The 421,024-nt window shown below is 41.9% G+C and overlaps 5 protein-coding genes across 18 annotated transcripts; 1 reads left to right on the forward strand and 4 right to left on the reverse strand.

Moving 5' to 3' along the window:
• Positions 1–3,704: 3,704 nt before the first annotated feature.
• Positions 3,705–145,544, reverse strand: swap70b (switching B cell complex subunit SWAP70b). The gene is made up of 12 exons (XM_078220708.1): positions 145,374–145,544; positions 126,360–126,500; positions 113,853–114,029; positions 106,189–106,416; positions 76,273–76,419; positions 69,794–69,902; positions 44,660–44,841; positions 26,685–26,792; positions 20,320–20,486; positions 16,288–16,486; positions 10,603–10,699; positions 3,705–5,315 (listed from the first exon to the last, which is right to left on the reverse strand). The coding sequence occupies exons 1-12, from the start codon at positions 145,467–145,469 to the stop codon at positions 5,203–5,205; spliced, it is 1,764 nt and encodes a 587-aa protein (XP_078076834.1). The 5' UTR covers positions 145,470–145,544; the 3' UTR covers positions 3,705–5,202.
• Positions 145,545–179,284: 33,740 nt separating this feature from the next.
• Positions 179,285–202,337, reverse strand: wee1 (WEE1 G2 checkpoint kinase). Of its 2 annotated transcripts, none has more exons than XM_078220704.1 (11): positions 201,493–202,337; positions 198,661–198,884; positions 195,865–195,922; positions 188,218–188,390; positions 187,665–187,786; positions 187,362–187,508; positions 184,102–184,200; positions 183,709–183,794; positions 181,544–181,714; positions 181,253–181,398; positions 179,285–180,212 (listed from the first exon to the last, which is right to left on the reverse strand). In XM_078220704.1, the coding sequence occupies exons 1-11, from the start codon at positions 201,946–201,948 to the stop codon at positions 180,059–180,061; spliced, it is 1,836 nt and encodes a 611-aa protein (XP_078076830.1). In that variant the 5' UTR covers positions 201,949–202,337; the 3' UTR covers positions 179,285–180,058. The 2 variants fall into 2 exon arrangements, with proteins under 2 accessions (XP_078076830.1, XP_078076829.1); XM_078220703.1 differs by having other exon boundaries at positions 195,865–195,934; positions 201,493–202,325.
• Positions 202,338–206,165: 3,828 nt separating this feature from the next.
• On the reverse strand, positions 206,166–300,827 carry znf143b (zinc finger protein 143b). Of its 8 annotated transcripts, none has more exons than XM_078220702.1 (17): positions 300,735–300,827; positions 296,663–296,704; positions 261,542–261,652; positions 259,312–259,404; positions 258,551–258,634; positions 255,497–255,577; positions 255,219–255,415; positions 253,743–253,817; positions 243,800–243,922; positions 241,090–241,165; positions 234,056–234,181; positions 222,419–222,598; positions 220,917–221,141; positions 218,624–218,778; positions 210,991–211,152; positions 209,264–209,446; positions 206,166–207,601 (listed from the first exon to the last, which is right to left on the reverse strand). In XM_078220702.1, exons 3-17 carry the CDS (start codon positions 261,648–261,650, stop codon positions 207,512–207,514), a joined length of 1,959 nt encoding a protein of 652 aa, XP_078076828.1. In that variant the 5' UTR covers positions 261,651–261,652; positions 296,663–296,704; positions 300,735–300,827; the 3' UTR covers positions 206,166–207,511. The 8 variants fall into 8 exon arrangements, with proteins under 8 accessions (XP_078076828.1, XP_078076825.1, XP_078076826.1 ...); XM_078220699.1 differs by having other exon boundaries at positions 259,297–259,404; XM_078220700.1 differs by lacking the exons at positions 296,663–296,704; positions 300,735–300,827 and adding exons at positions 274,353–274,503; positions 284,898–284,962.
• A 3,279-nt stretch (positions 300,828–304,106) lies between these two features.
• Positions 304,107–365,771, reverse strand: ipo7 (importin 7). Of its 3 annotated transcripts, XM_078220706.1 has the most exons (26): positions 365,443–365,771; positions 360,428–360,509; positions 344,089–344,242; positions 341,026–341,184; positions 340,338–340,494; positions 338,282–338,371; positions 336,861–336,955; positions 336,399–336,483; positions 335,771–335,905; positions 333,355–333,454; positions 330,269–330,345; positions 328,965–329,081; positions 328,420–328,509; positions 326,932–327,097; positions 325,244–325,404; positions 324,847–324,975; positions 324,605–324,671; positions 324,396–324,521; positions 321,599–321,696; positions 315,420–315,515; positions 314,284–314,504; positions 311,562–311,767; positions 308,689–308,892; positions 306,487–306,603; positions 306,101–306,147; positions 304,107–304,538 (listed from the first exon to the last, which is right to left on the reverse strand). In XM_078220706.1, the coding sequence occupies exons 1-26, from the start codon at positions 365,524–365,526 to the stop codon at positions 304,536–304,538; spliced, it is 3,066 nt and encodes a 1,021-aa protein (XP_078076832.1). In that variant the 5' UTR covers positions 365,527–365,771; the 3' UTR covers positions 304,107–304,535. The 3 variants fall into 3 exon arrangements, with proteins under 3 accessions (XP_078076832.1, XP_078076833.1, XP_078076831.1); XM_078220707.1 differs by lacking the exon at positions 306,101–306,147; XM_078220705.1 differs by lacking the exon at positions 304,107–304,538 and having other exon boundaries at positions 304,982–306,147.
• An 8,142-nt stretch (positions 365,772–373,913) lies between these two features.
• On the forward strand, positions 373,914–420,463 carry tmem41b (transmembrane protein 41B). 4 transcript variants are annotated; one of them, XR_013498770.1, is made up of 9 exons: positions 373,914–374,116; positions 382,684–382,801; positions 390,230–390,358; positions 395,769–395,862; positions 400,257–400,361; positions 402,365–402,503; positions 412,577–412,601; positions 416,900–418,238; positions 420,202–420,463. XR_013498770.1 is itself a non-coding variant. In XM_078220710.1 (8 exons), the coding sequence occupies exons 1-8, from the start codon at positions 374,002–374,004 to the stop codon at positions 416,928–416,930; spliced, it is 756 nt and encodes a 251-aa protein (XP_078076836.1). In that variant the 5' UTR covers positions 373,914–374,001; the 3' UTR covers positions 416,931–420,462. The 4 variants fall into 4 exon arrangements, 2 of the variants coding, with proteins under 2 accessions (XP_078076836.1, XP_078076835.1); XR_013498769.1 differs by lacking the exon at positions 412,577–412,601; XM_078220710.1 differs by having other exon boundaries at positions 416,900–420,462.
• Positions 420,464–421,024: the final 561 nt, after the last annotated feature.

Below are 421,024 nucleotides of genomic sequence, written 5' to 3' on the forward strand. Positions count from 1 at the left end.
AGAAAGCAATTCTTTCTCTTATCTTGGCACTTTAGATAAATGATTACACGCGAATCACCAGCTATTGCGAAGTTTAATGATCTCAGCTATTTTCATAATGATATGATGAACAATTGATTCCAGTTTGAACTAATGAGGACCCAATTTCAGCTGAGGCACAATGGAACAAAACTCAGAACTGTACCAGGAACTTCCACAATAACATAGACAAACTTAAAAGACACATCTAAAGTGAACAATTTACCTTCTTAACATGACAGTTCTATTTACGAAAGTCTAAAAATCTGATTAAAATTTATTTTCAAATATCAATCATTTCTAGCTAAAATAAAGTTCTTGGTAAGATATTGGTTTGAGAAGTTATAAACTCTCTCTACATTTATTCAAATAAAAGTCCAAACACATGTCGGTTAGATGGATTGGCCATGCCAAATTGTGCCTTAGCCATGATAAAAGTGTGGGGTTACAGGGATAGGGGCAGGAAAGAGGGCCTGGGTAAGGTACCCTGTCAGAGAGTCGATGCAGACTCGATGGGCCGAATGGCCTCTTCTGCACTGTAGGGATTCTATGAAATCATAGCTGTAATAAATTTCCTTAGCAAGCTCAACACATTTCTCAATTTAATCTTGCACAGACATTATTTCAAGTTATTTTTGTTAATTATTCAAATCATTTACTTTTTGTATAATCAGAGTCCCAAAAGCTTTACCATTTTGCAAGTATCCTCAGCAATCTACAGAGCCTGTACAAACAATTCTTAATGTATTCTTTGAAGATTCTGTATCAAACTTGACTTCTTTTATTTAAAAAATTGTAAATCTTTCTCTTTTGAGTGCAGTATCATGGGTAACTGTGCCCTGGTACCTTGTCTATTTGGTCACTAACGTGATAAGTGGATGGAAAGATATGCAGGTTAAGTGGATTGGCCATGCTAAATTGCCCTTTAGTGTCCAAAGATGTGCAGGTTAGGGGGATTAGCAGGATAAATATGTGGGGTTGAGGGGATAAGGCGGGGATGGGGGTGGGGATAAGGCGGGGATGGGGGTGGGGGTAAGGCGGGGATGGGGGTGGGGGTAAGGCGGGGATGGGGGTGGGGGTAAGGCGGGGATGGGGGTGGGGGTAAGGCGGGGATGGGGGTGGGGGTAAGGCGGGGATGGGGGTGGGGGTAAGGCGGGGATGGGGGTGGGGGTAAGGCGGGGGTGGGGGTAAGGCGGGGATGGGGGTGGGGGTAAGGCGGGGGTGGGGGTAAGGCGGGGGTGGGGGTAAGGCGGGGGTGGGGGTAAGGCGGGGGTGGGGGTAAGGCGGGGGTGGGGGTAAGGCGGGGGTGGGGGTAAGGCGGGGGTGGGGGTAAGGCGGGGGTGGGGGTAAGGCGGGGGTGGGGGTAAGGCGGGGGTGGGGGTAAGGCGGGGGTGGGGGTAAGGCGGGGGTGGGGGTAAGGCGGGGGTGGGGGTAAGGCGGGGGTGGGGGTAAGGCGGGGGTGGGGGTAAGGCGGGGGTGGGGGTAAGGCGGGGGTGGGGGTAAGGCGGGGGTGGGGGTAAGGCGGGGGTGGGGGTAAGGCGGGGGTGGGGGTAAGGCGGGGGTGGGGGTAAGGCGGGGGTGGGGGTAAGGCGGGGGTGGGGGTAAGGCGGGGGTGGGGGTAAGGCGGGGGTGGGGGTAAGGCGGGGGTGGGGGTAAGGCGGGGGTGGGGGTAAGGCGGGGGTGGGGGTAAGGCGGGGGTGGGGGTAAGGCGGGGGTGGGGGTAAGGCGGGGGTGGGGGTAAGGCGGGGGTGGGGGTAAGGCGGGGGTGGGGGTAAGGCGGGGGTGGGGGTAAGGCGGGGGTGGGGGTAAGGCGGGGGTGGGGGTAAGGCGGGGGTGGGGGTAAGGCGGGGGTGGGGGTAAGGCGGGGGTGGGGGTAAGGCGGGGGTGGGGGTAAGGCGGGGGTGGGGGTAAGGCGGGGGTGGGGGTAAGGCGGGGATGGGGGTGGGGGTAAGGCGGGGATGGGGGTGGGGGTAAGGCGGGGATGGGGGTGGGGGTAAGGCGGGGATGGGGGTGGGGGTAAGGCGGGGATGGGGGTGGGGGTAAGGCGGGGATGGGGGTGGGGGTAAGGCGGGGATGGGGGTGGGGGTAAGGCGGGGATGGGGGTGGGGGTAAGGCGGGGATGGGGGTGGGGGTAAGGCGGGGATGGGGGTGGGGGTAAGGCGGGGATGGGGGTGGGGGTAAGGCGGGGATGGGGGTGGGGGTAAGGCGGGGATGGGGGTGGGGGTAAGGCGGGGATGGGGGTGGGGGTAAGGCGGGGATGGGGGTGGGGGTAAGGCGGGGATGGGGGTGGGGGTAAGGCGGGGATGGGGGTGGGGGTAAGGCGGGGATGGGGGTGGGGGTAAGGCGGGGATGGGGGTGGGGGTAAGGCGGGGATGGGGGTGGGGGTAAGGCGGGGATGGGGGTGGGGGTAAGGCGGGGATGGGGGTGGGGGTAAGGCGGGGGTGGGGGTAAGGCGGGGATGGGGGTGGGGGTAAGGCGGGGATGGGGGTGGGGGTAAGGCGGGGATGGGGGTAAGGCGGGGATGGGGGTGGGGGTAAGGCGGGGATGGGGGTAAGGCGGGGGTGGGGGTAAGGCGGGGATGGGGGTGTGGGTAAGGCGGGGATGGGGGTGGGGGTAAGGCGGGGATGGGGGTGGGGGTGGGTCAGAGAGTCGGTGCAGTCGATGGGTCAAAACAAAACTACATTTCTTGTCTGCTAACACTAGGGTATAGCTTCAATCGTGCCCTATTTTTGGTATCAGTGAATTTCTCCCAAACATTTGCTGCTTTCACTTAATCAATCAGCATTTTCTCCTAAAATGGTCATCTCCAATAACAGGCAATTTTGATGCATTTTCATTGGATGCAATTCCTCATTTTATTTGATTTATTATTGTCACATGTATTAACATAGTGAAAAGTATTGTTTCTTGTGCTCTATACAGAGAAAACATACCGTTCATAGAGAAAGAAAGGAGAGAGTGCAGAATGTAGTGTTACAGTCATAGCTAGGGTGTAGAGAAAGATCAACTTAATGCAAGGTAAGTCCATTCAAAAGTCCGACAGCAGCAGAGAAGAAGCTGTTCTTGAGTCAGTTGGTACGCGACCTCAGACTTTTGTATCTTTTTCCCGAAGGAAGAAAATGGGAGAGAGAATGTCGGGGTGCATGGGGTCCTTAATTTTGCTGGATGCTTTGCCGAGGCAGCAGAAAGTGTAGATAGAGTCATTGGATGGGAAGCTGGTTTGCGTGATGGATTGGGCTTATTTGGGTGCAGGTTAAGGGGATTAGCAGGGTAAATATGTGGGGTTGAAAGGGGATTAGCAGGGTAAATATGTGGGGTTGAGGGGATAAGGCGGGGGTGGGCCTGGCTTTGGGCATTGTACTTGTTTCATGCAAACAAAGCAAACTTATTTCTGCAAACAATGTTGCATTGATGAAAAGGCCAATGGCACTCACAAGTGGGAGAACCTTTATGTATTCAATACAATTATGTGTACACTGCAAAGCTGATCAGGGACTGCATATAAAGGTAATGGTTAGAAAAGTTAAATTGCAAGGAAATAAATGCTGCAGCCCCTCAGAACTTCTTCTTGGACATCAATAAAACACATCTGTTTCACTTTCAGCTAAACAGAACACTGGATTTTGAGTATCTCAAACCTTTGAAAGGTGTATAGTGTAAAATGCACAAGTAATCAAGCACACTGGTTAGAATTGTCTTGCTTTTATTCCCGATCTTTGTTTCGACACACGCAAAGACACACAAAAGACACGACACTTGCCCTACCTTAAGAGTCAACTCAAATTTTATACATTTATTAGCTTGGTGCAAACAATTATGCAGAATAACCTGAAAGGCTCTTTAAATACCATCTCTATGAATCGAGTAAATTAAAATATTTATGAATTAGATCAGGAGATAAAAATACTTAAGCTATAGTCTAAACTTGCATAGAATTCAGCATTTTCACTGAAGACAATATTTTCCGAATCATTAATGCTTGCTATCTAAAGTAAAATTTCTGGCAAGACAGTAATTCCACATCATGTTGGAGCAGTCTCTCTAATCATCAAAAGGTCGAATTGGTCAACGTATATTTTATTCATATCTATTATTATTGACACTTCTATTTAAAACATATGGATGCTCAACCCTAATCCAAACAGTCTAATCATTTTAGGATTTGGAAAACATCATACTTGTAAGATTACACGTAAGGAATGAGTGTACCAAAATCTGGAATCAATCGTCTTAACATTTTAGTAAATACCTTTTGAGATCTTACTATCACAAATAATATGAATACTTAAACAGAACATCAAATAGACTAAACATTGCCAGACCAAGATCCATGGGCTAGCAATATCAGTTATGGCATTGTGATTGTGGAAGGGAAGTTATTAAAAAAAGGTGTAGGATTTCCCTTTTTCCTCCCGCAAATGAACAGCAGTTAATTGGAGTGACTTGGGAAAATTTGCACTACACGTTTACCATTACATTTTGTGAACAGTCCTAGTTGGCTGTTTTATTACATGATGCAGAGATGCTGGCATTGGACTGGGGTGGGCAGAGTAAGAAGTCTCACAACACCAGGTTAAAGCCCAACAGGTTTATTTGGAATCACAAGCTTTCGAAGCACTGCTCTTTCATCAGGTGACTCGCCTTTAACCTGGACTTTAACCTGGTGTTGAGAGACTTCTTACTGTTTTATTACAGTTCAGGTGGAGAGTAAAGATTATAAATTTCAGAGATTAGTGCAGTGAACGCAATAACATAAATCCCTAGTTTATCCTATGACACTGCAAAATTACATATTTAAACCAAATCAGTCGCACATCTGGCTCAGTGTAAAGTTAACTACACACAACAGCACAGAAGAGAGGCCAGGAAAAAAAACAGACTTTTTAAGCCTGGTATAAAAATTTCAGTAAGCAGGCTTTAAAAGTAGTTGAAATTAATAGGATATTATTTCTTGAAAAGTCTAACAGAACTTTATGTCAACTATAAATGAACTGTTCTTTACTTTGTGCCAACATAATTTTGGTCCCAGACTGTTAAGATTTTTAACATAAGATACTTCTTTGCAGTTTTAACCCAGTTCTGCCTCCACAATGAACATGTCCATTGCATTTTCTTCCAGTGTGTAGCCACGATTTCATCTACCAAAATACAGTCCAAAACCTTCATCCGTTACGAAATGGCAGATCACTGCATTGCAGTATTTTTCTGTTTTTGCCAGTTCTTTTCCCGTAGGCTCAACTCACCCTCTGTGAAGGAAGCTGGTCCCCAATTAGTGATTAGCTGAGGACCCTTTGAACCTACAAGAATTAACAAACAATCAAAGTAAGCAATTCAATAGGCACAGGATGAGGGTGACTAATCGAATTAAATAACGTAGTAGTAACTACATCGTATTTCTTTGAGATATAGAATGATAGAATAGGTAACAGCTGAACATTTTTAATCATTTTATCAAGAATATTGCCTTAATTTTTTCCCTCAGATGCTGTCCCTTCTGACATCTGCTTTACATCTCCATTCTAACTTCCTCCTCATACAGTCTACTTTTCTTAGCTACTCGGAATTAAAATAGTTCAGGTTGTTTATGAAGGATAATATCTATATAGTAATTTTTTGTATCATATGTAAATGAAAAATTAGTTTATTTTTATTTATTCATGAGATGTGAGCATAGCTGGGAAGAGCAGCATTTATTGCCCATCCCCGATTGCCCAAGAGGTGGTAGTGAACATCCTTTTGAACTGCTGCAGTCTATGTGGTGAAGATGCACTACAGTGTTGTTACCTCGAGTGTTCCAGGATTCTGTGGGAATGGGGATGTATTTCCAAGACAGGATGATGTGTAACTTGGAGGAGGAACTTGCAGGTGGTGCAGACATGATGGGCTGAGGGTCTCCTTCTGTGCTGTAACATTTTTGAGATTCTTTCTGACTCTCAATTCTGATCCTGTGCCCTTATGCTTCTAACTGGTAGTATTCATGAATGTGGAAAGTGCTGTTGAAGAAGCCTTGGAAAATTACTGCAGTGCACCTTGTAGATGGTACACACTGTTGCCAGTGTGCATCTGTGGTGAAGGGAGATAAGTCAGTGAATAGGGTGTCAATCAAGTGGGCTGCTATGTCATGGATGATCTTGAGTTTGAGTATTATTAGAGCTGCACTTATCCAGGAAAGTGGGGACTATTTCATCACATTCCTGACTGATACCTTGTAAATGATAGTTAGGTTTTGTGAAATTAGGAGATGAGGTATTCATCTCAAAATTCCCAGCCTCTTGATCTGTAGTTGTAGTCACAGTACTGTATTTACATGGCTGGTTTAGTTAAGTTCCTGGTCGATAATAACCCGATGATGTTGATGGTGAGGGCTCAATGATGGTAATGTCAAGAAGTGGTGTTTAAATTCTCTTTTGTAAAGGATGGTCATTGCCTGGCATTGGTGTGCTACTTATCAGCCCAAGCCTGAATGTTGTCTAGGTTTGTGGTGCAGGCATACACCACTTCACTACCTGAGGAGTTGTGAATGGAACTGAACATTGTGCAATTGTCATCAAACATCCGCATTTCTGACCTTAGAATGGAAAGAAACCCAATGAAGCAGCTGAAGATGGCTGGGCTGAGGAGAAATTCCTGCTCTGAGGATCTGAGCAGCCATGTCTTGGGTGATTGACCTCCAAAACCACAACTTTGAGTTAGGCGCGACTCCTACCAGTGACGACTTTTCACCCTGATTTACATCAGCTTCCATTTTGCCAAGGCTCCATGATGCCAAAACTTGGTCAAAAGCTGCCTCGACATCAAGGATAGTCGCACTCACCTCCATCTCAGGAATTCAGCTCTTTAGTCCACACTTGGACCAAGGCTGCGATGAGTTCAGGAACTGAGTGGTCCTGGTGGAATGCAAAATGTGCATCTGAGAGCTGGTTATTAGTAGCAATTGCTGCTTGACAGCACTGTTTATGACACCTTTCATCACTTAGCACATGAGCAAGAGTGTTCATGAATGATGGGTGAGAATTGGCTGACTTGAGCTTATTCTGCTTTTTGTGGACAGAAAATTTCTTGGAAGTTTTCCACTTTGTTGGGTAATTGTACTGGTACAGCTTGACTAGAGTGACGGCTAGTTCTGGAGCACAGGTTTTCACTACTACAATTGAGATGTTGTCAGGACCCAAAGCCTTTACTGTAAGGCTAGTTTACAAGTACAGCAAGTAATTAGGAAATGTAATAGAATGTTATCATTTATTGTGAGGGGAACTGATTAAAAGTAGGGATGTTATGCTTCAGTTGTACAGGACATTGGTGAGACCATTTCTGTAGTACTGTATACGGAATTGGTCTCCTTATTTGAGGAAAGATATAAATGCGTCAGAACCTTTATTAGGAAAGGTTGGAGAGGTTGGGTTTGTATCCACTAGAGTTTAGAAGAGTAAGAGGCAACTTGATCGAAACCGTTAAGATTCTGAGGGGTGTTGACAGGGTGGATGTGAAGAGGATTTTTTCTCTTGTCAGAGAATCGAGAACTAGGGGCCACTTTAAAAACAGATCACTCATTTAATACAGAGATGAGGAGAATTTTTTTCTCTGAGTCATGAGTATTTGGAACACTCTTCCTCAAAAGACAGTGGAAGCAGAGTATTTGAATATTTTTAAGGATGTGCAATATAGATTTTAGATTAACAAAAGGGTGAAAGATTATCGGGGATAGGCAGGAATGTGGGTTTAAAATTACAATCGGATCAGCCATGAATGGCAGAAAAGGCTTGAGGGGGTGAGGGGCCTATTCCTGCTCCTAATTCCTGTTCATATGTACCCAGTGCCTTTAGCTATTTCTTGATATGAATCAAATTAGTTGAAAACTGATATCAGTAACGATGGGGATTTTAGGAGCCTGCCCTGATGGATTGTCCACTTGGAACTTAAAACTGAAGATGTTGGGAAATACTGCAGTTTTGTTTTTTGCACAAATGCACTGGGTTTCCCCCCCATCATTGAACATGAGGATCTTTGTAGAGCCTCCTCCACCATTGTTTATTCATACTGGATTTGACAAAACTGCAGAGCTTTGACATGATTCACTGGATACGGGATTGCTTAGCTTTTTCTACAGCCTGCTGTTTTTGCTGTTCAGCATGCACACAGTCCAGAGTCATTGTTTCACTGGGTTACGTCTTTTTTTTGGTAAATTTGGTGCTGTTCCTGGCATGCACTTCTAAAATAGTCTTTCAACTACTGTTGATCCGTTTTGGTGGTAATGGTACAAGCGAGGGATGTATCAGGCCATGACGTTATAGATATATATAGATAGATTATACACTTCTGTTGCTGCTGATGGCCCACAGCACTTCATAGATATCCAATGTTGAAATGCTAGATTTGCTCTCAATCCCATTGAGCACAGTGATAGTGCCACACGATGGACCGTATCCCTTGCGTGAAGACAGGACTTTATCTTCACATGTTGCGTGAGATGCTGACTCCTACTGTCACTGTCATGGACAGATGCAGCAGTGACAAGTAGATTGGTGAGGTTATATAGGTGTTTCAAAGAACAAGAACAAAGAACAGTACAGCACAGGAAACAGGCCCTTCGGCCCGCCAAGCCTGTGCCGCTCCTTGGTCCAACTAGACCAATCGTTTGTATCCCTCCATTCCCAGGCTGCTCATGTGACTATCCAGGTAAGTCTTAAACGATGTCAGCGTGCCTGCCTCCACCACCCTACTTGGCAGCGCATTCCAGGCCTCCACCACCCTCTGTGTAAAAAACGTCCCTCTGATGTCTGAGTTATACTTCGCCCCTCTCAGCTTGAGCCCGTGACCCCTCGTGATCGTCACCTCCGACCTGGGAAAAAGCTTTCCCTGGCTGGTTCTCTCACCACCTGTCACAGGCAAGTCTGGCAGATATGTCCTTCAGGACTCGGCTAGCTCAGTCAGTTGTGGTGCTATCAAACCACTTTTGGTGATGGACATTGAAGTCCCCCACCCAAAGTATATTCTGTGCCCTGGCTGCCTTCAGAGATTCTTCCAAGTGGCGTTCAGCATGGAACATTACTGATTCATGAGCTGAATTCCTTGCCCCTGATTGACCTATTGCCAGTAGACTTCATGGGGTCTGGACTCAATGTTGAGGACTCCCAGGACCACGTCTGCCTGACTGTAAACCACAGTACCGTCACAATTGTCCTACCTGTGGGACAGCACATACACAAGATAGTGGAGTCTGGGACATGAGCCGAGATGAGATTTCTGACAGTATTAGTGTCATGCTGTTGCTTGATTAGTCCATACAACAGCTCTTCCAATTTGGCACAAGTTTCCAGATGTTAGTGAGGAAGGCTTTACAGGATTGACTGGGCCAGGTAAGCCTTTGAAGTATCTGAATTCAATGCCTAGGTCATTGCCATGTGGTCCACCCTCTTTTATTCTTCTTCGACTTTTCTGTAGCTGTTTGATAGGACTGAGTAGCTTGCTAGGCCATTTCAGAAGGCAGATAAGAACTTAAACTCAAGAGATAACACTGAATCAACAACAAAGCCATTCTTATAAAAAAATTAATTTCTATAAAATGCCAGTAAAAGTAGTTCAGCCAAAGTATGGGAGGATGGTGATGCAGAGGTAATTTCACTGTACTAGTAATCCAGAGACCCAGAGCTCTGGGGAGGTGGGTTCAAATCTCAACACAGAAGCTGGTGGAATTTAAGTTCAATTAATAAATCTGGAATTAAAAGTTAGTCTCAGCAATGGTGGCCATGACAGCTATCATCGATTGTCAAAAAAACCCATCTGGTTCACGAATGTCCTTATGTGGAAGGAAATATGCCATCATTACCTAGTCTGGCCTACATGTGAAATCAAGACCCACAAACAATGCAGTTGACTCTAAAATGTCCTCTGAAAGAATGTGACAAGCCACTTGGTTCAAGGTCAATGAGGGATGGGCAACAAATGCTGGCCTTACCAGTGATGCCCACATCCCATGAAAGAATAAGAAAAAATCAAGTCAATGACTATTCTGGCCATTCATTCCATAAATCTAAACTTTTGCATGCTGGAGTCCTACAAACGTTTTCAATTCTTGTTATGATTGGATCCTTGAACATGCACTTTGAGGAGAGAAAAGAACACAAAGGAGACAGCACACTGGACATTTCATACTGGATAAATCTTCAATAAAAACTTTCTCCAACATAATTTGTCACCCTAATCAATGAGCAATGAGTAAAAGATTTAAAAGAAAAATATTTCTGTGCCTTGTCTATTTCAAATATTAAAAAAACTATTGTTGAAGTTTATGAATAATGTTTTAAAGGGAGGAATAAGACTACAGCATTTCTTCAATGTTTTCTCACTCTGAAACAACACAGTGCAAAGGACCTACACAGTGACTTCAGATTTCATTTCAATTAATCAATTAACGGCAACTTAATTTTTAAACCAGGTTTGTTATTTGCTTTCAGATATAGTCATAAAAGAATATTAACTTTTTCACCACCACTTCCAACTTGGTAGCTCCATACTTGATTATGTTTGTGAAAGACATTATTGCTACAAGCTGGTATTGTATGATAGTTGTTTCATTTTTCCTACCTGGCTCTATAAGCCGCAGCAATCCTTCGTGCTGAGCCACCTTGGCCTTCCAGTTCTTTGTCTTGTTAGCTGCCATCTCTAATTTTCTTGTCACTTCCTGATTCAAATGATATAGAATTGAAACAGTTGGTTGCACCATTGTATCCATATAGCTTAAATTACTACTTTTTTCTCCCAGATTTTTTCCCATCTCTTCCTCTCCTGAAAATGTCACTTCTTGTTGGCTGAGGGTTGCACGGGCATTCAGCAACTCTTATAATACCCACCTCATGTGATTACAAATATATGAAAGTCTTGACAGTCAATGGTGATGGACCTTTTTTTAAAATTTAACAATTCCCATGTTCAGGGAGAGATTTAGTACGGCTCTTGGAAGCTACATCATATTCCAGGATGGTAGAAAGGGGAGGTTGCAGATGGGACGATTGTTTGCGAGAGAGACAGGGCTAAATAGTGAGTTGAAAAACAGGAGTTTATTTAGCATTCTATGCCTAAGATAGAGCAATCCAAAACTAATCCCATTAAGATGCTCTCTCCCCATTGACTTTATATCATCATCTGCTTCAAATATTCATCCAATTTTCCTTTAAACTGAACAAGGGTCTGTAATTCACTACCCGCAAGCTCCTCTCCAAGCCACAAACCATCCTGACTTGGAACTATGTAATTGTTCCTTCATTATCACTGGGAATTCTCTTGCTAACATCACTGTAGATGTACCTACACTAGATGAACTGCAGTTTAAAGTGGCAGCTTACCACAACCAACCCAAGGGGAATTAGGGCTGGCCAATGGGGAGTTGGGAAGATGTGTAATTTGAAGAAGTATTGTTTACCATGCGTCCTCTTCAATGTCTACGCAGAAGCAATGATTAAAGAAGTGTTTAAAGATACAGAATCTGGTGTTAAGATTGTGGGGGGGGGGGGGGGGGGGGGGGAGGGAATAAACGATATCAGTTGGATTTGCAGATGACAAAGCAATTGCAGCAAGCGTAGAAAAAGATTACAAGAACTAGAAGGTAGGCTCGCAACAGCAGGTATGCACTTTGGAATGAAAGTGAACAACGCCATAACGAAAGTGATACATATTTCAAAATCACCAAGAAATAGTCATATATTCAAGGAAACATATATTGCAAGAATTCAAGTATTTAGGAAGCATAGGATCTACAGATAGATGCAACAAAGAAATAAGAACAAGGATAGTAATGGGAAAGGCAGCATTTCATCAGAAGAGACAGAAACAGAATAAACAACTCAACAGTCACTTGTAAAGAGCTTGAGCGAAATTCTCTGGCCTCCCTCAGGGCTTCTCTCGGCAGCGGGTGATGGCACACCATTTGTTGGTAGTGGGATCTTCTAGTCTCTGCTGTCAATGGGAATTCCCACTGAAGCCACCCCATGCTGCCAGGAAACCTGCGACATGAGGTGCACCGCCGGCAGGACCAGAGTATCCGGCCGGCATGAACGGCTGGAGAATTCCAGCCTTTGATTTGGAGTGTTGTTTTGTATGGTTGTGCAACTTGGACTTAATGCAAAGGGAAAACCAACTTGCTAAATAGCTTTGGTTGTGAATATCTCGTTCATAATTCATATGTTTTAGAATATGACTTTTGGTTTTAGGAATATACAACTGTTAGGTTAGAGGTTAAAGTATATATTTAAGATTAACGGAGAAGGCTGGTTAAGCAAATAATAAACAGCACTTATATAAAGGCAAATCAAACAAGCCTAGGTTAAGTTAACTTGTGTTTATCTTACAAGGTCAGTCTGATAGTGAAAAGCAACAGCTGAGCCATTTCTGGACTTATTGGTAGAGCCAAGGTGTCTATGGTCATCTCCACAAAGTTAGAAGCAAGCAATTCTAGGGAAAAAGGTTGTAAAACACCTTTAGAGGTAGACATTACTCATAATAGTTGCAGAATCAAAGAGTTGTGTAGAAGGTAAAACTAATTAGTTTGCATTTCAGTTTGAATATCCCAAAGCATGTCATGGTGTCATGGAGATGAACTTTGGAGGTTGGAAGACTCTTGTTTAATTACCTAGATTTTGCTCACATAACGGCAGAAAGACAAATTTAATTTGCTCTTTACTTAAATGGCATATAGTATTCGGCACAAAATAAATGATTTAACAGCACAAATTGAGGTTAATGGGTATGATTTTATTGCCACTACAGACACATGATTACAAGGAGATCAACGTTGGGAACTAAATATTGAGGGATATATGGCTTTTCCCAAGGACAGACCGGAAGGAAAGGGTGGTGGGGTAGCTTTGTTAATATGAGATGGAATAAGTATGAAAGCAAGGAATGATCATGCATCAGAAGGTGTAGAATCCATATGGGTGGAGGTAAGACATAATAGGGGAAGACGACACTGGTGAGAGTAGTCTACAAGCCCCCTAACAGTAGCTATACTGTAGGACAGAGAATAAATCAGGAGGTCATAGGGGGATGTAAAAAAGGCAGTACATTAATCTTCTTTAATCTTCACTTGGATTGCGAAAATTAGAGATAGCTGTGAGGAAGAATTCATAGAATGTATTCAGGATAGTTTTCTAGAACAATATGTTGTGGATCCTGTCAGGGATAAGGCTATTCTGGATTTGGTAATGTGTAATGAGGAGGATTTAATAAATAATCTCAAAATAAAAGATCCTCTAGGAATCAGTGACCATAACATGGTAGAAGTCAGCATTCAGTTTGAGAGTGAGAAACTTGGCTCAGAAACAACTGTGCTAAATTTTAATTAGGGTAATTATAAAGGAACAAGATCAGAGTTGGCTGGAGTGGACTAGGAAAGGTGTTTAGCAGAAAAGATGGTTGATCAGCAATGGCAGGCATTTATGAAAATAGCTCATGACTCACAACAAAAAATCCCAATGAGGAAGGAGGATTCTAAGAAGGGGATACATTAATCATGGTTAACCAAAGAAAAAACATATGATGTGGCAAAGATTAGAGATAAACTAGAGGATTGGGGAAGTTTGATAAAGCCAACAAAAGACAACCAGAGAAAATAAACTATGAGGGTAAACAAGCAAGTAACATAAAATCAACAATAAGAGCTTCTTTAAATATATAAAAATGAAGAGTGAGGCCAAAGTGAGCATAGACCCCTTAGAGAACATGACTGGACAATAAATAATGGGGAACCAGGAAATGGCAGAGGAATTAAATAAATACTTCTGTGTCAATCTTCATTTTAGAAGACACTATTGATAGTATTGCAAAAATATTAAATAATCAAAGGACAAAGAGGGAGGGAGAAAATAAATACAAGAACAATCACGAGAGAAAAAGTACCAAGGAAACTAATGTGGCTAAAGGTCAATAAATCTCCTGGACATAATGGGTTGCATCCCAAGATATTAAAGGAAGTAGCTATAGAGATAGTGGGTGCACTGGGAGTAATCTTCCAAGAATTGTTAAATTCTGGAAAAGTCCCACTGGATTGGAAACTGCCAATGTAACACCCTTATTCAAAAAGGGAGGAAGAAAAAAAAGTGGCGATAGGCCGGTTAATTTAACACCCGTCATTGGGAAAATTTTTAGAGTCCATTTTGAAGGATGTAATAACAGAACATTTAGAAATACATAATATAATTAAATAGAATCAACATGGTTTCATGAAGGGGAAAACATGTGGAACAAATTTATTAGAATACTTTGAGGTGGTAAACTCCATCTTCCAAATTTTGGCCTATTCTCCTAGCCTATCTACATCCATCTATAAAATCTTTATATCCTCTTCACTGCCTGCTTTCCCACCTATTTTTGTATCATCTGCAAATTTTGCCATGTTACACTTGTCCCTGTTTGCAGATCATCGATATAGATTGTAAACAATTGAGGTCCGAGGACTAACCCCTGTGGCACCTCGCTAGTTACACTTTGCCAGCCAGAGAAGGACCTATTGCTTTCCGTCAGTCAGCAAATCCTCAACCCAATCTGGTAATCTACCCCCAATCCCCTGTAATCTTACCTTCTGAATCAGTCTTTTATGCAACACCTTATCAAACACCATCTGGAAGTCTAGATATACCATATCCACAGGTTCCCCATTATCCATTTTGCTGGTTACATCCTCAAAGCACTCAAGCAAGTTTGTCAGGCATGACTTATCCTTCATTAAACTATGCTGACAATGGTGGATTGAGTTTCGTCTTTTCAAATGCTCAGGCATCTCCTCCTCAATGACTGATTCCAGCAACTTCCCCACCACAGAGGTCAAGCTAACTGGCCTATAGTTTCCTACTTTTTGCCTCTCTCCCTTTTTGAATTGGAGCACCACATTAGCGTGTTTCCAATCCACTGGGATCTTCTCAGAATTCAAGGAATTTTGAAATATCACAACCAATGCATGCACAATCTCTGCTGCCACCTCCTTTAATACCCTAGGGTGCAGGTCATCACATTCATGAGACTTATCTGCCTTTAATCCCATTCGTTTATTCAATGCCTTTTCCCTGATGATGCACCAAGTTCCTCTGCATTAACTACAGTTTTCGGAAAATTTTTATTATTCTTTACCGTGAAGACAGAAGCAAACTATTGGTTTAGTGCCTCCACGATCTCTCTGTTCCCCATTATTACCTCACCAGTATTGTCCTCTAAAGGGCCAACATTTACTTTAGCTATTCTCTTCCTCTTTATATACTTATAGAAGCTTTTGGTATCAGTGTTTGTTTTTTGCTAGTTTCCTAACAAAAAGGAGGATAGCAAAAAACTGACAGAAGGATCCTCATAAATCTCGTGCCTTGGAAAACACTGAAATACTGGGGAGAATTGAAATAAATACTGGAAGGGATGTGGCATATCTTTGAGTTGGTCCCTAAAGAATTAAATGCACCTTCAAAATCCTTGTCATGTAGAAGGGAACTCTACATGAACTGGGGAGAAGTAAAAGCTGGAACTGAGTTTATAGCAACAGTCTTTGTAAACTATAGTGTTAAGTTAGTATTGCTCGTTTTTTTTATTCCATTACGTTTGTTTTACAAAGCATGAAACCTTGTGGTGTTGTTCTGTCAGTTAATCACTGGGTGTTCAGATTTCTCTTTAAAAGTCAACAGTCTCCAACTGGATCATTGCACTGAAGTGTGGGCTTGGAGGGCATTGGCCAGGATCAGCTGGACAGAAGAAGTGACAAATGGTGAAATGCTGAAGAGAATGACCGAACAAAGAAATTTACTGAATGTAATTTGAAAAAGATGGAGGCTGAAACGGCAAAACTTGAGACATTATGGAGGGAGGTTTTCAAAGAAAAAAGGGGAAGGAAAAAAGAGAATATTAATGTTGGATAGCTTGAAAATGGAAAGAAGTGACTGGAAAATGAAAATACTGGCACCGGAAAGAGAGACGTGGAAAAGTTTTATTGCCTGCTTGGTGCTAGGGTTCAGGACATCTGCTCAGGGAGAGGAACTTGCTTTATTCTAAACTGTCTGTTGCAATGGTCCTTCAACAATTCTTATTGCGTTTACAAACCAAATGCTACAAAACTCAACAATGGTGACTATGTGCACAGTCATTTTCAGATGTTATCAATCTCAAAAACTAGACCGCACTAATTCAGTACTTAGACAGAAAGCTTGAATCAGTAATCAAGAACAAGGAACAACGTTTGACCTTTGAGGCTATTATACAATTTACCACAAAGAGTATGACTCTTAACTTGTGTATTACCCCGTATTGATCAAGTGCTTCTTTCCTCTCCCGCTCAAGTTCATCCAGTTGCTTCATTGCTACCTCCAGTGCACGATCCTTTATTGCTCTCTGGTTTTCCAGTTCTTGCTTTTCTGCTTCTGTCATTTGAATGGTTTGTTTTTGCTTTAAGTGCAATCTCTCCAAATCTACTCGTTTACTGCATTCCTCTTCCAGCAACCTGCAGTCAGGAAGTAAGATACTGACATGGTTAACAGTATTCTTGTCTAAATTGCTTTCTCTAGATGCAGAAATCAGTGAACATTCTCCACCCCCTTCTTCCCCGATCATCATTTTAGATCCCCAAGAGAACTATAAAGGCATACTTATGCGCGTCAGGAAAAAGAGAGAAATACTTTGGCCGGAATTATCTGGCTGTTCACATCCCTACCGACGGTGCACCCCTGGGTTTCCTGGTGGTGTGGGGTACAGTCAATGGGAGATCCCATTGGCAGTGGCGGGACCAGAAGATCCTGATGCTGTCAAATGGCACACCGCTTCCCACTGTGAGAAACATATCGTGGGGATGCCAGAAAATCCCTCCCATTGTGTCTAAACACATGTAAAAAAAATTTCCTTTTTTTCCAATGATCTGGCCTGTGATGAAAGTTGATTCTTTTGCTGAACTACAGGCCCATGAACAGTCACTTTCTGATACTTTTCCCCCCCAAGTGATTTTTGTTCATCATGAGTTTTAATAGCATCCACATACTTTCCAGTTAGGCCTGCTGAGGGCAGGAGTGATCTCGGGTGGATGGCGGGGGGCGGCAACCGCTGCTACAGGCCCCCCCGCTGATGTCTCCCGGCCCACTGTGCTACTCGAGCAGCGCAGCAGACTGGGAGAATCATCCACAGAATGTTTACAAAGCATTTGTCTTTAGATGGAATTGAATGAATTATTAAAACGATAATTTTTAAGACAGAGTTCAACGATAGGTACCAGTCTGTGAAGTTTAGGAAAGCTTGGCAAACACAAATCACAGAGGTAGCCAATGCTAAAGGATATTTTCCTTCCACTAACATAGATAGTCAACTCAGTGCTCCTGAAAAATTCAGTATTATTCAGCAGATCCAGATTATTTAGGGGCATAATTATTTCATATTGCATGATGTTAGGGAATTTCGCATGACATCTGAAAGCACCAAAGACCATTTGTTGCATAAGTACACATTCCCCTTTCCACTCTGCTATTCCTTCACCTCAACATTCTCCTATATTTTAAACTAACCTAAACAATACACAATTTCAAGATACATACTTAAGAATGGAGATGGACATGATTGCAAACTAAGCCTTACATGCACCACTGCAAATGATTGTCTAATAAAATAATTAAAATAGAGAACTAAATAGAAGTAAATATGCACAATCTTCAATAACCAATTAAGCCCTTCATATCTGTTCCACCAGTTATTTAGCTTTACTCCATTCAATTGCCTTGACTTCACATCCTTCTTAGCAAAAATTTACCAATCTAGTTTTTAAATCAAGCAATTAAACTGAGCTAACATCTCTTGTTTTTTTTTTGAAACTCCACACCTATATCACTCATCGTGTGAAGAAGTGTTTCTGAAATGGTTTTAATTTTAAGGTTATCCCCCATGATCTCAACTCTCACTTCCTTTCACAATGAACAGCCACTTCAAAGAACATTTCAGGGAATACAAGCCTAGCTTAGGACCTTACCACATTACCTAATCCTTGTAACACTGATAACATTATAATGAATCTGTGCTGAATTCCTTTCAAGGTTAAGGTGTGGTGCTCGAAACAGGGCTTTGTATAGTTGTAGCAAAACAACACTCCTGTTATAGTCTAGCCCTCTAGTTTTAAAGGATAACATTCCATTACCCTTTTTGACCTTTTAGTGCACCTGACCACATTTTACTGATCCGATTGCTGTTTATTATCTTGGCTGCTTAGAAGACTTCATAGAATAGAATCATAGAATCCCTCCAGTGCAGAAAGAGGCCCTTTGTCCCATCAAGCCAGCACTGACAATAATTCCATCCAGGTCCTATCCCCATAACCCCACATATTTACCCTGCTAATTTCCCTGACTCTAAGGGGTAATTTAGCATGGCCAATTAACCTAACTGCGCATCTTTGGACTGTGGGGAGGAAACCAGAGCACCCGGAGGAAACCCACGCAGTCACGGGGCGAATGTGCAAATTCCACAGTTACCCAAAGCTGGAACTGAACCCGGGTCCCTGGAGCTGTGAGGCAGCAGTACTAACCATCGTGCTGCTGGTTTGATGATTTTCTGATGGATCTCTGACTCTAAGCAGCTTCTTGATGAATTTTTGAAGTGGGCCACACAATAACTTCCTCACCATGTGACAAGTTCAAAGTTCTTCTTCCATAAAATGGTAGTGTGTATTGATTGCACCTCCTGTGTCGCCATTTGATACTTTGAATTTCATCCAATCTTGGTTTGGATGAGAAATCCTCATAATATAATGGAAGGTCATGGGAATTTACTGGGGCTCTTGTGGGGCAGTAGGTAGTTTTCCTGCCTCTGAACCAGAAACTCCAAGTTCGATTCCCTTCCAGGACCTCTCTGTCCTTGGCCTGCCTTACTTGTCCAATGAAGCTCAAAGTAAAATTGAGGAGCAGCACTTCATCTTTCTATCAGGCACATTAAAATCTTCCAGACTCAACACTGAGTTCAACAATTTCAGACCATGAACTCTGGCCCCGTTCTTTTTCTTTGTAGATTTTGGTTTCTCTCCTACTTTCACTTTAAGACAGTAGAACACTTCTTCTAACCATAAGTATCTTTTGCTGTTTCTTTTCTTGCCCTATCACCATTCCCTTTGCCCCTGGAAGATTCTTCTGTTATTCAATATTTCCCGTCTTTCACCTTATTAGAGACCGTCTTTGCTCAAAACCAATTACATTGCTAACTTTTTCTAGTTCAGATAAAAGGTCATAAACCTGAATGTTAACTCAGCATCTGTGGAGACAGAAACAATCTGCCCTGCTGACCTGAATCAGCAAGTAATTAGAAAGGCAAATGGGATGCTGCTGGTTATTGCAAGGGGAATGGAATGTAAAAGTAGGGGTTTTGCTACAGTTGTGCAGGGACTTGGTGAGACCACATCTAGAATACTGTGTATAGTGTTGGTCTCCTTATTCAAGAAAGGACATAAATGCTTTAGATGCAGTTCGGAGAAGGTTCGCTGTACTGATTTTTGGGATAAAGGTCCGTCTCCTCATGAGGAAAGGTTGGACAGGCTGGGCCTGTATCCACTGTAGTTGATAAGTTTGAGAGGTCATTTTATTGAAACATTCAAGATCCTGAGGGGACTTTACAAGGTGAATGCTGAAAAGACATATCTCTCCATATGGGAAAGATAGAAATGGGGACCACAGATTTAAAGTAAGGGATCTCCCAATGAAGAATGAAGCCATGATGCAGAGATGCCAGCGTTGGACTGGGGTGGGCAAAGTAAGAAATCTCACAACACCATGTTAAAGTCAGGTTGACTCACCTGATGAAGGAGCAGCACTCTGAAAGCTTGTGACACGAAATAAACCTGTTGGACTTTAACCTGGTGTTGTGAGACTTCTACAATGAAGATGGAGATGAGGAGATTTTTTTCTCTCTCGGAGGGCCATTAGCCTGGGGAATTCTCTTCCCCAAGAAGCAGTGGAGGCAGAATCACTGAATATTTTTAAGGCTAAATAAGGCAACTTCTTGAATAGCAGTAGAGTCAAAACATATAGGCATAGACAAGAAAGTAGAGGTCACAACCAGATCAGATATATTCTTGTCAAATTAGCAGGGAAGGCTTGAGGGGCGAATGGCCTAGTCTTGCACCTTGCTTGTATTTCCAGCAGTTTACATGCTTCAGTACACTCGAACGTGGCTGCAGAGGGTTATCAACCCCCCAAAATATTGAATTCCCTATAATCACTACAGTAATATTCTGCTATATCCTCCTTTCATTAACTTTTTTGAATAAGACATGGTTTTCTGTAAAGGAAATTGTTTTAAATATTTTATTACCGTGCCTGAAGTTTTCGGACAGATTCCTCCTCTTGTCGAGCCTGCCGTTCATCCTCAAGGGCTTCCTCAAGCTTTTTGTACATATCTTCCAGTTCCTGCACACGTTGCAGGTATTGTTGCAGTTCAGAAGACTTCTGAGCTACTTTCTCCTCCATCTGCTCTCTGATCTGAAAACATCAGGGCACATATAAGAATCTTTACCTTCCTGAATGAACAAGAACCCCACATGGTTATCAGAGCTGCTCACACCTGGAGTGAACACTGTTGTGGGAAAATCACCACTCGGAGTCAGACTTAAAGATTCAACATGCAGTTTTATCGGACAAAGCTTTGGGAGAAGCGCTGGGCTCTCCGCAGTGCGCGCAGTCACCTTCTCAACTTTACAATGGCAGTTGAGCATCTTTTATACATTTTTAGATAATGGACAGTATGGACATTAGCCGTTAGCACATCGTTACATGTTGAGTCGACAAGTACGGACATCGACAGTTAGCACATCGTTATACATAGACAAGGACGTACATTGGCAGTTATTACATTGTTATACATAGAGTAGATACATTTATGCATTTATGTCCCCCATCAATGACTGATCTCGTTATCAAAACTCATTGTTTTGGTTCTGCTTTTATCTCAAGCTAAGGTACCTCAAGGTCTGATCTGTTTCCTGCAGTAATTTAAACATTAACAGGTTTTAACTTGCTGTGCAATGTCTGTGCCCAAGTCAGCACATCTTAATGTCTTTTCCCAGAGTCCATTTTGTGCCAGGTAACCATTTTGTATCCTTTAATTTTGATTTTACTCCAACAACACTAATGGGTCTTCACAGGAATCAAATATAATGAGGCTCCACCATACTGCATTACAGAAAGATAGGATGCAGGAACACAAATGAAACTCCACAAGTCACTTAGCTCAGCTGTTGAGAAGTCAGCAAAAGTCCAGTATTGATACATAGGGAAAGAAAGTTTAGCCTCAAGGGGAAATACAAAGCTGCATCTTGGATGGACACAAAAAACAACTAGCACTTGTATTTATTCAGGAAGAGGCAAACATGGATTCTGAACTAAAGATTGGACCTTGCTTGCTTTGGCCAAGACTGTTAACTTATTAGCAGTTTTACAAATAAATGATCTCAGTATTCCTGTGCGACAAATAGAAAAATAAAAAAAATCAGCCTGACTTCTCACCCTTGATTCTTACTGATCACCAAAAAGTGTGCACATAGATCAGAGGTAACTTCAGCTAAGCTGCACCTCATTTTTAGTGGACAGATTCATTCTAATTTGCTTAAGTACATCATAGAACATAGAACATAGAAAGCCACAGCACAAACAGGCCCTTCGGCCCACAAGTTGCGCCGATCATATCCCTACCTCTAGGCCTATCTATAGCCCTCAATCCCATTAAATCCCATGTACTCATCCAGAAGTCTCTTAAAAGACCCCAACGAGTTTGCCTCCATCACCACCGACGTCAGCCGATTCCACTCACCCACCACCCTCTGAGTGAAAAACTTACCCCTGACATCTCCTCTGTACCTACCCCCCAGCACCTTAAACCTGTGTCCTCTCGTAGCAACCATTTCAGCCCTTGGAAATAGCCTCTGAGAGTCTACCCTATCCAGACCTCTCAACATCTTGTAAACCTCTATCAGGTCACCTCTCATCCTTCGTCTCTCCAGGGAGAAGAGACCAAGCTCCCTCAACCTATCCTCATAAGGCATGCCCCCCAATCCAGGCAACATCCTTGTAAATCTCCTCTGCACCCTTTCAATGGCTTCAACATCTTTCCTGTAATGAGGTGACCAGAACTGCGCGCAGTACTCCAAGTGGGGTCTAACCAGGGTCCTATAAAGCTGCAGCATTATCTCCCGACTCCTAAACTCAATCCCTCGATTAATGAAGGCTAGTACACCGTACGCCTTCTTGACCGCATCCTCCACCTGCGAGGCCGATTTAAGAGTCCTATGGACCCGGACCCCAAGGTCCTTCTGATCCTCTACACTGCTAAGAATGGTACCCTTCATATTATACTGCTGCTTCATCCCATTGGATCTGCCAAAATGGATCACTACACACTTATCCGGGTTGAAGTCCATCTGCCACTTCTCCGCCCAGTCTTGCATTCTATCTATGTCTCGCTGCAACTTCTGACATCCCTCCAAACTATCCACAACACCACCTACCTTGGTGTCGTCAGCAAACTTACCAACCCATCCCTCCACTTCCTCATCCAGGTCATTTATGAAAATGACAAACAGCAAGGGTCCCAGAACAGATCCCTGGGGCACTCCACTGGTCACTGACCTCCATGCAGAGAAAGACCCCTCCACAGCCACTCTCTGCCTTCTGCAGGCAAGCCAGTTCTGGATCCACAAGGCAGCAGCCCCTTGGATCCCATGCCCTCTCACTTTCTCAAGAAGTCTTGCATGGGGGACCTTATCGAACGCCTTGCTGAAGTCCATATAGACCACATCCACCGCTCTTCCTTCGTCAATGTGTTTGGTCACATTTTCAAAGAACTCAACCAGGCTCGTAAGGCACGACCTGCCCTTGACAAAGCCGTGCTGACTACTTTTGATCATACTAAACTTCTCTAGATGATCATAAATCCTGTCTCTCAGGATCCTCTCCATCAACTTACCAACCACTGAGGTTAGACTCACCGGTCGGTAATTTCCCGGGCTGTCCCTGTTCCCTTTCTTGAATATAGGGACCACATCTGCAATCCTCCAATCCTCCGGAACCTCTCCCGTCTCCATCGACGATGCAAAGATCATCGCCAAAGGCTCCGCAATCTCCTCCCTCGCCTCCCACAGTAACCTGGGGTACATCCCATCCGGTCCCGGCGACTTACCAACCTTGATGCCATTCAATAGTTCCAACACATCCTCTTTCTTTATGTCCACATGCTCGATCCTTTCTGTCCACCGCAAACCAGCAGTACAACCACCCAGATCCCTTTCCACCGTGAATACCGAGGTAAAGTATTCATTAAGCACCTCCGCCATTTCTAACGGTTCCGCACAAACTTTTCCCCCTTCACCTTTTAAGGGTCCTATGCCTTCACATCTCATCCTTTTACTCTTGACATATTTGTAGAAAGCCTTGGGATTCTCCTTAATCTTACCCGCCAAGGTCTTCTCATGACCCCTTCTCGCTCTCCTAATTTCCTTCTTAAGCTCCTTCCTACATCCCGTATACTCCTCTAAATCCTTAACACCTCCTAGCTCTCTGAACCTTCTGTACGCCTCTCTTTTCTTATTCACCAGGTTCATCACAACCTTCGTGCACCACGGTTCCCGTACCCTACCAACACCCCCCTGTCTCATCGGAACGTTGTCATGCAGAGCTCCAGACAAACATTCCTTGAAAATCCTCCACTTTCCTTCGGTACTTTTCCCCAAGAATGCCTCCTTCCAATTTACCCGTCTAATTTCCTCCCTGATGACACTGTATTTCCCTTTACTCCAGAGAAACACTTTCCTAGCCTGCCTGATCCTATCTCTTTCCAATGCTATCGTGAAGGAGATAGAATTATGATCGCTATCCCCAAGATGCTCACCCACCGAGAGATCCTCCACCTGTCCAGGTTCATTAGCCAGCACCAGATCAAGTACAGCCTCTCCTCTAGTAGGCTTATCCACATACTGTGTCAGGAAACTCTCCTGGACACACCTAACAAACTCCTCTCCATCCAAACCCCTAGCCCTAGGGATATTCCAATCTATGTTTGGGAAATTAAAATCTCCCATCACGACAACTCTGTTATTCCTACATCTCTCCAGGATCTGTTTCCCCATCTGCTCCTCAACATCTCTGTTACTATTGGGTTTCACTAAAAATAGTAATTTATGCAATAATCCCTGTTCTATTATGTTTCTAATTTAGAAATTACATATGGAAGCCATGTGCTTTGAGTGAAATGTTTTCAAATATCAATATCTGATTAAAGTTCAGTTTTCCCTTTCAGATCTCCATCATTAAGAGATAGTATTACTTGTTTTGTAAATAGCTGGACAATGATTAGCAAAGTGGGCTATAATGCTAATCTTTTACTTAGAGACAGATACATGGAAAATTTATGGTACAGGGGGCGACCAGTCAGCCTATTTTATTATATTCATGGTGCCTGAGCTTGACTAGACTTATATGGATGAGCCTCCATGTAGATCAGTAACAAGAGAGTTAAGCAAAATGAGTCTGCAAAGGTTCCCAGTGAGCCAAGAGACCCAAATGCTGAATCGTGCAGCAGATTCCTTCCCCACATCTACTCATATGAATTAGGTTCAGGTCATTCAGCCGCTTGAACCATTTGGCTGATGTGATTGAGTCTCTGCTTTCCTTTCTACTCCCTATATCCTTTGACTCTCTTGTCAATCAAGAATCTACTTAACAAACCCTTTAAAATTTAAATAGCCCTAACTACACTGCTCTCTGGGGAAGAGAATTCCATAGACTATCGACTCCCAGGGAAAAGATTTCTTCTCATTGCCCCTTCAATGGGAGATCCCTTATTTTAACATCGTGCCCCCTAGTTTTCTCTCTCCCACAGGGAAAACATTCTTACAGCTTCCAGCCTGTCAAGTCCCTTCATGATCTAATATGTTTCAACAAGAGCACCTCTTATTCTCCTAAACCTCAGTGGATACAGGTCCAACCTTTCCACATAAGGTAACCACACCCGCCCCTGCTCCACCACTCCCCCCTCTCCCACTCTGTCTTATACTCAATTCTCATCAGCTCTTATACTCTATGTTATCAGCAAATTTAGCAACCATACATTAAGTTCCTTCATTCAAATTATTTATACAGTTTATAAATAATTAAGACCCCAGCACTGATCACTGTAGCACTCCACTGTTTATATCTTGCCAACATGGAAATTACCCATTTATTCCGACTCTCTGCTTTCTGTTATGTTACTCCCCAAACTATATGCTCTTATTTTGGGATACCAAATCCATGAATCTGAATTTGTGGACCCATAATGCTTTGACTTCTACAACCCACAGAAGGAGAGCTATAAGCCGGTGACTGGCTGGACCTGCAGTGTATTTTTTTTAACTAATTCACCACAGAGTTAGTACAACAGCTGAGAGACTTCTTGCACAAAGATGCTCCAATGTGTGAATTATTAGCTTCTGTTCAAAACAGAAAATAATACAAAACAGATTTGTCTCAGTCAAACATGAACAAAAAGGTGATCATTTTAAAAAGCATTGTTTGTGAGTATTGTTGTAAGGGCTTGTTCAGTATGCTTAGTAGGTCATAAGAGGTTCAAAGGTTTGGAAGGTTCAACTGTTTATTGTGTGATGATACTGTGCCTTTAAGGAATATATTTATATCATGCTTCTTGCAAGGGGTATGTTTAAAATTCTGCTGTTTGGCAGGGGAATGGTTTGTCTAGAGAAACCTTTAAATAAGTAGTTGAGAGAGCAAGATAAGTACTCATTTTAGACATAGGAGTAGTTGTTTAAGCAGAGCTAATAATGCATGTGTGTTTACTTAGGTTCCCACTGTGGTTTTAGAGTAGAATTTTGATCAGGTTGATTGACAGGGACAGAGTCATGTACTGAATGGATGGAGCTAAGCTTGCAGGTATAGACCAATTTCTTTTTCATTTTAAAATACAAGTAGTTGCTGCCTGGGTTGCCAGAAGAAAGCAACATCTCTCTCTCTCTCTCTCTCTGTCTCTCCAAAGGCTTTCTGAAAACTCCAAAGTCTGGTAACCTAAGTCAAAGCAAGTATGCCTGTGTTTTGCCAACTAATTACAAAGAGAAGTTTAAGTCTATAAGAGAAATATTGCTTGACTGGAACTAATGATAGGTTAGCAGCTAAGAATTGTATCTTGTCATGTTGAAATATTGTTCAATTGTTAAAAGCTAAGCAAATTCATTTGTTCTAGTTAAATTGTGTTGTTAATTAAAATTTGTTTTGATAAAAGCTTCCCAGTTTGTCAGTAAAATTGCACCTGAAGTGAAATATCATATCCTCACACTAATGCTGAAATAGAAAATTATAGGGGTCTAGTCTGACTTCACAGTATACCTTGGGGTTTCTGATCGGTACCCTAACAACTGATAACAGATAACTAGATACATAATTAAAAATTACAGCTCAGACTAGGAGCCAACTCCAAGCTTACTTCGACACAAGTCTCTAGATCAAGTCTGCTCCATGTGTTAACCTTTCTGTTGTGTGCACAGGTTTCTTGTGTCTCTTTACATCATACTGTGGGCGGTACTGTTCTCCAGTCCCACATTAACCATTGCTATGCCAAACACCCTTATACTACAAGTACTGTAATAGCAAACAGGTGGTACATTATCGAAACCAAAGCATAAAGTACATTGTGCTTACATTTTTTTCTCGCTCCAGCTCCTGTCTGAATCGATCTTGCAGCTGCATCTGTGTCTGCAGACGTTTTGTCTCCTCAAGAGCAGCCTGTTCTGCAGCATCCTCCAGTTCCTTTAGAAACACAAGGCAAACAGAGTCCATCAAAACTCAGTACATTACATTGGCCACATAGGGTCCTCTATCTTTACTTGACTCATGACTCGGTGGCAACTCATTGGGATTTTTTAAGTGAACAGTATGTACACATTGAGTTCAACAATTTCAGATTGTATACACTACTCCCATTTTTGTGGATAGCAGTTGCTTGTAATGGTTCTGCTTTTATCATTTTCAGTTCTTCTAGACCCACCTTTTGTCTCTTTTCTTGCCCATTACCATTCCCTTTTGCCTCGTAGCATCAAATCTTTTTGTCATTTAATTACTCCTGCTTTTTACTCTTATATCAGACCTTCCCCCGTTGTTCTTTCCTCGCTCCTTTATTTGTCTCTGCATTTACTTAAAACATGGCAGGGCACTTCATTCCTATTAAAGACACATCCTGTGCCATGTGGAAACTCCCAAGATGCTTCTCATGTTCTGAACAGCCACATGTGCAGGAAACATCATTAGCTGGAGGAGCTTGGACCTTCGTTTTCAGAGCTCGAGTTGCAGCTGACATCAATGCAGTACATTCGGGAAATGAGAGATACATGGATCGCACTAGAGGTTTGAGCATATGCAGGCAGTGAAAGAATGGGTGAATTGGAGGACCAGATAGGTATGCAGGGGCCCTCCCATCCAGAGCCAAGCTAGGACAATAATTTCTGTGGCTGCAAACATGGTTCCACCATGGTATGTTGCCTTCCTGGCGTAAGGATCAATGTTGTCACAAATAGATTTCCTAGTGTCCTTGAGGGAGATTTTGAACTAACTTGGCAGGAGGAATGGAATGGAGGAATGGAAAGCAGGGCATAAATTCAGAAAGGAGAGAAACAAAGCTGGAAATTAGCGTGTGAACATGAAGGTAGGGGAAAAAAAAAGTTGGAAAATAGACAACAAATGACTTTGGCAATGCTTAATGATACTTCAATGGAAAGAATCTAGTCAATAAGTCAGAAGACCTGAGGGCACATTAGGCATGATATTGGGGTTATTATTGCAACATGGCTTAAAGAAGGGCAGGAATGGCAACTCAAATTTCCTATTTGAGATAGAAGGGGATTAATAAAAAATGAAACAGCGGGGTGTGGAGGAATCACAATCTTGGTTAAAGAATCAATCTCAGCCATGCAGAGAGATGACAATCTCAACGGAAAATCAAATGATACAAAGGCTTTAGACAGGATGCAGAAAAGATTTCCAAATATGTTTTCAGCTACAAGCGATTTCAGGTACATGGATAAACTGGAGAAGCTGGAATTGTTCTCTTTTGAAAACAGAAAGTTGAGAGGAAATTTAATAGAGATGTTCAAAACCATGAAGAGTTGAGACAGTAGATTGAGAGAAACTGTTGCCATTAGCAGAAGGCTCAGAGAACACTGATTTAAGGTTTAAGTGACTAACAAAAGAATCAATGGCGAACATAAGAAACAAATGCCGAGGACCTGGAATGCACTGCCCAAATATGATGGAGGCAGATTCAATAATGGCTTTCAAGGAACGACATAAACAACCAAAGAGAAAAAAGTCTGTAGGGCTACGAGGAAAAGATGGGTGAGAAGATGCTCTAGCAGGGAACAAGAAAGGGCAAATGGACTCCTTCTGTGCATTAACTATTCTATGATGTATCTATTTGCATTGAATCTAAGATTTAAAAGAGAAATATCACACTGCTGGGAGGGTACTGTGATCACCTCACTGGCAGAGGGAGAGAGAAGAACAAACATGCAATGAAATTTCTGAGAAGTACACAAATTAAAAGGACATAAAGCAGCTTTCGTGCACCATGGTTCCCGTAACCTACCAAAACCTCCCTGTCTCATCGGAACGTTGTCATGCAGAACTCCAGACAAACATTCCTTGAAAATCTGCCACCTTACTTCGGTACTTTTCCTCGAGAATGCCTCCTTCCAATTTACGCCTCTAATCTCCTGCCTGATGGCTTCATATTTCCCCTTAATCCAGACAGATGTCTCGCAGGCTTCTTGACAGAAGGTGGTTGTAGAGATTTGTTTTTCAAACTGGAGGCCTGTGACCAGCGGTGTGCCTCAGGGATCAGTGCTGGGCCCACTGTTATTTGTAATTTATATTAATGATTTGGATGAGAATATGGTTAGTAAGTTTGCAGATGACACCAAGATTGGTGGCATAGTGGACAGTGAAGAAAGTTATCTCCAATTGCAACGGGATCTTGATCAATTGGGCCAGTGGGCTGACGAATGGCAGATGGGGTTTAATTTAGATAAATGCGAGGTGATGCATTTTGGTAGATTGAACCAGGGCACGACTTACTCAGTTAATGGTAGGGCGTTGGGGAGAGTTACAGAATAAAGAGATCTAGGGTTACATGTTCATAGCTCCTTGAAAGTGGAGTCACAGGTGGACAGAGTGGTGAAGAAGGCACTCGGCATGCTTGGTTTCATCGGTCAGAAGATTGAATACAGGAGTTGGGACGTTTTGTTGAAGTTGTGCAAGACATTGGTAAGGCCACACTTGGAATACTGTGTGCAATTATAGAAAGGATATTATTAAACTAGAAAGAGTGCAGAAAAGATTTACGAGGATGCTACTGGGACTTGATGGATTGAGTTATAAGGAGAGGCTGAATAGATTGGGACTTTTTTCTCTGGAGCGTAGGAGGCTGAGGGGTGACCTTATAGAGGTCTATAAAATAATGAGGGGCATTGACAAGGTAGATAGTCAATATCTTTTCCCAAATATAGGGGAGTCTAAAATAGAGGGCATAGGTTTAAGGTGAGAGGGGAGAGATACAAAAGTGTCCAGTGGGGCAATTGTTTCACAGAGGGTGGTGAGTGTCTGGAACAAGCTGCCAGAGGTAGTAGTAGAGGCGGGTACAATTTTATCTTTTAAAAAGCACGTAGTTACATGGGTACGATGGGTATAGAGGGATATGGGCCAAATGCGGGCCCATAGATGTTTTTTAAAAAAAAGGGCAGCATGGACAAGTTGGGCCAAAGGGCCTGTTTCCATGCTGTAAACCTCTATGACTCTATAACTGGATTAAAGACAAAATTAGTTAGAATTAAGTAGAGGTCAGAGAATTCTTTAAATATTTTCAGGAGAACCTTTTTAGCTAGAATGTTCAAGCCCAAAGAATGAAGAAGCAGTTTTAGGGAACCAAGCTAGGCAGGTGGAAAGGATGTCAGTGGGAGAACATTTTGGTAATAGGTATCATAATCCATAGTTAGGGAAAAGGACAAATATAGACCAGGAGTATAGGGTTGCAATGAGGGAAATGTTGATTTTGCTCAGCTGAAACGTGGGTAAAAATGGACTGTCATGGGCCTTTGAACTCCTCCTGTTTCCAAAGCCCTTATTCCAGCAGCACCACCACCCTATCTGACTGTAACTCATCTCCTCATATGGGGACAGAGGAGGGAGAGGACATGAGTCTGGCTCACTCGCAGTCTCAGGGTTCTTTTCCCCACTCTCTCATGCATACTCCACACAGACAGCGACCCAAGTCGGGAATCGAACCCGAGTCCCTGGTGCTGTGAGGCAGCAGTGCTAACCACTGTGCCACCATGCTGCTCACTGGTTCTCCCTGATGCCGCAACCACTGCTCTTCCATCTTGACTCCCTTTAGTGGGCCAGAGCCTGTGCGGGAGGGTGAGAGCTTGGTCAAGGGCAGACTACATCACCCAGAATGCACACTGACTATCAAATCAATTGCGACACATGGACTCAGGCTCTTGCCCCAATAACCCTTTATTGTACAGAACTTTAACCCAGAGTGGAGTACTCATTGTATGCTCGAGAGGGGGTTTGTACTACCAGTAAAAACAAATCTACAAGCTGAGCCCAGGTCCTCCGAAGGCACCTTGTGCAGCCTCCTCTCCTGGGCTCTTGTGTCCCACCGCACAACAATCACCAGGCAGGAGTGTTCCCTTCCAGTCAGGGAACACTTCAGCGGTCAAGAGCATTCAGTCTCTGATCTTTAGGTAAGCGTTATCCAAGGTGGCCTCCAAGACATACGACAACGCAGAATCATCGAGCAGAAACTGATAGCCAAGTTCCGCATGCATGAGGACAGCCTCAACCGGGATCCTGGGTTCATGTCACACTACTTGTAATCCCCACTTTACTGCCTGGGTTTGCAAAATCCTACTAACTGAGACAAATCATACCTCTTTAATCTGTGATTATCCCTCTCTCCATGCACACTGTTTGTACCTGTAACGACTTGATTACCTGTAAAGACTCGCATTCCAACCATTCTTCACATTCCATTCTGTAATTATCTTGCAACTGTGTCTTTGCCTATATATGCCATGTTTGTGAATCTACCTCCACTCACCTGATGAAGGAGCAGCGCTCTGAAAGCTCGTGATTCCAAATAAACCTGTTGGACTGTAACCTGGTGTTGTGAGACTTCGTACTGTGTCTTTATCTGGAAGACTGAAACTATCGTTTTTGGTCCCTGTTCCGAACTCCATTCCCGAGTTACATTTGACCCCCAGATGAGCTTGCAGACAAAGAACGAATGACTACAACAATGATTTTAACAACAATAATGGCAGTATTGGCTTTAAAATTACTATTCTCGATGAGAGTTAAGCAGGCTGGGATTTTTGGTCAACTTAAATTGATGGAAAAGGTCCTTAGGGATGGGATTTACGACCATTTAGAAAGATGCGGATTAATCCGGGATAGTCAGCACGGATTCGTGAAGGGCAAGTCGTGCCTCACAAATTTGATTGAATTTTTTGAGGAGGTAACTAAGTGTGTTGATGAAGGTAGGGCAGTTGATGTCATATACATGGATTTTAGTAAGGCGTTTGATAAGGTCCCCCATGGTCGGCTTATGATGAAAGTAAGGAGGTGTGGGATAGAGGGAAAGTTGGCAGATTGGATAGGTAACTGGCTATCTGATCGAAGACAGAGGGTGGTGGTGGGTGGAAAATTTTCGGACTGGAGGCAGGTTGCTAGCGGAGTGCCACAGGGATCAGTGCTTGGTCCTCTGCTCTTTGTCATTTTTATTAATGACTTAGAGGAGGGGGCTGAAGGGTGGATCAGTAAATTTGCTGATGACACCAAGATTGGTGGAGTAGTGGATGAGGTGGAGGGCTGTTGTAGGCTGCAAAGAGACATAGATAGGATGCAAAGCTGGGCTGAAAAATGGCAAATGGAGTTTAACCCTGATAAATGTGAGGTGATTCATTTTGGTAGGACTAATTTAAATGTGGATTACAGGGTCAAAGGTCGGGTGCTGAAGACTGTGGAGGAACAGAGAGATCTTGGGGTCCATATCCACAGATCTCTAAAGGTTGCCACTCAAGTGGATAGAGCTGTGAAGAAGGCCTATAGTGTGTTAGCTTTTATTAACAGGGGGTTGGAGTTTAAGAGCCGTGGGGTTATGCTGCAACTTACAGGACCTTGGTGAGACCACATTTGGAATATTGTGTGCAGTTCTGGTCACCTCACTATAAGAAGGATGTGGAAGTGCTGGAAAGAGTGCAGAGGAGATTTACCAGGCTGCTGCCGGGTTTGGAGGATAGGTCTTATGAGGAAAGGTTGAGGGAGCTAGGGCTGTTCTCTCTGGAGCGGAGGAGGCTGAGGGGAGACTTGATAGAGGTTTATAAGATGATGAGGGGGATAGATAGAGTGAACATTCAGAGACTATTTCCTCGGGTGGATGGAGCTATTACAAGGGGGCATAACTATAGGGTTCATGGTGGGAGATATAGGAAGGATATCAGAGGTAGGTTCTTTACGCAGAGAGTGGTTGGGGTGTGGAATGGACTGCCTGCAGTGATAGCGGAGTCAGACACTTTAGGAACATTTAAGCGGTTATTGGATAGGCACATGGAGCACACCAGGATGATAGGGAGTGGGATAGCTTGATCTTGGTTTCAGATAAAGCTCGGCACAACATCGTGGGCCGTAGGGCCTGTTCTGTGCTGTACTGTTCTATGTTCTATTATAATTAAAACCAGATGCAGGTCGTAAAGTTGCTCTGAGTCATGACCTGGTCTGGGAACTGTGCTCTGAAGCTTCCTTTAATGACTAATTATGGGAGGTTGTTTACTTTCGGTGGACTCTATGGCGTAGAGTTTTTTGGGGGTTACATGCAATCTGAACCAAGCAAAATGGCGTCGTTTACAACTAATGTCATTGGCTGTTCGAGTCGTGTGATCGGTTTCCGGTTACACAATTGGCTGGATGCCACAGAATCTTCTGGAAGCACGTGAAAGAATTTGTAGATAATAGACATGCGCAGCCCTTTTCTCCAGCGATAACTCTATAAAGATCCACCATCATAAGAAGTGTGCCCTGAAGGAACGTCTTCAGTGAAGACCACAAAGATAAATTCTACATCGGGAATAGTCCTGCCTGTTCTTCCTAAAATGCAGGAGTATCTATTTTCATAATTAGAATTAATGTTCGGTTAAGAGTTAAAGTTAGTTAAAGAGTTAAAAGAGTTGCAACTGTTAAAGTTTGAATTGGTATGTGGAGTGTTAAATAAAGGGAGATTGTTGAATGAATTAAAAGTTGGTTCCTGTTCTGGTTTCTCTCATTAACCTGGAATGCTTGGAGTGTGTTTAAATTAATAGCCGAGTAATAAGCTTCCAACCTCATATTCACACCAAGGCTGCCTATTTCCACCTCTGTAACATCATCAAAACTTCATCCGTCTCAATTCATCTGCTGCTGAAATCATCATTACCTCCTGACTCAACTATTCCAACATACTCCTGGCTGGCTCCCACACTCTACGCTCTGGAAACTTGAGGTCAATCAAAAACTCTGCTGACCATGTCTTAATTTGCAGTATCCCATTTCACCCTGCGCTCACTGATTTACATTGGCTCCTAGTTAAAAAATGTCTTCAATTTAAAATTATCAACCTTATTTTCAAATCCCTCCATGGAATGCCTCATCCCCAACCTCTGTCATCTCCTTCAACCCTCCAAGATGGCCATGCCCCTATAATGCTGGTCTCTTGGGCATCCCAAATTTTAATTGCAAGAAGGCAAAGGTTTAAAGTAATTATGAAAAGAATTAAAGGGGAGTTGAGGCGAATTTATTTCACTGAGGGTGTGGAGGAGGTCTGGAACTCACTGCCTTAAAGGGTGGCAGTGGCAGAAACTCTTGTCGCATTTAAAAAGTATTTGGATATACAAGAGTTAGGAAGTGGGATTAGGCTGGATAATTCTTTTTTGGCTCGCACCAATACAATAATCTGAATGATTTCTTTTGGTGCTATTATTACTATGATTCTAAAAGAACTAAGTCTTCACTCTACAGTGAAGAAATGATCCAGGTCATGTGCTCAGGCTTGGGTGTGGGACTTTGACATGGTTTTGTTTGAAGAAAAGTAAATAATATGATAGCTGTGCTCATACAATTCTGTTGTTACTCTATGCCTTTTCACCAGAGGTTTGACTGTGTGGAGGAAACCATATGGACATAATCCCTATCCCATCACTCCATGGTAATTTGGTTGACATCAATAGGTGGCACGGTAGCACAGTGGTTAGCACTGAAGCTTCACAGCGCCAGGGACCGGGTTCAATTCCTGGTTTGGGTCACTGTCTGTGCGGAGTTTGCACGTTCTCCCCGTGTCTGGGTGGGTTTTCTCCAGGTGCTCCGGTTTCCTTCCACATTCTGAAAGACGTGCTGGTTAGGTGCATTGACCCAAACAGGCGCCGGAGTGTGGCGACTAGGGGAATTTCATAGTAACTTCATTGCAGTGTTAATGTAAGCCTTACTTGTGACTAATAAACTGAACTGTACTGTCAAAAAAGTCATAGATTTAACATTCGCATAAATTAAGTTTTTTCCCTCCACTTGCTGTCACAGCTGTGCAAAGCCACAGACATTACCGTACAGTATGATAAGCTTATTTCTATTCTTTAAATAGTGCACAGCTCAGTCCAGTGCTGTTTTAGAAACACAGAAATGAGTAACTAATTCATTTCCCTTTTTGGAGGCAAAGTATGCAAAGTCTAACAGAACCCATTTCCCACTTTATCCATAACACTGAACCCGTTTCAGGAAATTGAAAAATCCAAAGCCCCGTGGTTTAAAGCTGCAAGCTCCCCGAAACAATCTAATGAAGTTACAACGCTCAGCAGATTTGTGTTTAAAATAATGGGGGAACTAAGATCCTTATTGCAGTCACCAAAGGTTGAAAGGAATACAAAGAGGTTAAATTTTAAAGCAGTGATTGCATGGGGAGCAATCTTCCGTATGGAGACTAACTCAGATTATGTATCAATTCAGGTTCATCTCTTACAACAGACCTGAGCCAAGTTTATATTCATTGGTAACTGCTTGAAATATGAAACTTTCAGAATGGTCTGGCAAGTAAATATGCCAGGGGAGGCAGTGGTGTAGTGGTATTGTCACTGGACTAGTAATCCAGAGACCCTGGGTAATGCTCTACGGACCCAGGTTTGAATCCCACCACGGCAGATGGTGAAACTTGAACTCAATAAAATTCTGGATTTTAAAATCTTAATGATGACCATGAAACCATTGTCGATTGTTGTAAAAACCCATTTGATTCACTAATGTCCTTTAGGGAAGGATATCTTACCTGGTCTGGCCCAAATGTGACTCCGCAATGTGGTTGACTCTTAACTGCCCTCTGAGTTGGCTGCGCGAAAGACTCTGTTTAAGGGCAATTAGGGATGGGCAATACATGCTGACCCAGTCAACAACTCCCACATCCGATGAGTGAACAAAAAAGCCACCAAAAAAGGGAACTTAGTTCGTTATTCATCACTGTGTTTCTATAACAGCACCAGTTTGATCAATGGACTATCTAATTAAAGGCTTTCAATGATGTCCTTCTCAAGCAACTCTCCTGCAGCTGATTATTTTCCATGCTCATATATAAATGAACATAAGAACATAAGAAATAGGAGCAGGAGTAGGCCATCTGGCCCTTCGAGCCTGCCCCGCCATTCAACAAGATCATGGCTGATCTGAAGCGAATCAGTTCCACTTACCCGCCTGCTCCCCATATCCCCTAATTCCCTTATCAATCAGAAAACTACCTACCCGTGATTTAAACATATTCAACGAGGAAGCCTCCACCACTTCAATGGGCAGAGAATTCCAGAGATTCACTACCCTCTGAGAGAAGTTCCCCCTCAACTCTGTCCTGAACCGGCCCCCCCTTATTTTGAGGCTGTGCCCTCTAGTTCTGGTTTCCCTTCTAAGTGGAAAGAATCTCTCCACCTCCACCCTATCCAGCCCCTTCATTATCTTATATGTCTCTATAAGATCACCCCTCATCCTTCTAAACTCCAACGAGTACAGACCCAATCTGTTTAATCTCTCCTCATAAGCTACACCCCTCATCTCCGGTATCAACCTGGTGAACCTTCTCTGCACTCCCTCCAAGGCCAATATATCCTTTCGCAAATAAGGGGACCAAAACTGCACACAGTACTCCAGTTGCGGCCTCACCAGTGCCTTGTTCGGTTGCAGCAAGACCTCCCTGCTTTTATATTCTATCCCCCTCGCGATAAAGGCCAACATTCCATTCGCCTTCTTGATCACCTGCTGCACCTGCGGACTGAGTTTTTGCGATTCGTGCACAAGGACCCCCAGGTCCCTCTGCACAGTCGCACAATGTAATTTTTCTCCATTTAAATAATATTCCAATTTACTATTATTTCTTCCAAAGTGGATAACCTCACATTTGCTAACGTTATATTCCATCTGCCAGATCCTCGTCCACTCGCTCAGCCTATCCAAATCTCTCTGCAGACTTTCCGCGTCCTCCACGCAATTCGCTTTCCCACTCACCTTCCCACTCACCCTAACAGTCAATTAGGAGGTGGTGTCAGAAGGTCATGGGTACCACTGTGACTATTTCCCAGCAAATCAGTAACATTGAGAAAGGAAGACAAGTTGAGAAAACATACACTGCTTTTGGGAGTGGGTGGGGGAAGGAGCAGGGAAGCATGCACTTTCAAGGAAAAATAAACAATTCAGTGAACTGTTACCAAAAAGATTCAACATCATGTGACTTAGTCATATGATTTTGGGCCTAGTTGCTTCCACATTGATTTCAAATCCATTACAGACTGATAACCAATACTGCAAGTCAATGGAATCAAGGTACACAAGACTCCTTCCAGTTCCTGAAATCAGCACAACAGCCCAGCAGCAAGGAGACTGGCTATGGCAATGGAATTTTTTTTTAAAAAGTGAAGAGGTATTTTAACTACAGATTCTTTTATAGTTTGAATTTTTGAACTACTTCCTTCCATGTTAACAGAAAATCAAAGAAATACATTTTACACATCCACTGAAAATACAAACATGAAACTGTCATGCCTGTGAATCAAATCAAGATGTAACTTGTGCCTTTTCACAAAATTACTGCAAAAATAACAGCAACTCTTCAAAAAATTTTTAAATATCCTCCCTACATGCTCACTCTTGCCCTGAAGGTTGTTCCACGTGATTCATTTAGTTCAATGACCAGCGACAATCATTCAGCACCATTGCAAGGGCCATTTCAACATGAGCCTGGATAACAGGCCATGGTAGGCATTATGATTGAGCTGGATCCCAATTAAACGGAATGTCAGTTTATGTGCCCTTCCTACTGTGGTCAATGAATAGCAAGTCAAGATCCCCTGACTGATGGAATCGGAGACTGACTAAAATATCCATCATCATTCTGGCAAAAATTACCTCAACATGAACTTCACTTCAAATTGAGGGTTTTCTGGTCTTTCTGGCCAGTAACATGACGCAGAATCCATTTAGCCACTGAGTCATTTGATGAGGTCTCACATGAACAACTTGTAGTTTCCCAGCTCTTGACAGCTGATTCCCTCCCTTATTAATGCATTTTAGTTGAACAATGCTAGATAAGCAGCTTAAAACTTACTAGCAATCACATGAGAAGAAAGAAAATTAAGAAAACAGGGAAGTGAAACTCAAGCAATCCTGGTCTATATGGTTCTGCTACTCAATGAATAAACATGCTCAGCCATTCAGGAAACAAAACAATTTTACATTTGCTGAAAAAGTATGTGGTGTTATCCGCCACCACCAGCAAATGGAGAACATAAATGAAAAATAATTCAAAGACACTGGAACAAAATATAAACATAGATAAGCAAAATTTTTATGTTTCTATCTCATGCCCTCGGAAGCGATGGAATTGCCTGGCAACATTTCTTCCAGCTTTATTTGTTGTTACTTTTTCGCTAAATCTCCACACTAGCTTCATCATCCCTGATTAGCAATGAATTGATTGCTCCCATTAACGTGATGTACACAAAGATACAAACTAAAATCAAAAACAGCTACATCAAATGAGTTGCACTAAGTTCTCTTGCAGTAACAGTGTGATTGGTAAAGTTTTGGTAACAAATGTGGAATTGATGAGTCTGCAGTGAGGAATGGGGATTATACACTGTTTCATTCGGGATATTTTCGCTAAGAGTGATGAATTTTATGTTTTGTTACTATTTCACTTGTACCAAAAATGGAAGGAAGGTTAAAGAAATTAAATTAGAAAACGGGGGAAAGCAGGACAACCCAAGAATGAAGAAATGCAGAGAATGAGCATGGTGCAAGAAATAACGCAGAATATAAAAGAAAAACTATATCAGGTGAAATGGTAAAACCGTAATACCGAAAAATAATTCCTTTACGCACAAGCAGAAACAAAATATGGAAATAGTTTCATTGTTTGCACTTGCATCTGTGCAAAATAAAGGAAAGACGCAAACCAAAAGAACAAGATGACATGGCAGGGCTGGTTTACTTCCAAAATAAATCCTATCCTGAAACAGAAACAACAAATGTAACTGGAACAGTTTTGAGAGAATGTTTGTACATGAAACAGAAAATTGCTACTTCTTGTAAAGTTGTTTATAATGTCAAATAATCAGGTGCCTTATTAAGAGCATCCAGAAATGCATTTATACTTCGCCCCTGTAACGATCTTTGTTCCTTAGGGAGGTGCACCATCAAAAGTGAGCCTGTTTTTACCTCCTCATATAACTTGAATTATAAATTGTAGATTTACCATTCAGACATTTGCAGCAACTCAGATAATTATGAGGAAATAGATTAGAAAGTTACAAATTCAAGAGCTTCGTAATACACCAAGAGACCATGTTCAGTTACAGCTCATCAGCACCTTCAAAGAAACCTGGAGGATTTTCTTGACAGAACACATTTACTTCCTATCCTGTCCATTTTCCTCTCCAATTCCTCCACATCATCACTGGGAGTGACCACCCACACCTGGGCAATGATCAATCTCAGGATGCAAGAGAGAGACATTTGTTGATTCATCTCGAATACTGTAAGAAAGCATTCAGTATCCAGTGATTTAAGTATAAAGCACTGGTACATCTTGATGGCAATTTAATATGCAGTGCTACAGAGAGGCAGGACACAGGTTACAGCAAATTCCTCACATGGCAAGTCTGAGCTGGACTGTGCTGCAGAAAATATAAAACAGAAATAAAGGGTTTTCCATACAATGATGGGTGGGTGGGTTTGTAAAACGTATGGGAGTAAAATTCAGGTTTCTGTTGCACACCCACTAGACAACGAGTAGTATCTTTTCAGAGACCTGGACCAAATGACTTAACATCTGAGGGTATAGCAGACATTTTGAAACTTTATATGGAATTAACTGATCTTCAGATATAAACATTATTTTATTAGTTAATGGGAGTTTTATTTAAATGTGTTGGTTCTGGCTACAAAGGTAAATAAAGTTATAGGTGCTAATGGTGTAAGCTCAAGGTGTTATTAGTTCTTCATATCTAAGTCACCTATTTATTTTAACCCTTTGGGAAGTGACAATATATTTAAGGACTTTGGAAAGGAAGCGAAGAACATAAGAACATAAGAAATAGGAGCAGGAGTAGGCCATCTAGCCCCTCGAGCCTGCCCCGCCATTCAATAAGATCATGGCTGATCTGACGTGGATCAGTACCACTTACCCGCCTGATCCCCATAACCCTTAATTCCCTTACCGATCAGGAATCCATCCATCCGCGCTTTAAACATATTCAGCGAGGTAGCCTCCACCACCTCAGTGGGCAGAGAATTCCAGAGATTCACCACCCTCTGGGAGAAGAAGTTCCTCCTCAACTCTGTCTTAAACCGACCCCCCTTTATTTTGAGGCTGTGTCCTCTAGTTTTAACTTCCTTACTAAGTGGAAAGAATCTCTCCGCCTCCACCCTATCCAGCCCCCGCATTATCTTATAAGTCTCCATAAGATCCCCCCTCATCCTTCTAAACTCCAACGAGTACAAACCCAATCTCCTCAGCCTCTCCTCATAATCCAAACCCCTCATCTCCGGTATCAACCTGGTGAACCTTCTCTGCACTCCCTCCAATGCCAATATATCCTTCCTCATATAAGGGGACCAATACTGCACACAGTATTCCAGCTGCGGCCTCACCAATGCCCTGTACAGGTGCATCAAGACATCCCTGCTTTTATATTCTATCCCCCTCGCAATATAGGCCAACATCCCATTTGCCTTCTTGATCACCTGTTGTACCTGCAGACTGGGCTTTTGCGTCTCATGCACAAGGACCCCCAGGTCCCTTTGCACGGTAGCATGTTTTAATTTGTTTCCATTGAGATAGTAATCCCATTTGTTATTATTTCCTCCAAAGTGTATAACCTCGCATTTATCAACGTTATACTCCATTTGCCATATCCTCGCCCACTCACTCAGCCTGTCCAAATCTCTCTGCAGATCTTCTCCGTCCTCCACACGTTTCACTTTTCCACTTATCTTTGTGTCGTCTGCAAACTTCGTTACCCTACACTCCGTCCCCTCCTCCAGATCATCTATATAAATGGTAAACAGTTGCGGCCCGAGTACCGATCCCTGCGGCACGCCACTAGTTACCTTCCTCCAACCGGAAAAACACCCATTTATTCCGACTCATTGCTTCCTGTCGGATAGCCAGTCCCCAATCCACTTTAACACACTACCCCCAACTCCGTGTGCCCTAATCTTCTTCAGCAGCCTTTTATGGGGCACCTTATCAAACGCCTTTTGGAAATCCAAAAACACCGCATCCACCGGTTCTCCTCCATCAACCGCCCTAGTCACATCTTCATAAAAATCCAACATGTTCGTCAAGCACGACTTTCCCCTCATGAATCCATGCTGCGTCTGATTGATCGAACCATTTCTATCCAGATGCCCTGCTATCTCCTCCTTAATAATGGATTCCAGCATTTTCCCTACTACAGACGTTAAGCTGACCGGCCTATAGTTACCCGCCTTTTGTCTCCTTCCTTTTTTAAACAGCGGCGTAACATTAGCCGTTTTCCAATCAACCGGCACTACCCCAGAATGCAACGAGTTTTGATAAATAATCACTAACGCATCCACTATTACCTCTGACATTTCTTTCAATACCCTGGGATGCATTCCATCCGGACCCGGGGACTTGTCCACCTTCAGTCCCATTAGTCTACCCAGTACTGCCTCTCTGGTAACATTAATCGTATTAAGTATTTCTCCTGCTGCCAACCCTCTAACGTTAATATTTGGCAAACTATTTGTGTCCTCCACCGTGAAGACCGACACAAAAAACTTATTTAAAGACTCAGCCATATCCTCATTTCCCACTATTAACTCCCCCCTCTCGTCCTCCAAGGGTCCAACATTCACTCTAGCCACTCTATTCCTTTTTATATATTTATAAAAACTTTTACTATCATTTTTTATATTAATTGCTAGCCTAGCTTCATAGTCTATCCTTCCTTTCTTTATCGCTTTCTTAGTCTCTCTTTGTTGTTTCTTAAATTTTTCCCAATCACTTGTTTCTCCACTATTTTTGGCCACTCTGTACGCAGCTGTTTTTATTTTAATACTCTCCTTTATTTCCTTCGTTATCCACGGCTGGTTCTCCCTTTTCTTACAATCCTTGTTTTTTGCTGGAATATATTTTTGCTGAGAACTGAAAAGGATCTCCTTAAAAATCCTCCACTGTTCCTCAGCTATCCTACCTGCCAGCCTGCTCTCCCAGTCTACCTTAGCCAATTCATCCCTCATCCTATCATATTTCCCTCTGTTCAAACAGAGGACACTGGTTTGAGACCAAACTTTCTCCTCTTCCATCTGAATCAGAAATTCGACCATATTGTGGTCACTAGACCCAAGAGGGTCCTTCACAATAAGATCCTTAATTCTACCTACCTCGTTACACAATACCAGATCCAAAATAGCTCGTTCCCTCGTCGGTTCCGTAACATGCTGTTCAAGGAAACTATCCCGACAGCATTCTAAGAACTCTTCCTCCATTCCACCCTTACCGACTTGAGTCTGCCAGTCAATGTGCATGTTGAAGTCCCCCATGATTATTGCCGTTCCGTTTTTACACGCATCCCTTATCTGCTTGTTTATAGCCCTCCCTACCTCAACATTATTATTCGGGGGCCTATATACCACACCTACTAGTGTCTTTCTCCCTCTACTATTCCTCATCTCTACCCATAACGATTCCACGTTTTGTTCCTCAGAGCCTCTGTCATCCCTCAGTACTACCCTGATATTATCTCTTATTAATAGCGCGACCCCACCACCTTTTCCTTCCTGTCTATTCTTCCTAAACGCCTGATACCCCTGGATATTCATCTCCCAGTCCTGGTCACCTTTCAGCCACGTTTCTGTAATGGCCACTAGATCGTACCCACTTGTGCTGATTTGCACCACCAACTCATTCACCTTGTTCCGAATGCTTCGTGCATTCAGGCAAAGTGTCCTTATTCCAGCTTTTATCTGAACCCGCTTTGATGAGTCGCGAACACCGTCTCCCTCTACTCCCTTATCTAAATTACTGCCTTCATTCACTTGCACCCTCTCCTCTACCATTAATTTTGTAATTCCCCTTACCCCTGCATCCTCCCCCCCATCAATTAGTTCCTTGATCCTAGTCAACTCTTCTAGCTCCCCTCCCCCCAACCTATCTAGTTTAAATTCTCCCCAGTAGCCTTAGCCAACCTACCGGCCAGGATATTGGTCCCCGTGTGATTCAAGTTCCACCCGTTTTTTGTTTACAGATCACCCCTGCCCCTAAAGAGGTCCCAATGGTCCAGGAACCTGAATCCCTGCCCCCTGCACCAGTCCCTCAGCCACACATTCATCCTCCACCTCACTCCATTCCTGCCCTCACCTTCCCGTGGCACAGGCAGTAATCGTGAGATTACTACCTTTGCTTTCCTCTTTCTCAGCTGTCTCCCTAATTCCCTGTACTCCCTTTTCATGACCCCTTCTCCCTTCCTACCCACATCAGCGGTACCAATATGTACCGCTACCTCAGGCTCCTCTCCCTCCCACCTCAGGATTTCTGGGACGCGACTAGCGACATCCTGGATCCCGGCCCCAGGGAGGCAGACCACCATGCGAGAATCCCGCCTACCTCCGCAGAAACGCCTGTCTGTCCCCTTCACCATCGAGTCCCCGATTAATACCGCCTTCCTCCTCTTTTCCTTAGCCCTCTGAGTTACAGGGCTGGACTCCACTGCGGAGACACGGCCACTGCTGCTTCCCCCAGGCGGGCTGTCCCCCCCAGCAGTACTCAAGCAGGAGTACTTGTTGTGCAGGGGCAAATCCACCGGGGTGCTCTCAACCACCCTAGCCTTACCCTTCCTGGCCGTCCTCAGAGCCTCCGTCACCCACTTGGCCTCTTCCCGTGGCCCTGGTGTGACCACATGATAGCTCTTGTCTATCACCTCCTCATTCTCCCTCATCAGCCTAAGATCCTCGAGCTGTAGTTCCAGCTCCCTAACACGGTCTCTCAGGAACCGCAGCTCGACACACCCCTCACAGATGTGGATGTCCGGGAGGCCAGATGCCTCCAGGACCTCCCACATCCTACACTGGGAACAACACACTGGTTTCACACTCATACTGGACACTTTATGTCAAGTACGACAGTGAAAAGTTAATAAGAGTGTAAGGAAACAAAAACTCACCCCTGCTCGTCCAAGCCCTGTGAGCCAAAGCCCTGACAGCTCACTCAACTTCCCACTCACTCTGCTGCCCGCTGTATACTTTGGTGCACTTTTAAACCCTCCAAAAACTTCCCCTGGCCACTCCTGGCCTGACTTCCGGTTTTGAAAAAAACCTCCGATTTTAAACCCAAAATTAACTGAAAAAATAAATAATTAATTACAGTCAGAAAACCCACTCTCTTACCCTCAGCCTGCTCCTGGGAACAATGAAGCTGAACCTCCAAGGTAAGCCCTTTTTAAACCCTCCAAAAACTTCCCCTGGCCACTCCTGGCCTGACTTCCGGTTTTGAAAAAAACCTCCGATTAGTATCCAAGGTTAGTATCCAAGCAGGGAGGACTGGTTTAGTGGGAATAGGGTCATGAGAGCAGGAGGTGAGTCTTAGATACAAAATGAATTGAGAGGAACAAGTGGAGTTGGTTGAGAGATTAGAGAAAAGAGAGAGTTCATGGCTAAAACAGAGAAAACATCAAAGGAAGTTTGACCTGGAGGAAAAAGGAAGGGAACAAAAGTAGTTGAATACATTGTCTCAATCTTAGAATTATGGAACAACACATCAGCCCACTAAGTCTGTGCCAGCTCATTTGAAGACAATCCTCAGTCTTTCTCCATATCCCTGCAGTTTCTCTACTTTCTTATCCCATTCCCCTTTGAAAGCTACTATTGAATCTGCTGTCTCCGTCTCATCAGGCAGTGCATTTCAAGACTTCCTGGTTTTTGTACGCCATGCCTTTACTCAAAGAGCAGGATCTAATAAAGCTTTAATAACTGCTTTGTTAACCTAGCCTCCTACCACCTTCAAACATTTGTGAAGAAACATGCCCAAGTCTCATTCTCACCTTACGCATTTTCTCTAATTCTTGCTGTTTGTCTTCATTTGCCAGCTGCAGCTCTTTCATTCGCTGTGCTATCTCTTCTTGCTCTGCTTGTAGTTTCTGTCTCAACTCTCGTCGTTTCTGTCGGCCTTCCTTGTGTGGAGGAAGTCTCTGGTCCTTCAGTAGGCTGGTGGCTGTTTGAATAGCTATTTAAAATGCAGAGTCAAAAATGAAACAGCTACGTTTTTGAGGTGTTAGTTATACAGTTGAAGCTACACTGTCATTGTAGTTGACCAATACTCATTCCAGACTTGTGCCATTGCCAATATGCAACATAGTGGAATGCAAATTAATCAGTCAATATGTCTCCACTGCTTTGAAAGCCTGGTTTCCTAGATAGCGGGACCAGAATTTATGGCTTCTTGAATGGCCTGTAGGATACTGTACTGGTTGCAAATCTGCAGACAATATAATTAATGGCACTATCAAAACCTACTGACCTGAAGTAGGCCATTTTCCAAAAGCCATATTTTTATTATCTCATCAATATTCACCTCATTAAACATATTCATTTATTGGACTGATTGGCACCATTCATAACGTGCCCACATTGCAGAGGGGAACACCCGAATGGACATTCGTTTAAATCCCCCTCTGCACAGCTGAGAGACCTTTAATTTCAAAGCCGACAAAAGATCCTTATTCTGCCCAGCAACAGCACGAAGCTGCATTTTAAACCGGCCCTTGGCCAGAAGATCGGGATATCTGCGAGTCAAGACCTGGTAGTGGGATATATGGCATAATTGTACTGTCAATAAAATATTACGGGAATAAAATGGCCAAGGCAGGCAAAGAAACTTAATAAACCAGGATAAAAAGAATAAAAGATTAGATTAAATACCCCTACACACAGCAGGACAAAATGACATTAACACCTAATCTCGCAAGGAGTTTAAGAGCCGTGGGGTTATGCTGCAACTGTACAGGACCTTGGTGAGACCACATTTGGAATATTGTGTGCAGTTCTGGTCAGTAGCTTGGCAGATGTCACTATAAGAAGGATGTGGAAGCGCTGGAAAGAGTGCAGAGGAGATTTACCAGGATGCTGCCTGGTTTGGAGGGTAGGTCTTATGAGGAAAGGTTGAGGGAGCTAGGGCTGTTCTCTCTGGAGCGGAGGAGGCTGAGGGGAGACTTAATAGAGGTTTATAAAATGATGAAGGGGATAGATAGAGTGAACGTTCAAAGACTATTTCCTCGGGTGGATGGAGCTATTACAAGGGGGCATAACTATAGGGTTCGTGGTGGGAGATATAGGAAGGATATCAGAGGTAGGTTCTTTACGCAGAGAGTGGTTGGGGTGTGGAATGGACTGCCTGCAGTGATAGTGGAGTCAGACACTTTAGGAACATTTAAGCGGTTATTGGATAGGCACATGGAGCACACCAGGATGATAGGGAGTGGGATAGGTTGATCTTGGTTTCAGATAAAGCTCGGCACAACATCGTGGGCCGAAGGGCCTGTTCTGTGCTGTACTGTTCTATGTTCTATGTTCTAAGCATAGAATACAGACACAAAACATCAGAGGTCGATTTAGATAAGGGGACACATCGAGAGGATAATGGGAAACACATTAAAACACCGGGGCAAGAACAGGCAGTCCCATTAACACGGACACACACCATACAGATGCAAATTGACAAGTCTCCCAGGGAACTTCCTGACCAGACAGGCCACTTTTTAGGTATTGTAAAAATGTATGAGCAAATGTTCCCGCTCAAATTTGGATTCCTATAAATATCCAGAGCAAATGTGTAACTATTGAGATCAACGTGGCCAAGCCACTGTTTCTGAGCTGGCGACGCGGTTCTCCCTGGGATCACAGTAATTGTACAATAAAGAAAAACGCTTTGAACCTTGCCTTGCGACTCGACCTCCTTGAATGCACTGGTACAAGGGATTTTTCCCTACAACAGACCTTACAGGAAAACTGTTCTATTAACAACTCACCTTTACAATGCTATCACCATAACAACAAAAGATTGGATTCAGAAATGGGAAGGATTTGAAAAGAGGCAAATGTGGTACGGTCCAAGATGTATTTGAAATTAGTGTGCATGCAGTGTGGTAAATAAGTTTGGTGAGCTGCAGTCACAAGCTTCAACATTGATACACTGGCAATAAGAGATATTTGGTTCAAAGATGGGGAACTTGATATTCCTGGTTCTAAGGAATTCAGAAAAATAGGGGGGGGGGGGAAAAAGAATTTTCAATATTGGTAAAATAAATTATCATAGAACTGGAGTGGGATGATATACGAGGGGTGAAAACCAGAAATTATTTGGTTAGAATTATGAAACAATAGAGAAATGAATATGCTACTGGGTGCGCACTATCAACCAATGGGTAGTTGGAAGGAGATGGAGCAGCAAATTTACAAATAAATTGCATAAAACGCAAAACCTCACAGTAGTGATAGCATTAACTACAAATTAGCCATGAAAATAAAGTTGAGGATCCCGGAATGCTACATCACACCAATTTTGACACAGAGCCGAAGGGCCTGTACTGCGCTGTAATGTTCTATGTTCTAAGCTAGTGTTGGGTGATCAGTGAAGCAATGTGGAGAATAATTGAGGTTGCTGAGTTGTGGTGTTTGAGGCAAATAATGAAAATATCTTGGACAAGTCATACTATGAATGAAGAGGTGCTCGTAAAAATCTGAGACCTAAAGAACTCTGCTGACCAAGATCGGGAAGAGACAGTTGGAATTTCTAATCATGATTAGAAAGTCTGATTCTGATGGAAAAGATTAATGGTAGAAGAGATTAAGGAAGACAAGGAACAATCTTTCTTAAGAGCCTCATAAACTGGATGAATAAACCACCAACTAAGATGATCCACGCCTTCAGAGCAAGATTAACATGGAGGTCTAAGTTTGCCAAAGCCCTCTGAGCACACGTTTCTGAAAAGGAGGAGTGATAACAGTATATTTCAAATATCCTAATATAGACCACCATAATAAGTGTAAAGGGCAAAATGGGTCAAAATTCCTGAAATACATACCACAGCACTTCCTAGATCAGTGCGTTTCCAGCACAGCAAGGAAGAAAGCAGTGCTGGATCTAGTTCTGAGTTTAAAGTTGAAAGTTTATTTATTAATGTCACTACTAGGCTTACATTAACACTGCAATGAAGCTACTGTGAAAATCCTCTAGTCGCCACACTCTGGCGCCTGCTCAGGTACACCAAGGGAGAATTTAGCATTGTCTATGCACCTAACCAGCATGTCTTTCAGACTATGGGAGGAAACTAGAGCACTTGGAGGAAATTCACGCAGACGCAGGAGAACATGCAGACTCCGCATAGACAGTGACCGAAGCCAGAAATCGAACGCAGGTCCCTGGCGCTGTGAGGCAGGAGTGTGAAACACTGTGCCACACTAGGAGTGAAGTGGGGCAAAAAAGCATATTTCAATGGGATAGCATTTGGGGAGCACTGATAATATCAGGAATCAAATAGTTTCAGACAGGTCAAAAATAAAACAATCAAAAATAAAAATGTGTATGTGTGTGTGTGTGTGTGTGTGTGTGCGCGCGCGACATCTCAGACTGTCTCACATTGGCCTTCTGTCTCTGAATCCAATCTTTTGTTCATATGGTGATAACATTGTAAAGACAAAAGAGCTCCCTAGATGATGAAAGATATAGAAACATAGAAAAACTACAGCACAAACAGGCCCTTCGGCCCACAAGTTGTGCCGAACACATCCCTACCTTCTAGACCTACCTATAACCCTCCATCCTATTAAGTTCCATGTACTCATCCAGGAGTCTCTTAAAAGACCCTATTGAGTTCGCCTCCACCACCACTGACGGCAGCCGATTCCACTCGCCCACCACCCTCTGTGTGAAAAACTTACCCCTAACATCTCCCCTGTACCTACCCCCCAGCACCTTAAACCCGTGTCCTCTCGTAGAAGACATTTCCACCCTGGGAAAAAGCCTCCGAGAGTCCACCCGATCTATGCCTCTCAACATCTTATACACCTCTATTAGGTCTCCTCTCATCCTTCGTCTCTCCAAGGAGAAAAGGCCGAGCTCCCTCAGCCTATCCTCATAAGGCATGCCACTCAATCCAGGCAACATCCTTGTAAATCTCCTCTGCACCCTTCCAAACTTTTCCACATCCTTCCTACAGTGAGGCGACCAGAACTGAGCACAATACTCCAAGTGGGGTCTGTCGAGGGTCTTATATAGCTGCATCATTATCCCCGGACTCCTAAACGCAATCCCTCAATTGATAAAGGCCAGCACACCATACGCCTTCTTAACCACCTCCTCCACCTGCGGGGTAGATTTCAGAGTCCTATGGACCTAGACCCCAAGGTCCTTCTGATCCTCTACCGTACCAAGAGTCTTTCCCTTTATATTGTACTCCTTCATCCCATTTGTCCTACCAAAATGGACCACGACGCATTTATCTGGGTTGAAGTCCATCTGCCACTTCTCCGCCCAGTCTTGCATCCTATCTATGTCCCTCTGTAACTTCTGACATCCCTCCAGACTATTCACAACCCCACCAACCTTCGTGTCGTCGGCAAACTTACCAACCCATCCCTCCGCTTCCTCATCCAGGTCATTTATGAAAATGACAAACAGCAAGGGTCCCAGAACAGATCCCTGGGGCACACCACTGGTGACCGACCTCCATTTACCCACTCTCTGCCTCCTTTGGGCAAGCCAGTTCTGGATCCACAGGGCAGCAGCCCCTTGGATCCCATGCCCTCTCACTTTTTCTAGAAGCCTTGCATGGGGGACCTTATCGAACACCTTGCTAAAATCCATATAAACCACATCTACCGCCTTCCCTTCGGTCACATTTTTGAAGAACTCCACCAGACTCGTAAGGCACGATCTGCCTTTGACAAAGCCATGCTGAGTATTCTTGAGCATACTAAACCTCTCTAAATGCTCATATATCCTGTCCCTCGGGATCTTCTCCATCAGTTTACCAACCACTGAGGTTAGACTCACCGGTCGGTAATTTCTTGGGCTATCCCTATTCCCCTTCTTGAAAATAGGAACCACATCCGCAATCCTCCAATCCTCCGGCACCTCTCCCGTCTCCATCGACGATGCAAAGATCATCGCCAGAGGCTCCGCAATCTCTTCCCTCGCCTCCCACAGTAACCTGGGGTACATCCCATCCGGACCCGGAGACTTATCTATCTTGATGCCATTCAAAGATTCCGGCACGACCTCTTTCTTAAAGTTTACATACTCAATCCTTTCAGTCCACCGCACGCCCGCAGTACATCCACCCAGGTCTTTCTCCTCTGTGAAAACCGAGGCAAAATACTCATTGAGCACCTCTGCCATTTCTACTGGTTCCGTGCAGACTTTTCCGCCTTCACCTTTTATAGGCCCTATTCTTTCACGTCTCATCCTTTTACTCTTCACATATTTATAGAACGCCTTAGGGTTCTCCTTAATCCTACCTGCCAGGGCCTTCTCGTGACCCGTTCTGGCTCTCCGAATTTCCTTTAGTCCCTTCCTACAAGCCGTATACTCTTCTAAATCCCTATCTTCGCCAAGCTCTGAGCCTTTTGTACGCTTTCCTTTTCTTCTCGACTAGGTCCCACACAGCTTTCGTGCACCACGGTTCCTTTAACCGACCAACTCCTCCCTGTCTGCTCGGAATGTTGTCCTGTAGAACTCTAGACAGACATTCCTTGAAAAACTGCCACCTCTCTTCAGTACATTTCCCCGAGAATACCTCCTTCCAATTTACTCCTCTAATTTGCTGTCTAATGTCTTCATATTTCCCCTTACTCCATATAAACACTTTCCTAGCTTGCCTGATCCTCTCTTTTTCCAATGCAAGCCTAAAGGAGATAGAGTTATGATCGCTATCCCCAAGATGCTCTCCCACTGAGAGATCTGACACCTGTCCAGGTTCATTGGTCAGTATCAGATCAAGTACAGCCTCTCCTCTTGTAGGCTTGTCCACATGCTGCGTCAGGAAACCCTCCTGAACACACCTAACAAACTCTTCCCCATCCAATCCCCTGACCCTAGGGATATTCCAATCTATGTTTGGGAAATTAAAGTCTCCCATCACAACAACTCTGCTATTACTGCATCTCTCCAGAATCTGTTTCCCTATCTGCTCCTCCACCTCCCTGTTACTATTGGGCGGCCTATAGAAAACTCCCAGCAAAGTGACCGGCCCCTTCCCACTCTGAACTTCCACCCACAGAGACTCGGTAGACAATCCCTCCACAGCATACACCTTCTCTACAGCTGTGACACTATCCCTGATCAGCAGTGCCACTCCACCCCCTCTCTTGCCTCCCTCCCTGTCCTTCCTGAAACATCTGAATCCCGGCACCTGGAGTATCCAGTCCTGTCCCTGAGACATCCAAGTCTCCGTAATGGCCACCACATCACACTTCCAGGCATCAATCCACGCTCTGAGCTCATCCCCTTTATTCACTATACTCCTGGCATTAAAGTAAACACATCTCAATCCTTTGGTCTGAGCTCTCCCCTTCTCTATTCCCTGTCCATCCGCCCTCTTACACTGTCTATAACCCTTCTCTGTTTGCGAGCTACCTTCCTCACTCTCAGTCATCTCATTTTGATCCCCTCCCCCCAACCTATCTAGTTTAAACTCTCCCCAGTAGCCTTAGCCAACCTTCATGCCAGGATATTGGTCCCCCTGGGATTCAAGTGCCACCCGTTTTTTGTGTACAGGTCACATCTGCCCCTGAAGAGGTCCCAATGGTCCAGGAACCTGAATCCCTGCCCCCTGCACCAGTCCCTCAGCCACACATTCATCCTCCACCTCACTCCATTCCTGTCCTCACCTTCCCATGGCACAGGCAGCAATCCTGAGATTACTACCTTTGCTTTCCTCCTTCTCAGCTGTCTCCCTAATTCCCTATACTCTCTTTTCATGACCCCCTCCCCCTTCCTACCCACATCAGCGGTACCAATATGTACCGCTACCTCCGGCTCCTCTCCCTCCCACCTCAGGATTTCTGGGACTCGCCCAGCGACATCCTGGATCCCAGCCCCAGGGAGGCAGACCACCATGCAAGACTCCCGCCTGCCTCCGCAAAATCGCCTGTCCGTCCCCCTGACTGTCGAGTCCCCGATTAATATTGCCTTCCTCCTCTTTTCCTTAGCCCTCTGAGTTACAGGGCCGGACTCCACCCCGGAGACACGGCTACTGCTGCTTCCCCCAGATGGGCTGTCCCCCCCAACAGTACTCAGGCAGAGTACTTGTTATGTAGGGGCACACCCACCGGGGTGCTCTCAATCACCCGAGCTTTACCCTTCCTGGCCGTCACCCACTTGGCCTCCTCCCGTGGCCCTGGTGTGACCACCTGATGATAGCTCTTGTCTATCACCACCTCATTCTCCCTTAACAGCCTAAGATCCTCGAGCTGCAGTTCCAGCTCCCTAACACGGTCCCTCAGGAACCGCAGCTCAACACACCCCTCACAGATGTGGATGTCCGGGAGGCCAGGTGCCTCCAGGACCTCCCACATACTGCACTGCGAACAACACACAGGTTTAACACTCATATTTCACCCTTTCTACCAAGGTACACAGAGAAAAGTAAATTAGAAATTTAAAAAAAGAAACTCACCCCTGCTCGCCCTTTCCCCCCAAAGCCCTGTGAGCCAAAGCCCTTGCAGCTTTCACTCTGCTTCCCACTCACTCCCCTGCCCGCTCAAAAGTGTGGCCTACTTTTAAACCCTCCTAAAACCTTCCCAGGCTTCTCCTGGGCCTACTTCCTATTTTGGATTAAAAAAACCTCTGATTTTTTACACAAATTTAACTGAAAAATAAATAAATAAATCACATGCACAAACACACTGCCTTACCCTCCGCCTGCTCCTGTGGAACAATGAGGCTGAAACCCCCAAGGAAGCCCTTTTTAAACCCTCCAAAAACCTTCCCATGCTTCTCCTGGGCCTACTTCCCGTTTTGGATTTAAAAAACCTCCAATTTTTTTACACAAATTTAACTGAAAAATAAATAAATAAATCACATGCACAAACACACTGCCTTACCCTCAGCCTCGAGGCTGAAGTGAGGCAGGAAAGAGACAATTATGACAAGTGTAAGCAAGATTCAAAAAGCAGTAAGTAACTAAGTTGGATACAGTACAGAGGAGATCCAAAAAAAGAGAAAATAAGTGGGGCAAAGAGTATGGGAATAGATTAATAGTTTCCATAAAAGGGAACCAAAAAATCTTTATGAACAGATAAATAGTGAAAGGGTAGTCAAAGAAATGGGGGTGGAAGGACAATTAGGGACATAAAAGAGTGCTTCTTATGAAGGCAGGAGAAAAGGATGCAATTAGAGTAGCATTACTGGACTGATAAAAATAGACACAGTCAGCCTAATGTTGGTGGTGGAGAAGCCTTTAGACACAATAATCTGGAACAAAATTCATTCTCATTTTCAGAATTATGTGAAAATCAGCATGGATTTGTTAATGGTCAATTATGTTCAATTAACTTGAGGGATCTTTGATAAGTAACAGAAAGGATTGAAGGTAGTGTGATTGATGTAATGTGCATAGATACTCAAAATGCACCTGACAAAGTCCCACATAATAGGCTTCCAATCAAAGTTAAAACCTGCTTGATTAAAAGGATAGTGGGAGGATGTATATTAAATTGGCTGTGGGCTAGAAAGCAGGGTGTAGTGGCGAACAGTTGTTTTTCAGAGAGAAGGGAGTTAAACAGTGGCGTTCTCCAGAGTCAGTATAACAGTCAGTCCTCTGATATATATTACTGACCAAGATTTGGATACCCAGCGCATAATTTCAATGTTTGTAGATGACACAAAACTTAGAAATGTAGTAAGCAAAGAGTACTGTCACAGACAGAATGTATGTCATAGAGTCATAGAGGTTTACAGCATGGAAACAGGCCCATCGGCCCAACTTGTCTATGCTGCCCTTTTTTTTTTTAAACCCCTGAACTAATCCCAATTGCCCGCATTTGGCCCATATCCCTCTATACCCATCTTAACCATGTAACTGTCCAAATGCTTTTTAAAAGACAAAATTATACCCGCCTCTACTATGACCTCTGGCAGCTTGTTCCAGACACTCACCACCCTGTGTGAAAAAATTGCCCCTCTGGACACTTTTGTATCTCTCCTCTCTCACCTTAAACCTATGCCCTCTAGTTTTAGACTCCTCTACCTTTGGGAAAAGATACTGACTATCTAGCTGATCTGTGCCCCTCAGTATTTTATAGACCTCTATAAGATCACCGCTCAGCCTTCTACGCTCCAGAGAAAAAAGTCCTAGTCTATCTAGCCTCCCCTTATAACTCAAACCATAAAGTCCCGGTAGCATCCTAGTAAATTTTTTCTGCACTCTTTCTAGTTTAATAATATTCTTTCTATAATAGGGTGACCAGAACTGTACACAGTATTCCAAGTGTGGCCTTACCAATGTCTTGTACAACTTCAACAAGACGTCCCAACTCCTGTATTCAATGTTCGGACCGATGAATTCAAGTATGCTGAATGCCTTCTTCACCACTCTCTCCACCTAGGACTCCACTTTCAATGAGCTATGAACATATACCCCGAGATCTCTTTGTTCTGTAACTCTCCCCATTGCCCTACCATCAACTGAGTAAGTCCTGCCCTGGTGCAATCTACCAAAATGCATCACCTCGCATTTATCTAAATTAAATTCCATCTGCCATTCGTCAGCCCACTGGTCCAATTGATCAAGATCCTGTTGCAATCGGAGGTAACTTTTTTCACTGTCCACTATGCCACCAATCTTGGTGTCATCTGCAAACTTACTAACCATGCCTCCTATATTCTCATCCAAATCATTAATATAAATGACAAATAACAGTGGACCCAGCACTGATCCCTGAGGCACACCGCTAGTCACAGGCCTCCAGTTTGAAAAACAATCCTCTACAATCACCCTCTGGCTTGTGTCAGGAAGCCAATTTTGTATCCATTTAGATACCTCACCCTGGATCCCGAGAGATTTAACCTTATGCGACAACCTACCATGCGGTACCTTGTCAAAGGCCTTGCTAAAGTCCATGTAGACAACATCAACTGCACTGCCCTCATCTACCTTCTCGGTTACCACTTCAAAAACTCAATCAAATTTGTGAGACATGATTTTCCACACACAAAGCCAAGCTGGCTGTCCCTAATCAGTCCTTGCCTCTCTAAATGCCTATGGATCCTGTCTCTCAAAATACTTTCCAACAACTTACCCACCACAGATGTGAGGCTCACTCGCCTGTAGTTCCCAGGCTTTTCCCTGCAGCCCTTTTTAAACAAAGGCACAACATTTGCCACTCTCCAATCTTCAGGCACCTCACCCATGACTATCAATGATTCAAATATCTCTGCCAGGGGACCCGCAATTTCCTCCCTAGCCTCCCACAATGTCCTGGGATACACTTCATCAGGTCCTGGGGATTTATCTACTTTGATGCACTTTAAGACTTCCAGCACCTCTTTCTCGGTAATATGTACACTCCTCAAGACATCACTATTTATTTCCCCAAGCTTCCTAATATCCATGCTTTTCTCAACAGTAAATACTGATGAGAAATATTCATTTAGGATCTCACCCATCTCTTGTGGATCCGCACATAGATGACCTTTGTTGATCCTCAAGAGGCCCTACTCTCTCCCTTGTTACTCTTTTGCCCTTCATGTATTTGTAATAGCTCTTTGGATTCTCTGCCAAAACAATCTCGTGTCCCCTTTTTGCCCTCCTGATTTCTCTCTTAACTCTACTCCTACTCCCCCTATACTCTTCAAGGCATTCACTTCATCCCAGCTGCCTATGCACATCATGTGCCTCCATCTTCTTCTTGACCAGGGCCTCAATATCCCGAGTCACCCAGGGTTCCCTACTTCTGCCAGCCTTGCCCTTCACTCAGAGGAATGTGCTTACCCTGAACCCTGGTTAACACTTTTGAAAGCCTCCCACTTACCAGACATCCCTTTGCCTTCCCACAGACTCCCCAATTAACTTTTGAAAGTTCCTGCCTGATACCATCAAAATTGGCCTTGCCCCAATTTAGAATTTTAACTTTTGGGCCAGACCCATCATTCTCCATAGCTATCTTAAAACGAATAGAATTATGGTCACTGGTCCCAAAGAGCGCTCTCACTAACACTCTTGTCACCTGCTCTTCCTTGTTTCCCAAGAGGCGGTCGAGTTTTGCCTCCTCTTTAGTCGGGCCATCCACATACTGAATGAGAAATTCCTCCTGAATACACTCAACAAATTTCTCTCCATCCAACCGTCTAATACTATGGCTGTCCCAGTCAATGTTGGGAAAGTTAAAATCTCCTACTATTACCACCCTATTTTTCTTGGAGCTATCTGTAATCTTACATATTTGCTCCTCAATTTCCCGCTGACTATTGGGGGGGCCTATAGTACAACCCTAGCAAAGTGATTTCCCCCTTCTTATTTCTCAGTTCTACCCATATAGACTCAGTGGCCGAACCCTCGGATATATCCCCTCTCAGAACGGCCATGATGTTTTCCCTAATCAAAAGTGCAACTCCCTCTGCTCTCTTACCTCCTGTTCTATCTTTCCTATAGCATCTGTACCTTAGAACATTGAGCTGTCAGTCCTGTCCCTCCCTTAGCCATGTTTCAGTAATTGCTATAATATCCCAGTCCCACATGCCTATCCATGCCCTGAGTTCATCTGCCTTGCACGTCAGGCCTCTTGCATTGAAATAAATGCAGTTTAATCTGGACTTCCCTTGCTCTCGGTCTTGCTTTTGCCTGATCTGTCTGGTACTAGGATTACTGACACTGCCTTTACTACTTAATGTGCTCTCTTTAACTTCTGTGCTGTCCTCAACCTTCTCTTTTGGGTCCCTACTGCTTTGAATCCCACCCCCCTGCCAAACTAGTTTAATCCCTCCTGAGTGGCTCTAGCAAATCTCCCCACCAGGATGTTAGTCCCCTTCCAGTTCAGGTGTAACCCGTCCCTCTTGAATAGGTCACCCCTTCCCCAGAAAAAATACCAATGATCCAAAAATCTAAATCCCTGCCCCCGTACCAGCTCTCAAGCCACGCATTCATCTGCCTAATCTTCCTATTCCCACTAGCACATGGCACCGGTAGTAGTCCAGAAATTAGTACCTTCGAGGTCCTGCACTTTAGCCTTCTGCCTAACTCTCTATATTCACACTTCAGGACCTCATCCCTTTTCCGACCTATGTCGTTGGTACCAATATGTACAACGACCTCTGGCTGCTCACCCTCCCCCTTAAGAATGTCCCTTACTGCCCATAATCAGCATGTTTTGTATGAAAGTGGTGCATCTTTTCTCACCCTTGAAGTGTATGTCCCAATTAAGTTTGCAGCAAGCTTTTGTGAGTTTAAAAATAAATGAGGCTATTTATTCTCACACACTTACCCAAAATAAACACGTCACCCGTAGTCACGCACACAAACATTAGCTACAGGTAAGGTAATGTAATTATAGTTATCTCAGTCTGTGGCTTACGAACTCTGGTCCCCCCACTTGGCAGGCATGTAGTTTTTTGGGTGGTTTTGATGCTTTAAAGTTTAAGTGAAGGTCTTGTAAAGCAAAAGGTTCTCATTAGACTGCAAGGTTTCTTAAAGTCAAATTTCTAGGAGACTGGTTCTCAGGAACTTTAACTGGAACAGGGTACGTGCTTATGGCTGTCCTATGTCTCGCAGCTTCTCCGCTCTCTCGGAATTCCTTTGCCTGAAACTCTTAAGTCTCGCCTCTACTCTTCCAGGTGAATTTTGGCTAAGGTAACCTAATCTGTTACAGATTCTAAACCTTCAAGCAGCTCCGATTTCAGAATGAAGCCAAGATGCTCAGCCCGAATCTTTAGTACCTCAGGTTTCAGTGTTTTACCTGTTCATCTATGGCTTTTAGCTGTTCTATGTTAAGGAGCTAATTTTGGCCATTATCCTGTTGCATAAATGATTTAATGTTGAAATCAGCCATCTTATTTTCTATTGTTAGTAGTCACAAAGCTTACAGCTGTAATCTCTTCTGTTTTGAAAATTTTGGCTATGTTACTTTTCCCATCCACTTCCTTCAAAGTTAGATTTGGCTTTTTTGCTCCAAGGAGTTTATACCCTGGATTGAAGTCCCCAATTCTGTCAAAGACAGAGTGTATGCGTTCCTTTCCCACCTGTAATCAGTATGTTTATATGGTGTGTTCATCTTACACTTGAAGGGTGTGCCGCAATTAAATAATTCAGCAGCAAGCTTTTAGGAATGTAAAATACAGGTTATTTCTCACACACTTGCCCTGAATTAGACACAATGTCAGACACACACATTCTCTCACACACAAGGATCAGTTACAGATAACTCTTACAGATTAGAGATATCCCAGTCTGTGGTTTACAAACTTTAGCCCCTCACAAAACAGGCTGATTTGATTTCTTGGATGATTTTGGTGCTTTAAAGTTGAGGTGAAGGTCTTGTAAAACCATAGAACCATAGAAAATTACAGCTCAGAAACAGGCCTTTTGGCCCTTCTTGTCTGTGCCGAACCATTTTATGCCTAGTCCCACTGACCTGCACTTGGACCATATCCCTCCACACCCCTCTCATCCATGAACCCGTCCAAGTTTTTCTTAAATGTTAAAAGTGACCCCGCATTTACCACTTTATCCGGCAGCTCATTCCACACTCCCACCACTCTCTGCGTGAAGAAGCCCCCCCTAATATTCCCTTTAAACTTTTCTCCTTTCACCCTTAACCCATGCCCTCTGGTTTTTTTCTCCCCTAGCCTCAGCGGAAAAAGCCTGCTTGCATTCACTCTATCTATACCCATCAAAATCTTATACACCTCTATCAAATCTCCCCTCAATCTTCTACGCTCCAGGGAATAAAGTCCCAACCTATTCAATCTCTCTCTGTAACTCAGCTTCTCAAGTCCCGGCAACATCCTTGTGAACCTTCTCTGCACTCTTTCAATCTTATTTACATCCTTCCTGTAACTGGGTGACCAAAACTGTACACAATACTCCAAATTCGGCCTCACCAATGCCTTATATAACCTTACCATAACACTCCAACTTTTATACTCGATACTCCGATTTATAAAGGCCAATGTACCAAAGGCACTCTTTACGACCCTATCCACCTGTGACGTCACTTTATGGGAATTCTGTACCTGTATTCCCAGATCCCTCTGTTCAACTGCACTCTTCAGAGTCCTACCATTTACCCTGTACGTTCTTCTTTGGTTTGTCCTTCCAAAGTGCAATATCTCACACTTGTCTGCGTTAAATTCCATTTGCCATTTTCGAGCCCATTTTTCTAGTTGGTCCAAATCCCTCTGCAAGCTTTGAAAACCTTCCTCACTGTCCACTACACCTCCAATCTTTGTATCATCAGCAAACTTGCTGATCCAATTTACCACATTATCATCCAGATCATTGATATAGATGACAAACAACAATGGACCCAACACCGATCCCTGCGGCACACCACTAGTCACAGGCCTCCACTCAGAGAAGCAATCCTCCACAACCACTCTCTGGCTTCTTCCATTGAGCCAGTGTCTTATCCAATTTACTACCTCCCCATGTATACCTAGCGACTGAACCTTCCTAACTAACCTCCCATGAGGGACCTTGTCAAAGGCCTTGCTGAAATCCAGGTAGACAACATCCACCGCCTTCCCTTCATCCACTTTCCTGGTAACCTCCTCGAGGTTAAACATGACCTACCACGCACAAAGCCATGTTGACTCTCCCTAATAAGTCCCTGTCTATCCAAATATTTGTAGATCCTATCCTTTATCACACCTTCCAATAACTTGCCCACCACCGACATCAAACTTACTGGCCGATAATTTCCCGGATTTCTTTTGGAACCTTTTTTAAACAACGGAACAACATGAGCCACCCTCCAATCATCCGGCACCTCCCCCGTGAATACTGACATTTTAAATATGTCTGCCAGGGCCCCTGCAAGTTCAACACTAGCTTCCCTCAAGGCCCGTGGGAATACCCTGTCCGGTCCTGGGGATTTATCCACTCTGATTTGCCTCAAGACAGCGAGCAACTCCTCCCCTTTAATCTGTAAAGGTTCCATGGCCTCCCTACCAGTTTGCCCTATTTCCGTAGACTCCATGCCTGTTTCCTCAGTAAATACGGATGCAAAAAAACCATTTAGTATCTCCCCCATCTCTTTTGGTTCCATACACAGTCTACCACTCTGGTCTTCAAGAGGACCAATTTTATCCCACACTATCCTTTTGCTCCTAACATACCTATAGAAGCTCTTTGGATTTTCCTTCACTCTGTCTGCCAAAGCAACCTCATGTCTTCTTTTAGCCCTCCTGATTTCCCTCTTAAGTAGCTTCTTGCACTTTTTATACTCCTCGAGCATCTGATGTGTTCCTTGCTGCCTGTACATTTCATACAACTCTCTCTTCCTCTTAATCAGTGTTACAATCTCCCTCGAGAACCAAGGTTCCTTATTCCTATTTACTTTGCCTTTAATCCTGACAGGAACATACAAACTCTGCACTCTCAAAATTTCTCCTTTGAAGGCCTCCCACTTTCCATTTACATCCTTACCAGAGAACAGCCTGTGCCAATCCACACTTCCCAGATCCCTTCTTATTTCATCAAATTTGGCCTTTTTCCAGTTCAGAACTTCAACCCGAGGACCAGATCTATCCTTATCCACGATCAGGTTGAAACTAATGGCATTATGATCACTGGATCCAAAGTGTTCCCTCACACTCACATCCATCACCTGCCCTAACTCATTTCCCAATAGGAGATCCAATATCGCATCCTCTCTAGTTGGCACCTCTATATACTGATGTAGAAAATTCTCCTGAACACATTTTACAAACTCTACCCCGTCTAAACCTTTAACAGTATGCGAGTCCCAATCTATATGTGGAAAATTAAAATCCCCTACTATCACAACTTTGTGTTTCTTGCAGTTGTCAGCTATCTCTCCGCTGATTTGCTCCTCCAATTCTCGCTGACTATTGGGTGGTCTATAATACAAGCCCATTAACGTGGTCATACCTTTCCTGTTTCTCAGCTCCACCCATAGGGCCTCTGTAGACAAGCTCCCTAATCTATCCTGCCTGAGTACCGCTGTAACATTTTCCCTGACTAACAATGCCACCCCCCACCTTTTATCCCTCTGCCTCTATCCCGCCTGAAACATTGGAACCCTGGAACATTGAGCTGCCAGTCCTGCCCCTCCTGTAGCCAAGTTTCACTAATGGCTATAATGTCATATTTCCACGTGTCTATCCACGCCTTCAGCTCATCTGCCTTCCCCACAATACTCCTGGCATTGAAATAGACACACCTCAAAAAATTATTTCCACCACACTCTACCCTTCCATTTGTGATTTTGCTTGAACTAACCTGTCTTTTTACCCCTGCTCCACTATCTGCTCTGGCACTCTGGTTCCCACCCCCCTGCAAATCTAGTTTAAACGCTCCCCAATAACACTAGCAAATCTCCCTGCAAGTATATTGGTCCCCTTGTAGTTTAGGTGTAACCCGTCTCTCTTGTACAGGTCCCACCTGCCCCAGAAGAGGTCCCAATGATCCAAGAATTGGAAACCCTGCCCCCTGCACCAGTTCCTCAGCCACGTGTTTATCCGCCCAAGCATCCTACTCCTGCCCTCACTGGCATGTGGCTCAGGTAGCAATCCTGAGATTACTACCCTCGGGGTCCTGCTTTTTAACTTCCTTCCAAGATCTTTGTACTCACTCTTTAGGACCTCCTCACTCTTCCTTCCCACGTCATTGGTACCGACATGTACCACAACATCTGGCTGATCACCTTCCCTCTTTAGAACGCTGTGCACGCAATCAGAGACATCGCTGACCTTGGCACCTGGGAGGCAACAAACCATGCGGGAGTCTCTGTCCCGACCACAGAACCTCCGGTCCGTACCTCTGACCATCGAGTCCCCTATCACTACTGCTCTCCTCTTCTTCCTCCCACCCTTTTGCGCTGTAGAACCAGACTCAGTATCAGAGTTCCGGCTGTCGCAGCTTGTCCCAGGTAAAGCATCTGCCACAACAGTATCCAATTCAGTATACCTGTTGTAGAGGGGTATGTCCACAGGGGAACCCTGCTCTGCCTGTCCTTTCACACTGCCATTTCCTCTCCTTACAGTAACCCAATTTCCTGTGCTCTGCTGCTTAGGTGTAACTATCTCCCTAAAGCTACTGTCTATATACGTCTCATTCTCCTGAATTAGATGGAGGTCATCAAGCTCCTTCTCCAGTTCCCTAACACGCTTTGCTAGCAGCTGCAGCTGAATGCATCTTTTGCAGGTGCTGTCGTCAGGGATACCGGAGGTCTCCCTGATCTCCCACATCCTGCAAGAGGAGCATTCCAACATCTTGCCTGGCATTTTTTTTTGCTCTGGGGAAATACAGGAATAAACTTTCTGAAAAAGAAAAAATAACCTACTCTCGCCTCTGCCTGTTCTCGCCGAAGCCTGTTTTGAGCCAAAGCCCTTCAGCTCTCACTCTGTCCCCTGCTCACTCCACTGCCCGCTAACGACGCTGCCCGCTCAAAGGTGCGGCCTACTTTTAAACCCTCCAAAGCCTTCCCAGGCTGCTGCTGGGCCTATTTCCTGTTTTGAAAAAAAACCTCCGATTTTTTTCACAAATTTAACTGAAAAATAAATAAATTAGTGCACAAACAAGCTCCCTTACCCTCAGCCTGCTCCTGTGGAACAATGAGGCTGAAACCTCCAAGGTAAGCACTTTTAAACCCTCCAAAACCTTCCCAGGCTGCTGCTGGGCCTATTTCCTGTTTTGAAAAAAACCTCCCGATTTTTTTCACAAATTTAACTGAAAAATGAATAAATTAGTGCACAAATAAGCTCCCTTACCCTCAGCCTGCTCCTGTGGAACAAAGGATTCTCAGGAGGCTGTGAGGATTTGTGCTGACGTGATCTCCACCCACCCTGGTGATGTAATCAAGTTAACTCCTAAAAAGGAGGTGAACCTGATTTTGATAAGTCTTAATGAATTAACATATATTTAACATCCTTGATGCCGTAATGTTCGCCCATGCCTTATCCTCCAACCCACCCGTTGTGACGTCACACCAGCGCAAATCACTACTGTTTTCAAAAAAAAAATGACGACCACGCCGGGGACACATAGTAAAGGTATGACATGCTGCACCCTGACACTGTCAGCCTGGTGCCTACACTTGGGTGGGCCCAGTACATGTGAACAGGGGTGCAATGGTGCCCAGATCTTAGAAGGGTGGGTTTCCACAATGTTAGGGGGCTCAGAATGGGCCAAAGCCTGTGAAGGGGGTGGGAACAGTGCCACTGATGGGGAGTGGCTGCACTGATGCATGTGAGGAGGGGAGAGCAATCCCTGTTGGGTGGGAATTGCCCCGATGTTTGCATGGTTGTGGTGGGGGTCCTGCTGTCTGTTGGGGCAGAGAGAACTTAAATTTAACTTTGAGATAGGGGTATGCTTTAGAAATGACACCCTTGATCTCAAAATCCGGAGGATTGCGGATGTGGTCCCTATTTTCAAGAAGGGGAATAGGGATAGCCCAAGAAATTACCGACCGGTGAGTCTAACCTCAGTGGTTGGTAAGCTGATGGAGAAGATCCTGAGGGACAAGATTTATGAGCATTTAGAGGGGTTTAGTATGCTCAAGAATACTCAGCATGGCTTTGTCAAAGGCAGATCGTGCCTTATGAGACTGGTGGAGTTCTTCGAAAATGTGACTAAACACATTGACGAAGGGAAAGCGGTAGATGTCGTTTATATGGATTTTAGCAAGACGTTCGATAAGGTCCCTCATGCAAGGCTTCTAGAAAAAGTGAGAGGGCATGGGATCCAAGGGGCTGCTGCCCTGTGGATCCAGAACTGGCTTGCCCAAAGGAGGCAGAGAGTGGGTATAGATGGGTCTTTTTCTAAATGGAGGTCGGTCACCAGTCGTGTGCCCCAGGGATCTGTTCTGGGACCCTTGCCGTTTGTCATTTTCATAAATGACCTGGATGAGGAAGCGGAGGGATGGGTTGGTAAGTTTGCCAACGACACGAAGGTTGGTGGGGTTGTGGATAGTCTGGAGGGATGTCAGAAGTTACAGAGGGACATAGATAGGATGCAAGACTGGGCGGACAAGTGGCAGATGGACTTCAACCCAGATGAATGCATCGTGGTCCATTTTGGCGGGTCAAATGGGATGAAGGACTACAATATAAAAGGGAAAGACTCTTAGTACTGTAGAAGATCAGAAGGACCTTGGGGTCCGGGTCCATAGGACTCTAAAATCAGCCCCGCAGGTGGAGGTGGTTGTTAAGAAGGCGTATGGTGTGCTGGCCTTTATCAATCGAGGGATTGAGTTTAGGAGTGCGGGGATAATGATGCAGCTATACAAGACCCTCGACAGACCCCACTTGGAGTACTGTGCTCAATTCTGGTCGCCTCATTACAGGAAGGATGTGGAAAAGATTGAAAGGGTGCGGAGGAGATTTACAAGGATGTTGCCTGGATTGAGTGGCATGCCTTATGAGGATAGGCTGAGGGAGCTCGGTCTTTTCTCCTTGGAGACACGTAGGATGAGAGGAGACCTAATAGAGGTATATAAGATGTTGAGAGGCATAGATCGGGTGGACTCTCAGAGGCTTTTTCCTAGGGTGGAAATGGCTGCTACGAGAGGACACAGGTTTAAGGGGGGGTAGGTACAGGGGAAATGTTAGGGGGAGGTTTTTCACACAGAGAGTGGTGGGCGAGTGGAATTGGCTGCCGTCAGAGGTGGTGGAGGCAAACTCAATGGGGTCTTTTAAGAGACTCCTGGCTGAGTACATGGGACTTAATAGGATGGAGGGTTATAGGTAGGCCTAAAAGGTAGGGATATGTTTGGCACAACTTGTGGGGCTGAAGGGCCTGTTTTGTGCTGTAGTTTTTCTATGTTTCTATCCCAGTGTTGCCAACATGTTTAGAACTTGCCAGCTGGATGTGTGATCTTCACCAACACTTTGAAATTGCACAGAGTTGAATAATGAGAGAAAAGGTGTATGTGAAGCCGGCAAGTTTCATACAACTTTTGTTGCCTGACCCAGCACTCCGGAATTTTGGGAAAATTCGCCGCAGCATCTTTGTTTCACTATTCCTTGGTTTCATTCTGAATGGGTGACTCTTTTTTATTCATTTCAGGAAAAACCATTTTTTTAAAAAAATTCATTCACAGGACATGGGCGTCGCTGGCTAGCCAGCATTTATTGCCCATCCCGAGCTGCTCTTGGAGGGCAGTTGAGAATCAACCACAGTGCTGTGGCTCTGGAGTCACATGTAGGTCAGATCAAGTAAGAATGGCAGATTTCCTTCCCTAAAGGACATTTGTGAATCAGATGGGTTTTTCTGACAATCGACAATGGTTTCATGGTCATCAGAAGATTCTTAATTCCAGACATTTCTTATTGAATTCAAATTCCACCATCTGCTGTGGTGGGATTCGAATCCAGGTCCTCAGAACATTAGCTGAGTTTCTGGATTAATAGTCTAGCCATAATATCACTAGGCCATCGCCTCCCCCATTAAATCACATCGGTCTGGAAGGTTCCTTGTCCATGCTTAAGGAAAGTGATATATTGAATCCCGAGTTGACTGTGAATGTCAATTTTTAATTAAGTATTCGCTTGAGACATGGTATTGCCTTTAGTTAAAATGCCAAAGGTCACATGATTTTCAGCCGCCATTTTAATTACCAGTTTATATCCAATTTTTCCACAGTATTGGCTGAAAGTTTATATGCACTGGGCATGACAGTAAGATAGTAACAGACTTCTCAATGACAAATTGGCGGGTAAAATGGACAGACTCATTTGTGATACATTTTGGTGGGAAAAATGAGGAGAGACAATTAGAAGCTCAATGGTACAATCTTAAAGGTGAAGACACAGAAAGACCTCAGGCTGAATGTGCACAGATTTTTGAACTTGGCAGGACCAATAGGGAAGGCTGTGAAAAAAAAAGCATACAATGTGCTTGGTTTTATTAATAGAGAAGTGCCAAAACAAAATTATGGTGAACCTTGATACAGCACTGACTAGGCCGCAAATTAAGAGTATCATGGTTAATTCCAGACATCACATTTTAGAAAGGATACCAAGACATTAGACAGGGTATGGCAGAGATTAACTGGAATGGTATCAGTGATGGGGAACTCTAATTATGAGGAGGTATTGGAGAATTATAGCAGAGAAAGCTAAGACAACATTTGGTAGAGGTTCATGAGAGTATTGATGGAGTTGATAAGAACAAAGTTTTTCCAGTGGCAGAAAGCTCAGTAATTAGAGAACACAGATTTAAGGTGGGTGGCAAAAGAACTAGAGGTGACATAAAGCTATTTTTTTATGCACTCAAGTTTAGGATCTAGAATGCACTGTCTGAAGGGTGGTGGAAGTACATTAAATATTAATAGTGATAAATACTTGAAGGGAAACTTTTTTTATTTATTAGTGTCACAAGTAGGTTTACATTCACTCTGCAATGAAGTTACTGTGAAAATCCCCGAGTTGCCACACTCTGGGGTCTGTTCGGGCACACTGAGGGAGAATTTAGCATGGCCAATGCACCTAACCAGACTGTGGGAGAAAACTGGAGCACCCAGAGGAAACCCACACAGACACGGGGAGAATGTGCAGACTCAGCACAGACAGTGACCTAAGCCAGGAATCGAACCTGGGTCCCTGGTTCTGCAGTGCTAACCACTGTGCCACCAAATTACAGGATTATGGGGAAAGAGCAGGTCAAGTGGGATTCATTGTATAACCCAATCAGCTAGCTAGCAGAGGCTTGATGGGCCAAATTGCTTCCTTCTGTGCTGTCTCATTCTATGATTCGAAACTAGCCCAAACTCATTTCAATTAGAGCCCTCAAAAATCAGAGTAACAACTACATCTTCAAAGTGAAAGAACAGTATACATACATACAAAAATGGCCAGCTGTTGCATCAAGGCTGTTATGACATCTTTATTGGACAGTTCCTACCCCCATCTCTCAGCTGTCATGGAATTCTGAGAGGCAAAAAACCCAGAGCTAATAAGGAAAATGATAGTCCAGACATGCTCTCTCCAAGCTCTTAAAGTGAACAAAAACTGTTCAAGAGATCAGAGAGAACATTGGTTATCTGTTAAGTTGCTTGCTTCCTAAGTGATGTGGTCTCTACCTCTGGGAAAAAAAAAGTGGTCGAGATCCTTTTGAAGGTATGTGGTGAGTTAGCACCCACTCATTCCACTGTGTCAGTGAAAGCTTTCATATTTGTTCTTCTCCACCTCCCCATCCCATGGGTTTTCATGATTTTACTCCCTAATTTCTTCACTGTGCACCTCTGCTGCCAAGGGTTAATCAGACAGCCGACTCTCTCAACATATACAATGTATAAGACAACAAAAGCCTGGAGAACTCTGCTCATCGTTAGCCATCCCACTTGTCTTACCTTCACACTGTACCTCCCTGCGCAGTATGCCGCAGATCAGACGTGTGGCAGATATGAACCACCATCTTTTTACTCTTTGGCACTGCACATTGCTGCTGTACAAAGCACTACCAAGATATTTTAATAATGGTTCCTCACACTCACTGTGCAAATAGATAGATAGATCAACAACTCACTCACTCGGATACCTTTATCATTCACTTAAATTTAAATGTTTTATTAGCTCATAACATTAATTGGCTATTCTATCAATTCCTCCGTCTACATTAATTGCATCACAAATTTTACTTTAAACCATTTAAATAGTAATGTAATATTTAAATGTATGATACTTTGGGGAGGAAATTGTTCAGCAAATATCTTCAATTTGTAGCATGCCTCCAAGCAATTTTAAGTTTAAAATATATCTCAGCTCTTCCACTGCCACTCCACTTCCATTCAGCCACTGAAACAGCAGCTTGTTAAAAAAGAATACAGAATACACACAAGTTTCCAGTCCATGAAGACCAGCTTGAATGGCATATTCCAAACCCGTCTCTACTGGGTAAAATTAAATTGAATTGAATAGAATATTGGCCTTCTATGCCTTCCAATTATCGTTAAAATTCTCAGTATTGGCAGTGGCATGGGGTTCAAAGAAACGAATTTTCAAAAAGGAATCAGAGAGTCTAAAAAAAAGATCACATGTCAGAAGACTGCAAACTTTAAAAAGCAATTCAAATCACTGACAAAGAGTCAGTGGAAAACATGTTGCATACACTCAGTTTCAAAACACAGTGATAGAGTGCAAATTACATATAATTTGAAGATGGTGAAGGGCTGATCCAGTGGATCAATTAGTTTTCACATTTTCTTTACTAATACGCAACCCTTCCTCACTCCCTTGGGTCAATGGAAAGGACGGACTGAAATTGAATGAAATCACACAACAGGTCATTTACACCTGACTGGCTTGTCAGAAGGTACATTGGCACAAACAAAGGAGCAGAGATAATCTCTACATTGATTTAGGAAAGATGATCCAAAGAGAGGAACATTCAACCCAATGAATAGTTGTTTGGTAGTACAGAATTTGAATATTAAAAAGAGAGACATTTTATCAAAGTTTTTCATCTTGCACTCAAGACAAACACAAGAATATTACATTTCAACCGCTCGCAATAATTTATGCTGCAGGAGAAAATGGTGATGATTGGTTGGCAAGTTGACTCAGATTGACCGAGGCATTACCATGGAAAAAACAATAGGCTCCCCGAGCTTCTGGGTATTTTCGAAGAAAGGCACAAGGCTTGAACACATTCCTTTTGTTTGCAGAGAGTGGGTCCTTGCGTAGGAATGTATGTCATTTCTGGCAGGCATATGTGAAGCACATCATGAACCCAATTGATACTGCAGCCATTAGCACACTCAAGATTGATCGGAAAATGCTGTCCATTCGCAGAATCGCATGGTATTTGAATGTCAGTGCCAGTGTGATGCCAGGTTTGTAGGCTGCACGTCCCAACAATTGGCTTATCGAATCAAGCAGTATGTTCCTTCAGTTTCTCATAATAGGCAGAATACAAACCAAATTCAACCAGCCTGCACTTGCAAAATCCAGAACAAAGCGTCTACTGTTGGATGCAATTCCATGATTTTGTAGCCCATTGTTCAGTTACCATTTTTCTTGCCAATCTGATTCCAATTTATCTGGCCCAGATCCATTCTTATCCTATTAAAGTTGGCTTTCCCACAATTATTCTTACTCTGGATTGTTCTGCATCAAGGGATCTTTTCCATCTAGCCAAGATGGCAAAAAGGGCTGTCAATAGTTTAAAGTCTTATCTAAAACATGGCATCTTCAATAGTCCAGCACTCCCTCAGTACTGTACTGAATTATCACCCTATATACTCAAATCTTTGCAATACTTGAAATGGTGAGGCTTATATCCATGATTTCGTGACTCGGAGGAAAGAGTGCTCATTGATATTTTAGACATATCTAGGCTGGTTTTGTTGCTTTGCCTCATCTTGACATTTTGACATTGATACCAAGGTACTTTGCCAGGTTTATTTTTATTCCAAAGAAATTCCAAAGCCAAATGCCTTTACCCTAACAAGATGCAAGAGAAGAATAACTTGTATGTATTACTTTCCTAGGATATTTGGTCATTTAGTACTAACCAAATAACAAGTAAATTAATAGCCCCAATAGAACACACATTAACAAAAACTTGAGTGCACAATGCATAGTGAATAATAGTCTGCTACTCATATATGTTGCATTACCTAATGAACACCAAGCAGAAGCAAAATGCGGAGCCAGGGAATGAGGTGGAACAGTTGGTCAGCACATAGGCTGCCTACAGCCTATTGAAGAGGAGTATCTGAGAACAGAAATGGTTTGTATAGTACTGGGTCAGCATGTGCGTGAGAAAAGCAATTTGCATTGGATAGCTGGGGTGGGTCTGCAATGGTAAAGTTTCCATGGACAAAGTGCAGGCATGGGACAAGCAGCAATAACAGAAATATAGTACAGAATATATGTGGATTACTGCTACAGGATTAATGTTGAAGATTGCACATTATAGTTCAGATGTGACATGCAGCTAATAACTGCTATGATTAGAAAGGCTACACAAGATTGGATATAAAAATTAGTCCTTAATTACCTTGGATCCATTCTTGTTTCTTCTTTTTGTCAGATGCACTGATCTCAAAAGTCTTATCAGAAGATTTAATCAGCAAAAGACATTTCTTTCCATCTTTGTCTGGTAAGGACTGTAATGGAAAACAAATATTTTTATTTTCACACAGTCTATTTAACTTTGGGCTTCATTCAGATTTGCAGATCAGGCCCCTAAATTAATACTAACAAGGACCACAATCATGGTATTCTCTATATTTGCCCAAAAGAACATTCATTTTCTGACAGAGACCATCTTCTGCAAACAACATTTTAAAAATACCCTTGGGCTCAAATAATCAGAAACATAAACCCAGAAGTACTATTAACTTTGTGAATTTATTAATCTGATTGGTTTGAGCTAACTTTCATGGCTTCAGAATCAGCACAAAGTAATTAGGCTCACCTAAAAACAACTGCTAGTCAGATGGGGAATAATCAAACTTCTTCTGGGGAAGTTTGAACAGACCTTATGCATGATGCTGTAGTGTTGGGGATCGGACAATGCGAAAGTGGAAGGATGACCGATTAGTTAATCTGTTTTTATATTGCTGGCTGAGGGAGAAAAGTTGACTTGGTCACCTGGGGAATTCCCTGCATTTTTCAAATTGTGCCACAAGACCTTAGTTAGCTACCTGAATGGCCAGATAGGAACTGGGTTTAATGTCTCATACTAAAGACAATACTTATGACAACGAAGCACCCCACCTGGCAGTGCAGTGAAGGATCAGCCTACATCATGTGTTCAAATCTTGGAGTGCGGAACACCTAATTTGGATAGAACAAACCTCTACTAACAATAAAATGATTGATCACTACAGAAAATAATATAATTCCTATCGGGGATTCATTAGGACAACATAACCAGAAATTGAAAACAAAGTGCTGGAAAAACTCAGCAGGTCTGGCAGCATCTGTGGAGAGAAAAACAGAGTTAAAGTTTCGAGTCCAATAAGACTCTTCATCAGAACGCTTCATCAATTCCGATGAAGAATCATATTGAACTCAAAACATTAACTTTATTTCTTGCCCACAGGTGGTACCAGATTTGCTCAGTTTTCCCACCACTTTCTGTTTAATTTCCAATCTCTAGCACCTGCAGTATTGTGCTTTTATAACCAGAAATTGAGTTTTTATGCAGTTCACTGATAAACCATTTAGAACAAAGTGCTATGTCATAAAGTCCAAAGATGTGCGGGTTAGGTTGATTGGCCATGCTAAAAATTGCCCTTAGTGTCCTGAGATGCGTAGGTTAGAGGAATTAGTGGGTAAATATGTAGGGATTTGGGGGTAGGGCCTGGGTGGGATTGTGGTCGGTGCAGACTCGATGGGCCGAATGGCCTCTTTCTGTACTGTAGGGTTTCTATGATTTCTATGATAATAGTGGCCTTTTAAATCACATGCACAAATTTGTCATGGTTATTAGAATGAACAGCAAGTGATGGGGACTAAAGGTCCCCAGGGAGACTGTTGCTATCAGATCCAGGGGTCTCATTGGTATGACGAGGTTGTGCTTTTTTTTTTACTAAACGAGAAGGTTTCAGAAATCAAAAAGAGTCAAGGAAGCAGGTCTTCTCAACTGAGAAAGTGTTAACAGTTAGAATGTTAAGAAATCTGAGACGAGAGATTATGGGTACAGGCGACTTAAGTGTGTAACCCAGATTGACATTTCCGTGCATAACCGAGGGAGTTTTGTACTGTTGGAGAGGCAGTCTTGAGGATACAATGCTGCTCTCTTCGGTGGGCACCAAAGATTTTGATATCATTAATCCATGCAGGGGAGTTCTCTCAATGCCCTGGTCAATATTTACGCCTTAGCCAACATCACTAAACAGATTATCTGGTGGCCTTGTTCTTCCAAATTGGCTGCTGCATTTCACCAAATTACCTCAAGTTCCTAAATTTGTAAAGCACTTCACTAGCTCATTGTTTGCTGTGAAGTGCCTTGTGAAGTCATGATGTGCATTTTTTTTCACATTATGTAACAGTTCATGACTGAGAACTCAGATGTAAAAGTAACCATACTGTAATACTGAAAGATACCATAGTGCAAGGTTAATTAATGCAGAATGAGAAGAAAATAACCAAATAAAGAAAACAATTTAACTTGGAGAATAATTTCAAATATATCATGCCATACAATTTTCTTTCATACACATGATGAACTATATGGGCAAATACCTTGCTTAAATATATTTCTATTTGCCAAGATCAAAAGAAAAGGAGGTGTAGATCATTCAGCCCATTGAGCCTTCTCCACCATTCAGTAAAGTCTGGCCTTAACAACACTTTCTTGCCTACCCCCATAACCATTAACTCCCTTGTCAATTAAAAATCTGTCTAACCCAGCCTTGAATATATTCAATGACCCAGCCTCCACTGCTATTTGGGGAACAGAATTCCAAAGATTTTCAACCCTAAGAGAACAAGTTCCTCCTTATCGCCATTTTAAATGAGAGATGCCTTATATTTAACCTGTGTACAACAGTTCTAGATTCTCCCATGAGGAAACATCCTCTCAGTATCTGTCAAGCCCCTTCAGAATATGGTCCAGTAAGGTCACCTCTCAACTCCAACCCAACCTGTGCAACCTTTCTTCATAAGACAACTTCTTCATTCCAATCAGCCTAGTGAACCTTCTTTGTACTGCTTTTAAAGGTATAACTCCTCTTGAAATAAGGAGACCAAAACTGTACACAGTACTCCTGTCTCACCAATGCCCTGTACAACTGTAGCAAAGCTTTCATGCTTTTGGCAAATTTGTCAATATCTCTACTGCTGTATCACAGCACCAGGGACCTCTGTTTGATTCACGGTTTGGGTAATTGTCTGTGTTGAGTCTGCGTGGGTTTCTCCCCGTGTCTGTGTCGGTTTCCTCCAGGTGCTCCAGTTTCCTCCCACGTCTGAAAGACGTGCTGGTTAAGTGCATAGACCATGCTAAATTCTCCCTTGGTGTACCTGAACAGGCGCCAGAGTGTGGCGACCAGGGGATTTTCACAGTAACTTCATTGCAGTACTGATGTAAGCTTACTTGTGACATTAATGAACTTTCAACTTTAAACTCAGAACTAGATCCAACACTGCTTTCTTCCTTGCTGTGCTGGAAACACACTGATCTAGGAAGTGCTGTTGTACGCATTTCAGAAATTTTGACCTACTTTTCCCTTTACACTGTTACTATGACAGTCTATATTAGGATATTTGCAATATACTGTTATCACTCCTTCTTTTCAGAAACCATGTGCTAAGAGGTTTCCTCCCACAGTCTGAAAGAGATGCTGGTTAGGTGCACTGGCCATGTTAAATTCTCCCTCAGTCTACCCGAACAGGCGCCGGAGTGTAGCGACTAGGGGATTTTCACAGTAACTTCATTGCAGTGTTAATGTAAGACTATTTTGACATTAATAAGTAAACTTTAAACATTAACTTGAAACTTTATCCCTGGTCTTCTATTCTGCCCTTTCCCACTAGATAATTCTGTACATTTCTACCTTTGTTCAGTTCTGCAGAAGGATCATTTAGGGGCAGCACAATGCACAGGGGTTAGCACTGTTGCCTGACAGCGCCAGAGACCGAGATCGATTCCCGGTTTGGGTCACTGTGTGGATTCTGCACGTTCTCCCCGTGTCTGCATTGTGGGTTTCCTCCGGGTGCTCCAGTTTCCTCCCACAGTCCGAATGACGTGCTGGTTAGCTATATTGGCCATGCTAAATTCTCCCTGTGTACCTGAACAGTGCCGGAGTGTGGCGACTAAGGGATTTTCACAGTAACTTCATTGCAGTGTTAATGTAAGCATACCTATGGCACTAATAAATAAACTTAGATTCAAAATGTCTCTTTCTCTCCACAGATGCTGCCAGGCCTGCTGAATTTATCCAGCATCTGTTTTTATTCCATACTTTAGTATTCCATCCCCCTTGTTGCAGAATGATCCAACAGGCAAGTAGATCGTGATTCTGCTGCATGTGTTCAGCTGATCATGGCAGGTTGGTTAAGAAGGTTAAGCTCATGGGATACAAGGAGAGGTGGCTAGATGGGTAGAAAACTGGCTTGGTCACAGGAGACAGAGGGTAGCAGTCGAAGAGTCTTTTTCCGGCTGGAGGTCTGCGACCAGTGGTGTTCCGCAGGGCTCTGTACTGGGACCTCTGCTATTTGTGATATATATAAATGATTTGGAAGAAGGTGTAACTGGTGTTATCAGCAAGTTTGCGGATGATACCAAGATGGCTGGACTTGCGGATAGCGATGAACATTGTCGGACAATACAGCAGGATATAGATAGGCTGGAAAATTGGGCGGAGAAATGGCAGATGGAATTTAATCCAGATAAATGCGAAGTGATGCATTTTGGAAGAACTAATGTAGGGGGGAGTTATACAATAAATGGCAGAGCCATCAAGAGTATAGAAACACAGAGGGACCTTGGTGTGCAAGTCCACAAATCCTTGAAGGTGGCAGCACAGGTGGAGGTGGTGGTGAAGAAGGCATATGGTATGCTTGCCTTTATAGGACAGGGTATAGAGTATAAATGCTGGAGTCTAATGTTGCAGCTGTATAGAACACTGGTTAGGCCACATTTGGAGTACTGCGTCCAGTTCTGGTCACCGCACTACCAGAAGGACGTGGAGGCTTTAGAGAGAGTGCAGAGAAGGTTTACCAGGATGTTGCCTGGTATGGAGGGTCTTAGCTATGAGGAGAGATTGGGTAAACTGGGCTTGTTCTCCCTGGAAAGACGGAGAATGAGGGGAGACCTAATAGGGGTGTACAAAATTATGAAGGGTATCGATAGGGTGAACAGTGGGAAGCTTTTTCCCAGGTCGGAGGTGACGATCACGAGGGGTCACGGGCTCAAGGTGAGAGGGGCGAGGTAAAACTCAGATATCAGAGGTTCGTTTTTTACACAGAGTGGTGGGGGCCTGGAATGTGCTGCCAAGTAGGGTGGTGGAGGTAGACACGCTGGCATCGTTTAAGACTTACCTGGATAGTCACATGAGCAGTCTAGGAATGGAGGGATACAAACGAATGGTCTAGTTGGACCAAGGAGTGGCACAGGCTTGGAGGGCCGAAGGGCCTGTTTCCTGTGCTGTATTGTTCTTTGTTCTTTGATCAGTCAATGGCACATATGCACCTACTGTCTATTAGAATATCTAAGAGGTTTAATTAATCTATTTCTTACTTGATTAAAAAGCTTTGATAAGATTTGGAGTCAATATAAGACTTCATAGCTGTACACTGGAGGCACCCATAATCACAATCACTAAATTGGTTAGTCAGAAAATACTCTAAATGGTATTGAGCAAGTGGTGAATAGAACTAACTATATCCTTTAACAAGCTTACTTGCAGCAAGCAACCTCAACTGCAAGAGAAAGGAAAATGAAAAAAAAAGCATGGAAAAGGGAGGGAAATAGTCTTCTAGGACCGTGCTTCCAAAGCTGCTTTTCAAATGGCTTAGTAATCATCGACTCCCATCTAAATTATAACACCATACAATACTCATCAAATAAAATGCTGCATGTAAAGAGTGTTACTTATGGATCTCAGTGAAGTGAGCATGCCTGCTTCACATTGCAGAGTCTGTCATCTCTGACAGGAGCATAGGGAAAGAGAGCACAAAAGAGACCAGGAGTCTCAACAAATTACTAGGAAAGGAAGAAGAAAGCCGGAGCACTGAGGAGTTGAGCATAGCTCTGGCTAACACTCATTTGCTTATTCTTGACCATGGCATCCAGGATCGTCGTCCACGCTCTTCAGTTGCATGGTGAGACCAGCTCCTTTTAATGGTTCCCCTGGTAAATCTCTAAGGAAATGCAGGGATCAGTGGACCCCAGATTGACAACCACCATCCAAGACACAGTGGGTTTGTTAGTGTATAGTTCGTGTTATGGGCTGGTAATTCAGAGATCTGGACTAATCATTCAGATAGCAAAGAGTGTTCAAATCTCACCATGCCTGTTTTAGAATTTAGATTCAGTTCAAAACAGCAGGGAATTTTTAAAAAACTACTACCAGTAAAGGCTGGCCATAGGACCGCAAAAACCTAGCTACTTCACTAATATTCTTTAGGGAAGGAAGCCTGCTGCCCTCACTCCATTTGGTCCACACGTGACTTCAGTTTAACATCGTCAGTTCTGGTTGGAACATTCCTGGATGTTTGATCAACTGTCACTAGCAAATATTACTGCACTTGATTTCTCCAGTTTTCTAATATTATCCATAAGGAATGTATTGTGACTAATTCCAAGTTAATTATCATGGTCAGGGCCACTGCATGCACTTGCTGAAAGTTGCTAAATATGGCAAACATCAAAAGCACTCGCAACAAAATAGTTCACTCACATTTCTAACCACTGAGGTTTTACAGTGTAAGCACTTTGAAAACAAAAAAAATGCAAACTTGGCTCTATTTTTGTCCGAAGGTCTCTTTTTGTCACTTATACAGTTTGCAACATTTAGGTCCATTTACCTCCACATAGCATTTGGAGCTCAATAAAATATCTCCTTTCTTTTCTTTCAAATCTTCACCAACGTAATACGAAATTACATCAGGTTTCAGTAAAAACCAACGTTCATTCCAGTTCTTCCTTTTGTGTCCTTTTTTCCACATATAACCCTATTTAAAAGATAAGAATGCAGCATTAATTTCAACATAATAGATATTGGCTACAATTAAAGCTCATGGAATCGAAGGTAAATTATTCACTGGTTAGGCAGTAAAAGTGAGGGAATGTTGGAAGGATGGGACCAGTGGTATCCCCACAAGGATCTGTGACGGATTCACCACATTTCACCATATTTATTATGTACCTGGAAACACAATAACAAGCCCTATATATCCATGCTTGCCAAAGACACAAAGATTGGTTGCAATGTAAGTAATATATTTATTAAAATTAAAAAGGAACATTGTCAGAATAGGTGAATGGTCAATATTGTGGCTTTTAAAAGTGAGGTAGTTCACATTACACCAAAACTGGATAGATTAGAATATTTTTTAAATGGTGAGATGTTAGGACCGCCAAAGAGATTTAGGCTTCCATATAGACGGATCACTAAACTCTCTTCATAGATTCATAGAAACCCTACAGTACAGAAAGAGGCCTTTCGGCCCATCGAGTCTGCACCGACCACAATCCCACCCAGGCCCTACCCCCATATCCCTACAGATTTACCCATTAATCCCTCTAACCTACGCATCTCAGGACACGAAGGGCAATTTTTTTTTTTTTAGCATAGCCAAACCACCTAACCCACACATCTTTGGACTGTGGGAGGAAACCGGAGCACCCGGAGGAAACCCACGTAGACACGAGGAGAATGTGCAAACTCCACACAGACAGTGACCCAAGCCGGGAATCGAACCCAGGTCCCTGGAGCTGTGAAGCAGCAGTGCTAACCACTGTGCTACCGTGCCGCCCTTCTTCCACAAAAAGAAGTGGATGCTTTCTCAATTCACAATTTAAAATCTTAGATTGATAGATTTTTGGTGTTAAGGTATATGGAGCAAAGGCAGTAAAAGAAGTTAAATCACATATCAGCCATGATCTCATTGATTTGCAGAACAAGCTCGAGGGGCTGAATGACCTACCCCCATTCCCATGTTCCTATAACTAATAACCGCATGGCTTGAACATCTAAAACACTACACGCAGCTCTATGCACGTAACAGGCACAAATTCATGAATTATACCCTCTAAATTTAAGTAAAGCTGGCAGGACCAGTGAGGAAGAAAAGGAATCACTGCAATCCAATCAATGTTTCAAATCTTTAGTAAGTTTTTAAAAATATCATAATTTGCTGTGCTACATTTACCATACAAAGACCCACCATAGGTACTTTAATTGGCAAAATCAGCTAGTATTGGATGAAGACACTTAGAGACCAAAAACTTGAGGTTTTTCAGACGTACTCCCTCCTCCCCATATTGTTAAGTAATCATTTTTTACCATTAATATCTTCATGGCACTCACTATTCTCCTTCCAAGATTAGGGGATGGTAGAATAGTGGTAATAATACCGGACTAATGTTCCAGAGATGTGAGTTCTGAGGGCGATTTTCCCACCCTGCCGCAGTAATTTTCTAGCGCAGTGTGGTGGGAGAATCTCATGTCCAGGCATGTGTGGGATTTGCACATGTTCCCGCCATGCGTGCATGTCCCAGCGAACGACTTCTGGCATTCTCGGATTTGCGCTGCAAACCAGCAGGAACTCCAGGTAAGTACTTTACATCTTATTTTAATGTGATTAGCAAGCCCAGGACTGAATTCCCCGGGCCTGCTAACATCTCCCACCCCGCCAGGAATATTTCACTCCAGCATGGTTCAGAGTAGCTCCCCATTTTCGGGGAACTAGCAGCCTGACCCTGCTGGAGTGAAGGAGGGGGCAATCGGGGCCCCCAAAGGGGTTGGGCGGTGAGGGGTAGTGCCTCCTGGGCATGGGCACCCTGGCAGTGCCAGCCTGTGTCCCAGGGGCAAAGTGCCCATGCCCAGGGGCACCTTGGGACTGCCCACCAGGCATCAAGCAGTACCAAGGGGGTGAGGCCTATAGGGGCAATCAGTGGGGGGGGCAGGGGGAGGGGTCCCGCTGCCATTCAGCACGGGGATCGATGGGGACAGGAGGGAAGACAGCAATTGGTGCATGCTGGAGAGGTGGGGGGGCGGGGGGGGGAACTGCTGGGGATGGTAAATCTGTTTTGGGGGGGGGGGGTGCTGATGATCGGGGCAGGCTGGGGGGGGGGGGGGGGTGCCTGCCGCTGCCGAGGAGGGGGGGCTTCTGGAGACTCTGCATTGCACAGAATGTGGGAGATTCACACTGAAAAAACCAGCGTGATTTACTCCAGTTTTCCCGCAAATTCAACACTTAGAACTTTTTTGGCTGAATTCCACCCGACTTCTAATGCCACCATGGCACTGGGGGAATTTGAAACAAATCATTAATAAATCTGGAATAAAAAGCTCATCTCCATAATAATCATCATGAGAATGCCAAATTGATCCTACTTGTTCTTACCTACATATGACTCCAGACTCATAGCAATGTGATTGACTCTTAATTGCCCTCTGAAATGACCGATCAAGTCAACCAGTTGAATCAAACTCCTACAGAAAAGTCTACTAAGAATAAAATGTCTGTTCCAGTTACATTTCTGGTCAATTGTATCCCCAGGATGATGAGGGTGGGGTGATTCAGTGATGGCAATGCTGTTGAATTATAGTGGAGGTTATATTATCTCCAATCCATGATTCTTGCTCTGACAGCAAGCTTGTAAGCAGCATCAGGTCTGGTCTGTTAACTGGATACTTTGATAAACTTCATGTGCACCATCAATTGTTTTGTAAATACTATGGTACTCAGAATGGAACCCAAGCTTTCAGATGTTCTGAAGTAGAATCTGAATTCAGAATCCAAATGAACTTTGCTGCTTATTCTTGTAATCAAATTTGATTAATGGCTAATTCACTTCTACAGTTCTGCAGTCACAAAGAAAGGTTTCTATAGAATGGCTAGCTAGAGTTTCATGTCTACAACTTGTGTGCACTGTTCACAAATTCATCCCTAAGAACTATTATGTAGCACAAGGAAAATTATCAATATAATTCAGCTGACCTCTAAAAAGCTGGTCGTGCAATTTGTATCCATGGTAATACTTTGTAAACATTTTTAGAAGGTCACAATTAACAAGGCAAAAGTAGTGAAACTCGCCTAGCCAGTTCCCTTCGTTAAAGTAACAGACAACTTAAATACACCCAGGGACAGAGGTTGCACATTGGGCATAATCTGGAAATCACATACAAATTGTGCTGATGTTACAAATTAGAGTGCTATTAAAATATGTTTGCATAATCATAAACTTTTCCATGAACCAGTGCAAATGGGGAGCATTAAATAATATCTCTTTTTGCATTAAAATATTCACTAATGTATCAGAGAGGTAACAGGGTGAAGACATATGAAAATGAGTTTATCACCAAAGATAAGCATCTTTAATAATTGTCCAGTTATCCAGAACAATCTAGCCTGATTTTAAATGACTGGAAATGGCTTCAAACATACTGAAATATTTGCTAATTTCACTGTTGAACTCTAATCAGTTTCTTAGTAAATTGTGCAAAAACTTTTCAAAACCTACTACTAATGCCCATAGGCATAAAACAAGTTCAATTTGAAGATCCCCCTCAAGTGGTAGCTCGCCTGCCCTAATAATTTGATTTGTGGGTGTGGCCACTTTAATGGGTGGTAGCATCTATGGGCAAAATGATTAACGAAGCAGCGTTCAAATTTGATTTGCACTCAACAAAAGTTACACGGGCGACACGGTAGCACAGTGGTTAGCATTGCTGCTTCACAGCTCCAGGGACCTGGGTTTGATTCCGGCTTGGGTCACTGTCTGTGTGGAGTTTGCACATTCTCCTCGTGTCTGCGTGGGTTTCCTCCGGGCGCTCCGGTTTCCTCCACAGTCCAAAGATGTGCGGGTTAGGTTGATTGGCCATGCTAAAATTGCCCTTAGTGTCCTGAGATGCGTAGGTTAGAGGGATTAGTGGGTAAATATGTAGGGATATGGATGTAGGGCCTGGGTGGGATTGTGGTCGGTGCAGACTCGATGGGCCAAATGGCCTCTTCCTCTACTGTAGGGTTTCTATGATCTATGATTACACTTGCATTTTCGTGAGCTTTTGTGCTGGTTCAGCTGGTTTCACTCAGATTGCACCAATAAATCCCAGCACAAACTAACAGAAACACTACTCCATGGTATATTTCCAATCTGCTTCTTTTACAGGAAGTAGAAACGTTATATTCTTTTCCCCCATCATCCAATCTTGGCACAAACGCTAACTTAAACCATCAACTTTGTTCAAGATTAATCATATTCAGAAACAATTCAGATGAATCTCTGAATGAATCACATTAAAGCTTCTGCAGAACACAATTTATTAGCACTGTTTTAGGAGACCAATTAAATCTGTGCAAATTTTACCCCAGGAATTAAACTCATGAAACCACCCAATTTTTATGCAGGACAAGTCAATTATCAGACACTTTGGTGAGAAGCAGAAAGAGATCAGGCAGAACAAGAAGTATACTGCATGGGTCAATGGGAAGAAATGGATAACTTTTTTTTCTTGCTGTGCAAATGATTAAAATTGTCCCTTTAATCTGACAGAATTCCACATATGAATAAAACCATAATCATACAATAATTCTCATCAGCTGTGATCTTCAATGTTGTAAATAGTCACCAATTCATCTCCAGTCAGCGAGTGAGCGATTTAGACAACGTGGAAACTAATCTATTAAGGATACATAAGAACATAAGAAATAGGAGCAGGAGTAGGCCATCTGGCCCTTCGAGCCTGCCCCGCCATTCAACAAGATCATGGCTGATCTGAAGCGAATCAGTTCCACTTACCCGCCTGCTCCCCATATCCCCTAATTCCCTTATCGATCAGAAAACTATCTACCCGTGATTTAAACATATTCAACGAGGAAGCCTCCACCACTTCAATGGGCAGAGAATTCCAGAGATTCACTACCCTCTGAGAGAAGAAGTTCCCCCTCAACTCTGTTCTGAACCGGCCCCCCTTATTTTGAGGCTGTGCCCTCTAGTTCTGGTTTCCCTTCTAAGTGGAATCTCTCCACCTCTACCCTATCCAAACCCTTCATTATCTTACACCAAGATCATGTCTAAAACGGAGATAATGCATTCAGCTGCTTCTGCTTCCCTCTTCACCAATTCAATCAAACCTCACCCATGAAGCCCTGAACTCCAATCTTTCTCTAATTTCTCTCCTATTTCCTGTCATGTGTTCTCCAAGCTCCTTTTGACGATGAGATACACCTCATGCTCACTCGATGCAATTAAGTACCGAACCACACCGCTTCCCTTCCTGATCTCCATACCGAATGATTGTAAACGATTCCCACTATTCAGACCATGTCCCCCCTCCCTTCAAAAACCACTATAATTCCCCTTGGAAAATATTCCAATGTCAACAGCTCTGCCCTGGCAACCAAGGTGTGAGAATGCAGAAGGTAGAAAATCGGAAGTTAGTTTCCGCATATATGCTGTTGACACACCTCTCTTTCCTCTCTCCCAATCCTTTCATTACCTCAGCCATCATCCAAGTCTTGGATGAGCCACAAGGTCCTCCAGTTAAGCATTAGCCAGACCAAAGTCATTATTTTTGTCACAAACTCCGTATTCCAAATCTGGACGCACAACATTCTCATCCCATGGTCACCAACTACATCTGTGGTCATGTAGACCGTAGCCATTATATTGCTTCCATGAACCTTATGGCTTTCTAGTCACTCTCTCCTGTAAAACCCACCTTTATGATCAAGCTTTTGGGCCCTTATAAATTTTTGTATATTTATGTTCTTGTGAAATACCTGGGATAATTTTCTCCATGACAGTGACTATATAAATGCAAGTTGTTGTTATTATCCTGTAACCTTGGATTAAAGAGGTTACATGAACAGCACGGTGAGAAGCAATGTCTACTAACACTCACTGTTGATTCACAATTTTGAGAAAAAAGGACAAGGATGAATGGAGAGCAGCATCTAGTGAAACTGTATCAGAATTATTGCTGCCATTTTGAAAAGCGAAAACAACTTTAAACATCCCAAAGAATTCATCATTGGAATCAATTATTGCAAGTGATACATGAATGAATACTGTCAAAGCCAGAGATAATCACTAAATGGAATTTTAAAAATGTGCAAACATCATGATGATTCCTACTCTTCACTCTCATCAATCAGATACATCCAAGACAGGCTTCAGGAAAAGCTCAAGGAGAGATCAGTTGTGTCAAAAAAACACATTGAAAACAATCTCTGTCCAGCAACACTAATCTCAGGTTACGTTCCTTCTCTGTGCAGAGATAGTTACCACAATTAGTCTAGTAAAGTGGCACAATTACCTCATCGCCTTGTACTCTAAAAGAGGTGGTGGAAAGATGGAGAATTCACTTCTAATCAGGGCTGAAAACCAGTCAAAATAAACATTTTGCAAAGGTAAGGTTGCTATCACGCAACCTACATACCCTGGTATGCTAGAAAAGGTAATCTAGAACACAATAAAATAGTCTTATTAATGACAATGTATTGAGGATCAGGAAAAGTCATCCCAGGAACGCTTACAAACTCAGGATCAGCTGTAGATACTTTCTCAGGTTCGGTGACATCAAGCACGCCTTAACAGATTACATGCCTGACAGATTCCACAGTTGATTTACACTACCAAATATCCACTTTTAATGCAGGGATGTAAAAATTGGTCTCACTATCAATATGAGCTGGATATTGTGTCATTTGCACATATCTCAAGTGCACTTCTCTAATCTTTTTGAAGGAAGAGCATTCTCTGAGATAAGCAAGAAACAAGCTGTTTTATTTCTCAGGCAACAAGTAAACTTACAATGCAACAATTATGAAAGTTCTTATCCTAATGCGCAAATCATTTGCAATAAGATAGGTGCACTTGTGGTAAAAACATGGACAAATAGCTTTGATTTAATCACCATTAAAGTTTTTTTAAAAGTAAAGTTTATTTATTAGTCACAAGTAGGCTTACATTCACACCACAATGAAGTTGCTGTGAAAATCCCCTGATCGCCACACTCCAGTGTCTGTTCGGGTACACTGAGGGGCAATTTAGCATGGCCAATTCATCAAACCTGCACATCTTTGGACTGAGGGGGGAAACCGGAGCACCCGAAGGAAACCTACACACACATGGGGAGAATGTGCAAACTTCAGACAAAGTGACCCAAGCTGGCAATTGAACCTGGGTCCATGGCGCTGTGAGGCAGCAGTGCTAGAGACAAAGGGGGGGAAATTCTCCGGCCTCCCAACTCTGTGTTTCTCGATGGCAGGGGGTGGTGCGTTGTTCACTGGCGGCAGGATTCTCTGGTCCTGCCACTGTCAACGGGATTTCCCATTGATGTCACCCCACACTGCCACGAAACCCGCAGGAGGGGGTTCGCTGCCAGCAGGACTGGAGAATCCCACTGGTGTGAATGGCTGGAGAATTCCTCCCATGGTCACAAGGTGATCAAGGTTGGGAAATAAATATTCCAGAGGCCACAACATTTTTTTTTAAAAGTCAGGATAGAAAAAGGAGTAGGAGTGGCCTTGATCGTAAGGAATGACATAAGAACAGCAGTGAGAAAGGATCATGGCTCACATGATCAATGGAAATTATGAATAACAAAGTTCAGAAAATGCTGCTGGGAGTAGTTTATTGGCCCCCTAACAGTATCTATACCATCAGAAAGGGCAATAAGCAAGCAATTATTAGAGCTTGTAACAAAGGCAATGTAATAACTGTGGGGGAGATTTTATCTTCACACAGATTGGACCAGTGAAATTGGCAAAAATGGCCTGGACGATGAGCTTGCAGAATGCTTTTTGAAAGTTTCCTGGAACAATAATCAAGGGATGAAGCTATTTTAGATCTAGTCATGTGCAGTGAGACAATGTTAATTAGTAATCTCATACTAGAAGATCTGCTGGGAAAAAGTAATCATAATAAAATTGAATTCCATACTAAGTTTGAAAGCGAGATGCTCCAGTCCAGACAAGAAACTTAAACAAAGGCAATTACATTGGAGGAGAGCTGGCTAAATTTAATAGAGTAAAAAAACTAAAAAGGTACGGTGACAAATTAACAGTGAGAAACATTTAAAGAAACAATTCAAAATATGCAACAAAAATGCATTCCATCTAAAAACAAAACACTTAACAAGATTAATCTATCCAAGGCTTATTAAGAATATTAAAGAATGTGTTAGATTAAAAAGAGAGCTTATGATGTTGCAAAGAATAATGGTAAGCATAAGGATTCCTAGCAAAAGCACCAAAAATTGATTCAAAAAAGGAAAAGTAGAATATGAGTGTAAACTAGCCAGGAATATAAAAACAACTAGTAAGAGCAAATATGTAAAAATGAAAGGAATTAAAGTAATATTGGTCCTTTGGAGGGAAATATAGAAGTTTTCATGGGGAAAGAGGAAATGGCAGACACTGAACAAATATTTTTTATTTGTCTTCACAGTAGAGGATAACAATTACAACACATTGAGAATAACCTCCATCGTGTTGTGTGGCACTATCACTGTGCTAAATGGGACAGACTTCAAATAAATCTCGCAACTCAAGACTGGGCATCCATGAGGCGCTGTGGACCATCAACAGCAGCGGAATTGTACTCCAATACAATTACACCTCATGGCCCGACATATCCCCCACTCAACCATTACCATCAAGTCAGGGGATCAACCTTGGTTCAATAGAGAGTGCAGAAGGGAATGCCAGGAGCACACTAGGCATACCTAAAAATGAGGCATCAACCTGGTGAAGCTACCAAACTGGACTACTTGCATGCCAAACGGCATAAACAGCAAGTGATAGAGCTAAGCAATTCCACAACCAACGGATCAGATCTAAGCTCTGCAGTCTTGCCACATCCAGTCGTGAATGGTGGTGGACAATTTAACAACTCATTGGAGGAGGAGGCCCCACAAACATCCCCATCCTCAATGATGGCAGGGCCAACACATCAGTGCAAAAGATAAGGCTGAAGCATTCGCAGCAATCTTCAGCCAGAAGTGCCGAGTAGATGATCCATCTCGGCCTCCTCTAGTGGCCCCAACATCTCAGATGCCAGTCTCCAGCCAATTCAATTCACTCCACGGTGATATTAAGAAACGGTTGAAGGCACTGGATACTGAAAAGGCAATGAACCCTGATAACATTCCAGCGATAGTCATGAAGACTTGTGCTCCAGAACTTGCTGCTTCCCTAGCCTGTTTCTTTAGAAGCAGCTCTTCAAATGCAGACAATAAAAATATAACAAAACTCACTCCAACTTATAAATCAAAGACAGGGTTTAATAAAGAAACTTCATATTTCTCCAAACTTAGAGCCTCACCCTGGACCACTCCAAGCTCCCCACAATTCCCAACAGGGTTCTTATTTATAGTGAGTCAGCTGACCATCACATCCTTCCCTAATTGGTTTACTGCGTCAGCTGACTCATACAGCTTGTTACCATTGGTCACATTACATCCGATACAAAATTGTCACCGGTTACATTCTAACAAATTCCCTTTATTTTAAATTATTTGAAAAAAAAATTAAGACAACCATCCTCCAGTATTCTTAATAACTTTCCAGTACCTGCACCCCCTTTTTGTAAAATAGGTCATAGGTTTACCTTGGAATGTCAACGAGCGGGCCTGTTCCAGAAAATCACGTGATTTCAGTCAACTATCCAGCGTGGCCCTTGGAGGGAGAGCTAATTGCTTATTTGAACTGCAATTACTTTAATTTATGGGGAACAAAACTGGCTTAAAAGGCAAAGGCTAGTAATTTAATGTAAATCACCCACAGGTATAAGCTTTAAGTTTTGAACTTTTTAAAAAAACTCAGTTATGAATGAACTGAGAAGTGGAAGCGCCGCTCAGCTCACACTCTCTTTGCCTTGCTTGAAAATAGAATGGTTATCAGTACCCACTAGGATCCTAATCTCAGTGGAACCTGTCTGTCTTTGGAAACACAATGGGTCCAGACAAGGAGGACAAATCTCAGGCAATGGACTGGGGTATTTGAAAAGGGATAGATGGATGCACTGTTAATCAGTCTTTGTTACTTGTTTTTAATACAGAAGTTCCATTTTATAATAAATCACTCATTCTGAGTTTATTGAAAGAAGCCTGGGTTAAAGTCTCTTTTATTCTGAATCTGACAGCAGTGAAGGCAAATAATTGGCCATTTTGGTGAGTGAATTCAATTTTTTTAAAATTAATGCTGTGACCTGTGGAGATAAACTGCACATTCCTCCCAACTCTGCCATAGCACTGGCACCATAATCCCTTCTGTCATTTAATCACTCCTGTTCTCCACCTTATCACAGGCCTTCTCTTGTGTCCTTTCCTCCCTCTCCTGCCTTATACTTACTTAAAACCTGCTTCATCTCAAATATTTTCCGGTTCTTGAGTCATTGACCCAAAACATTAACTTTATTGCTCTCTCCACAGATTGCCTGACTTGCTAAGTTTTTCTAGCATTTTCTGTTTTTATTCCTGTATTATCTTGTGTTTGATGTTTAAACTACACTTACACTGTAATTGTCAACATGTAGGACAGAATGCAAGTGCACTACATTTTCTGAAATGCTAAAAGAGAGATCTGATTTCAGAGCTGAGGAACCATTGCTGGAAAAGTTTGTGCAAAGGAAATTGTAGAAGTCTTAAAATACTTATACTGTCAGACCCTGTATCCCACATTATCTCAGGTGTCCCAATAGTACTTAATCAAAATTCCTATTCCCACATTCAAAATCATTTCTCCCAATACCGCCATGCTCCAGAATTCCTCTACTTATAGTTCTCATTGTGCAAACATAGAATATTTAGAGTCTACGGAGGGAAGGAAAATGTTGCCTTTAGTACGAAACAACCTACTGTAGCTTCAACTTGCCATGATGTTAAACAAGAAAGAGCATGATCATGAGACACTGCATTAGTTCCTGTGATGTATACTGTATCATTACATTATACAGTTAAAATTAACCCCTTATACTACATCTCCTAAACCGCACACCTGCATTGCCACCCTGCTTCCTCCACCCACACCCCAAGTTCCCAACATGCATTTTTTCTATAGGAACAACTGGTTTCACCAGTCTACCTGAATGTGTCCTCAGCTCCTTTGAAGAAGATTGGGAACTTGAGTTCTGTGGCTGAATTCTCAGATTCAGCTCATCAGGAGAATTTGTAGATGATTCCAATTCACCAGTCTGGTCCTCACCTGGACCTCTGAGTGAGACAACATCACTGGTCTGTTCAGTTGGACAGATAACTGCTTTAACTGGTGGAAGGATGCTTCTGTATGGCAAGTAGTGCATGTCTGTTCTGTCTCACTATAACCATTATCTGTTTGGATGAGATGGGACTCTGGATGTGATATTTGTTCAACCAACTATTATAAGCTTGGTCCAGGATCCCTTTTGGCTCTCCTGATTGGAGGTCTGGCAAGGTTGTGTGCTGTTAGACACTTGTCATAGTTCCACATCTAGCTGGAACAATATTCATCCTCTTTCCCCCTCACCTTGTGCAAGTCATCAGTTTGCACATGGGGCATGAGTGCACACATGAGAGAAGGTTGTTCTCAGCCTTCTCCCTATTAGGAGTCCACATGGTGACAAACCATTTTTGAGTGGAATTGGTCAATAGCTCTTAAGTGCAAGTTGGATGCTGTTCTTCTTCAGCAATGCTTTTGTTACACACTGCTCTTTCACCTTCACTGTTGGCTTGAGAATATTTTGCCAGCTGGTAGTATGGACAAATTCATAGGGTGCAGTAAATTTTAGAGTAATCATTCGCAAACTCCAGTCCACTGCTTGAGATTACAAGGCGGCCTTCACGACACACGACAGTGCAGTGTCGCTGAGCAGAAACTGATAGCCAAGTTCCGCACACATGAGGATGGCCTAAACCGGGATGTTGGATTTATGTCACATTATCAGTAACCCCCACAGCTTGCCTCCTGGGCTTGCAGAATCTCACTAGCTGTTCTGTCTGGAGACAATACACATCTCTTTAACCTGTGTTTAATGTTCCCTCCACCCACATTGTCTGTACCTTTAAGACCTGGCTGGCTGTAGGATTCGCATTCTAATCAGTATTCTGCAACTTGATTTTGTGTCTGTTTGCACTGTTTGAGAGCACAGTTCCACTCCATCTGACGAAGGAGCAGTGCTCCGAAAGCTTATGGTATTTGCTACCAAATAAACCTGTTGGACTTTAACCTGGTGTTGTGAGACTTCTTACTGAGATTACAAGGTCAGGGATTCCATTTTTTGCAAACCCTTGAGCGATGTAATTAGGCTTTAGAAATTGCTTGACTTCTGTCCATCTGGGGTAGCCATCTACTATGATCAAGAACATTTTTTCTCTAGTGTTCAAAGAGACCCCATTGAAGGAAGATGACAACAATGCTCTCATCTCCTGACAACACGTAATGCAGTTTGATATAATCTCTTCCAATTACTTTGAGAGACTTGGCCACCAAACAGAATTTCTTGCTCCGATTCAAAATTTCTGATGCCCAAATGTCCATGGTGCAATCATTGCAATACATATTGAGTTTCAGAACTACAGCAATAACCACTCTCTCGTCATAGATGAGTAAAACATCAATGACACTCAGGTGTGCATTCTTCATCACCTTTTTGTGCATCTCTGATTTAATTTTGTTGAGTTGTTGCTGGTAAAATTGTGACTGCTGTCGATGCAAACCTCTTCAACAACATCATCTTAATCAGACATTACCACAGGAATACAAGGAAAAATATCTGCTGCAGTCTACTGTTTTCCTGGAACATATTCTGTCTTTGCAGCAAACATCATCTTCAGTCTGAAACCTTGTGCTCAGGGAGGCATTTTGCTAAATCCTTGGAATTCAAGAGGTCACTAAAGGTTTGTTGGTCTATCTCCACCTTGAAGTGGAGACTAAGAACATTTTCTCTATCACTGGATATCTCTTGTTCAGCCTCTGTCAGTGAATGGAATCATAGTAAACTGGTCTGCGCTTTCCATCTGTCTGTATCTGAAAGAGTACAGCTCACAGTTCTAAAGAAGATGCACTGTAGCAATGATAGTGGGTAGCTCTGGGTCATACTGAGCTAAAGCATCAGTTGATATTAGCATCTCTTGATTTTCCAAAAAGACCCCTTGTGTTGTGCTACCTCCCAGCACCATGTATTGTCCAGTCAGAACATCTGATGTAATGTCTCATTGATGGTAACTAGGTTGGGCAGGAACTTTCTGACTTGGTTTGCCATACCCATAAATCTCTGGATCTCTGTCAGGTTCGGAGGTGGAAACTCCATGATTACTTGCGGCTTGTGGATCAGCTCTGATACCAGATGCATCCACAGTATGCCCAAGGAACCTGACATTCAGTTGCAAGAATTCTCATTTGTGTTGATGAAGGTAGGGCAGTTGATGTCATATACATGGATTTTAGTAAGGCGTTTGATAAGGTCCCCCATGGTCGGCTTATGATGAAACTGAGGAGGTGTGGGATAGAGGGAAAGTTGGCCGATTGGATAGGTAACTGGCTGTCTGATCGAAGACAGAGGGTGGTGGTCGATGGAAAATTTTCGGATTGGAGGCAGGTTGCGAGCGGAGTGCCACAGGGATCAGTGCTTGGTCCTCTGCTCTTTGTCATTTTTATTAATGACTTAGAGGAGGGGGCTGAAGGGTGGATCAGTAAATTTGCTGATGACACCAAGATTTGTGGAGTAGTGGATGAGGTGGAGGGCTGTTGTAGGCTGCAAAGAGACATAGATAGGACGCAAAGCTGGGCTGAAAAATGGCAAATGGAGTTTAACCCTGATAAATGTGAGGTGATTCATTTTGGTAGGACTAATTTAAATGTGGATTACAGGGTCAAAGGTAGGGTTCTGAAGACTGTGGAGGAACAGAGAGATCTTGGGGTCCATATCCACAGATCTCTAAAGGTTGCCACTCAAGTGGATAGAGCTGTGAAGAAGGCCTATAGTGTGTTAGCTTTTATTAACAGGGGGTTGGAGTTTAAGAACCGTGGGGTTATGCTGCAACTGTACAGGACCTTGGTGAGACCACATTTGGAATATTGTGTGCAGTTCTGGTCACCTCACTATAAGAAGGATGTGGAAGCGCTGGAAAGAGTGCAGAGGAGATTTACCAGGATGCTGCCTGGTTTGGAGGGTAGGTCTTATGAGGAAAGGTTGAGGGAGCTAGGGCTGTTCTCTCTGGAGCGGAGGAGGCTGAGGGGAGACTTAATAGAGGTTTATAAAATGATGAAGGGGATAGATAGAGTGAACGTTCAAAGACTATTTCCTCGGGTGGATGGAGCTATTACAAGGGGGCATAACTATAGGGTTCGTGGTGGGAGATACAGGAAGGATATCAGAGGTAGGTTCTTTACGCAGAGAGTGGTTGGGGTGTGGAATGGACTGCCTGCAGTGATAGTGGAGTCAGACACTTTAGGAACATTTAAGCGGTTATTGGATAGGCACATGGAGCACACCAGGATGATAGGGAGTGGGATAGCTTGATCTTGGTTTCAGATAAAGCTCGGCACAACATCGTGGGCCGAAAGGCCTGTTCTGTGCTGTAATGTTCTATGTTCTATGTTTTTGAGTGCAAGTCTTCCTTCCTATAGGCATAGCAACACAGCTCGCACTCCAGTACGATTTTCTGTCTGAGTCCATGGATCAGGATATCATCCATGTGACATGCAACTTCATCTAGTCTATTTAGGACGCTTTACATTGTACTCTGGAAGATTTCTGGAGCTTATGTGATGTCAAAGGGACGTCTGTTGAAACAAAATCTCCCAAACGGTGTCAGGGAGGTTGTGAGCAACGTAAGATTCTTCATCATGATGTAATTGCCAAAAATCATTACTTGCATCTAACTTTGTGTATTTAATCAGCATACACTAGTTCTATTAATATTTTATACAGACCCAACCTCAGACACTTCTTATTCGCACACAGATACTTATTCCACTACACCTGATTGGATCATTCTTCCTACATGACAGTCTCAGATCTGACTTCCACATTTTTAACAGCTGTGACTGAACACAGAAAACAAAGTTACAACAAGAAAAAAAGCTTTTGCGCAGCTTCACGGCAAGCGTAAAATTGTTAAAACGCTGATTCTTGCAATCAGGATAACTTACAATTTTACTTCTATGATTTGGCAAAATAAATCTTAAAATGTTGTGGTTCAGCTCCTTCTCTCCAAGAGCTGCCTGTTGTACAATGTCTTCTGTTTAATAATTAACCTGTCAAACAAACCCATGGTAATCGTCTTGACCTGCAAATGAACTCAGCATTAATTTCAAGAATGCAAAGCTATTACATCCTTTAGCGATCAAGGTACACACTGATATGCTATTTCCAAATAGTTTCTCTGCCTCTTTTAGCTCAGTTAAGTCGCAGAGAGAGCCTTCTCCCAAAAATGAAACTGCAGGAGCTCCCAAAAATTCAATTTCCTTAAGTCTAACATCTCCCCGGTGTGTATCACAAGAGGCCGAAAAATACAAAGCAAGCAAAGACAGAATGCAGGGTTATTTTCCTTCACAAAGCCCAAAATGTCTCATTTTCTTTGTCGCTAAGCATGATAGTAAGATAAAGTTGATAATGTATGGCTGTTCATAGCTGGTGTCAAATGGATTATTCCAGAAACTGATGAAGCTCTGGCACAATTTGATGTGATGCTTCGAGAGCTAGACTGGTTTCTATGCACATGTGATGGCAAAGTACAGCTTTAATCACCCTAGTACAAAGTATAGTGTTACTCAGAATAGGGCTTTGGGATTTCCCAAACTTTGGAACCCCGAAGAAACACTTATTATACTGAAGAAGCCAACCACAAAAAGATTATTGCGCAAGAGGTACAAACATAACAAAACAAACTTAAAAGATGTTTTTATGTTTTCATATGTAAACATTTTGTATAATTAAAATGTTCTTTCATTCAATAGATACCTCTTATCTTTTCTGTCATTTTTAATGGGAGTGATGCTGATCTTTTGCTCACAAATTAATTTAAAATTGAGTGCTGCCGGAGAACAGGATTCTCATTTCAGACTCAAGAATGCACATACTTACCCCTCTCTCATACACAATCACCCCACACACATATAGACACAATCACCTCTCTCACACACTCATACATACACAATCATTCCACACACACACAATCACTCCTCACCCCCCACAAACGCACTCAATCACCCCACACACACCTCTCTCATATAATCACCCTTCACACGCACATAGACCCCCGCGCGCCCTGCCCGACCCCCGCGCGCCCTGCCCTCCCCACTTCATGCCCGCACGCCCTGCCCTCCCCCCCTCTCACGCGCGCCCTGCCCTCCCCGCCCCCTTTCTCACACGTGCCCTGCCCTCCCCTCCCCTCTCTCACACGCGCCCTGCCCTCCCCTCCCCCTCTCTCTCTCACGCGCGCCCTGCCCTCCCCTCCCCCTCTCTCTCACGCGCGCCCTGCCCTCCCCTCCCCCCTCTCACGCGCGCCCTGCCCTCCCCTCCCCCCTCTCACGCGCGCCCTGCCCTCCCCCCCCCTCTCACGCGCACCCTGCCCTCCCCTCCCCCTCTCACGCGCGCCGCCCTCTTACACACACACACACACCCCTCCCTCCCTTCCTCACACACCCCTCCCTCCCACCCACACACACACCCCTCCCTCCCACCCACACACACACCCCTCCCTCCCACCCACACACACACCCCTCCCTCCCACCCACACACACACCCACCCCTCCCTCTCTCACACACTCATCCACCACCCCCATTCAGTCAGCCCCCTCTCTCTGACATGCACACAAACACACACACACACCATTCAGACACACAATGCCCCTGCCCCTCGCTGCCCGAAGATGGCCACCATCCCTCCCACCTGATGACTGCCTTTCACCCCCACCCCACCTGCCCGCCCAATGATGGCTGCCTTCCCCAACCCCCTGCTGCCTCTCAATAGCCATCTTTCATCCCAGAGTACCAAAGGAAGTGGCCCAGAAAATACTGGACGCGTTGGTGACCCTCTTCCAAAATTGTATCGATGCTGGAGCAGTTCTTACAGATTGACGAGTGGCAAATGTAACCTCACTATTTAAAAAAGTGGGGAGAGAAAAAAGGGAGAAGTACAGACCAGTTAGCCTGACATCACTAGTGGGGAAGATGTCAGAGTCTAGTATAAAAGACATGATAACAGAACATTTCAAAATCTTAAAGAGATTGGGCAAAGCCATCAATGGTTTATGAAAAGCCAATTATGCTTAACAAATTACTGGAGCTTTTTAAGGATGTAACTAGTATAATAAATGAGAGAGAAGCTGTGGATGTGGTGCATTTGGACTTTCAGAAGGCTTTTGATGTGATCTCTCATAAGAGGTCAGTGGGCAAAACTAAAGCACATGGGATAGGGGGTAATGTAAAGGCATGGATCAAAAACAGAGAATGGGAATAAATGGGTTTTTCCTGAGTGGCAGGCAGTTACTAGTGGGATACCGCAGCGATCAATGTTTGGGCCCCAGCTGTTCACGATATATATAAATGACCTGGATGAAGGAGCTAAACGTAATGTTTCCAAGTTTGCTAATGACACAAAACTGGGCGGAATCGTGTGTTGAGGGGAGCGTGCAAGGAGGTTTCAAGATGATCTGGACAAGATATGTGAATGGGCAAATACAGGCAAATGCTATACAAAATGGCTAAATGTGAAGTAATACACTTGTATGAAAAACAGAAAGGAAGGGTATTATTTAAATAGTATTTTGGAAAATGTGAATGTACAAAAGGGATCAGAGTGTCCTTTTATACCAGTCAATGAAAGTGGAAGAGACAGGTGCGGCAAGCAATTAGGAAGGCAAATGATATGTTGGCCTTCATTGCAAGAGGATTTGAGTTCAAATGTGGGGATGTCTTACTGAAGTTATACAGGGCCTTGGTGAGACCAGACCTGGAATACAGCATGCAGTTTTTGGTATCCCCATCTAATAAAGGATATCCTTGCCATTGAAGGAGTGCAGCAGAGGTTCATTAGGCTGATACTGGGGTTGTCAGAACTGCCCTATGAGGAGAGATTAGTTTGACAGGGCTTGTGTTCACCAGAGTTTAGAAGGGGAGAGGGGATCTGATTGAAATGTATAAAATTCTAACAGGATGGGAAGACTAGATGCAGGGATTTTGTTTCCTCTGGCTGGAGGGTCTATGGAAACATTTCTTCACTCAAAGGGTAGTGAACCTCTCGAATTCTCTACCACAGAAGACTGTGGAGGCCAAGTCACTGAATGTATTCAAGGAAGAGATAGATTTTTAAAAAGATTTTAATGGCATCAAAAGGTATGGGGGGAAAGCAGAAATATGGCACAGAGATAGAGGATCAGCCATAATCATATTGAATGGTAGAGCAGGCTTGAAGGGCCGAATAGCCCACTCCTCCTGGTTTCTATGTTTCTACATTTCAATGTTTCCCTCCTCCTGCCTGCCCAATGATGTCCACCTTTCCCCCCTTCCACTCTGATGTCCCCCTTCCCGCACCCCGACTTGCTTTCCCCATCACTCTACTGATCTGGTTTCCAGCTGGTTGAATCAGGTAAAAGCAAAATACTGCAAATGCTGGAATCTGAAACAAAAACAGAAAGTGCTGGAAAATCTCAGCAGGTCTGACAGCACCTGTGGGGAGAGAATAGAAGCAACGTTTCGAATCTAGATGACCCTTCACCAAGACTCGAAACATTGGCTCTATTCTCACCCCACAGATGCTGTCAGACCTGCTGAGATTTTCCAGCATTTGCTGTTTGTGGTTGAATCAGAGGTTGGATTCTGTAGCACACATTTATTGTTGTAGACAAAGTTGATAAACATGCAAATTATTTTAGTTTTGTTTAGTTTAAAAGAATAATACAGAACAGGAACAGGCCCTTTGACCCACCAAACCTACACCGATACATGTTTTCTATCCCTCTGTTAGGCTCCCATTCATGTATCTATCAAGATACACCTTGAACGTTGCTAACGTGTCTGCTTTCATCACCTCCATTGATAGTCCATTTCAGGCACCCACGACCCTGTGTGAAAAACTTTCCCCACACATCTCCCCTAAACTTAACACTTCTCACCTTAAACCTGTGCCCTCTTGTAGTCAACCCTTCCATCTGTGAAAAAGTCTTTGACTATCCACCCTATCTATGCCTCTCATAGTTTTGTAGACTTCTATCAGGTCCCTCAGCCTCTGTCTTTCCAGTGAAAACAATCTGAGTTTATTCAACCTCTTCTCACTCCTAAACCCTCCAGACCAGGCAACATCCTGGTAAATCTTCTTTGCACCCTCTCCAAAACATCCATGTCCTTCTGGTAGCGTGGCGACCAGAACTGCACGCAATATTCCAAATGCGACTCAATTAAAGTTTTATACAGCTGTAACATAACTTGCTAACTATTATACTTGATACCCCAGCCAATGAAGACAAGCATACTGTATGCCTTCTTGATCATCTTATCCACCTGTGTTGTCACTTTCAAGGATCCATGGAGCTGTACACCCAGATCCCTCTGTATGTCAATGCTGCTAAGGGTTCTGCCATTACTGTACGATTCACATCTGAATTTGATCTTCCAAAATGTATCACCTCGCATTTGTCTAGATTAAACTCCATCTGTCATTTCTCTGCCCAAGTCTACAATCTATATCCTGCTGTATCCTTTGACAATCCTTGTCGCTATCTGCAACTCTTCCAATTTTTGTGCTATCCGCAAACCCACTAATCACACCACCTACATTTTCCTCCAGATCTTTATATATTACAAACAACAAAGGTCCCAGCACTGATCCCTGCGGAACACCATTGGTTACTGATCTCCATTCTGAAAAGCATCCTTCTACCGTTACTCTCTGTCTTCTAAGACCAAGCCAGTTCTGAATCCATCGAGCCAGCACATCCCAGATCCCATGAGACTTTACCTTTCGTACCAGCCTGCCATGGAGGACCTTGTCAAATGCCTCACCTAAGTCCATGTAGACAACATCCACCACCTTTCCCTCAATCATTCTTGTCACCTCCTCAAAAAAATCAAGTTGGTGAGACATGACCTTCCCCACACAAAACCATGCTGCCCATCACGAACAAGTCCATTCACTTCCGAATGTGAATAAATCCTGTCTCTCAGAATCTTCTCAAACAACTTCCTCACCACTGATATCAGGCTCACCGGTCTGCAATTATGTGGATTATCTCTGTTTCCCTTCTCAAACAAAGGAATAACATTCTCCAATCCTCTGGAACCACGCCTGTGACCAAAGAGGATGCAAAGATATTTGTTATGGCCCCCAGCTATTTCTCACTTGCCTCCCATAGTATCCTGGGAAAGATCCCACGTAGCCCTGGGGACTTGTCTACTTTAATGCATTTTAAGACACCCAACATTTCTTCCTTCATTATATTGACCTGCTTGAGAGTATTCACACACCCTTCCTTCACCTCAACATCCCCCACGTCCCTCTCTTTGGTGAATGCCGATGCACAGTACTCATTAAGGATCTTATCCTCTTCCTTTGGCTCCACACATAACCTTTCTCCTTTATCCTTGAGTGGGCCTACTCTTTGGCAGTTCATAAATTAAAAACAGCCCATAGCTTAATCATTTGGACAGTAAAGGGAAAGAACCTCCCTCTCATAATGTATGCAGACATTTACTTTTGAAATTGTCATTTTAATCTCTGCTCTTCAAAGTTTCTTTTGAAAGACTACATTGTAGCAAAGTAATTTCCTTCTTTACCAGCATAAACTAAAATCCTGAAATCCATCACCCAACCTTGGAATTCTTCTATGTACATAATTCCCATTTTTACAAGGCAGTCAAAAATTTCATTCAAAAATATATTTAATTCCAAAATTTACATATAGTCATCACTGCCAGAATTCAATCAAATAAAACCCAAATGTTTCAATTTAAATATTAAACTATAAATTGTATACCCAGATTACTATGCTTTGTCGGCGTTATCAATAGAGCCAGTACTGCCACAACCAGATAAGACATTCCATTTCATACACATTCTTTCAAACAGCTAATCTCACTTCCTGATATGGCTAAAGCAATAGAACAAGAAACACCACAATTCATTTCTTACTACATCTCAAGTGGCCAGAGCTTTAGATAACGTCTTCTACTTCCTCTGTGTTCATTTAATTATAGCAAAAGTTTAAAAATCATTTTCTTTCTAAACAAAAATCTTTAATCACAAAATTGGGAGGAGAAACATTCAGGAATTTCCTGAGAACACATTACAAAGCAATGGCATCTGAACAGGTCACATGTCTATTCAAACATCACAGTAGAAATGGGGTTAGAAAATATTTTCTAAAATAGTCAATTTGTGAAATTTGCATTTAAAGATATTTGCAGTGATATAAGTGACCAGTTATATGATAGCTTAGATGGCTAAGAGGTTTCAGATTTGATCTGCTCAAACATGCAGCCACATTATATAGCTGTGCAGTAAATCAATGTAATTACCTCTGAAAAATACCCTGGGATATGGCCTTTAACACCCTTATCCTCAGATATTTATCTAAAATTACAATGTTTCCCTTGCACCATATTTCTGCTTCGCTGTCGTTACTCATTGTTTTTCATACTGAGAGAGTTGGGTTGGAGAAGAGTGGCGAGGATTGATGATGCCTTGCACTTTAGTATCTCTCCAGAAACTGCATAAAATCAGCAGCTACAATTAAGATTGAGTGTTAACATTTTTAAAACTTATTTCATGACTCATCACATGAAAAGAAAAGTAGAAGATTAAAGACAGGAAACGCAGCAAATGAATCAGCATCTGAAAAATAGGTGTTTAAGGTATTACTTTTTAATCAGAGTTAGGTCAACGTTTCAATTGTGTTTAATTTAATGAAAACAGAAGTTAGCAATTTATGCCATGTCTCTTACTCTGACAAGATTTGTGTGTTATGAATTCAGATCTGCAACAGATATCTTCTCGGCTTCAGGGGTGTCAGCCACTCCTATAGGTGGTCTGGTTGCTTGCTTCATAAGGAATCATAGAATCCCTACAGTTTAGAAGGAGGCCATTTGACCTATCGAGTCTGCACTGACCACAATCCCATCCAGGCCCTATCCCCATAACTGCATGCATTTACCCTAGCTACTCCCCCTGACACTAAGGGGCAATTTAAAATGGCCAATCAGCCTAACCCACACATCTTTGGACTGTGGGAGGAAACTGGAGCACCCGGAAGAAACCCATGCAGACATGGGGAGAATGTGCAAACTCCACACAGACAGTGATCCAAGCTGGGAATTGAACCCTGGTCCCGCGAAGCCACCATGCCACCCTAAATGTACAGCATTGGAAGCTGACTCCCAATGCTGTACATTTCCCTATTATGATGGCAGTGGCCTAGAGTTCCTACGCACTCTTCCTACATGCCAGTAGCATCTAACAAAGAGAAATTTGAATCTATAGTTAAGATCTGAAATCATTAAAGTTAGTATTTACGACAGAGCACTGTGAAGAGAGTGTTTCTGCGGAATTAATAATGGGAAACAAGAAAATATTGAACAGTATTTTGTGTCCATCTTCACTGCAGAAGACACAAAAACATCCCTAACCCTAAATAAAATCCATTTTAAAAAATCAAGGAATAAAATAGAGGGAGCAACTTAGAACAATCACAATCACTTGGTAATCTGGTAATCTATCAGAACTTAAGGTTTACATGTCCCCGGGACCAGATGGCCTGCATCCTAGGGTTTTGAAAGAAGTAACTGCACAGAGGAGAAACATTGGTTATATTTTCCAAAATACACTGGAAAGATCCCAGCAGACCGGAAACTTGCAAATGTATCACTTTTGTTGAAGAACAAAGGGAGACAGAAAGCAGGAAACTATAGGCTTGCTAGCCTAACATCAGTCATAGGGAAAGCCATGGATTCCATGATTAAGGAGGTTGAGTATTGCTGAAAAAAGAGACATGCTGTCGAAGATTTTCATTTTGCACCCATTAGGAGAAGCGTACAGGAATACCAATTGTAAAGGGAACAAAAATTCATACTGCATATATTTACAGAGTATCTGTCCTAATGAGTGCAAGGCAAAAAGTGTCAACAACATCTTTTTTCAGAAATATGCAAGTTCTGTATTACCAAACAACTACTTATTAAGGAGGCAATAGCCAGACATTTAGAAAATGATAATGTGATGAGGCAGAGTCAGCAAGGTTTTGTGAAAAGAAAATCGTGTTTGACTAATTGATTAGTGTTCCTTGAGGAAACAACAAGCAAGATGCATAAACGGGAACCTGCTGATGTGGTATACTTGGATTTCATTAAGACATTCACTAAGATGGAGCATCAAAGGTCCCTACATAAAACAAGAATGCATGACTTAGGGGATTACATATTATCAGCACTGATCAGTTAGCTTTGGGCCCATCCTGAGTCAGGCATAGTCAGAGTGAGTGTGGTTATCTGGGAATCCGAAGTACAGTGGGAATTCGGTGCAGAGTAGAACGGGTGATTTTTAAATTTTATTTTAATATTGTCACTAGTAGGCTTACATTTAACACTGTAATTAAGTTACTGTGAAAATCCCCGAGTCACCATACTCCGGCACCTGTTTGGGTACACTGAAAGAGAATTTAGCATGGCCAATACACCTAACCAGCGCGTCTTTCGGACTGTGGGAGGAAACCCAGGCAGACACGGGGAGAACATACCGATTCCGCACAGATAGTGACCCAAGCCTGGAATCAACCTGGGTCCCTGGCGCAGTGAGGCAGCAGTGCTAACCACTGTGCCACCATGCCTTTTGTGGCTAAGTTTTTAATCTTCAGAGAGTGGTTTTGCTGTAGGAATAGAGGTTATGAGGAAGAGAACTGATTGGTGAATAATGCGCAAAGTCAAGTAAATTTTAAGCATCTTCTAAAAGGTTTAATTTAAAAGGGTATGTCATGGCAGGAGAGCTCAAAGCCATGGTGTCCGCCTCATGCCTTCTGTGGGAAGCCAGGAACATCTCCATTCCCTGAGGCCAACGTGTGCAGAAAGTGTCTCCAGCTGCAGCTCCCGGAGACCCAGGTTTTGGAGGTGGAGCGGCAGCTGGGAACACTGTGGAGCATCCCTGTGGCAGAGAGTATTGTGGCTAGCACATATATGAGAGTTAGCCACACCACAGGCTCAGACTCCACAGGGAGGAAGGGAATGGATGGCCACCAGGCAGAGGAAGGGGACTCGGCAGGCAGTGCAGAAATCTCCTGTGGCTATTCCCTTCCAAAATAAATATTCTGCTTTGTATACTGTTGAGGGGTATGGCCTCTCAGGGGAAAGCAACAGCAGCCCAATTGGTTGCACCACAGTTGGCTCTGTGGCACAAGGGATGGGTAAAAAATGTGAAAATGTAATAATTCTAAGGGATTCACATTGTAAGGGGGCTAATCGTTTCTATGGCCGCAAACGAGGCTCCAGGATGGTATTTTACCTCCCTAGTGCTTGAGTCAAGGATGTCTCGGAGTGGTTGTAAGACATTCTGAAGGAGGGGGTGAACAGCCAGTGTTTATGGTACACATTAATACAAATGACATAGGACCTCTTCCTTTTTTTGAAAACTAAAATAGAATATAAAGAGATAGAAAGTAAGAAAAGTAGGACCTCAAAGGTAGTGATTTCAGGATCACTACCAGTGCCACATCTGACTATAAATATCAGGATATATCAGATGAATACATGGCTGAAGAGATGGTGCGAGAGACAGGTTTTAGATTCCTCGGATACTGGGACCAGTTCTGAGGAAGTGGAACCAGCACAAACTGGATGGGTTACACCTGGGCAGGACTGGGATGTCCTAGGGAAAGTATTTGCTAAAGTAGTTGGGGAGGATTTAAATTAAAGTGGCAGCGGGATGGGAACCTATGCTGGTGTCAGAGGAGGGGGAATCCAGGACAAGAACAAAAGGCAGAAAGGGGAATAAGAAAAGTGGTAGAGAGGGAAATCAAACAGGGCTACAGTGGAAAATAGTGGGAACAGGACAAGTAACGTTATAAAGACAAGCTTTAAGGCTTTGTGCCTTAGCGCATGGGGTATTTGCAATATAGTGGATGAATTCATTGCGCAAATAGATGTAGGCGGCTATGATATTGTCAGGATTATGAAGACATGGCTGCAGGGTGACCAGGGATAGGAACTGACATTCAGGAGGTATTCAGTATTTAGGAAGGACAGACAAAAAAGAAAAGGTAGTGAAGTTGCATTGCTGGTTCAAGAGCAAATTAACGCAACAGTGAGGAAATATATTAGCTCCTACAATGTGGAATCTATATGGGTAGAGCTGAGAAACAATAAGGGACAAAAAAGTTAGTGGTGGTTGCATATAGACCACAAATTGTAGTGTGATTTTGCAAACGCCATTAAATAGGAAAATAGAGACGCATACCTCTGTAATTATGGATGACTTTAATCTGCATATAGATTGGGCAAATCAAATGAGTAACAATACCATTGAGGAAGAATTCTTGGAGCATATACAGGATGGTTTTCTGGACCAGTACACTGAGGAACCAACTTGAGAACAGACCATCCTAAACTGGGTACTGTGTAATGAGGAAGGAATAATCGGCAATCTAGTTGTGCGAGACTCCTTGAGGATAAGCGATCATAATATTCTACAGTTCTTCATCAAGATGGAGAGTGACGTAGTTGCTTCTGAGACTGGGGTCTGAATCGGAATAAAAACAACTACAATGATATGAGGCGCGAGTTGGCTATGATGGTTTGGAAAATGTTACTTAAAGAGATGATGGTGGATAGGCAATGGAAAATATTCAAAGAGCACATGGGTGAATTGCAACAATTGTTTATTCCTATCTGGCACAAAACTAAAATGGGAAAGGTGAGCAAACAATAGCTTACAAGTGAAATTAGAAATAGTATTAGATCCAAGGAAGGGGCAAATTGGTCAGAACAAAATCAAGAGACCTCAGGATTGGGAGCATTTAGAATTCAGCAAAGAAATACCAAGGGATTGATTAAGCAGGAGAAAATAGAATATTAGAATAAGCTTGAGGGAAACAGAAAAACTGATTGTAAAATTTTCTACATGTCTGTGAAGAGAAAAAGATTGGTGAAGAAAAATGTAAGTCCCTTACAGTTAGAAACAGGGAAGTGTAAAATGGAGAACAAAGAAATGGCTGACCAAATAAATACATACTTTGGTTCTGTCTTCGCAAAGGAGGACACAAATAACGTACCAGAAATGTTGAGGAACACAGGCTTTAGTGAGAGAGAGGGACTGAAGGCGATGAGTATTTGTAGGGAAATGGTGTTCGGGAAATTGATTGGATTGAAAGCCGATAAATCCCCAGGGCCTAATAATCAAAATCCCAGACTACTTAAGGAAGTGGCTCTGGAAATAGTGGATGCATTGCTGGTCATTTTCCAAGATTCTATAGACTTTGGAACAGTTCCTACAGATTGGAGGGTAGCTAATGTAACCCCATTATTTAAAAAGGGAGGTAGAGAGAAAACAGGGAATTATAAACCAGTCAGCCTGACGATGGTAGTAGGGAAAATTCTCAAGTCCATTATCAAGGATTTTAGAACAGAGGATTTGGAAAACAGTGCCAGAATTTAACAGAGTCAGTGTGGATTTATGAACTGGAAATCATATTTGACAAATCTACTGGAATTCTTCAAGGGTGTATCTAGTAGAGTTGATGAGGGGGAGCCAGTGGATGTGGTTTTATTAGACTTTCAGAAGGCTTTCAACAAAGTCCCAAATAAGAGATTAGCATTTAAATTAAAGCGCATGGGATTGGGGGTAGTATATTGAGATGGATAGAAAACTGGTTAACAGACAGGTATTTTTCCAAATAGCAGGCAATGACTAGTGGGGTAGCAAAGGGATTAATGCTCAGACCTCAGCTACTCATAATATCTCCTAATAATTTAGGTAAGGGAATTAAATGCGATATCTCCAAATTTGCAGATGATACAAAGCTGGATGGGAGGGTGAGCTGTGAGGAGGATGCAGAGCTACTTGTGTGTGATTTGGACAAGCTGAGTGAGTGAGCAAATGTATGGCAGATGCAGTATAATCTGGATAAGTGTGAGTTTATCCACTTTGATAGCAAAAACAGGAAGGCAATTTTCTAAATTGAGAGAGGGGAATGTGCAATAAGACCTGGATGTGCTTGTACACCAGTCACTGAGGATAAGCAAGAAGATGCGGACAGACGGTAAAAGCGGCAAATGGTTGTCCTTCATGGTGAGAGGATGTCTTGCTCCAATTATACAGGACCTTGGTGAGGCCACACCTGGAATACTGTGAGCAGTTTTGATCTCCATAACTAAGAAAGGATGTTCTTGTTATAGAAGGAGTGCAGTGAAGATTTAACAGACTGATTCCAGGGATGGCAGGACTGATGTATGAGGAGAGATGGAGTCAGTTAGGATTATGTTCACTGGAGTTCAGAAGAATGAGGGGGATCTCATAGAAACCTACAAAACTCTAACAGGACTGGACAGGGTAGATGCAGGAAGGATATTTCCAATAATGGGGAAGTCCAGAATCAGGGATCACATTCTGAGGATATGGGTAGACCATTCAGGACTGAGATGAAGAGAAATTTCTTCACCCAGAGAGTGGTAAGCCTGTGGAATTTGGTACCACAGAAAGCAGTTGAGGACGAAATAATGTGGGAAAATGTGAGCTTGTCCCTTTTGTCAGAAAGAATTTAAAAAAGCAGAAGATTTGTTGAATGGAGAGAGACTGCAGAATTCTACGATACAGAGGGATCTGGGTGTTCTAGTACATAAGTCAAAAAATGTTACTATTAGTACAAGTAATTAAGTAGGTGAATGGAATTCTGATGTTTATTGCAAGTGGAATTTGGGACGGGGGGGGTGGGGGGACGGGATTCTCCTACCCCGGGCGCCCAGGTACAAATTGTATTGTGGCCAGAGAACATCGCAAGAGGAGCCAAATGTGATTTACGTTTTGGGATTCTCTCTGACAAAATCTGGTTCACGCCAAGTGAAGCGTGAGCCAGATTAGCTGATTTAAATCCTGATGTAATTATGTGATTTACATACATGATTTAAGTAAGTATATCTTTGATCAACAAGGGAATCAAGGTTACAGGGGGCAGACTGGAAAGGAGATAAAGCCACAAATAGATCAGCCTTGATCTCATTCAATGTTGCAGCAGGTCTGAGGGGCCAAATGACCTACTCCAGCTTAAATTCTTATGTTCTTGTATTCTGGCAGAAGGATGAAGGGCTGTTTCTCAAGTTTGCAGTTCATTCCAATGGAACATTGAACAAGGAGTCCAGAGTGGGAGTTGCAGAGAATTGAAATGGCAAATGATAGAGAGCTTAAGGTACAGTTCCAGACAGACAGTGGAGTGTCTAAACACAGATTAGGTGCTCTCTGTGCTGAACACCTGTAATCTTAATTTCATTGCTTCCATACATCAGGAGATAGAGAAGCATTATTGCAAGGGGAATTCGGGGGGAAGCAATTCTCCTGCCCCATGCACCGAGGTGCAAATCGTATTATGGCCAGAAAATATTGCGAGAGGTCTGTGCTTTTAAAATAAATAAACCATAAAGAAACTCAATAATGGCAACAGTTATGTAATTAGAAAATGATTTTAAAACCTGCAATAAGCATGACATCATTCTTGGCACAAAGTGAAAAATTACACGTTGGTATCAATTATTTCATTTTATTTAGACTTGAAAATATCCTGTCACATTCCGATGGAGATGTGATACTTTAAACCCCAACTTTGGCAGTCAAGATGTTGCAGCACACAAGTGCTCTAAATGTATATTTTTAAAATTGCTTGATAATATTTTCTGATCCTAGAAACAAACTTGCCTCTTGAAACTGCCACCAAGGCCAAAGTGATGTTTTTGAACTGTGGAATTGTAGGTTGCAATTTGACTTAACTGTGCCTGATTCATCATCTTTCTGTTTTTTTAAGTTTTAGTGAGATTCAAAATAAAACTGTTTTCCTGATTTTCTCCAAGTTTACCTTATTTTTTTTTATAAGTTCTAATATTTTCCCTGATGTTCTCAATTACTGATTCCAAACATAAAACATGAATAGTACAAAATATTGAAAATTAAACCTTACTTAAAGTGAACATTTGGCAGAGAAACTGGTATTGGAGGACAGTGAAAATGATGTACAGACCATCCTAATTTAGGTTAGCTTTTTTTTTCCTTATATGGAATAACCAGAGCCTTGGAACGTTACAACAGGAACACTAGTTTCTTGTATGCAGCCAGGTTTTGGGTGGTATTTAGCCTAACTCAGTTTTCTTTTCTAGGTCAGAATCCTCTGGCATTTAAGAAGGTGGAGTGAGCAACTTGGCCAGAGATCACTGCCAATGTCACTCAATGCTGTTACAACAACAGCAAGTGTAACTTGTCCCTTTAATCACCACATAACACCCCTGAACAACCAGGGTGAGATCAGGATAAGTTGGGGAAGCAAACCACTGCTCCATTCGTGCTAGACACATCATGGATATTCAAACCTTCCAAAGAAATGCACTGGTGGTTTTTGCTGGACTTGTTAAGCCTTTGAGCGTCATGGTGACATTATTTTAGAAACAGAGCATTTCTTTACACATTTTTCTGCATCCTCTCATTGCATTCCACTCTGAAAATCAGGATCATCTGAGTCAGTGAGATTTTGGGGAAACAGAGGGAAATAAACCTAAAACACACAACAGGATCAGTTCCTTTTCAGTTCAAACTTGAAAACCACTCTTACCTGCTTTATCACATCTAGAATGAGCTCACAGTAAACTTCATTGATTGCCATGGACAACGTTTGTCTGTTCATGCCCTTAGAGAACAGGCCAGAACCAATCAGTTCTATGAATTCCCATGCAGAAAGACCACACCGCCTGGCACCAAGATGAGCCCTGTATTCTTCAAACTGCTCTTGCTGCCAATTAACTCCCATTGCTTCAGTTAGTTTCCGGAGAAAATATTCAACCTAAGTAGTGAGAATAGGAATATTGTATTAGCACAATCTTGCCAACAAAAATCCTTAAATTAATAACTTAATTTAATATCAAACTAACATACATGGATGGAATAACTTTTTTATTTATACAACAAGTTGCTCTCCAGTGATGTTACACATAGTGAAGGCAAGACCATGAGCATTTTTCAAGTAAATCACTGTTGGAGGTGGAGGGATAACTGAACCAAGACAGGAGGCAGATTGAGAGGAATGGAGGGGAGAGGGGAAGGTGAAGGAGAAAGGAGAGGTGGGGAGACAGATAGGAAGAGATTTTAATGGAGGGTAGAGGGAGAATGAGGAGAAAAAAGGAACTGGGTGGCAGCAAAGAGAATTTTGTGTGCAGTCAGTGCCTGAGTGAACTTTGTCTCAGAAAGTGGGAATGCCGGCTGTTCCAACCAGAGACTTTTATCCTCTCAGAAAATTCTGTCGACCTTAATTGTGCCCAACTATTATGAAGCTCATTTCTGCTGTTGGTATTAGGCTTTAACCTCTAACAATATCACTGAGCATCAGTGATTTACAGAAGTCAAAAGAGTACTCAATTAAATTTACTGGAGATTAAGACCAACTACAAAAAGGTTCAGAATTCATTCAATTTCAAAGCTATAAAAGTATGCGATTAATACCTTAGTAATGTCTCCCTAGGTCATATCAATGCCTTTTCTAGTCATCTGGTGCCACAGGCATTGCAGTGACACATCAGAAGGTTACTGACAAGTTACTATGGAGAAAGGTTGGCATCTACAAGCCTTTCTAATCCTGCACGTCAGTTGCAATCTCAAAATTGCAAAACAAAGGGCTCTATCCTAGTCAGCAACTATTCATCCACCGACGTGCATTTCAGCACCAAGTCTGTTAGTCAGAAGCAAGATTCTCCTGAAAAGTCACCAATAGGCTGGAAACACTCTATAGTTAGGTCAGAGTGGGATCTCCATCAGTCAGGAAGCTCAATTCAGCACATGTCCACAGCTGGAAAGAGGCCCTAGTAGTGTAAGTAAATGCACATCTCATCATAACTACCAGCACCCTCCCATCCCCACTTAGGACAACCCTTTCAAAAGCCTCCTTCTAACCTTTGAAGGGGGCAGAAATAATTAATTTATGCTGCTTAATCTCCCACCCTGCCACAGGAAGTACATTTCCTTTGATTTAAATTTATATTTCAGAGAACCCAACCCAAGCCCCACAGGAATTGTTTTCTAAGAAACAGTTAACCAGTTTAATACTAAAATAAACTTTTTATAATTGAATAGCTAGATAAATGAATGTTGAGTGCACCCTCTGAACAAAATGAAACAAAACAAAAAAAACAGAACAACATTCGTCTTTCCATCATTTTAAAAACACAGTTCCTTAACAATGAAAATTATCCTGCGATCACAACCGGAAGATCTGACTCATGAACAGACATTTTGGACCAAGTTTTTAAAAAGTAGAACTACCTGGACAAGTTACAGAAAAGTGGAGTAAAAAACATTGCATTTGCATCGAAGATTAAAAAATCAGGGCGGGTGAGGCTTACAGAAAAGCATGCTCTGTTGGCCTCGGGTGCGATCGATCTTACGAGCCTCGGGCGGGCATGCTGGTAAAATTCCGGCCATTGTTCCATACAACATAAACGCATTTCTTGAAAGATTGTAGATTATGCAGAAAACACCAGCATGAATTTCTAACTAAAATCCATGTCTGGTTTTCATTGACAAACTGATTTCTTTCTTGCAAGAATGCAACATTAACAATAGAATTCTACTCCAATTTCTTCTGTCTGACTTAATTAGTAACCATATGGATCAGCCAAATTGTTAAAAGCATTGATATGCAGATTAATAAATGGTCAGGATAGCACAACTGCATTCGTATAAAATGGTGTACTGCACATATACATTTGGGACGGTACAAGGTCCAAACTAATAAGGTACTATATTCTTATTTGAAATATCAACCAAAATGCATTCTCCACAAAATTTTCACTAAACTGCATATTTACATTTGTTTGCTGTTACAACAATTATTGTCCTGAAGTATTTAAACAACATTTCAAAGGTGTAATGAATGTAATCCCAGTGCTTTCCATTAAAAATAACTAGTATGAACCGCAAAATAAATGACTGTGCATGAGAAGAAGTACAAATTCTCTGGCAGCTGGAAGGAATGCAATTGATGCAGAACGCATAGGCATCAGGAAAGCCTTTGATGAGATACAACATTGGAGATTACTATGTCAATCAATATTGCAACAAAGAGTCAGCTTAGCTTGCATGCAACCAAAGTGACAAGGTGGCTATTCAGTTTTGTACATCATTTACCATGATTTTCCATTCTCATACCATAATATACCAAATAATATACCATAATGTACCTCATACCATACCAAAGGAGTGGAAGTTGGAAGGACTAACCAAAAGCTTGGCTGAATCTGTGTTTTAAAGCAGGTCATAAAAGGAGGAGATGGGGTTGGAGAAGTGGTGCAGTTTAGGGAGGGAATTCCATAGTCCAGGGCCTAAAAGGCAAGCCTGGGGTCACGTACAAAGACCAGAATTGCAGGATTTGAAAGTTCCCTGGAAATGTCGTAGGCAAGAGGAATGGGGAGTTGCTGTAGAACTGGAGGAAGTTACTGATAGGAGAACACTAGAATAGTCAAGTCTGGGCGTGATAAAGGCACAAGATAGTACTTCAGAAGTAGATGAGCTAAGGTGGGAGATAGATAATGTTATAAACTGAAAGTAGACAACTTGTGATGGAGAATATATAAGGTCAGAAGCTCAGCTCAAGATGAAATAGGATGCCGAGATTGCAAGCAGTCTCATTAAACCCAAGGTAATAGGCAAGGATTGAGGGATAGAATGAATGACAAGGGTACAATGTTCTTAACGGGCCAGAGATGGTAGCCTCACTCTTGCCAGTGTTCAGCTGGGGAAATTGCTCATTCAAGAACGGGTGTCAGATAAGTAGTCTGACAACAGAGGCAGTAAAAGTCAAGAAAGGTATTGATGTAGAACCCATGTCTACTGTTGATGCAATCAGCAGGTAGCAAGAGTAAAAAGAGAAGACCAAGGATCTTTGTGGTATTCCTGAGGTAAAATTAGGAGGCTGGAAGAGAAGCCATTGTTGGAAATGCCCTGGCTAGAATCAGATTAGTAAGAATGGAAGTGAGGGTAGTCCCACTGAATATGATGATGGAGGATAGGTATGGAGGATATGGTTATAACTGTATCAAAGTTTGAAGAGAATTGAAGATGATTTAGTTGCTGGATAAGTGGCCAGGTGTTATGCATTAATTCTTATTGGTTTACTGAGCTCTGCTTTATTAATGGATTCATGTATTCGCCGAAAATTAGATCAAAAGTCCCTAGCACTGGAAACAGTTAGAGAAGAGGCAGCCATGTGTAAATTCTGTGTAAATACAGTTCTGTGTTTTAAACTCCCTGTGCTCCCTAGCATCATTCTCCAATATACAACATAAAAACTGGCGATGAGGATGATGAATAGCGCTTGCTAGCTACCCGGGAAGACAAATTTACTAAGGAATATGTCGGGAACAGAAAAGAAAGAAAGAAACTTTTCACATGTGCTCTGGACCTGACAGGCTATGTGGACGTGAGTAACAATACTCTGCAGCAGTTATGGAGCTGGGTGTGTTAAATAAGAGGCTGAAGCTCAGGTTGTTGTCTCAAACTGGCAGGAGTTTTCAGCATTGTGGGTCGATTTGATGAAAATGTGGAGTGATGGAGTCCTCTACTGAGCATTTTGACAATTTTGCACAGCAAACAATATAGCTGAAGATATTAAGATGTCCACTTTCCTGAGTGTGATGGGGGAAAGAATAATCATTTAATCTCCTCCGTATGTTTAATGCAATCCGAGAAGCCAGGCACTAAAACGTATGAACAGAACATAGACATTTTACAAGCATTTTTTCACAAAATCCATGGTGATTGCAAAGTGCTTTAAATTCAACAAAAGAAACCAAGAAGTGGGGGGGAGTCAGTTACTCAATTTATGGCTGTGATCAAAAGACTTGCAGAATATTGAGAGATTAAAGATGTGCTAAATGACACTATTCGGGACAGATTCGTCTGTGGTCTGTGCAGTGAAACAATACCGAAACATTTGCTAACAGAGAGAAACCTTACTCTGAAAACGGCCCTGGAAATTGCTGGTTCTATGGAACTGGCTGTAAAGAAGCTCAGCAATTGAGCTTGTGTACTCAAATACACAAATTAGCAGCAGAATCGACCCCCAAGAGCCTCAAAATTTGTACACATCACTGGTGTGCAAAGTCAGGGTATTCTCCAACTGAATACTGGTGTTAAAGACATGGTAAGTTGAAGTGGAAAAAAAAAGGACACCTAGAGTGTGCCTGCTGGAGGAAAAAACAAGCTCTAAATAAAAACAAGAAACAAGAACAAACTAAGCATTTAAATAGAACAAAAGAAGAAATGTTCACGTTGTTCAAAAGGGTCAAGAAAAATGTAGCAACTCAGTCTGAAGAGGAATTATGTGCTAGCCATTGCGGGTGCTACACACTAATTCTGGGTCACTTCACTGATGGAAGTTGACACTGGCAGGAGGCCAACATTTCAGCAAACATTATCCAAGTCAGCCTCATTTGCAGATGAATGTGGACAAGAAGTCAACAGAAACTTCTGACAATTATGACATGTAATGGCTTGTTCTGGTATTGAAGATTGCCATTTGGTATTACAATGCTCCTGCACTGTTTCAGAGAGCAATGGATCAGATACTAAGTGGACTGAGAGAAGTGCAGTGTTATCTGGGTGACATCCTAGACATTGAAAGAGATGCAAAGGAAAACCTTTGAAACTTGGATACCACTCTCCAGAGATTGGAAGACTATGGCCTGAGAGTCCACAAGGACAAGTGTGAGTTTTTCCAATCCTCTGTTGAGTATTTGGAACGCCACTGACTTTCACAAGTCTCCTTCTAAAGTTAAGGCCATTCACAGAGGTGCCTGCACCTCAGAATATTAACCAGTTGCGTTCCTTCCTAGGATTGTTGAACAATTTTGAAACCATTACATAATGACTTGTGCCAGAACAAGAAGTGGAAGTAGTCAGATCAACGCAATATTGCCTTCATGCAAGCCAAAGAAGCATTGCTCACGTCTGAAGCTCTCACACATTTTGATCCTACTTTACCTTTACAGTTAGCTTGTGATGCATCCCCTTGTGGTGTAGGAGTGGTGGTCTCCCACATCATGCCATCGGGTGAAGAAAGACCCATTGGTTTTGCATCTCAAACCTCGAGTAAAGCTGAAAGTAGCTATGCACAAATTGAAGGGAAGAATTAAGCATCATCTTTGGAGTAAAGTAATTCCATCAGTTTCGGTTCAGGAGAGAATTGATGGACCACTGTCCGCTAACTAACATTTTTGAATGCAAAGATGGGCACATACTTACATGGAACATATAGACCATGAAGTATCAACAATCAAGTCTACATTGTAAGATGGGCAGATGGACTTTGAAGATTGCCACTACTAGGCAGGTCGTCAGACTACTTAAGCTGCAATATCTTCCACTTTGAACAAGTAGACAACACACTTGTCACTTTTAGGCAAGTGAGAAAACACACCTGGAGCAATCCTGTGCTCTAGAAGCCATGGATCTAGTTTTGAAAGAAAGACTTCAAAACTAAAACCTAACCTGAAACTGTACTACTCCAGGAGATTGGAGCTGTCAGTAGAGTCAACATGCCTTCTTCGGGCTCAGAGAGATCATTCCACCACCATTGAGAAAGCAGGTGTTGGAGAAGCTACATGAGGGCCATTGCGGAATCATATGCATGAAGGAAATAGTGAGAAGTTATTTCTGGTGGCCTGGATTGGATGCAGAAATTGAAGAGGAAGCTAGAACATGTTTTTCCTGTGCGAAGGTAAGAAATCTGCCACCCTGAGCACCACTGCATTCATCAAAATGGCCTGAAGAGGCTTGGCAATGAATGCATGTGGATTTTGCAGGACCTTTTGAAGGACATATATTCTTAGTAACAGTTGACGCTCACACTAAGTGGCCAGAGGTCGCTGTGATGAAATCTACGTCATCGGAGAAGATTATCGCGAAGCAAGTATTTAGTCATTTTGGATTCCCTGAACAAGTGGTGACAGCGGACCTCGATTTGTCTCACAAGAATTTAAAAGTTTCTTACAAGAGAGTGGTATACAACATATTAGGTATGCACCATATCATCCTGCTTCTAATGGACTAGCAGAATGTTTCATCCAAACCACGAAACACATTTGAGAGCAAACAGGGAACAAGGTTCACTGTTCAAAAGTCTTAACGAATTCCTACTTGTGTCCAGGAATACCGCATATTCTACGACCAAGACCTCTCCTGCATTACTAATGACAAGAGACAATTTATGATCGGTTTTCGATCTGTTGAAACCTCCGAAAACAAAAAAAGAGGTGGTACAACAGCAACAAGGACAAATGGAATGGTGGGAAAGCAAAGCAAAGCACAGGGTTTTCCACCAAAATCAAGGAGTGTTTGCTAGGAATTACTCACAGGAGAGAGATGGGTTCCTGCCTCAATCCTTGCACAGACTGGACCTGTCTCTTATACTGTCCAGACAAGAGCTGACGCTATCTCGAGGAGACACGCGGACTAGCGGTTGGCTGGGAGAACAGATCCAGTGGAATTAAAACCTGCTGAGAATCCAGATTCAACTTTACAAAGTCCTGACCTGAAGCTTCCTACAAACCCAACACCAACAGACACAGTTGACGAAAGCAACACCTCATCTAATGATCAGACACAGAGACAACCTCTAGTTCCTATGACAACGTCGGTTAAACCCATCACCAATGATGTTACTGCAAAGATGAAAATGCCAGAGGTTACCATCAGTGTAAAGAAGATGCCAGAGGTTCACCATCAACCTTTTTGAGAATGACAACCCCAGACCTTCTGACTTATTGATTATTGTTCACATTGAAAAGTCAGGGGGCCCCAAAGCTCATTTTAGTTTAAAATCCTTCTTCAACGACCAGGGACCAGTAGATCTGGACGAAGGGCTACAGCTAGTCAGAGGGGAGCACTACTACCTTCTGAAAGCAAACAGGGATTGACAAAAATTGTGTCATTAACATCCCAGAAGAACTGTATTAAAATGTCAGTTACTTGCGAGTGATCATTTCAGAAGCAGCATTGGTTCTTCGGTGTTTCACCTACATAGCCATTTAACCTAGACAATGAATTTTGGCTGGTCATTTTACGGAGGGCAGCACAGTCAAGTCAAATTCTCATCCTTCCTAACGTACATAAATATTTCAAGTATGAATTATGAGATAGTGATCAGGAACAGGAACCTTGATTGAACTTTGCTCTCCCTAACCTATGGTGCTGAGGTCAAAACGTTAATTGAAGATTTACTAATCTTACCTCCTCTGGGACAATGATGAGAGGATACACATCTTCTGAGAGGAAATTGAAGATACACCATACTTTAAAGGTATCATCGTCACTGATCAGTAAATTGTTCCGATTCAAATTTTTCTTGACACACAGAGTCCAGCACATCCTATTAAAGTCAGATTTATCAAAGCTGTTTGGTTGAACCTTTAAGAGGGTAGGTAGGGGAAGAAAGAAAGAAAGAAATTACTGGGTGAAAAATTAAAAAATTATGGAAAAAACAATGTGATTATATTTCTAATTATCAGCCGTCAGAAGGCTCGTTTCTTTATTCAAGGTTTAACTTGAAAACAATTAGAATCTTCCTCCCACCAAGAATTACCCTTTTGAGACACAACATTGCATCATTAGAGAAACACGAACCATTACTGCATTGCAAATTGTTAAATTCTCCAAGGATAATTACTTCTGCTGCACAATCTTCACCAAAGAAACCATTGACTGGTTGATCAAAATAAATTCCAAAAGGTTAATTCTATTCTCTGCATCTTCAGAGTTTTTCTAACCAAGTGTGAAATGTACGAGAACAATCATTAATGTCTGGACATTTTATTTGTCCAGTTGACCAAAATTTTAAACTGTATAAAGCTATCCTGTAGACCCAAATAAGTTACACAAGCACATTTCAGCTCAGTTGGAAGCTAAGTAACTTGCTTATTTTTAAGAAAATAGGTAAGTTACTGGTTTCTCTCTCTCTGCATTTCAAATCATGCCAGCATCATTAAGCCTTTTTAAGCGCTAGAGAAAAAGTTATTTTTTTCCCACACCACACTTTCATTTTAATTGTTTGGAATCCAATAACTACTAAGCTTCTAGGTACTTCAACCTCTGTTTTTAATTTCTAGCTTCACTGAAGACCGGAATTTTAAAATGTATGTATTCCCAATCTCCCTGGCTGGAAAAGCATTATGCCAGCTCACATGAAACTTTTCAGTTTACCAGCTATCATTATAGCTGCTACCCATCAGGAGCGAAGTTCCCATCTCAAGATAGTCTAAGGGCGGCACGGTAGTACAGTGGTTAGCACTTCTACCTCGGTGACCCGGATAAATTCTGGCCTCAGGTCACTGTGTGGAATTGGCACATTCTCCCTGTCTCTGTGTGGGTTTCCGCCGGGTGCTCTGGTTACTTGAAAGATGTGCAGGTTAGGTTGATTGGCCGTGACAAATTGCCCCTTGGTGTCAGGGGGATTCGCAAGGTAAATATGCGGGGTTATGGGGAAAGGGCCTGGGTGGGATTGTTGCCAGTGCAGGCTCGATGGGCCGAATGATCTCCTTCTGCACGGTGGGAATTCTATGATACCTGAGACCTTCACATTTCTTCCCATAAAAACATCCATCCAAATTACAATTCAGGTCTTCTTTTTGGATCAACTGTGCCACCCATGTGTAGAGTGCCTGGTTAAGATAACATGGAGTTGGTCCAACTTCCTCTGGTATGTCTTCATTATTCTCTCGTCAAGCAAATCAGAGGCATTGCTGTCTGTGTAAGCTCACCAACTTCACACATGACTACAATTTAATGTGAGGAATCCACATCACACACATCCCCCCCCCCACCACCATCCATATTTTTTTCTTTAAAATAACTGGAACAGAGGGAATTTAAATATTTACCTCACCTTCAAAATTCAAAGTAAAAACTGCAAACCAAATGTTTGTGTTTGAATTAAATGTTGTGGCCCCTCCCTTGGTTAACTACTCCAATATAATTATCTGGGATATCTATCTATATTCTAGGGTTCTGTGCATAGAATAATTGTCAGCCAAGGTCCAGTGGTAGCATTTTCACCAGAATCCGAAGGCTCTGGTTTCAACTGCTACTCTCAAGACATTTAAGCAAACAATCTGGACCATCACTCCCTCACAGTCCTGTTTTATCACCATCTTCCTGATGAGACATTCAACTGAGGCCACCTCTGCCATCTCACGCGTTTCTATTTACAGAAGAGCAAAGCATGCTCTTGGTAGCTGGCCAACATGATCATTCTGTCTACAAATTTGGGTAAACACAGTAAGAAGTTTAACAACACCAGGTTAAAGTCCAACAGGTTTATTTGGTGGCTTTTGCTACCAAATAAACCTGTTGGACTTTAACCTGGTGTTGTTAAATTACTTACTGTGTTTACCCCAGTCCAACGCCGGCATCTCATCACAAATTTGGGTGCCATACTTCCCTACAATAGTGACTATGCTTCATAGGAACTTAATTGGATGTTAAGCACTTTGATACAGTCTTAGGTGATGAAAAACACAATGGATGAAATTCTCCAAAAAATTTCCCAAGTGTCATAACAATGAGAAACATGGGGTGAACAGTGCCGTTGTCTCAGGCGTGCTCCGCATCACAATCTTTCAACATTCGGTGCAATGAAAGAGCCTTCATGCAAATCATGCCGTCATGGAGACTCAACCGAAGTGACGACTGCTGGTGCGCCATTAAGCAGGGGGAGCTGCATTTAAATGCCCCACTGTAGCCACAGTCAGTCACGCCAGGAAGATGGCATTGCACAGAGCAGCTCCACGCTTCACAGAAGGAGAGTTGGAGTGACTGCTGGACACCGTGGAGGAGAGGAGGGCCATCTTGTTCTCCTAAGACTGTCGACAACCCAGGGGTCAGACCAGCAATGTGGCCTGGGAAGTGATGGCAGTGGCTGTCAGTGCCCGTGCACTGACATGGAGGACAGCTGGCAATGTCCAAAGAAAACAAATGACCTTGTTCGAGTAGCAAGGGTGAATGTCCATCCTGTATTGGCACCAGTCCTGCCTATCGCACCTGGGATGTCCATGTTGATCCGCTCCCTGACACATGGCCTTCCAGCACCCCATCCCCTAGCACCTTCCTCCAACCTCTCGGGCACCCCCATTGCAACCCCTGCCTGCTGAGACACAGCCCCAACATATGCGACCCGATTGCACCCTTACAGCTATCCCCGCAGGAGAAGATGGCCCATAACAGGAGGGAGTGGGAGAAGACCGGCAGTGGAGTTCCCGAGCTGGATCTCCTGACTCCCTTTCAGAAGCGTGCTACAAAGCTGTCAGGGGAGGCTAAGGAGAGAGCCAAGACTGACTGTCAGGTCGGCATGCGCCAAGGAAGTGGGGAGCCACAAAACCTTCATTCATATGACCTTTCTCAACTAAGTTGCAATCTTCCCAGAGACTTGTCCCTCCCTTGCACTGAACCAGGTATCTTCTGTTGCAGGAGATGACCCAATGAGACTGGCCTCCCCCACGGCCCCCACTGCGACCCCGTCGACACCTTGGAGGGTAGCTCTGAGAAAACCTCCAAGGAAGGCACCAAGCAGACGATACAGGCATCACCCACACCATCCGCCAGCGCAGACATATGTCCCACCATGGTGACTGTTAGCGGTGAGGCTTCTGGGGCACTTTCTGGTGAGTACCATACAGTCATACATGAACATCAGGTTGAGGTGGGAACGCCTGAGGGATCAAACACACAGAGCTCTGCCAGATCCAAGGAAACAGCAGGCCCCTAGTCAGGTGCTGGGCCACTGGAATCAGTTCTTCAGAAGCTGCTGGAGATGCAGAGACAGAGCCGGGGATTGCAGGAGGGGATATCAGCAACATTTCAGCAACTGCAAGGTTGTTTGGAAGAGTCCCACAGCCTTCAGGTGCAGGAGGTGGTGCTGAAATTGCATGGCAACCAGGCCAACACAGCAAGGGTGGCGGCTGCAGTAGAAAGCCTGGGGCAGGAAATGGTAGCCGTGGGTGGCAGGGTCCAAGGCATGGCCAAGTCTCAAAGGACCACGGCTGAGGGCCTCGGAGATATGCTCGCGATACAGTGGGCCATGTCTGCTGGCTTCGTGACGCCCTAATGTCTGCCGGGGCCCTCCATATCCCGGTCCCCCAGAGGACGCCTGCCAAGGGCATCAGAGACCATCAGGCGCAGAAAACTGCTGACCACATCCACCTCTGATGTGCATCCTCAGGGGGCACCTAGTCAAGATTAAAATGTTGTAGGGTCACCAAGACAGCATGGGTGAAGGCAGATACTGTAGTTAGAGGATAGGGTAATATGCCCTGTAAATAATCAATGTTCTTGCACCCCACAGCTGAGATGTCTCTGTCTGAGATTTGCCTCCCACAGGGAGTTTCATACCCTTACCATACTCAAAGGCTCAGAGCCTCATTGGATGCAAGAAAGGCCCTTAGAGTGTGCACCGACAATACCTACCGCAGATCCCAGTGCCAAGCACCGGTGTCAGATCCCTGACTGCTGCGGTACTCAAAGTGCTCATCCAAAAACACCCCCACTGTTGACGTGGGTCTCAGCGGTCTGAGCTTCTCTGCCCCAGTCCCCATCAGCTTCCCAGCAGTCCTAACAGTGGGGGCCCTGTAAGCCCACAGTGACAAACATCCTGGGATGGCATCCTCCACACCCACTGGACACTAGGACCAGCTCCCCCAGTGCCACCCCTCACCGCCGAGACATTGGGCTGCATGCTGGTTTCCCCGACCATCACGCAGAAGTGGGCCTGGGCACCAGTGTTCAGTCAGAAAACAGGTAGGAGTCAGACTTCTGTTGCATCAGGGCATCACAGCGTGCCACATAGCAAGTCGTCACCACCCTCCTGCCTTGTCTAGTAACTCGCTAACATGACCAATCCTGATGTAATGGCAATGGGACTCATGATGGAGGTGTGGACAAGGGATGGGGGTCACCTGGAGGGTGCCTGGTCCCCCTCCCTCTCCTCCAGGATGTCTCCCCGCTGCTGCGTCAGGTTGTGGAGCGCACAGCAGACCACGACGATGTGGGAGACCTTCAGGGGGCTGTACTGGAGGGCTCCACTGCATCTTCTGCAGCACAATGCACTGCTCGACAAGAAATGGGTGGCAGCATGGGCCTCATTGTAGCGGGTCTCTGTCTCGGTCTCAGGCCTCCACACTGTCATCATCAGCCATGACCGCAGCAGGTAGCCCTTGTCCCCCACAAGCCATCTCGGAAGCCTGGTGTGGTCCCTGAATACCCCAGGGATGTCCAAGCTGTGCAGAATGTAGCTATCGTGCATGCTCCCTGGATGGCGTGCACACACCTGCATGATATTGATCTGGTAGCCACATATTACCTGGACATTCAGGGAGTGGAACCCCTTCTGATTAATAAAGGGCAACTCGTGATCCCACGGGGCTCACAGGATGATGTGTGTGCCGTCAACAGCTCCCTTCACATGGGGCACCCAAGCCTGGGCACCCGTTGGCCCGGTCCACGTCAAACTGGATGTAGTTGGCTGTCCAGGAGTACAGGGCATCCGTCACCTCACAGATGCACTTGTGTGCAGACGACTGGGAGATGCCACAGAGATCTCCACTGGAGGCATGGAAGGACCCGGTGGCGAAGAGGTTGAGGGCCGTCGTGACCTTCACTGCCAATGGGAGCGGGTGTCCACCTGCCCCACGGAGGTGCTAGGTCTGCCTCCCTGCTGAGACGCAGTCTCAGTGTCCGGCAGCTCATTAAAGGACAAGCAGGTCCAACAGAGCTGGTGTCTCCATCTTCACCATCCTCTGGAACTCCCCTTTGGGCCAATGGGCAGCCACATCCTGGCCCCGACCAGCGGTCCCTTGTCTTCCTGCTGTGGCTTCTAGTTTGGGCTGGCCTTGCCGCAGGCTGCCATCTCCCTCATCCACCACAACAGCCATGAGTATAACCTCCAACTCTGCTGGCTGTAATATGAAATCTATTGTTGCTCTGGGGTTAGAGCCGGGGAGAGAGAAGGGGAAGGGGAGGGGGAGAGAGAAAGAGGGGAGAGAGGGGAGGAGACAGTCCATAACGGTATTTATTCATCCTGGGTTCCTCACTCCCTCCCAGCAACCCATGCTCCATGAATCTGGACGCCGGCAACCTGACACTACCTCAATGGGTTGCTGACAAATGTAGAAATAGGGAGATAGGGAAGATTAATGTGTGGCTTGAACCAAGGTGCAGGAGGAAGGGCTTCAGATTTTGGGGCATTATAGCAGTTCTGGGGCAGGGTACAAAAATTAATTTTAAAACAGTGGCTTGCACCTCCGCACTAGGACCAATAGCTTCACAGGGTGGTGACTACTGTGCTTAGGAGCAGGCCGTGGAGTGGGATCTATCAGGGACTATGAGGGTATTACAGAGGGTACTTAGAAGCACAGGGCAAGGCTAGAATACTTAATGCGTACTTTGTAACAGAATTTACTAAAGAAGAGACTGCTGACCAAATAGCAATAGAAGCAGAGAAGGGAGAGGTAATGGATGGGGTGTAATTTGATAGCCAGGATATACTAGAAAGACTGGCTATGCACAGAGTGGATAAACTGCCTGGTTTGGGTAGCTTGCATCCAAGGATGCAAAAGGAGGTGAATGTTGAGATAGTGGGAGTACTTGCTATAATCTTCTAATCTTCCCTAGTCATGGGGGAGGTGCCAGAAAGTTTGAATGTCCTTTCACCCTTTACAAGAAAGGGTCCAAGGACATTCCTGACAGCCACAGGCCAGTCAGTTTAACATCAGCAGTGGGAAAGATTTTAGAAACAATAATCAGGGAACAAAATCACAGGCACTTAGAACATAGAACATAGAACAGTACAGCACAGAACAGGCCCTTCGGCCCACGATGTTGTCCCGAGCTTTATCTGAAACCAAGATCAAGCTATCCCACTCCCTATCATCCTGGTGTGCTCCATGTGCCTATCCAATAACCGCTTAAATGTTCCTAAAGTGTCTGACTCCACTATCACTGCAGGCAGTCCATTCCACACCCCAACCACTCTCTGCGTAAAGAACCTACCTCTGATATCCTTCCTATATCTCCCACCACGAACCCTATAGTTATGCCCCCTTGTAATAGCTCCATCTACCCGAGGAAATAGTCTTTGAACGTTCACTCTATCTATCCCCTTCATCATTTTATAAACCTCTATTAAGTCTCCCCTCAGCCTCCTCCGCTCCAGAGAGAACAGCCCTAGCTCCCTCAACCTTTCCTCATAAGACCTACCCTCCAAACCAGGCAGCACCCTGGTAAATCTCCTCTGCACTCTTTCCAGCGCTTCCACATCCTTCTTATAGTGAGGTGACCAGAACTGCACACAATATTCCAAATGTGGTCTCACCAAGGTCCTGTACAGTTGCAGCATAACCCCACGGCTCTTAAACTCCAACCTCCTGTTAATAAAAGCTAACACACTATAGGCCTTCTTCACAGCTCTATCCACTTGAGTGGCAACCTTTAGAGATCTGTGGATATGGACCCCAAGATCTCTCTGTTCCTCCACAGTCTTCAGAACCCTACCTTTAACCCTGTAATCCACATTTAAATTAGTCCTACCAAAATGAATCACCTCACATTTATCAGGGTTAAACTCCATTTGCCATTTTTCAGCCCAGCTTTGCATCCTATCTATGTCTCTTTGCAGCCTACAACAGCCCTCCACCTCATCCACTACTCCACCAATCTTGGTGTCATCAGCAAATTTACTGATCCACCCTTCAGCCCCCTCCTCTAAGTCATTAATAAAAATGACAAAGAGCAGAGGACCAAGCACTGATCCCTGTGGCACTCCGCTAGCAACCTGCCTCCAATCCAAAAATTTTCCATCCACCACCACCCTCTGTCTTCGATCAGACAGCCAGTTACCTATCCAATCGGCCAACTTTCCCTCTATCCCACACTTCCTCAGTTTCATCATAAGCCGACCATGGGGGACTTTATCAAACGCCTTACTAAAATCCATGTATATGACATCAACTGCCCTACCTTCATCAACACACTTAGTTACCTCCTCAAAAAATTCAATCAAATTTGTGAGGCACGACTTGCTCTTCACGAATCCGTGCTGACTATCCCGGATTAATCCGCACCTTTCTAAATGGTCGTAAATCCCATCCCTAAGGACCTTTTCCATCAATTTACCAACCACCGAAGTAAGACTAACCGGTCTATAATTACCAGGGTCATTTCTATTCCCTCTCTTAAACAGAGGAACAACATTCGCCACTCTCCAGTCCTCTGGCACCATCCCCTTGGACAGTGAGGACCCAAAGATCAAAGCCAAAGGCTCTGCCATCTCATCCCTTGCCTCCCAAAGAATCCTAGGATATATTTCATCAGGCCCAGGGGACTTATCAGGCCCTTAAGTTTATTCAAAACTGCCAGTACATCCTCCCTCCGAACATCTATTTCCTCCAGCCTATTAGCCTGTAACACCTTCTCTTCCTCAAAAACATGGCCCCTCTCCTTGGTGAACACTGAAGAAAAGTATTCATTCATCACCTCGCCTATCTCTACTGACTCCATACACAAGTTCCCACTACTGTCCTTGATCGGCCCTAACCTCACCCTGGTCATTCTTTTATTCCTCACATAAGAGTAAAAAGCTTGGAGAGGTTTGAGTTCATTAAGGCAAGCCAGCACAAATTTATCAAGGCAAATCATGCTTGACTAATTTAATTGAATTTTTTGAAGAGTGCAGTGGATTTTAAGGAAATGCTTCACAATGTACCACATAAAAGGTTGGTTAACACAATTGAGACACAGTGATTGGAGAATCAGTGTTAGCTTGGATTAAAAACTGGTTTAAGAACAGAAATTAACAAATGGAAAATGTCAGACAATGGTGTTCTCCACGGGCAGAGCTTGCTCCACTATTTTTATGCTATATATAAATGATCTGGATATTGAAATGCAGAGTAGAATTTCAAAAGTTGCCACACCTCCAAGTTTGTTGTAATTAGCAAAGTATGAGGATGTGACACAAGTCACCTGTAAAAGGGTAATAGGTTAATTGAATGGATAAACCTGTGGCAGATGGAATTTAATTCAGAGAAATTTGAGGTGATGCATTTTGACAGAAGGGATAGGGAGAGGCTATGTAGACTAAATGACACAGTTCTAAAGAATGAGAAGGGACAGATGGACTTAGGGGATCATTTGCATAGATCTCTGAAGTTGGCAAGATATTGTGAGAATGGTTGGCAAAATCTGCATAATGTTGGGCTTCGTAGATAGAAGTGAAGTAGAAAGCAAGACACTGAATCTCTGGTTAGGCCACAACTTGAGTATTGTGTCACGTTCTGGTCATCACACTTTAGGAAAAATGTGAGGGTCCTTGGAAGGGTGCAGAAGGGATTTGTCAGAACGGTTCCAGGGCTGGAAGATTTTAATTCCAAGGTTAGGTCGGAGAAGTTGAGGTTGCTGCCCTTGGAGCAAAGGAGATTGAGGGGAGATTTGATAGGCGTACAAGATTAACCAAGCTAGACAAAGAAAAGCTGTTCCCACTAACTGATCATAAAAGGCCCATGGGACACAGGTTTAAGATTTTGAGCAAAAGATATGAGTTGATGTGAGGAAGAATTTGGTTTTTACACAACGAGTGGTAATGACCTGGAACTCCCTGCCTTCTAGAGTGGTGAAAATAGATGATCAATGATTGATCATCTATTTTCACCACTCTAGAAAGCTAGAGTTTGGACATGATGGGCCACGTTCCCCCTAACTGGAATTCTCTTTTTTTCAGCGATATCATGAGTTCCCTTTTAAAAAACTGTCTTTTGAAAGGCAGTTGCAACGCCTGACTATCCACATTGACAGTTTGTTCTGGAAAGCGGTGACTCTCTTGTGCAATATATCCTGGCACCTGACCTAACTTCTTCTAATTTTGGTTTTCAGCAAGTTTATAGTTTTGCTGATTCTATCCATCTTAAATAACCAGTGTTGTAACCAATCTTTTCCAAATTTTAAGATAAACATCCCTCTAATCCAGTATTTCTTAGAAGTAAATAAACGTTATTCTTAAAGCCTATTCACATAACTAAGCTTTGGACTCTGGTTGCTCCCCTCGCAGATGAATTCTTGTTTATTTTTAATTTACAAGCTCAATCATTCCTCCTCTAAGCTTTTCTTTCCGAATCCTTCGGAGCTCAAAATACAGCCTCCTACACACAACCTCCCAAAATCTCAACCATGTCGAAATCAAGACTTGTTACAACAGTCTCCTACTCTAAATCATTACTTCCTGAGACAACAGATTCTTTAATGTTGATCTTCCTATTTCTTACAATCTTCAGTTTTAAAAGTCAAAATTTGAATCCCCTAATGAACTTTGTTTTAAAATTCATTTTGAACAGCATTGTACTTGTCAAACTTATTAAGCACAAACATTTAACCTTCAGACTACACCAATTTGGAGGGGCACTTTAATTGTAATTCATTTTTAAATAAGTAAGACATTTTAATATGTCATTCTTCTTGATTGACAGAAATCTTTCTGGGCTTTAAACTACATTTTAATATATTATTTAGTTTACTTCATTAATGCAGTTAAATTCTTGGTGCCAAAAGCCTATGATAGAAACTTTGGACATTTAGTTCATGAAGAAACCAGCACACTATTTAGAACATTGAGAAAATGATGCGAGGACGACAAGTTAATAAATTACTTTAAGTATTTTTTTGTTTCAGTAATTGAACATTATATAATTTCAGTATTTTATCTTTTTTTAAAAATAGGATTCCTATGTTATGTCTCTTTGTCCAAGTTTAAAATTTTAAATGATCTTGTTTGCTTTCTCAAATACAAATGACTTGTTTATCTAAGGGAGCATAAACTGCCTGCCCTTTAACAAGGCATTCTTTGTTTTTGTAGGGCAATTATGGAGAACTGCCCAGATCTATGGTTTCAGCTGGGTGTGTGGTACAATAGGAAAAATGTGTTTCCTGAAGTCTACAAAAAAAAAAGTACAGAAATATTCTTGTGGTCATTACACAAACAACTAAGAAAAAAGCAGTGTGCGGAATCGAAATGCGAGTCAAGGGAGGGGAAGGGAAATAGTACAATCTCCAAATAAGCGGATTGACTTCCTTGAATGTCATTGTGGTATTTTCAATTGTGAGACTTAGAATGGAGGAAGAAGGATTTTTTTTTAAAAAAGAAATCTGCTTCCTCTGTTTTCATTTTTTAGAATATATGATTACGATGGCTTTCTGATGAATGGACATCAACCTGAAACATTAACTCTTTCTTTCGCCACAGGTGTTGCCTAGCCTGTCGTATTTCCAGCATTTGTTCTTATTTCAGATTTCCAGCATCCATTGCATTTTGCTTTTATGCTATTAAGACGGCAATGGAACTAAAATATAGACTCTTCTTGGATGTGATGGCAATGCTGGAATTTAGCACTGAGATTGACAAAGTGAAGCAATTTACTCCAATGGCATTGGCTATTTTCCTTCTGCATGGTATGTATACAAGGTTAAAAAAAATCAGGTTCACTCACATAGAGAAAGAGCTTACATTTATGTAGTGCATTTATCTTGGGACATTCCAAAATGCTTCACAGCAATGAAGTACTTTTTGAAGTGCAGGAACATTTGGCATGGAGAAAAATGTGACAGCCAATTTGTATATAGAAAGGACCCATCAACAGTAATGAAGTAAATGACCAGCTAATCTGTTTTCAGTGATGTTGTTTTATGGTTAAATGTTGGCCAAGATACCAGGAGAACAATCCTGCTCTTAGTCAAACCCATGGGTTTGCCATCCCAGACATCAAGGGGCAATTTAGCATGGCCAATCCACCTAACCTGCACATCTTTGTGGCTGTGGGAGGAAACCCAAGCACCCGGAGAAAACCCATATAGACATAGGGAGAATGTGAAAACTCCACACAGACAGTCACCCAAGGTCGGAATTGAACCTGGGTACCTGGCACTGTGAGGCAGCAGTGTTAATCACTGTGCCACCCATCAGGATGATGATAGTTTCCAGAAAGATCCTGAGTGGCACAAATGTTGAGCCAGAGCCCCACACAGCGGTGAAGGATTGGAAGGAAACCAGTGGCTCCACTGCCCCCACCCTTGTCCCAGCAGCATTGATTGAAAGGTTGCTAAGGAACGGGAAGAAAGCCAGATCTATGACACTAGGTTCAGCAGCACTGGCTCATCCCTTCCTGGGCAATGGCCAATAGTAAGTCTCCTCTACTTCCACGGATGGGGCCTACTACCTCACCGCTGCTGAGCTGTAGCTGATACTCTGGGGGAGGAAAGGCAGGAATGGGTCTGTGGCTGGATACCTCTGGTTCCAGCTAAAGAAAATGGCATTTCAATTACCAGGTGATTAAATAAATTAAGCAAAAACGCATGGTTCTGATGATCTGCTATATTCTTTTCATCTTTTTTTCAAACTTCTTGCTTTAAAATAATTCCAACTTCACTTAATCCTTCACTTCCGCCGTCATCTCCTGCAATATGATCAGCCAGAGTTGGCAACCCTACACCTGAGAGGGTAGAAAGAGCTTCAGGTTTAAAGTTTCATCTGAAAGATGGCACCATCAACTTCTGACTCAGAAATGAGACTACCTTGGGGTCACATTCAAATAATATGTAGGCTCTAATTTTATTACAAGAGCTGCTAATCTATACAATGAATTGGTAAATCATAATTGCAAAACAAAATGAAGTTTTGGGTTATATACCAATTGATCAAAAAATTACCTTATCCAAGATAAACCTGTTCAAGTAGGGCATGTATCCCTGGTTGGAAACTGGTCCTTCATCATCATCCTTAAAGTGGTTTTCCAACGCCACTGGATTATGAGGTACTTGTAACACTGTACAAAGGCTGTGTGAAAGGACCTGTTTCAACAAAATTGAAAGCATTACAAAGCAGTTGTCATTTCTAGTGTCTGCAAATGAAATCTGACTAGATAATCAAACCGTCACATTAAAAGAAAACTTCAAGGAAAAAAACTTGCATTAGTACAGCAATGTTTTTGGGATGTTCAACAGTACAATCAACAGATTACTTTTGAAGAATAGTGTCAACATTTCATCTAAGTGCCGTTGGAAGTATGTCACATGGGGCAAACAGCGTTTGTCTTCTGCACAAGCAGCATTCCGAGATGAGCACAAACATGACTGCATAACAATCTGAAGGGACCGCACAGTCTAATAAGGCTATAAAAATGGAGGAATTTGAGGGAACACAGGTTAGGATTGTTATATAGGTAAATGGAATGAAAGTGGCTGCAGTTGGCATCAAGACTGAATGCAACATCAAAAAGCCCTCACAAAATGTAAGTCAATGGGAATCAGGGAAAAACTCTCCACTGGCTGAAAGCAGAATGTGTTGTATTTTGAGGCCAATCCTCAAGGTCAGGACATTGCTGCAGGGTTTCTCAGGATAGTATCCTAGGCCCAACCAACTTCAATTACATTCCCTTCATCATGAGGGCAAAAGTGGGCTGTTCACTGAAAATTACATTATTCAATTCCATTTACAATTCTTCAAATACCAATGTAGTCCCTGTATGCATGCAACAAGAGCCATACAACATTCAACCAAATAAAATATAACCATCTCCCCTTGACATTCAACGGCATTACTATTGCTGAAAGTCCCACCATTAACATCCTGGCTGTAATCATTCATAAGAAACTGAATTGGACCAACCATATATACTGTGGCTACAAAGAGCAGTAAGAAGTTTAACAACACCAGGTTAAAGTCCAACAGGTTTATTTGGTAGCAAAAGCCACACAAGCAGCCCCGAAGGGGCTTGGAGCTCCGAAAGCTTGTGTGGCTTTTGCTACCAAATAAACCCGTTGGACTTGAACCTGGTGTTGTTAAACTTCTTACTGTGTTTACCCCAGTCCAACGCCAGCATCTCCACATACAAAGAGCAGGTCAGAGGTTGGGAATTCTGAGTCGAGTAACTCACTTCCTGACTCCCCAAAGCCTGTCCTCCATCGACACGTCAGGAGTACGATGGAATGCTCTCTACTTGTCTGGATGAGCGCAGTTGCAACAACACTCAGGGAGAAGCTCAGCACCATCCAGGAGAAAAGCAGCCCACTTTATTGGCACCCCTGAAACATTCACTATCTTCACTATAAGCACACCATCGCTGCAGCATGTAGCATCTACATATTGCAGCAATTTGCCAAGTTTCCTTCAACAGCACTTTCCAAACACGTGACCTCTGCCACCCAGAACAATGGTGCAGGGAACACCACCACTGCTTGCAAGTTCCCTTCCAAATTACATACCATCCTGACTTGGAAATATATCACTGTTCCTTCACTGTTGCTGGTCAGAATCCTGGAACTCCCTCCCTAACAGCATGGTGGGTGTACCAACATCACATGGACTGCAGACGGTTAATAAAGATGGCTCACTACCAGCTTCTCAAAGGGATTTAGGGATATCCTTGCCAGCAATACCTCCATTCCATGAATGAACATAAATTAAAATCTGTCCACAGCGAGGTCAAATAAATGGGGAAAATATGACGAGATACTGTATTTTAGTAGTGTTGCTTGAGAGTGGAATGTTGTCTAGGGTACTTGCAGAACTCTTTCCTCTTCGTTGGATCGTGTCATGTGATCACTTATGCCCACTTAAGATAACCAGACCCCAGTTTTAAATCTCCCCTGAAAGTTGGCATCTGCAACAAACGGTAAAGCACTCCCTCAATGCCGTAAACATGAGTGTAGAATATGGGCTCAATGTTTTGGTGGGACCACAATCTCCTGACTCACTCAAAACTTCACAGTTAAATTATTTATTAACAGAGAATTGTACAACAGGTAAAAGTCTCCCTTTCTGACCTATACAAAAGCAGCTTATCTTTATCAAACAGAATTAGATTTTAATTTAAACACATTGGTAAACAATAATCCCTGTGGGAGTTCAATTTTAATGGTTGGAAATTTATCAAGTTAACAACCAAGGTGGCTATTTATAGAGATACAGTCAAGACTTCATAATTTTCTGTCCACAAACAATTATGTCATTTTTGTGGGTTCAGAGTGATTTTCTACATTATTCCAGCTCCAATGCACTCATTCAACAGGGAATTTCAAACCTACAGCACAGAAACTTAGGAAAGTATTGGACTGGAAAATAATGCTGTCCCACAGACTTCTAATCATCTACTCCAAACTATCCAATTTTCCCTGAACCTTTTCTATATTATCTGTCACCACTGCCCTCCTGTGCATTTCATTCCTCCCACCCATTACCCTCTGCATAGTTACATTGTGTGGAATCATTGTCTGTACCTTTAAGACGTGGCTGGCTTTAGAGATTCGCATTCTAATTAGTATTCTGTAACTTGATTTCTGTGTCTGTGCACTGTTTGAGAGCAGATATCCACTCCATCTGACGAAGGAGCAGTGCTCCAAAAGCTAATGGTATTTGCTACCAAATAAACCTGTTGGACTTTAACCTGGTGTTGTGAGACTTCTTACTGTAGTTTCATCGAAACAGTCTGTGCTCCTGGTTCCCTCACTCTACAGCTTGTGGCAATCTCAAGCATATCATTAAGCTTCAATTTATCTATTCCCTTTATTAAGGATCTTTGACTATCTCTCATGAACTTTATTCTCTCCAGTGTTTGTAACGATTAACACAAATCAAAGGTAACAAGGCACTTTTCAGTTGCTGAGTAATATTCAGAATAGCAACGAGATTTTTATTGGAACCCTGATTGTCACCAGGCATTTTTACAATGACGTGTACAGAGTGAACAGCAAACAGGTATAGGAAAACTATTGGATTAGACTCAGGATTTCTTGATTTCTCGAGGAATTAAGGGCTATGGGATTTCTCGAGGAATTAAGGGCTATGGGATTTCTCGAGGAATTAAGGGCTATTGGATTAGACTCAGGATTTCTTGATTTCTCGAGGAATTAAGGGCTATGGGGAGAGAGCGGGTAAATGGAGTTGAAATCAACCATGATTGAATGGTGGAGTGGACTCGATGGGCCGAATGGCCTTACTTCCGCTCCTATGTCTTATGGTCTTATGGTCTTAGGAACAAAATGATTCACATCATACGAATGTGCCATTTCGCAAAACTTCATAAATGATGTTCAGGAAACAAATTATCCAGGTGGTTTTAGATTTACTGCTAAATATTAATATTTGACTACAAGTTTTTAATAAGTATCCTCACCAGCCTTGATTTGGGTGGGGGCGAAATGTCAGCCAGGGTTCCTACACCATATTATCACATATAGAAATTGCTCATTTGGGCAAGATTGGACATGGCTATGATGTCACTCTATGGTTGAATATCCATAGTATCAAAGAGCTGCCAGCACATATGGAATTATATGCATACCAGCAACAATACTTTCATCGGGGTGGGAATAAAATATCACAGACTGACTTTTATTATTATTGGCCCAGATTTCATGTTGAAAACAATAGTAAAGCAAAGAGCGCTCACCATGATTTTAGTGTTCATCAACAGTTGCTACCAGAAGTACTCATATGTATAGTTAAATGCAGATGATGTTATCTGAATTAACTTGCTCTTCCACACAATGCGCTATTTCCTGATAGTCTTGTTGTTGAAATCCAAGTATGATAGTTAAATGTGGTGATCACCCACTAACCATCCATGAAACATGTCAGAAAAAGTTAAGGATGGTGTATTCAGGTAGAAGTGAATTTAACCACGAAGCAATAAAAATTCCCTCTGGTACTAAAAAATTAATTTTACAGGTATGGAGTCTCATTCCTTCAGCATTGATTTTTTAAGGAATAAAAGTGACTTTCCTTTTTCCATCTGTCTCTTTTACCTCTCTTAATTATGTTTCATTTCCAATCTTTGTTCTGCTTTCTGTATGTCAGTAGTTCCCAAGGTGGGATACATATATCCTGGACTCTAGGGAGTACTTTTCTCAAATTATATAATGGCAGATTTTCAGAGATGAGAATTTTCTTTACAACCTCAGGAGGCTTGCTGAACGCAAGTGTCTCTGGTACTCGGGTTCATGTGCCACCACTCACTTGCTCACTGCTCCTCAGGTTGTTTCTCTCCCGCACTTGCTAATACACACAACTGCATCTCACTGGTGCACCTATGAGCAGCAACTGCAGGGAAGAAACAACCTGTTGGAGGAGTATTGGGAAGATGAGTGACTGTGCATGAGCCTGAGCACCAGCGCACGAGCAGCGTGAGACCAGCAACTGTTGGCCAAAAGTCTGTCCAAGTGCTGCTTCACCCGTAAGTCATTGAACAACTGAGCGAACATGGAGGAGCTGGAGAATTTAAATTATTTTCAAATATAGCTATAGGAGTACAACAGAGAAAAAAATTATGTGCAATGTTTGCATCCAATGATTATATAACATGGCAAACTGTGCATCCCTATTACAGCTTTTTGGTTGTAATATTTCCAAAACCTGCAGCCATTAGAGGGATAGTTGAAAAAGAAATTGCCTGCAGGGATATGCAAACATTTAAATAAGGGTACCCAAAAAATATTTGGTAAACACTGTTGTATGTGGTTTAAATTGAATTTATATTCCCTGGTTTAGACTCAGTGAAAAATCTTCAAATCTTAATGATCAAAGAGCCTTGGCACTGTTTGCCCTACTTACACAGATCCCTATAGTGGGTGCTGCGCTAGACCAGATGCCTGAAGACAGCATTTCAATGCTTAAAAGACCGCACAGACTCTGGGCAACTGTCAGCATAGTGAATGGCAAGAAGTGTTCCTTCATCACCAACTTCAAAATCTGGCCATTAATTCTAAAGCAATCATTGCTTTGAAAAACCATAAATGGCATAGTTAATCGAAAGCCAAGATTGGGGCGGCACGGTAGCACAGTGGTTAGCACTGCTGCTTCACAGCTCCAGGGACCTGGGTTCGATTCCCGGCTTGGGTCACTGTCTGTGTGGAGTTTGCACATTCTCCTCGTGTCTGCGTGGGTTTCCTCCGGGTGCTCCAGTTTCCTCCCACAGTCCAAAGATGTGCGGGTTAGGTTGATTGGCCATGCTAAAATTGCCCCTTAGTGTCCTGAGATGCGTAGGTTAGAGGGATTAGCGGGTAATATGTGTGGGGATGTGGGGGTAGGGCCTGGGTGGGATTGTGGTCGGTGCACACTTGGTGGGCCGAATGGCCTGTTTCTGCACTGTAGGGTTTCTATTTCTATTCTATTTCTAATGCTTATTTCCAAGGTTCATTAACTACTACTTTAAAATTCAAGCAACGATCTGCAAGAATCACTAGACTAATCAACAGAAATCTCACACTTGATCATTATTTGGTGAACTCTGCTGAAACATGTCTGTATGTGGTTACGCATTTATTACACATAGAATTAGGCTAAACTGTAATAGTCAACCACTGCCTTCCCACACCTCCCATACAGTTGAATTATCAGGCATTCACTGTCAAAACTTCAACAATAACTTGCATTTTGCATAGCACCTTCGGCATAACACATCCCAAAGCACTTTACAAGTGCCTAATCAGTTGAATATTGATATTGAGAGGAGATGTGAGGACTGGTGATTGAAATCTTGGTTAAAGAAGAAAGATTTATTTATTTTTTATTCATCCGTGGGACATGGGCGTCACTGGCTGGCCAACATTTATTGCCCATCCCTAGTTGCCCTGGAGAAGGTGGTGGTGTGGGTTGACCCACACCCTCCGTGTGCTGTGGGTTGACCAACAATGCCTTTAGGAAGGGAATTCCAGGATTTTGACCCAGCAACTGTGAAGGAACGGTGATATATTTCCAAATCCAGACAACGAGTGCCTTGGAGGGGAACTTTCAGGTGGTGGTGTTCCCATGTATCTGCTGCCCTTGTCCTTCCAGATGGAAGTGTTCATGGGTTTGGAAGGTGCTGTCTAAGGATCTTTGGTGAATTGCTGCAGTGCATCATGTAATAGTGCACACTGCTGCTACTGAGTGTCAGTGGTGAAGGCAGTGGATGTTTGTAGATGTGGTGCCAATCAAGCGGACTGCCTTGTCCTGGATGGTGTCACTCTTCTTGAGTGTTGTTGGAGCTGCACCCATCCAGGCAAGTGGGGAGTATTCCATCACACTCCTGTATCTTAAAGGAGAAGCGATAGGCAAAGAGGTTTAGAGAGGGAATTGAAAGAGTTAGGTAACTGAAGGCATGGCCACCAATGATGGGGCGAAGGAAGTGGGGGTTCCACAAGGAGCAGAATTGGAAAAACACAGAGTTTCAAGAGCTTGAGGTTTGAATGTGAACATAATGATTATGTTCACATGATTATGATCTTCTCAATGGGTGGCATGGTAGCACAGTGTTTAGCACTGCTGCTTCACAGCTCCAGGGACCTGGTTCAATTCCCGGCTTGGGTCACTGTCTGTGTGGAGTTTGCACATTCTCCTCCTTTCTGTGTGGGTTTCCTCCGGGTGCTCCGGTTTCTTCCCACAGTCCAAAGATGTACGGGTTAGTTTGATTGGCCGTGCTAAAAATTGCCCCTTAGTGTCCTGAGATGCGTAGGTTATGGGGATTAGCGGTAAATATGTAGGGATATGGAGGTAGGGCCTGGGTGGGATTGTGGTCGGTGCAGACTTGATGGGCCAAATGGCCTCTTTCTACACTGTTGGGTTTCTATGATAAGTAATTTTAAAAATCAAGGCACTTGTTTTCTGGAAGCCAACATAAGGCAGCAAGCAGAGGGATGATAGCTGACTGAACTGTCAGTGCGAGTTAAGATACTGGCACTAGAGTTTGGATGAGGTTGAGTTTATGGAACATGGAAAATGTGAGGCTAACTTGGACAGTGATCAGAAGGTAACATAAGCATGGATGAGGGCTCCCGCAGAGATGGCGACAGGCAATATTAGAGATACAAGATGAAGACATGGGCTCGGAATCTCACTTCTGGGATTGCAAACAGTTTGAATCAGTTTGCGAATGTGATAAAAGACAGAATTTAATGATGGTAAGAGAATAATTTAATTGTTTAAACGTTTAATTAGAGGATATTTTCACTCATTTAGGGCTGACTAGTGGGCAAGCCAATCTGACAACACAGGTGGGAAAGGCCAAGCGAGTTGGGGCTGAGGTAGAGTTGGGCATCAATGTACATGTGGAACCTAATGTCATATCTTTGGATGTTGTAATCATTATGTCAATAAGACATGAAATAATTAATCACTAAACCAGGGGACTTGCAGATAGAAACTTGTTATTCCAACAAACCCATTTCACACCTGGGACTGTCCAAGTCCATTTCAAAAGGGGACAATTGACGGGAGATTGGACATCACTCACATCTTTTAAAGCTTACACCTCTAGTGGAGTCAGAAGGTCTGCCCAGACTTCCCAACACAAGATCCTCAACATGGATGGTAAATCTTTCAAAAGCTAATGGGGTTGGGACATTATCAGTCCTGAAACTATAGGCAGTTCCAGACACTAAATAAACATCCCTTTTGACACAATTTTTCAGAAGGAAGATCACATGACTTGAGTGAGCATTTTGAAATCCCTATATTCCTTTGAGAAACTCTCAGTCTGCTGAATTATCAACTAATCAAACACACCAATAGCAGGACTTCGAGCTGACTATCATTGTATCTCAACTTCTCAAACCCCTTTTGCTTTATAAAAGTCTTTGATCATCGCCTGCCGAGATATCCCATCATGCTGCATTGTGATTCATTTCAAGGAATGTGTTGCTGTCTCCATCCAGGAACTCATCTGAACTGAACTCCCAGCAAGGGAAACACCATGACTTCTTCCAGACTTTAGAAATCACAGGTAGTCATGTATGTGGTACTTTTACTGTTGTTATCTATCATTGTAAAAACTCCTTTGTTCTAGCATGTGTGTGATGTGTGTATGTGGTATGCACATGTGTGCACACATCTATGTACCTGTGTGTGCTTATGTGCGTGCAAGGTTGTAAACAATCCCTCCCCCCTCCACCAGTTTAAATGTGAAATAAACTAACCTTCTGAGTTAATCATAAAGAGAGTTTGCTGTGTGTTATCTATAAAATTAGACCATACAAACTTAAGGTTTGGGAAAACACGCTTCAGCCTACTTTTAACAAAAAATCAAAAACACTATGCTTACAGATAGATGGGGAGAGGATAAAAAAGTTCAGTTTGCCTCTCCCCTTTCTGTATCATAACTTAGAGGCAGCTTGTAAATGAGAAATAATAGGGAGCCAAGGGGAGATTCTCTGGCGACTCCAGAGGTAACATTGTGGAGGTGGAAAGAGAAGCAACTGGAATCAGCAGGAGCAGTCTCAGTGGCTGCTTTTCTGAGGCAGCGGAAAGTGTAGTCAGAGTCAATGGATGGGAGGCTGGTTTACGTGATGGACTGGGCTTCATTCACGACCCTTTGCAGTTTCTTGCAGTCTTGGTTAGAGCAGGAGCCATATCAAGCTGCGATACAACCAGAAAGGATGTTTTCTATGGTGCATCTGTAAAAGTTGACGAGAGTTGAAGTGGACATGTCAAATTTCCTTAGCCTCTTGAGAAAGTGGGCTTTCTTAACTATAGCGTCGGCATGGAGGCACCAGAGCAGGTTGTTGTGATCTGGACAATTAGAAACTTAAAGCTCTCGGCCATTTCCCTGTTGACATTGACAGGGACATGTCCTCCACTATGCTTCCTGAAGTCGTTGACTACCTCCTTCATTTTACTGACATTGATTATTGTTGTTGCACCAGTTCACCAGATTCTCTCTTTCCTATACTCCGTCTCATCATTGTTTGAGATCTGGCCCACTACAGTGGTGTCATCAGCAAACTTGAAAATCGCGTTGGAGGGGAATTTGGCCATACGGTCATAAGTGTATAAGGAGTATAGTAAGGGGCTGAGGACACAGCCTCGTGGGGTTGAGGATAATTGTGGAGGAGGTGATGTGACTGGGTTTATGTTTACATTCCAGGATGAGCCTGGAGTAGTGAGCAATTTTGCAGTGGAGAGCAGAACCTATGCATGGCTTAACATAGTCCAGTAAGAAGTCTAACACCACCAGGTTAAAGTCCAACAGGTTTATCAGGTTAAACAGGACTTTAACCTGGTGTTGTTAGACTTCTTACTGTGTTTACCCCAGTCCAACGCCGGCATCTCCACATCTTAACATAGTCCAGCCAGATTTGGGAATGAATGGCTAAAGCTGTTGTGTACCATAAACATTCAAGTCTTCATTCCATAGGCTTAAAGAAATGAGGATGGGTGAAGTATTAAGGGAAACAATCAAGGGTAAAGTGGAGGTGAAGGTATGATTGAGCAGATTGGCAGTTCATACTTGAATCAAAATAGCCATTCAAACAAGGTACCAGAAGGAGCCAGCATATTCATCTCCCCTCTTCCAAAGGGAGAGGCAAAGTAAATGAAAGAAAACAGAAAAAATTAACTAAGTTATTATAAATATACTTGTGGCCTTGTATTTATAAATGGCAGCTACCCTGATCTGGGCAACATAGTTTCACAGTGTTTTTAATAACATAGCTACAAAAGTATTCAAATACATTTCAACCAAATGCAGTCATAATTTCAACAACTGACACAGACGATCCTCCCAATAGTGTCTGAATTCTCATTTTCTTAGATTCTAGTTAGTATAAGAGACCTTTACTGCGTGGGGTAGACAAAAGATGCCTGTTTAGGTTTTTGCGCTTTGATCGTTTTAAAATCCAGTCTTCCAAGGCCAGTGTGAAGGATCTTGCAAAGTGAGTGTTTATCTGAACACTGCAAATACATGTTATATTTTTTCTGTAATTTATTCGTACTATTTAAAGAGGAAGACTCACCAGTTCCGTTTAAAAACCACTGAGCATGTTACTTTTAACATCCTCGATTTCTACTTTAAGGTTTAAAAAAAACAAGTGCTGATAATATTAATGGTGCACTAGCAAGTAAAGATCAATGTTGAAAACACAAAGAAGCTAAACATAGCCAATTAACACATCATTTTCTACTGCTCTAACGAAGGGTCTTCCTAAATCAAAACGTTGGCTCTCTTTTCACAGATGCTGTCAGGCCTGATGAGATTTTCCAGCATTTTCTGTTTTTGTTACAGCATTTTATAATCTTTACCTTCCAGTGTGACCTGTGTAGAAGAGAGTGTGACCAATGATGTCACAAATTGGTTGAAACAAAGTTCCAGATGTATTTAAGGGAAGGCTAGATAGGTTTATGAGGAAGAAAGGAATAAAAATTTGTTGATAGTGAGATGAGGTAAAGTGGGTTGATGCTTGTGCAAAGCATAAACAACAGACCTGTTAATTCTGTTTCAGTGATATTAAATTCTAAATAATTCAATGGACCTCTAGTGACTATGACTCCTTCCATTTGGTTTTAGCACTGAATTCAAGATTTATCTTTGATCACGGCTGTACAACCTGGCAGTGGTTGTCAACAATCATGATTTAAATAGTAAAAGAGTGCAACTGAAAGAATATAAAAAGCTTCCTGCTTTTTGTGTTTTTCAAAAAGAAAATGGCAGTAAGATGCATTAACATTTCCATTTAATTTTATTTAAGATAAAATTGAAACCAAGTTAAAGTCGGTACAATTTATGTCATAAGTTCCAGTGGTTTGTGCCAACCAGAATTTTGGTTTAGACTATTATTGTATTGCATCATAAAACATTTTTTAAAAAAATTTAAAACTGATGCATGCTGCCATAGAGTAAAATTTCATACAGACGGACAGACCTGGCACTCAGTTAATTACACTAAATGCATACCCCACCCTGTAACTAATTACTTCAGAGTTCCAAGACGGTTGAAATATCATTTCCCAATTGTTGTTAAATCACATGACAGGCTTGACAGTTTTCGGAAACAATGTTTTAAACAATACCTTACCACATTACCCCTCATGCATGAGGAGTTAAAACACTCATCTTATAATGCCAAATGCAAGTTGCACATGATTTAAATTGAGAGACAGATTGATAAACATGCCCAAAATTAACAGTCTGAACATTTTTTTTAAATCAAAATTTGCGCTAGCTATAATTTGCGCCACAGCCATTCTGTATTAATTATTCCTTCTACTGACTCGCAACATTCATAACAGGAATGATATCAATAATGTAGCCAGTCTCAACCAAAATTCTGGGTGGCAAAACGCACTGAATTTTTACAACATACAAATTGTATGGAGTTTCACCTAAAATAACTCAAATTCCAACGATTAATACAAAGACTATTTACATATGATTTACACATGAGAACACAATACAGACATAGGAGGTGGGAATTTCTGTCCACATTCACCCTAAAACTGGAAAATCCCGATCAAGGTCAACAGACCTTTGCATGATGCCAATTCACGTGGCAGGTGGGATGGGAAAATTCACCCCATTTCAATTCAGAAGCAGATTTTACACATCAATTCCTGATTCCAGTGGATTTCACAATCAATGCCTTCTCTGACACAATTACATTATACCACAGAGCAGAAGTTTACAACACAGTGGAAGACTATTTTACCCATTAATGTTGGTCAGGTATTTTCTAGAACAAAACCCACAATCTTATTCTCTTCCTGATCACCCTTTATTTTCTTAAAATCATCGAAAATTTATGGCACAGGAAGAGGCCATTTGACCTCCCACTTCTGCTTCAAGTAAAAGACATATGCCTCTCCCTTAGCTCCTCCCTTTGGTAAAGCATTCACCAGTCCAACAACTTACTGCGTAAAGAAAGAATTCCTAACTTCTCTCTATTCTCTCCTCACAGATGCTGTCAGACCTGCTGAGATTTTCCAGCATTTTCTGTTTCAGTTTCCAACATCTGCAACATTTTGCTTTTATCCTAAATTCTCTCCTCACATGACCACTTTAAATTGATCAACCAACAATAATGACACCCCAAACATGGAAAATAGCTTTATTTTATTCATCCCATCAAATGGCATCATAAATATAAAAAAATTCAAATCTCCCTCCTCAAAGTTTGCTTTCACCGACCACTGTTCTCCTGTTAACACATTCTGCTGTATTACCTTTATGCCACAATCAGCACCTTTTTTAATCCTCAACACTGCCGTTAACACTTTTTGTTTTATTCTCTAAACGTCTGTGCAATCTCTCCTAGCTCTCACCTTGGACTGATCTTCTATTTTGCTCCCCCGCCCACTTCTCTTTTCACAGATGCTGCCAGACCTACTGAGTTCATCCAGCATTTCCTGTTTTTATTTCAAATCTCCCCTAAACTGTTTCAGCTCTAGTGAAAATAGTTCCAGAATATAAAATCTCTCTCCACTAACCATAGTCTCTTACCCTGACATCAAGTTAGAGAATCAACACTGACAATGTGCTTTGATTTCATGGTCATTTATGCAATTGGCTGTTCAAATTCACAAAATGTCCTAAAGAATTACCTCATATAATTATTTTGTGCTCCATCCCCCAATTTATAACGTGTGATTCAGCTTTTAATTGCTTTGAAACTTTCAGACGCAATGCTTGAATTTGTAGATGTATAGCACCTTTCTACTTAATATATGCTCCAATATTTGTTTCTTTTTTCTCCCAAAATATAACTTACACTTTTCCACTTTAGGTTGTATCTGCATCAATCAGCCCATTCTGTTTGTCTATGTCCACTGAAGTGTCTCCCTTGTTTGTGTCATCAAAACAATCTGATAACCTGCTTTGTCCAAAGCCATGTCATCTACTTATAACTAAGAAGCCAGCACTGATCCCTAGTGCATATCATTCTCAATCCTTCTCTAAATAAGGAATATCTATTTGCTTTAACTCTTCCCTTTCCCCTCAACCCTCTACCAACTTTCAAACCATAACAGAACTTAGAACAGTACAGCACAGAAAGAGGCCCTTTGGCCCATGATGTTGTGCCGAACATGATGGCAAACTAAACTAATCCTTTCTGCCTGCCCTTGATCTATATCCTTCCATTCCTTGCATATTCATGTGCTTATCTAAAAGCCCCTTAAACGCGCCTATCATATCCGCCTGCACCACAACCCCTGACAGCGTGTTCCAGGCACCTACCACTCTCTGTGTAAAAGACTTGCCCCTCACATCAACTTTGAACTCCCCCCCCCCCCCCCCCCCCCCCTCACCTTAAGTGCATGCCCCATAGTATTAGACATTTCAACCCTGGGAAAAAGATTCTGACTGTCAACCCAATCTATGCCTTTCATAATTTTTATCAGACTTCTATCAATCTGCCCTCAGCCTCTGCCATTCCAGAGAAAACAACCCTAGTTTGTCCAGCCTCTCCTTATAGCTCATATTCTCTAATACAGGCAGCATCCTGGTAAACCTCTTCTGCACCGTCTCCAAAACCTCCATTGGTAGGACCAATTTCTTTGCAGCAAACCGCATTATTAAATGCCGGCTGAATGTTATTGATGTAACACTATTTCTGACCACACCACCTTAGCCAATGCTTCTCTGCCTAATCACACTACCCTCCTCCAATACTTCTCCACACCAATCTCCTCCAATGCCTCTCCGCCTGACCACACATATCTCCTCCAATACCAATTCACCTTTGTTCAACTGCTTGGGACTCCACTCATTGAGTTTCTTTCTTATCTATCTAGATGTTACCAGAGAATTACCCACAATGGTTTCTCTTCCTGCTCCCACTTGGTTTACCTCTGGTGTCTGCCAAACAGTTAGTTGCATCACAGTGTCAGTTTTCACATGTATACTGATGACATCCAGTGATACCACACCACCAGCTCTCCTTCCACAGTCTCTAAATTATCAGACTGCTGACTGAACAGAAATTTCCTCCAGATAAATCACACCTATAAATTGGCAAAACCAGATTTTGGTTTCTGCTACTAATCCCATTCCCCAGCCACCGATTCCATTCCTCTCCCTAGCAACTGTCTAAGTTGAATCTGAGTGTTCATAAACTTGGTGACATATTTGACTCTCAGATGACTCCCATGGAAGACAGTTTCGATCATCTACTGAACGGTATATCAGTACAATGAGTATGGATAGGAAGAGAAAATAAAATCTGCAAGCCTCACTACTCAGTGATCAGCAGTTAAAAAATACAATATAAACCTCAACTTGATTAACCCAAAAAATCCTCAAGCCTCAAATTTTAACCAGCAAAATCAATGTATATTACTCACAAAGTTCAACAGGTTCTCAATGTTATTTTTATCAATGGAATGCCAATTTGTCCCAAGGCTACAGACAGGATAAAAAAAAAGGCTCAACAACTAGTCATCCTCTATAACTCAAAGTTTATCCAGTGATTATACAAGTCATGGTTGAGGTTGTTTCCTTATCTGTAATGAATTAGCTGCTGCAGTACAAATGCTCTCACCATCTGAATGCAGTCCCGTATATGTTTTTCTGCTTGACTGTGAATATTCCTACAGGAGGAACTTGTTTTCCAGCACTTATGAATGTAGCACAGCCACAAAGATGAGGTATGAGAAGGCAGACTGGTCACCGAGTAACGATGGAATGTTACATCAGTAAAAAAAGCATGGCTAGGAGAAGCAAATAAAATCTGTACCTGACAATATGCAGTATTGTCTCATTCTGTCTGACTGCCTTCCTTGCACTGGTTATGCTTTACTGCGATTTGTTAGTAAAGTCAAATTTAAGAACAGGATATTCTTTCTTCCTCTCATTACTGATTTGATTTATTGTCACATGTATTAACATAGTGAAAAGTATTGTTTCTTGCACACTCTACAGACAAAACATACTGTTCATAGAGAAGGAAACGAGAGAGTGCAGAATGTAGTGTTACAGTCATAGCTAGGGTGTAGAGAAAGATCAACTTAATGCAAGGCAAGTCCATTCAAAAATCTGACAGCAACAGGGAAGAAGTTGATTATTGTTGCCGCACCAGTTCACCAGATTCTCTAACTCATTCCTGTACTCTGTCTCATCATTGTTTGAGATCCAACCCACTACGGTGGTGTCGTCAGCAAACTTGAAAATCGAATTGGAAGAGAATTTGGCCGCACAGTCATAGGTGTACAAGGAGTATAGTAAGGGGCTGAGAACACAGCCTTATGGGGCACCGGTGTTGAGGATTATCGTGAGGGTGGTGTTGTTGCCTATCCTTACTGATTGTGGTCTGAGTTAGGAAGTTCAGGATCCAGTCGCAGAGGGAGGTGCCGAGGCCCAGGCCATGGAGTTTGGAGGGGAGTTTTGTGGGAATAATAATACCATAATTTCTTTACTTTTAGTGGGACTTAAAAATAAATGATTCATACCAAACCTCCAGTCCCCCCCCCCACCAGAGTGGTTATACTTCAGGTGTAAGACAGACTACTGACATAGAACCATAGAATTCCTTCACTGTAGAAAGAGGCCATTTGGCCCATTGAGTCTGTACCAACTCTCCAAAAGAGCATCCCACCCAGGCCCTCCCTTCTGCCCTATCCCCGTAACCCCATGCATTTACCATGGTCAATCCAGCTAACCTACAAATCTTTGGATTGTGGGAGGAAACACAGGGAGAACATGCCAACTCCACACAGATGTCAGAGTTCTACTGCCCCGCCCACCGCGGAATCAGAGCAGGCGAGGGGTGGACAATGGAAATATCCATTGACCTCGGGCAGGAATTACCAGTCTCGCTTGAGCAAGGCCGTAAAATCCCATCCCAGACAGTCACCTAAGTCTGAATCAAGCCCGGGTCTCTGGCGCTGTTGGGTAGCAATGCTAAACACTGTGCCACCATGTCAGTCTGGGTGGACTATTTGGCCACATGATGTATCACAGTTAAGCCCAACTTTCAACATATACATGCCCTTTGCAGCACAGATCACTTAACAGCAGCTACAAAAAAGCACTGGCTGATTTTTCTTCCCTTCCCCATCTTGAAAGACAACACTAAAGCATCAGTACATTGCAAATGTTTACGTTTATTAATGTCACAAGTAGGCTTACATTAATGCTGCAATGAAGTTATTGTGAAAATCCCCTAGTCGCCACACTCTGGCGCTTGTTCGGGTACACCTCGGGAGAATTTAACATGGCCAAAGCACCTAACCAACATATTTTTCAGACTGTGGGAAGAACCTGGAGCACCTGGAGGAAACCCAGGCAGACATGGGGACAGCATGCAGATTCTGCACAGGCAGTGAACCAAGCTGGGAATCAAACCCGGGTCCTGGCGCTGGAAGGTAGCAGTGCTAACCACTGTGACCGCTCCGAATGTTATGCACTTGTTCAAAAAAGGTTGTAAGGATAACCCCAGCAATTACAGGTCGGTCAGTTTAACATCAGTAGTGGGAAAGTTTATAGAAACAATTATTCAGGATAGAATTAATAGTCACGTGGAAAAACGTAAGCTGATGAGGAAATTACAGCACTGATTTCTAAAGGGGAAATCATTTTTAACTAACTTGTTGGAATTTTTTGGTGAGGTGGCAAAAAGGGTCGATGAGGGTAATGCTGTTGATGTTGTTTACATGTACTTTCAAAAGGCATTCAATGAAGTGCCACACAACAGACGAGAGAAAAATTACACCTAATGGGACAGTAGGAACATAGATACAAAATTGACTGAATAATAGGAAGTAGAGGGTATTGATCAATGGATGTTTCCCAGGCTGGAGGAAGGTTTGTAGTAGAGTTCCCCAGGGGTTGGTATTGGAACCCTTATTTTTCCTGTTATCCAGATCCTGATGTGCAATTTCAAAGTTTGCGAATGATACAAAACTTGGAAGTATTGTAACCCATGAAGAGACCAGTGAAGCATTTCAAAGGTACATAGACAAGTTGGGGGAGTGGGCGGATATGTGGCAGATGAGGCTCGGTGCAAAGAAGTGTGAAGTGAAGCATTTTTGAAATAAGAACATGGAGAGACAATGTAAAATGAGCAGTAAAATTCTTAAAGGGGGTGTAGGAGCAGAGAGATCTGGGTGTATATGTGCATTGATTGCATAGGCAGGACAGGTGGAAAGTAGGTAATAAAGCATATAGTATTCTGGGCTTTATTAATAGGAACATGGAGTACAAGAGCAAGGAGGTTATGTTGAACTTATACGAGACATTAGTTAGACCTCAGCTGGAATACTGTGTACAGTTCTGAGCCTATGGAACGAATGAAAGCTTTTAGTTGTAAGAGTCCCTTTAATAGTGGAATTTCCTTCAGGTGAATATTGGAAAGTTACAATGGAAATTGCACCATTTATATGGCCATTTTTGCTGAAATCAATACACAACCCTATTTTCTATTAATTTACATTGGAATGTAAAAATGGGCATAAACAATCAGAGTCCAAGAAAAGTACCAAACTTTCAGGGTATTCCTTCTTTAAGCGTGAAAATTAAAAGTGTCAAGCCATCTAGCATAGCATGTTTAAGAAGCTGCAATCATGAAACATTTAATTTGTTAATGTGACTTTCACAGATCACACCCAAAAAAAGCAGAAACAACAGTGCAAGCTTCAAGTCAGGGTAAATATATAACCAGCAAAATTGCATGAAATTTGCATGTTTGACCCCTTAGCGTGAGGGCAGAGACATAATGAGTTGAGATGCATTCGTGAGAATATTTAGCTACAGTATCATTAGGTATGCATTTGGGTCCACCCTTCCTCAACATTTTAAGCCATGAATTTGCTTTACTCCTGATTATGTATGTCTCTGGGTGCAGATACACAGGAAACAGTCCACTTGGAGGCTGTTTCACAACAATCCAAGATTCTCTATGCCCTGACAGCAGTTAAATGCATGAGACAATGAACATACATACACAATGCAGTAAATATTTGGCATTTCACCATTTATTAATAATTCTTAAAACAGGGCACCACCCAAGAGGACGTAACAGCTTAAATTAGAAGGCAGACCAGGAAAATGACCCTGTTATTCTCAGCCCTAAATAGATTTTATAAACCCTCTTATAAAAAAATTTTAATAAATCCGTTAATCAGCTATATTTTACAAAATGAATCACACGGGTGAATGAACTTTGAAAATAAATTCATAGTGTTAAATTTCTCCCATTTAATACCCAATCCCTTTAAAAGGCAAATTATGTTCTAGCTTTCACCAAACACAATTTCTCAAACTTTCATGCAATTGTTTAAAAATCTGAAATTTCAAATCCTATTTCTGATATTAGATACCAGGTTCCACAGCCTTGGTGGAAATGGAAATGGTGCTTACAGACAACATTTAAGCAATGAGTGTACAGAAGCCACTAGCTCTTTGCCCAGGGAGTAAAGCAATTGGTATAACACTCAACACAAAATAGTCCAGTACAGCCTTCTCAACCAAGCACAGCCCACCACCATACAGTGCAGGCCACTACAACCCGCTCAGCTCACCCCTACCCATCTCAGCTCACCCCCTGCCCACCCCAGTCCATTACAGCTCACCCCCTGCCCACCCCAGTCCATTACAGCTCACCCCCTGCCCACCCCAGTCCATTGCAACTCACCCCCTGCCCACCCCAGTCCATTACAGCTCACCCCCTGCCCACCCCAGTCCATTACAGCTCCCCCCGCCCACCCCAGTCCATTACAGCTCACCCCCCGCCCACCCCAGTCCATTACAGCTCACCCCCCGCCCACCCCAGTCCATTACAGCTCACCCCCTGCCCACCCCAGTCCATTACAGCTCACCCCCTGCCCACCCCAGTCCATTACAGCTCACCCCCTGCCCACCCCAGTCCATTACAGCTCACCCCCTGCCCACCCCAGTCCATTACAGCTCACCCCCTGCCCACCCCAGTCCATTACAGCTCAGTCCTGCCCGACACACTTAATTCAATTGAAAGCCTCAAACTTACCTTAAGTTGTGACTTGGACACTTTTCCACATTTGTCGACATCCAAGGCTGTGAACGCATGCCAGATAACTTTCAAGAGCTCATCTCGAAGCGCCATCCTATCACTCGCACGTCCCTGTTTCACTCCGCTCCTCCAGTCAGTGACCACAGTCTCCCAGTTCAGGAACCCACCCCTTCCGCATGTCAGTTACCGGCTCGGCGCAGTTCACATTCCCAGAGAGGGACTCCACCCACCAAATAACCATTCTCAGCACACAAAGAGATTCATTGTAATTCCTTCAGCTGCACCGCTGCAAAAAATGTACAGATTTAAAACAAATCGCAAAAACTAAAATTACACGCAAATGTACTGAGCAGTATTCAACTTCAGTGAAGTATGGGGGTTGTTCAAAACCACAAAACTGGGGAAATGTTCAGAGCCAATTTATCAAAGCAGGAAATGTGTACGAGACAAACTCATATTTTCCCACATGATATTCCATTTGCCACTCGCCAAATCTATTCATATCCTTTTGTAGCCTCCTTATGCATTCTCAGTTTTCATGTAATGGTGTATGTCGATTTCTGAATGATTAAACGTTCGCACAAAACTTGGCAGCATTGTAATAAACTGGAATTCCTCAGTTGTGTAAGTCAGGAACTGACAGTCTCTTTCAAAAGTCCATCCATTTCCCTGACTTGCCTTCAATGATGATGCTATTATCATCGTGGAGCCCCCCGCCCCGCCCCGCCCCGCATCAACTCCCTGGAGGTCACACCAAATAAACCACATAAATGCTATGAGGGAGGTGCCTGCCTTTGATATCAAGGCAGCATTTTACCCAGTAGCATAAATTGATCATTTTCTAGTTGGCAGGATGTGAGGAATGGTGTGTCACAGGGGTCAGTGCTGGCCTCAACTTATATAAATGGTGTGGATAAATTATGGACCCATGTTATGGTTGCTAAATTTGCTATGACACAAAAATAGGTAGGAAAGTAAGTTGTGAAGAACGCATACAGAGGCTATAAAAGGATAGAGATAGGTTTGGTGAGTGGCAAATGGAATATAATGTGGGAAATGTGAGGCTGTCCATTTTGGCATGAAGAATTAAAAAGAGACATATTATCTAAATTATATTTAGAGAGATTGCAGAGCTCTGAAATGCAGAGGAATCTGGGTGTCCTCGTGCATGAATCACAAAAGGTTAGTATGTAGTTGCAGCAAGTAATGAGCAAAGCTAATAGAATGTTATTGCTTATTGCAAGAGGAATTGAACGCATGAATACGGAGGTTATGCTTCAGCTATGCAGGACATTGATGAGACCATAGCTGGAGTATTGTGTCCAGTATTGGTCTCCTTATTTGAGGAAAGATGAATGTTATGAAGACCACAAAGGCCATAAGTGATCATCAATAAATTTACCCATGTGTTTCATGGAATACGAGCTGCCTTATTGAGCAAGCGGAGACTCGTCCAATGGAAAGCAGCCAGTAACTTTACCTGGACTGGAGTTGGAGGTCCCAAGGTGAAGACTACCTGACTGTAAGCTGCGGGAGTGGCCTCTTCCACTGGAAACAGGTGTTTGGCTGAATTACTACAATGTAGATGCATTGGAAGAAGGTTTACTGGATTAACACCTGGGATGGGCGGAATGTCTCATGAGGAAAGACTGGATAGGCTAGGCATGTATCCACTGAAGTTTAGGAGAGTAAGAGATAAATTGATTGGAACATAAGATTCTGAGGTGATTCAAGAGGTTGGATGTGGAGAGTATGTTTTCTCTTATGGGAGAATCTAGAACGAAGGGCCACTGTTTAAAATTAAGGGAGTCACCCATTTAAGACTGAGATGAGGAAAACAAAATTCTCCCAGAGGGTTGTGACACTTTGCAATTGTATGTCTCAAAAAATGGTCAATTGGATCAGCAAGTTTGCTGATGATACAAAGATTGGAGGTGTAGTGGACAGTGAGGAAGGTTTTCAAAGCTTGCAGAGGGATTTGGACCAACTAGAAAAATGGGCTGAAAAATGGCAAATGGAATTTAACGCAGACAAGTGTGAGATATTGCACTTTGGAAGGACAAACCAAAGAAGAACGTACAGGGTAAATGGTAGGACTCTGAAGAGTGCAGTTGAACAGAGGGATCTGGGAATACAGGTACAGAATTCCCTAAAAGTGACGTCACAGGTGGATAGGGTCGTAAAGAGTGCCTTTGGTACATTGGCCTTTATAAATCGGAGTATCAAGTATAAAAGTTGGAGTGTTATGGTAAGGTTGTATAAGGCATTGGTGAGGCCGAATTTGGAGTATTGTGTACAGTTTTGGTCACCTAGTTACAGGAAGGATGTAAATAAGATTGAAAGAGTGCAGAGAAGGTTCACAAGGATGTTGCCGGGACTTGAAGCTGAGTTACAGAGAGAGATTGAATAGGTTGGGACTTTATTCCCTGGAGCGTAGAAGATTGAGGGGAGATTTGATAGAGGTGTATAAGATTTTGATGGGTATAGATAGAGTGAATGCGAGCAGGCTTTTTCCGCTGAGGCTAGGGGAGAAAAAAACCAGAGGGCATGGGTTAAGGGTGAAAGGAGAAAAGTTTAAAGGGAATATTAGGGGGGGCTTCTTCACGCAGAGAGTGGTGGGAGTGTGGAATGAGCTGCCGGATAAAGTGGTAAATGCGGGGTCACTTTTAACATTTAAGAAAAACTTGGACGGGTTCATGGATGAGAGGGGTGTGGAGGGATATGGTCCAAGTGCAGGTCAGTGGGACTAGGCATAAAATGGTTCGGCACAGATAAGAAGGGCCAAAAGGCCTGTTTCTGAGCTGTAATTTTCTATGGTTCTATGGTTCTAAAAGGTGGTTGAAGCAGAGTCTTTGAAAATCTTGTAAGGCATAAGTAGATTCTTGATAAACAATAGGGTAAAAGGCTATTGGGGTAGACAGGAATGTGAAACATAGAAAAACTACAGCACAAAACAGGCCCTTCGGCCCCACAAGTTGTGCTGAACATATCCCTACCTTTTAGGCCTACCTATAACCCTCCATCCTATTAAGTCCCATGTACTCATCCAGGAGTCTCTTAAAAGTCCCTATTGAGTTTGCCTCCACCACCACTGATGGTAGCCGATTCCACTCGCCCTCCACCCTCTGTGAAAAACTTCCCCCTAACATTTCTCCTGTACCTACCCCCCAGCACCTTAAACCTGTGTCCTCTCGTAGCAGCCATTCCCACACTGGGGAAAAGCCTCTGAGAGTCCACCCGATCTATGCTTCTCAACATCTTATATACCTCTATTAGGTCTCCTCTCATCCTACATCTCTCCAAGGAGAAAAGACCGAGCTCCCTCAGCCTATTCCCATAAGGCATGCCACTCAATCCAGTGAAGTTGAGGTTACAATTAGATCAACAATGATCTGATTGAATGGTTGAGCAGGTTTGGGGGGCTGAGAGTAATAACCTTCCCTAGTTTCAATCAAGTCATCACTGAATCTATCAACATCCTAGGGGTTACACTGACCAGGAATTGAACTGGACCAGCCATATAAATACTGACTACAAGAGCAGGTCAGAAACTGGGGATTCTATTGGTGAGTAACTCATCTCCTGACTCCCCAAAGAATGTCCAACATCTACAAAATACAAGTAAGGAGTGTGATGTAATAATTGCCACTTGCCTGGATGAGTCTAGGTCCAAAAACACTCATGATGCTCAATCAGGGATGAAACAGTCCACACTTAACTCATTTACAAATGTAAACATTCACTCTTTCCACCACTGACACACAGTGACAGCAGTGTGTATCATCTACAAGATGTACTGCTGCAACTCACCAATGCTCCTTTGACAGTGCCTTTCAAATCTGTGACTGTTACCACCTAGAAGGAGAAAGGCAGCAGATGCATGAGAACACCAACTGCAAATTCCTCTCTGAGCCACACACCATCCTGATTTGGAATTATATTGCAATTCCTTCACTGTCACTGGGTCAAATTTCTGGAACTCCTCCCTAACAGCACTGCAAATGTACCTCCACCCACGTGGACTGCAGTGGGTAAAGAAGGGGAGGCAGTGGCATAGTGGCATTTTCACTGGACTAGTAATCCAGAGACCCATGCTAATGCTCTTGGGATCTGGGTTCAAATCCCATTGTGGCAATGAGGAAATTTGAATTCAATAAAAAGAAATCTGGAATTAAAAGTTCAGTGGTGACCATAAAACCATGGTTGATTGTTGTAAAAGCCCACCTGACTTGCTCATGTCCCTAAATGAAGGAAATCTGCCATCCTTACCTGGTTTAGCCTACGTGTGACTCCAGATCCACAGCAAGGTTATTGAGTCTGAAAAGGCCTAGCAGGGCAATCAGGGATGGGCAATACATGCTGGCCCAGCCAGTGTTGTCCACAACCCACGAATGAATTAAAAGACAGCTCACCATTGCCATCTCAACAAGCAATTAGGGATGCAACACCCACATCCCATGAGAAAATATGAAAATAGATCGGTGTTGTGTATTCTTATTCACTTGATTCCTCATAGTCCCCTCAACACCTACAATGCAGAAGTCCGGTGTGTGGTGCAATACCCTCTACTTTTGTCCGACTGGGTGAAGCTACTAAAACACTCAAGAACACTTATCCAGAAAAAAAAGTTAACTTGTCTAAACGTCCATCCAGCCTGCCATTGACAAATCCTAGCTTCAGTGTGTATTATCTACAGGATGCACCACAACAAACCAAGATTTCTTCATCAGTACCTCCCAAGCCCACAAGGTCCCACCTGATGGATAGTGGCAGCAGCAGTATGGTAACATCATCATCATCAAGTTCCCAACCAAGGCACACAGTATTCTGATTTTAACATGTATCACTATTTCTTCAATGTCACTGAGTTAAAAATCCTAAAACTCCCCACCTTACATTATCGGAGCACTTTCACCACACAGACTGCAGCAGTTCAAGAAGGCAGCCATCCGCATTCTCAAGGGAACTAAGGATGACCATAAACATTAGCCTTGCAACTGGTTGTCCACATGCCTTTGAATTTCATTGGCACACATTGCAATAGTTAATTTAAAATAAAGCTTTTAGGTCACATTTAGATAGGTTTGCAGTGGCAAACGTATCTAAATGGGGTGGTCCGGTACATACATAACACAAGCATCCTAAGGTGCACTGATTAAATATTGGAAGACTTATCCAAACTAAAGGTACATAATTCAAGATTTAAATCATAATTTTTCCATTTTGGGCTGATTCAACAAGTTGATGACTTGGGAATGGCATTGAAGTACAAGATCAGCCATGATCTAGTTAAATGGCAGAGCAGGCAACTGGCCTACACCTGCTCATATGTTTCTATGAGTGCTCACCCAGCACAAAGGCTTCAAGCAAACTGGTGAACAATGTGTGCTTGCATTTGACAGCCACCAGATGCATATCAGAGGTCTGAACATGGACAAGAGGTGGAAGATGTCTCATGGAGATCTTACATTTCCTGAATCTATGTGTGATTTTCACCAGGAAAGGACCAACAGAAAATTCTCCAACGAATTTAACCCATGCACCAGATTTGGGGCAAGTGGAACCAAAAGTTGAGCAGCTGCCTCTCAAGTAATGAAAGGGAGGTTGCAACCTCAGGCATTGCTTTATCACATGAAAAATTGTCTCAACACAGCTGCAGAATAAGCACAAAATAAGGAAGTGGCTGAAATTGCTCAAGTAATGTTTTGGAACCATCCTGCCATGCAACACTTCCCACCATATGTCTCCACTGGTACCACAGTAAGGAGTCTTACAACACCAGGTTAAAGTCCAACAGGTTTATTTGGTAGCAAACGCCACTAGCTTTCGGAGCGTTGCTCCTTCGTCAGATGGAGTGGAAATCTGCTCTCAGACAGGGCACAGAGACCCAAAATCAAAATAATCTCCACACAGACACAGACTTGATTTTGTGTCTCTGTGCCCTGTTTGAGAGCAGATTTCCACTCCATCTGACGAAGGAGCAGCACTCCGAAAGCTAGTGGCGTTTGCTACCAAATAAACCTGTTGGACTTTAACCTGGTGTTGTTAGACTCCTTACTGTGTTTACCCCAGTCCAACGCCGGCATTTCCACATCATGTCCACTGGTACCCGACAGGGCCAGGACTTAAAATGGATTTGGTGTGGCAGAGGATATCGGCAATGCGATGAGGCCACTGTCAAGTTGTCTGAGCTGTGAATGCCTCTAGAGACATCCAACTCGCACTTCTGCTCTCTAGAGCATGTGCCTCATTCAGTGACAATCACAGAAAGGGCTTATCTTTCCCTGCTTCTGCTGATAAACATAATCTCCAAGGAGAGGTGGTTGCAGTGAAACAGCCTAGTGGTGGCACCAGAAAATTGTGTGCCAGTGAAATTCAAAGGCATGTGGACAAACAAAAGTGGCAATATATGGAGACAAAATCCTGGCAGCATTAAGAGAAACTTGAAGAGCATTTCAAAGTAGCTTTTGTCAAAGATTGAATGGGGAGAGTAAAACTGAAGGAAGTTTAAAGTGCACGTATACATTTTTGGGCAGGTAATGAGGAATGCCAGCATCCAAAATGCTCTGTTTGATAGCTGTGAAATGGAAGCAGTTGCAAGAGGATCGAGGCTGTTCTCTAATTCTCATAAGTCATCATTGCAGCTTGCCAGAGGAGATGGAGACAAGCCAAAAAGTTACAACTAACCATTGCGATCGCTAGCTAAGCCAGCCTTGTGTTGCATTTTAGTTTTCGTATTCTGGTAGCTCTACTGCCCTGGAACCACAGAAAAAAGTTCCCAACAGTCATTGCCAGGAAATTGCGCCAATGCAATGCCTTTGTGTGGCTGAATGAATGGTGGTATCAATCAGAAACAAAGGAACAGTGGAAAATAAGAACTTGAAGACTTTTGTAGAATCTTTTATTTTTAATGAGAATTCCCTAGGAAAAAATCTAACTCATGGATCAAAAAATATAGTATGTGTCAAAATCTTGACTTGCTCAGAGTTATTTATTTGGAGAACCACAAAATTTGGGTTTGAAATTATCGATAGAAGCTTACAGCAGGAGGCCACTCATCCCATCAGACCTGCGCTGGTTCTTTGAAAAAGCTGTCCAATCAGGGCCAAAGTAAGGATATTCGATGTCCTAGGTGAACCTCAGCCTTGTGCACATCCCTGTACCCCCTCCAATAATTAACATTTGAAAATGAATATTGAGCATTGGTATGAATAAAAAATCTGCATTTACAGATTTATTTTACATGGAAAATGAGAATATTATGATACTCATTGTACATTCTCATTGTTCCACACTTTTCACAGGCTATGTACAAGAAGAAATGCACTAGAAAAAAGTAATACGTCTCACATAATGTAATAAAATGTGTTCCAGCAAAGTTATACAATCTATAATCATTATGATGGAGTGTGCTAGATTAAATTTCAAAAAACACTGGTTCACAGTTTTGGGAATAGTAATGTAATTGTTAACAAATTTGTTAAATTATTAAATATACAGAATGGGGAATACAATATGAAATTTTGGGAAAGACTGCAATGTAAATGCATGGAAATCTATAAGTGTGCCAGTATATGTGGATATACAATATCCAGAGATTCGTAAAGGCTTATCATGACTTGTTTTTGCATTCAGTGCCACTATTCATAGAGTTAAGTACACCATGAAACACAGAAACACAGAATCCTACACTGCAGAAGGAGGCCATTCGGCCCATTGAGTCTGCACCGACCACAATCCCACCCAGGCCCTATCCCCATAACCCCATGCATTTACCCTAGCTAGTCCCCCTGACACTAAGCGGCTATTTAGCATGGCCAATTCACATAACCTGCACATCTTTGGACTGTGGGAGGAAACCGGAGCACCCGGAGGAAACCCACGCAGACACGGGAAGAACGTGCAGACTCCACACAGACAGTGACCCAAGCCGGGAATTGAACCCTGGTCCCTGGAGTTGTGAGGCAGCAATGCTAACCACTGTGCTGCCAAATGAACTTTCTAACTGTTGTCAAATTGCCCTGCCACCTTCAAAGATTTGTAAATATACACTCATAGGTCCCTGTACCTCCTTCAAAACAATATTACTTAGATGACAGGTGGATAATCTCAGCCTCTTCCTGAGATCCCCAGCATCACAGATGCCAGTCTTCAGCCAATTCAATTCCCTTCACATATCAGAAAACAACTGAAGGCACAGGATACAGCAAAGGCCACTGCTCCTGACAATATTCTGGCAATAGTACTAAGCATGGTGGCACAGTGGTGGCACTGCTGTCTCACAGTACCAGGGACCTGGGTTCGATTCCCGGCTGGGTCACTGTCTGTGCGGAATCTACATGTTCTCTCTGTGTCTACATGGGTTTCCTCCGGGGGCGCCGGTTTCCTCCCAAAGTCCAAAAGATGTGCTGGTTAGGTGCATAGGCCATGCTAAAATCTCCCTCAGTGTACCCGAACAGGCGCTAGAGTGTGGCGACGGGGGACTTTCACAGTAATTTCATTGCAGTGTTAATGTAAGCCTACTTGTGACACTAATAAATAAACTTAAACTTAAGACATGGTCCAGTACTTTCCAGGTCCCAAGCCAAGCTGTTCAGGTACAGCTACAACACTGGCATCTACCCAGCAATGGGGTGAGTTTCCCAGGTATGCCCTGTGCACAAAATGGAGGACAAATCCAATCTGGTCAATTACTGCCCCATCAGTCTAATCTCAATCATCAGCAAAGTGATGGAAGAGGTCATCAACAGTGCTATCAAGCAGTACTTATTCAGCAATAACCTGTACAATGACACTGAGTTTGGGTTCCACTAAGAACACTTACGCTCTTGATCTCATTATAACCTTCATCCAAACACCAATTAAAAGCTGCAAAGAGGTGAGGTGAGAGTGACTGCATTTGGTATCAAGATAGTATTTGACTGAGTATGGCACCAGAGAGCCCTAACAAAACTGGAGCCAATGAGAATCCAATGAGAGGGGCGGGAAAACTTTCCACTGGTTGGAGTCAAATTTGGCACATAGGAAGATGGTTGTGGTGCTTGGAGGTCAACCATCTCAGTCCCAGGACATCACTGCAGGAGTTCCTCAGAGTAGTGACCTAGGCCCAACGGTCTGCAGCTGTTCTATCAATGACCTTCCCTCCATCATAAGGTCAGAAGTGAGGATTTTCGCTGATGATTGCACAATGATCAGCACTATTCGGGCTGCAGATGCACGGAAATGTCTTTGTCAGGGGGAGATCATGTCAAACAATTTTGCTTGAATTTTTCGAGGTAGTGACAAGGTGTGTAGATGAGGGAAGTGCAGTTGATATAGTCTACTTGAACTTCAGTAAGGCTTTTGACAAAGCCCTGCATGGGAGACTGATTAGGAAGTTAAAAGCTCATGGTATCCAGGGCAATTTAGCAAACTGGATCCAAAATTGGCTTAGTGGCAGGAGGCAGAGAATGATGGTCAAAGGTTGATTTTGAGACTGAAAGCCTGTCTGTGCCCAGTGATGTACTGCAGGGATTGGTGCTTTGGTCTATGGTATTCGCTGCTCCCAATGCGGTCTCCTCTGCATTGGAGAGACTAAACGCAGATTGGGTGACCACTTTGTAGAACACCTTTGCTTTGTCTGAAAGCATGACCCAACCTTCCTGTTGCTTGTCATTTCAACTCGGGATCTTGCTCTCATGTCCACACGTCCATCCTTGGCCTGCTGCAATGCTCCAGTGGGATGCAGCGCAAACTGGAGGAGCAGTACCTAATCGCCTAATTAGGTGCATTAGAGCCCTCAGGATTCCACATTGAGTCAACAATTTTAGACTGTAACCTTTTTCCTCCATTTTTACCTTTTTTTAATATCCCAAACATTTTGTTTGCGAAAAAAATCCTGTCCCCCACGGAGCCATCTGTCTCTTGTTCTTAGGTTCCACTGCATCTATGTTCAATCTCTGCCAGCTTCAACTAATAACTGTTGCAGCTGTTCCACCCCTCATATTATCACAGTTCACCCTCTCTTTAGTTCTGAAGAAAGGTCAGGCAGACTTGAAACGTTAACTCTGTATTCTCTCTCTACAGATGTTGCCAGAACTGCTGGGTTTTCCAGCTTTCTCTGTTTTTGGTTCTAACTGACCCCTGTGTGACCTCCAGTGCATACGTCTTTGCAGTCAGAAATCTCCATTCACCAGTATATTCTGTCTTTTATCCATTAGTTAATGAGGTATTTAAGTTACCAACTTTCTTTGAATACCATGTGCTTCTACTTTCTGAATAAGTCAGTTACATGGTATTTTTTCAAATGCCTTTTGAAAATCCATCTGTGGAGCATTTACTGCACTGCCTTCATCAACCCTTTCTGTGACGTTCAAAACTTAATCAGATGAGTCAAACACTATGTTTTACTAACCCATGCTTCTCGAAATGAGAATGAATTAGTCCTTGACAATGATCTCTAGCAGATTTCTCACCCCTAACATTAGGCTGAGGGCCTGTATTGCTTCTCCCTCTCTTTTTGAACAGGGGTGTAACAACTGCAATCCTGTCCTCCAGCACCACTCCCATATCCAAGGAGGCTTGAATTATTGTAATCAGATCTTCTGCAATCCCCACCCCATCATTTCCCTTAGCAACCTTGGATGCATTCCATTTGGACTGGGTGACCTGTTAACTTTGAGTGATACAAAGCTTTTTAGCATCTCCTTTCTCTCTATTTTTACCCTTCCAATGTCTCTATTCCCCTATTCTACTGTGACATTACTGACCATCCTCTTCTTTTGAGAAAGCAGATGCAAAGTATTTATTCAGTACATTAGCATTCCTACCTCCAGAAAAAAGATCATTTTATATTGTCCCTGTCCCTTTAACTATTTTTTAATATGCTTACATAAAATATTTAGGTTCCCTTCAGTGTTACCTACTAATCTTTTTCCATACTTTCTCTATGAGCTTTTTTTTCAATTTTCCTGTACCCTCTTTATTCTGGTTTTCAATTGTATTCTATACCTGACATTCGTCAGGATTTCCTTTTCCTGTTTTATTTTAATCTCTATTTAGTCATAGAGTCATAGAGGTTTACAGCATGGAAACAGGCCCATCGGCCCAACGCGTCCATGCCGCCCTTTTTTTTTAAAACCTCTAAGCTCATCCCAATTGCCCGCATTTGTCCCATATCCCTCTATACCCATCTTACCCATGTAACTAAATGCTTTTTAAAAGACAAAATTGTACCCGCGTCTACTACTACCTCTGGCAGCTTGTTCCAGACACTCACCATCCTCTGTGTGAAAAAATTGCCCCTCTGGACACTTTTGTATCTCGCCCCTCTCACCTTAAACCTATGCCCTCTAGTTTTAGATTCCCCTACCTTTGGGAAAAGATATTGACTATCTAGCTGATCTGTGCCCCTCATTATTTTATAGACCTCTATAAGATCACCCCTCAGCCTCCTACGCTCCAGAGAAAAAAGGCCCAGTCTATCCAGCCTCTCCTTATAGCTCAATCCATCAAGTCCCGGTAGTATCCTAGTAAATCTTTTCTGCACTCTTTCTAGTTTAATAATATCCTTTCTATAATAGGGTGACCAGAATTGCACACAGTATTTCAAGTGTGGCCTTACCAATGTCTTGTACAACTTCAACAAGACGTCCCAACTCCTGTATTCAATGTTCTGACCGATGAAACCAAGCATGCCGAATGCCTTCTTCACCCTCTGTCCACCTGTGACTCCACTTTCAAGGAGCTATGAACATGTACCCCGAGATCTCTTTGTTCTGTAACTCCCCCCAATGCCCTACCATTAACTGAGTAAGTCCTGCCCTGGTTCAATCTACCAAAATGCATCACCTCGCATTAAACTCCATCTGCCATTCGTCAGCCCACTGGCACAATTCATAGAATCATAGAAACCCTATAGTGCAGAAAGAGGCCATCTGGCCCATCGAGTCTGCACCGACCACAATCCCACCCAGGCCCTACCCCCATATCCCTACACATTTACCCGCTAATCCCTCTAACCTATGCATCTCAGGACACTAAGGGGCAATTTTAGCATGGCCAATCAACCTAACCCGCACATCTTTGGACTGTGGGAGGAAACTGGAGCACCCGGAGGAAACCCACGCAGACATGAGGAGAATGTGCAAATTGATCAAGATCCCGTCGCAAATAATAGAGAACCTTCTTCACTGTCCACTATGCCACCAATCTTACTAACCATGCCTCCTATATTCTCATCCAAATCATTAATATAAATGACAAATAACAAATGACAAATTTCCTTTGTCATCTAGGGAGTTGTAGTTGTGGATATCTCATCCAACTTCCTTTTGGGAATTGTTAAAGTTCTTGAGCAAGAAATATTGAAGAGCAGGTCTGCATGTGCTGCTGCAACATAGATAGATGTTTTTATTCTCTGATGCCCTCTACTGGTACATTCTCCTTTAGACAAGTGTACGGGCCTGAAATGAAGCACAATACAATTCACAATACACGACATTCCCCCTCCCCTTCTTGGTAAATGAGAAACAATGGGTGATACCTTGAGCCCGTGTTCGCTATTTGCGAGATTGCCGAAGAGGGCTCAAGACCCTGAAGTCACAATTCTTGTTGGCAAGAACGCGACTTCAGATCCTCCCCACTGCTCACTGCAATGTCAGTGACTTATATACATTTCCATGGATTTTAATATTATTAACCTGCCCCCTCACCGTATCTCAACACCTTGCCATATCTTCACACCGTGCTGATGTCATGGCACGTTGGCACAGTTTAAAACAGGTTCACACAGATGTGAACCCTGTCGTCGGGCTTCCCCGGGGGACAAAGGTAAGTATGGTCTCTGGGGGAAAGGGACAAGGCCATGCTGTGCCCTCGCAATACCACTTGGCATTGCCCTCGCAATACCACTCAGCATTGCCAGGAAAGCACCATGCCCATGCTAACCTGGCAGTGCTACCGTCTTCGACACCACATTTAGATTTGCTTAGTTAAGGTGTTGCTAGGCAACCTTTTTTTCACGACTAGTAGGACAGACTCTCAGTAAAGGTTGTCGCAAAACAGAGTTGAGTTTGCCTGATACTCAACATGTAACTCATACTCTTAGAAACATAGAAACATAGAAAAACTACAGCACAAAACAGGCCCTTTGGCCCCACAAGTTGTGCCGAACATATCCCTACCTTTTAGGCCTACCTATAACCCTCCATCCTATTAAGTCCCATGTACTCATCCAGGACCATCCAGGAGTCTCTTAAAAGACCCTATTGAGTTTGCCTCCACCACCACTGACGGCAGCTGATTTCACTCGCCCACCACTCTCTGTGTGAAAAACTTCCCCCTAACATTTCCCCTGTACCTACCCCCCAGCACCTTAAACCTGTGTCCTCTTGTAGCAGCCATTTCCACCCTGGGAAAAAGCCTCTGAGAGTCCACCCGATCTATGCCTCTCAACATCTTATATACCTCTATTAGGTCTCCTCTCATCCTACGTCTCTACAAGGAGAAAAGACTGAGCTCCCTCAGCCTGTCCTCATAAGGCATGCCACTCAATCCAGGCAACATCCTTGTAAATCTCCTCTGCAGCCTTTCAATCTTTTCCACATCCTTCCTGTAATGAGGCGACCAGAACTGAGCACAGTACTCCAAGTGGGGTCTGACGAGGGTCTTATATAGCTGCATCATTATCCCCAGACTCCTAAACTCAATCCCTCGATTGATAAAGGCCAGCACACCATACGCCTTCTTAACCACCTCCTCCACCTGCGGGGCCGATTTTAGAGTCCTATGGACCCGGACCCCAAGGTCCTTCTGATCTTCTACAGTACTAAGAGTCTTTCCCTTTATATTGTACTCCTTCATCCCATTTGACCTGCCAAAATGGACCACGACGCATTTATCTGGGTTGAAGTCCATCTGCCACTTGTCCGCCCAGTCTTGCATCCTATCTATGTCCCTCTGTAACTTCTGACATCCCTCCAGACTATCCACAACCCCACCAACCTTCGTGTCGTCGGCAAACTTATCAACCCATCCCTCCACTTCCTCATCCAGGTCATTTATGAAAATGACAAACGGCAAGGGTCCCAGAACAGATCCCTGGGGCACACCACTGGTGACCGACCTCCACTTAGAAAAAGACCCATCTATACCCACTCTCTGCCTCCTTTGGGCAAGCCAGTTCTGGACCCACAGGGCAGCAGCCCCTTGGATCCCATGCCCTCTCACTTTTTCTAGAAGCCTTGCATGGGGGACCTTATCGAACGCCTTGCTAAAATCCATATAAATCACATCTACCGCTTTCCCTTCGTCAATGTGTTTAGTCACATTTTCGAAGAACTCCACCAGTCTCATAAGGCACGATCTGCCTTTGACAAAGCCATGCTGAGTATTCTTGAGCATACTAAACCTCTCTAAATGCTCATGAATCTTGTCCCTCAGGATCTTCTCCATCAGTTTACCAACCACTGAGGTTAGACTCACCGGTCGGTAATTTCCTGGGTTATCCCTATTCCCCTTCTTGAAAATAGGAACCACATCCGCAATCCTCCAATCCTCCGGCACCTCTCCCATCTCCATCGACGATGCAAAGATCATCGCCAGAGGCTCTGCAATCTCTTGTAATTTTGAGTGTCAATTCAAGTAGGTGATTGGCAAGAGGCTTGTTGAGCCAGCTTACTAGTGGTCTATGATCGGTTACTCAAACTTGTTTCCATATACATAGAGATGAAAGTATAAGATACCTCATGTTTCTTTCTCTGTTTGCGAATAATGTTGCTCCACTGGTGTTAGCAATCTGCTTGCTATCACAAGGTTGATAGGCTGCCTGCCTTGCCTTTCCAGATAAGAACAAAAACTAAACCAACCGGGCTTGCATCAATGACTAGTCAAATGGATTTCTCAGGGTCGAAGTAGCCATTTGTGCAACTTGCTGACAAATGCTGTTTGATCTGGTGTACAGCCTGTTGGGGTGTCTTATTTCACTCCCGATTATTGGTCTGTTTTATCAGATTGTGTGGGGGGTAAACAATGTCATGAGGTCAAGAATGAAGTGACTACAGTACACGATGAGCTTAGAAGATTCAGGATTTCCTGCATGTTTGTAGGACCTGCAGCGCTTGCAATGGTATCAACTTTCCATCGATTCCATACAAAAAATTGGATTCTGCTTTCACTGAACAAGCACTTGCCTTTGTTCAAGGTGTGGTTATATTTTCTAAGATGTGGAGATGCCGGCGTTGGACTGGAGTAAACAGAGTAAGAAGTCTCACAACACCAGGTTAAAGTCCAACAGGTTTATTTGGTAGCACAAGCCACTAGCTTTCGGAGCACTGCCCCTTCATCAGGTAAGTGGGAGTTCTGTTCACAAACAGGGTATATAAAGACACAAACTCAATTTACAAAATAATAGTTGGAATGTGAGTCTTTACAGGTAATCAAGTCTTAAAGGTACAGACAATGAGAGTGGAGAGAGGGTTAAGCACAGGTTAGAGAGACGTATATTGTCTCCAGCTAGAACAGTTAGTGAGATTTTACAAGCCCAGGCAAGTCGTGGGAGTTACAGATAGTGTGACATGAACCCAAGATCCCGGTTGAGGCCGTCCTCATGTGTGTGGAACTTGGCTATCGGTCTCTGCTCAGCGACTCTGCGTTGTCGTGTGTCGTGAAGGCCGCCTTGGAGAACGCTTACCCAAAGATCAGAGGCCGAATGCCCGTGACCGCTGAAGTGTTCCCCAACAGGAAGAGAACATTCTTGCCTGGTGATTGTCGAGCGGTGTTCATTCATCCGTTGTCGTAGCGTCTGCACGGTCTCCCCAATGTACCATGCCCCGGGACATTCTTTTCTGCAGCGTATCAGGTAGACAACGTTGGCCGAGTTGCAAGTGTATGTACCGTGTACCTGGTGGATGGTGTTCTCACGTGAGATGATGGCATCCATGTCGATGATCTGGCACGTCTTGCAGAGGTTGCTGTGGCAAGGTTGTGTGATGTCGTGGTCACTGTTCTCCTGAAGGCTGGGTAGTTTGCTGCGGACAATGATCTGTTTGAGGTTGTGCAGTTGTTTGAAGGCAAGAGGTGGGGGTGTGGGGATGGCCTTGGTGAGATGTTCGTCTTCATCAATGACATGTTGAACACACATGAGGACGGCCTCAACAGGGATCTTGGGTTCATGTCACACTATCTAACTCCCACGACTTGCTTGGGCTTGCAAAATCTCACTAATTGTCCTGGCTGGAGACAATACACATCTCTTTAACCTGTGCTTAACCCTCTCTCCACTCTCATTGTCTGTACCTTTAAAATTTGATTACCTGTAAAGACTCGCATTCCAACCATTATTTTGTAAATTGAGTTTGTGTCTTTATATGCCCTGTTTGTGAACAGAACTCCCATTTACCTGATAAAGTGGCAGTGCTCCGAAAGCTAGTGGCTTGTGCTACTAAATAATCCTGTTGGACTTTAACCTGGTGTTGTGAGACTTCTTACTGTATATTTTCTAAGACATTGTAGGCATGCATGTAAGCATATATCAAGTTCACTTTCCATACAATCGTAGATTAAATTGTCATCACTGATGTTCAATGTATTGTCAAGTGCTTGCAATGCAGAAATACATCAGGTGCTGAGTTGACTCCAAAGTTGAATCTCAAAGTATCGAAACGTCCGATGTGAATAGTGAACACTGTAAGATACTTCAACTCTTCTGCATGATCGATTTGATGGTAACTTACAGGGAAGTCAAGTTTAGCAAAGTGTTGGCACCATCCACTTTCTTAATGGTATCATCAATGGTCAATGTCAAGTGTATTCCTCATTGTATGGCTCGGTTTGGTAAATGTACATCAACACAGTTTCCATTACAAATCTCATTTTTGGGCTTCTTGCTAACTTGTATGGGTTGAGTGACAAGTGATAGACTCATCCCCAACTTTCTCAATTATGTCAAGGTCAAGTAAATACTCAAGTTCCATCTCTGTCTATTTCTTACATTGTTACGACCAAGTGAGAAAGTGTGGACTGGTTCCCCGGTATTCAAGCTTCTTGATTTGTCACAAAAAAAGGTTTAACCTTCTTTTTCACAAAGATATGCCTTTTCCAAATCAGAATATTTAACAGTTTAAACTGTGAGAAATAAGGAGAGAATCAATTTCATTTATGATTTGATTTGATTTATTGTCACATTAGCATACAGTGAAAAGTATTGTTTCTTGCATGCTATACAGACAAAGCATGCTGTTCATAGAGAAGAAACAAGAGAGTGCAGAATGTAGCATTACAGTCATAGCTAGGGTGTGGAGAAAGATCAACTTAATGCAAGGTCAGTCCATTCAAAAGTCTGAAGAAGCTGTTCTTGAGTCGGTTGGTATGTGACCTCAGACTTTTCTATCTTTTTCCCGACAGAAGAAGGCGGAAGAGAAAATTGCCCGGGGTGCATGGGGTGCTTAATTATGCTGGCTGCTTTGCCGAGGCAGCGGGAAGTGTAGACAGAGTCAATGGATGGGAGGCTGGTTTGCGTGATGGATTGGGCTACATTCATGACCTTTTGTAGTTCCTTGCGGTCTTGTGCAGAGCAGCAGCCATACCAAGTTGTGATACAATCAGAAAGAATGCTTTCTATGGTGCATCTGTAAAAGTTGGTGAGAGTTGTAGCTGACATGCCAAATTTCCTTAGTCTTCTGAAAAAGTAGAGGCATTGGTGGGCTTTCTTAACTATAGCGTTGGCAAGGGGGGACCAGGACAGGTTGTTGGTGATCTGGACACCTAAAAACCTGAAGCTCTCGACCCTTTCTACTTCGTCCCCATTGATGTAGACAGGGGCATGTTCTCCTTTACGCTTTCTGAAGTCGATGACAATCTCCTTCCAACCAAGGTTTTCTTGAGTCAAAGAAAGAGCAAATATACATGCATGCAAACACACGCACACATTAGAAATAAGGGGAGTTAGAATCCAATAAAAAAGGTAAAAGATTATTCAGTTAGGTGTCCTTTGATTGTCCTTGAGGTATAGATTTTAAACACTACGGCTAATTTAGGTTAGCTGGTTTCTTGGATGCGGTCAGATATAAAAGATGTTGCAATCATTACGAGATCTCAGTTCGTTGATAGATCTCTGACAGAGTTGGGTTCTCAAATCAGGTGATGGTCTTGTTCCAAAATAGAGAGAGGGAGAGAGAGCAGCTTTTAGTCAGTTTCCTCTGCTGAAGACTTTCTTGATATCACCTATATCACTTGCAATATCTCTCTCATGTCTGGGCAGTTTTGATTTGAAATACTTCACCTTGTGTGCGTTTCCAAAAGATTTTGGTTGTGTCCGTCTTCGGTAGGTATTGTTTCAATATCCATTTTTTTACATTCTTAATGTCTCTTCCTTAGACAAGTTTCTATGGATGTCTAGATTATAGGAAATGTCTCTCACTTCACACTCCCCTCAGGATGATTTTTAATTTCTTACCTTCAGCTTGGAATGTAGCTTTGTATCTTTAAGCTGTTTGCTCTGTCTCAATTCAAATTGCAAAAGTTCCAGTCAGTTGAAAGTTGAAAAATCATATTTTTTAGAAAATAAACAAGCATAGGTGGCACAGCAGTTATAACCACTGCCTTGCAGTGCCAGAGACCTGGGTTTAATTCTGGCCTCGGGTGACTGTGTAGAGTTTGCACATTCACTCCGTGTCTGCGTGGGCTTCCTTGGGCTTCTCCGGTTTCCTCCCAGACTCCAAAAATGTGTGGCTTAGGTTGATTGGCCATACTCAATTGCCCCTTTGTGTCAAGGAGTATAGAAGGTTTATGGGGTAGGGCCTGGGTGGGATTGTTGTTGGTGCAGGCTCGTTGGGCCAAATAGCCTCTTCCTGCACTGTAAGGATTCTATAGTCTTGTGACAACGTGAATTGGCATCTGTCACCATTTATGTGCAACTGAGGACACACTGAGGCTTACAAGTAGCTTGCATATGACACCTTTCAGTTTGTTGATACAAGTGAAGCTGTCAGCATACAGTTCGGGAATGTTGTTTGTACGCATACAAATTGTGTATGTAATTGCAATCATGTGCAGATCTGTTGCTGTGTAAAAAATGATAAGCATATCACATTCTCCAGATATGACATAGAGTACAGCAATCATTCTAGTGTCTTTGAAATTGATGTGATGTTCCAAGAACTTTCACGGATTTGTCATTGTTAGGGAAAATATTTGTATTCCCTGGTGTGCTCAGAATAGGGAAATCCTGAAGTGTTGAATATTTTGCTTCCAATATTGTTGACAGATGCTTCTGTATCTATGAGAACATACACTTTGAACAGCCAATGGTCACTGCCATGCATGGCTGGTTGTTGTTGTCTGACAAAAGTATATTCAGTGTCATCCATCTCTATATTGGCTACATTCTCCTGCACCCTTCTTTGTGGAATGTATATGTGGCACCCATCTCACGTTATTGGTCTTACTAGTTGATTTTGCTGATAAACAACAAACACAAGGAAAGTGGTTGCGTTTTCCACAAGCTTCACACTTTGCCAGTAGCAGGATATTCTGTCCAGTATGGGTAAGCACCAGCGCACTGGAAACATTCTTTGGACAACCCTGTTTATGAGACTGTTGTTGCTCCTTTACAGGTGGTGTCCAAGTAGTGAGCGATGAACAGTGTTTACAGAAGTTGACTTGGAATATGGTGGTTATTGTTGACAGTCTTAACCTCAGTAGCTCTGGACTCTGGAAGTTCTCGCAATCTTTCTAGCTCCAGCAGCTCTGACAGGTTTCTTTCCTGACTGTCTTTCTGCATGGGTAACTGCATTAATTGTATGTTAATTATATTCTTTATATTGTTAAGATACACAGGTGAAGGGCATTTTCTAACTAAGTACTTTGGTCACATATAATCATAGAATCCCTACAATACAGAAGGAGGCCACTCGGCCCATCGAGCCAGCACTGACAACAATCGCACCCAGGCCCAATCGTCGTTATCCCATGTATTTATCCTACTAATTCCCCTGACACTAGGGGACAATTTAGCATAGTCAATCAATCTCACACACACATCTTTGGACTGTGGGAGGAGACCAGAGCACCTGGAGGAAACCCATGCAGACACGAGGAAAATGTGCAAACTCCACACTGACAATCACCTAAGACTGGAATTGAACCCAGTTCCCTGGCGCTGTGAGGTAGCAGTGCTAACCACTGTGCCGCCCCATATGGAATAGCTGGGGATTGGAAGGAAAGCTTTGAGACTGAACAAAGTCAATAGATCCTCTCAATAAAGTTATGTATCTTGGTTTTGACTTCACTAACCTGCTTGAATTCTATTAACCAACTAGAGGGACAACTTTTGATTGTGTTTCAATTTCCCATTCCATATGCTTAACATCACTGACATAATATTTGGTTGCTAGTTGCCTTAATCACATGAATATTAATCAGTTGTCTTACTTGCTTCTTGCTTAGTGCATTAGAAGACAGTTGTTTCATATTTTTGTATGTTTCTTGGGGGTGTGAAATAGGTTGTTATAGTGCTTTTTAGTTGAGTCGTGGTCATATTTGCGTTGCACAGGTGGAAGCGTCTCAAAAATATCTTCCAATTCTTCACCTCCATCATAGAAAAGTAAGGCCTTTTTCTCTTTTTATCTGTGATTGCAAAACCTCCCATTGTGCCTTTGAAACCATTTTGCCAACGTAAGGATGCAGATGACGGTTCACAATGCACATCAGAATGAGTAGATTAGGTACAGACAATGTTATCTTGATTATCATGATTAAAGATCCAGAATCATGTTCCATTCAAAGAAAAGCTTCTTTGTGCTGGTCTGAGATTATTTTTGTTCCTTTTTAGTTGGTGATTACTGCAAGATCAACATGTTTTATATATGTATAAGAAGCCTTGTGCTTGTGTGTGTCCAGCTACAGGCTCAATGTGTTCTCTAATTCCCCAATTTAAAATGTTGCCTCCAGAAAGTAAAAATCTTTCAGAAGTTCCATACCTGAAAACAGTGCTTCACATTTTAAACATCCTTGTTGCCATTGTAAACTTCTTGGATAAGAAACATCCAGAAGCAGGTCTGCACATGTTATGAGAACATAGATGCTTTTATTGTCTTTCTAGCGCCCTCTCCTGGTAAATGCTACTTGACGATACCATGGTATTTGCTACCAAATAAACCTGTTGGACTTTAACCTGGTGTTGTGAGACTTCTTACTGTGCTTACTCCAGTCCAACGCCGGCATCTCCACAAAATGCTACTTGAGACAGGAATGGTGGCCTTCAATTAACAATATTCACAATCACAATATACAACAGGAATATGTTTGATTTATACCTGGACTATCTTTGCCCTGGTTGTCTGCCTTTGCTCATTTAGTGATTTCCAGCCCAGTCTTTTGTTTCCAGTTCATCTGCGCGATGCTTTTTCAAATAATTGAAATGGCTCTCTTTCAGTTCGTTATTTTTATCTTTGATTTTTCCTTCTTCCTTTAACACTTTCAAACTAATTGTAGTATTATGATCAATATATTGACTAGATGTTTCCCCATTGTAACACACTTCTCTTTCTCTATGTTTTTCCCAGAGCTAGATCCTGAGCTGGGAAGAGAAGTCCACTGGATTTTGGTGAGATCCAGGCTGTGGAAGCCAAGTTCATAGTCTCAGAATCAGAAACTTAGATGTTATTGTTGCTGTAGGTAAGTCAATGCTATGCAGATGACATGCAGGAGTAGGAAATAGCAATGCTCCAGGTTGTGGTAAAGCTCCAGGTTTCAATAATGGATGTGAAAACAGAAGTTGATGTTGTCATGCAGCAATATCAAGAGTTATTCTCAGTCAGAGAACAAGAAAAACACCACATGGCAGATGAGGGTAAATGAGCTGAAGAAATAATTCCAGTGGCAACCGTAGAATTGAAAGTCGGAGATTCACAACTTACTTTCCTCATTCTTACAGCTACAGCCATGTCTGTTATCTCGGGAGGAGGGTATGAGGAATCGTAAAGTCACATACCCTTATGCAAAACTGTCTAGTTATTCCAATGGCAGTATTCCCGTGTTAGATGAAGTTATTGTTACAGTGGAATGCAATGATACATCCTATTACTTGTCTCCTTTGTAGGTGGAAATAAAGTCTCCCTGCTGGGAAGAAATTGACTAAAGGTGATCTTAAATTGGGCCATTATTTACAGTAGGGATCAGTAAGAAAATGTCTAATTGAAAAAGTGCTAACAGAGCACAATGTGGTTGTTGAGTAAGGACCAAACCATAAAATTTGCCATCGGCACAATATTAAATATCATAATTCAGCAGGTCATGCAAGTGTAGATGTTCTTTGAGATTTTCCATGGAAATTGATCCATTTTTAGCCAATGAGTTACCTATGAATTACTTTACATACACAAATGACATGCCAGTGTCTGCCAGAGAAATTAGTGAAGAAACTCACAAGGATGTAGTTGGTGCACAATGGTGTTCAGTTATATCATCAATAGCTGGCCTAAACAGTGTGATGTTGAGAAATTGCAGGAATATTTCAGATGTGAAAATGAACTGAGTGTAGATCAAGGCTTTCTATCTCCTGTGTGGTTTAACAGTCATGTTTCCACCAAGGTTAGAGAAAGATTGTTAAGAGGAACTTCATCAAGAGCACATAGGAATAGTCCATATGAAAGTAGTAGCAACAAGCTGTTTTGATATTCATGGGTAATTAGAGATATTGAAGATTGTTGATTTCTTTGAAGTGGAAGGGGAAGAATATCTTGTTTTGATCGACAGCTAAGGCAAGTGGATAAATGTTGAATCTATGCCCAATGCTGCAAATGTCAAAACCTTTGAGGTTTTAAAAAGTTGGTTTGCAATTTATGGGTTGCCAGAGGTGTTGGTTTTAGATAACAGTCCACAGTTTATGTCAGAATGGTTTGAGATATTTGTAAGAATGGAGTCAAACAACATCTAATACCACATAACACCCAGTATTGAATAGTGCAGCAGAAAGAATTGAAGATTGTGAAGCGGTCTTTGCAAAAGTATTTGCTCAGTGACCAGTTAGACAGTAATTCTCACATTTCTTTTCAATCCTGGCTGAACAATTTTCTTTTCTCTTACAGAATAATCTACAGTGTACAACAGTGTTCACCTTACAAGTTGGTGTTGAAACATGCTCTTAGTACAAGGTTTAGTTTTGCTCAAATCTGAGGAACATTGGATTTTTGGGGTCACCGACCCTGAGCGGCTGTTATCTTTGTAGTATTGGGTAAAAGTTATCACCTCCTATAGTTTTATGTAACAGTTATTCCAGAAAGCCACTGGGAATGTCAGCAATATTAGCCAATCAGCTGTATGTGCGTATAATCAACTGTGTATAAGGTAACAAAGCAACACGTGCTACAGGGACCGAGCGGGTGAGTGAGACTGACTAGATTGGTCTGCAGGGAGCTGGATTTGGACTCAAGGGACCGAACAACTGCCTTCTATGTCGTTAAATAACTCTCTCTCAATGCTGGAGCATGCCAGTTCATCCACTTAACCATGGATAATCATAGGTGGCATGACAGATGACTGCAATTTTACAATGGTTGGTCTACAGCTCATATGTACTCATGAACAATTTCATAATATAAGGCACTAGGAAATTCATTCTTTGATGCCTACCAACCATCATGGCGCACACACTTGGAATGTTGAAGGTATGCGTCAGGATTATTTTTATTCATTCGAGGGATGTGGGCTTCACTGGCAAGGCCAGCTTTTATTGTCCATCCCTAACTGTCCTTTAGAAGATGGTAGTGAGCTGCCTTCTTGAGTGCCTAATACAATTGGGATCCATGCATCATCGTCGAGTTAGAGTTGCAAGGATCACCATCTTGTGCAGCGCAACTTACAAAAATAATTTATTGCAGAGGGCTTGGAATGATAATAGTAAGTCAGACAGAGGAGCAGTAACTGATCAAATTTGATGCAGAGGAACTGTCTGTTGCTGGCCACAAGAGACTTTTGTGCCAATATTGTATGGAAAATGCCTTTGCTAAAACACCTGGCCATTGCACTAACTGTTCATTCTACAACTTCCCTCTTTCCACAAGTATGTCCATCATCCACAAACTTATATCTGTGAACTGCCCCTGAAAAAAGTAATTTTATAATCAGTGTTGTTAAATGATTAATTAGTAGTTTTTAAGCTAATTTTTAAAAATAAGTTTTCAGAATGTTTTAGCTTCTACTTTCAACCCAATCTTTAATTTGCTCCATGTAAACATTGTTAAAAAGGCTTTTATTTTATTACTTTTTTATTTCCTGTTTGTCTGAAAATCCTTTTATTGATTGGTTGCTTGAGGTCATCACTCCAGCTCCATGCTGGGAAACCTGCAAGCAGTTGCAGTGCCACTAACAATACAAAGAACAAAGAACAGTACAGCACAGGAACAGGTCCTTCGGCCCCCCAACCCTGCGCCGATCACATTTACCTATCTAAACCAACCGCTTATATCCCTCTATTCCCCGTTTGTTCATATGCCTTATCAAGATAAGTCTTAAACATGGCTAACGTAACTGCCTCAACCACCTCATTTGGCAGTGAATTCCAGGCCCCCAGTACCCTCTATGTCCAATGGACAATGAACCTGTGCCCCCTTGTAATTGTCATTTCTGCCCTGGGAAAAAGCTTCCAACTGTTCACCCTATCTATACCTCTCATAATTTTGTAAACTTCTATCAAGTCTCCCCTCAGCCTCCGTCTTTCCAGGGAAAACAATCCCAGTTTATTCAATCTCTCCTCATAGTTAATACCCTCCATACCAGTCAGCATCCTGTAATAGATGTGAAAGAGAACGCCGGATCTCTCTGGTGATATTTACTTTTTGGTCAACAGTGTTTCATCACTGACCAAAAACTCTGGATCACTATTTTCTACCAAGATTTAATTAACAACTCCTACTATGAGTTGGTGCTTATTGCTAATCACCGTGTTTCCTCTTGGAAACTTACAGTGGCTCCTAATTTAGTATCTCTGCAAACTTGGTTAGAAAATCCTTCTATCCATGTTATTGTGTATGGTGAAAAGCTGATGGCCCAAAAGTGGATCCCTGGGAAACGCCTCTTCTCACATGCAGCTAATCGGAGAACAGCCCCTTTATTCCTATTCACCATCTACTACTCATCAATAAATTACTGATTTGATTTGCTGACAAAAGCTATAGGTTACAATAAGATGGCAAGGAAGAGAAACTGCTAGCATAGGTCATTGTGCCGGAGATCCCCATCTCTGAATCCCTCAATCTTCCAGAGCTCCAAAGGCTCCACCTCACATTGAGATAATTTAATTTGATTTGATTTAGTGTCACATGTATTGGTATACAGTGGAAAGTATTGTTTCTTGTGCACTATACAGACAAAGCATACCGTTCATAGAGAAGGAAAGGAAAGAGTGCAGAATGTAGTGTTACTGCTTTGAGTCCCACCCAGGGCAGACTGCTGGTGATGTAATCTGAGGATCACCACACCTCAGGCGAGGGGCAAGGTTGAGAAAGCAGGTTTTCATGAATAACCTCAACCGGTACGGAAATGAACCCACGCTGTTGACAATCACTTTGCAGCACAAACCGACTCCCCGGTGAAAAAGTAAAGTTTGAGTGGGTCCACTACCTAGAATCAATTTCTCTTGCATGCTAAGGAGTTCCACTCCTTTAAAAAATATATAAAAACAGTGAGAATGACCATTGTTAGGTATGAAATATATCCAATGCCAGCTGTTAGTAATCAGACCATAATGGAGATGATGAAATGTTATTTACCAAGGAGTCACATACCCTGTAAAGCTTTTAGTGAAATGCAAGCCGATAAGATTGTGAGTGAAGGAACACTACCTGGTAACGACTTTTAGCGTAAAGTAAAATATGCGGCCGCATATTTCCTCCTGAGCATTCATGGTAACTACTTTTTAGCACAATGAGGGAGAAGTGGTTAAATGGAAGACATGTTTAATGTAGTGTATCCTTGGAAGGTATGACTGGATCATTTTAATTTGCCTGCCCTCATAAGGTCATGACATTTTTGTATCACTGAGTTGCTGAAAGTGGGATCTTTGACATTCATACTTTGGCAACCTCCTTCCACCAGGCCTGAGAAGAAATCTTTGGGAGCCTTTCTGTTCGATCCAAACTTGCATTTCCTTCTCTGCTCCACTCAATTTCTCAACATTTTTTGAGTCCTATGCCCTTTACTAAACTGACATGCTATTTCTTTTAAGTGAACAAACTTCAGGCTTTGTTCTCAATCTAGTGTTTCAGTGTAGCAGGCCATGTAAGCTGCTGCAGGTGTTGAAATCCTGCAGCAGAATACTACTTAATTTCTGCTTCAAAGGGATAAGCTCCCAACGAGAAGCATTGATCACCTGGAGCGAGCCATCAAATAATTAAAACTTTGGCAAGGCGTGTGAAAAAGCGGTCGAGTGGGCAGAAGTCCCACCAATCACCACGTTTTTGGCAGTGGTTACACTCAAGCCAGAAAACCAGAACTTTGGAGACCGCAAATAAAACAAATCTCAAATGCTAAATAAACAATTATACTTTATTAAATGAATCCTCCCCCTACATGCTTGCCTTCACCGGCCAGGGCATTGAGTTTAAAAATTGGCAAGTTATGTTGTAGCTTTATAGAACCTTAGTTAGGCCACACTTGGAATACAGTGTTCAATTCTGGTCACCACACTACCAGAAGGAAGGATGTGGAGACTTTGGAGAGGATACAGAAAAGATTTACCAGGATGTTGCCTGGTATGGAGGGCATTAGCTATAAGGAGAGGTTGGAGAAACTTGATTTGTTCTCACTGGAACGACGGAGGTTGAGGGGTGACCTGATAGAATTCTACAAGATTATGAGGGACATGGACAGAGTGGATAGCCAGAAGCTTTTTCCCAGGGTGGAAGAGTCAATTACTAGGGGGCATAGGTTTAAGGTGCGAGGGGCAGGGTTTAAAGATGCACGAGGCAAGTTTTTTGCACAGAGGGTGGTGGGTGCCTGGAACTCGCTGCCGGGGGAGGTAGTGGAAGCAGATACGATAGTGAGTTTTACGGGGCATCTGGACAAATAAATGAATAGGATGGGAATAGAAGGATATGGTCCCCGGAAGGGTAGGGGGTTTTAGTTCAGTCGGGCAGCATGATCGGCACAGGCTTGGAGGGCCAAAGGGCCTGTTGCTGTACTGTAATTTTCTTTGTCCTTTGTTCATACATTTTGGTATTTAAGTTTGAGATTCAAGCAAAAAATGTTACAGAAAAAAAACATTGGCAGGCCCTCTTTGGTTTGCTGATAGTGTATCAGAGATTAGATTACTGAGAGGGAGAGTGTCTGCTTGTGGAATTGGCAGAGCAGCGCACGTATCCAGTAAAATCATTTAGAAAGTAATTTTTAAGAAAGTGAATTCGAGACATTTGTTGCATTTGCTTTAGTTATTTGCTTTAGATACATAAGTATGCATAAATAGATCTTTTTCTGATAGGCCAACAGGAGTCTGCGCTGTGTCCTCAGTTTTTTACTATTTATATCAATGACTTAGATGAGGGGAGTAAAGGCATGGATGCTGAATTTGCAGATGCCACAAATATAGGTAGGAAAGTGTGTTGTAAAGAAGACATAAGGAGGTTGCTGACAGATATAGATAGGTTGAGTGAGCGGATAACAATCTGGCAGGTGGAGTGTAATGTGGGAAGAACTTCGTTAAGAAGAACAGCTGCAGAATTCTGAGGTGCAGTGGGACGAGTCACAAAATGTTAGTATGCAGGTACAGCAAGTAATTAATGGAATGTGATTCTTTATTGAGAGGAATTGAACATTAGAGTAAGTTATATAGGGCACTGGTGAGATCACATCTCAAATACTGTGTCCAGTTTTTCTCTCCTTATTTAAGGAAGGATGTAAAGGAAGCGGTTCAGAGGTGGTTTACTAGATTGATACCTGGAATGAGCGAGTCATCTCAAGGAAAGGTTGGATAAACTGTACTTGTTTCCACTGGAGTTTAAAAGAGCGAGGAGTGACTTGATTGAAGTGTATAAGAACCTAAATATATAAGTTTATAAGGACACTCTCATTGTCTGTACCTTTAAGACTTGATTACCTGTAACGACTCGCATTCCAACCATTATTTTGTAAATTGAGTTTGTGTCTTTATATGCCCTGTTTGTGAACAGAACTCCCATTCACCTGATGAAGGAGCAGCGCTCCAAAAGCTTGTGGCTTGTGCTACCAAATAAACCTGTTGAACTAACCTGGTGTTGTGAGACTTCTTACTGTGCTTGACAAGGTGGACATGGAAAGGATGCTTCCTCTTGTGAGTGAATCCAGAACTAGGGGGCACTGTTTTAAATTAGGTATGATGTGGAGATGACAGCATTGGACTGGGGTAAGCACAGTAAGAAGTCTCACAACACCAGGTTAAAATACAACAGGTTTATTTGGTAGCACAAGCCACAAGCTTTCGGAGCACTGCCCACTCATCAGGTGAAAAATGAGGTGTCATCCTTTTAGGACAGAGGTGAGAACTTTGTTTCTCCGAGGGTTGTGCGAATTTGGAACTCTGCCTCAGAAGGCAGTAGAGGCGGGGATCATTGAATATTTTTAAGGTGAAGGTAGATAGATTCTTGATAGGCAAGGGTCCCAAAGGATATCAGAGATAGGTGGGAAAGTAGAAACACAAACAGATCAACGAAGACCTTACTGAATGGCGGAGCAGGCTCGGGGGGCCAAATACCTTACTTTTGCTCCTAATTCGTATGTACCAGTTTATTAAAGAAATCTATGCATTATTTTAAAAAGAGAATTGAATATTTAATGGGGTGAAATTGCAGGGCTATATGGGGAAAGGACAGGGGAATGGGATTAACTGAATAGGCTTGAAATACCAAATAATTTCAATCTGTGCTGTATTATTTTATAAACTTTTTACTGTCCCTTTGTGCTTTTTTTATTGTATAATCTGACTATATAAAACTTTGAGTTAATCTTTCTTTTTTACACTTTTCTTCTTTGCAACTTAGTATATTTGGATATTGCTTTATAAAATCTGGTTAACAGTGCAAATGTTTTACAAATTGCTACCGGATTTGTTTATATTAACAACCGTTATTCTAAAGCTGTTAGTCCATCCATCACCTTGATCTAGGGCAGTTCCTAACTCAAGTCTCACACAAAATTCTTCATCTACTTAAAGGGAGAGAGTTGTTGAGGTAATTTCTCCGTTGCTTTCCTCATGGTTTTCAACTTCTACCTTCTCCTGGGTCAGCTGCAACCAAGGCCACTGGAGTCTTGTCTGCATTTTACAATATGGGAGGCCATCTGTACCCATTGGACACGAGACTCATGCAGGATATCAATGCAGTATTCACAGCTGGTGTTCTGCTTCCAGGGGCTACATGAAATGGAGCCCAAACCCAACCCTTCTGACTCAGAAGCAGGAATGCTACCACAAAGCCAAAGGTTCACTGGCGAAATTCTTTTAGTATAGAAAAGCAGCTGCTGTAACCATTTAGACAATATTACAAAATATATAAAGATTACACTTTGAAATGTAGCTTTGTTTGTTTCATTTGTCACACTTCCATCTGCTGAAGGAATCACTTAAATATAGCAATCTACAACTATTTGCCTTTAACCAATGTTCATCATGCAGAAAACATTTCAGAGCAATTCACAGTAAGCAGAAAAGGGATACCGAGGACCCTGAGAATGGAGAAAGAAGATGGGAAACGAAAGGCTAGAATGGGCAGTGACAGCATGGTTGATGAGGAGGTAGAAAATTCCAGATGTCAAAAAATATAGCAACTGAACCATTGGCCACCAATGCAGAGGGAATAACAAGATGTTTGGGGTTAAAGGAAGACATGAGGTTACTTAGCTATAGTTTTCTCAGGACATCATTAGTTAAATCTTATGTACAAATCCTTCATCTCAAGCATAATCAAGGATCCCACACAGCCTGGATTTACTCTCTTCCACCTTCTTCCATCAGGAAAAAGGTACAAAAGTCTGAAAACACATACCAACAGATTCAAGAACAGCTTCTTCTCTGCTGTCATCAGACTTTTGAATGGTCCTATGATATATTAAGCTGACCCTTCTCTTCACCCTATCTATAACTGCAACACTATATTCTGCACCCTATCCTTTTCCCCTATGTACTTTCTGATCAGTATTTTTTGCCTGTATAGCGCACAAGAAACAATACTTTTCACTATATCCCAGTACATAACCAGAATAAATCAAATCAAATGCCTATCTCCAAACGATGTCTGTCTTAATCAATGGGTTGTTTTCAATTCCAAACACACTAATTTTTGTTAAGACTGCGTAACATCCATAGACACTCCCTCAAGAGATGTGAGAAAGGAAAGGAATGGGTAACCACCAGACAAAGAGAAACAAGCAGGTAGTTCAGAGTCCCCTGGGATCCCGCTCACAAATCAGTATTCCATGTTGGAGGCCAATGAGGATGCTGGTTCCTCCAGGGAATGCAGATAGAGTCAAGCTTCTGGCACCACAAGCAGCCTGCCTATACTGGAGGGGAGGAAGAATAGGGGATTCTCTAGTCAAGGGCACAGATATGCGCAGCTGTGACTGTCAAGACTCCAGGATGGTGTGTTGCCTCCCTGGTGCCAGGGTCCAGGATGCCATTAAACAGTTACAGGACATCCTGAAGGGGAAGGGTGATAAAGCAGAGGTCATGGTACATGTTAGTACCAATGACATATGTAGAAAAAGGCTGAGGTCTTGCATCAGGAATTCAGGGAGCTAGGCAATAAACAAAAAAGCAGGACCACTCAGGTTGTAATCTCTGGAATACTCCCAGTGCCATGTGTTAGTGAACACACAAATAGGAGAATAGTGCAGATGAATGCATGGCTTAAGGTTGGTGCAGGTGGGGGGGTGGGTTTAGACTCCTGGATCAGTGGGACTGTTTCTGCGGAAAGTGGGATCTGTACAAGCGGGACAGTCTATATCTGAACCAGAGCAGGACTAACATCCTTGTAGGAGGGCTTGCTTGTTCTGTTGGGAGTTTAAAATAATTTGGTGGGAGAGGAGACACAGACTGTTAGCAGAATAAGGACACTGCATAATACAGTAAAACAATCAAGTCAGAGGGAATACAACTGTATTAAGTTTCAAGGGAGTAAGGCAAGACTGGTTGGACTCTAATGCCGGGAATATTACAGGTAAAACAGATGAGTTAAGGGTGAGAATTGAAACGTGGAATTGTGGTATGATAGGTATCACAGAGACGTGGTTTTGGGAGGTGCAGGATTGGCAGCTCAACATTCCAAGATATAAGGGGGGTAAAAGAGGAGGAGGCATTAGTTAAGGGAGTCAGTCACTGCAGTAAGGAGAAATGATATCTTGAAGGGGGCATGGAATGAAACCTTGTGGACAGAGTTTAGGAATAAAGGGGCAACCACATTGCTAGGTGTTTATTATAGACCCCCAGATAGTCAGCAGGAAATTAAGGAGCAAATAAGTGCACAATTCGCAGAGGTATGTAAAATCAATAGGGTAATAATAATAGAATCCCTACAGTGCAAAAAGAGGTCATTCGGCCCATTGAACCTGCACCAACAACAATCCCACCCAGGATCTATCCCTGTAACCGCACGTATTTACTCTGCTAATCTCCCTGACACCAATGGGGCAATTGAGTATCATCCTAACCTGCACCTGAACTGTGGGAGGAAACCGCAGCACATTGAGGAAATTTACATAAACACTGGGAGAATGTGCAAACTCTAGTTACCCGAGGCCAGAATTGAACCCGGGTCCTTGACGCTGTGAGGCAGCACTGCTAACCACTATGCCACCATGCCGCTTTGATTGCAACTTTCCAACAAGGTGATTCCAACATTAATTGGGATAGACAGATTTATGGGCTGAGATGGAGTGGATTTCCTGAAATGCATGGAGAACTTTTTATCCTATGGTCCCCTATTACTTTTCAATTTATATAAACAACATTGATGACTATGTGGGGGGGGGGGGGGGGGGGGGGGGGGGTGTAGGATTACTAAGTTCATAGATGACAGAAGATTGGCTGAGTTGTTAACCATGAGGTTGACAACCATGAGGTTGACTTGTTTTGGGCTACAAGAAGATATAGATGTGATGGTCAAATGGGAAGATCAGTGGCAGATGGAATTTAAACTAAGTGATACACTTTGGTAGGTAGGAATAATTTAACAAGTTAGTATTCAATGAAGGCATGACACTGGGAAGATCTGAGGAACAACAGGACCTTGGCCTGTTTGTCCATAAATGCTTGAAGGCAGTAGGGCATATTAGTAGGGTGCCTTTACCAATAGGGGCATAGATTATAAAAGCAGGGAGGTCATGTTGGAGTTGTATACAACTTTGGTGAAGCTGCAGTAGAAGTATTGTGTACAATTCTGGTCGCCATAGAGGAAAGATGTGATTGCACTGGAGGGGATGCAGAGATTCACAAGGATGCTGTCTAGGATGGAACATTTAAGTTATGAAGAGAGGTTGGATAGGTTTGGGTTGTTTTTGTTGGAGCAGAGAAGACTGAGGGGCAACCTGGTCCAAGGTGTACAAGATTATGAGGGGCAAGGACCAGGAGCAGCTGTTCCGCTTAGTTGAAGGGTCAGTCATGAAGGGACACAAGTTCAAGGTGAGGGGCAGGGGGTTTAAGATGGTTATGAGGAAAAACTTTTTTACCCAGAGGGTGGTGACATCTGGAATGCATTGCCTGGGAGGGTGGTAGTGGTGGGTTATCTCATCTTTTAAAATGTATCTGGATGAGCAGTTGGCACATCATAGCATTTAAGGCTATGGGCTGTGTTAGTAAATGGGATTAGGTAGGTTGGGTGTTTCTCATGTGTCGGTGCAGACTCAATGGGCCAAATGACCTCTCTTGCACTCAAAAACTGATTTTCGACCACAGTAGATATTTCAAGGGTAATTAATTAGGTTCATTAGATATGACTCCCATGTACAAATTCACATTTGTGCTTTGATCAGCTTATTTGTTTAAATACTCATTCTATCCATATTAACAGATTCTACCAACTTCCCCACAACAGGCAACGGACTTCTCAATCATGGACTACCGTCCAAATGTGACACTGGTTTGCAGCAGAAGTTTTGTGACGCATATCCAGGTTTCATGCAACAAGGCTCTATATCAATACAAATCATGGGAAAAGATTTATGCAATTTTTCACTATTTATTGCTTCTAAAGATAACCTAGATCGTCCAACTACAATTACCTTCAGTTCAGTTCCTTCCTTCCATAAGTGAATCTGCAGGTTTTAATAGCTGTGATGGGAGATTAATTTAATATCTGAAATCAAAATCATAAGTACTTTGAATTATGACTTAATGTCAGGACAAAATGGATAGATCTTTATTTAATATCAGTTAAAAGTGTCATTATTCCCTTTTAAATAATTTTCCATGGGACATGGGTATCACTAACAAGACCAAGATTTGTTGCCCATCCAAACTTGCCCGAGGTGGTGATGAAGCAACTTCTTGAACTGCTGTCACCCATCTGGTGCTGGTGCTACGTTTTTGTACAATACAGTAGCTTGCTGGGCCATTTCCAAAGAGCAGTTAAGAGTCAATCACATTGTTGTGGGCCCAGAGAAACACGTGGACCAGACCAGACCAGGCATGGACAGATTTCCTTCCCTACCTATTCAGGTGGGTTTTCACAACAATCAGTTTCATGGTCACCATTACTAAAACTGACTTTGTATTCTATATTTATTGATGGAATTTAAATTATTTCATTATTGTTATTCATTATTTCATTAAATTCTACCAGCTGGAATGCCATACCCCAAAACATTAACCTTGGTCTTTGGATTACCAGTCAAATAATATCACCACTACGCCATCGTCACCCCAATCCAAGTGATTTCCAGTGGCTGGGAACAGATTTTCCACGTATTTTCAGGAACCAAAATCCATGCAGGTAATTTTATTTAAAAAGTAATCATTTTCGGACCAAAATTCACATTTACAAATGTACACCAGTTTATTTTGACAAGACAATAAAATGACAAACCACTGCAATTTACATTTAAAATATAGAAAATACAAACTGCAAAAAACAAAAGGTGCAATGTATCCCTACAATGCACTAGCTTAATAAAAAACACTGCTCAAAAAACAAGCAGTAAACAGTGATCAACTGTTATTTCATTTAATTCACATAATTAAAAGTATTCTCCAGAAAAGCCTATTTCTAGTACAGCAATGATTGTTTATAATGCTAAATGAATTTTACAGCAAGTGTACAACTCTGACTAATATAGCAGCAGTTTTTCCACGACAAGTTCATCCATGGTGTCTGTCATGGAACTCCCAATGTCTACAAAGTGCTCCCAGTACAATGTATTACATGGTTCAGGTACATCCTCTAGATGTACACAATGAGAGTTATAAACCCAAAACCAGGCAGATTTACAGAATTCACGGTGCATGAGCCACTCAATACAATGTCCCTATTTCTTTAAATTGATCTCTGTCCTCTTTATTCAAAAGGCACACTAAAATCAAAAAATAAAAATTAAGACACATAGGCAGCAGAAATGCAACAACCTAATCAAGTTTTAGACAAGAATATCCTCAATGGGTCCTACAGCTGTGTGGTAACTAAACTGGCAACTCAAAACAAAATCTCCAGTTTAGAAGAAACAAAATCAGCTCATTCACCTTGGAGGTTTCAATATATTGTAAGGCTAACAGAACGGTTGATTTTTTTCCCAATGATCCTTGTACTTCTGTTACTTTGCATGGTAGACCTTGTTGTCATTCGGTCTGTGAATAATACTCTCTCTTCTGCTGCTGCTTTTGCCATCTGTGCCTTCTTCAGTTCTCTGAAAAAATAAAAACAATCATTTCGTACAGCATTTCAACTCCAGCAGCTTTATATATAGTGTTCAGTGACTACAAATTGGTAGATCAATGTGTTCAGACAAGGACAGATACAAAACAATTCTGACTGTTGTTGGAAGTAAAAATAATTTTTAATGCACAGACAATTATTCTATCAAAGAACAAAAGAAAAAGAACAAAGAAAATTACAGCACAGGAACAGGCCCTTTGGCCCTCCAAGCCTGCACCGACCATGCTGCCCGACTTAACTAAAACTCCCTACCCTTCCGGGGACCATATCCCTCTATTCCCATCTCATTCATGTACTTGTCAAGACGCCCCTTAAAAGTCTCCACCGTATCTGCTTCCACTACCTCCCCCGGCAACGAGTTCCAGGCACCCAATATCCTTCAATACAATGCAAATTAATATTTTTGCAGCTTTAGGTTTTGCAAGTTATTAAAAATGTATTTATTTGTGCCCAAATCTCAGTTGTATTTCTATATTTCATTATCCAATATAAAGCATCAGATCAAGTATAACCAGTGAATAGCTGTGCCAGAGGTTAGAAGACAATCTACAGAGGTTGAGGGAGGAGGTGAAACTAAGGGGAAGAGAGAAAGAATTTAAAATAGAGAGCAAGACAAAACAGACATAGAAAAAAGAAAACAAGCCAAGAATAGCAAAGTTTGGTTGAGATAAAAAGAAATTGTTACGGGTAGTTTGGCAAAAATATGGGCTTAATCATGATGTAGTTTGGGCAGGAAGAACTATACAAAAATGAGAAGCTCGAGATAAGCAAACCAAACGAAAACAAAATCCGGACAAAAAGAAACAGACAAACAGAAACAAAATTGTAAAACTTTGATATTTCTTTTCCATTCAGGCCTAATATTATCTATAAATATGGATTACAGTTTGATAGAACATCAGTGCATAGTTTAAATCGTCATTTCCTAGTCAACAATATATTAAGTTTCTGCAGATGGGGTTCAAATGTCATGAAGTACAGTTGGATATCTATTGCGGAAGAAAAGCTTACTTCTGCAAAAATGCGTTTTTGAATTTTTCTGCATTCAGTTCTAACCGAAGTTGATCTGCGCTCTTCCTTGCAGTTGGAAGCAGGACCGAATGTCTGATTAAAGTACTTGCAGAGGGTCGTTTCTCTGGATCTGGATGGAGCATTAACTTAAAAAAAAATTGGAGTCAGCATCCATTTCTCACAAGAGTGCAAATTAAACAAGCCTCAATTGAAAATTCATTTTCTCTGCAGAAAGCTATGAGACATGAAAATCAAAATCTAAAACAATTGTTAGTCGTAGATCTTTCTTACTTTCAACAAATCCATCAATTCCTGAGAATGTGTTTGCGGAATTGTAGGAAGGTTTCCTTGGCGAATTTCATGCCATTTTTCCCCATTGGTTGGCAATGGCTCTGCACCAGCAGCAGATATAACAGTGAGTGCAAGGGCAAAAATATCTGCTTTTAGCAAATGTCTGTAATCCTGAAATAGAAACACAAAATTAAAAAAATTCATTGCACAGAACAAAATTCAATTGGGGATCAGCATAGGGTAAAAAGAATAGATGTGTGCAGTTAGAAACTATACACTAAAATATTGATTAACTTCATTTAAATGTATCATGCTGATAAAACTCAAAAAGGTAAAACAGCAGACTAAAAGTACCCAACTGATCCAAATCTCAATTAATCAGTGCCTAAACTTTCTGAATCATTGGAAACTGAAACCCATGTATTTAAATTCCCATTTGTAATCAATATATTCAGCAGCATTTCCACACAAGACACCAGTTCTGAATCAGAAAAGCAGAGGTGCTGAAGAAATACAGTTCTCTGGCCAACTAACGAACACTGCGAAATAAGAGTATGTTATAGCCTATTTTGTAAGAAATTTGCTCACACTGCTCTGCCTTCAAAAAAAAAGGGGAGAAACAATTACATTTTTTACTTTGAAGACCGCCATTTACTAGTTGTGTTGCGAATATGTCATGTAAAATATTTTGTAGCTCTCATTTGCTCAACGTGGTGTTGGATCATTTGCTTACTACAGGAAGCAATCAAACTTAGAAAATCACTTTATACAGGAGGGAAAAAATTTGAATACCAAATCAGCATCATTGGTTAACTTGCGCAACATATGTACATGGTAGATTCATACGACAAGACTCAGCGTAATTTGGATAGGCCGAGAGTGTGGGCAAATGCATGCAGATGAAGTATAATGTGGATAAATGTGAGGGTATAATAGGAAGACAGATTATTACTTGAATGGGTGTAAATTGAGAGAGGTGGATACTCAGTGAGACCCTCGTGTATCCGTCACTGAAAGTAAGCATGCAGGTACAGCAGGCAGTAAAGGAGGCAAATGGTATGTTGGACTTCATAGCAAAAAGGATTTGAGTATAGAAACAGGGATGTTTTGCTGCAATTATATAGGGCATTGGTGAGGCTACACCTGGAGTATTGTGCGCAGTTTTGGTGTCCTTGCTATAGAGGGAGTACAGCGAAGGTTTACCCGGCTGACTCCTGGGATGGCAGCTGTCGTATGAGGAGAGACTAAGTCAGTTAGGATTATATTCACTGGAGTTTAGAAAGTGAGAAGGGATCCCATAGAAACCTATAAAACTTTAACAGAGTTAGACAGGGTAGATTCAGAAAGAATGTTCCCAATGGTGGGGGAGACCATAAACTAGGGTCATATTTTGAGGATCAAGGGTAAACCTTTTAGAACTGTGGAGGAGAAATTTCTTCACTGACAGGGTGGTGAATGTGTGGAATTCACTACCACAGAATGTAGTGGATGCCAAAATGTTGTCTGATTTCAAGAAGAAATTAGATATAGCTCTAAGGGTTAAAGGGATCAGGATCTTGAATTCAATGATCAGCCATGATCAAAATGAGTGATGGAGCAGGCTCGAAACTGCTTCTAGTTTCTATATAAGACTCAATCTCACTTACAAATATTGATATTTACATATGTGGTAACAAATGTGAGCTGCAACAGGGTACATCAAAAATATGTTGTAGGTGTAATTAACTGAGTCTATATTCTCCACACCTCTCCACAGCAGAATTCAATTGAGAAACCCAGAGATAGTAAAGCAGTTGATGACAATGATTAGTTACATTTTTACTTTGTAGAAATCAAAACAGTTTTGACTGTTTACTCAACATTTCATGCAACTTCATTTGGACTAGTGAAAGGTTAGCTTCTTCATAATTAAGCTTGGCAAAGAGAGCGAGTAGGGTAACAATTGCTCAGAGATCTCAAATCTACATAGTCCATGTATCAAATTATTTCACCAAACTCTCCTCAAAAACTGCTGATACAAACAGTGGAAAGTCACATTTGTAATTGCATAGTGAATTAAAAGCAGATATGTATATTTGGGGAGATGCAAGGGATGTTATAATCTTTCCCTTTCCATATCAAATACATGCATTCTATAACTCCATTGCAACAATTATAAACACTACCTCTTGTAGTACTTCATTGGCTAAAAAACGACTATCTCCCTCCTCGACATGAGGATTGGATACACGAGTAACATGTCCAAGGTCACCTGATAAAAAAATAAATTGGAAATTACAAATCAAATGTAACTCTGTGATTCTCCTGTTTTGCCGCAAGTCCTGGAAATCTTTCCTTTTCAAGTAATCAAATTCCCTTAAAAGCACTACTGAAACTGTTTCCACCAACCCTTCAGGCAATACATTATAGATTATAATTTGCCATGTTAAAAACAATTAATCATCATCTACTGCTGGTTATTTTGCTAATCATTGTAAATTTTTGCCCTGTAGTTGCTGCGTTCTCTTACTTCAAAATTCCCAACTTACCAAAACAAATTCTGAAGAAACATATCATACCTATTTTGTATACAATATTTGTTGACAATATGCAGTCATCATCATCCAACTCATCTGCCGCCAAATTAGTAACAAATTTTTTGGATATAAATATGTTGCCTGAAAAGAAGAAGCATAATTAACATACAGGCCATTAAAAACAGACATTTCAGAAGCTGAACAATCCAACCAGACAATTGCCAATAAAGAGGAACCAAATGTTTCTTTTGAAAAGGACAACATGAAAGTGCAGTAATAAATACCAGAAATTAAGAAAATATGGCTAAATCAGATTAGAGTGGTACTCCCAGGGGTAATGACTGAAACGTACCATAGGAGAAAACAGAAATCAGAATAATCATTCTCATCTAGCAGACAGCTTGGGTCACTGTCTGTGTGGAGTTTGCACATTCTCCTAGTGTCTGCGTGGGTTTCCTCCGGGTGCTCCGGTTTCCTCCCACAGTCCAAAGGTGTGTGGGTTAGGTTGATTGGCCATGCTAAAATTGCCCCTTAGTGTCCTGGGATGCGTGGATTAGCGGGTAAAATATGTAGGGATATGGGGGTAGGGCCTGGGTGGGATTGTGGTTGGTGCAGACTCGATGGGCCGAATGGCCTCTTTCTGTACTGTAGGGTTTCTATGATTTCTATGACATCATTTAATAAAAGTTCAATTTCATCCATTTGATAAAATTCAGTACAAATGAGAGACACTTTCCATGGTTAAATAGCCAGCAAACATTCATACATGACCTCACATAAGGATGGACATTTGATTGGAAAACACCCAGTGCCTAGGAATTGTACTTAAGCAAAAGCTGACACTTTGCGAGGGAAGAACATGAGTGCTAAAATATTTTAAAAATTAAAATAAATGTTTTACAAAGTCTGGAATCAACCCCTACAATTCAGGGCTTATATGTATGCTGCGTAACTCAGCTGCACATAGCTTTAGAAATAGAAGCACAGAGTACAAAAATCAAGAGAGATGATGAATCTAGATAAAAGACTCAAACTGGAGCAGTGTCAAACTCGAGGCACTTCCTGAAGTCTGGTGCCCAAAGGATTTAAACAGGGGATGCAAAAACATGAAACATAACGAACAAGAGTAAGCCATTTGGCTCTTCAAGATTGCTCTGCTATTCATCATGATTATGGATCATCCAACTCAATAATCTGTTCCCGCTTTCCCCTCATATCCCTTTGATCTCTTTAGCCCCAAGAGCTACATATCCAATTCCTTCTTGAAAACATCCAATATTTTGGCCTCAACTGCTGTCTGTGGTAGAGAATCCCACAAACTCGCCACTTTCAGTCCCAAATGGTACGGTATGGAAATGTTTCAGGGATGAGCAATTTCAATGTCATGGAGAGACTGGAATAGCTTAGGCTGTTTCTCTCAAAGATGATCGAGAGCAGATTTGATAGTTTTCAAAATCATGAAGAGTCTAGATGAAGTAAATGAAGAGCAACTGTTTCAATTGGAAGGAGGATTGAGAACCAGAGGAGAGGTATCAAGTGTTGGCAGAAGGACCAACCATGGCATGAACATTTTTTTAAAAACCCACTTTATTAAGATGTGGAATGTATTGAAAGAATGGTGACAGCAGATTCAATTGTGCTTTTCAAAAGGGAATTTGCAAAAGGGAACAAAAAAAAGGGCTACAGGGGAAGGGCAAGGGAGTGAGAGTAGCTAAACAGCTCCTGTAGAGAGCAAGCCCAGATAACAGGCCAAACGGCTGCCTTCCGTGCTTTATCCATTGTGATTATAGTACATGATAGAACTGATCAATCGTTTAGCTTCAAGATTTGATTTTATTTCATGTTAGCTCAATGCATAGACTTCATGCCATGCAGCAGAACTTACGCCTTTTGAATGTATGCAATGGAACTGAAAAACAGGAGATTCATGGAAATATTACAAGATACTGGGAATCTTAAGATGGATATTTAAAGATATGCGAGTAGCTGTGCTGTTTTAGCTAATTAGACGGCAACAATACCTTTGCACACAACAGAAGACTCTGAGCCTTTGCGCTATCAATCTGCGTCAAAACTTTCTGGACTCTGATGAGGGTGTGAACTCCACAGCAGGCAAAGAAGAACTCCACAAGTGTACATTTTGCAGTGACTTGATTTGGCAATAATGATGGATTTCCACACACAACTTCCACTGATCATATTTACGCACTTTGAACCAATGTTTTAAGACAATATGACCAGTTTTGTTTTTTTATAGTCTGCAAGGGGTTTACTTTCAACCCAAGCACATCCACTAGACACACTTAACATAGCTTTTAGAAGATTCCACAAGATAATGGGGCAAATGACACCCAGACCAGCTGTTGATTGTCTCACTCTCGTTATTGACCCTCGCAAGGACCAAAGTAGCAAGGCATCTCCCTTCCCCTCCCAAGGAAAGTTGCAAGTGATGGTTGAAGACACAGGGCCAGGCATTCACTTATAATGTTTGCTCTGGAGCTGATCACGGCACCCTTTCTATGTGCATTGTGTATTTGTCTTCTCTGATCCATCAGTTCCTCTCTTCTCCACATTCTCAAGGCAAGTCAAAATTGTTCGACATCCATCCCATCTTAATTGAGATTTTTGATCTCCAAAGGACAGGGAGGAAAAGTGGAGTTTAAGTATATACAAATAATATTTTAAGGCAGAGCAAGCTCGATGGGCTGTATGGCCTACTCCAGCAGAGCAGGCTCGATGGGCTGTATGGCCTACTCCAGCTCCTATTTCTTATGATCTTATGAAATATCATAAATGTAATTTTTAAATGAGCAAGATGTTGAGGTTTTTGCAGTGATTTAGAAATTATAATTTGGTTCTGAAATTTTCCAAAAAATCACGAGTATATATAATACATAACATCTTTAATATAATGAAAGATCTCAAGGTTGCTTCACAACCATATCAGATGATATTAGGACAAGGAACAAAAGAAGTGCTTTGAAGGAGGGAAGGAGAAGTTCCATTAACTTAAAGCCTAGACAATTACAGCATGGTCGTCCAATGATGCAGCAGTGAAAATCAGGGATGAAGGCCATTGAGTGATTTGAAAAGTTAAATGCAAACGCTGGACCTGGAGTTAATCAGTGTGGTGGTAAGTGTTAGAATGCATGTAACAGGTTCAATAAGCTCAGGTTTATGGATCTCACACCACCCCCCAAAAAGCAACTGAAAAATTCTGCAAATTATACTTAGTAATTTTCCTCCTTTATTCAAAGGTAAGCAAGTTAAATGCGGACACTAAAAATATCAAGGGTACTTACTTGGTTTTATATCCATATGTACTAGGGACATGCTGTGAATATATTTTAGCCCTCGAGCAACCTGTAATAGAAGGTCTCGTAGCTCTGGTTCATTAAAGTATTTTTGCTTCTTGTAATTTTCTGTGATTGCATCAGACAGGCTTCCACCTTTCAAAACAAAAAGTACATAAAATATTGTTTGGAATGTCCCAAATTCATAGATCAGTTGTAGGTTAGCTTCTCGAAGTTTTCTTGCGTATAAACAAGCACATTTTGTTCAGCATTTATTAAGTTAACATGATGTTTCAATTTTTAAAAACCTACCATTACAGTACTCATTTTGTATGAGCATGTGGTCATCTTCAGCCCAGGCTGAATAATAGCGAACTACATGTGTGTGCTGTCCTAGCACTGCATGTGCGTAGACTTCCCTTAGAGCATTCTGTCTGTGAAAAAAAGAATTAATGCAATCAAAACAGCAAATCCTGGAAATGCACAACATTGCAGTCAGCATCAGTAAAGGGGAAAAATGAATAAATATGGTGTTCCAGATATTTATTTTTTATCCAGCAACATAAACAAATATTCTGGAAAGTTAGAAAAAGGAGATACATTTATGGGACAGTAGTTTTATTCACTGCAGTATCAATTCCTCCAAAATAACTGCAGAAATCCAATACTAATAAACGTTAAATGTTAAAATGATCAAAACTGAGAAAACGTTTAGCAGCACTCAAGAGAAAAGGAAAAATTAACCAGATGGTGGATCCTCCTTTTTTCTTGTTTTGAAAAGCTATCAGAACAAATCTAAGTAAGTTTAATATTTTTGATATGTAGGTACAAGAGTTCCAAAATCAAATTTTTACAAATTACTTACTCATCAACAGAACCTGCTAATGGTTTCTTTGAGCGCTTTATTGCATAAATACAGCCATCAAGCCTCTTCACGCACTTAAAAACTGAACCAAACTCTCCGGATCCAATCTTCTCCAACTCATGAAACTCTGTTGTGTATCGTGACTTCATATTACTTTCCGTGATTGGAATTCTCTAAATTAAAAAGTATGGAATAAAAGACAAGCATTAATTAAATTCAAAATTACGGTATTACTCTGATAGCAATTAGTGATAGACTAAACACAACTGGAATACTGTTAGTATGTAAATGAAGTCAAGTGAAAATTGTTGCAGTGTCTCTATGGAATTGATCTAAAGTGGCGGCAGTATCAATACAAATCCAATCTTGACCTAAACTTCTGATCTACATCATTCTTTTCCAACACCAAGTTAAATTAATTCACAATTATGTGATTATGACAATTTCAGCACTAAGATTTAGGAATTTTGTCATTTATCTAAAATCATATGGAAAATACAACAATAAAGTACAAGGCAAAAGCTGTTTGCGTGCTTTGAGAATCACTTTATGACTAGATTTCACAATATGCAGCATCAAACACAGCACTGGAGCTCAGCTCAAACAGTTATCTCAAACAAACATATAGGCTCATAACTTCCTGGTCCCCTGCATCACATTTGGGAGGTATCCAATGATGTGCTGGGGAATCCTCTTGCAAGTTCTCATGTCAGAGATTACTTGGCAACTGTCCAGAAGCGGACAGCACGGTGGCACAGTGGTTAGCATTAGTGCCTCACAGCACCAGGGGCCCAGGTTCAATTCTGGCCTCGGGTCACTGTCTGTGTGGAGTTTGGTAAGAAGTCTCACAATACCAGGTTAAAGTCCAACAGGTTTATTTGGTAGCATGAGCTTTCGGAACGCTGCCCCCTTCACCAGGTGAGTCGAGTCCCTCAGTAGGAATAGGAAGATTAGGCAGATGAATGCGTGGCTCGAGAGCTGGTGCAGGAGCCACTCTGGAGGGTTTTAAACTAGTTTGGCAGACATGTGGGACCCAAAGCAGTAGGGACACAGGAGAGAAGGTTGAGGACGGCACAGAAGTTAAAGAGAGCACATTAAGTAGTAAAGGCAGTGTCAGTAATCCTAGTACCAGACAGATCAAGCAAAAGCAAGACAGAGAGCAAGGGAAGTCCAGATTAAACTGCATTTATTTCAATGCAAGAGGCCTGACGGACAAGGCAGATGAACTCAGGGCATGGATGAGCACGTGGGACTGGGATATTACAACAATTACTGAAACATGGCTAAGGGAGGGACAGGGTTGGCAGCTCAATGTTCCAGGGTACAGATGCTACAGGAAAGATAGAACAGGAGGTAAGAGAGGAAAGGGAGTTGCACTTTTGATCAGGGAAAACATCACGGCTGTACTGAGAGGGGATATATCTGAGGGTTCGGCCACTGAGTCTATATGGGTAGAACTGAGAAATAAGAAGGGGGAAAATCACTTTGATAGGGTTGTACTATAGGCCCCCAAATAGTTGGTGGGAAATTGAGGAGCAAATATGTAAGGAGATTACAGATAGCTCCAAGAAAAATAGGGTGGTAATAGTAGGAGATTTTAACTTTCCCAACATTGACTGGGATAGCCATAGTATTAGACGGTTGGATGGAGAGAAATTTGTTGAGTGTATTCAGGAGGAATTTCTCATTCAGTATGTGGATGACCCGACTAGAGAGGAGGCAAAACTCGACCGCCTCTTGGGAAATAAGGAAGGGCAGGTGACAAAAGTGTTAGTGAGGTGGGACCAGTGACCATAATTCTATTAGTTATATGATAGCTATGGAGAATGATAGGTCTGGCCCAAAAGTTAAAATTCTAAATTGGGGCACGGCCAATTTTGATGGTAACAGGCAGGAACTTTCAAAAGTTAATTGGGGGAATCTGTAGGAAGGCAAAGGGACGTCTGGTAAGTGGAAGGCTTTCAAAAGTGTTAACCAGGGTCCAGGGTAAGCACATTCCTCTTAGAGTGAAGGGCAAGGCTGGCAGAATTTGGGAACCCTGGGTGACTCGGGATATTGAGGCCCTGGTCAAGAAGGAGGCTCATGACATGCATAAGCAGCTGGGATGAAGTGAATGCCTTGAAGAGTATAGGGCATGTAGGAGTAGAGTTAAGAGAGAAATCAGGAGAGCAAAAAGGGGACACGAGATTGTATTGGCAAATAAGGCAAAGGAGAATCCAAGGAGCTTCTACAAATACATAAAGGCCAAAAGAGTAACTAGGGAGAGAGCTGGGCCTCTTAAGGATCAACGCCGTCATCTATGTGCAGATCCACAAGAGATGGGCGAGATCCTAAATGAATATTTCTCATCAGTATTTACTGTTGAGAAAAGCATGGATATTAGGGAACTTGGGGAAATAAATAGTTATGTCTTGAGGAGTGTACATATTACAGAGGAGGTGGTGCTGGAAGTCTTAAAACACATCAAGGTAGATACATCAGGACCTGATGAAGTGTATCCCAGGATGTTGGGGAGGCCAAGGAGGAGATAGCGGGGTCCTCCGGCAGGCATATTTGAATCATCGATAGTCACAGGTGAGGTGCTTGAAGATTGGGGGGCGGCAAATGTTATGCCTTTGTTTAAAAAGGGCTGCAGGGAAAAGCCTGGGAACTACAGGCTGGTGAGCCTCACATCTATAGTGGGTAAATTGTTACAAGGTATTTTGAGAGGCAGAATCTACAGGCATAGAGAGACACAAGGACTGATTAGGGACAGTCAGCATGGATTTGTGAATGGAAAATCATGTCTCACAAATTTGGTAGAGTTTTTTGAAGGGGTAACCAAGAAGGTAGATGAGGGCAGTGCAGTTGATGTTGTCTACATGGACTTTAGCAAGGCCTTTGACAAGGTACCACATGATAAGCTGTTGCCTAAGCTTAAATCTCACAGGATCCAGGGTGAGGTAGCTAAATGGATACAAAATTGGCTTGATGAAAGAAGCCAGAGGGTGGTTGTAGAGGGTTGTTTTTCAAACTGGAGACGTGTGACCAGCAGTGTGCCTCAGGGATCAGTGGTGGGTCCACTGTTATTTGTCATTTATATTAATGATTTGGATGAGAATTTAGGAGGCATGGTTAGTAAGTTTGCACCAAGATGACACCAAGATTGGTAGCGTAGTGGACAGTGAAGGTTATCTCGGATTGCAACGGGTTCTTGATCAATTGAGCCAGGGGGCTGACAAATGGCAAACGGAGTTTAATTTAGATAAATGCAAGGTGATGCATTTTGGTAGATTGAACCAGGGCAGAACTTACTCAGTTGATGGTAGGGTGTTGGGGAGAGTTACAGAACAAAGAGATCTTGGGGTACAGGTTCATAGCTCCTTGAAAGTGGAGTCACAGGTGGACAGTGGTGAAGAAGGCATTCAGCATGCTTGGTTTCATTGATCAGAACATTGAATACAGGAGTTGGGACGTCTTGTTGAAGTTGTACAAGGCATTGGTAAGGCCACACTTGGAATACTGTGTACAGTTCTGGTCACCCTATTATAGAAAGGATATTAAAGTAGAAAGAGTGCAGAAAAGATTTACTAGGATGCTACCGGGACTTGATGGTTTGAGTTATAAGGAGAGCCTGGATAGACTGGGGCTTTTTTCTCTGGAGCGCAGGAGGCTGGGGGGTGATCTTATAGAGGTCTATAAAATAATGATGGGCATAGATCAGCTAGACAGTCAACATCTTTTCCCAAAGCTAGGGGAGTCAAAAACTAGAGGGCATAGGTTTAAAGTGAGAGGGGAGAGATACAAAAGGGTCCAGAGGGGCAATTCTTTCACACAGAGGGTGGAGAGTGTCTGGAACAAGCTGCCAGAGGTAGTACTAGAGACGGGTACAATTTTGTCTTTTAAAAATCGTTTAGACAGTTACATGGGTAAGATTGGTATAGAGGGATATGGCCAAATGCGGGCAATTGGGGGGGAACTAGTTTAGGGGTTTAAAAGAAAAAGGGGCGACATGGACAAGTTGGGCCAAAGGGCCTGTTTCCAAGCTCTAAACCTCTATGACCTGATTAAGGGGCAGCGCTCCGAAAGCTCGTTAGCTTTAGGATAGTGATGGAAAAGGATGAGTGGTTACCCACGGGTAAGGTGTTGGATTGGGGGAAGGCTAACTTCAGTGGGATTAGGCAGAAATTGGCAGCTGTTGATTGGGAGAGGCTGTTTGAGGGTAAATCCACATCTGGCATGTGGGAGTCTTTTAAGGAACAGTTGTTAGGGCTGCAGGATAGGCATGTGCCTGTAAAGAAGGATAGGAAGGGTAGGATTCGAGAACCGTAGATAACCAGGGAAATTGGGGGATTGGTCAAAAAGAAAAGAGTGGCGTACGTTAGGTCCAGGCAACTAAAAACGGAGTGAGCTCTGGAGGAATACAAAGAAAGTAGGAAAGAACTCAAACGGGGAATTAGAAGGGCAAAAAGGGGTCACGAAATGTCCTTGGCAGACAGGATTAAGGAGAATCCCAAGGCATTTTATTCATACGTTAGGAACAAAAGGGTTGTCAGGGAAAAAATCGGACCTCTCAGGGACAAAAGTGGGGAATTATGCTTAGAGCCCAAAGAAGTAGGGGAGATCCTAAATGAATACTTTGCGTTGGTATTCACAAAGGAGAGGGATGTGTTGACTGGGAGTGTCTCGGAGGGGAGTGTTGACCCGTTAGAGAAAATCTCCATTACAAGGGAGGAAGTGTTAGGTTTTTTAGGGAATATAAAGACTGCCAAATCCCCAGGGCCTGATGGAATCTATCCCAGGCTGCTCAGGGAGACGAGATATGACATCGCTGGGCCTCTGACGCAAATCTTTGTCTCGTCACTGGACACAGGTGAGGTCCCAGAGGATAGCTAATGTGGTCCCGTTATTTAAGAAGGGTAGGAAGGATAACCCGGGAAATTATAGGCCGGTGAGCTTGACATCCGTGGTCGGGAAGTTGTTGGAGAGGATTCTTAGAGATAGGATGTATGCGCATTTAGAAAGGAATAAACTCATTAACGATAGTCAGCATGGTTTTGTGAGAGGGAGGTCATGCCTCACTAACTTGGTGGAGTTTTTTGAAGAAGTGACCAGAATGGTTGACGAGGGAAGGGCCGTGGATGTCGTCTATATGGACTTTACTAAAGCGTTTGACAAAGTCCCTCATGGTAGGCTGGTGCAAAAGTTGGATCTCATGGGATAAAGGGGGAGGTGGCTAGATGGGTGGAGAACTGGCTTGGTCACAGAAGACAGAGGGTGGTAGTGGAAGGGTCTTTTTCCGGCTGGAGGCCTGTGACTAGTGGCGTTCCGCAGGGCTCTGTATTGGGACCTCTGCTGTTTGTGATTTATATAAACAATCTGGAAGAAGGTGTAACTGGGATGATCAGCAAGTTTGCGAACGTCACAAAAATAGCTGGACTTGCAGATAGTGAGAAACATTGTCAGAGGCTACAGAAGGATATAGATAGGCTGGAAATTTGGGCAAAGAAATGGCAGATGGAGTTCAATCCAGATAAATGCGAAGTGATGCATTTTGGTAGAACTAACGTAGGGGGGAGCTATACGATAAATGGCAGAACCATAAAGGGTGTAGATACGCAGAGGGACCTGGGTGTGCAAGTCCACAGATCCTTGAAGGTGACGTTACAGGTGGAGAAGGTAATGAATAAGGCATATGGCATGCTTGCCTTCATAGGACGGGGCATAGAGTATAAAAGTTGGGGTCTCATGTTGCAGTTGTATAGAACGTTGGTTTGGCCGCATTTGGAATACTGCGCCCAGTTCTGGTCGCCACACTACCAGAAGGACGTGGAGGCTTTAGAGAGAGTGCAGAGGAGGTTTACCAGGATGTTGCCTGGTATGGAAGGGCTTAGTTATGAGGAGAGATTGGGTAAACTGGGGTTATTCTCACTGGAAAGACGGAGGATGAGGGGTGACCTAATAGGGGTGTATAAAATTATGAAAGGCATAGATAGGGTGAACGGTGGGAAGCTTTTTCTCAGGTTGGTGGTGACGTTCACGAGGGGTCATAGGTTCAAGGTGGGGGGGGGGGTTTAACACGGATATCAGAAGGATGTATTTTACAGAGGGTGGTGGGGGCCTGGAATGCGCCACCGGGCAAGGTGGTGGAGGCAGACACACTGGAAACGTTTAAGACTTATCTAGATAGCCACATGAACGGAGTGGGAATGGAGGGATACAAAAGAATGGTCTAGTTGGGACCAGGGAGCGGCGTGGGCTTCGAGGGCCGAAGGGCCTGTTCCTGTGCTGTATTGTTCTTTGTTCTCGTGCTACCACCAAATAAACCTGTTGGACTTTTACCTGGTGTTGAGAGACTTCTTACTGTCCCCACCCCAGTCCAACGCTGACATCTCCACAGCATGTGTGGAGTTCGCACATTCTCCCCGTGTCTGCCTGGGTTTCCTCTGGGTGCTCCGGTTTCCACCCACAATCCAAAAATGTGCAAGTTAGGTTGATTGGCCATGCTAAATTAACCCTAGTGTCAGGGGATTAGCAGTGTAAATATGTGGGGTTACGGGATTAGGATCCTGGGTGGGATTGCGGTCAGTGCAGACTCGATGTGCCAAATGGCCTCTTCTGCACTGTAGGGATTCTATGATGATAGGCGCTAACGTCCCCTGGACAATTGCACTAGGCATGGAACCATCCGACAAAGCATCTTAAGTTGCTAATTTCAGGTGGTTCTGCTGCTAACTCCAGAGTAACTACATGAAACCTGGATCCGCATGGGACACACCATACACTCAACGAACACCAAACCATCCCAACCAAGCACCCCACCCCCATACATCTCTTCCGGTCTGATCCCCCCCTCCCAATTGCAAGACAGGGTCTCCCCTGGCAGTTCGGCCCCAAAACTGAGTTTCCCCCACCATTTCAAGCCCAATCCAAGGATGTAACAGTCAGTCTTCCAACACTGTTTAATTCTCACTCCCCAAAATTTAAGTCATTTGAAAAGCACACAAGCCTATATTAACGGTTTACATTTAAAATGGACAGTAAGTACTCACCAAACCTTTCATATTATAAATTCTATTGACTCTCACCATACATGGCAGGGGAATTTCACAGTAACTTCACTGCAGTGAAGCCTTACGTAAGCCTTACTTGTGACTAATAAATAAACTTTAACTTTAGTAAAGTTTGACTCTACACTCTACCCAAATAGGTTTGCCACGTTTTATTAAAATGAGTGCCCCTTTAAATATCAGCCTAAGCCTGTCTACAGCTTGTGTTGCCATTCACAGTATATACTTTCCCCAAAAAGATTTTGTGTGCAGTTCTCTAAATTATCTCACCCCTCCATTACAGTTTGCAAGCAGCTGACTAATCAGGTCTGCAATTTGCTTCAAGTCCTTGATTTTGAAATAAGAGGTCACTTGTCCAATTCAGATTACCAGCGAAGCAATATTCCTTTTATTATGAGTAATCATAATAAAATATATCCCACAGGCTGGCACATTGAATGCATTCTCTCCTGATCATGTAATGGCAGTGTGTTTTTTAAATACAAAAACTGCCCAGCAGCTAAACCATCACTACCACACACTGACTGAACTTTAAAACAATATTTGAGTTGCTGAATTTACACAGAAATGGTACATCTAACACACATTTTGTTGTTACCTTTGCTGGTCGAAGGCTTTCATCATCAAGTTCCCCATCACTTCCGTCCATCATCTCTCTGCATGGAAACCTAAAACAATTAGGTTTTAACCCAGAAGCATCCAGAAATTTATAAACATGATTATCATGGACAATATAAAGGAGGTGGTTTATGGGCAGAATAAACTTTGTTCTATTATGCGTGTAGCATGCACAATCCGTTGTCACAATTGAAGTCTCTCTTGGTATTGTTCTAAAAATGCAAGAATTTCACTTCCCCTCTGTTTGTGGGAGCTTGCTCTACAGAAATTGATTGTCACATTTTGTCTATTACAACAGCAGACTACGTTTCAATAGCATTTCCCTGGCAGTAAAATGCTTTAAGACATCCCTTGGTCATGGAAATCACCCCAGAAAGACAAGTCTTGTTCTTTTGATTACCAGAGTTACAAAAACATTAACTCAGATCAGGTTATCACGTTCTATCCACATCAAGACAGATTCCATTTACACAACTCCATTCATCCCCAATCGTAAACGATAAATTAACCATCGCCATGTCTTTCGACATTTTGTCAGCATGCTCTTGATTAGCAAACACTGATACCAAAGTACTCAAGTATTAAGAACATAAGAAATAGGAGCAGGAGTAGGCCATCTGGCCCTTCGAGCCTGCCCCGCCATTCAACAAGATCATGGCTGATCTGAAGCGAATCAGTTCCACTTACCCGCCTGCTCCCCATAACCCCTAATTCCCTTATCGATCAGAAAACTATCTACCCGTGATTTAAACATATTCAACGAGGAAGCCTCCACCACTTCAATGGGCAGAGAATTCCAGAGATTCACTACCCTCTGAGAGAAGAAGTTCCCCCTCAACTCTATTCTGAACCGGCCCCCCCTTATTTTGAGGCTGTGCCCTCTAGTTCTGGTTTCCCTTCTAAGTGGAAAGAATCTCTCCACCTCTACCCTATCCAGCCCCTTCATTATCTTATATGTCTCTATAAGATCACCCCTCATCCTTCTAAACTCCAACGAGTACAGACCCAATCTGTTTAATCTCTCCTCATAAGCTACACCCCTCATCTCCGGTATCAACCTGGTGAACCTTCTCTGCACTCCCTCCAAGGCCAATATATCCTTTCGCAAATAAGGGGACCAAAACTGCACACAGTACTCCAGTTGCGGCCTCACCAGTGCCTTGTACGGTTGCAGCAAGACCTCCCTGCTTTTATATTCTATCCCCCTCGCGATAAAGGCCAACATTCCATTCGCCTTCTTGATCACCTGCTGCACCTGCAGACTGAGTTTTTGCGATTCGTGCACAAGGACCCCCAGGTCCCTCTGCACAGTCGCACGATGTAATTTTTCTCCATTTAAATAATATTCCAATTTACTATTATTTCTTCCAAAGTGGATAACCTCACATTTGCTAACGTTATATTCCATCTGCCAGATCCTCGCCCACTCGCTCAGCAGTATTCTGACCTACCTTGCACTTTCTATTGACTGCAATAACATAGATAAGCTAGAATTGATAGACAAGTAGCAAATGGAATTTAATGGAGAAGTGATCACTTGGAACTTCAGGAAATAGTCACAGATTATGTGCATGGTGAGACCAAGGTGAAGCTGGCCAAAATTGGCCTCCAAATAATGTCAGCTGTTATTTTTGCTTGCCTGTGTTATTTCAATTACTTGCATTTAGCAGAAGGGAAAGGCAATATAGACAACAGTTTGGTTCAAGAGACCATATGCACAAACGAGGCGCTGGAGAGTTGAAGGTGACAGGTCATATTGAGACTCGTTAACAAGGCATGTGGGATTTTGGGTGTCAGAGATACTGAGTATAAAAGCAGACGTCATGCTGAACCTCTATAAAGTTCTAGTTATGGTCTAACCACAGAACAGCATCCAGTTCTGGTCACTATACTTTTAAGACAGTGCAGGAAATTTACTAGAATGGTCCAGGGTGAGGGATCTTAAGTTACAAGGTCACCATAGAGAATGTTATTTATCAAATTTACATTGCCCCAAAACATTCCTCATCAGCCAAAGTGGATTTGCCATCTTCTCCAGTCTGTCACCATGTCAAACACTAAGTCTTCTAACAGGCCTGACCTCCCCAGTTCTCCAGACTCAGCATTAATCCTCTGCTCCATGACTAGTCTGACTGGAAACTTCTAATCCCATTTTAATATGAAAACTATAACACACATTAGATTAGAGCAAGGCTATGCACCAAATTCAGGAAAAACTTGGGGCTGCTAATTGCAAAAATAGAGGTCATTAAGGGAGTTCAGAATGTAGGGATGGGCACAGTAGATGATAAAAATAAACTACACTGTTTCCACTCGGAAAAAGGTCAGTAACCCACAGACAGATTTAAGATAATTGGCAAAAGCCCTAGAGAGGAGAGAATTTAGCAAGTAATAATTGAAGTGGGAAATAATTGGAATCAAGTGCAGTAGTTTTTTTTTTAAATGCAGTTGAACAACATCACAAAAGAACTCAACTAACAGTACTTCAGCAAATATAAAACACCACTTGATGTCATTGCCAAAGCAGAACAATCATTGGTGAATTGGTCCTGTCAACTTGTCTTAGATTTTTGCATCCAATATACATCTAAAACAGCTGTTAACGGTTCATTAAGAGGTAGCATTAGGCAATATTGTTTAACTTCACTATGAACAGTGAGCCATGGCAGGTAAAATTAGTTTCCAAATCTTGAATATTTCGGTTGAGCAAAATCTGGAAGTTGGAAATTTATCACATTTGTATTACATTATAACTGGAAAATAGCTCAATATGTACCCATCCCAATATGTCCGTTTCCTCCTTCGGCACTGTGCAGACGAAGAATGGATGTACATGGAGTCTGGAGTGAAAGGGTTAATGTTGACATGTGGGGGTTTATTCCTGTTGTAATCACATGGCATTCTTTCTGACTGTTCAACATTCCTGAAGAGAGCTCCTCCCCGGCATCTCACTGAGCTGGAACTCAGACAACTCCTAACTCTTGCCTTGGACAACAAACTCTGAAAAAACAAACATCAATTACATTATCATCCTCACTTTAACTCATCAGCAACTAACTAAAACAGTCAAAATGTTAGAGAATTATGAAATTAAGCTTTTTGCTTGGCTCAGTGATAGCATTCAGTTAAATTGAATGTTATGGGCTTAAGATGTTTAACAAGAAGCCTGTGTAGATGGCCCCACATCACTTATTGGAAAAACTGGATATATTTTAGTCTTCTGTGCAGTACTGCATATCAATACAACCAAGAGATTATCTGCTGTAATAACTGGCTATTTGTGCTTTTCTGAATGCTAGCCGTTCAAAAGCACTGGCTGTGGGATATCTCTGGGATGATGTAAACCCATAAATGTTTTAAACTAAAAAAAATCTATTCCAGTTGTTAATGGAATGTGTACACTTTCATGAAAAGTAACGTGCAGTAAACACCACATTCCAAACAAATTAATTACCAACAGTATGTACAAACATTAACACGTCACGTACAAAAGTTCCACAAGTGACTGTCTCAATGAGTCAAACAAAAATGTAAAAAGAATCCCACCCTTCCTATAAAAACTAAATACAAGATTACCGATGCCCATGAACTGTTGAGACACGCTAAAGACACCACAGAGCTAAAAAAACCCACAATAAATAGTCAAAACAATACAAAAGATTTGCTCTCCCGTAATTCACATACTGGCTGCCAGGCAGCGTTCTCCCGGAACCGCCAAATTAAACTTTCACTTGTATGTAAATCCACGTGGTATACAGGGCGACAAGTCTGTACACGTGCATCGTCTGATTGAGGAGTGTGCGCAATGTGTCAGACTTGGGAGAAAAGAGCAAAATTGGTTTCAGTGGTGGAATATGTAAAACCACCAAAAACATTATGCCTTGTGGTTTCTACGGTGGCGGGGTTAGAGACAGCACGATTTCAAACAAAATACAATTGCAAAGGCAAGGCGATCTAGAATTACCCAGTCCCAAATATCAATTTCAGAATCGAACTTAAATTTCCTAGTTTTTAAGCTACTTCAGAAGATGGAATGTCACAATAGATCAGAACTAGATTCGACCAGAGAACTGACAAAAACAGCAGGAATCAGGCTCAGGATATTCGGTAAAACGTTTGTCAATCACGGATTTTAAACTGAGAAAACATACTAAGATCCCACATATTCCAATATTATTTGTCCTCTCCAATAGCTTGGCTGCAAGATTCTTATTTATAAGCTATATGATCCTCATTGAGGCTGCCAGAGCATTACAGGAAGCTTCTGTAATTTGAGGGGCTGGTGGCAGGCACACCACAAATTAAAGATACAAAAACGCATGTATTGATTAGTTAGACAACAAAACAGAAAATGCTACAAAATCTCAGCAGATCTGACAGCATTTGTGAATAAAGCTAACGTTTCGAGTCTGGATGACCCTTCGTCAGAGCATTTGTTTCAGATTCCAGCATCCGGAGTAATAATAAGCTTTTGTTAATTGGTCATGTTTGATTTGAGGCAGTAAGTGAATTAAAACATGATCATTGCCTAAAACAAACAAAAGTTAATGCATCCAGATTTAAGTTATGTGATCACTATCGCCATCATAGGGGTCTGGTCACTCAAATGCTAAACATATTAAAAATCAATTCCTGAAAAACCACACAAATCATTTTCATCCAATGAAGTTCCCCCAGTATTTCCCCATATGTCTAAAATATACATGATATAAATCAAACTGGAAGCCAACTTAAAAGGTGCTGAAACCAAGTGTTTTCCCATTTCTATTTCACATTGCTTCTAAAAGTAAAGCTCAAATTCCCTCAAGTTTCTCAACCTCTTAGAACAGATGAACAAAAGTTTGGTCAAACAACTCCTTACAAGGCCTTAAATGTCAAATTTTATTTGACAATGCTCCTGTAAAATCAAATTTTAAAAATGTATCTACCCTGTGATCCAAATCTGGAAAGTAGGCCTTCAGAATGTGTAAATATACATGCAAATAAGGCTGCCTGTTGATGACCCAATAGCAATGGAAACCATATCTTATACGGTTTTCAGATACAAAGCCAAACAACTTGTTTTTGTTTACACTGACGTTCTCTTATCGAATTAGCTCGAGGTTAATGGGAAAAATGGTTCAAACTTCACATATATAGTTGCTGATGCTGCCTGCAGGCAACAAAAACAGCTTCGCTGCTACGATGGTCTATTACTGAGCAACAACGACGCCTACATCCCATGAATGAATTAAAAACGATACATTGGAATGCAGCTGAGAGAAAAAATTAGTAAAGAAACCCAAAACTTTGGCCTGATGCCACTAGGGATCCATCACCTTCCCCATTTAGATAAAGTAAATTCCGCCAAAAATGTATACACGAATATCGAACTTTCTTCAGCAAATAAAGGAGTACATGCTGTATCCTGTATACATCCGTTAAATGATTGGGAGGAGGACATTTTAAAATACTGTTCCTGGGCTCAAGGAATAGACCCGACCCCACCCCCCTTCTCATCTATTCACGCATTAACTTCAAAACACGGACGGTCCCATTTTACATCAGTATTTGGATAAGAGGGCCATTCTGGCAGCTCATTCCCGGGCCACATGAGGTGTGTTCTTACCTTGGGGGTGTGCGGCGTATCGAAGAGTCGCAATTTCCTGAGTGTTTTATGAGGTGGTGTATCAGGGCAGTCCGGGATGGGGGAGCTGCTCTCCTCCTGCTCTGCAGCCTCTCGGATCGGGGAGCTGCACTCTTCCCTCTCCCGGATTGGGGAGCTGGACGATTCCTCCAGGTCCCGGCGCTCCCGGTAATCCTGCCGGCCTTTCAGAGGGGACGGGCTGCTCACGAAGCCGTCCTCCCAGCTCAGATTCCCCAACTCCAGCTCCTCGTCGTCCTGACTCAGCTCGGCACCGCCGCCGTCCTTGCGCTCGGGGTCCGGCGACTCCTGGAAGGCCGAGTCCTCGGTGCTGTTGCCGCCGTCCTCCTCCTCCTCGGCGAAGGTAAGTTTCTGCACGGGGAAGGCCGAGACCGGAGCGGGGCTGGTGTCGGCCTTCAGGCACACTCGGCGGAAACTCATGGCCGGAGGAAAATGTAACGTCGGGACTAAGGTAACCCAGAAAACCGGGGGGTGGGGCAGCCCGGTCCGGTCCCCTCACAGTCCCCTCTCCGCCCGGACTCGCTCCCCTCTTGTCCTTCTACACCCCCTCCCTCACTCGCTCCGGCCGGACTCCCTCCCGTCACTCGCTCCGCCCGGACTCGGTTCCCTCAGTCGCTCCGCTGTCCGTTGCTCCGCTCGGGCCGCTCCTCCCTCCCCTCAGCTGCCTCACTCCCTCCCCTCAGCTCCTCCTGGTCTCAGTCCCCCCTCGCTCTATCCGCTCGGACTCACTGGGCCCCAGGACTCGCTGCCCTCAGTCCGTTGCGCCGCTCCTCGCGCCCACTCCACAACACGGCCACTTTCCCGCGACCGTTAGTCACGTGCCTATTCCGCACCAATAGTGAGCGCGCTGCTCGTTTTCAAAAACACCATCTTCACCCATGGGTCCCCGGCTGCGCACGCATTCTAACCGCTCGCGTCATTTTCGCGCCAAACACTGGCTGACCTCATTCAATTTTTGTCTACCCCTCCCCCCCCCACTGATTTATTACCACAGGCTTGTTCCAAATTCTGTAATATAACCTAGACAGTTTTTTGTACATTAGTAATCAATGCAGTTTTTAATCAAATCAGAATAGTTCATATTGCATTTTGTTTCAAGACATTTTATTTTAAAACAAACATTGAATGGGAGCACTTAATCAGATTACATATAAACCTAATCAACAGTCATTTGACAAGGCTTGCTATATATTGTTCCAAAGTTAATCTAATGTTAGTTTGCCTGTGATTTTATTTTCTCATTTTTGTTCTGACTCCATAAACACGCTTGTCAGTTGAAGTTTTGCAATTGTCTATTTGCAAACAATGAACTCCGTGATGATGAATTGTGTTTGTGACTGGATAATCTTTCACCAAACATTAAATCAAAACAAATGTTAACATTGTACAACTGAACCCTGGTGCATAATCCTCTGATGACATCTCAACGTAAAGTACTTTCTTTACATAGTGGCTATAGTATAGAAGCAAATCTGTTGTTCTTTGCCACTAGCTGAAAGTATAGAAGCCTCCTCCCACTTTAAGTATCTCTTCACATTCTACCCTTATCACTATCTTCTGTTAACCTCCAGAAATTGAAGGTTAATCTTTACAGAAGATTCTGCTGCGAGCGTCCCAGAAATGAACCATAGTAGGGCCACAAAGAATATAGTTTTTTTTCCTTTGAACATTTCTTAGCTATAAAAATATTGGGGACGAAGAAAAAGGCTATTTCATTGAATCGAAAACCAAATCAATCACTAAACAATTAGGCAACATGGTCTTCGTTCCTTTTGCAATCTTTGTAGGAAGGCAGTCCATATGGAAGATGGGTGGGGTCAGAAGTGAAGTCAGGTGATGAATACATTCAACCAGAGTTGGCAATGCTTCCTTAAATATTCCATGTGGCAGAAAATTCAACATTTTCAGTACTCCCTGTTTAAAGGAATTTCCTTTTTTTTCAATCTTTTAGTGGCTACTTGATTTCCTGTTATTTTAGCCCACAAGTGGAAACAGTTCATCTATGTCCATCCTATCAAACCTCTTCATTATTTTACTGACCTCGAACAGATCTCCTCTTAGTCTTCACATTTCCAGAGAATAGATCCATGCCCTGCTCACAATTTTGCTAGAACATTATTAACTGAACTGCAGTAGGATAAGATAATTTTGTGATATCTCAATTCTAGTAACCTCCAATGCTCACTTATCCTCAGTGACATCATCCAGAAAACCATCAGCTTCCACCTGGGCTTTAACAGCTTCTACCTCGCTGCCACTTCTTTTGACTCCTGCACTGCTGGTATTCATCTGCTATTCAGTACTGGATCAGTAGACATTTCCTCCAATTAAATGGAAGGCCTAAACCATGGTCTACAGTGCTCATGACAAACTCTGTTCCCTAACCACTGAATCCATCCCTCTCCCTGGTTACCTTCTGAGGTTGAACTAGACCATTTGCAATCTTCGCATCCAAGTTAATCCTGAGATAAGCTTCTGACACGATATGCACCGTATCACTAAGACTGACGATGTTTCTTTGCTCTTGGGGCGTAGGGATATAGGGGGGAAGGCGGGATCAGGATATTGAATTTGATGATCAAAATGAATGGTGGAGCAGGCTTGAAGGGCCAAATGGCCTACTTCTGCTTCTATTTTCTATGTTCCTATGACTAATTCTACTTTGGTTACATCACTAATTTCTGCCCATTCCTCTGATGCTAAATCTTTTATCCATGCCTTTCTTTCCCTGGACACACAATTGCAATACTCTCCTGCTTAGCCACTCATTTTGCACCCTCTGAAGACTTGACCTGTCTAAAACTCTTCTTCGAAAATCAACTGGTCACCATGACTCTGTTTCCTGTCTCACAGCCAATTTCATATCCATGCTGTTACTGTTATTAACCCTGTTATTTCACGGGTTCTAACTTTGCTGACAAGGCCTATTATGTGACACTTTCTCAAGTGCCTTTTGGAAGTCCACGTGTACCAGATCAACTACATTACCCTTATCAACATTAGTTTTTAAAGCACGCAAAAACAGAAAATGCTAGAAAATCTCAGCAGGTCCGACAGCATCTGTGGATAGAGAATAGAGCCAATGTTTCAAGTCTGGATGACCCTATGTCAGAGCTGGTTGTTTTAAAAGTGCTAGTCTTGCAACCTCGTTACAACCACGAAATATAAAATAAGACACATGCGTGTCCAGTACTGAAGAATAAAACTTCAGCAAATAATTAATTGAAATTATCAATGTCCTCAAATCACCTCAATAATTTCCAACCTCTGGTTTTATTCATTAAAATAAATCAATATCATACACAGTTATTTCAAAGTTCAAAAGTTTGTGTGAATGACTAATGCATCAAGATGTGTGTACTTGCATATTCAGAATTTGAAAGTTTGGTTTGGGAGGTGGGAACTGTGAATTGACAAAGCTCCAAAGGAAAAGTGTCGCTTGTAGTTTAAATGCATATTCACCAGATTATCTGGAGCAAGATCTTGTCAATTCGCAATATCTGGCAGTGTTTACTAAAGTACACAATGAAGTTTCATTAATCTTCTGGCATCAGCAGATTATTAATTAAATGGTCATTCCCTATTAATTGAACCTCTTCCAAAGGCTTCAACTCCTGATAGCTAGTCAGTGTTCAAAAGTGTACATACATATAGTTTCAGAGGCATAGTATGATGCCCCATAATCGACCAGTCCAACCGCTTGTCTAACTTGGCCAAGAGTCTGGAGAACTGGTACCATCTACAAAAGCATATTAATCACAATCTTTGAGAGATGATGGGTGAGGGCAGAAGAAGATACCCTTTTGTTGCTTACTGTGTAGCCTCTTTCTTTCAACTGGTTAACTAATTGAACATTTCAAAGTGCCAAAGACATTTGACAGCAGATCTGCAAGTATCTTTTGGTGTGAAAATAAAACCTGATTATCCTACATGAATTTCCATTTTTCCATATATTCATTGCTTAACCAGGGATGCTGTTTGATAATTATTTAATAAGTAGGAATTCATAGAACAAGTTCAAGGAACTAAATGACTTACTCCTAACTATGATTAAATATACAACCGGTTAGCACTTAATCTAAAAGCATAAACAGCTTTGCAACTTGACTTTCGAAAAGAAATAAAATCAGTTGGAATATATGGAGCACCTCATCAAATGTATCAGAAATATGTCAAAGTAATTCAAAATTATTCAGAATTGCAGTAGCTGCTACACAAAAAACACATCAGCCATTTTTAATACTGAGTACAGTGAAGAATGAGTTATAAATGCAATTTTGGTGTTGCTGTTTTAAGAATTTTGACCAGTAGGGCCTTTCCTTTTGCCTCTTTTTGAATATGGCCTTGGGATCCTTATCTTCCTACAGAACTAATGGAACATTTGGGGGAGCCCCGGTTTATAATATTTCATTCATTGAATGACACTCCAACAATGCAATATTCCCTTAATACAATGCTGGGATGTCAACCTAAATTATATGTTGAAGTCCTAAATTGGTGCTTGAACTCTCAATCTTCTGACTCCTGAGTGCTACCAAGTAAGTCAGACTTCCAAGTTCAGCTAGAATGAATAATGAAGAAGGCCATAGAGGTTTTTAAATATTAAGAACTCAAATAAAAACCCTCACAAGAGAATTAATTTCAAAATATTTTTTTTTAATATACTTAAAAATATTCCCTGGCAACACTTGCTGACAAGAAGTTAAACTACTACTTAAAAATAAAAAAGTAAACATTTTAAATTTTCCCTAATTTTTTTTTAAAATAGCATAGTAGCAAGAACTTGTTTGAAGTCTCCTTAACAAAAGAGGCTTCTATGTTTTAATAAATCAGTCTTTCTATAGATAGGTGTTATTGCCCAAATCTAAGCATGTCTGATTTAAAACCCTATGCACAGGATGTACCTTTATCATAAATTCAGCAAGTCATTCAAGCAATTTAATGTCTTTTTTTCCTTTTGCTTTAGTCAGTTAAAATGCCTTCAGAATAATGCCTAACACAAAAAAGAATAAAGTGTGTTATTTTTGAATAAAGCAACATAAATTTAGATTTTATGTCTTTAATATTGCACAACCAAAGCTCCTCTTTTTGAATTTTTACATGATCATATGTAAAAAGTAAAATGTAGGTTACATCTGTGGTATTAGTATGTATTTACAGGTAATTAGTCACAAGCAAAAGATCAAACATCTTTTAGTAGTATGAAATAAATTTCCATAAAAGTGTAAAACTGTAGTCCCAAATATGTTCACCTCCTTAATGCTTATACTAGAATATAATATTCTATCACTTAGATTTCCCAGGTGCTGAAATACATGCAGATTTAAGTTTATAACGCATGCTCGGGCACTCCACATTTTTGGGCCTACAGTTTAAAGTACCTTTAATATTTACCTGATTTGTCTACTCCAAACTGTACACAGTCAACAGGCAGTGATAATTTCACTCTAAAGCTGCAACATATCATAAAAAGTTTTAAAAAATCATGTTTATGCAAGCTTTAGTAAAAGTCATTCAACAGGAAAATGCATATGTGTCTAGTAAAGTTAATTTGGAATAAAGAATCCACATCTTTAAACTGGAAATCAGTAGTACAGTAAATATTCTTTCAACTCATACATCCATCTCTAACATTGGTTTGCAGAGGTACTTTAAAAAAAGTGTGATGTATCTAATGCACCTGAGCATTGACAAAATAAATTAGAATAGTATACAGCATGTCGTAAGCGAAGAGTGAAGATAAATTAATACTCAAAACCTCGAACTAGTTTGCAGTGTCACAAATTTTGCTTCATTAATTTATTTTTAACTAGTACTCTAAATGGAGGCTTAAAATTCATGATGTTCACAATATATTGCAGCTTTAAAAATGTTTAAAAGCTACACAGAGCCTGTGAGTGATACAGTCTGTGTACTATATACAGTACAACTATTGTGGGAAATAGGCAGAACTGCAGTCCTTACATCATTTTCAATTACTCATTTATTGATGTTCATCAATCCCTGGTGTTTCACCATGTTGTATTCTCGATGCTATTCTGATCGCTTCCTCCAAAGATTGCTGCTCACCAAGCTATGAAAAAAACATAATATTACATTTTACAAAATCATATTTATGTAAAAAAGTGCATTTGTCAGTTCACAACATTATGCCAATGATTTAGATGTTCTGTCAATCAAACCATACTCAACAGCTTAATTTGTATGGATAGTAAGTTAGTTAAATCACAGGTAGCAACAACAACCTGCATTTATACAGTGCCATTAATATAAGAAAATGTTCCAGAGCTTTTCACATAGACATCATAAAATAAAAATGGGCATCGAGCCAAAGGAGCAAATATTAGGTAAGATAAGTGGAAAGACATAGGGTTTAGGTAGGGATTAGAAATAATCCATTGCAACCTCAAAGATCTCAATGTGTCCTGCACAAGTGGTATCAAAGAAGGTGCTGCACGTGGCAGATCATCAGTTACCAGCTTTCAAAACTTCAATAACTATCTAGGTAATTGGAAATTTTACTCAGGAAACTTAACAGTGACTGGAGGGCTATGGGATGGTGGGGGTCGTGCAGGGGTGGAGCATGATGAGGGGGCACGGCCGGGGGTCAGGCAAAGAAGCTCATCGGGAGGGTCTCAATGCCGATGACCAGTGTTTGGGAGGGGGTCTCCCAGTGCACTTGGAGATTGGGACACCCTTGAAAAAAGGCACTCTGTAGCCACGTTCACCGGCATGTTTAGCCCCTACCCTGACTTGGTTTCAACTCCTTATTTTCCAAAACATAACTTGGTTTCAGTTTAATACAACTTGGTTTCAGTTTAAATAAGGAACTGTGCATTACAAAAACAGATGATTTGGTTAGTGAATTTGCTGCTTTTGAATTTAGAAATCAAACTAAAAATGCATCAATGATTATTGGTGCCCTGATGAGATAGAGTTTTTCCCCAACTCCCACTCATAACTACAAGTTCCTAACCACAAGTCACCAAACACTAACAATAAGAATGGAAATAAATTACAGTGTAGTATCAGTCAGATTACAATAGTCTTTTGATTTGGAAAGAATGTAATCAATAAACATAAAGCATATCAAACTTTATTGGTGCATAACGTATAATAAATGTAGTAGCATATAATAAACGTCGTAACTGTCCCCACCCCACAGTCAAAATACTGGCATGTGTTCAATACCAAATAAACAACAAGGTTTTAAAGATATAGGATCAAAGGGGAAGCGAAAATGATGAATATACATGAACACTGGACTTCAACATCAACCATTAAGGACACTCAGCAAACAAAGATCTGCAGTATAATACAAACTCTTGGGTCTTCCTATTTTTGGACTACTTTAACAGGGCCATAAAAAATTGGAACAGGAGTAGGCCATTCAGCTGCTCAAAACTGCTCTGTCATGCAATGGGATCATGGCTGATCCGACATTCCACACATCCACTTTCCTGCTCTTTCCCCATAACCCTCGATTCTCTTACTGATTAAAAATCTACCTATCTCAGCCCTAAATATACACAAGGACTCTGTTCCCGCTGCTCTCTGTGGCAAGAAGTTCCAAAAACCCTCAGAAGAAATTCCTCCTCATCTCCATCTTAAATTGCCTTCCTTTTATTCTGAGACTATGCTCTTACTCTGAACAAAACCTATGGCAAATAATTACAAATGTTCATTATATACAGCAGAAATTTTTTAACGTAAAGGTAGAATGTTCAAAACCCACCTGCACTGCAATTTGAGTGCCGTTTGCAGTAGCCAGCAATGTTACAGGTCGTGCTCCTCCAGTCACCAAATGATGCTCATGGTTCTGGTGAGTAACCATTTTTTCCACTTCAACAGATGCAGCCTGTAGTGCAGCAATAGTGGTCTCACCTCTCATCACACAATCTGGTGTCACTATAGCCACCTTTTGGAAAACAGATGCTTTCAATTAAATGCCAGAATTTATAAAGCACGTACTCTCAGAATGTGTTTATTCATTTAATATATTTGGTTCAATTATGATCTTTAGGATATTATTTTGAATAGTGCTGTCAATTAGTTAATAGTAACTGATGATATTTCAACAGAACTTTAACTAGAATATAAATGGCGTACTGAAGGCAGCTGTTAGTCAATGGTGAATTATTCTAGGGTCATCTGGTTTAGTGGTTGGAAAATATTTTGCCTATGATCATCAATATTGTTACAATAAAATAAAACTATTATATATGTAATTGATTTAAGTATTGTTTGTTAAGTTACTAAAATATGTAGTAAATAAATCTCTTTCACAAGCCAGTGAACAACAACAGACTGTTTAGCTGGATGTTGCTTTTTAAAGAAACTAAAGCAGGTAGCAAACTGGTATGTCATGTTAGAATTCCAAAATGTGTCTTTGTAGTTTTGTACTGTTCTCACCCACACACGTTTTCAGCTAAGACCTCACTGCTATGAGACAAACAGAAGCTTAACATTTGCAAAAGAGCGAAGAGGAAGAGTGACCTTGCTATGTTCTCACAGACCTGCTTGGGAGCTGATCTACAAACAGCCTTTTTAACAGGAGAAATTACAGAAGGAGAGCTTGGGAAGGCTTGAAGAAGAAGAAAAAGAAGAAAAAAAGTCAAATAAGCTGTTTATACATAGTTAACTGCTTCAAGTCATATCTACACGGGAGTCAAGAATGGGGGGGGGGGGGGGGGCAGACAAGAAAGTGATGTTAAGGCCACAATCAGATCAGCCTTGATCTTATTGAATGGCACAGCATAAATGGTTTACTCTTGCTCCTATTTCTTATGCAAGTCCAATAGCAGAGCTAGGCTTGACTGATGGAGAGTTAAATTTGAGGTTAGGCCAAATTGGCAAGAAGAGGACAAAGTTGTGAGTGGGGTATACCTGGTCCAAAGGCCAAACTGGGAATTAGGCTGACTTGCAACCTAGAGGCCAAAGACAAACGATTAAAAATAAATAAACACTTGCATTTATATATAATGCCTTTCATGACCCAAAATATTTAAGTCAATGACAAGGGATTATGGGAGTGAAATTAAGGCAACCTCACATTGGCCAATCATGGAACGACTGCGATTATGAGGATATCCCTTAACTGCCACTGTTTAAGTCTACATTCTGTATTTATGTGCATGTTGAATATGCAGTCTCACATTGGTTTCCTTTTCAAAGTTTTGTTTACAGCAGCCTGATGCAGCAAGTAGAGGGGAAATCTGACTAATCTTCATCCACATTGCTCAAGCATGCAGTGGATAGGATAGATTTATTTTGTTCTGAGAATGTGGTAAGAGAAAAAATACAGAGGATTTAGAAAAAACATTGAGAACTTGCACAATTGTGTGGAATTAGAAAAGAAATATGTGCACATATCTGGCCCTTTGGTATCAACAGTTTGAATGAAGTATTATCCAGAATGCCACTGATCTCAAATTTTGAATATATAAAACAAAATTCCTTTACCTGTTGACCATCTGAACCATCTGTTGTCACCATTGTAACTGAGTGCGTATCTTGTGTGGAAATAACTGCATCGTGTGTTGGAACCGTGATGGTAGTGCCATCCTGGGTTACCATCGTTATAGTATTGCCAATCCCTTGCAGATCTGTCTGAGATATATTGACCTGAAACAAACAAATAAAGCTGGTTACAAATTTTAACATGCAGAGCCAAGAATTTATTTTTTGCTAGTTGATCCAACGAATACTGCAAATGTAAAGGGAAGTGTTATGTTCAGGTGGTTAGAGGGCAGAGAACAATTTAACCTGGGTGCTTACATGTATTTTAGTCAATTTCAATCTCATATTATAATCCTTATGTGTAATATTTATGCTGTCCTTATTACATGATATTGTAATAGTACATTACTTTTAGTGTGAAGAAAGAGCGCATGATAAAACTTTTGGGGTTCATTGTGTTATTTGGCGAAGTGTGTGTGTAAATGTAATTTAATTAAGCTGGGGACTAGGTATCTACAGGGTTTAGGACATCAAAGGGTCTAGGTGTGAAAGGCAGACACTTGAAGTAAATATAGCCAAGTTGAATTTTCTGCAAACAAATAAGACATGGGTAAAAACTTGCAATGGGCAAAGAAGGTTTGTTGTGTTCAATTGTTAAATTTCAAAGGGAAAATAAAGTTAGGTTATTCAACTTTATTTGTCCCGAAAGTGATGATAATAGGGCAAACATAAAATATTTTTATGGGAAAATGCATTTTAAAGAAACATAGGGACAATGTAGTCAAGATGAAAGCTAGGGGAAAGTACTTAGAGAGATGCAGAGAGCTTAGGGGGAGTGGCCATGTATGACTTGCAATCGTGTGATCTGTACCGGAGAACTGTATGGAAGCAAAGTGAGGCAGTTTCAGCTACGGTCACGGGCATTCGGCCTCTGATATTCGGGTAAGCGTTCTCCAAGGCGGCCTTCGCGACACACGACAGTGCAGAGTCGCGGAGCAGAAACTGATAGCCAGGTTCCGCACACACAAGGACGGCCTCAACCGGGATATTGGGTTTATGTCACACTATTTCACATAAATATTTCTGCTTTTTTCCTCCTGAGTCTTTATCATGCGATCCTAGAATCAGAATTTATGTCACACTATTTGTAACTCCCACAGTTGCGTGGACCTGCAGAGTTTCACTGGCTGTCTTGTCTGGAGACAATACACATCTTTTTAGCCTGTCTTGATGCTCTCTCCACTCCCATTGTTTTGTTTCTTAAAGACTGGATTAGTTGTAAGTATTCGCATTCCAACCATTATTCATGTAAATTGAGTCTGTGTCTTATAAGTTCTGTTTGTGAACAGAATTCCCACTCACCTGAAGAAGGGGCTCAGAGCCTCGAAAGCTTGTGTGGCTTTTGCTACCAAATAAACCTGTTGGACTTTAACCTGGTGTTGTTAAACTTCTTACTGAGTTTCAGCTAACCCAGAGAATTTATTTTCAGAAAGCACAGTTGCATTTTAAAGTTTCTTAAATTTCTACACTGGAGTGGAAAAGAGAAAGAAATCCCGTGACATACCTTTCCAATAGCAACTGTGGGTTTACTTTGTGGTACTATTACTGGAAATTTTATAGATTAATTATCTGTAACGGATTGGTGACTAAAGGGGTGTTTATTTGTGAATCTAACCAAGTAGGAAATTGTTTTGGATGAATGTTCTGTCAGACTAATTTTAACTGTGTAAACATAATCCTGTGTATTTAAATTTTGTTTTGCTAATAAATGTTTTAATTTAATATGTAAAATCTCAAGTGTTTCTGAAATTCCTGGCTTCTGACTTCAATACATGCATCTTCCCATGGCAAAAATGCAAAAAGAAAAAGCTGAGATAGTTTGCTAAGTTTCCTGTTGAGACTTGGTTTGTGTGGCATTTGCCACCTGCCAAATCATAAAACATTTAAATAGCAAAACTTACAACAATTTGGGGAGAAAATACACAATATTGGTTGGAGTAGAGGAGTCTGAAAAACTGGGTTACCAAAGTAGGCATGAATCAGCTTGAAATTACATCTGAAATTTTTAAAAATATAACTCACGTGCTTAAGAGAAAGGTAGGAATTGACAATAGGATAAAAACAGACAAGTAATCAAAATGGAATGGATCTCAGCTGAGCTGATGAATAGTAGGATAGGGAAAGTAATGGTGTTATTTCTTGCAAGCACAGGAATTGCATGCTATACGTAAGATTTTATGGTCTGGATTTTTTCTTTCCCAATAATGGAAAATGCTGAGATGTTTATTGTCTTGAGGGCTGCAACAGCACAGCAATTTCCAGTGATTTGAAATAATCCCATTAATCTGTTCCAAGAACTCTTACAATATTTAGAGAATCATACACTGGATTAATACTCCCCTTGCTATGCTACTGTAGAGTTAAGAATCTCCCTCTCCTCCCACAAATCCACTATAGACTACAGAAGCAAAGGTGTGTGGGGCAGAGGTTAGGGAAGAGGGGAGAAAGAGCAATGATTGTTGATTTTAAAACTATGAGAGTAAAGTTAACACAATGCAAATGTCTGCAATATAAAACTATTTTGAAGATTATGGAGTATACATACTGTACTCACAACTACTTAAATGTTAATCCTTTCTGCCTCAGCATGGACAAAAAAAAATCATGTACAATGGTTAACATAATTCCGAGTTAATATGTTTTGGACCAACTACAAAGAGCATTAGAAACAACAGTTAATTAGTAGTAATCAAATACTGTTTTCTACATGCTTCAATTGCACCGCATTTCTGAAACCAGGAAAACTCTCCATTTCAGGCCCTGTGTAATTGCAAACTGGTTTGGCACACTTATGCAATGTACTTTACAGTAATTCACAGATTTGCCTGGAAGACTCAATTTTTTCTGCAGTGACAAGGTCGACAAACCCTGGATAAAAAGAATGGAACTAAAATTCACAAAGTGTAAACTGAAGGCGCAAAATGTTTTTCTAGTTTCATTCTACCATGTATAATGTTTGTATTTTGGAGTTCATAACTCATTATGTTAGCGAAAAGAACCTATTCCAAAATTCTCATACATATTGAACATAGATATCTAAAATCTAGTTTATGAAAAGGCCTTCCACTTAGCAAGGAATCCAGTGGAATGGAGGTTTGAGTAGAATTGAACAGAGGGGATTTGACAAACACACTGCAAGACTCCTTGAGAAACTCAACAATAAATTACTCCCTTCTTGGAAACATGACGCAGAACAACTTCCAACTTGTTTTTCTCCGTGAAAATCTTTCAAGAACATTACATGCGCAGTGGACAATGGGGAACCTGTGGATGTGGTGTATCTGGATTTCCAGAAAGCATTTGACAAGGTGCCACACCAAAGGCTGCTGCATAAGACAAAGGTGCATGGTGTTACGGGTAATGTATTAGCACGGATAGAGATTGGTTAACTAACAGAAAGCAAAGAGTGGGAGTAAAGGGGTGTTTTTCTGGTTGGCGATCAGTGACTAGTGGTGTGCCTCAGGGATCAGTGTTGGGACTGCAATTGTTTACAATCTACGTAGATGATTTGGAGTTGGGGACCAAGTGTAGTGTGTCAAAATTCGCAGATGACACTAAGGTGAGTGGCAGAGCAAAGTGTGCAGCGGACACTGAAAGTCTGCAAAGGGATATAAATAGTCCAATTGAGTGGGCAAGGGTCTGGTAGATGGGAGTACAATGTTGGTAAATGTGAGGTCATCCATTTTGGTAGGAATAACAGCAAAATGGACTATTATTTAAATAGTAAAAAATTGCAGCATGCTGCTGTGCAGAGGGACCTGGATGTCCTTGTGCAGGAATCTCAAGGAGTTGGTTTGCAGGTGCAGCAGGTAATTAAGGCGGCAAATGGAATTTTGTCCTTTATTGCTAGAGGGATGGAGTTTAAAAACAGCGAGGTTATGTTGCAGCTGTATAAGGTGCTGGTGAGGCCACACCTGGAGTACTGTGTACAGTTTTGGTCTCCGTACTTGAGAAAGGATATACTGGCACTGGAGGGGGTGCAGAGGAGATTCACTAGGTTGATTCCGGAGTTGAGAGGGTTGGCTTGTGAGGAGAGACTGAGTCGACTGGGGCTATACTCATTGTAAATCAGAAGAATGAAGGAGGGATCTTATAGAAACATATAAGATCTACTTCCTTCAAAATAAGATAGAAGCAGGGAAGTTGTTTCCACTGGCAGGTGGAACTAGGGGGCATGGCCTCAAAATTAGGGGGAGCAAATGTAGGACTGAGTTGAGGAGGAACTTCTTCACACAAAGGGTTGTGAATCTGTGGAATTCCCTGTCCGGTGAAGCAGTCGAGGCTACCTCATTGGATGTTTTTAAGGCAAGGATAGATAAATTTTTGAATAGTAAAGGAATTAAGGGCTTGGTAAGCAGGCGGGTAAGTGGAGCTGAGTTCAGGAAAAGATCAGCCATTATCTTATTGAATGGCAGTGCAGGCTCGAGGGACCAGATGGCCTATCCTGCTCCTAGTTCTTATGCCCTCATAATATTGAAATTAGTGTACGGTCAGGAAAGAAGAGGACACATCTCTGTCAGAAAGTTTAATTATGTATAAAAGTGAAGTTCAAGAAACAAAAGTGATAGTATGTAGAACGTGACTAACATAAATAGACAGACAAATAAAGAAACAATGATAAAGGTAGCGAGAGATTTTTTTTAAATCAGCAGATTCATCTATTAAGGATCTGGGTCATTGAAAAAACAAATGTTAAAAAGGAACAAGAGCTGCAGAAAACATACAAGTTGTTCCAATCTTGAAAATGTTGCTGCATTGCAAGACAGCAGTTATCATGCCATGTTGTAATGTGATGTGGAGATGCCGGCGTTGGACTGGGGTAAACACAGTAAGAAGTTTAACAACACCAGGTTAATGTTGTAATGTGACATTTATGACGCAATCTCTGTGTAAAGTCCTTTACAGCAGTTAAAAATTCAAATATTTGAAGAACTCAGCAGCAGCGATCGAACTCGTATAAAACTGTCAATTCGTAGCTGACCATGAGTCCAGATTTACAGTGAAACGCCTCACCATGCCATTAAAGTTATAATCTAAAATCTTCCTAAGTGAACACGATAGCTATTTTACAAGGTCTGGTTCTGATGATCACAGTCAACTCCATAGTTTGCAACTCCCTCTATTGTGAATTTGGTTGTACACTGCAGTTTGTTGCCCCAAAACTTTGCTCATCTGTGAGTTAAAATGTTAATCTTCCCATCTGAACACGTGTTGGTTTCGAAAGGTTAATAAAAGATTGAATTCAGAGGCCAGTGGGCAGCACGGTAGCATAGTGGTTAGCACTGCTGCCTCACAGCGCCAGGGACCTTGGTTCGATTCCTGGCTTGAGTCACAGTCTGTGTGGAGTCTGCACGTTCTCCCCATGTCTGTGTGGGTTTCTTCCAGGTGCTCCGGTTTCCTCCCACAATCTGAAAGATGTGCTGGTTAGGTGCATTGGCCTTGCTAAATTCTCCCTCAGCGTACCCGAACAGGTGCCAAGAGTGTGGCGACTAGGGGATTTTCACAGTAACTTCATTGCAGTGTTAATGTAAGCCTATTTGTGACACTAATAAACTTAAAAAACATTGCTCGTCATTTTTCCCACAGCAAAGCGCGCACACCACATGGTTTGCTGTGATTTACAGGGTACAGTATTTTGCAGTACAGGCAGACCCTTCAACCACAGTTGGTGATTGCTGGATGGAGTTCAATTTCCTCATAGCAGTAGGCATAGTTATATTATATATAAAATTAAGGATAAATGGGATGAAGCTGCAACAACAACCATTAAATTACTGCTGGAAAATAGTTTGGCCTGAATTTCCCCAATATGAATGCTGAAGTGACCATAACTGTCAACTTGGCCAAATAAGTTGGAGGACACACTTCACCTGGACAGCAATGAGACAGCGCAAGGTTTGAGGCCGTCACTCACCTTCAGGCAGCAGAGAGCACCGGATCTGAGGGGGACACGCTTCACCGGGACATCGATATGAGAGCGCAAAGTTCAAGGCCGTCACTCACCTTTAGGCAGCAGAGAGCACCGGATCTGCGGGGGACATGCTTCACCGGGACAGCGATATAATAGAATGCAAGGTTCGAGGCCATCACTCACCTTCAGGCAGCAGAGTGCACCAGATCGCGATGGGCTGAGTGGCCTAATTCTGCTCCTATGTCTTATGGTCTATCTGCGGGGGACAGGCACTGCTCAGATTGCACGCTGAGTTAGAAAATAATCCAAGGGTAATGTCACATGAAAGCAGTAAGACGATTGGTTGGCAAGAAATTGCTATTAGGGACTGTATTTAAATAGCTGAAGCTAAAAGAAATATTTTATTTATTGGGAAAAATATTTTTATTAGATTTGTTCTGTTCGAAGGTGTAAATTTCATATTTAAGACATGTCAGGTGAGGACAGCTGAGTGGAATGTGTGGCTTGTCACGTGTGGGGAAGTCTTGGATGCTATCAGTGTCCTGGATGACCACATGTCCAGGAAACGCTCCCAGAAGCTGGAGTTCTGGGTTTCGGATCTTGAGCAGCAGCTGGAAACACTACACTGCATCCATGAAATTGCGAGTTACATGGATAACACGTTTATATTAAGGGTCACACCACAGCTCAAGGGACTAGAAGAAAGAGAATGCGACCACTAAGCAGTCCAAGAAGAACAGGCAGATAGTGCAGGAGTCCCCTGTTCTCCCGCTCACAAATCAGTACTCAAGTTTGGAAACTGATGAGGGTGCTGGTACGTCAGAAGAATGCAGTCAGAGCCAAGCTTCTGGCAAAACAAGCACCTTGACTGTGCAGGAGTGAAGGAAGAGCAACGGTGATAGGGGATTCATTAGTCAGGGGAGCAGACAGGCATTTCTGAAGCTGAAGACGTGACTCCGGGATGGCGTGTTGCTCCCTGATGCCAGAGTCAAGGGTGTCACTGAACAGTTGCAAGGCATTCTGAAAGATGTTGTGGTACATGTAGGTACCAACGATATTGATAAACTGAAGAATGAGGTCTTGCATCAAGAATTCAGGGAGCTGGGCAGTAGATTAAAAAGCAAGACCTCCAAGATTGTAATCTCTGGATTATAAGGGAGTTGAGCATTATGGGGGACAGGCAGGAAAATGATGTTGAGGGCATAATCAGGTCAGCCATGATCTTTTTGAATGGCGGTGCAGTTCAATGGGCCGAATAAACAAGCTTGGCTGTTGCTCTAAAGATAAGTCTTGTCCATTCTTTTAGGTCCTGCATTTTGGCCATGTAAAAAAAAAAGTACTGAATTGCACCCAAGTCTTTGCCAATGCTGCTGTACTGTATATAAAGATACAGAGATATTAATAGTAAGATACAGCGTGATTCTCTCTCTGTTATTATTCCCAGCAGTCTGACTGATGTTGCAAATAGTGCACATTTTAATATGTTAAAATATTTTTGTAACTTTACCTCTCTGGTCCTATTGCAAGAATAGAGAATTAAAAAAGAGATAAGAAAGTAGACAAAAAGGATATAGACTGGAAAATAATAGGCAAAAGAAGAAAAAAAAGTTAAGAGACTCCAAAAAGACTCCCAAGATGGAAATTTGAATAGAGTCTTTTTCTTACCTGTTGTTGCGTACCATCTTGCGCAATAAGGGCCATATGTTGACCTACGTCTGCTTGTGCAACTGTAGTAACTTGTCCAGATAACCCATTATCTTCTTCTACTCCTGTTACATAAGTAATTGGTTGTCCCTTAAGGATTTCATCCCCAGAAGTAACTTTTGAAACAAAATAAATCATAAATAGTATGTTAACACCTGTTACTAGTTTGGGAATGTTTTATGAAAAAACATATGGCGGTTAGTTTAAAATGAGAAACGCCTAGAAGAGAAAAAAAATGCAGGTATATGGGAATACAGTAGGGGAGTGGGGGGTAACTGGATTATTCTTTGAACAGACTTGATGGGCTGAATGGCCTGCTTCTGCACCACACTCTTCTATGATTCAATAATACCATCAAAATGCAAAGTAATGATATATCAGTCTCTTGTGCAATAAATTAAATACTTTCATAGGTTATTTAACTGAGACCTCACAAAAATATATATAACCATTTGATATGAAAGCAGTTTGTTTTTAAGAGAAAGCAGATATTAACAATCCATAGTTTATAATGTCTGCAAGAAAATTCCTGTTCTCACTCTGTTGAAATCATCTTGCCAACATACAAAATATTGCACAAATCAACTGATTTCTATCTTCTGCTGCAGCACCTAACATTGATGAAATACTACTAATGCTGTCTGTGGCACTGACTTCCTGTTCTAGTACGGTGACAGGAGATACAATGAAAAACTGTGCTTTGTGGCTATTTTGTTTGATCCTGGGGTGATCATAACAAAGTACAAATTCACATTCCCTCTTGCTGAGTGAATGTGCTGACTGTTTTAAAACTACAACTGATAGTACACAAATTTCTAAAAGAACAGAAACTCATTTATATTGGATGAATCAATAGTCTTAGTCACAAATAATTATTTGATTGGTCAAACAGTATGAGAATCCATGCAAGCCTGAGCTAAATTCATTTAAAAAGTCAGTATCAAAAAGTCAGTATTAAATAGAAAGAAGATCTGGCCCCAGTTGATGCTCGTTGGAAATTCATGACCAGTACATCAACCTCGAGGTAGAGAGGCAGAAATCACCACCTTTCTGAGAGAATGAGAATAATTAGAGAAGTGGAAGGAAAATATTTAAAAGACAACTACAATTGAGGTGTTTATTATATAAAATATTTTCATAATTACCATTCATTCATACCTAGCCACCTAATAATAAATCTCCAGTTGCCATTCACACACCTGTAATTGGAGGTTTCAGACTCAAAAGGGGCCAAATGCCAAACCAGATAATGAAAAGACAGATAGAGTTGTGCAGCTGAGTATGTTATACAATGGCAAGTGTCAGATTTGCAACAGAATCTGCTGCGTTTAATTTCCTTTATTGTAACGTGGAGTCAGAAAGCTGCAAGAAGCTGATGATTAAACAATATGGTACAGTTAATTTTTGTTTTATTAATATCCTCTCCTGGAACTTAACAAAATCCAAGCTTCAAAGGGCAGCATTCTAAACAGCACCTCACCTGGGAATGGACCATTGACTGCCAAAGAGCACTACCACTATGGAACACGAAATCCAAGCACAGAAGTGATAGAATCACACTGATATTTCAGTTTGTGTTTTGAAATTACATGCTTTGAATGAGTTCAATCTGTCTTTTGTAGTCCTGAGACACATGAACCAGCAAGTCCAGATTTGATCGCTGTTTGTATGACCGAGCTGATCTGAGTTAGAATGACAGCAGAGTACAACAACTGACTTTCACACCTCTGAGCTAGAAAAAGGGGTAAAGAAAATTAGCCAGATTCTCACTCCTGATCATGATCCATTGACTCCTGTTGAAAACTGCACCCACATGGACTTCGATCATGGTGCCCACTCTAGTCAGTAGCTCAATGCTCATTATTGAGGCTAACACATCAGGAATTGCCACAAAGACAACCCAGCACCGATGAACCTATAGTTAGCACTAGTCTGCACCTTCAGAAGAGTTGCTGATATTTCACAGATGAGAGAAATTACCATTAAATAGAACTTGAACAGATCAATTCTCAACGCAAGGTCAAGGATCAAGGCCTTGAGTTTCTGTGGAGTGCATTTACAGTGCTATTTTGAAAAAAAAGTCTGCAAGTTTTTCTCTTACATTTCTGTTTATGATTACAACTTGCATGGTGCAATGACACTTTTCCGAAGTTTGCAAAAACATGGTTTTTTTGGGATTCGTCAGCAATATTAAATATTACCAGTTGACCCGTGACATTGTTCATGGACAAAAACATAACAAAATTGTACTCACCATCCTGTGGTTCAAAGAAAGTCTCTTCTTCTTCAGTTGGCTCACTGTCCCCATGTGCAGTTCGTTTATGCATTGCCAATGTAGAAGTTTGTTTATAGGTTTTGCCGCAGTGGTTACAGTTGTAAGGTTTGGAATGTGTATGAACAACATGATGTTTATATAAACTGGAGTACTCAGTGAAGCGCTTGTCACAACCAGGTACAGTACATACGTAAGGTTTCTCTCCTGCACATTTTAAATAAGGAAATCACAATTACATAATGAAGATAAATTCAACAATAAAAAGGAAAGCCTCGAGTAAAATGTTGCAGGAAATCTGCAAAACTAAACCACATTCTTATAAAATCTTTTCTGTCATTTAATAGCTTGAAGAGAGTTTTATTCTCTTTATTCATTCACAGGATGTCACTGGCAAGGTCAATATTTGTTGCCCATCCGTAATCATACTCGTGGCTGACTAGACCATTTCAGAGGACAACTTCGAGTCAACCACGTTGCTGTGGTTCTGAAATCACATTTGGGCCAGACTGGGTATGGATGGCAGATTTCCTTCCCTAAAAGGCATTAGTGAACCAGATGAATATTTACAACTGGTATACCTTCAGGTCAGCAGAATTAGTATTTTATGGTCAGAGGTCCTATTTTTCTCTTCCCTTTTTATTACAAAAATAAAAGCAGCTTACTGAAGCACTGTTGCAACTGTACAGAGTTGTCAGATTTTCTGTTTTGTATCAGAGGTGTCCAACATGCAGTCCAGAGGTCAAATCTAGGCTGAAGCCTCTTTTTATCTAACCTGTGGACCCTTTGCCAAATGCTTCTAACCTTTGCTTGATGAAAAAGAACTATCTTGCCCTCTATAGATACAAGGAAACTGTACAGGGTAATTATTTGCGTAAATAGGACATCCTTCCTCATGTTGTTTTAGTAATCTTCCCCCTTCCAGTACTTAGTCTCGTTATTCAAAAAGTTAAACCTGACATTCAGGCTTTGTGTAGGTTGTTTAACAAGGGAGTTGTGAGAGGCAACTCTTATTCCACTAAATCTGGTAAATTATTGATTGAACATTGCAGAGTCTGTGCTATGGTTAATGATTGAAAATACAGCCCTGATTCCAATTATTCAATTGAAAAAGATATATCTTCTAAACTTAAAAAAGGTAAAGGAATTGAGTAGAAGGGAGGTTTCAAATTCAAGCATATCTTATCCCTGTGCTGCTGTTGTGTGCCTTTTATTAAATGACTAATTTACTTAAATCAGTTAGAGCCTAAGAATAGGCCATTCACCTTCTCATGTCTAGGTAACGTGTAACCTAGGAAAACTGAGGTGAAACAAAAAGAGGGCAAAAATAGTGGAACCACTTCATCCCAAAGAAGCATTCAAAAATTACATTTTTGATCTAAATAGCTTAAATGGATAGTTACACAGATAAGATGCTCTCTTAGGCAATACATTAAAAATCAAGCTATAGGAAATGACTAGCAGCACTTTATTCTGATTGATACCTGTGTGTATCCTCATATGGTTCTTGTAATTGGTTGCACTAGCAAAGGCTCTTCCACAGCCTGCCTCTGGGCAGAAATATGGCCTTTCACCTGTGTGCGTCCGAATATGTACTTTACGAATATTTGATGTGGTGAACGATCTGCCACAGCCTTCAAAAGGACATTTAAACGGTCTTTCGCCTGTTTGTCAGATAGAATGCAATTTGATGTTAACAAAAACAGAGCTCAATACACGCAAGTAAAGCAGCTGCAATTTCTGGTTGACATATAATAGTGACTAACGTATTTAGCATATTTATATTTATGGAAATATGTACTTGAAAGTTAATTTAAAATGTGAAGAAACTGTCACAAAAAATCCTGCTACATATTTGATGCCAGACATTTTTGATTTACTTATTATTTTAGCTTCCGCAAAATACAGTTTAAAGTCAAAGCAGTAAAACAAGGATGTAAAAGGTAGCATACATTTTATTTTGAAGTTTTTGCCAGATAACTGTTTTGGTTAATATTTAATTGATCTAGACCATATAAAATTGCTGCCATCTACTCAATTTTTCAAAAATAGTACTAAAACATTCTGAAACATTCATCTTGCTATAAAAATCGAAGATCATTGATAGTGGGTCAAAATCCTGGAATTCATGGGAAGACATTATTTGAAAGATTGGACCCTTTTTAGAACAGAGGGAATTAAGAATGATTGATAGAGGTGTTTAAAATTATGAAGTGATGAGACACAGTAAATGGTTTATTTTAATGATCAAGATGTCTAGAATGAGGGGACCATGATCGATATAACAGTAAATATAAAAGTAGGGCCGAGAGCAGAAGAAACCTTTTGCACACGAGGGTTGTGAGGCTGTAGATTGCAACACTAAAGTTAGTAACTGAAGCAGAGATCATGTCAACATTTAAGAATAGATTATATAGTTGGTGAAAGATCAATAAAAGGATATGGGTACGTGGAGAGTTTATCAAATTAGAATGATTGCTCGTGTGCTAGACAGACTTCAACATGGTTATGTCAACAGCACCACCCAACCCCTTTAACCTTTCCATCTGGAAGAAAAATGCTGCAGCCACATGGTGAAGTACCATTGTCAGATTCCCAGCAAGTCACACACCATCCAGACTAGGGAATAAATATATTGCCATTCCTTCATTGATAGTGGATCAAAATCCTGGAATTCATGGGAAATTATGGGTCGGCAATAGATATTGACCTTGCCAGCCAGTCTGTAATGAGTGGTTTGAATGGTCCATTTTCATGTTGTAGCTTCTGTGCAACAGAATGCTCATTTGCCTTTGAATCATAGAATCATACACAGTAAAAGAGGCCCTTCAGCCCATCAAGTCAGCACCAACACGTGAGAAACACTCAACTTTCCAACTAATCCCATTGACCATCACTTGGCACATAGCGTTGAATGTTATGACATGCCAAGTGCTCATCCAGGTACTTTTTAAAGCATGTGAGGCAACTCGCCTCTGCCACCCTCCCAGGCAGCACATTCCAGACCGTCACCACCCCCTTGGTAAAAACATTTTTCCTCACATCCCTCCTAAACCTCCTCACCTTGATTCTATGTCCCCTCGTGACTGACTCTTCAACTAAGAGGAACAGCTGCTCCTTATCCACTTTTCCATGCCATATTCTTACATAGAAACATAGAAAAACTACAGCACAACACAGGCCCTTCAGCCTACAAAGTTGTGCCGAACATGTCCCTACCTTAACGATTACTAGGCTTACCTATAACCCTCTATCTTACTAAGTTCCATGTACTTGTCTAAAAGTCTCTTAAAAGACCCTATCGAATCCGCCTCCACCACCGTTGCCGGCAGCCCATTCCACGCACCCACCACCCTCTGAGTGAAAAACTTACCCCTGACATCTCCTCTCTACCTACTCCCCAGCACCTTAAACCTGTGTCCTCTTGTGGCAACCATTTCAGCCCTGGGAAAAAGCCTCTGACTATCCATTCGATCAATACCTCTCAACATCTTATACACCTCTATCAGGTCACTCCTCATCCTTCGTCTCTCTAAGGAGGAAAGGCCGAGCTCACTCAACCTATCCTCATAAAGCATGCTCCCCAACCCAGGCAACATCCTTGTAAATCTCCTCTGCACCCTTTCTATGGCTTCCACATCCTTCCTATAATGAGGCGACCAGAACTGAGCACAGTACTCCAGGTGTGGTCTGACCAGGGTCTTATATAGCTGCAACATTATCTCACGACTCCTAAACTCAACTCCTCGATTGACGAAGGCCAGTACACCATATGCCTTCTTAACCACAGCCTCAACCTGCACAGCTGCTTTGAGCGTCCTATGAACTCGGACCCCAAGATCCTTCTGATCTTCCACTCTGCCAAGAGTCCTACCATTATTATCTTCCGCTATCCTATTTGACCTGCCAAAATGAACCACCTCACACTTATCTGGGTTGAACTCCATCTGCCACTTCTCTGCCTAGCTTGCATCCTATCAATGTCTCGCTGCAACCTCTGACATCCCTCCACACTATCTACAACACCTCCAACCTTTGTGTCATCAGCAAACTTACCAACCCATCCCTCCACTTCCTCATCCAGGTCATTTATAAAAATCACAAAGAGTAAGGGTTCCAGAACAGATCCCTGGGGCACTCCACTGGTGACCGACCTCCATGCAGAATATGACCCATCTATAACCACTCTTTGCCTTCTGTGGGCAAGCCAGTTCTGGATCCACAAAGCAATGTCCCCTTGGATCCCATGCCCCCTCACTTTCTCAATAAGCCTTGCATGGGGCACCTTCTCAAATGCCTTGCTGAAGTACATATATACTACATTTACTGCTCTTCCTTCATCAATGTGTTTAGTCACATCCTCAAAAAATTCAATCAGGCTCGTAAGGCATGATCTGCCTTTGACAAAGCCATGCTGACTATTCTTAATCATATTATACCTCTCCAAATGTTCATAAATCCTGCCTCTCAGGATCTTCTCCATCAACTTACCAACCACTGAGCTTAAACTCACTGGTCTATAATTTCCAGGGCTATCTCTACTCCCTTTCTTGAATAAAGGAACAACATCCGCAATCCTCCGGAACCTTTCCCGTCTCCATAGATGATGCAAAGATCATCGCCAGAGGCTCAGCAATCTCCTCCCTCGCCTCCCACAGTAGCCTGGGGTACATCTCATCCGATCCCGGCGACTTATCTAACTTGATGCTTTTCAAAAGCTCCAACACATCCTCTTTCTTAATATTTACATGCTCAAGTTTTTCAGTCCACTGCAAGTCTGCACTACAACCACCAAGATCCTTTTACATAGTGAATACTGAAGTAAAGTATTCATTAAGTACCTCTGCCATTTCTTCCGGTTCCATACAAACCTTCCCACTGTCACACTTGATAGGTCCTATTCTTTCACGTCTTATCCTCTTGCTCTTCACATACTTGTAGAATGCCTTGGGGTTTTCCTTAATCCTGCCTGCCAAGGCCTTCTCATGACCCGTTCTGGCTCTCCTAATTTCCTTAAGATCCTTCCTATTAGCCGTATACTCTTCAAGATCTCTAACATTACCAAGCTCCCTGAACCTTTTGTAAGCTTTTCTTTTCTTCTCGACTAGATACATTACAGCCTTTGTACACCACGGTTCCTGTAGCCTACCATAACTTCCCTGTCTCATTGGAATGTTGCTATGCAGAACTCCAGACAAATATTCCCTGAAAATTTGCCACATTTCTTCCGTACATTTCCCTGAGAAAACCTCTTTCCAATTTAAGCCTCCAGTTTCCTGCCTGATAGCCTCATAATTCCCCTTACTCCAATTAAACACTTTTCTAACTTGTCTGATCCTATCTCTCTCCAATGCTATTGTAAAGGAGAAAGAAATAAGATCACTATCTCCAAAATGCTCTCCCACTGAGAGATCTGACACCTGCCCAGGTTCATTTCCCAATACCAAATCAAGTACAGCCTCTCCTCTTGTAGGCTTATCTACATACTGCGTCAAGAAACCCTCCTGAACACACCTAACAAACTCCTCCCCATCTACACCCCTTACTCTAGGGAGATTCCAATCAATATTTGGGAAATTAAAATCTCCCATCACGACAACTCTGTTATTATTACACCTTTCCAGGATCTGTTTCCCTATCTGCTCCTCAACATCCTTGTTACTATTGGGCGGCCTATAGAAAACACCCAGTAATCCTAACCTCCACCCACAGAGACTCCGTAGACAATCCCTCCATGGTGTCCATCTTTTCTGCAGCCGTTACACTATCTCTGATCAACAGTGCCATTCCCCCACCTCTTTTGCCTCCCTCCCTGTCCCTTCTGAAACATCTGAAACCCGGCACTTGAAGTAACCAGTCCTGTCCCTGAGTCATCCAAGTCTCTGTAATGGCCACCACATCATATTTCCAAGTAGTGATCCACGCTCTAAGCTCATCCACCTTGTTCACAACACGCCTTGCGTTAAAATAGACACATCTCAAACCTTCGGTCTGAGTGCTCCCCTTCTCTATCACCTGCCTATCCTCCCTCTCACACTGTCGACAAGCTTTCTCTATTTGTGAGGTAACCTTCTCTCTCCCAGTCACTTCAATTCGATTCCCACCCTCTAACCATTCTAGTTTAAACACTTCGATCAGGTCGCCCCTCAGTCTTCTCTGCTCCACAGAAAACAACCCAAGCCTATCCAACCTCTCTTCGTAACTTAAATGTTCCATCCCAGGCAGCATCCTGGTGAATCTCCTCTGCACCTCCTCCAATGCAAACACATTCTTCGTATAATATGGCGATCAGAACTGCACACAGTACTCTAGCTGTGGCCTCACCACCACTTCCATCAACTCTGACATGACCTGTTTTTGCAATCCAAGCCTCAATTGATAAACCAAGTGTCCCTTATGCCTTTTTCACCACCCTACTAACATGCCCTTCCGGCCTCAGACATGTAACAACAAACATGCCACGGTCCCTTTGTTCCACAGAACATCCTAGAGTCATGCCGTTTATTGAGTACTTCCTTGTCAAATTATTCCTTCCAAAGTGTATCACCTCACACTTCTCAGGGTTAAATGCCATCTGCCACTTATCTGCCCATTTGGCCATCCCATCTATATCTCAGTTAACCACCCAACCAATCTTTTTGTCATCCTCAAACTTACTAATCCTATCCCCCCACATGGTCATCTATGTCAATTATATAAAGGACAAATAATAGGGGACCCAGCAAAGATCCCTGTGGTACACCACTGGACACTGACTTGCAGTCACTAAAACAGCCTTCTGTCATCACACTCTGTCTCCTACAAATAAGCCAATTTTGAATCCACTTTATCAAATTACCCTGTATCCATGTGAATTTGTCTTCTTTGTAATTCTCCCATGTGGGACCTTGTCAAAGGCTTTGCTGAAGTCCATGTAAACTACACTACTCTCATTTACACACCTGGTCACCTCCTCAAAAAATTCAATCAAATTTGTCAGGCATCATCTCCCTCTGACAAAGCCATCCTGACTGTCACTGGTCAGGCCTTGCCTCTCCAAGTCGGTATGGATGCTTACTTTATTTCCTCTTTTTGCCCTGTCTCCAACATTCTTCACTTGTTACTTCCTATATGACAGCAGATATTTTGTTATAATTTGTTCATTTGTGAATTTCCTCAATTCAGAATACAAACTGTGCTCTGTGAAAAGATAACCCACTTCAAAAACGGACAAAGGAATAGAACCATTCAAAAAGCAGACTTGAAGAGCTCCGAATGCAGCACAAGTTAATCTAGTGTGAGTAGCTGAGCTCGTCAAAGTGATAAATGCTGATAAACGTCAAGCCAGCAAAGCTCAGATCCCATGAATTCAATTTAATAAAAGGATGATCCCAGGTTCAATGATTGGAGTATTCTCTGGATTAGGAGGGGAAAATCGACCATTCAAATTGTGCTACTCCGGAACAGAGGCGGATTTACATTTCATGGGTCCCTGTGTTCAACTTCATTTTCAGAGTCCCCACACTCCCAATCCTAGGATCTGAAGGCTGAAGCCCAACTCTCGTGTGCACTCTCTCTAACCCCTCCCCCCATCCCTTGGGTGCACTCTAAAGGGCTAAATGGCCTACTCTTGTCCCAATGCAAATATCAATGAATGGGGTTTGGCATATGTGTGCAAGCATTCATGCATCAAGCTTTTTCTCCAGCCAATTCAAATTACCCCAGATCTTAAAGAACTATTAGTCAATTAAATAAACAGCTTGCATAGTACCTCCTTTTTCTTTTTTACAGCATTCACGGTTACAATTTATCTGGTCCAACAACCTGATCAATTTTCAGTGCTTAAAACCAAGCTAAGGCAAATTATGCATTTCCATTTGAGGAGTCAATATCTAAAACATTTGTACCTACTGCTGCATTATCTTCAATTGTGAAAATGAATGCAAAACATACATATTTACATTTCAACCATATCGTACTCTTCAATCCGAACCACCTTGATAAATCTTTCAAAGGACCTATATGGCTTTTTGACCACTAATAGAACTTATAAAGCTTTTTCACGGGAATGCCATCTGATCAATTATTTTATTCCCCAACCCATTTTTCACATTCAGTTGTGGCTTTAGTTAACTTCAGATGCATTTGATACTGAGACATGCAATCCTGCCGATGTTTTGTACTTTGTTCAATATTTTTGAGGCTACTTTCTGACTATTTATGTAAATGACGTTAATTTTTCTTCTCTATAACTTATTTCCATCAACTAGCACACCCCATCTCCATTTTTGAAACCTTTCCATTCTTACAGCGGGTACAGTAAGTTGTCTGCAGCAATAACTTACACAATCAAATGAAATATGATGCTACAATGACTATTGATATGAATTGAGGGGGTTAGGACATGACATATTCCCACTAGAGACAGTGGCAGGAATAGAATCCATAGTATATTTCACATCTGAAATGTTTAAAAATACAGAGAAGTATGGGAAATCGAACAATATGGACGGTTCTTTCTGAAAATTGTGCAGTTACCATGATGGGCCAAGTAGCTTCCTTTTGTGCTGTGAATTTGTATGGTTCTCGCATGGAAATTGGATATCATCTTACTGATTAAATCCATTACTTCACAACATATTGAGCAAGGAAGAAATTCATGCCTGCATCCTGAACTATTTTTTCCCTCCCATCTTATCCATTGAATAAGGCAACACACCCTAATTTCTGACCAATTATCACTGTTGCTAATTTTAGGTATTGTAATTATGTTTCAAATAGGATAAATGAAGTAACTGACAAAAACATCTGGGGTCTATATTCTTGGAGAATTTGGCTTTACATGTTCTAAGTCTTGATCCTTCTAAAATATTTATTAGGTTGGGAAGTCTAAAGAGGACACAGCCCTGGTGCTGTGATTTTAAAATAGAGGCCTTGACTTGCTCCTGCTTGGATAACACAAATTAAGACATTAATTGAAAAGCAGAATACATTATTCTTTCTGAAAAATCCAGGCTTAAAGTGAACTGACTTGGCCTTGTCTCAGTGGTAGGGCGAGGGATTTATCTACAGGATGTGCTTCTCTCTCCCAGTGAGTTGGTGGTGCACACCTGCATGCCACATCCAACTGTGACTGTGTCAGTGGCCAGGTGCCACTGTGGTGCCAAGGGCACCACCCAAGTGGTAGATGGGTTCACTGTTGAAGGAGCCTGAATACAAACAGGTCTCCCACACACAGTCATACTCTCTCCCATGCAATCAGTGTTTTCCTACTGCAGGATGGGGGAATGAAGGAGAGGGTGATTGGGGGGTGAAGGAGGGGTATGAGGCAGAGGGAGTTAAACACCTGTGAACCTGTTTCCTGCCGCCAGAGGTTAGGATTTACAGGTGCGCACCTCTAATTTCAGCTGCGCCCACATGACAGCCATTCATGCTCGTGCTTTCTCTGATTTGAACTTCCAAACCCTGGCCACCAACTGCTACTGTGCCCCCATCAGTCACCACTGGGTCTCCCCCTGATTACATACCAACTCTTTTCACTGTGTATGTGCTTGGCCATTTGCAACATAGATACTTTAGCACCAAATGTGTGAATGTCTCCATAGTGTCTGTGCAGAACCGAAAGCTGCAGCAAATCAGATAACTCTGTGCTTGGCTGGGAATAGTGATTGACTTTTCAATTGTGGGCAGGTTTGCAAAGTATGTCTGTACCTGATTGGCTGTAAGCTACACAAAAGGAGAAAGCCAACACTTTGAGGCCCCACGTCCCTTTGGGGCCATGTGCCAGGACATGGTGTGATTCCTAATTTCCCAGCAAGGTGTTAATTCCATGGGCAAAGAAAATTAGTTGAAAAACGAGAGATGGGCAAAATAAGCAACCCCCTTCAAAGGCCACAAGCTATCCATAAATTTCAAAACTGATAAATTATGCTGGTGGTTTTCTTTTTAATTATATGTTAAAAGTCTGTACTAACTCAGCCAAATCCAAACCCTGCACATAATTCTGGGATTATTGGTATAAAGTCGGGTAACTATGCAACTTTGTGATTAGGCCAGATTTGGTTGTTATAGTAATAAACTTTTGTTGAAAGTCTTGTAAGCAAATAGTCTGTGATAAAGTCAGGTTCTCCCAAATGCTTAATATTTTATGGCTATTGATAAAATTATCAAAAGGCAATGTATAAATTTGGCACCTCATAAAAAAGCACAATTGAGAACAACATCAAAGAGAAAACAGAAGAGCAAATTTGCAGGCAAATTATAGAAAGGTGCAAGAACACAGAGCAGTGAAAATAGGCATCTTCAGTAATCCTAACAATTGTCTGGGAGAGCAACAGTGTACTGGGCGAAAAGTGTGGAGGGGGAATTTCCAGAAAGATGAATTCTCTTGAACTTTCACCTGTGTTTCCATAGATCTGTTGGACATAGATCTGGGAATGAAATAGGACAAGTGGTGCATGTTTCAGCGGGAGAGCTGTTGAGGTACAGCGATCATAATATCATGGAAAAGGGTGAGGAGCGATCAAGCATAAAACTGCCCAACTGGAGAATACCTAATTTCAGTGAGTTGAAATGGGATCTTGCCCAAGTAGATTGTAATCAAGAATTAGTAAGCAAAACAGTAATTGAATATGGAAATGTTTTCAAACAGGGATAGGTCAGGTACAGGTAGAAACATTCCCTGCTGTCACACTGAACCCAAGCCTGTCACTTCAGCTTTCACTTGTTTTCTACCCACCCCTCACCCACAAACACGTGTTTTCTCCCCCTTTCCTTCCATTCTCCTAGGTTTCTTCTGAATACATGGCTCCTCAAGAATTTTTAAACTGCATCCAGGAGAGCTTTTTGAGCCAGCACATTAAAAAGTCCTACAAAAGAGGGGCAATATTTGACCTACCTTTAGGGAATGAAGCTGGGGAGGTAGTAGAAGTGTCAGTTGGGGAGCATTTCAGTGATAGCGAGCTTAACTTGGTAAGATTTAAGGTAGTTGCGGAAAAAGACAAAGATGGTCTACAAATAAGGTTTCTGACTTGAGGGAAGGCCGATTTTAATAGGATAAGACAGGATCTGGCCAAAGTGGGCTAGGAGCAGTTACTTGTGGGAAGATCCACGTCAGAGCAGTGGGAGTCATTCAAAAAGAAAGAGAGCGAGTACAAAGCCAACATGTTTCCATAAAGCTAAAGGGTGGGACCAACAAGTCCAGAGAACCCTGGATGTCAAGGGACATACAGGGATAGGGAAAAAAGGGATGCTTATAGCAGATTCAAGGGGCTCAAAACAGTAGATGCTCTAGTGGAGTACACCAGGTGCAGGGGGAGTACATAAATAGAAATTGGGGGGGCGGTGTGATTCTCTCAAAAGTGCTGAATTGGTGGGAAAACTGTTCTACATCACAACTGTTTTTTCAGTGCAGCTTCACACTTGATTCTCCCCTCTCTGTGCACTGCCGAGGTCACAATTGGGAATATCATTAAAAATCTGGGGGGGGGGATGCCTATTCGCACCGGAGTCTGACAACTCCAGAACTCTGCGCATGCGCAGTGGCCCCGATCTGTCAATCTCCCCGTTTGCTGGCCAGCTCAATCGCTGGCCAGCCTGGGACCCCCGCAATGCTGCCCCTCTAGCTCCCCCCAGGGCCCAATCGCGGCCCCCACGACAATTCCCGGGCCAGCCCTGACCTCCCACCAGCCCCCCCCCCAGCAGTGGCCATCCCCCCCATCCACCGGGGTCAGACCCCCCCCCCCGCCCTCCCTGATTGCTGGCCTCCCTCCATCCCAGATTGATCCCCATGCAGAGTGGCAGTGGGACCCCCCCAATCACCCCTACTCCCCACCCACAATAGGCCCCGCCCCCTTGGCATTGCCTGATGCCCGGTGGATAGTGCCAAGGTGCCCCCTGGGCATGGGCACTTTGCCCTTTGGGAAGTGCCAGGGGGCCCATGCCCAGGATGCATGACCCCCCTGCCGCCTGACCCCCAGGGCGGCCCCGATTGTCCCCCCTTCATTCCGGCAGGGTCTCCCGCTAATTCCCTGAATGTGGGGAACTACTCTAAACCCCGCTGGAATGAAGTACTCCTGGCGCGGTGGGAGATCCAATCAGGCCCGGCAAGCTCCAGATAATCACATGCAAAACAAATTTAAACTACATTAAAAAAAGATTCAAATCACTTACCTATCTTCCCGCCAGTTTCCAGCGTGGTCTGGACTGCGACTGTTCTCCGGCTCAGGGAGATGCACTTGCGTTCCTGGCGCATGCACAAATCCCGGAAAAAGGCCGACGACGCGATTCTCCCGACCGGACCCGCCAGAAAAGTTGTGGGTCGCGATGGGAGAATCGGGCCCTAGGAGAGCGAAGAGCGGTCATGAAAAAACACTGGGGGGCAAAATAAAGGAAAATCCAAGGTGTTTTATAAGAATATTAAAGGCAAGGGGGTAACCAGGGAAAGAGTAGGGTCCATTAGGGATCAAAGTGGCAACCTGTGTGTGGAGCCAAAAGATGTAAGTGGGGTATTAAATAAGTATTTTGCATCTGTGTTTTCAACGGAGAAGGATGATGTGGATATAGAAAGCAAGGAGGGGATATGTGATATAATTGAACAGATTATCATTGAGAGAGGTGTTAGCAATTTAGTGAGCTTAAGAGTGGATAAATCCCCAGGTACATTCAAGATACATTCTATTGTATCATAGAACTTTAGGTTGCAGCTTTGTGCCTTAAGTTTTCCTGACAGAAAATTACTATACGAGTGCAAGCATTAATATTTTTACTGAAGATTTATGTATTTCCCTGAAAGGTTCACTTAAAAAAAGCTGGTATCCAAGGAGGCTACATCAATTTGCACCTTTAATCAAGGATGTGCATGCGGATGCAAATACGAGATGGTGCTTTGGCAAGACTAAACAAAATGAAATATCCATTTCCTCAACCACATTTTAAAAATTTTTTAAATTCTTTCACGGGACATGGACATTGCTGGTTTGGCCAGCATTTTCATTGCCCATTCATAACTGCCCTCGAGAACGTAGTGGTGACCCGTTGCAGTCCATGTGGTGTACACCCACAGCACTGTTAAGTAAGGCATTCCAAGATTTTGACCCAGCAACAGTGATAGAATGGCAATATAAATTTACATCCTGTTTTACCTGTGTGAGTTCGGATGTGTTTCTGTAAATCCCCTGAGGTTTTAAATGCTTTATCACAACTTTCTTCTGGGCACCTGTATGGCTTTTCTCCTGTATGAGTTCTTGTATGGCTTTTTAATCCATATCCTGAAAATGCAACACAAGCATTAAAAAGAAAAAAATAGAACTTTGAACAGTCATGGAAGTTTGCAAAGAGGTTTTTAATTGGATTGCAGATATGCCACTAACAAAAACCTCAGCAAAGCAGTTTCCTCATACTTATTGACATACGATGCTATCGTGACAATGGAGGAATCTTACAGAATAAATGGAAAGGAATGTAACTGATATGCATTACATATTTGAATGAATGTTTCAATACATACTATTTTCTGTAACTGGTACACAGTGGTCTGCCTGCATTTTGAATACAATATGGATTTTTGTTAGTCTATTCAAATCATTAAACTCAAAACTGGGGATTCATGTTAAATCCTGCAAACACTAAACATGTCGCAAAGTAGTAATCAACTCAGTCCACAGAATATTGAATGACAGTCAAATCAGTAAAGCAGAAATTATAATCGACCTGTACATTAACGACCCTCTAAATTTTGTTTTTGTCTTGCGCACTCATTCAGTTCAATGCACAGCACCGTTAATTTTCTTTAAACACACATGCACAGTAGCTTAACTGGATAAATCAGTGCCACAGTGGTTAGCACTGCATCCTCTCAGTGCCAGAAACCTAGGTTCGAGTCCAGTCATGGGTGACTGAGTGGAGTTTGCACGTTCTCCGTGTCTGCGTGGGTTTTCTCTGGGTGCTCCGGTTTCCTCCCACAGTTCAAAGATGTGCAGGTTAGGTGGATGGAGCATGCTAAATTGCCCCTTAGTGTCTTGAGATATGTAGGTTAGGGGGTTAATGGGGTACATGTGTGGGCCTGGATAAGATGCTCTGTCGGAGAGTTGGTGCAGACCCGATGGGCTAAATGGCCCCCTTCTGCACAGTTTGGATTTTATGATTCTATAACTCACGAGCAGCCTGCAGGGTACTTTTAAAGTTGCCGCACAGTCATTCACACATGCCGCTTGGAAGGGGACAATACCTGCACTGGTGAGACCAAATCTATCTCAAGTTTTACAAGCACTGCTTCGCTTAGGTTATTTTATAAAGCTCTTCCTTTTGTGATTGAATTCTTCATTGGACCTGTTCTTATTTTCTAGATGCTTTGTCATGGAGTTCAGTTTATTTTCCATTGTCTTCATTAATTTCTTCTTCTTCGTAACTTTGTTTTGTAAATTTTTGGATCTTTCTTTTTTCTCCAAGTCTGCTGTCAGACATTTCACCTTGCTGTTTTAATGTCTTCTTTAGAGTTTAATTCTTTCTGCCGTTAAGCTTCGAAACAATTTGCAAATGTATGAATCTTGTCATACAGCTCAATGGTTTTCCATACGTCGGAAACATCCAGTGCTTTTCTTCTTCTTGGTCCTTGTACTTCCGTGTCAGATTGACATTTTCCAATCCTATTTCAGGCGTTTCTTTTCCTTCGTCCAGCAGAACTTTTTTGCCTTTTCTTTTGGCTTCACAATTGGCCAGGTCTGTATCTGATGAAGTGTTGACTTGTTTCCATTCTGCAAGTCTCTCGTTGTCCTCCATTTGGGGTCCTCTGTTGTTCTCATTTGGAGTCCTGGGTTGCCCACAATTTGGGGGTAAAGCTCTTTTAGACAGCAACTGTTTTTTTTCATTCAGCTGTCAGCAGCTGCCGACTGTATCTATTTTTCCCATGCTTTTGCAGGAGACCTGTGATCGTAGCTGCTTTTTAAAACCTTTTTAATATTTAATGCATATATTTCTAAATCACTGAAGTCTTTCTTCAGTTTGTTTTAATGTCCTGTGCTGTGGGAATTTCGGCAGGAGCACTTCCTTTTAAAGGTGCGAGCTATAGGTTTCTTCATAGCATTGACCTTCCTGCACTTCAGGAGGCATAGCGTGAAAGCCACAAGGCTTCAACTCTGCAAACAGGTTGTTTGCTCTTGCTTTGGATTTTGGTTTAACTTTAAAGCAACAGCCATTCTGTATCTGCTTTCTGAACATCGCAGCACTTTTATTTTTACTTTAAGTTATTTTTTTTTTAAAAGCCGCCACTCTTCTTGCTAACTCTGCCATTTTTTAATACTCTAAGTTTCTTCTTAAACATTTGACTCTGCTGGGCAATTTTATGAGTTTTTAAAAACAGCTTTTTCTTCCATACCTGCCTTTTTGTTTTACAGCTTTTTTTTTAAAATGTGGCTGCCTTTCAGCTTCACTGAGCCTAGGCATGGTGGCACAGTGGTTAACACTGCTGCCTCACAGCGGCAGGGACCCGGTTCAATTCCAGCTTCAGGTGACTGTCTGTATGGAATTTGCACATTCTACCCATATCTGCATGGGTTTCTTCAGGTGCTCCAGTTTCCTCCCATACTCCAAAGATGTGTGGGTTAGGTTGATTGGCTATGCAAAATTGCGCCTTAGTGTCAGGGGGACAAGCAGGGTAAATACATGGGGTTACAGGGATGGCGACTTGGGTGGGATTGTTGTCAGTGCAAGCTCGATGGGCCAAATGGCCTCCCTCTGTACTGTGGGGATTCTATGAGCCTCTTGTGAATGTCACCTATTCTAAAATGCAAGTACAGTTACTCTTCTGTATTTTGGTCACCCTTCTTGTCAATTCTTAGCCCGAGGTCTTGTAATGTCTCTATGTTGCTCACTCATCTTGTAACTGTCCATACTCTCCGGACTACATTATTCAGGGTCTGGCAATATTTCTTCAGTGCACATCTCTCTAGTTAAGCTTCAGTGTTTCATACCTTGGAATATTGTTCTGCATTCCTGCCTTTAGTTGCTACCTTTCTTATCATCATTGATCACCACCATCAATGACCTAGGTACTCTCACCAAATTTCACTTCTGACACCAGATCATAATATGGCTTTTTTATGCTGCTGTTGTGGTGACTCATTGATGACATCTTGAAATTTGTGTGTTTAAACTTAAACACCTATATTGGCAGGCTTTAACTATTACATATGATCACAGAAGAGGAGACAAAAGGTGAGGTAGAATTGAGAGAAGAGCTTGGATAGGATTAGAGAAGAGTGAGAATGGAACTAGGGAGGAGAGAGGTGGATTGAGGTGGGAGATGGTAGAAGTATAATGGAACCAGTTCGAGGTGAAGTGGGATAGGGGCTTTTGAGGAGAGTGAGAATAGGACCACTGGGAAGAGAGCAATGTCTAATGTTGCACCGACGAGTGGCCGCACAGCAATCTGGAATGTACCACACAAAATAAACAGGTGACTCACTACTTTGTGACAGTTCAGAAACTTTCAAAATGAGGGCAGCCCATGGACAAAAAAGCAGTATTCAGAGCAATGTAAACTGCCTAATACAAAGAGAATTTAGAGCAAACATTGGGCACTGGAGGCTCACAGGACATGAACACATTGTGAGAAAGCTCTTGGGACCTAGAGATTTGCAGCAAAATGCAGCTTGCAACTTAGAAGTTTAAACATGATTTCATGGACCTGGGCAGTGCTGGCTGGACCAGCATTTGTTGCCCATCCCAAATTGCCCTTGAACTGAATGGCTTGCTGGGCCATTTCAGAGAGCAGTTAAGAGTCAACCACATTGCTGTGGGTTTGGAGTCACATGTAGGCCAAACCAGGTCAGGATGGTAGATTTCCCTCCCTAAAGGACATTGGAATCATAGAATCTTTACAGTACAGAAGGAGGCCATCTAGCCCATCGAGCCTGCACCAACAACAATCCCACCCAGACCCTATCCCTATAACCTCATGTATTTACCCTGCTAATCTTTTTGACACTAAGGAGCAATTTAGTATGGCCAATCCACCTAATCCGCACATCTTTGGAGCATGGGAAGATACCAGAGCACCCAGAGGAAACTCACGCAGACACGGGGAGAATATGCAAACTCCACACAGTCACCTGAGGCCAGAAGTGAACCCAGGTCCCTGGCGCTATGAGGCAACCACTGTGCCACCCGCATTAGTGAAAGAGATGGGTTATTATAACAATCGATGATAGTTTCATGGTCACCATTACTGAGACTAGTCTTACATAATTCCAGTTTTATTAACTGAATTCAAATTCCACCAGCTGCTTTGGTGGGATTTGAACTCATGTCCCCAGATCATCAGCCTGGGCCTATGGATTACTATTTCAGCAGCACTATCACCGTGCCACCAACCCCCTTTGCATTTGGTCTATTGCTGCCACAGTGAGATTTCATTTTTTGAGGTGCATATGCCTTTTAATAGATAAGTATTTCCCAGCTCTCAGTCAGCCACTAGATGGAGAATTTTGTGATAGCCAAGTATTCAATCAAGAACACCAGAGATGGGACAGAATAAAAACTGGTAAGATAATTTCTACATCATCAAGTAGCTATGCAGCAGCATTGGTATTAGCAGCTTTGTGCCCAGCCTACCCCATTCTCACATCAGTCAATGTAGTTCAAAAGTAATTCACTGAGTATAGCAGCACAGGCATCTTAAAATTCTCATCTCCATCCCCCCTTCCCCCGAATACTTCCTCCACCAGTCCATCCCCCTCCCAATTTCTGTTACCTCCCTCAGATAGCTGCTATCCTCCGTCTCCAATATTTATTCCTCCCCTTAGCTCTGGGATTCCTTCCTTAAACCTCTCTACATCAATATCTCTATCTTCTTTAAGATGCTCGTTTAAACCCACCTCTTTGATCAAGCTTTTGGTTATCTGCCCCAACATCTCATGTGGCTCAGTGTCAAATTTTGTTTGATAACGCTACTGTGAAGTAGCTTGAGACATTTTCCTAAGTAAAGATGCTATCTAAATGACGGATTATCTCTCAAACAATAGCAACAAAACAGATAAAATATGAATTAATTTTGTCATTACAGTTTTGGAGCCTTGCTATGTTGACCTCCCTTACAGTGATTATACTTTCAAGTAATTAATTAGCTTAAAAGCACCTTGGAACATCCTGAGGATGTTACTGGTTCTATATAACTGTTTGTTCATTCATTGTTTTAATGTTAAGGTACTACAATAAATGCAAATGTTTATTTAACTTTTAAAATGCAATGGGAAGCAGCAGCAATAATAAGGAATCAATTATTTTAAGGGAAAAAATAAGCTGCTCTAATCAGTAACAAGTTATTTGATCTCGCCTAGGGCAGTTGTAAAGTTATAGAAATATTCCCCAGTGGTGTACAAACTTTTCTTGCCAGTCACTGGATCAATATCTACTTCAGCCCAAATTAGCTATGAAGATGATAATTGAGCAGTTGTCTTACTAAATCTTGGCTGATGATATTTCTGCATATAAGAAGAAATGGCGTGTCTCCATTAGGGGAGAAATGATTCAACTGAAGTTACTTCCTTGTTGGATATGAGTCAGGAACTTTATTTTTAGTAGGGAATGGGAAATACAAATAGGGAAGGTAGGCTTGGGGTGTTGTCAGCCTCTGCCTTCCTAATGGCTCAGTGGATCTTTGAATTCAGCCAATCAGATTTGAATCAGGCACTTAGATACCAAGGAGCAATCCTATTGTGGGGGATAGTGATATGTCATCACAGGTATAAAAGGAAGGGGGCAGTGCAATAGAGGAAGAGAGCAACTGCCACCTGCCACAGCTCATAGCTTTTAGCTCAAAGCCTCATCTCGATAGAAAAGATACCAAAGGAGAAAGAAGTTCCATACAGGAAAATCAACAGAAAAGGCCCAGAATATTCCGGAAGAGGCCAAATGTGGTTATAATTGAGAGAGTGACTAAATTTTATTTTGTTAATGAGTGGAAATTGTATTTATCTGAACAGAATTCCATTAGAATCGTGTTTTGTTTGGTTTGCTAATAGTTTAGTTAACTTGTTCGCTGTTAGATAAATAAATTGTTACTTGTTGACTTTGGAGAGTGTCAGGGAGTTATTTTGATTTAACCACTAAAAGTTGGTGAAGAACAGATTGCACCATTTCACACTCACTTTTACAGATTACAAGGCGAGGTACTCCTCTTTGAGTGGTTAGGTGTTAGTCCTCAGAGGGGGATCAACCTCCGTTTCATAATAATATGAACCTAATTAGTAAAATAATTATAAAATATACAATTTGACAATAGTCCATGGACCAGAACATGTGCATTTGGATAAGTAAAACTGGGAATGAGATTGATATAATTAATGGGACAGTGAGAAATGGCAATATTGAAAAATAAAACTTAAACATGTAGCAGGAACTAGGACTGAAGTAGTGAATCAGAAGAGAGAATTAATATTTTAATAACACAGTAGCTGAGGAATGGAGTTCATTCCTATAAGCAAGTGTCATCACTCCTATATCTTCAACATTTTAATATTTTAACTCATCAGCTCCCTTCTAAATCAATCCACATTTGATACATGTACTTTCAACATATTTGACAGTACAATAAGTAGGAAAAAGGCCTTCTATCACCTAAATTAGTTCTCTGCTTAGTTATCTTAACATTTAGATCTACTGGTTCGCCCCAACCTATGTTACTCAAATAGCAAAGCCAGCTCTACTGAGTGTAACTGTTTTAAATACTTCAATCAAATCTCCACAGTTTTTTTAGATTAAAAATTCTCAACTCTATTATGGTGACTAAGGCCCATTAAACTGTGTATCCATCTAATAGCCCTCTTTGAAAGTTTTAAAGGATTTTGATAGCTATTGAATAAAAGAACAATGTTCAAAAAATGGCCTGACGTTATAGGATCATTATTTCTTGTTTTCTGTTCATTGCCCCATACCATAATCTGGTATATAATTCCAACACTCCATTTGCTCTTAAAATGGCATTTTGGCATTGGTCATTGACCTTCGATGACTGTTCTTTTCCCACTCACCACTCAACTATGCATGATACAGTAGATAGCTGCATTGTGGAGCGAACAGTGGTAGTATGTTGGACCAAATGCTCTCCATCTGTGCTAAGTTTCCCAATAAAATAAATCCAATATCCACACAATAAAGAATGAATTACATCAAAAGGTACCTGTGGCAAAAGCTTTTCCACAGCTTGGATGTTCACATCTATATGGCCGATCCCCAGTATGTGCCCTCTCATGTACCTGTGATCACATAATAAAACTGAAATGGATTAGAAAATATCAAATGTATCAAGAACAAAGCACAATATTTTAATTTGATTGCAGCTTGGAAATTTCTGGGGGGTTTTCGAAGTAGTGTTGTGGGTGGGCAGGGTGTTGGTGAAATGTTCATTTCAATTTTCTCTCATCTTATCCCACTCTCCTGAAGGCATTGACTTTTGCTATAATGCACTGGGTGTTGGCAACCCTCCAATACTTCATGCGATAAGTCAGTGTATATTTTTCCTGAGTATATCAGCTATGTTTTTCCCCTCTCTAACTTTACCCCCTTCTTCATCAACGATCGGGTGAGAGGGGATTTACATGCTAATGTCCTCTCCATCTAGGTGTAAAAGGCGGGGGGGGGGTTACAGACTGCCCAACTGTGCCTGTCTCCTCCAATTTTCTTTCCACAACGCTGGGAGATATTCATCCTTTGCTTGGCCTTTCCTTACTCTAATCAGAAACTAAGCAGATTGGAACTTGAAACAATACAATCTTACTATCACTGGTGATGCCAACTATGGTTAGCATTCTAGCAGTAGTCACTATTATAGTTGCTAAGGAGTTATTAATTTATGCTCCATATTACTATAAATGAACCCAGAGGAACCTGAAACCTAGCTGCAACAGGCAACAAAAAAGGAAATTGGAAATAACAGCTATCCTGATGGTTTATTTTGTAAAGATGGTGAACGGGTGCAGAAGGTCCCAATTTCAGTCCCAGTCAGTGCTGTTAGCTAATTACAGTCAGGGTCATGCAATTCTATGTAACTGAATGTGTTTTGAGTGAGTCGAATCATACCCTATGGCAATGATACCCTATAAAAAAGGCAGGAAATAATCTGTTACAGTTCTGGCTTTGTTTATTGTGCTGTGACCCATACTAGAAGTGCACATGCGGAAGTTGCATGAATATTAACCATCAAGACTCACACACAAGGAACTGCTAACTGATTGAGGTACTAGAGGAATCACAGACATTTAGTGTCATGGACTGCACTGCAGCCAAGTTAATACCTCCAGAAAAGATGAGCAATGGATAACAAAAAGAATGATGAAATGGGGAAAGAAAAAAAATAGTTTTAAAAAATTGATCCTCTTCTCTTCTGGAGGAAGAAATGGTTCTATAATACACTAAAATGAGCAGTATGTGACACTCTTTCCATTCTCCCTCTTTTTGGGTCTCGACTTAGAATTGTTTCCCCATCACACCATAGCTGTGAGAGGGAGAAGGTGGAGGACGGTGGGGCACGAGAGGGTGGGTGAGTGGGAGGGTGCAAAGGCGAGAGAGCTGGCATTTGCATGACAGGGCCCAAGGGCATGAGCACAAGTGCGTGTGTGAGATAGCAACAGAGGGTTTGTTTGTGAGAGAGTGTGCGTGTGCGCAAGAAAGATGGTGCGTGTAAGAGAGAGAGCGAAAAAGTGCGTGTGTGAGAGAGGAGAGTGAGCGAGAGAGAGAGGGTGTGTGTGTGAGAGAGAGTGCTCGAGTGTGTGAGAGAGAGTGCTCGAGTGTGTGAGAGAGAGTGCTCGAGTGTGTGAGAGTGTATGTCAGAGTGTGTGTGAGAGAGGGGGTATGAATGTGTATGGGAGGAAGGAAGAGAGGTTGTGTGTATGGAGGGCAGAGGGAGAGAGGGTGTGAGGGAGTGTGGGGAGAGAGTCTGTGTGCGTGTATGTATGAGTGCCTGGCTCACTCCCAGTCACGGGATTCTCAGTCACCAGCACACATTCTCACAGCGAGAAAGAGAGTGAGCTGGGCACACACATCCAGGTACGCACACTCACCCTCTTATAGTCTAATGGTCATTTTTATTAATTACTCTTTTTATTTAAATATCAACTTATTGCTTTGACATTGCTTTGTTTTGCTCAAAGTTGTTGTTTTCTTCAGACTCAATGTTTTCCTCAAAATTCATTTTTATTTCTGAAATCGGCTCATCGGCAGATGAAAATAATTAAAATATGCCCTCCCCATGCAAAAAATAAGTGCAGAAGTAATGATGTACTGCAGTTGGAGGTGCTATAGTTTGCACGTCTAGGACTACTTGTTCAATTGTGTATGAAGCACCGTGTGGCACTGTTCAAATTGGAGCTGGGAATTCTCCCACTTTTCTGGCCAACAGTTCCTTCCTCAACTGCAAACACCAGACTGACTAGTTATTTATTTAGTTGTGGCTTGTGGGATCTGACTGTGGGCGAGTTGGTTGCCATGTTTGTCAGCGTAACAGCAGTAAGCACACTTGGAAATTAATTTACTGGTTGAAAAATACTTCAGCATGTTCCAAGAACATAACAATGCACAAAATAATTGTAATAACAACAAAGTTCTGATGAAAGGTGATAGATCTGAAACATTAATTCCATTTCTCTCCATGGACACCTGACCTAATGGGCAGGATTTTATGGCCTTGCATGATCGTGATTGGAAATTCCCGTTGCCCGCTCCTCGCCTGCTCTGACTCCGTGAAGGGCGGGGCGGTAGAATTCCAGCTGATGAGTATTTCATATTTCTAGCATCCACAGTATTTTGCTTTGGATCTAAATAATTGTAGATGTTTTTCAAGTTTTTTTCTTTAAGCAATGATTAACGTTAGCCAATGCAACACCAGACCATACCTTGAGATGATGAGCAGTTGTGTACAGTCTTCCACAACCTTCATATTCACAGCGAAATGCCTTTTCTCCCAGCTGTTGAGCCTTGGCACTCACTCGTGCAGCTACGTGACCCTGCAGAACAATCTTGGGAAATAGGACAAACAATGATAAGTAACTTACTGCTGAATTTTGTGCTATTCTGCTGTTGATAATTTTTCATTCACTTATGCAGAAAAACAGAAACTTTATGACAAAAAAAGAGGCCATTCTGCCCATTATTTTTGTAAATTACACAAATATAAGCGCTAAGTTCCTCATTTCAAAACATAATTTTAGTTTATGCATGACATTTAATCACATAACAAACTTTAAACCCCTTTCATTTCAATGAAAAAAAATTTTCTACTTTAGATTTTGAAAGCCATTTCCTTAGAAACAAAACCTCACTCTAACATGTAGTTATTCTGGAACAGAATGCCATTCCAGAAAGAGAACTGGTCTGGACCACAGCAGGAATAATTAATTACCTCTATCTACAATCACCACATTGTTCACATAAGCCACAACTTCAACCCCTTCATTTTTCCTTTTACTTCTTCCCTCAATGGCTCGCACAAAGATTTCAAACAAATTACATTCAGTAGGACAACGGCCGACCTTTTCTCACTCTGAATTAATTTATACTTGTTTTGACAGCTCATCTGTTATCAATACTCTGAGACAGATGACTCATATTATCCAAAAAAAAGTCCTTTTTCAGATTTAATTACTCCAGCAGCTAAATCATAAATTAATGTCTTACCCAGTTGAATGCCTTTTCTCGAGTCAGATTAAACAAAAGCGTTGGAAACATTTTCTCTTCCCTACAATCAATACTGCTGAAAGGATTAATAATCACATTAGGTGTTATGAGGAAAAACCACAGGTCTTTATTAAAGCCGACACAGATAAGCGTCAAGGCCTAGTTACAAGGGAGGAAACATGAGAATATGGTTTATATCACTAAGACCCTTAGTCTGAGAAAATGCATCAAATCAGATATTTGGACATGGGAGGGATAACAGATATCCACAAACCCAGACACAAGCTGGAATAAGGAGAACTTTTAACGCTAATAAGTTAGGTCAGCTAACATGTTCAAATGTCTACATTGATTGGATATTATAACTAAGCAGGTGTGCAACAATTGTGATTGATTTTTAACATTTGTACCTTATGCATGATGTAACCTTAATCAACAGTTGCGAGTGGATCGAGATATATACCTATCAAGGTATAAGAGTCGCTAATTATTTGTAATCAAATCTGGAAGTATATCTGCTTTTGTAAATCTGTGCCATGTGCTCTGGCTGGCCACTAGCTAGCATTCTAGAGTCCTTGCTATGTAGCTCAATTGAAATAGCTGTTGTGAAAAACTCTGTGACTTTGTCTGGCTACCTGAGTGGAACAAAGTTGGAATAAATTAAAAGGCTGAACACCAAAAACCCCACAATACTGCAATTCAACAAAATCTCCTTAATTGATTAACTTCAAACTCCATAACCTGACAGAGGTAGATAATTTGTTAGGTTACATTTTTAAGTACGAGACCAAAATCCTGTGAAGTTTTACTAATCAGCCTTGAATACAGCAATAAATTTTCAAAATCCCTCTTTCTTCTTTATGCTATTCCTCACACATTTAAGCAACACATTATTAATGAAGGTATTATTAGTTCAACATCATTTTAAACAATTCTAGAATTTCCCCTTTTCATCTTTTTCTAACATTGATAAAACTCAATTAAAGCTGTCAGCTCCTGGTGCTTTGTGATCACACTACCCAAGTTGCTTTCTCCTGTCCAAAGGTATTTCATACGTTCTTTGTCTTTTTTGGAAATCATGATCCCCAAACCATCCAAAAAAGACCTTCAATCTAAGCATGTTATATTTTCAAATTAGAAATAGAGTGTATGTATTATTATAACCCCTCCTTCTCACTACAAACATACAAAAAGGATGTGCAGGAAATAAAATAGCCTGTCATGTCTGTCTCACTCAGTCATATTGCAACGAATAACCCCACCTACCAGCAGCCAGGTAATTGGAGAGCATCAAAAATATATTTTTAAACCCAAGATCAATTCAGGAAGAAAATAATTCCCTGAAATTCCACTGTCATTCTCTCCGCAAAAATATCAAAAACAAGTTCCATGATCATGATCATAGATGAATTGTGCAACATGCCATATAGTTTTTGAAGGCAGCCACATCCACCTCCTTCAGGAACTTATCCAATTCCCTTTTGAAATTTTGCAGCAAGTCTGAAGCCACTGAAAATGCAGGTAATCTATTCTAAACTTTAATAATCCTCTGGGATAATCTGCGCGACATCTAACCTAGTTTTGTATTTATGTAGATTTTATGCATATTTCCTCATTCTCCCCAAGTTATCTCATTCAAATAATCTTCCCAAATGTGCACAGATTAGTCCAGTCCTTATTTTAAATACTTCAATCAAATCTTTTTAAAGTATAATGATCCAGAGCCTATTGTGATTTCATACTAGTTGTTAATCCAGTACCTCTCTTCTGAGGGTGTTTTGGGGCCTCTATATTTCACCACACAAAGGAACAAAAACGGGACAGCAGTGATTTCTCACTAAATGTTATAGTTGCATTTCTGCAAAGTGCAACTTTAACTGAAACAACTTTAAGCGAATCAGATTTTCCTATTACAACCAATGTAAAAGCTGTAATTTGGTTCTGTAGGACCTTTCTAGTCAGAAATTAACTTGAAAACACTATACCTGAAAGTTGAAATACTGCACATTTTTAGATTATTATATTTGTAAATGAAGTAACATTTAAAATACCAAGAGAGAAAATGCTGGAAAATGTCAGCAGGTCTGGCAGCATCTCTGAGGAGAGAAAAGAGCTGACATTTTGAGTCCAGATGATTCTTTGTCAAAGTTCTGACAAAGCGTCATCTGAACTTGAAACATCAGCTCTTTTCTCTACTTAGAGATGCTGCCAGACCTGCTGAGATTTTCCAGCATTTTCTTTTTTGGTTTCAGATTCCAGCATCTGCAGTAATTTGCTTTTAACATTTAAAATATAATGGATTTAAAAATTAAATAGAAATATGCTAATTCTATCATCCCAACTCTCACTCACTGCCTCTCCTGCTGGCCAACCCTTCTACTTACTGGCCTCCCCTGCTTGTCTCTTCTCTCTCCCACTCTCAGCTTCTCCCACTGGCTGACCCTTCCACCCGCTGCTTCTGTCTCCCGAGCCCTTGCCGTGAACAAGGCGGCAGGAGGGAGGAAGCAAGTATGGCAGTGAGGGGGACGACAAGTCACAGGATCAGGGAAGGAAGTGGCGAGCGGGAGGGAAGCAGCATGAGTGAAGCAGAAGGAGTGGTGGCTGCAGAGGGAAGTAGCGAGTGAGACACACATTGTGCAAGGAGCAGGAGAGAATTAACAATTAGGATAAACCACTTCAAAATAGCGCTAATCAGGTCATGCGATGCTACGTACGTCCCAATGCAAGGCTAAAGTTGAAGTCCTGATGCCAATTGCACAGTGTCCCCATTTTATCCGTGATACTGAAGCAGAATGACACTGAATGAGGCAACTTAAAATGGTGACTTACTGTAATCAAGGTGGCACCGAACCAAGGCCTTCAATGAAGACAATGTGGTTGATGACTATTGTTTTGTGCTGTATTTCCCAGCTATACATCCTATCATCCCATTCTGTTCACTGTAATTGCCTGACATCGGTCATTAACATTAATAGACTCTACCAACATTCGTTACACCACAACTTTTAAGAAAAAGATTTCTTTTTTAAAAAAGGTTGCAACATTCCTCACTCTGTTTCTCTCTCCACAGATGTTACCAGATTTGCTATGTATTTGCAGCATTTTCTGCTTTTATTTCTGATTCCCAGCTTCTGCTATATTTTGCTTTCTAGTCATTCTGTCTTACTCTTCTCTACTTTCTCTACTTCTCTACCTTCCTGAAACTATGCACATGTTCATTAGTCTTTAAAAACAACTTGCAGCTTTCCGCACACACAGTAGCTGATGACTATTTTACTGTCTGTTCTTTCTTACTACCCTGTCTTCACAAGGGTGATCCAAGTCAGTGAATATATCTTCAAAGTAGATCTCATCCCACTATACCACTGGGCTCTTGCGCTGCTCAATGCATCACAGTCTGATCACTCACTCATCAGCAGCCTCTAGTAGTTCCCAGAGCTCCAGATGCTCCATCTCACCATCTCTGTTTTCCAATGTTGCCAGTATGCCACCTGCCACATCCTCTACACACTTCCAGCTGCTCGGCTGCGACAGGCACATCATCCAAACTCAATGGGGGCGATTCTGCCAGACTGCTGTGCTGCTATGGCAGCGCAATGGGCCGGGAGACTCAAGCGGAGGCCATGTAGCGGGCTTCCCGCTGGGCGACATGGCATCCACACGTCTCCGGCCACTGGATTTCCGGCGCCATCAGCTCTGAGCCAGAAATCAGCGCAGAACTGTATAAATTATGCTAATGGCTATTAGCATAGCATTAGCAGGCCCAGGACTGAAGCCCCCCCCCCCCCCCTACCCAACAAGCAGGAGTATTTCAAGGTTTACAACAGCTCCCCATTAGCGGGAAGCTGGCAGCCCGATCCCACTGGAGTGGGGGGGCAATCGAGGCCCCTCATAGGGTTGGGTGCTGAGGGGGTACCCCCTGGGCATTGCCACCCTGGCGGTGTCAGCCTGGGCCCCCTGGCATTGCCCAGGGGGCAGGGCCTCTGGGAGTGATCAGTGGGAATGGGGGGTCCTGTTGCCACTCTGCTGAGTAACAGAGGGAGGGAGGCCAGCGATCGGGGCTGGCTTGCATCTCATGAATCCTACGGAACAAATGGTGTGCCACACAATGGACCAACTGTTACGCAGACCATCGCTGAGAATGTTACAAATGATGGAATGTTCCTGTCTCATGCCCCTTTTCAATATTCACCTCAGTCTCATCCAGCTATCCAACATGAAATACAAACTGCTGATGGTGTGACCAGGGTCCTCTTGATTTCCAATTTATTTGTTTCCTTCACCCCCAACCAGCTTCTTCTGCTTTCAGACACCCAAGAACTGCTGCCTGGCCAGTCATAGCAGGCTCAGGAAGAAGGGGGAGATCAACAACCTATCAATCTACCTACGTAATCGAAGTTCCTCATCCCTGGAAGCCTTCTCATGAATCCTTTCTGCACTCTCTCTAATGGTTTAACATCTTTCCTAAAGATGGCCAAACCAATGTTTTACACAGGTTTATCATAACTTCCTTGCTTTTGTACTCAATGTCTATATTTGTAAAGCGCAGAATTCTGTATGCTTTATTAATTAATTTCTCAACCTGCCCTGCATCTTCAGTGATTTGTGAACATATACCCCGGCCTCTCTGCTCCAGCACCCCACTTCAAAATTGAACTCGTTTTACTTTATATTGCTTGTCTTTGCTCTTCTTATCAAATTAATCACTTTGCACTTCTCTGGATTGAAATTTCACCTGCTACCTGTTTACCTCATTCCACCAGCCTGCGTACTTTTAAAGATTATCACATTCTCACGGTTCCAAGTTTTGTTATGAAACTCAAACTTACCTTGGTTGAGCAAGGAGGTTGGGAACAACTCCCGAGGGCCTCAGAACCTTTGCAAATGCATAGACTGGGCTGCACATGCGCATATCTGAAAATGTTATGTTCTTTGGGGCCCTTTGCATTTGTGCCTAAAAAGAAAGGCGTGAAAACCTGGATCAAGTGAATGGGTGCAGGACACCATGACCAGCAAGTGTTCCAGACAGGGGACAGGGAGAGGGGATAGGAGAGATCCCAAAAGGAAGTCCCAGGTAAAGGACAGAGGCAAGGGACAAAAACAGGTCCCGATTAACTGAGAGAAAAAGAGAGGGGCAGAGAAACAAACTCCAAACAGGAAGGAAGAGGGCTGTGAGGAGCAGACTCTAAGTGAATAACACAGCTGAAGGTTGGTGACTTTGTGCTGCAGACTGTTGGGGCAGTCTTTGTGCTGCAGATTGTTGACTCGGTGTTACTGACATCTGGGTGGGTCACTGAGATATCCGTGGAATCTGTTTTGGTTGCATCTGTCATTCATTGTGCAGTCTAGTGTGTTCGACCATAGTTGCCTGTTAATTCACATGTACCTCAGATTAACCCTGAATATTATGAGTAGGAGAAGATATTGTAGATTGTTCTCTTTACGATCTTGGTTTTTTTTTTAGTTTATTTTTCTTTGTTCAAAATCCACATAATCTCATGGCTTTCCTTCCTGAACAAGTGTCTTGGATCTCAAACTTGGTCTACTTTAAACAAAACGTTATAGGTCCCTAACTGGATCGCAGCAACAACTTGGGAATCTGGTCAAGGATCACAATATTAACTGGCTTGTGGTTAGTGGAGTTAACCGTACACCCTTTTTTGAAACAAGAGTATAACACTTGCAGATGTCCAATCCTCTGACACCCCTTCTAAAGCCAATAGAATCTTCCTGTTATGGTTCCAGGTTTGAATCTCCATTGGATAAGCTTACAGTTATTTCTTGTGTATCTTATTTTCTGAAGGGCTGAACAGTTCTTGCACTTGCTAAAAGTTCCCAATCCTCTTCCTCCTCCTCTCTCACCAATCTCGCTGCCCAGCATGTCTGCAGAAAGGAGGGACAGCTAATCTTGCTCATTTTCTTTCTATCCTATTCCCTCCCCCACCCTCCCACTGGTGCTTTGAACTCTATCAGTAGACCAACAATCATTGCCCCTCTCTACATTTATCTCCAGAATGTCTGTTCACGCACAAGGTATTTGCAATTTATAACCTTAGTATAGATTAGTGCTTTGGGATCCTGGCTTTGACTGAAATGTGCCCCATAAATAACAACATTTTGCCCCTTGCTATACTGTCGCAATATCCCCTACCCAAACTGCCATAGGGGTGGGGAAGGAGAGAAATACAAAATTACACCGTGGACTCTCTGCTTACTTTGTTCTCCTTCAAGCACGCATCATGTACCATTCAAATACCTGTCTGTTAAAATCCTGCTCTCTACCACCTCACCCAGAGATTCTCATTAGGATATCCTCCCCCTTTTCTCTCTCTACATTGACTCCTCACTCTAGCAATGTTAATCATCATTTCAACTCCTCTTGCCCACTTCCTTTATTTTTATTAATTGGGTGTGGTGTTGCTGGCTGGGTCAGCAATTAATGCCCATCCCTAATTGCCTTTTAACTGAATGCTTGCCCATTTCAAAGGGCATTCAGTGTCAACCACATTGCTGTGAACCTGGAGTCACATGTAGGCCGGAGCAGTAGGGGTGGCAGATTTCCTTCCCTAAAAAGGATATTAGTGAATCAGATGGGTTTTTACAACAATTGAGAATGGTTTCATGGTGATCATTAATTCCAGATTTTTATTGCATTCAAATTTCACCATCTGACATGGGATTTGAACCTGGGTCCCCAGAGCCTCAAGTCTCTGGCTTTCTAGTCCAATATGCCACCACCTCCCCTGTTGTCCATATACCTAACCTACTATATAAACTTTTATACATTATTAACAGCCACCATATCCACTGTGGTATCTCATATGGACTCTCTACTCCCATCACTTTGATTGCAGAATTGCAGGCTAAGCCTTCACCAAGCAGTTCCTTGTACACTTTCCAACTAAAAGGCACCTCCCCCACTCCCCTAGCCACCTACAAATGCACTAAATTCCAACTGTCTATAGACTTTCTTCCTCCCATTTTCATTAATGCTTTATCAATCACTGCTCTACTCCACCACTCCTTCATAATTCGCCTTTGATCCTTTGTCCTTGTCCCAGCCAGTCTCCTTTGTCTGGGTCTCATGTTTGTCATCTCAGTTCCAAGGGATACTGACTGGTTCAGCCACCATATCAAGCATACCAGAGCATACCAAGCACGAGTAGGCCTCAATCTCTTTTGCCAAAAATGTCCACTTTGCAGAGATCAACCTAACTTCTCATCTCCACTACCATCTGTCACGTTAAAACGCTCTCTTATCACCTTCACACCTACCTACAAGTGCAAGGAGAATCTTGGACTTCTTTGTTACTTTGAAAATCTACATTTAATTGATTCTGCAGCTCCCCCTAACACAACCTGCTCTTGAATCCAAAACCAAACCTTCCACTGGGTCCCATGTAATAGCTTTGAACATTTGCCTCTCTGTCTCTTTTTCTCTCTCATTTCTCTCCCATATCCCCCATACCCTTTTTGTACTCCTCTTGTCCATGAGACCCATTTCCAGCTCCTCTGACCTCATTCATAAACTGCTGACTACTCAGCTTCTTTTCTTGACTTCCCTGCTGGCTGACATTGTAAATGGCTTCCTTTATCTTCCAAAGTCCCTCCTCAAAACTCCACCCCAACCCCTCAATCCTTCCGCCTCATCTCCAACCTTCTCATAATCTTCCCTTTCCCCTCCAAAGTTCTTGAATGTGCTCTCACCCCTCAAATCTGCGCCTATCTTTTCCATCTTTTTTCTTGAATCTCTCGAACGAATTATTGATGTCTCTCACAGCACTGAAACAGCACAAATAGCATTGCCTATGACAGCGATTAGATTACATTTTTGCCTTCTTAACTTCATATTTTCATGTCAGAATTAGATACCGAACATTATATCATTGCAACTTTTATTGTTCTGATCGAGTTTCTAAGCTGAGCTCACACAAAAGTGCTCTTACATCAACCAGTCCCAAAACACCGGCAGCAAATGAGCAATTTTAAAACTTAATTCAAAGTTTCCCTCATCACTAAAAAGTTTCCTTATGTAATTCAGTCTTTCTACAGCATCAACCCATCAACATCAATCTTTGTAAGTTTACTGCTTGTTCCTTTCATTCTTAATACAATCCTCATCAGATTAATACACTGTGCCTGTTACATGATTATGTTTTTGCTTTCTCGCATCTCTTCTACAATTATGGACACTGCAAAATACCATCAGCAACTTATTCCTATTGATTTTCTGAAAGAAAATTACACAGTTCTCAAAACATTAAACAGGATATGCTATCACTTAGCTTGGAGAATCTTATTTACATGAAGGAACTGAGAGAGAGCTGGGGTTTCAGTTTAAATGGTGAGGCGGAAAGAGAGCTGGGCTTTCAGTTTAAATGGTGAGGCGGAAAGACAGCTAGGGGGCTTAGTTTAAATTTAAACGGTGAGGCGGAGAGAGAGCCAGAAGTTTCCTTTTTAATGGTGAGATGGAGAGAAAGTCTGGAGGTTCTGTTCTAATGGTGAAAGAGAGAAAGAGAAAGCATGGAATTTTTGTTTCAAATGGTGAATTGGAAAGAGAGCCAGAGGTTTCTGTTTCAAATGGCAAGGTGGACAGAGAGTCGGCAGTTTCTGTTTTAACAGAGAGGCAGCGAGAGAACTGGCTGTTTCAGTCCGAGGGGACTTTGCATGGATATGGAAAAGATGTTTCCCCTTGCAAAGGAGATTAGAACAAGGGAACACAGTTTAAAAATAAGGGGTCTTCCATATAAGACAGAGATGAGGAGAATTTTTTTCTCTCAAGAGCGTTGCAAGTCTGTGATACTCTTCCCTAGAGATCGGTGGAGGAAGGGTCATTGAATCTTTTTAAGGCAGAGATAGTTAGGATTCCTGGTGAGCAAGGGAGTCAAAGGGTATTGGGGGTAGGTAGGAAAGTGGTGTTGAGACTATAATCAGGTTAGCCATGATCTTATCAAATGGCAGAGCAGACTCGATGGGCTGAATGGCCTCCTATTTCATATTTTCTTATGTTAGCTATCATGCAGATTTTGAGTCTGATGTACTAGACAAGCGCTAGAAGAGTTGAGAGGGGCAGTATCAATGCAAAAAGAGCGTGGTAAAATGAAAATTCACAGAATCAATATTATTGCTCCAGTGTTTATTGCACAATAACTAATGCCTTACCTGCATTTTTTTCTCATGATCACCCTCATTCACTAGTCCTGTACTGCTAACACTCTCATTTCCATCAGCAGTTACCTATAGAGAAAGAATATTAAGTGCATTTAGGTAAAATGCTAAGAATTATGTTTAAACACTGATATAATTTATGCCAACTTTATTTATTTCTCACAACTTCTGACATACACCCAAGCTTCTGACCATATTACACCTTCAGTACCTAACAATACTGTTAGGGTACCAGATCAGAAACCCCAGGGTATATTATGCAGCCAGACTAGACCTGAACAATCTTCTATTTTGGCATTAGGGTGAGGATAAGATATTTCACTCCAGGTGCGATTCTACTAACAAACTAGGAAGCTTTTATCAAAATAAACTTTATTTAACAACATGGTTTTACTATAACGAATTAATTAGCTTAACCTTTATCAACTGAATAATATCTAAACATGACAAGAAACTAGTCTTAACTGCTAACCTATCGCTATGTTTCCCAATTCAAATAATATTTTTCTTATAGACTTAACTCCCCCCCCTTTAAAATTAGTTAGCAAAACACAGGCATACTTGCTGTGACTTAGGTTACCAGTCCTGGAGCTTTCAGAACACCTCTGGAGAGAAAGAGAGAGAGATACTGTTTTCTTCTGCAGCCCAGGCAGCAACTGCTTGTATTTAAAATGAAACTGAAACCCTTTCTTTCCTGCAAGCTTAGCTCCTCCCATTAAGCACATGACTCTGTCCCTGTAAATCAACCTAATCAAAACTCTACTCTGGAAATCGGGGGAACCCAAGTAAACACAAATACATTTGCTCCAGGTCTGAAGTGAGTATTTAGCTTGTGCTCCCAGCAACTAATTTAAAGGTTTTCCTAGACAGATCAGCACCCTGCAAAACATATCTGAATTCTAAACATACCCCTTACGAGAAACATATATATTTCTTAAAGGCACAGTATCATCACAGTACCAACATTCCTCTTGGACTTAGGAGTTTCAATAGTGCATCTCAGGACCAATATTGACAGATTACTTTAAGACTGTATATATATTTTTGAACACTATATCAAACATTGAAAATTAAGAATTATGTAACAACCGAGGAGATCTTAGTGGTGCAGTAGGTAGTGTCCCTGCCTCTAAGCCAGAAGCTCTGAGGTAAAGTCCCACCCAAGTACTTGATAGCCAAAGCGTAATGCAGCCAACAGATTGACTATAAACCTGCAAAATTCTTCCAACACGCCAACAGCAGGCAAAGAGAGTCAGTTATGCTTGGTGCAGGGTGGTGCTCCTCAAGCTCTAAACCCCTGGTGGCAGGCTAGGTGACTTGTTCCAGGAAAAACTGGCTTTGCAGACATATGCCTTGTGCACCACTAGGTGCAGGAAGGAAAACAACAACAAAACAATGTAACAGCCTCAGTGAAAGCCAAATTGAGGCATCGGGTGATGTTACAAAGTTGGCATTTAAACAGACACTTACTTTTGTGGCATATTGCTCAAGTGCAGTGATGGTCTCAGGATCTACTGTGGCTTCTCCCGTGTGTATTCCTGTCAGGGTGCTATCGGCTTGAACGGTAAGGATGGTATCAGATTGTGGAACTTGTATTGTATGGTGAATGTAGGCAGTAGTTCCATCTTCCAACTGAACTGCTTGTACTGCATTTGGATCATAGCCATCTTAATCATAAAGACATGAAAAATAGTGAATAATCATATTTTTCTCATAACAGCTTTACTGTAATCTGTTTAATAATTTACCTTTTGGTGTATGATGGATAAATGCAGTTGATCCATCCTCTAGTTGAACTGCCTGTCCATCCTCAAAACGCAAACAGTCTCCTACAAGAGGACACAGCCAGCAGAAGAGCTTTTGAATAACTCCATTTCCGTTCTTTTAGGATATTGCAATAGAAATGAATCAGTCCCACAAGGACTCAGCAGATAAAGGCATCACCTTTGCTGTAACTAAGCCATTCATGTGTCATTGTTGTATATGTTAATGCAACCGAACTACGGAGAAGAAAAAAGACAACCTGTGCATCTGCTCCAGGTAGCTATTCAATAAAGCTTCATGTGTATTATGCAGGTGAGGACAGGATTATTATCCACCATGATGTCTTCCAGTCAAATACTATCTGGACCCAAATGTAAAGAATGGTCACAAAAGAGCTCTCAATTACATAAATATACGGAAACCCATTTCACATCATTAATAGGGAGGATATGATGTAGTAGTAGTATCATTGAATTAGTAATCCAATGTTTTGGGGACATGGGTTTGAATCTCATCATGGCACCAGGTCGAATTTAAATTGAATTAATTAATAACATTTGAAATTGAAAGCATGTCTTAGTAATAGTGACCATGAAACTATCAATGTTGTAAAACACCAGCTGGTTTATTAATAACCAGCAGGGAATCTGCCATCCTTTCCTGGTCTAGCCTACCAGTGGCTCCTGATTAATAGCAGGTCCTCCGAAATGGCCTAGTTGGACCTCAAGTTGGACCATCCCACTGCAGAAAGCTTATAGCAGTTCACCACCTTTTCAAGAGCAAGTAGGGTACAAATGCTGGCTCTGTCAGCGATACCCACATCCCATGAAAGATCAATGGAAAAATAGATAAATTCTATATTTACCTTTTGAAATTAATTTCAACTAACCTAGCTGCAACAATTTAAAGTTAGGGTTCTATGTGTTTAGGTGGAATACACCCATGTTTTCTGAATGGGTGCCCAGGCATCAGGATACCACAAACTACTTTACAGTTAATGAATTATTTTAGGAGCACAGTCACTGCTATAAAGAGGTAAATCCAGAAGTCAGGTTGTACACAGCAAGGTCAAAGAAATAGCAAACGAATGACTGGGGAATCAGCTTTGGTAGCGCTGACAAAGGGAGAATGTTGGTCATGATGCAAGAAGCACTTCAATTCACCACGACATGTCCAAGGTATTTTGCAAGCACCTGAGATGGCAGACCTGGCCTCAGTTTGTGTCTTACCAAAAAGGCTTTAGGGGGGGGGGGGATCTTATCAAAAAAATTCTAAATGCCAAACGAGCGTGAAAATGCAAGAGAATCATGCTACTTTTTGGGCGAGATAAAAAATCAAATCTTACCTAACTTTGTTTTAAAAAATTAACCCAAACTTGTTTCTTGCAGCGGGGGGAGGGGAGCTGGGCATAGCTTGCCGGAAAGCCAGCAGAGGGTGCCGTTGCGCATCCATATCTATGAGAGTGACTACCTCCCCCAGCTATTGTTGGCTTTCATGGCCAAACCCACCCCCCCAGCCCCCCCACCACCACCACACCAACAGCCCCTGCTTGCACAACTAAAACAGAGTGTCCAACATTAGATATGATTCTGCGATTGGACAACATATGCAAAATAATCCTCAAAGTGCTAGAATTATGCCGACAACCAATTTAAGATTGTCAGTCAAACAGACAGTGTGGCGCATTTATGTATATTGGAAGCTACATATATTAATACACAGAGCCTTGTTCTCTGCAGAGAGAAAGGACATGTACATATATTGCGCCTGCTTCAGCTTAACAAAATAAGTGACAGTCATTCACTGGCTCATTCCTCAGGGCAATACTATGACCATTCAGAGTCAAGCTACCTGGTTTAAGTTTCTAAAAATGCTTGGCAGTTAATGGTCAGTCACCATCACTTGGTGCATTCTCCAATGCCTCCATCAATTCGAGTCCACTTGCTAACAAGGCAGCACTCTCTCCTCACAGAGTATAGATTTTTCTTATGCTGATATTCTTGCAATTTGTCCTGATGAGTGCAAGACTAAAAGGGTGGAAGAGTCAATTACCAGGGGGCATAGGTTTAAGGGGCGAGGGACGAGGTTTAAAGGAGATGAACGAGGCAAGTTTTATTCTTTTACACAGAGGCTGGTGGGTGCCTGGGATTCGCTGCCAGGGGAGATAGTGTAAGCAGATACAATAGTGACTTTTAAGGGGCATCTTGACAAATACATGAATAGGATGGGAATAGAGGAATATGGTCCCTGGAAGGGTAGGGGGTTTTAGTTCAGTCGGGCAGCATGGTTGGTGCAGGCCTGGAGGGCCGAAGGGCCTGTTCCTGTGCTGTAATTTTCTTTGTTCTAAAAACTTCAACAAAACATCTCGTTTTCAGCAATATTCAAGTTCTGTACTACCAAATTACTATTTGTATCTATTTATTATTTATAGATATAGTATATCTATATTTATTATTTAAAGACTATACCATTGCATGATATTAGCATCATATTTTATGTTTTGTCATGTTGAGTTTGAGCGAATTATAGTTTATACCTTTACAACTGAAAGAGAGTGTTTCAGGTTTGATTTTGACTATTCGAAAAAGACGTTCACAGTTAACAATCAAATTTACATGCAGTTGCTGTCAACTTAAGTTGATAAAAAGCAAAACTGGGATAAATTACCCAACATCTAACAGTTAGCACTGCTGCTTCACAGCTCCAAGGACCTGGGTTCGATTCCCGGCTCGGGTCACTGTCTGTGTGGAGTTTGCACATTCTCCTCGTGTCTGCGTGGGTTTCCTCCGGGTGCTCCGGTTTCCTCCCACAGTCCAAAGAGCGGGTTGAGTTGATTGGCCACGCTAAAAAAAATTGCCCTTAGTGTCCTGGGATGTGTAGGTTAGAGGGATTAGTGGGTAAAATATCTAGGGATATGGGGGTAGGGCCTGGGTGGGATTGTGGTCGGTGCAGACCCGATGGGCCGAATGGCCTCTTTCTGTGCTGTAGGGTTTCTGAGATTTCTGAGATCTTGCATACACCAGTTGATCATTACTCACCTGATTTTGGTACTGAAACTTGTTGGACATATGCTGCAGAACCATCCTCTAGTTGAATCACTTGACCATCAACTAACTTCCCATCTGAAACAAATCAAATATATCTCATCATATTGGAAAGTGCAGATTCTTTCAAGCACCCAGTAAGTAAATCTACCTGTGGTTGCATTGCTGAGCCATACAGTTCTGGAATGTTCCAGGTACTAACCCTGCTCATGTCTGTTTTATCTGATATCAGCCAGAGCAATAATAGGTTATTAAAATTGGCCACAATATCCCTCGGCTAAGGTGAATAAAAGAAAATCAATTAGGCTTCTTATTCATGATCAATGACTCTGCTGGAAAGTTGGTGAAGGGAGAGAAGATCTCAGGTGTGTTTTAATGCTCACTATTGTTAAATAGCCTGCTTATATTCGGTGTGTAGACTAACTCAATCTGAGGTACTCAATGGCAGCTGGTGCCTGTAGAATTGTATCCAGTACATCAACAGAGGAAGACTGGAAAGTGGACAAAAATCATTGGTGGCAGTTGGGAGAGGTTTTGGGGCAGCAGTGGTGAAGGAATGGGGAACACTTTTTAATGTATAAACGACTGATACACATTTAGTTCCGAGCATGTTAAAAATCTTGTGTTTACCATCACGCTAAAATAAAGTTAGAGTTGTAAACAAAATTATGTCAAAAGGCCAAATTATGCAAAATACACATGGATTAAATAGTAGAATTGCTATATAATTAGAAATTCACCATGAAAGTCTACACCTTTAGGATTGTGTTGAATATATGCTGTTGTCCCATCTGCAAGAGTAACAGCTTGTAAACTCACACCGTCCATATTTTCCAGTCGATCACCATCTAAATAAAAAAAACGAATTAAAGCAATTTTGTACAGAAATTCAACAATCTTCTCCCTACATATATCCACATAAATGCACACTCATACAGTAATAGGGTCATTGACAAAAGGTTATTAGAAAAAAACTGAGCAGCAATGCTTACAAACACCTTGATTTACAATGCATTACCATAACATTTGTGATTCTATGCTCTCCCAATTTAAAAAAAAGGTTTTATTTTCCCATTAGGTTGATCCTCACTACAGAACATTCCTCTAATGTTGTCAGTGCCATTCTTAACATGGAGTCCAAAGATGTGTGGGTTAGGTTGATTGGCCATGCTATAATAGACCCTAGCGTCAGGGGATTAGCAGGGTAAACACATGGGGTTATGGGGATAGGGCCTGGGTGGGATTGTGGTTGGTGCAGACTCAATGGGCCGAATGGCCTCCTTCTGCACTGTAGGGATTCTGAAAGGATAGTGATAAGGATGATGAGGATGTTGTGCTTACTAATTTCAAACACAAAGGGAAACTCAACATATTCCCTGGAATACTTCGCTGAAGTCAGGAATTTGCCATGTGGCAATCCACAATACATAAATCCATGGTTTACCATGTCTTAGCAAAGTGCCTTGAAGCACAAAGCTATACCAATGTGGCACCCTTTTAAATTTCAAAAATAAATGAATTTTATTTTGCTATGGTAGGATTTTTCTCTTCTGTTCTGTGTAAGAACACCTGAATTCGTCAACCGTTACGTTATACAAAAGTGTCTGCGACAATGCCTGCATAATTTACATAAACACTAACTAAAGCATCTGCTGATTAGTACTGTCAGAACTTTCAATCATGTCATTACATGTAATTTCAAAGAGAGATTGTGAACATTTGAAGACTTTGAACAGCTGACAAAGAATTGTCAGAAATGAGGGCAATGTCTTTTAATGAAGCTATGTGCTATAAATTGACCCCTACTTTTCTTCACCACCCCCTCCTCCCCCACCAATAATTGAATCAATCACAGAGTTGTCAACAAATGATGTTTTGCCTTTCTTCCTTTCAACTGTTCTCACAGTGGTGTTAACAGAATTGCCCAGGCAACTGTTAACAGATTTAAGAGAAAATGTTGCACACATAACACTTAAAGGGACTCTATAATGCCACAGAAAACAAGACTGACACAAACATTGGGTTGGATTTTATGCAGTCCATCAGGAATCATGGCAGCCAGATAACTTGAGTGTGTCCCTGTGTCAATCTTCCGATGGTGGGAAAACCTTCCTTAATTAAGTCAGAGGGGGCTGCTGGCAGTGTGTTTTCAGTTTGTCTCATTAATAAACCGATTGACATCTATTATCATTAATCCACTGCAATTTAGTGGTGGCTCAGGGATTAAACAGAGGCCTCACAGGTCTCCATACCCTTGGAATGTCGCTCAAGAAAAGCTATCGGGTTTGCCAGTGGCCTTACAGGAGGGGATGTTGAAGGTCCCTTGCTATGAGAAACTCTGCACTCAAACAAGGGACCTGGCAACGGGTAGAAGAATGGCTGTGGAAAGACATTCTTTCCACCCTTGCTTCTGACACTGCGTCGTCCCCTCCCATGACCCCCACCCCACCTTCACATACCTGTGGCTTAGGGTTTCTCCACAATTCTGAAGCTCGGGTTGGTGCAGCGCCACCAGCAGCCACTGTTCCCGTTGGTATGGGCAGCATGAAGAGCTGCAGGCCTCTAATTGGAGCTCTCGGCAGGTCGGGACCTCCATCACACGCAAGGCCCCATGACAGCTGATTAAGTGTCTGAAGGACACTTGGATTCCATGGGCCTCCCTTGAGGGTTCCCAAAATTTCGACAACCAGTGGGTGAAACCACTGCTGGCCCAACAAATTCCCAGCTATCACTTTAAATGATACAGCCAAAAATTGTGAAACTAAGTGAATAATATTAAACAGAGAGATATCACCTGGCTTCATGCAGTAATTTCTGTTTACTTTGTAAGCTGTTGCTACATTGGTTATTGGTTAAAACACCATGCTATATATGAAAGTTGCCCCCTATTCTTTCAAATCATTGATGTCAACCTCAAAAATGTTCAAATAATGGAACAAAATAAAAACCGGAACAGAACAAAGATCAATACTTGTAGTGATTTACCTGTTACTGCTACAGCTTCCGTTAGGCACAGTGTGACATGCTGACCATCACCTACTCCCTGGAACTCAGCCATACTTTGGGTTTCTCTGTTTATCTGTGCCAATAACATATCTAATAAAATGACATTTGATTAGAATTAATGAGTGTCACCCTTTTCCAGCAAGAACACAACACTTCATCACAAGTAGTCAACAAAAAACAAAGTGTACATTTCCGTTAAAATTATAGTAAGATCGTGATATATCAATTAGTGGGAATAAAACGGTATTTTTTTAAATTACAAAGATAAAACACTTTGCGAAATCTGCAGTTTATTAGGTTTCAATTGTGGTTTTAAAAATCTGCTAGTTGCAAAACAAAAGTTCTCATGCTGTAGTGTCTCATGCTACATATCATCATGATCCACTTTCTCTCTGAAACATTCCCACAATCTGAAATTGAACAAAGAGGTACTGGATATTAAAAGTAATAATCTAATAATATCAAAAAATAGCACCTTTGATTCCCCACATGGCAAATAAATTCAGCTAAGCCATCAAGGGGAGTATCGGGGCAGATGGTGAGGTGAGACATGGGTAGGGAAAAAAAGAAATGGATGTATGAAAAGTCATCCCAGGTATTCCTGCATATCACTTAGTGGTCAGCAGCACTGACAAGACAACTGTCCAACCTCGAGGGAATGGCATCTGCTGGGTGAGGTTACTTAAAGACATAGTAGGCAGGAAAACAGCCAAGTACTGTATTCAGAGCAACCTGATTTCCTTCAAATCATCAAAACATAACTTGCAAATCTCACAAGTAGAAGGGGCCTTAATAATATGTTGAATTGAATAATACTCTGTTTAACTGAAATTCTTCTTTCAAAAGTTTATGGGGGTGGTTCTCCCAGCCCGCTGTGCTGATTTTGTAGTGCAGAGGGCTGGGAGATTCTGGCGGAGGCTACCCGCTGGGTGCCACACCCTCTGCACGTCTCCGGCAGCCGGATTTCTAGCACAGAGCTGCATAAATTATGTTAATACTAATTTGCATGTATTTTAAATATGATTAGCGGTCCAGGACTAAAAGTCTCTCTCCCCCCTGCCAGGAGTGGTTGACCCCCCAGCGGGGTTTGGTATAGCTCCCCACCTGCGGGGAGCTGACGGCCTGATCCTGCTGGAGTGAAGAGGGGGAAATCGAGGCCCCTCCCATAGGATCGGTCGCCAAGGGAAGTGCCCCCTAGGCATTGCCATCTTGGCAGTGCCAGCTTGGGCCCCTGGCACTACCTAAGGAGCAAAGTATCAATGCCCAGGGGGCGGGGCCCCACTGCCACTCTGCATTTGGGCTGAGTGACAGAGGGAGGGAGGCCAGCAATCGGGGCTGGCCATCAGAGTGTGGGTGGGGGGGTGGGGGGGCGATCAGTGCTGCGGGGGAAGGGGGGAAGAGGGCTGGCAATGTGGGGGTCGCAGGGCTGGCCAATGATCAGAAGGCCGGCAGTGTGGGGTTACTGCGCACATGCCGATCTAGGTGCTGACAGATTGGCGCATGCGCAGTGGCCCACTCAGTGCTATGCCTCTTCAGTGGGAATAGGCCCTACCCACTGATTTTCAATGGGATTTACGCTAGTGCATACCGCAGTGCACAGAATGTGGGAGATTCATTTTGAAACTCCCGCTGAAAAAGCCAGCGTGATTTACTCCAGTCTTTACGCAAATTCGATACTTAGAATTTTTTTGGGAGAATCATCCCCTATATTTCCATATAGATGTTTTACACTTTGATCCCATTTATTGAAACCCGGCCTAATGTAATGTTACAATTGCTTTTAAAATAAATCTTCTTACAACAGCATCACTTCAATCTCATGCTCTCTGAAAAACATCAATAGCACCAAAATAAACTGTTCTGGCACACAATTGTAGTTGTACAAACTTTTTAATCTTTTAAGTTTTTGTATCAAAAGCTTCACCTATTCCCAGCAAGAACACAACACCTCATCTGAAGTAGTCAACAAAAAAAAGGGTACATTTCTTTTCATTATTACAAGGCTGCTTTTGTAAAGACCGTAAGAAGTTTAACAACACCAGGTTAAAGTCCAACAGGTTTATTTGGTAGCAAAAGCCACACAAGCTTTCGGAGCTCCAAGCCCCTTCTTCAGGTGAAGACCAGCAGAATGGGTCACAGATTTGTTTTTATTGCTTGGAACCAGTGATAAATAATTCAACTCACAAACATGGGGTTACTTTATGAAACAAATAAAGCAAGGGGCAACCTACATAATCCAATTTTTTATATTTACTCAATTTCTTCGAATCATGCAACCTATTGCACATCGTTTTCCCACAGCATTTTCTAATTTACTTATTAACAACTCTTTGGTAGTTATATTCCCTTTATGTAAAACAACCCTTGGTTGTAGATTTTGATGAAAAACTAGAGCTGTTGCTGAAAAGAGGTGATGTGGCTGAAGCTTTTCATCTTGCACTCATCAGCACAAACACAACAATGCTAAGTCTTAAATAATCACAACAATTTATACTATAGGGGAAAGGGTGATGATTGGTTGGCAAGTTGACTGATTAGCCAAGACACTGCCATAGAGAAAGCAACAGGGAAACAGGCACCCCAAGCTCCCAGCTAATTCAAAAAAGGTGCAAAGCTTGAACATTTTCCTTTTATTTGCAGAGAACTGGTCCCTGCATATGAATGTATGTCACTTCTCGCAAGCATAAAGAAGTCACATTATGAGCTTAATTATCTTAAAGTGCTTGTTATGATAGCTATTGGTTCAATCAAGATTATTCAGCAAGTGCTGCCCAATCATAGAATCACATGTAACAGTAGACATTTTGTTTTCATTTTTGCAAGCTTAGACTGGTTGAGTACAGTCTGAACTTTGCCTATTACTGAAGGAACATGCTGTTTGATTCAATCAGCCAATTGCCAGGATATACAATCAACATACCTGGCATCACACTGGCACAGAAATTTCAAGTATTATTCAATTGTGAGGTACACAGGACTCCTTTTGGACTGACAACAGCACCCTGTTTATACGCATGTAACCACTGCATAGTAGCAGCGTTAAACAGCTTATTGAGTGGTTTTTTTCAACTAACAGATGCTGCATCAGTCTAAAAGGACACTCTTCCTACCACAGAATCTTCTGGATGCAGATTGGCCTTAGCAGTCACCTACATACCCACTGGAATCCTACCAAATATTCACTTCGAAGAACCAACAAGAGATTGTGGGAGAAGCTGTGCCACACGCACAGCATTGGTTTAAGGCAGTGGCACACACCACCTTCTCAAGGGTAATTAGGGATGGGCAATAAATGCCACCACGCCAGCAACACTCTGATCACATTAATCTATTGTCAGGACCACATGCACCTTGCGGATGTCTGATATACTTACAAGGGTGCATCACACAGTGGCACAGTGGTTAGCACTGCTACCTCTCAGTGCCAGGGACCTGGGTTCGATTCCCAGCTTGGGCAATGTCTGTGTGGAGTCTGCACGTTCTCCCCGTGTCTGCGTGGGTTTCCTCCGGGCGCTCCAGTTTCCTCCCAACAGTCCGAAAGACGTGCTGGTTAGGTACACCGGCCATGCTAAATTTTCCCTCAGCGTACCTGAACAGGTGCTGGGGTGTGGCGACTAGGGGATTTTCACAGTGACTTCACTGCAGTGATAATGTAAGCCTACTTGTGACACTAATAAATAAACTTTAAACTTTAACTAATTAGAACTAAAGTCCAGGTGCTGGATTTTCAAGTTCATAACCATAACTCCTCATCCCAAGACTGACCAAATAGTTGCAAGTCTGACATAGTATATAGACTGAGTAAAAGACTGCTTCTGACTATTGGTGACTAACCTCTGCCAGGAAATAAGTATGCATGAACAGTAGGTAAGGATCCAGTTTGGTGATGGTGCAACCACAAAGATTAAAAAGTCACTACCACCAACATGTATTTGCATAACTCCCATTTTCATTGTGAAATAGAGGAGAAAGAAGTATCAGAATGACAAATGAGAAGGACTTTATTTAGGAAACCACAGGACAAAAAACATGACTTCAACAATGGTTCGGCATTTGCTCCTAAAATAATGGGGGATTGAATGCTGTTGCCATTTTTGAGGTGTAAATCGACCAGATATTTGTGGCAGGAAGTGAATAGCAGATCACCATAAATTGCTGGGCAATTTATGCCGATCCACCATTAGCCTCACAAAACACTCTTAATCCCTGTGAATTTCGTGAAGTTGCTGCATGTGGTATTAACAAAGGTTTATGGCCAGCCCTGAAGAGCATAAGTAACTTTTTAATGTGGAGATTTATTTTACTGCAATGTCAATTAGCACTCCAGCTCAAAAAGGAAACTAAACTGTGGAGTTTCATTCTTACGTTAGAATTTTAAAAAATTTACAATTTACTTCTTAAGTTGTCTTACTTTTTCCTTTCCGCTTTTTATTTGCTCTCTTTTTAAAAATCCTCTAATTTATCTTTCTGCACTTTGATTCTAATTCAACCACTCTAATCAATTTTCCTCTATCATTTACTCTGTAGCTTTCTCAATCCTAAATCTCATTGAAAATGCTTCAGCCAAATGGAGTGGCAAAAATGTAACTACCCAGGCATACCGCGACATGCTCCACTCCAGAAAAATCTGAGTCAATGGGTTAAGAGACTACCGAAGAGGGTGGAGGAAGTTCCAAGGTGAAGTGGTTAACAGCAACCACGGCACGGTAGCACAGTGGTTAGCACTGCTGCTTCACAGCTCCAGGGACCTGGGTTCGATTCCCGGCTTGGGTCACTGTCTGTGTGGAGTTTGCACATTCTCCTCGTGTCTGCGTGGGTTTCCTCCGGGTGCTCCGGTTTCCTCCCACAGTCCAAAGATGTGCGGGTTAGGTTGATTGGCCATTCTAAATTGCCCCTTAGAGTCCTGAGATGTGTAGGTTAGAGGGATTAGTGGGTAACTATGTAGGGATATGGGGCTAGGGCCTGGGTGGGATTGTGGTCGGTGCAGACTCGATGGGCCAAATTGCCTCTTTCTGTACTGTAGGGATTCTATGATTTCTAACCTTCCCCCGCAGAGCAACTCCATCACTTTCTCGCACAATGACAATTATTTTGCTCAGAAATTGTAGTGAAAAGTAAATTCTAGCTCAGCAGTAAATACAGCAGTGTGGTGCTGAGTGATAAAGTCCATAAAATGCTCAAGGGTTAAATTCAAGGCCTGTGCTCAGCTAGTTCATTTCAGTATTAGAGTGTGATGCCAACCTGTACAACCCATGAACAATCCTAAATTTAATCCATTGTGTGTGCTGAGTTTATTGACATCTGTTGGGTGTCAGTGCAACAACCACAACTTGCATTTAACTTTAACATAGTAAAACTTCTCAAGGCTTTTCACAGATGTATGATCATATAAAGCTCAACACTACGCCACATAAGGGAATAATAGACAGCCAAAAGCTTGTTCAAAGAGGTGAGTTTTGAGGAACATCATGAAGGGGGATGAGGAAGGGGAGGCAAAGCAATTTAGGGAGGAAAATCCAAAGCTTAGGGCCCAGGCAACTGATGGCACAGCCACCCATAGTGGAGCAATTAAAATTGGACATGTGCAAGGTCCAGACATCTCAGTCATAGAATCATTTATGGCACAGAAGGAGACCAATCAGCCCATCAAGACCAAGGCTCAACATGAAGCAATCCAGTCAGTATTATTCCCTCGCTCTATCCTCATAGCCTTCAAGTTTATTTTCTTCAAATTTGCTCTTGAAATCCTTCATTGCCTCTGCTTCCACTTCCCTCATGGAAATGGGTTTTAGGTCATTATGATACACTGCCAAAAAAAAATTCTTTCTCACATTCCCCATGTCTTGCACCCCCTAGTCCTTGTACCATCAGCTAATGGGAACAGATTTTCCTTGTCTACCTTATCCGAACTTGCCATAATCTTATATATCTCGATCAAATTGCTCCTCAACTTCCTTTTCTCCAAGGAGAACAACCCAACTTCTCCAACCTAACCTTGCAGGTAAACCCCCCTAGCCCTGAAACAATTCTTTGAAATCTCCTCAGCACCTTCATATCCTTCCTAAAATGTGGTGACCAGAACTGGACGCAATATTCTACTTGTAGCCTAACCATAATTTTATAAGGTTCAGCATAACTTCCCAGCTTCTGTACTCAGCCTCTATTTATGAAGCCTGGGACCTCAAATGCTTTGCTAACCACTCTCTAAATATGTCCTCCTGCCTTCAAAGATCAATGCATATGCACCCCCAGGTTCCTCTGTTCCTGCACACTCTTTGGAACTGTGCATTTAAATCAATCTTGTCTCTTCCTAACCTTTCTGCAAAATGCAGCACCTTACACTTCTCTGCATTGAAATTCAACTACCACTTGTCTATCCATTCTGCTAACTTATGTCTTGTTTCACTCAATTATCATCCTCGCTGTTTGTCACTCTCCAAGTTTGGTATCATTGGCAAATTTTGAAACTCTGCTCAATATTCTAATATTCAAGTTACTTATATATTTCAAAGGTGTAGCAGTCCTAGCACTGAACTTTGAGGAACACCAATGTCTACCATCCTCCAGTCTGAAAAATAACCATTTACTATAACTCATTGTTTTCTGTCCATAAGCCAATTATTTGTAATCCAAGTTGACACTGACCCTCCTATTCCATGGGCCTCAATTTTGTGGTATTATGACAAGCACTTCATTAAAATCCACAGACAACATCCATTGTACTTCCTTTATCAACCTTCAAACGTTAATGATATTAATCAAGCACCTGCTTTCTTTTTATTTTAATCATATTCTCCATCTCCCTCATCATCCAAGCAGCTCTAGTTTTGGTCCATCTACATTTCACCCTTAATGAAATGTGCTTAACCTGTGCTTGAGGCATCATCATTATTCCATTGCAGTTTTTCTAGTCAGTCTTTAGATTCTTCTTAATGGCATTAAATTAGCCCCCTTTCAATTCTATTGTTCCTTACTCTTTTGCATTAATAGTCTAAACCTTACGATACAATGATCATTCTTACCCAAGTGTTCCCTCACAGGCGCTTGGTCTAATCTATCCCCCAGCACCAGATCCAGATATGCCCCCTTCCTGTTTGGACCAAGAACATACTGGGCAAGGAAATTCTCCTGAACACATTTCAGAAATTCCTCTCCCTTCTTGCCCATTACTCTAACAGTATCCCAATCAATACTTTGAGTAATTAAAGTCTCCCAGTATTACCATTCTTAAATCTTGCACATGTCAGTGATTTCCTTGTAGATTTGCTTCTCTATCTGCTTCCCACTATTTGGAAATCTATGGAATAACCTGTTTTGCTTCTCAACTCTAAACAAATGGATTCTGTTCTTTTCCCCTCAACAACATCCGCTCTTTCCAACACTACAATGTCTTCCCCAATCGTTACTGTCACCCTATCTCCCTTTCCCCTCCCCATCTTTTCTGAACACTTTTTAGCTTTGGATACTAAACACCCAGTTCTCACCATGTTGAAGCCATGTTTCCATTATTGCCACTGCATTATATTCCCACAGGTATTTCAGCTTGCAACTCACCAACCTTATTCAGCACATTCTGCATGTTTACATGCATCCATTGTAAACCTTTATTTGCATTTCATAGTCCTTCTTAGTTCATTCCAATCTAATATGGAAGGGCTTCCTTCTCTAGTACTGTCCACCATTTTCAGTTTGTGCACCTTCTTCACCTTTTCTATTTCTATATGTTGTTGCCAATTCACCCAATGAATTTAGTTTAAACCCACCCAACCACACTAGTCAATTTCCTCTTGTGGACAATGGCCCTGTTCCTGTTGAGATGAATTGGTGTCTCCTGCCCCAGGACTGATACCAATGCTCCTCCCTTCTCAACTTGTCTTAAGCCATGTATTGATCCTCCCTATCTCCCTATTTGTACTCTTACTGGTGTGTGGTACCTTAGAGTTCCTACTTTTTAAACTTCCTCCCTCGCTTCTGAAAATCTCAATGCCCTCAGTACTGACATGTATCACAACGTCTGGAAACTTTCTGCATCCTCTCCATGATGTCTTTCACCTGGCATCAGGGATGCAACACACCATCCTGGTCTCCCAATGATAATTATAGAAATGCCTGTATGCCCCCTGACTATGGCATCTCCATCATGATTGCATTTCAGAGGCTTGCAGAGCTGGGGAAGGTTATAGAGAAAGGGAAGGCTGAGATTATGGAGAAACTTAAAAACAAAGATGACAATTTTTAAATTGAGGCATTGTTCCACAAGGAACCAGTGAACATAGTGGGTGATTGGTGAACAAGACTTGTCAGGTGTATGTTAGAATACAGCATAATTTTGTATAAGCTCATGTTTATGTAGGTCGACAAATGGGAGGCTGACCAAGATAGCATATTAGTCTAAAGGTGACAAAAGCATGGATGAGCGTTTCAGTAACAAATGAGCTGAGCAGGTGGAGCGGTCTTCAGAAGTGTAAGTAGATGGCAGTATTAGTGATGGAGCAGATGTTTGGTTGAAAAAGCTCATCTCATGGTCAAATACAACACCAAGATTGCAAATGGTATGGTTAAGCCTCAAGTAGTTTGCGGTTAAGGAACTGAATTAATGGTGGGGACCAATGGTGATGGCCCAGATTTTGCCATCAAAGTATTGCTGAGGATAATGGTGCTCACTTTTTTTATGGATAAATAACACAGTAACTTCAGGCAAGTAGCAGCTACACATTTAAACTTCAATATCCAACGGTTGCTGTCTGAGCTGCACCACTCCACCATTATCTTTGCAAAAGAGGCATCTTGCTGACTAACTCACCACTGAAGTGCATTGAACGGTGTAAGGTGCTTTATTACTGCAGTAGGTACAAACTAAACTCACCACAGATAATTAAGTCTTGTTTATTCCCGCTTAGACAGTCTTTTAACAATGAGATAAGAATAAATTATTGTCAAACAATCTCCCCGGTACTGAAAATCTACTATCACAAATACGGAGTCTCATTTCTTCAGGTGTTAAATGTTGTTGGGAGAACTTAAAATGACAAACTCATGTTTTGATTCAGCTAGGAACCAGTAACCTTTTGTTTAAAGTAGACAAAGAACAAGAATCTGGGCTCTTAAAAAGAGAATAAAGCCACATGGTTTTTAAGCAAATGAAATAAACTTTACTATACAAAGTTAGAGAAGTAAAACAATTTATAACATTGATCTTATGCTCTGATATTCAGAATTAACTTGAGGTACATATGAATGAACAGGCAAACTGTGGTTGAACATACTACACTACACAATAAATGGTAGATGTGACCAAGACAGATCCTACAGATTTCTCAACAACACACCCAGATGTTAGTGTCCACATTAAGTTACACAATCCCGTTAAAACACTGTCACCCTAATGGGGGATTTCCAGTCTTCACATTTGAAGGTCTAATCTCTGAATTCCCTCCAAAGGCCACCCAACTCAAACGGTTTCAATGACTGCTCACCACCTGATGGCTTAATCTCCTCTGCTGAGACTATGTTCACTGGCTTCGTGAGGTTTCACTCAAGCACTAACTCACAGGCACAACCCCAGCTCTTCAGCCACGTCGAGCAGAACACCTTTGCACCATCGGCCTTCTGCTGTCTTTCCAGCTGAACAGGGCTTCTCCCAAACCCTCGCCACCTGGAGCACGCTGACAGTAGCAATTTTGCTGCCTCAAGCCTCTTTTTGCTTTTCTACCCACCCAGTGGTTTCCTTCCCCATTGGTTCCTACTGGTAGTCTTCTTTCCCAATGATCAATCTCTGGGTTCAGCCTCTCTTGGTTCTCTGGCTGAGTTCCCCCTCTCAGACCTGGGACTCTGCTTGTTATAGCTCTCAAAACTGGGTCCTGTTATCTTTTCATGCCACGCAGGAACACTACCCAATCCCTGCAGCTGTCCAAGGAATGGTGAAAACTGAGCACGCGCGATCTGTCACCTGCCGTGGTCCAAGTGTCTGCACTCATGGGTCTACCGGGAACTGGAGTCCCCAGTCTCCACCTGGAACAAGGTAAGTTCACATTTCATTAGATTTAAAAAGATCATTTTACATTCCATTTCTAACTACGTATTCTCTCTCTCAACCAATTTCTTTACCTTCCTTCATATTTCTCTTCCTGTGCCTGATTTGACGCTGAATTCACCCACTTTAATTTTCATGTTCATTTCAGTTATTTCACAATCCTTAAGTCTGATTGGTTGGACTGTTGCTGCTTGCCCTGTTTTCCTTGTGCAAAATTAGCAGTTCTCATACTTTCAGCACTTGTGATGGAAAAAATGCAAAACCTAAACAAATCTAGTTGATGGCAACGGGGACAAAGTAGAAAGTGTCGAGAGCTTCAAAGGTTTTTAGGTGTCCAGATCACCAACAACCTGTCCTGGTCCCCCATGCCGACACTATAGTTAAGAAAGCCCACTAATGCCTCTACTTTCTCAGAAGACCAAGGAAATTTGGCATGTCAGCTACAACTCTCACCAACTTTTACAGATGCACCATAGAAAGCATTCTTTCTGGTTGTATCACAGCTTGGTATGGCTCCTGCTCTGCCCAAGACCACAAGAAACTACAAAAGGTCGGCCCAATCCATCATGCAAACCAGCCTCCCATCCATTGATTCTGTCTACACTTTCCGCTGCCTTAGCAAAGCAGCCAGCATAATTAAGGACCCCACGCACCCTGGACATTCTCTCTTCCACCTTCTTCCGTCGGGAAAAAGATAGAAAAGTCTGAGGTCACGTACCAACCGACTCAAGAACAGCTTCTTCCCTGCTGCTATCAGACTTCTGAATAGACCTACCTTGCACTAAGTTGATCTTTCTCGACACCCTAGCTATGACAGTAAGACTACATTCTGCACTCTCTCATTTCCTTCTCTATGAACAGTATGCTTTGTCTGTATAGCGCACAAGAAACAATACTTTTCACTGTATGCTAATACATGTGACCATAATAACTCAAATCAAATGCTACAATGAAATATAGCTGAGCATGAACAGAAAATTTTCTAAATTACATGAGTTTGTAATCCAATAACATGATACAGTGGGCGGCACGGTAGCACAGTAGTTAGCACTGCTGCTTCACTGCTCCAGGGACCTGGGTTCGATTCCCGGCTCGGGTCACTGTCTGTGTGGAGTTTGCACATTCTCCTCGTGTCTGCGTGGGTTTCCTCCGGGTACTCCGGTTTCCTCCCACAGTCCAAAGATGTGCGGGTTAGGTTGATTGACCATGCTAAAATTGCCCCTTAGTATCCTGAGATGCGTAGTTAGAGGGATTAGCGGGTAAAATATGTAAGGATATGGGGATAGGGCCTGGGTGGGATTATGGTCGGTGCAGACTCGATGGGCCGAATGGCCTCTTTCTGCACTGTAGGGTTCTATGGTTCTATATACTTAATTAGGCAATTTGTATGAAGATATGGCACGGCTTGTTTCGGCATTATGTTAATTCGATTTTGATTTTTATACGTACTATAGTACAAATCAAGAGCATATGGTCTTCAAGGCAAAGGTTCATCTTGTTTGCCTGCTACAGGCCAGGTAGCTGCATAATAGAATAATTATGTTAACTAATTGTAACAATGAATCCCAATTAAGTAGTCTGCAATAGGCCCAGACATGGGCTTATCTATGGTGGAACACTTTGGGAACCATGGAGCCAAAGGTCACTCTTTTCCTCCCAAGCATGCCACATTTAAGGAATTCATGTTTCAAATTACTCAGCGTATCCCAAAATATTATTTTCTAAAAGAAACCCAATTTGCATTTGAAGGAATCAATATCATCTAATCCTACTGACTGCCTAGAAAACATATTCAACAAAGTTGCCATTAATTCACTGAAATTCTCCACAGGCTAGATTTGAATTTACCCCACTGAAGTGCAAACCACGTCCTCTGGTTGTACAATTCTTGGAAAAAGTGTAACAGCTTGCCATGATCGACATTATAGTTGCTTGAAAATAGACATGGCGAAGCTTTTCATCTTGCACACATTGGGTATTTCACAAGAATATCAGTATAAGGGGAAAATAACAACTTGCACTGCAAAGAGCAGAATGCTGATTATGACAAGTGTCCTTTGTCACAATATAAATTCTTGTTTTCCCCTTGCACTGGTATTCTTGAAGCGTTCTGATGGAGTGCAAGATGAAAAACTTTGACAGGTCTACATTTACAATCCTAAACAAAGAGCAATCATATCCCCAGTCAACCTCCTCTTTTCTCCAGAGGTCATGGTTAATTTATATAATTGGTCCAATCCCTGTGTAAGTTTGGCTGCTCTCTACTGCACAATATCAACAGTTGCAATATATTTTGTCATCTATAATGACCAAAACTGTACACAGTATTCTAAGAACAATTACACTAATTATTTACAAAGCGAAAGATTACCTCACCACTGCAGCTCAAAATTGTCTGTTTAATACATTCCAATTATCACTAAGATTGCACTCAATTGTTCAGAACTATATTCATATAACAGCAAAATTGTTCTTACATTTAGCACGCAGTGCCCTCTCTGAAAATACACAAAATAGTGCTAAATTTAAACAAAAATTCAGAAAATGGACATTCTGATACGTCTTAAGGTTTTCTTAAATATAGATATGGCATCAACAAGAGTGCTATTAATTTACAAACAACTCAGCAAATGGACAGAAAGATTTTTCAAAACACAGTAAGCTGAAAACGTACCCCTTTAATGGTAAACCTATTGCCTCTTCTAAATGTAGATTCATTTTACTCTAAGCAATAAACCAGAAAAAGGTCATAATTACCTGACTTCATTATTCACATTGACTCTTTAAAAAAGCTTGACATGTCATCCGGCAGACCGATTAAACATTGTACTTCTTACTTCAGCAGGTTAAGTGTTAATGTTACATCCCAAAAAACATCATCAAATCTGCTGTAGTTGGGAGTGCTTGACTGAAACATGAGAAAACAATAATGCAGATGGTCTTTCAAAAGCTATTCTGTTTGTGTATATGGCTGCACCTGAGTCACAAATTGTAATTGGTTCCTGCTCCAGGAACACCTGCGCTTTTTTTTTGACTGTTTTTATTTAGCTTAGAGCATTTTTAAAACTACAATAAAAATGTAATTATTGATCTTATAACTTCTACAGGCAGACATTATTATATTCACACCCCAACATATTCCAAAAAACAATTTTAAAATGTACTTCACTTTCTAAGAGGAACCACAGATTCATCTACCTAAAGTCTGCAAATTACACATTCCTCAGATACAAGAACCTGATTTTGGACATGGTATCATAGTAAATTGTGAGCCAAGTACTTCCTTACACAAGTGTCCGGTAACGACCATATCAAACAAGAAAGTCAAGTCAGCTCACCTAGATCTTCAATAGCACCACATCAATACTCAAGGGTCAACTTTGACCAGTGGCTTAACAGGATAAGACATAAATCAACACTGTGGCTACAATTCAAGGCAGAAAGTGCAGGATTTCTGGCAAATGGGTCATTTCCTGACCTCTAGCTTCTACAAGACAAGGGTCGAATGATAGTTGACAGTTCGATCCCCGAGTTTCAAAAAGAGTGCCCCAAAAATGCACGAGACTTGGTTTCTCGGTGGTGAGCAAATCAGCTCATTGGCTGCCGAACCACACTAAAAATGTGCAAGACTCAAAATTCTCAATGATGAGCAAATTAGCTCATTACCTACAGAATAGCAGGTGCCAAAACTTGGAATAAACTGGGTGAAGAAAAGCAAGGAGCCAGGAACCTCCTAGAGGGCGAAAACCTACCAGTTTCACCAGGAATAGGAAAGTGAAGTTCTTTTTATGAATGTCAAAGACAAGACCCATTGGTCTTATTTATCAACAGAGTGTAGCCTTGAGTAAAAGTAGTAATTTGGAACGGCATAACAAGACAATGCATGCAGAATTTCAAGAAAACTTTCCTTTCAACAGCACAGTTTGGACGAAGAAAGTTAGGGAGTTAAAGGGAATTTTGAAAGCTCAAAAGCCCCTCTTTTCAAAACCTGTGGCTAAAAGCAAGGCTACAGAGGCATCTTTTCAAATTAGTCATCTGCTGGCGAAACGCAAGAAATTATTCATCGATGGTGAAGTGATCAAGGAGTCCATGACGGCTGCTGCTGTCATCTTGTTCAAAGACTTTAAAAACAAAGATGAAATCATGACAGCCATCAACAGTGTGCCGTTTGGCGCTTTAACAGTAGCCAGAGGGGTGGAATTGTTGTTCGAGGATGTGTCTCAGAATGTACACCAAGACTTATCAGGCTGTGACTGTTTCTCACTGCAGTTTGATGAATCAGTAAACATGGCAGATACGGAAGGCCCAGTTGATTGCTTTCGTTCGCATGGCATTCAAAGACTCAACAACAACAAAGGAGGGCTTTCTCACTCAAAGATAGGACAAGAGGTGAGGATGTCTTCAACAAATTCAAAAGATATGTGACTGAGAAAAACATTCCGATCAAGAAACTAGTTTCAATCATAACTGATGGTGCACCATCGATGCAGGCTTTGTTGCACTTAGCAGAAATGATCCTGAATTCCCCTCCTTTCACAATTACAACTATTATCCACCAATAAGCATTAGCGAGCAAGGTTATTGACATTTCTCAGGTAATTAAAGTTGTTGTATTAGTATTCGCATTCCAACCATTATTCATGTAAATTGAGTCTGTGTCTTTATATGCCCTGTTTGTGAACAGAATTCCCACTCACCTGAAGAAGGGGCTTGGAGCTCCGAAAGCTTGTGTGGCTTTTGCTACCAAATAAACCTGTTGGACTTTAACCTGGTGTTGTTAAACTTCTTACTGTGTTTACCCCAGTCCAACGCCGGCATCTCCACATCACAGCTCAATTCGTGCCAGAGCTCTGTAACATCACTTGTTCAAATCGTTACTCAATAAGCTTGATGCCACCTCGGGTGAGCTAATCCTTTATGCAGATGTGAGGTGATTAAGTCGAGGAAAAGTCCTCCAGAAATGTTTTGATCTGCTCTCTGAAATTGTCACCTTCCTTAAATTAAGAAATTAATTGTACAGCCAGCTGTCAGATGCATGGTTGCAAGACTTGGCATTTCTTATGGACATAAGTGCAAAATTGAATGAGCTGAATCATGAACTCCAGGAAGGAACAGAAACTTGTCACACATGATCAGCGCAGTAAATGCACTCAAGTTGAAACTGGGCCTTTGGTCCTCCTCGTTAAAGAACAAAATTACAGAGCACTTCTCAAATCTGGAGAAAATCCAACAACAGGTCAAACAGAAAGGCTTCCATCCAAACAAATTCTGTGACCACCTAAACAATTTGGAAAATGAATTCAACAAATGAACTCAGGAGATAGGAAGGATGGAACAAATCTTTATGTTTGTCACAAATCCTTTTCTTCAAGTGGACATTGGAGAACTGACAGCAAAGTTTCAGCAGGTGTTTGAACAAAGCAGTGGACTTGGCCATGCAAAATGACAGAGTTGAAAGCTAGGTCAAGGGATAAAGACTTTTGGGGACTTGTAAACAGAGAGAAGCACCCTCTTCTCACATCCTGAGCGCTCACAGTGAAGGTCCACTTTGGTTCTACATACCTCTTGTGAGATGGCTTTTTCTCAGATGAAAATCATCAAGTCCTAATATCGCACACGTCTCACAGATGCCCATCTGGTGGACTGTATGAGACTGGCCATCTCAAAGTAGAACCCAGACTTCACCGCACTCAGATTGTGTGACACCACACTAAGAAAAGGGCGGCACAGCACCAGGGTCCCGGGTTCAAATCCCGACTTGGGTCACTGTCTGTGTGGTTTGCACATTCTGCCCCCCTTCTGCGTGGTTTCCCCCCACACTCCAAAGATGTGCAGGTTAGGTGGATTGGCTATGCTAAATTGCTCCTTAGTGTCAGGGGGACTAGCTAGGATAAATGTATAGGGTTATGGGGATAGGGCCTGGGTGGGCTTGTGGTCGGTGCAGACTTGATGGGCTGAATGGCCTCCTTCTGCACTGTAGGGTATCTATGATTCTATGATGAGTGTTATGCATGGGGTACATTTTTGGGGGTTTTAGTAAAGTTATTTTTTTGAGAGCAGACCCTGTACTGAATTTAGATTCTAAAAGTGACCTTATGCTTAAAAAGCATGGAGACCACTGCAATAGACAGACTAGGCGACCGCAACCTACAGGTCAGCTCTAACTTCTGCAGCCTTTCCACATCCAGTCATGAACAAAGGTGGACAATTAAACAAATGAATGAACGTAGTTCCACAAATATCCCCATCTTCAATGACAGAGGAGGCCAGCACGTCAGGGCCGAAGCATTTCCAACCATCTTCAGATCAACATGCCGAGTGGGTGATCCATTTCACTTGCCTCCCAAGTTCCCTGGCATCAGAGATGTCAATCTTCAGCCAATTATTCCATGTGGTATCAAGAAACAACTGACAGCACTGAATGCAACAAAGGCTATGGGACCTGGCAACAACAGTAAGAAGTTTAACAACACCAGGTTAAAGTCCAACAGGTTTATTTGGTAGCAAAAGCCACACAAGCTTTTGGAGCTCCAAGCCCCTTCTTCAGGTGAGTGGGAATTCTGTTCACAAACAGGGCAAATAAAGACACAGACTCAATTTACATGAATAATGGTTGGAATGCGAATACTTACAGCTAATCAAGTCTTTAAGAAACAAAACAATGTGAGTGGAGAGAGCATCAAGACAAGCTAAAAAGATGTGTATTGTCTCCAGACAAGACAGCCAGTGAAACTCGGCAGGTCCAGGCAACTGTGAGGGTTACAGATAGTGTGACATGAACACAATATCCCGGTTGAGGCCGTCCTCGTGTGTGCGGAACTTGGCTATCAGTTTCTGCTCGGAGCTCCGAAAGCTTGTGTGGCTTTTGCTACCAAATAAACGTGTTGGACTTTAACCTGGTGTTGTTAAACTTCTTACTGTGTTTACCCCAGTCCAACGCCGGCATCTCCACATCATGACCTGGCAACAACCCAGCAGTGCTCCAGAACTAAGATAAAAGCAAAATACTGCAAATGTTGGAATCTGAAACAAAAACAGAAAATGCAAGAAAATCTCTGCAGGTCTAACAGCTTCTGCAAAGAGAGAGAAGTCAGAGCTCTAGTGCTCCAGAACTAGCAGTGCCCTTAGCTAAGATATTCTGGTACAGATACAAAACTAGCATCTACCCAACAATGTGAAAATTGTTCAGGCATGCCCTGTCCTCAAAAGGGACAAAACCACTCTAGCCAATTAGCACCCCATCAGTCTACTCTTGATAAATAGCAAAGTGGTGGAAGGTATTATCAACAGTGCTATCAAGTGACACTAAAGAATACAGAACTTCGGAGCAGGAATTCAGCCCTTTCAGCCTGCTCTGCCATTTATTAAGATCATGGCTGGTCGTGGTCTCAACTTCACTTTCCTATCCATAACCCTTGATTCACTTACATATCAAAAGTTTGTCTAACTCTGCCTAAAACAAATTCAATGACCCAGCCTCCACTGCTTTCTGGAATAGAGAATCTTACATACCAATGACCCTCAGAATAAACATCTCCTTATCTCCATCTAAAAAGAAAGATCTCTATTCTTAAACTGTATTCCCTTACACAGTAGTAACCTGCTCACCGACACTCAGTTTGGGTTCCGCAAGGACCACTCGGCTCCTAACCTCATTACAGCTTTGGACTAAAGAACTGAACTCCAGAGGTGAGGAGAGTGACTGCCTTTGACATCAAGGCAGCATTTGACCAAGTGTAACAGCGAGGAGCTCCCACAAAATGAAGTGAATGGTAATCAGAGTGGAAAACTTTCCACTGGTTGGAGTCATACCTAACACAAAGGAACATGGTTGCAGTTGTTGACCAACCATCCCAGCCTGAGGACATCACTGCAGACATTCCTGTTTTTCCAATTTAACCCCTCCAAAAATGAACCCTAATTTTTGATTTCATTTATGATGGTCTTACCAAAGACCTTTTGAAAATCCAAATGTGTTACAATTGCTGCATTACTCTTATCTAACCTTCTGTTCCTACTTCAAAGAATTCAATAAGGTTATTCAACCATGACCTTCCCTATTGAAATCCTCGATTACTCTTTATATTTTTGGTTTCCAGATGTTTTTCTATTATATCTTTAAGCTAAGATTCCATTTATAATTCAGTCTTAGTTATGGCCAAAATTTTGGTCTTCCCACAAGTGGAAACAACTTCTCTACATTTACTAGTTTCATAATCCTGAAGACATTTGGTTAGTTAGATGGCAGATTTGTACTGTAGTCATATCTCCATAAGGAACTTCATTGGGATTGAATAAATGAGAAACTTGCAAGCATCAAGATAGATTGGATAAGTGGGGCCTGTTTTCCTTGGGTTGAAGACCAAGAGGCGATTTGACCGAGGTGTTCAAAATCATGAGGGGCTGGACAGAGGAGATAGGGAAAAACTGTTCCTGCTTGAAAAAGTATAGAGAATGAGAAGGCACAGATTTAATGTAATTTGCAAAAGAAGTAAACGCGGTGAGAAAAATCTTTTTCACACAATGAGTGGTTCAGCTCTGGAATGCATTGCCTGGAAGTGTGGTGGCCTCTTTTAAGGTCAAACCAAATAAACAAACTAAATTAAATCAGGACAAAGCAAAAGGGGCAGCTCCCCAAAAAGGAGGAACAGCCCGAACAAAAATCAAAGTACAAAGGAAACTTGAAAACATCAAATTAAAATGTGATTATCAGGGTTGATAATGCACCCCAACCCCTGTGGTGCCCAACGGGCACGGAAGGTGTCAACCGCGCCCGTGGACACCGCATGCACCTTCTCCAGGGACACCTGGCTGCGAACGTAGCCGTGGTAGAGGGGCAGACAGTCAGGATGGATGGCCCCCTCGATCGCCCGCAGCCTGGTCCGGTAAATGGCACGTTTCACCAGGCCCAGGAACAGGTTCACGAGGAGGTCGCCATCCTGACCCTCCCCTCTCCGCACCAGGTGTCCGTAAATCAGGAGCGTGGGACTGAAGTGCAAACAAAACATCAATAAAAGGTTTTTTAGGAAAACAAAAATGGAGTGCAGCCTAAGACACGAAACATAGACATGGTCCATGGTCTCCACAAGGCCACAGAAGGGGCACTCTTCTGAGCCCGTGAACTAGTGAATCCTATGGTTGTGCGGAACTGCTGCATGCATCACCCTCCACCCCAGGTCCCCAATGTAATTGGGGGAGATCCCTCCGTAGAGGGACCTCCACTGGGGACCTCCGCCGCCCGGCGGCAACAAGGCCCGCCAAGGTGTATCCGGGTGACAGGCGAGGACGCGGTAGTGGAAGGTGTGCAGCAGTAGCCCGCACAGGAAATGCCTCTGTGCGGTAGAAAAAGGCACGGAGGACATTTCCGCGAGGCGGTTCATGCTGTGGGGCACCTCACCCGAGGAGGGTTTTTTTTAGGCAAGTTCAAATGAGGCTTTCAAGAAGACATTTGATGATAATTTAAATAGAAGCAATGTGCAGGGGAGAAGGTAGGAAAATGGCACTAAAGTCATAATGCTCATTCAGAGTCCGGTGCAGACACGATGGGCCGATTGGCCTCCTTCTGACCACAACTCAGTGATTCTGATTCACGTCTCTATTAGTGTTGGCAGCAAGAGAGACATTCAACGAATCATTCAGGACTAGATTCACACCAGGGTCTAGAGAACCCAATGCACCATACAATTCAACCAAGCCAGTTTTCAGAAGAAAATACATATTCATGAATACCAAATTACCATACTGTCTATAAATACATGCAGTACTTTTCAGGTTCCAACAACTTTTTAAAAACTGTTCTCCTCTATTTTGGCAAAACTATTCCTTCCCATCTTCCTCCTCTTCTGAAAGGTTTGATTCATTGGAGTATGATTCCAGAGGTTCTGGTATTTTTTCTATTGGTCTGAATTTGATTCTGTGTCATCAATTTCCAGTTGAGGTCATTTACATCAATTTTGAGCTACTTTTTTCATTCCCAAAAGGTGCTGCAGTGCCCATCACGGTTGAGATCAGTTAATTCTGCAAAGCTGAGAAATTGAACTAAGGACCTATTCACATGTGGCTCAGCTTCACACAACCAAGTCTTCAATCATGATTTCTTCAGTATTACTCTAACAGCCTATTATATGCTGAGATCTCAGAGTTAAGTTTGAACCAATGGCCTTCTAAGTCCAAGACAAGTTCTCCCTGTCGAGCCAAGCTTATCCTGTAGTAAAGTAACCCTTTTTCCCAATTGAAACTAATTCATTTAGTACCAATATTTTCAATAAAATTACTCTACAATGAATTAAATTGGGGGGAAAAGAATTGATTTCCAATGCATTTTAGCTGAAGACAGGTCTTTTTTGCGAGCTAGATATTATAAAGCAATATCAATATGAACGAAGCAGCTAAGAATAAGATTTGTTTTTAGGATGTATGCTGTAAAGCCAATGGCAAATTATTGATCTGCCAGTTGCTCAAGATTGATGGGTGAACCGTCTATTTGAACTGTCTTGTAACAATGATCCCATTATGATGTCAGGTATAGTATTTCAAGATTTTCATACAGGAACAATGGAAGAAGTGATATTTGTGCAAATCACAATATTAGGGGGGGGGGTGTTGATGGTGGTTATGTCCCAGTGACATTAGTGGCCCTGGTATTTCCAGTAATAGAGATCACAGGTGATTGGACAGTTGAAGTGAGCTTGGTAAATTGCTGCAATGCATCATCTACATAATAGATGCCATAAGAACAGCATGCTGATGGTCGATATTCAGTGCAGCAGTAAGGTGCCAACCAAGAGTACTGTTGTCACAAATCCAAGCAAGTGGTGGATATGCCAAACTCAAGTGGTGGTAAAGCTTTAAAAAGTCAGGAGCATTGGTCACCCATCACAAAGCATCCTGCTTCATTCCTGCTGTTATATCCAGTGTCCCCAAAGGTGTTGATGAAAGACTCTGCCATAGTGGTATTATTGAACGTCATGGGGTAATTGTTGGGCCTTTTTTTGGTTTGACCCTGACTTTTATAGCATGTTAGCTGCCACTTTATCAGTCCTAACTTAAATGCTTCATGGAAAGTTGCCTTGAGACAGAGAAAAGATGTTGGAGGTGATTGAGGAAGGACCAGATTGTAGCTGAGGAAACAGTCTTTTCAGAAGTTTAAGTTTATTTATTAGTGTCACAAGTAGGCTTACATTAACCCTGCAATGAAGTTACTGTGAAAGCTGAAAGGGGAGAGAAAAACATGTTTGGCATCATGTTGGAGGTGGCAGAAACTAATTTTAAAAAGTCTTAGGTAGTCCATCCTGGCATCCAGGAAAAATATCATTTATTTCTCCTTGGTGAACCTGAGGTCTGAAATGCACGCAAACTCTCAATACTTAAAAACCTGAAATCAAACTACCAGTAAGTCTGCACAAATACTGGCAGCTCCTGTGTCCTGCTGTGCAAAGTACAATCTTCCTGTGGGATCACACCTTTTACCAAAATCAGAAATGCTCAAGCAGTTTAGCAAGGCTTACAGACCCAGAACTGTGCATACAAGTACACACGGAGGTTCACTTGCTTAAACTGTACAGCATACCAGGACAGAGTGCTTATAAACTGCCTATCTGTTCAGACAAGATTACTGCAAGCATTGGATAATGAGAGTTATCCAAGGGAAAACAATATCATGCAATAGATATTAAAAAAATCAAAATGGTAAGTCAACAAAAAAAGAAATCTGATAACATCTTGCAAAGCCCATGGAATTTTTAAAAATTGCAACAGGTGTACAATAGTATAAGTGGACCAGGGTCATACACACATGATCTATAAAGTTTTAAAAAAGGATTACTGATCAATGTGCACTTACAGCATTTTCTATTTGTACACAAATATGGTTGACTGGCAATAAATAGTGCAAGGAACCTAGCTCATAGGTTCACTTTGTCTGTTTGATGCTAGAAAACAGCACAAGTTGCCAAGTCTCTTCATACAGAAAGCCCAGTAATAAGCACAGAGAGAAAAAAAAATCTGTGGCCAAGTCTTCTCATACAGAAAGGCCCGTAATGAGTAGAGAGAGAAACAAATCTATGGCCATATATTTCTTTACTGATAGCACCAAAATAGAGTACCAAGAGAAAGGGCTCTAAACTACAGACCCTTTAAGTTACCATATCGTGCTCTCCTAAAGTTAGTTTGTAACATAGGCTGTGTAAACATGGGCATGCTTGGGTGTGTATTTGGCTTCTTACAAATGTTTTAATACATATTAGTCCTTGAATTTTCTCATTTATTTGTAAATGTAGACAGATGCTACACAATAAAAAGTTTGGACAGTCCTTTGTACTATGATATAGTGATTTTGAAGGAAATATTATGTAACCAGTAACAAACTCATAATAATGGATTCAGATGAAAAACAAATGAAAATTATACCTGCAAAAATGTATACAATTTACGTAGAAGGCCAATTTTGGTAATGGAAGAATAATTGTCAAGACTTCACCTGGCATTAAGCACATTAATAATGTTATTAATAATTATACATTCCACTGTAGAGTTCAGTGACCAGGGTCTACTTTAATATCGTTTACAGTAATACCAAGTACAGTCATTTTTAAACGCAAACGTAGTTTACAAAGAATACAAATCCTGAAAAAGCACATAGAATAAAAGACAGCAGAAATATACCACAGATCAACCAGCATCTGCGGAAAAAAGGGGCTAACGTTTCGGATTCAGATCCCCTCATCCGAACAACCCTTTCACATGTTTACAGAACCCCCTCTCCAAGTGTACATTATTAACGTTTTCCTGCTATTATTATTTCACTTCGACACATTAGCAGTGCCCAACTCTTACAAGGGAGAAGAGCCAGGTGAGCTCATTTAGACCCAATGGGTAAACAGAGCACAAAACCATATGTCACGGTTGGACTGTTTTTACTGACGACGTGGTAAAAAGGTCAGGTAACAAAAGCCAGATAATCCTTTTCCATCGGGATAAACAGATAACTATACAGTAAATGAGAAGGGTCGGTGGCCCACAGCAACATCCGCTCAGCTCCTGCGGTTGGTGGTTCGGGGATGACAAATCTGAAAATGTACCGAGCAGCAAACAACAGAGAGAGGGAGAGGAGAGAGAGGGAGGGAAGCCACTCTTAATTATCTAGCACAACAAACTAACTTCCAAACGGTGACTAAACTACCAATTAGTCGATGTTTTGCCTGACCAACACTTCTCCCCTCCAACCCACCCCATCACCAACTAAAACCTTGGCTGATCTGGGTAAAAGAAATAGGGCATACTGGGTAAAAAAAAATTACTAACCTCTTTTTTTCCAACAATTCCTCCCTTCGCCCACCATGCACCAGGAGCGGAAACCCAGGGCGGCCGCTCGGCGCCGGGCCCCTCACCCTGAATCCCAGCATCAGCCCGCCCGCCGGCACCGCCCCCCTACCCGCCTCCCATTGGCCAGTGCCTCCTGATTGACAGCGCGGCACCGCCCCCCCTTCCCGCCAGCACCGCCCCCCCACCCGCCTCCCATTGGCCAGTGCCTCCTGATTGACAGCGCGGCTCCGTTCCCCCACCCTACCCGCCTCCCATTGGCCAATACCTCCTGATTGACAGTGCGGCTCCGTTCCCTTCCCCCCTGCCCGCCTCCCATTGGCCAGTGCCTCCTGATTGACAGCGCGGCTCCGTTCCCCCCCCCTACCCGCCTCCCATTGGCCAGTGCCTCCTGATTGACAGCGCGGCTCCGTTCCCTCCCCCTTCCCGCCTCCCATTGGCCAGTGCCTCCTGATTGACAGCGCGGCTCCGTTCCCTCCCGCGCTGTCAATCAGGAGGCACTGGCCAATGGGAGGCGGGTAGCCTCCCATTGGCCAGTGCCTCCTGATTGACAGCGCGGCTCCGCCCCGCCCCCCTCTAGTCTCGCCTCTCCCCCCCCCTATTGGTCCGGAACCCGCCCACCCCCACTAACGCTTCCCATTGCTCAGACGCCACGTCAATCAAAGAGCATCACTGGGATCATTTCCCCCTCCCCCCCGCCGCAGGAAGCGAAGATATGGCGGTTGAGATTTATTCACGTTCCCGGGTACCTGCCGACGCCATTTTTTTTCTCTAAACGTTACAGTGCGGGGAACAGTTGATTTTAATTGACATTCGTCGCATTTAAAACCTCGGGGAGCCGTGTCTGTGATTTTGGGGGGAAAACTTAACGGAAGGGAGAAGAAACCACGGCAGCAATGTGGCTCTCGAGCCAAGGTTCGCGCACCGATGAGGGGCAAGCGCCTCCTCTGCCTGTGACGTCATGGGTACGCAGAGCGCCCCCTGCTGAGGTGCAGGTTGCACTGCACCGCACCAATTCCGCTCACTCAACAAAATGGAGCAGCGCCAGTCTGGAGCCTTTCTCTCTCCACTGAGGATATGCAACGACCTGTGTATCATGGCTTTCAGTCAACCCATTACATCTCCTGATGAAAGCGTCTTCCATTCATCCCCAAGCAGAATACCAGATCACTGATATAAACCATTTTATCTTTAAAAATTATACTGAATCAGAGCTATCCTTGAATTTATGGTTTTCTATATTTCCACTTCAAAAATGTCAAGGGTGTAATAAATAAAAAGGTTAAAACTGATATAAAAAGGTTAAAACTGACATAAAATCTGGGCGAAATTGTACTATGATGGTACTGGACTAGTAATCCGAACATAAAAGCTTTAATATGCTCAGGTCAGTCAGTATATGTGGAGAAAAGCAGAGTGGGGGACACACCTCTGACTCAGAGTGAGAACCACCTTACTCATGGCCGACATGGCGCACAGTGTTGAATGGGGAATTTTCACAGTAACTTCATTGCAGTGTTAATGTAAGCCTTACTTGTGACTAATAAATAAATGAACTTTATAAACAGAGCAGGTGGGTGGGATGCTCGGATTTTGGTATACTTTGTCCACTATTTGTGCTTGGCCTCCACCTGGGCCAATTGGAGATGTTCAAAATGGTTGAGACATTCACAGAAACTTCTTGTCCAGTTTTGGCAGCAAGACATTCCCACAAACCACAGGGGAAGTTGCATTATTTCAGGGAGGTATTGAGGGTGTCCTTGAAATGTTTCCTCTGCCTTCTGGTGATCGCTTACTATGACAAAGCTTGGATTAGAGAGGTTGTTTTGGGAGTCTTGTATCAGCAATGCAGACAATGTGACCCACCCAACATAGCTGCTTAACCATAATTAGTGCCTCAATACTGGGGAAGTTGGCATGAGAGAGCACACTGATATTGGAGCACACATCCAGCCATTCAATTTGCAGGATTTTATGGAGGCATCGCTGGTGATATTTCTCCAGCGTTTTAAGATGTCTGCTCTTCCTTGTCCACATCTCTTGACACATACAAGGAGACAGATAACACTGCAGCACCTGTAGACTATAACCTTGGGGCCAGATTTGAGGGTTTTGTCATCAAACACTCTTTTCCTCAGACAGCCAAAGGCTGCACTGGAAGACTGGAGGCAGCCAAGTTTCATTGTTGATGTCAGCCCTCACTGAGAGAAACTCCCAAGGTATGAGAAATGATCAACATTATCCAGTGGATCCTGATAGTTGGGGGCAGTGTTGCAGTGCAGGAGCAGGTTGGTAGAGGATCTTTGTCAAACGCATGTTTAGCCTAAGACTCATTCTTTCATATACCATGGATATGCTGATGGTAGTTTGGATCTCAGCCTTTGAATGTGCAAATGCAAGTGTCATCACTGCCCTGCCGTCCAGTCATGATGTGGAGATGCCGGCGTTGGACTGGGGTAAACACAGTAAGAAGTTTAACAACACCAAGTTAAAGTCCAACAGGTTTATTTGGTAGCAAAAGCCACACAAGCTTTCGGAGCCCCAAGCCCCTTCTTCAGGTGAGTATACCTCACCTGAAGAAGGGGCTTGGGGCTCCGAAAGCTTGTGTGGCTTTTGCTACCAAATAAATCTGTTGGACTTTAACCTGGTGTTGTCAAACTTCTTACTGCCATCCAGTGACAGAGGTTGAGGGGATCTTGTCCTGGAATGGAGGCATCATGGGTTGAATAGCTAAGTTTAAGGAGTTGAAAGCCTTTGTGATGTCAAAGAAGGCCTTGAATAGAGGTTGCTGCTGCTCTCTGCATTTTTCACGGACTTACCTTGCTGTGAAAATGATGTCCACTGTGCCTTTTGATGGACAAAATCCACATTATGACACCAGGAGGCGCTCTTCAGCCATGGGGAGAAGACAATTGAGAAGGTCTTTTGCAATGACCTTCCCTGTGGTGGACAGCAGAAATATCTCTCGAGATGCTGCAGTTGGGCATGTCTCAAATTTTGAAAATTAAGGCTTGACTTTGCCATAAAAAAACAAACTAATTGACCATCTCGGCAAGTTCCCTTTTGGGATGAATGATTCTCTCATGTCCTTCCGGCTCACCCTAGTTCAGAAACGGTGCATCATAGTTGTCAGTATGCACACCCCCAACTTAGAAGCAACAGATGAGGCCAAAGGGGCATTCCACTCCAGACATGATCACATGTTGTCCTGTATCCCGAAGGTGATTTCAATGCCAGAGTTGAGAGGGACACAAATCTCTTGAAAGGCACAATTGGCAAGAGAGGTGTAGGGAAAGTTAACACCAGTAGAGTTCTCCTGGCAAAATGCTTGAACGCAGTCTGATCATAACAAATACACTTTTTCATCAGAGAGACGGATGCAAGACCTCATGGCAACACCCTTCCAAACATTAGCAACTGCTTGAATACATCATTGTCCAAGTGAGGGACTGCAAGAAAGTTTGTTTGTGCCATCCATGCCATGACAGCAGTTGATGACTGCAGGACTGGCCATCGCTGAATCCAGGTTACTCTCCCCATCAACCTGATCCAAATATTATTGTCACAAGAAAATCAATGCCGATGGAGACAAGGACTCCATGAAGAAAGAGTCCCTGATCTGGGCGCACCTCCAAAATCCAAGGGAAAGAAAGCAGGTCCACAGACAAATGAATGTAGAGGCCCAACAAAAAACATCTGACCAAAAGAAGAGTGAGTGGAAAGAGCGTAGGAAGTACAGCAACTCACCAACAGCCACTACATGTGGATTCTTCATTGTAGTCAGTCAAGACCATTTATGGCCCAAGCACCTACCCCATTGAGCTAAGAACAGAGTTGCACTCATTAAGGACAGAGAAGCAGCTGGTGCTTGTTGGAAAGGGCACTTTGAGGATCTCCTCAACATGAATGCCCTCGACCACATCCCACCGAATGCTGCCCCCCTGCATTATCCCAGCCTGACATGAGCTTAAAAAAATCATGTGAGAGCCAACAAGTCTGCCAGTACAGGGGGAATCCCAGCTGAAATACTAAAGTGTGATGAGGAACTCTTGACAAGAATACATGACCACATCTCTCTCATCTGGAAGGAGGAGAGCATGCCCAGGGATCTCTGAGGTGCCTGTCTGTGTGGAGTTTGCACATTCTCCTCGTGTCTGCGTGGGTTTCCTCCGGGTGCTCCGGTTTCCTCCCACTGTCCAAAGATGTGCGGGTTAGGTTGATTGGCCAGGTTAAAAATTGCCCCTTAGAGTCCTGAGATGCGTAGGTTAGAGGGATTAGCGGGTAAATATGTGGGGGTAGGGCCTGGGTGGGATTGTGGTGCAGACTCGATGGGCCGAATGGCCTCCTTCTGCACTGTAGGGTTTCTATGATTTCTATGATAATTGTGACCATCTTCATAAAAAGGAAAGCCTCCTGCCAGTTCTAGTGAAACTTAATATAAACTCAAAAAAAAAGCTCCTCATCTAAAACTAGAGGGCATTGGTTTAAGGTGAGAGGGGAGAGATACAAAAGGGTCCAGAGGGGCAATTTTTTCACACAGAGGGTGGTGAGTGTCTGGAACAAGCTGCCAGAAGTAGTGGTAGAGGCGGGTACAATTTTGTCTTTTAAAAAGCATTTAGACAGTTACAAGAGTAAGATGGGTATAGAGGGATATGGGCCAAATGAGACTAGTTTAGGGGTTTAAAAAAAGGGCAACATAGACAAGTTGGGCCGAAGAGCTTGTTTCCATGCTGTAAACCTCTATGACTCTATCTTTCAATTTGGCAGTTGACAATCATCCAGACTCAATACAGAGTTCAACAATGTGAAACCAGAATCTCTTTTCCAGTTAGCTTGCTTTTTCTTTGCACGTTTTTGTTTTGCTCCTGTTTTGTTTAGACTCTGAACTGTTCCATCAGTCTACCATTGTCACCTCCTCTGGACACATCAGCTAGAATTTTACGAGATTTTTTCTAAGTGTCCAGCTCGTCTGAAAATGGGAGAGTTCCAGTTTTGTTTTTTGGGTGAGTTTGCACACTCAATCTTATGCACTCTGTCTCTGACAAAATGGGCTAGTCAGTTTGTAGCCAGAGAAGCTGTGAGTGGGGCTTAACTCACCAGACAGCTTGTAGAGGGAGGTATTGCGCGTGTGCAGACCTATGATGCTGCATATGCGCATTAACAGTAGCAGGAGTCTGACAGACAAAGAGGGAGCTGTCAGGCTCCTGCTACTGCAGGCAGCTTCAAACAACAACCCTCCACCCCCCCACAATTGTGGAAGCCTGCGGCCCAAAATTCAGCCCCTGCCACCCAGACCGATCGCGGCCCGCCCTACCTCCCCCACCAATCGCATGAAGTGGCAGTGGGCCCCCTCCCCCCCATTAGCCCTGCCCCTGTCCTGCCCCATTAGACCTGCCCCCTGGCACTGCCCCCCAACAGGCCCTGCCCCTGGCCTGCCCCCAATTGACCCTGTCCCCTGGTACTTCCCAGCAGGCATTGCCCAGGTGTCCATTGGGTATTGCTCAGGTGCCAGTCTGGTGCACCCCCACCTTGCACTCGGCCTCCCCAGCAGGGCCTCAATGCCACCGGTTCCACCAGCGAGGCCAAGACAACTGTCCCCCATTTATGGGGAGCAGGTGTTTTCCTCGCTGGAGAGAACTTCTCCTGGCAAGGCCATAAAGGCAAGCGAGCCTGGACGATTGAGCGCCAGGTTGCTAAACACATTGAAATTAACATTTCAATACATTTCAATAAATTAACCAGGCTCTCGCTCATTTCCAGCAAGAGGCTGACTGCGCCGGAAACCTGGGTGTCATAAAGTCACGACAGGTGCGAAAACCGGCGCCATTCACGCTAACCACTTTACACCCGATTTTACAACATTTTCCCACCGCAAAACGGGCGTAAAGCAATCATAAAATTCCACCCAGTGTTTGTTTCTTTATTTGTCCCAAAACCACTCCATGGTCCTGCCCCACTCACTATTTTGTCATTTAATCTATCCTGTCTTCCATCCGACCTCAGAACTTTCCTTTTTATCATTTTCTACCTATTCCCCCAAATTGATTAAAACCTACTGCATTACTGTCTTTTCCCTAATCTGACAAAAGATCATTGACCTAAAATGTTAACTCAGTGAGATTCGGGCACAGGCATTTGGGAGAGAGCACATTCTGAGTGACTAAGACACAGCCAGAGTGAGTGTGTTTATATGGGAATTTGGAGAACCATGGGAATTCGGTGCAGGAGGGAAGAGGTGCTTTTTGTTTTTTTCTTCTTAACTTTTTAATCTTCAGAGAGTGGTTTTGCCCGGCTGCAAGGGGAGAGCTGATTGGTAAGTGGTGGGTAAGTTGTTTCTCTCCGATTTAAATCAACATTAAAGAAAAGTAAAGGTAAAAATAACTTAAATAATTTTCTAATTGGCATAAATTTAAGGTAAGAGTCTTTTAAGCTAAAAGTATGACCAGGCAGCTCAGTCCTGTGCTTTCCGCAGCCTGCATTATGTGGAAATTCCTAGATGCTCTGTGCTGTCGAGATGACCATATTTGCAGCAAGTGCCACTGGTTTGACCAGCTTGAGAGCCAGGTTTCAGAGCTTGAGCATTAGCTGGAGGCACAGCGTGAGAGGTTCGTTGATAGCATGTTTTTAGACGTGGTCACCCCACAGCTTAAGGAAGGGCACTCAGAGAGGAAATGGATGACTATTCCCTAGGAATAGGAGCATAGAGCAGATGAATGCATGGCTGAAGAGATGGTAAGAAGTCTCACAACACCAGGTTAAAGTCCAACAGGTTTATTTGGTAGCAAATATGCATACCAAATTTGGTAGCAAATTTAACCTGGTGTTGTGAGACTTCTTACTGTGCTTACCCCAGTCCAACGCCGGCATCTCCACATCATGAAGAGATGGTGCCAGAGAGAGGGGTTTAGTTTCCCGGATTACTGGATCAATTTCTGGGGAAGGTGGGACCTGTACTGGTCAAAGGGGTTGCACCTGAACCAGAATGGGACCAACATCCTTGTGGGGAGGTTTGCTAGTGCTGTTGCAGGGGGTTTAAACTAAATTGTCGGGTGGATTGGTCATAACATGGTGTTACAGTGGGGCGTGAAGCACAGCCAAATATTGAAGAAAAACTAAGTCAGTCTGGAAGGCAGTAGAGAGAGAGACATTTTAAGGCACGAGGGAATATGGCAAGGCTGGATGATATTTATTTTAATGCAAGGAGTCTTGCAGGTAAGGCTGATGAACTGAGAGCGTTGATTTGGTATTATTGCTGTCACGGAGATATGACTGAGGGAGGAGCAGAAATGGCAGCTCAATATTCTGGGGTTTAGAGTCTTCAGGAAAGGGTGTAAAAGAGGAGGTGGCTTGCAATATTAATCAAGGAGTCAATTATTGCAATGAGGTAGATTGATATCTTAGCAGGCTCCTCAATTGAGGCCATATCGGTGGAACTTGAAAACAGAAAGGGGACAATCATGTTGCTGTGAGTGCATATAACCTCCCAAACAGTCATGGAGAAATGGAAGAGCAGATAGGTAGACAAATCTCAAAGTGTAAAAATAATAGTAGGGGATTTCAACTTTTCTAATATTAGTTGGGATAGGCAAAGTGTGAAAGGCTTTGAGGGGGAGGAATTCTTAAAGTGCATCCAGGAGAGCTTTTTGAGCCAGCATGTAAAAAGTCCTATGAGAGAGAGGGTGGTACTTGACCTAATTTTAGGGAATGAAGCCGGGCAGTTTGTAAAGGTGTCAGTGTTGGAGCATTTTGTTGATAGTGACCATAACTCGGTAAGATTTATGGTAGTTATGGAAAAGGACAAAGATGGACTGGAAATATCTGAACTGCGGGAAGGCCGATTTTAATAGGATAAGCCAGGATCTGGTCAAAGTGGATTGGGAGCAGCTACTTGTGAGAAGATCCACATCAGAACAGTCTGAGTCATTCAAAAAGGAAACAGAGTACAATACCAACATGTTACCTTAAAGGTAAAGGGTGGGACCAACAAGTCTAGAGAACTCTGGATGTCAAGGGATATATAGTATTGGAAAAAGGAAAAAAATGGAGGCTTGCAGCAGATTCGAGGGGCTGAAAACAGTGGATGCCCTAGAGGAGTGTAGAAAGTGCGGAGGGGTACTTAAAAAAATTAGAAGAGCAAAGAGAGGTCATGAAAAAACATAGCGGGCAAAATAAAGAAAAATCTAAAGGTGTTTTATAATTATATTAAGGGCAAGAGGGACCATTAGGGACCAAAGTGACAACCTCTGTGTGGAGCTGAAGGATGGAGGTGAAATATTAAATGAGTATTTTGCACCTGTGTTCATTATGGAGAAGGACTATGTAGGTATAGAAAGCAGGGAGGTGTACTGTGATATAATTGAACAGATTAGCAACAAAAGGGAGGAGATGTTAGCAGCTCAAGCAGGATTAAAAGTAGATAAATCCCCAGGCCCAGATGAGATGTATCCTAGGCTGCTGTGTGAGGCAAGGGAAGGGATTACAAAGGCTCTGACGCAAATTTTAAAATCCTTTTTGGTCATAGGAGAGGTGGCAACAGGAGGTTAACGTGGTACCATTATTCAAGAAGGGAAGTAGGGAAAAAGCAGAAAATTATACACCAGTGAGTTTAATATCAGTGGTAGAGAAATTATTGGATAAAGTTCTGAAGGACAGAATTAATTTGCACTTGGAGAGGCAAAGATTAATCAAGGATAGTCAGCATGGCTTTGTCACGGGAGATCACATCTAACAAATTTAATTGATATTTTCAAAAAGGTGACCATTTGTTTAGATGAGGGCAGTGCAGTTGATGTAACTTACATGGACTTCTGCAAGGCTTTTGACAAGATCCCACACAGGAGACTTATCAAGTAGCTAAGAGCCCATGGGATCCAGGGCAAATTGGATCCAAAATTGGCTTAGTGCAGGAGGCAAAGGGTGATGGTTGAAAATTGTTTGTGACTGGAAGCCTGTGTCCAGTGATGTACAGCAGGATTGGTGCCGATCGCTTGCTGTTTGGAGTGTACTTTAACGATCTAGATGTGAATGTGGGAGGTATGATCATGATACAAAGATCCCTGAAAGCAGCAGGATAGGTCGATATGGTTACATGCAGTACTCTAGCTTAATAAGCGTTTTATACAGTTGCAACATAACCTCCCTGCTCTTGTATTCTGTTCTTCCAGTAATAAAGGCATGTATCCCATATGCCTTTCTTAACCATCTTATATACCTGTCCTGTTCCTTTAAGGGATCTTTGGAGATGCACCTCAAGGTCCATTTGTACTTCTATCATCCTACCAGTTATTGTGTATTCCCTTGCCTTGTTAATCTCCCCAAAATGCATCACCTCACACTTTTCAGGGTTAAATTCTATTTGCCACTGTTCGGCTCCTTCCGAGGTCCCAAACATCAAAAGTCAATATTCATCTAATTCAATTGATTCTATGTGATACCCAGAAACAACTAAGCAAAGGCTACAAACCCCAACAACACCCTGGCTATAATACATGTTCTATATTAAGTTATGCCTCTAGCCAAAAGTGTCTGGATATGACCTGTCCACAAAACACAAGACAAATCCAATTCAGCTTACTCTCAATTATGAGTGAAGTGATGGAATGGAACATTGTCAGTACCAACAAGTGGCACTTAATCACCAATGCTTAGTTTGGGTTCCTCCAATACCACTTTACTCCAGACTTCATTACAGCCTTGGTCCTAACCTGGAGAGAAGAGCTAACTTCCAAAGGTGAGGTGAGAGTGGCTGTCATTGACATCAAAGTATGGCATTATTGAGCCTCAGTAAAATTGAAGTCAATGGGAATGAGGGAAAACTCTCCGTTCATTGGAGTCATATCTAACTTAAAGGAAAATGGTTGTGGCTGTTGAAGGCCAAACATCTTAACCCCAGGACACTGCTGCAGGAGTTCTTCAGGATGGTGTCCTCAGTCCAACCATCTTTAGCTGCTTCATCAATATGAACATATGAATTAGGAGCAGGAGAAGGCAACCTGGCCTTTCAAATCTGTTTTGCCATTCAATAAAATCATGGCTGATCTGATTGTAACTTCAACTTCATATGCCCGCCTATCCCCCAAAACCTTTCATCCCCTTATTAATCAAGTATCTATCCAGCTCTATCTATCCAATAAAAATATTCAAAGACTCTTCATCCATTGCCTTTTGAGGAAGAGTTCCAGAGACTCTCAACCCTCAGAAAATAATTCTCCTCATCTCTGTCTTAAACAAATAACCCCTTATTTTTAAACAGCGACCCCTAGTTCTAGAACCTCCAACAAGGGGAAACATCCTCTCCACATTCACCCTGTCAATACTCTTCAGAAGTATAAGTACAATGTACCCACCGGTTCCCCTTTATCCACAGCACGTGATTCCTTCAAAGAACTCCAAAAAATTGGTTAAACATGATTTCTCTTTAACAAAACCATGTTGACTCTACCTGATTGCTTTGCATTTTTCAAAGTGCCCTGCTATTATCTTAATAATGGTTTCTAACATTTTTCCGATGACAGATGATGGGCTAACATGGCCTATAGTTTCCTGCTCTCTGTCTCCTTCCATTTTTGAATAAAGGAGTTACATTTACTATCTTCCAATCTAATGGAGCCTTCGCTGAATCTAGGGAATTTTGGAAAACTAAAACCAATGCATCTACTATCTCATTAGCCACTTCTTTCAAGACCTTAGGGTGAAGTCCATTTTGACCCGGGGATTTGTCAGCTCACAGACCAACACCACTTCCTTGCTGATTGTAATTTTCCTGAGTTCCTCCCTCCCTTCTATTTTCAGCTACTTTTGGGGTGTTACTTGTATCCTCTGTAGTGAAGAGATGCAAAATACCTGTTCAATCTTTTTGTCATTCTTTGACGTTTTTATATTCTTCCCAATCTTCTGATCTGCCACCCAGCTTAGCACAAATATATGCTTTTTCTTCCAGTTTAATACTGTCTTTAACTTTTTTAGTTAACCACGGATGACAGATCCTCACCTTTGAATTTTTCTCTCCATTGTAATGTGTCTATTCAGTCTATCCTGAAATATCCCTTTAAATGTTTGCCACAGAACCTCTATTAGTCTATCTCTTCAGCACATTTGCAGTTTACCCTAGCTAGCTCCACTTTCATGCCCTCATAATTGACCTTATTTAAGTTTAAAATACTATTCTTGGACACAGTCTTCTCTCCCGCAAGCAAAATGTAAAATTCAATCATAATTGCTGCTACCTAGTGGTGCCTTCACTATGAGGTTATCAATTAATCCTTTATTATTGCACAATAACAGGTCCAGTATAGCCTGCCCTCTGGTCCAGTGATCTTCTCCAACATAAGGACAGAAATGGGAATGTTTGCTGATGATTGCATGGGTTCAGTACAATTTGGGATTCCTCAGATAATGAACCAGACTCTGCCTGAAGGCAGCAAGACAACATTCAGGCTGAGGCTGATAACTGGCAAGTAATAATTGTGCTACACAAGTCGCAGATAAAGACCATCTCCAAAAAAAAAAGACAATCTAAGAACCTCCCTTTGATATTCAAAGCCATTATCATCGCAGAATCTCCACCACCAACATCTTGGGGTTACCATTAACCAGACCGTAACTGGATTAGTTATATAAGTACTGTGGCTATGGGTGGGTTAGAAGCTGGACATAATGTGGAAAATAATTCGCCTTCCAATTTCCCAAAGCCTTTCCACTACCTACAAGGCACAAGTCAGGAGTGTGATAGAATACTCTTCACATACCTGGAGGAGTGCAGCTCCAACATCACTCAAGAAGCTTGGCACCTAGAAGGATAAAGCAACCCGTTTGATTGACCCATCCACCACTTTAAACATTCACCCTCTCTGTCACTTTTGCTGCAGAATGCATCATTATATACAAGATGCACTTGAACAAGAATTCGTTAATCGTTCTCCCACTCCTGCAACCTCTATCACCAAAAGGAGAAAAAGCAGAAGGCATATAAGAACATAAGAACTAGGAGCAGGAGTAGGCCATCTGGCCCCTCGAGCGTGCTCCGCCATTCAATAAGATCATGGCTGATCTTTTTGTGGACTCAGCTCCACTTACCCACCCGCTCACCATAACCCTTAATTCCTTTACTGTTCAAAAATGTATCTATCCTTACCTTAAAAAACATTCAATGAGGTAGCCTCAACTGCTTCACTGGGCAGGGAATTCCACAGATTCACAACTCTTTGTGTGAAGTTCCTCCTCAACTCAGTCCTAAATCTGCTTCCCCTTATTTTGAGGCTATGCACCCTAGTTCTAGTTTCACCCGCCAGTGCAAACAACTTCCCTGCTTCTATCTTATCTATTCCCTTCATAATCTTATATGTTTCTATAAGATCTCCCCTCATTCTTCTAAATTCCAACGAGTACAGCCCCAGTCTACTCAGTCTCTCCTCATAAGTCAACCCTCTCAACTCCAGAATCAACCTAGTGAATCTCCTCTGCAGCCCCTCCAGTGCCAGTATAACTTTTCTCAAGTAAGGAGACCAAAATTATACACAGTACTCCGGGTGTGGCCTCACCAGTACCTTATAGAGCTGCAACATAATCTCGCTATTTTTAAACTCCATCCCTCTAGCAATGAAGGACAAAATTCCATTTGCCTTCTTAATTACTTGCTGCACCTACAAACCAACTCTTTGAGATTACTGCACAAAGACACCCAGGTCCCTCTGCACAGCAGCATGCTGCAATTTTTTACCATATGGGAACAGTTCACCTACAAATTCCCCTCCAAGTTCTACACCTTCCTGATTGGAACTATATCAACTTATCTATGACTTTGCTCTGATTAACTATCCCAACACAGTCCAAGAATTAAATCTCACACCTATCTATGCGGCCTGGTACTGCAAAAATATACACATCTATTTGTGGATATTTAACTGATTCTGCCCAAATCTGGTCAAAGTTTTCCAAAGCATCCTTTGTAAATGTTATGGTGGTGTGCTTCAACGTTTTATTCTCCTCACTACTGTGCACAATCACACCATGTGCCTCCAAAATTTCTACTATTGCCTACTTCCAGAGCACCATTCTTGGTTTGATTCTTCCTTTCACAGCATGGCCAGCATATCTCTATTAATGGCTTCTCCTCCAAAACCTAATTTCATTAGGAGTGCACCAAGATACATCCTGATCCACTGCTACTTCTTGTGTATATATTTCACCCTCTTCCTCAGTGACATAATCCTTAGACATCGAGACACCTTTAGGTCCGTTAATACCTAACCACCTGTGTTTCAAGTCCACAGCTACCATTGTATGGTTTGATTGCTTGTTCAACATCATTGTCCATGAACCAGAATTTTCCTCAAGTTTAACATTTGGTTGGCTTGGTCTTGCCATTCAGCTCCTGTCAAAAACTTCACATGCTAGGCATTCAATTCCATGTCCCTTCCAGCTGAGAGTTCAAATTGAATTTATGTTCAGAGTCTTAATCTGAGTTTCAGAACTCATCAATTGTCAACACTTCCTACTTCAATGCCACCATTCAAAAACCCTCATCATTGCCGTTGCTACTTCCAGGCTTGACTTCTCTAAAATTCTCCTGACATAAATGTTATCCTCAGCCCATCCACACTCTAATGTTCACACTTGAGTCTTGCTGCCATTTCACCCCGAACCACAATTTCCCATTGAATCTACAGCAACCAATCCATTGAATTTAAAATCCATGACCATTTTGGCAAATTTCTCCATAACCTGTCTCATTATTTCCAGCTTAATATTCCAGTGCATGTCTTCTACCTTTGCAATCCCTCCTCCTAACATTCCTCTATGGTGGCAGTCTTTAGTTATCTCTGCTGTACACTCATGAATTAGCTCCTCACCCCTTGCTACCTTGTCAAAACATATCGTCCTTTAATTATGCCTTTAGTCAACTCTTCTCCTGTTCATCTATTACTCCTTGGTGCCCCTTTCACTATGTAAAGCAGCTTGGAATGTTTATGTTAAAGGTGCTAGATAAACATGTTATTTTATGGCTGTTAAAGCCAATGAAGAAGCTTTTCTGGCTTCGCTACAACAATTGGCATTGCTGTAAACATCAGAAATAACAGAGTCCAGTTGAAGTCAGCAAACTTGTCTTCAGTATTCGGACTGGAGTAGTTTTCCGTGCATGAACAGCATCCAGAACTATAAAGGATGCCAGTGAAGGCTGTATTATTCGGAGCCATCTGTAACCAACACATGTGCCAATAATTTGACCACAGAATGGTGAGATGAGAATTCACTATCATACTAAGATGCACATCTCAATTATTCTGTAATGGGAAGGGACTAAGAAAGTACTTCCCCAGTGGGAAAGGAAAAGTAATCACACTTCCTGTCATCTTGGCAATTGTGCAACTGCCAGCAGCCAGCAGCACACTGCAAACATGGAGGCTGCACTCTTGGGTTAAGGTGACCAAAGAGGAGGAATTAGGATAGAAAATAGCCAAATGACCAAAATGAGGGGTTTTAATAACTGCATTTCACTTGCTCCAAAAGTTGATTTGGAAATGATAAGTGCCACAGGTCAGCATTTTCTCCCAGTATACATGGATGATTGAGATTTAAGCATACAGAACACCATCTTGAAATTTTCAGAGGTCATAAAAATTTGGCAAATGGTGAGCACGCTGTAATACACAGGTAGATCAGCAGTCAGCTGACAGGCAATTTAATGTGAACAAGAAGGAAGAGATGCGTTTTGGAAGAAATGTAACAGATACATAAGGTTTAACAGAATTGAGAGCGCATGGGATAGTTGCTACACGGAGTAGTCAAGGCATCTTAAAGGGAAAATATTTGAAGTAGAGGAAGATACAAGGCTCTAGGGAGAGAACAGGATAGTATAATTATTTTTGGATTACTGTAGCAAAAAGATGGCAGATGTGATGGGGTTAATAGCCTTTCTATAGTAAACATGTTGATTATAAAATGTGTTTCTCCCAATTTAAATTTCTCTCAACTTCAATTTGATAGCATCGAAACAATTTAAAATGGTCTTGAAAAAAAGTTGGTTTCCATCATGGTTGCTGGTAAACGTATGCCATGTCATGGTTTTATTCTGCATTTGAGCATTGTCCAATCCACAACCTCAATGCCAACCACAACCCCCAGCTACAGAAGTGAGCACTGCAGAAAGATGCTATTTGTTGAATAATTTCTTTATTGTTTAGTAGATTAAGTTCAATAAAAATTCAGCAACATGTCTGAAAATTAATTATTCTTGTTTTTAAAAATATATAGTTTAGCAATCCAATCAGCATAGATCACATTAGCCCCTTATCTGAAAGCATTTGTGCAGAGAGCTTCTAGGAGTAAATCATTATCTAAGCCAAAATGAGTCAGGTTTTGTATTTCTCCTGTTTTCTAATTCCTGCTGCATTGAGCCTGTTAGGTGTTTTAATGACCCCTCAGTTCTTTAAACAGATTGCCAGATAGGGATGAGGGCAACGTTTCTTTCAAAATTTAATTGTGCCGTACTTTTCATTTTTTTCTGTGTGGTATTTAACCCGGAACAAGACCTGTGCAGGAACTTCCCAGTTGCTATGGCCAGCTGAGCGATAACATTTATTTATGGCCTAATAACTTTTCATATCATACTGTTACTTCCTAGCACTGCTTTTTCAAAACCATGGCTTTGTTGTCCAGAACATTTGACGTATGATCTATACTTAATGATTTTATATTGCCGCACTCTTCCTTGCATACGGTGAACAAAAGCATAATAATAACTAACTCAATTAACTACCTCGCTAATTTAATCTAAATATGCCCATCCTTTTTCCTGTAAAAATACTTACAATATATTACCTTACTTCCAAAAATCCTTAGAACAGGTGAGTTTAGGTTGTGCAGCTGCTGATCAACTAGCTACCTTTCATCAGCTCACTGCTCCGTTTTTGACTTCTACCCAGTCCCCAGCTCCAAAATGTTGTACGTCATTTCACCTATAGTCCAGCAAATCTTTTCTCGGTAGAAAAAATTTCCAATTCTCCGTTAAATCAAATTGAATCTGCCCCCATCATACTCTCCAACAGTGCATTCCAGATCCTAACCACTCATTGCATTAAAAAAATCATGTCCTTTCACTTTAAATCAGTGTATTCCACCAATGGGAACACTTTCTCCCTATCTGTTCAGACCCTCGTGCTTTTGAGCACCTCTATCAAATATCCTCTCATCCTTCTTGAACAGCAGCCAAAGCCTCTCCAAACTATCCTCATAATGGAAATCCCTCATTCCCAGAAGCATTTTCTTCTCCAATGCTCTCACATTCTTCCTGAAATGTGGTGTCTGAAATCGGATGCAATACTCCAGCTGAGGCCAAACCAGCAATTTATAAAGGTTTAATATGTTGCTTTTGTACTCTATACCTCAATTAATAAAGCCCAGGATTACATATAACCGCCTTCTCAACCTACGTTGCCATCTTTAACAAGGTGTGCACATATGTTCATGTTCCCTGCTCTTGCACTGCCTCAGAAAAGCAGCCAGCATAATCAAGGACCCCACACACCCCAGACATACTCTCTGCCACCTTCTTCCATTGGGAAAAAGATACAGAAGTCTGAGGTCACGAACCAACTGACTCAAGAACATCTTCTCATCAGACTTTTGAATGGACCGACCTTATATTATGATCTTTCTCTACCCTAGCTATGACTGTAACACTATATTCAGCGCTCTCCCTTTCCTTCTCCACTATGTTCTCTATGAACAGTATGTTGTGCATGCAAGAAACAATACTTTTCACCATATAACATGTGACAATAAATCAAATTGCAGGAACTGCAAATTTAACTACTATGTATTTTAGCAAATTATTTTACTTGTGCTTTTCTTAAATTTTACTTTCACTTGTAAAAATTTGGAAGTTTTTTATATTATTAGGCTGTAACTAAAAATAGTAATTTTCATAATTAGCAGTGGTTCATAGTGCCAACTTCCCCTCAAGGATTGCTCAGTAACTTTTACTTTACAGTAGCGCTGCTGATTCCCAACATGAAAATCTTGTGCTACTTAAAGCATAACAAAATAGAAACCCATCAATCTGGGTGTTCAACTGGTAGCAGAGATGCAGTTTTATTTGACAAGGCAGCACAATGGCAGGGACCTGGGTTCAATTCCAGGCTTGGGTGATTGTGTGCAGTTTGCATATTCTCCCCATGTCTGTGAGTTTCCTCTGGGTGCTCCAGTTTCCTCCCACAGTCCAAATATGTGTGTTAGATGGATTGGCTATGATAAATTGCCCCTTAGTGTCAGGGCAATTAGCAGGGTAAATACATGGGGTTACAGGGGGGCAGAGGCTAGTTGGGATTGTCGTCAGTGCAGGCTCGATGAGCTGAATGGCCTCCTCCTGCATTGTAGGGATTCTATAATGCTTTGACTTGTGATCAATTGGTTTCAGCAGCACCGAGACCTGGTTGAAATCAATGAGATCCTATGTGACTGCGACCATATCACATTCTTGCTCATCTCTGTGGCATTCAATACAGCTAACAATTGGGTCTTCCTTTCTCATGCCACTCCTCCATAGCAGACTTTTCAGTGTTCCATTTACAGTTCCCCAAATAACCAGTGTACCTCCAGCAATGCTTTCTCCTCGCATGCTCCAACATTCCATTCTCGTACTCACCTCCAGACTGCATCTCAATATTACTCAAATGTTAGCTTTAATGCTGTAGTCACCCCTTCAATTCCGCAACTATCATGCCAGCTAGCATTGTCAGAAATTTCACCAGTGCAACCAAAGTTTGGTTATGTCCCCTCTCACATCGTGAAATACCTCATACAGGCTTGAAAACCTGATGTGTTCACACTATTTACACAAAGAATGTTATGCACTCAAGGTGGCTCAGCAATTGTTCCTGTCAACGTTCTAATTTCTTGTAAACATATTTCATTTAAAAATACAGAATATTCCATTTGGTATCTCCCTAATCCTGGAGGCTGATAAGATCACAAATTATGGTCTCTCTTTCCAATCCCCCCAGTACCACTGTCATCAACTAGAAATATGGAGAACTGGACAGCACTACTTAATGCTGCAGAATGTTCAACCCTATAGAAACAATTCTATATAATTTAAACTATGAACTGGGGTGAAAATATGTCCGTAAAAGGACAAAAATGGAAGAAACAACTATAGATTACCATGCACTGAACCCTTCCAGATGTATGAAGATAGAATCAAGTTTGGCTGAGAGTTTTTAATGGGCAAGAGAATCTCCCAACATTCATTCTACAGCCTCATATGAGCAGTGGTTTTCTAGCATCTAATTTGGAACATAGGTTATTGGCATTACAAGTGAAAGGTTTTGAGGAAGTTTTCTTTCTTTTCTGCACGAGGTAAATTAAAACTCAAGACTCAGGTGGAAAAGATGCACTTATTTACATTGCTCAGTTTTCAGAAGTAGTTGCATTCTATTTCAAAAGAACATCCATCCCAATTTGTTTGCTTTCCTTCCTTTCAGGAAGGACTTCATTTTTGGGGGCAGGGACAATTGATTTTGCGGTAGTGATTCATAAGGCATCTTTTGAGGTTTTTTGGAGGTATTGATTATTCATGAGAATCTGGAATACATACTTATATAACTGGAATACATCATAGCATTCCAGTAGTCATTGGACAGTACTTTAATGGTAGAACCGTAGTCAATTTTAACCCTTTCTGCCAAACTCAACAGCAGTTATGTGAACAGCTTAAACATAGGTCTGCAGAGCTCAATTCCTCATCACATAAAACATTTTTAGACTATGGGAATAGCTCCTTCATTGTTTTAGCTTCCAATATGGCGACTTTGACCAAAATGCCTTTCAAAGTTTACCCTTTTAAAAGTTGGTTAATTTCTGAGAGGTACCATAGCTTTTTCATGGTACTTTTTCATGGTACTCACTCATGAATAATGCCTATATTATGCTTCAGAATTGTTCAATAATGGTGATTTATGACAGTAATCTTAATCATAAAAGAGGGGTAGAGGGAAGACAGTGAAATAAGCCACTAATTGCAGACCAGTTTCCTCAACTGTATGCATTGCTGTCAGCATATAAAATGATGTGAGCTAAGGTTCTAATAGTTAATAAACTAATCACTCCTGACTCAACATATTCAACATTTTGCTTTGTTATAGTAGCACATCAATTATCTTCTGTTTTAAAGTCAAGCAGAAGTTCACAATGTGAAATTCTTCAATTTAATTCATATTGTAATAGTTACATTCAAGATACACTCAGTGTATTCTGGCATCATCCAGAATTCGGCCTACTCCTGATTGCATATAAAGTAGAATTAACTTTCAACTTTGGTACCAAGTCCTCAATTCTTTTTTATTAAAGTTCTGTAACAGAATATCACCACAAGGTTACAGGAATTTGCAAAAAATATTAATGTTCTTCTGCCATACCACCACGTGGTTTTTATTGGTAGATACTCAAGGTCCCAACTTCATCATCCTTGGTTCTGAATTTTTCCAGATTATTTTTACAATAGCTTCTGTGTCAATTTCAGCCAGTTTGGTGTTTCCATCCAATTCCCCAGCTTTCCAGCGTGATTTTCTGCACTCCAAACATCGCTCCTTCATTCTCCCATCTTTGTCGTCATCTGCCACACTACTGCAAAGTACAAAATCACCATTGCTCAACCATGACACCTTTTGATCACAAGCTGTGCTAAAAAAAGTGCAGCATAATGCAATATTGATTTTTTTTGAAGCACATTAACTTAAAAAAGGTTAACTTTTCATCGAGTAACTAAATAGAGCAGCCACAACTGTTTTGCAACCCAAGTGAATAGTCATTCATTTTTAACACATTTTATATACAAGTTACACTGTGCATTTTACTAGCACAAGTACAACTATGATCTGCAATGATCTGTGTTAACAGTGCACATTGCAATTTAAATTGTGTTGAGAATGATGAACTGGTTACTCATGAGAAAACAACTGCCTGGAAAAGGATAACCAGTGTATTTTCCTCCTAACCTCAAAGGCCCTTTTCAAGAGAAAGCTTAACATTACACAAGTTAAACAAAGACCATTTTTTACAACAAAGTTCAACCCAATTTTTTCTTTTTAATTTTTTTGTTGCATATACAGATGGCTCATCCATACACTCTACGAATTACAGTACTTTGTTTTTTTTCTGCTTGGATATTAGAGCTTCATGTTAAAGTCCAATTTTACATGCTATTAGGATTTTGTTCTTACTGAATTAGTCTCACCAGTGCTTACAATTTCACTATCCAAATTTATTATTTTTAAAAAAGACTTGTACATAGAGAGCTTAAAAAAGGGCACTGAGGGCATTGCCATTTTCAGCAGCAATGGAATATCATTGACTCTTTTATAGCCAAAATCCCAATCAAAACCAGAGGTGGTGGCTACAGGCAAGACACCTCAATTTTTAAACTTAATGTCTCCACTTATATTTAGATCACAAATCCCTTGAATTTGTAGAACAGCAAATAAACTTGCTATTCAATACAGAAGGCTAGAAGGTTTTCATAATATCAAAGTGCTATTTATGCATTTACAAATACACATCTTCCATTATGTAGTGTTACTTTCTGTGTCCGATAGTCTACATCTGAATACAATCATTTTTAATCTTGGCATGAACAGGAAAATTTGGAGACTATTTTTGTGAGCTACCCACCTGCTGTCTTATTTACATTAAAAATGAACTTGAAATGTGGAAAACCAGACTAATACTAACACTATCATGGATGTAAACACTGGAGGCGCCTGCTAGCCTAAAACTACAGATGTGCTGAAATTATCCCAGAAGCCAATGATTTCCTTGCCTGAAATCAAATCAAGGAATAAGCTGTCAACATGACATTTTCCCTCGCTTTTCAGGTTCCTATGGTTTATTTTTGTTAACACTAGTCTCTCTCTCTCAGGCCGATGTTCCTCTGAAACTTTTGTTTTTCTTTTCCAGAGGGCTCTCATGATCAAATTCTCACTTCTCTGGTCATTTTGTCCATTCCATGTAGTAGGAAGTTGAGTGGATTTTGTGGATGATGAGAACTGATTTTTATTTTGTTTGGAACCACTACTGGAAGGAACAACACAAGCTTTCACTACAACCAGTCACACAGTACAAATGAATCAAAAGCGAACTCAATTCATTCCCGGGGCAGAACCACCAAAATTAAATGAAGCTGGCACTACTGGAGCATTGAACTTGTATCCACCATGTTTTTCAATCATTTTGGACTCTGCAATAAGAGGAAGAAAAGAAAAATCAAATAAGCTTTCTCTGGAATTAATTGGCCCCCATGTTTTAAAATGTAATTGCACTAGAAGGGGGAATTACCATCAAATATTTGTTTTTTTAAAAAAATCCAATGTTCAGAATTAAACGTACAAAAATTTAAATAATTACAGCCATTTTATATGGTTCAGATATAACATTTCCAGATTGAATGGGCATCAATATGGAACGGTGATTTCATGAACAAGGACCAAAGATTTCCAACACATTTCAATGGTAAAGTAATAGGCAAGGTTCAACTGAATGAAGAACCCCCCTTAATAAGATCAGATTACTTAAATACCTAGAGCAGCTCGTCTCTGATCTGCAAGAGTTCCAATGTCTTGCAACTGCTTCCTATGCTCATCAGTAAGATTACATGTTAGGGCTTGGTACCAGGTTGGATCACAGTTTTGAATAGCTGGAAAGGAAAAATCAGACTGATGACACTGTATACTGAGCTACTATAGTATTTGAATTGTACAAATACTGTTGCAGTAATTAAATAATTATTGCATATATAACTATAAAGTAATTAATTAAGATTAAATAAGACAGTTTAAACCTTAGCTGCTGCCAATTTGTTACAAGTCAGTTCTATTCTCAAAGTAAATATAAGTAAAACAGTATAATTTTAAAGTCTATAAATTGCATTAGTATTCTTAGTTATTGTAATAGGATTGAGACCTCACTATAGCACTGGGCCTGGTCACTTACTACTATTGGGACAACGCCCTGCAACCATCCTTTAAATTTTTTAGTGATTGAATTATTAACAATCTCAGGAATCTAGACAAACGAATATACATTTTGTTAAAGCCAGAATGGAGGGGTGGGAATCACATGACATTAGCCTGAGTCTAAGCCCCCATCACCCCTGGGGGCTTAGGGAAAATACACCACTGCTTGTGAAGAGGGAAAATCAAAATACCTCTCGGTACAAACTGATAGTGAGCGCAGAAATTGGGGTTGGTTAAAGTAAACCCCCCATAACAATTGGAATAAGTAGCCAAGCGATAAATATTCTCCAAGATGGGAGAACCAGTTATACTGTCTTGCTGTACTGCAAATTAGGTTGCCATCTTCCATCCACCAAGCAGCAGCACAGAAAAGGGGCTTTGTCCAGGTTTAAATACCTGGCCCCCATTTACATTATTTCTATTGAACTTCTATACTATCACCTACAAGACTAATTAACCTCTGTGCGCCGCTCATTGTGGAAGTCATGTCTACTGGAAAAGTCAATTATCCAGCATTAGTTTTCAACCTGAAATAATCAATTGGACATTGATTCTGGACTTGTGTAAAACAATAATTTGTTGTTCTGTGGTCTTTGCCCAGTAACTCTTCCTTCTCTAATCACTCCTATTATATGAAGGCACAAGGGTCTACCTATGTCACACTTGTGTACACAAATAAAATAGTCCTCTGAGTTTACCCTATCTCTCGTTTGCTGTGGGGTTAAGAGAAATTGAATCATACCAAAACTGAGGGACAGGAAAAATACACCACTGCTTGTGAAGGGGGAAAATCAAAATACCTCTCTGTACAAACTGATAGTGAGAGCAGAAATCAGAGTTGGTTAAATTAAACCCCCCTTAACAATTGGAATAAGTAGCCAAGTGATAAATATTCAAAATGAAATATCTAAATACATCCCGAGAGCATTTGTCACTAAAACATAAATCATGATGTCACAGCACAATGTGGAACCATTCTGTTTCTAAGCCTACACAACATTGAATGAATTGCTGCTGTCATAAGCTGATGAAATACGTTTTCTTTCTCCACATTCCCAGCTGAAAATGTGTCTGCACCCTCTTGTGCAGAGGGTTAGTGGGCTAACTTATCACTTGAGTGCTTTAGAGGCATCAGTTGTTTAAATCAAGATGTTCAAACTTTTTCTTTGTGGGCCAGTGATTGCTGAAGAACCTTGGATGTCACAGTTTATTTCAGCGTCTCCATTAATTTGCATTCCTGCTATTACTTGAAATATGTGCAGTTAGGAACAAGTTGTTTTAATTACCAGATTGCTAGTACTTAAAGGTCAGAGGTTAGACTTGCTGAGTTGCCGATTTTTGTTAAAACAAAATAACATACAATTCCAATTCTCAAACAATTAAAATACGTGTTCTTGCTCATGTAATATTTTTCAGCTGTGACTTTGGTGAATTCCTATATTCAGGACTAATAATTTATAGTCTCAATAAAAAGCAGATTTAGGAAATTTGAATTAAGACTAAATTGTATCTGTAAATATCAACAGTCACCAATTAGGGTACTACAACTGGCTTCAATGTCCAAAAATGGGGAATGATAAAGCCAGTCAGTAGTTCTGCTCCTGATTAACCACCCTCGCATACTGGAAAGTGAATCTGTGAGCACTGACTGATTACAGAACCAGTCTCTATCATGCCTGTTGACCCAATAGCTTAACATTTACCATCAAAGCTCACACATGGAAAATAACCAAATGAAATAAATCAAAAGCAAAACCTATTCATACTTTGCAGTACACTTTTGAATATCTGATATTCATCAATATTGCTGTCTTCATTATCAACAATGGTGCAGTATCCTTCAAGAGCAGTCTCCTCTGCATCATCATCTTCCCATTCTTCATCATCACCATCCTCCCCAGCTTGCTTCGCCAACATTTCTAGATACTCCTGTCCATCTTCATCAATATCATCTTCATCACTGCCCAACTCTGTCAAAAATAAAATCGTGGTTTATCCAACATAAGAGATCAAAACATTTACCCATTTAAAAAATAATTTATATTGTGGTTTATTCAGTAATAAGGTTCAATTATAGATTTGGATCAGTGCAGCTAAGACTCTCATTACATATCAGTTTAGGTTTCTGTTTATAGAAAGTGAATAAGGTTCACCAATTATGTATCAGTTGGATTTTCTTTCAACAATTATTTTTTAAAAGCATCATAACTTATGCATTTGGTGGAGCTCCCTGCAAGTCCAGGAAGCCAAAGCCACCAAGGGAATTATTTCACTGTGAATCCGTGACACAGCATTATGAATACTTGGAGACGGTTAACAGTTTTAAGTTATTTCATTTTCTTCCCCCATCCTCACTTTGAACATTTTTTTGCTAACTGCATTGACAGGACGTCATCAGTAGATGCTTGCTTATCTGCAAATGCATGTTTTAATATGCTCACACAATCTCATTCTCTATTTTGCCTTTGTTCACCATTAATGTTTAGTAAAAAACTGTACCACTAATGGAGAATACTAATAATCATTGATGTTGCAATTAAAACTGAATAAATTCAATACACAAGTGGAAGATCAACCCGCAAGATTGTTCCGGAACTTACTGTAACAAGGGCGGCATGGTGACACAGTGATTAGCACTGCTACATCACAGCTCCAGGGACCCGGGTTCAATTTCAGCCTTTGCTGACTCTGTAGAGTTGCACATTCTCCTGTGTCTACGTGGGTCCTCCCAGAGTCCAAAGATGTGCAGGTTAGGTGGATTGGCCATGCTAAATTGTCCCTTAGTTTCCAAAGATGTGTAGGTTAAATTGGTTAGCCGTGGGAAATGTATGGGGTTATGGGGATGGGCCTGGGTAATTTACTCTGTCAGAGAGTCGGTGTGGATCTGATGGCTGAATGGCCTCTTCTGCACTGTAGGGAGTCTATGATTCTAAGTAAAAGGGATGCTCAACCTCAGGACTATGAACATCTTATTTCGATTGGTTTCTTCCTGTTAAATCATTTTGTATGTCACACTTTTGCCTTGAGCAACATACTACAAAAAAGTACCTCCTCATCCTAAAGCAGGGTTAGGCAGAGAGTATGGGCTTTACTATGGCAGTGGGATTATTGAGCAGATTTAATAACTTTTCTTGGAACGGATGCAGTGGGTGGGCTTGAAAGGAGAGATGGGATGTAAATGGGAAAGAAAAGGAAATGATCAATGAGGAACTTGTCTGTGATTGAGACAATAAGTGTAAAAAGATTGCCAAAGTCAAAAGGGTCTAAAGGGTGCAGTGATTCTACAATTTAAACATTTTGGAACTTTATAGAATCCCCACAGTGCTAAAAGAGGCCATTCGGCCCATTGAGCTGCAAGAACAATCCCACCAGGCCCCATCCCCGTACCCTCTCGTATTGATACTGCTAACCTCTCTGGCACTAAGGGGCAATTTAGCACGGCCAATCAACCTAATGTGCACATCTTAGGACTGTGGGAGGAAACCATAGCACCTGGAGGAAACTCCACACAGACAGGTACCCGAGGCTAGAATTGAATCCGGTGAGGCAGCAGTGCTAAACACTGTGCCACCATGCTGCCCTTGCTTTTGCCTGGATACCAACTTTTCAAGTAAAGTACTGGTAGGAGTAATAAGGTCTATTTGATATACTGAATAATAGTAGGAGTAATAAGGTATATTTTGATACATTGAAGTATGCCAAGTTGTATGCCAGCTGATTAAGTTTATTCAATAAGCAACTGTGAACCATGCAAGCGAGGAAGGTCTCAAGTTCAATCCTTAACCTAACCTAACCTGATTTAATGAAGTCAAGAACAGACAATAGAACAGAGATTGAGGACATAGAAAATAAATAAAAACCATCCCTCCAAGCAACATGATTTGAGGTACGAGACCAAGATCAGTTGGGATGCTACACTGCTTAGGTGAAAGATCAGTATCACATTTACATCTCATGCATAAACAGCCATTTGGCCGAAGTATCAGGGGAAACCCAGTTCGTTTGGATCCTTGTTCATAATGGAGGAGGATTTTAAAAGATATTTGCATAAACACACTAAATAATGCCAAGCCAGTGATACTAACCTGTAGTTATTGTTCCAGTGAAATATTTCCTATCGACCAAGGACAACCCTTCAAACTGGCCATCATGTAACTGAAAATAATTCTAAAGCTATAATGAGGGGGAAAAATCTAAAGAACTTCACAGGCAAATATTAATCTGTAAGCCTGTGCATAAAATGCTGAGTCACCAAGACAATTTGTGCTGTTCATAAAACATCTCAAGCTTCAGTTTCTTGGCTTGTGACACCATCACAGGCCAAGTCATCCAATTTCTAACGGTCATATACAGCATTTCTATCATCCTCCCATTAATGCATTGTCATCAGAGGAAGGCAACTGCCTAATAAGGCAGCTAGCTTTAATTTATAGCTCTTGAAAAATACATGGAGTTGGGCTCAATTAAACCAATCCCAGAATTTCAAGGATAACAACAAATCATCAACATTCAGCTGCCACAGTTCACATTGTCAGAATCACTGATTAGCCTTATAACTCATTACCAAGCATCCATTACTCTAGACAGGCATGATAATTCAGGATGAAACAAAAAATTCAATCACAAATTATGATCATACCATTTTCATCCTCATCTTCTCCATCATCATCATCATCACTGTCGTTTTCATGCTCTGCACGGCAAGCATAGGCTCTCTTCAGTCCACCAAAGAGAAGAGTGAGAGCTGGTAGAATCTGTCCGGCAACCTGGTTCACAATTTGTGGTCTCTGATCGAGTTCAATCAATGCACAGAGACCGAGCACACACATTTTCCGGTCATGTAAACTGGATAAAAGGGAAGAGAGTTCGTTGGATGTCACAAATGTTAAAAACAGAAGACAGTTCTAAATTAAACAGGATTGGGAGAGTTGCAACTCTGAACAAACATAGGTATTATACTCATTGAAACATGGATTTCATGTAGGTGAAGTCAAACAATGGAATATAGTTTAGAAGCAGTATAACCCATTAAAGTAATGAAATGTGAGGATGTGACTATGGTAAGTAATGCAACTCCATCTGAAGTTCAAAACTTCTACTTTCCACCTCCAATCCACACGGTCTTCCACTATTCAGGAAAGTTATCACACCCCAAAAACCATGACTCAATTTCTATGAACTAATTAGAAACTATGGTTTCGATGATGGCTCAAATGACAAGAGGCAGTATCAAGTCATACCAGCTGAGGTTCCCAGGTTTATCCTGGATCACATCTCAGCTCAGTGTTCTAAAATTCAGGCTATAGGCTGGGGAGGCAATAAAGACAAGGTTATCATTCTAATCAACATTAAATGATCTTGGTATTACTTGTGTGTGCATGAATACATGTTTTTTATCATCATGCCTCTTCATAGTTAACTGTAACATCAATGCAACAAGATCAAGGAGGTGGTGAAGATGGTTTGGCTCCTTCCACTATAAAGTTGCTGATGTCGATGCAGTGTTGTGGAGCAAAACAAAATATCGACAAAGATCCACACCCATACCAGCAGCTGGCTCAGGGTGGCACTGCCAAAAGCCCACAGAGAACTTAGTAAAACAAAATAACTTGCCATATCTGCACAAGTATCACTGAAGTAAATGATCAGTGTGAAAAGTACTATTACTGTTCTGCTGCCCAATTCAGCATTAGTCTCAGGCTAATCTTTATTGTTTGCTGCAAAATGTACAGTAATGTCAAGAACAAAAGTCTCAATGACAATTTATGGATCAAAAAATAGTCTGCTCAAGTGAAAGTCTGGATACTATTTCTGAAGATTAGCCCAGCCACGTGCTTAGGTAGTCATATTAACTATGGGTACAAATATTTTTGTCAGCACCCTCAGGTTTAGAGAGAGATAGGGTTAAAGGCTGCAATCTTTCTGCCTCCTCCTTCCCCATCTAAATACTATGAAAAACTCTTAACAGCGTAATTCCACCCATTTCCCCAAGTTGCCCCCCGCCCCCGCCATGGTCAAACCTGACTAAACACAACTTCAAAGTATACTCAACCATGAATTAAGTTTGAAACCCTCAGCTAAACCACCGCCAAGGTTTCCTACTTCACTTCTGCAATAATCTCACTTCTGCTAAAACTTTCATGCACACTATGTATTTCTACATAGGTGAATTTGGCAACACTCGCCTATAGACAGGTTCTAGGTCATCAAGGCGGCTGCCACTCTCAATCCCTGCAGTGCAGAGGAAGGCTATTCAGCCCATCAGGTCTGCACCAGCTTTCCGAAAGACCATCTTACCCAGGTCCGCACTCCCCTGCCCTATCCCCATAACCCTATGCATTTACTGTGGCTAATCCCCCTAACCTACATATCTTGGGACACCAAGGGACAATTTAGTATGGCCAATCCACCTAACTTGTACATCTTTGGACTGTGGGAGGAAACCGGAGCACCTGGACAAAACTCATGGAGACACTGGGGGAAAAGTGCAATCTCCACAGTTACCCGAGGCCAGAATCAAACTTGGGGGTCCGTAGCGCTGAGGCAGCAGTGCTAACCACTGTGCCACTTTTCATCCTGTCAAGTTCTCATCATCCATGCTCCAGATACACTGGCTTCTTGATCCCAGTGTAGTTAATGTTCAACTCCCTCTGCAATTTTACGTCCTCCCGTTTTTGAAATCTCCTCTAATGTCTCACAACTTGTGATGTTTGGATTTTGGACTGATGCATGCCTACTATATGTTTTACTTGCAGCAAAGCCTTCAACACTGCTATTTGGAACACTCTTCCGAATGTCTTCTTTCCCACTGCTCCCTTCCACCTCCACTCCACAGATACTCTCCTCCCAATCTCAAAATCTGAACAATTAGACTTGATGCAAGTTCCCACTTGACGCATTATCAGACCCTCGGGCAGTTTCTCTGAAGTTATTTCTCTACATAAGCACTTGTTTGAGATGGGGAAAGGAAAATACACGTTATTTGAAAAATGCAAATCTACAAGATGTTCCAATCTGCAGGTTCCTTGATATTTATTTACCCCAAAAAACATTTCATTTGTGGCATTCTACCTATGCCTAGCCCCACTAAACAGTATACAAAAGTCATTGTAGCAAACTGTTCCTTTCACATAAAAGCAGTGTATTCCCAGATTGCTTTGGCACATGTTGAGAACTCAGCATATTTTGTCACTCCAGGAAACTAATTTAATGTTCTAATCCACTGTGACCAAGCTGCACACAGACAACTCACTCTCAAATAGCACATCATGCTGCAATATTGTCATAACTTTTAACAGCCTCAACAGAGAACAAATTGAACACTCATTCTATTTTCTCTTTTGTGGTTCAGCAAGCCTTACCCTAAAAAGCAGTCTACATCGTTCAGCCACTGGTTAACAAACTGTGTGGTGATTGGCTCTGTGTTGTTAGGAAAGTGGAGGTTTTCCAAGGTATTCAGTAACAGGAGTGGGTTGTAGTACAACGCAGCAATGGCAACTTGCAGACACATAGTTCTTAGTTCACTGGTCTTGACTTCTCTGGTCAGCCTCTCAAGCGCTGCTTCCACAAACAGAGGTATACACTAGAACAAAACAAAATACACAGGGCAATCTTCAACAGTGAAGTATGTTTAAAGAGAAGGAACAAAATTTTTAAAAATGCCGTATAACCTGTCATAGTTCCAAAATAGCACATTATTGGGGCAACAAATTATCTGTACGCCATGTTTACAGGCATTGTGAAAAACAGATCATTCTTAGCGTTGTGAATTAATTGAAATTTGGGAAATTGCCAAAATATTAAGTTACACTGACTATTTACAGTTGAACATGTAGACAAGTTTAATTTTTGTTTAAATCTTTCCCATACCACCCAACCAGATATGCAAACAACTTTGGCAGCTTGCTTAAGTGGTCACTCTTTAGACGGACATCTTGACAACAAGTGTTAAGAGATATTCAGACTGTGGAAGACGTAATAGGCAAGTGCGATAATGTTTTCACTGAACAGCTCCCTGTCTCTCCAGCAGTCATCTGTGGTAGTAATGGGAGATTAACCAACCGCATTAACAACAAAGCCCCAACATAATTCACAGGAGATGAACTTGGGGCAAAGTATTCCACACCAGGTAATGCCTTTACCCACTAGTCATCAGGGAGCTGAACCTTTTTATTCTCAATTGGAAAAATCAAAATGGCTATTCCAGGTGGTGCTGTCCTCATTTAAGGATTAATACAACTTTGCCACCATTTGCAGTTTGGTTATTAAATAAAAATTCAAGAGCACTTCTGCACCATAATAACCACAAAAGGCTCATATTCAATTCATATTGCTCAAAAGTATTAGTTTATTAAGTGTTAAAGCGAAACAGGTTACCATAAGTTATATTTTTAAAAAGCCTTCAGAGAAGTAACCGGTCTTCAACGTTTGAAGTGAAATTCATTGGATAGCTATGTAAATACATCCAAAGCTGTAATTTCCATTGTACTTCACTAACCTGGTCAATACCACGCCCTTTGCACTGTAGAATGATCACTTCTAGCAGCTTAGCTGCATGGCATTCTGCATCTTCTCCTGCATCCCCTGTTAATACCTAAAAACAGAAATAAATTAGCTTAAAAAGGCACCAGGGAAGTGATAGATTCAAGAATGAGTTTAAAAATAAGAATGAGAATGAAAAACTAAATGAGAATGAGCTTTCAAAATCAAAGGGCACCAGAATGATTACGACCTGGCAAAATCACTGAAGTTTCAGGACAGTCAAAATCATCTCCAATTTTTGTCTTCCACACTATATATCCTAGTCTACATACTATTCTTCAGCTAAGGATGCAACCAGGCAACTTGCTCCAGGAATTTGTGAAAGTTCCTTTTGAACATGAGTAGGTCTACAACTACAGGACATATGGTCCTCCACTAAAAAATGATATCCTCTGATGACAAATAGAAATGGAAACTCAACTTTCAGGGGGCAATAGGTGGCAGCTAAATAGCTGCTCTGTGGCACAACCAATTAGAAACCCAACATATCAGGAGTGAAATGGTCTTCCAACGGTAGTATAAAATGGGGAAATATTAAACAGTAGCCCATGTTAGACTCTACCAGATATCTATTTCCTCACTGATTGTGATGGAATAGATAATCAAGAAAAATGCAAATTTCCGTCTAATTCAACATTCTTCACTTTGCACTACTGTTCAAGGTCAATTTCAATCCCATTCTTATCAATCCTGGTGTGATTACATCGGAAACGAACATCTGCAGCATTACATAACTAAGGCTTAAAGAGTAAGATAACATTAAAATATATTCCCCCCAAAGTCAACCAACACATCAGTTTTCATATCAACCTTTAATCCCAGACCTTCAATTGATTGAAGAAACAAATATCAGAGCCAGGGTACAGACCATCAAACAGAGTTATCAAATCAGCCAGGACTGAGGAGCTAGGGGTGCAGGAGTGTTTTGACACTTTTGCTTATTTAAAAGTCTGGGTCCTGAGTGGCCTCCATGAGCTCGGTGTAACCATAAATATATCAAGTGTAAATAATGGGAAAGTGCAGGACAATCAGCCCTGACATCAATGATGAGTCCTGAAAGGACTCTGAGCATGGGGTCTCAGATTCCTTTCAGGCCCTCAGATTCAAGCTTAAGTGGACTTCCTGGAAGTTGTGGTGCTGTTGCAGTGCCCAGTAACAGCTAACTGCTCAGTGTTCACCGCTATTGGGATCATAAGATCCAGGCCATTATATTCCTGTGAAGTGCTTTAATGTTTCATTATGTTAAAGGTGCGAGATAAATATGAATTATTATTGTTCCATTGATTGTGAATGTGTGTTGCGGATTGGAGTGTAGTCAACATAATACCCATTTTTAAAAAGGGAAACACAGCCACTCCAGGTATACAGGCTAGTTAAACATTTATGGAAGGAATGAAAAAAGTCAATTAAAAATGATACCAATTATCTAACTAAAGGGAAAACAGAAGCTACAAACATGGTGGGGGTGCGGTGAAATTCACTACTTACAATGTACAAGATTAAGAGCAGTGGATTCGGCAAAGCGAGCAAATTGAATTTAAAATTGGTTTGGAAGGAGAGAACAGTAGGAGCCAAGGTTTCTCAGAGTTGAAATTTAAAGATACACTGTAACTGGACCCTTTCCAAGGCCAGCACATCCTTCCTTAGATATGGGGCCCAAAACTGCTCACAATACTCCAAATGGGGTCTGACCAGAGCCTTATACAGCCTCAGAAGTACATCCCTGCTCCTGTATTCTAGCCCCCTCGACAGGAATGCTAACATTGCATTGCCTTTCTAACAGCCGACTGAACCTGCACGTTAACCTTAATTGGTTCACACACTTGTGATTAGGCATTCGAACGTAATTCCAAAATCCAGAAATGCCATAATTAAAGAAATAAACAGTGTGGGGTTGGGGCTTAGCTTGGACTCCAGTTGTTTACCCCAATTTATGCTTATTTTAAATTCTGTCGTAGTCTAATGAGACTGGGAGGATACTTGAGTGTAACTTGACATGGGCAAAATGGGCCAGTGGGAGCATTGTTGGATCAAACTTCCCAATTATGTTCATGGAGGTACGTAACTCCAAGCCACACGCTGAATTTGATTTACTTTGTTGCTCAGCTTCGACATTCGAACATACTCTTGTACCCAAGGCAGGTATTATACATGGCAACCGTAATGAGGTTTTCCTTGAATTATATTTGAAACATATCAGTTTTCACACATACGATGACACCCAGCTCTACCTCAACCATCACCTCTCTCAATCCCTCCATTGTCTCAATACTCCCATACTGCTTGTTTGACAACCAGTACTGGATGCACAGAAATTTCCCCCAATTAAATATTGAAACTACTATTGCCATTTTTTTCCAATCCCCACGACAAACTTCATTCCCCAGCCACCAACTTCACCCCTCTCGGAGGCTGAGCCAAACTGTTCTGACCCCAAGACAAGCTTTTAAGTACACATCAGTAAGATCACTTATTTCCACCTCTGTAACAGTGCCCATCACCACCTCTGCCTAAGCACCGGTGTTGTTGAAACCCTCATCTACACCTTTGTTACCTATAGACTTGACTGTTCCAACGGACTCCTGGCTGATTTCCCAAATTCTATCCTCTGTAAGCTTGAGGTCATCCAAAACTTTCTGCCTCTATCCATAACCAAATCAAATCCAGCTGATCTATACTCCTGACCTACACTGACTTCTGGTTAAGTAACATCTCCACTTTAAAATTCTCATCCTTGTTTTAAAATCCAGTCTCCCCCACCCCTATTTCTATAATCTTCACCAGCTCCACAACCCTCATAGATATCTCCGCTCCTTAAATTTCAGCCTCTTTCGCATCCCAGATTTTAATCACTCCACCACTGTTAGCCATGTCTTCAGCTACCAAGGTCCCTAGCTCAGGAATTCACTCCCCAAACCTCTCTTTCCTCCTTTTAAACTTTAAAACCTATACTTTAATGAAGCGAGGCAGTGGTTAGCAGTAGCACCGTTGCCTCACAGCGTCAGGGACCTGGGTTCGATTCCCAGCTTGGGCCACTGTCTGTGCGAAGTTTGCACGTTCTCTCGTGGGTTTCCTCTAGGTGCTCTGGTTTCCTCCCATAGTCCGAAGGACGTGCTGGTTAGGTGCTTTGGCCATGCTAAAGTCTCCCTCAGTGTACCCGAACAGGCGATGGAGTGTGGCAACTAGGTGATTTCCACAGTAGTTTCACTGCAGTGTTAATGTAAGCCTACTTGTGACACTAATAAACTTTGGTCACCTAACCAATTATCTCCTTCGTTTCAGTGTCATACTTTGTTTTATAACTTTCCTGGGAAGCACCTTCAGATGTTTTATCACATTAAAGCCCTTGCTAGATACAAATTACTGTCCATTCATAAGAACTTTGAATCACTAACTGATTGCTTCAAACATTTGGCAGCCACAATCTCCAAATTAATTTAAGCTATAGTTCTAAGATTCATATTGCAAGATGTGCTAAAATTAAATTAAAAGTTTGTTTTCTGTCAACGCAATTGTTTTTGCTAATTTTCAAAAGCGTAAGTGTATTCAACTTTACTTGCTGGTCAATAAAGTGAAGCAGCTTTAGAGAATACAGTTATCAGGACGTCAGGAGAGGAAAGGACTGCTACCTGCGCTCTTTACCAAGAATATTTGGCACATAAATGTTCAGCCAAACATTCCCCCGGCCCTAAACTCTCACACTGGCCTGAAAGGAAAGTCTTCAAGCCGAGGGAACACGCACAACAGTCTGAAAGGGAGCTTTCACTAGCCACTGCCTACAGGGGGCCTGGGATCAATGTGGAGGGGAAAAAGTTAGCCCAGGGCAGGCTTGGCCTGGAAGTTGATGTGAGACAATGATCAAGATGGGGAACATTTCTCACTCAAGCTTGGAGACACTGAAACCCAACTGACTTCAAATAGTTAAATATAGTACATTGGTTGAACTTGGGAATTTATTGATTTGCAGAACTTGCTCAGAGAAATACTGGGCCATTCAGGTTTTATCCAAGCATTGCTTTAAGATTGCTGAATTAACTTGCTAATCTGAAATGTACAGGCTTTGGAAGAGGATGAATCTTCCATGTAAAATTTTACTGAAGACAGTTCAAAGAAAAAAACCTGACGCTATGATGTGTTATTGTTATATAACCTAAAAATATTTTAATGCATTGGCTATCTTAAAGTTTGTGCCTTCAGCAAGGGGAAAGGATTAACTAAAACTGCACCATTGTACCACTGCACAATGCTTGTGAACTGCATTTTCTGGAATTCAGCTGCCAGCCATCAAGTTAGTAGACTTGCCCAGCCAACGGCCTCACGCAGTCCACAAGCAATCTCAACAAAATGTGCTCACATTTGGCGATATTCACACACTAGCAATATTCGATCCTTCCCTCCTCATCCAGCATAAAGAATTAGCTCAAAGCACTGGATACCACAAAGGCTATGGCCCTAACAACATCCCAGCAGCAGTAATGAGGACTTGTACTCCTGAACTAACTGCATTCAAAGCTAGATGTTCCAGTGAAGCTACATCAATAGCATCTACTCTCGGTCAACAGCAAAGTGATGGGAGGTGGTGTGACAGTGCTATTACACAGCAATAACCTGCTTGCTGAAGCTCATTTTGGATTCTGCCAGGACCACTTAGCTCCAAGCCTAATTACAGCCTCAGTCCAAACAGACAAAAGAGCAGAATTCAAGAGGTGAATAGGTAGCAATTGCCGTTGCCATCAAGACAGCATTTGACTGAGTAAAAAGTTCTCCCAACTTAGTCTAGCAGTATGGTAGAGCTAAGAAGAACTGAATAAGAGCCCAGAACGATCAGACTTCTAACTAAATGCTTAGCCCTGCTGTCCCTCTCCATTTCGGACACCCCCAACTCCCTGAACTCTAAGATGGCTTTTCATTCATCTTCAGTCTCACCAACCACCGTTTCCCTCCCGGGTGGCCATTATTCTTCCTCCAGTTCCCCCTTCCAATCTATAAAATGCACAGGCGAGCACCTGATTAGGTTCAGGCTAATGCAGGACAGACATCCTACAATCAAGTCTCAAGATTGAATGGTAGTTACTGCAGTTTTTAATTCTACCATATCACATTAATAAGCAGCTAGATTTTCCACACGTGGATTTTTTAAAAAATGATTTTCCTCCTCATTTCATCCAAACATATCAACTCATTGAGTTCTAGCAAAACTGAAGCAAAGGGAATCAGTGTGAAAACTCTCCACTGTTTGGAATCATACAGAGCACAAAGTAGTAGTTGGGGTGCGCGGCTGCTGGAGGACAATTACCTCAACCCCTTGTCATCGCCATACGGGTCTTCAGAAACTATAAATACTGTGGTTATCTGAGCAAGTCAGAGGCTGAGAATCGTGCAATGAGTAACTCACCACTTGACTCCTAAAGCCTGTCCACCACCAACAAGGCACAAGTCAGGAGTGTGTTAAAATATTCTCCATTTACCTGGATAAGTGTGATTTTAACAACACTCTTGGAGCTCAACATCATCCAAGCATAGCAGCCTGTTTGATCAGTACCACATCCACCGCCTTAAAATTTTCACTCTCTCCACAACCTGCACACAGTAGCTGCAGTATGTATTATTTATAAGATGCACTGTAACAACTTGCCCAGCCTTTTTCCTCAACCTTCCAAACTACAACTTCTACCACCTAGAACAAGGGACACAGATACATGAAAAAACGTGCAAGTCAGTCATCATTTTGACCTCGAACAGTATCACTGTTCTTTTACTATTGCTGGGACAAAATCCTGCAACTGCCTCTTTTAACAGCTATGGGGATGTACCTTTACTACAAAGATAGCAGAGGTTCAAGACGACAATTCATCATTACCTCCTCAAATGCAATAATGACTGGGTAATAAATGATAGTTCTGTCAGCAACATTCAGACCCCATTAACATATAAAAATTAGATGGGTGGATGAAGGAAAAGGGATGAAGAGATATGGTAACAGTGCATTGCGATTCAACCTATTTGTTCACATGCAAAGTAAACACTGTCATGGACTATTTGTACTTAATGATATGTTTCCATGTTGTAAATTGTGTGTGTTTCTATGGCAGGAAAAAGCATTACACAATTACAATGTATGATAAAGTGACTCACCTTTTTACACATACTGTAAATCATTTCTAAGTATTTGGTGTCAGACAATAGTGTATCTGTGTCCACTGTTATATAATTATGCAAGAGAGGCATCATATCTGCAAATTTAAAAAAAGCTTTGAACAACCAAATTTAAGGTCATGAGTTTTTTCATTTCCTTAAAAATCAAACAGAAAATTCTACAAATGCAGAGGTTTGATCAGTTTTTGAAAGTTAATAATGCATTTGACATTATTTGAATTCATATTTTCATTTCCTACTTGTAAGTTAAAGAAAAAGCAGAATTCTAAAATTTTAGAGTTATGCTCGAATCAAGAAACTAGAAGTTTGTACTTCACAACTATCCTGAATGATATTATTTTTGCAGTCATAGAATTTCAAGACAGATTAGGAAAGTACTCGAGTATGAAACAGAATGCACTGGACAATAGTTTCGCCTTTTAATTCTATTCCCTTCCCCAAGCAACTCAAGTATCTTGTAACAAGAGAGAAGCATGCTTGTAGGATTATTTCACTTAATAACTCTAAAAAGCTGCAAGCAAACATCCCACTTGACCTGGTAGCGTGCTACACAGACAAGTAAAAAAACCACAGTAACGAAAGATCGCAAGATAATGCAGCGACTTCTAAATTAAACGCAACTTAGAATTGGAGCAGTAGACCACTTAGCCCTTAAAACCTGCTCCACCATTTGAGATGATCATGGCTGATCTGACTGTAACCCTCAACCCCACATTCCTGCCCATCTGCCATAACCTTTCACCCCCTTGTTAAACAAGAATTTATCGAGCTCTGTCTAAAAAACATGCGAAGACTCTGCTTCCATCGGCTTTTGAGGAAGAGATTTCCAAAGACTCTCAGCCCTGAGAAAAAGAATTCTCATCCGTCTTAAATAAACAACTCATTTTTAAACAGTGACTCCAGTTCTAGATTCTACCACAAGAGGAAAAATCCTCCCCACATCCACTCTGTCAGGACCCCTCAGAATCTTATACATTTCAATCAAGTCACTTGTTACTCTTCTAAATTCTAACGAATACAAGCTTAACCTGTCACAGCACCAGGGACCCAGGTTCGATTCCCAGCTTGGGTCACTGTCTGTGTGGAGTTTGCACATTCTCCCCGTGTCTGTGTGGGTTTCCTCCGGGTGCTCCAGTTTTCTCCCACAGTCCAAAGATGTGTGTGTTAGGTGGATTGCCCTGCAAAATTGCCCCTTAGTGTCAGGGGGACTAGCTAGGATAAATGCATGGGGTTATGGGGATAGGGCCTGGGTGGGATTGTGGTCAGTGCAGACTCGATGGGCCGAATGGCCTCCTTCTGCACTGTAGGATTCTTTGAACCTTTCCTCATAAGACAATCTGTTGATTCCAGGTATTAATCCAGTAAATCTTCTCTGAACAGCTATCAACACATTTACATCTTTCCTTAAATAAATGAACTTATACTAAACACAATACTCCAGATGTGGTCTCACCAGTGCCCTGAACAACTGAAGCATAACACCCCTACTCTTGTAATCAATTCCCCTCACAATAAACTAAACATTCTATTAGCTTTCCCAATTACTTGCTGTAACTGTATATGCGTTTTTTGTGATTCGTGCACGAGGAACCCAGGTCCCTCTACACCTTAAGAGCTCTGCAATCTTTCCCCATTTAGGTAGTGTTTCTTTAATTCTTCCTGCCAAAATGGACCAGTTCACATTTTCTCACTCACTTAACCTATCTTTGAAGCCTTTTTACAACCTCTTCACAATTTACTTTCCCACCCATCTTTGTGTTGTCAATAAATTTCACTACCATTGCTTTAGTCCCTTCAACCAAGCCACTTATATGAATTGTAAAAAGTTGAGGCCCCAGCACTGAGTCCTGTGGCACACCACTCATTACATCTTGTCAACTAGAAAAAGACCCATTTATGCCTATGCCTTAGTTAGCCAATATTCTATCCATACAAATATGCTAGCCCCTTCATCATGAGCTTTTATTTCACACAATAATCTTTGATGCAGCACCTTATCAAATGCTAAAACTAGCTATTTTTAATATCTAATACTTAAAACATCTTTATTACATTCACTTACACTGGTAATGGGCTTCTCATTCCCCAAATTATTTCCCCTTTCAACATGTTAAACTTGGATTAAGCTGAGATACAATATCGCAGCTAACTTGCATTCCAAATGTCTTCATGACAGCAGGCTGTATTACAGCCAGTCTACCTTTGCCCTAATTTTCACATATATATATATACTTTCCAGAAGAGACGACTTGACATTTACCAGAAGAAACCTGCCTGATTTTGCGCCAGTTCTAGCAATCCTACCAAAGAAAAACCGAGAACACAAACAAGGGGCTGATGATGTGATCGCCTTTTTCTGTGAAGTTTAGGGCAACAATCAACGAACACCAGTAACCTCAAGGATAGGTTTGCCTAAGCTGGTTATGTAACTTCATCCGGGTAAGACTATTAAGGCTGTAAACTTCTCCATGGTTACAATCAGCTAACAACACACACACACACAATTCCACGTGGCAAGCCTTTGTAATTGAACATCATGATCAAGAACTTGCAAACGCAAGTAGGCAAGAACAATTGACAATGGGATTGTGAACTTAACTCCGTTGACTTGAGGACAACTGTTCCAAATTATTGGACGTTCTTACTTCAACTCATGATAATTGCATCGATATATTCATAGCTATTGGCTATTCACACTTCATTTTTATCAAATTTACTTTGGAAGGCTCCTGATGTCTTGTATGCATTACAGATTTGAACGGTGTCTCTTTCTTACCAGTATAATAGTCAAAACCATCTTGTTGGAAGACCTCAAACACTAGGGGCAAGAGCTGCCACATCTGTAGTGAGACTTGCTGACAAGTCAGACTATGTGCCAAAGACAAGATTTCCTCATAAAATTCTGAAACAGAACAGCAAGGAATCAATATTTCACTAATGCACAATCGAACTATGCTACCATTGATGAAACAAGACATTACATACCCAACACATGCTGCTGCAAAACTGTTCCAATAACCTGCAAACAGATGCCTTCTAGCTGCTGTGTGATCTAAAGTAGAAGGTAAAAGTTTGAAGTCCTATTAGCTAGGTTTAGTAATAGATTTCAAAACCAACAAAACTACATCAAGGTGCAAAACTCTTCAAAGAGTTAATACGATATGAACAATCCAGTAAACTAACAAACGTTAGAGGTTTAAAAATAGAAATCAATCTGAAAAACTAACCTCCTTGTGATCTTCCACAACACTAAGGAGCGTATCAATAGTATTAAGAATTCCCATTGCTGTAACTGCCTTATCATCACTGCCCTCTTCATCCGGGCCTGTCTGTATGACTTGATTAAAGGTCATTGCCTAGAATAAAAGCAAAGACTCCAATCTGACTACAAATTCCTTTACATCAATTTAGGGAATATGCTGTTTATTAGTTTAGTGTTATCACAACTGAAATAATCAATGGTCCAATTGTACAGAACAAATAGTGAGTCAAACATGCAGTCATGCACAGAAGGAGATGTAATATGCAGCAGAGGTAGAGTTATCAGGAATTATGCGAAAGTCATAGACACAATAGTATTATTTCATCTGCAAGATAATTTAACATAACAATCGAACTATTTACCAAATGCTGAGTCATCTCCACTGCGATGGGAGTCACTTCTTCACTATATTCACAAATCATTTTCTGAATCACATTAGTTAAGTCATCATTTTCAGTCTCTCTCACAATATGTAGCAAGGCTTGCATCACAGGTCGAATAAAAGGCTTTATGTACTCCTTGGCTATAAAGGAAAACAAATGTACAATTTAGTTTTTCTCAGAATGATCTGTTCCACTCAAGAGGTTAAAGACTTAAGACATTTCCATTATTTGTTCCGCTTCCCCTTTGCCACATAGACTCACTAGATTAAAGGAAAAATAGGCAAGCTGGTTTCAACTCTTTAAACAACCTAGTATATAATGCAGCTGACTAATGCTACTGTTGACAATTTCTCTCTCGTCAGCAGGACTTAATCTCTTCATAAAGCCTCAATATTCTCTAACAACGTAATGTCTGGCAATCTGCACGTTCCAAACTATACGATTAGGGAACATTCTCGGCATCACAATGGCCTACAGTTACAGGATTTCCCAAGCACTTAGGGAGCAATTTTAGGGGCAGCATGGTGGTACAGTAGTTAGCACTGCTGCCTCACAGCACCAAGAACCCGGGTTCGATTCCCAGCTTGGGTCACTGTCTGTGCAGAGTTTGCACATCCTCCCCGCGTCTGCGTGCGTTTCCTCCGGGTGCTCCGGTTTCCTCCCACAATCCAAAGATTTGCAGGTTAGGTGGATTGGCTATGTTAAATTGCCCCTTAGTGTCAGAGGGATTAGCTAAGGTAAATGCAAGGGGTTGTGGGGCTAGGGCCGAATAGCCTCCTTCTGCACTGTAGGGATTCTATGAATTTTAATCAGCTAACCAATCAGGGAGCTGAACTCAAGTGAACACCAACGCAAACTGGAGGAACAGCGCCTCATCTTCCAATTGGGCACTTTATAGGACTGAACAGTGAGTTCAACAACTTCAGAGCATGAACTCTCTCCTCCACCTTGACCCCATTTCCATTTTTTTGAAATTTCATTGTTTCATCTATCATCCTTTTTTCTTACTTCCATTTTTCCACTTCTCCATTCCAGCTCTCCTTCTTGCCCCTCCTCCCCACCCCCTTCAGGGCTACTGCCATAATCCCCAGGCAGACCCATAACCATCTGTACCTCTGTTCTGCCATTCACGCATTCTGATCACTTTCAGCACCTTCGCAGCCTTGTGTTTCCTCATTTACATTCCCTTTGTCCCATTCCACCATCCCCCACCCTCAGTATAAATCTCTGCTGATTCTCTTTGTTCTCGGCTCTGACAGAGTCTTCTAGACTCGAAACATTGGCTCTATTCTCTCCCCACAGATGTTGTCAGACCGTATGACATTTTTCAGCATTTTCTGTTTTTGTTTCAGATTGCAGCATCCACAGTATTTTGCTTTTATCTCAATGTCCAGCTCATTTGGTGAAGAGCAAGTGTAAAACTCTGGACAAAAAACATGTACTTCAGCTAACCAGACCAGTATTTCTGGCACAGTTAAAAAATTCATTCAATGGTCAGTTAATTTAGAAATATTTAAGGACCACAAGTTTAAGGATATTGTATCTATATTGGTAATTCATAACATTTCACTTTGAAATTTCTTTTTCAAAAGTCAAATAGAACAGAAGAGATAAATGCCTCCTTCAGTATAACTTTCATCTTCAAGTTCTGAAATGGCTTTTATTACCTTTCTCCTGGTTACTGATGAGGACCTGAAGTGCTATAGCAGCCTCCACTTTCACAGGCATTTCTTTATCTTCAATCAGGCACCTTCGAGTCAGCTCCAGTGCAGTTTGCAGGTTCTGGTCATTCTTAAACTTAACCTCACAGAAATAATGAAGGACCCAACAAGCCTGAAATGATAAACATCAAATGGATTTTACAGCCAGTGTTATGAGTCTCCATCTCTTACATTACCTATGGTTAGTGTGGCCAGCTGTTTATACTGGGAAACCAACTTTAGCTATATACATCAATGATAAGGCTACGAGACTCCATGCATATGTCAGGTAGGCTCAGCTTTTCAAATCTTCAAGTGCAAATACTAGGATTATTAGTCCTGATAGAGAATGATTACATCACAAGAGATGGCCCCAGAACCTGATTCAGCAATGCCTTTCGCTTGGGGGTTGGAAAATAACTAACCAAGACATAGTTCTCCTGAGCAGATTTCAGAACTCTACCTCTCGCCACACTTTAAATTATTAAAAATTAACTGTTGTACGACTTATACAAATTTGCTCCTCAAGACTGCTTTACATTAAAATCATTCGCAAGCTACATTGATCGATTTTGCATCACAATACTTTATGTTCTTTGCTGATCAAGCCAGCCCCTGAACACACAAACTATTGTTCAGTATTACACTCCAGTGGGGTTTGCAACAGCTCCCACTAATAGGGAGTTGGCGGCCCGACCTTGCTGGAGTGAAGGGAGGCCATGGAGGACCCCCTCAGGGGGCCAGGGGTAAGGGGAGCTGCCCCCCTGGGCATTGCCAGCTTGGCAATGCCCCAAGAGGCATTGGGTAATGCCAATGGGGCGGAGCCTCTGGGGGCAATTGGTGGGTCCCGTTGCTACTCTGCACTCAGGATCGGTGACACACGTAGGCTGGACAGTGGTACTGTGCAACCATGGGGGTTGCACGGCCAGTGATGGTGGGTTCCTGTGCTGGCCAGCAATCGGGCAGTTGGCAGTACAGGGATACTGCGCATGCACCGACGCATGCGCAGTGGCCCGCTCAGCGCTAAGCTGCCGGCCTCTCCAGTGGGAATACACCTCAAGTTTTTCATTCTGATTCACGCTAGTGCATTGTGATGCACTGTGTGTGGGAAATCCACATTGAAAATCTCGCTGAATGTTCAATTAATTTAGAAATATTTAAGGGCCACAACTTAAAGGATATATTGTATCCTTAAATCAACTGCTTTCACAAAAAATTGAGTCATGTAGATTCATTCCAAAAATCTTGGTAAAATTTGCAGATAACCCAGCAATAATACAATTGGGCTTGCTTCAGTCTCTCTAAAGCACTAACTTACTAGATCTCTGTCATTGCTAGTTTGCTTCAGCTCGACACCGTTGTCATTTCTCACCATAACAATTTGATGAAGCATTACATGGAAGCAAGAGGGGACAGGTCAAACCTATATTAGTCTGGATATGTACACACACTCACCCTTGCTCTCATGTAGCCCAGCTCGCTGCTGAACAGTGGAAAGACATGGTTCTGCAACATGAATTCCATCTGATCCTTGTAGATCTTTTTCTGTTACAGGAACAAAAATAGCTGGTTCAACAGATTTAAAATTGAGACCGCACATAGATCAACTATGTAAAAGCATGAAAAAAGGAAATTTTTTTGTGAATCTATATCATATGAATTGTGTACTCCTCTCCAACTGTCTCTTTAGCAACCCAACAACTGCTATCAACAGAGTCTCCCCTTCCAGAAGGTTATAAGTCAACTTCACCAAAACGAATGGACAAACATCTGATATTAACTTGCCCCTTCCCCACAGAGCATTAGCCGAGATCATTTAATCTGTGACCACGGAGGTGACCACAGGTACTAACCTATTCCCCTGCAAAGTTTGGAGTTAGAATATACTGCAAAATGCAATCTCACATTTCTAATGTTGAATACTGAAGTCCATTCTCCATCAGGGAAGAGACAACACAGTGCAAATATGCAATTAAGCAGGTTATCTAATGTATAATCACCTTCAATAGTACTTCAGCAAGGGAGCCAATCATGTGCAAAGCTCCATCTTTCTTCCTAGGATCAACAGTTGGCTCAGTGAGTATTTGGTAACAGAATCCCATTGTTTTTTGCAGCACCTGAAAAAAAAAGAATCTGTGAGGATTATAAGTCTTCGTTATTGTTCATGATATTGCAGCGCACAAAAGTGGTAATTAGGTAAACAAATGCATACATTTAATCCATTCACACAATAAAGCAGAAACAGAAAACTTTAAAGACAAACACTTCTTCCAAGATATGCATTTGCAACCATTTCCAAACCTACAGCTATGCCATGGTTAGTGCAATAGTCCAACAATCGACAATACTTTCAGTTGGTCAAAAATTCAATGACAGGATCACAGAACTCCAGGGTTCAAATCCCCCTCAGCATTACCTGATTGTCCTTCACCACCCTGCATTAGACAATACAATTCTAAAAGTATAAGAGACAATAATTCAACCCATTTACCCAGTGTTGGCTCTGCACTGGAACTATCAATTCTCATCGGATTTCCCAGCTCTTCCTTTGGAATTCATGTTTTCAATCTAATGTTTGTACAATTCTCTCAAATATATTGACTTGAAACTGAATAAATTAATTTACAGCAAAATCATTTGCTCACAATTTAAAGCATCAAAATGTCAAATATTACTCTTAAAACTGAAAGAGAAAAATGTACGAATGGGAAATACCTTTCGCTGCCCATGTCCTAATCCCTTTCACAAGTTTAACAAAATTAAGTTACATACCATTTTAATTTTTATATCTATTTAATTTTTGGAAACAGTTGTTCTGGTAATTCACCATCACAAAGCCTGTTACTGAACATGCAAAATGCCTGCAAGGCCAACAAGACATTTAGGTGGTTACCAATGTTTCGTCTGAAGTTCCTGCACTGAAGGCATGTCGGACAGCCCCTTGCACGTGCAGCAAAGCCAAAAAAGTGAACAGGCCCATGCATATCACCTGAGCACACAATTACGAGTATACTGATGCTCATGACTCCTTAGTCGATTGAATTAGAGACTGAACACTATTGAGATGACCTTGCAACTCTGCACGATCATATTATCATCGCAAGTTCCCCCATGACCAACAGTTTTCAGCTGCAGCACTGAGAAAACAGCACAACATTCTGTGCACACAATCCATGGCCAAGACCTATGCCAGCAAAAAAAGCTCCACAGTAATATTTTTAAATTGTTTTGCTTGGACATTTATAAACAGTAGATTAAAAACTTGACTAATAGTAACATCTAAAAATCACAGCAAAGCACTCACTTCTTTTCTCTTACTGCAGGCCGTGTACAATAATGTCTGAGCTGCTGTCGTTGGAGAGATGAAGTCTTCAAACACATCTATACATAAAACCCAAGAATTAAGTATTATAAATTGTAATAGTGATAATTAACTCCCCAAGTGCAAGTTGAACTTTAAATAGTTACATGTAAATCAAATTAACAAAATTTAACCTCAAGATATCTCAGGCCATTATTAGATGACCCAAATTCAAACTGAATTGCAGTACTCTTACAATTTAGACATCATTGCTTTCTTTTTCATGTTTATTAAATATAATATTCAATAGTTAATCACATCAGCCAAAGTTCACCTAAATGGTTTCGGCGGCGGCGGGGGGGGGGGAAGGGGGAAGAGAGAGAGAGAGAGAAGAAGGGGGCACGACACGCCTTTTACAAAAGGGTTGGACCATTTGTAAACATGTTTAGCCAGAAGTGCTGAGTGGATGGCCCATCTCAACCTCTTCCCGAGGTCCCCAGTATCACAGATGTCATCTTCAGCCAATTCAATTCACTCCAAGTGATGGAACGTGTCATCAACAGTGCTATCAAACGACACTTACTCAGAAGTGACCTACTCAGTGAAGCTCAGTTTAGGTCCCAGCAGGACCACTCAGCTCCTGACCTCATTCCAGCCTTGATTCAAGGAAGTGAGATAAAACTGACCGCATTTGGCCAAATGTAGTATCAAGGAGCCATGGCAAAATGAAAGTTAATGCAAACCAGAGGAAAATCTCTCTACAGATTCGAGTCATACCTGGCACAAAGGTTGTGCTTTTGGAGATCAATCATTTCACTCCCAGGACATTGCTGCAGGTGTTCCTCAGGGCAGTACCCAAGGCCCAACTATCTTCAACTGTGACATCATTGACCTTCCCTCTATCTTAAGATCAGAAAGGAGGACCTTCATTGATGACTGTGCAATGTTCAGTACCATTCGCAACTCCTCAGATACTGAAGGAGTCAATGTCCATATGCAACAAGACGTGGACGACATTCAGACTTGGGATAGTAAGTGGCAAGTAACAAGTGTCAGGCAACGAACATTTCCAATTAGGGGGAATCTAACCATCTCCTCCATGATATTCAATGACATTGCCATCACAGAATCACCCACTATCAACATCCTGGGGGTGACTCGTCACCAGAAACTGAACCAGCCATATAAATACTGTGGCTTCAGAAGCAAGTCATAGGCTGGGAATTCTGCTGTGAGTAACTCACTTCCTGACTCCCCAAAGCCTGTCCACCATTTACAAGATGCAAGTCAGGAGAGTGAATACTCTCCACTTGCTTTGATGAGTGCAGCCCCACAACACTCTCGAAGCTCAACGCTATCGAGGACAAAGCAGCCCACTTTATTGGCACCCCATCCACCATCTTCAACATTCCCTTCCTCCACCACAGATGCCCACACTGCTGCCACTGTGCTATGTACAAAACGCACTGCAGCAACTTGTCAAACCTTCTTTGGCAGCAACTTCCAAATTTGTGACCTCTACAACTAGATGGACAAGGGCAGCAGATGCATGGGCACACCACCACCTGCAAGTTTCCCACCAAGCCACACACCACCTTGACTTGCATCTTCGGTCAAAATGCTGGAATTCTCTCCCAAACAACACGGTGGTGTATCTACACCACAGGAGTGCAGAGGTTCAACAAGGTGGATCACCACCACCTTCTCAAGGGCAATTAGGGATGGATAATGAATGCTGGCCGAGCCAACGACATCCACAGCCTGTGAAAGTAAACCAAAATCACATGGTTCAACACAAAACATATAGGAAATTTATGTGGTAGCTAACTTTGAGTCAGGACACAATCATAAATCATTAGTTAACTTATCAACGCTTTAGCTGAATAATTTTACCATTGATTGTTAATTGCTACTATGACTGAAAGTTTATGAGAATCTATTGGGAGGAGGTATAGAAATACAGAGGGACCTAGGTGTGCAAGTCCACAAATCCTTGAAGGTGGCAACACAGGTGGAGAAGGTGGTGAAGAAGGCATATGGTATGCTTGCCTTTATAGGACGGGGTATAGAGTATAAAAGCTGGAGTCTGATGATGCAGCTGTATAGAACGCTGGTTAGGCCGCATTTGGAGTACTGCGTCCAGTTCTGGTCGCCGCACTACCAGAAGGACGTGGAGGCATTGGAGAGAGTGCAGAGAAGGTTTACCAGGATGTTGCCTGGTATGGAGGGTCTTAGCTATGAGGAGAGATTGGGTAGACTGGGGTTGTTCTCCTTGGAAAGACGGAGAATGAGGGGAGATCTAATAGAGGTATACAAGATTATGAAGGGTATAGATAGGGTGAACAGTGGGAAGCTTTTTCCCAGGTCGGAGGTGACGATCACGAGGGGTCACGGGCTCAAGCTGAGAGGGGCGAAGTATAACTCAGACATCAGAGGGACGTTTTTTACACAGAGGGTGGTGGGGGCCTGGAATGCGCTGCCAAGTAGGGTGGTGGAGGCAGGCACGCTGACATCGTTTAAGACTTACCTGGATAGTCACATGAGCAGCCTGGGAATGGAGGGATACAAACGATTGGTCTAGTTGGACCAAGGAGCGGCACAGGCTTGGAGGGCCGAAGGGCCTGTTTCCTGTGCTGTACTGTTCTTTGTTCTTTGAGGTGGGGCTCATGTTGGAAGATTAAAAAAAAAAAATCAAGATTCCCCATTCCTGGTCTTAAAAATCTACATCCAATAATTCCTGCTATAAATAACCTTGTGGTTAGTTGGACTGGCTCCACTACAATCATTTGAGATTGGATAAAAACTTGCTATCCATGCTCAAAACAAGCAATGCCAGCATGGATAAAATATCCATGATCATTTCACACTGCAAAGAATGAGTACAGAAGGGGGAAAGGGAGAAAGAACAACCAGAGATTCAGAGGATACCATGCTAGAATAATCAAAACCTAATCAAAGATTTAGTGAGTCGAAAACTGCTGATTTTTATTTTCATTTATTGTTAATAAAGTTTCTGTATCATTATAAATGAAACAATGCATGTTTTTAAATTAACAATCCCACCTGTCAGCCAAAATAACATCTCTTACCAAATTTCATACGAATATACTCATAAGGATCTTCCTGCCAGAGCTCCTCATCTGCATCTGTGTAGCACATCAAGGGGAAGACAACATCTTGTATAATGCCCTATGAACAGCAAACAAAGTCTGTTTATGGTAACAATTCATCAGAATAAACTGATTTGTCTCAAACTGAAAAGAACATCTGGTTGGGGACAGTTCTCATCAACTTCATCAATTTACCATAAGTGGGATCTTCTGGTCCCACCGAAGTTGACCCCACACAGGGGCAGGCGAGGCATACAAAAGCCAGTAGATTTTGGTGGGACCAGAAGATCTCACCAGCAGCCAACGGCTCACCACATCCGCTGGCATTGATTCTTGATGGGTGCAGTTTCAAAAGTGTTGCAGCCCTTTGATATTTTACCCGAGTGACCATTCTTCATGAGTGCGAGGACGGTGACTGGCTACAGACTTTCCATCCTGGGATGGCATCAAACTTACTGTTCCAAATATATTTTCCATTAGGAATGACTGCTTTATCTGTAGTAACTTTAACCTTCTATTAATGTTCCTTGTTCTTAGCTCAAAGACACAAAAGCCAATGGGGCAGCCCTCATACCCCACCCCCAAACTATGAAAATTTGCTTCAGATGCTCTGGCAATCCCAATTTACAACACCATGTACTTATACAGCATCTTTAACAAAAAGAGGTTCCAAGGCTCTTCATAGAACCTTGTAAAACAAAGAAAGACACCAAGCTATATTAGGAGATTTTCAGTTTGTTGACCAAAAGTTTGGTCAAAGCAGTAACTTTCAAGAAGTGTGTCATAAAGGAAGAAAACAAGGTAGAAAGATGTAGGGACATTCCAGAGCTTGGAGCCTAAGCATATTGTGCAGCAGTTCAAATTGGGGATGCACAAGAGACTAGAATTAGAGAAGCACAAATATCTTGGAGGGTTGTGGAACTGGCGGAGATTAGAGATAGAGAGAGGCAAGATCATGGAGGGAGCAAGGAGGAGAATTTTAAAGTCAAGATGTTGCTTGACCAGGAACTAATGTGGATCAGCAAGCCAAGGGGAGACAGGGAAACAGGACTTGCTGCAAGGTATGGACAGCAGAGTTCTGGATGACCTCAAGCTTACTGAGGGTAGAATGTGGGAGATTAGGCAAGTGAGCATTGACATGGTCAAGTCTAGAGGTAACAATGGCATGAATGAGGGTTTTAGCAACAGATGAGCTAAGTTAGGGGGCAAAGTCAGGTGATTGTATGAAGGTGAAAAGAGGCAATCTTAGCAATGGCACAAACATGATTGTTGGACTTTCACCTCAGGATCAAAAGTAACACCAAGGTTGCAAACAGACTTGAGTTTAGGGGTTAATTTATACCTAAAGTCTAGTTCTTTCTCTTTAATTTAACTAAAGATCACTCTCAGCGAAGTTTATTCCAACCTTGTTTTCAAGGTGCAGCTGGTTAATTATGTAGTTAGCTTAGCTGGTTTTCAGAACTTGAATCATGTGTTTTTCAGCAAGTTTAAAACAGGGGTTGCTCAGTGTTGCATGGCCAGGAAGGATGGGCAAAAAGGAAAAGGAGGGGGCATTTCACTGATAATAAGGGATCTGTATATTAGTAAGGGAGGATCTCAGATTGCAAGAACAAACTGTGAAATCGATTTGGGTAGAGTAGAGAAATAGCATGGGGCTGCAAACACTGCTAAGAGTTGTTTATAGGCCATGAAACAGTGATGATATTGTGGGGCATGGTATTAATCAGTAGACTAGAGAAGTATGTAGCATGGGTACATGCAACCACGAGTGACTTCACTCTGCAGATATTGGGGGTGGGGGAAGAAAAAGGAAGTAGAAAGGAAGACGTAGCAGTCCAACTTCTCATTCATGTTTAACATCCTTGTATTTTATAATTTCGCATCAGCTTAGAAATAGCGAAAAATATCCAATGATATCACTGTCAAGTTAAAAAAATATTTTGACTCGGCTGTATCGCCCCAACCAGTTAAAAATCTGACTAATAATCACTCTGGATACATGAAGAACAGTCATTCAGGTGAAACATCCAATGGCAACCAATGTCCACAGAACACCACATTTACAAAGTGTCAACAGCTTCAAAATGGGTAATGAACCAGGCAATTCCATTGAGATGTAGTTTGGGTTTAGGTCAACTAATAAGTTGCAGGTTATGAACTTGCATAAACGTGATTGAAGAATCTTGGGCAGATCCCAATAACAGCATTGTTAAACCAATTAAACTACAGAAAGGAAGAACTGCTAACTTGCAACAAATTCATCTCTTCGTAATGTCTTAGACTATAAGGCAAAGTAGCAGAAGTGGGCCATTCTGCCCATCAAGTTTTCGATATAACACTGCTCAATTTTCTTGGCAAAACATAAAAACTAAATCAACATTATAAGCAGCCTCACCTGAATATGAGGTTTCAGATTTTTCCAGGTGACAGCATGAGCAACACCCTGGTTAATGTAGTTCAGTGTTTGCTGCAATACTCGAGGAGCCACATATTGCTTTTCTTTGTACTGATACAAAACTTTCAAAAGCACCTGCAACAAGATATACTGAGTTAAGAACTAGCTTACACATGCACACAAAAATAGCTGGATCAAGGAATTGAAATACATGGCCTACACACACAAGTGACAGCACAGTTCCACAGTGTTACTATAATCACTCATTCTCTCTCGGATTCCTTGCTGGCAACAACCATGACTTAATACATCTCACATAAATTAGTATTGAGTTATAACAGTTAAGTGGAGCAATAACCCTGTAAGACGTTTCAATCCCAGACTCAGCTTTACTCCAAAAACAGCTGTTCTGGAAATAGTTACAGCTAATGCTATGGAAGTAAATATTCCATCAAGCAATAATTGTAAATTTGTCATGGAAAAATGACAAATCTGTACACTAGCCAATCTAGTCCTCTCCATTTTCTTAGCTGAGAGCAAAAGTATGGGTGTCAAGACAGTAAAGCTCAAAAAAGACAGAAACATATTATTAATGCCAGTGAGGAAATGCATAGAAATGATACTATACCTGCTGGATACTGACAGCATAACCTTTGAGGAAAACATCAGCAAATTCATTATATTCTTTGGAAACATTACCCGGACTGCCGTATCTGGTAGATAGAAACATATTTCAGTTGTCATTTATTGAAACATTTGAAGTTTTAGTTTTGCATTTGGAAGTTTCACAGTTATGGCTCCCCAAATGGGTAATGAGTAAGGATAGCTTCAGAATTTTGGCTTTTGGTCACTATATAGTAACTCCTGCTGGGAATGTTTAAGCATGTACACTGGGCGAGGTCAGAATTCGCTCAGCTCAAATGCTTCCATGCTTCAACAGCTAGCCAACACCCAATATCCAGTCTCCCACCAAAAATGGACAAATGACCAAGGTAGCGGATGACATTCATGGAACAAAACATCACCTAGAAGTTACACGGGGGGTTTATCGACTTATTCTAAAAATTACAAACCAATGAAAAATCTTCACCTTTCGAACAATCTGGCCAAGATGTGCAAAGCCCATTTTTTACATTTCCACCAAGGGAGCTCAGGTCGATCATCTTCATCAACTTGAAGAGTTTCCTTTAAACAAACACAAATTCAAAAGTGAAAATTTGCTGAACACATACCAGCAGAAATGCGTATTAACAACATTATGGGTTCACACAACTTGCATTATAAATATGGACAAAGAAATTGATGATAGAAATACTTTCCAAGAAATGAACAGACACAAAAAACATACACAGCTTTTAATCAGGATCCCAATCTCAAGCTAAGTACTGGCAATTGGTCTGATTTGCATATATTGACCAAGTCATCACTATGATGCAGGTATGTTGAGATGTCCAGTCTCTTGCCTGAGTAAAGCTTTAAAAATTTAAAACCAATTACAAAGAACAATCTGTAACATACAAAACAAGTAATTTTCCGTGAATGGCAGAAGCAAGCAAATGTAATTTAGGAATGGTCTGAAGTAAAATACAGCACTTAAAACTGTTGGAAGTACATCAGAGATACGAATGCACAGAAAAGGAAAAAGTTAAAGCATTCAAAGTTGCACATATTACGAGTATAAGACTAAGTTAAAATGTTGGTTTAGAAACAGTAACAAATAGTAGTCAATGCTATTTATCTGGAAAGCAAATATCTACCATATTTTATATTTCAAGTACAATTTTTTTAAAATCGCAACATTACCTCCCAGTACATCACAATTCAACTTCTACCTATTAAAAGAATCAATCACAGAATGCTTAAAACACAGAAGGCAGTTATACCCATGCTGGCCTCCTGCAAGAGCAACTCAGCTAATCCCATTACCTTGTCTTTTGCCCATAGTCCTCCAAATTGTTGCTCTTCAGGGGCTAATCCTTCCCTTTTGAAAGCAACAATTGAATCTGCCTCCAGCACACTCACAAGGAACAAGGTCGTGCATTTCAGATCCTAACCACTCGCTTACAAAAGTCCATCTTCATCCACCCAAAAGTTCATTAGTTGGTCTTCTTTTGCCAATCAGTTCAAATTGGTCCTTTTGTTCTCAATTCTTCCATCAATGGGAACAGTCTCTCTCTCTCTCTCTCCCCAACTACTGTCTAGATTGTTCATGATTTTGAACACCTCTATCAAATCTTCTCTCAACTCTCTCTTCTCCAAAAAGAGCACCAGCTTCTATAATTTATCCATTTCACAGAACTTATTCTAAAAACCTTCCAAGCTTCTTTGAAACTTAATTCCCCAATTCTTTGTGTCCTTAAAGTAAAGCAGAAACACGCCACACTTTTAATTATTGTACTTCATCTTTACTCATTTTCTACTTTATTTGGTTAAGAGGATGCAAACTTCCAGCTCTTATATTTAATTAATCAATATTCTCGAAAGAGAGGACACAAAAAAGAGAAAACTTACAGGAGGAACATCCCTATCAACTACAGTTTTGAGTATTTCCATCCATTCCGTGAGGTTTTGCTGGCTTATCAGCTCCAACGGTAGGGTGTACTGTAGGAAGGAAACACAGTTCATTGAACAAGAAAATATGAAGTTCAGCCTACAATTTTAATTTCACTGAAAATAAAAATCTGCCTGCATAATTTAGCAAAAATTAAACAAGAATTCAGTAAATTATTTGATGCAATAATGAAGATTGACCAATTCTAATTACAGCAGTTAGCATCAAGCACAACTCTAACTGTAAACACTAATAAATGGGAAAGAAACGTGACCCTTGGTGTACTCCAATGTATGGAGCCATGTTAATAGCAGGTTCATATCCGAACAACACACATTCACACTACTCTTCATATAGCAGATTCCCCAGTTTTAGCTATGACATCAAGTGGACTGGCATTTCAAAACAGATACAGAATAAAACAGCAAGAAGTCAGCCTGCAAAATAACTTCTCAACAGCAGTGGAAGAAGCAGAATGATGCATTACATGTGGAAGAAAACTAATTGGCACAGTGTGCGATGTCCAAGTGGGTTGAGACCATATTGTTGCTGTTCAATAGAAATTACTGACAAACCTCATGCTTAGTTATGACAATCCATTTTACTACAAAAGTACACACAGTAGTGGTACACTCATCAACACATGCCAGAAACAGCCCTATTCTCTATATCAAACACATCTGGGATGCTGCTCTCCTTTCACATGACCTGCCCTGTTGAAGATGCTCGTTATTAGTTGAACTTTCCTCTGCTGGACTAGAGCAATTATAATTGATCAAACTGACAATGATTACAGCTCGCACCAACATTGAATGCTCCCGGTTTTCCAATGGTGCCAAAATATAGCATTTTCACAGTGTTATATGCCATTATCAGCAGACAACCAATAAGTAAGAACCAATGAAGTAACATTACATCAAATTTTAAAGCAGAGAGGTCTTTTAACCCAACAGATCTGTGCTGATGTTCATGCATCACATGAGTCCCTCCAACCTTATTTCATCTCACCCCATCAACATATCCTTCCATTTCTTTCTCCATCATGTACTTACTTAGCTTCTCCTTAAATCTATACTAATACTTTCAAACAATTCAAACATAGCCATGTTTTTCATCTTACAATCTTATCAACAAATGAGCAACATGATTAAAGAAAATAAGCATAGGCCATGTGAATACGATCAATGAGATCACATGATGTCTGTGGAATTTTCTAATAAAAAACACAGTCACATCAGAATTCCCAATTAGCCACCTGCAGTTAGTGGTTAATGTATCACAAACAAAGTCAAATTTAACCTTGTTTTGGAGTTAAATGGATCCTTCTCAACTTCAGATTCCATTGCATCTCCAAACAACTTTCCCTCCTGTGATGAAGGGGATGCAATGGCATCAGCACCACCTAGAATGACAACCTTAATTGCTCACATCAACCTCCCAAAAAATAAATAAGGCAAAATTAACATTCACAAAGAACACACAAGATGCTCATCGAATACTCCATCATGCAATATACAGACAGCCTATACTGATACAAGGCTCAATTCAAAGCAGCCCGTTTTTTCCAGGAAATGGATTTGCAGATCTCCAGAATTACATGGACAGTCTGATACGATGGTTGGTTGACATATTGGTACTAGTGATATGAATAGAAGTCTTCCGCATTGCAGTACTTCTACAAGAATCATATACTTGACTTGCAGAACAAGGATGCAAGGATACAAGTGTCACGATTACAAGCAGTTATGTCCACCAGCAAAATCATTAGACTTGACACTTGGCTTCAGAATCTCTGCAAGATGAATTTGCATTTAATTGACAACTAACAGATATTCCAAAGACACAGAAAGTTGGCACCCATGTAAATTCAAGGATGACTGAGCTTACTTTTAAGCATTTTGTAAGCTTCTCAAGCTTAGGAGTAACACAATCATGTTCAAAAACAGTCTTAATGGCTAGGGAACTAGTGCACACAGTATTGGAGTACAGACAACACTTCATTTTGCATTATAATACCTGAACAAGTGCATAGAAAATTTTGAAGATCTGTTTTTGGATAAGGACAGAGTGGTCTGAAGGATCAGAGAGAAGTTGGACAAAACGATCTTTCATCATCGGCAAAAAATGCTGCATAGCTGCCACCAATGGGCTCCGTTCCTCGGGTTTCTTGTACCTGTGTACATAAAATATGTGAACTACCAGTCAAAATAAAAATTTTCCTACATTTCAATTGCACATTCTTTCAGTGAGGCATATGTTAGGCACATTCATTAGTTCCCCTGCTCAGATTGTTTTCCAAACCAGTGTGAAGTTGCAGTCCTGCCTACAATTGACTAAGTCACTTCAGGGCACAATGCTCTACCGCATCAGTAATTTCAGTGACCTATATAGTCAAGGTACTGACAAGTTTTGAACACTTAATTTTCGAAGTATTTTTCTTTCGCATTCAACACTAAAATTCTCCCATATACATTCCTTCCCATGTAAATCTTTACATTGGCATGAATAATTACAACCTTGGATCAAAATGTTTTGGATCAAACATTGTGTTGGGGTGAGGGAGGGAGGTGTGGGTGGAGGCAGAAGAGTCATTAGTGCATCTCAAGTATGCAGATTTTTATACAAGTACTATTTGGCTCCATTGGCTAAAATGCCCAAAAGGTACTTTGGAAACTATTCAAAACCAAAAATATGAAGAGCTTACTCATAGTTCTTCACCAACTGATAGAGACAGAGGAGGATTCCAAGCCAATAGGCACTGTTATCAGACTGCAGATAGAATCCAATTTTCTCGACAACTGCTGGCCACCTGCCAGGATAGTCATGCTTGATTATTTGGTGAATGCAAGTAGTAAGTTGCACCCTAAAAGAAAACAACAATATTAATTCAAGGTACTGAGATACCACCTCCTCAAAAACAAACTCTTATTGTAGTTTAATAAATGAACATGCAACAAAACATGAACTCAGATGTCTAAAACTTATAACAGTTAAGTTATATTCAAGTGTTAAACTCAGTACAACCATAATGCCAAGCCTAAATACAATAGTTTTGCTATACCTTTTGATTTAATCTGCATTTAGTTGGTGGGCAATGCAGCACTTGATGTGCATAAGTGCCCTTCCTTTATTCCTGTTAGAATTTTTTCCATTACATTACACTCTTTGCATATGGCCTATTTAATGTTAGGGTACCAGATCAGAAACCCCAAGGCAGGTCAAGAAGCCAGGCTAGACTCCAATAATGTTTGCATTGTGAGGATAAGATATTTCACTCCAGGCATGATTCTACTGACAAACTCAGAAGCTTTTATCAAAACAAACTTTATTAACAACACAGTTTAACTATAACAAAATGAATTAGCTTAACAGTTAATTGAACAACACCTAAACACGACAAGATACAATTCTTAACTGCTGACCAACAGCTACAAGTTCCAATTCAAGCAATATTCCTCTTAGACTTGAACCCCTCTTTTAAAATTACTTAACTTAAGCACAAGCAAGTATGCTTGTGTTTTGTTAACAGCTTTGGAGCTTTCAGAAAGCTTCTGGAGAGACACAGATATTTCTTTCAGCTTCAGGCAGCAACTGCTCTTTATTTTTGAAAATGAAACTGTTCTTTCCTGCAAGCTTAGCCCCTCTCTTTAACCACATGACTCTGCCCCCGTCAATCAAGCTAATCAAAACTCACTTAACTCTGCATACCTAGTCCAAAATCCCAGGAGAACATAAGTAAACAAAAGGTCCATTAACTCTACCAAGTAACACATTCCTAACTAAAATCAGTTACCATCCTGCACATTTTCCCAGACAAATAAGACTCTTGTAATAAAACACTGCCTCTAAAAGCAGCCCGACATTAAACAAAGGAGATTAAAATAGCACAGTATCGTCATATTATCCTCATACACTTCTGCCCGGTACATGTTTGTTCACAGTTACCCAATTCAAGGAAGAACTACACATGTACAAGCTTCACGACTTAGCTGACTGTTCTATCATGAGCTATCGCAGCCAAACTCAATGCACACTTGAGAAATTTATGCTTTCATCCAGTAGGGCTTACTGCTAGACATGCAGAGTTAAGTGAGCTTTGATTAGCTTGATTGACAGGGGCAGAGTCATACAGTTAGATGGAGAGTCCAAGCTTGCAAGAAAGTAGTTTCATTTTCAAAAAGAACAGTTGCTGCTTGGAGCTGAAAGAAATATTTGTGTGTCTCTCTCTCTCCAGAGGCTATCTGAAAGCTCAAAGGCTGTTAACCTAAGCACAAGCAAGTATGCTTGTGTTTTGCTAACTAAAAAGAGGGGTTTAAGTCTATAATGGGAACTCGTAGCGATAGGTTAGCAGTTAAGAATTGTATTTTGTCATGTTTAGGTGTTGTTCAATTGCTAACAGTTAGGGGTTAATGCCCAGTAATCAGGAGTGCGTGAATCCCAAAGCGATTCAACCCTCTCCTTATCCAGGGTCACTAAGTGCAACTTTAAAAATAATTTATATAGCTTTCCACTAACTTTGCAAATATCAGCTAACATAGAATCCCCACAGTGCAGGAGACCAACCAGCCAATCGAGCCTGCACCAACAACATTCCCATCCATAGGCCCCATCCCCGCAACTCCACGCATTTACCCTGCCAATCCCAACACTAAGGGGCAATTTAGATGGCCAATCAACCTAGCCCGCACATCTTAGGACTATGGGAAGAAACCAGAGCACCTGGACGAAACCTATACAGACACGGGGAGAATGTGAAAACTCCACATAGACAGTGATCAAACTGCCATGCTTATAAAGCTTAGTTATTTGTTGTGCAGATTTTTTTCTTCCCATTAACAAAGGATCAATTTAAACCATCCAACAGGAGAAAATACCTTATCCCCTATACGGTTGTTTACAAGACCCACATCCAGTGAGTATCAGGACAACAAAAAAACTAAAATACAGCAACATCAAGTAGCTACAAATATTTGAGCAGTAAGCCAGAAAGGAGTGTTCTGAGGTTGAGAAAGAAAACTACCACACGCCAAGTCAAGTAATAGACTATTGGTATGAACTTAATTGCCAGTAGTCAGTTAAACCAGTATGTGACTGAACCACACAGAACAGACCGCTTTTGATTATCTGCATGCACAGAGTTATTTGCTTGTGCAGTAGCATCTTGAATGCGGAAGACAGCAGTGACTTGGAGTAGAGAACACAACTCGGGTCTCCCGGCCACAATCACCACCTAGTGACCTCAAGAGTGGGCATGTAAACAATGCGAGATTCAGTCGGCCCCCATACCAAGTAAAATACCTCATCTTCACTTGCTACCAACACACAATATATGAGGTCACATTACATGCATAATGTACCGAGGAAGTGGATAATACGCAGAGCTAGGATTCAGCATCACTGATCCTCTCCAATGGGAGAAAGCTAAAGTTCAGCTATGGGTAAAACAGCGATTAGGATTAGCAGCAACAGCAAGTTCAAGGACAGAAAGTGAACACATGGAAGTTGACCACAGCTGCTTTTGTAAGCCATCTTGCAGCTGGCTACCAAGCATTGGCTAGGATTTGGAAATAGGGCATCCATGTGTTCTTGGCTTAGATAAAAAGGACCTTAACAGATCAAAGATTGTCACATTCTCAGAGAATGTTACTGCAAATTCACATTGACTGGCAGCATTTGCTGATCACAGACATGGTGTTAATTTGCAGTATGGTATTCACCACTCTGTGCAGTAGCGTTTATCAGCAAAAAAGCCTTTCCTATTACAAACCTTATCAACTCGGGTGACTGAATAATAGCCTCTATTATGTTGTCACGGATGAACTGTTGATCTTCTTCTGGAATAGTAAATGGTGGCACATCACTTGAAGCAGCTTCACGCTCAGCCCAGTACTGTGTAATTGTATTTTTCAAGTAAATTACACCTAAGAGAGAATTAAATCATTAAAAACTGCATCAAATTAGTTACCAACATTTTTGATGATTTACAATTCTGGAATTTAAATATATAATTTGGGAAAGATTTACTGATGTTTGTGACTAAATATTTGGATCTGAATAGTACAAGCTGGCCAGCTTCTATAAAGAAATGGCACTTGAAATTTATGTTGAAATCAGCATTCAAATTAAATGACTGAGATAGAAAGATCTGCATTTATACAGTGCGTTGCACAATGTCAGGATGCTCCAAAACACTTTGCAGCAAATTACATACTTTTATAACAATTACTGTTGGAATGTAGGAAAAGTAACAACCAAATTGCACACAGCAAGGTTCCATAATGGAGAAAAGAAGAGAAAGATATGTTGATAATCAGATGCGCTGAAAATAAAGGGAGGCTCATGTGAGCATAAACCTATTGGGCCAAATGGTCTCAGTGCTGTAAAATCTCCAATGAAGGATAAATGTTAGTCAGGACCATTGCCAGGAGGTCTTTATGGCCACCTCAGAGAGCAATTTAACATCTCATCCAAAGGACAGCTCTTTACAGTGGAGCACTCAAGTGTCAGCCTAGATTAAATGGTCAAATCTTTGAAGCACGGCTTGAATCCCCAACTTTAAGGCAAGAATACCATCACTGAGCCATGGTTAACACCAGAATTGATGGAGATGTGCACATACACATCGTGACACATACATATAAATTCCAGTGAAGTAGTTGCTCTTGACTTAAAGTTATTTGGTTAAAGCAAATATTTCTAGACACAACAAAGAACAGTACAGCAGAGGAACAGGTCCTTTGGCCCACCAAGTCTGTGCCGACACATGCCTAATATTTTCTTGCCTCTACATGGGCCATATCCCTCTTGAACGTTGCTATAAAATCTACTTCCACCACTTCCTCCGGCAGCAGGTTCCAGGCGTTCACCACCCTCTGGAAAAACGTGCCCCTTTCATCTTTCTTAAACATCCCCCTTTCACTTTCAATCTATGCCACCGAGTAATTAACCCTTCAGCCCGAGGAAAATCCACTCTATCCAGGCCTGTCATAATCTTGTACAAATCTTATCAGTTCCCCCTTCATCCTCCGACCCTCCAATGAAAACAATCCATGTTTGTTCAACCTTTCTTCATAGTCCAAACCAGGCAACATCCTGGTAAATCTCTTCTGCATCCTTTCCAATGCATCCATCATTATGAAATGCTTCAAAAGGTTAGTCATGGCACGAATCAATTGCAGCCTCCCGGACTACCTGGATCCACTACAGTTTGCCTACCGACGGAACAGGTCCACAGCAGACGCCATATTCCTGGTCCCCGCACTCAACCCTGGAACACCTAGATAACAAGGACACCTATGTCAGTTTCCAATTTATTGACTCCGCTCAGCCTTCAACACTATGATTCCCACGAAACTCATCTCCAAACTCCGTGGCCTGGGCCTCGGCACCTCCCTCTGCGACTGGATCCTGAACTTCCTAACTCTCAGACCACAATCAGTAAGGGTAGGCAACAACATCTCCTCCACGATCATCCTCAACACCAGTGCCCCACAAGGCTGTGTTCTCAACCCCCTGCTATACTCCTTATACATCTATGACTGTGTGGCCAAATTCCCCCTCCAATTCGATTTTCAAGTTTGCTGACGACACCACCATAGTGGGTCGGATCTCAAACAATGACGAGACAGAGTACAGGAATGTGATTGAGAATCTGGTGAACTGGTGTGGCAACAATAATCTCTTGCTCAATGTCAACAAAACAAAGGAGATTGTCATCGACTTCAGGGAACGTAAAGGAGAACTTGTCTCTATCTACATCAATGGGGACAAAGTAGAAAGGGTCGAGGGCTTCAAGTCTTTAGGTGTCCAGATCACCAACAACCTGTCCTGGTCCCCCCATGCCAACATTATAGTTAAGAAAGCCCACCAACGCCTCTACTTTCTCAGGAGACTAAGGAAATTTGGCATGTCAGTTACGACTCTCAGCAACCTTTACAGATGCACCATAGAAAGCATTCTTTCAGGTTGTATCACAGCTTGGTATGGCTCCTGCTCTGCCCAAGACTGCAAAGAACTACAAAAAGTCGCGAATGTAGCCCAATCCATCACGCAAACCAGCCTCTCATCCACTGACTCTGTCTACACTTCCCGCTGCCTCAGCAAAGCAGCCAGCACAATTAAGGATCCCATGCACCCTGGACATTCTCCATTCCACCTTCTTCCTTCGGGAAAAAGATACAAAAGTCTGAGGTCACGTACCAATGACTCAAGCTTCTTCCCTGCTGCTGTCAGACTTTTGAATGGACTTACCTTGCATTAAGTTGATCTTTCCCTACACTCTAGCTATGACTGTAACACTACATTCTGCACACTCTCGGTTCCTTCTCTATGAACGATATGCTTTTTCTATATAGCGCACAAGAAATAATACTTTTCAATGTATGTTAATACATGTGACAATAATAAATCAAATAAATGCATCAACATCCTTCTGGTAGTGTGGCGACCAGAACTGTATACAATACTCCAAATGCGGCCTAACCAAAGTCTTATACAGCTGCAATATGATTTTCCAATTCCAATAGTCAACATCCGACTGATGAAGGCCAGTATGCCATACAGCTTCTTGTCAACCCGAGTTGCCACCTTCAGGGAACTGTGCATCTACACGCCTAGATCCCCCTGTATGCTAATATTTCTAAGGGCTCTACCATTTACTGTATACTTGCCTTGTGCAATAGACTTTCCAAATCACATCACCTCACATTTGTCCTGTTTAAATTCCACCTGCCATCTCGGAGCCCAGGTCTCCAGCTGATTTATATCCTCTGACAATCCTCCTCACTACCTGCCAGTCCCCCAATTTTTGTATCATCTGTAAATTTACTAATCAGACCATCTACATTTTCTTCCAAATCATTTATATATTACAAACAACAGGCCCCAGCACTGATCTTTGTGAAACACCACTAGTCAGATCTCCGGTTAGAAAAGTACCCGTCCACTGCTACTCTCTGCTTTCTATGGGCCATATTTTACTGAGTTGCAGATCAATGCTGCCAACCATTCATTATACTTACTCACTGATTGCTATGGAATTTTATATTGGAATTCATTATGATTGGAGAACCATGTCAGGGTCATGTCCTCAGGGGGTGTGGGGCCTGAGCATGATGTGCGACGTGTGCCTACTTAAATATTTTAAAGTTTATTTATTAGTGTCATAAGTAGGCTTACATTAACACTGCAATGAAGTTACTCTGAAAATCCCTAGTCGCCACACTCCAGCACCTGTTTGGGTACACTGAATCCAAACAGGTGCCGGAGTGTGGCGACTAGGGGATTTTCAGAGTAACTTCATTGACATGGTCAATGCACCTAACCAGCACGTCTTTCGGACTGTGGGAGGAAACCCACGCAGACACGAGGAGAACATGCAGACTCCGCACAGACAGTGACCCAAGCCAGAAATCAAACCTGGGTTCCTGGCACTGTGAAGCAGCAGTGCTAACCACTGTGCCACCTGTTCTTCAATCTTACTGTAAAGAGTGCAGAATCTGAACCAGGATGTCAAATAGAGTTCAATTTTAATCAGGTACCAAAATAGAGAGGGTGAAAGATAGATGGGATTAAAGGAACAAAATAAAATAGACGGACAGGAAAAATCCAGAAAAAAAATTAGCTTTTATTTTTGTAACTCTCCAACAATTAAAAACTGGAATGAGACACTATCTTCTTAAGAATTAATTGCTAATGCCAAGGAGGTTTATTAAAGAAGTAAAGCTAATCACATTATTAAAAAAATACTTAAAACAGGCATTGGTACACCTTAGTCTTTTCTCATGGCTTAATAGGTCTATCGTGCAAGAACTGAAACGTCATGTCGTTCTATGGACTTCAATATCAAGTCTCCCCACCACTGGAATAACAGGGCAACTTCCTGACTTTTGCCACTAACTAATCATGTGTGGTCACTGGTATTTCCTGACCGATATAAACTTTAAGTGAATGCTGTTCATCTCACCATTAAATTTTACAGCAAAGTGCAGCCCTGTGCATCTCGAGCTAATATTCTGGACAGCAGTTATCACAATTTGAGGAGCATGAAGCTCGTGACAGGAAAATATATTTGACCCTTGCTTGCAGCAACAAAGGACATTTAAAAAGGGCCTGCACTTTCCTTCCTCAAATTTCAGGTTTGGTAATCACAGTATCTGAAGTTTTAATTAGCATATTTACAAGCAACCATAAATAAGGAAGAAAGGAGAATCTCAAAACATTCAACTGGCTATGTCTGTTTCTCTGCTATATTTCTACATAATTAAAATGTCTCAACTGCAGTCCACTAAAAATCCTGAATCAAATAATTTAATAATCTAGATAGTAACTAACTTGAAATATTAACTCACTCAAAATACCATACAACATCTGGCCTCTCTGCAGTTGAACAGGCAATTGAACTTTTTTTTTGATTTAAAAGCCAACCAACAGGAACAATTTTTTAGTTGTCAGTGACTATTTTGGAGGTCAGTTCACTTTTGCAAAAAAACTTAAACACAGCCAAGCCAGAATGTTAAGATGAATTAACGTGAAAACAAGAAAATAACTATAAAAGTAAAATGTGCACGTGACTCTTAAATGAGAGCACTGCATCCTCAAAAACTGCTCGTGTAAAAATTACTACAAACTGTACTGAAGTTTCATTTTGTTTTGCCCATCCATACAAATTTTCTTTCCCAGCAATGGTTCATGCTGAGTTTCAGCTCCATAGGCTGTGGCAGTTTTCTAGTAGCTTGCTGATTCACCTGACCCAAGGCAGGTAAGCTCATTATGCAACAATGGAGACAGCATAGCTCAGGCCTATCGCGTTTTACCGCATGCGCACAGTGCCACTTCCTAGCCTCCTCTCCATAAGATCTGCAAATCCTTCCTTTTCAGATAATTACTCTCAAATTCACATGTGCTGAGATCAGTTGCACTGGCCTGGAGTTTGCAGTCAGCAGGGAGTAACAGTGCTCACAAGCTCCTCCAAAGATCTAGCAATCTCGGTGACGTTGAATTCCCCTTTCCTTTAGTCAGTTTAATTCTGGGGCTAAATCAAGGAGATTGCGAGGTGTACAGCAAGTGATATTATCAAGCAATAAGCAGCCACAATGAAGTATGCACATTCCAGAAGTTAAAAGCAAATATTCTTTGAATTTATTTTCAGATAGCGAAATAAATGAAAACTGAAGCGAGAAGTTAAACAAACTTCAATTTCAGTGGAGTAATGATGGTGAATGCTGATATTTTTGCAACCATTATCACCACAATATCCAGGCCATTGGCCCCTCAAATCAACGAACACAGCAGAAATCATAGAAACCCCACAGCACAGAAAGAGGCCACCCGGCCCATCGAGTCTGCACCGACCACAATCCCACCCAGGCCCCACCCCCATATCCCCACACATTTACCCACTAATCCCTCTAACCTACGCATCTCAGGACACTAAGGGCAATTTTTAGCATGGCCAATCAACCTAACCCGCACATCTTTGGACTGTGGGAGGAAACTGGAGCACCCGGAGGAAACCCACGCAGACATGAGGAGAATGCGCAAACTCCACACAGACAGTGACCCAAGCCGGGAATCGAACCCAGGTCCCTGGAGCTGTGAAGCAGCAGTGCTAACCACTGTGCTACCGTGCCAGAGATCAGGTCAAACCAGAGGAATGCCTGCTTTATATGACTCAGCATTACATCAAGGTAAAAATGAGCATTTATTGTACTGCTAAATTTTATGCAATGATCACCAAGACACACAAAGACCAAGATGGTTTGACCTCATTTGTATTGAACCAGCTTTCAACTAAGGCAGTAGAGATGCAACAATGGGCTGGAATGCCTCAAGCTTAGGGGAGAGTGAACAAATCCTGGGTTTCCACCCTTAAGTGAGAGATGATGAGACAGGTTCAGCTTTAATGACCCTCAAATTTTCTGCTGACACCACTAAAATTCATTCAAGCATCATGATCTCTTGGTCAAGCACCAGACAAAGTTGGCACGAAAGGACAAATATGAATTTAATCTCTGGCCAAGGTAACTTTGAAAAGTAAAAGCCCAGTTTTCCAATACAACAATGTTTTAAATCTATTTGAACATTGAGATATTGCTGCCTGTGTGTATCTTTATTAAACAGGAACTAAATTAATCGGAGCAAAAACTCTATTCTTTTTAAAGAATGCATTAACTGCAAAGGATTAAGTTAGGATATGTCAACAATAAACTGCATAACAGGGAAAAATATTTTCAAAAGCCTTCTCTGACTTGGAAATTAACAACTGGTAGAGTAAAGGGAATCCTTCAAATTGATTTTATCCTATGTTGTTACTGAGGTACATTTCCAATAATGGTTGTTGCCTTTCAGTATCTTGTCAAAGTATTAATTAGTCACTTGTGATATGATTAAGAGAACCCTGACAACTCAATGTCACAGTATCACAGCAATCACACTGTCATCCAATGCCCACAAGTACAATCCCAATAGGAACTAACGGAGCAGAAACCATGCACCAATTTCCTCCTTCCTAACCAAGGGCATGGAGAGCAATAGTATCACTAGTTACCACCATTACGAGCAAGAGCATCCATCGCAGCACTGACAGTAGAATTGGATGACTTATGTGTTCGTTAGAGGAAAGATATTCTGATCGGATTAATCTTCTATGAATACAAATTTTCCTCTCACCAAAACAGAACCAAATTAAATTTAAAGTTGGTGTGACAGATGTACAAATATTTATGCATCCTTGTGGTATCACATTAAGGCATGCTTTGATAATTGATTTCAAGAGAGAATTTGGAAAAAATTACTTTTAACACTGGGTTGACAGAGGCATTGCGCATTCACTCAGATTTTAAAATAAATTTTATTTATTAGTCATAAGTAGGCTTACGTTAACACTGCAACAAAGTTACTGTGAAAATCCCCTAGTCACCTCACTGAGGGAGAATTTAGCATGGCCAATGCACCAAACCAGCACGCCTTTCAGACTGTGGGAGGAAACTCACACAGACATGAGGAGAACATGCAGACTCCGCACAGTGACCCAAGCCAGGATTCGAACCTGGGTCTCTGGCGCTGTAAGGCAGCAGTGCTAGCCGCTGCGCGGCCGCTACCGGCAAAGATAATATTTAAGACGCCAGCATTGACAATATCCCCGTAGACTTTTAATTATACATGAATCAATGGACTTTCTTTGCAATCAAAGCATTTCTTGTACCATAAAATAGAAAATCTTCAATCTCCTGAATGATTGTAGACAGTGGGAAATATTACATAACATACAGGAGGAAACAATGACTACACCAATTCAAGAGCAAAAGCGATCATGCCAAAGCCTCAGCTGGAAGTTGTTTGCAAATATGGGCATCACACTTCTGGAAAGATGCAAAAGCATTAGAAAAGGGGCAGAGGTTTATCAAGATGTGGTTTACCAGAATGAGAGAATCCCTCATTACGTGGAGAGATTGGAAATGATAGGATTATTATTATAAAAGGAGGTTGCAAGGTAATCTAATGAGAAATTTTCAACCCGAGGTTTTGAAAAAGAATAGGGAAAAATTATCCCCTCTGGCAAGTGATCATGTATTTGAAATTATTCATAAAAGATCAACAGGATAGATTAAATGGGAAAAAAAATCCTCAGGGTAGTCAGGATCCGGAATGTTTGACTTGAAAAAGTAGAGGGAGAGAATGTCACAAATAATTTCAAATCCGAATTGAGGATGAGGAACTTAGTATTACGGACAAAAAATGAGCCAGCAAATGCATATTAGGCCAAATGGCCACCTTCAGTCTTCTTTTATATTCAATTATTCTTAGAAGTTAAGAGTGCAAGAAAGCAGTCAGAACTTCTTATTTAAATCAAAGATGATAAACCACCAACAGGAGAAAGTTTGGGTCTATTTTATTTGGTATTTTGTGGAGCTGCACTTCTTGAAAACAAACGAGTTACATCATGATTGCTGTACTGTACATTCATCTTGCTGTGAATCAAAGCAGCTCAATTTATACCAAGTTTCATTCACAAAGTAGTTATTCAATCTTCAAAGAGATTGAGGAAGCAGTCATACTAAAGACATATTTGGCCAGTTAATTGGAGAATGCAACAGATATGCTCACGGTTAAACAATCATGCAAACATTTGAGATCTCACATTGCTTGTGGAAATAAGTGACACCACGGAACCATAGAGAGTATGCAGATCTGAATTTTTAACAGAAGGACTGAAACTGTTAAGACAAATGACAATGGATATTAAGTAGGTGCTACCTTCCAATTTTCTCACTGTCCATGAAAAAACAAGAGACTGCAAAGCAGAAATTGCTGGCATACCATTTCCAAGGGCAGGACTGAAACTAAAAGGTGACTGAATACAACAGTTCGCATCCAACATGAAGTTTCTAATTTCTGGTTTCTCTCCAGGAATTCTCTTAATAAACCTGGTCACTTTTTGACCCGCAGAAATGTTACAACACAGTTCAGGTCATTTAAGCACCCATGTATTTTCAAACTGTGTTCAAGAGGGAAATATTAACCATCCACAATTCACAATCACGTCTATTTCTGTAACCTCAAGACTGAACCTTTTTGAACTCCAGGTTAGAGAATGAAAAAAAAAGTTACGATAACACCCTGATCACTACCCAGGTATCTCTGCTGGAAAGCGGACAATGGACAAGGGAAGCATCAGGCAAGTTTGCTATTTTATACTCAAACCAGCTGAAACTTAAAGTCTATGCTCACACAAGAATAGAGACATGTGGGTGACGTACTACGAATGCCAGTGCCATAAACTTGCCCTGCAAGAGTTGACACCCTTAGCAGAGTAAAGAGAGAAAATATTTTTACAACAATATCTGCCAAAAATACCATTGTTTCAATGCAGAAAGCAGCTACATTTCTGGTGGTAGATGGTAAAGAAAATGTGATCTCTGAAATTGGAAACATTGATTTTGATTTATTGTTGTCACATGTACTGTTATACAGTGAAACGTACTGTTTCTTGCACGCTATACAGATAAAGCATACCCGTACATAGAGAAGGAAAGGAGAGGGTGCAGAATGTAGTGTTACAGTCATAGCTAGGATGTAGAGAAAGATCAGCTTAACATATGGTAGATCCATTCAAAAGTCCGATGGCAGCAGGGAAGAAGCTGTTCTCGAGGCGGTTGGTACGCGTCCTCAGACTTTAATATCTTTCTCCCGACAGAAGAAGGTGGAAGAGAGTATGTCCGGGTGCGAGGGATCCTTGATTATGCTGGCTGCTTTTCCAAGGTAACAGGAAGTATAGACAGTGTAAATGGATGGGAGGCTGGTTGAGTGATGGACTGGGCTCCATTCACGACCAATAAACATAAATTTGGAATCAAAATTTCTTAAAGCTTGATGTTAGCAAAAAGCATCTTCTCTGCTTCTATCTGCCTCCAGTCTTAGATCACACCAACTTCTCCAGTTTCCCTTGCAGAAATATACAACTTTGGTGGCTTGACTGACCCAGTTCTAACCTTCCAACTGCACACCTGATTGGCTGTTTAAACACTGCTTTCTTTCAAAACTGTTCACACACAACCCAACTATACCTCCACAAGTGCTCAAATCCTAACCAAATCTTACACTGCATCAATGCTCTCTGCTTTTGAATCCATCTTTTCACAAACTACAACTTATTCAGAACCAAAATGTTATTCCCTTCCAGGTCATTCCTACCCTTGCTCAGCTCGAGGCTTCCAGCATTTCCAGACATCAGGATATGATCTTGCTGCTCAACATTATTTGCGCCACTTCTTTTCAGCAACCCACCCAGGACACATGCTCACTTCTTTAACAGACTGCACTTTGCTAATGCTGCTCCCTGCACTGCCTTGTGGACCTTTCCCGCAAACAACTTGATTTTGATAGCCCCTTTCTATTGTCAAGTGACTTATTTCAAGCCTCCCCATTCACTCCTCAAGTTTCCCTTTCCGCTTTTCTTCTTGGTATCTACCACCTGTGCCTTTTAAAGCAGAGGTTTTTCGGAAATGAAAAATGCTACTTTATGTCAGGAGTGCTACATAATTCAAGTTGTTTTAAGTAAACAGTTTATTCAAAATATCTTTAAATACAAAACAGTTCCCATTATATCAGCAGGTCTAAACTTGTAGTTGTATAGTTGCAACCAGTCTACCTTCTATTCACTCCCTTTCAGTTTTAACAAAACTCGCCTTCAATCTCTCTTCTCTTAAAGCAAAGAGCTAAACAACATGTCCCATTAAAACCACAGATTGTAGAACACAGCTTTGATGAAATCTAAAGAATAATCTCATCAAAATTAGTCACTATTTTTCAATATTTAGCACTATTCTAACTGCAGAATGCAGCATAAAGCAATGCTATAGATCAGTGGTTCCCAAACTTTTTTCACTGGCCTGCACTTTCGGAATAAAAATTTGCTTGCGCCACACCGAATTTTTTATTGATTAAAAAATACATTCAAAAGCAAAAAAAAACAACTCCTAGCAGCGCTTGATTCATAACATAGAACACAACTACTTTATAATATGATCATGGGACATCCAGAAAGTATAAAACAATCACTTTGGAAAAATATCTAATCCATGTTTAAATGTTTCTTCGATTGTCCTTGCATCTTCCCGCCACACTTGCCATCCTCTCTTGCCGCACCAGTGTGGCATGCCGCACCCTTTGGAACCACTGCTATAGATTATCTGGTATTTTAGGTAAATTTAAGTATGCTGAATAAAGAATTAAACTCATCAAATAAAATTTAAAAAATTGTTTTTAGGCCTTTAAATTTATTAAATGAGTAGCTTGACCAAACAGATCAAGAAAATTCAAAGCTCAATGACCATATTGCTCCTGATTACTGCTTATCTAGCATATAGATGGATGGACAGAAATTTCTTCCAATTAAATATTGCAAAGGCACAACTCACTGGGGTCTTTGGTTCCTGTCCAAACTCTGTTCCCCAACCACTAACTCCATCCCTTGCCCTGGCAACTTTCTGAGGCAGAACCAGAATATCGTAACCTTGGTGTCATATCTGAGCATGAAACGAGCTTCTGATCACAATCACTCCATCACCAATCAGCTTATTTCCATCTCTGCATCAGCTCATTTGCTCCTGAAATCCTCACCCATGCCTTTTTACCTCCAGACTTGACGATTTCATAGTCACCAATTCAGCCTCCCATCTTCCACCCAACTTAAACACGGTCAAAACTTTATTGCCCACATCCTTGTGGACCTTCCCCGCAAAGAACAAGCAACTTTTTTGTCCATTCCCAATTTTAGTTGCTTCAACATTGGCAACTATGCCTTCTGCCTAGGTCCCAAGCTCTTGGGTTCCCTCCCTACACCTCTCTACCCCTCCTTCAAACTTAAAACTTCTCTCTTTGATCTAGCTTTTGATCACCTGCCCAAATATCTCCTCAGTGTCAAAGTTTATTTGATAACTTTCCTGTGAAGCATCTTGGGAAGTTTCACTACTTTAAAAGTGGCTAAATAAATGCAAGTTGCTTTGTGCCTTTCTAATTATCTGCTCAGTTAGCTGATTGCAGATGAGGTAATAGTAATGATGATTCAACGGACCTTAGTTCAGCTCCCCTGCATTAGGGAGCGAGAAAAAACAATGGCAGCAACAAAGATTTGACTACAAGCAAAATGTCTGGTCTAATTTGCTCATTGCTACATTACCACTGCATCACAAACTAGAAAAGACTTCAGCAAATACAGACACAAAATGAACCAAATTTGCTGAGTTCCAATACTAACTGATCGCCTATTTTTTAAAAAATTCTTAAATATTATAATCAAATCTAAGCAAGATAGTTACTGATGTCCTGAATTTAGTGTAAAAACATTGGAAAAGTCGGATTATATAAATCCGTGCTGGTTTGCCAGCAAATAATTTCTGTCCACATCACACTCAACATTCATTGCACCAATACTAGTCAATGACTTTAGTGTACAGAGGTGTACACAGTTTGAGGCTGCAACCATTTTGCTCTCACAAGAATGATTAAAGGCAGCACCCATACATTATAATACATAAATGAAGTGCATAACTTAATTGAAAATAAAATACAAGTTTACAATCTAAATGCATTTAGATATAAAATAATCAGTATGAGGTTTAATGTAATATGCACTTATTTGTTGGGGATTCACTTTACTCAAATGTTTCTGATTTTGTTTACAAACTTTATCAACAATGCTCCAGAAAAAAGCAAGTTAAAAAGTTAGCTAAATGCTGTACCCACAATAGATATTCACAACACAGGTTTGCTGAAGCATCAAACAAATTTTGAAGGCTCATAGTTTAAAGACAGAAGGTGAGAAGTGTTTTTTTTTGCAGAGTTTGATATGTGCAGGCACATTATCCAAAATCTGGCTGTCCAAAAGCTAGACATATTTGATATATAGTTAAGTCAGTGATGGCAGATGTCCAACAGGGCAGATAGTGAACACACTTTCTGAAACAAACATCTGTGTTTTTGGTGGAGACTTCAAAAGAGGCACCGAGGGCCTGTGCCTGAAAAAGGCTTTCTTGTCTCTGCATCCAGCAAAAAACATAATACAAGCATAAAGCCTAATGTTTGTATTATGCTCCCTTCACACAATTGATTTTCCCTGAATGTAGTCACCAAGGATGACACAGCTTCAGCAACAGTCATTAAAAGGCCCACTGTCCCTACCAGAAAAGATAAAAAATGTCTGCCAGTGAAGTGAAAAAATGCATTAAAAACAAGCTGTTGTGGGCTCCTGGTAACGTCATTTCTGATCCGACCCTCTCCTCCTTCCTGGTCACTGAATCCCATTTCCTGCCAATCCCTTTCTTCTAGTACCTACCTTATGAGTCACCGTGGCCTGAAATTAAAATAGTCTTCCCCAAGCTGCCTGGGGATACCCAGCAGGCATATGCGGTTTGCCAGTCCAATGATAAGTCCCATGTCCAAAATTAGTTTAGTTTATTTCTTAGTGTCACAAGTTGGCTTACATTAGCACAGAACTGAGGGGTTATACAGATTTAAATCCAAATTGGACATTGAGGTTAAACTTCTGCACCCAGTCATGGGTTAGTATGGGGAACATGATACCACAATGAGTAGCTGAGGTGACGAGCATAGTTGCCTTTAAGGGGGAGCTAAGTAAACATGAGGGGAAAAAGGATTATGATGACATTTTACATGAAGAAGGGTATGAGGAGGCACTTGCAGAGCAAACACCAATTTGGACCTGCTGGGTCAAATATATTTGTAGTTACAAAATTCAAACCCCAGTTAAAACCAGCTAACTTGAGAGACTGGGAATCAAACTTGGCTTATATCATTCACTCTACTGTCCATAACAATTACAACTGTTCATGCAAGTTGTTCCCCTTGCTGTTTGAACCTTGCAGAAAATGTTAAAGAATGACATGCCTTCAATAAACTAAGTTACAAGCTTTTCCCACCCAGAATAGTTACTTTAAAAGTAGCTTCCACCTTCTAATGGGAAACTGAGAATTAGCAAAAAACTTAAATAAAGCAGCAAATTATTTTCAAAGTGAAAAATTAGAAAAGAAAGTTCAGAAAGGAAAAAAGTAAAATGACAGTTAGAAAAGGGCCAGAAAGAAAATGGGCTGGGTGGGGATTACAAAACTTAAAACATAGGTATTAGTTTTGCTGTTAAATCATCATATTAAAACAAAACTAGACTGATATTTACTGGCTGAATTATTGTATCTATGCTTATTTCAACTTATAAAGCTGTCTGATTGTTGGAGTCTATTTCCCAAACTTTACACTGATGGATAAAGGGCAAAGTCTTTCAAGTCGGGAACATGGAATAGTTTAGAACCAACCCTTCTCTTTTCCATGTACTCGATTGGACATGCTTTGAAATGCAGGACATTTAAAGCATGATAATTATCTTTTTACATTTCCAAACTATTTCTTGCTATTGACCACTATGATGTAACATGCAGAACTAAATGTAGTGAATAATCACACTAGATCAAAAAGGATATTACTCCTAAGCAAATTACTCTTTCTTTTAATTCATTCATGGGCCACCATTTATTGCTCATCTCTAATTGCTCTCGATAATGTGATGAGCTGCCTTATTGAGCTGCTGCAGTCCAGATCATGTAGGTACACCCACAGTACTGTTAGTTCCAGTAATTTGACCCAGCAACATTGAAAGAATATATTTCCAAGTCAAGATGATGAGTGACTTGGAGGGGAACTTGCAGGTGGTGGTGTTCCCATGTATCTGCTGCCCTTGCCCTTCTAGATGGCAGTGGTCATGGGTTTGGGATGTACTAGGGAGCCATGGCGAGTGGCTGCAGTGCATCTTTGTAGATGGTACACACTGCTGCCATTGGGCAACGGAACTAGATGTTAAAGGTGGTGGATGGGGTGCCATTTAAGCAGGCTGCTATGTCCTGGATGGTGTCGAGCCGCACTCATCCAGGCAAATGGAGAGTATTCCATTATACTCCTGGCTTGCGCCCTGTAGATGGTGGACAGGCCTTGGGCAGTCAGATGGTGAATTACTCACCACAGAATTCCTAGCCTCTGACCTGCTCTTGCAGCCACGGTATTTGTATGGCTAGTCCAGTTCAGTTTCTGGTCAATGTTACCCATCAAGATATTGATGGTGGGAGATTCGGCAATGATAATGCCATTGAATGTCATGGGGTGATGGTTAGATTTCCTCTTGTTGGAGATGGTCACTGTCTGTCACTTGTGTGGTGCGAATGTTACGTGCCACTTGTCAGCCCAAGCCTGAAGATTATCCAGGTCTCGCTACATTTGGACATGGACTGCTCCATTATGAGGAGTTACAAATGGTGCTGAACATCCTGCAATCATCAGCCAACATCTCCACTTCTGACGTTATGGTGGAAGAAAGATGATTGAAGCAGCTGAAGATGGCTGTGCCTAGGACAGTACCCTGAGGAACTCCTGCAGTTGTGTCCTAGGAATGAGATGATTTACCTCCAACAACTCAAAAGTCTTCCTTTGTGCTAGGTATGACTCCAACCAGCAGGAGACTCCCATTGACTCCAATTTTGCTCGGACTCCTTGATGTCGCACTCAGTCAAATACTGCCTTGATGTAATGGCAGTCACTCATGTCTAAAGTTCAGCTCTTCTTTCCATGTTTGAATTAAAAGCGTAATGCAGTCAGGTGCGGAATGATCCTGGTAGAAACTGAGCATCAGTCAGCAGGTCATTACTGAAAGAGTGCCGCTTGATAGCATCGCCGATGACCCTTCCATCATTTTACTGATGATCGAGAGTAGACTAATAGAGCAGTAATTGGCTGGGTTGGATTTGTCCTGTTTCTTGTGGCCAGGACAGACCTGGGTAAGTTTCCAGATTGCTGGGTAGATGCCAGTGTTGTAGCTGTACTGGAACTGCTTGGCTAGGGGCGTGGCAAGTTCTGGAGAACAAGTCTTCAGTACTATTGCCAGAACATTATTGGACACATAGTCTTTGCCGCATCCAGTGCCTTCAACCATTTATTGATATCACATGAAGTGAATCAAATTGGTTGAAGACTGGCACCTGTGATGTTGGAAACCTCCAGGAGAGATTGAGATGGATCATCTACTCAACATTTCTGGCTGAAGACTGCTGCAAATGATTCCCTCTCATCTTTCACAATGATTTGCTGGGCTCCCACATCATGGAGGATGAGGCTATTTGTGGAACCTCCTCCTCTAGTGAGCTGTCCACTACCTTCATGACTGGGTGTGACAGCACTTGAGAGCTTAAGATCTGTTCTGTAGGTTGTGGATTGCTTAGCTGCATCTATTGCATGCTGCTTAGCACACAAGTCCTGTGTTGTCACTTCACCAGGTTGGCACCTCATTTTTAGGTGCTGCTCCTGGCAAGGCATCTTGCACTCTTCATTGGACCAGGGTTGATCCCTTGACTTAATGGTAATGGTAGAATGGGGGATATGCCAGGCCAAGGTTACAGATTCTAGTTGAGTACAATTCTGCTGCTGCTGCCCCACAGCGCTTCATGGATACCAACATCTAGAAAACATATACTCAGTAGTCTGGAATGTTTAACTCAAACCTGTCTTGGGCTCTGTTGCACATTGTTTCTAGACAGTTAATAACTTACCTGCTTGCCTTACAGTCAAATCCAATTGGTCTGACATTGTAATTTGAAGCAGAGTCGATACAAAGGTAACAGCTTTGTTGGCCTGTAATGTACAAAGATAAAAATCTATTAAACATGTATATTTGAGTGATACAACAACTTAAAACTTAAATGCAGATAACAATTTTATACTAAGACATGGGGAAGCAGAACTGAGAAACATTTGTGATTTGATCATCTGATGTTAAAAGTGCTTCCATCATGACTCAATGGAATGCAAAACGACCTCATATTCTAGCCTATCCTACAATATGTCATAACTTTAATATGCATGATCTTTAATCTCAGATATGAAGTCCCTGTATGATACTCCCTCTCTGGGCAGCACAGCACCACGGACTCGGATTCGATTCCCGGCTTGGGTCACTGTCTGTGTGGAGTTTGCACGTTCTCCTCGTGTCTGTATGGGTTTTCTCCAAGTGCTCCAGTTTCCTCCCACAGTCCAAAGATATGCGGGTTAGGTGGATTGGCCATGCTAAATTGCCCCTTCGTGTCAGGAGGCCCAGCTAGGGTAAATGCATAGGATTGTTGTTGGTGCAGACCCAATGGGCCAAATGGCCTCCTCTGCACTGTAGGATTCTATGATTCTCTCAAAATTCCAGTTATATTAGCTAATATGATTGAGGCAATTTACTGCTGAATGTTGCTTTATGCTGCAAATTCCTTCCCAAGGACTAGCCTGATATTGCTCAAACTCATTTCATGCAGAACTTCTACACCCAAGGTACTTTCATTCCATCAGTTTATCTCGATATGAACCTAACCAGGAATGAAAGAACAGCGTGCAACACAATCTTCCTATTCAAATCCCTGATTTCTCGCAATGCAATGGTATTATCCTGTACAAAATGTTAGAAACAAAATTTTCAAAACATTCATTGCCACATTTCCAATTTTTCCTAAAAAGGTGCTAACTCTTGCTGGTGGATGGTTAAACAGAGATCTCGTGCACCATCAAGTGGTCATTGGTTATGTGTGAGCATTAGCAATCTATTCAACATTGGACAACATTCTCATTAAATCCAAACCTATTCTTACATGCTACCTATACTATTCAGTCAGGTTATACTGGACATCAATCAGGAACACGGTCATCAGTTGTCATCGCAACTGTCATCTCTATTAGCACAAACTCAGAACCAAAATAGTCCAAGTGAAAAGCAAATTATGATAGAGTTTGGAAATGAAACAAAACAGGAAGTGCTAGAATCACACACCAGGCAGGACCCGTGCAAGTTAAGATTTCAGGTGCAGACCCTTTTTGAAACTGACACATGAACAAGCATATAAATACAAAGATACATTAGAGACAGATGGATGAGCAAATAGCCATGGGCATGTGGATTTTGGAGTAATGAAATACATGGAAAACCTGAAAGTCATGTTGGAATTTTTGCATGTTTGCAAATGAAGACATCTGAAGTGTGAAGCTCCTGAAATCAATGTTCATACTAAACATGTTCTTTATGAAGAAATTGGTAGTCAATCCTTAAGAACATATTGAAAATGCATTTAACAAGAAGTCCAAAGATCCTGTATGACACAACTGTCAAATTTATTAGAATACAGCACTGTTGGATTACTAACTAACTTACTGGGTGAGAGGGATTTGTCTTTTCAACCCAAGGTACAACTGCACTACATCTGTGTTCTGGAGTAGTCAGCTCCACCTCAGTCCCATATAGATACAGTAATCATGAGTGCAATTGGCCAAAATATTAAATGTTTAATTGAAAGTTAAAATTACTGTCATAGATGAAAATTAAGAGTTTCTACAGGATAGTTAAAGCCAATCTGCAGTCACATGAGAATAATGTGTTGACTAAGTTAAACATACTTAGCAAGAGATGGGAAAGTTTGTGAATCGTATATATCATTGCTTTTCTTACAGTAAAGACAGAAAAGCACTTTGTTACATCATGCATATTTCAACTAATGTTTCTACGAAGACATTTTGACATAAGGATCATTTCCAGTGATTGATGCACAAATTTATATTTTATGCAATACATGCACACATTACGTTTTGATTTTACTTGTTCATGTAGCTGTCAGCATAGCCATATAATATGAAAATATTTTCTGAAATTGGCGACGACAGAAATCAGGTTAGAATTGTTCAGTAAAAGACATTCAGCTGTTCGTGACAAACCTGAAAGACAGGTTATTTCAAGTTTGGCCTAAAATCATAATTGCTCCAAAATATCCAAACAGATTTGAAATGCATATAGATTCTGAAACCAGGACTCAATGTTTCCTTGTTAAGTGAATCATAAGACCATAACCATAAGACCATAAGGCATAGGAGCAGAATTAGGCCACTCGACCCAGCGAGTCTGCTCTGCCATTCAATCATGGCTGATATTTTTCTCATCCTCTGCCTTTTCCCCATAATCCCCGATCTCCTTATTAATCAAGAACCCATCTATCTCTGTCTTAAAGACACTCAATGACCTGGCCTCTACAGCCTTCTGGGCGGCACGGTAGCACAGTGGTTAGCACTGCTGCTTCACAGCTCCAGGGTCCCGGGTTCGATTCCCGGCTCGGGTCACTGTCTGTGTGGAGTTTGCACATTCTCCTCGTGTCTGCGTGGGTTTCCTCCGGGTGCTCCGGTTTCCTCCCACAGTCCAAAGATGTGCGGGTTAGGTTGATTGGCTAGGTTAAAAAAAAATTGCCCCTTAGAGTCCTGGGATGCGTAGGTTAGAGGGATTAGTGGGTAAAATATGTGGGGGTAGGGCCTGGGTGGGATTGTGGTCGGTGCAGACTCGATGGGCCGAATGGCCTCCTTCTGCACTGTAGGGTTTCTATGATTCTGCGGCAAAGGGTTCCACAGATTCACCACTCTCTGGCCGAAGAAATTCCTCCTCACCTATTTTAAAGGATTGTCCCTTTAGTCTGAGGTTGTGCCCTCTGGTTCTAGTTTTCCGACTAGTGGAAACATCCTCTCCACGTCCACTCTAACCAGGCCTCACAGTATCCTGTAAGTTGCAATAAGATCCCCCCTCATCCTTCTAAACTCCAACAAGTACAGACCCAGAGTCCTCAACTGTTCCTCATACGACAAGCTCTTCATTCCAGGGCTCGTTCTTGTGAATCAAAACTTAATAGTAATAGCAGTTACATCAAGTGCACTTCCCAACAGATTCCACAAATACTTCTTTCAAAATTGAAACATCATATCCTGAGGCCTAGTTTGATAGTACAGATTAAAAACAACTGAATTCTCACAAACTAGAATCGAGATCCAAGATGAATCAAGTGTGGGAGACTGGAGGGCAAAGAGAAGCTATGGGGAGAATAAAATCTAGGACTCCTACCCTAACTGTTGTTATACTACAGTTCAGTAACCTAGCAGTCACTGCCAAAGATTAAATTAATACCAGTTAAGTTTCTCACATCCGATAGCTGGTCCCCATAGAAATCATAGAAACCCTACAATACAGAAAGAGGCCATTCGGCTCATCGAGTCTGCACCGACCACAATCCCACCCAGGCCCTACCCCCATATCTACCCACTAATCCCTCCAACCTACGCATCTCAGGACACTACGGGTAATTTTTAGCATGGCCAATCAACCTAACCCGCACATCTTTGGACTGTGGGAGGAAACTGGAGCACCTGGAGGAAACCCACGCAGACACGAGGAGAATGTGCAAACTCCACACAGACAGTGACCCAAGCCGGGAATCGAACCCAGGTCCCTGGAGCTGTGAAGCAGCAGTGCTAACCACTGTGCTACCGTGCCGCCCCCTTGAAGACGGTCAGTCACCTGTCGGCTACAGGTGACAGATTACTGTACCATGGGAGTATCTATCAGCATTCATGACTAATAGTTGCTTGAACAAGTACCAAAGGGAGGTGGCATCTATGAGCCAAAATCTAATGAAAGGATAAATCGTCTTCAAGAAAGGATGGGATAAAAGTAGCAAAAAGAGGAAACAAATATATTTTCTTAAAATGCTCAAGCTTTCTTCACAACTTATTAGAACTGTGTATTTATAATAGATATCAGATCAATGCTCTTCTTCATTACATAGAAAGTACTATCAGACAGATAGGACACTACATTGGTCCACTAGATAGGTTATCAAGCTGCAGTTTACAAGGAATTTGATTTAATATTTAAATCCAGATTGCTCAAATGCTACAGCAATGCATACAAGAAATGTTTTGTGCCAAGCTAATGGTTGCTTTATCAACTCAAGTCTGCACATAAACTGTAAGACTTCCCTTTATGTCCTCCATCCCCGTCATAAAATCTGCAACATTCAGTTGAGAACGAGAGCACTTGTAAATGCTACAGAGGTTAGTGCAAGTTCCATTCTTTACTCATTCTCAGTGAAGGCAAGCTCTACAGTCCCCTAACAAACTTGCAGTGTCAGAGGGGGAAAAGCCACATTTGGCAGGAGGCTTACAAGCAAAATAAATAAATGGGGGTGGGGCAAAAGGTGAAGATATAGATGAGGTTGAAACCCTGTTCAAAAAACAGCTGGCTCTGAACTTTGACAAAAGAACACTGTACTTCAATGTTTCAGCCACAATTTTATTTGCTTAACAAATTAGGAAGATGAGGATTGTGAGGACCAATGTTGTAGCCGCATTCCCTCTATATACACATAATAAAAGTTCGCAATCCACTTGATGCATGAACCAGCAAAGCTCGACATGACGAGCCTGGCGTAAATTCTAACTCAACAGACGCCCTAACAAGTGATTCAGTTTACCTTGATGGGCAAAGGGAAGGCAATAACCCGCGGGCTAGAGGTCACTAAATTGGCCCAAAGAAGATCGCGGACCGTTACGTGCGATTTTAGGCGTGAGAAAGGCGAATCACTCTAACATGTCTGCCGGCAGCAGGCGGCCACTGAGCGGACGCGGCACGGGCGCCGGGGCCGAGGCCGCCAGCCCGAACATTTCACAACTCGACGCAGAGCGAGCGACACCTGCAAGGAGCCGGGAAGTGGGCCGCGGTTACCTCGTTGAGCTGTCGCTCGGCCGCCTCCCTGAGCGCAGGGTCCATGGTCCCCCTCAGGGCCTCGATGATCTTAGCCGGATCCATTGGAAGTTTCTCTGCCGCGCTCTGGAAGAAAATCGACGTTCAGTTGTTTTTTTTTAATTTTTTTTTCAAAGTCCCCTCTCTCCTCCTTTCCTTCTAATTATATATTTTTTAATATTATATAAGCGGGTGTTGTGCTCGCTGGGCCGCTCCTGCCTTGCCGCTCACTCGGCCTCTCAGCGAGCGGCCGATGCGCACATGGAAGCTGCGCTTCAACAGCCGCCGGCGCCAAAGGAAGAGCGTCGCGCGCCGAGCCCGGATACACGGGCGCGAGAGCTCCCGTCATCAGCCGGCCGGCCGGCCCACTCACCACCTTCCGCTTTCCCAGCCCACATCCTGCCGCCTCTGCCTGCGCGCGGCACCTGGGAAATGTAGTCCCCCACCACCTCCTTTGAGCGCAGGCACATCCTGCAGTCTGCAAAAGACAGGTGTAGTCAGCCGGCGTACACTGTCTGTACTCATCAGTTAACACTCGTGATTACCTGTGAGTGTCCGGCGGCTATTGTCACTCTGCCTATACATTCCGTGTAAGAAACTCACAACACCAGGTTAAAGTCCGACAGGTTTATTTGGTAGCAAAAGCCACTAGCTTTCCGAGCGCTGCTCCTTCGTCAGGTGAGTGGGAGTTCTATTTGGAGATCCTCTCCACCGCAAACTGCCGGTTCCAAGTGGGGAGGATCTCCAAATAGAACTCCCACTCACCTGACCAAGGGGCCACAAGCGCTCCAAAAGCTACTGGCTTTTGCTACCAAATAAACCTGTTGGACTTTAACCTGGTGTTGTGAGACTTCTTACTGTATTTACCCCAGCCCAACGCCAGCATCTCCACATCATGACTACCATCGACACCGCAAACTGCCGGTTCCAAGTGGAGAGGATCTCCAAATAGAACTCCCACTCCATCTGACGAAGGGGCAGCGCTCCGAAAGCTAGTGGCTTTTGCTACCAAATAAACCTGTTGGACTTTAATCTGGTGTTGTGAGACTTCTTACTGTGTTTACCCCAGTCCAACACCGGCATCTCCACATCATATATATTCCGTGCCTCTCTCCACTTCACCCGACGAAGGAGCAGCGCTCCAAAAGCTTGTGATTTCAAATAAACCTATTGGACTGTAACCTGGTGTCGTGTGACCTCTCATCTGGCCCACCCCAGTCCAACACTGGCATCTCCATATCACATTCTGCAAAGGGAGATGTGCCTGGAGGCCGCACGTGGTTGTCATTCTCCCCCATCCCCCGGCTTGTGACTTTTTCTTTTCATTGACTTTGTATGTAAAAGCACACCAGCCACAAGTTCTCAGTTCAATTTCTCATAAGTGCCCACTTGCAGGACCTTCCTTTCAAAGGTCAGAAGGGTGTATACTTGCCCTTGCATAGTGTACAGCCACATTTGCCACTCCTTAAACACAGAAGCAGTTCATGTCTGAATGCAGCAAGACATTGACAATATCCAGGCTTGGGTGTGTGGAGTTTGCACGTTCTCCCTGTGTCTGCATGGGTTTCCTCCGGGTGCTCCAATTTCCTCCCACAGTCTGAAAGACGTGCTGGTTAGGTGCATTGGCCATGCTAAATTCTCCCTCAGTGTACTCGAACAGGTGCTGGAGTGTGGCAACTAGGGGATTTTCACAGTAACTTCATTGCAGTGTTAATGTAAGCCTACTTCTGACAATATTAAATAAACAAAAAATAAATGGCAAGTGACATTCACATCACATGAGGACCAGGCAATGATTATCTCCAACATCACCCCTTGACATTCAATGGCATTGCCATCGCTGAATCCCCCACTGTCAACATGCCCGGGGTTACCATTAGCCAGAAACGAAACTACACCAGCCATATAAATACTGTGGCTACAAGAGTAGGTCTGTGGCGAGTAACTCACTTCCTAACGCCCCAAAACCTGCCCACCATCTACAACGCAGAAGTCAGGAATGTGATGGAATACTCTCCACTTGCCTGGATGAGTGCAGTTCCAACAACACACAAGAGACGCAACACAATCCAGGGCACCTCATCCTCCATTTTCAAAATTCACTCCCTCTATCATTAATGTACAGTGGCAACAGGATGTACTATCTACAAGATGCACAACAGCAACTCACCAAGACCCTCTATCACCTGGAAAGACAAGAAAAGCAAATGCATGGGCAAATGCATGGGTACACCACCAACTGCAAGTTCCCCTCCCAAGCCACCCATCCTCCTGATATGGAACTAAAACCCTGTTCCTTCACTATTGCTCGGTCAAAATCCTGATCTCCCTCCCTAACAGGACTGTAGGTGTACCTATATCACATGGACTGCCATGGTTCAAGAAGACAGCTCAACACCACCCTCTCAAGGGCAATTAGGGCAGGGTAATAAAAATGCTGGCCTAGCCAGTGATGCCCACATTCTATGAAAGAATAAAACAAAACAAATGGACTGATTCAATTGACCTCAGTGCCTTGGTCAAGTCAAGTGACTCTTGCTAGAAAATATTGATATTCACTGAGGACAGGAATGGATTCACCCATGGTGAGCTTTATAGTCAAATAAACTGGCATAGATTTACCCTTTCATGGGATATGGGCATTGCTGGCAAGACCAGAACCCACCATTTATCCTCAATTGCCCCTAAGAAGAAAATGGAATGTCACCCACTTGAACCATTGCAGTGTGTATGTGGTGAGGGCACACATGAGATGTTGTTACATATGGAGTTTCAGGATTTTGACCCAGGAACAATGAAGGAACAAGGCAATATGTTTCCAAGTCAGGATGGTATGAAATTTGGAGATGGCCTTGGAGATGGTGGTGTTCCAATGTACTACTTCCCTGATCCTTCTAAATAATAGAGATTGTGGGTTTGAGAGGAACTGACAAAGAAACCTTGGTGTGTTGCTGCTTGAAAAGTGTAGATGGAACACACTGCAGCCAATATGTGGCAGTGGTGAAGGGAATGAAATTGTAGGGTTTGAAGCACCAAATGATCTGTTTCTGAGTAAAAGCAGCAGAATCAGAGAATCCCTACAAGGAACAAAGAACAAAGAAAAGTACAGGACAGGAACAGGCCCTTCGGCCCCCCCAAACCCTTGCTGGTCACGATGCCTTAACTAAACTAAAAGAAAATCTTCTGCCCTTACTCGGTTTGTACCCCTCTATTCCCTCCTTATTCATTTACCCATCCAGATGCCTTTTAAATGTTGCTAATGTGCCTGCTTCCACCACCTCCTCTGGCAGCGTATTCCAGGTACCCACCACTCTCTGCGTGAAAAACCTCCTCGGCTCACCTTGAATCTGTGCCCCCTTGTAATTGGCTCTTCCATCCTGGGAATAAGTCTCTGACTATCCACCCTATCTATGCCTCCCATAATTAGACCTCTATTAGGTCTCCCCCCAGCCTCTGTCTTTCCTGTGAAAACAATCCTGGTTTATTCAACCTCTCCTCATAGCCAACACCCTTGAGACCAGGCAACGTCCTGGTGAACTTTCTTTGCATTTGCTCCAAAGCTTTGACGTCATTCTGGTAGTATGATGACTGGAATTGCACGCAATACTCCAAATGCAGCCTAACCAAGGTTTTATATAGCTGCAACATGATTTCCCAACTCCTGTACTTAATGCCCCGGCTGATGAAGACAAGCACGCTATATGCCTTCTTAATCACCTTGGCCACCTGTCTTGCCACTTTTAGGGAACTGTGGACCTGCACGCCCAGATTCCTCTGTATGTTCTGCTGTTTACAGTATAATTCATACCTAAATTTGATCCTCCAAAATGCATCAGCTCGCATTTGTCCAAATTAAACTCCATCCACCATTTCTGTGCCCAAGTCTCTAATCTATCTATATCCTGTTGTATCCTCTGACAATCCTCGGCACTATCAACAACTTCGCCAATCTTTGTGTCATCCGCAAACTTACTAATCAGACCATTCACATTTTCCTCCACATCATTCATATATACAAACAACAGAGATTCTAGGACTGATTCCTGCAGAACACCACTAGCTACAGATCTCCATTCTGAAAAACATCCCTCCACCACTACTCTCTGTTTTCTATAATCAAGCCAGAATCTCATATGAATTTGGTTTTTGTACCAGTCTGCCATGTGGGACCTTGTCAAACACCTTACTAAAGTCCATACAAGCTACCCCCACAGCCCTTCCCTCATCAATTTTCTTCGTCACCTCTTCAAAAAACTCAATCAAGTTGGTGAGACATGACCTTCCCTGTACAATGTCATGCTGCTTGTCATCAACTAATCTATTTTCCTCCAAATGTGCATACATCCTGTCCCTCAGTATCTTCTCCAAAAGCTTCCCCACCACTGATGTCAGGCTCACCGGTTTATAATTTGCTGGATTATCCCTGCTTCCTTTCTTATACAAAGGAACAACATTGGCTATTCTCCAGTCCTCTGGAACCTCACTTGTGGTCAAAGAGAATGTGAAGATATATGTTAAGGCCCCAGCTATTTCTTCCCTTGCCGCCCACAGTAACCTGAGATAGCTGCCATCTGGCCCTGGGAACCTGACTACCTTAATGCAATTTAGGATACTCAACACTTCTTCCTTAATATATTGACGTTCTCTAGAACGTTTACACACCTATCCCTGACCTTCATATCCGTCATGTCCTTCTCCTTGGTGAATAATTTGTCTGAGCCCCTGGTTGCAAGGGATTCCCAGTCAATATGGGGGAAGTTAAAGTCACCCATCACAACTACCCTGCTTTTTTCACACCTTTTTAGTGTCTGACTACACAACTGCTCCTCTGCATCCTGTGGGCTGTTGGAAGTGCAGAAGGAAGTGAATACCAATACAAAGTACTTATTAAAGAGGATTTCACCCACTCCCTGTGATTCCACGCATACCTTCCCTCTATTGTCCTTGAGTGGGCCTACTCTTTCCCTTGCTACCCTCTTGCTCCTAATATTTGCATAAAAAGCCTTGGGATTCTCCTTGACCCTGTTTGCTAAAGACATTTCATGGTCCCTTTTAGCCCTTCTAATTCCACTTTTAAGTTCCTTCCTGCTTTCACTGTACTCCTCAAGGGCTTCATCAGTTTTTAGATGTCTAGACCTATCGTATGTTTTCTTTTTCCTTTTGACTATGCTTACAATTTTCTTTGTCATCCATGGTTCCTGAATCCTGCCATTTCTTTCCTTCATTTTTGTGGGGTCATGTCTACCCTGCACTTCAATCAACTGGCCTTTAAAAGCCTCCTACATGCCAGAAGTGGATTTGCCCTCAAATAGCCACTCCCAATCCATATTTCCCAGTTCCTGTCTAATTGGGATGTAATTGGCCCTCGCCCAATTTAGCACCCTCACCCAAGGTGATTTCCTTATCCATGACGACCTGAAATCTTATGGAATTGTGGTCACTAAACCCAAAATGCTCCCCCACTGAAACATTGATCACCTGACCTGGCTCATTCTCCAATGCCAAGTCTAGTATGGCCCCCTTCTGGTTGGATTGTCAACATACTGTATTCTGGACACATCTAACAAATTGCTCTCCATCTGAGCCCCTGGTTGCAAGGGATTCCCAGTCAATATGGGGGAAGTTAAAGTCACCCATCACAACTACCCTGCTTTTTTCACACCTTTTTAGTGTCTGACTACACAACTGCTCCTCTGCATCCTGTGGGCTGTTGGAAGTGCAGAAGGAAGCCATTCAGTCCATTGAGCCTGCATCAACTCTCTGACAGAGCATCTTACTTAGGCCCACCCATTCACCCGTCCCCTATCCCTGTAACCCTGCACATTCATCCTAATCTTCCCAATCTACTCATCTTGGGACACTAAGGGGCAATTTTGCATAGCCAATCTACCTTACCTGCACATCTTTGGACTGTGGGAGGAAACCGGAGCACCTGGAGCAAACCCACGGAGACACAGGCAGAACATGCAAACTCCACACAGGCAGTCACCCAAGGCTGTAATTGAACCCAGGTCCCTGCAGCTGTGAGTCAGCACTGCTAACCACTGTGCCATCATGCTGCCCAATAATAACTGATAAGTTAACCAAGCTGCTTCTCATTGAAACCATAAAAATAAAGTAATAAAGTTTATTTATTAGTCACAAGTAAGGCTTACATTAACACTGCAATTAAGTTACTGTAAAACTTACTGTAAAATGGCTTGACAATTGTCTGTATTGGCCATATACCTGATACCGAGACAAAGAACGATTTTAAAATTACAGCAAGCTAAAACCATTTTAAAAATTGCATACATCCTGTCCATGTAAAGTCATATAAAATACAGATATTTGTCCATTTTGCATCGGAAGAAAACTGATTTCATTTCATGTATGTCCTAGATTTCTCGATTTGTTTGTGTCAACCTTAGTTTAGTTGTAATATCCTCAACTCTGAGTCAGAAAATGTATCTGCTCAAACCTTACTTCAGGACTCGAGCACATAATTTAGGCTGACACTCCAAAAGACAGTAAGAAGTCTCATGACACCAGGTTAAAGTCCAACAGGTTTATTTGGTAGCAAACACCACTAGCTTTCGGAGCGCTGCTCCTTCGTCAGGTGAGTGGGAGATCTGCTCATAAACAGCATGCCCTATTTACTGTGTTTTCCCCAGTCCAACGCCGGCATCTCCACATCATGACTTCAAAGGACTGCATGGGTAGAGCTGCAGTATCGAGGTGTTAGTTTTTCAGACGAAACATTAAATCGTAACCCTGTTTAGTTTGTCCTGTAGCATTTGAAGGAACAGGATGAGGCTTTCCTGGATAACAGTCACAACCCAATGAGTACCACTAAAAATAAATTATATGGAATTAATTACATGGCTTCTTTGGAACATTGTTGCACATAATTTGGTTGTCGATGTTGCGAACTGACCAATAGCAACTGCATTTCAAAAGTAATTCATTGGTTTCAAAGTGTTTTGAGATAACATGAGATGTAAAAGGGGCTGTATAAATGCAAATCAATTTTTAAAATCTCGAATGCCACAAGTTCACACACTTTATAGACTAAAATTACTACAAAATTTATTTAAGTGATAAAGAACATAGCAAAGAATTCTGAATAGCTAACACCTGTGGTTCAGCCTCAGTGAGCTCATAACTTCCTCAGAATTGCTACCACTGCCTGAGGGTTCAAGATGATTGCATCAAGAGATAACATTTTAAAATATATTCTATAAGTAAGTTTCCAAATTGATGTATTGAAGTTAGACATCCTTGCGTTGGAATTTAATCTCTATCGCAGCAGTTAAAATGACTCTCCAGGTGGGGTGTCGGAATGTTAAATGTGTCTTTACAATGCAGTGCAGACAGCTTGTGGTTGTATGTCATTCAAAAAAGTCTTCTAAATGGAATGATTTTCAATATATTTTGTACATCAAGGCAATCACAAACAAGGCAGTGACTATGTTATATGGTCAAATGGATACAAAGTATAGTGAGGAGAGGTGATGAGATGGGCACTTCTGACCAGATTATCTGTTCTATTGGTGATGATGAATGAGGGATAAATATTGGCTATGACTCTGTGGAGAACTCCTCTACCCTTAGTGATGTGGGATGGTTTCATGTTCACTTGACAGGATGGGGCCTCAGTTTAACATCTTGTCCAAAATAAACAACACTTCCAACAATGCAGAACTGTCCTGGAGTCTCAGCCTACATTATATACTGAAGTCTCTGGACTTGAACACTCATCTTTTTTACTCAAAGATGAGAGAGTACTACCACTGACCACAACCAATACCTAAAAAAAAGTTTTACTTCACGTTTGAACATAATTATCTTTTAAGTAAGTAAACAAAAGAAAACACTGATATTAGAACTGAAGATCAAAGCACATTACTCTTAACATTTAACAATGATGCAAATCCTTATAATTGTTATTTTAAAATTAAATTTCATTTTAATAAAGGCTGTATAGAATACTAAAGAGGATTTATAAAGACATTGTGCATAATTAAACAACAAACATTATTATGAGGTAGAAGGAGGGCAGTTAGTTGTGGTTCATCATTTGAGTTTTGCATGCTTTGGTTTGATCTTCATGGAGAGCACTAATCAGGGTGGGGTTATCATTTAGGTCTGGGACACTTTCCAGTAGATAGATCCATTGAAGAATGATCTGGTTTGCAAAAGCTTTGGGTTATCACAAATCTCTTATTTGTCTTTTGTGCTATGAAATATACCAATAAATAAACCACATAAATATATAATTTGTTGGTGAATTTTAAAAGTCACAGCCTCAGTTCAATTGTTGGTTGCTAGAAGGAAGTTCACACCGAAATGCAGGGTTGAGGAGGAGGGGAGGAAGGGAGGAGGGGGGACATAGATCATGAAGTTACACCTCCAGGCCACAGCAGCGCTAGAGCTCTTGACACGTCTATTGAGCAGAGCGTTGTCGCTTTGTCGCGGTGTGAAAGGTGAAAGGGCGGGCTGGGCTGTGACTGCAATACGTCGCTTGTTCGCCGGTTTATTCGATCTTCACAGCGCAGCAAAATGGCCACGAAGAGTAGTGGTGGAGTGGTGAGGCGATCCAGAGTAATTCTGAATCATACTACCCGGAAAGAAGCGGCGCCCCTGAACACCACGTCTGACGGCGAGGCTGCTAAAGGTAACGAAAGGCAATGGTGCGCCCGGGGATGGTTAATGTCGATATGCGGGTCAATAGAGTTCGACTCAAGAGTTCGCAGAGGGGTCGAGAAGATTCCCTCAGTCTCTGGGACCAGGTTTGGAAAGAATTGGAATAATCGAATCTGGCGGTTACTGAGGTCTGTGAGAGTGTTAAGCAGTTTGTCTGATGGAGTTTTGAGACCAACAGCTCCGCTTAGAGTCGAACAGGAAACCGTGACAAAGGGAATGGAGTTTATGGTTTCATCTTTCATCTCCCCATAGGCAAGCTGGAAGAGAGTACAGTCTGACAATACAATGGTCAAGATATGTGTTGGTAAGGTCAAGCTGGATGCCACTGCAAGTCTACACGATGTCGGCGAAGGAGCAGTGTACAGTGCAATACCTTATCTTGTCATCTTGGATCTTGTTGGTCTCTCTTGTGGGGCTATGAATTGGATTCAGTTAGAATTTGAAATGGGTTTGTGGAGCAAGCAAGGAATGGATTTGGGTTTGCCTGGTCCGTTTTGAGCATTGGCTTTGTAACTTTAAGGAAAAGTAAAAAAAGTAAAAAGGGGGCAGTGTGCAGATAGAAAAGTTTTTATATTGCTTTCACAACCTCAGGACATCCCAATGCTCTTTTGGTTTTGGCAGAGGTGAGTAAAGTCTGATTATTCTTGATGTGGTCTGACCAACTCTGGTGATGGATTGTTAAGATGTGGAGATGCCGGCGTTGGACTGGGGTAAACACAGTAAGAAGTTTAACAACACCAGGTTAAAGTCCAACAGGTTTATTTGGTAGCAAAAGCCACAAGCTTTCGGAGCCTTAAGCCCCTTCCTCGCCTGAAGAAGGGGCTTAAGGCTCCGAAAGCTTGTGGCTTTTGCTACCAAATAAACCTGTTGGACTTTAACCTGGTGTTGTTAAACTTCTTACAACTGGCTTAACAATCCATCGTATGATTAAGTCTATGGTTAGAAATGACCATGACACACATGGTATAACACAGTAAGAAGTTTAACAACACCAGGTTAAAGTCCAACAGGTTTATTTGGTAGCAAAAGCCACACAAGCTTTCGAAGCTCTAAGCCCCTTCCTCAGGTGAGTGGGAATTCTGTTCAGGTGAGTGGGAACAGAATTCCCACTCACCTGAAGAAGGGGCTTAGAGCTTCAAAAGCTTGTGTGGCTTTTGCTACCAAATAAACCTGTTGGACTTTAACCTGGTGTTGTTAAACTTCTTACTGTGTTTACCCCAGTCCAACGCCGGCATCTCCACATCACACATGGTATAAGACAGAGAGGCTGAAGTAGTGGGTAAGGTTGAGGGGATGGTGGTGAGTCAGGAGAAGATTGAATTTCGAGGGGAAGGAATGCGATGATAGAAATTGCACTCACAGCATAAGTTGCTCAGTACAGCAACTGATGTGTTATCACCATAGCAGATGCTAAATGCCGAGCAAACCAAAACCCATAGGGAAACTTGGCTTACTGGACCATTTTTTTTTGTATTCTGAAAACGAGAAAGAAATATACTGATCTCAGCAGTGCTAAGTCCTGTAACACTTTTGGGATTTTAAACTCACTTGAGAAAGGAGCAGCGTTCTGAAAGCTCATGGTTCCAAATAAATCTGTTGGGCTTGAACCTGGTGTTGTGAGACTTCTTACTGGGATCTGAAAAGTCAAAGATTTATTAACAAGAAGAAAAGGCTTAAGCATACAAGATTAGTTACACAGTTAAAATTAGTCTTACAAAACATTCCCCCACAAAGTCTCTCTTCTTGTTTGGACCAAAAGTAAACACCATCCAAGTAATAATCCCCTTTAAAGATGTTTAACTATAAAAATCCAGTAATATTACCTCCTAGGCAAAACTACTCTTACTTTAATGAGACATACCACATGACGTTGCACTTATCACTTCCACTCTATTGTGGAAATCCAAAACTTCAAAACAAAACTGCCTTTTTTTTACAGCCTTGAGACTTTTCTGGCTTCAATCGATGGCTGGTTTAAAGTACACCTTCTCTCCTGGCCCAGAGCTGTTTTCAGCAGGTCTTTCTCACACAGCCAAAAGCATTAAGATCTCAACATCTCTCTAAATATTCTTTGCCTTAATCTACAATTCCATTGCCTTTGGTACTTCTTTGATCTTTTCTAAAATATAATTTTTTTTCGTATTTTCCTGTTGCTCCCACTTTTATGTCAAATAACATTTAATGACCGTACCTTGTTTACTTATGAAACCTTTGCAAGCTGTAAGAGCCTTTTTATTTCCCTTAGAAATTTAACACACACTCAACTTATGTAAAGAACTGCAAATGTTAGATCCAATCTACATACCTTAAACCCGCCGTAATATTTGATTACAAATGCACAAACCGAACACCTCTATCCTTTAATGTCTTAAACCTCCCAGACTCTCTGTCTGTCATAACTTTACCCCAGTTCATTTAAATCATTTACACTTGCACGCCGCCTTTACAGAGACCAAAACTGCACCGAGTACTCCAGGTGTTGTGTCACGAAGGTCCTGTACGGCTTTTGTAAAACTTCCCTTTTTCATTCCTTTTCAATAAATGCCAATGTTCCATTTGCTTTTCTAATAATTTACTGTACCTTCATACTAACCTTTCCTGATTCATGTAGTGGAGCACCTCGATCACTCCAGTTCTTCAATCTCTCTCAATTTAAATAGTATACTGTGTTTCTATTCTTCCTGCCAAAGTGGACAAGTTCACATTTTCCCCATATTATACTCCATCTTTTGAACAGTCACTTAGGCTATCTCTTTTTAGACTAGTCCACTTGAGAATTTATTTACTTAACTATTTTGGTGTCATCAGCAAATGTAGCTACCATACATTCGCCTCTTCATCCAAGTCATTGAATTGACTTAACAATTAAAATGCCCATCTCAGTTGACACCAAAGAACAGTGAACAAAAAAAATTACAGCACAGGAACAGGCCCTTCGGCCCTCCAAGCCTGCACCGACCATGCTGCCCGACTCAACTAAAACCCCCTACCCTTCCGGGGGCCATATCCTTCTATTCCCATCCTATTCATGTATGTGTCAAGACGCCCCTTAAAAGCCACTATCATATCTAAACAATTTGGAGAATGCGGGCATCGATCCCACTACCTCTCGCATGCTAAGCGAGTGCTCTCTACCATTTGAGCTGTACCCGAACAGGCGCTGGAATGTGGCGACTAGGGGATTTTCACAGTGGTTTCACTGCAGTGTTGGTGTAAGCCTACTTGTGACTATTAAATAAATAAAATAATTCCCCACAATACTAATTGTGCAGGGAATTTAGCCCTGCTGATGAAATTCCTAACTGATATTCTATATTGCTACAAGGGCAGCAGCTTTCCTTCCCTAAAGCATATTGTTTGCGTTGGTTGGGTTTTTGTAACAATTTACCAGCTTCATTGTTAGTCTTGCTGATGCCAACTTTTTTATTTTATTCCCATGTGTACCCTAAAAGTACTGAATTGAAATTCACAAATGGCTAAAGTGGGATTGGAACTCCCATTTTCTGGATTATTAGTCCAGCCATGTGGGTTATTAATCTCGTAATTAAAATTGCATTGCTGTCATTGTAACAATGGTAAATATCTATGCAACTTTTTAATTGCCTTAAACCAATTTGGGCAACTTCATGCTCATTCCCCTGTGCTATTCTACAATTGTGAATCAAGCTGTAAAGAACTTTTGTCATAGATGGTTAGTAGGACAGCCTGTTTGAGCTACGTTAGCTGATTTTACAATATATTCATAATCCTGATTTGTCAAATTAAACAGTTGGTCCTTCAGTGTTGCAAGTGTTCCAAGCTGGCATACACATTTAGGAGAAACCCAAATCCATACTTCCAAACATGCAATATTTTGGTATACACTTATTTGCATGCAATATTGAACAAAGAGGCAATGATGTTAGATTATCAACAACAACAACTTGTATTTATAAAGCGTCTTTAATGTAGTACTTCTGAGGAGCATTATCAAACAAAAATTGGCACTGAATCATATAAGATGATATTAGGATAGATGACCACAGCCTGTGTCAAGGAGAGGGGTTTTAAGGAGAGACACAGCAAGATGGAGAGGTTTAAGGGGTCCCAGAGTTTACAGTTCAGGCGACTGAAGGCCTGGTTAATGGTGAAGTGATTAAATTTGTGGGATGTGCAAAAGGACATAATTGGAGGAGCTCCGAGATCTCAGGGCTGGAGAAGATTACAGGGATGGAGAGGAGCAAGGCCATTTGGATTTGAAAATAAGGATGGGAATTTCAATATTAAGGCATTGCTCAACTAGGAGCCAATGTAAGTCGGCGAGCATACGTGTGATGGGTGAATGAAACTTGCTGTGAGTTAGGATATAGGCAGCAGAGATTTAGATAAGATTAAGTTGATGGAGTTCTGACCAGGAGATGATTGGAATATTGAGCCTAGAAATAACAAACGCATGGATGAGAGTTTCAGTGGTAGCAGAGTTGATCACCAATTGGAGGTCTGGTCTTCCACATTCCAGGAATGCAATTTAGCTCCCTTTATTTCTGTACATTGACTTCTGATTATGGTTACTTGAAATGGTTCCTGTGTGTTTTCATTCAATATTATGGCCTTCATTACCTGTATCTGTCAACAGCTGAGATTCTTAGTCACAAGACTCTGTATAAACAGACATGGGAATAACACTCATACAGTTGTGTCATAGAGCTTGCCAAAAGATTGTCCCTGATGTATTTATTAATTATATGAACAGAATTTAATCTCTCACAAAAGTAAAATGTACTTTGTCATCCATCCGTTAGGAGAATTTCATTTTTTATGTGAGGTTATACTATATTAATTGATCAAAGACTGACTGCTACAGGTATTCTAATAATTATGAAGAAGTGATTGTAAACTAAATTAAACTGCAGGAAATTAAGTGAAACCATTACAAGTATCATATTAACTGGTGCTCAAGCCTATGAGTGAAACGGTTGTCAGTTCCGGACTTGCATAATCTAGGCTGTCACTTGGGGAGTGCGTTAAGATCACAGGGGTGGTCAGCGGAAATGTTTCTAAGATACCCTGAAAGCCTTCTTGAAGAAGATAGGCTTTGACCTCAACAGCTGGGAAGAGCGTATACTGGACTGCTCATGATGATCACAGAATGACCAACTAACCAATGACTGACTGCTGGTTTTGGTTTTCTTCGCCCCCTCTTAATGCTGTTTCTCCCTTCCTTACCCTTTTACTTTCCCTTTTCCATCTCCTTTACCTTGCATTGACTTCACCCCAATTTCCTACAGCCCCTCTCTCTCCCCTCCTGACTTTTTCTTTCTTTCGCCCTCTCTTTACTCGATGATTAGTGCAAGTGCACTCCTGTTACTTTACTATGGAGTGCTGCATTGCCAGAACTACTCTTAGGCAAATGCATTTGTTAATTGAGCTTATTTGCCTATTCCAGCCATTCAAATGGATGTAAAGGATTCCATCACATTGTTTGAAGAAGCACAGAACTGGCTAACTTTCCTCTGTACCTGAACTATTGATTCATCTCGTTGCTGTTTGTGGGCTTTTGCTGTGTATAAATTTCTAACATATTTATCCTGATAATCGACAACAGTTCTAAAAGGGTAATTCATTGGGTCTGAGAATTTGGAAGCTTTGAGAGATGTGATGAGTTACTTTTCTGCCTTTTTTCTTCGTTCTGGAGGAGGTTAAAGAGTTAAGTTGAGGAAAAAAGCCATGGAAGGATTAGAAAACAAATAGAAGTATAGAGGTGTTATGGGCCAAGAACCATACATTGGTCTACATAATCAGCAAGCATGAGTGATAAGCGAACGGAACTTGGTATTAGTTAGGATACAAGCAACAGAGTTTTGGACGAGCTTAGATTTAGGGAGGGTGTAAAGTAGGAGGGAGGGTGTAAAGTAGGAGGCAGGCCAGGAGACTATTGAAGTAGTCAAGTTTGAAGATAACGATAGCATGAATGAGGATTTCAGCAGATGATGACTTGAGCAAGGCAGGGGTGGATATGAACAAGTTTATATAAGTGAGGTGGTAATAGGAGAAAATATGGGGTTGGATGATTAATTTGGTCAAACAGGATGCCAAGTTTGCAAATGATCTGTATCTCAACAAGTGACCAGGGAAAGGGGTGGAATTGGCGGTGACTAGGGAATGAGTTTGTGCAAGGTATTACTATATTATTTGAACAAGAAAGACTGATTGCCACAGGCAATCTAATATTAATGACGAAGCTGTGATTTTAAACTAAATTAAACTGGGAAATTAAGTGAAACTGTTAAATGTATTATATTAACCTCAGAGTGAAAAGGTTGTAGGTTCAGGGCTTACATAATCTAAGCTGTCTTTGGGGTGTATGTTAGGATCACAGCGTGTTCAGCGAAAACATTCTAAGAAAGCCTACTTGAAGGAGGTAGGCTTTGACTTCAACAGCTGAGAAGAGAGTGTACTAGACTGCCTATGATGGTGGCATCCAGAGGTGAAGACAATGGTTTTGGCCTTCCCGTCGTTTAATTAATGGAAATACTTGCTATACCAATACTGCATGTCAGGCACGCAGCATGATAAATCAGAGGGAGTGGCGAAGTCCTGAGAGTTGATTGCACTGTAGAAGTGGGAGTCGTCAGCATACACATGGAACCTAACATTGATTTTGGATGACATTGTTGCTTCAGGAAACTTGAAAGATGACAGTACTCCTGGTTATTCAGGCAGGTAATTTCAAACAGGTACACGAATAATATTCAGTTTTTCAGGTTAAATGTGATGTGCACAAAAAATATTTTTTTATACAAACCCAATTTGGCAGACCAAAATTTCTAACATTGGTCATGCTGAAGTTATGACTGCGGAAAGACAACTGTTAAAGAATTGACATATAATGAGCCTGTGGATTATGAACATACTGTCAAGAAAGCAAAATGTAATATTCTTTTGCTAATGTCATTGTCATATTTCTTATGTACTTGATGACAAGTTGTTTGGGGTTGTAAGTATGGTAATTTGGAGTAAGAGACAGGGCACCTGCTTGGATCTTCCAGAAGACAGCAGGATAGCTGAACTCCCAGAACACAGAACCAGCTGTTGTCAGCCTTCGAGGACACCCTAAGAGAAAACAAAGGCACTGTATCACAAAAGTTACTGGAATTCTATAAATTTTAAAATCTGTGAGGCTAATTGCAGAACTAAAAAGGGAAAGTCAGCTCAGGGTAAAATAAACAACTTTGGAACTGTTTTAAAGCACTTTTACTGTATGAAGCCTTTTTTGTGTTTTTTTTATTTCTTAAACATTTACTTTACTATCAAATCATCACGAGGATTTTTAGGTTAGGTGGATTAGTCATGGGATTTTTAGGTTAGGTGGATTAGTCATGGTAAATGCATGGGATTACAAGGCGAGGGCCTGGATAAAATGCTCTTTCGGAGAGTCGGTGAAGTCTCAATGGGCTGAATAGTCTCTTTCCACACTGTCGGGATTTTAAGTAGTCGGGGGCAACATTTCTGGATCTTAATGTCTCTCCTCATGCTATACAAATTGAAAAAAATGTTTTGGCAGCTGTTTCAAGTTTCCCTTTGGGACTTGGGTAGCTCGGCATTTACCATCAGCCGCGCCATAACAATACGAAATACAAGCAGAAGTAGGCCATTCAGACCCTGGAGCCTACTCCACCATTCGTAAGATGTGGCTGATCTGTTTGTATTTCAAGTTCCACATTCTTATCTACCCCTGATAACCTTTGATTCCTTTGTCAGCAATGTTGTAGACATTGTTTCAGAATAACTTGTTGGGGAAAGATTTAACCAATTATATTCATTCATTAAAAGTTGTTTTCTTGTCAGTATCATTTTGAGAAAGTCCCTGACAAAACTGTGGAATTGGGGAAAAAAGTCTTTTTCTACTTTTGCCATAATATCTGAACTAGAATTCTGATGTTGGAAAATTTAATAAGAAAAAAAATACAATCAGTATAAAAGAAACTCGCCACTTGTTTAGTGAAATTTTACTTGCTCTAAAGACAGTATTCATGACATTTTGCTGAGTTATGTGATGCAACTAATGGTTGATTACCTTGAATAGTCTATGATGTGTCTAACAAGACCCAGATTTTAGTAGCACTTTGACTAACCTGCCTTTGGCAGATGTTGAGGGATCATCCTCCTGATTTTCTGAAATGGAGTTTAGGCACCATTGGAGCAAAAAAGAGAAAACGAGAATAAAGGTGTCACTTGAGAAATGAGATTTAAGGAAATCTGAAGTTTGGTGAATTGGGAAATTGAGCTCGAAGTTTGGTTTATCAAGCTCATTGTCATACTTTGTTTTATAGTGCATCTGTGAAACATCTTGGGGCATTTCATTATGCTAATTGTGTTATATAAATATAGGTTGCTGTCAGCATTTTGGTTTATGCGGTAAATTATATATGCATTATTAGGTGTGAAAGAATTGTCCAAATTGAGTCATAGGACATAATATGTTGATGTGTATTTTAAGCTCTATATGTCATGGAAATTATTTCTAGAATGTCAGTTGATGAAGTTTTGTACTTTTAGGGAAAACATCGTTGGAGGGAGGATCAGCACGGACGTCTATCTTTATTCTTCTCTCTACCTTCTCCTCAGCTGCTTTTGTTATGTACCTAGTATACAGGAATTTCCCAGAGCTTGATGAGTAAGTATTTGTACAATTGAAAGGAAGCCTACTCCCTGTGTCAAGTTAAAATGCCTCAAGAACTTCATGCAATTAATTACATTTGTTATGTAATGTCTGCTATTTCCACAAGCAGATACAGTGATTAAGTGCTGCAAAAGCAATAAAATAAATTGCTGTAGATTATATTTATTTTTGTTGTTGAATTTGATTTTTCACAACTGGCCAACAGCACACCAGAATCTTGCTCGTCCAGCATTAAAACTTTAATATGCATCCGTTTCGGCAAGCAATGTATTTTCTCCCAAACTAGGTCTAATGACTGTTTAAACAATGCACTACTGCAAACTGTCTGCAAAATCCATTTAAAAAGAGTTTCTATGAATCACAGCAAACAGATTTTGTGACTGAACTTGGAGAAATATCTTCTGATTAAAGGCAGGGTGAATTCACATACAAAATACAATGAATAGAGAACAGTTACACAGATTATGTATGGAAAAATCAATCCCAATCATTTACAGTTCTGTGTTTTCTAATTATGATCACCCGGGCACTTAGCCAGAATGGAGATGCTTGGTTGGGAATAGTGGTGTCATTGTTTGTGGTAAAAAGAAATTTAATTGAATAGTAATGATATGAGCATCTGATAATGGCTATAGAATGTGAAATCCGTTATTTAGATACACCACGATACTTGAAAGAATATTCATGAGCATTTCTCATGTAACTTTATTCCAATGTGTAGATCATCTTCGTGTTGAATCCTCTGGCAGCCTTCTGTCTGGTGAGACGATGGTTTACGCCTTGGTGGTCAACTCTGCGCTAAACATAACTTGGTGGGCTCAGAAGCCCCATTCTGACTTTGCAGTCTCTCCTGCACTTGCTGCAGATGAAGGCAATGGGCTGCGAAGAAGCAAGAATCGCTGGCCTCTGTTTTCTCTGGCCGCCTTCTCAGCCAGAAGAGCTTTCTGTTTCTTCTTGACTCTTCTGATGTCCTTATGAACAGTCACCCTCCAGAGGTCTGATCGTCAGCGACTATCTACCAATTGTCTTTATCGATATCTGCCATCTTCATACCTCATTTGCATGTGACCTTGTACCGAGGTATAGGTGTCCAGTCTGCCATGACTCACTGGTTAGTTCACTGTTCAGAAGGCTTTGGGCATAAAGCCAACGTTCACATGCACGTGACTGAGCCATCACAGATGTCATTGGCTGAGAGTCTCAGAAGGGAGTCTAGCCCAGAACCAGTGCATTACTGTCCTTAGTGTACATCCCAACAGTGGAAGCTACAGAGGAGTCCAAAGAGAAATTTTATTCCAGCCTTGAACAATTCTTGCCTCAAGTCCCAACGGACAACAAGCTGATCCTCCTTGACAACTTCAGTGCTAGAATTGGAAAGGACACAAACCAGGGAGGTTTAATGGGTAGAGAGGAGTGTAGGAAAATCCAACACCAATGGCACTCTATTCCTAACAAAATGTTTAGAACACGGCCTTGTCACAACCAACACCTTGTTCCATCAGCGAAACAAGTAAAAGTCCCCATGGCAACACCCTCACTCCAAGCACTGTCACCTGCTTGACTGTGTCATCATCCAAGTGACATGCATCGTCCAAGTGCCATGACAGGAGCTGGCAATTGCGGAATGGACACTATCTAATCTTCTCTTGTGATCAACATCAATTTAGCCCCAAAACAGCGATGGCAACAGAAACAATGCCGCAGGAAAATCAGTGCTGCGCACTCAAGGACCCTGGGAAGGGAGCCTTATTCAGATAGTGCCTCACTGCCAATCTGACTAGTCCTGGTAACGCACAATGTCTACATCACTTAGTCTGCCCTCCAAGCCTCCATAATTAACACCTGCAAAGAGAGGCTTGGTCACTCCACCAAAAAAACACTAAGACTTGTTTGATGAGAATGACCGGGAGATCAAGGAGCTGATGAGACGGAAGCACAAGACTCTTCTGAACCTGAAACAGCAACCCAACTCGAGGGCAAGAAAACAGCTCTACAGACGGCTGAAGGCTGAGATCCAGCAGAAAACCCATGACCTAAAGAACAGATGGTGGCTGGAGAGAGTGCAGCAGATCCAGCAGTTCGCCGACAACTATGGTGTGCAAGGTTTCTTTAGTGCAGTCAAGACCACCTCACTGCTCTGGCAAGAACTGAGGGGTGCTCCTCAAGAATGGAGAGAGACAGTCAGCACCTGCTGGAAGGAATACTTCCATTACCTCCTTAATAGAGACTTTGTCTTCAACATGAGTGTCCTTGACTCCATCCCACAGCATGTGACCTGCCACCATTTCAGCACAACCCTAACCTGGCATGAGGTAGAAGAGGATGTCGAACAACAAGGCGTCAGGAGCAGATGGAATCCCCGAAGAAACAATATCGGTGTAAGTACATTACCTCATTTCCCTTCAAGGCAAAATACTGCAGATGCTGGAAATCTGAAATAAAGGGAGAATGCTGGATAAACTCAGCAGGTCTAGCAGCATCTGTGGAGAGAAACAGAGTTAAACAAAGTTTGTCACCATCCTCTGCTGCCTCCACAATGACGTACAAGCTGTGATCCTGACCAACAGATCCACTACAGACCCAATTCACGTTCGTGGCACGACAAAGTTGTGGACAATGTGGACTGTTTTCCATACCTTAGGAGCCATACCAATGAGAGCAGCATTGATGATGAGATTGAAGACCATCTTCAGTATGCCAGTGCAGCCTTTCTTCGTCTGAGGAGGAAAGTGTTTGAAGACCAGAACCTCAGACCCAGCACCAACTCATGTTTTACAAAACAGTATAATTCCCCCCCTCCTCTGTGGCTCAGAGACATGGACTATGTGCAGCAAACAGCTCAAAATCCTGGAGAAGTACCACCAGTGCTGTCTCAACAGGATCCTGCCAATCCATTGGCAGGATAGGCACAGCTTCTTGCTCAGGCCAACATCCTCAGCATCAAACCATTTTGGCCACACTTAATCTGTTCTGTTGGGTGGGCCACATTGTTTGCATGCCTGACACAAGACACTCAAAACAAGTGCTCAGCTCAGAGCTTTGTCACAGCAAACACATGTGGGTACCCCTGACCCATGACTGCCCAGAGTAGAGGAAAAGCATCTGGGAAGGAGCTGAACACCTCGAGTTTCATCAGCGAGAGAAACCTGAAGCAAAGTGTTGACCGTGAAAGAAAAGCATGGCAACTTGGGCATCCCACCCACTCCTCCAACTACCATCTGCCCCACTAGGGATAGAAACCATAGCTCGCACATTGGGCTCCTCAGTCAGCTGAGAACTCATTTGTGGCCTAGACACAAGTCATCTTCGACTCCCAAGGGACTGTCTAAGAAGAAGTGTTGTTGATAGAATTAACACGATTCAGGACCTCAGATGGAGAACTGACCCACTATGAGATGCCATGTCTGGGACAGTGAAGGTGGAATCTGTTTAGCCTTTTCTCTTGCTGGGTCTCAACTATAGAGGAGTGCACTGAGAACACAGGAGTTGGTAGAATTACAATTTTTCGTGTTCTTCTTCAGGTTGCTGTTGTTTCTCACACTTATTCAGCTTGTCCATTGGAAACGTTGTAGCTGTTATGTTCGTATTGATATTAGCATGAAGTAACAGATTGCTGATAGTTGTGGAGCCTAGATATATGAAGCTATCCACAACCTCCTGCATCAGAGTTGGGGACCAAGTGTAGTGTGTCAAAATTCGCAGATGACACTAAGATGGGTGGCAGAGCAAAGTGTGCAGAGGACGCTGAAAGTCTGCAAAGGGATATAGATAATCTAAGTGAGTGGGCGAGGGTCTGGTAAATGGAGTACGATGTTGGTAAATGTGAGGTCATCCATTTTGGTAGGAATAATAGCAAAATGGACTATTATTTAAATGGTAAAAAATGCAGAGGGACCTGGTGTCCTTGTGCAAGAATTACAAGGAGTTGGTTTGCAGGTGCAGCAGGTAACTAAGAAGGCAAATGGAATTTTGTCCTTTATTGGTAGAGGGATGGAGTTTAAAAACAACGAGGTTATGTTGCAGCTCTATAAGGTACTGGTGAGGCCACACCTGGAGTACTGTGTATAATTTTGGTCTCCTTACTTGAGAAAGGATATACTGGCACTGGAGGGGGTGCAGAGGAGATTCACTAGGTTGATTCCGGAGTTGAGGGTTGGCTTGTGAGGAGAGACTGAGTAGACTGGGGCTATACTCATTGGAATTCAGAAGAATGAGGGGAGATCTGATAGAAACATAAGATTATGAAAGAAATAGATGAGACAGAAGCAGGGAAGTTGTTTCCACTGGCAGAACTAGAACTAGGGGGCATGGCGTTAAAATAAGGGGGAGCAGATTTAGGACTGAGTTGAGGAAGAACTTCTTCACCCAAAGGGTTGTGAATCTGTGGAATTCCCTGCCCAGTGAAGCAGTTGAGGCTACCTCATTGAATGTTTTTAAGGCAAGGATAGATAAATTTTTGAACAGTAAAGGAATTAAGGGTTATGATGAGCGGGCGGGTAAGTGGAGTTGAGTCCACGAAAAGATCAGCCATGATCTTATTGAATGGCGGAGCAGGCTCGAGGGGCCAGATGGCCTACTTCTGCTCCTTTTAAGTTATGTTATCGCATTATCAATGCTGATTCATAGTGATATTGTAATGTCCTGGACCAAGATGATCATTTGCTGATGGTCAAACTCTGCTCTCTTCAGGTGCGAGAGACCAAACTCCTTTCCGGAGTGAGAGTCTCTAACTATTTACCACTGAAGATGTTCCTTGGTATGAGTTGCTACTGTGGCATGATCAGTACAGAACAACTCTCTTAGCACACTTTTGTCTTGGGTTGTGTTGGATGCAATCAGAACAAGATTAGTCTCAGTATCTAGTAACAAGCAACATTATCCTCTGCAAGGATTATATAAAATTAGATGATGCAGCTCCTTTGAAAGCTCCAATGGATAATTACACCACCATAGACTTATGTCTCAGTTTGAATTCTGGATCTGTGTTGAGTTCCATTGGTTCTGGTTACTGTTGTCACCATTGGTATACCAAAGGGGATAAAAATTGACCTGGCGTGCTTCTCCTGATTTCCGTCCAATGACCCTTTGTTGGCAAGGTTCTTCCAATGTTTGGTGAGAATAATCACATGTAAGATTTACGATGTTCCCACAATTTAAGTGGTTTATTGCAGTGGCTCAAAGATGAAAAATGGTCAAGAAGGGAAGATACCAGAGAGCTGCTAGCTATGTTGGAACTGTGCTCCAAGATGAATGGGCAACACGGTGGCACTGATTAGCACTGCTGCCTCACAGCGTCAGGGACCCGGGTTCAATTCTGGTCTCAGATCACTGTGTGGAGTTTGCACTTTCTCCCCGTGTCTCATGGGTTTCCTCCGGGTGCTCCGGTTTCCTCCCACAGTTCAAAAATGTGTGGGTTAGGTGGATTGGCCATGCTAAATTGACCGTAGTGTCAGGGGGATTAGCAGGGTAAATGCATGGGGTTATGAGGGTAGAGCCTGTGTGGGATTGTGGTTGGTGCAGACTCGATGGGCCGAACGGCCTCCTGCACTGTAGGGATTCTATGAAATGTTTAATAATATCTAACTGTTTGTCTACTGTTGATTTCACCACTTTTCCCTAGTTTATTTGGGTTTTAAAATGATGCATTTTCAGTTGTACGCATTATCACCAATGTTCACAGTATGAATTCAACACAAAATAGTAATTGAAAATTAAATATGTATGTTAAAAATTAAATTCTGAAAAATCAAAGTTAATTATATGCAATTAACTAATCCGACACTGACACTGTCCTGAAGCATTACCTTTAATTCCTTGTCCTAAGCTTCAAATCTGTCCATGACTTTGCATCACCCTATCTCTAATTCCTCCAGCCTTAAATTCATGTACACAACCATCAGTCTTCCAAATCTGTAATTTGGTGCGTGTTCCAAGCACCCACCACACTCTGCGTGAGAAACTTCCCCCACACGTCTCCCTTAAACTTTCCCCCTCTCACCTTGAACCTGTGTAATTGACACTCCCACCCTGGGAAATAGCCTCTGACTATCCACCCGGTCTATGCCTCTCATGATTTTGTAGACCTCTATCAGGTCTCCCCTCAGCCTCCATCTTTCCAGTGAAAATAATCCTAGTTTATTCAACCTCTCGTCATAGCCAACACCCTTAAGACCAGACAACATTCTGGTGAACTTTGTTTGCACTCTCTCCAAAGCTTCGACATCCTTCTGGTAGTGGGATAACTGGAATTGCATGCAATACTCCAAATGCAGCCTGACCAAGGTTTTATATAGCTGCAACATTATTTCCCAACGTTTATACTCAATGTCCCAACTGATGAAGGCAAGCTTGCCATATGCCTCCTTAATCACCTTGGCCACCTGTGTTGTCACTTTTAAGGAACTGTGGACCTGCACGTCCGGATCCCTCTGTATGTTAATGTTCCTAAGGGTTCTGCCATTTACAGTATAATTCATACCTAAATTTGATCCTCCAAAATGCATCAGTTCACATTTGTCCAGATTAAACTCTATCTGCCATTTCTGTGCCCAAGTCTCCAATCTGTCTATATCCTGTTGTATCCTCGGCACAATCAGCAACTCCACTAATCTTCATGTCATCCGCAAACTTACTAGTCAGACCACTCGCATTTTCCTCCAGATCATTTCATATACATATACTACAAATGACAGAGGTCCCAGATCCCTGCAGAACACCACTAGCTACAGATCTCCATTCTGAAAAACATCCTTCCACCACTACTCTCTCTCTTCTACGATCAAGCCAGTTCTGTATCCATCTAGCCAGCCCACCCCGAATCCCATGTGATTTTGGTTTTTGTACCAGTCTGCCATGTGGGACCTTGTCAAACATCTAAAGTCTATATAAATTACATCCACAGCTCTTCCCTCATCAATTTTCTTTGTCACGTCTTCAAAAAACTCAATCAAGTTGGTGAGATGTGACCTCCCCCGTACAAAACCATGCTGCCTGTCACCAAGTAATCCTTTTTCCTCCAAATGTACATATATCCTGTTCCTCAGTATCTTCTCCAAAAACCCCCACCACAGACCATCAGGGCTGTGTCAATCCTTTGAAAGAGCTATCGAATAAGCTCCACTCCATTGCAGTAGTGGAGGCTGTTTGGTTGACTGGTTACTTAGAATTGGATCTGCTCATATTGAAGGCAGTGGTGTCTCTTCCCACCCCAATACCACCACCTCACACATCTTCATCTCTGTCCATCAAATGCAATTAAGATTATTCATAGATGTGATTCAAAGAACATAGAGGGTGAAGCTGGATCATCCAACAAAAAAAATGTACTATGGGAAATATTTTCTATCAAGTAATAGCATTCAAATGATATTTGCCTTAAAGCTGTTTATTAACCTTATCATTCTGTCTTTTGATTTTTAATAGAGAGGAGCAAAAGACCATTGTAATTCCGAAAGACATGGATGATGCCAAGGCATTGGGAAAGGTTCTTTCCAAATACAAGGACACCTATTATGTACAAGTATTGGTAGCATACTTTACCACATATATTTTGTATCCTTTCACATGTAATCAGCACCATGTTTGCATACTTACAAGGTGGAGCACTACTTTATTAAATAGATTCTAATGTTTTTTGAGCTACACAATGTGCTTGTACACTATGTACTTCGAAAGAAAGCTCATTTTTGCTTGCATAATGTGCCCTTGGTTTTGATGGTGCCACTGGGGGAGACATGAAACAGATGTGTGACACACAACGCACAAAGAAGGAAGGAAGGAAAAATCAAGAGTCAATCTGTGCTGTACTTGTAACTCTTAGCATTAGATTCAAGTAGTTATGGTGAAGCCCTCAATGCTAAGGAGTGGTTGTGAAGGGAACTGAAAACAGGTGATTAAAAAATACATGTAAATGACTCCGAAAAAATATAGCGCATCTCCTGTTCACGTTGCTTTCTGTATAAAAATAAGATGACTTCACTTAATAGATGAAGGTTGCAGAATGTTCAAAAAAATGTGTTTCACTCTAAATAGTTAGATTTTGGGAAAATAAGAAAGGGACCCTTGAGTGGTAAGTAGCCAAAATTTTGCCTTGTGGATGGAAACTATGATGGATCCATTAGCTCATGAAATTACTTCATTTTACAAAAGACTGTAGTAGCAGGATGGTTATTGATTCTTTTATGGTTTAGTATTGCGTGAAACACTATTTTTCTACTTTGGCTTTGAAGAACATCTCCTGTGTTTTAACTTGTGTTATGCTGTATGTACAAGAGTGTTTTCACAGTTAGAGATATGCAGTCCTGATGCTGGATAAAATGTGTTGTACATCTCGTCCTCATTGTTCATATATCAGCCTGTGGACTGAATATTAGCGGGCTATTTAACTGCAAACAACCACGTGCCCATTTTCAGCATGAGTTGCAAAAAAATAGTCAAAAGCTGTAATTGTGGCTGATTCCATTTTCTCCTCCTCAAACCATGGCACTGAGTCCAATTGTAGCATCCTTTTGCCAGCCTGACAAATCGGTTAAATTAACAGTGATCAAAGAGCAACAGTAGTTAGCACTGCTCCCTCACGGTGCCAAGGACCCAGGTTCGATTCCTGGCTTGGGTCACTGTCTGCACTTTCTCCCCGTGTCTGCATGAATTTTCTCCGGGTGCTTCGGTTTCCTCCCACAGTCCGAAAGATGTGGTGGTTAGTGCATTGGCCATGCTAAATTTTCCCTCCGTGTACCTGAACAGGTACCGGAGTGCAACTAGGGAATTTTCACAGTAATGTCATTGCAGTGTTAATGTTTAAACTTTATTTATTAGTGTCAAAGGTCGGCATACATCAACAGTACAATGAAGTTACTGTGAAAATCCCCTAGACGCCGCACTCTGGCGCCTGTTCGGGTACACTGAGGGAGAATTTAGCATGCTCAATGCACCTAACCAGCACGTCTTTCGGATTGTCGGAGAAAACCGGAGCACCTGAAGGAAACCCACACAGACACAGGGAGAACGTGCAAACTCCACATAGACAGTGACTCAAGCCAGGAATCGAACCCAGATCCCTGGCGCTATGAGGGAATGTATGTCTACTTGTGACACTAATAAATAAACTTACTTAATTCTGGTGCAGTAGCTTTTTCGCCCGGTAGAATGGTAACAATTTGCATTTGTAGTAGAGTCTTCATAAAGTGCTAGCAAACAAAATTTGACACTGCCACAGGAGGTATTAGAATAGTTGATCAAAACTTGGTCAAAGAGGTAGGTAGTAGGAGCACTTTATTAGGAGAGCGGGACAGAGAAGTTTAGGGATGGGCTTCAAGAGTTTGCAGCTTAGGCAGTTAATTACATGGCCGCCAATGGTGATCAAAATCAGGAATGAATAAGAGTCCAAAATTGGGGAGCACAGAGTTCTCAGAAGGCTGTAAGGCGGAGGGAGGCTAAAGGAATAGAGAAATGCAAAACCATGGAGGAATTTGAAAACTTTTAAATTGAGATTTGCCAGACTGTGTGCTAATGTTAGTCTTGTAAACAGTGGTGATGGTTGAATGAAACTCGGTGTGAGTTATAATATGGGCAGCAGAAATTTGAATGAGCTCATTATGGAGGGTGCAGAGTGGGTGGGTGGCTGGAGAACATTGAAATAGTTGTATTTAGAGGAAACAAAAGAATGGATAAAGGTTTCAACAGCGGATGAGGTGAAGTGAAGATGGGCAATGTTGATTTTATTTTTGTCACCTATTGGAATACTGTGAAAAGTATTGGTTTTGCACACTATACAGGCACATACCGTTCATAGAGAACATCAGGAAGAAGGAAAGGAGAGGGTACAGAATATAGTTCTCCAGTCATAGCTAGGTGGTAGAGAAAGATCAGCTGAATATACAGTAGGTCGATTCAAAAATCTGATGGCAGCAGAGAAGAAACTTCTTGAGTCGATTGGTAAGTGATCTCAGACTTTTGTATCTTTTTCCCGACGAAAGAAGGTGGAAGAGAATATGTCCACGGTGCATGGGGTCCTTGATTATGCTGGCTGCTTTTCCAAGGCAACGGGAAGTGTAGACAGTGTTAATGGATGGGAGGCTGGTTTGAGTAATGGACTGGGCTACGTTCACAGGCCTTTGTAGTTTCTTGCGGCCTTGGTCAGAGCAGGAGCCATACCAAGCTGTGATACATCCGGAAAGGATGCTGTCTATAGTGCATCTGTAAAAATTGGTGATAGTCCTGCGAAAGTAGAGATATTGGTGGGCTTTCTTAACTATAGCATCAGTGTGCAGGGACAGAACGGGTTGTTGGTTATCCGGACACCTAAAAACGTGAAGCTCTCGACCATTTCCACTTCATCCTCATTGATATAGATAGGGACATGTCCTCCACTACGTTTTCTGAAGTCGATGACTATCTCCTTTGTTTTACTGACATTGAGGCAGAGATTATTGTTGTCGCAGCATTTCAGCAGATTCTCTATCTCTTTCCTGTACTCCTTCTCGTCATTGTTTGAGATCTGACCCACTACGGTGGTGTCATCTGCAAATTTGAAAATAAAGTTGGAGGGGAATTTGGCCACACAGTCATAAGTGTATAAGGGGTATAGTAAGGGACTGAGGACACGGACTTGGGAGGCACCATTGTTTAGGTTAATCATGGAGGAGATATGTTGCCCATCCTTACTGATAGCGGTCTGTGGGTTAGGAAGTCTAGGATCCAGTGACGGAGGAGCTGAGTCCTAGGCTACAGAGTTTGGAGAGGAGTTTTGTTGCAATTATGGTGTTGAAAGCTGAGCTGTAGTCAACAAATAGGAGTCTTTGTTATCCAGGTGTCCCAGGGTTGAGTGTAGGGTCAGGGAGATGGCGTCTGCAATGAACCTGTTGTGGCGATAGGTGAACTGTTAAAGAGGTGGACGTAGCCCACTGTGATGATAAAGGATAGGGGGGTCGGAAGCTCATCTGTGGGTCAAATAGGACACTAAGGTTAAATAAAGTCTCATTCAGCCTGGACAGATACATTCAGTGTTCAGCGAACATGGTTTTGTGGTTGGGATGAAAGAAATGACTTTGCCCTTCCCAGTATTTAATTGGAGGAAATATTCTGCTCATCCAACACTCGTAATGGAGGGTCAAAAATGAGTGATGGTAGTTCTGGGTGTTGCCAGCACAGATATGGATCAACACAATCTCAGTTGTTCTTCATTCCAATTGTTGAGTGTCACATTTTTCAATGTCAACTTTACTCCCCATTACCCCCCTCCTGGCAACATGATCATATGTTTCTCAAACACTATTCATGTGAAAAAGTAAGTTAAAATGTAGTTAAATGTTTCAGATATATTTGTTTGTAGGAATGAGCATGTAAGGAGAGTGTTACAGGACAGTCATGGTACTGAAACTCTTCCTTTCAACTGGAAAATTTGCAAAGTTCTGTTTCGGAAAGAATTTGCAAACATGAAGTACCTTTTATGAACCCAGGATGTCCCAAAGTTCTTTGCAGCCAATAAATTAATTTTGATGTACAGCCACTGCATTAATATAGGCGGTCAGGGCGGCACGGTAGCACAGTGGTGAGCACTGCTGCTTCACAGCTCCAGGGACCTGGGTTCGATTCCCGGCTTGGGTCACTGTCTGTGTGGAGTTTGCACATTCTCCTCGTGTCTGCGTGGGTTTCCTCCGGGTGCTCCGGTTTCCTCCCACAGTCCAAAGATGTGTGGGTTAGGTTGATTGGCCATGCTAAAAATTGCCCTTAGTGTCCTGAGATGCGTAGGTTAGAGGAATTAGTGGGTAAATATGTAGGGATATGGGAATAGGGCCTGGGTGGGATTGTGGTTGGTGCAGACTCGATGGGCCGAATGGCCTCTTTCTGTACAGTAGGGTTTCTGTGATTCTATAATAGGGAAATGCAATAGCCAATTTACAGGTTTAATACCCCACAAATGACAGAGATGATGATCAGAATCTGTTTTATTGATGATGCATGAGGCATAAATGTTAGCCAGGGCTATGGGGAGTACACTACCATAGTACTTTTATATTTACTTGCGCAGACTAAAAATAGCTTAGTTTAATGTTTCATCCAAAAGATTAACAGTTCAGGACTTCCTCAGCTTGGGTTATGTTTTCAAGTCTCTTGAGTAAGACTTGAACCCACAAGCTTCTGCCTCTGAGGCAGGAGTGCGACCACTAAGCCAAAGCAGACAATTTTCAAATGCTTTTTTTTGATTCTCATCCACCCCTTTCAACATATGTCAGATTATCTCTGTAAAGCATGCAACCATGGGAGTGCTGATTGGTAACCAGTCCTTTTCGTTATAGAAAAATAAGAACTGCTCTCCTGGTGGACAATTGGTTTCCTCTCTTTCAGGCTGGTGCAGGAGGACTCTAGAAGCAGGCAAGGCAGTGAATGCTTTATATAGATCTAATCTGAATGCAGTTCTCACTCTATAAATACTTGTGATGCTTGTTGACTATCAACAAATTTGTGTGAGGGACAAGGATATCTTGTGCAGGATTACGGGATATGGCGAGGGAGAGAGCCTGGGTAAGAATGCAGACTCGGTGGGCGAAATGGTCCCCTTCTGCATTTTTGGGATTCTAGGATTATATCAATTTTTTCTTCACCTTGAGCATCTACTGCTCATTACCTACAAATTAATTGGTTTGTTTGGAGATTCTCAATTTTATTGAAACATTTTATTTTAATTGTCTCCACTTCATGGTAAGGTTGTGATTAGTTGTCTAATTTGCATGCCTAATGTTAACTTAAGATTTGTTCAATGTTCAGGTCACTGTTCCAATATCATCACATGACTAAAACGCTGCTATGGTGTCATTATTCTTGCTGATATGGTGAATGTGTATGAATACATTAAAGGATATTTAAAGTACAGTATTCATGATAGAGTGCAACTGTGTGAATTTAAGATATTGTTGCACAGCGTACCATATTTTGCAAAATAATCCTTGACCTTATTCTCCAGTTTACAGACTTTTGCCATACCTGGTTCCATATTTCTTAGCATCCTCTCAGGGTTTTTGTACCCATTTCCTTTAGCATTGTTCCTCGTCTGTCTGGTAAGCTGATAAAGTGGAATAAATTTATTGTTGATAATATGGAACATTTGTTCTCACATGCTGGAACTGTATAAAACATTAGTTAAACCACAGCCAGAGTACTGTGCGTGAATCTCGTCACCACGTTACATTCACGCTAGAGAGGTTACAGAGGATGTTTCCTGGAAAATAGGTTTTATTGCAAGCGGAAAGATTGGATAGCTGGAGGTTTCCTTTTGAACATAGGTGGCTGAGGGGAGACTTATTCATGACAATCATATATTAATAACCTTGAGTTTCAATTTTCTCCAAGTCTACCTGATATATTTCCATAATCTTATAAGATCTCTATCAGATCACCATTCAGTTTTCTGTTTTGTAGTGAAGCGAGTCTCCAGCCTGTTCAACCTCTCCTGATAGGTTTTAGTATCATTCCAGTAAATCACTCTTTTTCTCCATTGTCTCTATCATTTTTGTAATATGGAGACCACAACTGTTCACAGTACTCCCAAGTATGATCTACCCTAGATTCTATGCAAGGTTAATGCAAGCTTGATTTACAGCTCAAGAAGTGAACCACAGTGCTTTGTTTACTTTTTGAATAGCCTGGCTGTATTAATATATGTTGCTGCTGTAGTGATTTATTATCAGTACCCAGGGATTCTTCTACACCTTATCCCGAAACTGAATGTTCAATGTAATAATTTGTCTCTTTAGGATGTGTCACTACACACCACCCCTCTATCATTGAATTGTTACAGTGCAAAAGGAGGCCATTCAGTCTAGCAACCTTCACGTTGTTTCTATTCAAATAATCATCTAATGCCCTCTTGAATGTCTGATTGAACCGGTCTCCAATGCATTCCAGACTCGAACCACTCGCTGTACGAAACCACTCTCTCTTGTTGCATTTGCTTCTTTTGAATTTTACTTTAAATCTGTGTCCTCTTATTCTTGATCCTTTTATGAGGGGCAACAGTTTCTCCCTATATGCTCTCTCCAGCTCCCTCCATGATTTTGAACATCTCTATCAAATCTCCTCTTAGCTTTCTCCTCTCCAAGGAGAGCAGTCCCAATTTCTCCAATCTACCCTCATTACTGAAGTTTCTCATCCCTGGAATAATTTTTGTGAACCTCTTCTGCACTGTCTCCCATGTATTCACATTCTTCCTGTTGTGTGGTACCCAGAACTAAACCTAATACTCCAGCTAAGGTCTAACCAATGTTTTGTGTAAGTTCAGCATAACTTCCTTGCTCTTGTACTCTATGCCACTATTAATAAAGCCTAGGATACTGTATGTTTTATTAGCTGCTCTCTCCATCTGTCCTGCCACCTTCAATGATCTATGCATATGTACACTCAGGTCCCTCTGCTCCTTTAAGTTGTATCCTTTATTTTGTACAGTCTTTCAATGTTCTTCCTGCCAAAATGAATTATCTCGCACTTCTCTACATTTAACTTAATCTGCCACCTGTCTGTCCATTCCACCAACTTGTCTATGTTCTTTTGAAATACTGCTCTCTCCTCCTCATAGTTTACAATATTTCCAAGTTTTATATCATCAACAAACTTTAAAATTGTCCCCTGTGCATCAAGATCCAGAACATTAATGTATATCAAGATGGGTAAGGATAATATTGACCCCTGGGGAACTCCACTGTAAACCTTCCTTCAGTCCGAAACGTATCCTTCATTGCTAACTGTTTCCTATTACTCAGCCAATTTTTGTATCCAGTTTGCTACTGTCTCTTTTATGACTTTTCTCAAGTATGTTGTGAGGTAACATATCGAAGGCCTTTTGGAAAATCATGTAAACCACATCAACAGTATTACCCTCATCGACACTTCCTGTTAACTCATCAAAAAAGCTCCAGTAAATTAGTTAAACATGATTTTCCCTTGAGCAATGCATGCTATTTCTACCTAATCACCCAACATGTTTCCATGTGACTGTTAATTCTATCGTGAACAATTGTTTCTCGAAGCTTCCCCATCACAGTTAAATTAGCTGGTCTGTAATTGCTGGGCTTATCCTTTTTGAGTTACGGCTTTGTTTGTAATTCTTCAATCCTCTGCCATCTCCCCTCAGTTGAAGGGAGACTGAAAGATTATGGGGGATTACTATCTCAATGGAAACAAATTAAAACATGCTACCGTGCAAAGGGACCTGGGGGTCCTTGTGCATGAGACGCAAAAGCCCAGTCTGCAGGTACAACAGGTGATCAAGAAGGCAAATGAGATGTTGGCCTATATCGCGAGGGGGATAGAATATAAAAGCAGGGATGTCTTGATGCACCTGTACAGGGCATTGGTGAGGCCGCAGCTGGAATACTGTGTGCAGTATTGGTCCCCTTATATGAGGAAGGATATATTGGCATTGGAGGGAGTGCAGAGAAGGTTCACCAGGTTGATACCGGAGATGAGGGGTTTGGATTATGAGGAGAGGCTGAGGAGATTGGGTTTGTACTCGTTGGAGTTTAGAAGGATGAAGGGGGATCTTATGGAGACTTATAAGATAATGCGGGGGCTGGATAGGGTGGAGGCGGAGAGATTCTTTCCACTTAGTAAGGAAGTTAAAACTAGAGGACACAGCCTCAAAATAAAGGGGGGTCAGTTTAAGACAGAGTTGAGGAGGAACTTCTTCTCCCAGAGGGTGGTGAATCTCTGGAATTCTCTGCCCACTGAGGTGGTGGAGGCTACCTCGCTGAATATGTTTAAAGCGCGGATGGATGGATTCCTGATCGGTAAGGGAATTAAGGGTTATGGGGATCAGGCGGGTAAGTGGTACTGATCCACGTCAGATCAGCCATGATCTTATTGAATGGCGGGGCAGGCTCGAGGGGCTAGATGGCCAACTCCTGCTCCTATTTCTTATGTTCTTATGACCAGTGCCCCTGCAATTTCCCCCCTCTCTTCCTTCAACATCTTTTGAGTGCATCTCATCTGGTCCCAGTGCTTTGTCAACTTCAAGTTCAACAGTTTATCTAATACCTCATCAATTTTGAACCCTTCGAGTGACAAGGGTTTCCTCCTCTGTCACCATGGCCTGGGTGACAACTGCTTCCTTGGTAAAGACAATTGCGAAGTATTTATTTACCAATTTAACCATGCCTCCTGCCTTCATATGTAAATCTCCTGTTTGGTCCCTAATCGGCCCTACTTACACCCATCCAGTTAGTACAGGAAAGCAATCTAGGGTGACTTTTCTTCTCTTTCCTGTCCCTAACTTCTGTTGTAAAGGCAATGACTCATGGAGTATGATTCCAAAAGTACAGACTGCCCCAAGTAGTAATTTTTAATCTGTGAACAGAAACAATGATAAGGATTCAATTACACTTTGTGCAATAACTGAACCCAATTGTTCCCTTGTGCAAAGCTCACTCATGCATTTTTCAACAGAAAATGGTGATTAAGAATGATAATCCTGATTATTTTCCCATCTTTTCCCTCCCCAGGGCACTAAGGCCTATTGTAATTCTCTAGCCATTTCCATGGCTGAGTGCCAACTCTGAACAGACAGGGGATCAAAAGTCATATGGGGGTTTCTTGGTCTGTATGACCCATAAACATGGCTTCCTAGCAGCTGCTTTTAAGTAGACTTGGAAAATTTAACTTTTGACCTGTAGCCAGCAAGATGTGCACTTCACAAACTGATGGGCTGGTTTAGATTCTGTGCATTTTAGTAGCAGCTTGTGAGCCATTCGTTATATTTTTTTGAAAGAAAGCCTTTTGTCTTGCTAAATCTCTTCTTTCTGATATTCCTTCTTAATATTGCAGTTCTTAATCTACCTTAGGCTGTCTTTTTATGGCTAGATTTGCAGCTAGAAATTATTTTGACTACTTGGAGACACCAGTGTTGATGAAACTAACAAAGTTTAGGCCGAATAATTTGTTAAATAATGAAATTAAGGGCATACAATAAGAGGATTAGAATTCTTGAAGTGAAATGCATATATAACCCCTTGCTACTATTGCACTGTACATTTAAAGGGTATTTGTATGTCTCCTCTTTAATCCATGTATTATGATTGAGGGTAGCAGTTTATTCTCAAAGCTTGCTTTTGTTCTGCATTCTTTTGTATTTGCTCTCTTGTAGAGAGTCAACATGGACACCACAGGCTGAATGGCCTTCTTCCACACTTTGTGTAACTAATTAGTAAAGAGAAATTTATTCTGGGATTTTTGACTTGATTCGCTAGTGGGGAGGGAAGGGAATATTTCATCCAGGAGTCTGCGAAACAGTTAAAGGAACTAAATGGCCGCCTCCTGTTCCTGTGTTGTGAAATACTTCCTGTAGTGGAGGCAAGTTGACAACAATTTGAGTTGTATGTTATGAAATGTAACCACATTTGTGAAGTAACCCTTTTTTGAAAATTAATTTAATATGGATTTTGTTTTTGTGCAATCATTACAGTGTTCTGGGGTTGGAGCTTCCTTTTGCTACATGCTTTCGTATTTAGTTGGACGACCAATTGTTTATAAATATTTGACAGACAGGGCAACAAAATGGTCACAACAGGTAACATTACTTTCATTTTCAGTGATTCAAAGATTCTATTGAGTGATATTAATCAATGTGAAGTTTAGAAGAAGAATGCTAAATAATGTAGCCACTGACGTACGGTTTTTAGAGTGATTTTGTAATGCCAAATGCTGTTCCCAAGGCTTTAATTTATGTTGTGAGGCATTTTGTTTAACATATACTTGATCTTCTAGAGTCACTTGACTTGTACAGCTGCATCTAAAGTCATTGTTAGGCTTCTTATCTGGGTTACTGCATTCCCCACTGACTGACTGCTAGATATAGATGTACAGGCCGATCAACTAAAGAAATACATTACTGTCCTTTATGAAGCAGGCATGAGTGTTAGCTGCTCAATCCCCTCCAGCCAAAAAACTTAAAAAGCAAAATACTGCTGATGCTGAAAATCTAAAACACAAACAAAATGCTAGAAGCATTCAACCAGTCAGTCAGCTTTGGTGGAGAAAACACGCAAGTCTACGTTTCAGATTTGAACCCTCTGAACTGAAAATTTAAAAAACAATATGAGAAGACAATCAGGAAGAGGGCAGGAGAAATTATATTCTAAGGTAACTAAATTTAGAGTGGAGTTTGACCCCATGTACTATAACAAATCATTTCAGTTCTGCAGAAGGGATTACTTCCAAAATGGAAATTTGTCTATTTCCTCAGTGGATGCTGACAGACTTGCTGTGTTTTTTGAATATTTTCTATTTTTGTTTCATGGTTGTTTCCCATGAGCATTAATCCTGTTGACTTTTGCTGATGTGTATTGCCTTGTTTACTTTGCTGACAACCTCAGGGCTGCCATTCCAGACAAAGCTAATGGAAAATTAATGTCAGCATTTATTCATGGTAATGAATACCAATGCCAAAAAGCATCCTTTATTTAGTTTAACTGAAATTATTGGAAAGTAAAATTTGGTCCCGTTTAATATATTTTACTAATGCTATTACTAATCAGTATTTTGACAACACAGAAAACCAATGACATGAAATCCTTCAAATTTGGAAAGAATATTTGCTATGACTGTTCATGCCAAGTCAATTTCTTGCTTTGATCTCCATTTGAGTCAAACTGCAACCTGCATTTACCTAAGTTATTTTTCCTTTCTCTTTAATGGAGAATTGCTAAAGTTATAGGATGTTCTCATATTAGGATGGTGAGATGGTGCTGAATGTTGGAGGTCTAACATTGAACGACAGAGGTAAATTTGCTACGTGATCTGAATGGCCTGTACAAGAAAAGTATAATAAAAGTTATAACATCTGAAGGAGAGAATAAGAAATGGTTAAAGTGAGTCATGACGGATGGTCTCTAAGGCTTCCTTGCAGAAGGTTGTGAGAGACATTAGTGGCACTCTGTAATAGGTTGGCCTTCCATCCTCTTGGAAATACAGAATATGAATATTAAAAAGAAAATTACTTCAAGACATTATTAAAATAATTTAAATATTTTAAGTTGTCTAACAGCTTTAGGTCAAATACCATTCCGAAGCTTAGAAGGAAAGAGAGGAGCAAGGAGCAAAAATCACAGTCTTGCCTTGCAAAGCAGTAGGAGCAGTAAGATTTGGGGTTCATTCCAGATACTTTGCATGACTAATGGACAGTATTGCCCAAGTTGTTGCAAGTGAAGGGGAATGCACGTAATATGGAAACATCCTCATGTAAATAAAATGGGTGTGTGGAATTATTTTGGTTATGCTTTCATGCATTTTCCAGTGGTGTGTCATCAGGGGAGGTCATTAGTTCACCTGCGTGATCTGTCATTACATGATCAAACATACAACTGTTGTGTTAGGAGTATACTCAATCAAAGAAATTATTAGTCAGTGATGTTTTGCTGTATGTAATGTGGCAATGTTATATAACTTAAGTCCATTGTAAACTTGCTAATGAAGTTATCTTTAAAGAAGAGAGTGCAAGAGTATTCATGGCTGAATGCAGTAGACTACAAATTGTGCCTAATTTCCATCTGTTTTTTGAACATTTTCTTACAGGTTGACAAGCACAGGGAGCATCTTATAAATTATATCATATTCTTGAGAATTACTCCTTTCCTGCCAAACTGGTTCATTAACATTACCAGTCCTGTAATAAATGTACCTCTGGGTGTCTTTTTCATTGGCACGTTTTTAGGTAAGTCTGTGTGTTTTCATGGAGAGTCTTTTTTTTAAATTCCATTGATTTGGAAGGATGCTCAGTCTTGTTCTTAGTGAGAACTTATTAAGTATGTGGCTCAGTCTACACATTTTCTAGTATTAGAATCATAGAATCCCTGCAGTGCAGAAAGGGGCCTTTTGGCCCATCGAGTCTATGCCGACCCACAATCCCGACCAGACTCTATTCCCATAACCCCATGTATTTACCCTAGCTAGTCCCCCTGACCGGAATTGAACCCGGGTCCCTGGCGATTTGAGGCAGCATGCCTCTGTGCTGCCCACAGTTTATTAATTTGTTCTCTTCCTGCTGAATGTTTAAACTCATACTTTGTGTTACTTAATGACAGAGTAGTAATTGTTCTCCATGTGGTAGGTTGGGAAAATTAATCTTTCTTGAGGTTTGAAATGGCCCAACGGGACGTGTGATGATGAAAGATTGAAACCAAGTTCTCCATGACAGAGAGCAGAATTTTCCATTCTGGAGAATAAGTGCAGTGGTAAGGCAGGGCAGCACGGTGGCACAGTGGTTAGCACTGCTGCCTCACAGTGCCAGGGACCTGGGTTCGATTCCCGGCTTGGGTCACTGTCCATGTGGAGTTTGCACATTCTCACCGTGTCTGCGTGGGTTTCCTCCAGGTGCTCCCGCCATAGGATTCTATGAAAATCAGCATGATTCTTGCTGGGTGGTGGAGTGGGTACACTTGTTTGATCTGCTTTTCAGCTAATTAATTATGCATCATTGAGTAGCTCAGTAAATCTTGTGGTGGGGTGGGCAAGAAGTCACCTGTCTTGCTGTTACCTCATGGGGTGGAAGGTCCATATTTAAAGGGCATCCGGACAGATATTCATGTACTGTAGGCCAGGAGCTCTGCACTCATCCTACAGAGTCCGCAACTCATACTAGAGAATCTGGCAGATGTGAGCAATCACATTTCAGGACCTACTAGGGCATCTCCGACATTGCCTTCACTCACCTTTACATAAGGGCACCACTTGCAATACACCCATGGTCGGGTCAGTACTTGCTGTTGCAATATTCCATGTTTGTCAGCCTTTTTACCTTTGTAGAGGCCCAACTGCCTCTTGCTGCTCAAGTCCTTTCTTGAGGTTGAGGTTTGGAGTTACAAGTTAGTTGCCATCCACCTCCCTCCCTCCCTGCCGCTGACTGCAGCCGATGGCAAATGACACCGAATGAAGGCTGAGATAATGATGTTACATGATCCATAAGTAAGGAACAAACTTGCTGCAATGCAACCTTCACAACAGCGAGGAGAACATAAGTGAGCATCTATGACATCCGGTTGCCTCAATTATTGGGGTGTTCCTTTAGTCAGCTGTGTGTACTGACCCTGATCTGACTGACTAATCTCTTGGTCAAGGTTTCTTTGGATGTATAATGCAAAACCACCCTTAAACTCGCTCCACCACATCCTTCTGTCAAACACCAACTTTCCACACCCCGCAATCCATCGACCCACCCAATATCACCATTCCCCCCCCCCCTCTGTCATCCTTGAACCTCCCCCTGTTACCATGAACCATATCACTATCCTCCTCGACATGCCTTTCCTCCCCTCAGAGCCGACAGCATTCCCAACCTCATGTCCATCTTTCAGAGCCACCTGTCTAATCCCGCTCTGTGACCCACCCGATGAGGCAATCACCTATCAGTCTCTCACCCTGGGTCTGCCGCTCTACCACATCCCACTCCCCTCTCTTACTATGGCTCTTCCATCCTATCACCAATAGCCTGAGTTCTCCTCCAGGACCCCACTGTTGACACCATTGAATCCCCCCCCCCCCCCAACCCCCATACTTGCCCAGAAACACTTCCTTGGTAAGCCTGCCCATCCCTCCCTTCTCCAGCTTTGGCACTGGGTTTGCTAATTGCACTCAATGAGTATAATTACATGAGGTCTTCAAGAAGGAAAAAGCAACATCTTTGGACCTCCGAGTTGTGGAAGATGAGTTCACCAGGTGCACACCACTTATCCACAATCGTAAACTGAACATTCTAAATTCTCGAACTTATTTTGAAGGGGTGCTTAATTCTGGTGATGTGGCATTTTAATGCAAACCACTCAACATGATTCCCACTGCTGGTGGGAGTGGAAAATTTCACCCAAACTCAGCGGTTTTGTTTCCAGGGGTTGTGTTGATTATTAACTCACCACCCTGGTTCACTTTTATAAAATTTGGATGTATAGACCTGCAGCTGGTGTCATAACTAGTTATCCGATCTTGGCTGGAAAACAATGGAAGCCTTGTCCGTATGATATAACTTCAACACCTGCAACATCCCTGAGACTTGGCGCTCATCAGATTACACCCGAAATTTCTGGGCTAGGTATGTGTAATATCTCCAGGTGAAAGAATGTATACTCTGTTTTGGCCAAACAGAAATTTCATTGATGGATTGCTCAGTAGCTTGCTTTAGAGATTACTGAGCACGATTGAGGTTGAATATCAGCAGAAAGAAAATGATTTGGAGTATTACAAATAAGGGTAAAGAGTACATGGTTAAACATGTAATCAATTTGCAGAAAACAGTCGTTAGGTCAGAGTTAAAGCACTCTGTGCAGTTTTGGATATGTCCTTATAGAAGGAACATTAAGACAACAGCCACTGTTCAGCATAGATTCACCATGATGATGTTGTTAGTGGTGGGAAATTATAGTTATTTGGACAGCTTTTGGATGTTGGGACTATTTACACTGGAGCAGGAAAATCAATAAGTAATATGATTGAGCATTTTCAAGTTCTGAAGTGCTTGTATGGAGTGAATAGAGAGACCAATTCCTGTAGCTGCAGACTATTTTCTCAACTCTTATATGCTTTATCTGTTTTATTTGTTCTTGAGGGTCACTGGCAAGCCCAGCATTATTGCCCATCCATAAAAGCTCTGGAGCTGTTTTGAACTGCTATAGTCCATTTGATGTAGGTACAGCCACAGTGCAGTTCAGAAGGGCGTTCCAGCATTTTGACCCACTGTGCAGGAATATAGTTCCAAATCAGGATGGTGTGTAACTTGGAGGAGGACCTGCAGATGATGATCTGATGCATTTGCAGCCCTTGTCCTTCCAGGTGGTACAGGATACAGGTTTGGAAGGTTCTGTCAAAAGAGCTTTGATTTATTGCTGCAGTGCATCATGTAGATGGTGTACACTACTATTGCTGTGCGTCGGTGGTGGATGGGGCACTGATCAAGTGGGCTACTTTGTTCTGAATGGTGTAGAGCTCCTTGACTGTTGTTGGAGCTGTATTCATCTGTGGACAGTATTCTATGACACTTGTGACTTGTGCCTTGTAGATAGTGAACAGGCTTTGAGGAGTCAGGAGGTGAGTTATTTGCCAGAGAATTCCAAACGATGTTTGCCTACCAATTATGTGGTGCAAATGTTACTTGCCACTTATTGAAGCCTGAATGTTCAGGTTTTACTGTATTTGGATGTGGGCAGGAATTTGCTCATTATGGAATGGCATAGTTCTATCCATAAGCATGATTCTTCTGCTATTTAGTATGTATGAAGCCCTGTATTGTAGTTTCACCAGGTTGAGCACCTAAGTTTTTAGATATGCCTGGTGCTGATCCTGGAATGTGCTTCTACACTCTTCATTGAGCCAGGGTTGGTCTTCTGCTGTGATAATAATGGTATAATGAGGGATATGCTGAACCATGAGATTACAGGTTATGGCTGAATACAGATCTGCTGCTGATGGTCGACAGCGCTCTTAGATATCCCGAATTTAACTGCGAGGCATGTTCTGTGACTATTCCATTTAGCACATTGGTAATGTCATACGGTAGAGGATGTTCTCAATGTGAAGACGGGACGTCATCTCCATGTGGACTGCAGAGTGGTCACTCCTATCAAAACTATTGTGGATTGATGCATCTACAATAGGTAGATTCTTGAGGACGGTCGTTTGCTTTCCTCCTTGTCGGCTCCTCATCACCTATTGGCAGCCTGGTAATGCAATTTAGTAATGCAATTGAACCACTTTTGGTGATGGGCATTGAAGTCCCAAACCCTGTGTCCACGCTATTCTTTCAGGTGATGGTCAACATGAGGAAGAACTGATTCATCAGTGGAGAGAATGGCAGATGGTAATCAGCAGGAGATTTGCTGACCAATGTTTGACCTGATGCCATGAGACTTCATGGGGACCAAAATCAGTGTTGACAATTCCCAGGATCCCTCTGTCCCACCTGTATACAGCAAGAGTTTTAACAACACAAGGTTAAAGTCCAACAGGTTTATTTGGTAGCAAATACCATTAGCTTTCTGAGCGCTGCTCCTTCGTCAGATGGATTGGAAATGTGCTCTCAAACAGGGCACAGAGACACAAAATCATCTGGATGAGCACTTGGCACGTCATAACATTCAGGGCTATGGGCCAAGTGCTGGCAGATGGGATCAGATGGAAGTTCAGATGTTTCTAATGTGTCGGTGTGGACTCGATGGGCCGGAGGGCCTCTTCTGCACTATATGATTCTATGATTTGACATGGGACCACAGAAGGAAACATTAGGACAGGTGACCTAAAGCTTAGTCAATGAGCTACGTTTCAAGAAGCATTTTAAAGAAAGAGAGAGATGTAGAGAGATTTAGGAAGAGAATTCCAGAGCTTAAGGTCCAGGCAGCCGAAGGCACGGCCGTCAGTGGTGGAGTGATAGAAATCATGGATGCGCAAGATGCTCGGATTGGAGGAGTGTTGAGATCTTGAAAGGTAATCAGGTTCTTAAGAGGTTACAGAGATGGTTTGGATCAGGGATTGGCTAGCTGTAAGAAAACAGAGGATCGTGGTTGATGGGAAATATTCATCCTGGAGTTCAGTTACTAGTGGTGTACCGCAAGGATCTGTTTTGGGGCCACTGCTGTTTGTCATTTTTATTAATGACCTGGATGAGGGCGTGGAAGGATGGATTAGTAAATTTGCGGATGACACTAAAGTCGGTGGAGTTGTAGACAGTGCGGAGGGAAGTGGCAGGTTACAGAGGGGCATAGATAAGCTGCAGAGCTGGGCTGAGAGGTGGCAAATGGAGTTTAATGCGGAAAAGTGTGAGGTGATTCACTTTGGAAGGAGTAACAGGAATACAGAGTACTGGCTAATGGTAAGATACTTAGTAGTGTGGATGAACAGAGGGATCTGGGTGTCCATGTGCATAGATCCCTGAAAGTTAGCACCCAGGTTGATAGGGTTGTTAAGAAGGTGTATGGTGTGTTAGCTTTTATTGGTAGAGGGATTGAGTTTCGGAGCCAGGAGGTCATGTTGCAACTGTACAAAACTCTGGTGCGGCCGCATTTGGAGTATTGCGTACAGTTCTGGTCGCCGTATTATAGGAAAGATGTGGAAGTGTTGGAAAGGGTGCAGAGGAGATTTACCAGGATGTTGCCTGGTATGGTGGGAAAATCGTATGAGGAAAGGTTGAGGGGCTTGAGGTTGTTTTTGTTAGAGAGAAGAAGGTTAAGAGGTGACTTAATAGAGGCATACAAGATGATCAGAGGATTAGATAGGGTGGATAGTGAGAGCCTTTTTCCTCGGATGGTGATGGCTAGCACGAGGGGACATAGCTTTAAATTGAGGGGTGAGAGATATAGGACAGATGTTAGAGGTAGGTTCTTTACTCAGAGAGTAGTAAGGGCGTGGAATGCCCTGCCTGCAGGAGTAGTGGACTCGTCAACATTAAGAGCATTCAAATGGTTATTGGATAAACATATGGATGATATTGGAATAGTGTAGATTAGAGGGGCTTTAGATTGGTTTCACTGGTCAGCGCAACATCGAGGGCCGAAGGGCCTGTACTGCGCTGTAATGTTCTATGTTCTAATACTGATTAGAATGCGAATCCCTACAGCCAACCAGATCTTAAAGATACAGACAATGTGGGTGGAGGGAGCATTAAGCACAGGTTAAAGAGATGTGTATTGTCTCCAGACAGGACAGCCCGCAAGTCCAGGAGACAAGCTGTGGGGGTTACTGATAATGTGACATAAATCCAACATCCCGGTTTAGGCCGTCCTCATGTGTGCGGAACTTGGCTATCAGTTTCTGCTCAGCGACTCTGCGCTGCCGTGTGTCGTGAAGGCCGCCTTGGAGAACGCTTACCTGAAGATCAGAGGCTGAATGCCCGTAACTGCTGAAGTGCTCCCCCACAGGAAGAGAACAGTCTTGCCTGGTGATTGTCGAGCGGTGTTCATTCATCCGTTGTCGTAATGTCTGCATGGTTTCCCCAATGTACCATGCCTCGGGACATCCTTTCCTGCAGCGTATGCAGACACTACGACAATGGATTATTGAACACCGCTCGACAATCGCCAGGCAAGACTGTTCTCTTCCTGTGGGGGAGCACTTCAGCAGTTACGGGCATTCAGCCTCTGATCTTCAGGTAAGCGTTCTCCAAGGCGGCCTTCACGACACACGACAGCGCAGAGTCGCTGAGCAGAAACTGATAGCCAAGTTCCGCACACATGAGGACAGCCTAAACTGGGATGTTGGATTTATGTCACATTATCAGTAACCCCCACAGCTTGCCTCCTGGACTTGCGGGCTGTCCTGTCTGGAGACAATACACATCTCTTTAACCTGTGCTTAATGCTCCCTCCACCCACATTGTCTGTATCTTTACGATCTGGTTGGTTGTAGGGATTCACATTCTAATCAGTATTCTGGAACTTGATTTTGTGTCTCTGTGCCCTGTTTGAGAGCACATTTCCACTCCGTCTGACGAAGGAGCAGCGCTCCGAAAGCTAATGGTATTTGCTACCAAATAAACCTGTTGGACTTTAACCTGGCGTTGTTAAAACTCTTACTGTGTTCGCCCCAGTCCAACGCCGGCATCTCCACATCATGACCACCTGTATACCGCAGTGCAGCTATGTCTGTGGGTTGTCCTGCTGGTGATACAAGGGAAGGTGATGGAGGTGTTTGGGACACTTGTTGTAATGTATGTTTCGGTGAGTACGTCCATGTCAGGCTGTTCATTGACTATTCCGTTGGACACCCTCCCGAATTTGGTAGTCCTCAGATGTTCGTGAGGAGGACTTTGCAGATTTGTCTTGGTATGGTGTGCTTTTGTCATTTCCCATGCCTAGGTTGATGCCATGTGGTCTGACCAGTTTTATTTATTTTTTACTTTTATGTAATAGTTTGTTATAATTCAGTGACTTGCTCAGCCACTTCAGAGGCAGTTAAGAGTCAACCACATTGCTGTGAATCTGGAGTCACATTTAGGCCAGAGCAGGTAAGGACACCAGATTTTGTCCCCTCAAGAACATGAGTGAACTGGTTTTCACAAGAATCTAGAAGTTTCATGATCATTATTAATAAGACTAGCTTTTTAATTCCGATTTATTAATTAAAATTCTCCCAGCTGCTGTGGTGGGATGTGAAACGTCGATTTTATCACATATTTGATCTTTGCCTCCTCCTTCCATTTTGAATCCCTCCTCTTTCTCTTTGGCTTCATAAACGTTCCACTCATGATCAGTGCAAACTTCAGGAACAGTATCTTATCGACTATGTAGAAGTTACATCACAGTAACAAGCTGTTTGGCCCAGCTAGCCCCTGTTAATGTTTAATGCCCATATGAGCAATAGATCAAATCATTATGTTCCTATATTATTTCAACCCCTTCATACATATTCAGTCACCACCTGAATGTTGACCATTTCAGCCTTAAACAGTAACCTGAGAGTGAATTCCACATCCCACTGTTGTCCACGTAGACTTTGCTCCTGCACATTGTTTTTGTGCTTAATATTTTAATAGTTCTTAATTTGCAACCCATCTATTAGTGGATACTCTGTTTCTATCTACTATGTCATTTTAAAAATAATTTTGAACGATTCTAATATTGTTCTGCAACCTATCAGTCAAACTGAAGAAAATTTTCAGTGTTGGTGTTTGTACAGTGTTTGTGTTCCCTTGTACTGGCAGAAGCCTTGTGAATCTGCATTATTCCCTCTACAATCTGAAACCAAACCGCACAGAATTTGTAGGCACCTTTTATAGCGGCTCTTTATCATAGAAACCCGACAGTACAGAAAGAGGCCATTCGGCGCATCGAGTCTGCACCGACCACAATCCCACCCAGGCCCTATCCCCATATCCCTACATATTTTAAACCGCTAATCCCTCTAACTTACGCATCTCAGGACACTAAGGGCAATTTTTAGCATGGCCAATCAACCTAACCCGCACATCTTTGGACTGTGGGAGGAAACCGGAGCACCCGGAGGAAACCCACGCAGACACGAGGAGAATGTGCAAACTCCACACAGACAGTGACCCAAGCTGGGAATCAACCCCAGGTCCCAGGAGCTGTGAAGCAGCAGTGCTAACCACTGTGCTACCGTGCCGCCCCTCTAAACCTTGGCATAAAACTTTGAATTCCATTGACTTTTTAAAAAAATGTCATCAACCTGTGATGCTGCCTTTAATAACCTGTACTCCCAAATCCCTCTGCTCTTCCACAGCAGTAAACTTAATTCTATTCAGTATATAATTGCTTTTTTTCATCTCAACAATCTGGCACATTTTAGCCTAATTTCCTCAAGTTATCAGTATCTCTTCTGCAGCTTTCTTTGGCCGTTTCCTGGAGAATTAATTGTGCCTCATATTTTGACAATCTACAAATTGCAACAATACTTCTCAGTAGAAATCAAAATCATCAATATGCACAGTGAATTTAATTGCCCACCCCCAGATCAGAAGCTCATTTATCTTCTAGGAATCCTGCATTGATCTCCAACTGTTGAGCACCTGGAATCATTTTAATTTGCACAGACCAAGGATTGAATCTATTCTGTATGACACAGTTCATCATCACAATATATTTACCCAATGGGCCATTCAAATTTTTTTTCTCCCTGTAATGAAGCTTGAACTTACTACTCAGATGTTGAGTTGGAACAACCTAACCGCTCTCTGCCCAGATTATCCCTATGAGGAAACTAAATTTTCTAATATTACTGATTATGTGGTTAATTGAACTACATCATTCATTGGAGCAGGTATAGGCTATATGTTCCCTCGAACCTGCTCCACCATTCCGTATGATCATGGCTAATTTTCTGCATCAACTCCACGTTCCTGACTACTTCCCATACCTCATGATGCCTTGAGGAATGAAGATTTATCTCAGCCTTGAATATGATGGAGCATCCACAACATTCTGTGGTCGAGAATTCTACATATCTACAACCCTTCTGAGTGAAGAATGTTCTCCACATCTGTCCTAAATAGTCAATCCTTATCCTGCGATTGTACCTCCATGTTCTGGATTCCCCAGCCAAGTGAAACCACCTCTGTATCTACCCAGACAAGTCCCTCCAAAATCTTGTATGTTTCAATTAGATCATCTCTTGCTCTTCTAAACTCCAGAGAGTATATGTCCAATTTACTCAACCTTTCATCTTGGGATAACCCACCCTCTCATCCCAGGAATCAATCTGGTGAGCCTTTGCTGTACCGGCGAGACATAGATATGGAAATCAAAACTGCATACGGTACTCCAGATGTGGTCTCAACAAAGCCCTATACAATTGCAGCAAGACTCCTAGTTTTAAAATCTGAGTAATTTTGGAAAGTCATAACCAGTGTATCCACTATCTCTACAGCTCCCCCTTTTCGAACTCTAGGATGCAGGCCATTAAGTCTTGGGAATTTATCAGCTTTTCACCTTAAGATTCTCATATGTTTTTTCTGCTGATGTTAGTTACTTTACCCTCCTCACGCTTATTAGCCCCTTGTTTACCCTCAATTTCTGGTATGTAATGTGTGTCTTAGATAGACACACATTACATACCAGAAGATAGACACAAAATAGTTGTTTACTGTCTCACTTCCGTTTCCTTATTCCCTATTGTTTCTTCTGTCTTAAGGAACCCACCAACTCTGGCTACTTTCTTTGTATACCTGTAATTGTAAAAGCTTTTAAAATCTGCTTTTATATTCCTGGCAAGTTTTTCTCTTCATTCTATTTTTTTCCCATTTTATCAATTTTCTGTTTTCCCTTTGCTGGATCCTTTATTACTTTTCTTCAGATCATGACTTACTACTTTTCTTCAGGTAAGATTATAAAATCCAGGCCTATGTGTTAGCTCATCGAGATTAATCCTGTGTATAGGATCATGCCTGAAAATCCAACTGTTTTAATTGCTGCTGCATGAAAATATGAGTTTGTAACATTAAACTGTAGTTAACACTGCTAAGTTTAAAGATGTTTCTTGTTTGTTGTGAGCTCTTGTTTTAAAATAAGCATTTAAAATTGTTGTGCTTTGTACATTTTTCCTCTTGCACTGCACTCCATAATAGAAAAGTTGGGCTACATGCCTTTGTGCTTTAAGATGTATGTGCATGTATACATCTTACACATGTGCTACGCCTCTTTTCTCTTGGCATCAGAAAATAGTATGTGTTTAGTTTTTTAAAAATGACTTTTGTCACAGCTTCATTCCAACTCTAGGAACTTGGTTCTCCCCTTACCTGATCCCTCCCGTGCTCTCGTTTTCTGCTCTTTTGAAGATTGATTTGTGCTTGCTGCATTCCACCCTCACAGGACCTCTCCTAGTCCTACTTTATATATGAGAATGACAGTGGCAATATCTGTGCAGAACATGATAATTATTGTCGATCTTGTCCTTGCTGAACATCTCTGCTCCCTACCTACTGGTCCAGTTGAGATGATCTGATTCCGTACAGATCAGGAATCGAACCTGGGTTCTTCTGATCTGTATAGCTAAATATTTATCCTTTTGACCAATATACACACATTAATAAGCCAACAATGTCTTCGCTAACTTAGTCATGTTCATCGGATGGATGATAGCCATATACCCAAAGACAATCTGAACTGGCCACTGGGTTATGATCTGCTGTAGCTGCACAACAAGGACACCCACAAATGAAGATGGTGGACATTAAAACAAAGGAATGAGAATCAGTCACCAGGCTGTCATCTCTGGAGGCTGTGTTTTTCTTCCAATGCCACTCCAGACAAAGTTCAGCTCGCTGAGAAGCAAACCCAGAGAAAGGAAAGGCAAATCCTGCATCTTCTCAGCCCACTGTCATTTTCTGCAGCAAATACAGCAGGGCTAACATGCTGAAGTGGGGCTCCTGAGCCTACCATGCAATGTTTAACAGAGTTAACGCCAAGGTACAAATCATCATTTCACAAGATGGAAATCTGCCAAAGAGTTACCCTTTTGACTGTTGGTCAAATAACCTCACCAATTTGCTTTAACAATCCCATCACTGTTCTTCTCAGATGTAAACTTCCATCAAGACTCTTGGGAGCCTTTCTGAAGCTTCTGATTTAGTGTTGATCCAGAATCCCGTAGTTTTTCATGTTAAGGCAGCGGTGGGTGCATGCAACAGTACCAGTTCAAGGGAACACTTTTCATCCAAGTGCTTTGCTTACTGAAATGATGGTGATTCCTAGCACAGCTGTCATCTTTTAGTTTTTTCATTCTGAGCGACAAGATGAGCCACATTTTCATTGGAAAAACTGATTTCAGTTCCTAGGCACATCTGTGCTGTGGTTCTGTTGCCAATGTCTGACTTACAGAGCCAGCAATGCTATGAAAGATAAAACTAACTATCCTTATAAATCCAGCTGGAGTGAATAGCCAATCTTCCGAACTGCAAATGGTTTCCACAACCCAACCTAATGGCCACCAAGCTCAGTTCAGTCTGATTCATCTTTCTATAACATATCAGCAAATAGAGATACAGGAAATAACGGTTTACAACACCTCTAATTTATTTGGCACTTTTAACATAGGAATGTACCCCCAAGCATTTTACAATCTGACAATTGACACTGAGCTCAAGAAGAAGATGTTGAAAGGGATCCAAAACGTGGAAGCATTGTGAACTGAGAAGGATAGTGCAGAACTTCGAAAGGACATAGGCAAGTTAGTGGAATGGGCTGACAAGTGGCAGATTAAATTCAATGCAGAGAAGTATAAAGCAATTGATTGTTAGAATCTGGAGAGACAATATAAAATGAAGGGTGCAATTCTAAAGTGGGTGCAGGAGCAGAAGAACTTGGGTTATATGTGCTTAAGTCTTTGAAGTAGACAAGACAGGCTGGTTAACAAAGCATACAGCATCCTATGCTTAATAGGGATATAGAGTACAATGACAAGGAAGTTATGTTAAACATGTCTCGAACACTGGTTCAGCTTCGCTGGAGTATTGCATCCAGTTGTGGGTGATACACTTTTTAGGAAAGATGTGAAGGCATTAGGGAGTATGCAGAAAAGAATCACAAGAATAGTTACAGGGATGAGGGACTTCAGTTTTGTAGATTGGCAAGACTGTTTTCATAGAATCCCTACAGTGCAGAAGGAGGTCATTCAGCCCATCGAGCCTGCACCGACAGCAATGCCACCCAGGCCCTATCCCCTTAACCCCACGTATTTATACTACTAATCCCCCTGACACTAATGGGCAATTTAGCATGGCCAAACCACCTAACCCACGCATCTTTGGTGTGTGGGAGGAAACCGGAGCACTCGGAGGAAACCCACGCAGACACGGGGAGAATGTGCAAACTCCACACACACAGTCACAGACAGAATTGAACCTGGGTCACTGGCGCTGTGAGGCAGCAGTGCGAAGGACTGTGCCACCGTTTTCCTTGGGGAAGAGATTGTTGAGAGGAAATTTGATACAGGTACTCAAAATCATGAGGAGTCTGAACAGAGTAGATGGGGACAAGCGGTTTCCATTGGTGGAAGGACTGAGATCAAGAGGACACAGATTTAAGGTAATGGCAAAAGAAGCACTGGAAACATGAGAAACGTTTTCATGTCCTGAGTTGGTGGGATCTGGAATGCACTGTCTGAGTGTGTGATGGAGGCAGGTTCACTTGAGGCATTCGAAAGGGAAATATATTATAATCTGAAAAGTTAGAATATGGAGGGCTGCATGGAGAAGTCAGGGGAGTGGCACTAGATAAATTGCTCCTATGGAGAGCCAGCGCAGATATGACTGGCCAAATGGCCTCCTTCGGTGCTACAGCAATTCTCTGAGGAGAAGGTGCCAGCAAAGGTGCAAGGTCATCGTATTCTTGCTTCTTGCCTCGTTTTACAGCCGATACCGTGGACAAAACGATGTATGTCAATCTGGCAGCAGCAAAACAATAAGGCTGGAATTCCCTGGCTGTTCACACCGGTGGGATTCTCTGGTCCTACTGGTGGCGCACCCCCCTGCCGCAGGTTTCTCGGCGGTGTGGGGTGGTTTCAGTGGAATTCCTATTGATAGCAGTGGAACCAGAGGATCCTGCTACCAGCAAATGACACGCTGAGAAATGTGTGGCTGGAAGCTGGAGAAAGATGTGTGGGTTAGATGGATTGGCCATGCTAAATTGCCCTTTAGTGTCCAAAGATGTGCAGGTTAGATTGATTGGCCATGGTAAATGTATGGGGTTACAGGGATAGGGTGGGGGAGAGGGCCTGGGTGATATATTCTGTCAGAGAGTCGGTGCAGACTCGATGGGCCGACTGGCCTCATCTGCATAGGTATTCTATGATTCTATGAAAGAAGTGGGGAGAGTTGTCATGTCATGCTGTTCTGTTCACCTCTATCCTTTGCTTTAAACAATGAATGAATTTTTCACTGAGGATTCTAGCATTTGGGCAATGTGAAATTTGGTGGATGCTCTTTTGCCTGTATTTACACAGGAAAGTGGAGTTAGTAATTTGTGCGTGTATAGTGGCCATATTGCTGAAGCCATTCAGTTGGTCCAGGAACTGAATTACCCAAGAAAGCAACTGTACTGTTATGACACTGAGCAAAATGGTGCACCTGAATCACTTTCCTGATTTACAAACCAAAGAGAACCCAATTGTGAACATACCTGCAGGAAAGCCAATACCCTACTTGAACTCGAAGGAACTGATAAAGTATGGAAAGATGAAAGCCAAAGAAATATTTTTAAATTGTATGCCCTCAAGCAGACATATTCCTTTTAAGGCAATTTGGTTAACTTTGCTGTTGAAAAGGCAATGCAAATACAAACTGAATATGGACTAAGGACTATGCCATATCTTGGCCATGCCGGATGTTAACACACTTTCTAGCAATTGGATAGCAATCATGAATGCTAGGTTTTCTGCTATCATGACCTAGAAATACTGAATTTGCTTGGTGCTCTTTTTACTGCCCTGCCTGAGATTTGCTCATTGAGCATAGACCGAGGTGACTTTTGACTTGTATGGTTTACTGTTCTCTTGGGAGAGAATTGAATCAATGTTAATCAAAATAACCCAAAAAATTAAAATGTTATCAAAGTTCAAATGACATGGGTATTATAGGCAACTAAAGAAAATCTTGAACAGGTCCTTTTTGTCTCCTTTCAGGTGTCGCACCTCCATCGTTTGTGGCTATTAAAGCTGGCACAACCCTTTACCAACTTACCACGGCAGGAGAGGCTGTTTCCTGGAATTCTGTCTTTGTTCTTATGATTTTGGCAATATTTTCCCTCCTCCCAGTGTTCTTTCAGAAAAAGCTGAGGCAAAAGTTCTCATAACCATAGCAAATCTTACATCTTGTCTCAAAATTTGCCTTTGTTACCTTCAGTTACATGGGGTGTAGTGAATGTCCATTAAATGGGATTGTAGTAAAGGTTATATTTCAGAGATAAATTCATTTTTAAAAATAATTCTAATAATATGCCCACTTCAGAAATATGACTTGCATCATTTCTTTGATCATAATATTTTCAGTTTCCCTTTTAATTTTCGTTGTCTAGGTCACGTGCTAGATGTTGATTAGAAAGAATGCATATGGCTTGTCTGTTTTTCTATTTATTCTTCACAGTGGAATTTGTTGCAGAATGTAATGAACTGGGCTGAGCACATGATGGAATGACAGCAAGCCTTTCCTAATTCCAGATATATTAAATTCAGCTCACTTCCACAGCCTTTCGTGTTTTAAACACAATCTGTGCAGTGGTTGCACATAGCAGAAGCATTTGTGCAAAGCACTTCAGATTTTAAAAATTACTATCTGCAATCTTTTACCTGTAACAGTATTAAGAACAATAACACTGCAATAAACACGCATTCTTAGCATATTATTATTTGTATCATACATGTTTTTTGGTTCTTAAATGGTTACATAACTATTTTAACATTATGGTGCAATTATTTATTCAATTGGATGGAGGCTGTTTTATTATTTCTGTATTCACTCACTGTGCTATTTGTTCAGTTTAAGGTGGTATAATATGGCTTTGTATTCTAATTTTAATACTTAAATGTCTGTAAAGATCTTTCAGAACAAGAAACACAATGCCTTAAGCGCATTGTAGACATTTGTACTTGTTTTCTGAAAACGGTTTTTATCGTTTTTTGTTCTGCTACTGATAGTAATAAAATGCCCTCTAGGTGGCATGGTGACACTGAACACCTAGTATTACCTTATTCCGTTTATGAGATGCCCCATGGTGAATTGCCAGTCTATTTTTAACTATTTGAAGGAGATACTAAGTAGCGGCTCATGTCTCCCCCCTCCCCTCCCATAGAGTCACAGTTGTTGGGGTGAGGCAATTGTGCACAGAGGTAGGAGAGGAAGGAAAGCCACAGTCAGCCATTTGTTTTGAGAATATCAAGCTGCAGTTTGGCGAGGCCTGTGGTGGAAGATTGAAAGTTTCCTGTCTCGTCAAGATTTTGAGTATGACTGAAGGAACCCGATGGAGTAAGTACTTTGAAGTGGGATCACATAAGATTATAACTGATGTTTGAGAGTTTGCTGTATAGTTCTATTATCTTGTATATCTTGAAACAGTGAACTTGAATTATCATTAATTAACAAAGTCTTATTGGTTCACTTAAAAAATGCTGCCAAATATTCTCTGGAAGCAATTTCCAAGTTACTGATTTATAATTCTTGCACAACATAATTCATCATTATCCCACTCATTGCTTTTAAAACTCCAATTGTTGAAAACAAACAAAATTAGAATTTTCAAAATGCAAAGCAGGTCAATTGGCTTCTGTAAAGAGGAAAGATAATTTCTGACTAAAAGTCTACACCCAAAACGCCATCAGCTTATCATTTTATTGATGTTGACCAACCTGCTAGCCAACACTAGCGTTGGCCTTTTTGGGAAGATATTGAAGTTAAAAGCATCTGCCTTTCAAATTCTATATCGAACTGTGGCAGATGCAGTAGTAGTAATTCTGTGTATGTTACCACTTGCAAGGAAATTTGAGTGCAAATCTGGTATGAACAGATGTTGTTCTATTGATTGTCGCTTTCAAATGGATCGGAATGTGAATTGTGGACAAAGTTTCAAGGTAGCCCTTTATCACTGTACCTGTTCAGGCACTTGGTTGAAGAAGGGGAAGCAAAGTTTTAAATTCTCTGTAATTAGTAGTTTTATTGTAGCCTGGACCTGAATGGACTTTGTTGATATTATTGTATTATAATGAAGGTTAGTAGGCAAGTGTCTTGCTGTGCTGCTCCACAAACTGTGGATAAAAGGGCAAGATCATAAGAAATGGTAGCAGCAGTGGGCCCGTCCATTCACTAAGACCATGGCTAATATGATCATAGCCTTACTGGCACTTTCCTGCCTGATACCCATAACCCTTGACTCCTTTGTTCTGTCTAACTCAGCTTTGAATATATTCAATAGCTCAGCCTCCAATGCTCTCTGGGGAAGAGAATTAGAAAGCCTAACAATCCTCAGAGAAGAAATTCCTCCTCATCTCTGTCTTGAATGTCTTTTTAAACTTTGTCCTCTAGTTGTAGATTCCCCAAGAGGGGAACACCCTGTCAACATCTACTATGTTTAATCTCCGTCAAAATCTTGTGTTTCAAAAAATTACCTCATTATTCTAAATTTAAATAAGTTCAGATACAGTCAAATCTTGCAATCCAGAAACTGGTGCTGTCCAACCAATGAACAATTTTTAAGCTGCCATGCATAAACTTTTATTATTAATGCATGAGTAAAATAACTTACTAGCTGGTTGAGCGAGATACTGTATTCATGTGGTGCCACCCTGACTAGTTATCAGCTTTGCAAGCCTGTCTTTCCTTGTGATGTGAGTGACCCTTGAGCCAGCCCAAACTGCCCGACCTGAAAACAGGCAAGATCTGAAATCTGGTACAGACTCAGTCCCAGGGTTGTTGACTTTGAAACAATGTACCTGTATAGGCTCAACCCTTCCTCATAATTCCTCCACCCAAGGAATTAGCCGAGTGACCTTTCTCTGAACTGCTTCCAATGCAAATATATCCCTCCTTAAGTAAGGAGGCCAAACTATACACTGTACTCTGGATGCAGTCTCACCAATGCCCTAACAGCTGTAGCTTGCTTTTATCTTCCATTTCCCTTGCAATAAAGGCCGACATTCCATTTTACTTCCTCCATTACTTTGGTTTGGTATAACATACCAAGCAAATTTCTAACATGTTGTTTTCTTTCCTTCCTGAGCACTGAAATATTGCTAAAAGTGTCTTGATACTGTCAAGTTAAGGCTTGAGTACTTCTGGGCATTTGTTTACAATCACTTGACCGAATAATCAAAATTGCTATTTTTACATGCAAGAACCTGATGTCTGGCCTTTGAATTTCTCTTGTCAATGCCAGCCTTGAGCTGCTTTTTATTGTGATAAAACCCACTTGGTGTTCTTGACTCTTAATACACAGGTGTCCTAAAATATAAAAGCAGCTTGCTTTTACTGTTGGGCAACTCATGATGTGGAAGAACTGCTTGGATGGTTTCCAACAATCTCACAACCCTCGGCAAGTTCATCTGAGAGAGGAAGTACAAGATGCAATCTTGCTCATGTACTATGACTGTTTATGTTATCATTTGCTGTCTTATTGTGAACTCAAAGCAAAAAAAAGTTTTAAAATATCCTGAGACTTTAAAAAAATAAATTTATTGATCAAGAAATATGTTGACTAGAATAACCTGTCTCATGCCTGTTTCTTATATTTGGTTTTGAAAGAAAGCTGGAGCAAATTGAATCACCTATTGTTATCATCTACTTATCTCTTACTAAAGCATAGATTTTTATCAGAAACACTTAAAGGAATAATCATATAAAGCACTAATTAGATGTCTATGTACTTGTACTCTGTGGATTTCCTGTTTATCTGACAGCGTTATGGGTTAATGATCTTTAATTTTGACAACATTTTGCTCATTTTGAGCTCTGTTCATCCAAATTCTATTCATACAAACACAGCATGAAGCAAATGTTCTTTATGTAGATAAATAGTAACTGTCCACCTCACATCAAGGCATCACATAAATTATGTATCCCTAGTACTGCAATAAATGTTTTTTCAGGTAGGTTTTATCATGAATAAACACCATATTTCTATGCCACTGAAGCATGAATCTTACACTTTACCCCTTCTCAATAACTACCTGCCACCAGCAAAACCTGTGAAACTTTCAAACAATTGTAAATCACATTGAAGTCACTGTGGAATATGAGTAATAAATAAAAACAGAAAATGC

Source organism: Mustelus asterias, chromosome 9, assembly GCF_964213995.1.
Source record: "Mustelus asterias chromosome 9, sMusAst1.hap1.1, whole genome shotgun sequence".
NCBI lineage: Eukaryota > Metazoa > Chordata > Chondrichthyes > Carcharhiniformes > Triakidae > Mustelus > Mustelus asterias.

What these genes read in the sequence shown, in the direction of transcription:
- swap70b (XM_078220708.1), bottom strand. Translation starts at nt 145,469, where the DNA reads ATGGCGCTTCGAGATGAGCTCTTGAAAGTTATCTGGCATGCGTTCACA. An exon ending in GCTCCAAATGCTATGTGGAG is followed by an intron (nt 69,903 to 76,272) that starts GTAAATGGACCT and finishes TTTCCATTACAG; the next exon opens with TCCTTACCAGACAAAGATGG. An exon ending in GTCCGAAAACTTCAGGCACG is followed by an intron (nt 16,487 to 20,319) that starts GTAATAAAATAT and finishes TCCTGACTGCAG; the next exon opens with GTTGCTGGAAGAGGAATGCA.
- wee1 (XM_078220703.1), bottom strand. Translation starts at nt 201,948, where the DNA reads ATGAGTTTCCGCCGAGTGTGCCTGAAGGCCGACACCAGCCCCGCTCCG. An exon ending in TTAGCAGGTTCTGTTGATGA is followed by an intron (nt 187,787 to 188,217) that starts GTAAGTAATTTG and finishes TTTTTTTCACAG; the next exon opens with ACAGAATGCTCTAAGGGAAG. An exon ending in AAATATTGTATACAAAATAG is followed by an intron (nt 183,795 to 184,101) that starts GTATGATATGTT and finishes TTTTTTTATCAG; the next exon opens with GTGACCTTGGACATGTTACT.
- znf143b (XM_078220694.1), bottom strand. Translation starts at nt 284,934, where the DNA reads ATGGTGGGCGAAGGGAGGAATTGTTGGAAAAAAAGAG. An exon ending in AAGATGGTACGCAACAACAG is followed by an intron (nt 211,153 to 218,623) that starts GTAAGAAAAAGA and finishes TGTTTGTTTCAG; the next exon opens with GTCAATATATCTCAGACAGA. An exon ending in GCACTCAAATTGCAGTGCAG is followed by an intron (nt 207,602 to 209,263) that starts GTGGGTTTTGAA and finishes TTTTTTTCATAG; the next exon opens with CTTGGTGAGCAGCAATCTTT.
- ipo7 (XM_078220705.1), bottom strand. Translation starts at nt 365,526, where the DNA reads ATGGATCCGGCTAAGATCATCGAGGCCCTGAGGGGGACCATGGACCCT. An exon ending in TGGGCTACATGAGAGCAAGG is followed by an intron (nt 327,098 to 328,419) that starts GTGAGTGTGTGT and finishes TTATCATTTCAG; the next exon opens with GCTTGTTGGGTCCTTCATTA. An exon ending in TTTACAGTATGTGTAAAAAG is followed by an intron (nt 315,516 to 321,598) that starts GTGAGTCACTTT and finishes TTCTGTTTTTAG; the next exon opens with GTATTAACAGGGGATGCAGG.
- tmem41b (XM_078220709.1), top strand. Translation starts at nt 374,002, where the DNA reads ATGGCCACGAAGAGTAGTGGTGGAGTGGTGAGGCGATCCAGAGTAATT. An exon ending in TGACGGCGAGGCTGCTAAAG is followed by an intron (nt 374,117 to 382,683) that starts GTAACGAAAGGC and finishes TTGTACTTTTAG; the next exon opens with GGAAAACATCGTTGGAGGGA. An exon ending in TTTCATTGGCACGTTTTTAG is followed by an intron (nt 402,504 to 416,899) that starts GTAAGTCTGTGT and finishes GTCTCCTTTCAG; the next exon opens with GTGTCGCACCTCCATCGTTT.